General features: G+C 35.0%; 1 protein-coding gene and 1 pseudogene across 1 annotated transcript; both read left to right on the top strand.

Annotated features, from left to right (window-relative positions):
• Positions 1-189,465: 189,465 nt before the first annotated feature.
• Positions 189,466-514,725, top strand: HCN1 (hyperpolarization activated cyclic nucleotide gated potassium channel 1). Its single transcript, XM_032471845.1, has 8 exons — positions 189,466-190,007; positions 232,538-232,961; positions 377,615-377,776; positions 423,231-423,449; positions 456,410-456,556; positions 476,842-477,082; positions 507,819-507,983; positions 511,206-514,725. The coding sequence occupies exons 1-8, from the start codon at positions 189,598-189,600 to the stop codon at positions 512,063-512,065; spliced, it is 2,628 nt and encodes an 875-aa protein (XP_032327736.1). The 5' UTR covers positions 189,466-189,597; the 3' UTR covers positions 512,066-514,725.
• A 51,796-nt stretch (positions 514,726-566,521) lies between these two features.
• Positions 566,522-567,403, top strand: LOC102515944 (annotated as a pseudogene).
• The last annotated feature ends 9,313 nt before the right edge of the window (positions 567,404-576,716 follow it).

Raw genomic sequence — 576,716 nt, 5'->3', positions numbered from 1 at the left:
GTCCCTGACTTTGTGGAGTTCATATTCCTATGGTGGAGTCAGATGATAAACAAGTAAACATAAATATAAACAAACACATAATAAAAGATTACTCTGACAGCTGTATATAAATAGCTTCTGGGAAAAGTATGAAAAGAATTTGGGAGATGAGTTAGATCACAGAGATGTGATGATGGCCCAGGAACAATGGAAGCACAGAGACGTTTTAATTTAAGAATATAATAATTTAAAAGAAGCCCCTGATAGGTAATTACAAATGGATTAGGTGTGGGGTGTAAGGAATACAGAAGTCAATGTGTGATGTACAAGGAATACAGAAGAAAAAAATATGACTTTTGGTTTTTTTGTCTGAGGAAATGGAAGGAAAGAGTTGTTATTTTTGAGATGGAGAATACTAGAACAGGGAAGAAGATTGAAGTTGAGGGAGGAATCAAATATCTTGCTTTGATTCTGGCAAATTTTAGACACTGATGACACTTTTAAGCATTGATAATAAGTAAGGAGTTGGGAGAACTATATATGTTTTCAAGGGATTTCAGAGAAAATCTTGGAGCAGGAAGTACATTTTCTTTCTTCAAAACCCACCTCAAATGTCATCTCCATAGTGAAGTCTTTTAGTTAGAATTGATCTGTGGTTTTATAAATCCTTTTATGTAACTCAATTAAAATATTTAAAGTATGGTAATTATCTTTGTATGTCATCTCTCCAAATGGACTCTGTGCTTCCTGAAGCCAAGGATTTGGCTTTTTATTTATTCCAGAAATATTATTGAGTTTCTATTCTGCTCAGATATTATTCTAGGCACTAAGAAGATAGCTGGGCATATGTTTATATTGTCTTTGCTATTTTTATATTTCAGGGGGAAATACATCTTTGTATCCATATTCTTCATACAAGATTTGGCACATAATTAAAGTATTCACTGAATGAATAAATGCCTCTTTGCCCCCTGTAGTACAATGATTTTTTTGCTGGGTATTTCTATCCTTAAACGTGTCAAAATAGGTTCTAGAATTTTAAGGGCATACATTTTAAGCCTGAGTTAGACCTGAACTTGAGTTACTCAAGAATTTAAATAAGTTGAGTTGTTGAGGCCCAATATGTAAAGATAAACCATTATTACCCAGGATTAGGATTCAAAGAAAACAGTCATTAATAACTATCATTAGGATTTCAATGTTTTCTAAAAAAAAGATTCTATCCCATGTCAAAGTTGAATTTTAAACTTTTAAATTTAGAATAGTTTCACTATAACTGAATCACTATGCTGTACACCAAAACCTAGCTCAACGATGTAAATCAACTACACTTCAATTTAAGAGAAGAATAGCTTTAGATTTACAGAAAAGTTGCAAAGTTAGCACAGAGTTGCTGTATACCCCATGCCCAATATCTCTTATTATTAGTATCTTCCATTCGTATGGTATATTTGTCATATAATTAATGAACCAATATTGACATATTATCATTAACTAAAGACCGTATGTAAAACTGCTATAAACATTTGCTGTGGTATTCTTGTGTATGTACATATGTAAATCATTTGGGTAAATGCCTAAGAGTGAAATTGCTGGGTCCTATGGTAAGACCATTTTTAGTTTTGTAAGAAACTGTCAAACTATCATCCAAAGTGGTTGTACCATTTGCATTCCCAGAAGCAATAAATGTTCCTATTGTTCCATTTGCTTGCTAGCCCTTGGCAATGTCAGGTTTTGGATTTTAGCCATTTTGTTAGATGTGACTGGTATCTCATTGTGTTTTAATTTGAATTTCCTTAATGAGAAATGTTGTTGCAAATCTTTTCATATGCTTATTTGCCATCTGTATATTTTCTTTGGTATTTTTAATCATGTTTGTTTTCTTATTGTTGAGTTTTAGTTCTTTGTATATTTTTGGATAACAGTATTTTTTGCAAATATTGTCTCCTAGTCCATAGTTTGTTTTGTCATTTCATTCTCTTAACAATGACTTTTGCAAAACAGAAATTTTAAATTTAAATTAAGTCCAGCTTATCTGTTTTTTATTTCATGGATCATGGTTTTGGTATTATTTATAAAAACTCATCCCAAACTCAAATTTATGTAGATTTTCTCCTATGTTTTCTTCTAAAAGTTTTATTATTTTGCACTTTACATTAGGTCTATTATCCATTCTGAGTCTGTGTGTATGTGTGTGCCTGTGTGTGTGTGTAAGGTATAAAGTCTCTGTCTAGGTTATTTACTTTGCATGTGGACATCCAATTGTTTGAGCATCATTTATTTAAAGGATTATACTTCATCCATTGAATTGTCTTTGCACTTTTGTCAAAAATCATTTGAATATATTTGTGGGGTTGATTTCTAGACTTTTTATTTTGTTTAGTTGATCTATGTTCTTTCTCTTCCTCCTTCTCTTCCTCCTACCTTTCTCTTCCTCTTCCCCTTCCCCTTCCTCCCCTCCTCCTCCCCTTTTGCCATTAGCATTTTGTCTTGGACACTGTGGTTTAAAATAGGTCTTTTTTTAAATTGAAATATAGTCAGTTACAACATGTCAATTTCTGGTGTACAGCATAATGTCCCTTTCATGCATATATATACATATATTTATTTTCATATTTTTCATTAAAAGTTATTACAAAATATTAAATATAGTCCCCTGGGCTGTACAAAAGAAATTTGTTTTTTAAATCTATTTTTACATATAGTGGTTAACTTTTGGTATTTTGAGTGTTTCTGGAAATTTGTCCATTTTATGTAAGTTATCAAGTTTTAGGGCAGAGTTATTTGTAGAATTCTTTTACTCTTTTTTTTTTTTTTTTACATTGACTTTATTTTTTTTAAGTGGTTTTGTGTTCACAGCGAAATTGAGCAGAAAATAATATTCCTGTATACCCTTTATCCTACACAGGCACAGGCTCCCCTACTATCCACATCTCACAACAGAGTGGTACATTTATTGAAATCAGTGATCCTACATTGACACATTGTTATCACACTAAGTCCATAGTTCACATTGAGGTTCACTCTTTATGTTCATTTTATGGGTTTTGACAGATGTATGATAACATGTATCCACCACTATTGTAGAATCACATGGAATAGTTTCATTGCCCTAAAAATCCTGTGTTCTGCCTATTCTTCTCCTCTCCCCACCTAAGCCTTGGCAATCACTGATCTTTTTTTACTGTCTCTCCTGTTTTGCATCTTCCACAATGTCATATATTTGGAATAATGTAGTGTGTTGTCTTTTTATATTGGTTTCTTTCACTTACACTTATGAATTTAAGTTTCTTTCATTTCTTTTCATGGTTTAATAGCTCATTCCTTTTTAGCACTGAATAATACTTCATTATTTTGAGGTACTGTAGTTTATCCATTCTCTCCCTGAAAGACATCTTGGATGATTTATAATTTTGGAATTATAAAAAAAAGTTAACATAAACATCTGGGTGCAGGTTTTCCTGTGGGCATACATTTTCATACTGCGCATAAAGAGCTCACATAAAAAGCATAGGAGCTTCTGAATTGCGATGATTTAAACAATAGTATTCAAATGACCTCCCTTACGTAGTATGGATTAGGAAAATTGAGCACTGTGTACCTTCTGTATTTGTCTAAGTATTTTATTTTGATTGTGTCACTAGGAGTAGTTTTGTGGACATTTGCCAATGCCAAGACCCTGAAAACAATGCAGTTAGATGTATGTCAGAGAGTGGATATTACATCATCATCATCATGAAATCATTATGATAGATAGCATGATTAAGGGCTTAATATGGTCAGAGATTCTTCTTCTTCCTTCCTTCTTTCCTTCCTTCCTTCCTTCCTTCCTTCCTTCCTTCCTTCCTTCCTTCCTTCCTTCCTTCCTTCCTTCCTTCTCATTAATTCTTTCCAATACTACTATGGAGTACACATTATAATTGTCTCTATTTTATTTAAAAGGAAGCCAGATCTTAGAGAAGTTCAGTGACTTGTTCACAGCATACAATTTTTTATATGAACTAGTGAGCAGATTAAATTCAGAATATGTGCTTTTAACCATTATGCTATAGTACATTTTCCAAAATAATAATATAACTAAGAACCGTAGATTTGTTTCTCAGTCTGGTCATTTGCTTAATTCTAGCTGATGGAATCATTATTATTAAATATTGGCCAAGTCATTTGAAAAATGTTTAGAGTAGTTCACATTTGCTGAATGATGATATTTTTGGATTCTTCTTCACCATTTGCTATTAAAACATACAGGGATCATGTCTATAAGTCAAGACTATATATTTTATATTAAACACTTAACATCAGAGAATTGTTATATGAAAGAAGCCATGTATTTATCACAATCACAACTGGTAAAGACGAAAAATGACCCATTTTAATTCAAATAAGATTATGTAAATTCTATAGTGATTTGACAACTTTCTTCTCTGTTCATGTATTAATTTCATGAATACTTACGCCTACTTTATATATTACTTCAGACTGAGAAATGAGAAAATCAGATCACAAATCACAAGGATGAATCTCAGTTGGAATAATTCAAGGAAATTCAAAAGTTTTTTAACCTATGTTTTTTTCTCCTTGACCTCATAAAAACTGTGTCTGTGAAACATGTGTATCGCTAAATTCAAGTGACTAAATGACCCTTGCCTGAACAAAAACTATATGACTGTATTGTACCTTTGTATGTATCCAGGATTAACAGGTTTTTGACACATTTGAAATTTTAAAAAGTTAGATTTCATTAATTTTGTTTCTTCAAACTTCTTACAGATAATGTGAACTGCCTTTTAAGAAAAATTAAGTGGGTTGGCAAATTTTTGAAATTATTCGCATGTCCTTAGAAGAAGTGGGTGCAGTAGTGGTTTTTTCTGGGAAATAAAATGTAGGTGGAATTTTTCACTTTCTGTGAGTCTCTATTATGAAAGAATAGTTTTGGATATTAGCATTTGAATATATACCTAAAATGCTGTACAGTGCTATTCCCTCTTTGGAACGTGTTCTGACTCATTTTGCCAGATTACTGATTTCAGACTCCAAACTGAAATCAGATGTTATAATGCACATGAAAGCATTTAGAAAAGTATGATATTATACAGATTAAAAAATCAATATACATTACTGTTGGTCTAACTTTTGACTATTTAGTTTATAAATATATAGTTTCAAATATATAATTTGTTGCACTTAGGAAAAGTCCCAGGAGTGTTAGATTTTTAAAGAAGTTACATTTTTATTTCTTTGGCATATGATCTAAAATAGCTGGTGTTCTCAGCACAATTCAGCATCTTTAACTAGAGCTTTAGAAGATTGCAATATTGAATGGTGCCATATAATACTTATGTGATAAAGTGATTCAAATAAGGAACTTCCACTGAATGTACCTGAAATTATAGTTGTTTCTTTAGTTTCTTCAGTTCTCTTTAAGAGGATCATGCTATTTCAGTATTTGCAGTTGTATCTTTTGTGATACAGATGAAGAAAGAACCCAAAGCTCCAATAAAAATGCAAAATATGATGACAAAAATGCAAATATCTTTTTCTTGAACCATTGTTTACCTTTAGCAAATAAAAATAATGCTTTTCTAAATCTAATAGATCCTAGTATAGACACCTGGGGGCAGCACATCTTCACTATCTACAATTCAGATTCAGAGAATTCTTTTCATTTAAAAATGTGCTATAATCACAAGAGGACTAGAACAGGAACTTCTGGCCATGACCACACATTTTACACAATAGTAGCTTTATTCTCGTCTTCTTCATTTTGGTAATGGTTTCCTGCTAAATTAAAGAAACAGTTATATTTTCCCTGCCTAGACATCTGTTCTTGCTGTTTATATTACCTACTGTGTCATCAAAGTAAGAGTTTATAGTTACATTGCATTTTACATATGAAATGTACCATTTGTAACTATTAGTGAACTGAAATCTTTACTGAAATTTTTCATGACATTAGAATAGCTTACACTCTTATTAAAACTATATGCGTGTGTTTAATAAATCATATAATACTACTGTCAGACAGTTTTCTTTGTTCTTAATATCATGTCCACACCTTCACTGAATAATTCTTATCTTGACTTATGCAGTTCAGAATGACTGAGGCCAGATTGCTAAATCCATTAGCAGAAATACATCTATAATCCTCTTAATCCCACTTGACCTGATTCAGCATCATCTCCATGAAGAAAAGAGATTTGGATTTAGCATGGACTGTTCTCAGGCTCAGAAAAGTGTACCATGATAATCACAAAAGGGAATTTTATTTATTTTTTCCAGCCTTATTGAGGTATAATTGACAAATAAAATTATAAATCATTTATATTATACAATATAATCATTTGATATATGTATTGTTAAATGATTCCTACAGTGAAGTTAATAAACAGATCCCTCACCTCACATAGCTATTTGAATTTTTTTAGATGAGATTTAATCTCTTAACACACTTCAAGTTTACAATATAGTATTATATTAACTGTAGTCACCATGCTGTACAGGAGATCCTTAGGATTCACTCATCTTATAACTGAATGTTTGTACCCTTTACTCAGCCTCTCTCCATTTCTTCTACCCCCCAGCCTCTGGCAAACACCATTCTACTTTCTACCTCAACTTTTTTAAGATTCTACATATAAGTGATAACATACAGTATTTATCTTTTTCTGTCTGGCTTATTTTCCTTAGCATAATGTTCTCCAGGTTCACCCATGTTGCAAATGACAAGATTTCTTTTCTTTCTTTGTTTCTTTTTTTAAGGATGAATAATGTTCCATTGTGTGTGTCTGTATCACATTTTTCATTCATCTGTCAACAGATACTTAGATTGTCCCATATTTTGGCTATTGCAAATAATGCTGCAACAAACATAGGGATATAGATATCTCTGCAGTGATTTCATTTCCGTTGAATATATAACCCAGAAGTGAGATTGCTGGTAGTTCTATTTTTATTTTCTTTTGATGAACCTCTGTACCAATTTCCATAATGGCTGTACCAATGTATATTCCCACCAACAAGAGTCCTCTTTTTTTCTACATCCCCTCCAACATTTATTGTCTCTGTCCTTTTGGTGTGTGGTGATGTGTGAGGTGATGTTTCATAGTGGTTTTGATTTGTGTTTCCCAGATAACTAGTGATTCTGAGCATCTTTTCATATATCTATTGGCCATTTGTATATCTTCTTTGGAAAATGTCTGTTCAGGTCCTTTCCCCATTTCTAATTAGGTTATTTGTTTCTGTTTTGCTATTGGGTTTATGAGCTTCTTATATATTTTAGATATTAACCCCTTATCAAATATATGGTTTGTAAGTAGTTTCTCCATTTTGTACATTGCCTTTTTATTTTCTTTTTTGTTTTGCTTTTTGCTGTGCAAAACCTTTTTAATTTGGTGTAATCCCACATGTTAATTTTTCTTTTGTTGCCTTTGCTTTTGGTCTCAAGTCCAAAAAATCCTTGGCAAGACCAATATCAAGGAGCTTTCCCCCTGTATTTCCTCCTAAAAGTTTTATATTTTCAGGCTTTATATTTAAGTCCATTTTGAGGTGATATTTATGTATGGTGTAATATAGGTGTCCAGTTTCTTCCTTTTGCATATGATTGTCCAGTTTTTCCAACTCCATTTATCCATTTATTAAGTTTTCCACTTATTGAAGAGACTACCATCTCCCTATTGTGTATTCTTGGCTCCTTTGTCAAAAATTGGCTGACCAAATGATTAGGTTTATTTCTGGGTCTGTATTATGTTTCATTGATCTGTGTGTCTTTTTTTATGCCTATACTATACAACTATTTTATTTTGACTACTATTTGTCATTAATATAGTTTGAAATCAGGAATTTTGATGCCTTCAGACTTGCTCTCTTGATCAATAAATGTAATAGGCTACTAAACAAAATGAAGGATACAAATCATATGGTCATCTCAATAGATGCAGAAAAAGCATTTGACAAAATTAGACATCCTTTCATTATAAAAAACTCTCAACAAATTAGGTGTAGATGGAATGTACCTCAGTATAATAAAGACCATATATGGCAGGCCCACAGTTAGGATCATATTCAATGGTAAAAAGTTAAAAGCTTTACCTGTACGGTCAGGAACAAAACAAGGGTGCCTACTTTCACCATTTCTATTCGGCATAGTACTGGGAGTCCTAGCCAGAGCAGTAAGGCAAGAAGAAGAAACAAAAGGCATCCAAATTACAAAGGAAGAAATAAAATCGTCTCTGTTTCCAGATGACATGATTTTATATATAGAAAACTCTAAAGACTCCACAAAAAACACTTAGAATTGACAAACACATTCAGTAAAGGTGTAGGATACAAGTAACATACAGAAATCCATTGTATTTCTATAGGCTAACAATGAACTATCCAAAAAAGAAATTAAAACAATCCCATTTATGATAGCATCAAATAGAATGAAATACTTAGGAGTGAATTTAACCAAGAAGGTGAAAGGTCTGTACCCTGAAAAGTATAAAACATTGAGGAAAGAAATTGAAGAGACACAAATAAATGGAAAGATATACCATATTCGTGGATTAGAAATATTTATGTTGTTTTAATGCCCATAATACCCAAAGCAATCTACAGATTCAGTGCAGTCCCCATCAAAATTCCAATGGCATTTTGAACAAAAATAGAAATATACTCCTAAAATTAGTGTGGACCCACAAAAAATCTTGAATAGTTAAAGCAATCTTGAGAGAAGGGAATTTTAAATAACTTTAAAACATATTTTATCATTGTATCTTTCAGCTTATTCAAATTTTTTTGTAAGTAAACAATGCTTCTAATAAAGTAGTATCAGCATTATTTTCCATACTACTTAACATGTTTTTCAGCCACTATTTCAGAGAATAGGCTCTAATAGACCAATGAAACAACATTGTCTCTGATATGTAGACAAGAGCTTGCACTACATTCAATATGTCTGGTTGGTTTTCATGCCTCTTGGGTTGCTGAGAACCTAATGCATGTCTTACCTTAGTGTTGAAACATGATCTCCAAATCCTTAATACTGGTTTTTGTCCATACTTGTGGAAAACATTTACAATGAATTGTTTTCATCTAGAACTTGACCCATTGGTTATTAGCAACATCATTCCAATTTTGACCATGATAGATTTCAGAGAGCAAGCGGAAGACTTTGGTCCTTTTTGCTGCTCTCAGAGAATATATCTTTCTAGCATAGAACATCCTGTAGGTGAAAATTAGGAAGAGAGAATGATAGATTTTTTTGCTTGAAAAACTGTTTTGATCAGACCATGTTTGATTAGATCATCATCAGGTCAGATTAATCAAATGACCAATGTGAGGCTAACAGCTTTTTTTCTTGTTCTAAGCACATGTGATATCATACGCTATTATTTAGAAATTCTGCCTCTTTCCCAATCCAGAAATATGAAAATGTTTATATCCTAAAACCATTCAATCTCTAATATGAGGTTTCTCTCCTGTTTCCACATATATAGAATGCACTGTCTTTAAAACTATAATGTGACCATGCTGTATAATATTCTAAATAGTGGTTTATATAGTTGGCCAAATTTTTCATCTTGGACAGTTGAAGAATCTCCACATTGACCTAAATTAGAAAAAATAGAAAAACTTTAGAACCTTCATTTCTAAAGTTTCTTTTGTATTTTTTAAACATTTGGCTCCAGTTACCAAAATAAAGAGAAGTTTTTGTTTATCTAGGCAGATAAAATGGACAGTTGTAAGGTAAGCAATGATCACCCTAACCCTCTTACAGTCACAGACATGCAGGTTTTGTGACCTGATTTGACTGAGATCTCAGTATCTGAGTTGATGCAATTCAGTGGATAAATGCTTCACTCTGCACTTTCAGACAGGCCAGAGAGAGGACCAAATTAGAACTTAGAGGGCCTCTCCCTTAGGACTTGCCTACCTACCCTCTTAGGTAACTTATTTTTTTTTTCCTGAGCTTTTAAAACACAATTGCTTGCTTTTTAAATACTTTTTTTTTTTTTTTTTTTCATTTAAAGAGGCAATGTTAAAAGGCCAGTTGGAAATTCAGGCATGGTCCCTAGGCATGTGACACCTTTTGGGGGCTGTGGTCCTTAGTGACTGAATTTTCAGCTTTGTAAGGCCAGAAACTCAATCCCATCATTAAACACAGACTTGATCTGACTCAGGGGAACTGACTCATGTTAATGAAACTCATAAGAGACTCATGATAAGCCAGAAGGCTAGTTCATTAATTCATAATTAGAAATAGATCTGCCAAGAGGAAGGAAATACAGCTGGTCAGCAATTCTCTCCCAGAATGTAAATTCACATGAAAATGCAAAAAGGCAGCTTGGTTTAAACAGAACCAGTGGGAAGAGAGCTGGATAATATTAGTGAATAGTTTGATCTGGCTACGCTAGCTTCATATTCCCTTTTCTTTATAGGCTTCTGCCTGGAAAAGGAACTGCGATTCTCCTTTCACAGGGCAGCGTCCCTTGTGAGCTGAAGAGACACTGGCCCAGGCTTTCACTTTTGATCATCTTGAAGTCAGTTAGGTTGCAATATAACTGAATGACTAATTTCTTTACTAACATGTTATGTTCACAGGCTCTTGTGTATGTAGCTTGATCTTCTTGATAGAGACTGAGAAAACCTTCATTTCAACCAGCAACAACATATTTACAAATCATCCCTAAGGGTGTTCTACATCAGTAGTCAGCCTCATTTAAAATGAATGAAGTATCACAATATATTCCCTGGAATACTTTAAGTCATGACAAAGGAATACCCTCATTAATTTGGGTGTTCTGGTTATCTTCAGACCATTTATGATATTCTTTCTATAGTATCTGTGCAGCATGCTAAGAAAAGAGGAAAAGTGATGAATGTGGACAGTTTAAATTCCCTTTCGTGAACAGTCTGAACACCCAATTCATGTGTGTTTGAAGAGCACTATTAGTGAAGTAATACTGATAAGGTGAGAATGAAAAGAAATGCCCATCTTAATTCCTACTTATAAGGAGCTGACAAATATATAATAAAGCAATTGTTTTCTGTTTTATAAAAATACACATAGCATTGGAACTAGAGAAAATATAATTTTCTCTCTTTTAGGTGACTTAGAAGGAATTCTAGGGCCAGTGTCATGAATATCCATTTTCACTCTTGGCAAGAGAAATCTAGAAGACTTTAGACAGCATGCTATATTTAAAAATGTAATATAGAGATATCAAATAGGGAGAGAGATGGTAAGGTAATTATATTAGTAGATAGCTTAATGGTAAGTTCTTACACATTCACAGGTAATTTATGGATTAGAGTAGATTGGGAGACACTAATAAATCCGAAGACTTTTAGTTCTGCCTCAAAGAAACAATTTTGTATTTAAAAAATTTTTTTTAATTCTAATTTTTGGAATCTGATATGCTTAGAGAAGATGAAATGATTGAAACAAATGTGACCTTAAATTTGGTCAGAATTCCTTTAAACGTGATAAAAGTTTGATTACATTTCTATTTAATATTTTATGGAATAATGTTTTGGGAATAATTTACTTGATTTGTTTCCTTGAAGGTCAAAATTCTAGTACTGGGCATTATTTAGCTATTTAGAGATAATAATTTTACTACAGAAAATTATGCATGAATCCAGATTTTTTTTTTAAATCATAGAGCTGAGAATTCTAGGGGACATTATTTTCATTTCACAAACTCTTCTTATATATTCAGGCTTAGAAGGTGAATCATGCATAATACTTTCTATATCTCTCTCTATATATGTCTATTCTGGGGATCCATTTATTAACTGAGAGTCATTTGGCTGTTGCAAGCAAGCCAATATTTCCAAATATGTCACCCATCTACCCTGCTCAGGTGAGGGGAAGTAGTCAAAACCAGGGAAGGATGCACAGAGATTGTACCTAAGAAAATTCACGTTTCTGCAGCCCACACACCAGGCCCTGTCAGGGCTTTGTTCCTACACTTGCTGCCACATCCCCACTCCAGGCTGTGAGACAGCAGGTGCCAACCATGACCCCTCTCCAGTGTAAGAAGTTTCAGGTGTTTGATGGAGAAATCTTTCGGATAACAGAAGTATTGTATTGGATGTGTGTTTTTAAAAAGAGTATCATAGAGTCTGTAATTATATATATATATTTTGGTCTTTTGATTCACTATAGAATCAGCAAAATGTGCATAAGGAGATTCAAGATTTGGTTCTGTTCCAGTTTCTATTATTTGTCTCCAAACTTTCCAGTCTTCAAACTCTTAAGAACACTTTTGTGTAAATTTTGTCCTTATTCAGATGAAACTTTTTATTTAAACCGATGCATAGGAAAGTACTCTTTTTTTTTTTTAAATCAATGTTGTGAACAACAAATTAACTTTCTGGTAGGAAGTTTGTATAACTCTGTCACTATACTTGTTTTATGTTATCTGAGTTTAAATTGAGTTCTAACACCTCCATACATATTTTTATCCAGGTCAAAGAAACAGTGACTTCTAAGTAGAATAGTGTCTTCCTTTAAGCTTAGTTATTGGCTGTGGAGTTCTACCCAGGTTACATGCATCATCCAACACTAATGCTAGTTAAATATTTAAAAAGCCACTCAAAGAGTGAGAGTACAAAGTTTCAGGTTGGGGCTTAGCCTGAGTAAAGATTGTTTTATAAATTCATACACAACATAGTTACTATTTTTTCCTATGTTATAATCGTAGTTTGAGAATTTTTTTTAAAGTTTATGTTTCTATTGTTTTTAGTTTTGCAGAAATAGCAAGATTTTTAATGGATTAAATAAATCTTTTAGTGCTTTTCTTCAAGTAAAAGAAAAAAATTCTTGGTAACAGAATGGATTGCATCTAGAAAACTATACCTTGTTACAATAATGATGTTGCAGTTAAGGCAGAGAGAGAGGAATGGAGGACGGGAAAAATGAGATAGAATGAAAAATGCTGAGGGATGACACTTACTGCCAGATGACTGTTGGGGGTGTGGACACACTCTGTAAAAAGTGAAATCTACTCATTCACTTACTGCAACAGTTTTCTGGAGATTTTTTATTCTAGGAAATGTATTTCAGTGCAAACCATACTCCACACTGTGTGGAATGATCACTACTGTATCTGCCTTAACTTAAGCATTGGGTACTTCATTGCTTTAAGAGAATAAAGTTTATTGAGAACTAGTATAGATATTGAGAGAATTAATATCTCAATATTAAAGAAAGCCTCAAAGAAAGGCTTTATGCTCCTAGTAGCCTTACGTGCATATATGTGACTGTCTCATTCAGATCGTTTCGTTTTGGAAATGTGGAAAAATGTTTTGAAGAAACTTTTAAGATAAAGAACTGCAGCCACAGGCTGAGCACTATTCTATGGAATCCTGCTGTTTTAAGCCTGGCTACTTTTTAAAGGGAAAATACTCATTCAATCTGTATCTACCTTTATTAAGGCCCTCATATTTTTTAATTCAGCCCAATTAACTGTGCAGCTCACCTGCCTTCATATAGATGGTCTAAACTTTAAGTTTGATTCTTTATAGACTAAAATATGTTTCTTTACTGGATAGATGCTGATTTAGTATTAAAATTTACTTTTACCAGAATCTTTTGTGCAGATTACTTATCTACGTTCCTGATGCCAAGCATACTCCCACTTTCCATTTTCTGATTATGTGCAATTTTCCAAATCTTTAGGGCTTTCAGGTTTTTTTTTTTTTTTTTTTGGAAATACAGCCATTTTTGGTTCATAGCAGAATTGAGTAGAAAGTACAGGGAATCCTGTATACTCTCAGACCCCACACAGGCACAGCCTTCCATCTATCAAATCCTGCACCTGACTGGTACATTTATTATAATTCATAAACCTAGAGTGACACATTATCATCACCTAAAGCCCAGAGTTTATAATAGGATTTACTCTCCATGTCGTCCATTCTATGGGTTTTGATAAATGTATAAATGACATTCACCATTGTATCAGTGTATATTCACTATTATAGTATCATACAGAATAATTTCATTGCCCTGAAAATTGTCTGTACTCTGCCTATTCATTTCTCCCTCTCCCCTCCCCACAACACTTAGAAATCACTAATCTTTTTTACTGTCTCCATAGTTTTATCTTGTTAGAATGTCATACAGTTGGGATCCTACAGTATTTAGCCTTCTCAGATCGGCTTCTTTTAACTTAGTGATAGCTTTTAAGTTTCCTCTATTTCTTTTCATGACTTGATAGCTCATTTCTTTTTAGTGTTGAGTAATATTCCATTGTCTGGATGTACCATAAATTACTTATCCATTCACCTACTGAAGGGCTTCTTGGTTGCTTCCAAGTTTGTGCAGTTATGATTAAAGCTGCTATAAACATCTGTGTGCAGTTTTTGTGTAGACAGAAATTTCCATCTTATTTGTGTAAATACCATGGAGTGTGATTGCTGGATCTTAGAAAGTAAAAGATCTCTGCCAATATGTCCTCCCAAGTAGCTGAATCATTTTGCATTCCCACCAGCAATGAATGGAAGTTCTTGTTCGTTCACAGCTTGCCAGCATTCGATGGTGTTAATGTTTTGGATTTTGGTCATTCTAATAGGTGTGTAGTAGTATCTCATTATTGTTTTAATTTGAAATTCCATAATGACAAGTGATTTTGAGCATCTTTCCATATGCTTATTCGCCATCTGTGTAAACTTCCGTGCTGAGTTGTCTCTTCAGGTCTTCTGTTCATTTTTTAATTGAGTTATTAACTTTCTTATTTCTGAGTTTTAAAAGTTTTTATATATTTTGGTAACAGTCCTTTATCAGACACGTCTTTCATAAATATTTTGTCCTGGTCTGTGTCTTGTCTTCTTATTCTTTTGACAGATTGACTTTTTTTTAACCTTTAAAATAGCTCCTGTGTTATTTCTATCTTCTTGCCACTTGACTGCTTGCTTGAATCAGCTATCCCCCTGCTCTGACATCGCTCACCAGGGTGAACTGGGTCTTTCAAATAGTTCCTGATGTCCAGCTTCAACTTCTTTATCTGCTTCTGTTTTCAGAGGGCCGGAGAGCTCAGTCAGGGTTCTTACCATGCTCACTTCCCAGACAGTTTCCTAGCATTTTTGTGGCACCATCTCCTGTCCTCATGCATGCAGCCTGGGAGCTGATTCATTAATGTAAAGACAAACAACTGAGCAAACAAAACAAATAAGGAAATATGTGACCTCTTTCCAGTATCTATGCAGACAATTAGACTTCCTTAACCTAATAGCTCTCAGCAATGTATGAACATGATAATATTTGCCTTCTCTGCTCATTTCAAAGTTAATATTTGATGCATATCAAAGTGTATATGGAACAGATACATAAATTATGAAGCATGAAATTAAAATAAACACGTGGGAACCCACCTTCCAATTTAAGATTAATTACATTGGCAGTAACATTGACACTACCTAAGCACTGTGCCAGCTTCCTTCAGGTAACTACAAACTTAAGTTTTGTTTTATTATTCCCTTTCTTTTAAAAAATAGTTTATCACAGATATATAGTCCTAAATGATGTATTATTTTGGTATGATTGTCCTGAGTGCTTTAAAACTCGTAATATACTTTGTAGTCTTTAGCAACCTTCTTTTTTTCCCTCAGCCTGTTTCCTAAGATTTATCAAAGTCCCAAGTGGGTGTTGAGTAAGACTCTTGAATATCCTTCCCCAAATTACTTCTCATTCCTACCCAAGTTTTTCTTCTTTCCATGTTACATCCCAGAATCATGATTTTATTTCCCCAATTATATTCTTTTTTTAAATACAAATTTATTGAGAGATCTTTGACATATAAAAATTGTATAGATTTAAGGTATTCCACTTGATGTTTCAAATATATTTATACATTGTGAAAAGATCCACAATCAAGCTAAATAACTAATCCATCACCTTTACAAAGTTACCATTGTGTATGTGTGTTGAGAAGATTTCATTTAAGATCTATCTTCTTAGCAAGTATACAATACAGTACTATTAACTGTAGCCACGACACTGTACATTTCATCTGGCATAACTCAAACTTTGTACCCTTTGACCAACATCTCGTTCCAGCTCTCCACCCCTCCTACCCCTGGCAACCATCATTCTGCTCTCTGCTTCTGTGAGTTCCACTATTTTAGATTCCGTATATATGTGACATCATGTAATATTTATCTTTCTGTGTCTGGTTTATTTTACATAGTTTAAAGTCTTCCAGGTTCATCCATGTTGTTGTAAATGGCAGCAATTCCTTTTTTAAGGCTGAATAATATTTCATTGTCCATATATGTGTGTCACATTGTCTTCATCCATTCATCCAAAAGTGGACATCTACATTGTTTCAGTATCTTTGCTGTTCTGAGTAATAAAGTAATTAAGAGAGTGTGCAGATATCCCTTCAAAAGACTGTTTTCATTTATTTGCATATATACCTATAAGTAGGATTGCTGCGTCATATGATAGTTCTATTTTTAATTTTCTGACGGGCTTCCAAACTGTGTCCTAAAATAGCTGTGCCAATTTACATTCCTACCAGTAGTGTGCAAGAGTTCCCATTCTCCACATCCTTTCAAATACTTATCTTTTATCTTTTTGATAATATCCATTGTAATCTGAAACTCCCTTGTTCTGAAGGATATTTACCTGATAAATTCCTCAAAGTATTACTCTTCCCAAGTGGGTTTTAGTTCTAATGGATTCAAAATCATGAGCTGAAGAATTATAAGCCTATGCAGGAAGTATAGGTATCAACAAACATGAAGAGAATGATTTGGGGAAGTGGCAGTCTTTCCAGCAATCTTGAAATGGCTACAAGAAAGTAGTTTTTATTTCTAGCCATATCTAAATTCAGCCTTAGTAATAAGGAACTTACTTTTAATATGTTGGCTTTTGACATGCTAATATATTTTATGCGCTGGCTAGCTGGGAACAAAACAGAAATGAAAAGAATATTTGTAACAGATTTAATGACACATAAATGATCTTGTTGCATATACACTGTAGAAATATATACTCTGAGTTAAACTCAATTAGATTTAATTCTACAGTATTTTATATGAGACTCTCTTGGTAGAACTGGGAAATGTATGTTTATATTAGATATTTTCAATTTTCAAGAGTCAGTGTATCTACTGGAAAATATAGTTTCATGCATATTAACTTGTTTGGATTAAATTACCTTTGGGATTTTAACAACAAATGTTATTTGTTTTCAATTCTTCTTGTCTTTATGATTGTTACTTTAAAATATTTCTCTTCTTTTCTCAACAACACACTAACATTCAAAATGAACATATGCCTTTGTAAGTAAACATAAATTCAGTTCTCCAAAAAAATCTGAGTTAAAGCTAAATATAATCTAGCTTTTTCACCATCAGATGTTTGACATCTGCACTGATTTTACACTAACAAACTGAATATTTCTTGAAAAATTCTCACCAAAGAAAGTGCTATATAAAAGGAGATTTAAAATTTCTAGTGTTTAAGAGAAAAAAGCAGCTTAAAATGACATTTTTCTGTTTTTGATACTCATTCTGTTCTCTTTCAGCTGTTTTTGAGGTACTTTTTTTCTCTTTCAATATTAATGCTGTCACCCACTTTGATAATTAATCAGTATTTATTTCAATTCACTTCTATAATAAGTGTTATCTTTTAGTAATCAGTATTGTCAACCCAAGAAATTAGCTAAGTAATTAGTATATAAAACAAGTAAATAGTGCACCATTTAAAAATGTTATTTTATTGAAGTATAGTTATTTAAAATATTGTATTAGTTTCTGGTGTACATCAAAGATACATACATATATATATATATATATATATATATATATACATATATATATACACACACACACACATTCTCTTTCAGATTCTTTTGCTTTATAGTTTACTACTATAGTTTACTACAAGATATTGAATATAGTTCCCTCTGCCATATTGTCTGACCTTACTGTTTATCAATTTTATATATAGTAGTTTGTATCTGCTAATCTGAAACTCCTAATTTATCCTCTCCCCTTTACCCTTTGGTAACCATAAGCTTGTTTTCTATGTCTGTGAATCTGTTTCTGTTTTGTAAATAAGCTCATTTGTATCTTTTTTTTTTTTTTTTAGATTCCACATATAAGTGAATGATACGGTATTTGTCTTTTTCTGTCTGATTTACTTTACTTAGTATGAGATAATCTCTAGGTCCATCTGTGTTACTGCAAATGGCATTATTTCATTCTTTTTTATGATTAAGTAGTGTTCCATTGTGTGTGTGGAATTTTTTCCTTTTTTTTTTTTTTTTAATCTATTCATTTGTCAGTCAACATTTAGGTTGCTTCCATATCTTGGCTATTGTAAATAGTGCTTCTATGAACATTGGGGTGCATGGATCTTTTCAAACTAGAGTTTTCTCCTGATATATACCCAGGAGTAAGATTGCTGGATCATATGATAACTCTATTTTTAGTTTTTAAAGAACCTGCATACTATTTTCCATAGTGCTGCAACAATTTACATTCCCACCAAGAGTGTAGGAAGGTGCCTTTTCTCCACACTCTCTCTAGCATTTATTTTTTTTTGATGATGATCATTCTGATAGGTGTAAGGTGATACCTCACTGTAGTTTTGACTTGCATTTATCTAATAAACAACTTTTCATGAGTGTACCATTTTTAAATTCCAAATATACTGCCTCTGTTTTCTACTGGGAATTACTTTTAGCTATGAAGCGTATTATCACATTAAAAAAAACAAGAAACAAATTCTGAAAAATTTTCAATGCCCTTTGAACAAAATATATTTCTTTCTCTGGGTTTTTTGTTTGTTTGTTTGTTTTTTGTGCACTTATCTACTCTTTCAGCTAAACTAGTGAAGTTTACCATCTTTCATGGATTAGAATTCAAGTCTTATTTCCTCCATTATTTTCCTGAATATTCTCAGTGCCTCTGAAACATTAGTGTGAATGCATTTTTAAAACCTAGGATGTGTATGTTTTTGACATTTTAATATTTCTGACATCTGAAGCATGCTCTGTAATTGACTGGAATGTTTAATTTGGTAGATTTTGTTATCCCCCAAAGCTGGACATTGTATTGTTTTATTTACTGAGAATTTACTTAACTCCCTCTTGCGTGGCCTTTTTTCACTTAGAACGTTCTTCACAGAATAATGTTTTTTTGCCTCTCCACTCTTGGAGGGGTGCCATTTTTACTTGCCAAATCAGGGTTGGCACTTCACTTAAGTTAGGCCAGTCTGATCCTAAATTTTTTTTTTCACCTGTACCTGGAGCTGAGAAGAGAGAGTGAGAGAGACTGAAACTGTTGGTAGCATTTGAGTTCTGTTTTCTTTTTTTTTATTGAAATACATTTGATGTGTAACAGTATATAAATTTAAGGTATACAGCATGTTGATTTGATGTTTATGTTTTGTTATATGATTGCCATTGTAGTGATAGTGAACACTTCTATCAACTGTTGTTTAGAGTAGAAACTTGCAATTAGTAGTAAATAAGTCCTAGAGATCTAATGCACAGTGTAGTGAACATAGGCAATATTGTAATATAATCATCAAGCCTTCTAAGAGACTAGATCTTAATTTTTCCAGCCACAAAAAAAGAATGATAACTGTGTTCTGTTTCATATTTTCCCTAAGCCTTTAATGGACTATCTCTGCAATCCCATGGTATAATAATGGCTTGACTTTTACTTTCATTACGTAAGATACCGCTGTATACTTATGATCAATCCCCTCTTTTACGTAGGAAATACATAGAGTTCTCACTAATTCAAACTAGTATTGGATGATGTGTCTTGTAATCAGTGTTGCTGTTGAGTTGAAGAAATCTTTTTTTTTTTTTTTCATTTTTTACTCTTTTGTCTGCAGCATCATTGTCTGTTCGACTGGCATTTGGTAATCACTGCTCTATCTCAGAGCAGAAATGTTTTACATTTCATTTGTTATAATTTCAGGTATGTTTATCTTGTCTCCTAGTGTTAATTGTAACTTCTTGAATTTAGGAATCATCAAAAAATGTTCAGTATCTCCAAAATTGTGTTATTTATTTTGGCATCAGAGTTTAGGGAATTTCCAGTAAAAAGTGGTATGAGTGATGAGAGTGTGGAGTGACTGTAATTAATTAAATGATTTTTGAAAGCAAAAGTGAATTTCCTGTATTGAGTTCATTAATTTCCAACCTGATTTTCAGTTCAGCCACTGTCAATCAAGAACCTAATTACAACATGGCCATAGGTCACATAACTGACAATAAAGTGAACCACCATTACTAAGTAGCTCTCTTTAGATGCTGACTCTGTATAGTAATTCCCTCAGATCTTACCTTGGAACTGAATGAAATTAACTAATATTGATATGACACTTGTTATTACTTAAAGCTGTTTTGGCTTTCAAAATCACCTACAGGTTGAATTTTTCCCTTTAGTGTTTTATATTTACCACATCAGAACCAGTATAACTGTAAAGTCTTCTATCATTTAATCTTATATTGTCTTCTGCAGTAGAAAAATTGTTTTCATTTGTCTCATTATTCCTAAGGAGAGGAAACTACATTTGAGATGGATGAAATCCTAATTCCTGGAATCCTCAATTAGCTACTTAGAGCTGCCTCAGTGTCACAGAGGAGAGATGTGAGTTAACGACAAAGCCAGGCAAATTACCAAATTATTAGCTAGAGATATGGCGTCAAACCTCTAGGTGGGAAACTGATTTCTCTTTGTTAGTTATGTCTTAATCCTACCTGAAATATGGAATCAGGGCTCCATGGTTCTTTTGTCTACACTTAGACCCTAATTTCGTACTTCTTAATAACAGAACAGCAAAATAGAAATGAAATCAACTAATAGCATACCAAGAGAAAGGAAATAATTTGTACCTAAGGTCTAGTGAAGAGCTGGTTTGATCTGTCACTCATATCTTCTGATGAGCAGAGTGGGGTAGTTCAGGGAGCAGGAAACCCTTCATCAGGCAAGAAGTTGCCTCAAAATTATTTTACCAAAGGTAAATACTTGTTTTACTATGTCACCTGCTTGGGTTGTAGGACTTCAGAAAAGGATGAATTAAAAAAACCCAGACTAAAGAAAACCAAAGACCCCTGCCACCGTCAACAATTAGAGCAGCAGCAGCAGCAGCAACAACAACAAACAAGCATTCCTTATGCATCGGCTCTAACTGGTTTTGTTTTTGTTTTTTGTTTTTTTTGAGTAAAACTTCCTTCTCAAACTTATGTGGTCCATCAGATGATTGTTTTGGCTCTGAGCTATATGCCACATTCCTACCTTCAGGAACAACATGAGTAAGTAGATGTAGTGTAGGGAATTATAAGGAACAGAAATGTTCCTTTAAAAGTTTTAGCTCTTCTGAAGATCAGTGGCCAAAACAAAGATTTCTAGGCATGAATAGATACTGGCTTTGTGCAATGGTACATGAACAATTTTGTTTTTCTTCTAATAAACTTTTTTTATGATGGCCAGCATACTGATTTTTCACCTACAGGCATTTAGTCAACACCCCTACCCGGATGGTTTTAGTCAACAGTCTGAACTTTACATTGAGTTTTAAAATACAGTTCTTTGGTCTGGCTCTTTCTTTGGAACCCAATTCAATATAAGTAAATTTAGGAATAAATTTGGCAAACATAGAAAGAGTGAAAATCAGGTACTATTTTTCTACTCAGAATTTTTTACATTAACCTACATTCTGTCCTCATTAGTGTGACATTTGATTACCTGGAAAGCTTAATATTATTTGCTTTATAAAATATCAGGTAATGCTGGTCTAAGTATCATCGATGCTTAGGGAATCCTGTTGTTTAAACAATCCTAGGATAACTTTCTGTTTATCTTTTTCCAATTTCCTCCCTCTAAGCCGGGAAAGAATTCCTTTTACATATTCCTGTAACACAATTTCCTTTTGAAAAATTCTATCGTATGTTAGAAATTAAAAAAAAAAAATCCTGGTTTATCCCTATTTGCATTCTAATTTTCTCCCTCAGTGACTACCTCAAGATTAGTTAGCCATGAGGTTCCTCACACTTCTTGGCCTTTACCGAACACAAACAGTTTATGTTGGTTTAGTTGGTATTTCACTACAGAGTTGGTCAGCTTGCCCAAATTCAGATGAGTTCATTTTCAGCATCCTCCTTGGATGATTTTCTATGTATAGAGCTAATACTGGCATGCTGTATTCTAACACCATGCTTATTTTGAAAAGCAGGCTTCATATTTCCTCTCTAAGTTTCTTTGTCACTCTGGAGTGAATACATTGTGAACTCAGTGATATTCTTACATGTAATATGTCAGTTGTCCCCGGGTACACTGAACGGTGACCTTAAATTTGTTTTGAAGCCAGAGCAAGCACTATTCTATTACTTAGTAAAGACTGCTTATTTTTCCTCTATGTCTTATATGACAATTGCACTGGGGAACAGCTATTTTTATAAAACAGACTTTTATGCAGAATTTTTATTTTGCTTAAAATTATTGATATCTTCAAACAGATATCTAATCAGAATTATTCTAGTGAGAAATGATGAGTTGAAAGTATATACTTACAGATCATTTAAATTAAATTTACTTTCATTCTTTCAGGAAAAACATAATAATAAATTTCTTCTACCAAAAATATTATTGAAAGAAGATTACCTAGTGGGTTGGTACACAAGTATTATTATTGTTTTTAAGATTCCTGATACTGTACTTTTTAATCCAGTAAAATTTTTATTCTGTTTATATAGAAGTGTTTTTGGATGACATGATCATAGCTAATGGAGTACCCAGTTATCAACATTATGATAAATAATTATTTATCTAAAGGTTTTTTTAAACCATGGTTATGATTACAAATTTTAGTTAAAACTAGCCATTCACATAGATTAGTTTTATCCTGGTAGACTTTCTGTATCATTCTTCCTCTATCTCTCTTTCTGTCTCTCTGTCTTTGTCTCTTTCTCCCTCTCCAGTTCACCTGGATCTGTGCTCTGTGTTGTAAATGCAGAATGTAAGAAAAAAAAAAAAAAACAAAAAAAAAATCATTGTGATTGAATCATCTCTGTCTGTTGACTTTGGTCATCCTAACCTTGACCAGTATTATTAGAATAGAATATAATTTCCAAAGTGGTCTGAGCTGGTTGCAAAATAGTTTGAAAATAGAAAATGAATTTATTTTATTTTTTGAGCATAGAAACATCTCATATTCCATTATACAAGCTTAGAACTTGTTGTCCTCTTCAGTGTTTACTTTTTTGTTAATGACATACATGAATCACTACCTCTTAAATATTCAGTCTTGATAAAACTATATTTATTTCATTGTAACAAATGGCAAACATAAATTAGAAAATACAAAGAAGATGTTTAAAAAAGGATAGATTTGAGAAGCAGTAAAGATCAATTAATCCTACTGAGTTCAGTAAGGAAACTGCAGTGTATACAATTCAACAGGGAAATATCTTTTCCTGACCTCTACAGTATCCTTCAGACATCACAATTGGTGTGTGAGAGAATTGTCTCAGTCACCAAGTTATCTCCTTCCCTTTCCTGCACCCTCACTCTAAAAAGTGAGTTAAGTATGGAATTCTTAGTGTAATTTTTCACACTGTATCATATATTAAGCATTAACATTTGCAACTACTGGAAAAGATAATTTTATAACCAAGGAACAAGGATGACAGCCATCTCAATATTTTCCAGAATTTTTAGCCAATGTTAATAACAAAAGAATATAGGATATGAAGGAATTCTAAAAAGTCAATATATTTGTACTTTGCATATGAACTGATGATTTACTTAGAGAATGTAGAGCACTAATTAAACAAACTCTCAGAACCGATAAGAATGCACAAAAATTGACTGGATATAAGACATATCAAAAATCTAGTAATATCTTGGAATATAAGAACTAAACTGCTTGAAAATATGAACCACAATATCCTATTTACAGTAGCAACCTAATCAGATATCAAATGTATCTATAATTGGAAACTTCAATACTCTTCAATAATTCATAGAACAACTAGGTAGAAAATCAGTAAGAATACTGAAGAACTCACACCATTATCACCCAGAAGGATATTATCAACATTTATGGAATAATCCTCACAACCACAGCAGAATATAACTTTTTTTAAACAATTGCCAACAGAATATATAACAAGATAAACCATAGCCTGGGCTATAAAACAAACCTCAGCCAATGTAGAATTGAAATTGTACAGAGTATAGTCACTGACCACAGTGGAATCAAACTAGAAATCAGTAACGGGTAACAGGAACTCCTTGAAACACTGCAAAACTAAACAGTAGACTTCCAAATAATCCATGGGTCAAAGAAGTCTCAAGGAAAACAAACTGGAACTGAATAAAAATCAAAATACAATATCATAAAATGTGAGAAGCAACTAAAGCAGTGTTGAAAGGGAAACTTACAGAACTAGATGCTTACATTTGAAAGAGAAAATCTGAAGTCAATAGTCTAAGTTTCTATATCAAGAAATTAGCAGAAGAAAGAGAATAATAAACATAGAGCAGGAATCAATGAAAACAAAAAAAATTAGAGAAAACAGGTAAAACAAAAAGTTAGTTATTTGAAAAGATCAATACAAGTGACTAACCTGTAGTAAGACTGACAAAAATAAAAATAAAAAACAGAAGGCACAAATTACTAATACCTGGAATGAAACAGGGGATATGTCTATAGATTTTGGAGACATTAAAAGGATAAAAAGGAACATTATGAACAACTCTACACATGTACATTTAACAACTTAGATGCAATAGACCAATTCCTTGAAAAGCACAAACTACCACAGCTCCTTCAATTTGAGATAGATAATTTGAATAGTCCTATAACTACTGAAGGCTTTGAATTTGTAATTTAAAACCTCTCAAAAAGCGTCATAGGAGAATTGTACCAAATATTTAAAATAAGATTAACACCAATTCTATACAATCTTTTCCAGAAAAAATTAGAGAGAATACTTTCTAATTCATTCTACAATGCCAGCATTACCCTGATACCAAACTAGATATAGTACCCCTGAAGAGAAAATTAGGTATCAATATCCCCATGAATGTAGATATAAAACTTCTTAACACAACTAGAAATCAGCAACGTATAAGAAGAATTAAACACCATGACCAAGTGAGGATCACTTTAGAGATGCAAATATGATTCAATATTTTAAATCAGTGTAATTCATCATATTAATAGTCTAAAGAAGTGGTATCACATGATCATATCAATTGAAGCACAAAAAGGATTTGACAGAATTCAACACCCACTGGTGATAAAAAGTCTTAGATAAGTATAAACACAGAGCTTACTCACCTTGATTTAAATACATCTACAAAAATTATTAAATGTAACATTACACTTAATTGTGAAAGACTGAGTGCTTTCCTCTAAAATTGGAAACAAGGCAAGGATGTGTGCTCTCTTCACTGCTGTTTAACCTATGTCGACTGAAATAAATGTGCAGCCTAAAAGTTAAAAGTTGTTTTATTTGGCGGGAGGACTCGAGCCGGGATGGCAGCCTCTCATATGGCTCTGAGGCTCCGAAGAGGTAGGGGAGGAGCTAGGATATATAGGAGCTTTACAACAAAGACCAGGTAGTTGGAACAATAAAAGATTACTTGTTATCTAAAGAGAATCAGGCATCTCAAGTTAAAGAATTTAGTGCTTTTCTATGTATGGGAGGAAGCAAACATTAGGGCTCACTGAATTCATTCCTTTGACTAGCACCTAGCTATCTAGGGCCAGTATCCTGTCCTTTCTTATTCTGAGTCCGCTCAGAGTGCACCATTGTGAGTGGCTGCAGGGGCTGGGCTGCAGGCCTGTCCCCACTGGGGGGTGGCGGCAGCCACTGATGACTTGGTGTCAGCATTCTTTGTTTACTGCTATGTTTGCAGTATTTTCACTCACATTGCAGTATTTTTGTTCACAACATCATAGTCAAGACTGTGCCATATTAGAGGAGGAACAGACCCAAAGATCTATGGAACTGAATAGAAAATCCAGAGATGAACCCTTAAATTGATTACCCACTGATTTTTGACAAAGGTGCAAAGACTATTAAATGGAAGAAGGCTAGTATTTTCAACAAATGGAGTTGGAATAATTGCATATCTATAGGCAAAAACAAAACAAAAAAAAAAAAACTTTGATCTAAACCACAGCTTTTACCAAAGAATAGATCCTAGATTTAAGTGCAAAAAGTAATATTATAAAACTTTTAGAAAATAACATATGAGAAAATCTTTGGACCTAAGGTATGTTGAAGAATTTTTAAGTATGGCACCAAAAGGATATTTACTTTAAAGAAAAAAATCAAATTTATCCAAAAAATCAGAAAGTTGTGCTCTCTGAGAGATCTAAGAGGATGAAAATACAAACTACACATTGGGAAAAACATTTGCGTACCACACATCTGACAAAGGACTCATATCTCTAACATATAAATAACTCTCAAAACTCAACTATAAAAAGACAAAAATATGCTTTGAAAATGGGCAAAAAGATTCATTTCATTGAAAAGAATATATGGATGGCAAATAAGAATATTAAAAGATGTTTGGACAAATTATGACCACTATGAAGTATCACTACACACCTATCAGAAAAATTAAAAAAAAATAGTGACAACACCAATTACTAGTGAGTAAGTGGAAGAAATGGATCACTCATATATTGCTTGTGTGGATGTATAATGTTGCAGCCACTTTGGGTAATAGTTTGGCAGTTTCTTAGAAAACTATACTTGTACTTACCATACAACTCAGCAATTGCACTGTTTGGCATTTGCCCCAGAAAAAAACCAGAAAACAAAAACTATGCCCACACAAAGGCATGAACACAGTTATTCAAATGGCTTTATTTGCAATAACAAAAAACTGGAAATAATCAAAAAGTATGCACCATGGATGCTACTCAGCAGTAAAAAGCAATAAATTACTGAAACATAAAACTTGGATGAATCTCTGAAATACTATGTTGCGTGAAAAAGCCAATCTCAAAAGGCCACATCTTGTTTAATTTCATTTATATATATTTTTTGAAATGACAAGATTATATATTATATGGAAAAAAGATTAGCTGTTGCCAGTGGGTAGAGACAGTGGAATGAGATGGATGTGATTATAAAGGGGTAGTACAAGAGAGTACTTTGTGGTGATGGCATAGCTTTATACCTTAATAATGGTTGTGGTTACATGAATCTGTAAACGTGACAAAAAGATTTATAATTATATACATGTTTCCAATGTCAAAATCCTGGGTTTGATATTGTGCTATAATTATGTAAGATGTAACCATTGGGGAAAACTGGATGAAAGGTACAAAAGACTTCTCTGCACTACCTTTTCAACTTCCCATGAATTTTTTCAAAATAAAAAATGTTTAAAATATATAATGGATTCAATATCCCACTTACAGTAGTAACTGTACTAAGTAGGGTTCTTCAGAGAAATAAAACCAACAGATTATCTATATCTATATCAGTCTGTTGCTCTAAATGTTAATCTCATCCAAAACCCCTTCATAGAAATACCCAGAGTAATGTTTGAGGAATAAATATCTGAGCACCCTGTGGCCCAGTCAAGCTGACACATAAAATTAACCTTCACAGCAACCTAGCCAAATATTGAGGAATTAAAAGAATAAGGTGTAACCATAAGGTAATGCGTTTGATTTAATCCCCAATTTTGCATGTCTTCTTTTGATATGATATTTTAGGCCAAGAATATTGTGAATCATTTTTTTAAATTCTGCTTTTGGAATTATCATTCACTGGTAGTAAATATTTTTGGCTATTCTGAGCGTAGCAGAGCTTAATCCACTGAGAATGGATGTTACTTTTTGAAATAATAAAATTCATTCCAAGTAAATTTTGGTGAATACAGTAGTTTAAGTAAGCTACATCATGTCATTTGTTTTAAAAAGCAAGTATGTGTTTAAATTAGTCTAACTTGTTTCTTTGTATAGCAAATAAAATCCTCATAAAACAAGATCCCCCAAAATTAAGGAATATTTTGCGTAATAGCAAAATCAACAGAATAAGTATGTTTTCCACATACCAATATTAAAGAGCAGGAATCTTTAAGTTTTTTAAATCCTTAGGTATTTGTTAAAAATCAGACTCATTTTATGTTACAGCCATATATTATATTTCATATGCTGTAAAGTCTTAAAAATTATCTTCAATACTGTCAAGTCCAACTCGTCGTTAAATTGAGAACACTGAGGCTTAGAGAAGTTAAAATGATTTGTCCAAGGTCATGTAGCTAGTTAGTGGCAGAAGGAAAACTAGAATCCGGGTGGCTGGAAATTTTTTCAATAATAAACTGGGAAATATCACGTTAAGAACTACAATGTCACTTTCTTTTTCAGTGTACTGTTAAAGAATGTTTTCACTTTATCTTTTAAATAGAAGTAAGATTGCAGATTTTTTGTAGTACAATTTTGGAAGAGTGAATAGAAAAGAGGAGCTGTTTTTTAACCATGCTGTTCTTATTAAAGGAAAACAATTTTTATCTTAGCTCCTTTCATTTAAGGATTTTAAAATTAGGTATTATTTTATTATGTTTCTCCTCTTTTCAAAAGGAAAGCTAGAATACAAAATTGAATGATGTCCTCTAGTATTGTGGAAGTGGATTTTTACTTCAAATTGAAGTAATTAATTTTTTCTGTAACTTTTCATTGCTAATCTTTCCTTTTCTTTACTTTTATTATTATTACTTTTAAGGTTGGGATAGATAAATTCATACACTAATGTTGAATTGTAGAAAGAAATTTAAATAGAAATTTTAGATAATTATTTGTATAACCCAAATCAATGTGCACTACTCTGTTAGAAGCAACTAATCAAGACCAACAAACATTTCTATTTGGTTTTACCCTGAATTGAGGAGAAAATAACACCTCTTTTCCATTTCACTTAGGAATCTATTGTTTCCAATTAGAAACTTCATTGAACACACTGAAGTTTATATAAATGTAACTTTAAAAATCTTTATCTTTTTCCAACACTAAGGAAAGGGAACGCTCTCTTACTAAGGAGAATTCTGAATCTGTTCAATTCCCAGGCTGTTTGGGGGCAGAAGTAGCATTATAGATGAGAGATAAACAGAGAAGCACCTAAAATGCTGGACTGATTTGCTTTGGAAAAGACATCGAACTGTAAGTGGACGAGAAGAGGGTAGATTTGTAGCCCATTTGCATTCTTTTCATATAATCTTGGATCCTTTTTATTATTTTTGTGCTCCCATCTCCCACCGTGTCTTCACACCAGACCCTGGGGCTCTATGGAGGATTACCCTCAGACTGATTTTGGTTATGCACTTGGAGGACAGAAGTGCCTGGGAATTAACACCCCCTCCCCACCTTAGCCTTTAACCAACAACAGTGCAGCCTATAAATACTCCAACTTTCTTGCCCTAGACTGACACTGCACACAGAGCTCTCTGTGGGATTGAACCAAATTGCCTCTCCATGAAACTGTAACTGAGATTGCTCCCTTCCTTGGACTCCTTCCCTTCCCAGAATGATTTCCACACTCCCATGTTGAGAATCTTTTCTAATAAGTTATTTTCATGTGAATCTTTAACTCAGAATCTCTTTCTGAGGACTCTGACCTAGTGGGAAGTGACAGATCACAAAGACAAATTTTGCAATAGGCTGAGCTAGGGAATGGAGGAATTTGGAATGAAGAGAAACTAGAGAAGGTGAAGGTGCTTCTGGGAGTGAAAGAGCTCTATTTGTAGAGGAAAAGATTTGACGAATTTTATTGTATCTTATGAATGGAATCCTACTGTCTTAGATTGAGTTTCCTGGAGACAGACTCTGAGATGGACTCTTGCGTGTAGAGTTATTGGGGAGTGCTCTTGGGTAGTACACCTGTGTTGTTTTTGCTTTTCCTGAACTGATATTTCTTTTGAGTGCAGTACTATAATGAAGGGAGCTGCTGTGTAATCTAGCTTTTTGTGGTTTAATAAAAAATCCTGTCTTTGTATATATCAAAGATAAACAAAAGTGAGTTTCAAATAAATATTTTTTCCCAATCAACAGAAGCTGAAAAAATGCAACAAAAACAGATATTGCAAGAATATTTTTATGCACATGTACATATTAACAACAATGTTGGACTATATATAATTATTGCCTATAAATCTTGAGTAATAGAAAATAATAGATTAATTCTGAAGAAGAGATGTATCTTAGTCGAGCTATAAACTTAAGAAAATGTATACAACTTATTCAGGCTTGTTCTGGTAGTTGAGTCCTATAAGAATGTGCATTTAGCAAACTGCAGAGAAAACTGTTACAATGCAGTATAATGCTACCCTCAGCAGCAGTTGATTGTTTTAAGTTAAACACTGGTCTTAAACTGAGTCAAACACAATGGCCTGTCTTTTAGCCACATTTAATTGGTCCATGATTAAGCATCTGGTCCAAATTTGACTAGTGTGACTTTTCTGCAAAGTATTTGGACTTGGGATTTGTAGTGTAAGATGTCTCAATGTGTGGCTGATGTAAAAACAAAACACCTTTGAGCTGTGTGACTTTGTTTTCTACCCTGAGGAAGATGGAAAATAATCTAATCTGAAGGAGTGAACAGTGTGAAACACACATGAAGAAGGAAGCAGAACCTTTCCTCAGAAGAAAATAGAACCTCTCTGGGACTCGGTTCCCTGGTTCCATTTATTCCCAAGGCCAAGATGTAAACCTGCGTTTGAGACGGCCTAAGTGTTGGGCTCATCCTTAGAGGCGGGAAGTGACTTTATTTAAAGTCTTTGTACATTTGGGAAAGATATATATCTGAAATGACCTCAATGAGTGCTAGATTTAAATCAATATAAGATAGGTTTTAAAAAGGCAGTGAAGAAATTGAACATAGATTTAATAATTATCCAGGGGGGAGGATCTTATAACTGCAGAGTCAAATGCCATTTTTATGAATTTTTCAAAAAGACTACATAAAAGGCAATGCACTTATTATCTACTTGTAAAATCCAAAAGAAGATAAGCGTGAATTAGTATGAATTAAAGGATCTGTGAGTTTTCTGTATACAAAATAAATATTCAAAAGCAACTGTTTTGTGATAAACAGTTAAAAAATGAAATTTAATGAAAATCAGATATTATTTTAAATGTATGACTAGATGAACACAATAAAATAAAATTTTCTGAACATTGAAAACACTGAAATAAACATACCATATAAATGTATTGAAAGTATCAATATCAAAAATATGAAAATTTCTTCTATACAGCTCTAAGATTCAGTGAAAATAGTTTGTTTTATTTTTGGCAAGACAGTGATGTGGAAAGAGCAGAAGAAAGAACTGCATACAATTATTTAATTAAATTGAAAGTGGGCAAGTATTTTGAAATTTGAAGTTAAATATTTATATGTAAATATATTAAAATAGATGTTTACCAATTTCATCTATACTCTAAATATTTACACATTAAAATTGAACAAAAATTAATTTTGGGGAAATAGGAAATCACTTTGTATTTATAACTGCTTTATATTTGGTCATATGCTGGTGAAGTAAGTTTTTTTTTAAGAGCAGTGTAGTTCCAATTTACTTTTTCTGGCTAGGTATTTTAGGGGTTAAAATTCTCTGATTAAATACCTTAGCTAGAATGTGGGTTGTGTTTCCCTCCTCCTGACTTGATTTTCTCTGTCCTTCCCAGACCTCTGTGTTTTCTCTCTGCCAAGACCTCCTCCCACCTGTCAGATCCACTACATATGATGATTAGCTAGTCCCTGGCTTTTCTGTAGTGGGTGAGGTCTCTCCTATGAGGGTGTCACAAACCTTCTCCTTTTACCAACTCCTTTGGCATATCATCCATTTTTAGCTTCTTTACTAATGTTTAACCACTCCTTTTCCTTTCTCTCCTTAAAGATCTTTTTCCTGATATTTTATTTTTACCTTTGGGTTGCATAATGAATCTTATTCCCTGCCCTTTGGTTCTAAAACTGGGTATCAAAATCTAACATGAGTTATACCAGGCTGAGGGACTTGGCTTCCCTCCCTGCTTTCTGTGTCTACCTTATTGGAGGAAGAGGTTTTCTCATAAGCAAATCTGAAATTTATAAACAATCAAACAAAAGACTCATTCAATCCTTCATCACCTAGTTTCTCTCAAAATTTTACAAATTGTAGCTACTTAAATTTGCTTAAGTAACATGTTTGTATGTTTTGTTGGTTTATTTTATTATTTTTTACACTTTCTCTAATTCATTCCCAATATTAATTCCAATGCTATCCTCCCATTATTTTGTAAACTTCTTAAGACAAGGGATGATTTCTTTTCTTAATTTTGTTTATTTACTGAAATTGAAAATGGAGTATGAAGAGTATTTCAAGTTAAATAAAAGTTAACTGTTTTGAGAAAGTAAATATCGCTAGTTTCAAATTATTAATTTCAGTGGAGAAGAAATTTTATCTCAATGGAGAAGCAATAAGTCTCAAACAATGCAGAGTACCTACATATACATTTTTCTTTGAGTTCTTAACACTAGAAATTCATGACATATTTAATAGTAATAATAATAATAGCAATAGTAGATGTAATTAGTTATTCTAGGTATTTAAATACATCATGCTTTTCTTACAATGATTTTATGAGGAAAGATTTATTCATATAAGAGAAAGCTGAAGCACAGACGAGCTGAATAAGTTGACCAAAGTCATCTAACTATTAAGTGGTTAAATAGTGAATTGAATCTTGGCATATTTGATGTCAAAACCTATCTCTTAAGTAAATTAAAAAATCTGTGCAGATTTGCTCCAGCATGATTTGAGAAATTGTTCACCTTCTCTGTTCTATTTCTCTGCTTAGAAATCTTTCTTAAGGTTTCTGTATAGGTCAGCACTACATTTTACACTGAGTAAATACCAGCCCAAACCGTTCTCCCTAAACATGAAGGTTCAAGTTTAGTTTTCAGCGTATAATAGATGCTCATTAAATGATAACTTATTTTTATTAATCCCAGGGGAATAGCAATTGTTCACTTTAAATGTTCCTAATTAGGGTGTAGATGTTGTGGTATAGGTGATTAATATGATTACATGTAGTGAATGTCTAAGTTAGAAAATATTGTGATCAATTATGTTAGCATAAATTTTATTTCCAAATTTCTGCATACTAGGAAATAAATTTTGCAATTTTTGTTTTTAAATGTACTGTCATAAGCTTTTTTGGAAACTATACAAGTCCTCTCTCATATCTAGATTTTCTGTTAATTTGTAGTTTTTTGATATGGTTTCTATAAAGATAATTTTGCTTTATTTTTCTTGATTTATTTCTCAAAAATACTGCTTTTATTTTTTTATCTTAATCTTGTTTTATTGGTCAGTCTTCTATTTTCTTATGTTGTTTGTATTTTTTTTCTATTTTTCTTGACTTCACCATATTTTTTAAAGAAAACATTTAAACATTAATGAAAACACTGATAAATTTTATTACACTAAATCTAGAATTATATTCATCAAAAGGCATCATGAAATGGATGTTTTCATCATGGATGAAAACAAGCAGAAACCTGGGAGAAGATATTTGCAACACATAAAATTGACAAGAATTATTAACAGTTTGCCAGTTTTAAATTTCAACGAGTGAGATGATTGTTGCTATATATCTGATAACTACTTGGTAACAAACTAAAATGTGTTGTAGTAATTGTAGAAGATGTATTTTTAAGTTAAACAAGAGACACATGCATTGAAACATAGAATGAAAGTGGTAACCAATGATACAGATTTCACTGAAGATACAGATTTAAATCTAACAAATAAAGATGGATGAAGTTGTCTTGGAATATTTAACCATGAAATATGGGCAGTAGGGTTGCTCACTGCTATCGGTTTGGTCATTATTTATTATGGAGTAGCATTAATGTCAAAAACCTTGGTTATAATTTAATCTTTCCATTTTAAGTCACCTTGCAGAATATTTGGTCCTATTGAAAATGTTCATAAGACATTTGTTCCACTCCAAAATATCCTTGAAATTTGGTCCTATCCAAAATGATTATGAGCATATTTGGTCCATGCCAAATGGTTTTGGATAGGACCAAATAGCAAGGACCTTTTGACATGGACCAAATATGTCCATAGATATTTTAGACAGAACCAAATATGACCAAATTTCAAGGACATTGTGTTGTGGACCAAATGTCTAATGGACATTATTTTGTACAGGACCAAATGTTCTTGTAAATATTAAGGACCTTTTGGCATGCACCAAAAATATCTTATGGACTAAATGTCTTATGGATATTTTGAACAGCCCAAATATCTGCTAACCATGTCTTTATAAGTCACTACAGTATGGTATTTGTTTCTCTGGGGATCATCATCTCAGTAACTCAATGTACTCTTTTCATATGTAGTTAATTTTTATTTTTAAATTTTATGATCTGGAGCTACATATTGAAAGAAAGAGCACAACATTTTTCTGAGAAGAAGCTCACACTGACCAAAGATGGGTCTCTTTTTCAGAGATTCCAATTATCTGTATGTTGGATATTCTTTGTCTATTTGATATTTCATTGTTTTCCTTGAGTTATTTCTTTTGTTTTTAATCTTTTGTTTTTTAAGGCATAATGTGTTATTTTTAGAGTTGTATTCCTTCAAGTTTAGTCTTCATTATGAAATAATTATTTTTCTTTTATTTCTTTTGCTTTTCTGAGTTCTGTGATGTTATTTTTTAGTGTTTCTATTTCTATTTTTTATTTTTTCATGTCTTGAATTATATGATTAGTGTATTTTAGTTTGCTTTAAAATAGGATATTATTGTTTAATCTCTTCTATAAGATGTCTAGCTGACATTTTAGAGATATTATTCTGCTCCTTTTTCTATTTTTTCTTTGTTTTGGGTTTGACCTCAATCGTTCCCTCTTGTTCCCGTTTAATGGGAAATTAGTTTTCCTTAAATTTTTGAAGATGTGTTTCAAAGTAGCTTTTATAAGTTCACAACTCCTGCTTCTGTGATTTTCCTGTTGTGTTAAAATTAGAATGTTTACTCTGAGCTCTTCTGCCTCTGTCAGCCTGCCTCCACTTTTATCTGGTTTTTCTTTTTCCTTCATTTCTATTGCACCCTATCTACTCAATTTTGATTCTACTCAGAGTTGTTACCCCTTGGTGTGAGGCTGTATGCAAGAAGGAAATCTTGCCAGGTCAGTTTAGCAGGTTTATAGGGGATGGACTGCACTTACCACCATATTCCTGCTGTAGACCGCTAGAACTCACCTGCTGTTGGGATGGGCAAAATCTCTTCCAATGTCAGCTGCTATTCTCCCATTTTCTGGCCTTTCTAGTGAATACCTGTTGACTGTTTTGGGATTTGGAGAGATTCAGGGACTATGACACGATTACCATTATCTCCCCAGAATCTCCTTGACTTACATTTAAACTACAATTCAATGACTATTTATTTGTATTTTTCCTACTTTGTAGACTTCAAGAGATTTATCATATATTTATTGACTTTTTTTCAATGCCCCTGTACTTAAATTTTGTCTTTTGGAGCTACTATCATCTCTCAAGCATGTCCTAGTGAGACACTACCATTCTACCTGTCCTCTAAGCCCTGACTGAATTTTAATATGGATGTAGTTTTATTCCATTTGAGACTTTAGTTATATAACATTTGATATTTTTATAGCATTTATGTAGTAGCTGGACCTCTTAACTCAGAAAAGCGTGATTCAGTATCTTTCAATAACTGCATGAAATTTCTATTTTTAAAACTATATTTAATTTCTACAATTTTGATATCAGACAACTGACCTTAATTCAAGACTTCCCCTTTTACCCAAGTTTGTTTATTAGTCCTTAAGAGATAGTCTTAAGGCATTAGATGTTATCTGGACCTTGGAGACATCATCAATCAATAATGTAATCCATTGAAGTATCTTCATTCCCATATGGTCTTGTCTCAATAGGGTATGCAAGATCAGTGCTCTCTCTCTTTCAGTTTCCTTCTTGACAATCCTAGAAACTTCACAGTGAATCAAGCTTATGATTTCACTGACAATTGTTTGGCCACTTATTTCTCATTGGTGAAACGTAGCTGAAAGACTGGGAAGGTGGTGCTTTTTTTCTTTTCTCTTTGGCTGGAGATGTCCCACCATTCCAAACAAATATGGATTTGATTAATAGGGAATAAGGGAATATTTACTAGCAATTTATAGTTCTGTTATCTCATTTATTATATGAGAAAACTGTATCATAGAAAATTTAAGTAACTTCTCAGACATTCCCAACTCCCAGAAAGAGTAAAGCTGGAAATTATTTCTAATGTCCAAACAGTTGGTTCTCATTTCGATACCAGTATAAATAGGCAGAATTTAATTTTGATGACTTTTTCTCCTTCCTCTTTACAGTTTTCTTACCTGTCTAGAACCCAATTGCTTTAAGGCTACCTTTCCTGTTCAAGTTAGAAATAATTTTATTAAAAAATTATATTTTTAGTACTTAAAGTTTTAAAATGATTTCATATATTCTAGTTTGTCTCTTATGTAGATCTGTGCATTAGGAGGGTAAAAGAGGTGCTATTCCCATCATTTAGGTTAAGAAATCGGGATTACATTTATAAGTGATTTGTCCAGCATTATGCAACTAGGTACTGGTGGATACAGGACTCAAATTCATACCTTCTGATTCCTATTCTTATTACTAGTATGATATGCTACATGGTCTTGAGACAGTCTTTTCTCTTATGGCAGTTGTACTCAAATTTTATAGTGAAGAGCTCTTTATATTGTCAGAAATTACGCATGCTCTGTTTGATAGTAGTTGTATTTTTGATTGTTAATATTTGAAATTGAATAATTAAAAACTACCATATATTCTACAATATAAATATTTAAAGATATTTTCCAGGTCAAATCCCTATTCACTGAATAAAAATTAATAAATAATGTTTAATAATTTTATAGTTTTTGTGTGACAGAGACTACTCTTTATCTTTATTATTTATTAACTCTGCAAAAATTCATTTCAGAGGATCAAATGTCTAAAATTGCATCCCAGGTAATGTGGGAGTTGGAATTCAAATTTATCTGATTGCAAAGCCTTTTAGCCTCATGTGCTCAAGTGTGTGTGTATATACCGTACTTATTGGGTATACATAAAGTATATATAAAGTGTTTAGTTCATAAATTTTGCAGCTCCCTACTCTATATTGACAGCATCTCTAGTAGGTCAAAAATTGAGTCTAAAGAGTTAGTGGCTTAAGCCTTAGTATTACCATTTTATTTTCAGGATGTGATGCTTAACTCAAAATAATGGAAGATTTACATGCCTTCCCTGAAATGATGCTTACAATAAAAGTGTGCACTTTATGTATCAAAATGAATATTTTTAGCTTAGGCAGATCTTTTTCAACAAGCTTCTAAGGTCCTTAATAAAAGACAACTGATTTCATTTTTACTAGTTTTGCCTTTAAAAAGAATGTTTCAAAGGATCTATTGGAAACCTAAGGGCCCAACCAAACAACTCCAAAGAAGAACCTGGGTCTATAACGGCAAACCAAGGGACTGAGATGAATAGACCATGACTTGCATTATTAAGTTAGAGTAATGTACTTTCCAAGATCTGTTGTGTTTAATCTCAAGATTAACACATGTGGTGTGAGTTAGATAATGTGCTTCAGTTCCAAAGACACATAGGAAAATCAATGTCATTACTTTAAAGTTACACCTCATTTCCCCAAGCAGCTACTCAGTAGTTGCAGTTGTTAATTACGTTACATTTAGAGGAAAATGTGTCTTTGTGAAATGTATTTTCATTCCCTCAAATGTTTTTCTGTTTTCTGAATTTATTGGGGAGACTACTTACAGTAGCTATCCTTTGTGAACTCATGTGTAAATAATTAATTCAAAAAAGCCCTATCAATATACCTGTATAAGTTCAGAACCTGAGAATGGAATGAGATTAGGTGAACAATAGCATTGTTATTCAAGGGAGTAGAGCTCATATCAGTTAGCATGGACATTATTATTATAAAATTTGAACCTCTGGACACTTAAATTTGAGCACAGTTTAACCATGAGGCATGCAAGCTGAAAAGATTATCAAGTGAACAGATGATTATAAGTAGACACACAGAGAAATTAACTTGTTAAATTATACATGGATACATGTCTGCTTAGTCACCAGTATCATATCAATACCAATTCACTTCTTGATTGAAAATGTTACCTAGTGTGTAAGGCCAAGACAATGAAACCATTAATGGACCAATCGATGCTAATGATATTGTAGACCTGAATTTTGTGTTTATAAACTATATCAAGCTCTAAATAATCAGAAAGTTGAACTAAATGCAACTTTAGCAGAAGACTGTAAGGAAGTGAAGCTAATAAAACTTTTTTTAAAACCTGAGCTAACTTGTCCAGAAAGATCTCAGGAATATCTTCTCATGGAACATATGTGTTAATAGGGAAAGAAGATGAAATACTGTAGGCCTACATATATTGCTTGTGTGTTTAAAATAATTGTCACTCTAGTCTTTAGTTTCACAGGACCTGCGATGTGTAGTACTTTCAAAATATTTTATTTTCCTGGCTACAGAAGTCATGTACTCAGGCATTACTTTGAAAAGCACCTATATCTAATGCAAAACAGTCTATTAAAAATGTGTATGAGTAGCCAAAATCATGTTAAATGAATAGCATGTTTCAAGCAGACTTCTTTGGAATGGGTAGTCAACCTGCAGAGCATGAACTAGCAGAAGATTGTTTATAGCTTGAGGGTAAACATTGTGGCACTGTCCTTAAGATGGTCAATGCTTAGGTATACTTGCCTCACCTTCTAACCACTGTCCATACTTCCTTCTCAAACCACATCAGAAAAAAGTTTGCTTTATTGGAAATTATTCTTATAGGAAATGACCTGACAGTTGTCTAATTTTCTAGAGACTGTTTTCTCCTTCCATATTGAACTGTCATCATAAAAAATTACCCTCTTTTGTTAGTTCTATCTCTTTCTAGCTCACTTATTAAATAAAATCCTGTAATAATTTGCTGCTCCAGGATTTTCTTTTGGAAATTAACAATCCTATAAGATAACTGTAGAAGAAAAAAATCTTATTCCTTTAATATAACATGTATATTTTCACTGTTTAATTCTAAAGGAAATTATTGTTATAGTCAGAAATATTGCATAATAATGATATTGGTAACACTGTTTACAGAATTGAAGAAGTTCAGGAAAATTTTCAGTGTTTGAAGACAATATACTTACGTAAAAAAATAATGATCTTAGAGTAACAAATATTGATGATCCAAGAATTTGACCATTTTCATATTTCAGTGGTCCTCAACTAGGGGTGATTTTGTCCTCCTTCCCTGGGGGATTTTTGGGGACATCTGGAGAAATTTTGGTTGTGAGATTTGAGGGAGTGCTGCTGGCATTTAGAGGCAGAGGGCAGGAATGCAGTTAAACATCTTATAATGTACAGGACAGGCTCTTACCTGACCTAAAGAACTATCAAGCTCAAAGTGTCAATAGTGTAAAAGCTGAGAAACCCTGCCATCTGATTTGTTTTTGGTATTGCAACAATGTGGTCTGTAAGTTACAATATTTAAAATGTTGTATTTCTGAGGTTCTGGAAAGAGATCCCTTCTCTAAAAATGACTGTTAGCTTCAGAGAAAATAATCCACAAATTAACTTTTGATAATAGTTTTCTTGTTCATATGTGGTTAGTAATTATATGAAGGAAAGAAAGAAAAACCAGAATGTTATGTATAAATGTAAACACAAGGATTGACAAAAACTAGTTTCTCATTTAATATACAAGGTAATAGAGATACATAGAGTTTACTTGACCTACTAGGACTCACATATTTGGTGGCAGAGCTGGGCATCATAGTCTGTTACCCTACAGACTAAACTGAGATTAACGATTTTATCCATAATTTATATTATAAATTAATTTAACAGTATGTTCTATTGAAATAAATATGATACCAAATAATTAGTTAAGAAAGGGAAGTAGAATTGGTTTAAAACTGCTTAAATTATTTCTAACGTGTATAGATGTTGATTTATATTAAAAGATGCATTTTGAATAAGACTTCAGTTCAAAAAAAAAAAAAACCCAGTAAATATTTGTTCCCTAAAAAGGATCTGTACCTGAAATGTTAAATATGGTAAGAGTTGAAATGCTGTTTCTATTTTAGAAAAAGCAATTATGGAAACTCATAGACATTCTCACTCTTTTGATACCAGCATATAATTATTTTGAGTTTGATTATCTTTGGTGTGAAATGAAAAAGTCCTTGCTCTCCTGATGTTCTGATTTTTCTCATTTTATTAGTTATTAGCACCTGTCCTGGAGAGAGAGAAAGAGCAAGGAAAAGAGATGAAATTTTAGGCAGTCAATGTTTTTACTTGTTAATAATAAGAGAAAAGGAGAGAAAGGTAGAAATAAGATTTTATTATCCTCCATGTATCTGAGTGTGATTCACTGCAAAAGACAGAGAAAACAGGGAAGAATTCTTCACAAATCCTTTACTAAGGATAATATTCAATTGTTAAATATATTGGCCCATTATCTCTTTAGCTCATTGGTCATAAATAAAAACATACATTTACTGTGTTTTACAAATTAAAATTGACTTCTGCTTTTCATCATTTATTGTCACAATATCCCTGAAAGTTGATCAAACAGGTGTTAATACCTCTTTTTGTACATATGAAGAAACTGAAGTTCAAAGAGGTTATTTTTTTCAAGTTTACATGCCTAGAAAATCATCAAACTGAGAATGAGACTAGATCTTATGACTCCTCAACTAAGCTGGGACTCTTTTTAATGTTCCGATTAATCCATTTATTTAAAACAGGGTTTTAGGTGAGAAAGGACTTAATTTATTTCTGGGTTTTATGGAGCAAATTTTTGTAAAGAATTATTCTTGTAACTACAATAAAGGTATTCATATGTGCCTAACTTCATGAATCCTTAGAGATCAAAAGGATATTTTTTGAAAGTTCAGAACTTTTTGTTTTGGCTTGTTGGTATGTGTTTAATGTTTTATTTTTCAAGTAGTCTGTGGTGAAGATTGCATATGGGACCCTCCATGGATAATTCAGCCACTTGCATTCAAACATTTCTCCAAATTGTGAGTTCTTGGAGAACAGAGTGTCTAAACAATATTGTATTTGCTGAAGCATTTAGCAAAATGTGTGGCATACAATAGACTTGCAGTATATGTAAGAAGCAAATAAATTAAAGAATAAATGAGTATATTGCTTTGGAATCTTGACAAAGTAAAAATAGTTATATACTGTGGGTAGCATATAGGAGGACTGAAGTTCTGAGTGAGGAGGAATCATTGTCTTGAGCTATCTTTAGGACTTGTTTGATTATTGTCCTGGGAATGAATATAAATGTGAATATATTGCAAGTGAATGTAAGCTGTGTTTTAAAATGAGAGTCTGATACTCCTCTTTACATCAGTGCTCAAAGTCAAAATGCAGTTGAGATCTAGATAAGCAGGTCAATAAAACGTTGAAAAAATGTAATCAATCTGATTTGGAGCAATCACTTTTTCTTGTGCTGCATTTCTCCATAAAAATCTAGGTAAATTCAGAGAAGCAAAATGGGCTCCCCAAACTCACTTTTTATTAAAAGCTGGACTCAATTCATGAAAATACATGAATGAATTCATGGCATATATTCATGGCAACTAAGAATATTAGTATAAGTCACCTTGAGGCTAAGAGGAACTTGAGTTGTTTCTCAAACTTTAAGGATAGCAGCTGGAGGTTGAGTAACCTCAGATAATGACCCTCGGATGAAGGGTTTTTTGGTTAGTGTTTCAGGGAACAGAGCTGGACAGCAGAGGAAGATTAGTCTTGGTCTTGAGGGCAAACCCAAACTAAAATCCAGTCTTAGCAAAATAAGAGAGATAACAGGGACAACAGCTCATTTTCTCCAAGTGAGCGTTCTTCATCAGGAGAAAATGGGCTTGTTTTTCATAAGAATGTTTGAAAAGCAAACCTTTTTTCTCTACAATAATTTTTTGCAAAGAATAGTAATTCTAAAAAAGGTCAACGTTCTAATTAGTGCAAATAATAAGTCTTACTCACTAAACCATTAAAATGCAATAACCAACAAATAAGCTGAAAGTTTTGGTTTTTGTTATTATTATCATACACGTGTTCTGATTTTTGACTAAATAGCTATGCTAGCTCTTCTCTAAGTCACAAAGGCACTTTCTTCCCCTTCTTTCTACTTGGAGTACAAATCTGTCTTTTAGGTCTGTGAATTCTGTCAGGGTCTTATTCATCTTTGTATTTCTCACCCTGCTTCACAAAGCCTCAACAGAAGAGATATCCAATATATATATATTGAGTAAAGGAGTGACTGAAAAGATCAGAGTGCACAAGACAGGCCTAGGCCTAGGGAAATGGTTAAAGAGTGTTCAAGATCATGTTTGAATATGATTTATAATGAACTCTGCCACCATGAATATTCATGTATATTTCTGGTTCACATGTGAATGAGTGTATTTAGGATACATAATTAGGAATGCAATTTGTGAACTGTGGGGCATCTACATCTCCAGATTTACAGAATAATTCTGAATTGTTTCCTGAAGCAGGTATACCAGTTTACAGTTCTATGAATGTTGGATAAAACTTCCCAGTACTCCACATCCTTGTCACCATTAGATCTTCAACGACTTGTCTTTTGCAAATGATATTTCTGGACTCACTATTCTATTATTTTCTCTTCTGCAATCCTTAGCCATCTCTCTTAGTTGCTGTAGCTTTACAGTAAGTCTTGATATATGGTACGGCAATTTCACCTGCCTGGTTTTTTTTCCAAGGCATCTTGATTATACTTGCCTTTTTTCTCTTTTACAAACAATTAAGAATCAGCTTATAAAGTTCCCCAAATATTCATTTTGGATTTCTTTTTTGGTAATTATTTTGAATCTAAAATTCAACTAAGGGAGAATTGATATCTTTTAATACTTTAACTTTCCATCTATTGACATGATGTATCTGTTCATACAAGGTAATATTTTCTCTGATTTCTTTCCCCCAAACTAGATTTTAAGAAGCCGTGTATCAAAGTCTGCATACAGGCAAAGACCATTCTTTTACTGCTTCACTTCCCCAAATTCTTTTTATGCTTTTGCTATGAATGATGGACCCAGCTGTCATTATCACAAACATGATGATCAACTAATATTTGAATGGATATCAATGCCATATTATCCATGGAACAGAAAATAGTTTGTCCTTGAAAAGAAGTTATTAATCACAGCAGTAATGGAGAGGAGGTAGTCAGGTAGGAAAAGAAAGAACAGATCTAAGGCCTCAGAAGGAATCACGGTTTTCTGCTTGTCCTCAGATGGCCCAGAGAAATAAGATCTAGAGAGCAAAGTATCTGAAGTAATGACAAATCTAGTTTAAGACAGAGCAACTTAGTTGTGAAAAGGTGGAAACTTGCTCTTTTGGAACTGAGTAGAATTATTTATTGTTACTTTGAATGTGAAAAATGAGAATTTGGAGACAGCAGAGTTATACAGGTGATTAGACTATATCAACTTTAAGACCCTTGTACACATTCTTAGATCCTTGGCTACCTGTCAGGGTATGCTTGTCTAGCAAGTACAGATATTAGCTTCCAGATGAACAGGTGGATATTATGTTGGTGACTATCAATGTGATTTCTTCTTACTTTTCACTTTCACAGCACTGGTTGTGTCTTACCAACTTTATACATTTTATTTAACTTTGAAATTTTATATTCACTTAAGAACACAAAAAAGTAAAATGTACCTGCTAAATTATTGCAGTGATTTCTTTTCAGTTTTTAAAGATTCAGAAGCTGAAACCTTTCTATTTATCTCTTTATCAAATCTCAGACAAGGATTATTGAACATTCTGCTCCCAATGAGTACCATTCAGGTCGTTCAAAAAGACCATTTCTACATTACCTGTCCTGGACCCTGAATATCATGATTTCCTTCTCAAGACTTTTATTTTTATGTGCATAAAATGTGACTGCAAAAAAAAAAAAAAAAAAGGCAAAAACCCCCAACAACAATATGACGTCTTATATTGATCATGTGGCTAACCTGTGTTTTACTGATGACATCAGTGTGATATTTTACTACCTAGTTCTCTCTTTGTTTCATCACCTAAAGTTTGACTTGATGGTTTTGTTTAAGGTCAGTCACATCATGCCAAAATTTCTATTATTAAAGTTCTAGAAAGCATAAATAGTCCATTATCTTTGATTTGAAATAGGAGTGTCACGGCAGAGAAAATAGTCTATTTTGGCTTCAGGAACATAATACAAAAAAAAGCACTAAAATATTGTTTCAAAGATAGGTGACATATCTATGATATATGTGTTTTCTCCAGTGTGTTTTCCAGTGGCATTAATGAATAGCAATGCCTATTACCTAGCAATGCTTAGTAACAATAGTAACAATGCTGGAAGTAGCATAAGTTTGCTTTCGCCCATATTATTTCCCCTTGGTGAAACTCAGCCAAGAAAGATATTCTTCTTTGTAACTAGTGACAAAAAGGGTAAAATGTTAAGCAAGAAAAAGAAAAGCCACCCAGTATGCACTAATAGCTGTCTTCTTTCCCTAAACATGCAGTTATAAATAAACGTTTGTGATCATACAGCATATGCTATTTGGTTTGCCTTCTGAGCATCGTTTTTAAAAGAATTAACCAATTCAGCAAAAATTCATCAGAGATATACCTTTAAAATAAGATAGTGATAGTTGTTTTGAGCAAATTGAGGAAGAATTGATTTCTTGATCTTTGTTTTATATATTGACAAATAGATGATCCAACATAGTTTGAGCAGAAGGGGACTCGACCTAATATTTGTTAAATATTGAATATATGTCAGGAATTATGCTAGGTAGTATTAAAACAGAGAAAGAAATATAATATTGTGTTAACGTGACAAAAATATGATCACTCTTACAGACAATTTGGAGAAGAAGCCCGAGGGACTGTAGAGTCTGAGAGGGAGGAAGCGTAATGAGAGGGGCATTGAAAGAGAGGCAGACAAGTGACTGTGGGGAGAAGAAAGTCTAGGGGAAAGAGTACAGATATGCACAAGGCAAGGATAAAGGTTCATCATGTTGTCTCCGAGAGACACAGAAACATCAGTTAAGCTGGAGCATGGAGTCATGTAGGAGAGCAATTGGAGATAGAGTAGAAAGATGTTTAGGGACAGGATCCAGGAAAAAAATCCTGTTATTCAGGCTCTGAAATTTGAGTGTAAGTCAGTCCTCCAAAAGAGAAGAATGATTGTGTGTTTACCTGTTTTTTCTATTGAAAGTTTCTGGTCTACGCGAAGGAAAACTCATCAGTAACATTTGCTACTGGCCCTCTGGTGTTCCTTTCCAGCTTACTGGCTCTTTGGAAATCCCCCCAGGAATACTTTTTAGCCCTGGAGCACCTTGCTAAGCTTATTCCCAGCTTTTGGGAAACTTCTTTGATTGACCAGATTGACCTATCTAGCTAACATTCTTTCTAAAGAATATATTCCTTAATTTTTATCCTTTCTGCCTGGTTAGAATACTCACAGATTATGCATCTGGAGACCATCGATACACCTTCTGTGAAAAAAACATTTGCTAGAGAAAAGAGGAGTGAAGAGAAAGTTCTAGGATATTATCTAGATACAAAGCTTTTTCTATACTTAGAATTATTTTCTTATCTTTGTATTTCTTTAACAGTAGTTTTGCAAATTAAATACATTTACTTGTCTTAGTTCATTGTTAGATCATATCATACACACTTTGCTTCTGTTTCTTTAGGGTAATTCCGATTTTATTAGCTTGCTATTACCTCCTGAGGATTTAAATTAGTAGGGATTTGATGCAAGTGCATTGAAGTCATTAATTGAAATGTTTCTCATCTTATCTCTTATTCAATGATTATGACCTATCCTGGAGTATCCCCTCTGTCAGCTATGACAAATATTATTTATAAATGCAAAAGCTTAATAAGAAGGCCTTACAGGAAATTACTAGTACGCCAAATTATAATTTTTCAGGGGATTTTATTAATTGCAGCTTTTTCAGTCACAGATTCTCATTCACATAAATATAGACATGAACATGGCCATGAAGGTACATTCTAGTTGTTATTTTGGACCATAGCAACTCTCCTGAGTTATAGCCAAATGAGTATGTTGCAAGAAATAAGTGAGCAAAAAGATATGGAAGGAGAAAGGCAGGAAGAGAAGAGAGGAGGGATGAATAGAATGTTAACCAGGGAAAACAACAGCAAGGAGCAGAAGAGACGGGGTGGAGGAGAGTAATAAAGGCAGTGAAGGTGTGTGGATGTGGGTGGAGAGGATGGGCATGGCAAGTCTGGGTATAAGTAAATCATAGATTCCAAAATAATTGCTTTCTTTTGCATCGTGCTCTCCTTGTGGGACATGCCGATATTCATGCTTTGTTTCTTCCTGCATTTTTCTAAATTTTGTTGCTAGAGTCACTTACCGTCCACCTATGTAGCATGAACCTAATTTGTATTCTAAGACTCTTATTCTGGCTTTATGAAAACACCTCAGTTGATTACTTTTTAAAAATAATGGCTGGGAATTTGAGTATCAGTCTGCTGTTTGGTTTTTAACAGAACAGTGTAAAGACATCTTACACATGATTGGCATATTTGATACTTATGGTTTAAAGATAATCTGCAGTCAAATCTCGCTTCCAAATTAAAAAAAAACTTACAGGCTATAAAAACTAAATTATTGTTTTATGATGTACGTTTTAATAGATTTTTGTAGTTTGATATGAAAGACTATAGAATCATAGGGCAGCCACTAGAATCATGGATTCATATAAGTGACCTAATTTATTGATAGATACTCCAGTGTATTGTTTAACAACTCAAATTCTGGAATCAAATTACTTGTGTACAAATCTGACATTTAATACTTTCTAGCCATGAGCTCTTCATGAATAATTTAACCTCTCTGATTTTCACTTTTCTCATGTGTTGAAAGGAATAATAATAGTGCCTACTCAAAGAGTTGAGATATTGGATACATGAGACTTAAGGTGAATTGAAGCTTGTTTTATCTTGGCAAATTTATGTATGTGGTTCTTTCTGCCTGTCCAATGTTCCCTCCAGCTCTTTTCATGGCTCTATCCCTTATTTCATTCAGGTCCCTTATCACTGATGACTCATTTTGAAAAAGTATCCATCCCCTTCCCTTGTACTCTCTTCTTTTTCCTATTTATTTTCCTTCTGTACCTGAATTATAATAACTTATATTTGTCTGCCTCTTCCATTTCAGAGAAATTTGTCTAACTTGTTTATCACTATGTCTTTGGCACATAGAAGGTGTTCCAATATTATTAAATGACTAAATAAATTGATGTAATTTATATAAAACAGTCAGCAAGGGAAACTACCATTAATTTTAACCATTAAAGTTAAGTGCTAACTGATATATATGAATTCTTGCATTCTGTTTGTGTTAAAAAATATATATCAGGTAAATTTCAGTTTGACCTTGAGATTATAAAGTTACATGGTATTTTTTCATAAATGCTGGTCAGTATCATTCTTAAATTATATTTTAGATGTTTAATCAGCTTATCGGTATTTGAGGACATTAAGAAACAGACTGACTGACTTGTCTGAGGTTTTTGTAATTCTAGAATGTATTTTTTGTTAAAAATAAACAACTAAAAACTTGTCTTTTCACCTATGAAAATTTATATTCACCTATATACATGGAAATGATACAGAAATAGATTTCCAATTTTTGAAGACTGTGGTTAAAAATATGAATCAGAAAGAATGACTAGTTTTTCTTTTCTGTAAGTTGTTAAAATTCATTTTTGTGTTTAAAATTAAGAAGGCTAAAGATCTTGCTGCCTATCGTAAATTAAAATTAACTTCATTGAGTTTTTAAAATTTAATGGAGTAATGCACTATAGTGGGATGAGTTGTTCATCCTAAGTGAATTTTCTAGATGACTAGAGCTCGTGCTTACTCTGTTAAGCATCCATACATGCACACACACAAACTCACACATACGAAATTGATTTCTTCACTTTCTTAAACAGAATATACTTAGCAGAATTGAATTCAGTAAGCACTAGTCTGAGTTAAACAAAGACACCACTGCATGTGTTGACAGACTGGCAAAAATCCCAAAAGCAAGCAATGGAAGTAACTAACACAATATTGTAAGTCAACTATACTTCAATAAAAGCAGAATGCAAATGGAAGTAGTGAGAGAGAACCGAGCATATTGTTAGAAGTTCTTTACCTTTTTTGGATATAGATCCCTTCTCCACTCTTAAAAGTTATTAAGGAAGCCAAAGTACTTTTATCTATTTAGGTTATATCAATTAATATTTAGTGTACTAGAAATTGAAATTGAGACATTAAAATTTTATTTATTAATTCATTTAAACATAATAAATGTATAGCACATCAACATAAATCCATTTTTTATGAAAATAACTGTATTTTCCAAAACAAACAAAAAATAGTGAGAAGAGTTATACTGATTTTACTTTCATACAATCAAAAAAATTATCTCGCTTAAGAAGGCAGCAGATTCTCATATCTACTTCTACATTCAATCTGTTACACTCGGTTGTTTTGGCTGACATGATAATGAATATTCAGACACACACAGGAAAGTAGTTGGAAAAGGGTATGACAGCATTTCCAGAACATTTGAGATATTTTATTTGTATACTATTACCAACTCAATAAGTAGTAGTTTCTTACAGGATAGTTGAGATGTGGACTCTGAAGTCTTATCAGTGAACTTTTCTTACTTTAAAATGATTTGATCTATGTCATATTTTAAAAGACTCTCTTACCCATACTAGATTTTGTAATATCATGCATTGGTCATTTGGAAAGTGTTAGTTTACTGAGTTGTGCAGATCTTCCAAACGTTAATGTATTTTATTAAGCAATATCAAAAAATCAGATGTATTAATATCACCACTAATCTCCCTAGAAATTGAGAAGCTGCCAAATTCATGGTGGCAGTTGAAAGTTTCCCCAAATTCTAAATTTTACTCCAAAGGTCAAGTTTTACTATCGGAAAAAAATGTGTCAGTTGTTTTCTTTGCGAGGCTCAGCTTTGTTCATTTTGGGGAAGAAATACTATCAAGTATCCAAATGTAAATAACTGTAGTTTCTCTGTCATTATTTCTTTCAAAAAATGGTATTCGATGAAAAAAGAGGCTAGTTTAACTCAAAATTTAAACAATTGTGTATGTACAATTACTTGAGATATTCATCATACTTCATAACGGAATAAACGTGGTTTATGCATGCTTCCTGTTTTGTCACATAGAATAATAAAAAGACATTAAAAACTCATGTACTCAAAGGTTGATCTTTATCTATTTATTTATTTTTATTAACTGACAGTTAACATAAAATTATATTAGTTTCAGGTTTACAATATAGTGATTCCATATTTTTATCCATTATGACACAATCACCACAGTAAGACCAGTTACCATCTGTCACCATACAAAGTTATTACAATATTATTGACTATATCCCCTATGTTGTACGTTACATCCCTATGATTTATATGTTATATAAGTGGAAGTTTGTACCTCTTAATCCTCTTCACCTATTTTGTCCATCCTCCCACTCCCCTTCCTTCTGGCAACCACCAGTTTGTTCCCTGTATCTATGTCTGTTTCTGTTTTGTTTTGTTTGTTTGTTGTGTTTTTTAGGTTACACATATAAGTGAAGCCAAATAGTGTTTGCTTTTCTCTGTCTGGCCTATTTCACTTAGCATAATACACTCTGGGTCCATCTATGTTGCTATAAGTGGCAAGATTTATTCTTCTTTATGTTTATGGCTGGGTAATATTCCATTGTGGTTGTATACATCACACCTTCTTTATTTATTCATCTATTGGTGAGCACTCAGGGTGCTTCCATATCTTGGCTATTGTAAATATGCTGCTATGAACATTGAGGTGCATGCATCTTTTTTAATTAGAATTCTCTCTGGGTATATGCCCAGGAGTAGGATTGCTGGATCATATGGTAACTCTGTTTTTAATCTTGTAAGTAATCTCCATACTGTTTTCCATAGTGGCTGCACCAAATTATATTCCCACCAACAGTGCAGGAGGGTTCCTTTTCTCTACATACCCTCCAGGATTTATTGTTTGTAGACTTTTTAATGATGGCCATTTTGACCGGTGTGAGGTGAAACTTCATTGTAGTTTGGAATTGGATTTCTTTGATAATTAGCAATATTAAGCAGATTTTCATGTGCCTACTGGTCATCTGTATGTCTTCTTTGGAGAAATGTCTATTTAGAACTTCTGCCCATTTTTTGATTGGGTTGTTTGTTTCTTTGTTATTGAGTTGTATGAGCTGTTTGTATATTCTGGAAATTAAGCCCTTGTTGGTTACATCATTTGCAAGTATTTTCTCCTAGTCTGTAGGTTGTCTTTTTGTTTTGTTTATAGTTTCCTTTGTTGTACAAAAGCTTATAAGTTTGGTTAGGTCCCATTTGTTTATTTTTGCTTTTATTTCTATTACCTTGGGAGACTGCCCTAAGAAAGCATTGCTACAATTTATGTCAGAGAATGTTTTGCCTATATTCTCTTCTAGGAGATTTATGGTGTCCTGTCTTTCTTTAGGCCATTTTGAGGTGCCTATATAATTTTCCTATATCAGATTCCCTCTCCCATTATTCTATATGGTAATTTATTGAATCAATTTGCTGTCTTAGTAATCAGTTACTCCTGCATTGGGGTCATATCTTGTCCTCAACAGGGGTCATATCTTGTCCTCAACAATCCTGGTGCTTAACATAGTATGATATAGAGAAAAGTAAATATAGATTCCAGAGGACCTGAGGTTGAACTTTGGCTTACATACTTTACTGGTTTTGGGGCTCAAGAAAAGTGTTTAGCTTTTATCACCCTTTATTTCCAAATAATTGGACTTTACAATTATCTCTCTTTTAAAAAAGTTATAAAGAAAATTTATCCACCTAAACTGATAACTATTCAATGAACATAGAATTTGGATTTTTCTTCCTCTTTTCCAGTGGAAAGGTTCATCATTATTATGGCTATTTTTGTTGAATAACCCCTAACATCTGATTCAAACATTAATTTGTATATGCATACCTTATAAAATAAGCAATGTAAAATACTTTGCTTTTGTTTAAAAATGCAAACTGTTTTGCAAAGAATTTATTGTTTACTTAATGCATAATAAAAATTACTATGCGTTAAATGAACCACTCTATAATCAGAGAGTAGTATCACATATTACCTAAATTAGTGATATTTTGAGGAGGATGCCTGTTTCAAATGAAAACTTGGCTTCACCTACTGTTCTAATCTATGTGCTGAGTACAGCATCAATCACCATCTGTTTTTTCCCCATCATTCATTTAATTTGTCTCAACATTGTACGTAATTTTTTGTGGGTGGAGACTGGGTGGGGTAGTCATATATTCCGCCCAAGTTTCCTCTTTTAAAAATAGCCAAATGTTAGTAACTGATTTTTGTTTCATCTTTAATATTTAATTTCAATATTTTTTGTATAAAGGTAAAAAGGAAAATGAAGAATAAAGAGATTAATTTCACTGTTCTAAAATAATGCAGAATACTAAACAAAGTCTAAAATTTACTCACTTTATAATTAATATGTAAGATTGATTTTCTTTTAAATAACTTTTTTTATGATTAAAATCAATACAAATTCATTATTGAAAAACTGAAAAAAGAGAGTACAAGGCAAAAATAAGCATGACTCCGAAGTGAAAATAAACTGACCCTCAAATAAAAAAAAGACCCCAAAGTAAAAATGAGGCTGATTTCTACAGGTAACACTTATTTAAAACTTCAATTAACACATATATACAGTTATACATGTATTAAATGAAGGTTTAAATCTAGGTTAGTCTTTCCTCACTTTTTAATTTCTTTGGGTTTTGTCCCACTACCAGTTTTGTTATTTTTTATGTTTGGTTTATTCATGTTGTCTTTCTTTGATCGTATCTACTCTACTATAAACATTACCTTGTTTATGTAGAAAATAAACATAAAAAGTCAACAGTTGTAATCATTTTACTAGTTGACCAAGAAGATTTGAAATGAGTATTTGACTAGAAAATTACCTACTTGTGAAGAACTGGAGAGGATTTTTATCTTACCAAATTTAGGTATATTTGTATTTATAAAATAACAGCCTTTTGAAATGGAAGTTTATGCTTTGATTATGAGGGTGAACTTTGAGTTTGTACATACATCCAAAGTTAGAGTAAGCCCTCCGCATTTCATTGATGGCCCAAATATAAGACAGTGTAAATACAATGTGCCCTGTGCTCATCAATTAGAGTTATGTGAAGGATATGTCACCCTTAGGCCCCATATGAAGGAGGAGGCTTTTATTGTTAAGTACGAATTTTTTTTCTAAAGTGCATTTAGCTAAAGCACACCTCAAGAACAGTATTATTTCTGGAGACATTATATACTTACTTGGTGATTTCCTTCAAATTCCTCTCTGCAAGAGTACATCATCCCTTCATTTTTTGTAATTGTTAGTCATCCACGAGGCTTCTCACAGTTGCTCAGGCAATAACACTGGCCTGATGACTGTCATTTGTGTATAGTGCTGTCAAAACATCTCATTGATTTTTCAAAATAACAAACTTTCACATTCATACTTCAGTGTGTTGAGTTGAAAAGGCTTTTCATAAGGACATGGTAAGGCTGAAAGTTAGCTAAGTAATTTAATGATGAAATTGAAAGTATGGGGTCATATTATTGTAATTTATTTTTACCACTTTACACTTGCTATAACTATTAATTTCTGAATTAGTTAAGAAATAAACAGGAAACAAGTGAACAGAATTTAGAATTGACTAGATAAAGATATAAAGGTTTGTTGTGTTTCACTTCCATCTTTTCACTGCCCGCCTCCTTAGACTTCTTCTTTCTAATAAACTATATATCTCACTTTTTGATGGAGATTGCTTCAGCTAGTTTTTATTCTAGGAAGGAAAACTAGTTAAAAAAAATCTAAAATGCTAAGATATTAACTTGTAATAGCTGACAATATTTATATTATTTGCCTCTTTTACCCTTAGCAGTATTTTATATTCTCAGGCTATTAACCCATGTAATTCTAAAAAGTTTTGTGGTGATTGTTAATGAACTAAGAGCAAAGTGCTTTCCTCAATGCAGTGAAAAATCAAGTTTAAAATGGAAAGGAACATATGACAGATAAGCACAGTCAAAATTCTCATGGAAAGGGAAAGCTCATTTACAGTCTAGAGATAGAGAAGGAAGAAAGAGATTCATATTTTGAAAATCTCATAATAAAACACCATTGTTTGCTTTCTTTGATTGCATAGTATAACATAGATACCTCCAAGGCATTTGGTCATCTGAAGCCATCCTCTATGTTAACAAATAAGTTATATGGCTTTATCCTGTCTCATGTCCTACAAAATGTAATCCCATTGAGAGAGAGAAGCGGGAAGAGAGAGAGGGACAGAGACACAGACACACACAGAGAGAAAAACTAATCCAAATACCATGTTACACAGAAGTTTCCTTGGAAATTTTGAAGATAGTTTTCCAAATGACATTAATATAATAAATAGATAAAATACTATCTGGATAATTATCTTAATTTATATATTTTAAGGAAAATAAGTACATGGTGGTGAAGGTAGAGGACAGTGTAAAATAGACTAAAAATACTTCGATAGTCCTACATTCATGCACCTAAGCTGGACTAGTATAAATTTGCAGCACTAACGACAAAGACTATTCTCTACATCTGTAAGGGAAAATGGATTTATTTTAGCATTGTAATTTCAACTTCACTCTGCTTGAATATCATCAATATTTATTTAAAAATCCAGAAGAAAAAAATAGAATATTACAAATATTTTCTGAGTGTTTTTTTTTTCCTTTGGACAGCTACAGCTTTTGAGAATGGATAGAATGAGGAAAAATGATATGTGCTGAAAACTTCTATTATCCAAGCCTCATTTAAATAAAATTTCTTAGTAACTAAGTGTAGTTATCAAAATTGAAAATCAAAGATATAAACTTATAAATTAAGCAAACTTTTAAAAGTAATATTAGCTCCATATGGAGTTACAGGAAAAAGTAGACTTATCCTGATATATTTTTCAAGTTTTGAAGTGATCATTGAAAAAACTATGTCATTTTTTTCTTCTTGACCTCATATATGATTCACTTTTAGAAGGTTAGAAATTTCTGACCAAGTTTTTTCTCAATGAGAAGGGTAGAAAAAATTTCACACAAAGACACATAAAGATTTAAGAAAATGTAATATTTGACTTTAAATTCTGACTAATAATGATAATTTTTAAGAAATTAAGGAATTTATATTGAGAGATCTGCCCTCAAAGCAGAACTTAAAAGAAATTGCCTAGAAGGAGTAAGTGTGGATTTCATATGACCTCTGAGAGATAGCCTTAGTAATCTTGACTTTATGTTTTTCTTTAAGATTCACGCCACATAATCATAGGTTTGAGTAACACTTGCTATAGGATTTGTCTCCATGTTCTCATGCAATTTCCTTATCTAGAATTTTCTTTCCTTCTCTTAGATTCCAAGCAAATAACAACATACTCTAAGTCACCACAAGAATTTTCTTTTCTTTTTTTTCTAATAATTAGTAACATTATTATTTTATTTAATTTATTTTTTTCAAGGTATTATATATTATTTAATTATTTGTTTTTACATTTTTTATTGAGTTATAGTCATTTTACAATGTTCTGTCAAATTCCAGTGTAGAGCACAATTTTTCAGTTATACATGAACATACATATATTCATTGTCACATTGTTTTTTAAATTGTGAGCTACCACAAGGTCTTGTATATATTTCCCTGTGCTATACAGTATAATCTTGTTTATCTATTCTACATTTTGAAATCCCAGTCTGTCCCTTCCCACCCCCTGCCCCCTTGGCAACCACAAGTTTGTATTCTGTCTATGAGTCTGTTTCTGTTATTTATTTATTTATTTATTTATTTATTTAATTTTTTTTTTTTTTTAGATTCCACATATGAGCAATCTCATATGGTATTCTTCTTTCTCTTTCTGGCTTACTTCACTTAGAATGACATTCTCCAGGAACATCCATGTTGCTGCATATGGCATTATGTTGTCGGGTTTTATGGCTGAATAGTATTCCATTGTATAAATATACCACATCTTCTTTATCCAGTCATCTGTTGGTGGACATTTAGGCTGTTTCCATGTCTTGGCTATTGTAAATAACCACAAGAATTCTCTGATCCTTAAAATCTGTGGTACATTCCAGCCTGCTGTTTCTGTGGCTGCCAGTTTTCTCTTCTGACTCACTTGTCTATCCATCTAATGAAGGCTCTGCTTCAGGCCTATTTTGGATACTGGCTTTGCTCAGGTAGGAGATCAATTATCTAATCTGCCTCCCAAATGACCACCATTTTTCATTCAATTTATGTTTTCTGACCTCTAATGATTACAGCTCTTATAGTAGCTTTAAAGAAGACTTATTCTTTCATTCAGATTTATCTATCTCTCTAAAAAGGAACTTAGAAGGTCAGAGGACACCAAAAGGATAACACGAAATAAATATCCTTATTTCATTTTGAGGAAAAGTTGGGAGATGATGTGTATGTGTGTGTGTGCACACGTGCGCATGTGTGCACATGCCTGTGTGCATAAGTTTACATACATACTTCAATGAGACTTCTACAGGTTAAATATTATTTCATTCAGAGTTAACATGAAAAAAAAAATAGGTCACAGAGAAGTAAAGTAACTTGTTTAAACTCACAAAACCAGTGTCTTACAAAAGAAGATTCAAACCCATAACTCTTTCATCCAAAAGCCCATGTTTTTTCCATGCCACCATGCTGTGTCTTGAACCAGTTATTTTTATCAACCTAACTGGCCAACCAATTTAAACAGTTGAACTTTATATCCCTATTCACATCGTTCCCATTCACTCCATTATTCTTGCCATTAATTCTTGAAAGAAGAATTGAGATCCGAAAATTAGCATCTGTTTTGTAAGTGGAATGGAAATATTCATGGCCAGTTTTCTTAACCGTGGGGGGAAAAAAGGCCCTTTTTATGTAACGCTCATGGCCTGATGAGTAATCACAGTACACCTGTCAACATTATGCAAACACTTTTTTGAAGGTTATGATTTTTTTTCAAAAGACTGTCATAAAAAGAATCAGTCTTTTTAAACTTCATGTGGTGATGCCTCATTGCCATGACTCAGCAGGTGTTCTTATGACTCCCTGGGCAGAAGACAGTTTTGAAATGATTCCATCAGATCTTCAAATTCAGTAATCTTCTAAAGAAATTATTTTAAAGGGTTTTATTTATGTTATTAAATAGATTTGAGAGGTCAGCTTTGGCCTAAAATAAAATCATACAGTAGATGATATTTGCCTTTGTTTTGCCAATTTTATTATATTTTTCCATGACCTTTTTCCAGTTATCCTGTGTTTTCATACCTTTTCTGAGTTTCTCCAATAATAAGAAAGTGAGGGATGGATTAATTTGCATTAAGATGTGAATAACTAGCAAGGTGACATCCTCAAAAATTTATTTTTTGAACACAACTAACGAATTATCTCTGGTAAAAATATCAGTCTTGGAGACTTTTATAACTGACAGGATGCCTTCCTAGCTCCCTCACAGTAACCCTGTGTAAATGATTATTTTTCCTATGTGCAGTAGTGGAAATGTAGTAGAAAGATTTACCTGATGACACAGAGCCCTTTTTCTCTCACTCACAATCACTGCTGCTCTAAAGACTAGAAGTCAATGTTTTCATATTCATCTTGGATCAAATTAAACACCATTATATCTTGTCAAAACTGATATAATCGTTTATTACAGAGTTGCTGTTTATGCAGTTTTACAGAAATGATGGCTGATTGTTTTGTATCTTTTCACAGGGTATAGGGTTATATAAATTGTTGAAGGACTCTAAATTACTCTAATTGCCTTACTAAAGTTTTCCTGGTTTATATTCTCCATTCCTATGTGATGTGAGAACCGCATGTAAATCAATGAAGTTAGAACACTCTCTCACACCATACACAAAAGTAAACTCAAATGGTTTAAAGACTTAAACATAAGACAGGATACCATAGATCTCCTAGAAAAGAACATAGGCAAAACATTCTCTGACATAAATTGTAGCAATGTTTTCTTAGGTCAGTTTCCCAAAGCAATAGAAATAAAAACGGAAATAAACAAATGGGGACTACTTAAACTTATAAGCTTTGGTACAGTAAAGGAGACCATAAACAAAATGAAAAGACAACCTATGACTGGGATAAAATATTTGCAAATGATGCGACTGACAAGAGCTTAAGTTCCAGAATATATAAACAGCTCATACAACTTAATTAACAAAAAAACAGACAAACCAATCAAAAAATGGACAGAAGACTTAAACAGAGATTTCTCCGAAGAAGACATAGAGATGGCCAATGGGCACATGAAAAGATGCTCTTTATATTACTTACATATATTATTTTTTCCCAATATTTCAGATTTTCAGATCTTCCAGAAAGGTTATCGCAATTAATACTGCTATTCCTATAATGCATATTATTGTCTTTCTCATTATATCTTATATTTTAAAAATTTGTACCAATTTGATAGGTAAAATTATTATTAAATTATATTGCTTTAGTTATTATGAAAGTTGAACTTTTTACTCAAAGAGTTATTGTCTGATTAAGTTTAGTAACTATATTTGTTTTCTTTATTTTTATATTTTAAACTTGTGTTTTTCTTGAATTTGCAAGGTAACATTAAGGCTATATACTTAAGTGTACGTATTTATGCTTGTTGTTGCAAATATTTTCTAGTCTGATTTTTGTCTTTTAATATTGTTTATGGTTTATTTTTGTATACTTGATTTATAAGAGAGGTATGGATTTTATTAATTTTTCTTTTGTGATTTCTTCATTAACAAGAGCAATTTTAAATAAATGACTTTATAAGCAAGTCCTTACCAAGATTTCATGTTTATATACTTGGGATATGCTCCAAATCTCTGACATTAGGAGAGAGGTAAAAGAGACTCGAAATGGAAAAAAGTTTCTTTCTAAGATTGAAAAAACAAACACAGTGCAGATCACATTAGTATAAAAAGTTTAGTCACAACCAAGGGTATTATGTATAATATTTTCTGTCTCATAATGTTTGGGAAGACACTACTTTCTTCAATCAACAGGCAATGTCAATTGTAGTAAAAATAGCCACAGACACCAAGGAAAGCATGGTCCTGATTTCCTGTTAGTCCCTGACTGAATAGTTTTCTTCATGTCCTCAGACTTCTTTTCTGAGAACTTAGTCATCATTGCTTTAACTCCAAGTATTTTATCTTTTAAAAAGCTAAAGTCCTACAATTACTGACTTTCATACTATCTTTTCATTTTATCCATGAGTCATTTCTGAAACCTTTTTAGAGCCCACTAATCATAAAAAACCTTTCATTTCCTTTAACACTGTAGGCAGATCATTTCTAAGACTCTTATTACTTAACCACTGTGATCTTCCTTGATAAACTCTACTTAAATTTAATCATTCCACTTATTGAAACTTTTTTTAAAGCAATAAATATTGTCCAATTTGGCTGTTTTCATAGAAATACCTCAAAAATCTAAAAATAGCACTTATTGCCAACTTGTATAAATATCAAATAATTCTAAGTTTTATACTCTATTTGATCTTTACTCTTTCTGTCCCTTCTACTCTTGAGTCTCTTTCTTTTTCTAAATATCATGCCTGGGTCCCAATGATTAGGCTTAAGGAAGATGCATAGGTCAGGGATATTATAATAAATTTTAAAAATAGTGGCAATGATAATGTTAAGGTGGTTCAAGGCCAGCATTAAAATCAGAAAAAAATTCTATTTCCCTTAGTAAACATATGTGAAGTGAATTAATTCCTAGAAACCTCAAATTACTAAAACTGACTCAAAAAATAGAAAATTGGAATAGACCTATAACAAGTAAAGCAATTGATATGGATATTAAAATTGTCACATAAAGAACAATACAGGCCAGATGCTTTTATTGATGAATACTATCAAATATTTAAAAATAAATAAAAGCAATACTTTGGAAACTCAGAAATTAGAGGAGAGTGAGTATATAACTGCTTATCTATGAGACCAGTGTTACCCTGGTACCAAAGTTAGACAATCTAAATACATCTCAAGGAAAGAAGATACAAACCAATATCCTTTATTAACATAGATGAAAAAAATCTTCAAAAAATATGATTAAACTGAATCCAGCAACATATAAAAATAATTATTTAACATGATCAAAAAGGATTATTCTAGAAATTCAAGGTTGGTTTAACATCCAAAAATAAATTAATGGACTACACTATATCAATGAAATAAAAGAAAATATATGATTATCTTAATAGGTACAAAAAATTGACAAAAAACAATGTTTATTCTTGATAAAAATTCTCAGCAAAATGAACTGTAAATAGAATGAAAATTACTTAGTCTGATAAAAGCATCTATAGAAGTCTACAGCTAACATAAATAATGGTATAAGGCAATATCTTTCCCTAAGATCAGGAATAAGTAATGATGTTCATTATTATACAAATTTCTAGTCAATGCAGTCAGGAAAAAAAAGGAAATGTAAGGAATCTAGATTATAAAGGAAGAAATAAAATTGTCCTATGTACAGAATACTTGATCCTATAGATTGAAAAATCCTAAAGTCACAATAAAATTACAACATAACTAACAAACAATTTCAGCAAGGTTACAAAATAAAATATTGATATAAAAATAAATTGTTTATGTAAGTATATATATTCAATGAACAATCCAGAAATGAAATTAAGGAAATAATTCCATTCAAAATGATTCAGAGTGAAAAAATAGATAGGAATAAATTTAACAAAAGAAGTGCAAAACTTTGTGTACTGCAAACTATAAAATACTGGTGAGAGAAATTAAAGAAAGTCTAAATAGATGGATAGAAATTCCAGGTTTATTGATTGGAAGACTGATATATTAACATGGTAATTCTCCTCAAATTGACCTATAAATTCAGCATTATGAAAATTAAAATCCCAAAAGCCCTTTATTTTTTAGAAAAATGACAAGCTACCCTAAAATTATATGGAAATGCAAATGACCCAGAATAGTCAAAGCAGTTTTGAAAAAGAACAAGAGTTGGGAGTCTAAACTTCCCTATTTCAAAACTGATTATAAAGCTGCAGTAATTTAACTGCATGGTGCTATTGTATGGATAGACATAGATCAGTGGAACTAATTGAGAGTTCAGAAATAAACTCTTATATTTGTGGTCAATTGATTTTCAAAAAAAATAGAGTCAAGACAGTTCAATAGGAGAAAGAATAGTCTTTTCAACAAATGATGTTAGGATAAGAGAATACTGGCACACAAAAAGATGAATTTAGACTCTTACCTCACACCAAGCACAAAATTTAACTCAAAGTAAGCTATAATCCTCTCAGAAGCCAAATTATGAATCTTTGAGAATAAAGTATAGGAGAGAATCTTCATTACCTTAGGTTAGACAGTTTTTAGATATGACACCAAAAACACAATCCGTAAAATTTCAAAATGATAAATTAGGCTTCACATTAATTTTTAAAATTATATTTTGAAAGGAGGGAATGTGGGTTGACTGAACTTTTTGGAATGATGGAAATATCCTACAGCTGTATGGTGCTGATGATCATATAACTTTAAATTTACTAAAAATCACTGAGTTGTACACTTACAATGTGTGAATTTTATGATATGTAAATTATATCTCAATAAAATGTAAAAATATGTCTACTGCATATCTATGTTGATGTATCTTTTGTGCATGTGACTATAACTTGAATTAGATCTTTTAATTTTTTTTTTGTACTCTCATTAAGATTCTCAAATGCAGAGACCCTTTCCTTTGATTGAGCTCTAATTTCCTTTATACATTATCTACACACAATAAGCACCTAATAAATATCGCAACTGGTGACTCACTCTCCACAGGAATTATGAAGCCTTGGTTTATTCTGTTTATTGGTTATTCTCTTTGGTATTCTATACTGAAATTCTTAATGAGCTATTTTATGTATAATAAAACATTTAATTCTCATATTAACAGTATAGGGGACTATTTTTGCCATTTAAAACATGAAAATATGTGATACATAGATCAACCAAGGTAGCACAAGTAGGGAGTGGTCAAATTAAGACTTGGAACCAGACAGTCTTTGCATTTAACCATCTTTAGTCTCCTGCTTCCCATCTGAAAACAGTTACTTCTGAAGTACATTCATTTTATAAATAATTTTTTTAAATAAAGAAATATCTTAGGAAAGAACCTTGGTGTAGAAGTGAACTTTTTAACTTCATACTATGGGAATTTGTATGGTTATCAATGTTTTGAGAAATTATGTATAAAGGTGGTAAAAAAAAGAAATTTGCAAGTAGAAAAGAAGCATATGATACTGTAGATAATAAAAGTGAGGTCCTCATTTTAGGGATGGCTTTAATAGGAGAGAAGACAGTTTTTACTAAAATAACTCCTTTTTTACAAAATAAAACAGAAACATGAACCCCTTTAGTTCTCTAATCCTGAGTGTTAATTCCTAAACTCTAAACCTATGATTTAGCAAATTGAAATAGATCTCTTTTGCGTAAACCAAGTTTTGCCCTTGTTAATTGTAATCCTTAAGGTTTATACATAAATTTATAATTTAATTGAAGGATTTAAAGAACTTTCTTGAGACCATATTTTGATTAAGTAACAGTTCATCAAATTCCAAGGAAATACAATAGTTATACAGCCTGGTACCTGGGAATCAAAAAAGCAGGAAGCGGAAGAGGAACATGAAAGTGAAATCTTGGAGACAAACTTCACCTTCCTCAAATTTTACTTTAACAAGGCGTGTATCATATTATATTTAAGATCTGAGTATTAGTGAATTTGTTAATTAATTTATTTATTAGCTCAGTCAGTAAGTGTCTGTTAAATACCAACAATGGGCTTGATACTGTTCCATCCCCGGATTAAAATACTGTCCAAGATTTCATGGAGCCATAGTCCACTAGGGGAGGCAGTTAATACTTAAATAATCATGTAAGTTAACAAATTTACTGAGGCTCTGCTGGATTAGTATGGAATTCTAAGATAATATTTTACAAGGGGATTTGATCTAGTCTAGAGACAGTGAGTTGAAAGAACTTTGAACCGAAAGCCACACAATGTAGATATTAACTAGATTCAGTGGAGTTGCATGGGTAAGAGGGCAGGAATGATAGATAGCCACAGAAATTACCAGGACTTTTCTTTATGGCGTATTTAAATTCTAGAATATTTAAGAATGAGCATAGCCCATTTAAATTTTTCCCTTTTAGAATAATAGTCTTTTGTTAAACTATCCAGATGTAAGATGAAGAGAAATTACAATAATATCTTCTGAGTCTCTCAACATTGTGAGATAAACTTTGTTTATCCACTTTTGTTTGGGACAATGTCTGGCAAAAGAAAAGTACTCAAGAAATATTTATTTATTGAATCAATCAACCAATTAGTCAGTCAAAAATATCTCAGAAAAACACTTTGAGTTTTCTATGTGACCATTTCTCCATTAATTATTATGTACTACATAAACAAATACCAAAACGCTTACTTATCTTTTTCAGCTCCTTGCTGCAATTATCTTCTGAAAACATAACGTTTCAACTCCCCCACAAAATGTGTGAAAGCTTTGAAAGCAGGTGGACATTGACAATATATTCCCTTGTTTCTTGATGATTTGATTCAATGTGCAAATGATGTAGTTAATCACGCCAAACTAATTCCTAATGCCTGCCTTTTCTCTGATTTGCATATTGTCCTTTAAACAAGGCCTGGGAATGCACAGTAAAAGTCTGATTGGTATACTTATATTGCTTTATATATTCAAATTTTTACTATCTGATTATACTTGCTGCTACTAGGATTTTTAAATAGAAAATGTGTTCTATTGTAAATATTTTTGAATATATTAGAGTCATAATATCTTGCTAAATATCAGAAAGTCACATCTATGGTCAGTTAATACTATGGATTATGTATTTCTCATAACTCTAAATCTTTGTTTTGTGTAAGTTCATCTGTTTTTTGAATTCTTGAATACCAATGCTTCTTTATCTTATTTAATTACCTTCTTAAGTTATCTCTGAATAGACACCCAATGATATGCTTTTACCATGCAAATGAAAATTTAGTTAAGAATATTTTCAATTCAGTTACCCAAGATGGGCAAATTCTCTTAGTCATCCATAGTCAAAGAAAGAAATGGCAATAATTGAATATAGATAAATAGAAGAGTTGAAAGTGGCAATTATAAATTTGTTTATAATTAATTTTAAAATAAAGATAAGTCATTCTAATAAGAGTTCTCTTTTCTGGTTACTAAAATTTCCAAAGGAGATACATTAAAATATTAGCATATATATATTTATGATATACATATTTATATGTATGAATATGTCATTTATTAATTGGCTGATTATTTTTCACATGGATTGATAAACATCTATTAGGCTATGCATTTCCACAAATTCAGTACCATAGTTATAGGGTCATTAACATTTGATTGTTATTAATAATTCTAAAATATTTATAAAATAAAAATGCTTATACCATGTGTAATGTTTAATAATAGCAGCAGATGCTGTGGTGAACTGACTAGATCTCCCCTTCAGAACTGAGCACTCAAACCCCTGCTGCTGGGAGATCTGACTGCTGATGTGTCTGAGCTGAATCCCTTGTTTGGAATTGCACTCAGTCAAAGAGGGCTGCCTTGCTAAAGTCATATCGCCTTCACAGAGGGCAGCCAGTAACCAAGGATTGCTAGATGCTGGTTGTAGAAGCCCACCCTCCTTGGTTCAAGGTGAGATACCATGAGATACCATTCCAATTTCAGTGCTCCCTATGAGGTCAACTGAGGCCTCTATTGTGACTGTTAGAGGTCAGTTCCTCCCTCTAGCCAATCCTGATTTCTTTATTTCCTCACAAATGTTGATTCCCAAGGGTGCTCCCCAATTTCTGTCCTGCATGCAAATTTCTGCCTCAGAATGTTTCCTGGGAAATCTGATCTTAGACTATTGGTGCCAGGTGTGGTCTAGGGAATCTGATTATAAAAGAGATTTTGAAGTTAGACCACTAGCCAGCTGCTGACTTTGAGAGCCCCGTCACTAATGACAGGTGGAAAAGTGATACCTCTGGCATGCTGTCAAGATGCAGTAATGACATTCACTGGGATGGAATATCAGAGGATGCGAATGCAGCTGTTGGCACAATATCTCAAGTTTTTGAGATATTCAGAATATGCAGAATTTATAAGGACAAGGAAATTGAATGGCTCTTGCTGAGTGCCAGTTATACACTGGAAGAAGACAATGAAAATCTGAGGCAAAGTATGAATGTGGAAAGGCTTCCTCAATAGCATTTAAAGCAACTGTGATTTCCTACAGCTGGAGGGCAAAAATCCTCAAAATCATGCCTAGGACTTAATTCTAAGGGTAGATTACCCACAGAGAATGTTGACTGTTTAGCCCTGGAAAGCCTACCACATCAAGGACAGGTCCCTGATTGGCAAATGCACAACTTAAGAGGGAATTCCTCCTTAATATGTGTGTTTTAGCTCCTTCTTGACCTCACCTTACACTTGGCCCTGACTCTGAAAAGGAGAATCCAGCTGGCTTGTGCTGATGCTTCTGGGTGGTAGCACAGTGAAACTAGTTTTAAAGTGTTGAAAATAATGCAAAATAAATTCACCTGCTGTTACAGTAAGGAACTGCTTCTGCCAAATTGAAGAATTATAGACCAAAAAAAAAAAAAAAAAAAAAGTAGACAGCCACAATAACATATAGGAAGTGCAAGTCATTTCTTCTTCCTCCAGCCTTGCAGTCTCTGTCTAGTGACACATACTGGCAGATCCTATAGAGAATCAGCAGGTGAAGCAGAAATGTAGTTTGCAGAGTCCCAGCACCGACATACTTTGAATCTACGAAGTTGAATACAGAAGGGTAAAGCTGACAGATAATCATGTAGTAACTGTTCTGGTGGATTGACAGGAAGTAAAGCCTAATTGCAGTGGGTAACAGAGACAATTGAAATAGAAGATTTTGAGGCAGTGAGTATATAAATATCTTCAGGTTTCTATCACGTGATGCACAAAAACAGGTCGTTAGCTAGGAAGGAATGAGAAATTTAAAAACTTATTTTTATTTTTGTAAATAGAAGAATGTCTATGTGTTGATAGGAATGATTGAATAAGAGGGGAAAAAAAGGAATCTTCCAATGTGGACAAAGGGAAAATCACTAGAGTAATGTTCTTGAGTTGGTGAGATGGGACAGTGGAGGGTTTGGCCTTGGATAGAGGCACAGAGAGTTTGTACATATTAGTAATGATGGCAGAACTCATCAGAATGGATGAACTTAGTTTTATAGGTGTGGTAGATGGAATATGTGAATGTTGTTCTCACTACTTACTCTTGGTGATGTAGCAAGCAAGGTGACCAACTGAGAGGGAAGAGAGGTGGGAGAGGAGGTTGAGGTGTTTTTAAACATTTGTTCGAAAGAGTGGTAGAAGAAAATGACCAAAGAAAGGATCACTTCAGTTTAGTGGTCATGAATTTAAAGTGAAGTGTGTCAGCATGTGTTTTCTCCAACTATATTCAACTGTGAAGAGAGAGGTATGAAATAGGTTGACATTTGTATAATGATAAGATTGGGGTTTGATGGGACAGAGAGACAAGGGGATGGTTTTAATAATATATTGTTGAATGAAAGAAAACTAAAGTGCAAGTAAGAATAAGAAATTTGAGAGACACAATGATGTCTCTCAAAAGATGTTAGGGTGAAAGGATAGTATCAAATGAGCAACAAATAGAGAAAGAGAGTGTGCTGAATTCTTACTGATTAATTTTGATCTTCCTTCGAATCTATTTTGGAAGATAAAAGTTAATCCATAAGCAAGCAAGCAAGCACACATTATGTACACAATTCACTAGTGTCAAAGTGGTTTTTGAAGTGAAGGTAGACTTTATCTTTACCAGTAACTTTTTGTAGTATTAGGTGGAAAGCAAAGTGGTTCGATATAAAACACTGAATATTATGAGATTCAAAACAATATGACACTAAGGATTTGTCACAGGTCTATTACATTGTATTTTGTATAATAGGAACTGTAGAAAAACTGAGGCCCCGACTAGCTTCTCTGAGAGAATTTAACTGGAAAAGTAGGAAATATGACGCCTCTGTTACTTAAGAACTAAAACCACCATACATTCTTTCACCTATGCTGTACAATTCTGGCAAGGAGCATGCTTTTCTCTTTCTGTACTAAACAACACAAGGACTGGGAAAAAAATCAATTGAGCTACTTGCTCCAAGAAATATTTGCTTCTGGAAGATAAGAACAACTAACTTTGGATGGCAGAATTCTAAAATGATCCACAATGATCTATGTCATTGCATAGTCCTCTCCTTTTACTGTGGTGGTATTTATAAATTGCTTCTAAGCAATAGAATACGGCAAAGCGATGGCATATTACTCTTGTAGTTGTGTTATGTTATATGGCAAAAAGTGAAGTATTTTATAAATGTAATGAAAGTCCTGAATTAGTTGACTTTGAGATAATTAAAAAAGAGGTTTTCCTGGGTAGACTTGGCCTTACCAGGTGAGCTCTTTAAAAGAGGCACTGGGACCTTCCTGAGGTCAGAGAGACTCTCCTGCTGTCTTTGAAAAAGTAAGCTACCATTTCCAGAGATGGCCTGTAAGAAGGCCTCATGGCAAGGGACTGTGAAGACCTCTAGGAGCTGAGAGCAGTCCCAGCCAACAGGCGACAGGAAAGCAGGAAACTTAGTCCTGCAACCACAAGGAAGTGAATTCTGCCAAGAACCTTGTATTCTTGGAAGAGGATGACCAGCACGAAAAAGGAATTCAGTCTGGCTGACTTCTAGATTGCAGACTTAGGAGACCTTGGGCAGAAAACCCAACTAAGCTGTTCTTTGAACCAAGGAAATTGTGAAATTAAAAAATGTTGTTTTAAGCCACCAAGATTGTGGTGATTTATTATGCAACAATAGAAAACGAATACACTAAATATCAGCATACTTATCAAATATCAGACTTTTCTCATTACTACTTGCATTGCTGCTCATAACTCCAAAGCTATAGTATCATAAGCTCTGCCCAAAACAACCAGTAACCTACCTTGCAAGACCTGCCTTGAAAACACTTAGCCTAGACCCTAAATCTCCATAAGTAGCTTGTTGAGGGTAGAGAGTACAGCTCAGTGGTAGAATGCGTGCTTGGTGTGCATAAGGTCCTGGGTTCAATCCCCAGTGCCTCTGTTAAGGGAGAAAAAAATAACACTGTCAAGCTGGTGTTCTTTCTCATGCAGTAGGTTTCATAAAGTGAGTTTTTCTTGAGCATCAGGATTTCTGGTGGTCTTCTGGAGAGTCAACATTAATTCAGTCTCTGTTACTGTAAATAATGTCAATTAACAAAATAATTAGATGATCTAAATAAAAGAAAGAAAAGGAATTTAAATGTGTATTAAAGTAATAAATATGTATATACACAAATATAAAGTGAATTAAACATATGTCTTGCTTTTTTTTAGAATGTCTCAAGTACTGACTCACTGTAGGTAGATAATAAAGAGCTGCAGTCTGAAAATGTGTTATGAGTAACCCCCTCATGTTCACTTCCATGGGGCTAATTTATTGAATAAGGATTCATTTTCCACAGGCATCAAAATAGAAAGTGTTCCAAGCTGCCTATGTATTCCCAATTGGTTTTGGGGACAGAATGAAATTCCCACTTGTCTCAAAAGAACTCAGTGTCTCAATGTACAGAAATAAAGTATTTACCTTGTCCTCTTTCCAAGGATGCAGGTCTAAAATTAGAAAAACAGTCAGATAAGTAAAACATATCTGAATTAAAATTGTTGCGGTTGTTATTTCATGAATTCCTTCAGAGACAAAAATGGAAAGCATTATTTTTAAGGTTTAGATACACAACCAATGAAAAATTGATTTTATACATTTACAAACAACTCAGCATTATATCAGTATAGTCCTATCCAAACAGGTAGATGTGGATGAAGATGAACCCAGATCACTTCAGTCTTAATTCACTTCACTAGTCCACAGTAGGTGGCATCTACTTACTAAGTGATACTTCACAGCATGTGTCTATTTCCTTTCTAATAGACAGTAGACTTTTTTTTTTAAACTAATACACAGATTCAGAGGGTATACTTCTATTTACAGAAACTAGGTTAATTAAATAAATACATCAGTGTGTCATTTTCAGAAACAACGAATATTTCTTGATTGCCTACTCTTTGGATCAGGCTATATTAAGTACGATGGTATACATCAAGGATCAGCAAACTATGGCAGGTGCAGCCCATAACTTACTTTTCTATATAGTCCATGAGCTAAGAATGTTTTAACATTTTTAAATGGTTGAATAATAATAACAACAATGACATTTGATGCATGAAAATTATATGAAATTCATCTTTAAGTGTTCACAAATAAATTCACTGGGATCACATCAACATTAATTTATTGACATATTGTCTATGGCTACCTTCATGCTACAGTGGCAGAGCTGAGTAACTGGAACAGAGACCATACGTAGTGGTCTGCTCATCAGTGTTCACTGCTGCTCAGTTCACTACAAAATCACAGGGACATATTTATAACTCAGTGATGTTTTAAGCTCAATATTTTTTAGGTGTTATATATGTATGTGTGTATTACCAGTGCACATCTGTTATGTCAAAGCAAGGAAAGAGACTTGAATGTTATTCTTTTGAGACAGAGTCGGTTGTGTGTTATTTTGTTATCAAATTTTGTGGCAAAGCATCGTGTTTATTAAGCAGTGACACTATATCTGCGTTAAAAGAAAATTATTAGACTAAGAACCTATCATAATATTCCAAGTTCATACGAAAGCAATGATCAAAAAATTAGAAAATTAAAAATGAGTTATCAGGACAGAATTTTTTCCAAGAAATAAAAGAGAAATGAAAATGACATTACAACCAAAGTTTCCAAGCATCTCCTTTGCTAATCAACCCAGGAAAGTCATACCAATAGTGAGTTAATTAAATCGTATTTGATTGCAGGAGCTAAAGGAATTTATTCATAGGAAAAAAACTTGTTTAAGTCTATTACCCTTTAAGCAAGAATAGCTGTAGGAATTGTTGAGAACATTGAGAAGAACATCAAAAGGAAAACAAGGCAGATTATTTTGAGTAATTGTACTTGGTTCATGATGAGTTCCCCAATGTTACCAACACTGTCAGTTTTTGTTTTTTTTTTTAAGAATGCATGCTGAGATTCAAGGGACTGAAGCATTAGCCTCTATGAATAGTCTGTGAGAGTATTTTCAAAGTTTAGAAAACTCTAATTCATTACTTACTTAAGTAGAATCCACTAAGATTTTTGACACCATGAGTGTTAAAAATATATGTGAAGCAGAAAAGGACATAGTTGAACAAACTTACAAAGCTTGTGAAAGTTATAACAAGTGTAAAACCTATGATTTATCTATTGTATTATTAATAGGTATTATGGAAAAGATTTCAGTGTGTCACGTGCTGTTGAACCAGTAGTGCCAGTGATGAATTTCATTTGCTTTTGTGGACTTGAATATCCTGACTTGCTTTACCGAGGAGCAGCTTGATGGCTTAGCAGTGCTTTGTTGTTGTTGTTGTTGTTGTTGTTGTTGTTGTTGTTGTTGTTGTTGTTGTTTGTTTTGGGGGCTTTTGTGTGTGTGTATGCGGGATGCTGAGGGACGAGATGGAAGTTTCCTGAGGGAGAAGAACCATCCTCAAATACGACTATCAAACACTAAATGGCTTTGGAAGCTAGTTTTTGCTTCAGACTTGATAATATTTCTTAATGAATTCAACAAAAATTACAAGACAAAACAGTGCTTATTTGTGGAATTCACACTACAGTAAATTCATTTTGACAACTAATATTTTTGAATTCCAAGTACTGTCATGCTGCTTTATACACTTCCTGTGCTGTCAAAAGTTAAAACTAGAAGATCTCCATTCCCACACAAATCATAGTGAATGTGTTTGCTCAAACCACAGTTCCATTAACATTTTTTAAACTTCAACACAAGTGCAAAAGAAATTTATGTATTTCAACATCTGTTTAACTTTTCAACTGAGGAGCATCCAGTTAGAGGGACTAATCTACAATGCAATGACACGCTAAAAGGCAGATATCAAGAGAAGAGCCTAACAGAATTCTATAAATGCCCTCCAAGTAATGAATATACGTAATTCAAATCACATGCTTGTGGATTGATATGAGTATCATCAGTATTTAGCAATACCTACCTATGTGAAAAGATATTCTTAAAGATGAAATGTATAAAATATTATTACAAATCAGCATTAATAGATAAATATTTGTTATCAATTTTGATGATAGGAAACATTAATTTTAAACCCCAAGTAAAAAAAATCTTATCCTCCCTCACAAATAATGATATTATTCTCATTAATAGATCTGTGTTACAAAACATTTTTACTCAATTATTGCTATCATATTTAAATTTCATCCAACATTTTGGAAAATTTTTCTGTTCTATGACTACCTATGTAATATCCTAGATTTTGACTCTTGGTCCACAAAACCTTAAATTTTTACTGTTTGGCTCTTTAAAGAACTTGTCTGACCTCTGATAGTTGAAAAACCACAGAACTTAAACATGAAAGAATAAGGAACAATTTAAGTTTTTTAATGTGTCAAATGAGAGACATTGATAATAAAGAATGTTGGGACAAATGGAGTAAGACCTCTCAGGGAAAATGGGATTCAAGCTGTGCTTTAGGGGTTGGCTAGGAAGGAGGTAGGAGGAGAAAGCATGAAAGAAGTTGCTTTATGCAGGGAACATGACATACACAAAAGACAAAAAGGCAGAGATCTAAACGTTATATTTAAGAAACAATGAGTTGGTCTGTTTGGGTAAGAAACTTCACTTAGGAGGGTGTAAGATTGAAGGGAGGATAGGTAAGTTTGTCAAGGCTCCTGAATGCTAAGTGTTATGGACTGAATGTCCACTCCATCCCTAACCCAAATTCATATTTGGACACTCTACCCTCCCAATGTGATTGTATGAGGAGGTGGGCTCTTTGAGGATTAGCTGAGATTATGGAGGTGGCTCCCTCATGAGTGGGGATAGTGAGTGCCCTACAGGAATCATGAGAGAGTGCTTCTCTCTACTCTCTGCCATGTCAAGATGCAAGGAAAAGTGGGCAGCCTGCAACCCAGAAGAGGGCCCTTACCAGAACTCAACAAGGGTGCACCCTGATCTTGGACTTCCAGCCTGCAGAACTGTGAGAAATAACATTTCTGTTGTTTATAAACCACCCAGTCTATGCTGTTTTTATTATCACAGCCCAAAGGTGACTAAAACAGCAGGGTAAAGAACACAGACTTATTTTGTGGCACTTCGGAGATTTGTGATACTGAAGGAACTACTCTTACATGCAAATTTCTGTTTATCCTTCACAACTATAAATATCATCTTCTCCTTGATGTTTTCCTTAACTCCTTCAAACAGAATAGCGAATAGAAAAAAGATTCATTAACAACAACAGAAACAAGAGTTGGATGGCTGCATGACAGAAAGAACACAATTAAAGAATATTTGACATTAGCTCATTCTGGTGTTGTATGGTTCAAGGCAGCTGTGGCTTTGTGAGCTCTAGAATGTAGTATCTTAAGTCAAGAAAATTACACACTGTGGTTTCAGAAAAAGAAGTGAAACATTTGACGTAAAAAGAAATTTAGTTTGGTGTCAGATAGATGCCATACATGCTGCACCAGGGATATCACTGACCAAAATAGTATAATTTATTTTTAACCCGATTACTTTTTATTGATTTCTGAATACAATTAAGGCTTAATCCAAGTCCAAGCTTTTGTCCTCATATTGTGGTAGAAAACAATTTTGAAAAAGAAAAGAGGAGGGTTGGAAGGAGAAGGATTAATAACCTATTTGCTTTCTAATGCCTGACTTGTAATATTATCTCAGGGTGGGCTGGAGATTCCCTGCTGAGTAGCTAGCCCCAACCCCAACTGTCTTTATCTTAGAGAGAAGGTTTGTCAAAAGCAATTTGTAAATTGCAACAGCTGTGTCCTAATCTGTGAACAAATAGATATAATATATCCCATCTAATTATTAATTAAAATGACTGGATTCATCACAACCTTAACCTGGAATAAAAGATATCTAGTTTATATAGAACTTTACTAACTAACTGAATCTTAAATTTTGCCTGCATTCATTTGTTTAAAAGCACTGTAAAAACATTACCTCTCGTTATTGAACATAACATTTGCTTTTAAATAAACCTATTTTATTATATCTTGAATTTATAATGCAAATGAGTATGTAAAAGTTGGATCTGGGGTTAAAAGCATTTTGCTACCTCTCTCAATGAAAAAATGTTTTTAATAGAGAAAGGAAATGAGAAAATATTATTCCATTAATGTTATATGTCTTTATAATATTTGACTGTCTGTGGCTCAGGGTTCTACTGCTAGGCTTGTTCAGATCCATGAGAGCTGACACAGTGTAATATGAGAAGTTCTTACATCTTATCTTGTGTAGGACTATTTTATTCATGCAAAGTTATCTAGTGTACAGTTTAAATGTAAATGATTTATTATATTACTATTTCCCTTTTCCTATGAGGGTATTGAGTAGAAGGCTAAGTTTACCAGTGATTTTTTTGCTAAGGCTGAGGAAAGATGATCTGTATCCTGGAGGCATGGTTACTATGAAAATTAAGAAAGCCCATCCAGGTTTGTGAGTTGAGTCAGTAGAAACTAGTAAGGTATAATGAATATAAAACAATAGAATTCAGACTGTCTTTGAGAAAAGAATTATGGAGGCAGAAAATTGGGGACCAGATAGCCAAGTTTTAAGAGAGGCTTGTTGATCTTGGGCAAGTAAATTCTTGAAACTCCAGATGTTCCTGAGACTACCCTCTACACTTATTCTCTAGTCATACATGATTCTTGGATCAGGGAGAGGAAGCACATATCTGAATAAAGTTTCAGTATCTGAGATAAATGAAGTAAATAAAAATGAAGTAGATAGGTTATTTGGTGAAAGGAAAAAAGGAACAGAAACAGCCTATAATGTATGTAGGTAAGCTTTGTGTATTACTTCAGGAGATTCATAAACATTTACCCATAAACACATATACACACACAAATTTTCTGTGATCAGATAATACTCTCCAAATTTATTTGATCATATAAACTTTTTTCCAGTGAATATTTTGTGTGTGGATGACATTTTATGAAACAAACCTTGAAATTTAGGCACCAGATTTCACTTTGTGATGACAAAAAAATCCTTGAGATAACAATTCTGTCTTTGTATCTCTGTATGCCCAATGCCTGGCGGTGGTCAGTAATGTTTGTTGGCCCTCATTGCTTGACTCAGTAAACTAGCTAAGCCTGTACTAGTTTACCTTTATAAGTGAGAAAGCTGAAGGAGAAAAAAGTTGTGAGTTATGTGCCCAAGGATAAGGGAATTAAATGTGGATCTATTTGACTCCAACCAGGGAGACACCATCTATGCAGATTATAATGTGCCTCACACCTCAGGCACAGCTCCAAGAAACGTCATGCCAGTGATAGGCCCCCTGACTCATGTCATGTGTCCTTGCAAAAGCTGTGTACTTTCCATTCTTGTTGGGCAAGAGTGCCCGCACCTCTTTGTCCTCTTCTAACTGCCCGTCTCTAGCATAAGTCCAGGGGTCTAAGAGAATTTCTGTGGATGTTGGTCCTGGTTTGGGCAACCATGAAGGATTTGGTCCTGGATAATGGAACTTTGAAAAGGTGCAGTCATTTCTAGGACACTGTAGGATTTCTGTTCAATTTGCATTGTCTCTAAGGAGCATAGGAATATGGCTTAGTTGTTACCTTTTTGTCTTTCCCAGAGTGGTGCTTCTCAAACTTTAATATGTATGGGAATTACTTAAGGATCTTGTAAAAATAAAGATTCTGATTTGTTAGGTCTAGAGTGAGGTTGAGATTCTGTATTTCTAATAACCAACAAGATGCTGATAATGCTGCTGGTCTGTACACCAACTTGGAGTAGTAAGGCCCTAGACTATCTTGAAAATCACTGTCAGACCCTTCCCCCATTTGAAATTTAGAATCTTTTTGATACTCTAATCATTTATGATCTCTAATCATTTGTGATAAGTGAGACCAAAATTACCTTCCTCAGTTGAAGAGTACAGTAGTGGGCAAGTCTTGCTTTCCTGAGTTGTCACTGAACTCAGTTGTTCTAGAGTTGGCAGGTGGCAGAGGCTTTTTATAAAACTTCTACCTGGTTGTCATTGTGACTTCGGAGTCTGGTTTTCAAATAATATAGAATGCTTTGGTAAAAGATCGGAGGAATCTTTGCGGGAGGGTATAGCTCAGTGGTAGAGCGTGTGCCTAGCAAGCATGAGGTATTGGGTTCAATCCCCAGTCCCTCCATCAACAATAAATAAATAAATAAATAAATATTGGAGGAATCTTTGATATGAGTAAAAAAATTGAGAAATTTATGAGATTAGTCACATTTCAAACTAAAAAAAAAAAGATTTATTCAGTTCAGTAGTGTTAGATCACCTATTATTTTGGAGATGAAGAATTCAATGATAACTAAGATAGCCCTGTTCTTGTGGAGGCTACTATCTGATAGAGATAAAAAATTAAAATATAATTATTAGGAAGTTCAGTAACTATAAAACAATATTGCTATATACAGTATAGTATGGGTACAGAAAAAGAACTATATAATTCCACATGGAGCAATTAGGAAGGGCCTCAAAGGGACAAAATGGACAAAGAGGTGGAGGCAAATCTAGGCAACTCAAAGAAGGTAGTCAACAACACTAGGAATGAAAGTGCAAGTGGATTTGAAGGATCGTTCCTCCTGTTACGTGCACAAATTTCCAGCTTGGAATTGTGATAGTGGGAAGATGGGTAAAGATGAGTTTGGGAAGAAATACAGGACCTTATGTGAAAGGGCTTTACATATTATGCTAAGAGATGTTAACTTTAACCAGTTGGCAATTGGCAAGATAGAGTTATTAGTAGTTATTAAGTGTGGAGGACATAATCAGGTATTTGTGATAGAAAGTCACCTTGGTGGAAGAGACAGGGGAGAGACTGGTAACTGGTGTACAGGACTGGGGAGAGACTGGACTCAGAGAAACGAGTTTAAAAAAAAAACTACTGTAATGATAATAATGGGGCCTGAACTAAGGTAAATAACATCTGTAAGATGAAGAGGACAGAACAGATCCCAATTCAGAGAATAAGGAAAAGGTCAGAGCTGAGGAGAGTGCTAAAAGGAGACGTTTTAGCCACTTGGTAGAAGTGATCTTACCCTTTAGAGCTGGCAAGTGACTATAAAGATCATTTGGTTAATATGATAGGTTTCGCTGTATTACAGCACATTTTAAAAACATGCACTTGCTTTTTAAATTTATATTGCATTTTTTTTTTTTTTTTTTGTGAATAAGAGCACAAATGCAGATTCACTTGTCCTTTTAGCCCTACCCACATGGACCTTTTAGCCAGTTGTATCCAGGGAAACTGATTGGGTCATAGTGACATGAAGTTGAACTGTCCAAGACACAGAGGGAAAAAGTGTACTCCATCCCAGGAACTTGCTTAGGTCAGCTTGCCCTATAATCGATAGCCTATGTGAATTCCTGGCTGTCGTTTTTCTCTGCTTGTGATATTTCTTGACCACTCAAGAGACAGACCTCTTCTTCACACCGACTCTTCTAGCCTTGTATGCTACAGTTTTCTTCTGTCTGTTTCTCAGGCTATGAAGCCATCCATACTGATCAATACCGTGGAAGTTCCTCTTTGTGTTCCTTCTCTAAGAAAGAAGGCAGACACAGATGGATTCACAGACTGAGGTTTATATCAACTACATTTTATGACATGTCCTTCTGGAGTCATTAAACTAGAAGTGCTGAATTACATGTTATCTAATAGAGACCTTCAAAACTTTATAAGGTGCATTATTATTCTATTGTATCACTTGGTTGGTTTAATAAATGCTTCATTTTTATTGGAAAATGCTTTTTGGAAACTCATTTTGCTGTTTTACCTGTAAATGTACAAACTATCCAATCCAACAAACATTTGTTGAAATCTTTTCATATGTACTTCACTGAGATAGGTTCTATGAGGATCCAAAAACAAAAAAGAGGCACAAGTTTTGATGATCTTATAATATGGTTGACTAAATACATATATAGAGAAATAGACGGACTTATACAAATATTGGCATGATACATGACTGTCACATGAATGTAAACAGATCAAATGAGAGCCAATTAACGGCATTTGAAGACTTTGAAGAAGATTCCAGAATAGATTAGTGGGAAAGAGGCTTTGTAGAAAGTCAGGAGTCTTCAGTTTGCTGTTTTATTTTGTAATATTTTTGAAATATTTTCTTCATCAACTCCTGAACACTTTAAAATATATTTTAAATAACTTCTCACAAGCACATTTCTTGCTTACTCTCTCCATCCACTCAGTTTCTCGTTCTCTCTCCACTTCTTTTAGGTGCATTTTTGAATGAATTCCTCTGAGGAAGGTCTGATTTTATAGAATTCATGCCCTTCGTCCCTCAGAAAGCTTCCAACTGACTTACATGGCCCTCCTCAGACCGAGTCTGACTCAATTCACTTTCACAAACCATTAGACTGCAAGCTCCTTGAGGTAGGAATTGTCTGTATTTATCATTGAAGTCCTGGCTTTTGAGGAAGCTGTGCTATGGATTTACTACATTACAACACAAATTGCATTTGTTCTTTAAAATACGGAGTACATATTTGTTTTATTTAATATTGGTTGGATAATTTCCTTTTAAAAATATCAATCCCTGTCAATTTAGCTCTATTGCCCTTACAAGTAACTAGAAGACCTATCTGACTTTGAGAACGGATTTTATACAGTGCCTGGCATAGAGTCCCAAGAAAAGCATTCATAGATGCGTTGTTAATGATGCTCATAATGACAAAATTTTTTTTTCTAGAATACGTGTTATGGAATTTTATAAATGAGGAAACAGGTAAATAATTTAAAAATTACTGAGTGTACACAGTGAAAAGCAGTAAAAAATAACTTGCTTTTTGGTCTTATAATCAGAACATTAATACATATTTTTTACTTCACTTCTAATTAAACAGCTAAGCATTTTCTAATTAAATTGCTAAGCATTTTCTAGCCCAAATATTATCTTTATTTGTCTCCATAAACTTATCTTCTCCTGTGGAGCAACACTTAGCATAACATTCCTTTATTTCTAAATAGGAAATTTGGCTTTTCTGCTTTAATCTATGTATGTTCCTTGACAAAAATAGTATTCTAAGTAGATTTTTATCAAGTTTCACAAGGTCTAGAAATTTTATTTGTCTTCCATTTGCCCTGTTAACTGATACTTAAAAGAATCTTTCTACTTCACAGTCATGAATTCCTTGGATTTCTCACTCTCATTTTACCAGTGCCAAAACTTCTAGAATAACTAAACTAATCTTTATGTAAATAGAAACATGCCCCACAGTGCTCCGCAGCTGCTATCAAGATGAAAATACCAATCTTCACCTCACTGTGCTTACACCCAGCTAAGCAGCATCTGTAGCCAAACCTCTTTTGCCTCCAAACAAAGAATTGTAATGAGGTAGTCCATCTTCACAGAGAAGAGATTTGTTTATTTTTTACATTTCCAGAGATGTGTAAAGTATTAGCAGGATCTGATATTAAGGAGTTATTTTATGCCATCCTCATGAAACCCTGCCAAATCTGAGCACGTTTCCTGTTGTACAGTATGATCACAGTTGGCCACTGCTGGTGTCTTTGACTGTAAGGTATTATTGGATATATCCCTAATCCAGTTCCAGGGAGATACCTTGGGATGCTATTTAGCCAGAATTAATTCTGGTTCTTTTACTGGAGAGAAGCTAAAGCTTGGGGCCATCACCATGGGAACTAGAACTCTTCTCCCGGTTGAGTTTTGCAATATTGCAGTTTTGTAATAGCCATCCAAAGTATGAAATTCCAGTGTGATTTAAAAATACAGCCGGTATAAATTTTCAGAGAAAAAATACATATTATTGGAGTTGGGAATATAAATGAAAGGAAAATCCAGTGTAGCCAGTTATGTAAAATTTCAAAGTCTAGGATGAGTGTACTATCTTCAGTATAATTTCTTTTTAAATTTAAAACTATATACATGACTTCACTTGAAATACCTGAATGTCAACTCAGATAAATTATTTCACAGTTAAAAAGATTAGTATAAAAATGAATATGACTCAGAGTTGGGAGTGGGAAGTGTGAGAGCAATAGTTTGAAGGCAAGAAGTGAGTCTTTAAAGTGTCTTACATAATATTCAAAATAAAAATACAGGATGATACAAGCATTATCTTTGCAGACATTGATGATGTATGTGTATAATTTGTGTCATTTTAGAATTAACATTTATATAAAATTTTCTGAGTAAAATGCCTTGCTGGACTAAGCACATTCGAGCAGAAAATCTTTTTTTTTTTTTTTTTTAAAGCATGGATATTCTGTATCAGTGGTATATAAGCTTTTTCTCATGGCAGAGAATCTAAAAAGTTGAGCTAGGAGTCAAATGGTCCAAAATGAACGATTAAACCTAACAATTACACTGTTGAACCTTAATAATGAATTTTTCCTAATTATTTTTTAAATTGTTTGTGCATATCAGCTTGTGAAATGAAGAAATGATGAAGAATCATCACAAAAAAAAAAACCAGACTGTTTTATTCACAAAAATATTTTAAAAATGATTTGTTTTGAAAAACATATTTGTGAAAATAAGGTAGTATTTTTGGTTTTATTTGTTTATAATTTTCAAAAACTGTCATTTTTTCCTCTGATTATGATAGGTAGAATTCCAAGATGGCCCCCCAAATTCCTCATTCCTTGTATACAGATCACATTTGATCTCCAGGACTAGAAATATGATAGATTTTGCTCCTGTGATTAGGTTATGTTTTAAGGCACAGTGACCCTCAAGACATGGCAATCATCTGGATATTCCTGACTGCATCATATGAGCCATATTAAGTAGAGAGTTTTTCTATGGGTGATCTCAGAAAAAGAAGTCAGAGAGATTCAAAGCATGAGAGGGGATTGAAGCACGGGCTGTTCTCCATTACTGGGTTGGACAAGGCCACTGGCAAGGACCTGAAAACAGCCTCAAGGAGCTGGGACCTGTCCTTGTCCACAGCTAGCAAAACAACAGGGATCTAACTTCCACAGCCACAAGGGAATTAATTCTGCCAACAACCTCAATGAGCTTGGAAGCAGATCTCTTGTCAGAGTTTCAAAATAAGAATGCAGCCTGGTTGACACTGTTTTCAGCCTGTGAGACCTTGAGCTGAGAACTCAACCACACTGTGCCTGAACTCCTGACCTGTAAAACTGTGAGGTAATAAACAGATGTTGTTTAAGGCCACTAAGCTTGTCATAATCACAATAGAAAGCAAATACACTGACTTTTCCCAACATGATTGCTTTGTGCTTAGTCATAGACTTAGAAGCTCAAAGCTAGACAAAGCAAAACAAGGATAATAGGGGACATGTATTACTCTTTCATATCATATTTTATAGATTTGAAGAGAGAATCAAGTATGTATTTTCTGTGTAAAGTGCTTCAGGCTACTCTGCTTTAATAACCTGGAAATTCCATTTTATTAGTCAGGAAACAAAACCAATAGGATCTCTCTCTCTGTCTCTGTCTCTCTCTCCACGTAGAGACAGAGATTGGTATACTGCAAGGGATTGGCTCACATGATATTATAGAGGCTGAGAAGTTCTGAGATCTGCAGTCAGCAAGCTGGAGACCCAGGAGAGCCAGTGGTTTAGGTCCAGTCTGAATCCACAAGGCTCAAGACTCAAGACATAGGAAAACCAATGTTTCAGTTAAAGTCTGATGACAGGAAAAAACAAACAAACAAACGGATGTCCCAGCTAGAAGGCAGTCAGGTAGGAGTTACTCACAGGAAGATTATCATTTTTGTTTTATTCAGTCTTTCAACTGATTGGATGGGGCGCACTCACATTAGGGAGGGCAATCTACTTTATTCAGTCTACTGATTCAAATGTTAATCTCATGCAGAAACACCCTCACAGACACATCCAGAATAATGCTTGACCAAATGTCTGGGCATTCTGTGAACCAGTAAAGTTGACATGTAAAATTAACAATCATGTCTATCATGAATTACAGCTTTATAATTAGTGTTTACATGTACTTCAACACATAACTTTCATATTGATGTTTGGGAAGAAGGGAATCATAGAAAAAAAAACTGAGGGTAGAAAGTGGTAGGGTGAGAAGATAGGGAGAGGAAGAGGGAGAACAATAGGGAGATAGAGGGGAGGGAGGGAAGGAAGAAGAGAGGGAGAGAGAGAGAGAGAATACAGAAACATCAGAAGCCAAAAACGTTTACTTAATAATGTAAAATGGATGATTTACAAAGCTGGCAATGAAGCAGTGGCCCTGAACATACTGTTCAACCTCCTTCATGCAGCATTTCTTCCTTTAAAATGCTGTCATAAAACTACGGTAGGCACTCTGGATCCATGAGTCATTCACTGGTTTAACTATGTTAGGATCCGTGGTTGGTTGAATCTGCAGATGCAGAACCCCTGATATGGAGGGCCAACTATGGGACTTGAACATCAGCAAGTTTTAGTGTCAAAGGCAGGTCCTGAATCCAGTCCCCCTGCAGATACTGAGGGAGACTATTTAATTTCTCATCCTCTTTGTCAAACTTAAATGAGCACTGATTCTATAACCATAAGCCCAAGGAAAGCTAGGCTTTGATTGCCTATTAAGTACCACTACTTTTTATTCATTTTATATCAACTTAGTGATGTGTTACTTATTATATATATTTAACTTATTAGCCTTTATGCTTTCTTGTTGGTTTTAATGATAGTATTTAGTATCTACAGAAATTTTGTGGCCATGATACTTTTAACATGTCAATAACATTAATTTTCATCCAGAAGAATGTGAAATGTTTGGGAAAATCACAAATTGTCATATTTCAGTGCAAGGAATTTGATCATTCTTTAAAAACATTAACAAATCAGAATATTTGTAACTTGTTTATAAAATGTCATTTTTTATGCTCAATTTCCTTTACTTTTACCGATCTATTTCCATATGCATATTTCCCATTTGACAAAATTACCAAAGTATTTAGAATTTATATTCATTGAGATGCACTAATAGCCAAAGAAATTGTTAAAAGCTAAAAGCTGAATTTTATTATGGTATAGTTAGTTACTGTCTTAGATATGACTATAATTAATTCAATAAGCATTTCTCTATTCATTTATTCACTCAACAAATATGCACTCAATTAATATGCCAGACCTTTGTTGAGTTCTAACTATAAAATGGGATAGATATAACTTCTATATCTCCAAAGCGCTAAGAATATAAGGATGAATAAGACATTAACCTTTCTGTGATTATTTGGGTTCTCCAAATGAAATTAAATGAGCAATACATTTATAGTGCAGAAGGATTAAGGAGCAAGAGATAGAGAAAATGGGAAGAGTCTTCAGACCATGATGCAGGTTTGACACATTTGAAGTAGAGGAAGAAGGAAAGAGGACTGGAAAGGAAGATTCTGAGACTCTAAGAAAGAGCCTTAGAGAATTCTAAAGTGTCTAAGAAAGTTTGGCCATCCTTGGTTGATGAGCTGTTCTCAAGTCATGACTACCTGTTAAAAGAGTTCAGCATTATGCAGAAAAAGGCCCCCATTAAGTATTTCCTCTGGGCTCAGTCATTGACTATACGCAGCCCATAGGAAGCATGGCTTTAGTACAAATGTGATGGTGGATTCAAAAAGGCAACGTCTGGGCTGTTGGTCAGCCATGCTCCTTGGTGCAGACGTGGTAAATTTTCATGGCCACCAGAGTCTACTCCACAGCACAGATCTACTGCTCCCTGTATATCTTGAGAGCACCTTCTCCATGGTTCCTGTGGCTTCTTTCCTGAGGGCAGATTTGGAAAGGAGAGGTTAGTGGGATGAACTGTACCCCTTACCATTTTAATTGATCTTGAGGCTGAAACTGATGCTTTCCTCCTTTACTATCCATTTTATATTACTCACACCCTTACTTATCACACAGCTGGCTTAGTTGGTGTGATGACCTAGAATCTACCCGAGATAGTTGAGCCCTTGCTAATTATACCCTTTTCAGTCTGGGTGGCTGTGTGTGTCCATTCATGGTTAAGATGGGGAAAGTTATAAAACCAGGAGGTACTCAAGCGATCACTTTGATTCTACCGATCACTTTGGTGTATTCCTTCTTAACTACGCTGTGTAAAAGAAATCCTTTTCTTCCTGCTGGTCAGAGTCAATTACCCCTCCCACAATGATGAATTCTTTTGACTGACACTCTCTGGGCACAAGAAATCCAAAAATGCCTTGCTGGCAGCCATTACCTATAGATCAGTGGAATCATTGCTATGCAGTCTGGAAAGAGTATGCTTCCTTTGAAGACTAGGACTTCTAAACCTGCAGCCTAAATCTTCAGCAATAGAGTTGCAGGGATAAGAAACTCAAATTCTCTGGTGGGTTATTGAATGAGATGGCAAGTGGGGCCACCTTTGCTTTTACCTCTGATTTTGGACCTATGTGTACTTTGTATAGGAGACAGAGTGCCATATGGAAGTTTTATGCATCCTAATGAATGGCACTCTGTTGTTTCCAAATGTTACCTCTGAAGTGGCACTTAGTTTTGCTGCGCGTTTAAGGTTATTCCAAAGCTCAGTGAGACCAGCCAGCTTTGGGATGGTATAGTTTGTGATATGGCCATTAGATCTTATGGTCACGTGCCCACTTTAACACCTCCTGGTCAGATACTATTTTGTGTGGATTCCATGCCTGTGAACCAAGCATTTAGTTAGTCTCCAGATCATGGTGCTGACTGAGGCTTTGTGGACAGACCAGCTAACACCTGGAATAGATGTTTATTGTAGTGAAAAAATATCTCTGATCTTTGTAAGGAAAGGGGCTTGGTGTAGTTGACTTGCCATCCAGTTGCAAATTGGTATCCTTGAGGAAGAGTACCATATCAGGGGCTCAGCACTGATCTCTGTTGCTATTAGATTGAGCATTCAAAGTCCAGCAGTTGCTAGATAGGCTTTGGCAAGTAGAAGGTCATGCTCTCGGGTTAATAGATAACTTTCATCTCTGTCTCTGTGGACAGGTAGTTCACATGCTCGTTATCCTTATTTAAGGATGGCATAGATTAAAATTCTCAACTGTTAGAGTTGTTTTATCCACTTAGTTTTTTAGTGTTTCTTTCATTGTGGATGATGTCTTATAGGAATTAATGTGCAATATAAAAATCTTCACACATTGTAACCACTTTCATATGTTCACTGTTGAAATTTCTCTCCTTTGTGTTCTCCTCACACCTTATTTATGTAACAGTATTACACTTGTTGCAATTATTTGTTTATATGACATTTATGCGTTGCTACCGTTTCTTAATTCTTATAGTCTTACTTTCATATTTTTATGTTTTAATTTAGCTATAATAAGTTCTCTGTTTTTCCCAAACAAGTTGACTGGTACTTTCTTTTGCCTTTCTTTAGGAATGGTAGTTGGGCTGGTTATCTTCAAAATCATCTGTCTTCAATGCCATAAATGCTACGATGTTGTCTTCCAAAATTTGGCATAGTAAGTAATAAGACTGATATTAATCTGATTATCTTTATTCAGGTAAAATATTTGTTCAGAAATTGACATGATTTTTTCTTTATCATTAGTTTGCAAACTTCACCAAAAATATATCTGGGTATATATATCTTTATTCAATGTTTGTCACTGAAATCACATCTTTGTTATTCTTTCTTCATTATCCTCAATCACCTTTTCTGAAAATCTTGTCAAAAGTTTTTATATCTCTTCAATTTTTCCTTTTTTATGGTTTTCTCTCAAGTTTTCCTTTTCTTACTGCTAATAAGATGCTGTTATATGCCAAGTAGAAAGAATATAAACCAAAAGGCTGATAATAACACATCATTCAAGGATATGGGGAAAAAGTAGAAAATTTATATACTTCTGGCAGAAATGTGGAATGTTAAAGCTACTTTAGAAAATAGTTTGGCAGTTTCTTAAAAAGTTAAACATCTATTTAATTCAAAATCTAGTATTTACACTCCTATCTATTCAAGGAACTAAAATATAAATGTTTGCAAAGAATTGTTTGTGAATGTTCATGCTATCATTACTACATAACAGTGCTAAATTGAAAAAAATCCAAAATCCATCAACTAGTAAATGGATAAACAAAATGAGGGATATCTATATAATAGAATACTACTCAGTGGTAAGAAGTAACAAACTATTGACATATACAGCAACATGAATGAACCTCAAAGACATTATATTAAATGAAAGAAGACAGACATGAAAGTCTACGTATTGAATTACTCCATTTATATGAAATGTCTAGAAAAGGCAAATATAGAGAGACAGAAAGCAGATCAGTGACTGCTTAGGGCTAGGGGTGGGAACTGGGATTAATTACAAAGTGTCATGAGGGAAATTTGGGGGTTGATAGAAATGTTTTAAAAATTGAATTGTAATAATGGTTACACATCTGTGTAAATTTACTAAAAATCATTGAACTATTCATTTTAAATGAGTGATGGCTCTACTATGTAAAGTATACCTTAATAGAGCAACTATGATTTTTTTGTTTCTTTCTCTTATTGCTCTTGACAAATGCTGAGTTCATATCCTAAACCAATACTGATTTTTAGCTGAACTTATTCTAATATCTATTAACCATATGTGTTATTTTCTAAAATCTACTTTTGTTCTTTTTATATGGCAGACTACTTATTTTGAAAATTAATAGATTTTAAATTTTCAGAGAAGTTTTAGATTTATAGGAAAATCCTCTGGAAAGTACAGAGTTCCCATATAATACCTCCCCCACACAGGTTGTCCTATTATTTCCATCTGTATTGGTGGGATACATTTGTTATAATTGATGCACCAATATTGCTACATTATTATTCACTAAAGTCCACAGTTTACATTAGGTTCACTGTCTTGGTCATTCTGTAGGTTTGACAAATGCATAATTACATGTGTCTACCACTGTGGTATCATACAGAATAGTTTCACTGCCCTAAAATCTCCTGTGCTCCAGCTATATGCCCCTCCTACTCTTTGCTCCCCACTACTGACCCTGAGCCCCTGATATTTTAACTTTCTCCATAGTTTTGCTCTTTCCAGACTATCATATATTTGGAATCATATGTTACATAGATGTTTTTAGGTTGGCTTCTTTCACTTAGAAATATGCATTTGAAGTCTCTCTATGTCTTTTTGTAATGAAATATCTTATTTCTCTTTTAAATTCATGAATAATACTTCCTTTTATGGGAGTTCCATAGTTTTTTCCAATCCATTCACCTATTAAAGGACATCTTGTTTGCTTACAAGGTTTAGTGGTTATGAAGAAAGTTGTATAAACATTTGTGTGAGGATTTTTTTGGACATGAGTTTTAAATTCATTTGGGTAAATTAAAAATTTCTGTTCTGTGGAAATGCAAATCAAAACTACAATGAGGTACCACCTCACACCAGTCAGAATGATCATCATTAAAAAGTCCACAAATGATAAATACTGGAGAGGGTGTGGAGAAAAGGGAACTCTCCTACACTGTTGGTGAGAATGTAGTTTGGTGCAGCCATTATGGAAAACAGTATGGAGATTCCTTAAAAAACTGAAAATAGACTTACCAAATGATCCAGCAATCCCACTCCTAGGTATATATCCAGAGGGAACTCTAATTTAAAAATATACATGCACCCCAATATTCATAGCAGCACTGTTTACAATAGCCAAGACATGGAAACAACCTAAATATCCATTGATAAATGACTGGATAAAGAAATTGTGGTATCTATCTATCTATCTATCTATCTATCTATCTATCTATCTGTCTCACGAACAGAATACTACTTAGCCATAAAAAAGAATAAAATAGTGCCATTTGCTGCAACATGGGTGGACCTGGAGAACATCATTCTAAGTGAAGTAAGCCAGAAAGAGAAAGAAAAATACCATCTGATATCACTTATATGTGGAATCTAAAAAAAAAAGACACAAATGAACTTATTTACAAAACAGAAACAGACTCGCAGACTTATGGTTACCAAGGGGGAAAGCAGGTAGGAAGGGATAAATTGGGAGTTCAAGATTTGCAGATACTAATTACTATATAAAAAATAAACAACAATTTTATACTGTATAACACAGGGAACTATATTCAATATCTTATAGTAACCTATAATGAAAAAGAATATGTATGACTGAAAAATGCTGTATATCAGAAATAGACACAACATTGTAAACTTACTATACTTCAATTAAAAAAAAAAGACATATGCAAGACAAAACACAAAAAACTTCTCCTCTGTGAGAATGAGAAACCACAGACAAGGAGAAAATATTTATAAAGCACTTACCTGATGAAAAATTGGTACACAAAGTATACAGAGAACTCTTAAAACTCAACAATAAAAAAATCAAACAAACAAGTTAAAAAATGAGCAAAGATCTAAACAAACTCACCAAAGAATATATACAAAAAGCAAATAAGCATATGTAAAGATGCTTGAAATGTATCATTAGAAAATTAAAGCAGCAGTGAGAAACCAGTATACAACTATTAAACTCTAAAATCCAAAACACCGACAGTACCAAATGTTGGAGAGGATGTAAAGCAACAAGAACTCTCATTTATTGTTGGTAGAAATGCAAAATGGTATGGTTACTTAGGAAAACAGTTTGGCAGTTCTTACAAAACTAAGCATACTCTTTACCATATGATTAAGCAATTGTGTTCCTTGTTATTCAGCCTACTCATTTTAATTAGTGAAATAGTATGATTTAATGAATATCACATCCTTTTGAATCTCATTGGCAGTATAACTAGATTTTTTTTAACTCTGTACTTTAAAAAATAGTTTAATTTTGTTTGCATGTAATTAATTTAACGTTTGCTTTAATACATATTAATAACTAGAGTGAGTTCCCTGTGCTAATTTTTACTGGAATATAATCAATATGTAACGTTATATTAGCTTCAGGTGTACAACATACTGATTCAGTTTTTGCATATATAGCAAAATGTTCACCACAATAAGTATAGTTAACATCCATCACCATACATAGTTAACAATTTTTTTCTTCTTATGATGAGAATTTTTAAGATCTACTCTCTTAATAACTTTCAAATATGCAGTACATTATTATTAACTATAGCAACAATGCTGTATGTTACATTCCCATGACATTTATTTTATAACTGAAAATTTGTACCTGTTGATCCCCTTCACCCACTTCAGATTAGGAGCTGCCAGAGGCAGGAGGTAGGGGGTGCCCTATGCATTATTTTGGGTTATAGTTTTTTAATCTTCTGAGAGTCCCCCTTGAAATGTAAAACTGTGGAAATTCTTGAGCAAATTTCACCCTGTGCATACCAAGTGGGCACTGACTGACTGTGAGCCTTCTTTCCTGGTCAGCAGACATTTAACAGATTAACATGTTTGGTTGTTTGGAAGTATTCAGCTGGAGGATTGTCAGGTTCTTTTATCAGCACTCCCACTCACCCCCAGCCCATATCATGCTCAAACCCACTCATCTCCCAACGTCTGCTGGTGGGATTTCAGTTGTGGCAGTGTGTCATGAGAGCCTTTAGTGCCAGTGAGAATTATGGAAGCTGTTATCGTGGTGGCAAAGGGAGTTAGCTGCGCTATACTGTGCCGAATGTGTTTTTCTCTTTATTTCTTGAGGCTGCCCACATTTGAGTAGGACATTATTCCCTTTCTGTCCTAGCTTTTTCATGGCCCTACCACTCATGTTAAGAAGAATGTCTCGTTATATTTAGCATGTACTGTGGAAAGTCATTCTGGACACTATTGTGATTTCACGAGTCCTTCTGTTATCCTCACTGATCACCCACGGCTCTAGTACCTCAACGACATTTCTGAGCTTGACAGTTGAACTTTCCTATTTCTATTTATTTCTCATTGAGACCCTCTCTGCTTATGAAGTCACATGCTATACACCCAGCAATGACTGTTTTATTCCATCAGTTTGATCTCTCGTGTATCTCTCAGAAATTCCTCAGTGCTTTGGTGCATCAGTAACGCCCTTCACATCTTCCATGAGTATATGGATTATTTTCTTATGTTTTTCATTTCTTTGGATATATCAATGAGATTTTTTTGTAAGGCAAGAGAAATAAATGAGTAGGCTAATTTTATCTTCTTGGAAAAGAGTCCCAGATTTAGAATACTTTTTGCAGTTTTCTCAAATATATTCTGTCAATCCTATTGAAGTTATTTTTAATACAAATTTATTAATACATTAAGTCAACATTCTTGTGATATTTAAATTTTTTTATTTAGAAACATTGTACAATTCTTTGTGCATTTACATTATCTATTACATTTCTAAACAATGTTTTGAGGTCCAAAAATAACAGTTTTGGAAGCTCTTTCTTCCCCTTATCTGGGGTTAGTCTTATTTTGTATACACACACACACACACACATATATATAAACACACATATATTTTATATATATACACACATACATTTATTTTATATATGTGTGTTTGTGTGTGTGCATACATAAATATACATATAGCAGTGGCAAGTCACGAACACAGATGGTTGTTTCTTAAAATCTGTGCTAATATTGGAAAACCTAAGTGACAAAGGGAGACTTAGTGTTATTTTTAGCTCTTAGATCCAGTGGATTTTGACATAATTGGAACGTACAGAGACTCTTAATCTTTGACAGGGTTTAATCAGTTAAATCCTCATCTTCTTCTGCATTGCAGGGTGCTTCTCCAAGGGCAGAACACAACTAAATTTCCACGGGAAGAGTAGACAAATTTGGCCAGGGAATACAAATGAAATATCTATGACCTAATCACAGAATTTTAATTCTGGTAAATTAAAATTTCAAATAGTCTAAAATTAATAGAGTACGATTTATACTTTGGTATAGATGATTTGATGCAGTGATTATGATTTTAATTTTTTTGTATTTTGAATGCTAAATGGATTCATACATTGGTTGTTTGCCTTTATTTTTTGTAGCAACAAGGTGTAATTATTTTTAATTGTATTTTGAATTATATGTATATTGTCAAAGACTATTTTTAGAGCAGTTTTATGCTTACAATAAAACTGAGAGGAGATTATAGAGGTTTCCACATATCTCCTTCTCCCACACATGCATAGCTTTCCCCACTACCAACATCCATCAGAATGTTACATTTCTTTAAACCAAGAATGAACTACAATGGTACATCATAACCATCCAAAGTTCATAGTTTACATTAAGGTTCACTCTTGGTGGTGTACATTCGGTGGATTTAGACAAACATACAATGACATAGATCCAACATTTTAGTACATACAAAGTATTTTTACTGCTTTAAAATTCCTCTGTGCTCTGCCTGTTCATCTCCTATGACTCCCATTCCTGGTAACCACTGACCTTTTTTATTGTCTCTCTAGTTTCAAGAATGTCAAACAGTTGGGATACTGCAGTATTCAGCCTTCTCAGGTAGGCTTCTTTCACTTAGTAATATGCATTTAAGTTTCTTCCATGTCTTTTCATGGCTTAATAGCTGATTTCTTTTCAGCACTGAATAATATTCCATTGTCTGGATGTACTACAGTTTATCTATCCATTCACCTACTGAAGGATATCTTGATTGCTTCTAAGTTTTGGCAATTATGAATAAAGCTGCTATACACATCTGTGTGCAGGCTTTTGTGTAGACATACGTTCTCGACTCCTTTGAATAAATACCAAGGAGCACATCTGCTGGTTCATATAGTAAGAGTATGTTTAATTCTGTAAGAAACTGTCAAACTGCTTCCAACGTGGATATACCATTTTGAATTCCCACCAACGAAGTATGAGAATTTCTGTTGCTCCACATCTTCACCAGTATTTGGTGTTGTCAGTGTTGTAGATCTTGGCTATTCTAACAGGTGTGTAGTGATATCTAATTTTTGTTTTAATTTGCATTTCCCTGGTGATGATTTGTAGCATCTTTTTGTATTGAGTTATTTTTGATAATACAATTTCAAGTGTTATTTAAATAGACTTTTTATGGTTTTTCAGCTCTTTAAATAATTTGAATATTATATTTATAATGTTCATGGAATTAAATCCCATGTAGACTATACTACTGTATAAGTAGAAATTAAATTCATTTTTAACATGTAAATAGGTCACCAGTTGAACTAGAACAAAAACAGTCAATTTACAGCTCATTGGCCTCCCACATGTGACTATTTTCTTTGCATAAGGCTGAGTTCCCATCATAGGGAAAAGTAACACAGATGTTGGTTGATTATCTTTTGAGGTCGTTTTGAACTTAAGATAGGTTATTTCCACCATGATTTCCACATGTTTTGAGGAGCAGGTGAAGGGAGAAGTGCAGTGAACAGAACAGAGGGTGAATTTCTTACATTGTCAGTACCCTCTGCTTATTAGTGATGCTATTTCTACTATTTCTAAATGACTTCAGATTAGAAGAAGCATAATCGGGTTTAGCCATCTGGGTTTGTGCTGAGAGATTGTTCATTCCAGGAAACCTGAACACCATGGTATCTGGGACTGGACAGAGGAGCAGAATCAGTCCTCATGACCTTAACAGAGGGACATTAGCTGAAGATTTAAGTGGGGAATTTCCTTTCTCAGTGGCTGCCTGGAAGAAGGATAGACCTAATCTAGACGTTTCTTTTGACTTTAATTTGTAATTTTAATGTGAAAATAATCTTTAAAAGTTGTACTGTGCATGCATACATTATATAGATCTATCATTTGTTTATCTGTCTAAAATAAGAGCACATTTTGATGATACAATTTTCTCATTTTTTAATTTTAAGATTTTTGTTTTTTTTAAAGGTGGATACTTTTCTACATTTTAATATCAACCATATTTTATATATGACTCTCCTCTACTTTTTAAAATTTCTAAATCTTAACCACATTTTATCCTTTATCTTTTAATCTTTTCCACAAATCTTACTTAATTACTCTTTTGATAATGACTCAATATTTTTGTGATACTAAATTTCATCTTTTACTTTTTGCTTTATGTTTGCAACCTTTTAAAAAGTTTAGTTTTCATTATTTTTTGTTGGTTGCAAGTTCTCTTCTTATTTTCAAATGCTAGTAGTGTTCTCCTTTAAACATTTTCATTTGACCTCAACTTACAATTTTATTATGAAATTTTTACTGTTTTCCTTCTATTAAGTGTAGTCAACTCATTTGAACAACTTTAAATTGTAAAATAGTTATTTTGTTCTTCTTGGTATTCGCTTTCAAGACTTAAGGAATGAAACCAGAAGCAGATTTCCTGTCTCTGCAGCCTGTATGGTTTCTTCTAGACCATATTACTTTCTCTAATAATGTGATCTGACCTACTTAGTTGTCATAGAGAGGCCAAAGCATCCCTTCAGTGAGGACATGCAGCTAATCTTGCATTATCTAGGCTATTTAAGGAAAACAGAGCTACACATAATCTAGTCAGGGTGAAGCATGCTCACAAAGCCGTCTCCCAATTCTGTCTAAAATTCTTTGTTACCACACATTGTAGAGACATTTTGCTGAGCCCCAGTATATGAAAATGGCAGGGAGGGAAACTTGTACTCTCTGAGAGACAAGTACATGATGTTCGTATAGCTAACTGTACCATTATGAGCTAGGCATGCTTTGTAATCTGGCTTAAAAAGAAATATGTCCTTCCTCATAAGCAGGGGGAAAAAAGTAACACAATTAGATACCATTTCAGACCCATTATATTGAAAACAAAATACAGTTTTTCAGTATTCCAAATGTTACTAGAGATATGGAAAAATAAGGATCCTTGCAAACTGCTTGTGACATTATATTTGGTGTAACAGGACTGAAGAATAAAATTTCAGTTTGTGCTAAAATTTACACATGTCCTACACCTCATTATTTTTGCTGCTAGATCTATATACCCTTATAGAAGTGCTTCTCAACTTTTTTGGTGTCAGACACCTTTAAACTGTAAAAAATTATTTGAAGACCTCAGAAAATTTTGCTTTTGTGGAATATGTAAATATATATATTTTCTATAGAGAAATTAAACTTCAGAAAAAATTAAATATTATTCATTGATTTATTATAAAACAACGTAATACATTCATCACATGTTAAAATAACATACTTTAATGAAAAGTATTTTCCAAAAAAAGAAAAATTAGTGGAAAGAGTAGTATTGTTTACATCTCTTTATCTGGCTTAATAGAACACAGATTCTCATATTATGTCTATATTCATGATGATTTGGTATGTTGTTTTGGTTGAACTATGTGAAGAAAATACATGTTTCAAAAAGAAATGAACCTTTGAATAGCCTTTTCATATAATTATGGATATTCTTCTTTATGCTACACCAGAACTCAATAAATATTGCTTTTTAAATGTTTATTTGCAATGTAGATTCTGCAGCCATGTCAATAAGCATTTTGAACTCTTTTATGTACTAAGATCCATTGATCTATCTTATATTTTGAATAGGTCTTATAACTGTGCATAATTTTGTTACATAACCCTGGACATTAAGAAAATGTTGGTTCAGGAGTTCACTTATGAGACTGTATACTTATGAAAATGAAAAAGTCAAGTAATTTTTAGTAGTAGTAGTATAAAAATGTTTTTGACCTCATCTATGCTCTTAGGAAAATCTTGGGTACCCCTAGGGCCTTCATACTAAACTTTGAGAATTGATGACTTAGAGTAATCTTGCAGCACAAGAGACATGAAATATGAGGCTAATTTACATTTTAAATATATTGGGGGAAAATAAGGAACATCTGAATGTTCACAAGGAGAAAAGCAAATTTATGGTAGAATCATGTAGTTAATTGAATGAACTACAGATAAATGCATCCTCATGAAGAAATTTTAAAAATCTAATGTTTAGTAGAAAAATTAAGTTCAATATGATATAATGCATGAAAAATTTAAGACCACGTAAGAAAATGTTGCATATCATGTATGGATACATAAGCACATGGTAAAATATAGAAACCTGTGCAAAAATAGCTGCTTGAGGATGAAGATGCTTTTGTTTTTTTTTTAAGGCATTGGTGACTGAAAATTGTTGTTTTAAATGTTCAAATTGTTGTGCTAATATGCCCATTTTCTAAATTTTCTAATTTTTACACTATCTCAATTGGAATGTGCTTATCTCTTCCATTATTTTTTAATTTCCAGATGTGCATTCCTACCTCATTTGTGGTTGCAGACTGTAATTGTTTTAAGTTGATATCACAAGAGAATAAATTATCTTTATTGCTTTTTGAAAAGTGCATTAAGAATAAATCATGACGTGGCTTTTGACAAATGAAGTAACTTACAGAGAAAAACAGTCAATTATTTTGAATTACAATTTCAAACATCTTGATTCTTAATTTTCAAGGATTCAATTAGTTGGATGCATATAAATAAAGTGATCCAATTTCATTAATTTGTAGCTTTGTAGTACATTAAAATATTATTGTCAATGAGTTCCTATATATTTTTCTTTTAATTCTTGTGCACCTACAAAAAAACTCAGAATTTTCAGAGAGCCCCTGAGTGTGAAAAGACTATCTTAAATTTAAAATGTTCTATAATTACCTTATATTGGATAAACCATGCTTAGTAAAGAACATTTGAATGAAATCATTCAAAATAAAATTATGACCGATTGGAGGGTTTTTTAAACAGCCAATGGATCTTAGGATGTGTATAGTTTATATTACCTGAAGAGATTTAATCCTACTGTCGGATAATTCTGTGTGACTAAATTATCCTAAAAATAAAGGTAATCAAAAACTTTAGTCATAGCAAGAAGTTATAGTCTTCATAAGCAAACATTTTTCAAGTGCACATAAAATGTAAATATTCTTTAAGAAAGAGTTTTAATAAATGTGAAGCTAAGATTATCTCTTTAGGAGGCATACAATTTTAGAAGCAAATAAGATAAATATTCAGTAAATGTTACTTAAAATTCATCATATGTTCTGTTTCATTTTTTCATTGTGTCATTTTTAACACTTTGAATGTGAGAAACCCATAAAAATATTTATCTTAAAGTTTGTTTAATTTTTTCCTATCCTGGTCTCTTATATCAATCCACAGTGTCATTGAGAGGATACTTTCAGGTCCAACTAATTTTGGAAGACTTGCTAACTTTTTGTTAATTCTATATGAAGCTAACACTAAGTTTGAATTGATGTTACGTGATCCAACACCATAAGATCAGAAAGTAAGAATTCAGAAACTTATTTTTGAATGTAGATGAATCCCCTTCAAAAAAAAAAAAAAACCTGAAAGTATCCTTAAAAATATGCACTTTTTTGTGGATATTAATCCATGCTTCTAAAGGTAAAAATGGTTGAAGTCAATCACTTTCTCCCTCAGGATAATAATTATGCTGAATAGTAAAATTAATAAAAAATGTATTACTTCTGACTTTTACTCTATGTCTTTTACTTATCAGTGTCTAATTTGAATTCCCCCGGAGCATACACTAACTCGGAGACTTGTGTTTATTTAGGAGATGATCCTTGGAAGCACAAGTGAAACATTAGCAAAATGAGACAAGGAAAGGGCATGAATAAGCAGTTTACTTACTTTAACAGTTTTTCTTTTTCTTTTTTTTAAATAAAACTGTTGGAGAACTGGGTAGAATTTACCTCAGGATTGTCTCTCCAGGATACAGGATAAGTTAGGGTATTTATCGCCCATTGGAATCCATCTTTGATTGGGACTTCTCTCTGGAATATAAAACTTTTTCAATACATCTAGGCTGTTGTGTATGCAAAATAAGGAGGCTCTCTAGAGAAAGTCTTTAAGTGGAAAAGCAGAGAGTTATTGTCAATAAGGTGAGAATTTGTCAGTGTACCTAGTCACCGCTGGTAAATCTTAATGGTAGAAAGGCAGTTTTCTTTTTGTTCCCTGTGCCACATCCTGTAAATATATGTGTCACGTATACAAATTAATACAGAAAACAATATAGCCTATCTTAGGTATAAAACTGCTGTCTCCTAAGTTCCTACACCTTTATTTTTCTCTTCTATACTACTAGGTTTTTCTGTCATTCTTCCAACCTTGTATTCACATCTGTGTCTGATTCAGCTCTTCCTTGCTGCTGTGTGATCTATTTGGGCCCCTTTCCCTGGCTTACCCTCACTTCCTTCTCACTCCTTCAGCTCAGCACAGAACTTTGCTCTTCTTTGATTTAGTTGTTGGCCACTGAGTTTTTGTTAATTTATGTCCTGTCCTCTGCTCTCATCTCCACAGAGAGTAGGATAAGGTGATTCCCATTTCTCATTATGTCTGTAATATGGAGAAAACATGTCCAACAAAATTAAGACAAAACAGTATTACCTCATTTAGAGTAAACATTCTCATTTCATCTTCATGAGTAAACTTATCTAGTATCAATGACTAAATAATTCTTTTCTAAAACAGATAATCAAAACCTACATCTAACCTGGTTGTCATCTCAATGAATACAGCAAAGCAATGAATTTGCATTTTACTCAATGCCAGCAAAAACATATTTGCATTAATATATCTTTAAATCTGACTAATAGTATTTATGAGAAGCTTACACATTTTCCCCCAAGTCTTGAGTAAGCTCATAATGCAATTTTATTCCAACCATTTTTAATAAAATAGAATATTGAAGACATTCTAAGATATAAACACTGAGTGGTTAATGACATTCGCTTAGCATTTCCTGAAGTAAATTATGTTGAGATTGGATTCAGTGATTCAGGAAGTCTTATTAGAGCTATTTTGGATGCTCCCAAATTGACACACATCATTTTATTTGCACCAGAATATTAAATATTAAATTTACAATTTTCTTATGAAATCTTAACTATTCTATGAGTAAATGCATAATAGAAAATACAGAGGAAATGCTTTTCTAAATGACACTAAAACTCACTTTGAATTATTTTGTGAGGGTTAAGTTATTATGAATTATAAAACCTGTTTCAATTGGAATGAAAAAAAATTAAATGAAAAAATAATTTTTATACAGTAATTTTCCACAGGAACAATAAAATATATTTTTTAATATAATAAGAGCAAAACTCTTAAATTGAAAGGGAAAACAGGTTTAGGGTTTTAATTCACCAGTGCAAATATATCAATCAATTACTCCTGTTTCTTCTCTTTTCCAGTATAGATAGTTTCTAAAGACGGAACTGATAAGGTTAGGAGAGATATTTTGGAGACACCAAAAGTACCAAAGAGAGAAATCTTTATTAGCAGAGCAAAAAAAACCAAAAAACAAACAAACAAAAAAACCGTGGCTTAGACTTCTTTAATTTGAGGTCAATTTTCGTGCATTTTGGAAATGTGAGTAAAATCAAATTTATACTGTTTCCTCATTAATAAAGCTTTAAGGATGAAATCAAGAGTCTGGGCTTCCTAAGGGTCCTCATAGGACACTAAGGAATAGTTTTGCTTTGAGAAAATTTCTGATTATATAAAAGAAGATTGATTCAAGTACATTGTAATGTGATTGGGAGTCAGGCAGAGAATTCTGGGGAAATGACTACCTATTTTCCAGTACCAATTCCTTCACCCCTGACAGAAATGATAGTGAATTCCATAATTGATTTTATCATGCTAAATTATCTTTGATATCAAACCTGATAAAGACAATACAAAACGTTTAAAAACTATATACCAGTTCTCTGATGGATACAGATACAGCATTTAAATAAAATGTTACCAAATAAAATTGACAAACATCATTCACTGGAAAGGCACAGGGACCCAGTGGGCTGATACCAGACTTGGAGGAAGGGATTCTGCCTATTGGAGGGTGAGGCTTTTGGGTTTTGTAGTCCAGGGAGCACTAGCTCCTCCCATCATATGATCAGGAGGCACGACTGAGGTCTACACTCGTTGTTGCAGCTGTATGAGGTGGTAGAACCTTAGCCTACCTATTCTGCTCCTGCAGGTTCATGGTTGAGGGAGCACTTGAACTCACTGCATTAAGCATTTGGCTGTAGCCCATTTCCTGGGAGTTTTTCCAGGAAGCCACCTGCCTCTCATGAAGTCCAGTCTTCAAGTGATTAGACTTGGAAAAGTTAATCCTGAGCTCAGAACCCCAGTGAAGAAAGTGTTTCAGTTGTGTCAAATGCAGCACATTAAGTTAAAAGAAAAGTGAGGATTGAGAATTAATTATTCGACTTATCAATATCCATTCATTTGGCTCCCTGAGATGAGCTATTTCAGTGGAGCAATGAGTTCAAAGCTGGATTAAAGCAAGTTTGGGAGGATGTTGGGGTAAAAGGAGAGGAGAAAATATTTATAGGAATTTTATTTTCAAAGTGGAAAAGAGAAATGCATGATAACACATGTGAAATCTAGAGGTCTTTTTTTCCCTTCTTCATTTTCTTTTTTTCCCCTCCATTCCTCCCTCCTTTCCTCTCTCCCTTCCTTCATTCCTTTCTTTTTTTCAAGATAGAAGGTATGTCAGCACATTTACTTGTGATGGGAAGGATATATGAAAAAGTGAGGAACTGATGATTCAGGAGACAGTGTGGACAATTACTGGAATAATTGTCTTTGAATGGTAAAAGGAGGTAGAACCCAGTGCAGCAGGGAGGAGTTCGTTTTAGACAGGAACACTGACAGCTTTTCATTAATAACTTGGGTAAAGGCAGAACAATGTGCATAAAGACAGATAGCCTGATAGTTATGGTCATAGCATCCTGTGGAGGTTCTCTCCTATTGCTTCTGTGTGCCCAGTAAAATAAGGAGCAATGTCATTAGCTGAGAGTGAACAGAAAGAAGAGTAATTGGAATGCGGAATCTTTGAAAAGATAGTAATCAAATAAAATTAAGTATTTACTTGTAGAGAGTCATTTTCAGTTCCTATTTTGTTCTCATTCAGTGATTTTAGAAATATGTATGTGTGTGTGTATGTGTGGGTATATATATATATATTTTTTTTCTTGTTTGAAATGATTCCCTCAGGTTAAAAATTGGACCTTCATTTAAGATTCAGTAAACAATGTGGTTAATATTATTTTGGATCAATGGTTAGCTTTGGTTATAATTTCTGATAGTGGTTACTCTTGACTTAAATATATGTGTTAAGTCCTTCATTTACTATTATATAGGGCCAAACAAACAGAGTTGGCATATTTGGGGTGCAGAATACCTCAATGGGTTAAAGAAGAGAGAACAATTCATATAATTGAGGATGGTATGGAAAGATCTCTTAGAAGAAATGGTACATAAGGTTTGATCAATCATTATAAGCGGCAGTGATAAAACATACCATGTGTGAGAGAAATAGAAGGTCCAAAATGGAATCTTGAGCAATGTTTATAAATAGAAAATTGAAAGAGGAAAAGAAGGAAGAAAGGATGACTAGGAAGAGAAGAAATCAAGGTGAAAGGAGAACTAGGCATTTCAGATCCTCCAGTTATTGAACCATTGCTCTGCTGCCAGGTTCTCTACTCTGGGAACACAGGGGCGAGGCCACACCTCTAAAGCATTCACAGTCCAATGGGGAGACTTAACTGGATGTCTCTCCCATAGTTGGACATTATTAGGTTGAAAAAAATCCTGAACACTTTTAAAAGAAGGGAGTAAAGAGCCAGAGAATAAGGAAACAATTATAATATGTTGAAAAGTGAGTTATTTAATCCAGATATTTATTAGTACATAGACAAGTAAAACCTGGCTATTTTGTTGAATTCTTTTTGTTTATAATTCACTTTACTATATACAAGCAGAAAAAACCTTTAATTGACTACTTTGGGCATCTCTCCTCTGTTTCTGCTTGCTCCATGTTCTCAGGACACAGCAGTTCCTTAAGTTTTTGATGCTGTGAAAGTTCTATGCAGACTGCTGGACTGATTGTACTAGCTTAGGTAACCTTTGAAATTTTGCCATTCAGTGGAGCATGAGGCCATGAAAAATGGCAAGCTGGGAACTATTGGTGAGTTACATACGTCAGAACTACTTATGACTACATTTTCTTCTATAATAAAGGACTTTCTTGCTATACAAACTTGTTGCCACATATAACTTGATTCTTTAGAATTTTATTTTATTGAGTTATAGTCAGTTTACAATGTTGTGTCAATTTCTAGTGCAGAGTACAATTTTTTAGTTATACATGAACATACATATATTCATTGTCACATTCTCACATATATAACTTGATTTAAGACAAAACTCCATTAGCTGAATATCTGCATTTAGTTGACAGAATAATTCAAGTTAAAAACTTATTGCAGAATGAGCTTTCCTCCATAAAACACTCCAGATTATTTTCTTCCTCTGAATAGTAATTAATGAAATGTAGAGAAAGCTTAAATACATCATCAAAAGAATATCACATGCATTTAATATGCATTAGCAAAGATTTTATGGGTAAGAATTTTTCTCCCCTTTCCATGTGAGGTCCTTAACATTTTTAGCTTCTCTAATTTTCATTGGGCAACCCTTGTAGTGGCAAAAGTTACATGCTGGTTGGAGCAGACCTCATTGTTGCTTTTAAGAGTGTTTGTTCTTAGGCACTGAAGACAGGGCTGTAGGCATCTGACCTATGGCATGATTGGGCTCTCAGTGTAGGACTCACACTCAAATCCCTCCTGGTCCAATGCCTGACCTGTGACTTAAAATATATATTGTTTCTTACTAATGTAATCTGTATGTCTCCTTTATTATCTTGGGGTTATTAATTAATATCACATCTATCTTAGTAATTAAGCTAGCAACCCTGAACTTCCCAACCCATCTCTTGAAATATCTTCCTTCTTTTATCAGCATCAGTCTAGTAAACTAGTGCTGTCACTGTCTTCTAAAATGTGTGATTTGGTGACAGAGTCATGAGGTAAAATTGAGATGCAACTTCATTTTAGGATGCAGGAGAAAAGGGAAGACCCTTTCTCCTATTGTTATGCTCTTCTGTGGCCTCACATGCCATCCTGATACTACATACCTCAACTCCTTGGTTCTGAGCTCTTTCCTGAAACAGTTCCTTCCATTTACACACACAGGCAACACTTAGATGGGTTAGAGTGGCTGAAACAGGAAGAGTTTTTATTGTACGTAAACCAGCCTTCTCTAGTGACATATTTGATCTTGGTATGGAGTCTGAATCACTTGTTTGGAATCCCCTCACCTATGAAGAATTTACCTTCTGCAGCTGCTTTTCTGCCATGGCCTTAGATCAGATCACTTCAATTTATTGGAAATATTTCATATTTCATTTGAAGATGTGATAGTCTGACATGTCATTTTATTTGTTTCCTCCCAGGACATTTCTTGGTTTCCTATGTAAATATTTTTATATCTCTTAGCAGTTTTTAATAGCTTCTTTGATAAAAATACAAGTATAATAAAACAAATCAAAAACAGAAACAACAAAAGAAAAAAAGAAAATATTGAAACTCTATCCCAGCTGGCATGCAGTGCTGTGGAAACACAATATTTGGAATTGCAACTTCATTGGGGAGTATAGTAAGACTTTGTGTGGTTTTTTAAACATTAAGTCAATAAGCAAAAATGTCCAGTTCACAGAACAATTTAATTTTTAACAATACAATTGTGATAGCAGAATAAATCATATTCCTAAAAGAAAGAAAAATAGTGAAACACGTTACAAGTTTCAGGAACCTACTCTCATGATCTGCCTTTTGTGGACTTAGTATAACATAGGAAAGAAAAAAATGTAAGACTTAAAAAAGTTACTTTGTCTGGGTCTTCAAAATTGTAGAATAGATAAACAAGATTATACTGTATAGCACAGGGAAATATATACAAGATCTTATGGTACCTCACAGAGAAAAAAATGTGACAATGAATATATATATGTTCATGTATAACTGAAAAATTGTGCTCTGCACTGGAATTTGACACAACATTGTAAAACGATTATAAATCAATAAAAAATGTTTAAAAAAAGTTACTTTGTTAATATCAATGCATACTTAAATTATTGCAACAAGGTGATAGGTACTTCCAGTCTAACTTTGACCAATGTTTATGTAAATCCCAAACCACTTCTTCCATGGGAACGTTTTACTTTTTTCTCTCCTCAGACCAGAATATCATAAAGGGTAAGAGCAGAAACTGTGGGCCCAGACAGCTGGATTTAAATCCCACCTCCACTACTTATTTATTAAGAGGCCTCGGGCAAGTTAAACTCAGTTTGCCAATCTATAAAATAGGAATAATAAATTTATCTATTTCAGGAACATAAAATAAGATACTTCAGCAGTACAAATCATAACTGAGTGGACTTGTTTAATAAAGACATGCTCTGTAATTGTGGTTTTTCACAGATTTTACTGCTAAACTACATAGGAAAATATAAACCACTTCTGACTCTACGTCCTCCTTACTCCTGTCCAATGCAAGTCCCTGCCCTCCTCATCAGAATCAATACAGTAAGTCAGGTAAAAATGGCACTTCTTCAGAGTAATGCAATCTGCAAATATATTTAATTACTCATAAGTCATGATTCATATCAAAGCTTAATGTGACACTTGCTAGCAGAGAAACTTAATCAATTTATCATTTGAAATGTGTTTATCTTTTGAAATGAAGGGCTGAGTTCATCTTATAAAATACTGAGAAAATTAGATTAAGTAATGGGTTTAAGAGCATATGAAGTCAACAGTTGGAACAGGATTGAGGACTCCTGATTCATGGCCCCTTCACTCAACTTTCAAATAATGTTTTGCCTTATGTCGTTAACTTTAACTTCATAAAGATTCTTTGTGGTTTTGTTTTCTGTATAGATATGTAGCCCCAAGTTTGATTATCTAATTAATCTGTAGATGAAACTATAAAGATAATTATATTAATTTAAAGAGGAAGAACCACTTTAATTTCACCAGGTGCTAGAAAGCTTTCACAAGGATTGGAACACCTGGCATTTGGCATCTATTAGGTCAGGATACTCTTCCACATATCCCTTCCTGTCAAAGAGTTTGTATTTTTACTAAATATGTACTTGGCCTTGGATGAATGCAGTTAACTGATCCTAAAATATAGTAATCCAGGTTCTTCAAGAGGTATTTGATGAACATAAAATAAGCATATTTGGAAGTTACCTCATTTTTAGAACTAATGAAATTAATATTGATATTGTTATGGTAACCCCTCTTGGTCAATTGTGCACAGTGTTCTGGGCACTGTATGTCTTAGGTTGGGTTCCTGGGAAGTAGCCTTGAGATGAGGATCCTTCTGCCAGTGATTTATTGAGAAAGGGCTCCTAGATGAATTCATTAAGGGAATAATGGGGTAAGCAGGGGGGAAAAGTGGAAGGAAGACAATGTGGATGCGATTTAGGCAAGCTCTATGGAGGCTAGGATCAGCCTGATCCTACAGGAGCAGCTTGGAGAGAAGGTCTATGCTTCAGGTGTATCCTGATTTTCTATTTTCTGTGAGGGAGCTGGCACCAGTCAGTTGTTGATTAAAGATCTTTGTGAGACGAATGTAAACTCCCAGGCTTTCCACACTTTTACTCTGCAAGGAAGCCCCAGCAGCCCGTGGGCAGTTCTCCACTGTCGGGGGAGGGGTGCATAAAGAGGATTATCTCTGTTCTTTGTGTGAGCTGAACATTAACATACAAAGTTTAGTTGAAGAAACTGAAGAAATTTGGCAAACTGTTAAAAATGACACAATAATAAAAGTTAGAGGTTGAATTTGAATAATTTTTAATTCTTCACAATGATAATCTGTCTCAGATTCACAATGAATTTATTCAAGACACTAAAATAAATGTGATTTTGAAATGCCTCACTTTTATAGAGTAGGTGAGAAAGTGATAATATATGATTTAATACATACTATTCTTGACAAAGCGTTTTCAGAGATGCTATATCCAATTTTTAATACTTCTGAATAAAATAACATCAGATTACTATAGTTAATTGTGTGGAAATTGCCATGAGAAGAATTTCAGAAGAACTTTCTGAAGTTTCAGGATTGGTTTAAGTTAGCAATCACTTTTTTATATGATGTGAAATAATTTACTGAAATATAGTGGGGCCTGGACCTACTACTAGACATTAACTATCTGAGGTTAAAGGGCAAGTGTCCCATTTAAAATAAAAATCTCCTGGGTGGGGTGCTCTTGCTTTAGAGTTTACAATGAATTTTCATGAGCAGTATCTTACTTATTTCCCATACTGTTCCTTGGCTGTAGTCATTTTTTTTTTATTATTATTATTGTTACCTTATACATGAGAAAGTTTAGGATCAAAAAGATTAAGAAAAATTTTCATGTCACCTAGCTAATTAGATTCATGATCCGAGCCCAGTATTTTGACCCAAGAGCACCATAGGACACTTCTGCATTGTGGGCCAATACTGAGAAATGCACTGTATATCTACTATGTTCAGTATGCCACCTTCACATGCCTAGTATCAGAAATTAACAAATCATCCACATTAAACTGGATGTGTGTGTGTGTAGGGGGCGGATTATGGGCCCAGTTAAGGATCTGATGAAAGCCAATGATTCTCTCTCACAAGAAAAATTCCTATATACATCCATTTTCATATATAATTTGAGTTGATTTTTTAACATCTGAATCCCCAGACTGATAACCTTGTTTTAGAAAAGTCTTCAAGTTTTAGTATCTAAGAGTAGGATGAATGTAAGACAAGGGCTTGAGGAGACTTAACCACATGGTCTACATGTGAGAAACCTGGAGTTCAGGACAGAGGGAAGGAGGTGTAGAAAGTGGTAGTAAGTTACAAAGTTTCATTATCATGTTCATCTGTGTTCCCAGATGTCTCTGAATATTCTGTCATTCAATTTTGAGGATGAACTGGTCATGATCTACCTACTCCAGGTTAATATCTTGATTTCCCCAATAGGTAGAGTCTCTGTATTCTGATTACAGTCTCTGTAAACACTCCCCTTTACCTCCCCTACTCATCACTAGGACCATAGGTATCAGTTAATGTTCCAGTAAAAAAACAACAGCATGCTCACATGAAAATAACTTCAAGAATTATTTTATTAAAAAACTATTTACAAAGATTTGTGTAGGCTACAGAAGATGTACAGAGAATAATGCAGTAAGTACCCTAAGGCTGATAACAGTGGGGCTATTACTGACATATCTTAGTAGAGGGTGGAGTTGTTACTAGATAGTGGAAGCAAAGAGTTGTGTAAAAATAATTGTCCCACTTCTTTTCCAATTTGGATTACTTTTATTGCTGCGGCTAGGGCTCCCAAAACTATGTTGAACAGAAGTGGCAAGAAAGGGGATCCTTATCCTGTTCCTGATCTTAGAGGAAATGCTTTCAGTTTTTCACCATTATGATGTTAGCTGTGGGTTTGTCATATATGGCCTTTATTATACTGAGGTATTAATCCCTCTATGCAAAGAAGATTGTCCTAAAAATAGCTATGACTTTGGTCCAGGGACACTCTCAGCCTGAGATAATCACTCACAGGATCTAGGGGAATAAATACTTCCCTCTCCTAGACCCCTCTGATTGTTCATGGGCTCCCCATTGTCCAGCCAAACCCAGTATCAAGTGTTAGGGAATCCCCTGCTATGATTCAGTCAGGTCATTCTCCCAACAGAAAGCAACTTAAGCAAACAGAAAATATCCAGCAAAGAAAGCAAGAAAGCATGTACATACACACAGAGAGAAACACACACACCACTCCTCTTACCTCAGTCAAGTCCTGGGTATCATCTAATTGAGGCAGAATTCAAATTGCTCCTCTTTATGAAGTGTTTTCTAATGCTCTGACCCATACCAGATCTAAAGCGGGTCTTATTCTTTGAAAAGGCATGCTACTTTGAGCTAAATCACTACTCTGGCACTTTATCTGTTTTGCACCTTACTTAAGGAATTGTTTGTCTTCAGTTTTATCTTTTTTTTTTTATTAGTTTAGGAGTGTCTTAAATGGAGAGGCTGTATCTGATACAGTTTTGACTCTTTCCCAGCACCTCAATAAATGTTTGAGTGATTAGACTGAAGGCTCTGAGAATTTAGTTTTGCCTATCTTAAAGTGGGGTATAATTACCAGTAATTTTCTCTTAAAGCATACATCTCATCTTTTTTTTTGCTTTAAGCTTAACAGACTAAAAAGCATTTTATCTAGGTTGCTTGGATACTAATCTTTTCTTCTATGCTGTATGAAAAGACTCTGTAATGCCTTTCAAGCAATTTATTCAACCTTTTAATTTTCTCAAGTATGGAAGACATAGCCAGATGCATTCTAATTTTGATTTGCTTACTCTACCCAAATAAGATTAACATAATGCTTTCTCATATATTAATTTATTTTTCATTCATGTAATACATACTTTGAGATGAGATAAACATATAGAATTATGATCAAAGATGGAAGCCATTAATTGATTATATAGGGAACAGCACATTAAGTGAGATCAGAAAGGGAACGTTAACTTCTTGAAGGAGGCATGCAGAAAGGTTTTCTTCATGATTGTGCTGAGGAGTGTGCTGACAGAAGCATTTTGAGGTGGCTTTGACTTAATGCAAGCATCAGGAGGAGTGAACAAGGTGATCTACATCTTTCTGCCTTTGCTGATACCAACTTTTTACTCTTATTATATGCTTATTTACTTTCTGCACCCCAGATCCATAGATTATTAGATTTAGAAGGGATCTGATCAGTGGTAAAAGTGATACCCAGGGAACAGAATTGGCTCAAGAATAAACAGCCAATTCTATTCTAGTTTTGTTTAGAGACCTGATCTTTTGCCTCCCAGACCAGAGTTCATGTTGCCCACAATCTTTTTTTCTGGAAATATCTAGTTAACCTCAGAAAGCTGATGAGAAGGGTGCTAAAAGCATTTGAAGCTAGAGAGGAATAGAAGGAGTAAATATTTCAGAGCTGACATGAATAAATCTACAGTCCTGCCTGGTTTCTTAATACAAAGTATGATCTGTGCAGATTCCAAAAGCAGTGATTCTGATAGAGCTATAAATCACAATAAAAGATTCATTTTTCTACCCTGGAAGTGTGTTTGAAACTTCTTGTAGGTTGAGAATCCGAAATCTAGAGACTATAAATGAAGAGTAAGACTTAGAGTTGAGTGGACAAGCCAAATATTTTTAAGAAGAAATGAAAAAGAACATATAGAAGAGGTGAGACAGAGAAGCATAAAATATGTGACTTGGCATTGCTCTTAGATGGGAAATGAAGTTCCGTATATGACAGGTCTTTGCCAAGTGCTGAAACATTGTCTTACTTCCTGAAGTGACTATAGATAAAAAGTAATGAAATTATTTCATTCACTTTATTCCATAAAGTCCATACTGTAACTAATTGGAATGATAGGTTAATGTTTATAAAAGTGGGAAAGGAAGCTATATATAATATAGGGATCTATACTTTTTAAAAATTTTCCTTCATTTATAACGGAAAGCAGAGCTCTCTTTTTCATTAAATCGTTGGAATAGCTTTTACTGAAAATTGAAATGGCATTTAACAACATCCTAATGATCTATAATACAGATTTGTAATGTGAGGTATAATAGTTGATTCAGGAAGCTCTTGTCTTCCTTATAAAATTTTTGACAGTCCATACATTATTCAGATTTCTTAGTTTTTACCTAATGTCCTTTTTTCTGTTCGAGGATCCACACCAGGATATCACACTACATTTAATCATCATATCACCTTGGGATCCTGTTCTTGCTTTTATTGTTGCTTAGCATAAAATCCTTCTCTGTTGCTTAAATTATTCTCAAATGTTCTTAACTGGAGTAAGGAAGATAAACATAGATAAAAAGTGTGAAGATCAGGGTGAGAAGAATGAAACTACTTATATTTTATATTTGTATTACATCTGCCTCACTAATTCTGTGCCTTGGCTTTCGCTTCCTGGTATTTTTAATATGAATTGAATTTACAGATTGATTTCAGTTTAGGGATGCATTACCATCTTGAAACATAAGAAATCACATGTTAGGAGGCTGTACATGTGAGCCAGGAAGTCCCAAATGAGAGCCTCTCTATCTGTGTCATGAAAATGCAACTTAACAACATTCATGCCTTTCACTGAATCTGCCAATTACATTTTAGCCTGTGGGCTCATTTAAAAGCATCACAGGAAAACAGACAGCTCTTGCCAACATAGCTAACAAGACGGAATTAATAGCACTTTAAAAAAACATAATTGTAACTCAATGTTCAAAGCAAGGATATGTTAAGGGAACCATAGAATTAAGTGAGGGGAATACTTTAATAGAATTCATTACTTTAGGCACATCTAGAACCAATCTAGTATTGCTTGGAATATGTACAGCTATATTATATGTGTATAATACATACACATAATATATCCATGTATATTTAATGTATACTGTATATGAATGGTTTTCCAAGGCTCTGGTGAAGAAGTGAACACAAAGATGAATTAGACATGATCTCCATCTTTAAGGATCTTACAGTGTACTAGGAGCACCATACATGTGTTCACAAATAGGACAAGCAACATTGTGAAAGGAAGTTCTGAGTGTGAACTGAGTATGAAAATGGGCATTCCCAATGCTCTGAATTAGGTACTCTGATGAGAAGTCTAGTCCTAAATTCTACCCCAGCCCAGCATTGAGATGAGAAGAATGAGGCAGGGTGGAAGAACCAAAAGGCAGCCTGCAAGTAAGGGGTATTTTAAAGTCACAATATATTGCCTGTAAGGAATGAATCTTGCTTCTTTCATAGGTATCAGACCAATAGGTATCTACTAAACATTCTTGATGCCTACAGAGCCTGTTAGCTTCACAATGCAAATGGTAAAACAAACAAACAAACAAACAAAAACCAGTGCTTATGTAGGAGAGCAAAGATATGTTTCTTGGTCTCTTGTTTAGACATATTCCTCATTTTTAGTTGTGGTTGACCTTGTAATAGAACCAATTAGCGAATGAGTGGCCCAGTTAGGAACAGCTCCCATTCCTTTCTGTCAAATGTCTGCTTAAATTTCCCTATTAGACCCTACTAGAGTTGACAACAAAAAGACTCTGAAAAGTAAGTCATACTGTTAGTCTCTTTGCAGTGATAGTGAAGTACAGGATTTTAGTATCTTTGAACTCTGAGTTAATGTATATGTACATCTCCTGAAAACAAATTTTGGTGAACTCCAAACAGCATTAGACTATGTAAAAAATGCCATATGCCACAGCCTAGGGGAACAGTGGAGCCAGGAAGTGTGTAGAATTACATCAGAGAAGCCTTCTCTCACTGGAGAAAGCACTGATGCTCACCCCATTTGTTTACTTTCTTTACAGCTCATTGAATCTCTGCAGGAAGATGAAGTGAAGTAGGGGTGAAAGCTGAAGCATGTTTGCATACAATCTGGATTGATTTTCTTTATGTAAACATGGCTAACATTGTTGCAGCTTTATTTAAAATAGTTTCTTTTGTAAATGTAAAATAATAGGATTGAAGGCACCGTTTCACCATTGGTTTTTATTTTCATGTAGGAAGGAAAAGAAAACAACCAGAGGATATCTGTTTATTCTTAAGTTCTCACAAAACATAAATTCCACAGAATAAATGCAGGACAATCAAAGTGCTCAGATATAAATATGAGGCCCATGTAGCTCATTCAGAAAAAACTTCAGCTTAGTATGAAACTGAATGTCAGGATAAGGTTTACCATTAGGAACATTCACTAAAGGAACCTTCCTTCACTTTAGGAACCTTACAGTAAATTCTTCCTACAGTTCATTTCATCTTCCTACAAAACACTTTAATACTGTTTTATGAAGCTTGCGTGGCCCTTTAAGAGTACAGAATGGTGTTAATAACCACGACTACTAGTAAGAGAGATAAAATGTCACTGATACAAGGCAGGGGAAGAAGAGTAAGGAAGCAGGTGAGGAATGAATGAACAGGGGAGAAAACGATACTTAACAGTTAACAGATCCATGATTCAGGTACCAGTCTATAGCACCAATGGCCCATGAAACAAATACTACTCATTTTGGTGGTTAAAACTAAACCCTCACAAGTAATAAGTACACATTAAAACTTCATAGAAAGGATTAATATACTCCTCCCTGGCAAATATTTGTAACAAATCCTTCTGATTTAAGAGTAGTGCTCTAGTGTGAGCTCATGCAAACAATAACAACAGGTAACATTGGAAAATGACATGAACAGACATCTATAATGTTTTTACTTTTTAATGTAATTTTTCATTCTATTGACAAATATTTAATTGAATAAATAGAGATTTTCTGGGTATGTTGCTCAGCACTGTGAGTGTGGAGGTGACCATGATGGGTTTCTTATTCTTTTTTTTTTTTAAGTCTTTTTCTATTTCTTTTTTTATTGAAGTATAGTCTGTTTATAATGTTTGTTAATTTCTGGTATATAGCATACTGATTCCACTACATATATGGTATTCTCCTTCACATTCTCCCCCATTATGGGCTATTACAAGGCATTAAATATAGTTCCCTGTGTTATACAGTAGGACTTTGTTATTTATCCATTTAATATATAGTAATTATGATCTTTAAATCACAAGCTCCCTGTCTATCACTCCACTCCCCTTTCCCCCCTGGAACCACAATTTTGTTTTCTATGTCTTTGAGTCTGTTTCTGTTTTGTAAATAAGTCTGTTTGTCTTATTTTTTAAAATTCCATATATAAGTGATATCTTATGACATTTTTCTTTCTCTTTCTGGCTTACTTCATTTAGTATGATTATCTCTGGGTCCATCTATGTTGCTGCAAATGGCATCATTTTATTCTTTTTTATGACTGAGTTTTATATATATATATATACACACATACACACACACAAAAACACACACATACATACGTACCGCATCTTCTTTATCCAATCATCTGTCAATGAACATTTAGGTTGCTTCCATGTCTTGACTATTGTAAATAGTGCTGCTGTGAACATTGGGGTGCATATGTCTTATTCAATTAGAATTTCCTCCAGATGTATGCCCAGGACTGGTATAGCTGGATCATATGATAAGTCTATTTTTATTTTTAAAGGAATCTCCATACTGTTTTCTATAATGGCTGCACCAAACTACATAAAGTCAGGTTTCTTATTCTTAAAGAACATCCAGTCACTTTGTTAAAGATAGAAATACAAACATGCAGCTTAAAATATAAAGATATTAACAAACCATTGAGAAAAGCCAGGGATGGGTCTTAGTGGAGAGAAGTCATTAAAAGATTTTTCAAGTAATGAAATGGTCAGTAATAGGAAAGTGGGTGGATGAGAAGCATATTCCAGGGCAGAGGAGCAACCTAGTGAAACACACTGGTTTCAGTGAATGTGGAAGTAGTTAGCTGTATTTAATTTTTGCCTCCCTTTCACTCTCCCTTTCTGTCTCTGGATAGCTATAGATAAGAAGAGAGATCTAGCCATGAAAAGAAGACATATTATACATCTAAATATTCATTTCCATTTATAACAAAACCAAATGCTATAGATATTAGAAGGGTTGAATTTTAGAAAAGTGATATTTAAGACCGTTCAGAAATCAGTGTAGAAGCCATTTGGGTCATAATTGTGCTATAAATTTCAAAACAGTAAAACTACTGCAGCCTGACAGTGCGTAATAAAATTGCTCACATTTAGTGATATTTTCCAAAACAAAATTTGGATCCTGGAGATTTTTTTGAAAAAAATTATACAATTAAGGAATTATTTAATATAACTCATGTTTTTTAATTGTTGTTAAAGAGGCAGTGTAACCAATTTTAGAGCTTTGGAGTATGCATGGATATTCCTTCCTAAGAAGTGGTCTCCTGATTCAAAAAGGGGTATATGGAGAATATCTACAAAATTTCACAAATAATAATATACCTATATATGCATAGGTTACATATTAATAATTTAAACATCATCTTTCTCTGGATACTTTGCTGGCTCACATGACTTAATGGCTTCTTGAAGCTGTGGATAATTACTTCATCCTCCTCCTTAGCTTTCAAATATAATTATCTTAAATAGCACTTATTTCTGGTTGTTGTATACTGTGTTGGAGGATAATGGAAATGCAAGTAGGCTGAAATTTCTGTATGAGATTTCAGGAGACAAAAGGAACTTTTAAAATGTGATTTTGTTATTTTTTGAGGTCAGAACTATTGTTTCCCCCACCCAGAGGTACACCTCTTCAGTTTCGTTGTGAAAGCAATAAAAAATACTCTTCAATTCCATTTTTCTTACACTTCTCTTCTACTCCTTCAACTTTTGCAAAAAAGAAAACCAATTATTTTATGTCAATTTTGAATTATATGCTGCAATTCTTATGATGTATATCTCCTCCCATATTATGGGAGTGTTGTTTTTTTTTTAACGATCTTGTGCAATAGGCACTGATGTTAAACAATATTCTGATACCTTAAATAATTATTTATTGGTTACCCAATAAAGAAATCTCCCACCACCCTTTTCCTTAGTGATAAAAGAAATTAACATATATCATTATTTTCATGTTTTGTACATCTTGCTGATAAATGTGAAGAACTCATTTCCTAATTATATTAGCGTCTCCTTTCTAATTTGAATCTGTTCTCTAAAGATGGACACAATTCTGGGTTTTTGAACCTCAACATGTTCAATTTTATATAGATTTCTTGATGAAAATGTCATGTGTTCCTAGTATAGAAAATTAATCAGGTCTGCATGGGCTTAGAGCCCAAAATAGGAGTCCCTATCCCCTCCTTCCCATTCTGACTTTAACTATTCATTGGAAAACACCTCCCACCTGCCTAGCTGTTTCTTTAAATTTATGCCTCTAAATTTCTAAATATCATACCTACAATGATATCTTGCTATTATTTTTCAGTTTTAGGTAGTATCTATTGACTTCCCAGTATGAAAGATGGGGATATAGTTCTTCTATACTACCATCTCAAAAAAAATTTCTTTATTTCTTTCATTTTTCCAATGAGTTTTATATCATAGTTTTCATTAGGTCACAATTCTAAGCTTACCTTACTAAGGGTATGTAAATATTATTCACAACCAAACCAGTAGTGTATGATTATTTTGTTCTCTTTCCTAACTCCTTTGGTATTCCAGGAGTTAATAATTGCCTCATCTTTTATTTGCTCAATTCTCAATTCACTGTGTCATTAATCACCAAACCCTGAAATAATGTATATCACCTCTTAATATATGCTGACACATTTGGAAATTAATAAAATACATCCTTTTTTTTCTTAAAGTTATTCCTCCTGAAGCCGTCTGTCCTCTTGATTTGGTCTAGTATAGATGATCATTGGGTTTGCTGCACAAATGTCATCCTTGAATTTCCTTCGTCTCTCTCATGGGTCAGAGCCCATGTATCCTGGAGCCAGTGCCTTCTACTTCATTCGGTGTCTTCCGTATTTTGATGGAATGATTGTGATTTTTGACAAAGGCTTCAGGGGAAATAATTTTTTGAGAACTTGCATGTCTAATAGAATACTCATTCGATGCTTATCAGTACATGGCAGTATGGTTATTTAATAACACTAGTTTGGGAATTCTTTTCCTTCAGAATTGTGAAGTCATTGTTTCATTCACTTCTTTTTTTACTGAAATATACTTATTTACAATATTTTGTTAGTTTCAGGTATACAGCAGAGTGATTCAGTTATACATATATATTTTTTTCAGCTTGGTTTCCAATATAGGTTATTACAAGATATTGAATATAATTCCCTGTGCTATACAGTAAATCCTTGTTGCTTATCTATTTTATGTACAGTAGTTTGTGTCTGTTAATCCCATACTGACTTCCAATTTCTAATGTTGCAGCTAGAGAAATCCAATGCCACTCTGCTTCTTTATTATTTCTATGGGAATTGATTCTTTTTTCCTTCTGGAAGATTTCATGACCACTTAATTATCTCTAAAATTCTAAAATTTCACTACCTTATAATGAAAAGTAGATTTTTATACTACTAAAAATTATTTTAAAACTGTTTTATATTTACAGAAAAAAAATTGAAGGTAGTATGGAGAGTCCCCATATACCTCATATCTAGTTCCTTTATTATTAATATTTTACATTAGCTTGGTCCATTTGTTTTCACTAATAAATCAATATTGTTACCATCACTATTAACTAAATTTCATGCTTTTTAAATATTTCTGTAGTTTTTAACCTAATGACATTTTCTGTTCCAGAATCCCATCCAGGTTATTGTATTACCTTTAGTAGTCGTATCTCCTTAGGCTCCCCTTGGCTGTCAAAAGTTTTGCAGTCTGGTCTCTCAGGTGCAGGTCTTAAAATCTGGGGTGCACAATGTGGGATCCAGTCCCTTTCCTCCTCAGGAAGAAGCTCGGGATTTTGAGTTCCTTCTCTATTATGGGTGGTCACACCAGGAGTAGGGGTTATGCTAGATTGTGTCTCAGTCTTTCCTCTTTCCTACCCAGTGCAAGGCGGGGTTTTTTTGTTTTGTTTTGTTTTGTTTTCTCATTTGCCTAGTGTGTATGAGTTGTTCAGCTAGTTTGGGGTTTTTTCAGGGGAAATTGCTCCGTGTGTAGCATAAATGCAGTGTGTCTATGGGGGGAAGTGAGTTCAGTATCTTCCTACATCAGCAGCTGTATGAACCTAGAATCTGAATTTGAATTTTTTTACAGGAAATTCTTTATAGGAGAATACATTTAGAGTTAGGCCCTCCATGGCCTTAAATTTTTTCATTAATTATATAGATTAAAATCGTTTATTCTGAAAACATTCTACATTTTCCTTAAATTATTTAACTTGGAGTTCCACAAATCTATTTTTGCTACTTTTTTTTTGTCATTTTATACAATGCTAGAAACATGGCAATAGCTTTTTCGTTTCTCTTCTCTTTTTCAGTTTTAGTAGGAAAGTAGGGAAAGGTATTTGATCATCTAGTGCAGATAATCTAATCTGCCTCTCCTTTAAAGCTGCTCTGTGGCAGCTACCTCTAGTATGTTTGACAGTGGCATTAATGGCTCTGCCTCCAAGACTGAAATTTCCTTTAGCTTCTTCACTTCCAACAGCCCATTCCTCCTTCTCTCTCCAGTCTCCTTTGTGTCTTCTCTAATCTCATCTCCTCCCATTTTGGTAACCTTATTCTTCTGCTTTAAATCCAGCATTGCTAAGCAACTTTGAATGAAAAAGCATGGTGTCTTCCACTCCTGTGTCACAGAGCTGCTCCCAAATTCTCAAGTCACCTATGAGCAATAGCCTGAAAGTCATTCAAGAGACATGCAGAACGCAACTGATATAGTAAGGTCACTGTATAGGTTCAATTTTCCATAGTCCACAGTTTGTAAAATACACCTATGATTCTTATAAATATTCCATTTAGCTAAATCATATTTACTTCTCTCTAGATATAATAAAATAGAAATAGCTTTATTTTTAAAGGCAACAAAAATTTAACAATAAAGGCAGTTTCCATGAGCAGAGTTTGAGTCTTTATCAAGATTTTAAGTTGCAAGTGTTAAGTAAATAAACATGCAACCCAAATAATCCCTTTTATTATTTTAAATTTAGCCTTTAAGCTGCCAGTCAATACATGTCTTCTAAGTCTTTTTGCTTTCAAGTCCTCCTAGTAAGATAGCAATATTACTTTTCTTTGTGGATATTAAAATTTTCAGAAATAGCTTCCCTGAGCCAGCAGTTCTGAGGTGGTTTATTGTAACATGCAAGCAAAGACAGAGCCTGGCACAAGGGAAACTAAGTAAGAATTAGGACGCCTACATTTATTATTTCAGTTTACCATCATTTTCTAAGATGAATTAGGGCACAGAATTTTATTTCCTCACAATTCCAGTTTTCTATCTGTAAAATGGGAAAGCTATTAGTGTTTACCAGATGACGTTTCTCATAAATCAGGTTTATGAACAGAGAATGAAAAGTATAGCATAAATTCAATATATTTAAACAGATTATTCTAATGTCAGCCTACTCCCAAAATATGCTATGCTCTTATGGAAACTTATTTCTGCCTTGCAGTATCTTTGTTGGGTGAGAAGTCAGATAATTGCACAATTTGTTGGGCACTGTCCAAATGAATTTTATTCTGTAGTCTGTTAGGGTAGTTAAAATATTTTATTAAAAGGGATTCATGTCTTTGGGGAACTATAGCCACTACTTATGAATCTCCTTTATCAAAGGCGACAATATTACAAAGACAACAAACAAACAGAAAGGGAAATAAACAAACAAAACTAGATTACTTGAGAAAGATGCCTTATCTCAGATCAGTTCCTTATCCAGAAACCTGAAATTGTTTCACAGTTGACAGTCTCATATATGGCACCAACCTGAATCCCAGCTTGCAAATGTGTTGACGATAATGTAGCAGAACATTATTATTAAAATATTTAATAAATAATTCTACCCTGCAACAGGAACATTACAGTGAAAGGAAGCCCCAAATATACCACAGCCTCCCAGGGTCCCTGTGCAAGGAAACTTCCCTACTCTTAACCCCCAATGAGCCTCTCTATAGCAGAGTTCTCTGTGCACCTCTTCTCTGGATGTGCTGTAGTATACCCATGGGAATTTTCCAGCAGTTGAACAACTATCCAGGGTCCTCTTTTCTGTTGATGTGAATACTTTGACAACTACCTTACTGCTCAGTATGGACTGTCCTCTGCTGGTCCTCTTGAGGCCTTCTTCTCATGTAACAAATATACTGTTGTGGTGCCAAATGGCATTACTGGAGGAGGCTATGTATGTGTGGGGACAGGATGTAGGGGTTACGTATAGGATATATCTCTGTACTTCCTGTTCAGTTTTGCTGTGAACCTACAAGTGCTCTAAGAATAGTTTATTAACTTAAAAAGGTATAACTCTGGAAGCAGTAGTTAATAATATAATTTTTAACATTTGACTTATTTCATGATTTTATGTGTCTGCAGAATACCCACACAAAAAGTCTGGGAAAAACATACACAGACATATTACACCATCATCCCTCGGTATCTGTGGGGAATTGGTTCTAGGATTTCCTGTAGATACTAAAATCTGTAGATGCTCAAGTGCCTTATGTAAATGATATAGTACCGTTGGCCCTTCATATCCCTGGACACAGAAACTGCAGCTATGGAGGGCCAACTGTACACCTTTTTACTATATATATATATGAATAAACTGTGTCCACCCAAAATTCATATGATGAAACCCTAACCCCCAATGTGACTGTACCCTACAGATAGGTATTTTAAGGAGGTAATTAAGCTTAAATGATGTTATAAAGCAGAACCCTAATCCAATAAGATGATTTTCCTTATAAGAGGAAGGAACACCAGAAGAGTGCATGTACAGAGAAAAGGCCACATTAGGATTTGGCAAGAAGGCATATGACTGCCAGCTAGGAAGAGAGGTTTCATCAGAAACTAATCCTGCCAGGCACCTTGATTTTAAAATTCCAGGCTCCAGAATTGTGAGAAAATAAATGTGTGTTCTTTAAGCCACCCAGTCATGGTATTCTATTATGACAGCCCTAAATTAATGTTGTATATATATTTATCTATTTATCTATCTTCAGCAAAAAGCAGTTTGTTAAAGCAATATAAAGAGATTATACAAAAGAAAGCCAAAGTGTGAGAAAAAATCGGAGTCCAAAACCCTGGACAACAATAATAATTAAAGGGACATGATTAAAACCGACAAAGGAGTTGGAAAACATAAAGCCTCTAAAGAAAGTCATGAAGAAAAGAATTGTAAGTAGGAAGTATGCAAGAGCATCAAATATTGCAGCCAGTCCTATTAGCACAGCAATGAGAAGTAAGTAAAAGGATTTGCAAGACTAGTAGAGGGAGAACATATATAATGAGTTTCAGAGAGGGGATTGAGGATGTGGAGAGTGTAAACACAAATTACTACTTGGAAAAGTTTAGCAGTGAAGAGAGGGAGGTCAATCAACCTCTTGAAGGTAAGATCACATCAAAGAAAGGGACTATTTAGGTCAATGGGTTGAGACTTTTTGTGGGCTAGGGTAAAGGAAAGAAAGGGGAGAGAAAGTCCAAACATGAGAAATAGAAGGTGAACAATTATCAGAGTGTGATCAAGGAATGACAAATCCAGGAAGCGAAGGAGTTAAACTTGGGAAGCAGAGAAAGCATCTTGGAGAAAGGCATAGTGGAGGAAGTGGGCCGTTGCTTAAATTAACTCTAAAAGTAGGAGAAAGGAAGGTTAAGAGTATAGTACATAATATTACTGGACGAATGGTCTGAAATACCAGCGAATGAAAAGTTCAGTCACTAGATTTTTGTAATTGTACCTTTGCAGCATACGTTTTCTCCGTTCTCGGTCTAAATTGGTGGCTTATTCTCCCTCAGGTGCAATAATGTAATGTGCTCACTTTATTATACAAGGCAGACTGACTTGTGCGGTGATACTTTTATCCTCAAGACCTCAAGCTTTCCCTCTTGTCATGGTTCCACTCTCTCTAATTTCACTAGCCCCCATCCCATTAATACGAACAAGTTGTGCAATCCTCAAAATAGTTGCCTGGCGACCTGGTAAGTGGTTGAATGTACTAAGATACCATATAATTGCATGTATCTTATTTATTAAAAGCTTATGTATTCCATATGTATCAATATATTTTATATAATAAAGCTATAACATTCTTTATTTGCAAAAAGCTGCATTAAATGGCAGCTAAACTACATCTTCTGCCTAGTTCATTCTCTAGTGTAGTATCGATTATATGGATAATTCTTTCAAATAGCATATTAACTTTTTACAAGAATCTCCTATTGTTACCAATGTAGAGATTTTTTAAGGTACTGTATAGAATGGATACTTTGAAAAACTTCTACATTATAAACAGTAGAAATTTCTTATAAAAAGTTATTTACTGTATTATGCAGAAAGCATATTGAAAAAGTACTTGAGTTCAAATTGATCAATTTTCCATTTGTTTTAGAAGAACCTTTACTTGAACTATTCTTCTAAGTTATATATCCATGAAAATAATTATTTTCATTAAATAATTTAGAATTTAAAAACTAGGAAGAGTATATAAAATTTACTTCTCGAAGATCAGGGTATTCCAGACTCCACCTTTTTAAATGGATAAAGAACTGTAATTAGCACATAAATTCAGAGTTATTTAAATATATTAATGTGCCATTGATGTATAGTTTATGAAAATATAATTTGGCCTTTAGGTAAAATATCTATTTAAATTTGGCATTGCAACACATAACTGGCAGGTTTTTCTTTGAAGGTAAATAATGCATAATAAATAAATTAGCACATGCATTTTTTAATAGTGGTGTGCTCCACGGTGCTTCAAACCAATTAAACAGATAATAGATAAATGAGTGTGGATTATCTCATGTAAAGTTTCAGGATTACATGTCATCTATGAGGCAAAATCTTTCAGTCTAAAACAATCTCTATTTTTTTTTCTTTTTATCAAAAGCCTCATATTTGAGTTAAACGGAGGAAACTTTCCTTTTCCTTGTGTTGTTAGTTTTAACTGTGTGAGACAGGCAGCAAGTAGTAGCAACAATTATTAGCAACTATCTAAATTTTCATGGGAAGGTGAGCTTGCAGCTTATTTTTTTTTTTAAAAAAAGGACACAACTACAGTGAGTACATATGCATGTGAGTGTGTGGGTATGAAGGGAAGAGAAGTGGAAAAATTAGTGCATTTTCTGGGTAGGGATAACATATACAAAAATGATTTGCTCATTTATTTAGTTAGTTTTAAATCATTCCTGTTGAAAAAGAAATTGTAACTGAGAATGAGATGTGCATGAATAAATTACATTGGGGATTTTAATTATCCATAATGTAGAACACTGAGAAAGGTAATTGAGTTATGGGTGTAGTCAAAATGGTGTTGGGACCTGTGTACAGTTGATAGAAGGCTTTGAAAGCCAGAAAGAGACACCTGAATTGGGGTGACAGGCTTCCATAAGGTGCGGGGAAGGATGGAAATGATAAAAATACAATGAGAAGAAAATGACTCAATTTAACTTTTTAAATTGATTCAACCAAATGTGAAAATATTAATTCTTACAGAAGAATGGTGGCCTTGGAAATAGAAATTAATTATAATCAATTATAGATAAATCCACGTGTGTCAGTTTGGGTTGACTCAAGAAAACAGAGACTATGCTAGGTATTTTGACAGAGAATATTTAATATTAATGGTTTGGTTAAACAGGCATAAAGAGAATGAAAAAAATGAGATGACACAGGGATAATAACTTCAGGAAACAGCTACCACTCCTAGAGCTAGGAAAATAGAGGTTGGGAAGAAGCAGGATCTTTAAGTTTATAGGAAGGACCTCACGGAGCTAGCACATGGCATGATCTCTATGGGTATCTCTGAGAAGGGCTGCTAGACTGTTCTGGGGGTGGCGGGATGCCAAAGGAGCTGGAGGATGGAGCCAACTGACACTGCCAAGGTAAAAGCAGCTGTGGTGATGCTGACAAGGATGGCATGCAGACTGGGAGAAGATTCTCTCTATCCTCTTGCCTTCCAGTCTAATGCCCCCTATTGACCAATTTATCTAATGTCTCCTATAGGCTGAATTTAAAAGGAAACCAGCTGGCAAAGGAGAAATATAGTTTACTGAATCCCAGGACAGCATCACAAAGCAAAATGTAAGAGTGGATAAGGAGCTAGGAGACAGTAGCTTAACAATCACATTATATAACAATAAAATTAATTGAGAAATAACTTAGAATGGCAGCACAAGAGCTATAAATTAGATATGGTAGAATGAATTTATAGTCATTAAGGTTTGTACACTGAAATAAGTTATTGGAAAGACTGGCTTAGTAAGAAGGATATTGATACATAATCTTTCTCTGAGGATCTTTAAAAGCAGAAAATAATTTGAATCTGTTGGGTGGTTAACAATTCTCCTGTTTAAAGATAGGGAAACATTATTTTCCAAATCTGTGATTCTAATATCCTTAACACAAACTTAATAATATAAAAGGAAGTCCTCTTTATTGGCAGAATAATCTTCTGATTTATTAGATATATACATTCCTGTTATAAGCAAGGGAATATGATAGATGCAAATATGTATCATATATTAACCTTAACTTCAAAATGTGAAGTCTGTTGGGTGAAACCATCCATGTCACTAAGTAAATAAAATATGGGATATTATAATTTGTATGTGCCAGGTAGATTCTTTATTTTTTAGGTGATAGAAGACCTGAGAAAATTGCTTATGAACAAAGTAAATGAATAAATAATTCAATTCACTGAAGAGTGCAAGCTCTACTGGTTTCAGGATTTCAAACCTGTCAGTAGACAGAATAGTGTTTCATCCCTCAGCTCTGGTTTCTGCACTGTTAGTTTCATTCTCAGAGATTCTGGAATGGTCAGAAGGCAACCAGAAACTATGGTTCTATATTGGTATCTTAATAGATTCAGCAAAACTCGTACTGAGACTCATTGTTTTCCATTGCGTGATGTGGCCAGCCATGAACCAATCACTGTAGAAAGAAATTACACTTTAATTGGCCAAGCCTATTTCACTCATTTCTGGAGTCAGAAATAAAATGAGATCCACTTGAGGTAAATGGGGTGAAGAGAGGAAACTGATTTCATGGAAAAAAATAGAGTTTTACTGGTAGGGAAAATGCTAAAGGATACGTGTCAGCAAGAGAACAGATATCTGGTACGTGATGTAATTGTCACAGGGAAAGACACAATCTGCAGGCATTCAAAGGTAGAAGAAAGTAGTTCCAAGGAAAGTCCTCAAGAAGATAATCTTTTGAGTCTAGCCAAGAGAAACTCTGAAACATAGTTACTTCCTTGCCCTTTTCACCTTCTAGAGGCTACCTGCATTCCTTAGCTTGTGTCCCCTTCTATCTTCAAAAATGACAGTAAACATCTTCAAATCTCTTTCTGACTCTCACACCCACTCCCTCATCTTCCTCGTTCATCTATAAGGACCCTTGATTACATTGGGCCCAACAGGATAATTCAGGATGTTTCCCATCTCAAGATCCTTAACTTAATTACATCTGTAAGGTCCCTTTTGTCAGGTGAGGTAACATATTCATAGGTTCTGGGGATTAGGATGTAGACATCATTGGGGGGATATATTATTCTGCCAACAACAGTATATAATATGATAAACACTCAGAGAAAAAAGCACATTGGCCCAACATTTCAATATCTTGCTAAATACTGTGTCATCTTTCTGGGTGTTTAGAACAATATCAAAATTGGTTTGGGATAACCTAAAGCAATTACTGAATTGAGTTATCAGATACTTCTCTTTTAAATTACTAAAAGTATTACAAACCATGTACTTGATTTTTTTTTAACAGACTTTAGGAAATAGTGGTAAACTGGAAAAAATGGCCACCACATATTGAAGATTCTCACAAATAAACGCAGTTTCTATTTTTCCACCTGTTGCATCTAGGCTTGGATATGTGACTTGTATTGACCAGTGGTCATTAACAAACATGACACAAGTTGAGGTTTGAAAAGAGCATGCACATTGAGACTTCCTCTCTCTTGCTTCTTTCTTTCATCATTGTCTGAACAAGCCTAGAGGACGAGAGATCACGTGGAGAGAGGCATCAGCCACCCACATGTAGTAGCCATCCTTGTCATGCCAACTAGGGGCTCAGACACGTGAATGATGTCCTCATAGACTATCCAGCTCCAGGAAACTGGTCCAGGCCATAAGAACAATCCAGTCAAGCCACAGAAATGTGAAACATAAATGTTTATTGTTTTAAGCCACTAAGTTTTGGGTGATTTGCTATACTGCAAAAAATAACTGATACAGAGATTACTATTGTAATTGATATTGGAAGGCTGCTGCCTGTCATAGAAAGCAAGCATGTGATCACATTTTTTTTATGAAATGACATGAATTGACAAATAATGTTTATCTTCATTGTGATATAAAATAATACTTTGATTTAGTACTAAGCCACTTTTGAAAGGTCGTGTTAGGCACACAATTTTAGGAATTAGAAACCCCAATCCCACTGAACACTTTAGCTGTCTGGTTTATTCCAGCATTTTCAATCAAGGATAAGTGTTTGTGAGTGCTTAGTATGACTATCTGTCCAATTTCCCTACTGCATTTCACCGCAGCTTCCTTGAAGAGTACAGCTACTCATGTCAAGTAAGAGAGCACTGCTTCAGACATTCTGAACATTTGATAGATTCACAATCTAAAATCATGGTTTTATTTTTCTCCTTTTTTAAAAAGGGGGATGCCGTCTTGCTCCCCCAGAAACTCAAAAGATGAGTCTTTCCTCCCAAAAAAGAACATGGTAGCTATTCTTAGGTGTTTCTCTAAGGACAACAGGACAAAATATTCAGTATGAACCAGATTGGGGCTACTTCTTATTGATGTTTACTGTTAGAAGGGAGAATAATTTCTGAGATATTTAACCAGTATATATTTTATTTACTGTAAGTCTTATTTGCAGCTCCTTATCCATTTAATCAAAGACATTCCCAATTTAGGACAGAGTCATCTTACAACTGGTTTGCTTGGGAAGTGGCTTCTTGTACAGAAAAAATAACTATGGAACAAAGTTCTGAACACTTTATATACTTTTATTTCTTATTTTAATCCTACTTTATATATCTCAAGTCTAAATTTTAAGAGAGGTATGTACTACCTCCACATTCCTAAAACAATAGCATAAAAAAGTAAATATTTCAAGCTAGCTGATCCATACATATATAAGTGAAAAATGTGGATATTTTACCAAGAATCAGAATCTCAGAATCTTACATGTATGGCATCCAGTTTAATTCTGAAGATAGTATTTTGGATTCTCATTGAGAAAGCATGCTGAGAAAATATTAATAACACAATAGAGAATAATGAATTATTTTCCATGTTATTGAAACACATTTAATTCTAAGTATAATAGAGTTCATGTTTTTTTAAATGAAATGAAAGAATAGTCTACCAAACTTGGAATAAACGACAGCTCCATGTGAGCTCCCATTTTATGTTTTTAATGTATAAAGTGGAAAGAAAGCAATGTAACAAGAATTTCATAAATAAAAACTTCTGAAATGTAAAATTCAATAATTTTTTTCCATTTAAATAATCACATTGGAAATCAATCTCTTTCAGACTTATAAATAAATTAAATGTCCTTTCCAGAGTGGTTCTCTGTGAATTAGGGTTTTTTTGTTGCCCTTATGGGAATAATCTCAGTGCTGTCAATTTCCAGCTTGGGGAAAGTAATTGTTGAGCACTCTTCCCAGGGCAATGGATACTATTATATTTGTAATAACTATTTTTATGAGCATTTTCAATTTTTCCCTTTTTTCATTCAAATATTTTGCCTCTAGCTCTTCCTGCTTCTCTCTGTACATGCTTATTTTATATAAAACTTTCATAAATGTGGTTGACCATGGTCATAACTTTGTAATAATAGCATTGTTCTAACTTATTTTTGTGAGATTTTTATTCAAAGTACTAAAAATTACTCATATATCATATTCATTCATCATATGTCATTTCAGTGAGTTTAGACAAATACCGGCTTTTTTTTTTCCCACAGATAATGTATTTGAATCCTTTAATATTTAGAACCAAAGGAATATCCCTAGGAGTGAGGATGCCTAAATGTATTATATAATGTGTGTTTGTGTTTAATAATAACGCTGAATGCATACATACGTATTTACATTTATATGCCTATGTACAAACATTTACTTGAAATAATATTTTAAATGGCTTTAACAGATGAAGGCATAGCATGACACATATGTGGCAGAAGTCAGAAACAAAGAATACACTATAAAGGTGTGCAGACATGACAAGTAATTTTATCCACGTTGTTACATCAGCCCCTTAACTTACATATTTTCTTCCAATCTCTAACTTTGAAGTTTATTCTCTATATTTCTTCTAGAATAACCTCTCTTATTTGCAGATATGATGATTTTACTTCCGTACTCAAACCACTTCAATGAGATTTTACTTTTCTACTCACTTCTAGAATGTTAAAAGTTACCAGGGAGACACTTTATGCCTCCAACAGAATGGTTCCTGCCAAACTCCCCAGTCTTATCCCCCATCATTCCACACAAACTCTACACTCTGGATGTATCAAACTAATTATTACCCCAATTCACTCTGTTTCAGGAATCTATGTATCTTTTTAATATATTGTCTCCTCACTATTAAATTATTTACTTTCTGATTAGTTTGTGACTATTTCAAAATTCATATTAAGCAATTTTTTTCTTTGGGAAACCACTTGCAGTCTACCCTTGCAGGGCTAATCAATACTTATTTTTTGCCACTAGTGTGCTAATTATTCATTTAATAAAATGCAATGTGGAATATTAATAAGCATACTTTCAATTAAATTATTTGCCTCTCCTAATAGATCATGGGTACCATGGCAGTAGAGATTTTATTCATCTTTGTATTTAAAGAAACTAACAGTCATTGAAAAATAAAAGCCCTCACTAAATATTTATTAAATAAAAATATATATAATAACAAAATTATGTATATGTTATATATATGTAATATGCAAATATGTTCCTAAAATGTTAAACTGGAGAAATTTATTACAAAACTATGATTTTATATTCTTGAAAAAAATTGTATTTTCATGAGTTATTTTAATGATATCAGTTAAAATTATATTTTAAACTTTTCTTATCAAGTTAATTAATTTTTAGTTAAATCTCAGTAACATTTGAATCTTGATCAACATGAATCCCACTCATCATTCTTATTATAATGCTCACTACTTGGCACTGCCCCCCCACAAAGACCTCCTGAATTTTAACATTTAAAAAATGATCCACAAATAAGGATTAAGATAAAATAAAATAAACAAAGACAATCCTGCTTTATTTTTGGAAAATAATTTTTTCTTTGGCCAGTGTAGAAATAAAGTTCTTTCTCATCCATGTTTTTTCTCCAAATATATATATTTTTAAATTCTAAACACACAGAAAAGAAGCTTTCCCTTGTTTTCCTTTTCCTTCAAGAAACATCAAATGCTTTTTCCTTTAGTTTTAAGTCATATTACATCAGCAACTACAATATGTATCTCTTGTACCTTAATTTGATACACAAAAAGGGAGAACTTTTTATTGTGTTGTATTTTATTTTAGAATAAAGAGAGCATGTTTTCATTACACCTCAGTAGAATATTTGACTCAAGGGAATATTTGAAAACAGCTATAGAGAATCTTTCTAAAATTTAAAAAACAACAAAATTTTAACCACAGAGATTTGTATGCAATTAATTGTCTTTCACTTGTAAGTACTTTGTTCGTGAAAGAAAGGCACCAGTGACAGTGGCTGTCCTTTACTCTTGCATCTCACCCAGAGTGATAGACGTGTTCCATTACAGTGCTGATTTTAAGTTACTAGGTATGTAAAGGCCTAATGAAATTTTGTTTCCTTCACATGCTGTTTTCAGTACCACCACCACCACCCCTGCCCCACCAATTTATTTGCAGTTGTTCGCCTATCCCAATGTAAGAAATTCAAGACAACGTTAATTTTGAGTATACTATTTATACAGAGATTACTCAAATTTGACATGGCCCAGACCAATTAGGATGATTATGTTCAGTATCCTCCAAAAGAGTCTCTTTTCCCATCTATGAATTACACCATCGTTCAGACAATCACTTGAACCTTCTATATTTGCAACTTCTTTGTGCTTCACCTCATATCAAATAAACCTCATAACTATTCTGATTTAAGTCCCCATTTCTTACTCCATTTCTACTGTCTTAAGGCAGATCAGATACAGATATCCAGATTGGATAGGATAAAAAACTTCAGGAGACCCTGAAGAATGAGATAATATCTCCTCTGGGATAAAGACTAGACTTGCTTAAAAGAGGTGGATTACCTGACTTCAGTACTCCCCTTCTGTAACTCAACCCACTGCACATGTGGTCATTCTTCTAGGTCCTCCAGAGCTTTCCCATGGGAGCTGGGGGCCACGGAGAAGTGATGCAAATGTGCTGATGCTGCTTGCTGTGGTATTATTAATAAAGTCCTTTGTATCTGTTCAAGGGGTCCTGTGTCTTCTACCAAAATGTGTGAAACAGTTACAAGCTGATTTATCATGTGGTAAATAGGATAAAATTCATCTTAGATCTGATACCAGTTTTTTTTAATGTTAAACATACACTTACACAGCAATCCCATTCCTAGGTATTTATCCACATATGTCCACATAAAGATCATATACCAAACCTTTTGAGCAGAATTTGTGCATAATTACCCCAAACTAGAAACAAGTTAAATGCTCATTAACTTTGACTGGATAAAGAAACTGTGGTATATCCATAGAATACTATTCAGCAATTAAAAGGCACAAACTAATAACACATACAACATGATCAATCTCAAAATCATTATGTTAAGCGAAGGAAGCTATATACAAAGGCTCCATATTTTATGATTCCATTTATATAAGATTCTAAAAAAGGTAAAATTATAGAGGCAGAAATCGTATCAGTGATTGCAAGGGACAGGGGAGGGTAACATGTCAGAACTGACTGCAAAGGGATATAGGGGAACATTTGGGGGAGACAATCTATTCTATAAATTGATTGGATGGTGATTACACAACTGCATATATTTGTCAAAGCTAGTAGAATTTTATACTTAAAAGGGATGAACTTTATTTTATTTATATTTCTAGAAAAAATGTTAGTTGGAAGTTCAGTCAAGTGTTTGTTTTGTTTTTATTTAAATCAATATGCTTATCAGAAATAGTTGACAGGTATAGAAAAATGAGAAATGTAAAGGTCCCTACCATTATGAGAGTCAGTGTTTGGTGGGGAAAGCATATATTTCCAGAAGTAATGATATCTTGTTCAGGTACTAGCTCTTCTACTAATCAAGGGCCATATCTGAGATTCCTAGGACCTGAGGTTACTTCAGAACTAAAATAAGAAGGTGGACTATGGAGGATTTCTGAGGTGTTGCCATATTTAATCATTCCTGCTAGAGCCTTAAGAACCACCCATACAAACTTCCTCTGCTCAGTAGTTATTGCCTAGAAAATCTGATAATACTCACTTCAGATGCAGCAAACTACTAACATATGGTAGAGTTTATAGGACCAATTGGGAGACTTAGGTGATTGTTTTAAATAAATGTATTAAGTAGCCTGGACACCATAATTTTTTTTAAAGTAATTAATGATCAAAACCTGAGATAGTTTCAGACAATTCCTTGGACTTTACCGGTGGATGTCCTGATATTTTTCCTTCTTGATCGTAATTGCAGAGTTTAGCTCCATGCCTGGATAAAGTCTGTTCACTTTCTCAACAGGGAAGCTGAACTCATCTCTCAGCTGTAGTAGGGAGACAAAGCCAGTGAATGGCACATCTCTATTTTCCTGTGTAAAAGGAGACTTCATCAGGTTTGCAATTGCCAACTGACTCATCTTGGCAGAAGATGTGTAGGGGCTCAAAACATATTTGCAACTGAAATTAAAATCAGCTGCTTATTCTAAAGAGCAAAGAGAGTTTTAGCCTTAGGCTTCTTTGGTGGTTGAGATGATGTTTGCTGATGAAGGGAGGCTACCTGTTGTCTTCTCATTCAGAGCTTCCACCCAGTTCAATTCCATGCTGTATAATTTCAGCATGTCCTAAGTGTTAATAGTTTTAAAAAAGCATTAAAATCTGTCATGATAGTTTAAATTTCATTTATCGTAACTTCCACCAGAAATCCTCCCTTTTACCAAGTAGTATATCTTAGAAGAGCATGGATTTCAAACTTTGTTTCTATTAACATCACTAGGAGGGCTTATTTAAACAAAATACTTGAATCTCATCCTAGGAGAGTCTGAGTAAGTATTTCTGAGAGGGGATCTGAGAATCCTTTTTAAGCAAGCACATGGGTGACAATGATGCCAACTGCCATTTAACTATATTGAAAGTCTACTTCTCAGTTTATATTATAGCAAGATCTCTAATATTAAGAGGGGTTTTGCATCTCCTTTGACCCCAGCATCCAATCATCTGGCAAGTTCAATGGATGCCAGCTCTTCAGTGATACTCATTCCCATTGCTCTTTCCATTTCTTCTGTCACAATGGCAGAACAAACATTCTGAGCACCTTGCCATGACCATTACAACAGCATCCTGAATCCTCTTGACTTTAGTCATGTCCTTTCAAAATATTTCGTATGTGATCTACCTCCTATAACTTGTTTCCTGACACTTCTCATTCAAAGATATTTTAAGTCCTTCTAATTTTGACTTACTAAAGTTCAAGGCTGTCTATCAAGTCCATTTCTCACCCAAACTTACCCTGAATATTCAGTGTTATGCTATAAGCTTCTCTTTGCCTGAAAATGTCATCACGTGCAATCTCTTCCTGACAAAGTCCTATTCGATCCTCTAATCTGTAATTTAAATATCTATCTCCTCCATGCAGCCAATTCCAATTCCCTTAAGCTTAAATAAATATTTCCACAGCACTTATGCATATGCCTATCATGTATATTGTATATAATAGATGCTCAATAAATATTTAATAAATGAAAAAAGTTGCATGATTAATTGCTATGAATCACTTTTTCCTCACACCAAATTAATCATTCAGCCATTTTGATTTTTTTAAATGTAATACTAAAGTAAAGCACACATATGGAAAAGTGTAATAAACATAAGTATGTGACAAGATGATTTTTTACAAAGTAACCACACTCATGTGATCAAAACTCAGATGGGGAAACAGCACATAACCAGTAGCCCAGAAACAACCTCATGGCACCTTCCCATTCCTATTTCCCGCAAAAAGTAGCTAGTCACTTGGCTTCTAGTACCATAGATTAAATTGCCTGTTTGTGAAACGAACATAAATAGAATCCTACAGTATGTACTATTTTGTGCCTGACTTCTTTTTCTGAGTACTGTGTTTGTGACATTTCCCTACATTGCTGCATTTTAGCAATAGTGTTCATTCTAATTGCTATATAGTAATTCATTGTATAAAAGTACTACAATTTATCTACTCTATTGGTATGGGCATTTGAATTATTTCATTTTTATATTTCTACTGATAATGCTACTATAAACATTTTATACTTGTCTTTTGATAATTGTATGAGAGTATTTCTGTTGAGTATATACCTAGGAGTGGAATTTCTGGGTCAAAAACTATGGATCTTTTCTCTTAATATTTCACCAATACATAGTCTTCACTCTTACTTCCACTGAATTCATTAATTCAGGCTCAGATAATTTCTAATTGGGACTAGTAAAGTGGTTTCAGAACTGGTCTTCCTGCCTTTTTCTATCACTACCATCAATTTTCCAGAATTTTGATGGAGAAATCTGTATAAAATACAATTATCATCATGTGTTCAATTGCCTAAAAAAATTTTTTTCTACAGATTCCCTGCTACTTACAGGGAAGAAAATGAAGTTTTACATCTGGCATTTGGTTTACTTCATGATCTTACCAGTACCAATCTTTTAGTGTTATAACCTCCAATTCTCAGTATTGAAGTTTGTATCTCATTTCAGTGCTTTAAAATTTCATTGTAGCAACTCCCCTTATTTATTTAGTCAACAAGAAACTTGAGTGTAGAGATCTTTTTGTTTGTTTTAGGGATGTTCGTCTTGGCCTAGAAGGTCACTCCCATCGTGTTCTGGCCTCATGTAGGCATTAGTCGACCATTGGCTCATAAAAGACTTTGGCATTCTTTTGGTTATTTAACAAATATTGTTGGAGACCCTGTGTCTTCAGTTTGAATCACGGAAGGTTCAGATGCTGTGTTCATCCTTTATAGATGGAACAGTGTTGACTGAGGGCTTTAGATAGGCTGTGTCCCACGTGGGGTTTAGTGGTACAAGTAATGGAGCTACATAAGGTTTCATGGAAAAGCCTGTCATTTAAGAGGGCAATTATTTGGGTAGAGTCAATCCAAGCTTCCTTTGAATTTCCAAAACTCGTTCTCTATCTGAAGAGCATTTTTCTCAGGAAGCAGGGAGTGGAAGGCAAAGTCATGATTATTCATGATGGATTGTTTGATGGTAAACCAGAATGTTGGCAGCAATCAAATTGGGAAAGTTGATGTGAGCCAAGACTTGGAATTCATCTATACAGTGGAGAAATAACAATTTTTGTAGATTATGTGGACTACTCCAGTGAGGGCTATTAAGCTAGAGAAGAATAAGATATGTTCTGTCAGACAACTAATCAAGTTTAGAGTGCTGGAAAAAGAGAAAGGGGGAGGGACCAAGTTAAAAATAAGCGAACAAAGAGCTATGAAGCCCATCTAAAAAAAAAACAGTTGTACAGTAGGAATTCAGGCTGTAATCAGTTTGAATAAGTAAATAGAATTTCATACAGAGCTAGTGGCTGTTTGAACAAGAAAATTCTCAGGATATTCTTCTGCCAGGGAATATCTAAGCTTCTCAAAAAAAAAAAAAAGAAAAAAGAGAGAGAGAGAAAGGTTCTGAATCTGCCAATGAAGCCAGCATTAAGAGCTGACTACTTGATAGGTTATGTGATAGATGTCAGAAACACTGAGGCACATCTATAGGATAACTGCTGGTGTTCAAAGGCACTCTTATTTCCTAGAATTCAATACAAATTTCACCCTTTATAGTGTTGGTCTCAGGTTTTTTGTTTGTTTGTTTGCTTATTTTGTTTGTGTGTGGGGTTGGAGAGTAACTTTAATATTGCATTAATGTAGAAACTATTATTGGATTATTAAGCTGCTAGAATATAGTAAGATCCAGATAGGTCATTGATGGATAAATATTTATCCAATTCTGATAAAAGAACTATGTTAAGTACTTATTAAAATCACAACTTCTGGGCTTCTTCTCAGACTTAATTGGCTTGGAAATTTCCAGAGGGAGGGGTGGTAGCCATCCAGAAACTACGTTATAAAACAAGCAGCCCCCATGATTCTTCTCTTTAAGAAAATTTGAGAAACTGTTTATACAGGGGTCAAAATATGATAGCAATAGGTCAGAGCAGGCAACTAGTTTAAGAGTTAGTAGAGGGCAGATTTGAAAGTTTCAACTAAACCCTTAGGAGGGATAGAGAAATTGCTATCCTATGAGTCAGGACAGATGACTGGTAAACAGATAGTTCAAATCAGAAGAGTAAATTTAGAGTCAAACAAAAATAGGATGACATGGAGAAATCTGTTCCAATGTAACAGAGAGGGTTTTAGGCAGATGTAAAATTCTTTTCTAAACGAGTTACTCAACTTGGGAATTTGGCCTGAAGACTTCTCTTAATAATCTTGGGCATATTTTCAATTTGGAACTCAGTTTGATAAAGTATTCTCACTCTTTTGTGATGTTTGCCCCATGGGGCTGGAGAACCCTAATTCCCTCAAGAGATCATGGTACTCTTTCTTGGGAGGCCATGTCTGCAGTCTGGGCTGGGACTTGAGAATCTCTGTATTCCCAAGGGGGACTGCTTTGTTGTGGGCTTAGTCTTTTGCTTCATACTCTGGTTAATGGTGTGTGTGTGTGTGTGTGTGTGTGTGTGTGTGTATATATTTCTAGTCACCCTCTTCCTTGTCCATAGTTACAAATCTTGTCTGGGTTATGGACTCTGATAATAATTTTATGCATTAATGTTTATTCATAGAAGCTAATATCTTTATAATGCTGAAAAAGAAGCCTTTTTTTTCTAAGAATTCATTGTATAATATATAAAGGCAGATAAAAGTCTTGAAGAAGGGAGAACATATATATATATATTTTTTTTTTTCTTCCAATGAATCATCAGGGGAATTTCCAGTATATTTCTACTTTCTTTACTCCCTTTAAGTCCCTCAACTTGTCCGATTTATCTTTTCTTTTCCTTCTTTTTTTTTCTGGCAAAATCCACTTTATAGTATTCTCTATTATAAAAAAAATGTATTTGGGCCTTGGGAAATGACTTAATCAGTTAATGATTAATAAAATCTTAATGCTATATTAAAGCTAAAAGCATTTATTACAATGTATTTAAATTACTCTGTATCGAGGGATATAAGTCAGTTTAATTCAATACGTATTTCTGGTCCCACTATCTCAACCCCCTCCCCAAACTTTATTATATCAACTGCATTTTGTCATAGTAGTTTCTAAAATGTTCACCTTTGAATAGCTATTTTCAGGAGTACAAAATAAGACTTACTGGCTTCAACCTCTATTTTGCAATTAATAGAGTAGTTCCTATCAGTAACCACTGGGAGGTAGCACATGTATTGTGTTTCCATTATTTTCCTGTGTAAAGTTATAAACTGGGTTCATATTACCTGAAGTTAATGATAGCATTTTTTATTATTTGTCCTAAGTTGGTGTTAAAATAGATAATTAAGAACTATGGTTAAGTTGGTGAACAGCAAAAACTGAACAGTAAAAAGCAAAAGTGCCATCCATGCTGTATTTGGAGGTCAGTGTTTTCCATTGTGGAAAATATGTACAATGCTGAACGCTTGACTATTTTGCCATCTCTATCGCTTTCTGAAAAACTAAGTAACAGGATGTCTTATTTATGTTCAACCTGGGAGTAATTTAGACATAAAAATAATTATAGTTATGTGCCCGAGTTAGAAAACAGCATCTGCTATAGGAAGCTGATTTACAGGCCTGAACATATAATGTCTCAGTGGAAACATATCTCTGCTCTGAATAGATTTACTTTTATTCATTAAATTGTTACTGATACTAAAGTATATTATTGGAAATTTGGACAGAATAGATCTAGTGGAAACTCATCACAGTTAAATCAATTTCCTGTTCATACCATGCTATTTCAAACTTTATCAGTGTGAAATTAATCTCAAAGCATTTTTTTTTTCCTGTGGAGGCTAATATCTTTTAAAAGTATCAAATAGTTTGAATTTTTGCCAATTTTAGATATGTCAAATAAAAAAGTTTTTGCTCGAAGAATTTTGGGTTAGGTTTTGACTAATGTTGAATTCTGATTCACCTCCTTCTCAGTAGTTAGCTATAATTCAGTAGTAATGTTTATAATAGAGAAATATTTTGTAGTTAAATAATAATTGATAAATTATATCAGAAAAATTACAAATTTATCAGGTATAAGTAGTTTATTATTTGCCTCATATAGTCTTTAATTGAAATAAAATCTTAAAATAGATCCTTATTAATTTAATTACTGAAAATTTTTATACTCCTACCAGGACAAACCACCTTCAAGAAAAAAAAAGAAAAGAAAACTTCATGTGATTGCTTGATTAGCAGAAAGAGAAAATATCTTACACCAGCCATGGTTAGGAAATAAGAAAATATTGGAGTGCCTAAAGTGACATCTAAAGACTATCTTTCCTTGATATTGGTTTGACCTTTTAGAAAATCTAAAGGGTAACACTTATTAATTATAAGTTTACAAAATTAAATATAATAGCTACTTTATTTCTATTGTGAATATTTATTTTGCACTTGTTATTTTCCAAATATATAAACCCCATGGCTATTATAATGAATCAGTGTTTCAGGAAAAAAAAAAACAAAACTCTGGGATACTAGTTTTTGCTATATAATTTATAGTGGTTTTGGAGCCTCCTAAACAGAATAACAAAGAATGTTATCATTTTGCGTTTTAATCTGATAATTTCTCCTCTCATTACACAAATCTGCCTATATAATTACCAGAGCATGTCCTTTTAGCTCTCCAGGTCAACCCTGGACATGAATTCAAATAATTGAAGCCCAAATATATTATAACCAGAAAAAGATTAGAAGCTCTCTTAACCAACCATCACATTCATCTTGTCTCTCTTTCCCCTTGAAAACAAAACTGACTGATGTTTCTGACACACTGAACAAGGTGTTTGCCCGCCAGTAAACCTGCAGCCTTCTACCCTTCATTGTTTGCTCATGTGCTTATCTAGTGTGTCAGTCAGAGTTGTTAGTTTTCTATAATAGAGCATCCTTGAGGTAGGTTAAGCAAAAAAACTGCTTACCTGAAATACGAAATAACCAACAGAAATTCCAGAAAGGCCAGAATCATGGCCTTAGGAGCATGATTGCCCCAACATTTGAGGAGCTGGAGAATAAGGAGTAGAACTCTGGCCATGACCTCCATTCTCTTCACGCACTTGATTCCTTCTCACCCAGGAGGGACTTCATGAACATTTGTGTGGACAGACCAGTCTGCAGGAAGCCTCTTGTGGCCTAGAGATACACAGGTATGCTACAGTTAGCCTTCAGGAGGACTGACCCAGCAGGAAACATGAAAAATGCCAACAAAAAGGCCCTTTGGCCAGGAAATGCCGGGGTCTTGAGTTGCCACAATATATTATAGAAGCATGTTCTTTAGCTGGTTACTTCCTTTCTGTGCTACGGATTACTTGTTTCATGAGGAGGGGAATGACTGAAACAGTGCACCAGTTCCTAGAGTCTAGAAGGGGAATTGCTTGGAGGCAATGCAGTCTGGCACAGTGGAGCTCTTGACAGTCAGTGTTTGCAACTGGCAGCCTCATATCAGAATCTCTGTTACTGCTGTTGGAAATCTTCACCACCAATCCCATCAGAAAATCAATGCTTGTAGCCACTGTTTCTCCACAGAAAGAGAATATAAGTAATTTTACCTCCTTTCTAAGGTGCCCACATCTTAACTATAAGGGAACTTGACCAAGAAAAATTCTAGCTTCTGTTTCAGGGAAGCCTAACTCAGAATGTGGAAAATTCTCCAAATCCAGGAAGAATGTTTAATATTTCTGCATGACCCCAAAGACATATTCAATGTTCACTAGGGTTAGGGACTAGGTTTTTTGTTTGTTTGTTTTGTTTTTTTGCCAAAAGCAATTTTTGTTGGTTGTACTTATGCAATTATATAATTTAAAGAAAGATTATATAAAAAAGTAAATAAATAAAAACTATTTCTTTGAAAGCTTTGTTGAATAGTTTGGAAAAACTTGGTGAAGATGAGTTGCTTTAAAAACACTATTAAGTTAGGTGTGGGTGGAAAAATCATTAAACTCTAAAAAAGCGTCTGCAGTTAGATTGCTTTTTGGTGGTTTTAGGCTAGGTCTTCATTTCACTTTAAAGAGAGCAAAACTTGAAATCAATTGTAGATAGTCCATTATAGGTTCATATAGTGAAGAAAGGCAATAGATTACTTCAGCTAGCAGGTCCCTGTTTAAACAAAAGATGTTGACCCTACATCAAAATGTTATTAGCACAACATTTATTAACTGGTTTGAAAATTGGAAATTTTAATCCAAAAAAACAGTACTGAACCTTAGAGGAGGGGTATCCATTTATCAACCTGCTACTCAAAATCTTAAAGAAGCACTGAAGTTACTTACTGATTGAAAAATAACTCCACAATACAGCAGATTTTGTTTTATGATTCTTAAATTGTCTTTTTAAAAATGAACAACTGATGAACTTTGATCCCATTGGATAAGATAGTTTCTCCAATATATCCAGATAATTATAGTTACAGCTGTAACTTGAATAGCTGTGATAGGTTACTTTATCTTTGACCTAGATTAATTTCCTGTGGATTCAGTTATACCATATTTAAGAGAATGGACAAAACATCAGCCTCAATTTATTTTTGCTAAATTTGCACAGATTAAGGTAAAGTGAAGAATGGAAATTATTACATGTAATTAATAAATTTATTAGATTCTACTTTAAAGAAGAGGGATTGGCAACTTTTATGAGTCTGCATTGATTTAAGTTACTATTCCTATATAAAAGGCAATGTTTATAAAGGATTGTGGAAAAAAACTATTGTACAAATTGTAAAAAACAACTAGGTAATTCATTTTTTTTTTCATGCTCTATACTATCAGGATCTGTGTTATGCAATTTGTTTGCTTTTATATATACATATACTATCTCGTTTAGCTGTTATTCAAAATTAATAAAGATTTTGGATGTATTCTGCTTTAAAAATAACACTTTCCTGGTTTGGTTATCTTATGTTGTTTCCCTTGATACAAGTATCTCTGGTCTTAATTGTTATTTCCAGTTCCTAATACTTATCTAGACTCAGTCTTCTGGCAGTTGCTTCGTACCAGATCTTTTCCAAATCTTGCACTCTGTTCATGTCCTTAATTTGGGTTAACCATCTTAAGAATGGTTGATGCTCTTAAGGTCACCAGGATTCTTATACAGCATTCCTACTTTTCCCTGATGACCAGTTTCTGGGGCCTACCTGAGTGCAGTTCCTATTCTCTGCCATCCCTACTCTTCTATATCTTGCCTGGTTATAACTTTTTTCAGTTCTAGCTCTTTGCCTCCCATTCATCACTTGCTGAACCCAAATACCTAGAATTTTCAGGGGACTGAACTATTTCAAAATATAACTATTAATCCTCTTTGGTCCCTGGTATCATTTATCTTTACTTTGTGCTGCTCTGCTGTATTTATTTTTCCAATTTGTTTTTGTTTATCAGCCCATATTTCTGAAACAAATTGATTCTATCTTGTCATTTCTAAGCAGAGCTCCATCCATTATACCTTAACATTTTATCAGTCAGGATTACATCCAGCTGCATAGAACAGAAAAACCATCTAACAGTTGCATAAATAATTAGTCATCCTCATTTATTTTTCCTCCACTACAAAAATGTGGTGTTAAGATCAGCTGAATACTATCAACAAGGATCCGGATTCCTATCTTCCGACATAACTTAGCCTGTTACTTTTGTCTTTTTAATGGCGTGATGGTCTCTTTTGTTTTTGCCAATTTTCAGCTTCTTCATCCTTTCATAAAATGCGTGCTTTTGAAATTTAAAAAATTTTATTGAGGTATAATTTACACGCAATAAACTGCACCTATTTAAAGTAAACAAATGGATGATTTTGAGCTTTGTATATACACGTGGAATTTTCACAACAATCGAGATAGCATACCCATTTCCCTCAAAGATCCCTATGTCCCTTTGTGTTCTATTGTATAGTGAAGATAACACAAATCATTTAAAGGTTTTAATACCAAGTCCAACACTCATTAGCAGAATGAACTTGGATAACTAGTATAATCACTTCTGATTTTCTAATCTGTAAAATAGAGATAATAAAACCTATTTATAGGGTTGTTGTACATTTATTATTAATAAATGTAGAATATCTTATGTGTGGTAAGCATGATTAAATGGGGCTAAATGTAAGAATACATAATGATAGAAATAGTGTGAGAAAAATCCCGATTACTTCCTTTACTTATTTCTATAAAACAAACTAAACATTGGGCCCTTTATTTCCTTCTATTTCAGAGAAGATACATATTTATATAAATTGCTTTTGTATCTCCTTATCCCACCCATTCCCCCAAGCATTAGTGCCTCCGTTGCCATTTTTTAATAATGAGAATAAAATTTAAAAATATGATACAGTGAATGGATCCAAGCTCCACTGACTTACTGTGGTTGAGTTTTAATAAAATAACCTCTTTTCCCTTGGCTTTAGGGCCAGAAAGCTTAGGCAAAAGTGAATTTATGGAACCAACAAATTTAGTATGTATTTTCAAGCTTAAAAAAATCCTGGTCAATAATTTGTGGACTTACAAAATGGATTTAACTTAGATATGAAGGCATTTTCAGTCAGTGAAGCTGTCATTGTGCCATTGCTCTGGTGGCAAGTTTATTTCAAAATTTAAATCTAGGATGCTAAGTGTCATTGGAGGTTTTTCTTGTAATAAAACATTTATGGGAAAAACAAAACTGTGGTGACCTTCAACATAAATAAAATAAGTGGGCTGTCAAGAAAAATGGCATTTTATGATTCCTGACACATTGTTGGAATCAGAGCATTTAGTGTTAGTCCCCAGTCAATTAATTAAAACTTCTTATTCCCTGATTATGAGAAAGTATGAATGATATGGTGACTGGGAGATAGAGAAAAAGTTTGCAGTGCCTCTAGTTTAATACTTCAGTTATTATTACAACTCATCTTGATGCAGGAAAAACAGATGTGGGGCGTGAGGAGGGCTGTGTCCCAGGCTTCATTTGAGCCCCTGGGATGTGCCCTGCCAAGTGGGGTCCTTGACTAAGGGCAGGAAAGAATTCAAGAGCGAGCCACAGTTGAGTAAAGGTAGATTTATTTAGAGAGATACACTGAAAGGCAAGAGAAAGGCCACGAAGTGTGGGGGTTTGGTGCTCAGAATAGAGTAAAATTAGGTACACACTCCATAGACAGAGTGCTGACCGTCTTTGAACAGAGAGAGAGAGAGAGAGAGAGAGAGACAGGCTGTGAGGGGCAGTGTTGCCCATTGTAATATGCAAATAAGTGGAAGGACCTTCTAACTAACCTGGGGAAGGGGCTGGGATTCCCAGGAAGTTGGCCATTTCCCACTCTTTGACCTTTTGTGGCTAGCCTGGGGACTGTCGTGTCACCTGCAAGCAAGTTATTCACCATGCTAATATATTACAGTAGGCATATAACGAAGCTCAAGTTCTACTAGAAGTTAAATCTCCCATCATCTTGAGCCTCAAGCCTCCTGGGGTTGAATCTTTCACCATTTTGATGTTAATTGCTGTAGCACTCCTTGAATGGCTGTGCCCTGCCCCCTTCCTGTCTCAATCTCAGTGGGACCAGACATTTCAGTTATACCTTATGCTGTGTCTATTTTACAGAGTCAAAATGTTCTGTATTAGGATTTCTATATCTTATTCTCTAAATGTTATTCTCCTCGTAAATGTGCCTGACACAGTTAAAAGCTAGTGACTAATGTGTCAAAAAATTTAGGGTATGCAGTATGGGAAAGGTAAGGGTTGAAGAGTAAGACTCAATTCAAAACTCAGCTCCAAGATGGATCTCCTTACCCAGGCATCAGGGTTAGCGTCTGGGTCAGAATCAGGATCAAGTAATTAACCTTCTATGTTTCAGTTTCCTTCTTTGTAAAATGTGAATAATAACATTTTTCCAACAGAGAAGTGGTGAGTAATAATCAAGTACCTGACACAGGTCATCCTCCAAAAATTGAAGCTTTTATACATGGTATGACTTTGTACTATATTGCGGTATCACTTAGCAAGGGTGGGTTTAAATAGTGTGAAATAACATCTTTTCTCTTCCAATTTACATATCTGGCTGATAGGAAATTGTACTTGATATTATTGACAGCCACTCTGTCACAATTTAAGAGATTTCTGTTATGGGAACAGTGGGTAGAGAGAATGTCCAGCCAATTCAAGGTTGTAAAGGAATTTCTTCCCAATAAATTGAGGGGTTTGCATAGTGGAGCAGAAAACATGAGTCAGATAAGGATGCACAGAGCACTGAGAAGATAAGTTCAAGAGAGAAAATAGGAGTATATGCTCTAAGTCATGTTTTATTGCTCATCCACCCTGCCATACTGCAAATATCATTTCATTAGAAGGACACAGAATAAATCAGTGTGTATGTGATGTGTGTGTATGAGTGTGTAGATGGATGTATTTGTACGAGTGTGTATGTGTGTCTATATTCACACATTTTGAAAAGGAAAAAGAGATATCCATTTGTTTTTTTAATCCCTTAGCTATTTTTTACCGTCTCTCACTTCTTTTTCTCTTTCATCTGTCCTAACACCTGGTACAGAAAAAATGTGTCCATTTATGTAGTGACGGACATAAAGATTCAGCCTGAGTTTAAAATAACAACCACCACCACAACAACATCTTGGGAACATTTTAAATTCAAGAGTTATTAGTTCTGATTGGAACTATTCTGACCATTTGCTGCCTAAATGAAGCTCTAATGTGTTATCCTCAACTTAAATTTCCAGGGAATGTGCAAAATATTGCTTTGGAACTCCAGGAAGAAAACATCTTGGACATAATAGCTTATATGCATTTAGAGGCAGGAAATTACTAATTCAGCTATAAAATTGTTTCATGTGAGTAAGATGCAATTTTTAAACTTGCTCTTTCTTTCAAAAGTAGAAAACATGGATATACATATTACAGAGCTATAAATCATATTTAATTTAAACATAACTGACTTTATTAATCCCGTCCTTTTCTTAAAGCTTTTTTGTAATGTAAAGAAATGCAAACATCAGAGCATGAAACTCAGATACAGTTCAGTGCTTTCACATATTTAGCCAAAATTCTTGTTGCCAGTATATACAACTGGTGTTCCAGGTTCTTGTCCCATCCCAGAAAGAATTCAGAGACAAGAAGTAGTGGTTAAAAAAAGTAAAGTGAGGATTTATTAAAGGATGGGTAGTACACTCTCAAGGGGAGAGTGGGCAGGCTCAGGTGAGCGGCTGCCCTGAGTTTCTTTGGCACATTAGTTACATAGGGTGTAAAAATGAATGGGGGGAATATTCACTGGGGAGGGAAGAGCTTGGGGTCGTATTCCCTGATTATAATCCCAACTCCACCTTCCCAAAGGGAGGAGGGGTTTTTGTCCTTATTTAGTCTGGATCGGAAGTGTCATGGCGTCGGTGCATGATGGTTACTTCTGATCTGCAAGGCTAATTTTAATGAAATGAGGGCATAATGAGCAAAAGGTTCCATTCGGATACTGGAAATTCCTGCCTTTTCTCACCTTTCTTTGCTGGTCTCCAGGCCAAAAGGTGTGGTGGCCCCTCATCAGCCCAAAGGTTCCTGCTTTTCTTTCTCTGCCCAGGGACCCCTGGTGCTTACATAATATATGTTTTCCTGCATTTGGCTTGTGCCCCTCCTTTCTGCCCAATTCCTGACATTTGGTCTGTGTCCCCCTTTCTCTGCTCATATCTAGCTGTCTGCCTGCTCTAACATTCTGATTTAGCAATTGCACCAAGTAGAAGAGCTTGAGGCCATAACATTCATAAACATTCTATGAATATTTTGATAGCTTTTATGTCAGGAACAAATTTGAGAACTTTTTTCCTCCCTTTGAATCCAGGCAATTCAAATGCTATATTTGCCAGTGAATATAATTTTAGAAATCATTAGAATTAATGAAGTCGTATTTTCAAACAAAAGAAATAGTCACTGCAATGGAACTATTTTTGGATATATGGAAATACATTATATTATTATCATATGTTCTGAAATTCTCAACCTTTTAGTTTTGGGGCCAGAGATTGTGAACAATTTTACTAGGTATCCGGGGTTCATGGCTTCCCCATCGCAAGGCCAACTTCCTCCTCTTTTTTTCTGAATTGACTAAAGCACCAAGAAAAACTCTAGCTCTTTTTTTGAAATGCTGTCTATATGTTTACTAAGTTCATATAACTTTTTGAGATCAATACCTTCAGTAAAACTTTAGAAAGCTGAGTTGCATATGGGACATGCTGTTATCTTTATATTGTGAAGGAAAAGCCCAGCTGGGCTAATAAGCTAAGTCACAAATCTAAATGTAACAAGTGTCGGATTACTGATCTGAGTTCTGCTGGGCTAACTCGTAAATCTAAAGTTTAGTGCAGTTTATTGGGCTAACGAGCTAAGTCACAAATCTAAGTGTGATAAGTGTCGGTTTACTGATATAAGTTCTGCCGGGCTAACTTGTAAATCTGAAGTTTAGTGTCAGTTTACTGGGCTAACAAGCTAACTCGTAAATCCAAGCTCAACAAGTGTCAGTAACGTGATCTGTTCCAAATTGATAAGCTCCAGTGTACTGATTTCTTGCTTTTTGTTGTTTAAACCTTATTGGCTAATAGCCCCATACTTGTAATTAACCCTATAAAACCTCATGTGCACGTCTTGGAGGTGCTCAGAGCTTCGGAGCAGAAGCCCCTCTGAGCCCGCCGGCGTAATAAATCTGAGTACTCCAACCCTCCGAGTGGTACTTGTTTCTTGGCTGGCCTGTCATTTCCGTAACAATATGAAATGAGCTCACATCTGCTTTTGTATTTCTGATTTTAATAAGCAAAACTAGGTTGAATAATCAATAAAAGTAAAAAAAAAAAACTAAGTTTTTTTTGTATTTTTCCCACTTCTATGGTTAATTCCTAATACTAAACCCAGACGTCAGTAGTCTGAGTTACTCATCATTAAGGATTCAGAATGTCCGGTGGCTAACAGCCTCATCTTTAAACCCAGAACTCCTTTAGTGATGGAAAATAGGATAAAGTTTAGAACTTATAATAGACCTTACTGTTTTATTCTTTTAATCTCTCTCTTAAAGACTCATTAGAGGTGAAAAGTGAAGGCAACCACCTTCTTATCAAAACTACAAACTATTGTAACCAATATTTTCATATCAAAGGGAGACAAGCAGTTAACACACCCCCCACCCCTAGGACAGAAGGAAATTTGCTTAGACAGAAGTGTGGGTTCTGGCCGGCAGAAGTTCCACCGCGACGGAATGAATTACTCGAGACTCTGTGGAAAAAGTCAAGAGAGCGAGAGGGAGTCGGGAGCCAACTCCAGGAGCCTCTCAAATGCTCCCACATTTATTGTGTACAATCAAAGGAAAAATCACTAACAATTGTTTGATGGAATGCAGGAATTTAGGGAAAGACAGGGTGGGATTGAGATTGTAGAAATCACAGTGAGTGCAAAGGCTTTGTTTATCTTTAGGGAAGTCATGGGAAGAGGGGAACAAGATACATTCTTATAGATATGCTAAAGCAGACCACCAGACCAGCCAGGTCCTTGCTTTGGGGATAGAAGACTATCTAACAGCAGGCACGCCCAGCGTTTATAGCCGAGGGCCTGGGTCAGTTGCTTTGCAACGAGCAGAGTGCTATCTAAAACCTCAACTATGCAAGCAAGGCATTGTCTCTGCTTTTTACATCAAGGAGACAAGAGTGCAGGTGCGCAGGCGCCTGCTTGCAAGGCAGTTACTAAGCACGTTTGTTCTTTAAGGAGACAAGCGGCTGGGGTCTGTTACAATTGGTTAACCCAATCATGGGCTCCCACACAGGGGAATATTGTACAGGCCAAGAGATGTTACGATCTTTTTCATTTCTTAGGGTCATTTACTTCAGTGTCTTAGGGGAGGTCAGGCTAGACTGTCCTGTTGAAAAACACTCATTTGTTTCTTTTATTCTGTTATTCTGTTGTGAGTGAAAATATTGCAACCATATTGTAAACAAAGAATGCTGACACCAAGTCATCAGTGGCTACCGCCACCCCCCAGTGAGGACAGGCCTTCAGCCCAGCCTCTGCAGCCACTCACAATGGTGCACACTGAGCGGACTCAGAATAAGAAAGGACAGGATGCTGGCCCTAGATAGCCAGGTGCTTGTCAAAGGAATGAATTTGGTGAGCCCAAATGTTTGCTTCCTCCCATACATAGAAAAGCACTAAATTCTTGAACTTGAGATGCCTGGTTTTCTTTAGATAACAAGCACTCTTTCATTGTTCCAACTACCTGGTCTTTGTTGTAAAACCCCTATATATCCTAGCTCCTCCCCTACCTCTTGGGAGCAGTCCCTCAGAGCCATCTGAGAGGCTGTCATCCCGGCTCGAGGCCTCCCACCAAATAAAACATAACTCTTAACTTTTTAGGCTGCACGTTTATTTCAGTTGACACTGTTATAAATGTAACCTTTTTAAAGTTGTGATTTATGCTGTTTATCAGTATTATTCTAGGCCACTGTGGCTGAGGGAAGTTTAATGGTGTTACCTGCCATGGTTTTATGCAGTTAAAGATCTGGTTTTTGTTTAATTTCTAAGCAGAAAGAGATTCTTTCTACCATCATCATCCCAGCAATCAGAGAACACAGAAGTCTCAGGTTCAAATTTCAGAACTATAGCCCTATGTAAACATTTGTGGTTAATAAGAAAAAACTACAAACTGCATAAAGTGACGTTACATAATTATTTTCTTGTTTGTTAGTAGCCTCTTCCATGAGATTGTAAGCCCTTTGAAGCCCTCTGGATCACTTCTGTTATCTGCTGTACTTAGAGCAAGGTCACGCTTAGTATAGAGAGGTTTAATAAATGTTTGTTGGATGAACTAATCAATAATAAGAGTCCTGTAGCAAGAAGTGAGTATTCTGGCAAGATAACTCTGGTGGGAGAAGAATGATACAGGGCACTTAAAAAGAGACAAACAGAACATCAAGCCAAGGACAGAAGCAGTTCTCTAAGCCATGGATACATATGGAGGATCGAAATGTGATATCAGAGCACACACCATATATTTCACTTCATATTTTATTGCATAGAAATACACACACACACACACACACACATACATAGGTTATATATAGCCCACTCCAAGAAAATTCTTCTATGAGAAAAAATCAATTAAAACATAGGTATTATTGACTCACAGATAGAGAGGTGGGGTATTAATTAAAGGAAATTTTAAAAAATTCTTTTCTAAATTGGATTCAATTCAGATGGAGATAGTTTGCACTTAAGAATAGGACTAATTTAAAAAAAAAAAAAAGAATAGGACTGATTTATAACAAGCTTTTTGTGAAGACTTCTGGAGACATTAGGATCCCAGCATAAGACTGACCTTGAATAAAAAGGCTAGGGAACTTCCTTACTGGAAAAGAGAGAAAAGGGTAAAAAGGATGTAGATGCCAAGAAGTGGAAAAACTGGACACTGGACGAAAATTGAAAATTTTGCAGAAATTGGATAAAGGAAAATGAGGTAATTAATGGGAAAAGTGGATGGCATAAAGATAAATATTGAGATTGCTTTTCAACATCAACCGTCCAATTAAACGTGTGAAATCATGATTTTATACTGGAACCAATATGCTCTTTTTTCTGTACCTTCCCCACAGTCTTTGCTTCAGTGGATTATGTATGGAGAAAATGAACATGCCTGAATCAGGGTTTACCTTTGGAATTGTATATTACTCATAAAATCTTCCTCAAAATGGCTTTCCCCTGAGATATTTTAATTCCAGTAGGTGCCTAAATCAAATGGTCTTTATGGAAATTTCTTTGAAGAGAGCTAACGTGAGGTCATTCAAAACTAACTGGCATTTATTCCATTGATAAGAAAGCCATGATAATTTTGTGTGTCAACAATTACTTTCAGGCCATGGTGCAGCACTATTTCTACATGTGGAAATGTTAGCTTTTAATGGAGAAATGGCCACTGTTTAATAAGGTACTGTTAGAATTCTTAATGCAAGTATAGCAAACAAAGTGAATTTCACTTGATTACAAAGTTAACAATTGCTACGTTAGGTAAAGAATGACCGGTGTAGTTTTGTTCTTTGAATTTAGGATGTTACAAGCAATATATGTCCCCTTAAATGTGGAAAGGAGACAGCCCTCTAATTACTTCTGCCTGGTTTCACTGAAGTCATTCTATCCACATCCATTTCTCTTTGAAGACCAGTGGACAGTTGCTGAGGTTTCTTTATATATCTCCTGCTAGGAAAGAGAGAGAATAAGAAAGATTAAATAATCTGAGTACAGCTTGAGTTGGACATTGAGGTGTTTTGTAACCACACATTTGAATGTGGGTTTCTTTGCTCTTTTGATAATTCAAAAGAACAAATAATGAAATGATGCTGCCATACTTTGATACAGATTTAAGGGCATAAGACCATTAACTTTTGCCTTCAACCTGCCACAATATTCATAATTCTCTCTTTACTTTCTATGCACGCTGGCTGCTGGCAGGGTATGGTATCTCTTCTCAGACGGATTCTAAACCACAGTCTACACTGAAGTGCTCTTATAAAAATTATGGCAACTCTGGGTCATGTGACCTTAGGCTGATACAGTAATTAACTCTTTTTGCCCAAATGACTGAACTGCATGCTCTAAGACTGAATATAAACAGAATCAACAAAAGGATTGCCATCTACTTTGATAATTAATTCACCACTGGAAAATAAATCATCTTCCTGTGCATAATTTTTAAAGATTATAAAATAATCTCTAGCTTGTCTTGGGAGATACAAAATTCTGTAGTGGAAGAGTTTGATTCTGCATAGTTCCTGGCTCTACAGTCCTCTTCCTCATTTTGCACTCAGCAGAAAAATTAGCATCTCAGCTCTGGAACTGAGTTGGCAAATTAGCCCTGCCTTGGGATATCTGCTACGGTCTGGGTAAGTTCTTGTTCCTTTCTGTGCATAAAGTTGCGCATAACCATGTAGTTTTGTACTAGTGTTTATTTCAAAAGCATTTATTGAATATCTTCTATGCATGGTGTGATATCAGAATGGAATATAATTTTCAAAAATGTGAAGAGGCTGAGTTCTTCAACTCAATGTAAGGCAGCCTATGAATGAATACCAAAATTTTAGAGACAATAGGTACTAGAGAATGGAGAGAAACTCTGAGTGGCTCCAGTGTAGGATATATTTCTTCTTAGTCTTCAAGACCTGGATAACTAGGATACAGCATTAACTTATTTATCCAAATTTTCAAGATTTAGGTTCAAATAATTAAATAGGTGCTTTAAAGACACCCTATAACCTCAAGTCTGTTTGCTTTACAGGATTTTATTTGCTTTCCACATAGATTATGCAGAATTCAATGAATGTGCCTGTGATCTGAACAATGCTGAATGATTTATTTGGCTTCAACTGATAAAAAGAGGTGTTGGCTTGTTTGGTTGGTGTGTTTTATACAGGGTCATAGTGAGCTATTGGAGTTGTCATTTAGAAAAGTGTCTGTGTGAGGCTACAAACTATGGTTCTTTTGGTACTTTGCATCATCCTGGCTGCTTAGACACTGAGGAGACTAAAAACATATCAGATTTGGGAGAATCTGCATTTATCCAGAGAGGCACCTGTATGCTGAGGAAAGTAATCTCCAAATTCTGGTGCCCTGTGGATCAAATCAGGCAGACATTCTGTCACTAGAGTCAGGTGTAACTTTAAAAAAGTGAATAACTTTTTAGGAAAAAATACACTGAGGAAATCAGTTCTCAAAACGGAAGGGAAAAAAGGAGGAGGAAAAAATATATTTATGATACATACCTAGGTATTATATCTATACATCTACATATACATATATAAAACAGTTTTTAAAGCTATTTCCTGAGTGCATGAGAAAATCAGATATCATTATTGTACCAAATATATCCCCTAGCATCCATGAGTATACCTTGAACTGAATAAAAGTCAATCTTTTTCTAGTTGTATTGGCACTCAGAAGTTATGGAATGGGTGTCCATAATTAATCCTTTAATTAATTTGTCAAAACAAACCTTTTTACAGTTGAATTGTGTAGCAACTTCCTGGCAAACTGAGGGAAAAGAGTAGAAGCAGATCTAACAGTCATTTCAGGTGGAAAAAAAAGCTTTCTGACAGAACGTAGAATTTCTATTACATAAAATCAATGAAGACATGATGTTTTAAAAGTTTGTTTGTTTTAAAACAAGATATAAAGCAACGTATAAAATGCTAAGGCTCTTTTCTAGCTAAAATTATGCTGTAGATTCATAGTTTCTAGACATAGTTTACAGAGCACTATTTCAGAGTATGTAAATAGATACAGAAAAAGTTGTAATTTGTGAAGGGAATTTATATCTCAGTCTAGAAACTTCCGTTCATAGCACCTTGTAAATGATACTGAAAATTCTGTAGAAAAGAAAAGAATAATATTTTCTAATTGTTAGCCATAAAACACTTTTTTCCTCAGCACATTTGTAGAGGAATACCAAAACACTATAGACTTATCATAAATTTGAAGAAAAATTTTGTACACCTGGGGTCTGGGAATGCAAAGATACATAAGTCACAGTGACTATTTTTGAGGAGGGGACAGGCAGATTCATCATAATGAACCACAACAATTATAAATACACATTTGATGATGATGATGATGATTATGATAATAATAATAATAATAAATTCATGTCTCCAAAGTAGTAAAGAGATGGGACTGATCACCTTGCCAAAGAGTTATGGCCTCACAGAGAAAGTGAAAGTAAGATTTGGGAGAAAAATGAGTTTGAAACTGTTGGGAAAAGCATTTCAGTCAGAGGAAACAGAGCTATAAATCCCTGAAATTTTTTAAGCAAGGAAGATGCAAATCAAATTTAATTTTTAGATAAATATATCTGACAGAAAATTAAGGCTGAAAAGGAGAGAATGGTGACACAGTTCAGAGGATGTAGTCATTCTGTGACTAAGGAAATTACTAGCGCCCTCCCTCCTCACTTGACTGGTGCAGTCCTCCCACCTTTGGGGCTGAGAGGGATTTGATGTACAAAATAACACTAAATTTGTCACTTAAGCTTGTAACTAAAGCTCCTTTTACTTCCAATTCATCTAGATTGTGAGTTAACTTGGGCTTTTATGAGTGGGTATAGAAAGATGACACCTGCGTCTATGGCATCTAAGATTCATAACACTGAGGAACAAATGTTTTCATAGGCCAGAGACTGCCTGTATCATCGTATGTTTTTAGGAGCTAGGACCTGACTTATTCTGTCTCTAAGCAGCAGGATATGTGAAAACTGCTGAAAAATAAGTAAGCCCTCATGCACTCTGGGAACTGGCAAAGACAGAATGGTGCCATCAAGCTCCATTCCAAATTGAAGGGCAGCTGAGAGACAACAAAGTCGAAACTTCCAGGTGATAGTGAAGCATGGATTTCCCACTCACATCACAGCTGGCTTCTCCAGTTGTCTCATCAATATCACCTCCAAAGCATTCTTTCCCTGAGATAATTTGGCAGAATCTCCAACCCTGGAATATTGGAATGCAGTCATTCTATCAGCATAGAAGTTAGCTCCCAGTAAGCCCATGTGGCTATTGGATATAGGACTGACTGCAGGAGGGTGATTCTGAGCAGCTTGGAGAGTAAAACCTCTTTATGGGCATAATAATTTGTTACTCAGGATTTTGGAAGCAGTTTATGCTATTTTTCCGGCAGTAAAAAGCTCCTCAAGCCCTCTGATTTTGTTAGCTTATTTTATTTTGTTTTGCTTTTCTTTTCATTTCATTGAAATAAAACTATTTAAAGCAAAGGAACACCCATCAGCAAAAGAATCTGGCAGACCATAAAGCAGTGTGTACCAAAAGGCTGAATTTGAGAATAGAAGTGTTCTAGTCACAAATCAGAGCACTCTGCCATCTTGTCTCAACAGCAGGCCTATTGGGCAGAATTCATGGTATTTAATTTAGGATAATCTGTGGGAACAGCTAGTCAGTTCCATTAACTTCTACAAAGCTATCCTTATGATTATATAACAAGTGGCTGTCATGATATGGAGTTTATTTGCCCCCAATTTAAAAAGAGAGAGCTGCTTCTAAAAAATTTTAATAGGATACTTAGAAAGTATAATAATAGGCTTAGGAGGTTTCAGTTGTGAGCCCAGACACAGTAGAATAAAGGTGGGTTAGTTGTGGCACTAGGGATGAGGGTAAGGGCTGATCCTCATCCTGTGACCTAGGATGAAGTTGACCATTGAAACTGTCTACCCATATTTACAGAACAACTGTTGAAAGACAGACATGTTGGGGTGGGGGAAGATTCCCAGTTACCCATGTCAGTCGACCATGTCTTTTGTTCATAAATATAAACTGACAACCAAGGATCACTAGACACATGAAGAAAATCAACAGCATAAGAGAGAAATGCCTAGATGAACAAACAGAACTAATAATAAAAAGAAAAAAAGTCACTTTGAGAATGAGAGTAAACAATAAAACTGTAATTTCTATACTCAGATTGGCTTGAATAAAGAGTACATCTATTAAACAAGAATAGGTTGCTTTAAAACAGAATTATGAGAGCACAAGAAAAAGTTGTTTCCAAAAAGACAGTAATTTCACCACTCCCCCCTACCTCAAATTAATAGCAGTACTAAAAGACGTAGGGGAGGAAATTTAAAATGCAGAGCAAAGCAACATAAAGACAGAAATCAGGGGGAAATGTGTAAGATGTGTAGACAATCAAGCCTGGAAGCCCAGCATTTATCTAACAATAGATTTAAAGGCAAGAGAGAGCAAAGAAATGGTGAGGAGAAAAACAGTAACAAAAGCGTTTTAGTGAAATAGAAGAGAAGGATGTGTAAGAATGTTTTAACAGCATATTTCCTTTTCCGAAATAAACAAACCAAAAAAAAAAAAAAAAAAAAACGAAAAATAAAAAAGCAAGTTACAGAATATTTATAATGTGCATTGCCATTATAAAAAATTCTTTAATATGCAATATTACAATATTGCAATGTTATAGCAAATAACACTTTTGTAAAACCTTAGTATATGTTCTTTACTGATGTATGGAGATTGAGAAAAATCATAGAAATTTGCAAGAAAAAATGATAAACATAAAAACATAGTGGTGGTTAATGCTGGGGAGGGAGGGAGGACAATGGTTTAGAGGAGTTATATATACTGGGGTCTCAAATGTATCAGTAATGATTAACTCTGTAAACCAAATATAAGCAAATATGCCATCATTTTATGATTGATACAGCTGAGTGGTGGGTTCAGGGATATTATATTTTTTCTATATTTTAATGATTTGATAGAATTCATAATTTTTTAGATAAAGTGGAATTCTAACTATGCAACCATTGCCATGAACTTCCTGAGAAAATGCCTTTCAAGAACATACCTTTATATGTACTGTTTCTTCCTCCTTGTCTATCACCTACTGCTGTGATAAATTTAAAACTAGGGAGATCATCTTGGGGAAGAAATTGAAAACAAAGTGAAATTGAAGGGATAGCTGCTGTCACATTTATGAGAAGTAGCAAACACTGAAAAGCCTTATGAGAAGCCTAGCAAATTTACTGGGTTCATATGAGATTTTACCTATTTCCTTAGGGTGGGAAGACTTTTGAGGGCAAAATCAATCTGTCTGTGTGTTGATGAAGCTTATTGACTCAAGAGTAAACTGTTTAATGAATTGGGAATAAAGAGACTATGATGATTTGCTCTAAAGAATTATATCATTTCTACCTGATTCACCCAGAATCTTAAGGGTATTCAGAATTGTATTTAGTTTGTGCATGTAATAATGAGAAATTTCAATCATTTTGCCTCTTGAGGTCATTGTGAAATGCTGTATTTTTTTCATGTACATTTGGGGCACTTTTTAAATTAAATATTCATTACTGGTCCTTATTCATTTTCAAATCAGTAGCAGAAAATAAAGGCAGAAGAGATGGCAATACAAGTAAATGGTTTGAACTGAGCAGGTAAATATGCTTTCTCCCCATTCGCAGGAAGCTGTATGTAGAGCATGCTGCATAAATCTTGATACATCTATATGCTAAGAGAAGTACTCTGATAAAGATTCTGCAAATATAAAGAGGTAGCTAGATGACAGACAGGTAGATTATAGATAGGCAGACATTCACGTATGTCTACAGATAGGGACGTGAGATGGATACAGATGTAAACATAAACTATATAAAGATTCACGGAGACAGAGTTAGCTAGGGAAAATGCACTTGATCAATGCCCTCTACATCAAGGAAGGTATAGAGTTAGAGTATAATTCAGGTGGAATGCGATGTCATGATTAGCTAGTTAGAAATATAGAACATGGAAGGTGGAGCTGAATATTTCTGTAGTTTTCAAGTGACTTTTCAGTTCACACAGAGCTCCCTTGGATGAGCTTCTGAATCCTTTCTCTTCTGTCTTCATTCCTCTTCTTAAACAATCTCATCTGCTCAGTCTTTTTCATACCCTTGTCCTACTCATCTCTGTCCTAGAGATGGCCTCAGAATCTCGAAAATCATGCACAGAATTTGTGCTTCCAGGAAGAGTCATAGTAGGCCCTTGCAATTTCCATGGCAGTGACTATTAACTTCCACATAATTTAGAATTAAGCCTCTACAACTTTGGTGGAGTGTCCGAAGTGGAGCACATACTCTCCAGGGCTGCACCACATGATCTGTCCGAGTTCAGGATACAATTTTAACAATTCTATTTATATTCAGTTTTTATAAATCCTTTGTAATATATATTTTTATAATGCTCTATATTGTAATAATATACACACATGTAGTAGTACATAAAATATAAGTATAAATGGATAAATGTACATATACTGCAGGTTTAGTTTGTTTAACTGAGAGAAGTGGAAACTTAGAAGCCTATAAAAGACAACTCTGGAGAATAAAAAACTATCTCTGATATTGTTTAACTTAATGTTTTAATTTTGCTGCATTTTATAGAATAACAGTAGCATCAGGAAAATGCTGTTTTTTTATACTATCTTGACAAATTTGCTTTTCCAACTAAGAATAAAGAGAAAGAAAGAAGGGGCAACCCTCCCCCACTACCTCATCCTGCCCTAGAAAGGAAATATTAGAGAGAGAAAACAAATTTAAAGATAGCAAAGAGCTGTGATTTTCAAAGAACAGCTGTTCTCACAGGCAAAGTAAAGTGTCCAGAAAGAACATTGGGTGATCAGATTGCCTTTAATGTGCTGGGTTCTGATTGGTCTCCCTGCTTCCCTCCTGCCTCCTCCAGACTCTGCCACATATCAGCCACCAGGATCCTTTGTCTTCATAAATCAGAGCATGTCATTCTCCTGGTCTCAGTCTTCCCTTTCTGCCCATCTCACTCAGTATAAAAGCTAAAATCCTTACCATGTGCACAGAGTCTTGCATTATCATCTGTCCCTGGTTACCCCTCTGATCCCATTTCTTCCTCACTTTAACCTTTGCTCGGTATCTCAATCCAACAAACGCCTTCCCTCCTGCCTCAGGGATTTGCATTTCCTATTCTCTGTGTTCAGTAGTCTTCTGCATACTTGTGTGGTTCCCTTCCTCTCCTTTATTCATACCTCCTTTTAAATGGCCCCACTATTCCGAATGACCATTGTAACTGAACTAAGATCCCCGTGTCACTTTGTATTCTCTTATTTTTCACTTACTACTTGGCACACTATACAGGTATTGGATTAAAATAATGAACAGGGGAAATTCATTCAGTCCTTTGACTTCAAATTTCTTATCTAAAAATATGAAAGAGTTAAACAGAATTAATTTCTAGGACCTTGTAAAGACCCATGGGAGTTTGTAACGAATGTACATTTGTCAGACTTAGCTTGATTTAGTGGCATCGTTCACTTACTCAACGATCACGTTTAGAGGAAGCTTTTTGGTGGATTTGTACTTTTCCTCCAACTAATGTTTAGTTTTAGATGAATGAAACTTTTGAAGCAGGTTTCCTTTCAGATAAAGAGGAGGGGAGTAAATGAGATGATGTGGAAAGCCAAAGGCCCTTTCCCAATATTTTTAAGTATATAAAAGTTATAAATAGAACTATTCTCCTATCCCAAACTAGTTTCTTTCAGTTCCTCCACCCTCATCCAAAACAGTTCCTGGGGTATACACCTTGGGATCTGGAATCTGAAGGGGCAGCAGTTTTCCCCAGCCAGCCCTGCTGTCTAGAAGCCCAAGTGGTGGTAGGGACCCGACGTGACAAGGCATGGTGGAGGTAGGGCTTTGGTGGCCACAGAGCCTGCCTGAAACTCTGACGGAGGCTGACCAAGCCAAACTCCCCAAAGAGCCGGAAAGAGGAGCTACTCCAACTTATCACTTTTCTGAATCAAAATTTCTGGGCAGTTCTGAGAACTATGGCACACCCCTACCTGTTCTAGCCTGAGTGGCCCAGTTTGCTTGGGTGTTCATCTCCTGAAGTTTTCATCATAGTCCAAATTGTTACCCAACTTCCCAAAACGTTTCTTATGTTTATTTGTGTGTCCATACTTGTAATATGTAGGATCCTCTCAGGATTGAGGTTCAGAGCAAAGGTCCTTGTTGCCCAGGTCTGAGGGCAGGACTGGTAAACCATATCATGCTGATTATTTGGAGAATTGCCCGGTTCTCAGGGGTTCACTGACTCACTCTGGCTTTTGGACATAACACTTAACATCTCAATAATGTTATTTCTTTCCTGGTCGTTTTAAAAAATAAAAACAGTTTCTACAACTATTATGAGGGTATAAATATTATATATGTTAGTTTTAATGCTTAGAAATCACTTCAAGGAAATCTGAAGTAATTCAGAAAGTTGATGTCATAAGAAACCTGCCCCCAAGATGTTTTACAGAAACTCCTAACATTTGAGTCTAAAATTTTTATTAAATAATGTGTAATTTGCATCCTACTATATGAAAAAACACCTTTCTTGAGTGAATCTAAGTTTAATTCTAAGTTGATGTAACTAGTTGCTTGGTAAAATACATTAAACCTTAAAATAGTAGTTATCAAATGAATTCTCATTTAGTATAATTGGACTTTCTTTAAGATCACAGACTGGACCATTGTGTGTGCGGGTGGAGCTGAGTAAGACAGCCACCTTAAGACATAATAATAGTTGTAATAATGAGAATAGTAATATTTCAAAAGCTCTAAACATTTCTTATAAGTTACAATGTTAGATATATTAAGTTTTCATTTAAAGATGGCATATTAACACATATGCTAACCTTAGCTTTTTTGAAAGGTTGATTCTAAACAATAAAAATGTCAACATACTTACTGAGTTCCTATTTAGGTTAAGGCATAGTGCTGAGTGTTAAGGGGATATACAAAGACAGGGAAAACAGTTCTTGATCCTAAGAAAAATATACTGTGACAAATATATAAATTAGTATTGCATAACCCTAAGTCCAATTAATGTGTTTATAAAATCTCAAAAAGCTTTTTTGTATGTACTGTCATCCTGAAAAATACATAACCATTCCATATTATTAATCATTTTACAGATAAGGTTATGACTTGATTGCTGGTACAACTTAGCAAAAGAGAGGCCTGACGTTGGAGCCTTAAGTCTTGGATTCCAAACTGAGTGCTTTTCAATCATGTGATGCTTTCTCTTTCAGATGAGACACAGTGAATCTTACAGGGCAAAATATTTTGGTTCTGGCGAAACCTCTGTTCAGCTGATGACAGTGGATGTTAGAGAAATCAAATTTATTTTAAGTCTAAGCAATGTATTATTAAATAATATTGTCATCAATTATGAACCTTATAAATGAGACAGATTATCTGATCTGCTTTCTAAATGGGAGCTGACTAGTCTTAAGGAATTTCTCAGGCATGAGTTGAGGGTGGGTGAGGGTTCATTTGTTCTGTAGGGCTATGTTTTGTGAAACAATTACTACAGGGTCTGCAGTTTGTAAGTGCTCAATATATAATAGCTATTATTATTTTTTAGCTCCTTTTGAGTTCACAAGAGAGTCAAGTAAAGCTTCGGCTCAAACAGAAATACCAGACAGTAGACACCAAGCTCCCTGCCCAGCAAGGCAAGGGACAGATATCTCACAAAGTGACTCTTGCCCAGGGCCAGGGACGTTTGCCAGGGAGCTTGCTGGTGAGAGACTTGTTGCAGTAATTGTCCTTAGAGGTTCTAATTCATCATGAATTCTTAACTGCCAGAAGGGAGAAAGACAAAAGAAAGGAGGAAGAACACTTAACATACTGTGCTAATGATTGCCTGATTCTGTCTGGTGTTGCCTTCCACCTGGTAAGGGAGGGAAGTTTCAAAGCTGGCACCAAGTTCACACAACCTGTGCCCGGAACTGCAGGGATCACCCATCTTTATCCAGTAAAGAAACAAATCAACCTCAGGGAATCTCAGTTCTGTTATTTTACAAATAATTTTTTTTGTGGCTGTAATTGTATTTTCTCTTTTTCTGTTGATTTCTGCAAGGCACGCTCTGCTTTGCTCACAGTCAGTAAACTTCCTCATGTTTGATTTTGTCAGTGTCCACCCTAGACCGTGACCTTCCAATGTAGAGGCCAGTGTATTCTTTTCATTTCAGTCATCCTCCAGCCCTATGATGATGCCATGCACATAGCACTTAACCAATGAATGATTATAATAATATTAAGTTACATACACAAGGAGTCCAACTGATAATCTCATGAAACTATTTAGACATTTAAAAAAATAATTGAGTGAGCATGGTTCTGTTACATAATCCAACTATAAATACTGTAACAAACACTGGAAGCAATCCACTGAAAATTGAAAAGAAGCCCTGGCATTGTAAGCATAGTTTTCAATTTGTAGATTCTACAAAGATCCGAAGATTATAAGAATAGATAGAACAATTAAGCTTTGTCCTGATAAATCGGCCTCAAAACTTAGAATCAGACGTTTTCTAGTGGCTGGAGTACTCTCTGTAGGATGTAATTTTGCTTGTTTTGAAACGACTAAATTCTTCACGTGACATGTGGGAGTTGATTTTTGGACCATTATGTTCTAGCTGGTAAAAGAACATAATACATTAAACCGCATGTGAAGTTTTCTATAAATAGTTCCTTATGTCATATTTGTAGGACAGAGGCCTGCAAATGGAAGTTTGATTTCATAATTACGTGTGTATATGGTTTATACTGGATCTGTGCAACATAAAAGTTTATCTTCAGTTCATGCTGGACTGTCAGTCAGTATTTTCCTCTCGCAGAGAACAATTTAGTCTGTTGCATGTTAACCAGTTGGCTACGTCTTCTTAACTGCTAATTGGTGTTAAATAAAACACTGATTTCAGTTAAACAAATGACTTATTTGAGGCATGTTGAAACAGTTCAACTTGTTTTTACATTAGAAAGCATTTATTTCAACCTTATTTTCAGAATTTTTTTTTCACTCTAAATCACTGTTCAAGATTATTAGAATACCGCACAGATTATAAAGGTAGAACATCAGGTAAATGATACTTCTTCCCCACTCCTTTTTCATTTTTATGCTCTCTCTCTTTACTACCTTTGACTTTTAGAACACAACAGTGTTTGGTACATAGAAAATATTTACTAAATTTTCATCGATTGAATTAATCAACAAATGGATCCTAACAAAGAACATCTATCTGCCGACAGGTTTTTCTTTGGAAGATGAAATGTAATGATATTTAAGTTGGTAATTTGATGTCACTCTGTCCTTTATTTTTGAGGATGCTTTATTCTGTCCTCTTGAAAGAGAATGGAACCACACCAAGGCTTCCTGTCCAGATGCAAATTAGGTAGGGTACTGGTATTCATCCAGGTTCTGATCCAGTGCAGCAGAGTCTTACGTGAGCTATGCTCAGATTGTTGGATCAAGGCATCCTGGAAAAGGATCAAAACTTTTGGGAGAATAGCTCGGTGTAGTAGTGTATGCCAGGAAACATATACAAGTGGTTCTAATTTTCCAATATTCATTTTCAGTGTTCCCATGATTACAAGGTAAATTGAGAAGCAAAATAATTACAAGGCAACATAATTCATTAGTGAACCGACCACTTATAAAATTAGTCTGAATTCAAATTTCCCTTCTCCATTGTGTTTATATGGTCAGTGTTTTGTGAAGCATTGGCTGCTTGCAACAGTATATAATGCAGTGTGGAGCAAACTGATGACAAAGTAAAATTGGCAACATCAAGATTTTATGAAACCAATAATATGATGCTGGACAACTGCTGAAATCCAATGCCAAACTATTACCCAGTAAAGATATAATGGATTTAGAATAGACACATGAGTGAAAAAAACCCACTAATTCTAAGAGTAAACAAACAAAATGAATGAAGTGTGTATGTGTATGTCTGTGTGTGTGTGTGTGTTTGGATGAGGTAAATTTTGGGACAAAGTTGTATGAGAGAACAGTAGGTGTCTCAAAAGAGAACATTTTGACTATCAAGGAATTAAAATACCAGACAAAATGCTGATGAATCTTTTTGTGCACAAAAATATGATTTTCAAGGGGTAATTTAGCCTTGAAAGTCAAATGTGATGTAAAGGCTGTAAATTTGTGGTACCATAAAACTTCATCAGAAAAATTACTACCCAGTAAATGAAGACAAATACGTATTTGATTCATTCATTATTCAAATATTAGGCTCATTTTGGTAATTACTCATTTTGTTAAATACAAAATAGTTTGAAAATTTTAGCTTCATTTTAAAATAGAAAATCCAAATTAAACCATTAAAAAAATTGAGTGCCCAATTTGAGTGGTCATTTTCCAGTATTGTTTATCCTTAAATAGCAAAAGATCTTATCTTTCTAAGCAGGATGCTGACAGTATCCAAAGATATGGACAACAATATGGATATTCTCCTACAGTTATCAATTTCATAAATTTCACATTGATTGAATACTTTTATCTAACCTACCATAAGTATTACAGTTTTGTTGATTGACACAAAATGTTCATTGTAGAATTGTTTTTCCTCCTGTATAAAATCCAGTCAAGAATCAGCTTTTGCGTTTAGTTTTGGTGGGTTGGCCTTCTTAATCTGAAACATTTTCATACTCTTTCTTTTTCATATCAGCATTTTTGAAAAACTCTCTCTCTCTTTCTCTCATTTTTAGCCTTGCTCCTCATTTTGGGATTTGGGTGATATATCTCATAATTAGATTCTGATTATGAGTTCTTGACTAGAGAGATACCAAAGTGATACTGTATCTTGCTCTGGGATTCACATTTGGAGGCATGTGATGATGATGATCTGTCCGTTAGTGATGACAGTTTTGATCAATAGGTCAAGGAGTTGTCTGGTTTCTCTACTCTATGGTTACTGCACTTTCTTTACAACTAGTAAGTACTCTGAAGGGTAGTTCTTACTAGTTCATACTAGTAAACCATTATTTTGATATTTTCCTGGAAACAAAAGGTCTTCCTCCCTACTTCCTGCTTTTTTATCTGTTTATCTTTTTTAAATTTATAATTTATTATTCTTCATTATTTTGATGCTCAGAGTGACCCAGATTTTGCCGGTGAGAGACCATTCAAGCTGGTTCCCATATCCTTGTGACAGGCTTACATAATTTTTTGATCGCTTCCTTACTTTCTGATACAGCAAGATGTTCTAGACCCATCTTCCAACCCAAATGCTTCAGCCCTGCAGTCATTTTTGCAAGGAACCCAGGATTATTTTAAGTGGGGAATAATAATAAAGAGATAATCTCTGGTCATTGTATGCTAATTTTTATTGTGATGTCTTTACTTCTAGGCTCCTTCAGTAGCCAGAACTAGGAAAATACACACACACACACACACACAAACTTACATATATATACATTCTCATGTGTACATATACTGACATGCATACATATCCACGCACACATACATACTGTAAAAATCGGGAGTTTGCACAGGAACATACAATTCCAATCAATTCACAGAGGTTTTTTTCCTTTGTCTTCTCCATTTCGTGTGTGGTGGATCTTTTCTTCTACAGTGAGAGCTCTGGCTCCCAACCGCATTAAAACATTTGCTCAATCCTATAATAGATCTAAAATCGTTTCAGAATCACTTCATCCATAATTATTAATCATGTAACTCTGACCATACTAGCTTTTTTTTTTTTTCTAATTCTGATCCAGCAGAAGTATGCTTTATTACTTTTATTTGAAAATGAACTGCTTTTTCATCTTTTGGAGAGGATATATACTGGCACCCATCTGTTATTGCTGGTTTTAGATTAATTTTGTATTGACAGGGAAAATACCTCCTTCCTCATGTATCAGAATTTATATCAAACATTTTTTAAGTAACTCTGAGGTATCTGTAGAAAGGAGTGTTAGACATAATTAAATTATAATACAGATTAGAGACCACAGCAGGACTTACCCAAGTAGCCTTCCTCTGTTTATTACCATATTCTCAAACCACTACTTCACTGAATGTTCCTTCATCACTTGCACTATCTTTTCAAAGTTACCTGTGAAGAACTAGAGAAAACCACAGTATTAAGAGTAAAGACCATCCAATCAGACAAGTCTAGTTTTGAGGCCCTAACTTACCACTTACTAGATGAGTGACTTTTCTAAGCAACCATATATACAAACCTAGTTGAAAGACTTGTTCTGTGGATTAAATGAATAATTAATGTAACAGTGCTTAGCATAAGGTCTGGCAGAAATGAAGAGTTTAATGATCACCAGTATTATTCTTATCTAAAAGGGTATAATATCTGCATATATAGTTTAATCCACCAAAAATCTCAGCACCTTACTATAAATTGTGACTCTGTAGTTTCCCATTTTAACTGTATTTCAGAGTGGAAATTTACCAAGTATATTGATTGCTGTATTTTTTAATTCACACAGCCTTTCATTAAGAGATGTGACATGGTCAGTTTTTAATTTCTTTTGTCTATTAGTTTATCATAAAATAACTCTATCGTTTGCAATTGCTCAAAACTATAAGATTGCCTAATTCTTAACTAGCATATAGATTCATTGTTCTTCAAATACATTCCAATAAAGAGATGATCTTAAAAATAAAAAGGTTGTAAAGTCTAAAAAAAGAAAAGCTTTTGAAAGGTAGAGGTGAGAGGAAGTCAGTCCATAAAATGCTGACCTTTCATCAAGTACTGATTTTTCTGCTTTCCTGTGGGAGCATTAAAGAGGGAGTGATCTCATAGATTTCAAATAATGTCATGACCTGTAGCTTCCGCCCCATATTTCTGCCAATTATGGAGACTTCCCTATCATCCTCAGGATGTGCTTACCTGTTTTCTTATGCTAGGTTGACAGCTTGTTCTGTTCCCTTGGCCTTGACCTTGGCTTTGACATCCACAGGAGGTAGGCAGGCTGTCAATACAGAATAGACTGACATCAGAATAGTGCAGAGACCTTCTGGCAGCTAGAATCTGGGACAACTTTGGCAGCTTCTGCAGATTTGTATTTTCCATGTGATTATTCAGCTGGCTCCCCCCATCCTAAAATGTTAGAAGGCATCCCAATGCAAGAGGGCTAATACATGTAATTAGAGAGGCGTGGTTTTTGCTTTTCCCATCCCATCTGCAACAGCTTGAGTACCACGGCATTACTCATTTGGAGTCATAAGTCCTGACCTGCTGGATACCCAAAGGGCTCAAAGGCTAGGGGTGGACAGCTTGGAAGGGAGCCAACATTGCTTCTGACCTTGGGTGGTCAAATCAGCCCAAACAATATTTATATTCTGCATCTCCCATTTAGAAAAAAAAAAAAGGATTTTAAAAGACTCCACTTTTATGTGTTTCCATGTGACCCACTATTTTTAGCTATGTTTACTTTTTTTTTTTTTACATTTTTAAATTTAGGGAGCAGTATAAGTGTAACAATATAGCATAGCAAATTAACAGTTCCCAAAAAAGACTCAAAAAGTCAAAAATATGAAAATGTATATTGGAAAAATACTCTTTAGTTATTTCCATGCTAATAATAGAATACATTAATGTTCATTGTTAATAATTATGAGTAAGACAAGTTAAAAAAGTTCAGAAGAAATGAATTTGCAACCTTTTTGTTTCCGGAAAATTGCTCCCCCCTAATTGGCTTTATAATTTGGGCAAGTTGGTATTCTGAACAAATCAGGTGGTACCTAAAAACAGGTGTAGATAAGATCATTGTCTTCGAAATTCTATTTAACAAAAACAAGAAAATTGACTGAGTTACAAAAACCAAATGATGAATAAAGCTTCCCGACAATGCCTCTATTCATGTTCTTGATACTGAGGGAAACTTCCCAGAATATTTTCCCAGTGGTGACATCACACCTGAATGCTCTCCTGACCCTCTGTCCTCCACAATCATAACCACAGTGGTGTCTGGAAATGGAGAAAAGTTGTATGGAGGGAGAGAAGAAAGAGGGAGGAAGAGAAAGAAGGAAGGAAGGAAAAAAGGAAGGAGAGGCAAGAGGGAAGGAGGGAGAGATAGACAGAGAGAAAGAGGGAGACAGAGAGAAAAAGACAAGAAAACTGATGAAGAAGACAGAATAAAGGCATAAAAATGGAATAGAGGAAAGAGTACAATGAAGTAGTTTTATTTTGTACTCACCAAGAATTTTTTTCTAAAGAAATGTAAAGCAATGTCATGAATAACTAGCAACAAAATTACCTGTACTCTGCCCTCTTAACTCCTCTCTCCCCTACAACTTCTGCTCTTAGGATTTCTTGTCTCAGTAATAACAACCTCATTCTTCCAATTGTACTGTTGGGAGGGAGACCTTGGGGTCATCCCTGCCTCCTGTCTTTCTCTCACATCCCACATCTGCAAATCCTGTTGGCTCTATACTCAGAACAAATAACTAGTAGCTTATGATTTCTCTTTGCCTCCACTGATGTCACTTTGCTAAAAAGTACTATCATTTTTTGCCTGGATTTTTGCTTTAGCTTTTAACTGGTTTCATGTTTCCATCCCTGCCAACCATCAGTCAAAATCTCAATGAAGCAGCAGGAGACATGCTTTTAAAAACATCGTGTCACTCTTTTGCTTAAAAAAAAAATAAATTTCCCATGTCAGAGTGAAAATCAAAGACTATACTACAGTTTGTGAGGTGCTGTCTGTTCAACTGCTGTACCTCCAGCCCCTGCAACCACATCACAACTAATTACCTTTCTGAACTCAACTGCTACCATGCTTCCCTTTCCTCTTGCTCACTCTGTTAGCAGTTCCTCCAACATACCAAGTATGTTCTTGCATCAGAAACTTTGCACATAATACGGCCTATGTGCACTCTGAAACTCATCCTCAAGTTTGTTCAGTTAACTTTGTATCACTGAAGTCTCTCCCGATCATCCATTCATCAATATCTAAGATACATGTTTTACTTATTTATTTGTTTGTTATCTGTCTTCCTCCACTAGAAAAATATGAGAGTAGAACATTGCCAGTTTTATTCCTCAATTCCCAGGACCTAGAATTGGTTGGATTTAAGACAGGTAGCATATAGCAAGTAGTTATTCACTGAATAAACTGATGAATGATAAGGCTGAAGAAGTTAGATTAGAATAGGAAAAACTGGACGTAGGGAAAACTGGAAAGGAAGATTAGTTCAGTTTGCTCTCCCTCAGTCTGTTTTCCACTTTCTTACTCCTCTCCTGGGAGGCTGGTAGCTGGGTGATGAAAAGAACATGGAGTTTAGAATCAGAAAGACTTGGGAGTGATCCTTAGAGACATCGGACAGGTTGTTCCTCATTCTGAGACTTTGTTGTTCAAACATTAAATGGTGCTAAGAATATAAATTGTCTAGTGCAGTTTTTGGCAGAGATCCTCTCCATTTCCTTTAGATACTGGGGACCACTTCTGCACATGCCTGCCCAGGTTCTGTGTGCTTCCTTAGGGCTACTAAAGCTGCTGCGTGTGTGTTGTTAGAGGCAGAAGTACCTAGGAGTTTATATCCACCCACCCTCACCTCAAGGTCCTTAGATGTTGACTGACTTGTGTGGGGATATAGAAGTTCCGTTTCCTTGCCTCTGGTTTGGATAAACTCTGAGATCCCCTCCAGAATAAGACTGAAGCTTCCCTTCATTCAGAATTTTACCTGAATTTGCAAATGTCCCTTGGTTCTTTCCCTTCCCTATCTTGCTTCCAGCACTTCCTTATGTTTTTCCTGGAAGTGCTTCCTCAATAAGTGACTTACACACAAATCTTGATCTCAGGGCTGCTTTGGGGGAACCAAATCTAAGAATTTTCCAATAATAAATGTTGGGAGGAATCATTGATAAGTTAGAACCCAGTGGTTACTTCATGCTTGTTTTCAATCTAAAGAAAGCGTTCCTAATCCTAAAGCATTAAGTAATTAAGATTCTCAACAATTTTGTATAAGAAAAGAGTGTCACACCCATCAAGGGGACTTGAATTTTCAACACTGGAATCACTTTTCCTCATTCTCCGTCATGTTGATAAGATCGAGGCAGATAGGTTTGTATTGTGTGTTTATTTGCTAGTTCTGTTTGCTGTAACACTGTGATTTTAAGAGTCAGTCTTCTAATACTCAGTTGATTACTTTATTTCTTAGTGTTGCTCTTTTTCCCCTTTCCAAGAAGGCCATCTTCACCTGTCCCCAGCCCACTCACTCCTCAATCTCCAGGCCATTCCCTCCTCTATAAAACGCAGATAATACAGCTGACACACTCCTTTCTCTAGTTCTTTCTGTACTAATATTCCTTGTAATAGAATTTAGCATACTTTCCAACACGGTTTCTTTCTCTTACTTTTTCAAGTTTTGTTTCTCTCCTATGTCTCACTAGATGACAGCTAAAATGTGAAAAGAGACTTTTTTGTTTCTGTTTTTTTAAATTTCAATTTTAATTTTGAGATAATTACAGATTTACATATATGAAATGATACAGAGATCTCATATCCCCTTTACCATTTCCCTTCACGGTAATATCTCGTAAAACTCTATTTCAATATCACAGTCTGGATATTGGCATTGACAGAGCCGACAATAGAACATTTCCATTACCACAAAGATCTGTCATGTTGTCCTTTCATAACCATCCCCATTTCCCTCCCACCCCTACTTCCTTCTTAACCCCTGGTAATCAGTAATCTATTCTTCATTTCTGTAATTTAGTAATTTCAATTATAATACATAAGTGGAAGTGCACAGTATTTAACCTTTTGGGTTTAGCTTTTTTTACTCAGTATAATTCTGTGGAAATTCATTCAGTTTTATTTCTTTCTTTTTGATTGGTATTCACTTTGCCTTTTTGGCTTCTTTTTTCTTTTTCCTCTTTTTTTTTTTTTTTTTTTTTTTTTTTTTTGCCTTTGCACTGGCTGGAACTTCCAGCAGTATTGTTGAATAAGAGAGAGAAGAGCAAACATGCTTGACTTCCCAATCTGACAGGGAAACATTATTCAGTCTTTTATCATTAAGTACAATGTTAGCTATATTTTGTTAATATTTCCTTTTCATAAATTGAGGAAACTTTTCTCTATTTCTATTTTTCTGAGAGATTTTATTATGAGTGGGTACTGAATTTTGTCAAATGCTTATTTTGAATTGCTATGATCATATGGTTTTTCTTTTTATCCTGTTAATATAAGAAATTACAGTGATAGATTTTTGAAATAATCAACAATCATTCATGGAATAAACCCCACCTGGTCATGCTGTATAATTCCTTCTGTAAATTGAATAATTAAATTTGCTGAGAACTTTTGTTTCCATATTCATGAGACATGTTGATCTGTAGTTTTATTTTTTGTACTGTCTTTGTCTGACTTTGGTATCAGGGTAATATTAACTTTATAAATGAATTGAAAAGTATTTCCTTCTCCCTCTGTTTTCTGGAAGAAATTGTATGGAATTGATGTTAATTCTTTGAATATTCAGGAGAATTCTCCAGTGTAACCATCTGGGCCTGGAGATCTTTCTTTTGGGAATGTTTATAATCATAAATTTAATTTCTTTAATTGTTACAGAGCTATTAAAATGATGAATTTAATATTTGACAAGTTGTGGTAGTCTGTGTTTTGAGGAAGTATCCCATTTCATCTGTGTTGTCAAATTTATGTGTGTAGAGTTATGTCTAGCAACCTTTGATTACTCTTTTGATGCTGCCGGGTCTGTAGTGATATTGCCTGCTTCATTCCCAGTATTGGAAAGTTATGTCTTCTCTCTTTAATTTTGGTAATGTTGCTGGAGATGTGTCAATCTTATTATTTTCTCAAAGAACCAGATTTTTATAGCATTGATTTTTTTCAATTGTTTTTCTGTTTTCAATTTCACTGGTTTCTGCTCATATCTTTATTATTTCCTTCCTTTTTCTTGCTTACAGTTTAGCTTGCTCTTTTTTTTTTTTTAGGTTCTTGAGATGGGAGTGTAGATGACTGATTTGAGACTTTTTAGCTTTTCTAAGTATATTTCCCTCTCAAGACTGCTTTAGCTATTCCCCACAAATTTTTATGTGCTGTATTTTAATCTTTATTCAATGCAATATTTTTTTTTGAGTTTTCCTCTTTAAACCATGGAATTTTTTTAAAGGTATGTTGTTTAGTTTCCAAGTGTTTTGCAAATTCTGTTATATTTTTGTTATTGGTTTCTAGTTTAATTTCATTGTAATTAGTAGAGATATTGTGTGGTTTTAATTTTTTAAGGTCACTGACGTTTGTCTTATGGCCAAAGATAGGGTCTAAATTGGTATTTGTTTTGTGGGCACTTGAAAAGAATGTGAATTCTATTGTTTAGTCAACTGTTCTATCAATGCAGTTATATCCTCTTGCTTGATGGCCATTGAGTTCCTCTATACCCTTGATGATTTTCTCTGTAGTTATTCTTTCCTTTTTTAAGAGGGGAGTTGGAATCTCCATATAGAATTGTGAAGTTGTCTATTTCCCCAGTTCTGTTAATTTTTGCTTTATGTATTTTGCTTGATGCATATATATTTAGGATTGCTATGTCTCTTTTGTGAAACTACCCTTTTATCATCATATAAAATCACTCGTTGTCTCTGATAATTTGCTTTGCTTTGATGTCAAATTTGGCCTTTGTTGTTGTACATGGGTAGTTTTTCTTTGGTGTTTTCCTGGAATAAAGTGATTATTGTCTGAAAAATTTCTGCTTTCCTGCACGTTCTTTGGCTAGAGAGAGAATATGCTTTTGTTAAAGTTTTTTGTTGTTTATTTGTATGTACCTGTTTGTGTTTTTGGATTGCAGTCTCTGAAATGCTCAGTCTGAGATATACGAAGTAAAGAGAAAACTTAGGGAAGTACCATAACCCTTTCTTTGGGTTCAAACATTTCTAGCTATTCTGCCTTCTTCTATCTTTCAGAATCTCCTCATGTTTGTTACTTGTATAATATCACGGGTTTTGGTTTTTTTTTTTCAGTAATATTTAGGAAGGAATAGGAAAAGTATGTTTATCTTCCTGGGATCAGAAGTCAGAAGAGATTTTGTTGTTGTTGGGTATTTTGTATCATACACAATTTGAAGTATATGTGAATAATTCAATAACTGCTAATTTCATTATTGGTAAGTTGAAATAAATACATAAAACAAATTAGAAATACAGTAAACTGTCATCTAATATATAGTGATGAGATAAATGCTTTGGGATATAGTTTGGTAAATCATGGGCTTAAACCAAAAATAGTCACAGCCATGATATTATAAACTAGACAGCAGATGATACTCTAAGGTGCCCCTTATGTCAGTGTTTTAAAATAGTAGAGATAATCATTTTTAAAGTTTATAAATATTTGGGTTTTCCACTACTAAATCCATACCTTCTGCCAAACCACAGAATTCTTCTCCATGCCCTGAGGAAAATTTATTAAGTGGCAGTTCTTATTAAGGTAACTGTATTCTAGCTTCAGAAAAGCTATTTAGGGGCAAGAAAGACCTTTGCCAAGGTGTCCAGTAAAAATTTGTTCCTGTAATTTTATGTGGGACAAGCATTTGGTGCCTAGGTCACATTAAGACTTATTTTAAACTCTCAGAATGACTGGGAAGGAATTTTGACTTTTCGGTGTACACTTAGATGAGATGAGCATTGCTAGGAGAAACTTTTAATGATACTTTATATTTATGGATATAATATTTGGAAACTTCTATAATGTAGTTTTAAAATGAGTTCTGTTCTTACACTTGTCATTCTAAGTAAGTGAGCTGCCTCATGTATTGTTCTGGTTTCCATAAAACTGCTTAATAAGTTAAGTGCTTATAATTTGTGGGACCATGTAAAAGAGAAAGAGAACAGTAAAAAAATTAACAGAAGGAGAACATAGCTTCCTAATTATGTTCAAAAAGTGATATTGTGAGATTCAGTCTAAAATAGAAAAATCTGTGTTTTTTGTTTAAAAGCTTCTCCTTCTGTTAATCTGTGATCTATGAGGGATAAAACATACCACAATGGGAAAGGAAGGGGATCAGGTTTTGAAACAAGTAGGCTCTTTAACCTAGTGCTTAACCAAAATGTGTTAATTTGTGTTACATGATTTGTGTCATAACGTCCCATGTGTTGCACTGAGTTGTTACCAGAGACTGAGAATATTCCAGTTTACATTTAATAAGTCAAGTGTAAGCAGATATCATATGGCATAAATCCAAATTTCAGTGTATTATTGGTGCCATCATCATCTGGTTGATAATTTTTTAATAGTGATGTAGTATACTGCCTTAGCTCATTAAGAGTGGGGCAGTTTGATTTTTTATAAATGTAGAGAAGCTGCAAAGAGATATTGATATATTGTGTAATATCTTTTCAGTAGTTTCTCACACTTATTGATTGTAGCCTCTCAAAAAGCTCTCAAATAAGGGAGTTTCTGCATATTTACTTCTAAATTAGAGAGGATGCCTTGAGATACATAGTTAAAAGTGACCCCAAAACTGGGCTATCAATAAAAAAATCTAGGATGTAGCCCTAGATATCATTAATCCAGATTTCTCTTACTCCTGGAAAAAAATCACTTAAACTTATTATAACCCAATCACCTCATCCACAAAATACAAAAGCTGCCCTAGATCAGTGATACTCAAATCAGGGTCTTGGAGTTCTAAATTTCGCAGCGGCATGTCAGGGCTGCCTCAGGACATTGGGGTTTTGGGCTTCCTTAACCAAAGTAGCGTTAATTCTATTTGGTTATAGATCAAGATCCTCTATAAAATTTAATTAAAAATAGGTTCTACTTTAAAAACCAAAGTTATAAAACCATGTACAAGATTCTTTCTGATTCCTCCCTGCTATGTGTTTACCTGATTTACCAAAGATTGTAGAGGGAGATACTGATAGGTCAAAAAAATAAATTCTTTATACCAGAACAAAGAGTCTAGATTTTTAATTTTTTATTTAGAATTGTAAAAGTAAGTTTTTTATGTTTAGTTTTGGTTTTGTTTTTTCAGTAACAGGAAAACAATAGTGCTTCATTTTAACAATGAGCAGAATTAGGGCCAGACAATATTTATGGCTTGACCTTACGTTATTTTGAATCAAAGTTCAAGATATATATAAATCTTGGATTCAGGGTGATTTTAATCAAGGAGTAAAGAAAATTTTATTAAAGGTTACCAAGAGCTTAGCAGTGTATATCTTTAGGAAGAATAGCATGCCTCTGAGAATAGTTTCTTCCTAAAAGGGACCAGGGCTTTTTGGAGAAGTGGCTGACTCCATTGGAATGAGGCAGGAAGTATATGGGTTAACCTGGAACGTCCTGTCACACCAGAAAGCACACAGACAGACTGTCAGACTGTTGAAGGCGTGACAAGAGGACTTGAGAGCCATTCTGAAGATGTGCTTACTGGTCAGTAATGGAACAACGTGAACAACAACAAATAACTACAGTGGATTGAGACACTGCAAATATATGTAAGTCTATGAACTCATAATCATTGCCTACTTCCCCATCCCACTTCCCCTGCCAAAACAAACAAAACCCTTGTTGCTCACTTCTAGAGGATTCTAGTGAACTAATTTATTATTTTGATGACTGGTAAATAAAATGAAAATTCAGTCATAATTCAAAAAGTATTAAAGGACAATTGAGGAAATTTGAATGCTGGCTGGGTGTTTTGAGATACTCAGAAGTTAGTGTTGTGGATATATTACACAATATTCTTTACTTTTGAATATATGTGAAATTCAGTGTAATGTAATTTAAGAGGCAGTATTAAAATTGAAAGTAAGACTCTGTTCTTAACTAAAATTCTAATGCTGAGATATTGTCACTCCTAGAGTCAGTACAATGTCTCCACATATAGGTGATTCTTAGAAGGTCCATCAGACCATCCCCAAACTGTGAATTAAGCTGGTAGTATAAAACATAATAGATGCAAAGATATCTTCAGTCTGGCAGTGGACTCTTCCTTTCCACATTGCCTCTTTTATTCTGGATGCCAAAGATTCTTCCTGCCTATTTGCTAAAGTAAGTAAGGCTTACGATTTTCTGGGAAGAACTGGGGGTGGTGAGATGGATGACAGTGCGATGAAGGTAGTTACACAGGCCAATTCAGCCACGTGGTCTCAAGAGCAGGAAGTCCTCCTGTTCTGGGCAAAGGCTGATGTACATGAAGCTGTCCATGGCCCCACAGTGAGGAGCTAATGGGGCCCCTCAGCGTGGACGTGCTCTGACTTTTCCTCAGGTGCTAAGGATGGTCTCAGCACTGGCTCTTTTCCGTTTTTGTACTGTCTCCTAAAACACTTGGCAGCCCCCAGAAACTGGCCCTGATTCTCTACACTGAGTCATCACATGTCAGAACCCTCTTCTCTAACTCTGGTTCTCCAGAATTAGGCGGGCTTGGGGCAGAGTGGTAGTTCTGAGACACAGCACTTTAACTCAGCTTCATGAAAAACGAGTTGGAGGTATAGATGCCAAAGCTGTGTTTAGTCTGGTTAAGAAAGGAGAGAGGGTATTTCACATCGGGGGAGTAGCAAGAAAAAATCATGTAGGATGCTCTGGGCCAGTAACTAAGAGCAGCTTTGTGTTATTTGAACATAAAGTATGAGTCAGGAACAAGGGGATAGGTCACACGCGTATGGTTTTTGACCAAAAAAGATCTGGAGTAAGAGTGACATGGCTAGATTTGTTGTTCGGGTAGTTTTCTCTGATCGTGTGAAAAATGAACTCCAAGAAGCAAGACTAAAGCCCTGGCAGAGCTGTTATGGGCCTGAACGGGAAGAGGGCTAAGGAGAGAGGAGAGGAGGGGAGAGTTTTGAAGAAGAAATTTGATGGGCAGGAGTCCAGAAAGAGTCGAGGAATTGTGCAGGCTCTCATCAATGCCTTTCCCTGACCCCCTCATCATTGCTGGCAAGAATGAATAAGAGGATTTAGATTTTTTCCTGGCAGGAAGCTCTCCCCCCCGCACCCACCCTCCTTTCACTGCCAACGTCACCACCATTATCTCTGTTGACACCATCAGTAAAAATCTCATTAGGCCCTTTATCCGCATTTGCATCAGTCATCACAAGAAGCCCAGGGACTCCCAGGTCATTCTTCATCCCTAGATTCTAATCCCCATCTGGCTCCTTGAGCGGTGAGCCACTGCTCTTCCTTCTGGCTCTCCCTCTGCTCTTTTCCCAAGATTAATTTTTCCTCCAAGCATTTCTGACATATTGTATATTTTACTTACTTATTTGATTGTCTCACATCCTCACGCACCTCTAACTCTCCACCAGTGTGCACCAATGCAGAATGTAAGCTTTACAATGACATCAATTTTTGTCTATTTATTCATGGTTATTTCTCCAGTATTTAGGACAGGATTGGGCACAATACACATTTGTTGAATGAGTAAGTTTCAAAGTAAAAACAGTGCTTGTCTAACAATTGTACTTTGAGGGCAAGGAAGAGAGAGCAGTTGAGACTGACTTCAGTTTTTTGGCTTAGATGACCTGATAGTATAATTTTAAACATTTGATAAAATCAGAAGTAGTTTTCTTCCATATACTATACTAATTTTGGCTTCTTTATTTTAGGCAGAGAGCATTCCCCTGGCAATTTGTAAACACTTCATGTTTTATGTGTTGCAAACAGTGAATTTTTTTTGGAAAACATCACAGAAATTTAAGCATGCCTATTTTCAGCATGATAGTCTACAGAAAGAGTTTTCTAATCCCATCTCCCAAGAATGTGAAAAAAATATTATTTGTATGTTATGTATCAGGGCAAAGCTATGAAGATAAATTTGTCCAAATACTCTCCTGGAACATTGGCATCAGTGAACAAGAATAAAATAAATAAAAAGAGATTTGGAATTGGGAAGAGAAAGTTGGAAAGATTTTCTTTTCGACATTTCTGAAGAAAGCCAGCCTCAGCAAAGGACAGTAACAGACATGGAAGCACGAGGACATTAACAAGCGGTACCAAGTGCTGCACCAGCCAAGGATAAAACATCCATATTCTGAGGCGTGTTTCAATTATCTTATCATCCCATAAGAAATTACTTCATACCTGAATTAAAAAAAAAAATCCTTCTAACTCCCTTCATTTCCATTTACACACTAAATCTGCTGATATACAAATGACCCAAACATACATGTACACAGATTTCTATGAAAGATTTTATAATTTGGCTCCTGATTTATATTGGCTACTGCAGAGTCATGATATATAATTCTATGTAAATGGCTAGGAGGATAGATGTAGAAATATAGTGCCAATTAGGAAAGGAAGTTAAATGGAAAAGTGAAAATGGAGCTCTTGCTTATTGTCACAGACAATATTTATATACCTTAAACATATTCTCATGTAATCATTACTACCATCCTGGAAAATATTTAGTATTTTCCCAATTTTACAAAAGAGGATAAAGAATAAAGTCACTCAACTGTAAGCTGAGGGAATGAAAATCTAATCCATATGTGACTTCCAGTGGACAGCTCTTTGCATCTATTTCATAAAATATTTCAAAAGAAAAAAAAATTTCTGTATATGAGGTTCTAGAAGTCTCACTGTACAAAATGAAGAACATGGCCATTGCGTTTAGACTGCCAGCCCTTCCATGTTTTGTTGGCATTTATAAAATTCAACTAAATTTGGCTTAGAAGCAATACACATACTACAAGGAAACAGTTGTCTTGTGAGTGTTTTGGGAAGGAGGAGAGAAAGCAAGAATGCATTGTGGGAGTGCAGACAAAGAGCAGTGTTCTTAATGTGCAGCGGTGACTAAGAAAGATTTCAAGCTTCAGAAAGAGTGGGAGAAACAAAGCCGAGTACAAGATTAACCTCGATTATAATAAAATGTAAAAACTAGGAGTTTCCACTCCATCTATCATGGACAAATTTTTTTTAACATATCCAAATATTTAAAAAAATTATTTCATATTAGTATATGTGCTTCTTATTCAGTGGCAGCAACACATTTATCCGCAGCCTAAAATTAAACACGGAAAATAATTTTTTAAATGCAAAAAGCACTTTTCTACTGAAGAAAAATAGTGGATAAGTCATGTAGGTATGCCATTTTAGAGAATGGAATGATGCCTTTGAAATGTACATGAAAGAGATTGCTAATCCCATTCTTCTGTTACACTGTAAATTTAAAAGTCTGACCTACTTGGTATTTATTTTTGGCATGGCATCCATAACCTTATTTTATTTCTAAGTTCTAAACTGTTGGCTAGACAAATGAACTTTTGGAACATAAGCATTCCTAATTATAAATCTGACTGTGTTTACGAGTTTATGTTGAAGTCTGCAAAGGCCTCTATATACCTGGGAACCAGTTAGTGATTGCACTGCTCCAAACCAACTCCTTCCTTGAAGTAGAAAGGGTTTTAATTCTGTGTCTTCTACTTCGTGGGATTTAGGATAATTAAATAGACTCTGAACTTTGTTTCTATAATAGGATGATTGAGAAGATTAAATGAGGTAGCATATAAAAGCACAGTGGTTGGGCTATGTATGCATTCCATAAGGATAATTGTTTTTGCCTTTTGCTTAATTAGGGGGCAAGAGATGAGTACAGAGGAAAAGAACAGAAAGAGAAAGGGAAAGTAGAAAAATGAAAAGAAAAAGATTGTAATGTTATAATACTTTATGTGAAGAAATCTTTCAATTTCAACAAAAACAACTGTAGAATTAAAATCTTTGAGTGACCTCACAGGTCATGGGACTAAAAACTATGTACTAGAAAAAAACGTGTCAGTTAAGTGTCATTATCTTTCAGAGACGACTAATTCTACAACATTTAAATGTTGATCAAGTTCCACAGGTGGAAATAATCCTATATCTTTATTATTTTCTGGGAAAAAGAAAAAGCTTTATAATTAGAGTATTACTGTAAATGAATCAATGAACACTGCTGATATTTAATAAAAAGACGCCAAAGTAAGAAACAGGATAAACAGTTGCTTTTAACTATATTTTGTTATCAGAGTTTATATCAATACTATCTTATATATTCTTTAAGATGGCTTAGGTTTGCAAAATTCCAATTATTTAGAAATCTATATATAACAAAGAAATATGTGCCATGACATGGATCAAAATACAAATAAATTTCATTTTCCTTTGTATTGATCATTTATTAAAAGGATTAAAATATATATTAAGCACCTGGCTTAAATACATTTGGTAAACTGATATCAAGTTTCTTTTACTATAATAGTTTTTAAATTACAGATTTTTCTATTAGTCAAAAAATCCTAAACATGATTACATATCTATTGTAAGGCCTTCTGGGTATAGGAGAAAATTTTCCGACAGAGACAATTTGGCAGAGAATATTCTACAGTAGAAAAATAGGAAATGTAAGAAATAATTTAATATTGCTGAATTTTGTTCCTTTGGGAAGTGGCTTTAAAGGCTGCTAGCAGATTCAACTGTAGTCTCTTCTGATGGCCTGTAATTTATTAAACATGTTCCCCAGTCAACAAAAAAATTAGAAACAGTGGTTTCCTTTAATAAGGCAGGCAGGTTGGTATGTATAATGTGCATAATATGTTCAAAAAATTATTTTTTACATTTTGCACAGGATTTCCATTTACTGGAATATATTTGGCTGGAAGGAAAAAACTCAACTGTTGCTATTTCTCATCTCTTTCCAGGATTTTTTGTCTCTGGAATCCCTAGTTATCTGAAGTCTAAACTTTATTAAATACAAACGGAATGGATAGAATAATTTAGAATTTAGAGATATCTATCATTGAAGAAATGACAGAAATGAGATACCATGGTGAAGGCTGGCTTTTGCAATGGAAGGCAGCTCTAGAGAAAGTTACATAAATAAATATAGATTATGATTTGAAATGACCTAGTTCTTTTGGGATTGTTACGAGAAGCTCAAAGCATCTAAAACTTTTTTTTGTTTGTTTTTGTTTTTAATGAATGAGAGGTGAGAAATGGAAACAATTTATTTCCTTTAATGTAGGAGTGATGTACTGTGGTAAAATTGGGAGTATTTACCACAAAGTAGCTTGATTTCAAAAGCAGAAATTAACTCAATATTATAAGAATGTTCAAATGAGCTTTGTGAAAAATCCTCTTTCCTTTTCATATATACCTCATCATTTGTCCTATGAATTAATGACAAGCTTATGGAGATGATGTGAGGACAAGAGTGTAGGGAAAAGGAGATCCTTTCACTCTGCATTCAGTCTACCACTAGAAAAGAAAGGGCAAGTACGCGTTATATTGTTTGATTCCTATGACCAGGTTGTAGTCTTCCTAGTATGCTGTTTAAAAAGAAGAAAAAGTTTGAGGACTCATCGGGGTCTAGTGAAGCACAATGTCATGATCCACCAGTAATAGCCAAAGACACGGGCGAGAGGAGTGACTGTTTTTCTGCTAAGTATTTGCGACTCCTGACCTCACACATTACTGGTACTTAATGTTGAAAATTTCATGGGGCAATCAGTATTTGTTATTAATAGCTTTCTATTCATACAAACACAGGGTTTGGGAAATTTCAGTTTTGAGAGTTTCTTGTTATATTGCTAACCACTAGTTCTCATTGCTGTCTAAAGACTGTGATTTTGGTGATGCAATAGAATGGTGAAATGAAAAAACCAAGAATGTCTTGACAGAGAAAAAAGATCTACTAGTCCTCTGGAACTTCTCTCCTTTTACTCTCATACACTCCACCCTCTACATCTTCTTTGATCTCTTCCTTTCTGAACGGAATTATTTTAAAAATGTTCGCTGAAGCAGCTAAATTTGAACTGATGTATGCAGTATATCAGTTCCAAGTTTATCAGCAAATACTCAGCAGGAAGCTACCCCTCAAAAGTGCGCTTGGGGTTACTGGCAGCCACGATGCTTTGAAAGGCTGCCTTCCTTTTTCCTTGGTTAAATGATGCCACTTGAAAAGACAAATACCACTATAATTCCTGTTGCGCTGGGACACCAGCCTTCATCCAGCACACTATGATTTCATGAAAGCATAAATCAGCCTCACAAGATAAATCTCTGAGTCAGCTGTTCCTACTTTTGTATTGAATCTAATTAGAAGCGTGAAACAAATGCTTGTCACACATTCTGTCTTATTGAAAAATAAATAAATAAATAGATACCAAGGCAAAGACTTGGATGAGTTGGCAGTTGGAATAACAATAGATAATTTTATCCAGAGGGGCCTCAGTCAGCTCTCTGACATCCAGAAAATCAGTTTAGCTAAAAGCAGATAAAACATGTTAAACGTGTTCGTTGCTAAAGGATTCAAATTAGTTCCTTAGAAAGATTTTAGGATGGATGGCTGTCAAGTAAATAGCATACGCATCTAATGTTCCAGGTATACTAAGATAATGTATCTCTGATTAGTGTTTTTCTTAGTTCATGATACAAGTGAGTGCTGAAAACGCTTCTGTGTAATGAAGATTATGTCAGGACACAGGCATATATACGGTCACAAAGTACAACAGGTGCTTTGGAGGTACAAGGACTTCTTTAAATCGGACCGAGGGAAGAAAATATTCACGAGGCTGACAGTTGCATGCTGTGTGCCGGGACTACAGTGGTTTCCTCTGGCAGGGAGAGCACCACTGAAACAGCAGCTGGGACTGGCATCACCACACCCGGTTAAGCTTACAGTGACCGCTGCTGTTCGCTAAGATCCATTCTTCTTTCTGCACTGGACAAGCTAGAGAGGGAAAATGGAATATTCTGTGACTCGACAGCCCTGCACCTTTCAAGTCTTAGTAGTGGTACAGATTCCTATTACCCAACAAAGAATACAACACTTCTTGATTTAAAGTTTTTATTAGAAGGGATTCTAGGGCCTAGACCTGGTCCTTCCTCCCAGAATAGCTTATTCTATAGGTCAGGAGTCTACTGGATGCTCCTACCTGTTGCCAGGAGGTCTGGTGCTAGCCAACCATATTATCAAAACACATATTGGAAACTTTTACCAGAGAAAAGGGACACCAAAGAATTAAAAATGAAAAGCACTTAATTTTCTGAATACTTATTAACTGACAAGTTTATTTTATTATATTGCTGGATTTATAGTTCTTTTCAGAAACTTTCTTTTTTCAAAAATACAATTATTTGTAAAAACTTAAAACAGCATATCTGTATCATAGTATAAGATACTTCTATTGATTATATGAATTTTAAAAATAAATTAAGTAGAACATAATTATTTTTGGAAGATTTTACTAGTTTGATTTGTAAATAATTCTGCCCAAATATTCTTGAAGGTACTATATTTTCAATCATGCTAGGATATCATGCTATAGCATCATAGAAACTTGACATTTCATTTCATTTGTGTTCAACATCACATTCATTGAAAAAATGCTGCCTGTTATTGCTCTGGCTTCACCAGGGCAGCCTGGTGGTTTTGTGTGTCCTGCAGGTCCCAGCAAGGTCTGTGGTGCACTGACCAGTACACCAGGTGGCTGGTAGTAGCAGCGTCATTGTCTGTTTTTTCTACTCTCACTGGAGATTTGAAAGTGTTTGGCATTCCTGGCCTTTCATGTTGTAGCAAACTTATTTTATCAGTGAATGCCTTCATGCTGTCCTTGCAAGGGGGCTGTTAGATGCATCATGCTGAAACGTGCTGGGGTAAAGGATGCTTAATAATGAGCGCATCTTCAGTAGCAGACGTAATTCATTGGTCTAGAATTAATGTATTCCCTCCACATATCTTCTTTAATACCTCCCATATCCCAGGAATGCTAGAGATCAGAGTGCTGAACTAAAAACTAAAAACTAAAGTGGACTAAGTCTCTGTCTTCATGGAGTTTATATTCTAGTGGGGAAAGGCCAAAAATAGCTATTTTAACAGCAGAAAAGAACATTTCAAATAAATGCTGTGAAAACAGTAAAACAGAAACTCCTCATGCTGTTTATATTGTTTCATAGCAACACAGTTACCTGGTAATCCAGAGGCTCGCTCTCAGTGGGCAGCTGGTTCTAAGTGGCCACAGGTGAGCGCTTAATTAGCTGTTTGGACATTTCACTTGGTACTGAGTTTCTAGATTCCATTACAAGGATATGAATGGAGTTTTGTTGTTTTTAGTTCCATCTTGGCAACTTGAACAATTTCAAGTACCTCATACCTCTTTGATGGTCTATGTCTTAGTCTGTTCAGTCTGCTATAATAAAATACCTGGACCCACAGGTTCTCCATTTGTGCATTCAACCAACCACATATAATTTGGTTTGCAGATGGTTGAGTCAGAGGATGTGGAACCCTGCATATGGAGGGCCATTTTATATAAGGGACTTGAGCATCCATAGATTTTTGTGTCCATGTTGGAAGGGGATGTCCTGGAACCAATTACCCATGGACCTCAAGAGATGACTGTATCACAGACTTGGTAGTTTATAAACAATAGATATTTCTTTCTCACTGTTGGAGAAAGCTCACTGGGAGTCCAAGATCAGGGTTCAAGCACAGTGGGGCTCTAGTGGAAGCCCTCTTCCAGATTGTAGACTGCTGGCTTCTTGCTGTGTCCTCTCATGGTAGAAGGTTTAGGGAGCTATGTGAGATGGTAGAGACTCAGGAGCATCCTCTGCCCTCTTTTAAAAGGCACAAATCACATTTATGAGGCCTAGATACCTCCTAAAGGCCACTTCATTACCTTGGGATTAGGATTTCAACATATGAATTTGGGGGGACACAAACATTCAAACCATAGTAGTTTACATTTGCACCCCACTCTGTCACCACCCACCTCTGACACTACCCAATGTCTGTATCAAGATAGTTGGGTACAATCACAGAAACTAAATTCAGCAAAAAGAATATCCATAAGATTGATGAGAAAGCTGAAGAAATCACCTTGAAGAGGACAGAAACCAAGTATATCCATGGTATTTTGAGTCAAGAAGAGCTTAAAACCCTCATTCATGTGCCATTGCTGGAATATGTGAGCAAAATCATATGTATTTTTTCCCCCATCCTTATGGTGCTCTACTTAGGATTCAAAATCGCAGGAGAGGAAGAGCTCAGTTCCTGTGTTCTTCCCTTGGCTGTATTGGAACAGTAGGAAGAGATTTGTTTCTTAAAAGCCTCTGCCTTATTTCACATTTCTCAGGGGTGGACAGAGAAGCTTAATGTGGTGTGCTACCAAGACAGATAGCTCACAATCAGAGAGGTCATTCTCAAAATGAAATTGGAAGGCTGTTAGGTATGAGAAATGGAAGCTAAGAAGTAAAAAAATCACCAAAGTCAACTCCACCATTTAGCGACTGTCTCCTATCAGTACAAAGAAACCAGAACTGACTTGATTTTACTTATTTGGTTTGAAATCCATTCACATGCATTTGAAGGAGAGTTATTACTCTCTTCCTAATTAAGTAAAATAATTGAAGGGCAGAATTGCTATGCTATTCTGTCGTCCCAGATTTTTCTTACAAACCTATAGTTCTACACATTTGATAGAAGATACATATGTTTCAATGATAACTATAGTAATGAATTTTTGCAGACCTTCATATAGAGAATCACTTTCTTGATAGGCCTGATTTTGAGAGGAGGAAAAGCCACTCCTCAGGTAGCACAAACTTCCACGTTATTTAGTAGCTAGTGAGTAAATCTGAGGTTATCTTCAGAAATACTCAGATGTTCATTGCTCTTATCCACCTCTCTCTCGATCACAAATGTCTGAGAGTCCCCAAGGGTGTTGCCTTCGTGCGCACGATTAGTTCACCCTCAGTAAATCCGGGGAGCGTGGGGCATGGAAGACCTTGCGGCGAGCTGCCTGTGTGTGGCAGACAGGGCGTCACTGATTGGACCTTGTGGTCTCTACTTCCTCTCAGAGGGCATATCTCTCTTGCTGGTGCCGTGCGTGTGGCTAGCGTACATATGAGTATATGTGAGTCAGTGTATATTAGAGAGGGCCATCCTCTCGCCACTAGCATTATGCTTTGATATAAGCATCCCAGCAATCCATTTCCCTTATGTTGGGTGCATGCTAGTGAAGCAGTTCTTTTAGTCTCTCTCTGCCTGGGATACGCTGACGTCTACTAGGGCAGGTAGGGGTGAAGCTGATCTACAGGCACTAACACTGCCTGAGAATCACTACGTCCTTTTTTATCTTGGGGCCGTTTTAGTGCTTACAGTTTATGATGCCTGCTTCTGTCCTTAGTATGAGTTTCCTTAAGGAGCTTTTCAGTCTTCACCCATGTGGGCTTCTGATGGCTCATCGACCCGTTTTCCAGGCACTGCTTTCCAACACTCCCAATTTGTGTTAGTACATCCAAAGTCAACTCACCCCATAGAGATAAAAAGTGTTTTTCATTAATTGGTGATCCATAGTACCAATTATTTCAACTGACCTCTAGGGCCAGTACTTGAGTCTCCTAAATCCACTTCAGGCTCCAGTACTTCACGATTCTGTGAGTTTCTTACTCGTTGGACCACCCTTAGGATGATTACTGTGCCTTATTTCCAAGCCTCACTATTCCTGAGAAGTTTAGTCAAGCAATGGCTCAGGATGAGTTACCTGATTTGTACCATTTAACTATCTCCAAGGCTGCTGGTGAATAAGGACCTTTCATTCATTTATTACATATTTAAAGACCCCAATAAAATCTACTGTTAATTCCATCTACTTCTAATACATGCCATAATAAACTGCCACTTCTATTTCTACAGAAAAGTTAAACATTTTTAAGCTATTACTCATAAATAGCACTTTCCTTACCCAAATTAAATTTAATGTTTATGTAATGATAACTAACATCTCTTCTCCTTTTTTCTAGAAAAATCATATTGTTAAATCTAAGATTTGGAGTCAATCTCCTTTGCATTGCCATCTGAATCATATTCAATTATAAAATTGACTCAATAATTTTATTGCTATTATATGATTTGGCATGAATTGACCCTAGTTCTATAATATGGTGTTTCCAAAGAAAATATAGATGAAGATAGAGAAATAGTCTGTGATTTTTTTTTTCTACCTGGTAAGAGGATCTCCTTAAGCCTTTAGTCAGTTGTATTAAAAATAAAAATTTCAATAATTTTGTAATTACTAATACAAGACTAGTTATCTTTTGTTGGAAATTTCTTACCTTGAAGGAAGAAAACGAGTCTATTATATCATTTTTTCAAAACAATTTATTGAATAAGACTAGGTACCAGTCATTGTTCTAAATGCTGGAGACACAGCAGTGAATAAAGCCTATGGGCTTACATCCTAGTTGGGGAGACAGACAATCAATAAATAAAGAAGTAAAATATTGAGCATGTTACTTGATGTTAAGAGCAGAAGAGAAACATAATGCACATAAGAGATCGAGAGAAATAGGAAGGGGTGCCTTTCATGCAAAGTGATCAGGAAAGGTTTACTAAGAAGATCACCTCCAGAAAACAGCTGTTTGACATGTGAGAAAAACACTGCAGGTAGATGGAACAGCATCTGCCAGTCCTGAGGTAGAAGTGAGCCTGGAGGTTTGAAGAAGAGTCAGGAGGTCTGTGTGGCTGGAGCAGAGTTTGGGGGGGAGGGGTGGTAGGCAATGGGATCAGAGCGGTAACAGGGTTTAGGAGGCCATTGTCACGATTGTAGCTTTTACTGGGAGAGTCGTTCCCTGAGAGGATTGGGATTAGACGGATGACCAGGCCTGACTTCTGTTGTAAATGACTCACCCTGGCTGTAGAGTCTGAGTCTAAATTATAAGGAGGCAAAGTAGAGCGGAGAGATCAGATTCAGAATGTCGAGAAAATGGGAAGTGTTGACAGATTGGGTATAAGATGGAAGTGAAACGAGACATCAATGACAAAACCGTGTGTTTTTTTTTTTTTTAATCTGAACAGGAGAATGTATATTAGGTTTATAGTTGATGTTTCACAAAGATTGTTACCAAAAAGCAGATGTAGGTTAAGAAACTTTTCTAAAGATAAGTGTTGCTGAATAATTCTTAGAGAACACATTGAATTATACATAGAAAGTTGGCTAATACTTGTCACATATACACATAATGCAAACTAAACAATTTTGATTAATGTAGATAGACAAAAAGATAGGTCGATGGATCTGTGGGTCCTTTGGTGTGGGAAACAGATGCCAACTCTGACAAAGGAATGTATTAGACATATATTAGCAAGTTTTATCAGTCAAGATCCTGGCAAGAAAAAGGTGGCATACTCAGCAGATTTCACTGAAGATATTTTAGTGAAAGATATGGCATGCAGAAATATGGGCAGAGTTAAGGAGACCCACAAGGATGGTGAAGCAGCCGCGTGGGAACTAGGAACAGCAGGAAGGCATCACTGCTCCTAAAGTGGCAATTATTACTGAAGTGGGCAGAAGCTATAGCCATTGAGAAGATTGTAGGAGCTGTGTCCACAGAATAAATCAGCCTGAGACAGAACCATGGTAAGGGAGGGGGTGGCACAAAGGGAATAAAATCCCAATTCTTTTTCCCCTCCTGCCTTTCTATTTTCTACTGGTCCTTCCTATTGGCTTTGAGAGGTCAGAGTTTTTGGAGCCCTGGTGAGGGGCAGTCCATGGGTATCAGCCTCTGTGGCAAAGAGAGAAAAGAAGAGGACAGAGATTAAATCTGGAGGGACAAATAAAGAATATACAGTGCAGAGTTACACATAATTTAAGGAAGATCTGAACACTGAGACAGAAATGAGGGCAGCTCTATGAAATTCCTGTAGGAGGAGAATCTAGGGATTGAATTTCTACATTGTTACTGTGGAAAACTCAGCTGCAACTGCCCACTTTCTCTCAGTCTGTGCTGAAGAGCTCAGGTTCTGGGAGAATAACTTCCATGGCCTGGCTTTGAGTCAAGCACCCTCACTTGTGATGGGAAGAAGGGGTAGCAGGGTCCAGTGACTGGAGCCCGATCCTAACCATGTTGAATGGAAAGGGGACTAACTCAAAGGAAGGGATTATAAACAAACAAACAAACAATCAACAGAAAACTCTTTCCTGCATGTTAAAATATTTATATCCAATATTTTTAATAATAATAATAAAGAAAAAAGTTTCTGTAAATGGGCACCAATATTCCAGAATACAGGGATGTTTAATTCATTTCTCAATTCCAATGAGGTTAAAGCTTTGTCCTTTTGTGGGATTGTTTATCCTCTTTTTTCCAGATAAAATTTTATCCTTAATTGTAGGCCATTTATTTTAAAATTAAAACATTCCATTTATAAACATCTTAAGATGAGGTACGTGAATGGGTTAGTGTAAAGTAATTGCCACTGTTGGAGTGTGAAGGGCTGGGGGCAAAACAAACAGATAAACAAAACCCCAAAATGTAGGGTTTTGTCCATTGCTAGAGTCAACAAGAATCACAAAATTTAACCTTCTTTAACCCAACTTATGCATTCTAATTGATTCAGAGGCGAAAACAATAATAGTCTCATTTATAATAGTATGCAACTTCGCTTCCAGACTTTCTCTGAAGTTTCTTGCTAAAAATGTGGAGAAAATCAGCTCTGAGACCCAAAGTTGTTCAATGGCCTCTTTGTTGGTGACAATCCCCACCTCCTCTCTCTCAGACAATGAGTCATGAGGTTTGGCCTTGGAAGTGAAAGGTTAAAAGAGAACAAGACTTTAAGAAGGAAAGAAAAATTCATCAGTTCAGTATTGGCAAATTATTAACTCCATTTTGTCTTGTTCATTTATTTGCTTCTTTATTCATTCATCTGGTGATGAGACATTTAATAATTTTCAATGCCAAGAAACGTGAGCATGAAAAAAAATCTTATCTATCTATCTGTCTGTCTATCTATCTATCTATCTATCTATCTATCTACCTACCTACCTACCTACCTATCATTAAAATAGGAAGTGTATCATTTCAGTTAGGGGCACAGGAAGCGTTAGACTCAGATGGAACATGGTTAAGAGGTAGCTCTGCCACATAAAAGCTATGTCAAATTGTTATGTTAATGAACTCTCCATCCTACCATGTAAAATGGAAACAATATCTGCCTGATGAATTAAAATGAGATATCTGTAAGGAACCTTGCACAGGGCCCAGCACAGAGTAAGCTGTATTAACACCGGAAGTTATATAACTAAGATCGCTCACACTCTAAGGTAAAAGTTGGAAATCAATAATTATCACGCACTCTGATCGTCACTATAGAAGTAAAATGCATAGTGATAGACAAAATGAATTAATAGTCAAAAACTTATCCAAACAAACAAAACAAAATTTCCAGTACTTTGTTAAATAAAAGTGGTGAAAGCAAGCATCCTTATCTTGCTCTTAATCTTGGAAAAAAAGCTTTCAATCTTTCACCATTTAAATGATGTTTGCTATGGGTTTTTCATATATGGCTTTTATTATGTTGAGGTGGTTTCTTTCTATCCTAGTTTACTCAAGGTTTTTATCATGAAAGAGTGTTGGATTTTGTCAAATGCCTTTTCTTCATCAACTAAAATGACCTCGTGGGATTTTTTCCTTCATTTTGTTACTGTGGTATATTACATTGAGTGATTTTCATATGTTGAAATAGTTCAGGAATAAATCCCACTTGGTCAGTGTATAATTCCTTTTAAAATGCTACTGAGTTTGGTTTACTATTATTTTGTTGAGGATTTTTGCATAAATGTTCATAAGGGATATTGATCTATAGTTTTCTTATAGTTTATGCTTTGTCTGCTTAGGTATCAGGGTAGGGCTAGACTCATGGAATGAGTTTTAAAATGTTCTGTCCTCTTCCTTTTTTTGGAAAAGTTTAAGAAGTATTGGTATTGGTTGTTCTTTAAATGTTGGGGGGAATTCACCAGTGAAGGCATGAGGTCTAGGGCTTATCTTTCCTGGGAAATTTAAAATTACTGATTCAATTTTCTTACTAGTTATAGGTCTATTTCGATTTTTTGTTTCTTCATGACTTAAGTTTTGGTAGGTTTTGGGTTTCTAAGAATGTATCCTTTTTATTTAAGTTATCCAATTTGTTGGCATACAATTGTTCATACTACTCTCTTATAATCCTTATTATGTCTGTAGAATCAGTAGTAATGTCTCCATCTTAGTTTCTGATTTTAGTCATTTAAACCTTTCACTTTTTCCTTTCTCCATATAGCTAAAGGTTTGTCAGTTTCGTTGATCTTGCCAAAGAACTAACGTTTGATTTAATTAATATTCTCTAATGTTACCTGTTCTCTATTTCCTATATCTCTGCTCTAATCATTGTTATTCTTTCCTTCTGATAACTTTGAGTTTAATTTGTTTTTCTTTTTCTAGTTCCTTATTTTGTAAAGTTAGGTATAAATTTCCCCCTTAGCATTGCTTTCGCTGTGTCCCGTAAGTTTCGGTACTCTGTGTTTTTGTTTTCATTCATCTTAAGTATTTTCTAACTTCTTTTGTGACCTCTTGTTTGATCTATTGTTTAAGAGTGTGTTGCTTAATTTCCACAAGTTTGTGAATTTTCCAGTTTTATTTCTTTTATTGATTTCTAACTTCTTCCCGTGGTGGTCAGAGAAGATAGTATGTATGATATCCAACTTTTAAAATTTGCTGAGGTTTAATTTGTGGCCTAGCATATGGTTTATCCTGGAATATGTCCCCTGTGCACTTGAGAAGAATGTGTATGCTGTTGTTGTAGAGAATTGTTCTGTATGTGTATGTTAGATCAAGTCGGTTTATTGTGTTAAATCCTTTGTTTTCTTACTTCCAGTTGTTCAATCCATTATTGAGAGTAAAGTATTGAAGTCCCCAGCATTTATTGTAGGTCTGCTTCTCTCTTCAATTCTGTCAGTTTTTGCCTCATATATATTGATGGTCTGTCACTAGGTGTATAAATGTTTATAATTGTCATGTCTCCTTACTGTATTGTACTTTCTATTAATATATTATGTCCTTCCTTGTCTCACAACTTTTTTATTGAAGTGTAGTCAGTTTACAATGTTATGTTAATTTCTGGTGTGCAGCATAGTTTCATTTTATATATATATATACATATATATATATATATATATATAAAAGTATGGTTATCAGTGGGGAGCGGGGAAAGGGAGGTGGAGGGATATATGGGGAATTTGAGATTTGCAGATACTAATTAAAATATATAAAATAGGTAAACAACAAGATTCTACTTTATAGCACAGGGAAAGTATATTCTTATAACTTTCTGATTTAAAATCTATCCTGTGTGATATTAGTATAGCTAACCTTACTCTCTTTTGGTTACTATTACACGGAATATTGTTCTCCATCCTTTCACCTTCAGTGAATTTTCCAAGTTTACTTTGTATCAACTTTCTAAATTCTATTATTCTGAATCCTATTATTAATTGTGATGGTTATAGAGTTGATACTTCTGGGTTTTCAGGGAGGTGATGTTATCAACTGAAAATACTACATATTGCAGACATGCTGGGTCTGAATGTCTTGTTCTGACTTTAATAGCTCTAGTGTTTCACATTAAGCATGACATTGGCAGGTGCTTTCCAAATAGATAATCAAGTTTCCCAGTGCATAAGACACAGAGGGGCCGTGAAGTTGCTTGTGGTCAACTATTCTTTTCACTGTTCCTTACCATTGCCTTCTTCAACACAGACGGATCTAGCTTTATTTCCTTACATGTGAAATGCATATTTACCATATTCTTCTATCCTAGTAAGGGGACTAAAATGTTTTTTATACCTTAAACCTTTAAGTTTCACTGAGAATTTTCCAATAATTTTCCAAACTTCAAGTTGCCCATCTATCTTTTTTGTCTCATTTCACACGTGCTTGCCTCTGCTGTATGAAGGTTTTTAGTTTCATATTAATCTGCTGCTGCTGCTGCCTGCAATTTGATCTTAAGCAGAGTATTAAAGGAAACAAGGAGCATTTAAAAAGATGCGTGATCTCTGTATGAACTGAACAACACTCATTATAACTACTGACATGACAGTTCTCATGAAATGAATTCATAATTGATATTCTCTGATGAGACCTCAAAGATCACATTCTTTTGAAGTTCAAGGCACTTCAAGACATCATGGACATCTAATGACGTAGAGTCAAACATGATAGTAGTCCTATTTAATTCTAAGATGACTGAAAAAAACCCCACTCTTATATAGCCCTGTGGATTTCAGCCTGAGATAGTTTCTCAATGAACAGACATGGAAACATGCCAAGGAGAGGTTATCCTTAACATTCAGGCCTGCCCTGGGTATGATACACAAGTGCCTAGAGTGGGTAGAGATGGGATAGGATGATGGAGGGGGGGAAATGACCATAGGAAAGTAGATAGAGAAGAATAGAGCCCAAATGGCTCCTATCTTATCTCCTCAATTTCATTCTCAGCAAATAATTGGTCCCTAATTTCTTCCATGATCAAAAACTAATAATTCATTCAATGAATTCAGAAACAGAGCAATTAAACAATGAAAGAAATTTGTGCTAGCCACGGAAGTTGTTTCATGATCGAGTCACATCCTGAAACACATTTGCTAATTCTGTCTGTCTCTTATTACTTCACTCTTTCATAGCTTTCACACTGTCCTAATCTACAAGTTCTCACTTTTTTTCTAAGAAAGCTTTTTATGTAAGTCCACATCCCAAATGACTTTAAATCAACAGCTAGAAGTAAAGTAAAGAAACTTGACTTTTTCTATTGCTGGCAAATTTAAGTTAATAAATGGATAGAATATACACATTCTCTAAATTTTAAAAAATAATATATTTTTTAAGAATTTGAATGAATGAAAATGGCCTAAAAGCTGTATCTAGAACAACCAGTGAACAATTTGTGATCCTATTTAGACATTTCTTTGTTCTATTTCAAAAAGTTGTTTTTCAGTAATTCTGTCATATTAGTTTAACACAGACATTGAAACTGAGAAAAATTCTGACAAAAATAACTGCCTGGTCATGATTAAGATTAAACTGAAACAGAACAAATGGAAGGATTGGCTAGAAGAAAAGAGAAAGTGACTGAAACTCAGCATAACATTTTAGATGGTATATTTTTAAATTATTATAAAATTTAAAATTTATGTTAAAATATACATTGTCACACTCATGCCTGAAAATAGAGGGATTGGAGAAGCAGGCAGAATGGGAGAAAAGTAGGGAACATCTTTAGTCTAATAAAGAGAAGCTGCCTGAGTGATCGGGCCTTTCTTAGGAAGAATTGTGCTTTAGGCAGTGTTGGTTTTTATCCATCCTTTTGGCCTCCTTCTTCGCTTGGCACCTGGTATCCTCATCTGACCTCTCGGATTTCCAAAGTCCCTACTTTGATAGATCAGAGCACGTACTGTTCGTATTTCCTCTACTTCTTACCATTGAAATCTGGCCACCTATACTTATTTCTTAAGGTTCTGGCTTTTGATTAGTTGAAAACAGATGGTGTCTGAGTCAGGGTGGAGCTCCCTGAACACGGAGATTTAGCTTAGACTATGGTAAGTGGAATGGGAAGGGGAGCCTTACAGAATTAGAACCCAGCTGGGCCTACGGGCTTCTTATTTCTGCTTCTCTCGACTTTTTTCTCTGTTCTCTGCTTCCTTTCTCAGCCTCCATTAACCTTTCATGAGAGCATCCAGTTGTCTTCCTCAGGCATTATCCTTGCCTTTCCTATTGTTAACTGGCTTCATCGCTGTTCAGTTTTTTAGGAAAGCACCTTAATGGGCCCCACTCATTTTTTTTGTGCTAGGCTGTTGGTCACCAGCTTGTCACAGATTCCTTCCCTGAGGTACCCACTCCTCTCCCCCTAAAATGTGTCTGTAGCAACAGGAACCCATGAGATCAGAGACTCTTGGCAGGGCAGGAATTCCTTTAAAGAGGCTGTGGGCAGGAAGGTAATGCTTGTATCTGGAACAGATGTCTGGGGACATTTGGAAGTCCTGAAGCTCTTCAGATTTCAGGGCTGCCCTGCTGAGTGACTGGTGAGTTTGGCAGCAAGTCTTGTTTCCTTTAGCTAATCCAGTGCGTTTGGAAGACACCAAGGGAATAAGAAGACTCTCAGAATGCTTTCTTCAGCATCAGCAGCAAGCTGTAAGTTTCATTTGAGAATACTTTCCCCCATCTGAAATGGTGATTACATTCTGCTGAGATTCCAAGACATCTTGGCATCCTGGTGAGGCGTAGGTGAAGACTGACCAACACGCACGCCCCTTAGTGTGTTTTACTGATTACATAACATAAAAAGATAGGTCAGTTCTGGTGAGGTTTCCTTAACACACTTTTCTCTGAGTATTGGCTGCTGGAAGACCTGCTCGCATGTGTATTGATGTGAGTGGCCTTGGGAAAGAAGACATCCCATCCTCTGCTTAAGAAGCTCCGAGACAATAAACAAGGACAAGTGTAAGGAGGTCAGCTGTTTGTCCCTAGGTGCAAGGCTTCATCTGAAAAACCCCAAGCAGCTGATTACCCTGGGATACACAGAACGTAGCCTCTTTCTCTGCTTCTCTCCTTCAAGTGCACGTGTATCCTCCCCCACCCCCACAGGTTCGCGTCTACTCATGAAATTTATCATCCAGTCAAACTTTACTTTCTTATGTACATCTAGCTTTACGGTGAATTTTCTGCACGCAGAGCCAGCCTCTCCCCCTTTTTATATCTGTAACATCATTCAAACAGGCGTTCAGACAACGTGACAAGGTATCAATGAGTTCAGGGATGTTTGTTTCTCTTGGACGAACATACAGCCGGTAGTTCAGTCTTTCTGTCTTTCTGCCTCTCTCTCCTTTTTCGTGCAAACATATACCGAGTCTCTCACAAAATGTACAAATAAATGTGTCCGAGGGCTCCCCAGTTCAATGTCACGCTGGGCAGAAGTGGAGCTAGAGTGGAGGGAGAGCGTGCCGTGTGCGGGCGGGGAGAGTCCCTTTCCGGCCAGCAGAGGGCAGCCGAGGGGAGGCGCTGGCGCGCGAGGGCTGAGCGGAGCCGGAGCCTCGCTCGGGCAGCCTCAGCCTCAGCACCAGCCGCGCCGGAGCCCGGAGCGCAGCCACTGAGGGCAGCGGCGGCGGCGGGAGCGAGGCGCGCAGCGAGCAGCGGCGCGGGCGGGAAGCAGGAGCCGCCGCCGCCGCCGCCGCCGCCGCGACGGGCAGCCAGGCTCGGCGGCCGCCAGCTCGGGCCCCTGCCCCCTCCGCTTCGTGTCCCCGGCGCCGGGCGGCCGGCGAGTCTGGAGCCCGCGCCGTTGCCGGCCGCGTCCTCCGGGCATGGAAGGAGGCGGCAAGCTGAACTCGTCCAACAGCCGGGACGATGGTAACAGCGTCTTCCCCTCCAAGGCGCCCGCGACGGGCGGGGGGCCGGCCGCGGCCGAGAAGCGCCTGGGCACCCCGCCGGGGAGCGGCGGGGCCGGAGCGAAGGAGCACGGCAACTCCGTGTGCTTCAAGGTGGACGGCGGCGGCGGCGGCGGCGGCGGCGAGGACCCGGCCGGGGGCTTCGAGGACGCCGAGGGGCCCCGGCGGCAGTACGGCTTCATGCAGCGGCAGTTCACCTCCATGCTGCAGCCCGGGGTCAACAAATTCTCCCTCCGCATGTTTGGGAGCCAGAAGGCGGTAGAGAAGGAGCAGGAAAGGGTTAAAACTGCAGGCTTCTGGATTATCCACCCTTACAGTGATTTCAGGTGAGGACTCCCTGTCGCCGCCCCACCCTCCCTTCCGGGCGCGCCCTCAAACGCGCTTCCCCGCTCCGGGGAGGGGGCGCCCCGGGGCTCGCGGGGAGGGGGTGCGGGGCGGGCGGCGGGTGGCGCTGCCGGAGGCTTCTACTCCGGCGGCGGTCTCGACTCTTCTCCAACTAGTTTCCACCCAGGATGGGCTGGCTAATTAGTTCCTGTTGCCCGGGAACCCCAGGGAGGTTCTCTTCCTTTGCCTTGGGAACTTTGGGGCCAGATCGGGAAAGAAGGCCATGTGACCACCGAATGGAAAGATGCTAAGTTGTGCGGGGAAACTTTTACTTCGGTGATGAGAGTGTTACGGAAGTGGCCAGAAAGTCGTCTTGGGGTGCCACCCTTCCTCGCACTGCTCCCCCAAGAAGTGGGTCCCTTCCAAAGGGGAAAAAGAGCGCTCCTGGGGTGAGGAGAGGATGGGACGACCGGAGACAGTGACTCACAGGTCCTAGCCGTTCCAGCCTCTGTCGTCCCTGGGGAGTGTTAATCTGTTTTTCATCTGTTTATAGGCACTGGGTATCCTCAGTGCATTTCTTCAGAATAGTGGCTGGCAGGCTGAGGAAGGGTAATTTGCGCTTGGATAGTCCCAGACTTGAGATTTAAGTGGAGCTGGCGCTGCCAGGTGGGGCAGGAGCGTGACAGGAAGCCTCAAGTTCCTGAAACGGAGACAGGGGGCGTTTCCAGAGCCCCCTTCCTGAAACAGAGGGACACCGTTTCTTGACCTTGGCTGTAGTCTATTTCAGAAATCTCTTTTCAGTTTTCCAGCTCAGAAACAAGGGCAGGAGAGCTGTCAGGGAAACTCTGCTTCGGCGAATTAAAATTAAGACGTTTCCTGATCTTATTTGTCGCGCAAATATTCATTCGGTTATAAATAAGCATTTCAGAGATTATCAAGTGAAGGTCGTGAAGTAGATCCTCTTATTAGCGTTCGAACACCCTGCACTCACGTTATATTAGCGCCTGAATAAGGTTGGGCTTTTAATTAAACACACACACACAGGCATACACACACACACCCACACACACCCACACACACACCCACACCTACCTCTCAGAGTGGATTTATCCGTTTATTTAGCTTAACTGGTTCGAAAAAGAAAAAGAATCAACAAAAAGAGTATTGTGCAAACTAAGCAGTTTTAATAGGCGGCTATTAAACAGTAAACATACATAGCAATAAAAAAGCATTGTTTTGAATTATGTTTAGAAACTAAGGAAAATTGCCTTAAACTCCACACCTTAATGGGAGCTGTCCACAGTACTGAATGACATTAGCTGTAGAAAAACCCACACCCCTTCCACAGGAAACCTTGGAGCAACTGTCATCACCTTCTCTGAGATATATATACACACGCATATAAGTACTTCCATTATTTATGCATCGAGTGAATGGGTTTTAGGAAGTGTGTAATTTTAAGGCTATTATTTGCAAAAACACATGGCAAAGTCCAATGGAGGACTTAGAAAAACTAACAACATTTATAGTCCATGGAAAATAAAGAGTTTGACTGAAAGAACGTTCATATTAAAAGTATCTACTAAATAATCAAACATATTTCCTCCATTAGAAAGATACTTACAGAAGTAAACTTATGAATGACCTTGTTCTAATATTGTCATGTTCTTTAGAATTTTAAAGGTTGAAGCCAAATGTTGAATACTATCACTACCTCAATCTTCAATGGAAGTATATTGCAATCCATATTACAGTTTTTTTCATGAAAAAAAAACTTTACATGGAAACAGACTTCAGTTTTAATAACAAAAGTAAGCATGGTATTTCCAGAAATATATGTGGTTCAATATTTACATGCAAATAAAATACTAAACTTTGTTTATTTAATTTCACACTCAAATGGTTACTTACATATGATACTTTTGTTTCTTGAACAATGTGAAAAAAGACTATGCTTTTTCAAAATGGTGACATAGATCAAATAATTAATCTTTTGTCACTTACTAGATAAAAACATAGGGCCACCTTTCAGGAATTGGAATAGTGTGCCAAAATCTTTTGAATGAATGAAATTCATGAAATGAAAGTTTCTCCACATTTTTCCCAAGTAATTCATATGAGACAAAATGTCTCTTTTAAAATGAAAAATTACTACTAAACGAGAAGAAATTGAAATCAATTGATAGTTCAATTTTATCATGCATTTCAAAGAAAAGAGAGATGATTAAAAAGTGAGCTAAAACTCTAAACAAACTCCAGTATGGAGTAGTAGTTTGGAATATTTGATATTCCCTTGCATAATTGGAAAAAGAAGATGACAGATATAAATTAAACAACTGCTATGATTTAGATTTTTAACTGGAAAGAATTTGAAAAAAATAAATTTTGAAATGCACAATTACTGTTTACACCAGTTTTCTAAAACAGTAAACTAAAGAAATAATATAAATACTTGCTTGCATATGTTGATATTTAAATCTTATTATATCATTAATGTTTTTGTATGATCTCAATACCAATATAAGATTTCCCAAAATCTATGACATGTCAGGATAATGTAATGCAAAAAAGCAAAAATAAGAAAGACAACAATTCTGGCAGTCTATTTTTCCCTGAAGGAAAAGCAGTATGAGAGTAATCACCCAGATAATAGAAATGTTATGGTCATGATCTGTTTACCTCGGACCCTTTCCTGATGAAGACACTTTAAGGGAAGTGCTTACAATGCCAAACTTATGTTCAGTAACGATTTAGTGACTTGGAAAGTGACACTTAAGAATATATTTCCATGGAGGATGGGGAATATACCAGAAATTAAAGATACCCAGGTTTTTTGTTATTGTTGTTGTTACTTTTTTTTTTCCCTTCACTACCCTAAGCCTTTGCATGACCAGGGAAGTTTGGTCGGTCAGCTCTTTGGTCAGCCCCACACTGCTGAGTGTAGCCGGCCCTGCCGCTCCAGGGCACGTCAGGACTGTAACACTGCGGCTAATGATCTAGTGTCCCTTCTCAGGGTGATTGATTTCTGAGGCAGGCTGTTCTGGCCCTGAGACTCCCAGAGAGCTAGCTCGGTGCCTCTCTCGCCGGCCTGGGCCCAGGAGTGCTGTTGCTGTGGCTGGCAGGTAGTTTTCTCCTACATCCGGTGTAAGTAGGGCAGAGGCGCTGTATTTCCCTTCCTCCTCAGGGGAGGATGATGTTAGAAACCTTCAGGGACCGAAGAGGAGTCAAATACTATCAGTGCTGTTGGAAATAACTGGGTGGATGCTGCAGAATTGAGTAAAAATATCATATGCTTTTGTTTATACCATGGTATATAGTCACCCAAACTAGGGAAAATATAGTTACTTAAAAAGTAAACTTACACTGATTTTTCTGTGGGGAGGACATGGTCTTGGGCTTACTGAGTTCCCTGTGAACAACATACCCACATAAATATTTAATTGAAGGTTAAATATGATTTTGAGGTTACTAACAGTGATTATATGTTTATTAGTTAAAACTGTACTTTTCATTCATTTAACAATTAAAAAAAAATGACCCTGGCCAAACACTGTGCTTTCATAGCCAGTCCTTCACTATGATATAATCACGCAAATGAACTGAGAGACTACTTGGAACACTTCTGTGGATGGTTATTATCATGTGAGTAATTTATCTTAGAAAAATTTATTAACAAACTATTTGCCGTTTCAGGGATTCTGACGTTATTTTGTTGGATCATGCTTACATAAGTGCTTTTTTAAAAATAATGTTCCAATTCCATATATATTGCCAGCCAACATCTTGCCTCTGGTAAGGGAGAAGATTTTATATCTTGACTCATTATTTCTTCCACTGCTTTTCATCAATTAGTGTGAGTAACTGTGAAAAGCTTATTGTGTCGTAAGGATACAAGGACCCTAGAGACCGAAGTCACGTCCCGAAGATGCTGCTGGTCCTGGCCTGCTGCCTCTGCCTCATGTTGCAGCCACGACTGTGCTGATGTCAGAGGTCACTGATGTGTTCATTAGTGAGGGGAGGCTTCCTTCATATTACAGTCAGTCAGAGAGAGACCGCTTGTTTCTAGGAGCTTCTCATGAGAAAACAATTCAGCCTTCTGGGGTTTAAGGACTAATTAGCCTACTGTTGTGTTATCTTTGTGCTGAATGCACTCTGTATTCTCCCAGCAATGCTCCTTTTCTTTGCTTTCCGTATCAAAGAGAGCCAAAATTAACCATAAGAATTTATTTTTTTCTCTGTTAGGCGAAACTTTTTATATCTTTTAAATTCAATTAAGTTCTTATTGGTTTAGCAATTGTTAGGCCCAGTTAAAGTGGAATAATTGGAAAGATTTGGAAGTACGAATTTATTCAATTATTTTTTCTTAGTATATGTGTAAGTTATAAAACTTCAAATTTTATTAAATATTTCATTAGTTAATTGCACTTAATAAATATAGTGATTATACTATCAAAATATTATAGGATGTTTTCCATTTTTTTTCCTGAGCAACCTTACCTTTAAACCTACTTTTGGGGACTTGGTGTAAATTAAGAGTCTTTGGGCAAAAACACTTTTACCAATTCATATTTAATTATGTGGACTTGTATTTACAAATTTGTATGTTGAATAATAGTGAAAGAATTTTAAATACATAGGAACCATGTATTATTTATCTTTGTTATTGTAGGCTCATTTAACGGAAGTTAATTAAACTATATCTGCTTGATACAAAACCACAAACCAAAATAGCACCAAAATATCACCAGAAAACAATTTCAGTAGTGTCAGTTATTCTGCGTTATTGCGCTCAGTGAACCTGTGTCCCAAAGTGAGTATGAAGCAAGCAAAATATATCTGTGCCTTTGGTACGAGCACTTTGCCATTCTGAGTATTATTCTTCAGATAATTGACTTAACTACTTGGAGACAAAAATTGGGCTTAGGATGAGGACTTTGAAATAGAGTTTTTTGAAAGTATAGTACAAGTTATGGCAGACTGTTAGCACTGCATGAGGAGTGCTGAACATGTTCGGGGTCTGTGATAAATTTTCATTTTGTCATTTTGGGTACAGAAGTAGCAAACTATGAATTAAGCTGACACCATATATTTTAGGAGCAGAGGTAGTGGTAATGAAGAAAAAAATCTGCATGCACTAGTTAAAAAGACTGTTTTCACTTACTCTAAGTACTTCCCTCCTAAAAATAATTTTCTTTGTGAAGGCATCTTGATGGACAACTTAACATTTTTTTTCCAGAAAAAAATAATCAAGGAAAATGGTGATGCTCCCTGGTTCATCCTGGAATTTTCTGTTTTTGCAAAATAAACCTTCCTGGCTCTATTCTGTGTATGTTTGTGTGTCTGTGTGAGAGAGAGACAGAGAGAGAGAGAGAAACTATTCAAGGGACATCTGTATACAAGGGACATATGATAATTGCTCATTTATCTGACACATTTCACCGAAGTTTGAGTGATAAAAATTCATTTCATGACCCTTTTCAATTTTATTTGTTAATTTTCTCATAATATTCTTCAACCGTTTCACCTAAGAAATAACTACTCAGTTAAAGCAAAGTAGTATAATTATGCATGCTTTAGATTTACAATTTGACCATCTTATTTACATAGACCTGGTTTTTATTTTCAAGATGTTAATTATAACTCTAAAGAAGTAAGGCCAAGTACACACACATAGAGTTAGCAACTGTTTACAAATTTTGAACGTTCAGGATTGCTTCCGGTATTTCAGTATTATAAACAGTGCTGCTGCAAACGTTACTCTTCATTATATTCTGAGCAGAGAGTAGGGAATAGAAATACTGGCTATGAACATTTTGGAGATTCTGTACATATTGATTTTACCAATTAATACTGCCACCAGCTGAGACACTTCTTAAAATTATAAGTGATGTTGATTCACTAAGGTTGATGTTCCTGTTCAGATATACACAGGGAGTTTTAGAATAGAAAGTCAAAACTGTCCTTCATTCTTTTCATCACAGAGGACATAGAGCAGCAAGTCTGATCTTACATTATGTTATCTAATGTCTAGTAATGTTATCACACTGATTAAAACCCTTTAAGGGCTTCCCACAACTCTTAGAATACATTTGATAGACCCTACGTGAGCTCCAAGAGCTTGCATAGCTTCAGCCTGTCTGTGCACCATTATCACACACCACTCACTCCCTCAGTTTTCAGCTACCTGGGTGAATTTTCGGCTCCTAGGATCTGCTAAGTTCTCTCCTAGCACAGAGATTTTGATGTGACATTTAATTCCACTGTTTGCAACTCTCTTTTCACTTTTCATCATTCTGCATCATATCTTATTTCTCCTGGTCAGTTGGATTTCAGTTTAATCATGGTGATCACCTTCACCACCTCCACCTCCATTTTATTTTCTGTCTGGGCCTCCTGTTTCATCAAAATTTATAATTATATTTTATGTATGTCCCTCCACTAGAATTTAGGCTCCATGACTTCATTAATAGTATTCAGTTTTATATTCCTAATGCCTTAAAAAATGCACATAATAGATTTTTTTCCTAGTAAGCTTTCTCAGAGGCTTTATTTTTAACAGGTTTTTTTGAGGTATTATTCACCTACTATACAATTCACTCATTCGAAGGGTATGATTGAATATTTTCTAGTACATTCACAGAGTTGTGCAACCATTACCACAATCAATTTTAGAAAATTTTATCGAGAAGGAACCTCAGACCCATTAGCACTCGTTTCTATCTTCTCCTTCCTCCTCCCTCCACGGCTCTGTCCAACCACTAATCTATTTTTTGCCTCTCTAAATCTTTTTTTTATTCTAGACATTTCATATCAATGGAATCATACAATATGTGTTCTTTTGTTACTGGCCTCTTTCATTTACCATTAATGTTTTCAAGTTTCCTCTGTACGGTAGCATGTTTCAGTACTCTATTTCTGTTTTGCTGAATGCCATTCCATTGTATGGATATACCAAATTTTATTTATCCATCCTTCAACTGATGGATGTCTGGATTGTGTCTAGCTTTTGCCCTTAATGAATGCTGCTGGAATGAACATTGCTATACCATTTTTTGTGTGTGTGCAGAGATGTATTTTCATTTCTCTTAGAAGTGAAATTGCTGGGTCAACATAACAGACTTTTAAAAAGTATTACGGAATGAACAGACAACGAATTAGTGTCCAACCAGAGTATACCACATTTATTCTTAGCATTAGTAAACTCAGATGAAGAAAGCTTTCTTTGCCTTCAGCAATGCCTGGCATCTCCTCCCTGCTGCCACCTGCAAGTACATGCCCCAACTGTTACATTTTCCTGCCCAGTATACAAATGACTAAATGAAACTTCAGGGAGATGAAGCAGCATGAACCTGGTGACATAGATAGACAGTAAGAACTGGGCCAGGAGTTCAGCTCTTTGAATCACTCCAGTCTTTCACCTAAAAAGAAACAAGGCTGACAGTATAAATCATTCTCCAAACCTGCAGGGAAACATTGTTACACCTAATTGTTTGTTTTTGCTCCCTTGTGAAGCCATCCCAAAGTAATATGAAAAAACACAAAGATGCACAGATGACTAGAAGAAAGAGGAGAAAGAAAACAAGGGATCTCAGAGCATTTTGGAAAATAGAAAGCTAATGGAGAAGTTATTCTTCTTGCACAGTTCTTCATCGTTGAGCCATAGTAGGGTTCAGGACATGAAAGGACCAGTTAAGAAATAGTTTCCAGGAAAACCAGGCTGAAACCAGGAGGCTTAAATAAGGGTCTCCTTAGTGAAAACAGAACTCTTAATCCTAACATTAGAACACTCATATCTGGTCGGTTCTTCCCCGGCAGCAAACTGGGGAAGAATATTTCCAGTGGGAGACATTTCAAGGTCTTCCAGTAAAAATTCTTTTTATTTGTTACCTAATGACCTTGCTAAAAGCCTCACCTATGTACATAGGGACCGTATGTATATTTTGGTATTACATTGTATGATATAATCTGAAAGCAAAAGATTACAAGACTTTTGAGAAAAGTCTTCATCAGAAAAGAGAAAAACTAACCAAACAGCAAAAGAAAGTCGAGAGAGCAGAGAAGCATTTGGGATAATGGGAAATTCAACATTATTTAAAGATACGCTAAAAATGATATCTTTTGGAAAATATTTTATCTGCACAATAAAGACAATATGCTATGAAAGTTTACCCAGGATGTAGTAAGTTGATACAGAAAGTATAGGGAACCCTTAGAATTAGAGCAAAAAGAAGAAAAAGAGAATAGAAAACATAAGCAAAATAAAGGATAATTTATAAGGTCAAAGTCTATAAAAAGAATTCCAGGATAAGAATATAGTATGAAAAATGGGTATACAGAATTAACAGAGAAATTTGAAACAAACTTTTCCAGATAGCAGGGAGTGAACTGTCTTTTCTGAGAAACTCAGCAGAGTGTTCAGCACCATAAAAGGAAAAACCCCACCAGAGGTTATCACACAGAAGCTTCAGAACACTACTGAATCAGGAAAAAAAAAAAAAAAAAAACAAAACCTTTTCAAAGAGAAAGTTACATACCAAGAAGTGGGAAATACTGTAAGCTAAATGATAGTGTGACAAAGTCTACAAAGTTCTGAGAGAAAGCGACTTCTGAAAGAACTGTATAACCTGCCATAATATGAAGATTAAATAAAGGCATGCAGAGTTCAAGAACTCTGATACTAACCACCCACATATCCTGTCTTACAAAGCTACTGGATGATGTGCTCCAGCAAAACAAGGAATTACACTAAATAACGTGAAGCAGAAGATGAGATATGGGATCCAACACAGAAGAACTTTGAAAGAGTACTCTTGAGTAGCTAGTCTTGAAGGAAATCAGTCTAGACAGAGGGCTCTAGAGAAAGGCCTTCAACATCAGCATTTGAAAAGTACTTTAATAGGTGTTGCACAGATCATCTGGAACCAGATATCTACAACTTTCATATAAATATCCATTACATTGACTACACGAATAAACAAAAGACCTTTATCAACTGCAGAATGATTTGCAGGTGTATAAAAAAAGAAAAAGAAAAAACAATTGGCTCAGCAGGGAATAACACCTGGTCCTAATAATGTAAACAAGGTTGACTGATTGAAGCAAAGATTATTGTCCAGTTATTCTGGGAGGACAGGGGAAAGGTAGAGGAAGGTTGGGTATTCTCAAAAGCTAAATCCTCATCTGCCATAATTGGAACTTAGTAGGGTTTAAAGTTGATGTATCAATTTCCTTTTGAAATATGAGTTAAACGTCAAAAGAAACAATTAGGGTGTTTGAATTAAGGAAGTGGGTGTGTAGAGTGAAAGGAATGGAGCAAAGCTTACGTGTTCTTTCAATCCTTCAATACTATTTTACTTTTTTAAAACAGACTATGTTTTGAGGTGACTTACAGTTTTGTTAGGAACACAGACTCTGGAGCAAGGCTGTTTGGGTTAAAATCCCAGTATCTGGGCCTCAGTTTCCTCAATTATAAAATAGAGAAAATAATTTAGATATAAATCTTACTGGGTTGTGGGGAAGATACATATTTTATATCTGTATTATGAGTATATAGTGTCTAGATATGTAGTGCTTAGAAATTATGGTCTGCTTCTTAATGCTATGTAAGTGTTAGCTGTTATTATGAAAGTAAAATTGAAACAGAAGTAAGAGTGTGAACTATTTGAGAAAGAAGAATATCCTTTAAGTACACACGTGACAATCTTCAGAATTCCTTAAGCAGCTGTGTCTGTGAAGGCTGGGCCCTGTAAGTGATGTGCTGTTCTGGTTTCTTTATATCCTCAGGGAAGTCTCGGCAGCAGAAGCCCTGCTGTGCCTCAGCAGATTTTGTGGGTGCTCTAGGAAATAAGTTCACTCTTGAGGCAATAAGCACTGGGAAACTTCTAATACATCTTCTATCGGCAAGATTTTCCAGATACAACAGTATTATCTTCTAAGTTGGTATAGAATGCCACTGTGTTGACCATTTAGAAATAGCTTTTAGGAAAATTCTAATGGCATTGAGTTGCATATACTCTTGCCCATTAATCTTTATTTTCTTCAGAAAATGGCAAAAACCATTTGGGATCTCATTTCAAATCAGATAATGTTATATTTGAGCCAAATAAGATGATTCATAACTTGCCAGATTCTTTCATTTTCCTTTTTGTGGTCAGTTTTTTTTTTCCACCCATTGGAGCATAATTGACTTACAATGTTATATTAGTTTCAGGTGTACCGCATAGGGAGTCGATATTTTTATACATTACGAAATGATCACTGTGATCAGTCTAGTTAGCATCTATCACTATACAAAGTTGTTATGATATTAATGATTATATTCCCTATGCTGTATGCTACATTCCCTGTGACATTTTAATTTTATACCTGGAAGTTTGTACCTCTCCATCCCCAACATCTATTATTTACTGTAAAATTTAATAGTCTATTAAAAATGGTTGTTTAGAAATACAGTTTAAGAACAGATCTTTTTTTATGTCATTTTAGAGCAGATGTCATATATTGCCCTTGGAATGTGTTAGCCTTGTTATTTTTTAAAAAGAAAATATACCTTACTAAAAATCATACAATCCTGGTTATTTGAGAGATATGAGCAGAGGCTGAGAAAATGAATATTGAAGATTTTATGAGTAATAGTTCTAAGGAGAATGAGTATTCTTTATTTTTTCTGTAGAAGAGTCATTCATTGTTGAAATACTTATTCTTAAAAAGGTTCTTTGTTCTGAGCAATAACTTTGGTGTTGGTGTTGAATAATCATGTAAGTGAATTAGGATGAAGATTAGAAATAGACTTAAAGATTTAAATAAAGATTTAAAATAATATAATTGTCTGGGATTCAGATGTACTTTTAAAAATACATAAAATAGCAGAAATATGTGCTAAAATCACTTAGTTATGGTTGTATGTGTATTGAGTAATATAGATAACCCCAGAATTCTACTTGTTGTGATTACTGATTCTACTAATCATTCGTGACTGTCCATTTCTGTCAGTGACGCTTAGGCTTCTAGGCCTAGAGAACACCCTAAGAATCAAATGAAAGCTGTCGATTTTCTGCCTGGGAAAGTGCTTCTATTCACAAAATTTCTGTCTGTGATTTCAAGAGGTTTGTGGTTCCCTTGAAGCACATTTATTTTTGGACTCCACCTTAAGACTTCTTGAACTATCCAATATTTTTACACAGGAATATGACACTAAAAACAATGTATGGAAGACCCAGAGAGAAAGCGTTTTGCTTCGGTCTTTAAGAATTAGAGCTGTAGCTAGAAAGATTTGCTTGGGAGGGAGAGAATTCCATTAATCGAGTTAGTTCAATTTTGAAACTATGGTTGTGGATATATAATAAAAATGCCACAGACAACAAAAACCAAGAATATAAACTATATATAATGAGTTATACAATAAAGAGTATTAATCAATTAAAATAATTGAGTAAAGTCCATTGTTATCAGATTGCAACAAAATTGAATCCAAATAGATTTAAATTTATAAAAGGTAAAAATAACTTGAATCAGAGTTCCTAGAAGAATATTAGTGAATTATTTAATAATATTGCTATGGGGGAGAGCTTTCCATCAGGTGACCCTAAAGACTATGTAAATTGTTGCCACCTTTCTAAAGGTCAGTTTGACCCAATATAAAAAGTTTTTGAAAATGTATAGGCTAGTACATTATTTTACAGGAAAAATATGATGCATTTGTAAATACATGGACATAGGGATGATTCCTGTAATATTCTTCATAGTAACAGAAAATCATAAACAAATAAAATGTGAGTAAAATTTCCACCCTATCCTAAACCCCAGTTAACAGGTATGCCCTGTATCTCTGCCCTGACTTTTCTTCATAGAATTTCTCACCATTTCTTATATTAAATATTTTGTTTACCTCATTTGATTACCTCTCCTCATCTATAATTTAAGCCTCACTTAGGGTGAGAATTTTTTTTTATTGTTTTAACCATTTTACCTCCAGACTAGATGCGTGCATGACGCAAAGTATGCACATAATAAATATGAATGAGTGAAGAAACTTAAGAACATGAGGCTTAGTCTTGGGTTTTGTACACAATTTCCCCTGCATTTTCTACAAAAAACCTGAATATTTTAATTTACTGTGGATAGCTTAATCTGATATACAGAAACATGTTTTTAGAAATAAGATTTTATGCTATTTAAAATAATATACAGGCGTACTTGTATTAATTCTATTTACAATAATGCTTGCTTTTATGTAGTTTCTAAAACATCTAAAACATCTCTTGGGATGGCTTGTTTCACAACCTATAAAAACTAATTTTATTGGCTTTGGAATCACTGGAATCAATGCTATCTTCATCAAAATAGAGTTGAAAATATATTTCTTTGGGCAATGACATTAAGAAAGAATAACAGTTTACTTTCTTGAATTCTTGTATGTATTATCCTTTTTTTTTTTTTTTTTTTTTGCCAGATTGCACTGCTTGGTATAATAGTGAACATTTTGTTTTAAGCCCTATTGTATAGGAATGGAAAATTAACACTGTTTCTATAGGTATAATTAATAAAAATATTGAGTCAGTGTTTTGAAAGAGGATTAATTTTGAGTTTTAACTCTGTGGTAAGCAGGTTCTTTTATTGTGTTCACTATAAAGATCAAAAATTTTAACCAACATTTTTCTGAGTAAGCACTACTAAATTGGTTCTTACGTAGTTAATGGAAAGGATATCATAGCCCTCAATACAAGAAAATTGAGGTTGGCATAATTTTCAAAAGGAAAGGGAACTTGAGTCTAAGAAGAAAGCAGTAGTTTGGTTTTTGGACATAAGAGCAGAGCAAATGGGTAGTAAAACCAAAAATACCCTGGACAACTGCTACAGCAAGACTATCCCCTTGAACCTGAAGGGTAAGTCCCACTTAGGAATCGACCTGTGACAACCGCAAGACCTGTGTTTTGTGAACCTCCACGTAGGTCAAAGGAAAGAAGTAATGGGAAGCAAGGTCATCTGATAGACCTGAGACAGGCGGGCCTCCCATGTAACCAACTGGTATTTGTTGGAAGAGGAGCCAAAACTGACATGGGATTTGCACAATCCAGTAGCAGGAGGTCTGCAGTCAATCTGGGGGCAGGAAATATATGTTAGGGGCCTGGAACAACTTAACATACCAGACAGTAGGGAAACTGTCAAAGACTACCAAGGTAGTATAAAAAAATATATAGGGGTCAGCTTGAAGGAGCCAAGATGGGATTCAGGAAGCATAAGAATTTCAATGAATTCAAACTTACCAAGTGTTTAAACTTAAGTTCATAATAATATAAAAAATGATTATCCAGTGAAACTCATAGGGACCCAACTCATTACCTTGAAACCTGGGAAAACAAAAGGAAAGAATCAGGCATTTACCCTGCCTTTCCTATTTTATCTGAACCAATGTTTAAACTTTGTAGTGGAGGAAAAGAGTATCCTTATAAAATTATTAAAAGTAATACATGAAAAGATAATAATATAATTAGAAAATCATGATTTTGCTATCCTCATTCAATGAATGATCTAGATATTGGTCAGCAGTAGGCACTCAAATACAGAGGGTGGAAGAACATGCTGAACTTGGACTTTGAGTGTGTAATCAGCAAAATCAAGTGTTGGAGAACTGACTGGCCTGCCACCCAGGGTCTTCCACAGATAAACAGTAAGAAAAAAATGGGATGGAGGGGAATTTGTCAATTAAGAGATGTTCTGAAAATGGAGGTTTTGGACAGAACAAACTATACAATCTAGGGATGCACAATTGTGATGAAATTATAGTGAAATTTAAGGAAGCAACTACTATGAAAGTCAACAGAGCTGTTATTTTGGAGGGGGGATGGGGGCTGTGATGGGGACTGTGTACATGAATGAGCTTCTTAGGTGGGTGGCAAAGTTCTAGTTCTCATCCTGGGTGGTGATTTCAAGGTTTTCTGGCTTATAATAAATCACTGTTATCTCTAGTTTTCTGTATCTGTTTTATTTTACAATAAAAAGCAAAGAAAAAAAGGGGATAGGTCTTAATTTCCAAAAAGAAAGATCAAGCTATAATGAAAAGAAATACAATATTACTATTTATCTCTGTGTTTTACTCACAGATCTGATTTGTATTTGCAACAAAACTCTAATAATGCTAAGGCAAAGCAATGAGATGCCACTTTATGGTGGGGAAATGACTTGTATAATCTCAGAAAAATCAGAACCTTAATTCTTTTAACTTGATTTGAGGAGATGTTCAACCTCTTTGAAGCTAATCTGTAAAATTTGAGAAAATCATGTCTATCCCCTTAAGAGATAATAAGATAGTGAAAAGTCTCACACGTATCCAATAAGTAATGAATATTAAATTCCCTTTTCACTTTTTTTGTTATCCTGTTGATGGTATGTAAGTACAAATAAGTAAGTAATAGTGGTTTTTCTAAAACACATGAGATACTCATAAACTCACTCATTCAGTACACATTGAGTGCTGAGTATGTTTTCAGGGACTATTAGATGCTTTAGATACAAAAAAGAATAAAACCAAGTCACAGCCTTTTAGAGGTTTTTTTGTCTAGTAAAGGAGATAGGCACAAAAGAATGTAACTCTAATGGAAGGAAAGAATACTGATAAGAAACTTGTATAAAATTGTACCACTAGAGAAAATGATGCATTAATTCTATAATATTTAATCATCAGCTAAATTTTAGAATTTTAAACTATTTCTCAGATTTTTTTTCACAAACCATTACAAATAATCAATACTTTTGTAAGTAATTTTTTTTTTTCCTAAAAAAGCAGTACCTCTGCTGGGGTAAAATTCTCTTGGATTTTTAACATTTAAATCTTTATAGTCCTTGTTACACTATTGTGATTACCAGAAAGCATGAAGTATTTTCAGGCTTGTTTTAAAAGGCAAGATGAGAATTACCTCAAAATTATGTATTTAAAAGAAAGAACAATCCACTGGAAAATGGCAAAGGGATTTATTTACTGATTGAAATGTGGACTGCCTCTGTATCTCTTTCCGATGTAGAATAAATCTAATGTATATTCCTTCTGTGTTAACAAATCATGTTGGAAAGAGAGAGAAAAGCTCTTAACCTACTTTCCTATCTTCAGTTTTTAACTTTATCATGCTTGTTAATTGCCTGGGTGTCCTTTAACCATCTATTTCCATGATTCTTTCCCAGAGGCTTGGTTTAATTTTAAAAGTGCAGTGTACTCAGCCCTAATTATGTGAGAGCTCACTGTAGGCAAACAGCAAGAGATAGTAATGACCAAAATGTCTTCTTAAATCAGTGCCAGGATACCACAAGCACAATGCTGTAAACATTTAATGACTAGGAAATACAACTATATAAGGTAATACTTAGATGCAAGTGATGTTTGAAAATAGGATTCCTTCCTTAGAAACATGACTTTACTAGGTGTGATTTTTAAAATACATAATTTTTGTAATTTTACACATTTTATTTCTCTTATCAAGTGTTTAAACAAGCTGAATACTCGCAGTCTCAACTTCTTTTCATAATCAGTAACTAGACATGAGGTGGTTCTACTTTATCTGAACTGGAATATAAGTTCACAGAATATGCAGTCTGTGTGCCTAGAAATACTGTCCCTTGTTTTCTTTGAAAAGCATGCTACTATTTTGACTTAAATGTCCAAAGTAAATCAAGAAATTAAGTATTATCTGTCACTGTTATTTTTACGTTAATTTAGTGGGAGAAACAATTACTGTTGAAATGTTTTAACTGGCCATATATGGTAAAATCAAGAGTCAGTGGTTTATTCTACAAAGGATGGTCAAAATGCAGGATTACCTGCTAAGTTCAAACTGTCACACTCTTCTAAGTGCGTTTATTTATATTGTCTCACTGAGTCCTTGGAGCAACTCTGCAACAGGTACTATATGCATCAAACTAGAGCTTAGGAAACCAGATTATGGAGAGGTTAAGGAGTCAGACAGCTTCTCAGTGGGAGAAGCTGGGATTTGAACCCAGGTTCTGTGTGAGAGCCCACACAGAATTTGCCCAGAGGAATTCAGTCATATCCTGATCGGGTGTTTTTCTGACTTTATGAAAAATGTACTGTTGGAATTTATTTATTATTTTCCAGGCTATAAGAATCTTATTTAGCTGATCATATTGAGTAGGAAATGCTGCCCCATTAGCCAAATATTGGCTGCAGTGTTTTGAGAGCTTCATTTCTGGTTCATTATGTTGGATTGGAGTCTATGAGTCAAAACCTAATTATTTCAAATGTTCATTTGTTTTTCTATAAAGCTAAATATTTGACAGTAAAGAGTTAAGGGTAAATCCTGAAAATTGGAATGTTCTTATTCGAGCAGGCAAATAAAACAGAAATGAAACTATAATGACTTCTTTTGACTCTGCTTAAGTTTAGTACTCCAGAATGTATAAGAACCAGTGAAAACAATTCTAATCCTAAAAATACTTTTGATTTCCTTTCATTATGTTTTCCTGCATTCTTGTAACTGACAGTGCTTACATACCAAAACAAGCAGACTATACAAATGAAAATAGCAATGAAGAGCTATACTACTCAAAACGAAGGCATTGGGAGGTATTTGGAAATAGAAAGAAGCTGTAAAACTTTAGCTACAGATATTATTGAAGAGAGATAGTTATCACACAAAAAGGTCAGTGTTTGCCATTAGATTGCAATCTGCCACCGTATAAATGTTATATATTGGATAGCTTATAAATTGTAGTTCTTTAAAATAATGGATTACAATTGCTTGGGAAAATTTAAGAGGGTTTTCGTTAGACTTAGAATGTACTGAAAAAAGGCAACTAAGAAAGGCAAGAAACTGTGTAAGGTTTTATGTGGCAGATGCCTAAGAAATTCCCCCAAACTATTGTCCTACTGTGCTTCTGAGATCATTCCCTCTGGTTTCTTAAGGTACAATAACAGGATGATACATCTAATGGAATCACTGCTTCCAAAGATAATTATTTCATAACTCACCATTGCTTACTGGGACTGTGGAGCAGCAGAAATAACCTGAGAACCTAAATTCCAAACAGAATTAGGAAGAATAAACACAAAGATATTGGAGAAAGGAAATACCCTTCTGAAACTTACCAGTTTAAAAAACAAAATTAATTTTAAATCCTTAGAAAAATAAGTTGGCTAACATTATCACCAATCTTCAAGATCAGAATTTCCTGGATAATAATGTGTAATTAAAAAATGTATTTCATCATTTCTCCTCTCTAACTTAAGTAAATTTAAATTCTTTGTCTGTAAGAAACATGCTTAAAGCACTTCACACAACACAAAACAAAACAAACCCTTGGCTCTTGGTGGTTTTTGCTGCTTTCATAGTTTACAAACTTTTGTAAAGATAAATTTATATTCACTTTCTCTCCCTTGTTTATCATTACTCCTAAACCCTACATTACCTGGCTTTCCATTTGAGTAATATCCTGGAAAAAACCAACCAACGAATCAAATAACACATCTTGTAAATATCATTTAACTTGCTTGTTTCTAAATTTAGTAAACAGTTTCCAGACCTTATTTAACTTGACCCTTATTGGTACTTGACACTCCTTGACTTCTCTGTCCCTCTTCTCCTTTGGTTATCTTCCTGCATCTCTGCCCACTGCTTCTGAAAGTCCCTGTCAAGCTCTAACTCTTTGACCATTAGCTTATATGTTGATTCTCAAGGTCTAGCTTCAAGGCCTCTTCTCTCCTCTGTACGCATGCTCCTTGGGAAACGTCATCCATTGCCATGTGCTGAACTACCACTGCCTATATGCTAATGATTCTCTGATGTGTTCCAGCCCACAGTATATTCCTTAGTATCAGACCACATATCCAATGGCCTTTTTAATTTATTGTGTTACCTTTGACCTGATGTCCAAAACTGTTCCTCATCTTATCTTTCCTTAAGGATGGAGTGATTAACATTCCTACTTAACCCTAAATCTCAGTATTATCCTAGTTTCCTTCTTGTTCTTCCCTGGCACTCAGGCTTTGGTGCACAGGTGTGTACATGGGCATGTATACACCACACACACACACACACGCACCAGACTTACTGTGCCTTACTCATTCTACCTCTTAAATAGCTCCTGAATCTGTCTCCTCTCTACCACCACTGCCATGGATCGGGTCCTCTTCTCTCTTATTTTTCTGTTATGACTGGTCATTGGTTTTTAGTGTGGCTCCACTTCTGTCCTCCAAACCAACACTATGTTGTGCCCACCACATTTTGGTTGTTTGTGAACATACACACAATGGTCTATCATGTGTCTGTATTTTTTTCACATTTTCCCAACTATTTAATATGTGTTTAAGGACAAAACCAAAATTAAAAGCTAAATAGAGAACTTTATCTAGTTATCTATTCTTTGGAGTTAGGCAGAGAAATAGTGCTGGGTTACAGAATTAAACTAGAGATAATAAACCAGAGCCAGATAATTTGTAATGAAATTCAAGAGGCAGGGCTCTGGAGAAATTTCTCTGAAACTCCACAGCTCTGCAATTCAATTTAATACAGATTTACTAATCACCTACTGTGTACCAGCCACGAAGCCTGACCCAGGATAGAGCACCGACGAAGGCAGACATGACTCTTGTTTTTTTCTGAGCTTACAGTCTTGTGTGAAAGACGTGCATTAAGTGAGTAATGAGAGATGATCACTGTAAAAAGGAAAACTACGGGGTCATATATAGAAGGATGGGGCTAGGGGTTTACTCTAACTCAGGGGGTTAGGAAAAGCCTCCATGAAAATATGACAGTCGAACTTAGAATTTGAAGACAAAAAGGAACTAGTGAGGTAAACCGGTAGTTTCAGATGTGAATGAGACTAGAACTAAAAACCTGATAAATAACTCTTGTAAAGAAGCAACTGCTGATAACATTTGTTGTTTTCTATCAGTATTAATTGGGTAGATAAGATAGGCTGATGATAGATAGATAGGTAGGTAATAGTTGTGTCTCTTAAGGAAAACACTGCATATTTATTTTTTATAATGTGTCATTATAGCCTTTGCCCGGTTACCCTCTGGCATTGATTGTATTTGAAAATACTCCCATTCAAGGCTCAGGTTTCCCACAAATCTTTCAACACATAAATGACCATTCTTTTAGTCTGTATTCTTTTAAAATTTATTTATAATTCATATTCCATTATCCTGAGGCTGCATACATTTTCTGATTATTTTAGCCATTCTATTTTTTTTTTTTCAAATTCCTTCCGTAGCATTTATGTCTTCTACCTCCTTTTGGCTCTGATCCCCCTCCTCTACCATTTATATGAGTAACCTGAATGTCTTGTTCCAAGACAGGCTCCAAACATGTCTTACTCCAAACATGGTAAAATTCTTCTGACTTCCTTAAAGAGAAACAGGAATTAAAAAATATTTTAATAGTGCAATTATGGTTTTCCTTTATTTTACTTAATATACCTTCAAAGATATCTGAATAATAAATAGAACTATATAGGTTTATATAGACTTGCCTGTGCGTGCACATGTGTGTGTATGTATTTTTCTAGAGCAAGTTACATCAGTCTTACTCTATATAATGATAAGATGCATATTTAAAATATGATGGTTTTTCTGAAGTCTTCATAGGCAGTCTGACTGATACTCATGATGACAAAGCAGATTATACTGGAAAAGCTAGGTGATAAAATGTATGTGAAGATTTAAATAAAGTAGTACCTCAAACAAATCTAGGAATGAAGCTTGTGTGTATCAAGTCCAGCCGTGTCAGTATACTCACATATTCATATTCATGCACATACATACTTTATAAATTGTGTGACGCGGGGAAGTCCACGCACAGCTGCAGTGGAGAGCTCCCCATTTGTCTTGATCTATTTAATGACCAACAGGGCTGAGTCTGGGCAAAGTTGTGAAGCACGAATAATCTGTGGTCTGCTCATCAGCCTTTTCTACAGCATTTTCCCTTTTTACTCTTGAGCCTGTTTCCCGTTAAAACAGAAAAGTATCTGACATCAACCATTATTAATGATATCCAAAGTGTATACCAACTGAGGCGACTTTATCCTATTTTTGTACTTATATTTTTATATCTAATGCTGGAAGAGACATTGTTCACAGTGGAAAGAAGTGAGCAAATTACTTGGATGCAGGCAGGTGATGGGAGCTGCGCAGAGATGACCCTTAAATCATATTAGGCTTACTTGGTTCTTCCTGAAGCTAAAGCTGATTTAATGCTTTGGGATGATCCAGGGAAAGGTCAGAAAATACAGTCGACTATAACATATGGGGCTGAGGCTGAAGAACATAAATTTGTAATACCATCCTTGGCATGGTGGTATGATTTTTCTTGAACAGTTCTGCATCTCTGTGTATGCAGAGAGAATTCACATCATAGCCTAGATCCACATTTGGGTTTGGCTGGTGGATGCATTTGAATGAAGGATCACTGGTGACCCAGTGGGCTAGAGAATGAATGCTCTCAGTGCGAGGTCCAGGGTGTGTGGGAGAGGAACAGCCAAAAAACGTTTGAATGAATGAGTAAAAGACATAATGTAACTAGCAAATAGAAAGAAAGAGAGGACTTGGCTGGCCTAAGATATCTTAAGGGGCAGACATTGATTTCATGCCATATCTGAATTAGGAGCAAAGCTAATATCAGACTAGGTGTTTGAGGAGTGTTGCAAATTATCTGGAAGTATGTGGCAATAGGTCTCTCCCAAGATATATCTTATAAAATTCAGAGTAGTAGTGAGGATACTGGTTCCAGAAGGGTTAGTGAATCAAATTTTCCAGGAAATTATATTGCCACTTATTTATATGTTCCAAGTAATAATAATTGGTTAGGAATTTGGAAGTTATGTGCTACCCACACACAACAGGCAGTAGGTGCTTTTATATCTGGACATTTCTTACTGAAAACGCATTCCATTCATTCTGTACTTTATTTTAAATCCCCAAATATTTTTAATTGTACTCTAAAATATATTAATGAAACATTGAATTTTCATGATATTGAAGAATCTTGTCAATTTAAACATAATTTTCTGATTTATGTGTAATGCCTAAATACACCTATGATAATTTTAAATTAATTCTAAGAGATGGAAGAAGACACAAAAGTTAAGTTGTATCAAATAAAAATGCATTACTGTTAGTCCTGGTATATGTCACATAATAAATATTCTCTGTTTCATCCTTACAAAACTTTGTTAGGGTTCGTAACATAAGTTTAACATAAAATTATGAGCAAATATGCTAAATTATGTAGATAGAAGATAATCAGTGAAGAAATATATTCTTTGTAGAATGTACATTTTCCTCTTTTTATTCATTATTTTATTGAGCAGTCTTAATAATTGCATCCTCAGAGAGTTCTGTGGCACTTAAAAATATAGACCTCTAAGTTTTCCTTATAAAATTGTTTTAAATGACTAGATTCTCACGGGAGGCATTTAAACATTTTTGCGTATTCATCCCAAAGAGCTAATTTACATAATTCATAACAAGTAGCTTAATTTCAGGCAGATTTGTGTATATGTATAGACTAAAAGTCAATGAAAATTAACATTTTAATATTAAAATTTAAAGCATAACTATTTTATGGAAAGCTTAGTATAATACCTAAAATGCTTTCATTTATTATTCAAATGTCCTAGTCTGTTATTTCATCAAAGAGAAAAGCATTATTTTGCCCTAAACATTAAAAGAAAAATTACTGAAAATAATTTTTGAAAATAAATAATGGGAAGTAACTTGGGGAAATATGTATGTTCAGACTTGAAATTGTGAGTAATGGAATAAAAGCTAGGACCAGAATGATTCTGCTGTGCCTTTCTTGTGGTAAAAAGCATAAGGTCAAATTTGTGACGGTTGCTTAGGAGTCTATTTTAGAATGTCTTATCAGCTGATTGTAGCTATAGAAAACTTTATTTGAAGACAAACATGTTTCTGTATCACCTCTAACCTCCCACTTGTGATGCTGATATAAGCAAAGAATTGTGCTGCTTGAAAAAGCCACTAATGACTAGGGATGGTTGGTGGAATTTAAAAAGATAACCTAAAGAGCTCCCGGTGTCCAAAGATGGAACAAATTGAGCAACTAAATAAGTAAAGTAGTATTGAATTATAACCCAAAGTTTAAAATAAATATCCATGAGTCCATTTTGATGTAAATAAATGACTGAATCAATCGATAAATGGAGAAGAGACAAATCTCCCGTGTCAAAGAGTTCCAAATAATTTATACAGCTACTCATCCCTAAAGGAAGTGCGCTGTAACTCCCCGTTCTTTCCTTGTGTGCTGTTAGTAGTGACTTCTTTCAAAATAAGAGTGGAAACAGGAGTAACTTTACAGTTGAGAAACCTGACCAACACTACTAGCTAGATGATCAAGATTAACAGAGATAAATTATGTTGCTGGTTATATACTCTTGAACATGATGTGGTTTCTGTCTCTGGTCTCCCTTCCCCAAACCCATAATTCCAGTCTAATCATGAGAAAACCATCAGACAAATCTTGATATTGAGGGATATTTTATAAAATATCTGACCTGAACTCTCCCCAAATATCAAGGTCATCAAAATCAAGAATAGACTGAGAAACTCCCACAACCAAGAGGAGCTGAGACATGACAGGTAAGCTGTAATGTGATATCCTGGATGGAATCCTGGGACAGGAGAAGGACATTAGGTAAAAAATAGGGACATCTGAATAAAGTAGGAGTTTGGATAATAATTTACCAACATTGGTTCATTCCTTAGACTAATGTAAGATGTGAAAATAAGGGTATGAGGTTAAAGAGAATTCTGTACTGTCTTTGTAATTTTCTGTAAATTTAAAATTGTTCTGAAACAAAGCTTATTAAAAAAAAAAGACAATCAAGGCAGCTTTTTAACACCAGAGATTCAGAGAACACAGGAAAAGCTACAAGCCTCTCTAATTTAAAAAATGCTGCTCTTTTGCATAACATTTTTCTTTATTTTTTTCATGACACCATTTATATTTCCAAACTGTTTAATATGACAATCTTCTGTTCCAAAAATTAGACCAGAAGCAGATACTTTTAGGCAAAATAAATCTCCTTACTCTAGTCAGATATTTTGACCTGTGTCCCTAACCAGTTTTTAATTACTTTATGGAATTCAGTTCTTTTGTTTCACACTGAATTGGTAATATATTTACTTGTTATGTCTGCAAAGGAATGCTAGTGATCTGCCTGTGAATACTAGTAATACACTTAGTTTAGAGAGGTGTCCTCTGAAAACACACTATGACCAGTTGAGCTTACTGAAGCCGAGGGAAGGTTTTACCATCATTTCCAGCTTTTGAAATCCACTATCTTGATGTTAATAATAACATTAAAAAAGCCAAAATTCTGTAGATGTGTATAAAATAACACCTAGCATTTTCTGTACAAATACACTAATAATTCAAGTAGCCATTGTCTGTGCACAGTAGATAATGTGGCGTGATAGGATGCTCACATGTAGTTTGAAGCTTGAGGCACAAGCCTAGTGACCCACAGTTCTTCGGTGTTTTATGACTGGTCAAGTGCATTCCAATAGTCAAACCAATTTATACAGCTAGACGTAATATTGGATTACATATATTCCACAAGGATCTTTCTCTTACTCTTTCTTTCCCCTCCTCCCATTTCCCGATGACACTTTTGAAATTCAGGAGAAAAAACATTTTAAAATACAGTCTTTAACTAAAGTATTTTGACTCTCAGCATAAACATCTTTCTTATATGGATTACAAATTTTAAACCAGCTAAGAAAAGATGTTTTATCTCCTAAGTCAGATTTAAGGACTTTGCAAGAAGAAAATCCTTGAGTGTAACAATAGCAGGTTCTCTGCTACCTCTGACTTACTTATTGGTAACTCAGAACTGAAACCATGCCAGTCTCAAGGACACAGTCTTAATACTGAACTAATGTGTATAGTGGAACATTTCATTCAAAGTTTTACTATTGAAGGTGAATATATTGAATTGAATAATTATGTGACAATTGCAATTGAGTCCATCTCCATAACTTTTTTCTGTGTGGTAGTTAGCAAAGAATATTACACTAATCAGAATTTACTCAACTTCTAAGCAATGAGTTATAATTATATATCACCATGTTTGAGGTGCTGAAATAGATTCAAAGAGTTAGTCATAAATCTTGCTCTCAAGGGCCTTATCGTTTAATGGAGAAGGGAAGATTGAAGGCTGTAGAACTTATATAAGACATTTTAATAATATTTTATCATACATATTATTTGATAATCTATTGCATACTGGAAATGGTTTTCTGGTAGTAAACAAGGGTTAAAAGAACAGATTAATTACTTAAAACTTGGAAGTTCCAGAGAGTTAATGGAGGGAGGTGGCATTTAAGCTGGACCTTGACAAGAGGTGGGATTTCGGTGGTGGAAACAGAGAGGAGAGAACAGGAGTTTTAAGCACATGGTACGACGTGAGTGATAACAACAGAACAGTAGGAAAGAGTAGTGGGAGATAGCAAGGAAGGTATATGGAAAATGCATTTTTCTCAAAAATGGCTGAGGAATGGGTTTGGGTTTTCTGATTGAGAATGCATTTAATTAATGTTTTAAGCACATATGTTGCCATTTTCCAAGGAATTGAAGGACTTAGTGTTACATTAAGAACAATTCGTATGATGGCAAATGTAACTTAGGGTAATTAAGTTTCTTTATCATCCATATGTATCAGTTACTCTTGTAAAGTGAGATTAAGGAGTATTTATTTGATCTATTTTGTCACGTACAGTTTACTTGGCATTTTTCCAATAAAAGCTAATTTTTGGGGGGAGGAGGAGATCTCCTTCTTGATAAGTGCATTGTAATTAACTATGTTGTGGGATTTTGTGATTATATATGTTGCTTATATCCTTTGAAAAATAGGCATTAAAAGGAGGATTTACTCATTTTCTGAAAAAAATGAGACTTTTTTCCCAGGTGATAAATCCTGGGGTAAAAGAGCTTATGCTGAGTATAGATCAAACATTAGAGAAATTTTCAGATTAGACTGTAGTAAAAATGGAGGCTTCCTTGGATTTCAGTAGTGTGGGGACCTGACAGTTTAACAAAGTAGCCCTGTTCAAATACACGGTCCGGATTTATATCATATTCTAATGGAAGCTGATTCCCTGTTAGCATTCTTCACCTGCATCTCTCCAGGAACATGCACTGCTAAGTTTGTAAGGTCTTTGGGAGCAGTATTTTAAAGAAGCCAAAGAAGCCCAGGGCCTGCACTGGGAACTGAAGTTCTCTCCTCGTTTCCATGGTTTGACTCAAAAATAAGTAGAATGTGTTAGATTTAGAATGTTTCAATTAACTTGTTTTTTCAGGAAGAAACAAGTTTTGATAAAGCATAATTTGAAGATTCAGGGAATTTTGTTTTTTGGCTCTGTGTTCCTAAATTTGCCTTTCCTCCTTTTCTTTCAGTCTGTGTGGACTTAACATACCGCATCTATGATTCAGAGCAAATTTCTTCCCCTTTGGTCTATATCTCATGGCTCCGCTCATCCACAGCTATATTTCCTTTGTGTTTACTCTTCATATTCATTTTCTATTAGTTTCTATACAATCAGCTTTCAAATGTGATCAGATTTCTCCTAGTCTTGAAAAACAGTAAACAAATATACACCTCCCCTCACTCCAGTCACAGAGGGAGATTTCTTTAAATAAATAAAAGAATAGGCAATTGGTAATTTGTTCTTCATAATACCTTACTACCATCGCTTTTGTAATGGTATCCTATCTTTGCATGATTAATCCAAAACGTTATCTCCATCTTTATGTTTCTCAAATCTTGAGCATCATTCCTTGTGCCTGTTTCCTAGTTTTATCTGTGCTTCTCCAACCTAGAACTTTCTGCTCTCTGTACTTAACCTGCATTCCTTTATTCCCCCTACACTCACTACTCATCAGCTCTACTCACATGAGTCCTAAACCAGCACTTCTGCTCCTGACAGTCCTCTTAGACTATTTTTTTTTCCAACTGAAACAGACTATTTTTACAGAGTGTTCTTCCAGCCTCCTCAAAATGAACATGTCCACATGTAAGTGAAATCTGACCAAAAACTAGATCTTCCCAGTTACTCACTTCAATACTTGGCATCACCTTTAAAACCTTTATTCCATGTCCTCCAGTTGAAATCTTCGTATCAGCTTCCCTTTCCTTCCTTCCATTTCTGCACTAGGTAACGTCAGAAGAGGAACATTTTTCCTCTTTCTCTTTTGTTCCCACTGTCTCAAATCAAGTCATTCACTCATCATCCTCATCACCTCCTACTACCATAACGTACTTCTTACCGAAATTGCTTTTCATTTCAATTTATCATTTACATTGTTTTCACTGCAGTTTTCCAAAAGAAAAAAGTCATAATTCATTATGCCACTGTTATTGGAGAATTACCATACCTTCCTGTTGTATTCTATATTGACTCCAAATTCTTTTGGCTACTTTTAAATTCCTTTCTGGTGGAACTCCATTGTACCTATTCTCTCTATTTCTGACTTCTTTTCAGAATTTCTGGAATTTCCAGAACTTCTCTTTTGCTCTGCAAGGACTGATTTCGGCCCAGCCTTTCAAATATTTCCACACTTCTTTACATACTGGCATATTTGATTCCCCTGGCCCCTTTCCTTTTGTCTGTCCAAATCCCACCTGTCAGATCTAGCTTTATCAGCCCATTCTCTCTCCGTTTCTGGCAGGTGTGTCCATTTTTTGTTTGTCTTCAACTGAATTCTCAAGAATTCATCGCAAAGCTTGGTAGTAATTATTGGCTGGGTCTAGGAAGATTAGCCAGCTGTTAAGATCAATTATCCAGTTATTCACACTCATTTCATAACTCATTTTACTTCTTTGCATGTGATTGTTTAACTTGCATCACTGCTTATAACTCTCTTTTTGGGTGAAGAACTAAAGTGTGCACAGGAAGATGAATGTAGTCTTTATACACATTTAACGTGGAAACATTAAACCTTTGGAAAAATTTAGATGATCCATATGCACAGTTTACAAGATTTGGCTGATACAGTAGCTATTGAAGTGCCTATAGTAGCACGTATGAGAGATTATAATTTCAGGCCAAAGATCCTCGTGCACAATTTGTAATAATTCAATTAATTTTTAAAGTCAGGCTTCTACAGTTTGAGCTCAAGTTTTTCAGTAAAGACTGTAGTTCTTCTTAACTCTCATGTGTGGGCAGAGAACAATAGCATTATCAATAACCAAAACTATCTTCATTTACCTTGATGCAATCTACATCCTAACTGAATGATGATTTTCCAAGGCTTGCCGGGTAATTCATTAATTACATCAATACAGCAAATGTATTTGGAGCACCTGCTATCTCCCAGGAATCCATCAGATGCTGGAGCTGTAGTCTCTGTATTTACTCACTCTGGGCCTTTCCTGATTCTTTTTTTCCCCATCCAAACAGCTCTCTTTAGCCCCGACATCATCTTCACTTATCAAAATCCCTGTATCAGCTAAATGTCACTTCTTTGCAGCTTCTTCCAGTCCCCTGAACTAACTAGTTTCCCTTCCTCCTCAGCTTCCAAAGTGCTTTGTTTATGGTTGTATTAATTGTCATCCACACTGATCATGCTGTACCTTGTATTTTAGTCATTTTTATATATCCTACTTATGCTTTTCATGGTGTCTTGCAAAGTATAAAAGATCAAAAATTTTATTGAATTGAAATAAAATTTTGTTGGACTGAAGTCAGAATATGCCACTACTAATACTATATTTAGGTCAATTATTCAAACATACCATTTCACACTGATCAGTATAATTGCATGATGACTTCTCCCTTGGTTTTAGGTTATTGAAATCTAGCCTGATGACAGACTTAAGCAAATATGTGTTTATTCATAAAAGTGAATTGTATAAGTTATTCAATTTTCATTTTAGAAAAACTTTACTATCAGAATGGTACAAATGGTGCAAATAAATGACACAGCAATATATTAATTGTTAAGACCTGTAAAGAGATATAAGAGCTAAATTTATATAATTCTCTTGGATTAGTCACTCCACCATTCTTGGAAAGATATTTCTTTGTTCTCTCCATGCCAAGCCACTGTCTCCTTCTCACAGAGATTCCATCTCAGCCTCATTTCCTGGTTCATATTCTTGTTTCATGAGAGTGGACTTGGCTTATGACCGTCACTTTAGCTCTTTCCTCCTTCCTGTCTTTAATTTCTTCCTTTAAGGACTTATGCTCTCCCATGGTTTCAATTTTCAAATCTACACAAAAGACTCTTAAAGTTGTTTCCCCAGCCTTGGCATCCCTTCTGAGTGCTAGAATATTACAGTCCAGCTGTCGTCTGTCATGTGAACATGACCCATATTCAGTACATTACTCCAAAACTGGACTTGTAATCTTCCCCACACCCACTCCCAAGACTTGCATATTATCATTTTCTGGTTTCTCTAGCATAAGACACGGGAGTTTATCTGACCCCTTAAACTTCCTTCTCCCCAAATCCAGGCAGTCCTACATCTTACTTTTCCCTCACAAGGATTCTTTACCCTGTCTTTTCTCTGCCTTCCCAAAGTTAGTTGTCATATTAAATTTCTTAAAACATTACTTCAGTTCTCTCAGTTTCTTGCTCTGATATACAGATAACTCTTACAAAATAAAGCTCTTAGATTTGAGAAGCTTGTTGGGGCCCATCTAGGTTCGCTTTCTACAGGGAAGATGATAGAGACCCACAGTGAGGGGATTTCCTCAAGATTATAAGGTCTAGATAATGTTAAATATGAGAATTTCAGCATTTCTGCACTAATCTAGTCTTCTTTCTGCTATGTCATACTGCTTATTCTTAAGTAGGTTTTTTTTCCTAACACCAATAAATTGATTTCAGTCAATGATAATCAAAAATACAGCTGACAACAAGATAATAACAGACCACTGTTTTTGGCTTAAAGTCATAACTATTATTTTTCTATAAAATTGTTTTAAAGGAAAGAGCAATTAAGTTGGAAAATATTAAAGCAAAAAGCCAACATAATGCTTATTAAATAAGACTCCTGTTACTCAGTAGAATGCTTGTCTGCTAATATCCATAAAGGTTGGAATTTAATAAATGGATGTCATCTAAGTCCAAATTATGGATCTACTATCTAGGATGCATTTTCAGTAGAGCATATTTGGAGTGGAGCCGGAAGGAAACACATAATTTTGCATTTGTGACTATATTTTGATAATTAATACTAATTATTTTTCATTAAGTCATGCATACATATAAGGAAAATTGTGCTATGGCAGTGGCATAAACAATATTGCTTTTTGTGCAAAAGTACAAATAAATACAGGTTAAAATAAATAATGATGCATGATGTTAGACTTGGAAGAATAATCCTGGGTTGGTTACCAGAAGACCTGGCTCTCAGTCTCAGATGCCACTAACTAGTTAAGTGACATTGTCTAAGTCTCATACCATTTTGTTTCAGATTTCTCATCTGTAAATATAGAACTAATAAAACATTCTTTGTCTCACTAAACTGTTGAATAAATACAATGAAAATGATTATTGTGAAAATACTTTGTGAATACTAAATTGATTTATAGCGATTGGGAAATAGCTGTTGTCTGACAAACTCCTACAATGTCATCGTAGTTTGACAGCCAATTTGAAAGGTAACAAAGTAGTGCTGTGGAGTTGGTTCACCTTCCTAGTATTAGTTACTAGAATTTCATCAAGTTATAATTCAGAATATCCTAGAATGTTTGGGTGGATAACTCACAAAATGTTTCGTGTTGATGCTGGGCATGATATTTTTTCAATGCGTTGTTTTACAATTTAATGTGGCGTAAACTTGTTAAGGGCATCAGTCTCTCAGTCTCTACTAATGTGTTTTCCAGTATGCTTGACACTGCACTAGTACTTAAGATGCCTCAACTCATTGTTATTTTTCTTGGAATTTTTTAGAACACTCAGTAGTTTTCAGTGTGAAGGGGTCTGTCATTCTAAAATAATATCTTACATTCATTTCAAATCTGACATACAACTTCCACTAGAAGGAGGAGTAGTATAAGACAAACAGGTATTAAAAAATTTTTTTCCCTTGTATGTTTGTTTTGCAGCAAGTGATGTGAGAATGACGGTTTCTGCTCGCCAGGACCAGCATGGGTCTCTGGACAGGTTGTAGGCCAAACAAGCCTTGAGTTCTGATCTCAAAACAAACCATTAGGTAACCTCAGGGGCCTACGATGTTTGAAAGATATTCCTCTGAATATTCTTACCATGCCCCGCTGTGGCTCATTTCTTGGAAGCTGTTGGGGTCTGTAAGACTAGGCAATGTGAGTCCCATGGCTCCTCCTTTACCCTCTTCTATACTGGTTAAATTAAGACCTTGTTTACTTTCAAGAATGTGTAGAATCTGTTCACATTTCTTCAGAGTTTCAGTCTAGCCAAGTTTTATGTTTTCAGTTTTTTGAGTCTTTCCTCACAAGTAAGGCTTTCCATTTCTTTAATCATCTTTCCCCCCTTATACTTTTTTGGCCATCTTCTAGCTTGTTCACATTTTTATGATATTAAAATGTTCAAAACAGAATAAAATATTCAAGAGACAGATACTTGTAGACTGAAATTCCAATATGGTTCCTTTACTTCTTAAAGCCTTGAGTATTCATGCATTCATTTATTCAGTAGATGTTTAGGTAGTTCACTGTAGCGCAGGCGCTGTGTTAGACAACGGGGATGTGATGCAAAACAGAAACAGATATGGTTTCTGACCATGGTACGTCCACTATATTTGGAGAAAAATAGACCTTAGAAAAATTGTCCACACACCTATAAAAATACAAAGCATTTTTTGTATGTGAAGGAAAAAAGCCAAAGTACTTTGGGACTGTATGACTGGGACACCTGGCCAAGCCTGGAGGTAATTTCTTCATTCAGTCTGTGAATGCTTCTCTAGGGCTTACCATGTTCATTGTCCTGTTACAGGTTTTCTTTAAATGCAATAGAAGAATGATAAAAAATAGTCATTGCCCTCCATAGAAATACCAAGGGATGGCTTGTGAGAGCTTATGCCCACTCAGATAAGTTTTGCAATCTTGCATGAAGGGTGGGTATGTATCTTTAGGATATATTGTTATTTTTTATTGAGCCGTAATTAAAACTGTTAAGCGAAAACAGTGTGTTGGCTAAGGAAATAGTTTTACTTCAAATCCTCTTAAATCCCTTTCCCAAGCAAAAATTTGCCCCTCCCAGTCCTATCCCAAAATTAATTTTGGGGATGCTCCTGCTTGATCTTAGATTAGGCTTAATACATTCTAAGGTTCACGAGCCACACGGGTTGAGAGGAAAAAGAGGAGAGACTGTGCCTTAGAGACCTTAGGGTTGGGCTGGAGGAGTTTCTGGTCCACTCGAGGATGAAAAGATAAGGAAAAGAAGAAAAGTGTGAAGTGTATTCCAGGCACTTGCAGGGAGCAGTTGTGCAGAAGAAATTAAGAAAAGGAGGCACAGAGGATAAGTGATTAGATTAGCCTGTGTAAAGCTCCATGATCACGTTGAGGATTAGTGAAAGAAAAGGTCAGAGATAGGGTAGAAAATGTAAATTAAGACATTTACACCAGTTCTAAACTGCCAACAGTTTTGGCATGACTTAATTCTCATAAACATATTCTATAGGTTGATATTTCCTTTTAATCTTCTATGTTGTTCTGTAGCACCATCTGGGTTTTGAAATAATGACTTTTGACTTAGTAATCTTAAAGCACACAAAGTAATTATTTCAAGAATTGCTATCTTTGACACACATATAAGATCAGTTCTTGAGTCTTTACGTTTTTCCCCAATTATCTCTTTGGTACCAAGAAAAGTCTGAAAATTTTATTTATTCACAAGTTTCCTGCTTTTTGTTATTTGCTTTTTTAGCTGTTGAAGAAAGTAAACACACAACCTGTCACTTACCTGAAGGTAGAAGCCATGTCTTTCCTTCAAAATGAACAAATCACAAAAACCTCTTGCAGAATGTAGTAAATTTAAAATTAGTTGAACATTTTCCTTCAAGTCACTGGGGTACATAAAAAAGCACATGTGACTTCAGCCTATTAAGGGGATTCAGTTATCTACTGAGCAACATCCTACTGTGGGTATCTTTTCCGCTGAAGCAGAAAGAGGGTTGATAAATGCCACTGAACAAAGGCAGAAGGGATGTAAGAAGAAAGAGCAAGCATTTCTAGTTACAGCTTCATATATATTATATATATATGAATTGTTTGTGGGGACTGAAGTAAATTGGAGTCCCTATTCATTCGATTCATTTGTAGGAGACTGAAAACGTCTCATCACGCTGGTAGTTCTGCTTTAAATATGCCCTAGTGTTTGTGTGAGTTGCCTAGACGATTAAAGAAACTTGGTGCTCGATTCTTAAGTATTCCACAGCAAATGCTACTCTGCCCACACACTCCTGATACTTGTTCCAGACCTGGGAACATATGCTCCCAGTAGAAGCATTTTCTTCCTTGACACATCACCCCTTCTGCTCCTCAGATAATATGGAGCTGGAAGTGGGTGAAAACCTCAGTGCAATTCAAGTATGAAATTACATCTTTAAGTATTACTGTTTTAGGGGAAAAAAACATCAACTAAATGGAAGTGATATTCCTATTTATCCATGTAGAACCCAAAATTTGTGGAAATTAATCTTTAACTTCAGAAGTCTACTGTTAAAATAAATACATAGATATTATTATAAGAAGTATTTTGAAGAGAAAATATGGTACTATAGCATTTACAACTATAAGCAGAACTTAACATTTTTTAATTGGGCTTTTATTTGATCACATTCTTGGCTGTCCTTGATCATGATCCTTCATTTTAACTAGGAAAACAAAATATTAAAATTTATGAAGAGAAAACACTCAATGTAGCTTTGGAGCTAAAGCATTAACTAGAAAAGTAAATATATTACCAGACCTTTTAACTTTTCATGGCATTTAATCCCTTTATCTCTCTACCTTGAATCTATTTCTCTTAGTATTCTTAGTGACAACGCTAGTGGGTGTCTAGTGGCAACCTAGAAACTCCCACAGTTTTGGTGATCGTTAAGTGTTTGTGGTGTCGTTACATATACCAAAACAAGTTTTTGCCATTGTGTAGGGAAAGTGTCAATGCACTGACTCTACGAAATCCTTCCCAAGTCTCCTGTCCTTCCCCCAAGGAAGACTTGATCACTCTCTCTTTTCTGTGCCTTAGGATTGCTCTTTTTATAAATCTATTTTAGATGTTATTGAACTGTTTATCTTTCCTAGACCTTATTTTCTTGAAGACTGGGGCTGTGTCTGATACTCTTTGTTTGTGTAGTGACTAGCCCAGGAAGCAGCACATACTTGTTCATAAATTAATGCTTGTGCTGTGAATGAAATGCAGCCTCAAGAACTCTTCAGCAAGTGCTATCTTTGAATTTCTTTAATAATAGTACTCTCTTTAAACAGATGACCAGTTGGTTCTCTCTTATGGTAATCCGGAGTGCCTCTAGTATACTTTTTGTGAACACGTCTCAAATTCTCTCCTGGTCTTATTTGATAAGTACAAGTCTTCATTTTCCTGTTAAGTTGGAAGTTCTTGAGGACACAATTTATAATTTATGTTTGCATTTCTCAGAATGCTTAGAACAATACCTACTGTGTGGAAGATAGCCAATGCATATTTGTTGGAATTATTATAGTGTAACTATTTGGGGAAAATATTTGGTACTAAATTTGACTCTTGCTTTCCAAGTGCTTTTTGCCTGTGGAGCATCTGAACTGACTTTGGTTTGTACGCTTGTGAGATATCTTTGCAGGCCAAGGCAGAAAGAATTTGAAACAGGCAATCCTATAGTACTTTATTTAGAAGATGTGTGCTACTCTATGGGTGTAGGGACAGATGAACTATCATGTTGATTCTCTGGGAATGTAGGAGACTCACAACGGTTTCTACATGGAAAGGCAAAGAAACCAAAGAGCAGCCATTGAGTCATATCTGCAGCACCATAGTCAGGACCTAGACTTTCCCTTGTGAAAATAGTTTTGTTCTCATTTCAGATGAATGACTGATAAGACAGGCGAACGTGTGTCTATATTTTGTTTTATTTATTTATTTTTAATGCTACTTTTAAAATTCTTGAATCATTTATACAGGCATTGAATATGGTGGAAGGAGTGAATTGGTCATGGGTTCAAAGTAATTTTTCTCACTTCCTGCCTACACGAATTTAAGAAAGGTCTTTTGCTGGATGGGTTTCAGTTTCCTCTTGTTAAATTTAGGTTACGCTGCCTACCTCTCTGGTTGTTTTGAGTATCAGATGAAACGATGTTTACCAAGTGCCTGTTATCTAATGAATATTGCTTACACTTTATTGCCTTGATGCTGCCTTCCTTTTCAAAATTCAGTGAGGAAATTACTATATATAGACATGAAGACCATGGGCGCATTCCAAAACTTCCATAAAATGTAGACATTTTGCAGACTTCCAGACACAGTAATGTGTTTGGTCTCTGATTCTGAACTTTCCATCACACCCTCAAACTGTGGCATCAGCAGCTTAGAATGAACAAAAAGGATAAAGGTTTGTTGAGATCTGTAGAGTAACAGGAAATCCAAGGGAAGTGACCTACATTATCTGCAACAAGAAAGATAGAATGGATGATCTGAAAATAAGCAATACAGTGGGAAAATTATGGTAGTAATGAGGGAAGAATTATTCTCAAATTGAAACTTCCAAACTTGAATACACCTTAGCTATGTATTTAGACAGGGAAGAATTCAGTCACCTTCCTTCTTTTAAAAATTTCGGAGTGGTTGGATGAAAGTATATCAACAAATCTAAAGCCCTCAGCAACTGACAGTTATTTAACTGAGCTTCAAAATGAAGTATCTTCATTGTCTATATCATGCGACTATCTGTCATTGTGATCACCTAATGTCCTTTAGTCTGTCCCTGGAAACAGTTAAAAAATGGACTCAACTTATTGAATTTCACACTTTGGTGCATAGAGTACATTTTGGTTGACATGACCACTGACAATATTTTTGCTTTTCTTTAAGGAATAAAGAGCTAAAAGCCAAAGGAGAGTATAAAATTAAAAAAAAAAATCACTCAATGCAAAAAAAAATACTAAGAAGCTAAGGAGTAGTTTTAGATTGGACTTTTTTAAGAACTCTAAATTTAAACACTGAGAGCTATTTTACACATTTTCTACACGCCTTCTATAAATTTAGGATTTTTATTTTTATGGGAAATCTATATGGCATCATAAAGAGAATTCTGCAGCATAGACCTACTTAATTCTCAGAGAGTTCTGCTCCGTTCTGTAACTTCTGATTAAAGCTAGAGACTTACAGAAATATAATTCATGTGGGACATTTGGGGATAAGCAGACATTCTGATTCAATGGAATGAATGTTGTGGCCTTCATTTGAAGTAAATTTGAATGACATAATGAAAGTACCCTTGAATGACGTTTTCCTTCCTGTTGTCTCAAGCAAGAAAATCAGCATAGTTTAAAAATATGCAATATCACTCAAGGAGAAGTGAAAAAGGCTTGTACCTATTTAATTTCCAAACTATTCAAAAGAACAAATAATCATACATATTTTAATTAAAATCTTATATTATAATAAACCTTCATTAACATAAATGTGATTAATTTGGAATTTGATCATTGGGAAATCAGAAGCCCATTTGCTAGGCAATTTACTTGTAAAGAAAATTGGCTAGGAATAGCACAAAAGCAACATTTTCAGACATTGTTTATTAAGTGGTCTTTATCAAATTATTACTGACAGCACGCATTATGGTGAGGTAGTCACTGTTCACTAGTCGGTGCCCTCAAATGCTGGAAATCACAGAGTAAAACTGAGATAGTAATTTAGGGCAGGGAGGAGATAAACTCCCAACTAGTCTGGGGATGGGATGAAAGAGGGTGCTGTGAAGGAACTGGCATTTAAGTTGACCATTGAAATAATATTGGAAAATATAGAAGACGAGTTTGGGTTCTAGGAAAAGGAAATCCCAGACATTTGTTGAGCAATGGCAAAGACAAGGAGTCTGAAAAACAGCATCTTTTTAAATTTAACTAAGGATCATGTATGTATAAAAAGATAAGCTTCAAGTTATGGAATTGGGATACACTCTAGAGGATTTTGAATGATTACATTTCATTCTGCAAGCAATAGGCAAATCTGGTGGATATAAATAGGAAGTAATTTACCGGGGCAGGTTGAAACAGGAAAATTTGTAAGCATAGTAATGACGTAATAAGAACTTCATAGAGGATGATGGCAATGGAACAAAATGAAAAGCTGAATATGAAAACTATTGTATTAGGAGGAATGTAAGGCTAGGCAGAGGATCAAAGGCCAGAGCTGGGCTGACAGAGGAGTCAGGGATGATTTTTAAATTGTATGCCTACTGGCCGGCTAACAGAAAAAAGAAAAAAAAAGAAGCAGCAATGCTATAATAAACAGAAATAAAAATACCAGGAGAATTATTTTGGGGCCATAAGGTTAACTGATTTCGATTCCAACCTGTTGAGATGGCTGTTCCAGTGGGGCCCTCAGAGGCCACTAACTATGCAGGTTGTAGTTGGAAATGCATAACTCCGTCTCAGAGGTTAAGGCCAGTGATCGAGTTGGGAACCGTTTATGTAACCTATCAGTTAAGCCTGTGGGGATGATGAGACCAAATGATAGCACAAATAGAGGGGTGAAACGTGGCAGGAGTAGTCATGTAGAATGCCCACTCTCACGGTGGAAGAAGAGAACTCAGGTACAAGTTGAGGAAAATTAATTTCTGCTAATATATAAATATGAGTGAGGAACTACGAAAATGCAGAATCATAGGAACCAAAGATCTGGGAGAGTTTCAAGTAGGAGGAGTGAACAGTCAAAATAGTAAAATGCCACAAACAAGAGTATATGGACTAATATAAGGCCATAATATTGGCATTTAGAAGATTAACCCACAAAGAAAAAAGTACAGTTTCAGAGGAAGGGAGAAGCAGGAAAAAAAAAAAAGTTTACTTTTGCCTGGACTGGTGCAGATCTTAATACCTTCACAGGGATTAAATTTCTATCCCATTAGCTCATTTTAATAAATAAGATTAGCAAAGACATAATGTACCTCCTCCCCATCTCAAGTTCTCATTGGGTAAATGGCAGTTTACTGGAAAGCATCTAAATGTTTTCAAATACAGTTTAACTTAATTTTATCTGTAAGTTAGGCTAAACTTTCCTACGGTTGGGATCTTAGTAAGATTTCACCGTATTCAGAAAGCTTGCATATTTTCACTTCAAAATACCAATATTTGAATTGTCTGTGTTTTCTGATATCTTTACTTCCAACCCCCCAATAGGCAATGAATTTGTCTCTGTGAGACATCTAGGCATTAGATCAAGTGACCTGACCTAGAAAATTTCTTTGCAAAGCTTAGGAAAGGTATATGTCCTACAAAACATCAACCCCAGGGTGCGTGTTCTGTATGTAAGTAATGAGGTTTATAAGGTGACGAAGGATGTCCGAGAACCCATCAGCTAAAAGATAAGGTATTGGCTGCTGAGACCTGATGGGATGAATTGCCACAGATAGCACTAGGAAGAGGACATAGCATTTAAAAGAAGATACTCCATGTTATTTTTCAAGAGATATGTGCTCAATAATGAGGCTGTTAATTGGACTTATTAAAAATTGAATTAGTTTTAAATAAAATTTGAAAGATAATTGCAAGGACTGTGTGTTTTATAAAAAGTAAATCCAGATGGGCATTTGTTTATTTGTTTAAGATTGATAAATAAGTTGATTCACAGATGTATGCCCAATTAATGTTTGATATCTAAAAACATAATTTTTAGGAGTGAGCCTTAAGTGTCATGGGACAGGTTTGTCACATCAGTTGACGTCAGCCATAGGTAAAATAGTGCCATGTATAAATGTGGTACCATTTCAAAGGTTTAACCAGAAGTCCTTCCCCCCATTCCATTTAATGACAACTATTTATTTACTCAGAGAGATGAGGGAAGAGAACTTTCACTCAATATTTAGAGACAAAAATTTAAAGATAAGCACCTCTAGCAGTTGTTTGAATCTTTTTAAGGCTTTAGGTTAGAAATATCTGACATCAGATTATTTCAGCCATAAGGTGGGAGGGGATCCTGAAGGATGGTGGGAAATTCTTGTTGGGGAAGTGGGATGGTCTTTATTCACCAGAAGCCTTGGAGAGATCCAAAGAAGCACGGCTGAATTCTGAATTCTTTATAGTTTAGTATCATGGACTAATCTTTGCAATGCCACTTTTTTCTCATCTAAAAACTTATAAGGGGAACATGGATTCTTAACATAAAAATAATCTATCTATGAAAATTCATTATTTGTTAGTAATGAAAGTGATCATAGTTATTAATGATATAGTAATTATAGTTAAAATGCCATTTTATTTTGTCTGTTTTACCTACTTTCAGTATATGGTAAAAATGATTCCCTAGGTTATTATTCTGCTGTAATTATCAAAGACTTGCTTTCCCAGTGAGTGCCCTCTCTACTTTGCTGGTTTTACAGAGAAAGGAACCTTCTAAACCATACAGCTAGTGAAACTAGGATTTGAACCATAGTCTGCCTTAGAGTCCAACCAAGATCTTTTACAAATATTGTCTCTCTAGAGCAGGATGAATAAGGGGGTGGGGGGTGGGGGTTAACATACAAAACCAGCTGCCAAATCCAAAACTGTTTTGTTTGTAGGTTATCTACCCTAAGAGCATATTTTAAATCACTTCCTATTTATTTTAATGTAACCCATGTTACAAAAACCCTCAGTGATTAAAAATCCAGAGTTAAAAAGAAGAAAAATTAGGAAACTATTTACTGCATTAATGGCCTTTGGCTTATTAGAAAGGATTTCTTTAAATATCCCCACTATGTTTTTCCACTTAAAATTCAATTAATGTATCTTCTTAGCATTGGCTGTCCCGGATACTGTCTACATTACTGCAGAAGTTAAACAGAAAAACGAGAGAGTTTTGAATTTCAAAGAACTTAAATCCAGTAATGTTGGAGAAAACAAAGACAAATAATTGGTAACAAAAGCAAAAGTAAAATAAGAAGCATACAGAAAATATACGTTACTCTGGGTGTGGTTTAAAAAAAATACTAAGAAATTCATTGCCAGAATGGGACTTGGAGGATAGGTAGAATGCTAATAGGAAAAAGAACAGGTGGAATGGAAGTAACCGTATCTCCTGTACCTGCTCCTTGGTGTGCATGATGGCAAGGTAGGAGCAAGTACTTGCTTGAGTGATCAGTATTTGCCATAAAGTGTTAAAGAAGAGACCAGGAAGGGAGGAGGAGACTGCATCAGGGAGTGCCTGGAGAACCAAGCTAACTTGTTTTTACTTACTTGAGGGTCCATGATGGTTTCTGACTTGGCAAATTACGTGTCAGATAGGTTGCTCTGGGACTGTTGGGTAGAATTGATCAGATCCCATAGACAGGGGGCTCTTGAGGTATTCCAAACAAGACCTAGCTCTGCCCCAACTAGAGGGGTAATGGTGGGAATGAAAAGAGAGGGTGGGTAGGAAAGACAATTCCGTAATAAAATGTACAAGACATAGAAATTGGGACTTAAGGAAAAGGGAGGGCCTGAGTATCCAAGAGAAATGTTTAGAGCAAAGGGTTAAGAAGAAAAACTCTTGGACAGGGAGGCATAAGAGTCTCATGAGGTCAGTTTTCAGGAACATATTCAATGCTGTTTTTTTAAAGCAACTTCTAGTGTGGGTGATAACTGTGTTTTCCTTGACTAGCTAAGGAATGAATCCGTGTTAACAAAAGAAAGTGTTACACTATGCAGAGTCTATAGCATGGTCTGTGCTTGTGTCTGTAAAACAGAGTCAATGATTCTTTGGAAGAAAATTATAAGGTTTAATGGAGCTTCATATCGATACTGAGATATCTAATGGCTTCAATCCATACTAAGCAACACTAATAAAAAGCTATGGTGTTATTGCTATCATAAAGAGTGGATGGCACTTTATTCTTCTCATTTATATTGACTAAGAGGGATAGAATATGATTTTTCCTTAAAAAATAGCTTCTATCTTAACAACAGAAATACCAGGATGTATGTAAAAGTGAGTATTTTCCAGTGTGCTCCTGGCTGTTCCTTACAAAATTGGATTTCTTTTGGTAAGTAAGGAGAGGTGAATGAATACTAAGAATGCCACCAGCCTTGTGTGCCACAGCTTGTTCTATGCTAGTATCTGTGATTTGCATATAGTGGTTTTTTTAAATCTTTAAAACTCTACGCATTTGGTTCTATAATAATCTTTATTTTACAGCTGAGAAAATTTAGGATTAGGGAATTTAAGTGACTTGTCTCCAAATTAAACAGCTGGTGAAAATTTCTGGTTGAAGTCAGCTGCAGTGGGAATGGTAAAGGGCAAATGGATGAATATAACTTACATCTACGCGATAGAACCAAACAGCCTTGGTGATTGATTGAATAATGAGATTGAGTAGCTTTCGGGCCAGGAGTTCTCTAGGATGGCTCCAAGTTTTCTGGCTTGCAAGTCAGATACAGAGTTGTTCCTTTTCTGACATAGGGAACATCTGAGAGATGTTAGTGGGAGGGGAGATGGGAGATTGAGGTTGGGCATGCTGTTTGACCTAAGTGTGAGACATGCAAGGGGACAGATTTAGAAGACTGCTGATTATAAGGATTAGGAGGCTTAGAAGACAGGAATGGACTGGAGATAACGCTTTGGAGTCACCTGCTATGAATTAATCATTAAAGACATGAATGAGTGTATAGTATTGCCCAAAGAGCATGTGTAGAACAGAAGATAAAAGGGCTATGTGTGACTCCCAGGGGAACAGCTGCCTTCCAAGGGAAAGCAGAGAGAGAAGCCCACAGAATAGACTGATAAGAGTGTCTGGAAAAGTGAAAATCCTCAGGGCACACACGATTTCATTTTGGAGATCAGTGACATCACTTCTTTGTGAAAAAGCTATTGCAATATTGCATCTCCTCTCCATCTCTCCCCTGTCTTTAGTGTATTAAGTGGCACATTTTGTATTTCCATTAGGAGAGGAGAAAAAAGAAGAGAAAAGATTTCATTGATATTGCCAGTACATGGTGTATGACTGATATGGGCATTTGTATGCTTGTCCATAACTCTGTAGCTAGGTTTCAACAAAAAGACGGGTGAAACCTTCAAAATGACAAACGCTTATCTTTTGCATAATCCTGGGGCGGGGGTAGAAACAATGGGAGAGTAGGACTATTAGAGTTCTTTTGTTGTGTTACTACTTTTATCCCAGGAGTCATTCATAATTAGGAATGATAGTAGCTTTGAAAGGTTTATGCAAATGTATACCTTACCAAAATGTAGCCCAAATGGTCTAAGCAGGAGCATTAATGTAAAATAAAAACTTCTTGGTTAACAGAAATTTCTGTTATGAAAGTTAGTGCCATCTATGTAATACAATTGCCAAAAGAAGACACCTTCCAGCAGGCTGAAGCAGCTCATGTTTCCAGAGACTTATTTCATGACTACAGAGTTGTATAAGTTGATGTGTTTCTTCATTTTTATAAGCCTATACTGTAACAAGTATTGTCTATTACCTAGTCTAACTATGGTGTCAGTAGACTTTGAAAGAAACCAAATGAAAATAACATTATAATAATCTCTGATGAATTTAGTTATGCTATGTTAACCTGGAATAAAATTCCTGGTTTTCTCACAATTTTAAGATAAGGTTAGACAAGAATGTTTGAAAAGATAGTTAGTGATTATAACTGTGTTGAAAATTAAATCAGAAAGTTTAAAGAAAAAAACCTGTTTGGAATAATAGTGGCAATATATTTAAAGTAGTTGCTCATTGAAGCAGTGATAAAATGAAAATTTTAGGTACATTCTAGTTTCAAACCAATCTGTTCAAATATTTTCAGCTTCAGAACAAAGTGAGTTTTTGTGTTTTAAATTAAGAAGAATTAAGTATAAATATCTGAAGTACCATGAAGCTATGGCAATTCAAGAATTCATGATTAACCTAATCTTTACTCCTAGAGATAAATTTGCAGTACCAATGTTTTTCATGTGCCTTATTTATTACTGGTCATTTTAATCTGTGATTGATAATTTTATATATAAAGTACTTCAAAGCACCTCCAAAGAGTCTTCTCAAAAATGCTTTTTTAAGATAGATATTCTGGGTCTTCTGCCTTATTTTCATCCATAGTTAACTATTGTGGGGGTTGTTTTTGCTTCTTTAACAGATAGATGGGGGTATGGGAGTTCTTGAATTTATTTCTATAATACTTTACATCAAATAATTTTTAGAATTCTATAATCACAATGCTTTGCTTTAGGAATTTTACTTATAATTTTATGACCACTGAAGGAATTACCTTATTTACAACAACCAACACTTTGTTCTTTTACTCATTTATTTAACCATAAGTCAGTAATAATTTTTATGGTGGCAGAGGGAGGAGAATGGGCTGGTGACTATCTACATCTTAAAATCTGATTTTTTTTTAAATTTCTTGTAGGTTTTATTGGGATTTAATAATGCTTATAATGATGGTTGGAAATCTGGTCATCATACCAGTTGGAATCACATTCTTTACAGAACAGACAACAACACCATGGATTATTTTCAATGTGGCTTCAGATACAGTTTTCCTTTTGGACTTGATCATGAATTTCAGGACTGGGACTGTCAACGAAGACAGTTCTGAAATCATCCTGGACCCTAAAGTGATCAAGATGAATTACTTAAAAAGCTGGTTTGTGGTTGACTTCATCTCATCAATCCCAGTGGATTATATCTTTCTCATTGTGGAAAAAGGAATGGATTCAGAAGTTTACAAGACAGCCAGGGCGCTCCGCATTGTGAGGTTTACAAAAATTCTCAGTCTCTTGCGTTTATTACGACTTTCAAGGTTAATTAGATACATACATCAGTGGGAAGAGGTAAGACATGTCTTTTACTTTTTTGAAGTATACCATGAGATTTTAAACTGTAACTTTTAAAATGAACAGCTGTGCTATTTATAATGAGTTTTATGAAATTCAAGAAGAAAAATTTCATTTATTTTTCTTTTTGGTACATAAGTGATATATTTTTATCTTCAAAAGATACGGTAAAATACTGGATTTGAATGAACTGGAAAAATTAGTGATTGTAAAACACTTTTTTTATGCCAATTCAGTCTTTTTAAAAACAAATCTACTTTAATCAACGAATTTTTATCCTAACCAATGCAGCCCCTCTTCACCATGGGAGGCTGTTTTTATCTAATATCTAATATTAGGTTGTTTTATCTAATACATCAAGAATTATCCTTGATGAAGATGTGTAGGGTCTGATTGCTAACCTAGTTTGTATCATTAGTTCTGTGAAGTAATGTAGGATATATTTCCTCTAATGTTGAAATATCAGAGAATTTGTGTTTGAAGAAAACAGATTTTTCTTAGTATTTTCAAGTTGCATATTTAAAGACTGACTTTAGCATGATAATTTTGCTCATTGTTATTCTTTGCCTATAATTATTTATTATAATTTCTCTCTATTAGTTCATTTCATAGTCCTGAAAAGCAGCATGCCCAGGAGGGAAATTACTACATAGAAAACACAAATAGTGCAGTGAATACATACATACAGTAAATCTGGCCAGTATTTTGCTGACTAGGGCATCTGTTGCTGTTAGGCAGTTGATGGGACCTAAAGAGGCTCAGACGACTGGAGTTTCCAAAGATCTGAGTTAAAGGTACCATTACCAAGCAAAGGAGTTTATGTCCCTAATTCCAGAGTTTGCATATTAACTTTTTTGTTTTCTTTTCCTCCTATCCCTCAAAAATTAATTATAACCTAAATTTTATTGTCTGTACAAAAATGGGAGTCAGGAAGGCCTCCAGAGTGCCTATACCTGAGCTAGAGAAAACAATATACTGGCTGGGGATTCATTATCACTTCACTAGCTACATAAATGCTTTTAGCATTTTTGGGCTGAATTATGTTTTGGAATTTAGGTTTGAGCAAGTCATAAAATGGAACTTCTGTGAACATTAGCTCTGCTTTCTGTGAGGCTGAAGCAGTGTTTGTGTGTGCTTGTCAATGACATTTTGGCTCATAGAATTTCAGGAAATGACATACAGTAATAAGACACAGCATAAGACACTGCTAAAAAGGCATAAAAATGGATCATCTTAAAATATGAATACGGATTATATTTAAAATCAAATGAAGCACATTTGAGAAATTGGATTCATCTTGTAATGTGTCTCTGTATAGCACATTCCACCTAAAATGTAATAACTGGTTAGTTCTCAAACATTATGCATATGTTACTATCAAAACAAGATGGTTATTGAGAATAATAGCTAATATTTATTGAGGGCTTGTTATCTGTCAAATAATGTATTTGACTCTTTACATGGATTTGTTAATTGCCTTTTCCTAATAACTCTGGTAACTTGCCCAGATTCACAGGGTTCATAGGAAGGGGATACTGGGATTTGAACCTTGGCAACCTGACTCTAAAGCCAAAGCTCTTAACCACAAAACTGTACAGCTTCTCACTGTAACATATGCTCTTTCAATGATAAATAACCTTAATATTATACCAGTTTATTTATATATGTGTATATATATATATATATATATATATATACACACACACACACACACACACATATATATAAAATCAAAAATTGTAGAAAACTTTTCTTAACTAAACTTTATGGTCCAAGCAATGTAAGATTTGAATATTTACCTCTTAAAACATGATCACAAAAAGTATCTTAATGAGTAACTTATGAGAAGAAAAATCACTGATATAAATACCCAGTCAATTAAGAATACAGTGGACAATGCTACTATTTTAATGTCTTGTAGTTTTAACCTAGTTACCCTAGAGAATGGCAGAAGGATGAACAGATGGTGTTCTATCAGATAAAATGCGAGGCTAGGCGGTCATACATGAGGACACTCCGTAACGCTGATGTCCCGCGGTTCCTGGCAGCGGTCACAGGCACCCAGCTCTGTGTAACTTGATGGTGCTTTAAAGATGCCATGATACAATTCAGGAACAGCGGCTCACTGCCATCAGTACTGTAAATGCAATTTGATATGCACTTACAGACATTTGGTAATCAAACACATTCAGGCTAGAGTTGTGAGTTGGCAAGATCTTTCTTATAAATAAATGACCTTGATAATAAATGAACCATAAGCTCATTTAATGAAGAATGTTTTCTTGATTATTTGATACCCCCATATAATATCACATATATCATGCATATTTAATGCCTGTTACTAATACTGCTAAATAGAGGAAAAACAGTAGTAATTTATGCAGAATTTAATATGGATTTATTATTTCATCACCTCCATGATTGAAACCAAAATCACAAAGAAACTTAATGGCTCCAAACTGGTAAATCTCTACCTTAGTTTTATAAATGCCACCAGGATGTGTTTATAAGTAGAAATACAACAAATAATCAGAAGTTGCTCTGTGAGCATTTGGAATAAGAGTGCAGAGGAAGATGTAGGTTCACCCACACGCCTCTGAGTTCTGAGTGTTTTAGTACCAAGCTGGCTAATGCTAAATCCAGCAGATTTAGGGAAGTAATGTGTGAAGTCTGGAAGCTGCCACTGTTCTGAATGAATCATTCCCAAGGAAAGTGCCTGCCTTCTATAGGAAGCTGCTTTCATCTTCAGTGATACACTTTTTTTTTTCCCCTGGTCTGAGTAAGTTCAACTGAAAAACCACAGGAAGTGCCAAAGCCAGATAAATTAGAGAAATATTGTGAATGAAATAAAGAAACTTTAAAGTTTAGCTCTTACGTTACCATCCTTGTTAAAGTTGAGTAGTCGCTAGTATGGAAGGAAAGAGCTGATTTGGCCGACTGACTTATAAACGGCATTGTGTGACGAAGTGAGGGGGCAAGTTGTTTTCACAAGGGAATGATAGGATCAATGGCTTTAGGATGCAAAATTAAGCTTCTCTCACAGTAGTGAAACTTTAGATATATTGCCAGGTGAGGTGGAAATCTGGGGCAATTATTTAGATAAATCAGGCCAGCAAAATCTTTTCTCTGTAATTTCCAGAAAACTCAGGTGAATCTCTCCCACTCTTGTATTTTGACTTAAAAAAATAATTCCTTTATTTAGCATTGTTGTTGTTAGTTATTGCTATATTTCAAGTGAAGTCAGTGACCCAGGGCACAGTGCTATTTTGTGACATATCGCAGGGAGAACCTGTTCTCTGTGATCCTCCTGAAAGAGACATATGGTGAGGAAATCCTCAGAAATTAAATGGAATATTATTAACAGTTTTTGACAATCACAAGCCAAGAGGGTAGATTAAGAGCTTAGTAAGTAGATTATTCGGTTAGCAAAGGTGAAGAGTTCTAGGAACATAGAATGCTACAGCTGCTGATCCCAGTTATTTTACCAAAGGCGGATGATCCTTGAAATTATTAGATATTGAGGGAACAGTAATTGAACAGGGAACTATTACTCTGTAATGGTTATTCTATTTGTAGGATTCAATGTCACAGAAAGTAGAGATTCTTCATGGCAGTGTAAAAAAAGTGTGGTAAACTCATGATACTCGTATAATAACCATCGCTTTGGAACACATATCTGTAATATTTTATTTTTCATTCCTCATGAACTATCCCCTCAACCTTCCTTGGGTAGAGTTTAGACCTGTCACAATTAACTACACCTGTCTTGAGGCAAGAAAAGCATCCTGTAGTTCTGATCTTCGTATGTGTCTGTAGCAATTTCAGATGAATAATGTGCCCGGAACATTGCAGTGCTCCTCTAGCAATCAATATTAGATTTTTACATTGGCTTAGGGGCAGATTTATGTACAAATTATGTCTGTACATTAATAAACATTAATAAGAAAATTTATTCTATGGGTAGCTAATACAGACTGCAGTTTCTGTCTTTGATTGATTTTAGCACTCTAATTGGTTTGGATTAGAATTAACTATTGCTATAAATTGTTTACATATAATCATACAATACATATTATAACTACTTCCATTTTTTAGAAAACATATAGAATTCTAAGACTTGCTGTAAGGTAACACCAGTGTTTCCCTAAACCTGCCCTCTACTAGACCTTCGGGAGGCTCCCTATTGCCCATCACATCAAATCTGTGTTTCTCTGCTGTGCCTTCAAGGCTCTCCAGCAAACCATTCCCCCGTCTCGCCATTGTCACTTCATATTTGCACCCAACAGCTCTTTTCTGTGTTTTAGTTTCATAATGCTTCTTGCAGAGTATGATTTTTTTCTGCTTCTATAATTTTGCATGTGCCATGCCTCAGATTTGGAAAGCCTTCTTTTTTTCCCTAGCATTCAGTTAAAATTCAGCTAAAATTTTCTCCAGAAAATATCCTACATTGGTGAACTGCACTATAAGGGGCAGTAGTTACACTTTGACCAATTCTGCTGGCTCTGTCTGCATTTGTTCATGCTCACAGCTTGGTGAATACTCGTATATACATTTCCTTTTCTTTTCCTGGGCATAAATGTCCATAGGGAAGAGTCAGTATCAACTTTTGCCCTTGAATCTCCTTGTACACTAGGACAGAGTTCTAAATACAATAGGTTATCTGAACATACCTGTCTGCTGAGTGCATGGCAATCCTCCACATTCTAAATCCATTATATAATTACAAAGAAAGAGTCTTTCTTCAATCCCAAGCATTTACTGAGTAGCTTCTCTTTGCAGATGCTACATATGAGAATACAAAGCAGATCCCAACTTTGTAGGAAAAACAGACATATGAGCAAATAATCCCAGATGGTGTGGTAAATGGTGGCATAAAAGAGGAAGTGTACAATGCAGCTTTTTTTGCACATGAAGAAAGCTTCAGAAATTCTTGAACTGAGTTTTGAAGCTGGAGTCTGGATGACCAAACTGGACAAAGTGGGGCAGTGGAGTGCATTCATAAAGACATGAAGCACACGCAGCCTAGCACCTCCAGAACCTCACACGCAGCGGCGGTGAGCTTGGAGGGGTAGACCAGAGTTCCTGTTAATGGTGGACTTTCTCAGTAAGGTGACACTGAGGCATTTTAGGCAGGGGATTTGCATTTTAGAATGCTGCAGAGTCAAGAGGATTGGAGACAACTGAGGCTAGAGCTAATAATACCAGTTAGGAGAGGAATTTGTCACTCATTTGAATTTTTTATGTATAGCTAGCATCAAGCAGGATTCTTTTTAGATATCTAAAGGGAGGTTTATCTTTACCAAGTGAGTATTCTTGCCCTTGAAATACTTGTATCAAATAATAAAATATGATATGCCGTTACATGAAGTCTTTTTGTAGTGTTTTACAATTTAAATATTATATTTGATATAATTGATAATTGTTAATATAATATATTGTATTAACAATATGTTGATATAATATTATATCATTGATACAATTATATTTGAGATTTACATTTCACACCACCAGAAACATGGTGTAAAATGGATCCTATGCTAGAGATTAGTATATATGGGTGTTTATTCAAGTTGTGCCTTTCAATTTCTATTTAATCTAGGGAGAAGCACTTAAGGTGACTTATTTATGTCTACATAAATAATAGAACAGTTTCGAGGTTCAAATGAAGTGAGATACATGGAAATTTTTTGAAATATTTAAATTGATATATGCTTATAATATTTATAATTGTAGGAGTCATAATGTTGTGTTTCTCAGATTGGCACACTGACTAACAATAGCATTACTGCATGTGTATGTGTAAGTTGCCCAATATTTTCTGCAGGCAAATATTGGTTCTGCTAAAGACCACTAGGTGTCCTCTATTGGTTGTGTTACTTCAGGGTTCTGTATTCTGAAATACCGAAACTGTCTTCTTGGAAATTATTCATTTATACTCCCTTAGAATCACCTAATTGCTTGGCTATCTATGTCTAGATGAAACAGACAATGAAGGTATTCATATATGTAAAGATTTTTTTCTCTTTATCTATGCTCAGGCTAAAGAAAGAGTTTGTTAAGTTCATTCTCTAAAAACATAACTTTCATTCTGAGAGAATTGTTTCCAATATCATATTGTGTATTTCTTAAGATGATATTCTAACAGAAACCCTGAAGTGCTAAGGTACCGAGTGATGATGAGTTTTATTTGGATAGGAAGTATTATTAACACAATTAATAAGAGATTAACAAACTATGTGTGGGTGTATGTATGTGTGGGTGTATGTATGTGTGCGTCAGTGGCAAGACAGATAATTCTATAAATGCTTTTTGGCTAATGTACTGCTGCAGATCTATGTGATCCTGATGCTTTTAACATAGAAATATCAGTTTAATGCTAAAACATATGATGAAATTTGAAACGTTCAGGTCCTATTTAATGTTAAAACATTAGAATTTCTAAATGCCCCAGTCATTGCCTAGTCTGTTCCTGTTTTGCATGTGTTTATATGCTTCCAAGACTACAGGTTGATAACAACCAGACTTGCATCCAAAGGTTCCAAGTTATGTACCCCTGTGCCTCAAAATCTACATGACAGTGTGACATCTCTATAAAGATACCACTTGAGCTCTTCAAGCTTAGTAGGTTCATTTCCCCTTCGTATCTCCTCCTTCTCTCTTCTTTCCTGTTGCTCAAATCAGAAATCTGAGAGATTTCCTGGACTTCTTCTCTTTCTACATAGCTAATAATGACCACGTTCTCCTGCTTCTCCTTTGTAGAATGTGCTTTGCATTCTAGTACTTCTTCAATCTTCTCTGTCACCATCCTAGTCCAAGGATTTGGACATCAATCATTTCTCATTTGCATTTTTATAGTAGACTCATGACTAGGCTTAAAAATTCCCCTTTGCTTGTCTTCCTAGGGCCTCAAAAGTGATATTTTTGAAGAGCAAATATTACCATATCATTTACCTGCTGAAAATATGTCTGTGACTTTTCATTATCATTAGGACAAATTCCAAAATTCAAGGTCCTTTGAAATCTGAGTTTTTCCCAGGTCAGCCTGGGAAACTGCTTGCTCATTATTTTTTAACTATTCTGAACCTCTTTATGTTTGTCATATATGCTGTTCTAAGGCCTTTACATATGTTATTCATTTTTTCAAGAACTTTATTCGTTTAGCCAACCCCAGTTTATCAATCACATTTTTTTCCTTTGACTTTAACTTAAGTTACCTCGAGGTGGAATTAACTAATCTCTCAGGTGATGTTCGTTCCATCTGTAATATACTGGCATAGCCCCTAATGCTTTTGCTTTGTAAAATGCGTAACTTTTGTAATTTATCTTAAACAATGCCTGCCTTCCCAGCCACATATTAAACTCCAGGAGGGCAGAAACCATAGATTTTCTGTGTCTTCAGCTGCTAGCATAGTGTCTGGGAAAATAATGGGGCACAAGAATACTTGTTAAATGAGTTAAATTATGCCTTCAAGGGAATTCCAATTTAGCAAACATGTGAACAAACAAACATGTAAGAAAAAACAGTAGAGTGTCTTGAATCCAATATTAGAAGCATTTATAGTAGGGACCAAAAAAACAAAAGAGAGAGAAATAAACTAGGTGAGTGCGGTAGAGGGTCAAGAGAGGTTCTAAATGAGGCATCCTAAACACGGCCGCTTTGAAAACCAAGCTTGAAAGTGTATGTCCTTCCAAATGGATAGGCCTGGGAAATAGTTCAAGGGAATTTAGAAATCATGGTTGAAATCAATCTAGTTCCTCCTTTGTAGGTGGAGATGATAATAATTTTCTGTCCAGTCTCATAGAATGGTTTTGAGACTCCAATGAGAAACTATTGTTGAACATACTTTAAAACTATAAAGTTTATAGAAATGTACATTTTTGTTATCACAAAAGTCTCTACTTGTTTAAAATATGTAAAATCTCAACAGAGAGTAAAACTCTTGGTCCTTCAGTGTGCTTACTCCCATTCTAAATATTGGAAGCAGTAGAAATGCTATTAAGCATTATTCCTGTTCAAAATATACCAAGTAGAGATTTGCAGCAGTAAATAAATCAGGGTAGTTTAGGACAAAGTACATTTAGCTTTACATTTCTCCAGAGCTTCTGGATAGATGTCTCAGTTTTCCCTTTCATTGCACATGGCCACTGCTGCTTTAAACTCATCTATGTGCTCTTAGAGAGAAAACTGGGAAATTGGGAATGCCATTGGTTCCTGAGTATTGGACACAAAATTTGTGATGTAATTCTGCTTTAAACTTGAATTCTAGTTCAAATACCAGAGTGTTTCATAATAAACACTTTGTTATGCGTTACTTTAGTTAACTGGGTAGTTGTCTCAACTGAACACGTTTCTTTGTTTGGTCCTGTATACTGTGGGGCACCTGTCTACAAATGGGTGATGTGCAGAGTCATGTCATAAACTGGAAAATAATACACCCAAGGATACTTTTTGTTACAATGAAGTTAAATTAAACTTATCTCTGAAGGAAATGTTGAATATTCTCATCTAATCATAAAGGGAAAATATGTGCTTTTTTATTATCAGGTTTTAATAAATCAGGCTTTCAGTTTAGTCAGATACAATGTCAAAAGTGTTTTTATTAACTTGAAATATTTTAGAAAATAATTATGCTTGCATTATGTCAAAAGTAGTAGTTGATTCACATTTTATTGAGCAAAGCACAGTCATTTAAATATATCAGAAATTGTCACAGAAAGTCAGTTTTAAAAGACATTATAACTGTGTTATGAAAGCTCAAGAATAATTAGAACCCTTGAATTGCACTGGGTAATGGCTGAGAAAGACCTACTTCAACTTCTCTTTCTGTCTTGCTGATGTGTGCACTTTAGATTTTGTATTAGAGAAGTCATGTCTTAGTGTGAAAGGGAAATACATTTGGTTGGTTATGTAATTCTGGTGGCTATTTTGAGTGGAATCTGCCATTTACACCATTTTTTTTAAAAGATAGTCAAAAATCTTTTTCTTATTACATTTTAAAGTGAAAGTAGACATGAGCAAGTATTCTGGAAACTAGTCCCAGGATTTCATATAATTTAAAGCAGTTGTGAAGTAAGAGAGTAGTAGCTACTTTGACAGAATCTTATTGTCAGGAGTGGTGGAATCAGAAAGGGTTTTTCATTAAGGTTGGTCATCAGTGGGAATATTTGCAATAAAAAGCTGATTATTTCAATGTGCTGCTTTTTTATTGTTACTCATGTGGAGCTATGAGTCGAGTGAACATATAAAATGAAGGAAATTCAGCTGAATTGAAATGAAAGTCAGGAGTTCCTTGCACAAGTCATTTCTAGATGCTTTTCTCTCATTTTAAAATGTGAATAATGGTTTCTTGGCTTGTATGGTTGTTTAATAATCAAAAAGAAAATCCATACAAAAGTGCTTGTAAACTTTAAAATTGAATGTCTAAAGAGCATATTATGTAAGATGTAGCTAGCCAAATTATTTCACTATTTTCTTAACAAAAATCTCTGAAAAAAATGAAATTCCTATCTTTTTCAATATTCGACATGATAGTAGAGAGTAACGGTAGAATTTAGATTGTGGTAGTTTTTGCTTTGACATTTAGAATCCAAGAGTTATAACTCCCCAATAGCATATAACAGAAATGTTTGGGGAATCAGCCAGCTTTGTGGAAGTTAGTGTTTTAGTATGGGAAGCAGTTCTCTATTGTATGGAAATATTAACTTCCATGATACTGCGGAGAAGGATAGATGTCCAGAGCAATTTCTTCCAGCTGACTGGCATTGAATCACAAGCATTCAAGTTCACAGGTTTTAATAATACTGTACAATTAAAACTGCTTCTCCATTTTATTTAATCTGAAATTCAGAGAAATGCAGATAATCCTTAAGCTGGTAGAAGATTACCTCCCCTTTTCCCTGGCACATGTTTGTTGTAGAAGCAAAATAATTTTGTGATGACAAAATAATTACAAAAAATGCTAATAAATTTGTTAGGAAAGATTTATTGAAGAACTTCTCAATTTATGATATTTTAAGCTCACATGATTATTTATTTTAGAATAATATTAGAACATGTATGAATTCCCAGAGTAGTATATGTATTTGCTATTCTGAACACACAAAGCCAAATTATGAGTCATGGACTCCAGAAGTTCTAAAGGACTAGTTTTCTGTTTTCAAATATTCCTTGGTAATTATGACACTAATTTCACCATTGGGGAATGATTCCCTTATGTTTCTTCAAGAATGTCTTATAGAACTTTGAATATACTTTAAACATTTTAGTTAACATTTTAGCAGGCTATTGGTTGGAAGGTAGTGAGAGTAATTCTCAAGTAGTTGAGAGTAACTCTTATACAAAAAGTATAAGTATATAAATATGGGTGTCACAACGTACATTTGTGTGAGAGGATTCCACCACGATGTGAGAAGTGTATTTGAACTGCAGAGGAGACAAGAAAATGCCAGCAGGTGATTAAAAAAAAAAGAAATTCACAATTTTGCTGAAATCTCTCCCTATTGCCAAATTACCAATATTTGCCTAATGTCAAAGACAAATGTTTTAATATTTCTAAGTGTTATTGCTGGGAATGTTACCAACTAAGTCATCCATCCCCCTTTTCATTTAGTTGAATTGTTATTTCAGATGTTCCAAAAATCTCCCATGTCTTGAAATTAGAAGATGACTCTTTGGTTTCAGATGGAAAAAATTCTAGTTAGTACATGTTCTGGAAAAATGCTACTATTTTTGAAAGAATTCAGTTTAGTAACACATTTCTTAAATGCACGATTCTGTACATCCAGAAAAAGCATCATATGTGTAATCACATACTAATCCTCATTTGCAAACTTCATATCTTTATATTGTTATCAATGTAGTATTTAATATATATTAGTTGGCCACCCACCAGATACCGAGCACTGTACTGCATATAGAAATACAAAGATGTATACTTAACAACTACTGCTAAGAGGGATTTTGTGATCTAATGAAGGAGTTAGAAAAGGAAATCAACAATCGTATGAGAAACGTGTGAATTCCTACCTATTGGAAATTGTTGAGTGGAAGATTTGAAGAATGATTCTAAGTAGACATCTCAGTGTAGGCAGAAAGAGCTCCACAGTCAATTCCCTAAGTCTGCTAAAGGAGCGGGAGTGAGGAGTGGTGGTGGCTAGGCCAGATAGATATTCTTTAATTAATCACTTGAAACAGAAAGAGTTCTAAAATACCACACTTTACTAAAATGTGAAATTTGCTGAGTTTTACAAACAGAAAATTTTTTATTTAAAATAGTATCAGTACTCTGTTGAGACTGCAAAATGTCTTCCTCATCCTGGACTATGAACATTTTCATTTTGTTCAAATCGTACAAATTTATGAAAGGTTTCTAAATGTTGAAAGTTTTTTAGAAAGCAGAAAGAACATTATATTTAACTTTTGTGCGCAGTATTACCAACTCTGTGATTAGCGAGAGAATTTAGCAAAAGAGAACCTAGTCTCTTGCTTGCTCACTCTCTTGATCTCTTTTCTATAGCATGGGTGCCCTTGCATGAAACCCCTAACCAGAAAATTTGTCTTCACAATTACTAGAAGAACAATCCCTAACATACTGAGAGACTGAGCTTGCATTCAGGGGCCTGGGTGCCCAACAGCAAATCATTTATTCTGTAGTTATGGAAACACATCTCATTCAAAATGCTTGAATTTCCTCTACATTTTACCCGTATGTATATTACTTGTTTGCCCTGTGGCCTCCCAGCCCCTTCCTGCATTGAGTCACTTGTAACCCAGGCAACTGGTGCAGGCATTGCTGCAGCTTCCTTTCCTGATGAACCCGTAAGTTGATCCGCCTGCAAAAGGAATGCATTCTTTCCACCAAATCTATTCTCAAAAACAACTATTTATTGATGTTTTCATTGTTGTTGTTGTTGAGAGAAGCAGCAGGCAGTGAAGTCACTCAGAATCTCAGTTTGGATAACTGTCCTTTGAAGAAGAGAGGAGTCAGATGACTGTAGCTCTAACAATAGCCCTCAGGAAGTCGACTCCTTTCCCTGCTTCCTGAGAAAGCAAGGTCCTGCCAATACTACGAGTTCTTTTTATCATCTTTACTTTTATGGAAGCAGAATTTTTTCCCTTTCCTCCTCTTCTGTCATATTTCCCACAAGATTTGCTAACAAAGAGTGTAAGCAAAATATCTATTAGCCATATTTTTATAACTGGGAAAAAAAGAAATAATATTCTTTTATTAGAAGACACATACACACACTGTGGAGCCTTAGCCTAGGGCCAGTACCTCCTACTTCAGGACTCAGGGTGTATATTTTATATCATATCTTCAACTGAAGGGTGGAGTATTGAGGGTGAGTAAACCAAAGTGATCCACCCCTTGGTTGGAGAGCCACTGATTTTGTCTATTCATTAATTGTTATGTCATTTCATTTCTGCCTTCCAAAACAGAAAAAAGCGGTCCTGCTCCTTGTCACCTCATACTTGGATGTAGACTAACTGAGCAGCTTCCATCTGGACCATGGCCAGTCATTTTCACAAGGAGATAGGAAGGCCTGTAGGGTTTTGATGGGCAATGAAATGATCTGACTCAAAGTGATACATTACTTTTTTTATAACTCTTTGGCCAGAATTTGTCACATGACTTCACCCAGCCAACAAGAAGTCAAGAAGAGCAGTCCCGCCGTGTACTGGCAGGCAAAGTGCTGGAGCTGTTTGCTTAATAGCACTACTTCAGGAGTTGGAATAGCTGAGACAGGGAGAAAGGGCGTGCCTTGAATGGATCCCTGAATTTCCCTGTGGCTCACTTGCATAATAAACTTGAGTCTATTCAAAATAAAATCACGTGATCTGCTTGATCATCCTATTGTCTTCCTCTCATGAGTATTTTTGGTCTTAGACAAAGAACCTTCTAGCTAGTGAATAATATCATGATGGAGAAAATGTGTTATACTTTTCTATGATACAGTCATTGCATCAGCTATTCATTAAATGATTAATCCTTTTGTGTTTTATTAAATACATTTATAATGGACTCATACTATATGCTATGCATGTAGATTATACCAGTACACAAAAGTTGTTTTCCTTCTTAAATAGCTGATGGTCCATGGTCCAAAATCTTAACAAATAGGTCTTGCTTCTTCTCTGCTTCACTGTGTTGGGTGTGAATATGACTGAAAGCAGCATCAAAATGGTTTGGAAATGAGGCAGATAAGATCTGAGGTAGGGCCTCTGATATAATTTAAACAAGAGATGAAGTGTTGGGATGCTGATAGTGGGATGCTTCTGTTTTTCCTGTGCTCACAAAGTGCTTAGAAAGTTGATGGACGTTACATTAAGCATCAGAGGAAACTCCCTCAGAGAAGCTTCTTGAGTATACTTATTATAAAGCAATCCTTATTTTACTTAGTTTTTGAAGTGAACTCAACCTTAATAGGAATTTGAATCAGTCTTTTAATGGCAGTACCGATTTCCAAGCTTCAAAACATCAGATTTAGTGAGTTTAGCAATTTATTAAATGTAGATGAACATTTGCATAATTTAATCTATTATCCTCCACACTAGAAAAGAATTACAATGCTTAATTTTTAGACCTTTGCCCAATCAAATAGAGAACAATAAATGTTATGAATATATGATATAATCAGAATAATTCTTTTAAAAGGAAAATTTATTATACTTGTAATCTTGAGAACTCTTGAAATGCAAGTGTTAAACAATCAGATCTTAAGTGTGGCTCATAATATATCCATTTTCCTTAGAATGTATTACTTTTGTTTGGACTTCATTTTTCAAATAATTCAGACTTGAAAAGTACTTAAAATCTAATATAATTACTAGACTGTTTGCAAATATTACTACTATTATCATATCTTTAATCAATTTTGAATTCTATGTCTCGTTTGTTATGGCCCAGAATAGGTCTATCTTAGTGGGTGTTCTATATGTCCTTTTTTTAAAAAAAAAGTATTTTCTGCTGTCATTGGTGTAAGTGTTCTACAGTTGTCAATTAGGGCAATTAAGAGTGCTACTCAAATAGTTTATATCCTTACTGATTTTATGTTCTGGCAACTCTTGAGAGAGGGACATTTAAATATGCAACTATAATTTGGGGACTTATCCATTCCTCTTTGAAGTTCTAACAGTTTTTACTGCATGTACTTTGAAGCTGTCTTATTAGGTTCATACATAGTTAGGATTGTTATGTTCTCTTGATGAATTGCTATTCTCTTTAGCACCATAAAATGACTCTTTTTATCTCTGATATATACTTTGATATTAATATAGCCACTCCATCTTTAATTAATATTTATATGGTATGTCTTTTTCCATGTTTTATTTTTAATCTGTTTTTATTTTAAAGTGGATCTTTTGTAGATAGTGTATAGTTGAATCTTGCTTTTGTTTCTTTATCACATCTGACAATCTCTATCATTTAATTTAAACCATTTACATGCAATGTAAATGCTGTAGTTGAGTTTATCATCTTGTTATTTATTATTTATCTCCTATGTATTCTTCCCTATTTTCTTCCTCACTTTATATTAATTAAATTTTTTATAACTGTTTATCTCGACTGTTGAATTAGTAACTATGCTTCAATTTTTTCCAGTGCTTGCTCTAAGATTTACAATATGCATCTTTAGCTTATCACAGTCTACATTCAGATAATATTATATCATTTCACACAGAGTATAAGAAATTTACAATATGTCCCCATTGTCCCCTTGCTGGCCTTTATGCTGTTGTTAACAGACAATTTATGTCTGTTTGTTTTAAATGCCATAATATATTGTAATAATTTTTCTCCAGACAATTGCCTTTAAAGTATTTTTTTAAGTGAGTTAAAAAATGTCTTTTATACTTTCTGTTACCATTGCTTTGCATTCTTTTGTGTAGGTCCAAATTTCTATATGGTATCATTTTCCTTCTCTATGAAGAACTTCCCTTAACGTTTTTTGTAGTGCTGGTCCGCTGTTGATGACCTCTCTTGGCTTTTGTATGCCTGACAGTTGGTATTTGTCTTGATTTTTGAAAAGTATTTTTGCTGCATAAAGGTTTCTAATAAGACTTTTTTTCTTTTAGTACTATAAAGATACCACTTGATTTTTTTTTTCTGCATGCATTATTTCTGACGAGAAGTCTGATGATACTCTTTTCTTCGTTCCACTCTATGCAATATGACATTTTTCCTCTGGCTGCTTATAAGATTTCTCTTTAATATCACTTTTCAACAATCTGGTTTTTAAGTGCCTTAGTATGGTTTTCTTCATGTTTCTTCTACTTGGTATTTGTTGAATGCCTTTGATCTGTGGGTTTATGGTTCTCATCAAATTTGTAAAAATGCTGGCCATTATTTCTTCATGTATTTTCTATTTCACCTGCTCTTTTTGATAATTCTTTCCCTGGCCTTAGTAGTGACTTCACATGCATGTACTGTACCCAAAGACCCATTGAAGGGGTCCCTCTGCCGATCTTGGTACTCTCACTCAGTGCAGCTCCCTCCCTCAGCTCTGGTAATTTTGACTCGCAAGTTCCAGCCGCCATGACCTTCCTATCTTTCCATGTTGCCTCTCAACTCTGCAAGCCCACTAACTCTCTTTGTGGATTTCTTTTTCCTGCACTGTCCCTTGGAAACTCACTCTAGACAGGGAGCTGGTGCAAGATTACTGATCACCTTATTTGCATCCCTTCTTCCAGGGATTTTCCTTCTGCATCACCTGTGATCCAGTATCTGAAAAGTTTTCCAGTTGGTCAGTTTGTCAAGTTTGTCAGGTCTTCTAGTTGGTTAAAGCAGGAAGGGAAACCTGGTCCCTGTTATTCCATTATGGCCAGAAGCAGGATGACACGCCTTGTTTAAAGATAAAAAAATCGTATTTTATAGAGAGATTTTTTGATTTCAGAGATGGGTGATATAATTTGAAACAAAGATAAGGTCGTCATGATTTTTGTAATTTATATGGTATAATAACATAACTAGCGTGTTATAAATGCAGCAGAATTGTAATATATGGCATAATTTGCTTTATGCAATTATGTCTATGTAGAAGGTTTAGACAAACAGAATAAATATGTACAGCATAGAAAGCTTTTTTGGTGGAAGAAGTAAAGGTCATTTAACTGACCATGATCATGCTTAACTAGCCGTGATTAGGCTTAAATTAACAGCTGTAGTTTGTTAGGTCCTGGCTTTTACAACTGGGATTCCCAGTGCTTTGAGTTAGCTTTACCCAGCCAATTCACTCCATGTGGGCAGTTTATATTGCCAAACATAAATAACATGCCCCTTTTGCGGACAAATGATTCCAAAAATAATTCTTGGCCACAATGCAAAGTGTCACCTGGGTTCTTTATGTCATCTTGGACAGTGTAGAAAAGGCACGTGAAAAGTCAAAAATATTCTCCCAAGAATACAAAACACGGAATTAGCCTCAGGACTCTTTTATTCATTCATATGTCAAACAATTTTATTATGATAGAATAACAACGCATTTTAGTTACCGCTCACTTAGTACTTTTAGAGGGGAGGTAATATTGAGGTAGTGTGACCAATCCTGGCTAAAAATTTTTTCATTCCCTTTTTCCAGTTTCAAAACAAATTTTGTTATTGTTTTTATTTCTGCTACTAATAACCATTTTCAAAAGAGACATGGTTCTATCTAATTCTTAACCCCATTCTCCTGATACTCAGGGTCATTGGTTCTAATCTCAATTAAATGGATCTGCCAATACAGGAATACTTTAGGATCCAATATATTTAGTGAGGATATTTTATATTTATACAGTAAAAGAGTAATAATCAAGAATTTGTTTTTATGGATCTAGGTAGAAATGTCCATACACTTTTTGTGCCCCTTTGCAGAAAAAAAAAGATGAACCCTTCTGAAGAGTTAAAAAGTATGAGATTTTATCCCTGCAATTACAATGGCTTTATCCACTAACAATTGGCTCAGTTACTCGAATAGCAAATCTTTTTAGGCACTGAATTTTTCCCAACAAAGTCTTATGAAAATTTTCAAATATACAAAATGTTGAAATAATTTCACAGTGAACACATATATATTCACTACCTAGGTTCTTTAATTAACATTGTAGTACATTTTCTATGTGACGTATTTATTCTTCTACTCACATGTCAGATTTTTTCTTTGATGCATTTTAAAGGAAGCTGCAGACTGCAGTCTTTTTTCTCCCAATATTTCAATATGTATCAGGTACTCTATTTTTAAGCTCTCGGTTTCGTACATATATTATGACATATAAAATGCTTTCTTTGGTATAATACAGTTTTATAGCAGACCAAGAATAAAAAGTGATCAGGTAACATAAATAATATTATGAGCATTAAGTAACCTTGAAAAGTTTAAAACAAATTTCAATAAAATGGTTTCATCATGATTATGTTTATCCAATTAATATCATATTTTCCTTTTAATGCCTCTCTAGCTTCTTTAACTGTGAGTCATTTTATGATCAAATTAGTGAGACTATCCTTGGGTTGGAAAACATTCCTAACTTTCTTCTTTTGGTCTTGGTTCCTTCACCTCTTTAAAAAAAAAAAGTCGAATTGAATAGCTTTTCCAGGCTTGGAATTCCCTGATCCTCATTCTCCTCCTTCCAAATCATTGGGTACACTCTGTCATGATTTTTGAAAACAAATGATTTGGAGCTTCTTCAAACTACTGTTCTTTATGACTGTATTCCAGATGTATTCAATTGGCGGTGGGGGGCGGGGCAAGAAATTGATTTTCTACTAATAAACATTTTATTGCTTGCTTATTAATATGTAATACATTTCTATTCACTAACTTTCTTTTACAAAACTTCAAAAAAAACTTTTACTGCTTTTCTGTAGCTTGTGTTTTATCTGTAGTTTTCCTTTTATGATTTTTTTTTTCAAAGTAAGTGATTTCTTGAGAGCCATATGAAAGGGATTACAATTTAGAAAATAAAATGATAGTACTAATAAATGTTCTTGGTAAGTGGTGCCATGGCCTGTGTTATTCAAGTGTGACCTTTAATGGTCTGCGAGCACATGTGTATTATGTAAAATAGTCAGTTATGTTACGAAGACATTAACTTGTTCAGTTTTTTTTGTTGTTTGTTTTTGAAGCTCAACTGCAGGCAGTCTCTACCCACAGGGCCAACTTTTATTTCACCAAGTGAAGTAAAAAATCAAGTTTGAAAACGCAAGTTGACTGGCATTTTATTGTGACTTTATGCTATCAGTGTTCTAGTGTTTCTTATTGACTGTGACTGAAGTGTTCAAGAAGTTGCTCCTTTGCCTGTTCTCTATTCTGCTATGGCAACCCGTGTGTTATTCTTTTTTCCTCTATACTTTCTGGGTTCCAAAAGTAAAATGTGATATACTTAAATAAAGGTACCTAAAATTTCACAAATAAACTGAGAATATTATGTATACTTTGGCCATGAATGGTTTATGAAACCAGGGAGTGATAATACTTCTGAGAAATACTATATTTGGGATTATGTTATGACATTACTCTGGTACACAAACACTTGGGTAATGGTAATCAAGAAACGATAATACCTTCTCTGCCACTCAAACAAAGTAAATGTATGTTTTCTTTTTTCCTGTCTTGTCTATTTTACCTAAAGTTGCATGTTGTATTCATAGATAAAAATACACCTGAGAGATTATCTATCTTGACTGTGCACCCTAAATTGGTGATTCTCAGATTTTATTGCATAGACAGGGAATTTACTTTTTCCTCAGAGTATATGTATGGTGCAACGTAGACATACTAGTTTTTATTTTGACAGTGAGGGAATTAAAACTCGGCCATCTACCATTATTATAATTTCATATTACACTAGAAATACAGGAGACCATGACGAACAGTTGATGAAAAACTCTTGCTTCCCTAAGTCAGTGAAAAAAACTCACCACGGCTGCTCCTGGTCCACAGAGGAGCATTTGGAGTGATAGCTCAGACTACAGCGAAACATCAAAGGGATGAGCAAGAACTTTACACATCCTTTTCACATGATGTGAACTGATCATATGCCATCATATCTCAATTATTCTGGGAAAGAAATGACACCTGTGTAACTTAGTAGAAGGCGACATTCCTGCTATTCAGATATGAAGGCTTCTAGTGACTTGGAATGATAAATGGCTGATTTTGCAGGTTCTACATTTCAATGTCAGTTACCAAAAAGAAACCTGTCATCTAGAGAGGAAGAACAAGATGAAATCAGATTTACCAGAATTATAGAATTGTATTCCTTCCTTCCTGTAGGTGTGTTGTCTTATTCAGCATCAATTCTTAAGCATTTGACTTTGAGAATTATATTTGAAATACAAGTGTAAGCAAATGATAGACCCTGTTTGTCATGTATATGCACATAGATATATGTACACAGCAGTGTGTGTGTGTGTGTGTGTGTGTGTGTGTGTGTGTGTATGTATGATTTCCTTCCTCTGAGATTGTTTGAGCTTTCTTTCTTTTCTAGATTGGATCTTGTAACTCCTCTAAATCCTCTGATTAAAGCCTTCCAATGACTTACAATAAAGTCTGAATATGACTTAGCACAACCACCCATGACCCTGCATGATCTGACCTGGGCTTACCTCTCCAAAATCAGCTTGTATCACTCTCTCCTCTTGCACACCATTCACTGACTTCCTTAGGTTTCTTCTTGAAGCTTGGTCCTTCATTAGGAATTTTTGCACTGGTTATATTCTTGACCTCCCCAAACTTAGCTTAGACATTATCTTCTCAGCGGGTGATTTCCTGGACACATTTAGCTGAAGTTGCTATTCCTCTACATTCACCTTCACGTTATCATGGGTCTTTGCTTCCTGGCATTTCGAATGGTTTTGTTTATGTGTTTACTGATTTGTTGCTCTGTGTGTCCCACTAGGATGTTAGTTGATAGTATAAACTTTATCTTTCTCTATTAAAATTGAACTCCCACTGCTTAAATTGTACCTGGAACACGATAAACACAGTAGTGATTGTTGAAGGATGTTTCTGAGAGCAGTCACTGCTGATTGTGATACTGCAGTGATTTCCACATCAGTATTCAGAACTGCTGGTCTAGATAGTCATGTAATTATTTTCAACAAAGAAGCACTATTAGATGTTTATTTGCTATTGACATGAATAGTCTTTCACAATTATCATATAATTGATTAAGTGACAATGTGGTGTGGTTGATGTACACGATTGGGATGAAATTTTGTTTCTGCTTCTTATGAGCTCTGTAACCTTGCTAAGTCTCCACTCCTCAATCTACAGAGTAGGAATAATAGATAACTCATAAGAATGCTGTGAATATTGAATGAGCAAGGGTATTTGTCAAGAGCCCGGGACTGAACACAGTGCTTGCCATGTGGAGGAATTTTATGAATCATTAACATAAAACTTTTGTCTGTATCATTCCAAATTTTCTTCTTTTTGCTATAAATATGCCTTCTATGTAAATGAAACCAAAGAGATAATAATACACATGAATCAAAATAGTGGCCTAATTATGTATTAAAGTATTTTTCTGGTCTTTGTAATAAAGTAATACATTCCACAAAGACCCTGAGGTTAAGAATTAGATCAGTGCAATTTTGCATTTTAATTTTTCTTGCATTGTATTGATATATTTTATAAACATATTGTTGATATACATTTTTGCACACCCACTTAGGGTCTCCCAAATCTGTAAATTTGGCTTCTTCTTTTCCTTTCTAATGGAAAGCATTTTGAATTCTCTGATTTTAGAGGTACAATTTTAATTTAGAGCTGTGTGTATTTTTACTATTTCATATCTAATCAAGAACAGGTGCATCACCAATTAAATACATACTGCCTCACACTGTATGCAGGGGCTAAGTTTGCAGAGGGTGGTGGTGTGAGGTGTTAGGAAGATATGGGCAATACGGCAAGCCTAGGGGAACTGGGGCGGCCCACCTTGTCTTTGCACTTGCTGTAGGAGAAGGCGAATCCTCACTAACTGCACGTGCAGATCAATGCTTGTCTGATACTAACACGTAACCCAGTACCTCGAATACCTACACACTGTTAGATCAAACATTTCCATGAGAAAAACCAAGGATAATATTTTGACCAGGAACCTGACAGCAGAGGAGGGAGAGCATGTTCTTCCTCATCATCTCAGAGCATCACAGGTTCCTGGCAAGAAGGAGCTCCTTCCTCCAGAACTGACTCATAGCTTCATCACCAAACCATTCACCTGCCTGAAACGTCATTCACACTAATGCCAGTATGCCCTGCATCCCCGTCTGCCTTTGTAAATGCAGGAAGCCTCAGATTTCCACATTTTCCCCATTCTCCTATGGTTCTGTACATCCACTACCCTGATTTCCTCCCAAGACCCTTTCCAGCCCCTACGCCCTCACACCGTCCATTGGGTCCTGTGGATCTAGAGGTTTTATCAACAAAGTCCCTCTGACCTTTAGTTCATCTTTAAATATTCTGTTCACTTTTTTTTTTCTCAGATAGAAACTCAGGTCTCCTCTGAGGATGCTATTTCCCCTGTAACCCGACCAAATGGTGACGTTTCTCTTTCCATCTGTTCATCCTTGGGCCCTGTGAGTGGGAGAGGTGTGTTGATCCTTGTTATCAATTACAGTCCATTTCCCTCCCTCTAGCCCATTGCTTACTTGACTCCTTCTACCCTACATCTCCATTTCTAATCCATTGGCTCTATTTGAAAACAGATCTGGAATTTGACCATTTCTGAAACATTTCGACTTTTACCATTCTGTTTCAAGCTACCATCATCTCCCACCTGGTTTATTGTACCACTTCATGAGGGTTTTTATTTTTTTCCTACACTTGCAACCTTTGGGCTTATTTTTCATAAAGCTGTCAGAACATTCCTTTGAAAACCTGTCAAATCTTGTCACTTCATGGCTCCAAACCTACAGTGGTTTCCAATTCCACAAAGAGGCCCATAAAGTCCTACATTATCTGACACCCCAGCAATTCCTGTAATCTCATCTTCTATTGCACAGTCCCTTTTTACTTCCTTCTAGCCACACTGCCTCTCTGCTGTATCTAGAACTCTGCCAAGAATGCCCTTCATGGCTTTTGCACCAGCTTTTTTCGCGTACTGGGATACTTTTTCACCAGATAAGTATCCCATCTTTTGAGTCTTTCCAATCTCTACTCGAGTTATGAGTACAAGGTCAAGTTATGAGCGGGATCTTCCTTGACTACCCTATATAAAGCATGTGTTCTCCTCTGTTCTTTATCCATTCTCTGTTTTATTTTTCTTCATAGCACTTATCACAACTTCATATATTATATGTTTGTTTATCCCACTCCCCCTAGAATGAAAGCTCTGGGAGAAATGAGACTTTGTTTTACTTATTATTTTGTCATCTTCACATAGAACAAGTTTTAGGATTTTATAGATTTATATTCATCACTTGTTGAATGAATATTTAAGTTACCTCATTACTCTTCTGAATTAGGGAAGATGGATTCTTCACTTCAATCACTAGATACTTCTCCTACCTACAAAGAAAAACTGTCATTACCAAGTTCCAGTGAAGTAACAGGATAAGAAGAAAATGAATGTGGGATAATAATATTATAATGGTTATCATTAAGGTTTCTTGTAAAGTTCATATTTAAGTCAAGAAAAGGGCATTATAGAATATATTTTTTAAAGCTTGGAATTTTAGAGATGCAGATGATCTTAGAGGAAATTAAGACATAAAGAGGCAAAGTGAATGTGTCCAAAATAATGGAACTAGTCAGTTGGCAGGCAGAGCTGCATCTCTGCCTCATTATTCTCCATTGGAGATTCATTCACGCAGCAGTGAATATCCACTGAGTATCTACTCAGGGTGTGCTGTGGTTAAGGAAACAGACACAGATCTCCTCTGATGGATCCTACAGTAGCAAAGGACATAAATGTTAAAAAAAATATTGAAGTTCAACACATACATTGTTGGGCTATGTACTCTGATGGAGGCAGCATCTAAAAAGTGATATATTTATGAGAGGGTACTGACCCAATCTGAAGGATAAAGTGAGTCTTCCCTGGTTAGGTGTAATAATGAAATGAATGGACTTTGAGGAGAAGTTAGCAAGAGGAAGAGGAGGGGACTGTTCTTCTAGCAAAAAGATCAGACACTTGTTCCTGGAAGGAGCAGGAAGAAACAGTGCTGTCACCTGATTGTAGAAAGACGCAGGTAACCTTTGATAATGCTAGACTCCCAATTCGGTATTATTATTGTTATATTGACTACTTATTGAAGAATAGTAGATATTGAGAACTGTATAACCTTATACACAATTTAAGTATGAGCAAAATATTCTTTTGCCTGCACTTTCAATTTCAAGGAAGAGTTTGCCATTAGCTGAAAAGTTTCAACCTCTGTGCTTGTTTGTGTTGATGGACTTATTTTCACTTCCTTGTTCTTCCTTTCAAAGAGCCTTCTCCTGACAATCTAGCTCTTTGTAGCTCATCTTTTCTCATCCAGCTAGTTTCCTATTTTTATTGCTGACTCATCCAATCAGGCTTAATTGTCTCTCTCTCCAGCTGGCTCTGTCCTTTTGGAGAAAAAATTCTGCTCCAGGTGCATTTTTTAAAATTAGGAAAATATGAGTGCCTAAATATGGACACAGCTAGAGTTTAATGTTGCGTTCTGAAGTTACAGAAGATGATTAGCATCTTTCATCTTTCATCATAGTGACCAGTAGATTTTGAATTGTCCTATCACCAGCTAACACATAGCCCTCACTGATAAATTTTTTTTTGAAATTCCTTTTGCATGATTTTTATTTGTTGCTTGATTAGTTGTTTTCTTTTTAGAAATTTTAGATTAATTCAGAACTGACTCATACAAAAATTTTTTCCCCCAAAGGAAACATGGTTTGAAACAAAAATGCAACTAAACTTAGAAATCAGAAGTTTTAGAATTAATGATAAATCACTTGAATATCCCCTCTATTATCCATGAAAAACAAGATGTTCAAGTAGATTCATTGTTTACAATGATGTTAAACCTGCTTAAGACAAAGGCTTGTAAATCCTATCACATGGAAGTCTTTGGATGAATGTTAAGAAAAATATGAAGTTAACACATATGTAATGTTTCTAAAATACTTTGTTTCATGTACTTGAATATAAGAAAACGACTAATTTTAATATACTCTTTTGGTCTTCCCCAATTGGTCCTAATTAGTGAATTACATTAAATGGTAAATTAAATATACATTTTTTCTACTCAGCTTATTCAAATATTAATGTTTAATATATTAGGTTAACCTGCTCACAAAATTCCACTTATATTATCCCAGAAAATATATTTTGACTCATGTAGATCAAATCAAAGATTCAGATTATTTGATATATTATGTTTTATGGGGACCCAGTCTCTATATTTATGTGATATTCAGAATGTTGCCAGAAAACGTCATTTATCAGATATTCAATTTCCCCTTTAATGTATTCATATTGATCTAGCTGTACAAATAATTCTTGCTCAGTTATTGTACACTAAATTTGATTTATGGTGCTAAAGTTGATGGGGAAATAGAGGGAAAACTTACTTTAGCATTTGTAGATGTTGTGCTAGCACTTCACATGCATTACATCAAATAATCCACACAGTGACTGCAAAGGTAGACATTATTTATCTCTTTCACAGGTGAGGAAGCTCAGGTTCAGAGAAGCCAAGAAATCTGAACATTATAGGGAATCCATGAAAATATTCTTTAAAGAAAAAATGTTTGATGATATACATGTTGTGAGCTTCATAAGTGTATTAATGCCACATTGGAGTCTCCATTTTTTATTCTTTATAGCAATTCAGAACACCTTTCCCTGATAGTAAGAGTACTTACAGAGAAAGAGAATTTAATGCAGTGAGATACCGTGAGGTGAAATAAGGCAAACATGAGGAATCGGGGACTTCTATTTTCAGCGTTGTCACTATCTCATTAAATGAGCTCAGAAAAGCATTTAACCTTTCGAAGCCTGACTTTACACTTCTGGGAAAAAAAAAAGAGTGGAACAATTGTGAGATTTATCTAACAGGGGTTTTCTGAAGATGAAAGTGTGAGTTTCAAGTTCCTGGAATAAAGGTTGCTAGAAACAAGAGCTCTTTGAATAAATCATTATGATGAGCTCAGATGACCCTTAAAGTTTGGAGAATTTTTTCCTAGCCACAAAGGAAACAAGCACATTTTGTACCCCTCCCAGCGTTTCTTCTAAATCCAGAATCATTGTTTGGATTGAGAAGAAAATTGCTGAAAAGAGACTGATTTCTAGTCTACTTCTGTTTTTAACCTACTGTGTGATCTTGGTTAAGTCATTTAAATTTTCAGGCCTCAGTTTTCCCATTTGAGTAATCAGGAATTGACTGCCTGTTTCAACTTTAAATAACAGCAGTGTGTTTGTGTGTTTCAGTCTCCCAGATTGTCTATCCTTGGCATATAATAGAAGCTCAGTAAATACTAGGTGGAATGAATGAATAAATGGGTCATTACACTGCTTCCATTTGCTTCATTACCTCAGGTGCTGTAGGTGTATCAGATAGAGAATCTACAAGGATACCTGTGAGAGAGCAGTACTATGAGGGGAATGTTTGAATGAATGTTTGTGCTCTTACTATGCTCACACAGGAGGATTGGGCTCCTGGAAATTTGCTGAAATTTACTCCGTCATCTAAATCACCTCTTGTATGTATTTGTGTTTCTGTCCCTAAACCTCTTTTGACTGCAAAACTGTGATTTACATAGTAGAGAACTGATCTTGGTACAGTGATCATGCAGGTATGTTTTGGTTCATTTCATTACATAATTTAGCCCCTTAGTACTCTCCATATTTGTTTTCTGATACCAGTGAGGGCTTTTTTTTAAACTTTTAATTTGAAATAATTTTAGATTTATAGGAAATTGTAAAGATAGTAGATAGAGTTCCTATATACCTTTCACCCAGATTCCCCTAATGTTAAAATTTTACACAATTAATGGTACATTCATTAAAAATAAGAAATTATATTTGGCTGCATTGTATGTTGGTACAACATTGTTAACAAACTATAGACTCTATTTTGATGGCACCAGTTTTTCCACTTATGCCCTTTTCGTGTTCTAGGATTCCAGGATACCACATCCCATTTAGTCATCATCTTTCCAAAGACATATATAATGTTTGTCAATCTTTCCTTGTTTTTATGACCTTGACACTTTGAGGACTACTGGTAGCTATTTTGTAGATTTTATTTTTCCTGAAATTTTCTCACGATGAGACTTGAATTATGGCTTTTTTTAAAAAGAAGAATATTACTGATTGCTTGTAACATGCCAAGAAATCTGCTAAGTGCATTACCTGCTTCATCTTTTTCATCTTTCTTTGATTACTATATCATAATTTCCCATCTGTTTCTGCCTTCTCTGGTAGAGTGAGCCCCTGGGGAATGCACCAGGCCTTCCTTTTGTTGATCACCGATAATGAGCACAGTTTCTGGTGGATGGTAGGTCTGTAATATCCTTTGTAGTGAATGAATGAGTAGACTCTGGAGCAGGCTGGTGTGGAGGGAGAATAATTATAGCCTTCTCAGAAAGTCCTTTTTTGAATTCAATTTCTATTCCTAGAAATTCATCATGTGGATGAGAACTAGTACAACAACCAAGACTGGTTATCCCATACTGAATATTTAAAATAAATTTCTCCTAAGTTTATTACATGCATTTTATAAATTAACCTTCACAAAATACCATAAAATAGGTTTTCTTCCTAATTTTACAAATGAAGAAATTAAAGCTGTGGCAGAATTTTTTGGAGCTGCTTCTACAGCTCACGATATCATTTTGTTCATTCCACCTGAAGGGTGGGAAATGAAGTGTCAGGACTGAGTTCTCACCAGCGGAATGCAAGTGAATATAACGTGCCTCATTTTTGTGCTTGGCCCATAAAACCTTCCCATGCTCTCTTTTCCTCTTCCATTCTCCTTTCCTTTCTCTGGCTCGAGCCATGGTCACTGCTTGTTGAAGACAGTGGAACCTCAAAATGGAAGGAGCCCGAGTCCCAGAATTTCTATGTGGAGCAGACACACTTAGTAATGAGGAACACACCCTTTGGACTTCAGTGAGAACGATTAACTTCTATTTTGTTATAAACCTAAGGATTTTAATTTAGTGGTTACAACCGCTAGCATCACCCTAATGCAGAGGTGAATAGTGGTTACTTAACTTGTTAGAAGCCACACATTTCTGTAAAATATGTGCAAGCAATCAAAGATCAGGTTTGATCTGACTGTATAGTTTATGTTCTCTTAACTTATATGGTATTCTGCTCTCTCATGTTTAACTGCCATTAAAAGTTTAGTCATTACAAATGGTAGCAGCTTTCCCACAGTGGTGTCTTTGTCTCAGGCATCTTCAAGATTAGGATGATTGCTGATTAGATGTGGGACATAGTACTTGGTGATTAGAATCAGTGACATTTCTAGGCTTTTGACTGTGTATTGGAAGTACAGTTGATGTATATTCATGGTGACATGTTATCTTGGTTAAAAGCTGAAGGAAAAATGGAGCTAGATAATATATTTCAATCAACCATGTTTCTTTTTAATTTACTGAGAGAGCCAAAGAATGTCATTTCTTTAACTTATCTCTCTTCTTTTTCTGGATTTTCAGGATAATGTAAAGATTATGGTTTTATTAATGTAAAAAACTTGAATTTTCTGGCATAGTTCCAACACTATTGAACATATCACTTAGAAAATTTTCTTTAAACATCTGAGAGAGTTTTATTTGTAAAATGAAATAATGAAATCTTACTAATAGGATTAATATGAGAAATAAATGAAGTCAACTAAGCGTAGAACCTAGCACATAGGAGCTAACTCAGTAAATGTTGTTAGTGTTTATTATAATTATTACTCTTGTTGTTTTAATTTTTTACACTAACTTGGGCATTGTGTCAAAAATTAGAGTAATATGAATTGCTCTCTAACTCTGGCTATTGGTTATTGGTTGTCTGATGTGGTTTCTTGGTTTTGCATTATATATAATAATGTACTAAAAGTTTCTGTACACAAGCATAATCCTACAGATTAAGAGTGTTCCATGTGTTACATCACATGTCATACCCATAGGTCAGGGCATTGCTGTGTGAGGATTTTTCTGAGCAGAGTTATTTCCATGACTTATTTTTTCTGGTACTTGTAATATTTATATGTGAAATATCAATCTTTCCAGTACTTAGCTGTATAAGTCTTCGGAGAGAAAGTTCCATCTTTAAAAAAATTATCATTCTAGACCCAATACATCTTTTAGTCACCATTTGTATACTTCACAGGTACATAAAATTACTTGGAATAATACTTTAAACATGTCTTTAAAAACTTTTAGTTTAGTTTGTCTGTTTCCCCAAATCATTTTGGAAAAATAACTTCAGTGTCTTAAATAAAATAACTATTGTATTTCAACCCATGTTACAAGTCAGCAACATAGGAGAGTCATTTATAATCAGAATTGTGGAAGAAAGGAATGAGATCAGTACATCATATTCATCCTCAATCATTTATGTTATCAGAAGAGAGCCAGGACTTGGATAATAAGAACATAATAGATGACCCCCAGCCACTTACATTTGGCTTTAAAATGAGTTGAGAATCTTAAGAAACAGATTTACTTTTTAAATATTATCCTTAGACAAATATTAATATAGTTTTATTCCTGAAGTATATAACAAGTTATACCAAGGGGCTTTGGCTGAGAATTGTGTCACAGGCTAGAAAGAGACAATGAGAATGCTTTCTATTGACTCTTCTCTATTCTAGAGTCTTGCCATTAAATGCTGCATTTTGTACCAATAGTAGCATGTCTATGTCTATGAAGTTGCAGTGTGTTTGCAAAAAAAAACCTTTCTTTAGTTAAGGCACAAAACATATCCCAGTATTGTTTCCGGCTTTGGTTTATATTTGGAAGAAGATACCAAATATCTAGAGTAAGTCATGTGACCATGAACATAAAAAGTGCTTAAATTCCACTTGTCTTTATTTTTCCAAAAGATCACAACCTACCATATTAAGACACCTAGAATTTTCAAAAAGTGCTTAAATTGCAAGGATTTTTGTTAACCAATTAATGTAAATGTGCTTCTCTTTTTAAGTGCATGTGTTTATGTTTATATTACATTTATATTGTCTTGCTTAGGATGAAGGCAGCAAAAATGTGATTATAAGAAGTGATGCCTTTAAGCTCAGAAACATAAATTAACATATAGGGAGATTAGCTTTGGAAAATTATAATCAAATTAACTAAGTCGACTTGAGGTTTTAGTTTTTTTCTCTGTGGTTTTGAAGCATATTCTACTCCCCACCTGTGAATGTACAGTTTCCAACTAGAATAGCCAATGATGAATTTCCAAATTTGGATCGGCTACTAAACTCATTTACACATTTCTGATGGAAAGATTATACTTGGTAATTAAGTTCCAACAACAATCAACAAAACTTCACTTAATTTAAAATGCATAAGACAAATATGAAAATGCCACAGAAAATAAATAGTATACTTTTAAAAAATGTACTTAAGAAATATGTATTTACAAAATTCCATATATGTTATTCAGAGCACAGGAATAATGTCCATGTGTCAAGCTACTGTTAGATATCTGTAGATATGTTATTTAAGAAGATGAGAAGACCAAGGTGTGAAGTCTGACTAACAATTCCTGGCCATGTGAAATTATAGAAGTTACTTAAAATCACCAGAGTTCCCTCACCCATAACCATCATAATATCTTTATAAGGAATAAGGTGAGATAATGTATATGAAAATTATTTGAAAACTGTACAGACAAGCAGAAGCTAAGAGTTCAGTACCACCAAACCAGTTTTACCAGAAATGTTAAAGGGACTTCTCTAAGCAGAAAAGAGAAGGCCACAATTGGAAATATGAAAATTACAAAAGGAAACATCTCATTTGTAAAGCCAAAGTTACTGTAAATGTAGTAAATCAACAATGTGTAAAGCTAATAGGAAGGTTAAAAGACAAAAGTTACAGCCTAACACCTCAGAAATACAGAGGATCAGAAAAGATTGCTATGAACAATTATACACCAGTAAAATGGACAATGTAGAAGAAGTGGACGAATTCCCAGAAATTTACAATCTCTGAAGACCAAACCAGGAAGAAATAGAAAATATGAACAGACCAGTTTCCAGTAATGAAATTGAATCAGTAATAAAGCAACTCCCAACAAATTAAAATTGTAAAACTGGGATGTTAATTGTAGTTATATATGATGCACATGAAGGTTTGTGTTTATCTACATTAAAAGAACATTATCTCATCCTGTTTATTTCTTTTATCTCCCGTTTATATTGAGATATAATTGACATACAGCTCTGTATAAGTTTGTTATACCACATAATGACGTGCCATACCAGTACTGTGAAATGATTGCCACAACAAATTTAGTTAACATTCATCTCCTCATATAGTTAATTCCCCCTAATTTTTTTTCCTTGTGTTGAGAACTTTTAGGAGTTACTCCCTTAGCAACTTTCAAATATACCATACTGCAGTGTTAATTAGAGTAATCTTATTCATTATATCCTCATATTTATTTATCTTATAACTGGAAGTTTGTACGTTTTGATCACCTTCATCCAGTTTCCCCACCTTCTATCCCTTGTCCCACTACAGGTAACCATTGATCTGATCTCTTTCTGTGTTTTTTTAATTCCATCTATATGAGATCATATATTGTTTGTCTTTCTCTGCCTAAGCATTATATGAGCATAATGCTCTCAAAAATTTACTCATTTTATCACGAATGGTAGGATTTCCTTCTTTTTTAATGGCTAAATAGTATACACCAACACACACACACACTTAGGTTGTTTCCTTGTCTTGGCTATTGTAAATAATGCTGCAATGAACGTTGGGGTGCAGATATCACTTTGACACAGTAAATTTGTTTCTTTTTGATATATACTCAGAAATGGAATTACTGGATGCTATGGCATTTCTTTTTTTAATTTTTTGAGGAACTTCCATACTGTTTTCCATAGCAGCCATACCATTTTGCTTTTAGTACACAAATCCCACATGTTGTAAATCATTCTAGGTTAAAGATTCTTTTGCATCTAAAGGGTTAACTTACATTAAAAAAATAATTTTGATTTTATTTTAGAATAGCATTGATAATTACTGCTTCCAACAAAGATCATGAATATTTTCTGTGGAAGTTATTATGAATAAAAGGACCAAAAGAGACAATGTAAACACCTTGGTACTAATTAAATTTTGCACATTCTCTGCAAAGATAATTATTAAGGATGGGATGAGATAATTTGGAATATGTAATATGAAAGTGAAATAACACAGAAAATTGAAAATCCAAAAACATATGGGAACAACTGAAATTCTAGCACAAGAATGATTATATGTATGAAATTTTACTGCTTTGGGTTTCTTGTCTATTTTTGTCTCATTTAGTATTAATAGGGCCTCTGTTTAAGGAAGCAGCCGAAGAGGAAAAATCAGATTAGAAAGAGAATTAGTTAGGGACTGATTAGATAATCAGTCCCTATATAATTGAGAAATGATTAGATTTGAAAGACAATTTATCAATAGCAAGAAACCCTTAGGTAACCTTAAACCTCTGACCATTGTCAATCGAGAGAAGCAATCTGGTTCAGGTTTCCTCTTTTTCTTCTTTATCCACTCTGGCAGCTCTTGTGGATGAACATCATGGCACACCCCCAGCATGAAAAATACGAGAGAACCCTAGTTTGTTTTAAGACATATGTGTTACAAATAGATCCCTATTTTTTTCAGGAATGTTTTTCACTGATTTTATTAAAATGATAGATTTATATTTTCCTAGGAAACTGGGGGATGGATGGATGATCAGATTGTTATATGTAACATGAATAAATAAATGAGGGAAATGCCTCATCTTATAGGGTGAAATTAAAATAAAGAGTTTCTTTTGATCTTCAAAGTAAGATACAGAGAGAGGGACATTTGGAAATGGTGTTTGGGTTAATAGAGGAGTCCTAATTATCAGTGAGAAACAGAAGCCCATTGCTACTGTCTTAGCTATAAGGAAAAAACTGGATCTGGGGTGCCATTAGTATGTTTTCCTTTACCTGCTCCAGTTGACAAGAATAAAACTGAGTCTAAACAGCTAAATTTTAAAAATGCATTAATCATTTTATGCTATTTTTATCACAATAATCATTTATTCCTACACTTGAATTTGGTTGGCTCATAAGATTGTAGATTATCTACAATACCCTGGATCATATCTGAGAATATTTCTATAAGAGTGCAAAACATACTAATTTGCTGGTGACTACTGAATATAGTAAAAGTGGTTGTTTTTAATTTTACTGAAGAATTTTAAATTGAAATTAAATTACACCAAATAGTGGATTTCTCTATCCAATATTATTTGTCTTTTTAAATAATTAACTACTTGAAAATAGCCATTGGGTATATTGCCAATTGAAAATAGCCTTAAATAAAAATATACATCCATCAACATTTTATTTCTCTTTTGTTTTTCTGGAACATGCCGAGGGCATAAAGCTAAGTACCCTTTTGTCTTCTAAGGTCATTTTCATTTAGCCTTTTGAAAACAGAATGGAACAAAGGTGATAATGATCAAGAGAAATGATTATTATATTTGTCAGTGACTTTGGGTTTGAAACATGCACTCTGCATTCAGGGTTCATCAATTGGAAGATTGAGTTCATTCACATGAACCAAAAGAAATATAAGAACAAGCGAAATAACATGATCTGATACAAATCAATAGACTATAAATTACACACACTTAGGTCTCTGGGAACAAATATTTATTTGGATTACATCATAATATTTGGGATTATATAAAATGTAGTTATTTTTCAAAATGAGAATAAATCATTTAAATTTTAATAAATATGTGTTGATTCTAAGTATGACTGTTTTGTCCTTTATGCACTGGAAATGGAAATTATTATAATACACACAGCCTGCCTTCAAGAAGCTTACATAGCCTACTGAGTCAGGAAATTAGAATAATATCTTTTACAGGTTAAAGGTATATTACTGGTACAGATAACAGTTGTCATTAAAGATTGGAAGTCACTGAAAATCAAACATGATTTCCTGGAGGAGTTAGGGCTTGATGTAGTACTTGAAAATAAAAACATTATTTAAGTAAGAAGGAGGAGACTGAGAAAAATTAGTCAGGACACCAGAAATAATATAGTGACATTTAATTATCAAAAGACTAGTCAGTGTACTTGTGAAGTGACGGTGTTTGTTACTTGCATGTCAGAGGTTTTTAATCTGGAAACAGACTTCAGGTATAAACTCTGAAAAATTTGTTTGCAATCATTTCTGTGTACGGGCAACAGAAATATTTATAGGAAATATTTCAGGTCCATAATTTTTGCCAGCTTCATAAAGGTGTCTAACTCCCTTTAAAGGTTGAAAACCTCTGCTCTGTGTTCAGAGCTTTCTTCCATAGATAAGGACTTTTTCATACTCATTAATCTGCTTAAACTTGACTATGTTATTGCATATTTTATGCTAAAATAGTAAAGTTTTGACAAAGATGGTCTCCTTAGTCCACCAAATAACAAATTGAATTGTTAAAAGGAAGAACCTTATTTGAATATCACCGGTATGGCATGAAATACTGAAATAATGCAATGTATGAATTCTAAGATTATTTATGGTTCTTGTTTTTTATTAAAATAAGTAAGTTTGAGAAGACAAACTAATCAAAATTTGTTATCAGGAATTTAATGGGTAGTACTTAAATTTCAGTGGCAAAACTAAGGAACATAGTTCAAAATGCTCATTGTATTTTTTGATCATCTTTCACAAGTTATATTTTATTATCATTTAACAAATCCAAAATGAAACCAGTTTTTTGAAAAGAAATACTTCTCTTTTAAGTTGTGCTAGATAAAAATAGCCTTAAATAATGTTCCAATTATACTTAATTTTACAGTAATTGTTTTATGGACACATACCTTTTATCTGTACAGAAGTAATTTAGTTATTATAAAACAAAGTAGGTGTGCAATTTAAAGAATATTTTAAGATCCCTATTCATCTAGTATTCTCTTTATTCTCCATTAAGTTGTTAAACTAATTATGGTATACAAAAGTATAAGTTAATATCTTAATTAGTGAAAATTATATCCTTAAATCTAATAACATGAAAGCCTTAAGAAAAATATTTTATCATAAGAAGTTTGGAGTTAGAACATATATTGGTTAATACATATATATATGTGTGTGTATCACTGTATCTTCTTAAAATAGAGTTGAATAAAATTGAAATTGGTGTCCTTACAATATTAAATCTTTTCAGCCATGTACATGATATGTTTTCTGTTAATTTAGGTCTTGCATATATATTGTTGGATAAATCCCTACATGCATTCTTGTACATATTTCATTAGATAGATCCCGAAACATTTAATATTTTAGTTGTTATTTTAAATAGTACCTTCTTTTTAACTTTTATTTCTTATTGTTACTAGTATGGAGAAATGTAGTTGACTTTCGTAGATCAGTTTTAAAATTAATGTAGCAACATTCCTAAACACTTTTATTAATTCTAACAATGTGTTTCTATATTCTTGTAGTTTCCAGCCTAGATAGCCATATCTGTGGCTAATAAGAGTTTTGCTTTTTTCTGATAGCATTATTATAACTATTGCTTTTAACATCTGCTGCATGGGCTAGGACCCAACATCCAGTGTTGATTAGGAAAGGAGACAACAGGTAGTCTTACTTCTTATTTTTGAGAGAATCCTTTTAGATTTCTACCAAAAAAAAAAAAAAAAAAGATCTTTGCTGCTTTTGTTGATACTCTTTATTAAGGTTAACAAAGTGTTCTTCCCATTGTTAGTTTGGTAAGCGTTTTCACCAAGTATCAGTTGTTGGATTTTATTCAATGCCCTTTCTTCTGCATTTATTGGGATGACTATATATATATATCTTATATACCATTCCCTCTATATGATAGAATGTAATTATATAAAATACAGTATTATTTATTTATAGTATATATATTTATATTTTATGTATAATGTGTGTGTATATATATATATACACACATGTATATAATTGTGTATAGTTCTTTTTTAATCTGCAGTGTGTTGAATTAATTACATAGGGGAATGTCTAGTGTTGAGCCAAACTTCTGTCTTGCATTCCTGGAAGAAATTCAGTTTGCTCTTGATATCTCATGTTTTTTTTAAACCTTATTTTGTTTTGCTATTATTTTGCTTAGTATATTTGCCACTATTTGATATTCAAGGCTTCTTTTTTCAAAATGACTTTTTCTGGCTTTGTAATCAAGATTACAGAAACCACTTAAAATAGGCTATCCATTTTGTTCTATCCTCTTTAAAAAATTGATTTAATTAGATATGTCTCTTCCTTGAATGTTTAATATAAATCCTCTTTAGCCTTCTGACTATGAGATTTTTTTCTTGGAAATAATTTTTAGTAATGATTCAGTTTTCAAGTTGTTATTCAAATTTTCTGTTTCTACTTTGAATCACTTTTGGTCATTTGCATTGTTTTCTAAAATATGACTTTACGTAAGTTTTTAAACATGAGAGCATGTAGGTACTCATAAGTTATTTTATATAATCATTTTAATATGTTCTTCATCATATTATTTTTTCTTCCTGCTTTCTTTGGTTTTATTCTTCTGTTTATTTTCTGACATCTTAGCTTAGGTGCTTAGTTCATTAATTTTGTATATTCTTTTCCCTATTATATGCATTAAAGCATGCACACGTGCAAACACACACAAACTTCTAAGTACCACTTTAGTACACCTGAGAAGTTTCATATGTAGAATTTTCATTATTGCTCAGTTTTACATGTTATCTGGAGATATATATTATCTTCACTTTTTAGATTATTCATAGATTCATACTAACAACGTGTTATTTCTCTTTTCGCAAATGTTTTATTTCAATTTTTTAAGAAAATTTACTGCCTCTTTCGAGTTGAGTTCTTTTTTCCCCTCATATCTTCCCCTTCCACCACTATATAGCTAATCACTTAATCATTTTATCCTGTTTTATTCTAAACCCAGGCCTAGACAGATGGTCTCATCTTGTGGGATGGGTTTTATTCTGATTTATCTACTGGGAATGTGGCTTTTGTCCTGTGTTTTGAGATATTAGGGGATCCCTGATTCAACTTTGACCTGCTGAGGACCTCTGCACTTCCTCTCACCCCACTCACCTTTTCACTAAGTATGTACAGTCCCTTCAGACATACTCTACACTAGCAGAGTTTGGCTTCTTTCCTCAAGATGAATTCCAGAGCCTAAGTTTACATCGTGGAATCATATTTTCTTACTGTTCCTATCTTATAGTTACTTTTCTATATCAGAATATAGTTACTTTTTTACATCAGAATAAAATTTATAATATATAAGTTAGATTATATTCTTATACAGTAAGATAGCATGCTCTTTTCATTTTCAGTTGTTCTTGATAAGCCTTAAATATAAAAAAGTTGTGGTGTTAATGTTCTCTTTTTATTTTGATGAAAATATAACAGAAAGTATAGTAAAGCAAAACCAAGATTTGTATAGTTGCTGGGGCAGGCTAACTCCTTTTATTTCTTTGCTCAATCCAACTGCACAATAGTGTTGTTTGATAAATTGTAATTAAAGTAAATTACTGTTTAGATGCAGACTTTGGGTAATTTGCTGAATATAAAGCTATATCCCTCTTTGCCCATATTTGTGAATTAGGTATGGAATTCATTGCTATTTTGATATGTGTCTTTGGTTTCATTGTTATTGCGTTTACAATTGTTCTGTAAATGTCTCATCTGAGAAGATTAGCCGCTTACATTTACTTTCCAGTTCTTAATGTTAAAGCATTCATTTGCTTAAGTGTATCATTTTTAAAAATTTTGATATATTTAGCTTCTGTGAACACATGACATGCAATTTATGTCCCTTTATTATTAATACATTTTGAAGGGCCATTTATCAGACCACGGAACAGTAGCTAACAGATGTTCTGTCACCTATGTGTCTGGCTCCCTAATTTATTACAAGGCCACTGTTTATTGATAGGACCTCTTTAGTGTGTCAAAAGCACAGATTTTTTTAAGAATGTTCCTAACTTGAAAGTTGAATAATGACATTACTAGCAGAATGGTTAAGAATGTGTAACTGCCAACCAGACTGCATGTGTTGGAATCTTGGCTCAGCTACCAGCAGGCTGTACCACCTCAGGTACAGGCAACTTGCTTATATCCTCTGGGTAGTGGCATCTACAAAATGGGAGCAAGTGTAAGACCTTCCTCTTCTGTTGTAATGAAAAAGAAGGAAAGAAGGAAGGAAGGAAGGGAGAAAAGGAGGGAGAAAGTTGATTAAACCACTTACAAAAGTATTGGCTGTTGGATTGTATATAACATCCTACATATTTTTCCTTTGCTTCTGTGTATAAATCATATATTATATATATGATTTGGAATAAAAGCAAAAAAACCCATGTATTATATAAAACTAGTAAGGGCTTTTTCAAAGTGGTTGTACCTTTTATGTACCTATCAGCAATGTATGACAGTTTTGGTTAAATCACATCCTTACCAACATTTTGCATTTTCAGTGTTTTAAAATTTTAACCATTCTAGTAGGTGTATAGAGGTTATTGCTAACTATTTTAATCATCACTTCACATTCTAGCCATTATTTTTCGTTCGTTTGTTTTGTTTCTTAAAGAAATTAAATGAGGAGATCAGAAAAAGTTCCCAGTGTTCTGGATTTGGCTGATTGCTTCTTCATGGTGTGATTTAACTTGTTTGCATGTCCTCTTCATTTCTTATAAACGTTTCTGGGGCTTTTTTTGTGTGTATGTATATCTGTGTTTTTAACTGATATAATCTTACTTCTGCATGAAAGGCTTATTGGTACGTTTCTTACAAGGAAGAGCTATTGGTGATAAATTATTTCAGCTTTTGCATGTGTGAAAACCCTTTATTTTTTCTTTGCCTTTACAAGATATTTTAGTAGAATAAAGGACTCTAGGTTGACTGTTTTTCTTTCAGTTAAAAAAAATCACTCCACTTGAGTTTTGAATTCATTTCAATGCGGTTGTGAATGATTGTTTCAGGGTTCATGGCTTATGAAGTTTTAAATGGCTAAGTGATTCCCATTGAAAATTAAATTTTTGTAATTGCATTAACTTGAAAAAAGGCAAAACATGCCTCAATTGTTTATATAGTTGCTTTACTTTACCTCAATGTGTTGACTCATATATATTCAGAAACAAAAATGAAGTGAATATTTAGTTAACTAAATTATCTTAGATACCAAAAAAGACCACACACAAAGCAATAAAAACCTAATATAATTGTAACTAACATATTTATGTCATGAAAGAAACTGGAATGCTTTTATATACATATATTTTTTTAAATTGAGTTTACAATGTTGTATCAATTTCTGGTGTACAGCATAATGCTTCAGTCATACATGAACATGCATATATTCATTTTCATATTCTTTTTCACAATAAGTTACTATAAGATATTGAATATAGGTCCCTGTGCTATATAGTATGAACTTGTTGTTTATCTACTTTATAGATATTAGTTAGTATCTGCAAATCTAGAACTCCCAGTTTATCCCTTCCCATCCTCTTCTCCAGTAACCATAAGTTTATTTTCTATATCTGTGAGTCTGTTTCTGTTTTGTAAATAAGTTTGTTTGCCTTTTTTTTTTAGATTCCATATGTAAGTGATATCATATGGTATTTTTCTTTCTTGTTCTGGCTTACTTCACTTCGAATGACAATCTCCAGGTCCATCCATGTTGCTGCAAATGGCAGTATCTTATTAATTTTTATGGCTGAATAGTATTCCATGGTATAAATATTCCACAACTTCTTTACCCAGTCATCTGTCATTAATTCAAAGAGTTACATGCACCCTGATGCTCATAGCATCACTATGAATAGCAACAGCATCACTATTTACTATAGCCAAGACATGGAAACAACCTAAATGGAATGCTTTTTAGAAAAGTACCTGACATTCAGTTACCTCCTCTTTTTATAATGGCAAGTTTTATCTCTATGTATCTAGAATTAAAAGTTGCCTCTGACACAAATGTTTGTTAGACTATTAGAGTTGGCATTGCTTGGTTTTCAACTATGGGATAGTTTTCAAACTTGTTGTAATAGAAAAACTACTATAAGGAAACTAGCTAATAGGAGGGAAATAGCTCCAAAATACTTGCTTGAATCATCCGAAAAATAAATCTTTTACCAAAACTGAGAAACAAAGAGCACACTAAGCTTAAAACCCTGAGTGGACAGGGAGCCTGTTTTTATATCATCAATGTGTAAAAAGTGACAGGGGCCTGGAACATAATAGTCTTATAATAAAGATGAGATAGTAGAGGAAAATAATTACAGGTGAGTGTGGTGTCTGGGGTGGAGGCACAAAATTTGCTTTCTCATCTTATTGCAGTTGGTGGTTGAACACATACTATTGATACGAAGTATTAGCACAAAAAGAACTGAAATCAAAGAATCATCCACTGTAACGCTGAAACTTCAGTCAAGGTAGGGTTATTACATACAAAAAGCCTACCTGTGCTAAAAGACAGGCTTTCCACCTTAAGAAAAATTAGTATGTAAGAGTATTTTTAAAACTGCATATAGTTGAGATTCTATTTCACTGGACTCATTGCTGTCCCCAGACTAAGTAAGACTCTATCTTATTGGCTGAGAGAGAGAGAGAGAGAGAGAAATGATATTGCTCACTATGACTATGCTGTATCTGAAATCTTTTACTGGAATTATCCAGAAATGATGACATTAAATTTTTATTTTTATATTGTCAGAATAGCAATTTAATGATCCATTTCTTCTTTGAATGTGTAGCAACAGTCCAAAAGTGATTTTGGAAAATGAAGAAAAAACTACTCAGTAGCAAACATAAAATTTTATTGCAGCAATCAAAAGGAAAACCAGAAACCATTTCTTTTCTTTAAAAAGGCTTAGAGTTGTAGCTTCAAGCAGTAACTAGTTTGTCATACAAGTAGTCATATTTTAAAACCCATATTGGCAGTGTTTCAGTAGCCGGCTAGGTTTCCTTTTGCCTCCTGCTATCCCTTTGGGCATGGCCGTCCATAATTGATTACTACTTTAATGTTATGCCTGGGAGTAGAGATTTTGTCGGCAAGGCTTTCCTCTATAAATTGCATACAAGAAGCCATATATCTGTTTTTCTCTCATAACAGATCCAATTATTTAATGCTGTAGTTAGAATCCCTTTTAAACATTCTATATAGAGAGCATAAAATAGTTATTATATTAAAAAGCTACCTGGAAGATGTGTTGTCACCTACTTTCATCCAATATTCATCTGTAAGAAGCTAGATTACATCACGTTTTAAATGCCTTTCCAGGCCAAATTGTCTTGTTCATATTTATCATTGGACAGCATTTTACTTTTTTTTTTTTAACCTGCTTTATTCAGAAAAGTGCTGGAAACAAATTGGCAATTATTCTAGCGATTAGAATATCTATGATCCATATCAATCTTAATGTGTATGCTTGAAAAGATGTCTGAAAACAGAAAGAGAATGGTTGGAAAATTTATTTTTGGCAATACTGAAACAGGAAGTGGATTGAGAGTACATTAGGTGCTGTGACAATAGAGATTTGAGTTGTCATCTATGATATTGTAGGGCCTGGGTCTCTGTCTTCCTAAACTACTAAATGGATAAGAAGTAGGGAACAGTCTCCACTTACAATGACTTATGAAAAATAATTAGTTGAAATCCATCCAACTAGATTTTTAAAATTCCACATTTTCTAACTACTTTGACTATTTCTCCCATTGAATTGGACAGATGTTTGATTGAATTAATTTGTTTGTGTTGATATTATGTGGGCACAGATTGCCTCTAAGCAATAGAGAAAGAAAAGAGCTTAAACACACATCTCCTTTCACTGATGGTTAATAATAATGGAAATGAAATCTGATCACAAAAATTCAAGCTTTTTTCATGCTACTGTGCCAAAGCTGTGTGCACGTATATTTGCCAGAAATTTAATGAACACTGAGAGAGTGCTTCTCAGACATTTGAATCTGAAGAGAGGATTACAAAGTTATAAATACATGTTCTATCTTAATCACAGTAGAAATAAAGAGAAACTCTGGCACTGTTTCCCCCGTCAGCAATCACAAGAGTATTCAATAAGAAGCAGCCAAATTTTAAAAATATTTTAGGTAAATGGAGAGTGAGGAAGACACATGTATTAGTTCACTTGGGCTGCCCTACAAAATACCACGGACTGGGAGGCTTAAACAACAGAACTTTTATTTTGTTCACGGTTCTGGAGTCTAGAAGTCCAAGGTCAAGGCATCAGCAGGTTTGGTCTCTTCTGAGGCTTCTCTCCCTGGCGTGCAGATGGCCACCTTGCTGCTAAGTTTCCTCACCTGTTCCTCCCTCCGCGTGTGCTTCCCTGACGTCGCTGTGTGCTTCCCTGATGTTGCTGTGTGTACAAATTTCCTCTTCTTCTAGAAGGACACCAGTCCTATGAGATTACAGCCCACCCTGATGGCCTATTTTTAATTTAATTTAATCTTTTGAAAGACTTTATCTCCAAATACAATTACATTCTGAGATACTGGGGTTTAGGACTTTGACATGTGAATTTGGGGAGGACAGAATTCAACTTGTAATGGGACGCCTCTCATTCTTTCTCACTTTCTACATGGAAAATGCAGATGCATTAACAGAATATATATGTAAAATGTTTTTTTTCCCAATTTTAAACAAAAATATTAGGAGTAGTTTTAGAATCCCTAGATATTATGACTGATCAAATAACTGGAACTCTACAGGCAGTTTTAAAGGATTGTGAGCTCCCTAACAGATATCATGAAATCCATGTGCAGAAGATCATCTGCTTTACTCATAGAAACGTATTTTAGGCTCTCACTCAGATCTGATTTATTTTTAATTTATACATATTTGTAACAGAAACGATAATCTGGTTTCCTGGAATTGTAACATTAGAAAAGGATTAGGATTAGAAGGAAAGTTGATTTTAGTTGTCATCTCTCAGCTGCTGATTTTATAAGTGAGAAACCCGGGCCCAAAGGTCGGTGGCAGAATCCACACTAAAACCTGCCATACTGGCTGCATATCCAGAGCTCTCAGAGTTGCTGCTTGCGACTTGAGATCGGATTCCAGCATCTGAGGTTCTGGAAGCTATTCCTTATTGGAAAACGCTGCTGAGATTACCTACCTATAGTGGAGCAAAAAACTTCACTAGTTTTTGTTGTTTGTTTCCAAACCATAGGAGAAAAATTTACTCAATAAATCAGATGCCACCGAGATACATGACAAAGGCCAGACATGCTCACCCACTCACTACCCAAGGTGGTCTAATCAATGTGGGTCCTTCCCTATGCTCTAATTTTTAGAAGCCTTATTCATTTTTAGCACTTTCTGATACTTGGCCAGAGATGAGAAAGACATAAATAGGAAAAAAATCTCTTTTGTCCAACTCTGTACCCATCTCCCATAGCCTTTATGATTTCAGTCTTATTTACTAATAACAGGACAGAAGTGAAGTACTTCAACTTCGCTTTTTAGACTTTTCCTGTCTTACTTCCCAGGGTTCTCTTTTCACAGACAAAAATTTGGGCTATTTAAAGCCTGCTTAAACACCGCTTTTCCAGGAAGTGTTTCCTAACTTCTCTAACCCACAGAGCTCTCTTTTCTGGAATCCAAAGTAATACCCACTGGCTGGAACCTTCATTGGCATTTATCTTGGGAGGTGTGTGACTTTTTTTTAAATGTCTTGCAAGCCTCTTGGCAGCGGAAGATCTGTTCAATATCCCTCCGGACTTGCTGGTTCCCAGGTCGGGAACTGCCAACAAAGTGCATTCTGTCCCCTCCAACTGTTTCCGGTCTGATAGCTTCAAAGTGAGTTGCTGTTAAGACCTCTCCTTCCATGTGAGCTGGCCTGTAGGTTTCTGCTGGGGTCTCCTGATGGGTGGTATCATTTTTTAGTACAATTTTACATGGAAAAGAATGTTTTCAGGGGCTCTAAAGTTCTTATAGATACTAAAATATTTCATTACAAATGAGAATTCCAATGATCCTACATTAGTTATTAAATACCAGAAAAGTACTATGATTTGAAGAACGTGAGTAATTTAACACATTTGGATCTAGAGTATATAGATTTCTGGGAAAAGAGGGAGGAGAGAGTAGGAAAAATATTTTTGATTCAGTTAATCAAAAATTTTGCTTTGAACTCACCTGTTTCTTATTGCTGTTCTGCTGATGTTACTGAGAGAAAGACCACACACACACACACACACACACACACACACACACACACACACACACACACCCAGAGGAGTAGGGGGAGAGAGAGAAAAGGAGAGAGAAGGAGTGCACAGTGGGAAATTCTGCTTATAACTGTGACTGTTTTTATAGAGCAAATCAAAGTAGTGACTTAATCTGTTCTTGTTATAAAATGACATGGCCACACATCTAAACAAATTACGGTAACTACCCTTGCTAGTTTGAAGATGCCTCTTGGCTTTATCCTCCTAAGCCAGGAGGTGGTGAGTTGTGAGCAGGCCTGGACAAATAGTAATGATCTAATTATCATTTCTTATAGGCGCATTATCTCTGTGTGCCCTAAACGAGAGAGAAAAGAAAGTTCCATGTCTTTTCCATGTCCCATGTTTCATTGTCTCATGTTTGTTTTAGTGAAATCGCACAGAAAATTAAAAGGTTTTAAAAAAATAGAAAATAATACTGTGCAACCTGCCCACAGAGACTACTTAGCCAGTGACACAGCCAGTTACCCTCATGGCAACCATCACCAGAGTCCAAAACATCACAGAAAATTTTTTTCCCAACAGTGATAAAAAGCAGCTCACTGACTATGATTTTTAAGAACTATCAGATACTAATACCAAAGGAACGTTAAACTGTTCTAAACCCCAAACATAATGTCTTTTGTTGACTTTTTTCTTTTTTAATGTAAATTCTGCAGTTTTTATCTGAAGTCCCTTCGAAGGAACTTTCTCTTTTAAGATAAACAAGCAAATCATTAACAGCCAAGCAGATAAAAGTACTATTTGCTTTGAAGGAAATTTTAAGCACCTTTTTGTTTTCTAGCTCTTTTTTGTCTCCTTTTAGATAATCTTCTAATTTTATTTTGGATGATGCAAAAGTTCCAGAGCTACTCTAATTTAGTTTATCCAGTCAGCAACTTTCTCTTCAGAATATAATTCTAATGCAAATTATGGATTCTTCTCCCTGAAAAAAAATGTGCATAACAGAGCATAGAACTGTGCACATAATTTTATGACTCATGGGAGACTTCTACCCCCTCCGGGGGTCCTTGTTTAAAGACTATCATGAAATGGCCATTTGACAGGGAGAAAACACAGCTTCACCAGCTGGTCCATGTTCTCATCCCCTGTTCTGAAAAAGCAGCAGCTAGAGTTTTGCTGTTTGCCATTCATGTATTTCATGTCACTCTCCACGTGTACTGCTGACCCATGTATGATTATGTACATAAACTATTTATTCCTCAGTACTCCAATTTGTCAGCTTAATTTTTCTTCAATGGAGAGTCAAGCTGAATGAGTTATTTATAGATTGCAGTGTTTGTGTTGCCTCTGTGTACAGTTCCTATGATATGGCAATTTAGAATAGCTAATGATTTTGACCACCTGCGATGAGCAAGGCTCTATTCATGCACTGCCTTACTTAATCTTCAGTAACCTGAATGAGGCAAATGCCATTATATCCACAAGACACTGAGGAACAGAATGCCTTTTGGTTGTTTGGTTATTGTTTGTTTCATATAGAATCAAATAAAAACTGTAAAACCATATATCTTATCAAGTATAGAGCCAAAATAAGATGCTGGACTCAAGAATTTCAAAGTCTATGCTAATTTCTCTAAGTTGTACTTTAAACATATCTCAACTCAGAAGCAGAGTGAAGTAACCAGGTTTGGGAACATAGTTCCTTGAGGGTTGACTTTCTCCTTGTGCATCACTGGTCCTGGCAGCTTGGATGTTAGAAGGCTTCTGGCTTTTAGCTTTTACAAGTTTGCATGTACATGCACTTCAATGCCTGTTCATCTCTATTACTTTCAAACACAAAATCTCCTTTTCCCCCCTATTGCCTGGCTTATCATTTGCATTTCTCTCACTAGGTAAATTCATTCCACACTCACCACGTCCCCTATAGAGACTCCCACATATATATCTCACCCCCAGCTCTGCCCTGAACTCCAGTTCCAGATTACTCTTAGTTTTAAGTTAGACATTCCACAGACCAGAATTTCCAGATAACTTCCCTCCCCATTTCTAATTCCATTCTCTATACACACACTAATGTAACTTCTGTCTTTTCAACATTATCCAACTGAGAGAAGGTAGCAGGGGGAGGTTATTTGGGGGTGAGAGAGATGATAAATTTGGTTAATGTAAGGAGACATCTCTAACATGCAGCTGGAGTGAAGAGCTCAGTGTTGTATTAGACAGAGCTGTAGTTTGGAGAAATAGAGAATCTATGTGTGGAACATGTGTCTATATTTTATTTCTTCCTTCTTTTTCTTTTTCTTTTCTCTTCTTTCTCTTTTCTTTTCTTCCTTCCTTTCTTCCTTTCTTCCTTCCTTCCTTCCTTCCTTCCTTCCTTCCTTCCTTTCTTTCTTTCTTTCTTTCTTTCTTTCTTTCTTTCTTTCTTTCTTTCTTTCTTTCTTTCCTTCCTTCCTTCCTTCCTTCCTTCCTTCCTTCCTTCCTTCTTTCTTTTTTTCTTTCTCTCTTTCTTTCTCTGGAAGACTCCCTCCCAATGTTGCTAATGATGAGGTTTAATTGCTTAAAAGTCAAGTAATGCTACTGCAAGAATTTGCCTTGGCAATTATTTACCTAATGATTTAACTTTTCATTTGAGGAAAGTAGGACCCAGAAAAGTTAGGCAACAATGGTCCACATTTCAAGCTGGGACTATTTTCCAGGGCTCCTCATGTTCAGTAAACGAGTCAGGAATGCCTCGGTGTGCTGGCTCCATTAGAATGTCTCTTCTCTGTGACTGATTCAGTAAAACTGATACCTCTTCTTTCATCTCAAAGAGAGGATGCCAGAGGCAGCAATTTATCTGAATTTAAAATAACAGAATCATTATATCATGATACTTTGGCCACCTGAAAGCAAAGAAGATGCACCATCATCAAACAGCAGAGGAAACATCTTTTTCCTCTGAGTCTTAGGACTCTGAGACACTTGGGAGAGAGGCATGATAGCACTTTGATTTCACTAAGGGAAACCATTTAGTAAGTTGACACTGAATACTTTTAGAGTTCCCTAAGAAGTCTGCAAGTGTTAATATACCTCCCAAAATGTTGGCCCAGCCCCAGGGCAGAACAAAGATACTCTCAATTTAGAGAATATTAGGGAACAATAATAACAAATACCAATATCCTCTCGTACCCTTTTAGAGAGCCCAGAACACATTTGTTTTGCTTCTCTGAATCTTTGTGTTGGCAGTAGCAAGGTTGAATGACGTTTCTTGCCTGTCTGTTAAACATGTGGGTATTCCCATTGGAACTCTGCCTGGGTGTCATAGAGATTTACCAGTTTTACTGTCTTGCTAAATATGGCTCACTGTCGGGGGTAAGTAAGGTTGCCGTGAGAAAACTGAACTTGTAGTTGCTAATATGAACATAGCACATTGTGTCCCATGTGTCATATATGTGAGTGTGTATGACTGTGTATCTCTATGTCCTTGTCAATCTGGCTGTCTCTACTGATGTCTCTGTGCTTGTGTCTTTCGGTGTGTGTGTGTCTGTGTGTGTTTAACGGCTAATAAAGTCATCATTCTAAAAATAAGAAAAATACTAATAGAATACTAATTAGAAATTAGAATACTAATAAAGGAAAAATATTTCTTTGATGATCCAAAGGATTTGAGGGGGAAATCTGTTTTTCAAATTAGTATTCTCTTCTGAAAATTAAACAATGTGATTTTATTAAACAGTAGTTTAAAAATAAAAGCATTAGGGTATTTTAAAACACATTTTATTTTCTTAAAATTTCCAAAATGGAAATAGTTTGATCCATGACTTTTTTTTTTAAAGAAGTAACCTGGATTTTCTGACAATGCCTTAGTGAAAGTATCTAGAGAAAGAAAAAAACAGCTTCTCCTTGTTAAACAAGTCTCAATTCTCAGTGGTCCTGCTCTGGCACTTACGTTGAAGTGGACACTACTTAGGGGGTTTGTAAGGTCTTATTCTATGACATTGTTTATGCAAATACAGATCCCTCTAAAGCATTAAAATAATTAATTTCTTGCATTTGCATAGTTATACTAAAACTATTTAACTACATTTCTTTAAACACATTTATATGTACTGAGTGACATACAAGGAAATAAAAAAAAAACTAAAAAAATAGTCCATTTCAGGCAGAGAAAACTTCCTAAGCAAAATCAAACTTTTTGATCTAGAAAATATGATATAATAGAATAAAATTTATTAAAGCCATTGAAATGTGTAAAAAGAATACATGGATAATTGAAAACCAACAGCTACTTGAAATCCTCTATTTTTTATTTTTTCTCTAAGATATTTTTGGCTCCTATGAAAAATGAAAGATTAGGGTAATATTCAAAGTCACTCAAATAGTGACTTCAACTGATGTTCCATGATCAGTTTTACTGGTGAAATATCTTCAATTATTTACATCTCTAATTAAGGATTCCTTCCTTCTCCTTTTATTTTCTTTATAAATCCTAAATACTTTAAGATCTTAAATATTTAAAAATATTTGGGTCCTTGTTTCCAGTGTACTATTTTACTTAATATGACGGGGAATTTGACTAATATATTTCATGGGGATGAACTTTTAAACAAAATAATGTGAAAAAAAGATTAGAAATTGACTACCAATAAACAGTTCTGTTAGTCACGATCTACCTGGAACTATAGAAATTTTAGAACTTGAAAAGTTACATATGTATAATAAATTTTCTTCATTTAAACACGAAAATTGAAGAAGGAAAATATTTATAAATGGAATAATTACTGTACCTATCCAACTGGTGTTTTCTCTCTGATGATTGATATTATTTTCTAAGTAGACTAGGCAGTGTTCACAGTCAAGGACAAAGTCACTGCAGGGTGTCAAAGATGTGGCCAGTGTACCCATGAGCCTGCAAATTTTTAGATCATGGGGCTCCCTTAGACAACTTGTCCAGTGTCAATTGATTACTTAAAGGAGCTTAACTATTAAGGGATTCCTTTTCCTAATTAACTGTTGACACTTGCAACCATTGGATACATAAGAATTATTAAATAGAATGCCAGAATCTGTTGAAATATTACTACTGCCCATAAGAAATACATGTTCCCATTCACCTGGAGGTAATAAACCCTCCAGAGCTTATAACCTCCTGTTCTACCATCTCTTCCTTGCTAACCTAAATAAAGAGGTAAACTGAAGCAAGCTCAAATTAGCAGAAATTGAGTTTATTTGGAAATTGCAAGTCAGGAAGTGAATGCTGTGCAAGCTACAGGCAAATCCGTTGAAGGTTTATTTATGGGTATGGAGGGCAAAGAGGAGGAAGTCCAGCCAGAGTCCAAGCAGTAAATTCACTGGCTTGAGGATGGGGAGAGATTCTTGGAGGATGTTCATTGGTCAGGAGGTGGATAAATCTCTGTCTTCTGTACATCAGACATTTATGGGAAATTAATCTCTCAGTTCTTAAGTTTCGTTCTTCTGAGGGCACGGGCATGAGATTCTCCATTTCATATCCTCCGGCTCCATTTTAGGTTGAAATCCTTTCACATCCTCATTCGCTTGGGGATCACTGCTTATCATTTTGTCCACAACCGACCAGCATGCAGATGTTCCAGTGTCTGTACCTCTTCCCTGACAGTGACCTCAGCACTGTGTCATCTCTCCACACGCATGGCCATTTTATCACCCCACAGCCTTACACCAGCACTAGTCCCTACCAACGTCTCCTGCCACACTTGTTTTCATTAACCTTAGTCTTTTTTCTGTTCAAGACATCAGACTTGTTATCCTCTTTATCCAGCCAGTTTTCCACCACCATAACATATTTGTTTCTTCCTTACTACTCCAGACCCTACAACTGGTATTTTAATTACAGCCTCCTCATCTCCTTAGTCCCAGTGCCCTCTCTTTTTCACATACTCAGCTCAAGCAGTTTCTTGGGCTGAAAACAGCTCCTGAAGCTGATTCTTACGTTTCTCACAGGTAGTGCTCACACTGGAAGGAGAGAAGTCTGTCTTTCTAAGATGAGCCTTCCTATTTGTTCTCTTTTATCTTTTCTAGAACTTTATTCAGCTCTCTGATTCATAGAAACTCTCCCTCTGAGCTGCTGCTACCCTTACCTCCACACAAGGGTGATTTTTTTCTACTTTAAACAAAGCAAACAAAACGACATCAACAATCCCTTCTCTATGCACACAAACTGTCCTTCCAGCTGTTGCCATATCTCACTGTTACAACCAACGTGTTTTCATCAACATCAGATAAGTGAGATAAATCATGGCAGAACTCAGGAAGCTCAGCAAATGGTAAACGCTCAGGGTAATGTCACCCGTGGTTTACACCATTTTATTTGTTACTATTAGCAATAATGGAGAAAAGACGGGTTTTTGGATACAGAGAGGTATAAAGGCTTAACCTAACTTCCCAGCCAGCCAGTGAGGTCTTCCTGGAGGGAGTGACCCCTGACTTGAATCTGTAAGGGTAAGTCAAAAGATAAAAAGGCTTGGAAAGAGAATCCTGAGCCTTTTCTTATTATCTTAATGACTGATGGGGGTAGGGGAAAGGGTACTGGTACTTAGAGGACTCAGCTGAGTTTCTAGCCATCCTGCAACTTGTCAGGTAATGCTGCACAACTAAAGATTATTCTGCAGTTAACATGCACTGCAGTTTTCAATAAAGGAATTTCTCTACAGATCAAGAAAAAATGACATAAAATTTTGGTTTGGAACTTTAATCAAGTAGTGTTCTATATCACACAAAACCACTCCCCTACTCAGTATCTGAGATGCAACAGATCTGACTCAGTCTGCAGGTACATTCGTGGTGATTCTACCTGTAGGGCAAACATGTAACTACTTCATCCTGTCTTCTGGTGCAGCCTTGTCTGCACTTAATTATTTCATGATTCTTATTTTCTTGTCATTTATCCTATGTATTACCTATAGAGGATTATATATTTTAAAAATGTATATATATGGGTAGGCTATATACTGGATTCCTTTATTAATTCCTTTAATTAATAAAATGGTGCTAATATTTCCTAGAAATAGAGGCATTGATTTTATAGGTTTGAAAGTCACTGCAGCATATTGAAGATATGATGGGAAGACTGTAGCCAACCTTGGCTATTGATGGCCAGTGGAACTGAAATGTCTTTCTGTTGTTGTTGTTGTATTCTGGAATTTATTTTTAAAACAAAATATTCCAAAAGGTTTACTAAGATATTCTGTTACAAACAGCGAACCATATAAGCTTCGGTGATCAGAAATGCTTATTGATTTATTTTCTGATAACTGTGCTAGGCCGGTGTATTAGGTTTTTTGGGTTTTTTTTTGTTTTTTGGTTTTTTTTTTTTGCTTCTGTAACAGATTACCACAAATTTAGTGGTTTGCAGGAACGACAGATATTACAGTTCTGTAGGTGGGAAGTCTGGCGTGGTCTCGCTGAGCTGCGTTTCTTTCTGGGGACTCGAGGGGAGAATTCGTTTCTTTTTCTTCCCTGGTTGCTAGAAGCTGATTGTTCCTTGTCTTGTGGCTCCTTCGTACCTCCAAAGCCAGCAGTGGAGTGTTGAGCCCTTCTCAGTTTGACTCACTCTGACCTAACTCCTCAGTCACATCTCTTTCTAATTCTCCTTTCTCTTTCTTCAACTTTTAAGGACCCTTGTGATTACATTGGGTCTATCTGGATAGTCCAGGATAAAGTGCCTATTTTAAGGTCCATTGATTAACAACCATAATTCCATCTACAAGCTTAATTTTCCTTTACCATATAACCTAATATATTCACAGGTCCAGGGATTTGGACATGGAAATCTTTGCAGGGCCATTTTTCAGCCTTCTGCAACTTCCACTGTTGTATGGACTGAAGCCTTAAAGCTGTATGCAGGATCCTGGCTTTAAATGGAATACCTCAGTCTGTATCTTTCAAGTAATATTCCAGAGGACTGGGGTCATCAAGGGAATTTACACTTCTAACTGCTAGCACATTTCCAGTTTAGCTATCCAAGGGAGTTAACCTGTCAACCTGCAGAGGTGCATTAACTCATGTAAATTAATCCGTTAGCACAATGAGCAGTCAATCCCACTTACTCTACTCCATGGCTACCCTGTTTAAAAAACAAAAAGAAAAAGAAGAAGTGTCTTTCCCTCCTCTTTTTTCTATACATATAAACTCAAAGTTCCCTTTTCTTTATCATTCAAGTTGATGTGTCATACCTCTCCTCCCTCCAAAATATGAAAATATTTTGTTGTTTTTTCTGTGTCTAATATCTAAGCCTTGGATTACAATGTGAACAATTAAAAACTCAATTGGAAATCAGCACTTATTTAACGTCCTCCCTTTTTTGTGTTTGTGCTCTTTTTGTTTTAAATTATTTCTATCTACAGCTAAATTCTCCCCTTGATAATTTCTCTCTATGCTCTTTTTGTTGCAGGATCTTTGAGGGACCCTAACAGGCGTATGTGGGAGACAGAAACATGACCAAACGAAGGAAGGCAAGGGGCTCACTTCTTTGAGACAGGACATGGGAGACTGGCTAAGTTAGTGCTAGTCGGGTCCAACTTATGAGGTAGCTTACAACCTAGAACTTGAGGATGACTGTAGTGAAAATATGACTTTGTACCTTATAGCTCGACATAGAGGAAAAAATACTGACTCAGATCAGCTACGAGGAGTTTATTTGACCATCAATAACCTTGTATTTCTGTTTTTCATTTGTCAGCTCTGAGGACTAGACTGATTTTTTTGGATATCTTCAAGTTTTAAAATTAGTGACTTCATGTCTTATTTCTACTCTAATAGTTCTGTGTATATGGAATTATTAGCTTCACTTTTATAAACATACATATAATACACAAATAATAAAGTTTGGTTTAAATACATCCTTTTTGATATGATAGGTTACTTTAGGAAGTTTGAAGTCATGAAATAACAGTGATGACATCTGCAAAAAATTCGTTGCACATACTGACTAGTCCCATCCAGGTGAGTGAACACCAGTAGAGTATAGTGGACATGTAGCTCAGATGTCACTTTTAATTTACTATTTTACTTTTGTTTTGTATATCTTTCCTCCTGTCTCAGAATAATGAAAATATCTACTTTTCTTTGCTCTTTTTTTCTAGAACAAAACTGCCTTGTTTGAATCCCAACCTGTTGTTTCAGCTGTGTGGCTTTAGCCAAGTTAGTTAGTTTTTCAGTGCCTCCATGTTCCCATCTGTAAAATGGGAATATTAATAGTATCTACCTTGTAGAACTTTGAGAAAATTTAAGTGACTTAGTACATGTACAGCAGTAACAACACTGCCTGTTTAGAAAAGTAAATCCTCAGTACTGATGAGCTGTTAGGATTCAGAAGTCATGCAGTCTTCAAAATTGGCTTAGAGACAGTGTGACACTGTAGGATATTTGCTTCACCACCTCCTACTCTTGTCTAACGCTTCTTAGAAACACTGGAATAAAGTTGTGAACACACTGGAGTGATGTTGACTAGGTGCATTTTCCTTTTTTTTTTTTTTCTCTCTGTGGCAACAAGGAAGGAACACTATATGCTATGTGTGAGGTCAAAAGGCTTCAGTTATTTTACTGTGAAGCCTGAATCTGAAGTCAGTTTACATTCACTGTCAGAAAGAGACCACCTAATCAGTGCCTGGGAGGCACTGGAGCCTGGTGTTGACATCCCTGACATACTCATGTGAGCCGTGCAGGACTGGCTTCTACTTTACTGATTTGGGCTCCATTAGGGCCTGTTCATCCCATCTGGCTTGTCAGGACCCAGTGGTGGGCCATCCACAAGGACGAACAGGGGAAAGCAGCAGCTATGAAAACAACCAAGTCTTTCCGTACCACACTTGTGAGAGGACAGTCCTTCCTTGCAGGGGTTTAAGTTGGCTTAGCTCCACTGTAACCAGTCAGGGGATATCACGTTTGTGAGTCTCCCCACGTCAGTGAGTTACAAGCATGTGTTCAGGTCCCATGAGTTAGAGATGGGACACAAAAGAGCAGCTCCACTACTCCAACCAGGCTGATCCTTGGTTAATGAGATCTGACGATTACTAATGTTTAATATCAATCCACAGAACAATATTATTTCCTTAATTTTAAAGTTCTTTTCTTCAAGTTCAGTTCAAAAGAGATACATTGCTTCATATTTCTCAAGACATTTAAGGAAACTAGATGTCAGACATAAGGACAAAAATATTTTATAGATAAGGTTTGTGATGTCAGAAAGATTATTATAAAAAGGTTTGTGATGTCAGAAAGATTATTATAAAAGCTCATTTTAGAATTTGCATATTAGTTGTCAATGTAAATTTTAATATAACTAGAACGTTGTGTTAATTACATTTTAAATGACTTTTTCCTCCATGTGAAACTCATTACTTAAGGACTGGAGACAGAATCTTTTGTGAAATTGCAAATTATTTATTATATAAATAATCATTGTAACGTATCTATGCTAGGCCTATAATTTTATACTTCATACATTCTTATGTGAATACATTTAACAGTATAAGACGTTTTGCAGATTGAATACATGATAATTTGTGAAATTATTTTTATGTACACTTACCCAGATGCAATATGACATAGCACAGCTAATTCCCCATCTTGACATTTTAAAATTATATCTAACCACCAAGGCCCAGCACAGATGTTCCCTTCCCTATTAAGGTTTCTGGATCATCCCAGCCAGAAGAATTTTATCTTCCTCTGACCTCTAGCAATTCTTGAATATAACACTCGTGTTGCTCTAATTTCCATGTGTCTTTTTTTTTTTTTCATATATTAGGTTGTAAAGACATTGAAAGGAAGAACCATTTGATTCATTTTATTTACCTCTCACAATGCTCTAATTGTGCCAGGAAGTTAATACTATTTGTCAATTAAGTGTCTTTGTAATGAGAGTAACTGTCAGTGAACAGTTTATTGATACTCCAAACCAGCCAAAATCAAGGTGTAGATTCAGGGAGAGACTACTGCAGATGTCGGTCATTCCTTTGGCACAAAGACAAGTAAAAACACAACTTGTAGCACTAAGAACATTTTAAATCTGAAAGTAAATGCCTTGGTATATTTACTTGGCAGTGGGAGAGGTAAAAGATTAAGTTTGGGATGATTCAGGAATCTGGAAGATGGACTAAACTGGGAAGCTTGGAAGAATTTATGTAAATCTTTTTCAGCTGTAATAGCTATGTATTCTCATGGCCTCATAAATAGAAAAAAATAATTTTTATCATTTAATGGCATTTTCAAATGGAATATTACATTTAATGATCAGTTGTAAGCTGTTCCACTGAGCATGTGCTATTGAGCATCTACTTAAAGTAAACTTACAAATTTTAATATTATAAGAGAAGATATTAAATAATTATTTTGTTCAGAAACCTCATTTAATGTTTTTCAAAAACACAAATCCTAAAGATATTTCTTGTAATGTAAATACATTTTATTTTTCAGAAACTTCACTTACTTCTTAAAAGACGACTCAGAGTGTAATTTCCCAAGGCTAAATGTTAGCAGTCAGAAGTAATAGATACCTTACGTCAATCATCTTAACATTTTTCAATCCATATATATTTTTTTTTCTGAAAGAGACTGTAGTGAGTGGAATGGCACTCAGGGAGCAATTTGTGAGTCTATTTCTGGAAGACTCTCTCCGTTAGTAGCACACAAAACCATATTTTTTCCCCTCTTCTATTTTAGTTCTCTGACAAAATGAGCAAATTTATAAAATAAACAAAAAAATAAAGGGAGTTCACAGATAACTGTATTTGTACTGGGACAATATTTGCAAAGGGATTTTGGTGGTAGAAAATGCATCTTTTCTGATGAGATAACACTTAAGTCAGCTTGGGAGGTGACTTGGGGGAAGGCTTTCTTAATGATGTCTAGATTTTTTAACTGAAATGCATGGGTGGTTGCTCACCTTTCTCAGCTGTAAGAGGAGAAAAAGGAGAAATTGATTCAGGAGAAGATGAATTTAATTTTAAATGTGTTTTAGCTCAGATTCTGTTGGGAAATTTGAATACAAACCCTTGTACACAGAGACTGTTATGTACATGGAAATGTCTTTAAATTAATAAGCTCCTTTCATCAAACTCTCAGGCATGAATTTCTATGCACCAAAAATATTTTGCACAACACATTCCATCAATTGCTAATGCAGGTGTTTGCCCAAATGTCATTTTTTTTAATAAGGCCTTTCCTGACTACTTTTATTTAAAAAAAAAAAAAAAAAGCAGCTCTTTGCCTTATCTCCACAGTCCCTATTCTACTTTTCTGGATTTTTTTCTTCCATATCATTAATCACCATTTGACATTTTGTATATTGCACTTACTTTTTTATCTCCTCCTCCCACCCACATCACTACAAAGTCCCTCCATGAGGGCTGTGACTGGAATTCAGTGCTGTATCCCCAGCAGCTAAATTTGTGCCTGACACATAACAGATGCTTATAATTGTGTTGAATGAATCAATAAATTCTGAGTCAGTTATTAGTCCTTGAAATTCCGTATCAATAGTCTTTTATATGTGGTAAGACTATTTCACCATTAAAAGTGAATAAACATGTTTCTCCAATTAAACAAAGTAATATATCACCCTCAATCTTGACCATGTGATTATACCAGATATAAATACATATAACTACAACTGTGTATTCAATACATAGTTGTACAAAGCAGCAGTTGTACATCCACCCGTACAGAGATGACAAAACCGTGCTTATCTGTGGGAAACATTGCAGATATTTTCAAATTAATGGATCCTTAGTATTTTAGCCCCAAATAGACTGCAAGATATCCAAGTTCATTCATTTTAAAATATTTTGCACACACCTAACAGAATGAAGTTTTAAGGCCAAGGAATGGACTAAATATGCAGATATCATTGGGAAAATATTAAAGAATATTAAAGTGAGAAGTCCTTCCAAGTCTTTTACAATTTCTGTAATTCTTTGATAAAGTATTTCATTCCTCTTGGTTAAGGTCTGATTTAAAGTCCCCTGAAAGAATGGAAGTGCCCTGTGAAGGGTGTGCATTTATTACTTATCCTTCAACATTAATTAGTTATCAGAAGAATTTCAACAGTGAGGATTATCTGAGGGAACGATGACAGTGCACATGGAGTGTATGAGCTGTATGGAGTGGAGGGAGTGGAAGTTACGTCACTGCTTAGGAATCAATAGGTTCCTCTGTTCTGATTGAATCAAACACAGCAGTGCCTAACAAGCAAGGACATGCATGCTTTCAAATGCATTTGTAAATAAAATGCAAATAGTCGTAAACTTTAAACTTAACTTTAAACTGACTTTAAACTTAAGGTATTTGTTATGCTTCATACTAGATATCCTGAGATAGAGCAGATATGGAATTGATTAACTGAGTGACTCAAAATTTTCATCCAGCATCCAAGTTCTTTTACATCATCTTTCAGCTCCACCATCCTTAGTATGTCTGCTTTCGTTTTTGGGTCCCCTTTGCCCTAGATCACAAAATGGGGCAGAAATTCCAGGTAATATAATGTTCAGAAAAAGAAAAATATAGCATCTTTATTTATCCTTTACTGAGTCAGGAGATATTTTCAAAAAGGACACATGAAACCTCCCCCACATGCCCAATTTTACACCAGTCCCTGGAATGGGGCATGGGATTACCAGACTCATTTACTAATCTGGAGCCATATAAATTACATGAGGACCAGTGGACACACCAGTAAAATGAGCTTCTCCATGCCCTTAGGAAAGACTGAGGAATTGGCCATCATTGGACAACAGTTGTGCCTGCTCTAGGAAGCAAGAGGTGCTAGAAATCAGGACTACTTAATTAAATCCATGTCAATATGGAAGAAATTGAAAGGTGAAATACACAAATAACCCTCTGCACTATTTTACTCAACAATACAAACAAAGCAAATGTTTAGGTCATCAAGTGAGCAAGGTTGCCCATAATCCTCATCAAGGCTAATACCAGAAGTATAAAATGTGAGTGAGCATGACAGAAAAAAGAGTATACTTGCCACAAGGACAGACTGTCACACAAGAATTTGAAATACCCTTCGTGTTTTTTTACACATTGAATTTCTTTGTACATTTGTTTAGAAACATTAAATAACTGTAGCATAAGGGTAATAAAACTCAAAGAATTAGTCTCTGATTTGACTTTGGATGTCAATGTTTTAGTCCTTTAAAAGTTAGAACAATAATAATGTCAGGTGTTTGGGGTTTTGTTTTGTTTTATTTTGCTTATAGCTAGGCCAGTTCAACTATCCAGTTTACAATTTAGGGTGAGTTGGATATAGGCATAAAAGTTAGTTAAGTGTTTCAAGTAATGCTTTAGACATCTGGTATGGAAAATATTTGGTCTGCTGATTTCCATATCTTTTGTGTAAACCATGAGAGCAACAATAGATTGCCTTATCTCTATTTTAATTATTGCTTCACTAAAATTTCTCCCTCAGCAGGTGAGCTAGTATGCTGGTGAAAAGACTATTGCTGAAAATCTTTTAGTAATAAATTAGTCTTCCTGCTAAACACGGAGATGATGAGATGAAAAATGAATGTATCAGTGATTCCATGCTCCAGATGACATGGGATCTAGGAAGATGTAAAAGGAAAGAAACACAAGCAGAGGCAACAGAATAATATAAGTCAGCTTTAAAAGATGCAGTAAAAATTATCTGGGGGATGGGGGAATAGAGAAAGTGAGGGGAGGGTGGGAGGGAGGGAAAGAAAGTATCAGATTGAATTAAATATTCAATATTTACTCAATATTAATGTGGATAAAAGATGGTTTTGGTCTCATAATTAAAAACAAAATAACTTTGGTAATTAAAAATAGTGATAGAACCTCCTTAATTTGCACTGACATTTTATAGCACAATTTTAGGAAATCCATTTGGCAAGCACCTGCAAGTTTTTTACTTCAGTCAGTGGGCTTGCCACTAGTCAAATCTCTCTGGAAGGTTTGGTAGTTAAGCTTAGTTTTACCATCAAGATACATAAGTCAGTTATACTCTGTATGTTAAAATATACTGGCAGTAGGTATGCTGTATTCTTGGCCCCAAAGCAAATCATTAATAATAAAAGATGCACATAAAACACTTAAAAATTATAGTTTAATTAAAATTATACTTGCTAATCTTAAGCTTCCATTAACAATAGTAAGGCATTAGATATAAAGTTATATCAATTTAAAAACTGAATATTTGAGTTTTATGAGAATAGGCAAAGACTGTGAAAATCAGATAAATCTTATATTACTGAAGAACTCTATAATGAGTAGTTTTTATTTCTTTTGTACAATGTTAACAACACACAAAAATATGAGATTAAATCAAATAAACAAATGTAATGTTAAACATGGTGAAAAGTTATGGACTAAAGTTTCAAAGTGTGAATTTACGTAAGTCTTGAGGTTTCACATGTCAAGCAGAGTTTCAGCCGTGTGTAACAGTGTTATCAACATCTCTGACTTTCCAAAATGAATTTTCAAAACATAAATCTATCTTTCCATATGGGCAAGGGCTCCAAAATTACATAATTTAAAGCTACTTTTTAAAAAACAAACTTACTGTTTTGAGTAAAAAAGTATTTGGTTGGTTACAGTGCTTCTAAGATTTTCAAGCATACTTTAAAATTCAATGAGCACTTGAAATTTTTTTCATGTTTTACTTACCAATTTAATGAATATGACTTGTTTTAAAATGAATAATAATAACAATAAAAATAATTAGTAACATTTAATAATGCTTATTCTGTGCACTTCTAAAAATCTTCTAAACAACACATATTAAATAATTTGATTCTCATAATAACTGAACATTGGGGGCTATTTATGTGCCTAATAAATGAAGAAACTGAGACGTGAGGGGGAATTTCTAGGACCAGTACTATTTTGGATCAATTTACTGATTTTTCCAACTTTTGTTCTTTGTAATTCCAAAAAATTAATGTGATCAGGAAATTAACCCAAGGCCTTGTATCTTTCCTAAACTGTACAAGGAAGAGTGGATTGTGTTTTGGATACAATCCTGTTATTAACGTAAAAAGTTAAGTGAAGATCAAATATTTTTAAAAAGAAAACTTTGTTCAAAATGTACTTAAAAATATCTGATATAAAATTAGCTTAAAATGGAGAAAAGCTTCTAAAAATGATTTTTCCAATGTGCAATTACAAATGACAATGATTACTAAAATAGTAGAGATAGCAAAAACAAAAGTAAAAACAAAACCCTTGGCTACACATGAGTGCAATGAAAAGAAAGTCCTATCGTGTATTATGTCTGGACTGGTTTTAAGCCTTGATTAACAGTGTAATTTTGGGCAAGTCTCTTAGTGACGATCTTAAGTACCGTAATCATTTTTTGGTGACTTTACAAATGAAAGTAAGCTAGAGATGGTACATAGAACACTTTTTGCAACTCAGTCATTTTGAGAAGCTGTATTCTTTTGTGCCATCATGCTTTTTGCACTTTTTTTTTTTGGCCTAAAATAAATGCCTTCTCCCTCACTCTCTGTATCTAGATAACCCCTGCTAATGCTTAAGACTTACTTCTGCATGCTTAGTTCTGAGGATGCTTAGTTCTGAGGACAGCTCAGAGCTGCCTGGCTCTCTGCTCTCCCAGCTCCTTCCTCTGCGCATGTTCATCACAGCACTTCCACCAGCACTGCAAGACTTTGTTCTGTTACTGATCTTCACTCCTCTGTAAGAGGAAGGAGCATTCTTTGACTTTGCATTTGAAGCGCCAAGAACAATTTCTGACACATAGGAGGTACTGAATAATTTTTGAAGAAGGAAGGGAGGTACCCAGAGAGCAAGACCAAAAGAGAGGAAGAAAATATTTTGTAAGGCAGGCAGCTGAGTACATCTCAACTCAATGTCTTCATTCCATTTTGATGCAATTATCTCATCCTGATTGTCTTCATTCTTTTGTACACTACACATAATTTTAAAAGCAATTAAGTGACATTTCCTATGACAATAGTATTAAATCCTAAAACATTTCATGAGCTTCAAGTGGACAAATCCACAGTTCTTTGCTCTTCTTGGCCTGCATCAGAGAGAAAATAACATTGAGGGGAACAGAGTGACACTGTTACTGTTGGTGTGTAGGGCTCACCCCAACATTGATGTGTCCTTATCCAAAGGCTTTCTGCTTTTATAAAAAGAAAAGAAACCACCTGAGAGTTCTTGCTCAGGCATTTTCCCTCTTAGGGAGAAACCCACCCCACAGTACAGAAGACCTAATCTTACAGAAAGTCATTGTGATGGGAAAATTCCACTCAGACATGGAACCTGTAGACAAGAGAGTCTTATTTTAGTCTGCCTCAATATTCTGCTTTTTTGTACTTAGCTTTCTTTCTTCTTTTCTTTTTTCTTTGGGAAAAATTATCAATTTATACCACGTGATTGCTGATTAGAATTGTGTCATTATACCCTTTTTTAATTCTGAATTTTGATTTATAAATCTGTAGTTATCTTTTGAGGCAAGGCTATTTAAAAATACTTAATGTAAAATTTTAATATTGTGGTTTAAAATAAATGGAAATATAACTATGACTTCTTTGTATAATTTAATTAGAAAAATTCTCTGTATACTGAAATATCGAAGTATCTAGTAGCAAGTTTCTAAGTATTGCGTAATGAAAAGTGAGCATTTGAATGTTAATTTTTAGTTTATAAATGTGGGAGAATAATGGCAATTATTTAAAATAATTACCTTCCCCAAATTAATTTATTAGACCTATTTCATTCTTGAAAAATAGATAAGTAGGTATAGAGCTCAAAAAAGATCATACTTGTGTAGGATCAAGGTGGTATTATAGAGACTGGTATTAGTAGAATCTCAGACTAGGAAGGAGGCAGAAAGATGTGTAATTCCACTGTTAGGAGGACAGACTCAACGCTGGCTTTTATTGGAGAGAGAATAATATTGGCGTGTTATAAGAGCTATTCAGTTTAACAGAACCACGATGAAATAGCAACATTCAGGTTCTGCTGCTTATCCACAACTCATTACTACACCATATCAAGCTATGCCAAGAATGTAATTGAATTTTATTTTTGTTGCCAGAATGAGAATGTTCTTCAAAGTAATTTTGTCTCAAAGCTTCAAATCATGTTTAATTAAGATAATCTTTGAGTGATTTTATCAAATAGAGTGCTTATTATTTCTATAACTCTTAAACAATCTGATAAGTTGATTCCTATGCATGCAAGATATTACCCCTCAAGGAAACTGTCTTCTGCATTACAACAGTGTTTAGTGGTGGTAGAACAGGCAAGTTATACACACAAATATATTCAGTAGAGAAAATCATTTGTCTTATATGGGTTAGTTTTATGAGGCCACCCAAAGCTACAGAGAGAATATGTGCTGGAAAAGATGTCAGCTTAATGATGACACTTCCTCCATTTGTTGCTCCCATTGGTTTCTGTGGATAGAAAAATCTATAATGAATTTGATACCATTCCCCAGATAGAACATTAGGGAATGTAGCAGAGGATTCCAGGGATCAAAGGAGAAAATATTCACTCTGTGTATAATAACTCAGAGTTTATTTGTCAGCTCCATTGGATTGATCCTTAAATCTGACAGTTCAATTTTCACTTACCTTTTCATTGTTTTTTCTCTGATATCTTCTTCCTATGATGAATTTCAGTTCCATTTAATTTGACTACAATACACATAAGATTCTTCTGACAAGATAATTACTCTGGGCTATTTTATAAGGTATTTTTAGTTTACAGGGCAGAGAAAGAAAGGAAACTTTTAACAAATACAAATGTGTAGCTCCAGTGTGCCTTACAAATCCCTTTATGTTTTTCTCCTGCTGTCTTTTCTTTCCTTCCCCTCTGATACAGATTCATACCAGATGTAACTCAAGCTGCCACCTGTTCCTTGTTTATCTGAGATGATTCCTTTTTATCATCTCGTGTTCCTTACTACTGATAATTACGGAAAGCTTATTTTAAAATCAGATTGTGAAATATGATCCCTTATAAAGAATGAAAATAATGCTTGGCATATTTGCTCTTATAAAATGGGACTTGCTTAAAGGACTATATAGTCAGAACATAATTAATTGCTATTTTAAGACTCTGTCATTAAAACATTCAAGGAAACATATTGACTTTTTTTTTTTAATGCAGACATGACACTTTCAGTAGACTAGGCGTTTGGAGTTGGAGTAAGAGTTTCCTGTGGGTGCATCCGCACTTAATTTCCTGTTCAAGTTACTTATACTAAGTGGGAGATGCGTTAGTGAGGTACCAGAATGGGATTAATCATTTAAAATGTCATTGTGGAGCAGAATGAAGTTATATTAGTTGAGTGTTTAAGTTTTGATTAATTAACAAATTACCTTTCCTCAGATAAGAATTTTACTATGTCCATGATTGAGTCTGAGGATACAGATGGTCAGTGGGGAGGCCAGAACTTTTACCCAGGTGTCTTATGTGTTAGTATATTCACAACTGAAAAAATTGCTCTAACCCACAGACACCTAATATCAAATAAAAATTAAACTAACCTAGACAGAAATTGGAATAAAACTCATAGGAAATAAGAAAAGGACCTATATAAATTAACTTAAAGGACTTAGGTTTTAAAGGCAGAAGGACCTGGGTTAAAATCTCTCTTTCTGCCACATTGGAGCTATATATTCTCTGTTCTTTTGCTTCCTTTTCTGAGTTTCAGTTTTTCATGTGTAAAATAGAAATCAAAATACTTACCTTGCAGGATTGTTGGCACAATTACAGATAATGTTTATAAGAAACCTTGTAAAAAGTGTCTGGCATATGATGAGTGTTCATAAACAGTTGTCCTAAATTTTCAAAAAGTGAATGATTTCAACTTTTTCAAAATTTTGTTTATGAATTGATGTGAAATGTTATTGGAATTTTTGCAGGAATAATTTATTGTCTTAATTTTCTGATTTGAGAATCCTTAAATTGGCTCCTCTAAATGTAGGAATTCTTATGTTTGTAAATCTTATGTTACTTTCAGTATGTATTTGACTGATAAATGTAGTGATAGAGGGATTTACTACATAAATTCACTGTATAAACAGAAATATAAATCTAGGTATGTACAGTATTATTTACCCTAGGTTTATTAAGAGCTTGTTTAAGAAAAAGCCATCAAAATACTTAATTTTTTTCATATGAATTTTATCCTGTGAGCTAAACTGTTACAGGACAGTATTCTTTTACTCAATATAATGCGATAATGCAATTTACTCTCCCTTTCTTCAGGTTCTAGTTTTACATAATCTATCACCTACCTTATTTATTTTGTTTAATGAAATTAAGGTTGCCTTTTATTATTTGTCCACCCAGAAAACAAAATGTCACTAGTGCTGATAGGAAATCATTAAATCCTTTATTAAGCTATTTTTACTCTGAGGTGATCTGTAGGAAGGAAATGTGGCACTTCTTTTGGCCTTTCTGTTGCTTTCATTTTGGCAATTCTCACTTTCTTACCTTCCAAATCACAGGTTTCATCTCAAAGCATTTACCTTTGTGGCTATTTTTCACTCAGATATTTACTCATAGCTTCTTATTGTGATGTGTGTGTGTGTGTGTGTGTGTGTGTGTGTGTGTGTTTGTGAAATTCACCTAAATTTTAAGTCAAGAGACTTTCCCAGGACCTTTTTCTCTAATATCATTCTGCTGGTGGGTATTCAGAGAAAGCAGCTTGGGACGCACACTCTCATTGATTTGGAGGCCATGACAAGTATCCAAACAGAGAGAAGATAAGAAAACCTCAAAATGTATGTGATTGGGTGTACTCTGATACAATTGTGATTCTAAACACCTGGAGTTAGTGTACAAGTTCATGGGTTTAAGAGCATGAAACCCAACAAGACTGCTGTCACTTCAGATGCTAACCACAAATTTGGAGGCCCCCAGTTCACCAGTATTTCTGACCAGAAGTCCAGGGAGTTTCCATGACCCCCTTCAGATTTGATAATCCATTAGAATGACTCATAGAACTCATGAAAGCACTTTACTTATGATTACAGTTTTATTAGAAAGGACACAAATCAGGACCAGCTAAATGAAGAAAGACATAAGAGAAAGTATGGGAGAGTCTCAGACACAGGGCTTTCCTGTTGCTCCCCATGGAATCAGGAAGCAACACCCTCCAGGTAGATGTTCACCAACCAGGAAGTTTTGGTGTCCAAAATTTTTATTGAGGTTTCATTGGGTAGGCATGAACTGATTGAAACACTGAATCATTGCCCACATGACTGAACTTAATTTCCAGTCCCCCTCCCCTCCCTGGAAGTCAGACTGGCTTAAAGCCCCATCTCTCTAATCACCTGGTTTGTCTTTCTGATGACCTGTTCCCATTCTGAGTAATTGTCTTAGTAAAAACTCAGGTGTGATCCCAGGTGTTCATAAATAACAAAGACACTCCTATTACTTGGGTTCCCTCTCAGGAACCTGGGACAGAGGCCACTCAAATTCTTTACTGTACAATAGTGAAGAATCCAATATTAATTATAAAAGTATATATTTCATCTTGCTAACACACATTTTCTCTTTTTACTACCCATTAGAAGTCTGATTTACAAAATATGTTAGCCTTTGAAGAATGACATTAGAAACCAACCTAAGTGTCATAATGGGACTGAACATTTTGCTAATATCAGTCTACTAAATTTTGTGTCCATTTTGTTTAAAATCTATTGAGAATTTAATCAAATTATTTGACAAATGATATGCCAAAAATCTCATTTGGAAACTTTCAATTAATAGAAATTATTAAAAATAAAGCTGGCAAAGAGGAACACCTCAAGATTTCCTATAAAATCAAGGATAAGTAAACAAATTAAATGATGATAGCTCAAAAGCTTTGGAATATCTTGCAAAATGTGAATAACTTTGGATGGAGTTCCTATGTTTACTTACAGTATTATTTTTTTTTTTTTGTACCAGAGTGGAATAAAAGTAGGAAGGTTTGAAATTTTGCAGACTATAAATTTGGTGAATTACTCAAAAGAATCATTAATAGACAATTGACTTAACGTGTTTTGACTTTTGAAAATATTTGTTGAAGAAAGTCACTCTGAGTAGAGGCAGAGAAATAGGACTTGCAAAAATATTTGGCCTGAAAGGGTTACACATTTTGCTATGAAAATCTCAGAAAATCCTAAAGTTACCAGAATTTGATATGAGCTTAGCAGATGTCTTAACACCTGTAAAGAGATTAATTTAAAAACTTGCAGTCTGTTGAGAAAAGTTAATAAAAGTACAGGCACTTTTTCATAAAAAGAACCATTGAAGGAAAACAGAATAAGAAGAAAAAGGCAAATTAAGAACAAAAACAAAAAAATCCCAAAATCCCGAAAGTGAACATTGGGAGACATTTGGGAGATTTGTTATTTCTAGCTTAATGGTGGTTAAAAAAACAAAGCTCTAAATTTCCAAGGATATTGGAGATTGTGCTAAGTCTATAGTAAGAGGAGTGATAGACCAGTGGCAGAGGAGATGAAACTGATGGAAAGAAACTGGAAAATGAAGTTTTAACGAAAATGCAAGTCAGAAATGGATAGAAAGTTTGAGAGATAAGTTCTGCTTTAGACATATGGTTTTTAAGGTATAGATAAGATCGCCAAAAGATGAACTTTCGCTGCCAGTTGGCAATCCAAAGGAGAGATTGAGGTGGGGTATAAATATTTGTTGTCATCACAGAATTGTATGAGAATCAGTAGGAATGGATGAGAGAAGGAACATACAGGGAGAAACCATAGTGGAAAGAATGAGTTTCGTGGAGAGTCTACACTAGAGAGTTTGAGAAGGAACTTCTAAAACATGTAAAAGAAAATTGAAGCAAGTGTATTCCTGAGGGTGAAGAGACCAAGACATCCATTTCTGTATCTTCAGTGCTTGTCACATTATTAAATAGGAATCGAATAAATAAAAGAATGAAACTGGGGGTAAGGAATGAGTACTATGGAGATACAATGTCACTCAAGGGATTTGGGACTAGAGAAAATAAAGTCTCTGTAGAAGTTTACATATAATCATGGTGAGATAGGACTAATTAATGGGAGAATAAGAAAAGGATATTGAGCTGTGGACAGAGAACAATGGCCTTGTCAAGCTCATTTTAGTGTGAGAAAAGATGCGACATTATCTGAGGTTCTCACTTTCTATGCTGACATCCAGAATTTCCTGGAAATGTGCTAATAAGAGGTGAAGGATAAATTTGACTTAGGGTTTCAGTAGACGTGCAGGAGATTGATTCTTTGGATTTTTATAGCAGTCAGCCTGTTTATTAGTAATTATAAAAGCACACTATTGCTTATAACATTGAACTGCTGTATGTAGGAGAAGAAGAGGAAGAATTCAAAAGTCCAAGTCGAATAAGTAAATATTAATTACATGGTTATAGAAATGGTTCTGACATTCCCATTATCTCTTTAAGAAAAAAATGAGGATTTCAGAATTTCTTAAGTGACATAGGTGAACATTTTGCAAGGTTTTAAAGGAAAGTGATTGTGAACATGTTTATTCCAATCAGAGTGTTTTTGATGTGGGTGTTTTGCCTTATGGACATTTTGAAGCAGACTCATCAAAACAATTATAAAAATGTAAAAAATAAGTTACTGTTAAAAAGAAATCTCTTATTTAATATTTCATGCCTGAGCTCCATCCCCATTTCCAAGCCTCCATTAAACACAGAGAAAGGCTAAGTGTTATGTAGGGAATGAGATGCTCACGTATATATTATTAAGAAATAATACAGAAGAAGGGTAAACATTTTGTCAGACCGGAGAATCACATTTTAAGATCAAACTGGCCTTAACAAAATACACATTGATTATTCATGGGCAATTTAATAGCTCCTTTCCCAATATTACTGGTCTGTTTAGTTTCATGCTGATTGCCTCAAGAATTGTTCTGACTCCCCATGGGGTGAATTGGACTATACAGTGTCCAGATAAATAGTGTTGAGCTAAATAGCTTCTGTTTATTGTGTTAACGAGGTTTTAAGATCTGCTAGACAATCTCTATAGGAAAGAAGCAGTTTGGTAACCCTGGGCTGAGACCCTTCCTCTCAGTCAAGCCTGAATTTCATTAAGTTCACAGACTATTAGCAAGAGTATTACGTCTGCTTAATAAGAACCTTATATATTAAATTTTATCAAATTCATGAAAAACAGAACAGTAGAATTGGAAGGGAACTTAGGGGTCTTCTAGTTCAACCTTCCTCCTAACCTGAGAACCTTTTATAACAACTCTGACCTCTAATTACTCATTTTGTCCACTCATTGCCTGGGAGTCACAATTTCATGAGGATGCCTATTCTGTATTTTAGTGGGCCTGTCTGTTAGTGATAATAAACAACGACTTCTTGTTTAGTTCTTCACCACTGCGAACTTCTTTTTGCCACATCTGGACTCTGCTGGGTACAGTTGCTATGAACTATCAGTCAGATGGAGTAGGAAAAGTTGAAATTAGGGGTAGCCCAGGGGTCTAGGGCAAAGACGGAGGCCAGGCCAGGCATCCTATAACTAACTTGGATGTTGGAGTTCCAGTAAGAATTTGAGGTAAATGAGAAAAAGCTGAGATATCAAATACAGTGGGCAAATAGGAATGACAGAATATTTTATTCTTGCTATTCTTAAAGTTAGGGTAGTTGCAGCGTACTTTGAGGTATATCTTTGATTGTAATTAATTTTATCATTCTTATCTGATCTTCTTTTAAGATCATATCCTAATATATGTGCCTCCATCTGCTATGAAGAAGATCTGCATTTGCAGTGTTTTCTGTTTTTCATGTACAGTATGGCATGCAGAATGCATTTATCCTTGTATTGAACCCAAATCACCTCTCTTTAACATCTGTTCATAGGTACTAATTCTGAAGATAGACCTACAGAAATTTATAATTAGTATTTAAAGAAAATATTATTCATGACACTTGTTAAAACATTAAGGCAGACTTTGTTTAAGAAGACTGTCACCTTAGGTATAAAGACTACTGAAATGAGATGTTGCAGTAGGGAAGACAGATGGGGCGTAGTTCCTAATATAGCAGGGAACACTGGAGATACACAGCCAGAGAGTAGGTTGAGGGGTCAGTGGGTGAAAAATTACCAAGAGGAACCATCAGGGCTAGGAGGTATTCTGACCAAACAGGCCTAACAGGATTCTTGCTGAAGACCAGCCAGGGTAATCAGACATCATCTGGGGGATGGTGGAAAATGATGACTTTGATCAGATACTAAAGGTGATCAGGGTGAAGAATTCTGGCTAAAAAGATTTAGTAGGACTTTTGCTAAAATTGACCAATGAAAAAATGAATGTGAAAGCCCAAAAGTCAGGGCCTACCTCCTTGAGAAAAGAGTTCAGAGTAGCCCCACTAGAATTTGTTCAAAGTTATTTGTCATTAGTTATTACGACCTTCCTGAGATTTTTACTTCTATAAGATAAATGATATTTTTGAGTGGATAAGGAAAATACAGCATGTTTCTAGACTTTGCAAATCTTTCTTACTGTTTTTGTAAGCTCTTTCGTTTAATTCCTCCTTTAAAGCAAAGACCTGATAAATTAAGACTGTTTTAGACATGACATTTCCAATACAAATTTAAATGCAGTGATATTTTTGTCTTAGAAATCTACTCTGTTTATTCAAGGAACATATTTCAAGGCTTTTACTTGATTGTACTTATGGGTAGAAATACTTAAGAAATATAAAATAATATTATGGAGTTGGTAGTTTTTTTGGTTGCAGAGTTGCAAGATGTAACTACATTGCAAAGGAACACTTCAGCTGCCAGTGGAAATTAAATGCTGTGTTAATTTGTTGACTACTGTATTATTTGAGTTCCTTACTGCTTTTTTTTTTTTAAAAGCTAAATTGTGTGAACAACAACTGCATTACAAACCCACAGTTTAAGGATGGGGAGTACTGCTCAGACATTAAAGAGGGAATGTGCTGCTGAGGAAGTTAATGGAGAAGTCAGATTTAATGAAGCCCTTGCAGTTCTTTGGAGAAATGTGATAGATTTCACTAAAGATGTTATTTATAGAACAATCTTTCCCTTAGCTGAAGCTAAGATGCAGAATTTCAGGATGAATCTGCTTCTGTTAACCACTGTCTTGTTCATGGATTTTTCTTGAAGAATGTAAGATGATCTTGAATTATAATTAAAATTTGGGCAAAAATGTCAGAGAGCAAATCAGTGGTCACTGTGTATGTATTTTAACTTTATTTTGGAATTTGAACATATTCTAATATAAAACTAATACCTTTAATCTGTGATCTATTCTTAATCTGTTATCCTTTTGACTACTTACACATAATAAAATTATTTTTCAAAAATAGCCAGTTTTTGTACCTTATACATAGTTGAGAAATAGTCATTAGTTAAGAAATATTCTCCACTAAGCTCCAAACTATTGTTTATTATTATACATTCCTTTTTTCCCCAGTCACTTCTCTGTTTTATCATAAAGGTTTATTATTACACATTTTTGATGGAGTTGCTCAGAATCATCCTCCAGTTATTAAGTTGTACAGGGCCAAAAAGAAAAGATAATTGCCAGAAATAAGTATCATTGCTGAGACAAATATAATGTGAAAATGAATGTCTTTTAGCAATGACATTTTACATCCCGATGTTGACTATAATCCGAATCAACGATGCCTTTTGTGAGGCAGTGGTTTGCCTTCTTTTTGAAAATAAAGATCACTTTTACCTATCTCCAACTTTCTACCACTTTCTAATTCTTCATGATTGTTCAAAGGTATCATCTCCGTGGAAACATTTGAGAGTTCTATTAGTATCCTGGGATATTATTCATTTTTATCTAGACTTGAACTTATATCCATATTCCTTCATGGAATAAACAAAAAAAGTGTTATCAGATTTTACTAAAATCTGGTGTTATTTCGTTGTGTATTTGATCTGAAATAAGATGTGTGGCAGATAAGAGCATGATATATTTTTTTACTCTTTGATTATGGATAAGTTGTTCATTATCGTTTACTGACCAGTTCTTTATTGCAATACCCAACTGAAAAATTGGGCAGAAAATTCTGACAGTCAGACATGCATATCACAGAATATAAAGTGACTTTCCCAAATTTAGGCCAGTGAAGTAGGTAGATAGATATAAAGGACTATTACAGAATGTTAGTAAGTATCAGAGTTTTGCTTAAGAATAGAGATAATGAGTTACCATTCTGTGAATTATTAAGATCTGTATGCTTAAGACGATGTAATTTAGTTTTCTGTGCATGGCTTTCAAAAATAGTATGATTCCTTTTCTCTTTTTCTAACAAATGCAAAATCCATAGAAATGAAAATTAGCTGCAGCTGTGATTTTATGAATGGTTTCCTAGAAACTACATTGAAGGAAACTTCAACCCACAAATGAGTTTTATATTGCTCTTCTCAGCACGTGCAGATGGGAGGTTTGTGAGCTCACAGTTGCTACCAAAATATATTAAATATATTTTTTGTAGATGATGGTCACATTTTTTGAAGTTTCATGTAATGTTTAAATAATCTTGCAATTCCTTATGGGATGAACAATTATGTTTTAACAATGAAAGCTTTAGCAGTTGCCCATTAAAATGAAAAACTCATCTAATATAATATTTACCTACTTAAAAAAAAATCCAAGTTTCATTGGTTTGTAATCTATTTACACAAACTGGTGACTCCCTTATTGTCTCTTAATGCAGGATGATGATCATAACTTATTTGTGTTGTTAAATTCAGATTTATAAAAGTGTATTTATATAAAGTGTATTATTTGAATTCTTACTATATGCAAGACATTGGTACTTAGTAGTCTTGGTGAAAAAAATCAAAATAATCCAGACAGCATGTCTTTTTTAAGTTTATAAACTTAGGAAGAAAAGAAATATGTATCAATAGATTGATGATAGACTATAGGCAATTCTAAAATCATTTATTAATATATAATTTTCTAATGCTGGAAAGAAGAGATGATAGTAGATGCAAATGATATTGTACTTCATGAACATATCATATTCAAATAACTATTTTTTTCTTTGACAAAATTTCTATTCTGGTCAAGCAAAGAAATACAGAAGATGTACTATGTCTGAAATACAATTAGGCATTTTACAGAGTTTCTTTTGTCGAGGTAGTGAGAATATGGGTAGATGATTGGTAATATATTTACTAGTAAATATTGGATTGACATAACAGCAAAGTTTCTGATAGAAAGGATCAATATCAACCTGAAAGACAGCTTCTTTTTTTTTTTTTAATTTATTGAGAGGCAGTTTCTAATGGGCAACCCTTTTATCTGCCCTATTATCTATCACAACATTTTATGTATTTTACATATTTCTTTGATGAAGACGTTGAATGCTTATTTTCCAAAATTGTGGATGAAACAGATTTTTGGCGTATCAAAAAATGGCTTGTATGTTCCACACTTGGTTTCAAAACACACTCAAAATGTTTTAAAATACAGATAAACAATGTGGATATATTCATGTACATGAATATGAAGCACTATGGAGAAGATTTAGCTACATGAATGTTCACCATGATATGAGTACAGAGACTGCTCATTTGATCTCACAAAGCTGCTTTAATGAATAGATACTGTCTCTGCTAGTGTATCCTGTCTATTCAATAACTTATATTTCTCCCTTAATATCAATAGCTAATTCATACTCAGCATAGTAGAAGCCGGAAATTCACCATCCCAATTGTCCGTTTTTCTACTTTGACTGTTCCAGCAGCTCCTTCTTCCTCAGTTGCTCATTCAGGAAGCTTAGGAGTTGGCCTCAACCTCTTCATTCCTTTCATACAATTAGTCAGTGTGTCTGACGTATTCTGTCAATATACAGTAACTCCAATATAGTTGGAGTTATTTAGAGCTGGGTTGGAAGTGAGCAAAAATAGTAATTTTCTTTCATTCATTCATTTGTTCACTCATTCATTCCTTCATCTAATAAGTGAAAAAAATGATTATTGAATGCAAGCTATGTTTTCAATGGTGTATATCCAAGTAACGAGATAAAAAGTTGTAACAGAATTGGAATACAATGTAGAAATTTTAAGTGCTGAAAGGTGTATAAGTTAAATGATAATAATAGTTGAAAAGAAATGATTACTAAAGCAAGTGATTAGTTTATCATTAATTACCTTTAAAGAAAGGTAACATAATTCCATAGGATTTTCCCCAGTGTCTTCTTCTGAGTTTAATATTTTTTAAAGCTTCCCTTTTAATAGAGTCACTGTAGAAAGTAAACTTTTGACTCTGGGATACATCAGTTTTGAATGTCATTTTGATTTTGAAACATTTCTTATTAATTTACTAAAGTCACTGCAAGCAACAATCATTCTGAGTTTACATGTAAACTCAAAATGTTCTTCCTTATAGGAATAAGAAGAATCTAAAATTGGAAGAGTGGTATTACTTTTTAGAGAGGGAGAGGAAGATGCCAGTTGGCATCTTTTGGGACTATCTTCTATTCAAAATGTAATATTTGGATTTTGTTAAAACAATTAGTACCACAAAACCAGTTTAATTGGAGTTATTTTACTTTGACACAGGTTGACATAAAAATAATAATTATAATGCAGAGGTAAGAATGTATTTTTCCATTGGACATATTCATAGTCAATCAAACACACTCTAAACACAGCCCAGCTCTCTTCTGTATGGAACAAGTCTCCAGTTGCCTGAACATACACTGTGCTTTAAATGGCCAGAACATTTTAAGTGATGCTGTTCAGTATCTCAGTGTAATAGCTTCTCCCAACTTCATCAAGATCTGATTTCAGCTAAGCTCTGTTGGAAACACAGACCTAACAAAAACAGCAGAAATCCTGTCACTGGAAAATACACAGGACAACTCAGACCTCTCAGGTGACTCCCCCCTGCCTGTTGCTTGTCATAGTTCTTAGCAAAGTTTATTAGAGGGCACTTAGTTGCTCTTCTACCCCTGTCACCACTGCAGTAGTCATCAAAATAACACCACGGAAAGAAAGTGCAGCAACATCCCCAAAGAACTGCTAATCTGAAAAAAAAAAAGGCTTTTTTTAAAAAAACTTCTTTTTCTTTGGCTAAAAAAGCACTAAAGCTATGTCAACAGATATTGTAAAAAGAAAAGATATGCAGTAGAAAAAAATTCTGACATACAACAGAGTCAGATACCAGGATACAATAGGATACATCTACCCTAGTCCAAAATACAAAGAAAAAGCATCAATCAACTTATTGGGAAATTATTTAGCAAAATGACATTAAGGCAATGAATAATGTAGAACAAAACTGCCTGTATTTCATTGTATAATAGTTGGTTATTTTAACTTTGCCTGTGTGTGGTTTTAATCTTTATATGAACAGTTGAGAAGGAGAAAAAAACTTTTAGCCTCCAGGTGAATCCTTAGGGAGGAAGTGATGAAACTATCCTATAATCAAACACACTAATTTTTTTCTTTTTACCAATTAAGACTGTGTATGTTCCTGCTAAAGTAAGGGGAAAATGTGTATTAAACAATGAAACTTTGATTACAACTTCTAATGCTTCTGCATATTTATGTCCAGGATAATTAAATAGTAATACTCAGGGAAATAATAATTTTTTTCTGATTTACCTGGCTCTTCACTAGAAAAATCTTCATTTTAAGTCTCTTTGACATTCCATTTTAAATGTGTTATCTATAGTGTGTAAAAAGTTCACATTGTACCATGTATATACTCTTTAAAAAATACTGATAAACACCTACGTGTCCACAAAAACTTAAGAAAGAAACATGTCATTGCCTTTGAAGACCCTCTGCAAATGCATCACGCCTCATTTTTTTGGTAGTAGCCTTTATCTTGAATTGAGTGTTAGTTATGCTCTTGCTTTTCTTTGTAGGTTTTCTTTTTTTTTTTTTTTCTCTCTCTCTCTCTTTCTTCCACACATACATCCTATATTCAACTTTGTTTCAATAAATACATTGATATTTAATGAATAAGAAGTAATTCTTTTTTGGTGGTTCAAACTCATGCAGCCAGTCAGTGCTGTTGGTCTGTCTATCAGTTAAGGTTTTATGGAATTGACAAAGTAGAATGTGGGAAAGAATTTTGACTGAATGGGACTTGAACTTAATAACATGCTGATTTGGAGATAGCTAGGTTAAAGCAGAAGTGGGGCTGGGTGTTCTAGGGGAGTGCAAAGAGATGGCCTGACACTAGTCAGCATGTGGGAAATCACATTTAGGACAGTTGGAGAGCAAAGTTGTAGAGGATGCCCAGGAAGGAGTCGATAGTTCTGGAGATCTGGTGATAGATAAGCTTTGATAATCAAGAAATTACTGCATTTTGTACAGAATTAGGATAGCACTTAGGGGAGCTTTATCAACACCCTATGACATTGCCACCATTACTTTATATAGATTCATTTGTACAACAAGCATTTTGTAGCAATATGTATGGGGCACAGCCCGCAGATTTTATTCAGTTTGTAATAGAGCAATATTTTGGGCCTTATCCTCTTAGATGAACATTTTCCTGCATGGAGCTAGTGGAATGATTGTGGTGAGCACTAACTAAAGCATATTAACAAAGACTTGTGTATTTCAGAACAAATCAGTCATATGCATAATTCCTTTTGGGTTCTAATTTTGTTCTATATTGAAAGGAAACCAATAGTTGGAATACATTTTGTCACTTCATGTTATAGACATATATTTCTTTTCTTTTTTGAATTTTAAGATCACACAAGGTTAGAAGTGCTTAGTAGAATTAAAAGATAAATGTACAGTGAAATACTTTCATCAAGCAGAACACATTAGGTATGATTGTCAGATTACTACATTTAGTATATGTGCAGTTTCAATGGCTCAATAAGAAAAAAATAAAAACAGCAATAGCAAAATGTATAAAGTAATGGAAATGTGTGATTTATATATTATGAGGCCTATAGAAATAAACACATGGTAAATTGGGAAAACATATAGTAATAAAAATCCAACAACATAGTGAGTTAGCATACTTACTATTTCAGCAAACATTATGAAGATCAAAGATGAGAATTTTGTGGGAAAAAGTCATTATCATACTTTTTTTGTTATATATATTAGCAAGAACTCTCTGAAAAGCCATTAAACAACTCTACCTAGAGTCTTAAAAATTTATACTGTTTGACTTCAATATTTGGATTCTATCTGAATGGACAAGCAAAAAATACAGGACAAGCTCTATTTGTAATGTTATTCATTGCAGCATTCTTTACAATTATTTAGAATTGGAAATAATCCAAATACCATAAAATAGGAGAATGATTAAGGAAACTAGGGTCTATCTTGATAATGAAATATTTTAGAACTTTCAAACATACATGTGTACACAATTAATAATATTGGGATTTTTTTTACACTGTTAAAGCAAATGAAGAAATTATATATTGAGTTTACTTGAAATTATGCAAAAAGTATGTATATAAATGTATTGATGTGTGTGTGTGTGTGTGAAAAATGATTTATCTTCAAATAATGGAATTGTGAAAATATTTTCTTAATTCCACCTTTGTGTACTTTCCATATTTTCTATTATGCTTGGGTTCATTTTATAGTTTGGAAATAAAAAGGCTTGTGGATAGAAAACATGCAAATAAGAAAGGGGAAAAGGAAACAACCAGGATTTATAAGCATCTACTATGTGTCAGAGGCTATGTGATTTAATCTTTAAATCTAAGATGGAGATATTATCTCCACTTGATAGACGAAGATACTGATGTTTAGAGGGATTTAGGATAATTTGAGATTTGACAGACTGGCCCTTCATTACAAATAGGAAGAACTGGACCTGATTTTTAAACCCAATCTGTTGATTTAATACGCCTTCTCTTTCCATATTTGCTTCTACATTAAGTCAGAGGATGGGGAAAGAATATTGTCATATAGAGGAGGGAAAGAAAGGCCACTAGCACAAAATGAACATGTTACTTAGGAATCCTATCTTGTGGTATCTGGAACTTGAAACTAGCAATCAAATCTAACCACTCCAGGTCTAGTCCTTTCTTAAAATTGTTCCTTGGGGGAATTTAATAACCTTGATTTTCTTTGGTTCTCTATTCACAACATGAAGATTTTTAACTTGGGTGTGTCTGTTTTCTCTACTTACTATAGAGTTTTAATTACTTACATTTACTTCATAATTTTCAAGTGTCACCTGACTTCTTAATATCATGTGAGCACTTTTAACCTTATTGCTCTTTCAAAAATATTCATTGAATAATGCATATGTAGTAGATAAATTCAGACTGAGACTTCTTATTGGACGTTTAGAAAGAAGCATGGGATATAACTTTACAGTTAATCAGATACCAGATCCTAGTCCTGCCACTTGCCAACTATATAGATTTGAGCAAATGATTTAGATTTATAAAACTTCTCTCCCTAAAAAGCAAAATTATGGTCAGTTATCGCACAGGATTGCAGGATAACTTGTAATGTATATGTAGATATTTTCTACTTAGCAGTTATTCAATACATAGTTATTATTATTAATGGAGTCAATATTTTTTATTTTTAAATAAATAAAATATAATATTACATTGAGAAATTAGTAGATTCTTGTTTCCAAGGTGAAGAAACTCACTCTTGCTTTGCCACTGAAAGTGTGAATTCAACACTTCTAAATGCCGATAAGGTAGAAATTGGAATGAGAAGATTACTCCCATTTAGTTCATTTTGCATAGAACAAACTCCACCAAGGATTAACAACACTTCAAACTGTTAAATCAGCCTGGTGGCACTTTACAGTATTTTTGCACCCCTTCCCTGGCAACCGCTAACTTATCCGTGTAGATGTGATTTTTACTAATATTGCATAGGAGAAGTAAAGTCTAAACTGTAGTGGGACCATTGATTATTCAGTGGTAGTAATTCTTCTTTTACATCACAGCTAAAGGAGGGTCACTTGACTATTTCAAAGATCTATTAACCTTAGAGTCTATTACAAAGCTAGTGCTATTCTTTAAGCTGACATTTTCAGTTTCCTAGCTGACTCTAGGTACATTCTTTATGTGGTTATAGTCAAATGGCCATTAGCACAAAGGGCAAGTGGGGAAAAGATAAGAAACAAGGAGAAACCAAACATTCAAGTAGCAAGGGAAGAAGGTAAGAAGATAACAGAGGGACTATAGAATCTAATGGTACCTAAATTCAGTAAAATCAATGAAACAAACAGCAGTGAAATGCCAATGTTTTGCAAGAGACTCAAGATCTAACATATTTGGCAGATGTATTCAGACAAGTGTACTGTTTAAAACCACTCAGGTAATATCTCTGAGTCAGTATTTTCCACATAAAGACTTAGCAATTTAAAATACTCAATGATAAAGCCTTCATCATTTGATAAAACTTCAGCAGATAGCAAGCATAAAATCTGGACAAATTTTCTTTTAAATCATTTGAAAACACTAGAGATTAGTAAGAGACTAGATCTAATCTTAAAAAAGCAGGGACTGTACCTGATGAGATTTTTACATTTGATGTTTTTTATGCCTCAGGACTTTCTCCAACCCTAGTACAGATTTGAGAACAAAAAGCTCCAACTTTAATAGCCTGGACTGTCAGGGGACAGATTTGGGAACTGAAAGAGAAGCTATAAATTTAAGAGGAAATCCTCAAAGGGAGGAATTCCTTCATAAGGAGGGAAACACTCAAATCTTAGTACAAAATACACCTAAAATTTTGTCCAACTTATAAATTACATATGCTGTTTGAGAAAAAACAGCAGTTAGTAGCTGGAAGAATTGATTGGGGATTTTAGCTGCTGCCCACCTCAGGGAAGATTTAAGTTTAAGTTCAGATAAGTTGACAACTTCTTAGGAAAAAAATTGATTTTCAAAGAAATGTAACAAAATCCAATTCCTCTTCAACTTCTAATTTTAAATATTCAGTATCTAAACAAAAATCAGAAACAAGAAAATGTGAAACAAGAAAACAAGTAGTTAGTAGAAATGACAGTAGCGTAATTAAGTTGTTTCAATTAGCAGATAAGAATTTTAGAGCAGCTATTACATTTTCAAGAACTTAAAGAAAAATAGCACAGAATAAATGGACACCAGAAGGAATTTCAGCAGAGAAATAGAAACCATAAAAAGATTGACTTGGAAGCTCTAAAGCTTAAAATATATTAACTGCAATGAAAAGAATTACTGAGTAGGTTTAAAATAAGATTGAAGGTGGCAGAAAACAAATAGTTAACTTGAAGATGTAATTTGTCCAACCTGAAGAATAGAGAAAAAAAAAGATCGAAGAAAAATTAACAGAGCCTCACAGACAATTCAAGTGACCTAACATAATGTAATTGGAATTCCAGAATAAAGTAAGAGAGGAATTGTGGCAGGAAAAAAAAAATGAAGAAGTAATGGCTGAAAGCTTCCCCAAAGACATCAATCTACAGATCCGTGAAGTTCAGTGAACACCTAGAATGATAAATACAAAGAAAGAATACCACATCTTAGGCACATCATAGTCAAACTGCTGACATCTAAAATTAAAGAGAAAGTTTTGAAATCATATAGAGGATATGGCAAATAACTAAAAAACAAAAATAACTGTCAATCAGAATTATGTATACAGAGATACTCTCCATCAGAAATGAAGATGAATAAAAAATTTTTGAGAGACAAGACCTGATTGATTGCATAATTAAAAGACCTGTACTATAAGAAATTGAAAAGGAAGTTCTTAAGTCTGAAGGGAAATGGCAACAGATGGAAACCCAGATCTACAAGAAGGGATAAGACTACCGGAAAAGTTTAAAAATAATAAATGTATATAATGTATGCAATCAATGTGTGCATATATATATATATATATATATATTATTGCAGGCTGTATTTTTCAAATTTAACAAAAGACAATGATGGAAAGTACTTATTTAAAAATAATTATTTAATGCAAAACAATGAGATTTTTTGAATTATACATCGCATTTCTGAATGATGAGTTTTGCTTCTCTGTTACCTTTCTCTTCTGAGAGGAGATCATTAAGGAATACATTAAGACATTTTTCATTCATTGTATATAGATCAGGGCCAAATAGAGTTCTCATATTTATGCTATAAGATAGACTGCTGTTTTGTATTTCAATATAGGAGAGTCTAAATGTCATTCATCTGTTTGTTTTATGAAAAGATCATTATCTTTATTCATGTTGTTGTATTATTTGCCTTCCTTTACACTAAGGGCATAATGCTGTTTTCAATTTTATGGTGCATGGTTTAGTTTCAGAGCAGGTAAATTGTTGCACTGAGCAGAATGCTGATATTTTATTTTGAAAAGATAGGATTGCTAGGTCTTAGTGTTTCAATAGTTTTCAAGTCAAGCATATAATTAATGTATGTGTATGTTAAAATATGTATTTAAGCTTAAAATGGTTTTTCACATTTTGAATTTTACACTTTGCAAGAAATGTTTAATTTAGACCAATACCTTTTCTTCTCTCTGCTCTGAAAAGAAACCATATGTTTCTAACCAATTAAAATAGACTATTTAGTAAATGAATTCAAAGCATAAGATTAGCTCTTTTATTTCCAAAATCATTCTTCCTAACTAATTTTGCTGAACCAGTTGATGCTTGTTGAGGCTAATTCTTACTTTTCTGTTTCTTTCTTTCTTTCTTTCTTTCTTTTTTTTTTTTTTTTTTTGCTTAGAATTGCTCAATGGGCTATGTTAATAAGCTAGATCCACATCTCTACCCACATCTCCATCTTCCTTCATGCACTCTTATCGATTTCTTACATATTGTGTAAGTTAATGTCTTTCTCCCTATCTGGAGCATCTCAGGATTCCCCTAAACTTTCATGCAGAAGTGGTCTTACAGCAATCCCCTGGAAAGCACACCAATTCCCATCCACAACTATTGACTTATTACTTTCCCTGTTTAAATAAGCATCTCAGAACATACCATGTGGACATTGGTTAGTAATCCTTAGGTGACTGAGAGCAGAAATCTGTGCTCAGTATTACTAAATTTTCTTATAAATTTCTCACTTTTAGCTAATGCATCTTAAAAGGATGCCAGCATTTTGCCCCTCCTTTTTTTTCTCTTCTCCCCTCCACTGGCTGCTTAGCAGAGAGCTTTAAGCCCGCTGAACTGTGCCCTGCCACACTCCACTAATAACCTGTTGTCAGCACTCTTTATCTTCTGAGGGATCATGTAGTTTGCACAGCACACAAAGGCCCTTCCAGGAGGGGAGAGTAAGGGCTGAATTCCAGCTCAGGCTCTGTTCCCCAACCTTTATTCACTTGGCAAGCTACCCAAAGGGAAGGCTTTTCCCCCCAGCTGTATTTATTGTCCCAGAGTGGGAGCCTTTCTCTAATTCTTGCCACGCTCCTATATATGGTTATCTGTGCGCATATCAGAGAGTACATGTGAAGTTTTGGCATAATGAAAGTACTTCCTTTCAATATTGGAATATATTAATGAGGATATGAATTAACTAGTTATCACCCACCTTGACAAGACAAATCAGTACATGTGAGACTGTCTCTCCAGAATCCTTGCAAAGAAAGGAAGAACTGGGCTTTATCACATCACTCTACTTAGGGAAACTTGAAATGGCATTTTAATAAGGCAGTTCCCTGGAATAAGACTAAATTTGGGGGATGTAGAAAGGAACTGACATGGAGTCCTAGATTTTAGTGGGAGGATTTTGCTTTTATTTATGTGTTTTTTGTTTATTGCATGTGCTTTTGAGTTACTGTGAACAAGTAAAGATTTGTATTTTTCTAATTAGTTCTCATTTAGCAAATGTACAATGTGTGCTAAAAAGAAAGACTATGTAAATAAATGCATCATATATGCCAATAGCACTGATTCTCCAAAGCTTATTCTGAACCTGACACAATTTAGAATTGTGTCCTCAGTGCAGGAGCTCTTCCCTTAGAGCTCAAAATCTTAGCTGTCAAACTTCCCCTAAACTCATTAGGACTCATTTGTCTCTGTCAGTGACGTGTTCTCAAGAGCCAGTTCATGCCAGGCTGCTTTGTCTTACAGCCACTTTGAATAAGGCCAGTTTTCAAGAAAAAAAGAGAACCTATACTTTGGGAATTATATAAATTTTTCTTTACAAAGTTGCATTTGCAAGAAAAAGTGCAGGTTAAGCACTGTCTAAATAAATTAAATGGTGCATAATAAAAATATCCTTTCTATAGAGAACTCAACTCAGAATACTGTATCCTGGTCCAAATGAACCTAGTAGAGAGGTTCTGACCACCTTTTCTGCAGGACAACAAATACTGGAGGATAATCTCTTAATACTCAGCCGAGAAGTGCCTTAGTATCATATGTTGTGATAAAAATAAAACATTTCTAACACTCTGGTTATTTGTTTTAATTCAAGGGTAGGTTTTTATCTCATTTCAGGAGTAGATGATGGATGGAATTAATACCTAAAGCCATGATTTATAAATGTAATTTCTCTTAATCTAGTTTTATTTTTTAACACAATTGAATGTGAATTATTTCTAGGTTATACCTAAGTGGCTATAATTTATAGTACCAAATTTTAATAACAGAGTCTTAAAAGCTGGAAAGGACATGCTTATATAAAAATGGGATAAACTAATGAAAAATAGCCAAGCAGAAGGCTGCTACAATTGTCATTATTGTCTTCAAAGATTTCTATTGGCTCAACAGAAAATCAAATAAACTATTGAGGTTACAAATACCTATACTATAAAGCTTGACCACAAGTTTTTTAGCCTGTAAAGTTTTGTTAAGGTCTGTGGTCTCTGATTTTGAAGGCCCACAGTCTAGTGAAGAAGTTGCTATTTAACAAATGGTTAAAATGAGACAAGCTGCTAAAAGCATATGAACCAAGTGTTACGGAAACATAGAGGAGGGAAATTGACTTTGACCTGGGAAAGCATCTTGTCAAATTGGAATATTATTTGAAAAAGGTCTTTCTCATTTCAAACTCCTTCATCACCATTGCTCAGTCTCCACAATGCCTCTGTATGAAGTGGAGCCAGCAGAGTGCCAGGAGCAGGTTTACAGTTTACAAGAAGACCTATTTCAGTGGAGAGGCTATTTCAAAGCCCAGAACAAGAGAAGTTAGACTTGAAGTGGTAGAAGGAAGGGGAATAAAGAGAGGCAGAATAAATTAGAGAAACATTTAAGAGGCAGAATTAATGATGCCAATTAGATGAGAAGAATCAACATGAAGAAAAATTTACCAGGGCTTACGCAGTTTCACTGTTCCCATGGATTATTTTTACACAGCAACTGAATTTGGCAGAAGTTATGACACAGTTTTAAGCATGATGATTATTGCTATTTTTTCATGTGGTGCTATGATTTTGTGTGTGTGTGTGAGCATTCCTTTAATTTTATATTGGCAAACTACACCCAATATTTCTTGGCATTCATATCCAAAATGTGGTATATTTTTTTAAAAACTTGTCCAACAGCACCATCACTAGTCTCTATTACCCCCCTTTCTTCTCTCTCCTGTGGATCCAGGCTGACCGTTTTCACCTGTTATCAGATTTGTGACCTTGGAAAAAATGTGGAAACCTCCCTGTGCCATCAGTTATGTTACTTGTCAAATGGATATGATAATAATAGAGCCTATCTCATAGAATCAATGCAAGATTTAAACTAGTTAATACATATGAACTTCTTAGTTTATTTTTTGGAAAACAGAATTTAATTAAAGTTAAACTTTATTATTTTGATAGATCCTTTGGGAACAAGCATGAGGAATACTTCAGATCAAAGTTATCTTGAAAGCTGAGAGCCTAAGATGTTTATTGGCTGTAACCTTTTGTCACCCCAAACATACTTATTCATAGAATCCACATGAGGGTTCCATAATTGTAAAATATTATAAAATGCATAAAGCATAGTCCTTATTAATTACGTCATGCCAGTAGTTTTTGTCACTCCAAAAAGTACCATTTTTTAATTAAATTAATATTCTGTCACAAATTGAAAGGTAATTGGGTAAAATTAGAGATGTCAATCCTTTTAGATATTGACTCATTTCTTCTTTACACAGAAATTTTTATTCTTTCAAGTGCAGATAAAATTCTTATTTTTCACATTTAAGTCATTCAGAAAGTCTCCAAAGCACTTAGAGCATTAACGTATAGAATGTAATTCCCCCAAAGCCTACAAAATGCCATATTCTGAAAAGCAGCTGTACATTATAAACTTACTGAAAATTAATAAGGTTTTTGCTTTTGTTTTTGTTTTTTAAGTAGCACAACGTGAGTTGAAGCAGGCCTGTGTTGATTTTTTTAGTATATTTGGTGCTGTATGATTTACAAAGTATTTTCAATCATAAAATAATCCAGTGACTTAGGAGTGGGACCTGATTTTTTCTTGATATTTGGAATAGGGAGCCAAGAGGCAAAAGCTTTTCCTGAGGTGGCGTATTCAGTAAACACTGGAGTCAATACTCACACGTCCAGGTCAGCATTGTTTTGTCTGTAGTATCCCTCTCTTAATTTACCTCTATTATTGTGTTTGCATGTGTAACAGATGTATCAGTACAGACTGTAAGTATGCACAGAGACAAGAAAATCCAGAAATTTGCTTTATTGCATTCTACATATCTTTTTTTAAGAATCTAGAGTATCTACACAATTCTTAAAAATAGTCACATCTATAATTTTTACCTTTATTTGGGAAGATTTGGCAAATGTGTAGAAAATATTAAAGATTAACTCAGTTTTTAAAATGGAAATATTTATTATTAGTTAGTTGCAATTAATAAAGTTGAAAAATTGCAAACCAGATCTTCATAATAAAACATAAAAAGTGATTTGGCAACTGTGGAGAATACTAGATTTTCTTAAGAGCTTATTTTATGAGAAAATGTTTATCTTCAGCTGTTTTTAAATTCAAGTGAGTACTTTTGATTTTGCTTATTTTAATTTGGTGTTCTGCCCAAGACACCATTTGGATCTGATCAAAATGACTGGATTTCAATGCACTCCTCATTTCTGGATTTTTCCACAGTTATCATTAATTACTTGTTCCTGCCCCTCAAGCTACACAGTATTTCCTTCATTACTTTGACACATTTTAGGTGACTAGGAGGCTAGTTCTCAAATAAAATACATAGGGCAACCTCACTATTAGAATAAGCCTCCACAGGTACCTTTATACTTGCCTCTACCTCTCAGTTGTCTAATGAAATAATAAAAAATGGCTTTATCTGAGCTCTGGGTTGCCCTCATTATCCATTATCTACCTAATTAGGGACTAATTAGCCCATAAATATTGAAAAAGCAAAGTAAACTATAATGCTTATGTTTTTATTGGAGTGAGAGAGAGCGTGTTCTGGTTACTTTAGAGTAATGTCTAGTTAAAGAAAGAAATGTTTAGGAGAGAGATTCTTGAATTCATGAAACTAAAGAAAAAATATAATATCAATGCATCATGATGGACTTCTTTTTCTCCTTTAGGCTTAGTGAAAAAAGATCTTGGGAACTTTAAGAAGCATTGAGAAGAACTTTAAGGAACATTCAGCACTAATGAATGATAGGAGAATGGATGGCCTACAAATGATCTGTTTTTATTTTAAAGCTTAAAAGTATATGTCTATCTTAACTGTGTTTGAATTCATTTAAGAGTAAGATATTTCTTGGCCCATTTATCTCTATTAAACTTTTAGATTCTATAAAGCTAATGCACCTTCACTAAATTTTACTTGTCTTTACTTTCCTAATCATGTCTGTGATCTTTAAGTACCATGCCAATGAAATTTGCTTTGAGAACCCATGCTTTCAATTTTAATGACATGCTCTAAACTTATCACTGAGACTCAAAATTACAAGCAAAGACATTTTGGAAGAGTTATCTTGTCGTATTTCGTAGATTTTGCCCTAAGGCAGAATTTGAAAAGAGACCATTGTTTTCTTTGGTGTCTTTCCAGTTCCTCTTTCTGGAGACATTTGCTTATTTTTAACATTTATTAAGCAGCATGAGCTTTTGGAAGGTTCCTTAACCTCCCTAAGATCTGGATCCCACATTGATAAAATTGGTATAATGATATCTGCTTTTTCCTCCTCTTAAACTTGTTCAAACAACAAAAAATCAAAAAGAAAATTTCTATGATGGAAGAGGGGTATTAATAAAAGTATGACCCAGTAACGAAAGCCAACTGACTTACAGTACTGGTATATACAGGCTAAAAGTCAGTGCTGGTCTAGAATACTTGTGATAACTCTAATACTATACTTATGAAATGTAAGCTATTAGTGATATTGTTCACAGGAATCCCATAGATGACTCTCAGAACAGAAGACCTTAATTTGTAAGTACAAATCAATAATGTTGGGACTGAAGGAAGGCAGTCAGGAATTTGAAGGAAAAGTGTTCTTCCAGAATGTATCATATCAGATTGCATAGGTAGTTAATCGTTCTGTTTATTATGTTTGAGAACACACTAGAATATAGGCGAAGATTTCTTTGCTTAGCATTCATTTATTTACAAGATTAAAACACCAGGAAACCCACCTATATAGTGGTAAAGAAATAATGAAATTAAAGGTAACTTAATTGATTTTATTTTTAATTTAAAATTTATTCTTTTTCTAGGACTATAGAGTGTCCTTGGGTTAAAATATAGTCAGCTCTCACTTTGGATCAGATAGAGTTTGGCTTATAGCTCATCTCCGCCATTATAGGCCATGTCACTTTCAGCAATTTAAACTACTAAGTATTTATTACATGTACAGTACGTGCCATGTAATGGAATTATAGAAGTTAGTATAACATGGCATCTACCCACAATCTTCTCATATTCTATTCATAGAGATAAGCAAGAAAGGATATTATGAAATTGTAAAGGAAGTTTCTGTTCCAAAAGGAAGAGCACCTATCTCAGTCCGTGTGTGTGTGTGTGTGTGTGTGTGTGTGTGTGTGTGTGTGTGTGTGTGTATTGTGAGCAGGATACAAAAACACTCTGGTGGAGAGCTGAAACCCAAGTTGTACCTTAGTCATTTTACTTAGCTTTCCTTCTATTTTCTGCAATTTAGAGGAAATAGCACTGAGGGTACTTTTGGAGGTCAAGAGGGTTAAACATGATAATATACTAGAAATGAATGTGACTGAGCATGACAGGTTGACTTGGAAAGGCTAGAACCGAAACCAAGGCCCACAGTAAGATAAGGAATGGGGAAGAGAGGCTTATACAGAGTGGCAATCGAGGAGATTTTGGCACAAAATCCTCAGCTCTGGGCCCCAGGAAGGAGGAAGTTTAGATGAATCATGTTATCTGAAAGATAGGGGCAATCCGAAAACCAAATGAAGGGTATCTCTAGGAGAGAGATTTTTTTCCCAAGACCAAAGTATCAAAACAAATGGTTATCTACAGAAGAGATGATTGGCAAAGCCAGAGTCCCAAGGCCTGGATACAGGAATAAGAGTCTAGCCTTTGAAAGAAGGAATGCTGGGACTGGAACAGGCAGGAGAAAGGTGGAGTCAAGGACCTAGAAGGCAGCAGACAGATTATCTAGGATGACAAGTTTGACATAGTGCATGGAGGCTGAAGGCCAGCTGCAGAAACTGGAACCTATGACCAGTGACAGGTGAACAATGGCCACTTACTGCTATATCCATGAGAATTTAGCCAAAGCTCCTTTATCTTCCCATTTAAGGTAAGCACTAATTTAGAAATTGAGTTTGGGATGAGTCTGAATTCTCCAGTGAGCCCAACAGTGGGAGAAATGGTTGGGAATTAGAATCTGATATTTTATGATAAATTCCTTGACTCACTGAAAGTCAGCTAACAAGAGGACTAAGACTAAATATTATAGAGAACATCTAGGCACAGAGGAGAGCCGCAGTGGACTTTAAAACCTAGCTTGTGCAGGTGACTAGTTCCATGGCCTTGGGCAAATCATTTACCCTCTGAATTTCACCTTCTTTATGTGCATTTGAACTTGGTTTGGGGGACTTAATGGTGTTTTAAACACATTTAATTTACTTTTTATTTATTTGTTAATATTAATCCTGGCCATTTAAAGATAGAATTTAAAGAAGCAATTGAGTTTGCAGGGGACTTAATATATTGACTACTATGTGAAATAGTACTTTCTTTTTTACTTTCAGCTGTCATCAGTACAATTGAGGCAGATGTTCAACTGTCTCTAACTTAAAAGCAACGTAAAGTGTTGCACTTTTTTTTTGTATATTCAGGGCAGATGAGGCCAATTTTCTTCTACAGGTTTAATTGACTGAAAAACTCATACTTTATGCATTTTCTTTTTAAGTTAGGGAAAAGGGAACTTTAATCAAGGTTGGTATAATAAGTACCTGTATTTTTAAATTTTCTTTTTAGTTTGCTACTAGAAAGAAACTCACATTTTAAGGATTTCTCCTAAATCAAAGAACCTTCTTGGTAAAACTGTTGGCAATATAAGCAAAATTAATTATCCCTTCAGGTTACATTTCTTTCTAAATCATGGCAGTAAACAAATACTACTCATTAGTGCTTGTACTTTGAGATGCTACTGAGGGTCACACTATGGCTCATTGTGCACAGGTTTGAAAATTAATGCATGATTTAGTTCAAATGAGTAAATCTAACATTAATTTTTAAGACAGTGGGGATTTTGACCAAAGATTTTAGAGATAATTTCTATAAGCTGTTAAAATTGTCACAGATTTTTAATTATTTATACAGTAAGGTTAAATATGTGGCTGAAAGTGAAGCTGAAGGTCATAAAAGCAAAACTATTTCTGGACAGATGATTTTTGTAATATTTTATGAGAATCAAATTAGAAAGACTGTTAAGAAAGTAAATTTCTACATTTTAAAATAATGGAATAAGGTGAAGATTTTCACCTGTATGACGGTTAGGTCAGATAGGAAAATACAGTTGAATGAAATGTCAAAGTCATTTAGTTTATAGACTTTTAAAATTTAGGAGTAATTTAAGCTGAGTTAAATCAATCTCATCCATGAACAACTAGACTCTAGAATGTTCTTGAAATCATCTGAGTTTTATTTATGTTGAAAAATCTCTAATACTTTGCAGTATTATTCTGCCAAAGGTAATAATTTCCTTCTTTAATAATATAGTTGATTCCAGATTATTGAAAACTGCTGGGTTATATCTTTGCTGACAATGAGTAAGTAAAATTATAAAAATCATTTAATATCTAGACCATATCAGTGAGATTCCTTGCTGTTAAGGACTGGATTGGGTCTCTCTCAAAATGTGTTGAAGTTCTAATCCCCACCACCTCAGAATGTGACCTTATTTGGAAATTGGGTCCTTCCATAGGTAATCAAGTTAAAGTGAAGGTTAGCCCTAATCTAGTGACTGATATCCCTATATAAAAGGGATAATTTGGACACAGAGACAGACCTGCACAAAGGTAAGATGGTGTGGGTGTGAAGGCACAGCGAGAATGCTGAGGCTGACAGAACCGAGAAGAGAGGTCTGGAGCAGTATCTCCCTTACAGTTCTCGGGAGGAACCAGCCCTGGGGACACCTTGAATTCAGACTCCTAGCTTCTAGATCTGTGAGACAATACAATACCATTGCTCTAGACCACCAGTTTATGGTTTGTTACTCCAGCCCTCAGAAACTGACACACTGCCTGCTGACTTCCTGTTACGTTAGGCCAGTGGGAGGCACCAGTGTGTGGGTGGAGACAATGAGTCGGGCCAGTTCAGCACATTTGTTCTCCAGCCTCCCTCTTGACCAAGACTCTTGGGTGGGCTGCACTCTCCTAGGGTGCTCTCTCCACACAATTATTCCCTCTGGATTCCTGAAGCCACCCTCCTTGCCCCTTCCAGTCCAGGTGTTCAGGCATTATCTCTGTTCACCTCAATCTTTCCCACATCATTTAAAATAATCCTTTTATTAAACTCTTATGAAAAGATCTACTTTGGGTGTGACGTCTTTTTCTCAGAAGGACGTTGACTGATACACTACCTCTCTTAAAGAAAATCGCTTACCCTTTACTTCCTACTGTGACTATCCATGGTACATATGATAGCATTTACCACTTTGTTGTATTCTAATGATTTGCTTGAGTAAATATTTCCATCTATAAGAGAAATTCCTTGAAGCTATTTATTCTTCATTTTAAAGCCAGCATCTCATACAAGTTCTAGCATAAGTCCTCGAAATACACTTACTGAATGGATGCATAGCTGACTATTTTTAAAATGTTTGCATATCCTGTCATCCACAAAAAAGAGACTTCAGGTTAGCTAACAAAAATAAACATCATGTAATATTAAAGTTAATAGGTGAAGAAATGAAAACTACAGGATAATAAGGTCAAAGAAAGAAACATGAATGTAGAAATAAGACTAGTACATAAAATGTCATAATATGCTGTGTACTTGTATGAGGTAGTTAACAAATATGGTTCCGTGTTTTCTAACGGACAGTGTGGAGGCAAAAGAAGGTCAGTTACTTAAATCACAGTGTCATAAGTCAAATACAAACTAATCACTTATGCAATACACACATTTTACAAGTACTGAGATCAGATGCAAATATTAATCTGAATTTTCATGAACAGGCGAGCATATGATGCAGTGAACAATGGCTACAGATAACTAAAAAGTGAGTTTCCTAAGGATATTCTTGTACCATACTTTCTTGTGACCAATGGTGTAATGCCCAAATGCTCAGTAAAGATGATTCCAGTAAAGCAGGCTAAGCAAAGCAATACTGATGAGGTGCCCTGCCAGAATGGATTAATCTAAGTAGGCATTCAGAAGATCTAGAATACACGAACTGCCTATAGTTTTGATGATGTTACGATTCATGCCCATAATATCTGTATCATAAATGTTATACATAAATATTATTATTTATGTATGTATTTTGTAGCAATGAACTCAAGGCTTACAAGAACTAAGAATGTAGATAACCATTGTTAACTGTTACAGATGAACACGTGTTTTTACAGAAAGCCAGGCGATGAGGTAGAAACTGCTTACAAGTATTTTCAGTCACCTTGTTAAGTTAATATTGTATTTAACAAACAAAATAAGGGCTGATAATGATTAAAAAATAGAAATACTTTTTAAAATAAATGAATACAAGCAAGTTTGTAAAAGCCAGAAAATATAATTTCCCCTTTGTCCTTCATAGATTTTTTCCAAAACAGGTTTCAGTGAGTAATGAGATTTTAAGCTCTGTATCAGCCATTTGAAATGAAAAATACTATTGAATAATGTTTTAAAATGTATGTGATAAAAGCTGATACTCCAGACGTATTTCTTTTTGTTGTCCCAGGGGAAAAACATACCAGGGGAAGTCCACATAATGCTCACTGCTTGTCTCAATGAAGAAACTACACATTGCTTTCTATCAAAAGATTAGAAACCCAACGCTTACAAATCTCTGCATGTGAAAAGTAGAAATTAGCAGGCCTCTAGTGAGGAAAGTGTGTGTGTCTCAGCTGGGCATCTTGGACTTCTCACAGTGCCAGGGGTCAGTGGTCTTATCATCTTGCCGAGTTAGGAGGAGAAAACTCAGATTCTGACTTTTCAGTGTCGTTCAGTCTCAGGAACTTTGACTCTTGTTTCTCTGTGTGGGAGCGTGAAATTCCTTGTAGTAAAATTGGTTATACTGCCTGTAATTAATGTGGCTATAATATATGGTAGCATAATTTGATTTTGATGGCTTTCTTCTTTTTCTGCTACTCAGCCACCAGGATGGTCTTGGTACCCTCTGTGAAAATTATATTTATATGTAAATAATTTTTTTAAACATCAGGACTTGTGTCCATATTTAGGCCACTCATCATCTTGTATGAAGGTATTTTCTTGATGTTTTTCTTAGTTTAAGAAACTCAGATATTTCTGGGAGCTTATAAAGAGTTCATCTATTTCTTTAGTGTACTTTTTGCTTCTCATATGCAAAGATTCCCTTCCTTTTTCTCTTTTTCCACAACTTCCTGGCTCAGAGTACTTTACCCTACAATGTTTTTGTCGCTTCTTGGTGAATAATAACCCCCAGATTGAATTTTCCTTCTTTTCTCATCTCTCCTCACATTCAATTCTGTCTTCGTCTCCTGAAGGAAATGTCCACAGAATTGTCCCTTCCTGCATTTCTCTCACACCAGCGGAGCCACTGCACTTACATTCTTGGACCTTCTCCTCAAGCAGTGCATATCTTAGGTTAACTCCACTTTCAATATGACCTCCTTCAAGTCCTGTGTATCTTGCTCAGACCTCTGGTCATCTCTGTAGCACCGGAAACTTTTTCCACTGGCCAGTGTAGTTATGCTGGTTCTGTGACTGGGTTGCCACACTACCATGCCACCACTCAGGAGTGGAGACATGGACTTGAGCTTGAAGAGAAAGCTCTCAAGTGTTCCGTAGGTGAGGATCCATGGGATGTCAGCAAACAGAATTGAGATTTTGTCCACAACAATTTAGGGTCTGCTTTAATGCAATGAGAAATAAATGATTAAGATGCCAAATCTTCAGCATCATCAATTATGTTCTAAATAATTTTAGCCTGAAAAAATTAGACATCTTACCAAATGTACTAGTTATACAAAGAAAATATTAATTCAGTGCCCAGAAAGTCTCTAATTTAAACAGATGTACTCTCCTGGTAAGTCCTCTAAGATAAACTTGTCTCTTTTTCTCTTGTGGCAATTGAATAAATTAAGTTGTTGTATGAGCCTTTTAGCTACCAATTAAATGCTGAGTGTCACCAACCAAAACTAATTAGTTGGATTTAAGATGAGTTTATCTGAAGTTCTCATTTCTGACAATACTTAGAAGGATGTATCAGTAGGGCTTACATTAAACTACATATAGCAAATACTCCAGATTACAATAGCTAAAGATTGCTTTTGTTTTTTGTTTTCCACACTGAGACAAGTACAGAGATAGGCAGTAAAGAGCTGGCATGGTAACAACAGAATTACACTAGAGATACATTAATTTCCTCTTAGTTTTCTGAGCCACCATCTCCAGCTGTGGTTCTTGTCCTCATGCTTACAAGATGGTTGGAACTCAAACTATTATGCCTCTCTCTCTCTTTCTTTTTTTTCCCAAAAGAAGGAACACTAAAGAGCCAGTGGTAATAGGATACAGACCACCTGAGTCAGTCCCCTGGCAACTTCATTGCTAACACTTTGACTTACATCACATAGACACTTTCATTTATTAGAATTAATTAGAGTGAAATATAGCTTTTTAACCGGGCAGTGTTTGACTGCAACAAAAATCACGGTTCTGTTTTTAAAGAAGGGGCCAATTAGGAATGCAATATCTGCCACAGATAATCAAATAACTTTTGAGGCTATATGATAATCTATGTGTAGGAAAAATCTCTCTTTGTTTTCCACAATACAGATATACCTGAATAAGCATGTATGTCTGTGTGTGTCTGTGAGGGGTCAGGTGGAGATTAGAAAAAATGCATGCAGTCAACTCATCCAAAAGTAGCATTGACTTATCAATATAGAATTAAAAAGAAGAGGGTAATCAGAATGTATCTTCATTTCACCCCAATGGAAATTATATCTAATTAGAGGCTATTTCTGCTTATTCTGTCATGGTTGATTCCTCATACAGGTTCTCATTAACCATCAATATCCAGGAGCCTGTACTGAGGTCACACAACTTATGCCTATGGCTTATTCTTGTTTGTGAAATCAGAGGCCTCAGAATGTTAATAGAAACTCCAAGAAGTCTTACACTTTTTTTTCCTAACATAGGTTTAGTTTTCCACAAGGCTTGAGGTTCCTTAGAAGAAATTAAAAATGTGAGAACTATGTCTAAAGCCTATGCACTTCTGTTCTCTAGTGTTATCCTGACAAACTTTACAAGAAGGAATCTGTTTATCTTAGATGAGATAATTAATGAATTAATGAATCTGTAATATGGGACATGATTTGGAGAATAACATAATTTTAAACACATAATGGACTTTGGCTTTAATAAGATAGAATCATAGTGTGATAAGATGAAAAAATCATGGGGGGGGTTCAGTAATTCTCTAAACAGTAAACATTCCCCTGAGGCATTATTAGCTTGAGTTTATTAATAAGATTACTCTATGATGGAGTATTCCATGGACCTATTTGCATATCATCTTGGAATTGACGAAGTGTAGAGCAATTTATAAAACCAGAAAGTAAAGTTACAAAAAATCTCTAGTAAGATAAACTGACTTGCCAAATTTAGTCTATGACTTACTCCAGTTGAAGAAATTTTACTTATGAATTCTGGCCATCTTATCTTTGCATCTCAAGAAATACTGAAAGGACTAGAAAAGAAAGAAACAAAACAAAGTAATATCATTTCTTAGTTTTTATCCCTTTAAAAAAGTAAGTTTTGTAACATATGTGTTACTTTCCATGGAGCATTCTTCTGGGGACATGGATGGTGTACTCTAATCAAACGCCATGTGTTTTTTCCAGACTACAAATACTCTCATAATTTAAGGAGAGAAAAATTACTCAGTGCTGAAATGGCTAGGAAAGGCTGGATTAAGGAGAAACGATGTAAACTGTGCTTCAGAGAATGGGTCAGATTTAGAGAAGTCAACTACAAAAAGGAGACCCCTTACAGAAGGACACGCATGGGAGTAATCTGTGTATTTGTGAAGTAAACAGTTTCATTGGCTGAGGTGTATTTGATGGATATTAATGTAAAATAAATAGGTATGAGATATTAAGAAAATGACTGCTTGGAGTTTTATCACCTTAGAAAAAAGAATAAAAAGTTGACTTGCATTTGTATAGCATGAACAGTGACTTTCTGTATTCATAATGTTTATTTTTAATTTTTCTTGAAAGAAAAGAACAATATTTGCTAGTAAATTTAATAAAGATGACAGATTCATTTTTTGTTTTATCATGTGGAATATATTTTGACATTCCTTTTTTAAAGTTACATTTCAAAGTTTATGTATTTACTCTTTGAAACCAGTAGCAGATATTCTTAGAATGGGAAAGGGTGTGCTATTTCATAATGTAGTTGTTTATGCATTGAATATGTAGTAGCTGGCTGGACTGATGAACTCTTTATCTGTATCCACTCCATGTGGGACTTGAGTAGAATTGTAGCCTCACTCACTATGGTATCATTGAGTGAATACTGTTATCTATTTATACATTAGCCAGTCCTAGACGTTGTAATAACTTATATACTTGGCTTTCCTTGTATGTGATAACAATTATGAAGACAAGAGTGATGTCATTTTAATCAAGCAAGTGAGTAGTATAGAGTAGAAGCTGAACACATTTTTCTTAAATTGAATTGAATGGTACTCATTGCTGCATGATTTTGTTGACATTTCTATAAGACATCAACAGATCCTTGGTGTGTCTTTGTTGAATGAATAAATTGACCGACTATAGCAGTTTCAACAATGACTCTACTGATAGCTTTGGGCAAATATGCTTAGTTTTTGAAGTTCCTTGTCTGACACCACACAACTAAGCGGGCTGCATTACTGATAATTAGAATTTCTTTGGGCAATTAATTAGGTTCTCTTTAAGGAGAAAAATCCAAAAACTAATACAACATGATGGACTTCACAGGATTAGCAGCAGTTGTCATGTGTTTTGACATCAACTGTGATTTTCCTTCTGCCCTCCATATGTTAAAATGAAAACTGTGCACATATGGTCTATATACCACAATAAGCTTTTGTGAGCCTACATCTATGTGTAGTTCTTATCTCTAAACTATCATTGGATAAATAGAAAATAAATAACAAATTTTATTATCAATGAAGTTTAATATGAAGAACATTTAAAAATACTCAAATTTAAGCAGAATTTTCAGGATAGCTGAATAGAAGTTTCAAGAAGACAAATTCCAGTTCAATAAAAAGTAAAGAAAAATCTTAACAATTAATTGCCTTATGAATCAATGAATTATTTTTGAAATATTCAAATAGATGCTGATTTTTTTTTTTTTTGGCCAGAAATTTCTTACATGAATAGAGTGAATAGATTTCAAATCAATTCTGTAAACATTCACCAGATGTGCACTTCATTCAAGGTTTTATTGAAAATGTTCCTCCTAGTTGGATATTGAAACACAGGAAGAAGTTCAGTAGCTAGGGTGAGATGCAGCGAAGCTCATTTCAAGTGGTCAGATTAAGAAGGAAATAATTTGACGAAGAGTGATTAAATATTGAGGGAGAAATATCTTTGAAAAATAAGTTTGGATTAACTTATAACAGGTCTTGAACTCAACAAGAAATTTGGACTTAATTCTTACTTGAAGCACACAATCCTTGTGGGTTTTGAATTACACTATCAAGTTAGTGTTTTAGTGAGGTCATTCTGGCTATAACAAGAGTGTTGGATTGAAGCAGAAATATTGGAAGTGACGAGAATGGTTTGGAGGCTATTTTCATGATTCAGACAAGGGATGGTAAGAGGTAGTAAGGAAACAGAAGGAAAGAGGACAAGGTAGTTGAGGCAGAATTTTAAAACTTAGCATACTGATTCTTAAAGCTGAATAATAGCGTAAGATTTTTAAGCAGCAGTTTATAGGCTATAGATAGATATAGATATATAAGTAGTTTTTTTAAAAACTTAAATGGTGAGGAGAAGACATTTTGAGAAATTTCATTCGGTGTTCTAATGTTTCGTCTCTTGGGCTTAGGCTACCCCAGCTGTTGACCATTCTGTGAAATACAGCTCCTCACTTGTCCTTTTCTGGGAGCAATTAGCAGGTGAAAACTTACTAGCAAAGAAAAACTCAGGAGGTTGATCAATATGCTGGATGCTTTCTTCTTATCTTTTGCTATCCTTTTAGCCCCAGAGAATTTGTGTCCTCTTAAAATATTTATATTGTGGAGTTTCTAATTTTTACTTATTTACCTTAATGTGGTCCTAATTCTGTGGAAGTCTATTTATAACTGCTTGTTCTAACCTGAGTGGTTTTATATATTTGAAAGAAGTATCTTTAATGCAGGTGGGGATTATTTTGATTCTGCAGTTTAATCATGTAGGAAATGTAGTTTTTACCTATTTCTTTCTTATCTATCCACTCCACTCCTTCCTTCCTTTTAAAAATCTGATATACCCTCCCATGAGACTTCATTCCAGGCTTCTCCTGAATTATTTACTTTATAGTTTTACTTCTTGTTTTATCATAAATAATATCATTTTCTAAAGCAGAAGTAGACAATGTATTTGGTTCTTTACTCCTTTACAAAATTTAATCTCTTTCTTGATGTGTTCAATGTTTTACTGGTGATGTCAAAATCTAAGATATTTTTTGAATACTATCACTCTGCTTTATGTTTTCTTAATTCTCTGTGGATATTTCTCAAATGTAATCCAGATTATATTATATTACAATGTTATGATTTGTGTCTTTATATTTTATCCAAAGAGTAAGTTTTTTTGATAAATAGGGATATACTGTATTCATCTTTTAAGTTAGTATGTAGCATGAATTGGAACACACTAAGTAAGTATTAATAAATAAAAAATATTTTTATTCTATTAAATACTTTTTTGCTCAATCTAAAAATCTCACATTTACCTTTTATATCTATCAAGTATATTTGTTGTCTACATTTTGGTAAATCAAGCTAGCTTACGGCAACATGGTGCAATTTATAGTTTTTCAGTATTTTTTCTAGTTCATGTTGTCTTCTGAATTCCTTTGTAAAATTTAGAGTATGTTTTATAGAATCCTTTATATGAATGTGACAGTGGCTATTGTGGAATTCAGTGCTAGAGCATTTGTCCTCTAGACTAATATTTTTTAAAGAGAGGCTACTCAATAAAAAATATAAAAATACCCATGGGGCATGGCTTTTTAAAAATTGTTGCCTTATAGAAAAAAATTAGACTATATAACTACATTTTACGTAAATTATTGGCACAGTAGATATCAATAAAATGATCTGATTGTATTATACTCGTATGTTAACACCTAGTTGGGTCTGGAAACAACCATATGGAGCAAGTTTTCTAATATTTTAGCCTGAAATTAGATCTTGAACTACAAACTAGGAAAAGACCAAAAAGATGGGTTACATCTGACATGAGTGCTGTTCAACAGTTTTCTAGAGCTTTAGATCACATTAACCACATCATATTCTAGAAGACATAGTCATTGAATCTTCAAAAGACATTAAGGAGTTCTGAGCAAATAGCAGTTTGTAAAAAAAATTGACTTTGAACAGTGGAATATATGAAACAAAATACATATGATTGAAATACCTTTGATCTGTAGCCAATAAGAAACATAAAATAGGGTTTTATAAATAGAGATAGGGAATTCACCTAGGAGAGCTAGCTAGTTGCTCACATACAGAATATGAATGTTATGTGTGAGAATGAAGATCTCATCCTTAACTTTATAGGCTATGATTTAAATTGGCTTCTTTTTGCATAACTTATTAAATTCAGTTTCAAAATGTTTAAAATAAACTTAATTTTATGATAGTTTTATATTTACAGAAAAGTTGCAGAGATAGGAGTGTTTCCATATACCCCACACTCAGTCTCCCTATTTATTAATATCTTACATTGTATGATACATCTGTCAAGCAATGAACTAATACTGATACATTACTGTTAACTAAGTCTATACTTTTATTCAGATTTGCTTAGGTTTTAAAAATTTAATGTTCTTTTTTCTGTTCCAGAATTCCATGCAAAATCCACATTATATTATATTATATATGTTACATGTATTATATGATTATATAATATATAACATTATATTAAGTCCTCATGTCTCCTTAGGCTCTTCTGGACTGTGTCATTTCTTAGACTTTCCTTATTTTAAATGACAGTTTTGACAGTTTTGAAGGCAATATTATATAAAGTGTCTTTCAATTAGTGTTTGGTATTTTTCTTATGGTTAGGTTAAGAGTTACAAGTTTGAGGTAAGAAGACCACAGAGGTAAGGTTCTCTTCTCTAATGGCACATTTATATCGAAGGTAAATACTGTGAATATGAATTGTCACTCATGATGTTAACTTTGATCACATGGCTGAGGTAGTGTTTTTCAGGTTTCTCCACTATAAACTTTTTTTTCCCCCTTACTATACTGTACTCTTTTAAAGGAAGTCACTACGTGCAGCCTACACTTAAGAGATGAGAGTTTATGCTCCATATTCTTTAGGATAGTGTATCCACATATATTATTTGAAATTCTTCTGTAAAGGACATTTGTCTCTTCTCTGTCATTTATTTATTGATTCAATCATTTATATTGTTAAAGACTATGGATATTGATTTTATCTTTATAATTCAGTACTATGTTATTTATTTTGTTGCTTAAATTTTTCTGGTTTTGGCCGTTGGGAGCTCAAGAAAAATGGCATTAGAAACCATCTAAGCACTAGGTGTGGTCATTGCCACTGTGGTGTTATTAACTTTATTAACTAATTATTAATTAATAAAGTAAACTCCAAAAATTTTCGACAAACTAAGTAACAACTTAAAATGTATCTCCCACTGTGCTAAAATCCAAGCTCCGTGAAACTGGGTGGCAGAGTATTTTCTATGTTGTTCCCCTTAATAGAACCCCTAAATATTAACTGGATCTGGACACCAACAATAAATCCTACAGTTCTAAGCCCCCTTGAAGTTAGGTATGGCCAAGCGACAGTTATTAGAGATGGGATGAACCTGGTATCTTTAAGCCTCCTTCTTGTCCTTAAATGGAGGAGGCGTACCCTTCTTCTGCCACTTCTTTTTGCCTGGCTGGCATGTGGAGTTGATGGTGGGACACTGAGCAGCCATGGAAAGTATGACAACATGGTAGAAAGAATTAGGGCCCTGTTCTTCATGTGGTCAGCATACACAGCCTGGGCTGTCAACTCTTAAAAGGGAGAGACATAAAATTTTCTCTTATAATCCTTTGTTATTTGGGGTTTTCTGTCACACTCAAATGTAATTCTAATTATACTTGGTGTATCAGGTTTTTTTGTGATATGAATCTAGAATACATCTTGACCTGTTGCCCAGTAGCTTCCCACTTCTGATGATTATGTGTTCCAGCCAATTATGTCTAATTAAACAAAGATTTGTTAAACACCTCCTGTGAGCCAGGCTGTGTAGTAGGGGCTAAGAAGAAATTTCAAAATGAACAAGTTAATGATTTGCTGCCCTATTGAGGCTATATTATAATCATATAATAGGAAGTTTCCTGAACACACAATTCAGTTCTGTATATCCTTTGTATATAAGCTTCTACTTGAGATGCCCTTCATTTTGTGAGATTGCATGAAAATCTAATTGTCAAGGCTCTTCAGGGAAATCTTCCCTGACATCTCCAAGGAGTGTTAGTGACTCCTTCATCTACACTCTTGGAGCACCTACTCAATCTCACTATCAAGTCATATCATTTATCTAGTAGATCAAAAGCTCCTGAAAACTGGTTGTGTATTTTCATTCAAGCATTATTATCATCTACTAAAATTCTGGCAGATGCAAGATGTTGGTATAATTCGACTTTATTAATTTATAATGAGTGACATTCTATATGAAAAGAAGGTAATATTAGTATCTATTGTACTATACAGGGAACTCCCTTTCCCTTATCTTGGTGATGGGGAAGATCAATTAATGATCAGAAGTTTGCATGATGATTTAAGAATCAAAACGTAGCTTTCCTGTATGACCTGGAGGGTATTTGAACCAGGGCTTGTTGAAGTCTGAAGAACAGTTACTGTCCACAACAGGATATATTGCTAGGATCATCTTTTTTTAGATTCCAAAGTATATCTCATTACAGGGAAAAAAATGAACAAACTTGAAAATCCTTCAAAACAGCAGCATAGATAATATCTATCAATAGCTTTAACACAGCTAATTTTCACATGCAAATGAGAATAGATCACTCTATTTTCGTTGAACAGAAATAGAAATAATTGGCTTGGATTTGGGGGTCATATTAGAGGAAGAAGTCCTATCTTTAAACACTGGAAGCAAACTTGGCCCACTGAGATGCTCCTAAGAGAAGCATATAAAAATTGAGAAGAAAGACCCTGGACATCTGTGAGTGTAGTTCATGTTCACACAGTAGCGTACAGGCCTGGAGTGTGGCCATGACTGGAGTCTCCTGAACTGTTCCAATGATTGCCGCTTTCTCGCTCTCTTTATTTCTTCCTTTCTTCCCAGCTTCCCTCCTCTCCTTCCTTCCTCCATCCTTCCTTCTTCCTTCCTTCCTTTCTCTCTTTCTTTCTTTCCCACTCTCTCTTTCTCTTTCTTTGTCCTTTATCTATGTCTTTCCCAGCCTGTGAGCATGTATAGTTGAATTTATAATTTTAATATGCATGTGATTGACTCTATCATGTAGCATTATGTAACCAAATAGCCAAAATGTGTCTCAGACCCCTGAACAACCAAATCAAATCACTTGGGTTATTTTCACCTCTGGGACATTACATTTTTTGTGTGGTAATCTCACTGTTCTTGTTTGGTTGGAGGTGACCTCATAGTTACAAATGTAAAATGTCAGTTTAGCAGAAAATGATACAGTGCTGAGGACATGTTAAATACAAGCATTGATGGTAATATGTAAGATTCAAAGAAGAAGCATGTTGTGTGTTGATAATGGTTTAAGACCGTGAAGGTAAGGAAAATGTCTTTTTTATCCGAGTGCCTTGGGTGTAGCAAATGAGATGATGACATAGACCATTCGTTTAGTAGCCATAGCTCTTTTGACTTTGACTCCCAAAAGGTTCAAATTTGGAAGCAAATACCTTACCCTTGTGAACAGGCTCTGCTAATTCCTCAAACTAGTACTGTAATACAGCACAGCTGTATTCTCTGAATGTCTCAAATTTACCTGTAGTCCATTAAGAACCATCATTTCTTTTATCGGTACAGTTAGAATACTGGTTAATACTAAATCACAGATATTTTATATAGGGAGGTTTGACTTTTAGTGAGAATGCTTGAAAATGTCAGTCTTTGCACTGAGGCTACCCTGTGTTGTTGAGCTTTAAGTGCCATGATCCTTAGTACAACATGCTGCTTATCTCTTTTCCTAATTTTTTTCCAGAAAGACAACATACACATCTTGATTATAGCAACAGAGGTAATACTAGCAATTTGAGGAAAAGTTGGTCATGTATCTTCTATTATTTAAATTACAAAAAGGTGAAAATTATGAACTTGGAGAATAATTTGGGTTGTAAGACAGGTGGCAGAATCTGACTCCCTGTGGCTTTCAAAAGTAGGACACAGAGGCCTTTGTCTGGGATTTTTCTGTAGTCTTACTTGGAAGTGAGAGAAAGACAAGATGACCTTTTAAGACATACCTCCAACTCAGTAATTGTCATGTGAACCTTAAGTGTTAGTAAGATTCCTACTTGTCAAAACCTTTCACAGTAGGCTTTTTTTAAGCTAAGAATTTACTGATTTCTTTTGTCCTTTTAGTTTTCAGTGCTTGGTTTATATGTCTCCTTTCTGCACACAATGCTTATAGATATCCCTAATTACCCTCAGAATGTATAAAATTAAAATAAGTTTTTGGTGAAATTCTGGTAAGATAGAATTTTCTGGAAACATGAGGGTATAGCTTGTTCTTTTAAAATCAGGAATTCAATATTGGTAATAATGATTTTTTTTGACATGGAATTATAATATAGTAGCTAGAAAGTGCTTACCTTGTATTCATTCAAATTTCGATGTAGCAATTTGAAAAGTCAGTGCATGATTTTCCAGTTAAAAAGGAATTTTCAAATATTGATCTAGCACTTCTGCCTGCAGCTTGTCTTTCCACCCTTCCATTAGTAAAAGCCTAAAAACCCTCCTTCATCACTTTCACCCCTTCATCATGTAGTCCGTGGGTCACCTTCCAACCATGTGAAGGTGTTCCTTAGCTCTCAAATTGCAGGGTTAAAATGTTTCTCACTAATACATGTTTAATTCCCTCTGGAAAAGGTGTTTCTCTATTGTGAACATCTGTTGTGAAGCTGTTTTTTCTGTCACATTTTTAGTGGGACCTTGGAACCATTTCAACATCTCACCAAGGAGCATGGAGATGAAGTGTGCTTTCTTTCTTATCCCATACTGTCGAAGCCCTCTTAGCTGCTGCTATGGCAACAGACTGGCAATAGTTGTAGAGGAAACCATGCTCAGACTACGGCCAGATGGAGGGAGTGGGTGCCAGTGGCAGCATCGCAGGGAAGCTGTGTGTAGCAGTGATGAGTTGAACTTGGCTGTGTTCCTCTCCAATAGAGAGGCAAGATGGAAAGGGAAGGGAGAGTGCTGAAACCACGGAGCATCACATAAGCCGAGCAATTGTTCACTTGAGTGTGGTCCATTTTGATGTGAAATGTAGATTTTCTACTTAATTTTATTTTTATTGATGTAAAACATGCTAATATCTATGCTCCATTTTTAACCTCTGTCTTTGTCTGTCTCTGTCTCTCTTTCCCTTGCTGTTTTGTTTGTGGGAGAAGCCTACTCTTTTGCCTTTAGTTCCTCAAGGTCTGGAGTTAGCTAATTTCAAAATGTTCTTCTCTCTTTAGTTCCTTTAAATTGGTAACAAGATTCAGGTTTGATTTTTTTTTTTTTTTTTGCAAGACTGAATCACAGGTGGTGGTGTGTACTTACTTCAGAAGGAACATAATGTCTCTCTTTGTGAAGTTAGCAGCCACTGCCTAAATCCATTACTTCATTAAAGTTTGCAAAATAATGATTTTCTAATTCATGTACTCCTTTTTCATTTATTTTCTGGATACCTAGCATTTTATCAAATATTCTTAACCTACAATAAGTTCCATGGAGGAAAGAAGACATAAATGCTTGTTTCTTTCTATTAATTTACTTGCTTTTCATTTTAACAATTGTGATGTATTCTATTATGTGTATACACCAACATTTGCATTTTTGCCAGTTTTTATAGATATAAACAATGCTGCAGTATAAATGCTTATACATGTTTTGACAATTTCTACTTTAATATTTCCAAATTTTTCTCACATGCAGGACATAAAAATTTCTCATGACCCAACATTCTCTCTGTTTATTTTTTATTTATTAAATGTTCATTATTATTATTCTTGCTAGTTTCATGAGCTTAAAATGATTTATCATTATTATTGGCTTGTATTTGCTGAGTGCTTCTATTCTCAGGCCTTATTTTAATTTTGCTGGCATAATCTTATTTAATTTACATAGCAATTTTATTAGGTAGATAATGTAATTATTCTGAATTTTCAAGTGGGAAAATGAAGGCATAAATGTTAAGTAATTTGTACACAGCTAGTGAGGAATAGAGTCAACGTTATTTGACTCAAGATTGTCTTAAGCATTAAACATTGGTGGATGCATTCCTTGATGACTAGTGAAACTGAATGTCACTTCATGTATTTATTAGCCATTCTGATTTCTTCTTTAGTATTTTGCCTTTTCATATCCTTTACCTTTTTCCCTTCTTAGATTATCTTCATTTATACACGAATGTCAATCCAACATCAACCTGTTTATCCATTTACCAGAAATCTTAATTTTGTCATTCTTATGAATATAAATATTGAATACAAGTGTAGCTGTAGTAAAATCCTTTCTATTTACATTTGGATTTTAATTTGTGAGGTCATATCCTTAATGGTGCTATTCAAATACACCTCGACTGTGGCTGTTAAACACTAAATGATTTTTTGACTGCTGTGTAGTAGTCCTGAGGGTGACATTATCTTTAATCAAATACAAACACATATTGTTGTTTTAAACCTCTATTGGGTCTAAGCTAACTACATGTTCACCACTGTGTCAAACAATGTGAGAAAAAGCAGGAGGCTAATAAAGCATTATTTCTATCCTAAAGTTTACAGTCTGTTTGACAGGACAATTCCAACACAAATGAAATTAGGGAATGACTTAAAGGAGCATATAATCACAGTCTAGGTAATGTGAGGCACAGTGAAACTCTATGCTAAAAAATATGAAATTTTGCATTTTAGAAGAGTTTTAAAATATTTTAATGTCTTCTTAGGAAAACAAACATAATAGGAATCTAGCATTAAATTAGCTCTTAGCTATTTAAAATAAAGACTATTTCAAATTTAATTTTGAATATCCGTTCTGTCCTGGAGAGATAATGATAAATAAGATATGATCTTCTCTCAAAGACTGCACTATTTGGTAAAACAAAGTAAATGAAAATGAACTGATTTTAATAAGCCATGGGTAACTTCAGTTCATGCTAATTACCCTTGCACTATAAAAATACTGTAAGCTTATATATTAGGATGTTAACAGTGAGTAGATTTTTGAAGATGGAAATATGTGTGTGGTTTTACTTTCTTTTATTATATTTATATTTTCAAAATGCTTTTTATGATCTTGCATTGTTTTAAACTAAAGAAAAGTGTTCATGTACAAAGTACTGATTAAATGAAGGTTAGGACATCCACATAATAAAACACCGTGAAAATGTTAAAACTCGATTGAGAAAATTTTCAGTGTGTTAATAAAGAAAACCTTTCAAGAAACAGTAATAGAGAAAAACAAGGTAATTTAAGCATGTGTAGTATTCTTATTTATGTTTATTTAAGAAGGTTGTTTGTATGCATGTTTTTTTTGTATGTGTGTAATATTTGCATTAAAAAATTCTGGATACGTAAGAAACCATTGACAGTGGTTCTGGGAAGTGGCTTTGGAGTTACCTTTGAAAAGATAAAAACTTTTGAACTGTTTACACTTTTTAAATCATGTGCTATCAGCTATTTTGTCATAAAAGTATAATATTACTGAATCAACAGGAATCTAAGACATTTAAAGTACATGTTTTATGAAAACTATGTTATTAACATAGAGACAAAGATATGTGTGGGGCTAATATACTTCAAATTTGTAAGCAGTTATTACTGTTGATGTCTTAATGGGAATATACAATTCCATGTGTCCTTGTGTAAGATAAATTGATCTCTTGGTCCCTGCAACTTGCCACCTTTCAATTTAATCCCTGGGTGTTTCATTACTTGACATGCATGTAATTACTAAAAATCTCAAAGCAGTATCTACAAGTTTTGTTTGCTGGTTAGTAATGTTTTTAGGAAAATAAATGCATAATTATTTTTCTTCTAGAATAAGAATCAACAGTTGTGTTCAAACTATTTTATTAAGCATAATACATTGCATTACTAAAAAGATAAAGCATATTGTTACATTCTTTTATAATAATATAAATTCCAAAAATTATTTAAGAACCCTTAGATGACACTAGCTGCTTCAATGTTTAGGGAAAAAAAATCTCTAAATCATATTAGAAAACTAACGCAATAACATTTTTCCTATTTCAACTGTAATAGAAGTATCCTTTCATAAGTCCATTTTTCCCTCAAATATGTTCCAAGACATTCTTGATATTATTTTTATTGACGTTATTTGTAGAATATTTTTATTGGGGAGATATGAAGAATTAAAATAATAAGCTATTCTTGGAAATAATTGTAAGGACCTTAATCTTTTATTTTCTCCTATGTATTCATTTTTCTTTACATACCTCTATCCATTTTATTATTTAGCTTCCACAATGAGATTATTTTGAAGGAAGTTATGTTTTTTTACATGCTATCCATTTCAAATAAAATAATCAATTAGTAGGGTATTTGTAAATGACAAAATTAGTGTCAAAAATACTATTAAAAGTATTGTTCATATTAATAATTCTAGGCAATAAAAAACTGATTATCACTAAAAAACTAAACATGAGTGTGTAGTGTGTAAAATAAAAAAAAGCTTTTCCTTAGATAAAGCTTCAAATTGTGCTCTACACTGGAATTTGACACAATATTGTAAAATGACTATAACTCAATTAAAAAAAAAAGCTTTGCCAAAATGTAGCTCTAGTACCTTAACCATTGTAAAGACTGGCTTCTAACTTGTTTTGGGAAGTCATTTGAAGGTTTCAGCAGATGAGGGGTGTGATATGACAGGTTTTAGTGATTTGGCTGCTGTGTTGATGATGGTGTAAACGTGGACAGATGTCTTGGTTATTCTAGGGATACAGGTGAGAGATGAGGATGGTCAGACCAGCATGTTTAAGGAATAGGTGGTGGAAGAGGCTGGGCTCTGAGAATATTTTAAAGTTCGAGCCTTCAGGTGACTTGCATATGGAGTAGGAGAGTATGAGTGGAACCAAAACCAACTTCAAAATTTTTGTTTATATGAGTCTAAATCTAGATAAGGAGTTAGTTCTTATTTCTAGATTTGTGCATGTGCTAGTCAATGCAGTGGGTGCAGGAAGAAAATAGGGCCATTTAAAATATTGGGAAATAATAGAACTACTTCTTGGAAGATTGTGGCCAGCCTTCACAATGGTAGAATTCAGAGGCCAGAACTCAGATTTACTCAATACAGAAAGGTGGCCCAATAACCAAAAAGGCAAATCACTGTTTGTTCCATGTAGAGAGCCCAGTAAGAGAGGGCAACAATTTCTAAAAAAAAAAAAAACAAACAAAAAACTCTGGGAGAGATTCATATTTTAGGAAATTATGACAAAAAAGAAGTCAGGGGATGATTAATTATCAACACTTCATATCTACACATGACATGCACACACGTACCCAAAGACCAAGGCGACTTGGCTGACTTCACACTGCTAAAGAAAATTAGTTACAAGTATAATAGGACAGAATCAGGATTATTTAGCATCTTTATATGTAAAATTAGATAATGGCAAGTGTAATACAGTAGAATCAGGATTATTTAGCATCTTTCTCTCTAAAAGTAGATATTGCTCTTGGGGAGATTGTAATCAACCATCATTTTGCTTCTGCTGCCTTCAGTCATTATTTTGAACTGCCACCTATCTAAGTTTGAGCTTGCATATCAAACTTTGTATAACGTTTCTAGTCATCAATCCATCATAGTTTACTCTTTGGTAGCATTTGATTTGATTTTACAAAAAGTATTAGGATAGAAGGTGAAGTTAAGTAGAAACAAATTAATCAGTATAGGGGTGGCACATTTATTGATGTGAATTTTCTGATATTCTAGAAAAAGTGCCATTAGGAATTTTTATAATTTGAGGAGAAAATTATGCCACCTCTTACTGAGAAAGAATTATTAAACAAACATCTGAGTTAGCTTGCAGAACATAATTTTCTTAAGTGAAGTGATTTACATCTACTACATCTACCACTAATTTGAATTAAAGGTAATATGCCCAAGCTATTAATTATAGGATTTATTTATGATTATGCATACCTTTTAACCTGTATCACCATGGTGACCAATATAGTCATTAAATTATGTGCCAATATTAGATAAATTATTGCACAAATGCAAATCAACTAAACAAGAATTGCAAGTTACTGAAGCGACACTGTGAAATGATAAGTTGATTATTTACCTGTTAGTTCTACCAGATCTAATATTTATTCTAATCCCGAAGTCCTCCACCTGTATGTCTACATACTACATACTACACACTGTTTTAGGTGCTGTGATAATTGTTTGTGTCTATGATAAGAATTCTTCATAAATATTTTATCTTTATTAAACCACATTTCTTTAATTTCAACTTGATTTGCACAATCTTGAAAAGTTTTCTATGTAAATTAATCCATAATTTTTTACCTGAACCATTGAATTTCGGGATCTGTCCATCCTTTAGTTCCTTCTCACTCCCTCAAAGGGTTGTTCTAAGAATAAAATTCAAAGGGAGAGGATTTTGCAAAGTACTTATAACTTAGAAAGAAATATATTAAAATGTAATATGATACTATCATCTTAAATATAGAGATTAATTGCTGACAACCCCAGAATGTCAATTTTAGCAAAGGACTCTGGCATGCTCAGATAGAGAGGGTTTTACTTTAAAATACGTATTCTTCTTTCATTAAAAAAGGTCTAAGGATCTTGGTTGCACTTGTTCGTCAAACCTACTGAAGAGGTTTTTGTTTCGTTTTGTTTTGTTTTAATTTGCAAGGGTAAAGTAGCCCCTTGTCCAGTGCTTATTCTCCCTGTGATGCAGGGGCCCTTCTAAGAATGTGCTGTCGTTAAATATGGGTTGAACGCTCTATGCGGTGGCTGGCTGTGATGGGGGAGCAGCTGGCCGGACACTCATTATGACACAAGGACAGGTGTGAGAGTGACCTATTGCTTGTGTAGTGTGATACCCAGGGCCCAGAAATTCAGTGAGTGTCCAAAATTCTCAGGAGAAAAAGTGAGAGCAATTGAAATGTTTTTCTTGGTTTGTTATAATTGTTTTTATATATTTACATGTTGTGACAAAATGTCCCAAGTGTCAGCATGGCCAGCTATTACATTATATGTAGGTAGTGCTTATGAATCATCTGATAGGCCCATGTCAGATCTTGAATTCATGAAAAATAATGAATTTGACCCTAGCTTTCACAACTTCCTTACCTTCTTATAGAGGCAGTATATCATTTCTGTAAGAAATATGATTTTATTCCCTAAAGTATTTGCATACATTATTTTTCTCATTTGTTCCTCAGAATACTGTTTTGATTTTTCCAGCTAAAATGAGACACCCAGAGAGAGGGTCAGAACTATGTTATTCAGGTTAAGATAATCCATGGAATAGATTCCACATGTCTTATAACAAAAGGCAGCCATGCTGGCAGAACAAGTGAACAAATGCTTGAGCACACAGGAAGTCAGAAACATTCAGAGGGGTTAGGAACTCACCAGGTGACTCAGAGAATGACTGGAGAAGCTGTGAACAAGTAGCAAAGATTTGGACAGTGTGAAGACCTGCCCAAGGAGGTTAAAGGCCCCTGAGAAAAATCTCAAATTCATTTTTTGAGTGTTTCAAAGGACTGCATAAAATTAAAATATGCTCCCCAAAGTATTATGTATTATTTAGAGCCTGGATAACACTTTGTGCAAACCTTGTGACAGATTAAGAGATACATTTGAGGCTGATTTAGAGTTCCGGGGCAGTGCATGCTAATTTTTAATTTGCAAGCACAGACTCTGCATCTTATTTATTTATTTATCATCTTGCTGGAAGATGGCTCAGGGAAAAGCAAGTGCAGAAACCAAATCTCAGTAAGTTCAAGGGGGAATGGGTTTTTACAGAAAAAAAATCATATGGCAAGGATACCAGTGGGTGGGTAAGGTGGATAATAAGAGGAAGGGTTTTCTGTTTAAGATGGAAGATCCTCGAACAAGTTCACATGCGGAACAGAGGGCTGTTTGAGATGGAGAAGTTGTAGACAAGGGATGATTGGTGGAAAAAGGTCAAGTGTAATTAGGAAAGAATGGGAGCAATTCTAGAGCAAAGGTATATATTAGATGAAAGTCCTCTTTCGCTGAGAAAAGAGTGAGAATAGTGAGAAGGTTGGCCAAACAATTCCAGAATGATGGTTATGTCAGCAGCAGCAGTGGCCACGGTGGTGGAGGGGAGACTGGGAGGAGGGATCATGGGTCAGGGCAGACTGGGAATTGTAGCATCACTGCATTGGCATCATATTTCTGGAAAGAAAGAAGCAAAATCTTTTGGTTAGAATGCTGAGAAGGAAGATGGCATAAGGAGGCATGAAGAGAATGCAAAAGTTTGAAATAACTGTTTAGAAAAATAGTATTTTTAGATATATTAAGGAAAGAACCCATGGCCCATACATTTGTCAGGGATCACTGTGGAGCCAATCAGTTCAGGAAAGCATGACTTTGTAGTTAAATCTATCAGCAAGGCCAGTCCCAGCATGATCTGACTCCTGGCTACCCTAGCAAATGATCTCTTTGGCACTGCACTGTTGGGCTTCTGTGCCCTCGTCGCATTGAATTTCCTTGCAGTTTTCCAAATGAGCAGTTCTGTCTACTGCTGCCGTATGTTGCACATGTTGCCATTTTGCTCCTTCTGTTTCAAATTTTGTTTTCACCCTGTTTTATCTGGTTAGTTCTTACCTTTCAAGATACCGCCCCAGCAACATCCTCTCCAGGAAGCACTGTCAGTAGGGTTGCCAGGTAAGATCCCCAGTTAAATTTGAATATTTGGGATATATTTATAGTAAAAATATTTTTCATTGTTTATCTGAAACTCAAATACAATTGGATGATCTGTATTTGTATTTGCTAAACTTGACAACCCTAGTTGTCAGTCCTAGATAGACTAGGTTAGTTGTTTTTTATGCCCCATATTAGCACCCACTGCGGTAGTCTATGTTACACTGCCTACTTCTGTCTCTTGACTGGCTGTCTCTCATATTTTATTCTCAGGCTTCTTGAGACTAGGGACCACATCTTGGTGGACTCATCACATAGACAATGCCTGACACATCATAGGCTGACTTATCACAGGCTTTTAGTGCCTTCATTGGAGAAATTTAAGCTGGCTGCCTTAGGGCTGTGGACCTGACTAAAAAGTAGCCAGGGTCCAGTTTGACCATACCTTTAGTCATTGATTTTGGGGACTGAGACTGCCTTACTCTTTGTGGGTAAATCTGAGTGTGGGAGGTACATGGCACCTCTGAAGAATCATCAACCCTCTATAGCCCTGTGGTCCCTCTGGAGTTGTCAAGCACTTACAATCAGAAGAACACTTCTTTTTCCTGAAATTGATCCAAATACGATTTTATTTTCTTGTTAAATTTCTTTTGGAATTCCCCACTATGGCTTCCAGATCAATCTAAATGCTATTCCGTGAGTTTCATGGCTCTTCATCTCAACCTTTCTTTTCACCCACCATGCATATGTTTTTCCTACATGCCCTGGCTTCCCATCAGACAAAACTATTACTTCTTCCTCAAAATGCAATGAAACATCACATCTCAGCAACTTCATGCCATACATCAGCTTTCCTCTTGGCTTCAGAAATCCGACCCCAAACTGCAACTCAAATAAAAAGTCTTACATTCTGTGTTGCCTATGCACAATGTCCTTCTTCTGAACTCAGGGTTAACTATTCTCTGGGAATTTCTTGAGACATCACCTGTGTTAGAATGAAGTAGGTACACACCAACCTTTCCTAGTACATCATGAAATATCTGGGGACAAAGATGTGATCTGGCCTGTTCATGTGGCAGACATTCAGTAACTGTTTTACCCAGTGAATTGTACAATCAAGGATTTAGGGCTAGAACTTACAATGCAAACTTTGTTGCCTTTGGAGATGACCTTTGAAGGGAAAATTTTGGTTCCTTAATTTCTTGACAGAATTGTGGTCACAACAGCTAGTATAAAATCATAGACTAAACAAAAATACTAATCATAGGAATGGATGGAAGAATAGCAGTTGCTATGATATTATTTATCATATAGTTACATGGTTCTTTGGACCTTCCCCAATATTCTCTGACCTACCACATCCTTTTTAAGCTCAATGGAACAGCAACCTTTAGCTTCTGAATCACTTCTATTTTTTTTCAATATAAAGATTGTTGCAGCAGATTTCAAAGATCGAGTTTTATGAACTCTGGTAGCCCCCAAGGGCATTTTAATATATTTTATGATAATATGGAAATGCCATACATTTTTTAAAGCAATATTATTCAGAGTTTAGTGAACGTACAACTGACTTGTGCTATTATTTTTGTTTTATGATTAATGTAATTGGTCTCTGCTCTTTGATCAATATGAATTTCTGTAACATGGAAAAAGGAAATATTTTTGTCCAGTACTCCTCAATCAAGGTAGTATTGTTAGTCTTCTAACAAGTATTTATTAAATTACTATCAACTGCATTTTAGTGTTTAAATGCTTAGGATCCATTGTTAGTGAAAAATAACAAAACATATTGCCTTTCTTATGAAATTTCTGTTTCAACAGAGAGGCATAGAGGATTAAGAGTAGTGGGAGCAGGGGTGCTGGGAAGCTTTGGGAGAAGGCAGTTTGTAGTAGTAAACCAGATGGTCAGGGAAGGCCTCAGTGAAATGTAAAATTTGAGCCAAGACTTGAATAAGGAATAATGGCAGATGTTGGTGGCAAATTCTGTATACATTCATCCAAATTTAGACCATCCTGATATAATATATGTTGCATACTCTCCAGTCAAGATTACTATATTCACAGTGTAGTCCGGCTTCTCATAAATATGAAAATCAGTTGTGTTGTATGGTTTAAAAATAGCAAAAGTCAAATCAGTATTTCCAGTTCAAGACCTGCATTTCTCCTCTATCACCCAGCTAGTGGGATCTGACTGTGACTTTATTTAATCCAGGCTTCTAAGATTAATTCACTCACATAGTGTGCATGTCAATCTTGCGTTTTCTAAGAACTTGACCTGAGTATGTTAATCTGATTTTATTTACCTATCTAGGCACATTTGAAAGAAGTAATTTCACTAAGTTTTCATTGCATTTTCTTCAAACCTTGATACATGTAATACACTTTCACAATGACAATATTATTGGATTATTTTGAAACTATTAAAAATGTTTAAGTACTAGAACTTGGAAAAAAGAACTCACGTTATTTTGCCAATTTTCTCAGGAGGGATTTTAAAAATTGGAAAATTGAAAAAAAAAAATAGCCCATGTGTATGCACATATGTCTTTAAGAAGTCATTTATGACAATAGATTTTCATGTTCGTGATACTCGCATTAGGGCAAAGCTCTGATAGAATAAGCCTTTTAGTTTTGAAATGGCCTAGATATATCAAAAATAGTGATGGGTCCACCATACATTGCTCTAACCAAAAGAAAATGTAGAGCTGATTCTGCACCATTTCCATCATCTTACCGACCTTTTAAATGTACAATGGTGTTCTCAAAAATGTATTTGATATTGAACAAGAAATATTTTTAAGAAAGCCTGAGTGTGTCACCAGATACAACTTCTGTTCTTCCTGTATGAACTCACCAAGTACAGAGCATGGCAAAAAATACATGGTCATCATTTTCAATTTATTAATATCTACTGATAATTATTTACTAGATTTTCAACTTGAGCGTATTAATCAGAAACACTTTTAGTTCCCCAAATCATTATTAAATACACTGTGGTAATATTTTAATGTAGTGACACTACTGTTTCAACTTATTTTGGCATTAGGTAGAGGAATGTTCAAAGTTTTGATATATTATTTTCAATTAGGCAGTTTGAGAAAGTAAGAAACAACTACTGCTAGAGGGGATGCAAAATGCCTAATGAGTTACAGGTAATACTAATGGAAATGTAGAAGAGCTATTCATTAAAAGTAGACAATAGAGATTGAATTTTGGACAACTAGTATAATTGTGAATATCTGCTCTACCAGCTAAAATAGATGGTTTGTTTGGTTACTATTATTTATCTTAATATTTGAAGATATATATGAATAATTTCTCCATTTTAAAAACTCATAAAGATTTTTATTTTATATGTATACATATAATTTTATATATGTATATTCCTATCCTATATTATTTCTTATAATGATATTCCTTTTTAACTCCTAAAATATTTCAGTAAAATTGCACATGAAAGATTTTGATGAGAAATTATTCTCCTGCAGGGAGGTAAGTCTACTCTCTGTAGTTAGGCTAAGCTATGTAAGCACAGTAAGATAATTACTTTTTCATGGTTTATTTGTTAGTACTTCATTTTATTTTTTAACAGTTTTTTTGGTTATTCATTCTATTGAATGGCTTAAAAACTTACCCTGAAATATGTCATAAATGATAGAGAATGAATGATTCCCACTTAAAGGATAGAGATATAGCTATAGCAGCAGTAATTGATGGTGTATAATTCTGGATACATCCCTGAGTGATGTATCTTTTTTTTAACATCACATGTAATAGTTATCTTTTATATGAGTCTCAGTGGAAAAATAGTTCTTTATCCCTGGGGTGTTGGTTAGAAAACAAGGTTTTGGCAATAGAATAGATTTGAAATATGGCTCCAATTCTTCTAGCTTGGTAAAATTTGGTAAGTTATCTAATTTTAATGACCTGTTGTTTGCTCATCTGTGAAATGGAGATAATAAGATAGTACAAATCTTGAGACTTTTTTGAGGATTAAAAGTGTAAGCACTTATAATATTAATCAATATGTAATAGCTCTGCTTCCTCCTGTTGCAAAATCCATGAAGAAGGATAATTTCCAAATCTGTTTTGAACACGTGGAGTTATCACTGCTGACTCTATCTGCCTATGTTTCTTCTATTACTTCTGTTACTTGGAAATACTTGATCTTGTCCTTTGGGATACTCCCTAGTATGCAAAGCTAAGAACCATAACACTATCATCTTTTCCCCATTTTCTTCTTTTCTAACACTGAAATTTTTTTCTACATATGTGAATAAATTTCCTTTCAACTCTTCTTCAGAGAAAAAGAGGTAATAGCTTTTATAAAAAAAATTACAAATTAATCCTTAGTCTAAAGCACTATTGAATGACTGGCTTCGTTAAACCATAAGCATTTCCCTACTGCAAAAGTTGTTGGGAACTTATAAAATGGAAATTCTTTGTAATGATTCAAATAAGGTGAAAACAGTTTTATTGCTTAATAAGCAATAAGACTAAAAATTCACTTTGTTATTGATGTCTGTACTTTCATCATTTTTGTTGTAGTAATCCCTCCCAAAATTTTTACTGTACATCCGAAAGGAAAAGGAGACAAATCAGGAAACTGGAGGAGAGAAGGGGAGAGGAAAAGAACATGGTTTTCATTCAGGGTTTAACAGTAGTGATAGTCATTTGCCTAAGTAGAAAGAACCGGAAATAAAGTGTGCTTAAGAGATATTCACATGGCAGAAAAACATCACTTATTTGAAGTAAACAGATTCTTTTAGAGCCTGTATTGAAGTACAAACCAATCAACTGCTTTCGGATATTTTCTTAGAAAACTTTTTTTTTTCCATTGACAAATGTAGTAAGTGATAACATAAGGATGCTAAGCAGAAAACTAGCATATCTGAGTGAAATCTATCAGGAAGTGAGGGCATATGTGTGGGTAATGAGTTTACCCGAACTGGGTTTTGGCCACAACTCCAAAGGCCAGGCTTCCAGTTGCCAAACTGCCACCTGTGCCCTACATACCACAGGTGTTCAGGCCTTCAGAGCAGCTCCTCTTCCTAATGATTTCTGGGCCAGTAGCTCCCACACACCCAGCATGATCTCGTCACTGAATCGATACTCACTTCTGCACCAAACATTGACTTTCACCTTGACTTTGAACATTTTCTAATCTCTTTTTTTAAAGTTCTAACATAGTAAAAGTGTAAGCTTTGTATCAGTTAGGAATAGGTTCAGCTCTTCTTATTAGAGACCCAAAATAGCACGAGAGGCCAGGGGAGACATGGCAGCTCCGTGCCCCAGCTCAGGGACCTAGACCAGTTCTCTCTCATTCCTCCAACCTAGCCTGAGGTATCCATTATTAAGTCTGCATTACAATCACAATAAGACTGCTGGTGCTGGAGCCCTCACCTTCTTGTCCTTCTTGTGAAGGGAAGAAGGGGAAGGTCAAGATGTGAGCTTCCTCTGAGTCACTTCCCTTCCTTTCTGAAAGAGCTTTCCTGGAAGCCCCGATGAAGTACTTCTGTTTATATTATTTTGCCTACTTCTATCTATGAGGGAGCCTGAAAAATGTACTTTATAACTAAAAACATTTCTGACACTATCAAAATGAAGTTACTTTGAGGAAGAAAGGGTGAAGGGCTCTTGGATAGGCAACCAAGAGTTTCTACCATACCTTTTTCTTTTTCTTCTTTTTAAATTGAAATGTAGTTGATTTACAATATTGTATTTTTTCCTGGTGTACAGCAAAGCAATTCAGTTATATATATATGTATTTTTCAGACTATTTTCCATTATAGATTATTTTAAGATATTAAATATAGTTCCCTGTGCTATACAGTATATTTTTGTTGCTTATCTATTGTATGTATAGTAGTTTGTCTCTGCTAATCCAAACTCCTAATTTATCCCCCCTCCCTCATTTCCCCTTTGGTAACCATAAATTTGTTTTATGTGTCTGTGAGTAAATTTCTATTTTGCATATAGGTTCAATTGTTTATGTTTAAACTAGATCAAGTATCTAAAAATGCTTCCAGAAATAAATAGAGCTAGTAGCTTCTATATAGCTGTGCCTTATCTTAGGGACAATATACGTATACCAATGACATTCAAAGTTCAGTTTGCATGAGAACATAATAGGGGTTTGTATAAAATACAGCTTCCAGAGGTTCTGGCCCACAGGGCTAGTGAGGCTCAGAAATCTCTTTGAGGTCCCCAAACCATCTTAGAGTTATTGACAGCCCCTGGCTATGTTGCTGTGGACAGTCTTCTTTTTGAATTTTTTCAACCGTATTAAGTCCAGAATTTCTATTGGAGCTTAAGGGTAGGGATCTTTTTAAGGGGGAGAGGGGATGTACAGAGTGTTGGCAGCTGCAGAGGCAAAGCCTTTTACATAAAATTGAGACAGGCCTCTATATGAGAGAAGTGGGCAGACACGGTTTGTGGGTGGGGAGCATGACGCCCCTTTCCCTGCCGTTTGGGGCTGTCGCTATTTGTGAACCTACTTACCTTCTAATTCCAGACTTTGCAACACATGGAAGATCAGCAAATCACCTGAAATGCTTCAAACTCAGCCTTTGTCCTTTTTTTCATCTTTGCCAGGTTCTTGATGCTAGTGGAGTCAGAATTTAATTTATCAGATGAATGTTAGCAAAGCAAGCCAATCGGCCAATTGAAAGGAGAATGAAAACAATAAGCCTAACCAAGATCACTTATTGGGTGCCTATCAAATGCTTATCTTCAGTCCTTTGTTTTTTTGTTGTTTGTTTGTTTGTCTGAGGATTTCAGTTAATCCTCAGTTACAGTCCTTCAAAGTAGATATTTTATCCATTAATAAATGAGGAAACAGAGACCCTGAGAGTAAACTAAAAATTCAAAATTACAGTTGGTAACAGAAAAAGACAGATTCATACCTGGATGAATGAATGAACTTCAAAGCCATGTTCCTTTGACTCTGCCTTACTGATTCTTCAATGGGAGAAGGAGGGAGACCAAAACCCCGAAGTCTGATAATCCTCCTCTCCCTACCTTAACGATACTGTGTCCACCTCCTAATTGACTGGCATAAAGGAAAAGAAGGGGATTGCAAAAGAAAAATGGAATCAGTGCATACCTGCGGCAGAAAGTAAGCCAGGAAAGCTTGTCACAGGTATACTTCCCAGGTGAGTTCTTATGTCACTCTTTATTCCAGATCCTTCCTCAACATCCCGGATCATTTCCTTTTAACCCCAGTTGCTAAGTCACAGTTCAGGTTCCTTCTCATCCATCCGTCCTCCCGGTACCAGCCCAACCGCAATCTTCAGTCAGTGTCTGAAATCAGTCCTCACTCCTCTCCAAACTCAGTAAGCGCTTTCGGGTTTGATCCTAGCTACTTTCATCATTCTGCATCCAGTGCCTTCCTACTTTCCATCTGACTGAAATATGAGAAAACGCAAGTAAGTCCTCTGCACCTAACCAAACTAATATCTAGCTTTAAACTTTATTAGAAGAATCATTGAAATCCATATTGCTTAAATCCCTCATTTTTCTGTCAGGAGAGGAAGGTGATGTACATATCCTTGTTGTGTTCATGACTGAAGTCAGCAGCCACTGATGCTAATTTCTCTTCTGCCACTACCTCGCCTACATTGTTTTTCTGTTGGTCTCCTAATGGGATGGGTCAATACTAGGTTATGTTTTGCTGCTCTGTTGACATAATTTCTCTTATCTTCATCTTTTTTTTTTCAACCTGAGCTGGTCATGTAGCTCTTCCTGAACTGTCAGACCCTAGTAAGGCAGCACAGTATGGTTATTCAGCTCTTTTCTCTGCCGTTAACAAACTGAATAAACTTGCAGACAATGTTTAAACTCTTCCTTCTCATCCTCCACTCTTTTCTTCTTCTTCCTCTTCCTCTTATTCTTAATATTACTATTATTGTAATTTTGCTTGGATTTGTAAAAATGGAATATATCTTAGCTGTTTTACACAGGAATAATATTTTATTTTATTTTATATTATTTTATTTTATTCATTTATTTATTTTTGCCAGGATGAATCCATTTTAATTATTAGGGAATTAACTTTGGAAATATCCCCTCTCCCTTCTCCATGCTCCTGCCCCGGGGCATGTCCGTTCTAATTTGGGCAGGAGCCCCTTCTCCTAGAATAACTTATTATTTCTAAGTAAATAAAACGAAGTAAAATATCTTTCAGTTGTACCCTTGTATCCTCTGTAGACACATGCCCTTGAAAAAAAATAGTTTGGTTTATTAAATCACAAAGAGTATCTGGAAAATATGAAGTGAATGTGAAATTGTTGAATATTTGCTGTAAAGTAGCCTAACAAGATCATTTTAGAAAAATAATAATCGTAAGCCACTAATAATAAAAATAGTAATAATAAGCCACTAATATTTTAATTATATTAAATACTGTCTGCCAGGATTATTTTCAGCATATTGAAAATATATATTCAAATAATAAGAAGAACCACCACTAGTCACTGAATGCGTATTGCTGCAAAAGTAGTTATTTCATTTATTAATCAACATAATTTAAGTTGAGGATTTTGTCCTCATTTTATAGGTCAAGAGACTGAAAGTTTAGGGAGATTAAGTCATTTACTGCCTGTCATTCAGGAAGTGGCAAAGTCATGAGTCAAACCATGATTTCAGACTCTAAAAATCTATACAAAATATGAAATTCACATTACCTTTGAAATATACTGTCTCAGAACATACACTAAAACTCTAAATACATTCAAAATAATTCAGGTAAATTCATGACTGCTGGATTTCAGTGGGCCAGTAAAGGAACAGTTGACAGCAATGTAATATAGCAGGGGAAAACATGCTTTTTCACAGTAGACTCACTTTTTTGCTCTCTTTCTCTATCACAAAGAGAAAGTCACTAGCATAAGCCATTAATCTAACTCCTGTTCTGAATAAACACTTGGTTTACATTTGACAACATAAATTTCTGTAAGCTCCATCAAACACGGAGCTTTGGGGATTTTTAGATCAACTTTAATATTTTCATGGATGATGGACTGTTTCCTCTTTCCTGACAGGTGTTACTATTGCTAGCACAAAGTTTGTTTGGCAGTATCGCTGAGCACATAGTCTTTACTAGGTAGAGGGCTCCTCCGTATGGCTCGGACAGCATTCTCTCCTGGGGAAACCAGCTCTGAAAATAAAAACTGGGGAAAATACTGATCAAGCCAGTATGGGAAAATGGTGGTGAAATCAGTCAAATACATGACCATTTTCCCATGATAATTTATTTTGCTTTTAAGAAGGAGGATTTTAGAATGCCTTAAGGTTTATTCACAATGGCTGTACCAATCGTTCTCCTTTGTATTTTAGAAGATATTCTAGCATTATCTGGAAGATCAGAGTTAAATCATCTTTTTTTTTTTTTTCTGTTCTGCAAGCAGGATATGTACAGGCTAAAGATAACTTGCTATGCTGTTGCAGCTGACTTTGACACTTTGTCACACATTTCAGCCCACCTCAACTCATTTTTTTTTTAATATATGAAATGATTCCAAATTTAAGTGACCACAGAACTAAAACTATACTGCCATATTACCCGAGGGAGGAAAAATGTCTCTTTTGTTAGACTCTCATTTTGATAATCTGACCCTCATTGCAACTTCCTGAGCAATATGATAAACCAATGGGTTTTAGTTTATAAATCCACTCTATTGCATTGACGCTACTTCAATTCTAAACTTTTCTCTAAAAGGAAAGAGTTAGAAAATTTTTAAAAACTTTAATGATTCTCTAATTATAAAATATAAGATAATTAAAAGGATTTCATATTCTACAAATGTAGAAAAATGTGATAAAATACATGTTACTGTCAATCTAATTATGATTATCATACTCATTTTATGTACTTTCTAGTCCTTTTTTTCTAGATATTAATTTACTTTTTTAAAAAGTGTCGGTCTTCAGCGGTATGTCTTGGGTTACCTTTCCTCAGCTTCTAAACTTCGTGTCTCTGAGGCTGAGACCTCACTGAAGGATGACTTTGTCTAATTATTTGTCCAGAAATTTATTTTTTCCCTTAAATTATGGAAATCATGAGTTATGGGCTACCAGTTATCATGACCATAAAAACCTGCAGTGGCTTCCAAATTCTTACCTCTTGCCAGATCCCTTTACTGAATGTCATATTCAGATTTTCCAAATGCCATGGATATTTCCAAGGGGGTAAACTCTGGGCAATTTAATGTCAGATTGCACAAAACTGAAGTTCTATTATTTTTTCCTCTGAAAACTGCTTTATTTTTTCTATATTGGATGTTGGATATTTCCACTCACCCAAATACCTCCACTAGAAACATGGGAGCCACTTCGTCTCTTTCCTCTTTTGTCTTCTGCATCCATCCAGTTCACCATCAAGAACTGTCAGTTCTTTAAATTGCTTTTAATCCCTCTGCCACTGATTCAGACTACATTATCTCAAGCTTAGTCATACAACAACAGTTTAAAATCAATGCCATTTTAGCTATATTTTCTCCTTTGTAAACCATTCTCCAGTGTAGTTAAAGGAGTGGTATTTTAAAACAATTGTATCTAGTCATTTCATTCCCCTTTTTAAAAGTCAATATTCTTATTTTCCTATGTAAGGCTTCTGGAGCCATTCATACTTGAAGGTTTCAATATCATCTTTCATCACAGCCCATCCTTTCCTTCCTGATATCCTCTCCTCTTCATTACTCTACATTTCGATACTTTATACTGAATTGTTTTAAAAATTTCTTTCTTTATTGAAGTATATAGTCAGTTACAATGTGTCAATTTCTGGTGTACAGCATGATGTCCCACTCATGAATATACATATATATATTCATTTTCATATTCTTTTTCATTAAAGGTTATTACAAGATAGCAAACAATCTTATGGTTACTGTAGGAAAGTAGGTGGGAAGGGATAACTTTGGAAGTTAGAGATTTGCAAATGATAACCACTGTATATAAAAATTAAAAAAAAAACAAACAAATTCAATATCTTTAAAAATTTCTAACATACCAGGATCTCACTTCTAGGTTCTCTACCAGCTCATCTCTCTGTTTAGCTTATTTTATGATTCAGTGATAAAATATTTTTCCCTCAGGTCTTCCTTGGTGTCCAATCCCACCACCACTTGGATTAGCTAACTTTTTGACATCAGTTAGGTTCTTGTTTTCCTCCACAAAATCGACACACATACACACTCCGCAAGCGTTACTTCTTTGACTTTATTTTCTGGGAAAATTCTTCTTCTCCTTCCATTATAAAACCACATTGGTCGCCTAGCAATTTTTTTTTTAACATGCCAGATATGCAGCCGCGTCAGGGCTTTTACAGTCATTGGCTGACCTCTCTCGCTGCTGTGATTCTTTTCTTCCAGAACGGACTGACTCTGCCACCTCATTTGAGCCATTCAAGCCCTTGATAATCCCAGTTTTTTCTGCAGGTGCCCAACCCTTGCCCGCCTCTAGCCAAGTCACTTGCATTTACTGATCTCTCTAACATCACTCTTCTCTTCCAGTTTTGTTTGCCTAAGACTTATAATGGTCTTTCTAACATACTACATAATTTAAGTATTTTTTTGTTTATTCTGTATCATACCCTTTTCTCCTCCATTAGAATGTAAGCTTCCTGAGAATGGATATCTTTGTCCATTTTGTTCACTGATGTATCCTGAGAGCCATAGGTAAATATCTGAACACAGCTCTGAGCATTTTCACAGAGCTAACTCTCGTGTATTAAGTGATTATTTCAAAGTACCTGGAATATTTTGAAACTGATGCATTGTTGTCAATCTTTATATCAATTTATAGCCCAAGCAATAGTGAATGAATCCACTTTTCCATGTCTTTAATAGGAAAAAATATTCCAAACTAACATATATTACTAGTGGGGAATATCTTATTTCAGAATGTTAAATAATTTTTCATTACTCATAGATTGAACATTACTTGTATTTTTTATCAGTGAAATTAATTTTTTCTTTCGTGAAACACTTTCATAATATTTGCATAATTTTCTGTTTGGATGTTGGCATTTTCCTTGTATCTTTGTGATACATTTTTGCATGTTAATTACATTATCTTTAACTTAAAAATGTTTGATTAAAACTTATTGCCATTTTTCTAATAATTTATCTTCTGCCTTTTTTTGTTTATGGCCTATGCTAGCTTCATAAACACTCATTACCAAGTTTACCAACAAAGTAAAGAGGTTTTTTTTTTTTCTCTTGGCCTTTTCTTTCTATTGTTCTTTTGTACAAGACTTGCTTTTGACTTTGAAGGTTTTATCTTTGCCTGTTATTTCTCAAAGCACTTTTGGGGTACTTCCTTATGTCATATTTCTTCTGCAGACTAACTTAAATCACCATTCTGAATGATTAGATTGTTTTCCTCAAGATTCACTTTACAAACAACGTCCCTGCGCCCGTAACCTTGAGCAATATAGGTATGATATCATAGTCTATTACCACCTTTCCCCTTTGGCCAAATTCCAGATCTTCTCAATAAAGTAATGAAACAGAGGTTTTCTGTTTCTGCAGAGAATGGTTTAATTGGTTTTGAGAAATGATGATATAATGCAAAGTGTTGTGGTTGACACGGTGCTGATTTATACCATGTGATAAGATTTTGAAATTAGGTTGGATGTCATGTCCTGATATGTTTATGAGGGCTCAATTAGGTATGTCTTAAGATGGCATAAATATATCCTGGGAATAGTGTGGAGTGAAATCAACTAGATATATGATCTTGCAAATTTGTTTATTCTTATATTTTAAAATTAGCAAATATTTACTCCTCTGTATGCAAAACTAAAAATACACGTAAAGTACTAGAAATATAATGAGAAACAAACCATAGTCCTTCTGTACATGAGCATACGGTGTTATGAAGAGGACAGAGAAATAAAGTCAATTACGCATCAGCAAAATAAATGCTAAAATAAAGCAGGAGGGTGCTGTGGAGACACATAAGGAAGGATTTCCAATACAATCCCCAGGAGTACAGGGAAGGTCATTTAGAGGGGGTAAAGCTATGCTGAGATCGAGTTTGCAAAGGAGTTAAGTGAAATTGTAGAGAAGATGAAAAAAAGGGGCAAGAAATCCACAGTCAAACATGGCCACTTCAAAGCTTTTTGTTTAAATGATAAAATGATGAGATATTTTAAAGAAGTTTTAAAGTGGTGGTGTCAATATGACTCGTGTACCCTATTTGTTGTTGGTTTTTTTTGAGCTCATTCTAGATGCATAGATAAGTCATTTGCAAATTACATTTCAGTTTGTAGATATTACAGCTTAGCCCCCTTTTCACTTTTCATTATTAATAAAGAAGTCTATTAGAAAGAATAAAATTCTATGTTATTAGATATAGGAAAAAACTACTTTGTTTTTCCAGTTTGTAATTGTTTTATATAAGTATAAAGTTGTTTTCTATTGAATAAAAAATGTTTTGCTGAAAAATATAATCAAGATTTGTGCACATTCCAATTTATAGCTCTTGTCTTCTGTCCTTAGGGAAATATATATGCATATATGAACATTTATATATGTGTATAGATATAAAATCTCCAAAATGTAATAAAAGGGATGTATCACAAACCATTTTTATCATTATATCCTAGTTTCAGTAAAGATGATGGATTTAAGGACAAGTTTATATAGTAAATTTAAATAGCTATAATTAAGACAATACTGTTAATAAATATCAGGAAATTATTTTTAAATGCAAAATTGCATTGTCCTTATCTAAAGGAATGTTAATTCCACTTAGAACTAAATAGAATCATACTTTGCAGTAAATTCTGGTGTGCATATTTTATAATATTACAATTATGTCACAGTGGAAACATGTTTGTTTCATAATCTTTCATAGTGACAAGTGGATCATGAGTTTTCTATTCAAAATACATTATCCACTTAAATTGCAAAGAAGATAAGCCTTTTTCTATTAGCTTCAATGAACAATTTTTAAAAATATTTTCATAAATTATGATAAACAACTTGACAATCATTAGAGTTTGTGCATTTTAGTTTTGATACTTCAAAGAGTGAATAAATTCTAAAACTAAATTTTAGTTCAAAAAATGTATATAAGCCAAAATAAATATGCCTTTCCCTTGTATACTTTATAGGCTGATTGGGTAAGGCATATACATATCATTGTAAGGGCACTGTGAGATATTTAACTGGCAGATTTTAGATTAATTTAAGCTGGTTTCAACAAAATATAACCCCCAAAATTTCTCTTTTATTCAAGATGATCAGGATGTCAAAGGTAAAAATATGTATTACAAATGTAAGAAAAAATACACTCACATTTGCACACACACCTCTCAAAATATTTTGAAAGTAAAAGCCAGTTGCAAGGTCAAAGAAATTCATCACAGTGAATGATAAAAGCATTCAAGGCAGTAGAAGTACTAGTCCTTAATTTCTATAATTGTGATGGTCAAGGGATTTATTCTCTTTGGCTACCCTGAATTGTCAAAATAATCTTAAGGAAAAAAGAACAAAGCTGGAGGTATCATGCTTTATGACTTAAGATATACTGCAAAGCTACAGTAATCAAATAGCATGGTACTGGCACAAAAAGCGTCACATAGATCAATGGGACAGAATAGAGAGCCCAGAAGTAAACCCATGCATTTATAGACAATTAATCTACAACAAATGAAACATGAATATACAATGGAGAAAAGACAGTCTCTTTAATATGCAGTGCTGGGAAACCTGGACAGCTCCATATAAAAGAATGAGATTAAAACATTCTCTAACACCATATACAAAAATAAACTCAAAATGGATTAAAGACTTACATTTAAAACCTGAAAACATAAATCTTCTAGAAGGAAACATAGGCAGAATACTCTTTGACATAAGTCATAGCACTAATTTTTTGGATTCGTCTCCTAAGGCAAAAGAAATAAAAACAAGAATAAAACAAATGGGACCTAATTAAACTTAAAAGTTTTTGCACAGTGAAGGAAACTATCAACAAAAAACAAAATGACAACCTACTGACTGAGAGAAAATATTTGCAAATTATGTGACCAATAAAGAGTAATGTCCAAAATATACAAACAGCTCATACAAGTCAATATCAAAGAACCAAACAACCCCATTAAAAATGGAAGGATGACCTAAATAGACATTTTTCCAAGGAAGACATACGGATAGCCAACAGGCATATGAAAAGATACTCAACATCATTAATCTCAGAGAAAACTACAATGAGATATCATCTCACACCTGTTAGAATGGCAATTGTCAAAAAGACCGCAGATGACAAATGTTGGCAAGTTTGTGGAGAAAAGAAAACCCTTGCACCATTGATAGGAATGTAAATTGGTGCAGCCACTATAGAAACTAGTATGGATGTTCCTCAAAAAAATAAAAACAGAAAAACAGAACAACCATATGATCCAACAGTTCCACTCCTGGGTTTAGGAGGAAATGAAGACACTCATTTGAAAAGATACATGTACCCCAATGTTCATAGCATTATTTACAATAGCCAAAATATGGAAGCAACCTAAGTGTCCATTATCAAGGGAGTGGATAAAGTTGTGGTATATATACACAATGGAATATTACTCAGCCATAAAATGAATGAAATTCTGCCATTTGCAACAAAGTGAATGGACCTAGAGAGTGTTATGCTTAGTGAAATAAGTCAGGCAGAAAAAGTCAAATACTCATATTATCATGTATATATGGAATCTAAAAAAAAAAGCAAGTAAATGAAAAAGTCAAATACTCATATTATCATGTATATATGGAATCTAAAAAAAAAAAAGCAAGTGAATGTGTATAACAATACAGGAACAGACTTACAGATATAGAGAGCAAGCATACTCCAATAAAAATTTTTTAAAAATTGAATAGGGAAGATGTGCTTTATAGGAAGAGCTTTTGCACGGACAAGATGAAAGGAGTTAGCTAGGGAAAATGAATTTTCAGTAAAGGACGACAACAATAATGATAAAAATCGATTAATGAGGCTAGAAGAAGTAGTATGATAGTGTGGATGTCTTGAAAACTGAAGGAGTAGAAAGTTTCAGAAAGTCAAAAATTTTTAATGTGAAAAGTAATAGGGACGTTAAAAGTAAATATAGACTGCAAAATGTAAATTTGTTATATGACAGAGGATACTGATGTGGACTTTGGCAAGAAGAGACACTGGCCACAAAAAGTAGAGTATGGGCTAAGACAGTGAGTGGAAAATAAGGAAATGTAGACAGTAGGAGCAGCACTTATCATAGGTTTATCAGAGGAGAAGAAAGAGAATGGTTTGTCAATGGGAATTTGAGTGAAGAAGTTCTTTATAATTTTATTTTTGTTGTTACTTTTATTTATTGATTGATTTTTACAGGATGATTGAGACATAAATAGGTTTATAACATGAGATGCAAAAATTATTCAAATTAAAGAAAAAAAGTAGTAGGGGATAGCATATGTGATTATATTGTCCTTTGTTTTTTCCCCCAAATGGTATCTAGTTTGGGTAGTATAAAAATTGAAGTCTCGTCACACACCAACTGACTTTGGAAGAGACAAGTCAAAGGTGTGAGGGAGATGGTGAGGAAGACAATTTAAGGCCGAAAACTTCAGATGGTGCCATCAAGAAGAGTTCACTGGTGAAAAAGCCAATCCAAAGATAGGGGAACCATCTAGAAAGCAGTAACTTCCACCCAAAGAGGAATTAATATAGATCTAGAATATGAATGGAGCAGAAGGAATGGGAGAAGAGAGTAAATCCAAATGAAAAATAATTGGTGACATATGAAGAATACGAACTTCTAAGCATCTCCAGGCTTTCCAGTCATACCGAAGCAGTGAACCTCCCTGAGGGTAAGAAGCTGGTCACTGGTCCCACTGCACCTGGAAGTGTCTGGGTCTCATGGTCCCCTTAGATGCTAGGTTTTCATCTCTCTGAGCTACTGGTGTTGAGTCTGCTTTCAAATTTGTCTACCACTCATCTGTTGAATCTCCAATTTCTCCATTAGTCCAGCAATGACAGTTTTACTCTGTGTTAACTTCTGATCTTGCAAGTCTTGTAGACTTCCCTAGTCCAGATTCTGAATCTGGATCTGCTCTCCATTCTCTGACATGCCCTAGGAGACAAGTCTATTTGACCACAAAATTCAAATATTTTTTGTATATACTTAAAAATACACATATTCCACACTAATACATACCATTCACTTAATGCTAGGTTTACTACATACCACTCAGCAGTGGGTTCACTGTGAATTCTCACTGAAAATATGATAGTTGAGTCTTTTAAAAGGTGTGACTGTTTTTTCCATATATTTAACTAACTTATTTATTTGAACTTGTTAAATGAATATGACTCTGCAAGTTAACAGTAAAACCAGTACCACCACATCCTAGTCAGCTCGGGTTGCTGTAACAAAATGCTGTAGCCTGAGTGGCTTAAACAAGGCATATATTTCTCACACTTCTGGGGGCTGGGACGTCCAAGATGAAAATGCTGGCAGATCTGATGTCTGGTGAGGGCCCTTTTCCTTGTTTCCAGATGGCATTGTCCTTACTGTACCTTCATATGGCAGAGAGAGAGAGAGAGCGCGCGAGCAAGCTCTGGTCTCTTGATACAAGAGCTCTCATCTGGTCATAAGGACTCTACCCTCATGGCCTAATTACCTCCTAAAGGCTTCATCTCCAAATACTATCTATCACATTGGGGATTAGTGCTTCAAAATGAATTTTGGGAGCACACAGTCCATTCCATAACATTTCCTTCGAAAGTGTGGTTATCGATAAATTTGTTTGATGAGTAGTAGAAGTTCTAAAATCCTTAGAACTTTGTGGTATTGAGTGCATCTCTAGGAATCTTGAGAATGCTACAGGGGAAAAATATTTTCCTGTATCTACTCTCAGCTGCTGCTTTAAAAAAATGTTTTGTAGATATTTTCACTTAAGATTTAATTCTAAATGCTTTACGATTTCTCTCATTCTCTTCTTGCAACCCAGAAATTGGGCCCTTGAATATACGTATTTCCTTCAGGAAATGGTGATTCTTTTTGAAGAGCATTAGGAAAAGGGGTTAGAGATGCAACTACGGAGGTAGACATATTAGAACTTTTCTCTCTTGATAGTCTTAAAAAATGCATGTTTTTCTTTCTAAATAAACTACTGAGCATAATACAAAAATATTCTCGTCTATAAACTCTCATACTACATAAATACATGAGAGGAATGGAATAATGTGGAGTCCAGAATCGATGCTGAATTTAGCAGAAAACATGACAGTGACTTGTGAGTCTGAATGCTGGGTGAAAGCCCAGATGATAATGATAGTGACCTTTTGGACTCCTCCGTTTAGAACTTGTCAGAAATACTGGATTCTATTGAGTTTAACTCATGCCAACTCAATAGGAATATATTCAAATCTACAGTTTTTCAGAGTCAATTTTGGCTCAGTCTGGGTGTCTGTTAGAGGGTTAGCCCATTAGCTCAAGTTGATAAAGGTTCTGGAACTCCTTAAACACAGTGGGATTTATGTTGTTGCATCCATAAAAGGAGAACAATATTTTTGGTTAATTCAAAACAGTTTCAAAACTCAAAATAGTCTTCTCCACCATAAAAAGAATATTGCCAATCCTGAAATATTTTGAAAATTCTGCAAGCGTAACAGGCATTCAGAAAATAGAAACCAAGCTTTTCTGTTTAATAACAATGTTATGATTATAGAACATATGAAAATGACCATAAAAGTCATTAAAACTATTTTCATATACTTGTGTATAATCGAAATTTAATCACTAGTTCATTTTACATACTCATTATGTAAGCCACAATTACATTATTGTTACTCAAACAACAAAGAAACATAGATTTCAATTAGTGACTACTGGAATTAATAGGGAAATAACTATCTGAAATCATTCAGATTTTTAAAACCATGCAATTATATATTTTTAAATTTTTTAAGGGAGAGGTAATTAAGTTTGTTTGTTTGTTTATTAATGGAGGTACTGGGGATTGAACCCAGGACCTCATGCATGCTAAGCACACGCTCTACCACTGAGCTATACCCTCTCCCCCATGCAATTATTTTTAGAGTAACACCTGTATTGCAATCTTTCTGTGGTATTTATTTATATAAACATGAAACTGAATTAAGATTAACAGGTAGTAAATTTCACTCATCATTCTCCAATCATTTAACACGTTTATTATAATTAACAGTATGCCAAAGAATTTGAGATACTAAGACAGATACTATGTTCCCCATCAAGTTTATATTTTAATGGAGATAGGAAGAGAGAATCATAAGGTAATTAAATATGATGAACAGAAGTAAATGATATGAATGCTAAGAGAAGGGGATGTAGATGAGGCATGGGAAGTAAGCAGTGGCCAGATCATAAGGGCTATATATTGCTAAACTTAAGATCTTGCTCTTTAACTAAATTTATTGGCACATCTTTGAAGATTTCCAACGGGAAAAGTGACATCCTCATATTTGTATTTTGTAAAGAAAACTCTAGTTGCAGGGTACAGGAGGGCAAATCTAGAGAGATGGAAATAATTTAGGAAGTTTTTAAATAACCCAGGTGAAAGATGAAGATTGTCTGAATTAGGGAATTTGCAATTTAAGAACTTTTACTGAGGGAGATTTATAGAATGTAGGTACTAATTGAATATGGAGGGTGAGGGAACAGAGTAACACTGGCATTACCCTGATGAAAGGCTACTTTGAAGCTTGATGTATTTTAGTCCCTGCAGAGAATTCAAGTGAGATATGGAAGGTGGGAGATATAGTTTTGGGCATCTGCAGAATGACTGGGTTGTGGGTTTTTAAATTAAGAGGGTTGTCCTCAGTAGAAGTCAGGGTATTAGAGTTCTTTGACTTTAAGTGATAGTTGAAGTTACGGAAGTGGAAGGGTCTTTCAGGAGAGTGTGTACAGTGGAAGCTGGGTAATTTCAATCCTAGAGAGAGCAGAGAGTGTATAGCTTAAGGAGACTGAATATAATTGACCAGCAAAATGGGTGTAAACAGAAACAATAAGGAACATTGCCTATCAGAAAATGAGAAAACAGAGTGTCAAGAAGGAATAGCTGAAACCTGGTAAATATGCAGGGATCAAGCAAACGTGATTTGCAGATTGCTCATTGGATAGCAACAGAGATATATGCCAATTTTGTCATAAATGTTTTCATTTGACAGATAAGAGACACCGGGTTCCAAAATGTTTAAAAGTTGAATATAAAGGGAAAAAGTGAAGACTGTGTTAACAAGTTTTCAGTATATGCAAGAAGAGAAGTAGATGTTATTAAAGTGAATGGAGTGAAATATAGGAGCAATGTACAATTTTTCAAATACATATAGGAGAGATTTAAGCATGCTTAAATGCTGATGAGGGAAAATATAGGGAAGAGTATGAGAAGGAAGAGAAGGGATAATTAATGAAGCAAGGGATGAATGAAGAAGGGATAATTAATGAGCATATTGTAAGATAAAGAAAAGGAAAAAAATAGAAAAAGAGACACATCATGCTCTAGAATAAGGAGAAAGGACATAAACATGTTTGTAAATGACAGTATTTTTTTTCAGTAAAATTGGAAGTTAAATATTTTCTTAGGATGAGGTGAACAGGCAAGGTATGGTAGACTTCGGGAGGCATGGGAAGGTTTGAGAATCAGGTATGTGCTATCCAGGAATGTGCCAATCTCACTAAGCAGTGTTGATGTTACCTAGTTGATGCTAACACCATGAGCTAGTGGGGATCTCTCCAGCAATATCTAGAAGCTCATATATAGGAGTAAGAATGTGGATAGTTAGTTCATCTTAAAACAGGATATTAACATTAGAATACAGCAGATAAGATAATTAACAATTTTCATAAGATATTGGTTGAAATAATAGATTTTTGTGTCAGACTGGATAAGGAAGGAAGCAATGATGAGCAGAGAGTAGATAGTGGAAGAAACTAGAACTTTTCAAAGGCTACTCATCTCAAACAATTAAAAACAAAGTTCAGTGAGAGTAAGACAATGAAGAATGAAAACTAGATAGAAAGATGCCTTCAGAGAAGTAAATTTTGGTAACTACAAGCTTGAATAATGACAAGGTACAGTGATGACAAGGTTTATATGGATATTGATCATGTAACTGGGGTGTGACCAAGGATGACAGATATTCTGGAATTAATAATTACCGAAATTACAAACAAAATCTGTATGCAAATTTATTTCATTACAGGTACATGATAAGGGTTCTCTTCGAATCAGAATATCCATCCTGTTGTCTACAAAAAAAGAATTTGCTAAAATATATAATAATCCTAAAGTTCTCATTTAGTAAAATGTGCCAGTTATTTTTAAACTGGGGACTACCTCATTCCTTCCCTCCCTCCCTCCCTCGTTCCTTTTTTTTCCTTTCTTGTTCACTTCCTTCTATTTTGTAAACATGCATTTAAGTGTTTGCTTTGTGAATACAGTCCTTGACCTCTAGGGGCTCACAGTCTAGTGAGGACACAAACATATAAACACATAATTACAGTTGAGTATTAAACACTTTTAAGAGTTATGGACTAGGTCCTATGGGAGGAAGCTCTTAATTCTTTCCGTGGAGAGTTCAAACAAGTCTTTCCTGAGGAAGTGATGTTTGAGCCAAGTTTTGAAGTATGAATAAAGTCAGAAAAGCTACAGAATGAAAGAAATTATACCAGGAGAGAATATTATGTAAATAGATGCAATCATGTTGAGTAAAGGTACTATGACAGTTTTGATCGGCCTCAAGTATGGAATACCTACAGAGGAGGGGCAAGAGACAATGATGAAATGGTAGCAGAGGACAGATCACAACAGGCTGTTAATACCAGGCCAAGGAGTTTGGACTTCATGAAGATTCTCTAGGTCTCCAACAGAAGTTCAAGCAGGGGACTTCCATGATAAGTTTGAATCATAAAATGATGATTCTGGATGCCAAGTAGACTATATTTTCAAAGGTGAGACTGGAGGCTGGAGATATGAGGTAACTGATGTTGAAAAACAATGAAAAACACAAATTAGTATAGGAATTAAATCAATTACAACAAAGCCCAACATAATTTTTTGAATGGGAGAGAGACTTGACAAAGTAATTCTAAATTTATTTTTAAATATAAGTGTGTGAAATACAAGCTATTTAGGAGAATTATGGGGTAGGGTTACTTAAAGATTGAAAAATATGCTACAAAGATAAACTAATTTAATCAATGACCCACTGGTACTTGAACTGATTAACAGCTCATTGGAACAAACCAGTCAGTCCAGAAAGAATATGCAGTTGTGAATTTGAGTTTCCTAAGTCCTTTTATATTCAGGGTTAACAGAAAGGATGCATTATAAAGTAAAAATTTCTGTTTCTAGAAAATAGATAAGACATAGAGGTGGGCCTTCTGTCCCTCCTAAGGCTCCAGCACAGTTAAAGAATCAAAGTGGAAAAAAAAAATGTGTCTATAAAACAGAAAGGAACGAGAGCAGAGGACTGTTATCTAGAGGAGAAAGTTCTCAAAATATTTAAATGATTAAAAACCAAAGGGAGTAGAATGAAGGATGGCACAAGGAGAGAAAATCCTGGAATATGTTACACAAGGGCCTGCAAAAGAAGTGAGAGCCAGTCTGTACTATGAAGCCACTGAGACATTTGGAGTTAGAGCTGGAAGGCATAATGCAGAATGTAATTGAGCAGTAGGGCTTACACAGGAAGGACACTTAGTTTAAGGTCAGTGTGACAATTGTAAGAGTTTTTACCCATAACCCATTTCTCATATCCAGTACACACACACACACACACACACACAGAATTGAGCAGTTTTCACTTACCCCTGTGTAAAATACCTCATCTTCTCACTAAAGAAATTAAACACATATTTGGAGATACAAATTCACTAGATGCTAGAAGGAATGGGGTCAAATCTTCGAATAAAGTGAAGAAAGTGATTTTCAATCTAGAATTCTATACGCAGATAAGCTATTGTTAAAGAGGTAAAAGAGAAAGATAGTCTCACCCACGTCCCTGCTGCCCTAATCACACGCCCACCCCAAATAAAGGTATAAACTAAGTGTGACTACTACAAGATGTGTTCAAGAAAACAGCAGTTACGATAGCTCTGCTGCGGGTCTAGAGAAAAATGAGTCCTGCTTAGAACATGTGGGTGGTCTCTGGAGAAAAAACTGTTTGTGTGAGTGTGTGAGTGTATGGTGGAGGCAATACCATGAGCACTGAAGAATCCTGAGCCTAACTTTGTATTCTGCATAGAACCAATATTTGATAGGAGGTTTTTGGTGATAAGAAAAATCAAATTTATACAAAAATGACTTACTGCTTTTAAGGGTCCTTCTGCATATATCAGTTTATGTAATTCTTATAATAATTCTGATACATAACTATTTTCAACACTTCAGGTTGTCTGTCAAATATCTTGATGCACTATTACCTGAATTGATGAAGCATTATAATGCATACTTAGTTCTGGAAGGTGTCCAACTAGTGAATCTGAAATCGTGCCATTTTTCCATTAGATCAAATCTTACTCAAATGTTTCTTGGGTTGCTAGCAACTTTGCCAACTCTTGTTTATTTTTTAAGTTTATTTTCTTTTTTGGGAGGTTGCAATAATAATATATTTTTCTCACTTACTAGGTTTCATCAGATGGCATAAGGTGTGGTTAATTCACTAAGATTTGAAGTCCTATTTTACTGACTTCATACCCAAAATCATGTTCTTAATGGTTTCTTTCCAAGGGATTTGCCAAGACAGTGAACCAGCACCATTCCTTCCAGAGCATCACTGACACAAATCCACTCAACTAAATTAGTGTTTCAAACTTGACTGGCTCATCTGGCCCAAGTAGCTAGATAACATGCCAATGCATGATGTAACTCTGATGGCCACTACTAAAAGATAATGAAGAAACATTATTTTCATCTTAGCAGTTTTTTCAGAAGTCAGCTTTCTTTTCTCTTGGAAGTCTCCCCTGTTGACTTCTGGCAAATGGTGGAATGTGCTGGCTGCACATGACCTTTCTAGACTAAAAATGATGAATAGAGGCTGGGGATGTTTTGAAAAGACATTGTGCAATTTATCTAGATGTAATGGCCTCTAACACATTCTATTTTACCACCTGTTAATATTACCTTTAGTTTTATTATATTCTTTTTTTATTTTTATCAATAAAGGCTTAGAGAAATCACTTATTAAAATAGTGTTTTACTTGTAATTTCTTTTCCATTTGGTATGTGTATGTGTGATAATTGGCTTCCTTGTGTTTCACTTTTTAAAAAATTGTACTATTTTATTTCTAAAGTAAAAGTATTATTGAATTTTATATGTAAAACATACTTCAGAGTTTATTTGCCCTGTTTCCTTTCTTCTAGTTGAAAAGCTAAGACAAATTTTTAGAAACTGATTAATGTAGAACTCTAGAATTCTCGTTTGTGGTTAGGCATTTCCCCAATAGACAAGTTTTTAAGGTCCTTACATGGTGAAAACTTTTGGTTAGTAAATGTCTTTTGATTTCACGTTTTGTTACTTCACAAAATAATTCCTCAAAGATTTGGATATATATATATATATAATTACTAAGCAATTTAATGTTCCATGCCAGTATATATGACAAATTTTAAATATTTTTATCACACTACAAACACTACAATTTTCAATATTTTAAGCCAAAAAAAAATTGGTTGAGATGCCAAACACTTGTGAATTTAACAAATTTCATGACTGTGAGACCAAAAATGTTGGAGTGGATTTTTTCCCATAGAACATACAGAAAATGTAAGATATAACAGTACATAATATTTTTGGGGGGTATACTTAAAATATATTAGCAAAAGACCACTAAAATACATTGTGCATTTTATGTTTGGGAGACAGTCTAATAGATTTTGCTTACCTGAGGATTAGTACAAAATTATTTCTGGATGATATATGAATAGAATGGAAAATTATGTCATATTCTTACTTGGTAATTTTAATGCAATTCAATAGACATTTATTGATTATATAATATCTATAAGATACTGTCTATGGGAAAACAATCTACAGAATGTATAATGAGTTTAAACATCCTCTGCTTTATTTGCTTTTATAGTTCAGTTTCCAGAGATTGTACACTGAAGTGGTCCTCTCTGTTTTAAGTGTGTTTATTATTTACATGAATTAAAAGAGAAAACAAATTTCTGACATGAAGTCTCCAAAGTAAAATATCTGTTCTTACCAAGACTAGGTACATTTCTCTATTCCTTTGTATGGTGTATTTTTGGCCTTCAAAAAGCATAAATCCATGTGATTGATTTTGTATGGTGAGGAAATGGACTACATAGTAATAAAAACTAGAATAGTTTTGCTATCTGAATCTCAAGATGCAGAGATAACTAAATTTGTACTTATTGGAGCATGTAACGTATTACAAATTTGATGAGACAGCAGTTACACAAAAGAAAGGGAGCAAGCAAAAGATTGACATGAAACTGGTAAGATAAAGATGAGACTATAAATAGCATTATGTTATTTCTGAAATGAAATATTCCCCAGTCCTCTCCAAAAAACAGTGTTAGGAAACTATCATTTGAAATTAGTTCACAAGAGCTACTCAGAATTGACAAAATATCACTAACTGGTTTGATTTTTCACCTTCTTGCTCTACACATACGTACAAACATACATTAGCCACTTAACAACTGTTTTCTTGATTATAATTTTTTTTACTGTAAATGAGACAATAAAAAGAGAATATTAAAACTTTTTTATTAAAAATTAATTTAAAATTTTGAATTTTCTAGACAAGATTTGCAAAAAAATCCAGAAGAAAATCAATCATATTTCATTAAATTAACATCTTAGTGCTAACTTCATGAAAGTAACTGCTGACTTAGTGAAATTAAGTGTGTAGTAAGCATCAGATCGCCTTCATATGACCATCCTTAAGGTAAGGTTCAGAGATCCATCATACAATGTGTGTTTGTTTTTATTTTCTTCATTGAAATATTTCACAAGTTGTACAATTTGTATATATTCTCTACATTTACAGCCATTTGAAATTTGTAATAGAATAGACAATGATCTTAAATTGTTTCATTTTAATTAATTTTATTTTTCTGTAGTACTAATCTGTTTAACTCTCTTCTTAATAGGGCCATTTTCAATATTCATTTGTAATTTGATTTTCCCAAGTGTAAGCTACTTCTTAAAGTAAATTAAGCACACGGGGGTTGTGTTGGCTCTTTTGTTTTTCTAGAGCACTGTCCAATAATTAGATGTGCTATTATTCTACATAGTCCTCATATAAATTTAAAAGATGTACTTCTCTTTCCTAAGGAATTTTTAAAATGTGATGTTTTGGGTATATTCAGTTAACAAAATGTAACCTACCATAAGCATTTTTGTTGCTGACCTATTCTCATTTGTTAGATGATTTTGACTTTAAATTCCAAGGAAAATGAGTGATCTTAGTAGAAATGTTTCATCTCAGTTAGGTACTCATTAACACTGACCCATTTATGTAAATGCATTGCTAGAAGAGTAACTTCTGTGGGAGAAAAACATTTGCTGAGCAAAACTCTATACCACCAGACATTGTGCTTCCCAGTTTTCAAGGTTTGTACTTTTATAGCTTACACTATAATTTACACTATAACTGTTTCTATTATTGTTTCCTACCCCAAATATTGAAAGAATCCATATTATTTTACCATTTTTTCTTATGTTTTCTTAGTAGCTAATGATTTTTGCTTTTTCTCAGGCTAGCAAAACTAACAAAGAGCAATTTTTGCATGAAGAGATTTTTTTTCTAAATGTTCATGTATAAGGAATTAAAATCTTATGTAAAATATATATGATTAGAAATGGCTGATATATTTTACAGTATCAAACTAATGAAACAAATTTATACTATCTAGGTGATAGTTAAGAAAAGATAATTAAGAAACATGACAATTTTTATAACTAAAATATTTAAAATTTATTTCTTTTCATTTTATATATGTGTGTTTGTTAAAGATATATGTGGATATGATCAAAATAACACATGTATAGTTAGCTATATACTTTATTTTTTGGCAGTCATGATTGATAACTAGTATATTCTATTCCATAACTGTACTTCTGTAAGTATGTGTAGTTGTTATGGCTATATAGTACTGTTACTGAATCCAAGCTCATACTGTTCACTGCACAACAGTCCAATCAACTGAGCAATGAGGTGTTTGGGCAAGGAGTAGTGACTTTATTCAGAAAGCCAGCAGGCTAAAGAAAAGGGTGGACTAGTGTCCCAAAGAACCATCTTGCCTGGGTTTGGATGCTAGTTTCTTTTATATAACAAAGAGGGGAAGGTGAGAAGGTAAAATAAAACAGTGATAAATTGTTCCAAATATTTCCTGGATCCAGCCAGACTCTGGAGGGAATGTGTTAATTTCTTCTTTCCACAGGTGGGCCTGGTCAGGATGTTTCCTGTGAGCTTAAACGTAGGCATTTTAGCTTAACCCTCATTGCATAGGAGGCAGAGTTCCTGGGAATGGGCCATTATATATAGTTTAAGCTATACACATCCCTTTAATGGTTAACTTGTAGCAAAAGCAATAGAATACAAGCGTTAAAGTAGAAGAAACAGATCCAATATGGAGTCAGATTTGTTCTTCCCTCCTATAGTCCTGTTCAGTATTTGCAGAGTCATGTAATGATACAGCCTTCTCTATAGTTCCAATGATACGCTATCTGTGCCACTTCAAAAAGAATTCTCAGATGGATGCTTTTTTTTTTTTTTTAAGTTTCAAGCCCACATTTGGGGAAATGAAGTCGACTTTAAATTTCTTCACATTCCCCTAATACATGGGGAAGAGGGAGAGGGGAAAGAAACACAGAGTAGCTATGACACATATGTTCCTCAGGAAGTCAGATTTTGCACCAGGTGGTAATTTGCACATGTAACTGTGAAAAGAAAACCACTTTACCTACTGGGGCAGGCCAGCTCTCTCTGTCTCAGATTTCCAGTGAGGAGAGTTTGTTTTTTTGAGAAGCTAAACTGAGAGGACTGTGTAAAAAAATGAGAATGTACCTAGGAAGTAAAGATTATTTTTTAGTTTAAAACATTTTTGATAAAATGTGAAATTTTATTGTGTCTAAATATGTGTAGAAGTTAACAATTTTAAGGAAAAACACAATCTAGTAATTATAGTAATTTGATATTGTCACCACAACCAAGAGGATAAGCATTCGGCTTGTATTATATATGCCTTTTTAAAAATTTTTATCTTTATATTATTTTATTTTTGCTCTACTTTGCAAAAGTATCCGTCCCCAAATGACAGCAGAGAGAGTTGATTTTCATCATAGACTGGGGACTTCTAAACTAATTATTTAGGTTCCTGGAGGAGAAAAAGTCAGATTAATATCAAAACACACATCATTTGATACCAGGAAAAAGCCAGTAAGAAAAACTGAGGATATTTGTTTGTTGGAAAGTACAAGGGGTCAGAGGTGAGGGAACTCAAACATAAGAATTTGTTTCCTTTGAAAAAGGTAACATTTTAAGCTAAAACTCAGCAGGATAATCATGGTCTTTGGGGAATGTGAGAAGAGAGGAAAAAATATAGGATAGATGGTAAGAGGGGAAAACTGTAGATGCTAAGAATAGGGAAATGAATAGACCATAGCTGAGGGCTTCAAATAAGGTAGCTATCCTTTAAAAAAAATTCAGTGAACATCATCTACAGTTTCCTGTCCAGTAATTTTGATTATCTCAGGTATAGAAAATGGCTGTTTTGATTACTCAAAAGTTGACATTTTGCAGAAAAAGGCAATCGAAAAATATAGAGTCCTTAATAAATAGAGATGTGTGGTGGGTGGAGACTGAGAGGTTGTAAGATGCCAGAAATGAGGGCAAGTAATGGGTGGAATAGCCAAATAGAATGAACATAGACAAGGAGGAATTTTTTTATACAGCTGGATAAATAATTGAAAGTGGCAAAGAGGACGGAGGGAAACGAGGGCATTGCCATCAAAACCTAAGGCTTATGAGGTATGAAAGAACTGAAATGACTATTTGAGAAAGCTACCAGAGAAGAGGAGACTTTGGGAAGAGGGGTAGGCGTAGTCATAAGTCTCAGGAAAAGCAGAGAAGGAGAGGAAGAATTTTATGAGGCTGAAGGTATACAAAAATTAATTGACAGTTAATTGGAAGCGTTTTGGAAGTGACAATAGAAAGAAGAACCCAAGAAAAAGCATTCAACAGCATGAGGATTGATAATAGGTGTGGTGAGCTGGGGAATAGATAACTGCATTTTGACTGGGGACACAGGCTATTAAAGATGAGAGGACCTGAAGGTTATGGGCTGGCCATTCCAAGTGTGATCCTAGGTAAAGTAGGAGACTGATCAGTCCAATGACTGCAGTCGTCATCAGTGTTCAAAGAGGTCTCTGTGAAGAGGGCTCTTCTCTCACATACCACATAAAGCCCTCTACACTTTACCTAAAGCATGGTAGGATAGTCTAGATCATTTTCAAGGTAAGAATTACAGAAGGCACAAAAGGGCTCTTAAAATATTGATTTTAGTATTGATTAAGACTACTGCATATTGAATTCTGGATACGTTAGCTGTGAAATAGACCCAAGAATCCGACTTTATTTTACACCTTAAAGATAACAATGTTCTGTGTCAAGAGAGCCGTTTCTGGCCCATTTGACTTCCTTAATGTTACTTTGATAAGAATTCTGAAAGCATATTTGAAGCCTTCAATCAATAGAAGATCATAGAAGCAATCTAAATATAAATGATTCCCATCTGTGAAATCCAAGATTAAGGATAGATCAATATATTCTTTGAAAAATCTTGAATTAATCTTGACACTTTTTTTGGTTAGGTAAAACATAGTAGATCAGATAGTTAAAGGCAGATTAAGGTCCACTGATTTCACAGGTGAGTGTTTAGATTGAGAGACACCTAAATCCAATTTATCAAGAAAAAATGTGGAAGCATTTTGAAATCACTCTGCTAATTTATGGATATCTGCCACACAGCACAGTTTGGGATTTGACTGTTTAAGAACAGGATGGGTTATACATTGCTCTTGGGAAAAATATTACAAAAATATAATTGTGGTGAACAATTCTGCAAATATTAGAGCAGGATTTGGGATTCTGCATCAAGTTATCTTAGAGTATTCTTCAAATTATCTTACTCAGAGAATTCTTCCAGCTAGTCTATCTGGAGTTATAAGACTCCAACAGGGCAGAATTCTAGAACTATAATATTTTTTTAAAGAATTCAGTGACTATTTGTGATCAGCTCTTTCCTCTCACTGAAGTCATATGAACAACACAATGTTCTGAGCTGGACAAATGTAAAGCACAGTACCTTTCCACTGACATATTTCCAGTTGTTGGTGAAAATAAAATTGAAGAGCTACTTTAAAAAGTTATTTTTATTATTTTTTTCTATCGACTCTCATAAGTACCACTCAAAACATATTGCTGGTGGGTCAGAACAGTCTGTTTTTCTGCTACCCACACCCTGAGCACTCAGATCAGGTTGCAAATCAGATTACTTGGAAGGTAGAAAATAATGAAGTTATTTTTTTAATTCCCTGTTTTAAAACACAAAAGCAAAAACTTTACACTCTTAAGATCAAAAGCTGCTTGTGCTGTTATTGTTAACCTCCTGCAACATTCTCATCCATTCATTTAACAACAACTTACTGAGTGTCACCTACAGTGCTATTTTTGTGTAAAGTCAGATTTGCGTGCAGTAACATTAAGATAATTGATTTAAATGGTAATTTATCACTCTAAGATATCTACCTCATAGATGGAAAAAAACTGAAAATATTAATGAATTAACCAATGGTGTTGGCCACTTGGTCAGGATGTTGAATAAAGTCACACTGAGCTTATCCTACAAACTGCCCTGAGACTACAAGAAGTTGTGGCTATGCTTAAATTAGACCAGACATTTCCTTCTATGGTTACATGACTATCTCCAGATGTATGTGCTCCATAAGGAGGTAGTCTTCTCATTCCAAATCTTCCATGAGCAAGGTTTTAACAGGAACATTGATATCTCCCATATGACCTAGCTGTCCCACTTCTGGTATTTATCAAAATTAACACAAAAACACTAATTTGAAAAGATATATGCACTCCTATGTTCATCACAGTATTATTTACAATAGCCAAGACATGGAAACAACCTAAGTACCCATCAATAGATGAATGGATAAAGAAGATGATGTGCTATGCGAATACAATGGACTATTGTTCAGCCATAAAAAGATGACATCTTACCATCTGTGACAACATGGATGGACCTTGAGGTTATTATGTTAAGTGAAATGAGTCAGACAGAACAAGACAAATACCATGTGATTTCACTCCCATGTGGAATATAAAAATAAGCAACCAAAATATCTGAAATAAATGAACAAACCAAACAGAAAAATAAATAAACACATAGATTCAGAGAACAGAGTGAGTGGTTACCAGAGAGAAAAGGCAGGTGTGTGCAAAATGGGTAAAGGGGATCAACTGTATGGTGACGGATAGAAACTTCAGATTTTGGTGGTGAGCATGCTGTACCTTACGCAGAAGTAGAAAAATAATGTTGTACATATAAAGCTTATATAATGTTATAAATCAATGTTACCTCAATAGAAATAAATTTTTTATAAAAAATTAATTAATTAATTAATTAATTAATTAATTAATTAATCAATCAATCTTGGCAACTGGTCACATGTGAAGATTATGCCTGCCAAAGTATATGAATTATAAGAGCTCAACAGACAATCACATTGGGCCCAGGCACTACGCACACTCATGTGTATGTCAAAAGTAATATTACATATATTATGTTGTTCTTTTGTCAGGTAGATAGATCAGAATGGAGGTACCTAGATTTGACTGTCTGTAATTAGCCTCTGATATTAACCAGTGTCAAAATAGCCAATCTGCTGTGCTTCTTCCAGTGTTAGAGTTTGGGATAGTTCCAAAAAATGAGGTCACTTTTGAACACATAATGTTAAAGGCCAGAAAGGGAGACTCTTTATAAAATTAATTATGTGAGCTATTACTGAGCGCTTTCTATATAGTAGAGTTAGTATGTAAATCTAGCACTATGATACAGTATGCCAACATTGTGAAGGTGGGAATAGAAATGGGGTAGAGGTTAGGCTTAAATCTAGGGATTATCCTGTACAATAGGCGTTCAGGAATTATATGGCAGCAAAGCAAAAAAATGTGTTTCTTATAACCCCATTAACTCCCTTTATGAAAAGAGCGGTTATTTTTCTCTGGAAAACAGTTTAGAAATAACATGGTTTTCTTAAAGGAATTGGTAAATAACTGTTAGAATATGTTATTTTATTTCAGTAAATAATCCCTTAAGATCACATGAAAGGTATCTAACTTCTCAAAAAGAAAGTAGTAAATCCGTAAGTCAGCTGTGTTGAGAATGGGCCGTAGTTCTCTATAACATCCCAAACTTCACTCTACAAAGCCTGATCATTGGGTGATGGTTGCTGCCCATATATTTATAATTTATAGACTGGGAGACTGTTTCGGATATTATTTACTTCAAATAATAAGGTTGAAAAGAGATTAGTTTCTTGTTTGATCCAGAAGCTTATATTCTGCAATTTTACCCAATTTCTCATCTATGTAACACTTAACACAAAGATATATATTGAACATTTGGTCAGGAAGTGCTTAGATATACACATAAAATTTTATTATAAACAAAAAATTTAAATCTGTGGTTTTCTTTTCCTGCTTTACTAGTGGAAACGTTTTTAAAATTATATTTTACTGTATTACTTTTAATGAAAAGTTATTGATGAAAATGTTGGTACAATTTTTATTTATAAATTTAGTGACCAAGAAATATCACAGGGAATAATAGCAAAAGGACTTTCCTGTGGGTTTGCCAAATAAAAAACCTAGCTAAAAAATATTTTGAAGGAAATACAATTCTTAATGCTTTAAAATAAATTGTTACATGTTTAGCTGTCTAATATCAAAATACGTGATCTGTTGACTTTAAAATGTAGGACCCCGCTCTTAAAAAAATTCAGAACAGTGTATGTATATATTCCCGCAAAGACAGATTTTTTTGCTCACTATAATTACTATGTCAAAAAGAAAGATTGTTTAAAGAAAGAATTAATGGCGAATAGAAATATATCAAAGTGAAAAAAACATTTAATTAAAGACAGATTTGGTGATTTTATAAAAGCAAAACCCCAGCTGTGCTGTCATGTTAACCTCTATATACTTCAGTACACATTTCTTAAGGACTACAGAAGTTTTCTTACTAAGATATAGTTTCTAAATCAAAATTTGTGGGTTTCTTCCTATTTCTCAGATAATTTCTCAATGCATGGTGTCCTCATTACTTCAAAAGTAGACCATTCTTTTGGTCAATTATACAAAATGTGATTCTTAGTATCTCAAAATGCTGTATCTTTGTATATTCATGCATATTTGTTACTTTTATTTATTAACTCAGTAGTCCTTCAACAATTAAAAATTTTATTCTAGAATATAGGTCTGCTCCTAAGTGGGTTTTGTTATTCTAGATGAGGTGAAATATAAACAGAAACTGTATTAGCAGTTAGATTAGCAGGAGAATGATAAATGATAAATGATGAATTAGCAGGAGATGCTAGAGAAAAGATTCAGATTCTGAATGAGAAGTTATAGATATAAGTTCCACTTCTAAAATTCTGATGGAGGATGTTCATTTGTCATAATGTTTGTGCTTTGTAAATAATCTCACCTATCATAATGGATTTTGTGAAAATACAAATAAGAAAGTTTCACAGGAAAGGGAAACCTGTACCAGACAGATAATACAATGGAGATAACAATTTTAACTTTTAAAAACGTGTTGCACAATTGTTTTTTTTACCATTCAGAGAACTTTTATCTCAAAAGCCACTATCCATGTTCCGTATATTCAATAAAAGAAGTACCGCTACTCATATAGCAGAAAGTTAACTGCAGTTGATTCACAATCTAACTTTATGTTTTGCAATTTAATTACTTTTGCTAACAGTTTTCGGTCCTTGGTTTATTTGTTTTCTGGTTCTTTTTTTTTTTTTTTTTGGCTCTTCAACAAATCTATTAGCATGGGATGAGAAGAGAGAAGAGCGTGCCTATCATTTCTCAAATTTGTTAACTTATTTTAAAGTACCTTTGCTAAAATGCTTGGAAGGACAGTAAATGAAAACTACTGGCAAAACCAATTGTTCTTTAAAATATGACCCACAGATTTAATGTATTTATGTTACCTCTGTTCCTTATGGAGAACCCACAGTTGGTTGTAATAGTCAGAGTGCCAGCCAGACTTCAATGTGAGGATAAAGGCATGTAATCTCTGTTTCTATTTGTCAAAGTTCTTCCTGTATTTTTATTAAATCAATACTTGCACTACGTAATGTCAATGCCTACTGACACTAGTAGTATTCCTGACTTTTAAAAAATGGATTATAAGAATTGGTTTTGTATTTTGGTCCACAGATTTTCCACATGACATATGACCTGGCCAGCGCTGTGGTGAGAATATTCAACCTCATCGGCATGATGCTGCTGCTGTGTCACTGGGACGGCTGTCTCCAGTTCCTGGTACCACTGCTGCAGGACTTCCCACCGGATTGCTGGGTGTCTCTTAACAACATGGTTGTAAGTAACTCATACTATTTCACATTGCGTTTTCTATGTTTTGCCCAAAAAGTTTCAAATGTTTATGTTATAATGATCTAATTATCCTCCGTAAATGGTTAGAGAAAACTTCGCTTCAATGGATATAAAATTAGCTGTTATTTTTCTCTTTCTATAACTAAATTTTATTTACATGAAATATGCCTGGGGATGTATATGTTACAGCATCTATTTTTAGATATCTTACTCTGTGTATTTTGAGATATATTTTATTTCAAAGATACACATACAAACACACACATATAATCATATACAACATTCTTTTAAAATTACCTACTGCTCAGAATGACTTCTTTCTTTCAACGTGATCTTAGCATTTACTATGTTCAAGACATGAAATTCTAGATGTTGTTAAACATGCAGACACATATACATCAGTGTAAATGCAAATGAGATGCATTTGACATGCAATATTTCAGGTAGTACTTCCTTCTAGTGAAAATACCATGGAAAAGGCAGCCTTTAAACTTTGCCCTGAAAGATATGTAAATATAAAAATGTCTATGAAATAAAAATTTGATTTTCACAGTTAAATGTACTTACATTCACATTTAATTTTAAGAGTGTATGTTTTGATCTACATAGTGCAACACTTACAAAGGAACTGAAACAATAGTGAATATTTTAATATATATTCACAAATATTTGTTCTCTTTTTATATATGTTTCATATTTTCTTCTTGTATTACATTTTAATTATTACATTTAATAAGATGTTACTTAAGTTAGCTATATATTAGAATAGCCTTCTCTTCTCTTTGACATTTGATAGAAAGTACATTTTGTGAGACTTTCACAAATTTTAACTTTGGCATAAATTGAATACCCTCTTCTTTCCCAAACTGTTTTTTTATTAATTTCATAGCTTATTATTATAGCAATGACATGGGCATCTTAGAAATATACATTTTTTTCTCCCAATAACTGTAGCTCAGGTTTTGTACTTGAAGGCCAGAGGGTTTATTGCACGTGTAAAGAAGAGTGTCTTTTTCTCCCTTTTCTCTCTTTTTGCCTATGTATTTTCCTCCCTCCTTCTCCCCTCCCTTTCTTCCTTCCTTCTTTATTGCTTTCTCTCCTTTCTTCGAGACCTGATATTCACCTGGATCTCTCCTTCATTTCATTCATACCTGCTTAAATGTCACTGCCTCACAGAAGCCTTCCCTGACCATCCTAATACATCGCCCAATTTGTTTATATTTCATCTTAAAAGAATTTAGCAACACACGTACATGCACGTGGGCATGCGTGCACACGTAATCTGTTGTTTATATTTTTGTGTGTCTCCCACACCGGAATGTAAGTTCCACTAGGTCAAAGAATTTGTCTTTTTCTATCCTTTATCTCCAGTGCCTAGAAGAGTTCCAGACACAGTAATTTGCTGTAATCTAGTCACTTATCAAAAGTTTGGGAAATGTTCTATATGGGACTTTCTGTATCTAAAATCAAGCCAGGGAGTTTCTTTTCTAATCTCTTTTCTAGCTCTTTTCTGTTCGAACTCACTTTTCTAATCTGTGTAGTTCCCTTGATTATAGATTTACCACTTTTCATATCATTGAAGATGCAATACATAAAGACAATACTAAGATATTTGGGGGTGAGGAAAAAATAGCTCTATAATCTGGCTACTGACTGAATGAATAGTATAAAAAATACTAACATTGCTGCCAAAAGATGGTTCATCATTGGCACCGACTAATATTTAAGTTTGCAAGTAATTATTATTTTAAATTTTCCCTAGGTATCTTTCAAAAAATAGCAGTTGTCATTATTGGAAGAGTAAAGGGACTGTTTTTAGGTATCCATAAATTGCATGTAATTGCATAAATTGCTTTTTTAATTGCAAATATTATAAGGTTGGGAAATATAATACTTAATACATACAGTGGGAAATGCATTTAATGAAGAAAAATTTTAACGTCTTGCTCATTTTTCTTTAAATGCCTCTGCATGTGCTCTTTTGTGTCTGTGTTTCGTGTTTGAGCTAACATAGCCAAACATTTTTTATATACTAATGTTGAACAAAATACCCTTTCCTGAATTTACAGTTCAGTTTTGGCTTTTTTTTTTTTCTTTTTGGCTGCAGTTTTACTTACGAAATGGGCTCCTATTTTCTTTCATATTTATTGAATATTATTTCCATGTTTAATGTAGAGGATAGGAAAGAGTTAACTATAAAGACCAGAAATTCTTCTGTATTGTGGATATTAGTGATAGGAAGGAGATAACGACCATAAAAAAGACCATTTTTAATCAATAGAGAATCTGATGGTGTCATCTGACCTTGCAGATCCTATTTTCTATCCTAAAGCTATTGAGTTCTCGAAAACCTTCCATCCTTCACAATAAAACAGAGAAAAATGTATTTACATACAAAGAGAGTTGTAAAGAAGAAGTTAAAATCCAATATAAGCAAGAAGCACCCTGTATTTACATATCATGCTTAAGCCCGGAGCTTCAAGAAATGCTATCTTGTTTGGTTCTCACCTCAGAAGAATGAGAAGCTTTATTCTCTTCTGTTTTGCAGTTCAGAAAACTGAAACTTTTAGAGGTTAAACTATTTGTTCATTGTCACACATGCAGATTGTAGAATCAAGATTAAAATGCGTATCTATCTGACTCCTTAATTTCTGTTCTAAACCATGTTAGAATACTTTATGTTGCATAGATTATTAATAAAACAGTTAAGAAAAGTAGGTACAAAAAAGGAAACCTGTAGTCACAGCATGCCAGTTGTAGTATAAAGTCACTTGAAAATCAGGATTTGACCTCTGACACTAAAAACTGGCAAGACTAATATGAGAAGCAGATGTAGAAAAATAAATGAAACTAGGAAGCAAAAACGGAGAAGCCAGATCAGGGTGGACGCGGAACATAATACGCGTCATTTTGGGGTATGGGTTGACAATTACTCTTTAACATTTGACATTGGTACTAAATGACTTAAGATAAAGATTAGGTAGAGTGTTCAGACAATTCCTTGTGCATTCCTGCCTTTCCAGTATCATGTACTCTTAAATATTATTTTGAATACTCCTTAACCATATTTGCATTTATATCTATACTTTATCTCCATATATATTTTAAATCTTTCTTAAACACATTTGCATATGTATCTATATCCTTCTCTCTGTATACTTAAATCCTCCTTAACGATGTGTGCATTTGTATTTATATCCTTATCTATATTTACCCATCAATGCCCTATGATGAGAAATGCCGTAACTATACTATCTCACTAACTGGTAATTTGTCTGATATATTTATTCTTATGTTAATTGCTTCCAATCTGCATTTTATTCCATAGAAATAGGTTAAATTCCTCTTAGCTAATTCCTTCCCAGTCCTTATAAATTCTACCAAAATAATTCTTTAAATGCTGTTTTTTAAAAAGTCAATTGCTAACATGGTGGGCTACTTGAATTGGTGAGGTAAGAGATAACTGACTTGCAAAATGCAACCTGAACAGGGATTGATCTTGTGTCATATTTGTAGTATTTACTTTTGTTTCATTCAGTAAATATTTGAATTATTGAATTCTATTTGAATGAAAATCTTGGATTTGCCAGATAATTAATGTTTAATAAGATTAATTCCAAAAATCTTCTCATTCGTATGATATTTTTTTTACTTCCCCCTAGGATATTTTTTGACTATGTTTTAGGTTTAGCACACACACTGAAACTGCAACAGTCCATCATTAAATGGATTAGAGGCAATGGGTTTTTGGTTTAAATTATAAAATTATTATAAAATATTCAGTTTGGGAATCTAAGAAAATTCTAAAATATGATGCAGCTGACCTTGCATATGAATTTTGACGTAACTTAGAGAATGACTGTACAGAATAAAGAAAGAGTTGCAGATAAATAGTACATTCCTAGAGCAATGTTTCTCCAGTTGAGGTCTGCAGGTTCACCCTCAGGGAACCCACAGGTTTTTCTCCCAGAAATCTTATAAATGTAAGAGTACATGTTGGCAATAGTTTGAATGTTTCAAGGTAAGCATATTATGAATTTAGTTATCATCTGCCCTAAATATAGAGTCTGGATTTAATTTTGTAGTTGAATTGTGTTGTGCCATGAGGTGTTACATAAAATAATTCTGGCCTGTAAGCTTAATAAGTAAGTGATCCATTTATACCAAATGAAGGCTAAACGACATCCTGTTAAATGTTGTACAAGGGGAGGGTATAGCTCAGTGGTAGCATGCATGCTTAGCATGCTTCAGGTCCTGGGTTCAATCCCCAGTTCCTCCATTATAAATACATAAATATATAAATAAGCCTAATTATCTCCCCCCCAAAATTAATTAAAGAAAAAAATAGCTTTAATGTTCTGAAATGAAGTGATATGAAAATTAATGAAACAATTTAAAAAATAAAATTTAAAAATAATTTTCACCATAGGCAAAATGGAGAAATAGATTTGAAAACTAAGTCACTCATTACATAGTATACAATTTATGTGTTAAATTACATACTCTAGAAAAACTAGTATTGTGATAATCAGTGCTATATTCACCTTGTATGTAAATATTTGGTTTCAGCAAAAATACATCATCCATCACAATCAATTTACATTAAGATGTATTTATTAACTTATTATTTTGTTAACATTTGATTTGTAAATTTATGTCTGTTTTAACTTTACAAGGACTATAAGGATAAGAGACATACCTAGTTTTATTCTTGTATTTATTTGAGTTATATCTAGTTTTATTCTTATATTTATTTGAGTTATATCATCATCAAAATGATTTAAGCCAACTCAAAGATCATTCCTTACAATGATTTATTTTTTTGTTATTTGAAGGAGTCTATGCATTATTTCATCTTGAGAAATGCCATTCTAGAGGGCAGACAATATGTCTTAGAAGTATCTGTGTACCCCACGGGTCCTATGCCAATCTTGCACATATTGCTAAATAAATACTAATTGTTTATAACTGAATGGGTAATTAACAATGGTATTTGCAAATTAAATGTAAAGAAGTTATTCTGTTGTGCATTTTCAGTGTTGTTCCTTGGATACTTTTTGTTACAATAATTTGTACATCAAATTATTTCTTCAAAGATTAGTAATCACTTGAGCAATTTCTGGGCAATATAGCATCCTCAAAACTCATGAATCCAAATCAGTGAGCTTCTAATGCTTTTTATTTCTGTATAAATAACAATATTTTTCAGAAAAAAATTTGGGATATATGAACAATACTAAGACTATTGGAGGAAAAAAAGAAATATAAAATATCCAGAAGGGTCTAATTAATAAAAACTATGTGGAGAAAATAAGAGATTTGGTTGGAAAATCTAAATGATTGTCATTTTATTTTCATTTGAGACAGCGTATCAAGGACACTTACTAATAACCAAGAGGCCCCACACTATGCACATTTTCCAGCTTTCTTCCAGTTGGATGGGGCCCTATGATAGTGATATCGGTGGGCTCTGAGTTGACAGTATCATATTTCACTTGTAAGCCTAAGCATTGAAAAGCTGGTATGCAACCTCCCAGTTAGTTCTCTTTTCCTCTCCAGAGGCATGTATTTTAATACGTAACCCATAACATGTAATAGTTTTTCCTGGCTCACCGAGGCTGCAGACTAGGGAGAGAAAAAAACTAGCAGAATTGAATTTACAGGGATTCATTCCAGAATTCCCTCTACCACTGCTACCTCTGTGATTTTAGGCAAATCACCAAACTTTCCTGTACGTCAGCTATGAAATGAGGGTATGCTGTTTACTCTTTCCCTTAGGTAGCCTTACTGAATACTTGCTTTGTGCCAGGCATTGTCATCAGCACTGAACACACAGTAGAGAATGACGTGAAGCCCCTGTCCTCGTAGTACTTACACTCTAATGTGCTTTCATTCATAGCACTGCTTCCTAGTACTGAAAACTGTGCAAAGATTAATTAGATTTTCTAATCTATATGAATAGAAAATTATGTTCGAAAGTCATTAATATAAATTGAGGCCTCTGAACTGTGTGCCTTGCTCAAAGAGCAAGTTAGTGAAATACTGTCCTCTTTCTGCTTGCCAAGCCATGTTCACTTGAACTTCCTACAATATTTCCCCCCTAATTTAGCCATCCAGAGAGTGCTACTTTCTTCTAATGACAGTGTGCTAGTGGCAGCCTTGTATGGACTGAGATAAAATCCATAGAGGATATAAACTAAAGCATGGGGAGACACAAAATAGGGAGATATGTATTTCCACTGCTGTCAACTGGTTTTGGATCAAGAACCTTCAACAAAGAGGAGGGATTGAGACACTTTGGTCACTTCTAGCTCAAAAACTGTAATAATCAAAATAAGTGCATGCTGTGGGGCTAGAGTAAAAAGGGCTGTTTACTGATTCTCAGCGAATGATTTGGAAAAAAAGGAATACATGTTATTCATATGCTAAGTCCCCATATACAAATAGAACATTGAAACCTTGAGTGATTATATTACTTCCTGTTGATATTTTAGCAAATGCATGAAGATAAAATAGATTCACTTTTTGTTTTACAAAAACCCATAAATTAATTAGATAATTATTGACTGAAATATTACAACTAAGATAATATAAATAAGAAATGAAGCTAAAAAAACTGAATTAAAATGTATATTTCTCCTCTCTTGAAGTCTAGCAATGTACTTTATTTTTTAAGTGATTTTTTTTTTAATTGACATGTAGTTGGTTTACAATGTGTTAATTTCTGGTTTATAGCATAGTGTTTCAGTTATACATATATATATATATATATTCCTTTCATATTCTTTTTCACTGTAGGTTATTATAAAATAGCAATGTATTTTAGATTTGAATTCTATAAATTAGAAATTGTATTATATATTATTGATTTTTTTCTAAGTAGAATGTGTTGCCTTAAGTCTTAACAAAAGGTAACTAAATTTGCTGACAAGTCACTACTGTAGCTCTGTTTTTTTAAAAAAGTGCATTCATAGCTCCTATGAGTTATAATAACAAAGTAGGTCAGCAGACTGCTGAGTGCTGTGATTCTCCTTCGCCATCCTGTTTCTGTCTATTAGGAAAGCTAGCCTGGTGACTGTTCTCTATTGGATAGAAACACAACCTCATCACAAAGGTGAAACAATTCACATGCTGACTTCTTCCTTCTCAGATGTGTATTCTTTTTTATGGGAACGAACATACGGAAATGAATTCTAATCTGCTATTGTGTTTTCAAATGAAATGTGCATTTCAGAAAAACTTTAACCTGAATTATAGTTCCATAATAGAGAATGACAAAGGATATTATTTAAATTATATATTATCTGCAGCTGTATTAAGTAGCTTCGGCAATAATAGGACCAATTCATGAAGTTCCTCCAATTTTTTTCTCACATAGACTAGCTCTTAAATTTTGAGTAATCAAAGGCTAGAAGAAGCACCATTCATGAAATAACTTTATCTAACAAGTGGTATCTACTAAAATTGGAAAAGAAATAAAGTATCATATAGTTCAATATTTTCTCCAAGAAGACTAATTTACTAGACTTTGTTCTCCATTTCCATATATATATATTTTTTTTTCATATGAATACTGTGGAGACTTTCACAGAGGTAATGTAAAGATATATGTACCACAGTATCTCACTTATTCTGAACCAAAAGAAAGCATATTCATTCCCATTTTGCAGATAAGTAGTCTGACCCAGAGAATTCTTACTAGGTTTACATAAAGCCAGAAGCAGATAGTATGGGAACTGGTGATGAAATCCATTTTTTTCCCTTGAATTAATTCTGAACCTACCATAGCATTTTATTTCATGGGCCCCAAAGAGCTTCATCCATTATTAATTGTCAATTAATGTTCACAGAAAACGACTATAAATTGATTGCACCAGTGGAAGAACTTGGAATATATGTGGAAATATTTGAAAAACTCATTGTATTTTGTATGTGTATCTTGGTTTTTAAAGTTTCTCCTTTTCCTACTGTCATAAATATAAAAATAATTTGGCAAAGGAAAGAAGTTTTAACTTTGCATTTATTCTGAATTTCTCATTTACTTGGGTTTCACATGACATGAAGAAAGCTATGGGATAAGTGAGGGATATAAAAAAACAATAGAGGAAATGTTTTCTGAATGTTAGCATGAACATTTTCATAGTCCCATTATATACTCTATTATTTTTGAGAAATATTTTGTTGTTTTTAAAGATGCAATATATTCTAGAAATGAGTAATCCCTATGAAAAATTTAATTTGACTTGTGAATCTTTAGTTTATTTCAGTTATTACATATATATATGTATATATAAAGAGCATAGACAATTTATCATAAGATATGAAGAATATGTACTGAAATCATTGACCAGGCTTCCCTGTGCTTTGAGAATATAGTGATGGGTACAATGTGACCACATTTAAATACTGTTCTAGTATTAACCAGCTAGGTGCCTCGGAAACACGGCTCCACTTAAGCAAGAGTTACTTAACACTTGGCTCTGCTGTACAATCTGCTGTCTCATACTGCATGCATAGAGTTGTGAGCACAGCCATCTGTGGATGGTAACCATTTATTCTAATTGTATAAGTTTGATAATGATGAAAAATCACATAGGAAAATATGAGAATTTGCCACCACATCTTTTTAATTTATACAAGTATGTATAACAGTGAACCATCCTATGTTCTCTATACTGCAATAGCATTTTCTAGAGCATATCATGAAGTCAAAAATTTTTCTCTGAATCTATTCTAAAGATAGAGATAAATATTAATTACAATATCTACTTATAATGTCCACCAAAGCAATTGATGTATATGCACAGAGCATCTTGTACTAGCCTTTGCCATTGTGATCGATGTGGTAATCTGAGATCCTGATTCTTTTAAGTTTGGAAAGGCCTTCCAGTAAAAAAAAAAATTCTTTAATTTCAGTTGTATTAAAATGAAAACATAATTAATTTGACTATTTCAATTTGCCATAAACTATGTTTTTGTCCTTTAGATGATCTTTTAAATGTGCTTGTTCTGATGTCAGCTATTGTTTCATGTTTTTAAAAAGATATTTAGTTAAATAGAATTATAAAATGGGAAAAATACCATTTCAGGTGGAACCCATTACTAACTCCCCACTACTCCCAAGCTAAAACTAAAGCATTAGTGCTCCATTAAATGATTACATTTTGTTTAGCACTTATGTAATTTTGCTTTCACTGGATCAACAATTCTTAAGGGAAAAGAAAAAAAAAGAAATTTAGCATAGGTATATAATGAGTAAATCAAATTTAAGTTGGTATTATTCTATAACAATTATGGAAATCATTCCCCTGAGGGTAGTTTCCTTTGCACTCATTGATGTTGTAGTTTGTCTATAATTTTTTCTAATTATTTTACCGGGAGATTATAACTTAAAAAAATAGCTCTTTAGAAATGTATGAAAAAGATTCTATGTATTAATTTTTATACAATGAAATATATAAACATGAAAACCTTATAAATGATAGATCTTGATGCAGTATATATATGAAAACTTATGAGAATGACATGTTCTGTTGTGTTCTAATGTATTTTATCATTTAATTTGTATCATAATGCATTGTGTGAACAAATTATAGTGGTTTAGTGCTCTATAGGAATTAAGTGACCACAAAATTTGAAAGAGAAATAAAGAGGATAAGCTAACTATTTTACATAAAATAAATAAAAGAATAGAACCAGGAGATAGGAACCAAATAGCTGATGCAGTAAAAGTAGATTGCCTTTTCTCCTTTCAGCTGTGTTTCCACCATTGAGGCCATCTGCCATTTTCACTAGATGTCTCTGAAGCCGGCTCTGTTTCTCCCAAAAGAAAGAAAACTTATACTCTTTATCATAACCAGCTATTGTTTAAGATAGCTTGTTTCATTTGCTGAGTTATATTCTTATTAAGATCTTCTATTTCTCATCTAGTAAGTAAATGATGTGTTTATGAGTATATTTCTACCAACTAACCTATTACAAGAGTTCTAACTTCTACCAGATATCTAATATTTAGTATATACAGTCAGGTATTATTATTGTTTGGTTCTTTATGCATCTATCAGTTTTGCGACATCCATTCACAGCCATGCTCAGCAAATCATCTATATTCAGTGATGAATAAAGAGCCAATTAATTGCAATGTCATAGTTTACATTGCCCCTTTACCTTTTAAAGATCTTTTTGATACTGAGTCCAAACTTGTTCTGCTTGCAGCAACATAGGACCATAAATTGGGAGACAAGGTGTTGGGGACATAAGGTCTTATAATAAGAATCAGAAAAAAAAGGAAAAGGACAAGTACAAGAATCAGACACGGCTCAGTCAAAGATGTGAAAAATACATAAAATTTTTGTGGCTGTAATTTCAATATATGTCAATAATTAAGATACTGCCCATGTTAAATAAATTAAAGATCATAACTGACAGTATTTTTAGAAAAAATTTTATTGAAGTATAGTTGATTTAGAATGTTTCAGGTGTACAGCAGAGTGATTCAGTTATACACACAGACACACACAATATATATTGCTTTTCAGATTCTCTTCAACTATAGATTATTACAAGATATTGGATATAGTTCCTTGTGCTATACAGTAGGTCCTTATTGTTTATCTATTTCATATATAGTAGTTTATATTTGCTAATCCCATATTCCAAATTTATCCTTCTCCCCACTTCCCCCTTTAGTAAGCATTAGTTGGTTTTCTATGTCTGTGAGTCAATTTCTGTTTTGTACATAAGTTCCTTATTTTTTTAGAGTCCACATATAAGTGATATCATATGCTATTTATTTTTGTCTGACTTACTTCACTTAGTGTGATAGTCTCTAGGTCCATCCATGTTGCTGTAAATGACATTATTTCCTTCTTTTTTATGGCTGAGTAATATTCCAATATATATATATACCACATCTCCTTTATCCATTTATCTGTTGATAGTCATTTAGGTTGCTTTCATGACTCAACTATTGAAAATAGTCCTACTATGAACATTGAGGTGCATGTATCTTTTCAAATTAGTTTCCTCCAGATATATGCCCAAGAGTGGGATTGCTGGATCCTATGGTAATTTTATTTTTTAGTTTTTTTAAGGAGCCTCCATACTGTTCTCCATAGTGACTGCACCAACTTACATTCCCACCAACAGTGTAGGAGGGTACCGACAATATTTTTACAAGAAAAAATATTTAATGTAATTTTGGGCATCCAATTCTAAGATCTTATAATTCTATAGATAATTATTTTCTGACCAGAAGAAACCTAATTATCTCTTTGAAATGTGAATGCTCACTGGTTATCTATTTTTATTCCTGAAATTATGCTTTTAAAACTAATTTAGATTCATTTATAAAATCATTTGTATGTAAGATAAATTAAGGACATTGTGACACATCAGTAATTAACTTTGCCTTTCAATAACTACTTTTCTCAAATAACTCACTTGATCACTTCACAGAGTATTTAAGTATTAAGAAAGCATTAAAGCACACTTACATATTGTAAAAACCTAGGAAGAGTGTAGCAAAGAGAATGAAATTATGCAAATTGAACAAGAGATCTCATTGTTTTTACACTTATTCTTCTCAATTATGTAAACAGGAAACAAAGGCTCTTTCCTTTGCAGTGTTTTTCTTTGTAGTACATCTCTTACTGTGTAGCCGAATTTAGTTCATAAATTTGTATCACTCATTTTGACAGAGCACTCTGATGAATTCCTTAATTGAGAAACTTAGAAGTAATGTGGCTCTGCTTCCATAAACCACTAACATCTTGTCTTATTTGTTCTATTTTTCTTTATTACTTGTAATAAGAAAAATCTTTTAAATTATGACAAAAATATTCTCCTGGATTAAATTAGTCATTTGCCAGTTTCCACTTGGAGCACAATCAGAGCAAAAGATTACTTATTGTTTAATTTACAGCAAGACAGTCAGAAGCTGCATATTTCACATTTGACTTCACCAAAAATAAAGCCATCCCTAATATAATCGTGATGCATCTGCTCATTTAATTGCTGATTATTTCCATTGCAGCCAAGTTATGGTAAATTGAACTCACAGTTTCTTAAAAATGCTTATCTCTTCATTTAGAGATAAAAGAGTTAATTGATCATAAGTTAACTCATCTTCTCTCTATGAATCTCTCATTTGTGAAATTATATTTCTTTAGAGGATCCAGAGCAAACTTGAGAAAAGGGATACAAAATAAGCAACCAATCAACCAGACACACATAACCCATTTCATTAATATTAATAAAACACAACTAATCAAAGCCTTTAAATAGCTCAGTTTTTCACTTATTTCCCAGGAATTTGATGCGAGTTCAATGGCAAGAGAAGTGAGGAAGGTATTTGAAATTTATCCTAAGAAATAATCTTGACTATGGAATTAATGTTGAGTGTCAGCTCAATCTAGTGTCCTATGCTATACTTCTTTGTAATATAGTATTGACAAATATACAATGTGATCCAAAAAATATTGACTATAAAATAGTAATTTAATGTATTTCATAATATTCCATACAACATGACAGGAATGAGAAATTTTTCATCAACTTTTGAAACCAAAAATTTGCTATTATTATAAGAGTCAAAAAGTCAACAAAAATAACCTGAAATCTTTGTTCTCTAAAAATACCATTTAATGTATAAATTAGACTGCACATGGAAAATTCTTTAATAATCACATGACAACTTGAGGCTATCAGATTAATCTAGTGTTTGAAAAATAAATAAAAAAGAAAATGCAATCAATTCCATCAAAAGGTATTACCCAAACATGGTCTGGTCTAACCAAACTGACTTCGAATTTAAATACCTACATGAGCCAATCCAGTAATAAAGATGTATGAATTAGACCAAGTATAAGAAAAAAAACAAGCCTTGCCTCTAGTGAACTAGGCAAAGCTTATCCTATCTAAGGGACACAGCTGCTCCTCAGTTTCAGCTGATAATTATCACGTGGAAGTTTATATATACCCAGTGTTGCCCAGAACTAGCAAGGAAAGCTGGCATTTTTATGGGAAATCATAATTTTTAGATATAGCAACTACTATACACACAGACACACACACACGACATACCTCATTTTATTTTTCTTCAACTGGTTACATTTTGCAGATTTCAATTGTGTTTTTTACAAATTGAAGGTTGTGGCAACCCTGCATCGAGCAGCTCCATTTTTCCAACAGCATTTGCTCACTTTGTCTCTGTGTCATATTTTGGTAATTCTTGCAATATTTCAAACATTATTATTATTATTGTATTTTTATGGCAATAACGATCAGTGATTTTTGATGTTACTATTGCAAAAAGATTACAACTCACTGAAGGCTCAGATGATGGTTAGCATTTTTTAGCTATAAAGTATTTTTAATCAAGGTATGTACCTTTTATAGACATAATGCTATTGCACACTTAATAGACTATAATATATTGTAAACATAATTTTTTTTATGCACTGAGAAACCAAAACATCCCAGTGATATGTTTTAATGCAATACTGGATTTATTTCAGTGGTTGCAAACCAAACTTGTAATATCTCTGAGGTGTGTCTAAAAGTACAATTTTATATATATATATATATATATATATATATATATATATATATACACACACACACACACACACACACACACAAGTGTATATACATATTGTAAAAGTATGTCATTTAATTATATACGCTTATATATCATTTTACATAATTATTATTTTTTAAAAATAATGTGTCCCCAAGAAGAAAACACCAGTAAGCATGATTTAGATCTAGGAGGCCATCAGCTTCCAACTTTCTAGATTAGTCATTTAGTTCATAGGGTTGAAACCAGTAATATATGCTTTGTCCCTACATGTACTGGTCCCTTCTTTCAGACCAGGTCCTAACAGAATTCCTCCTTGCTCCTCCATTTACAAAAGGGAAAATAAATCAATCAATGTAAAAGGTACCTGGGGAAAATGGGAGAAAGGGAATTTTTCCACATCAGCTTTATGTTAGTGATACAATCAAGAACATATCCAGCATCTTAAAATTTATCACTAGAGATATTTTTCAGTTTTAAGTATGTAGTGTCCGGGCTGGGTTGAAAAAGATTTGGAATAGCATTGTGTATGCAATTAGATATGAAAGCCCTTCCCACTGCACCACAGGACCAGTTTGCATCCACTTATTTGTATGAGATTAGGATGCATTAGTAGCATTTAGCTATCATTTATCTAGCTAGCTGCTTATCTACCTACCTACCTATTTATTTATTGAGTGATGATTTTTATATCTGCTGATCAAATGGGAAAATATATTGACAATAAAACACATTCTTGCCTTCAGTTTTTCTATTTGGGAAAATAGAAAATAAACAAAATAAAGAGCTATAAAAGATAATCCCAGGCAGCACAAATCCTATTAAGAAATCTAAAGCAAGCGGACAGAATACAGTGACCTGGGTCAAGCAGATCTATTTAAAGGCGAGTAGTCCAGGAGGAAGGGACAGCTGACTTGTGTGGCCGGAGTGGCGTGAGAGAGGAGTACAAAAATGATGTTGGAAAGATACCCAGGGCTAACCAGATCAAAAAGGGTCTTGCAAACTATGGGAAGATTTGAGGTTTTATTCTCTGTAAAGTGGAGAACTAATTGAGACCCAGCAGCCTATGCTGTGAGAACCCCTTCCAGGGCAGAACGCAGAGGACGGAGTCCTATTTTCCTAGTTTACAGAAAAAGCTATGGCACCAGGCACTTAGCTGCAGGAGGGTGAGCACATGTCTAAGTCAGTTGACAACAAGCTAGCGGTCGGGGCAGAGCAGCAGAGTCCAGAGCAGTGCAGAGGTTGGCCGTGCGTGATGAAGGCTCCGGGCAGCGGGGCAGAGCCACACACAGCAGTGAGTCTGACCTCAACTAGTGAGGTCTGGAGACGGAGCAGCAGCTACTTTCCCCCTGGGTAGAGCAAGGAAGCACAGTGGCCTATGTAAGTAGGTCAGACTGATTTGAAACGTGTGACATCTTCCTTAGCATTTCAGGTGGAAGAGGGGCCTCAGTTTCTTTGGTCATGAAGGTGGGAGTGGCTAAGATCTTATATAGATAAAACTTTTTAAATGATCTTATCTTATCCTAAGGAGAGAGAATTTGGGTAGCTTTGATCTTATGTTAATCAACAAATATTTATTGATTGTCTGCTCGGTGCCAGGCACTGTTGTAGATATTATTATCCTGCCCTGGGAGGTCTCCATTCTAATTGAACTTGTTACTGTACAAGGAATAATTGAGAGTAAGTTTGCTTTCCTCAAGTATCATGTTCAGTGATGAGAAACCGAGACAGATGTTTGATTTCTGGCAGTCTCAGATCTTCAGTGATGCTTGAGCTCTTTGATTTATGTTTCTATCTTCATTATTTGAAAAATTCTCAACACATATTCCAAGTTGAAGCTGATGCTTTGTCAGTATGTCTAATGATATTGTGTGTTTATGTTTTATTTTTCTTTTTGCCTTCCCTTCAATCTCCTTTAATATCACTACTTCTGGGAAGTCTGTCTATGTTAAAGTAGTCTGTGTACTTGCATTTATATCAAATGAAATCATTAGGAATCCATTTTAAAATGTTTAGGCTCCATTTGTAAAAATAATATCCTGTTGGTTAACGGATCATCTTCTTTTAACCCTGGAGAGGATCTTCCATGTCTCTATGAGCCATTTGGTCATTCTTGCTCTACTTATCTAGTCATGCAGGGTTTATGGAATAACTTCTGGAAGTCAAGCGGAACTCTGTTTAAATAAAAGAGCAATTTGAACTTGATTCATTTCCCTCTAAAAAAGACAGAAGATGACATATTAATTTACAATGTTTCTCATTTTATCATTGTACTGCATTTTTTTTTCTTTTCCTGGAAGAAAACACTTACTAGAAAACATTAGATTATTTTGTGTATTTAAAGGCTAAGATACCATTTGGTGCTCCACGTTTCCCCAGTAATGACATATTTTCCTTATCCGAAATTTGATTTTGTCAGGGTTGCAGGATAGCCACTCTGAAACATATAAGGAATTAGAGAGAGAGAGATTTTTTCTGAGTCGTAAACTTCAGTTTAAGAGAGAAAAGTTACATTCAGGCTCCTATTTATTTTCCTCTCCTCACTCCATCACCCAACAATTTTCTGAAAGAGAGAAAACTACACTTCAACTCAGAAGGAAACTATTTCTTAGTCATTTTCCAGTGAAATTTTAATTGACTCCTGGTAGTTGAAAACATAAAATAATCAATTTATTAAATGGAAATAGGGCTTTATTAAAAATACAATCATGAAGTGAGAATGCAGACAGAGCATTCATTGAAATAGATCTTCCAGTTCTTCAGAAGAGTTACAAATTTTCTTTTGACAAAAGAAAGCTATTCATGGAGCCTAAGGAGTATTCAGAAGATTACAAAATTCTTTCAGTGCAATTGCTGTCATATTAGGTATCTGATAGCTGTGCATGACTATTTTCACAGAGGTTGCTCTGAAGAGAGACATAATTTAAATGCACATTCTTTCTGTAGTTAACATATTAGATTACTGTAGACCAATATAAAGAGAGTATTCCTCTTCCTGGTTGGCCCTTAATGTTTGTTCTTAACTATATGTTAGGGATCCTGATGTGCACATCATCTCATTTAATCATTGCCACCTCTAAAGCATGCATTGATAATCTCAATTTTATAATGAAGAAACTAGAGCTCGGAGTCCTTAATATCTCTACTGTAAATGGTAGAGCTGAGACTGAACTCAGGTTTGTCTAATTTCAACCCTCGGAAGCTCTTCAATGCCTTAGCCATTCTGTCTTCACATTTAGGACTTTATTTATTACTTCATGTCTTAGCTTGGGCTGCCAGAAAAAATACCACACACCGGGTGGCTTAAACAACAGATACTAATTTCTCCCCTTTCTGGAGACTAGGAAGTCCAAGATCAAGGTGTCAGTTATTTTTGCTCCTGGTGAAAGCTCTCTCCTAGGTTTGCAGGTGGCCATTTTCTCACTGTGTCTTCTGGGGTGGAGAGAGAGGAAACTCTCTGGTCCCCTCCCATAAGGTCTCATGACTAATCCCATCATAAGGACCTCACCTTCATGACCTCATCTAAGTTAATTGCCTCCCAAAGGCTCCTTCTCCAAATACCATCACATTGGGAGTGAGGGCTCCAACGTGAATTGGGCAAGATGTGTGAGGGGAGACACAGTTCAGCACATAGCATCTAGCTTGTTTTAATTCCTTCTTCCAGTATAACCCCAGCCTGGCACATCTGTCAGGTGAGCAAAACTGGATGTGTCAGCATATTAACTCTTCCCCTGGTGTGGTAGCCAGTTCTGGCGATCCACCTCCTAATGATCACACTTCCCAGGTGCCAGGGTTGGTCTGTGTTACCAAAAAATACGTGGTAAAAATACATCTACTCCCTCTCTCTCATCACTGAACATTAAAAATAAGACCTTCCTGGGATTGGGGTGGAAGAGCAGCTGCTATGTGTGAGCTGCCCTGGGGAAAGGCACCCAAGCCTCCTGCCAGCAGGCATATGAGAGGCTGCAAGTGGGTCCTCCAGTGCTCCTTCAGTGACGCGTCCCTGGCTTCTTTTGGGGCTAACTCTCATGAGAGGTCCTGAGCCAGAGGTACGCAGCTAAGCCACTCCCTGACTCCTGAGTCTCAGAAACTGAGATAATGAATGTTTGTTGCTTCAAGCTGCTAAATTTTAGAGCAATTTGCTACCCAACAATCGATAATGGATGCACTTGGCATTCTATCTTTTATTTTTTGTCAGCATACCCAAAGCAGCTTTCAAGCCATTTCTCTTCTCCACTCAGAGCATCCTTCAAATCTTCCATTCTTTACGAAAATTTTTACTCACTTTGATACTCTCAGATTTTAAACTTATGTCCTGGGTTAAATGCATAATGTGACAAATTTGCCATGCACACACCATGAATGTGAATGGAGGTCAGTAGGAAATATTCTTGGAAACAACAAAATGCCTTTACTCACGCACTATAAATTTAGAATTTGTGTTTATTTGGCAGGAACCAGAATAAAGTTTATCTTTGTGCTACCTTTGTAAAACATATTACTAAGCAAATTAAAAAGCATTTGTTTATAAAAATAAATTTAAGTATATTAAGTAAAAACATTTCATAATTTATGTTTTATAATCATGAGATAGGTAGTTTACATGTATTCATGTCAATGATTGCAACACAATTGAACTGATTCTCCTGTGTGGCTTGAGCATATCCCATTAATTTACATCTAAAATTTTAATATGCATTAAATTATTACCCTAATGTATATACCTAAGCATATCTTTGCTAGTGTAATTCCTAATTGATACTTAAGCTGGCAACAAAACTGCATTTCTTTCTAAAATACTCTGATTCTGACTTGCCACCAGTTTGGATTGACCACACTCATCTGGGTCTATAGCAGGGATATTTGATGTTTTAACATTAAGGAGGCAACGTTATACAGAGCAGAGTGCTAAATAGGGAAGTAGGAGAAATGTGTTTAATCTGTTTTCCCTTTCTGCACTGTTTAACCTTGTGAATAGAACTTATTTTCTGTACCCTCTCTTTACTTATGTAAAATGAAGAAGTTGGACTATTAGTAGTTAGCCTTAGAATTCTTAGTATTCAAGGAGAAACTAAGGACCAATATGTCAAATAAATATATATAAAAAATAAAGTCTCGTTGATCGGACTGAAGTAGGTTAGGGGCCCAGGAGTCCGGGCCTCTGTCTCACCAGGTCTTTCAAAGGCCCTGTCAGTGTTGGTGGGAACACGATGTGACAGCCCAGTGGATTAGAAGCTCTCTAGAGCTACTGTGTTTATAATGTTCCGAAACTGTATTTTCAGTAGCAACCAGTTAACAAATGTGTTACTTGACATGGCAAATAGTATTTGAATAAAGTGCTTTTCTTTTGGAGCTCTTACCAATCCATAACCACTTCTTTTTACTAGCTCATGAATAAATTATCACCATTACATTTGTATTATGTCATAATTAGTGATGTCTGTACATAGGCCTATATCAAAATTCAGTGGTACGCCTATATCAAAATTCAGTGGGTTTAACCAAACTACCATATGAAATAAATAAATGTAGCAAGTAACACAGGTGTGGTAAAATGCAGAGCCTCTTCTTTGTCTTAAGCATCAGATGCTTGAGCTAAGAACATCCGGAGCACTTCATCGAGTTTGTTGGGTTTAGGTAACAAAATTGGTTATTGGCTATGTGTACTGGGCTTCAAGCTGATTGGACAACCCTGAAACTGAGTAACCTACTGCCAGCGTGAAGTAAAAACTGTGGGAATGATCAGATCTGTGCCATAAGGAGGCTTCTCCGCTGACATTCGCAGAAGCGAATACAGATAATAATACTGTATTTTCCTTTTCAAAGTCAAAAGACCCAATGATGCTCACTCCACTGGGTTGTTGTAAGATTTATAAAGACTGTCTATAAAATGCTTACTACACATGGCATATAGTCAGTGCTCAAAAATATTAGCCATCAGCAATATAATACTCTAGTTCCAAAATTTGACAAAACTCTCTCTTTAAAATTCATCCATACTCTTCATCATTGTTTAGTCTTTGGCTTAAATACCTTCTCAGCTTACAACTTTGGATACTAATGATTCTGTATCTCATTTAATTTATTCTCAGAAAAATGTCAACCTTATCCCTCCTGGTTATGTCTACTTTAATGTCTATTTTCTGGTTTTTGGAATTCTTCAGCTCCATTTCCTTCTGACTCCTACTGACTAAGCTTCGTCCAATGTGCAGAGAATAATAATCTTTTCATTCAAAAGTCCAGGGGTGTTTATTCCAGTACTAAGTCTTTTGGGTTGGAATGGTTCTGGGGCAAATGTTTTTGGAGGAAGACCCCAAGTGTCTCTCCAGGGATGTTATCAATAGTAAGGAATCCATCATCTAGTACACCTTTATAAAAATGAAAACTTTCCCACTTTCTCCATAAATCCTACCTTGTGCCAAGAGGCTCAAATGTGAAGTCTATAAATCCTTCATAACCAACTTAAAATTCATTTCTTTTTATTCTCTCCAGAGAAGTGAAAAACACTCTCTGAGCTGAAACCCGGCACCTTCTACTAAATCACCTCTACTGAATACACCTTGTAGGGAGTGAGCAATTCACCTTCATATTTCTCTAACTCTGGGATGCCACTCCAATTTGATTGACTAGTGTACTGTGCATGAATTAATCCTACCCTTCAGATCACATTGGGTAGGTTTGAGGGTAAACCAACAGCTTTTGCAATTTGTCCATGTGTGATATTTTATTAATTTGAATTAGTCATTCAACAGACATTAACTGAACACCTACTATAAAACAGGCGTGTTCTAAGTCTTGAGGACACAGTGAAGAGGTCTTGCAGACACAGTGAAGAAAGGAAAGATATGTTTTGTGGCTTAGATTCGCTTTAAGAAAGGAAACCAACTAATTTGAAAAAGGTTTGTTTTCTGAGCATTTTAACCTTCAGAAATGCGCAAAAAAATGTACACGTTTCACCAGTCTAGCCACAAAAGAGGAGACAGGAAGAAAAAGAAACACAAGCAGCTATGTATGCCTTAGTACCTGGAAACAAACTAAACATCGATTAAAATATGATTTCCTCACAGATCAACAAATTGTTATGGATAACTGATGTCACTAGGGATGTCATTGTTATCTATGCTTTTTGTAATTAAAAATTCCCTAATTATAAAACAGACTTTGATGAATATTGTAGTTCTGTTCTTCGACACTCATTTGATTGTCTAGAGATTTACAAGAAACATAATATATTTGAGGATGTTTTTGTGTGTTTGTTCTTATTTAAGCCTAGAGGTGAATATATATATTTTGGACTTATCGCTGTTTCATTTCTTATTTATATTCCTGCTTACAGTCCATTCTCTTGCTCTTCTTCCTGAAACATCCAGCTTTGACGTCATAACTGTCACTAACCACCACTCTTACTACAGTCTTCTCCACTGCCGCTCCTTCCCATGCAAACTGTTTTCTAAGTTCCTTGAAGGCCATTAGAGTACTTAAGAGTGCTTAAGAGCACCCCCTGCCCCGCCAGCAGCACCAAGCTGAAGTTCTGATAGACGACCAGTACCAACTTGTCAGCTTTGTGAATGTGGCATCCTAGAAGTGGATTATCTCCACCCAAGTGAAAGATCCCATATGAAGCTGCACAGATCAGGGATGAGCCATTCTTGCTGATCAATGCCCAAAGTTTGATGCCTGAGCAAAATAAACAATGGTTGTATTTTAAGCCAGTAAGTTTTAGAATGATTTATTATGGAATAATACATAACTACTATCAGTAGTTCTAGGAACAAAATCTTGGTAACGTAATTGCCGTCATTTCTTATACACTCTGTGGTAATTGGAATGCCCGTTATCCTCTTTAAGACTCAATTTCATCACCTGGGGAAAAAATGATAATTATAATCCCTACTTCATAAGGTTATTTTGAGAGTTAAATGAGGTGATACATTTAAAGTTCTTACAGAATAGTCACTTAGTTTACAAATATTTTTCATTAGTTTTTGGTGATTATTAATTCTTTTGTATAATAAGTATTTTAATAAGTATTTTCTTCAGGGTATAAAATCTTTTTTCAATATTTTCTCTCAATCCTCTATTCTTTTCCCCTTTTCAGATTATATATAAAATATCACATTGTATTATATATCCATATTGCATCTATATATTTTAAGCCTTTTTTGTTCTTTCATACTGTTTTATTCCAAATTCAGCTTTTTCTCTCTCATTTTAATGGACTATTTTACTTATTCCTGCCTTTCTATCTTTTCCTTATATTATCCCAGGCCAAACTTGATTTTCAAAAGCTGTGGAGTGGTAATAATGTATGAATTTAATAGTACATGAAATATATTAAATCATTATTAATCATGAAAAATGTTTAACATTAAAATGTGCAATTACCTTTATCACTAGTAAGTCAAAATTAATAATTAAATATGTATACAAATTAGCTGGTAACCACTTAAATGTGAAGTTTACTAACATAATTCTTTTTTACAAATTCCTAAAGCATTAATGGTAAGTTGGAGTAACAAGTATTTTTTTAAAATGAATGTTTCTTCGTTGCTTCAGTTAGCACTGAAATGATCAAAAAGCAGACATCCTGATAGAGAGGAAAGAAAAACAAACATCTAAATGACCCTTGACATGGATAATCAAAATTTTAAATAGGACAAAATTCAAAGCAGAAACGAATTTAGCAGAAAATTTGAAACTGACTAAAATCATGTCGAAAATCAAATTGTACAGTGTTAATTTATATATAGTGAGAATATGTAGAATAGATTTTTAAAGTATCTGCTAGTTATATTTCTGGTATGCGCCAGGGGCTTTGCATTCATTATCTCATTTAATCCTTGTAGTGATTCTGCAAGTTGTATCTGCATTTTTATAACAGACGGTTACAGGCTCAGAGAAATTCAGTGGCCTCCCCAGCATAAAACAGCTGTGAAAAGCCAAGTAAAAATTTTACTTAAGGAACATCTCACTTTAAAGTATACCTCCCCTTTCCACCATACTACAGATTTTACTGGCTAAAGACATAATGTTCTCCTTCAGATAATGCCCTGAAATTTTGAAAATGGAAAGCAATCAAGAATGACCTCCATACAATCTCGGTAAAGTAGGATTTGTTCCCAGAGTTAAGGGTTAGTTAAGCAAGGACATGAAATACTCCCTTGTACTTGGAATGACTAAGAAACAATGTCATTACATATTGTACCATAAATCCAATCAGGTAGTTTCATCAATGCTAAGTAATTAAAGTTTTTATGGGTTAATACTTAAATTGAAAGTATTTTTCTACTGTATATATCAAACTTCCAGGTGACCTATATTCTTTATAAATATTTTACGCTTTGTTTTAATTGTAAATATTTATTAATAACTCATAGCTAATAAGTACAAGTAAAAATTAAAGTAATTTAGTGGAACTATACATTTGATATACAGATCCATATATTAGAAATATCACAGTTTCCCAGCACTATCACTTGAATCGATGCAATGTTAAGACAAATTTTCTTCACAAATGATGCCATCAAAAGCTACAACTTGCTCAAATCTAATAAAAATAACCATAATTTGCAGGCTAATTTGCCAGAGAAACTAGGGCTATCTAAAAGGAAATGCTGAATAGATTTTGGAGAACACATAAATATTCAGATATTTTAGAAAGAGGAAAAAGAATTTCTCCTGGCAGAGAAATTAGAAGGCTTAATATTAATCATAAACACAAAATTGTGGAGGGTGCAGGCTTTTTGTTTTGTTTTGTTTTTAGTGTTTTTAATAAACTGAAAGCTAGGTTTTAGACCATTGGTCACAAAAAGATTAAAAAGATAAATCAGTGAACTACATTCTGGAGACAAGTATTAGGTTTTTTGTTGTTATTGTTACTTGACATTTAAAGGTTCGAAATTGCAATGTATTTAACTCTTGGTATCTTGGAAACAGGCAGCTATAAAAAGCACCTTAGGAAGTAAACATTTTAAGAACTATAGAGCTGATGAGGGTGACCTGGCTGTGTAGGAGTCAATTTATAGAAAATACTGGTATGCTAAAGCAATTTAACTTTGTCTCATTTGGAGCACAGCAAGAATATGCCTTTCATACTACAGCATAATTCCTATGATAAATTATAATATGAGTTATAGGCATATAATATGAATTTAGGCATATAATATGAAGCACAGCAAGACAACTAGAATGTGCCTTTCATAGTATAGGCATACACACTACCAAGTTTTTGTTGTTTTATGAATTTTGATTACATTTTCCTTTTATCTGCTCTGTAGTTTAACATTTTCCTTTTCCTTCAGTTAATGGGTGATTGGAGAAGAAATATGGTTTTTTTTTTTCCCTCTGTAGTTAAATTCAAAAAACACATGAAACTTTTAGTGTTCAAATGGTGAGCAGATACAAGCGCCTTCGAACTCTCTTCAGGGAACAGATCCTGTCAAAATTTGTGCTCCCATGGAGAATGAGGAGCTTTATATGACTTATTCTCATCTGCATCATAACCCACTTGTTTGTTGTTCCAAATAAATGATTCCTTAAAGGAGATGGAACAAAAAGGCATTCAGAATACATGTAAATATTACAATGTAGAGTCACACCCAATATATCCGTCACACTTTATCTCAATGAGTTTTACCTATTCAAACAATTCACTAGAATTAACTGCAGGGAGAGGTGAAGCCATTCTCTAGATGAGGAGAAAGAATGGAAGAATCTTGATTGCCCAGGCTCAGGAAGATAATATCTACTATCTTTTAATCTCATTCCTACAGAATTAAAGCATCACTATTCATCCCTCATTTTTGCTTCCAGGTCATCAAGTTCTAAATCTTAATTATCTTGTGCTTTGTGTATGTTCCTTCTTCTGCCATTCCCAAGCATCTGTCTGTTTCACATCATCATTACCACACGTTTAAATATAGATAAAATCTTTTAGTTAATCTATCAGCCTCCCTGCTCTCTCATGATCCCATATCACATCCTCCTGTCAGTAGAATCTCTTAAATTCATGAATCAATCAATAAAAATCAATCACATTACTTTTCTAGTTCAGAATCACAGTGATTCTAATTCATTTCAAACTCTACAGCATGGAATTAGTTCAAAGCTCTTCCCCAGATGCCTCAGACATGTCATCTCTCACTAGTCCATTCTTAGCCCTTTATGTGCTTAGTTGTTCCTTTTCTTTCAATTATTTGGAATTCGATAATTCGATTATTCTCTTCTCTAGATGCTTTCTCCTCCTTTCCATCACCACCATCTTCATACAAATGCCCTCTGCCATCTTCTCAGTTAAAATTACAAAATCACCCCGTAGTACGTAAAAGCATTATTTGACATCTTGATATGATTACTAATATGTTTTCAGAAATTAACCTATAGTAATTTCATGCATTCCTGTCATTTATCTCTAAGGATTTAAAGCATGTTTTTTGAGTTTATCGAATGACTCAATAATTGGATTTCTTAGGATTAAATGAAATGCCACACAGATGGTGTTAAATATTATTATGTGAATATAAATTACATAAGTGCTTTATTGTGTGACACGCAAGATAAGAAGTTACAAGCTGTTAATTATGAGCATAAACCACTGCATTTGAATTGATGACAATGATCTCATACTATTGCCTTCAACAGGGGAAAAGTTTAAATTTGGCAAGGAAATCACAAACCACTGTGCATCCGTTAATTACTCACTGTGTGCGAGGAATTATATGCCAGTAATTGTAATAAAATATCGATGCCATCATCCCTGATTTCATTATGTTTACATACTGAACACCCAAACTAAGGACTGTTATTGAGAATTATAACAAATGACTCCTTGATTAAAAACATCTTTTATCATTAGTGATGATACAGATGATTTCCTGTGAGTAACAGATAGTCATGTGTATATCTGTATATATTATATTATGTATGAAATACGCACAGTAGTTTAAAAATGAACATGTTTCCATGATAGACAGTAGCAATAGAAATCACTTCATTCTTCTATTATTTATTTGTTTCAATATATTTATTAATGACCTAAAATACTGAGGCTACACTTCTGTGTTTTAAATAATTTTTCTACATTGTCAGCAAGAAATGAAGTGAAAATATGCATACTGGGAATACGTTAAGGTTTATTAAAGAAAAACAAATCCTCAAATGAAGCTTAGGAAATAATTTAATATTTAAATTTGAATAGTAGCATTCCATGCCATCTTACTAGAGAAAGTAATGTTTTTCCCCAGAATTTTGGATCATTTTGGCAAATTTGGTTATGAAGAGCTTCTTTTTTTTTTTTTTCATCTAACTTTTTATTCTTAACTTTAGGTGGCCTTACTCAGAAGATAAATATTAATTTCTTAATTTCTATAGAAATCTTTAGCACTTGGTGTCTTAGTGTATTTTTAAAAGTAAAACAATTAATATGTACTGTTAATTCATAATCACAACTTTAATGTTTTTATTCTTTTAAAGTAAATCAGTAATTTTTATAAGGTGAACTTGGCAAGATCAGGGAAAGTGAGTATGTGATCGACATAGTTGTTGCTCTCCAAGAAGTTTAGCGAGGAAGATGAGAAAAAGAAAAATACACAGTTTAAAGATGATCCCAAGAGAGTAGTTGAAGGTGTTTTGAAGTCTGGCCATTCAGAAACTCTATGCAGCCTTTATCCTGTGCCAGATCCTGGGATAAGCCCCGGCGCGCGATGATAAACCAGTGAGACAGGAGCAGAATGTACCATGTACGTATGTTAGCAAGTGAACATTCTGCAGATGAAAATTGTTCTAGTGGTTCTAAGGCAACATTGCCTAGGAAGAGGAAAAAGCTGAGCCGGATTTTGAAGGATGAATAGAAAGAGAGGAAAACAATAGTTTGCTGTTAAAAGCCACACTGCTATGAGCATTCTTCTTTACACACTTACCTGTGCAGGAATTCCTCTTGGGTATCTAACTGTAAGTGGAATTGAGAAGTTACAGGATAAGTAAGCAACATGGATTAAACAAGTTGGTTGCTGCTTTTGGAATTAGAAATTAGAACCCTGGGTGGTTTTAGCATGGTCCTGGTAAGTTTTGAGAGAAAGGGTCAAATACAAGATAAGGAAAGAGAGAGCAGGGCTTCCTGGGGCACCTGAGTAGAGTCCCGAGCTGAGAGTTCCCACGAGAACCTGGTGGGTGGATGTGGCATGTGTGTAACTTGATTATGTTCTGCTATGAGTTAGAGAGACATAGAAGGCTTTGTGTTACAGAAACATAAGAGACCACATTACTAAGTGACTGCTGCCAGCTAATAAATTGAAAGGTAGGCCATGCAAGGCTGGGTTGCCACTTCCATGATGTTTTCAGCAACCAGCCTCCATCTGCCACAGGATGTGACTGCTGCTGTCCCTCTCCTGAACCATCAAGGCTGAGCACCAGCCATCAGGTTCAGGCGAGAAGGAGAGAAAGGGCAAAGAGCAGAAAAGGACACCTCCAGCTGAGACAGCCTCTTAGATTTCCACAAACCTTGTCCAGTAACTTTGACGGTCACCTCATTGGCCAGTAGTTAATCACTCAGCAGCCCATTCTTCCAACAAATACAGTGTCCTGCATTAAGCTGGGCATATTGTCACACTAAAAATGTAAGAGAAGGTAAATGACTTTATTAAATTCATAGAATCATTAGTGACTGATCTCTTAAGCCAGCACTTCTTGACTCTCAGGTAAATTTATTTCTGTTTCCCCATGTGTTTCTCCCCTTTCTACCCCAAACACTGCACAGGCAGGGTCCCCACAGAGAACAGATGACATTCTCAAGTTACAAAGTCGAGGGAAAGCTTAAAAAGGAGACTGTTTGCCACATTGTGAGTGGGATGCTGGAGGCCACAAGAGATAGCAGGGTGCCCTTGACGGTAATCACAGAACTGTTGCCAAGACTAAAACCCAGAAAAGAGAATCTGTAGATGGGGCTATTTTGGCAAGAGTAGTTACCTTTAACAGAAAACAGTCCCCACACTCTTCAACATGGAAGCCCAAAATACTGACCACATTCTCCTTCTCTCTGATCATACGTCAGGTTTTCCCATTGACGTAATCCAAATGAAGTCAGAAGCAAGGGAGCAAGTTACTTTAACAGTCTCCTGAGCAAAGGGCAGGGTAGAGAGGGTTGAAGGACAGGCATGGAAATGCAGACAGACTTCAGCACGGTAGCTTATTCTGAGTTCTCCAATAGAAATACTTGCTTACCTCCTCAAATATCAGGGGACTTCTGGATCTTGCTTTTTCCAGCATCCTGGTTATCAGCACTTCTTTGGGCTTCTGGTTGACAAGTTACTGTTTGCTGCTGCTTCTCTCATTCCCCGCGATGTGAGGGTATCAGCGTCTCCCATAGGATGCTGATTTCTTGTATCTGAAGTACCTCTCATTACTTGCAGTACTGGATAAACAACCACTTGGTAAACTGCTCCAGTGTTTCCATAAGACTGTCCCATCCTAGTAACTATGCTATAGTTCTTTCAGGATATGAAATACAGCTCACAGTCCTTTGTTTGTTTGACAAAGGAAGCTTGTCTAGTGTCAATAGTGAACCATACTCTGAGCTCCCCCAACAAGGCATGATAGTTTTAAGCAAACCCGGACTGCCACAATATGATTCTCCTCCTAAATTCCTTAAAGTGTCCAAGGAGATACCTGGCAAAAGCATGAAAAGCATAAGTTTTGCATCACTGTGGTTTCCTGACACAAAGGGATGCGTGTGCAAAAGGAGCCCAAGGGTATCACCCTTTATCTCCTAGTAGTCTGTGATGAAGAGAAGTCACTCTGGTGTAAATGTGCAGTTTATGCTCTGGTATTACTTCTGGGTCAAGTTGTGCCAACGGTATATAGAATTAGACATAAATCTCCAAATTAAAATAAAATACTTTTACAGAGAGGTACTAGAACTGTCTACAGGCAAGCTGGCTGGATTTACACCTTCTGCTCAAAGGCGTTAACTCCCAGATGGCTGATGTCCTTAAGTACTGTGTTTGCTTCCATTTCCACGACTGTGTTTGCTTTCTCTTCCCACATCTGTGTTCATCTTAGGGCCCAGCTGTTGACAGTTACATTGATTTATCAGCATCAGAGTCTAACTGGAAGCTTACTATTATTTTCCTCATGGGCTTGCCAGCCTGCACCCATGACCTTTTTCCTACCATAATGTCATTTAGAAAAGATCAGATTGCTTGGTTTTAAAAGCTACATGCAAAACAATATTAAATAAATTAGAAATCCGTTAGTGCTATCAGCATTATTTTTGAGCTCAGATGAGCTCTGATGGGTAATTGCCCTCATTTTATGTTTTCTCACCATTCTTTGCTTGCATTTCAACATTATAATCACTTTTTCTTCTAAATAGGACAGGACAGGATTAAAAGATAAATAGAAAAAAGCAATTTTATCTATTCATAAAGTCAGTTCACAATTATTGTTGTTTTTTTCCCTTAAGACGCAATTCACATGAGAGGTCACTTTGGAATTTGGAGGTGCCCACTTCTCCATGTTCAAACTGGTGTGCAGATAATGCTCTCCACCACTCTAATAGGGACACCCCATGTCTGCCTCCAGCCTTGTCAGCCTTCCTTTGTAAAAATGTAGACCTCAGTATGTTTAGAATTTCTCCTTTTTTTCTAGCTTCATATTTGTCCAGTGGTCTGAATGAGATTTTGAAATCTGCCTGACAGTACTTGTTCCTCGTGCTTTTTAGTTTCTTATCCAGGAGGTGTTTGGAGGATTGAAATTTTCCACCATGAAGTCATACACCTTTAGCTCGACCTTGATTTTTTTTTTTTCCTCTTCACTAATGAGACCCTGGGTAGCTCTTATTTAAGGAAACTGCTTTTGTATGGTTGGCCAAATTAAATTGATCATAGCTGACTATGGGTAACCTATTGTTTTATTTATTTACATTTCTCAGTACATTCAAAAGGCCTTGAGGAAAATTCTTAGTTTTGTTTTTTGTTTTTGGTGTCACGATCAAGAAGATTTTACTTTATTCTTTCCTGTCACCTGCTGGAGGCAATGGCCTTGTATTTATTTTAGCAGTGAACTGAATATAACATGATCGCTTTCTCTGCAAAAGCTGTGGCATGGCAGAACAGCAGCTTAAAGGTCAAATATTACAAGACCTAGTAAACACAACTATATATTCTGCCCCTAAGTCTGACCTTGACCTAACAGTGCCAAAAACTGATTAAAAAAAAAATAGCTCCCCTGATAATTGCTGTATTTTTTCCAGAGAACAATATATTTCAGAAACATTCAGTAACATAGTAGCAGAAAAGTAAATTATTAGTGGTGATTACTAAACAAATTATTAGTAGCCGCTTAATACCTCAAGCCATCCATCAAAAATTGTCAATCCACTAATATTTGATGGGTGCGCACTATGTACTTGACGCTGCACTGATAGAAAACTGCATCTGAAGTTTGAGTCCTGCATGATGTCAAACTAGTTCAGGGTTAGTTATTGAGAAAACACCTTCAAACTGCAGTGTATTTAAATGTGTTCTCTGTTATTTGGTCCATACATGAGTAATGATTCCAGGAAGCCCAGCATATTCTACAATTAGGCAATTCAGAATGTTGGCATTGCCTTTATCTTTTTTTAATTTGTTAGGGGTAGCGGGGAATAGTAACGAAAAGGCTAAAATTCAGTGCCCACTATTCACCAAAGACTCGTGGCTTATGGAAACCTCTGCCATTTTCATTCTCCACCCTAAAGAGAAAATTGGAGCATATTGAGAACAATCATATCTGGTTAATCATGCTTTGGAAGGTAAAAATAGTATCTCTCGTGTTTAGTTTTTAATATGCATGGGAATCATCAGAAGCTAAATGACAACACTAGGTAAATAATAAGTAACACTGCACATTTATAGATGTGCCAACCACGCTTATCTCACAAGACCTGTAAGAACTCTGTTCACTAGGCAGGTCACATGTCCACATTTGAGTAATGGACCACACTTTTTATCTCCTGTGTGAATGTTAGATTTGTCATCCTCCTCTGAAGGAACCCAAAGCAACTTCTGTGGGCTTTTTGATCAGTTTATATGTACTGGGTATGTGTTCCATCTTCATCTCCTGAAGAAAATATGAAAAGGATGATATTTGCATTGCTAGAGTAGTGCTTCAAGTTTTACTCTTGGCACTTTGAGTCCAGAAAAGCATAAGTATAGCTCTGTGAGAGGATATTTACCTTCTTCTTGGAAGAAAAAAAGGAGGAATAGAGAAATAGTTGAAAGCATGTCTGAAAATGAGCCAGGGATGCCAGTTCCCTGATAAGGCACCCATGAAGAAACAAATACCTAATAAATTTGAAATATTTTATTTATTTTAATTTGTATTTTAGTATTAAAATATGTGCTGAGCTGTTTATGCCATCTGCTATACAGATATCAATTGGGAGAAGAGTTGCTCAAAATGCTAAGGGCATCTGTTTGATTTCATTAAATTTAAAGTTCACGTTTCAATCACAGTGGAAATACCCTGAATCTTAAAGAGAGAATCTTAATGAGTGAGGTTTCTTTTGTGGTTCAGGTGAAGGCATCTGGCCTTTCGACTTCCAACACAATTCAAGATATCTATGATAAATTTATAGACCAGAATAATACTCCAATACCATTTTAGGTCCGTTAAGTATTTCTCCTAGATTCTGTTAATATCAATCCCAGTTGGGTGTTTGTGATATAAAGATGGTTAGGATGTGGTCCCTGCTCTCAGGGAGCTTTGGTTATACTGGTGAAGCAAACAGAAACAGATGGTAGCATGTTATCACATGAGAAAGGAAAGCATAGTGCTGGGCTCCCAGGGCAAGAAGCTGGACTCTGCTGAGGGCTGACTTGGAGGGATCACAGCAGATCTTTGAGAATGTTACAAAATAATCTGCATCTTGAGAGACTAGCAGAAGTGGCCAGGCAAGGGGAAGGAAGCCAGAGCGCATACCGAGCCAGCTAAAATTACCTATTTAAAGGCATGGAGGAGAGTGAATTGGCTTGTTGGGACCTGCAAGCAGTTCACAGTGGCAGGAGCTGTCTGGGTCTTGGTGTCAGAGGTAGGAAAGTTATAGAGTGTGGCTGGAGAGCAGGGGCCACGTCCTAACCAGCTTGTTGGGATCCCCTTTGTAGATCTGACTTACTCTTGAGGCTATGAGGAAACGTTACGCCTGTGGGTAGCTAGACTGGACTTGAGGCTTCCTACTCTGAAGAATGGCCTGGAAGGCAGTTAAAGTAGAGGTAGTCAGTGGTAATTTGAATCATAATCTGTAGTAATCCAGGCAAGAAAAATTCAAGAATAGTGAGGCATTTTTCATTGGGATGAAGAAAAGGAGCTCTAGCTCTCACTTCTGTAGCACACATGCTGAACTTGGAAGGATCGGAGACTAGCGTGGCCTCTGCACGAGGTTGACACACAAATTCCTGAAGCATTCTGTAGTTTTTGTAATGATGCGGGATGATGGATGTTAACTAAACGTATTTCGGGTACCACTTCACAATATATACACGTCAAATCATTATGTTGTATGTCTTAAACTAATGCAACATTCAAGTATCTCAGTACAACTGGGAAAAAAAGGGGAAGGAGATCTATCTTTCTATATAAGAGAAAAGTAAAATAAACAGTAAAAAGATAATATACAGCTTTAGAAATACAGGAGCAGAACTGAAGTCTAAGGGTGGTGACAGAACAGAAGAGTCGATGAATATCAACCACCACTGACCAGAGGATGGCATCTAGTACCTTACGAGGATGATGTAACCTAATTATGACGTAGAGTTTATCACAGAAGTGTAATTTGATTTTTAAAAATCTTGAAAGGGCAACAACTGGCCTCAGAGTTATTAACGCTCACAATCATGGAAGAAGTACACAACAGACAAGCATAGTTATTAAGGACGCCAAGTCACTTTCCATATTATAAACAATTGATAATAGAAAAACCAAAGGCAGGGCTTAATATGGCCTCAAACCAAGTGACATCATAAGATGTCCTGGAGGGAAATACTGGGCAGGGAATGACAGCCTGGATGCCATACAGAGGGGGGACAAAAAAAGATTCTTTTTAATTGTTGTTTATATGTGTTTGGTTGGTTGTCCTCTGATAAATAGGTATTTTCAAGCCTGAGAATTTGAGTAGTAGTGGAAAGAGACACTACTTAGCTGCTCTTCTTCCTGGGTGCTTTGGGTCCACCCCATGGAGAGAAGGGAAGTACAACATGGAGTTGTCAGTGATGTTGAACTGAGATGCGGGATTCAGGAACAGTGGGTTTCAGTGGTGGTAGGCTCAGTTTAGAAGAGTTCTGTTTGGACACATGGGATCTGGGACATCTGTTTAAAGCCAGGTAGGGGACATCCACATCAGTAGTTAGGGCTAGAGGTCAGGAAAGTGGTCTGTCTTATTTGGATGAATCATTTTCAACTCCATTCACCTAATTGAGAGTAAACCAGATGTGTGATCTTCCAGAGAATGTCACTGATTTTACTTTCTTACCCAAAACAGAGAGACTCAAGGTAACTTCCAGAAGAAGATATGGGACACATTGTTGAATAGGCCATTCATTGTCTTGATTCTCTGATTGGAGAATTTGGTACTCTCCTTTCAAACCTCCTCTACAATGTGATGAAAGTTGTTTCCACTGAGGTTTACTGCTGCCTCAGTCTCCACTGTCCAGAGAACCTAGCGTCCCCTACCAAGGACAGCACGCAGACTGAATGCTACACTACACCATTTCTAGGCAAGCCTGGGGTACACATACACATACACCCCCACCTGAATACACACAGACGATTTTGTTAACCTATGTCACTAGTGCCTAAAGAAAGGTGAGGATGAAAGACTATTGAATCACTGGAGCAGATTAATCACTTTAAAACTAGCTTGGGAAAATCTTGTGTGAGTCATGGAAGTGATGCACAAGAGAAATCATTAAGCGTTGAATGTTTACTTCTTTTTTTCTGAACAATCCCTACTGACTGAGAAATGCATGCTGTTAATTGCTAAGGCATTTTCTAGCTTTGTCAGTAAGCCACAGTGTTGTATCTTTCCACGTCAGAAGATGTTAAGGAAGACATATATATGACCTGTCCAGCTGTGTTCTGTAAAGTCAGTCTGCCAGTTTGGGGCAAATTTGTCATTTTGCCTGAATAAGATGTTCTGGATCAGCGTTCTACAGGAATTGCACCAAGCAGTGTTTCTCAGGAAACATGGGTTATCATGCCCCACACCCAAAGTGGTCAGAGTTGTGGGTGATGTTGGCATTGGGTAGCGTTAGAATTGGAAACAGGTAAGAATTCTACCAAAGGATTTAGCAACATTTCACTCCCGATAGCATTTGCCTTCTTATTAGGATTTTTTTTTAAACATGCGGACATAGAGTAAAGACTGCTTCTTTCCTAAAACTAAGATAACCTCAGTTTTCTCCATGCTGTAAGAAGATAGCTAGAATATGCTCATTAGCATAATTTCAGAGGAACCCACTGATGTCCAGTGGGGACCTGCTTCACGTTCGTATTTTCTTTGGCTGGTACTGGCGTGGTTGGCTGTGTGTGGGACAGTCGGCCATGTGTTTTTGTTCTGATTTTAGAGAATTGAATGGAGCTCATCAGAAATGGGAATTTTGTCTGCATCACCATTTTCCTAGTCTTATTGTAAGCTAATAGTACCAAAAACTCCCTCCCTCTTTCTTAGACACATAGACACATGCACACACTCACACTAAATTGTGATGTGAATGGAGAATTGATTTATCACAGATAGCTGAGACTCTAGGTTTTAACCTTTCTAGTCCTTGTAAAAAAATGGTTATTTGTTTTAATTGTATTGATCAAGAAATGTGTTTTGCATTTCTTCAGTATTAGTTGGTATTTGAATTTTATATGAAGTTGTATGTGAGATCAAGGAGTCCACACTTTATGAAACGTACATTTGTGTGTAAGGCTTATGTGGATTTGGAAGTCAAAGCAGAATATTCTCTCAGATCCGTAACTGCCGCAGAAGTCTTACACGCTAAGAAAACACTGAATACATATCATAGGATAAGAGCTTTAAGTTGAGGGTTTGGCTTCTAAAAAATAACTCCAAGTGCTCAATACTTTCTGCATTTTGCACAGCCTTACATGGCAGAGGATTTCCTAGGCTTATCTTGTTAGACTGCATAATCAATACACCAAATGCTAGCTTGCTTTTACTGGAAGGCTTTATTTGTTTGTCTGCAATTTAAGGTCATGCCTTTAGAATTAAATAACATGTACTGTTGCTGATTTGTATCATTATTACTTTGTGTAAATAATGAGGGTGAATTTTAAAGGTATTTCTCTAAAGTAGCAGAACAATTTTAACTGGCATCACTTGTCTTTTAAACTTGTGATTGAAATAACTTGAGCATAGGGGAATGGTTTTCTGTATAATTTAATTAGCCACTGATCTAATACAATCTATTCCCTGAAAGAGATAGCTTGAGGGCAATGCTGGGCGATACAGATCATAGAGGATGTCCTCATCATTTTACCCAGATGTATTGTAGTAATAATCTGACTTGTACTACCACTTTCAGGATGGAGATGGTTTCACCAGATCAGGGTTGATTTTTGTCCTCTTAAATACCCGTATGTGAGCAGAGTACTGGATAGCGATGATTCAATTACAGCTTAAAATGCACTGTATCTGCAATGAACCAATGGAAAGATACTGCTTCCTGCCATGAGACCATGGGCAAGTCAGTGAAACTCTGAGATCCATCCTCATCAGTCAAATGAAGTTAATGAAGGCCGTTCTAGCTGCCATAAGACTGTGGTGATAATCACCAAGACGAATTAAGTTCCTATTGTAAGAGATCTATGTAAACTGAACCTGGTGTTTTTGGTGGTGGTGGTGGTGGTGATGCTATGGGTTATTGTGATTATGCAAATTCAGTGGAAATGATACTTGTACGCATGTGGAGACAAGAGGGCTTCTTTTTGATTTTCAATTCTTAGACAAACAGAGTGAGATCTCAGATATATTGTTCCTTGCATATTAGATTAAAATACAGTTGGGTAGTCTGAATATTTTCATTTATGTATTGATGTGTTTATTTACTTATATATGCATGTAATTTCATCTTATCATCATGGAGAGTCTGACCCTCAGTTTGATTGTAAGGGGATAGACTAAATTTTTACCTAGATCTTATACAATTGTAACTTTCTATGACTCTGTGGATAAGAGTCAGTCTACTATAGGAAAACATATTTAATGGGTCAAAGCTTTTATTTTCTATCACTGTCCCTTTTTACCTCTGGTCATGGGATCCCTGGCTCAATAGCAAATCCAGATAGAAAAAGAAAAAGCAGAGAAGTTCATAAACATACCATCCAAAATTATGTGGATATGTTGAATGTTAAGAGCCAACTCTACCATTGCTAAGGTGGGATTTCAGAATCTGTAATAAATGAGAGTCTACCTTTTGGGTTAATGGAAGATCTCTTTTTAACCTCAACATAAATAACCAATTACTGAGTTAGCTTCTTGTCAGCTTCTTTTCTCCGTGGTTTAAAATTTTCTGTGCTATGCTTATCTCTGAACCTTAGATTTTAATAAAATTCTTCATGACTTACATGTTTGTAAAGAGATTAGAATTGTAGCTAGCAGTAGAAAGTGCTGTAAGCATGTTTGTTAAATTAAAACACGCACACATACACACACTGTAAATAAATTTAGACCCTCATTTGCAGAACTATGTTACATGGAAGACACTTAAACATCTTATTATGTATCCACCCTTTTATAAACAGCCGCTTTATGTGTCAGCCTCTTATATAAAGCCTCTCATTTAATCTGCATAAAAAGTACAAATTCTTTCTATATTCCACCATCTGTCATACAAACTGACATATATGCAAATTATCCAGGAAGAAAATCTAATTCCTTAATTTAGATGGTCCCATAAACATTTACATAAATAAAAATTGCACACTTAATACATTTTATGATCTAATTAACAATAACCACCCAAGGGCTTCACTTAGGCTGAAAAGGTGTTCGTAACATACTGCTTCTCTTATGTCTCAGGTGGCTACTTTTCTTACTAGGAGCAGAAGTTTGAGCCTAGCAAAAAGACTACAGTTCTTTGTTTCACTTTAATTTCACTTTAATTGTAATAGTTTTTCACATTAGCAATATGCTAAAACCAATAATTAATAGAGTTAACTTGAGAAGGTCATCAAAAGAGATACTCTACTAATTTGAAGATAATCGGTGCAGAGCTGCTTTGCTAAAACGCATACAGTTACTTTAAAGTGCCTATTAACTAACAGCACCTAGAAAATATGGCATCCTTGCTTATTTCGCTTCAGCCAGGTGTTGAATGACAGCGCACAGCATCCGCTAGTGTTTCACATTGAACTTGCTTCTCTATGTCACCTGCACCTTCCAGCTCTCTGGAGGATTATACCTCAGGCAAGAATTTCCTTCCAGAAGTTTCTCTCCTATTAGAGACCAGGGTAGTTTGCTCCATCTCGAGCTTTGGGGATGGGGGAAAGGAGGAGAGCCCTTTGAGAGTTTTTAGCCAATAGGAAGATATAAAAGTGAAATACCACCATGTTACCCAACCACCTTTATTGACCTCAGACACTCCGGGGGAATTTTCCCTCAGAGGTTTTCTCTGTTGAAAATCTGAGATAATTTTTTCCTCTAAATTCCCTTAAGATATAGTAGAGGTTTCCTTTCGTTGGTTGCAATGAAAATACATACATTCTTTAAAGAATTTCTGTACTACGGTTATGTTCTTAGAATGTTTGAAAATCTTGTATTATAATTATCATGAATTTTACTCATATAAATGGTTATGAAATATACAGCTAAGATCTTTAGAGTGGAAAAGATTATACTGTGGTTCAGACAGACCTGTGATTGCCTTCCAACTTTGCCACATACAGGTGTGTGACTTTGAGCAAGTTTCTTAATTTGTCCAAGCTTTGCATTCCCTACCTGTAATATAACAATATGAGGTTTCAGAAATGTTATAAAGAGCAATGAGATGATGTAATAGTACCTTGCAAGGAGTTAAGTGCTTAGTGTATGCTAATCTCTTCCATTGTTCCTTTATATTTATGCATGTATGTAAAATGTATTTACTAATATTTATATATGGAAAAATAAAATACAATTGCTTATATTAACTTACACAAACAAGCTAACAGGTACCACATGAAAATATTTTTCTTGAAATGCTAATTATAATTGAAAAATCACACTTAAAATCTTAATATCTGATTTAGTACCTTTCTATAAGTATTAATGAACTCTTAGTACAAAAATTTGGGCTAATGGACACTCCAAATTTAAGAATTATTAATTTATTTATGTTTTTATTTTAAAATAATGCACCAACATTGAAAGAAATGTGAGAAAAATATCCATAATCTCAAGCATCATTAAATTTTAATTTATAAATCTACTAAGTGCAAATTTTGTATTTTATCATCATTATTGAAGTACTAAGGAGAACATTTAGAACTCAAAGGATTCACTGGCCAGGGAACAGGTCTAGAACAAACTCTTAAAATGACACAGACCTCATTCTTTTCATAGCAGTAGCAGTTTAGTTATGCAGTAACTTTTTACTGCTAAAAACTGTTTGAACCCTCTATAATGCAAAAGGGTTGATGTCAGAGGTGAAAATATTTGTAAGTAGCTCATAACACTACAAATAAGGAAAAGAAATTTCTCCAGTTGAAAAATATATATAATTGTATATCTGATTTTTTAACAGTGTCATTGCTAGAAATATAGCTTTTAAGTTATTTGGAGAGATTGCTATCAAGAATGCAAATATATATCCCAAGAATTCAAAAGCTTTTATCATGTGAATGGAAAGGAAATAATCACTACTTCCTAATACATTGAAAAATACAGTGCTAATGTTACATAACAGGGTAGACAGGTCATGGAATCAATGAAAGCATGATGTTGGAAGGCTCTCCTCCTGCGCACTTTGGAGTTAAAATTTGCTTTGCACAGCACTATACTGTAGGGGAAATGCTTGCATCCTATATATATATTCTTTTAATCGCATGTATTTTTTTAAGAAATACTATTTCTTTTGGCTATCTCCATTTTTACCTTACACTCAGCATTGCTGGCAGTTTTTACCCCCGGTCTCCTTAGAAATGGCATGAACGTGTTTCTACCAAATAATTCAATTTAGGATGGCCTCATTGAGTTGATCGCTACTTGTCTTCCTGCTGACATTATCACTTACTATGATCTGTAACAAAATGTCACTATGTTTCATTCAACTAAGATAAGGATCTCTTCAAGGATGTTGTTTTTAATGTCTCTGTAGTAAGTATATGAATCCAATAATTCTAGGGGACACAATTCAAAGAACAAAAAAACTCAAATTACTACTTAACAACAGTGATAATTCTATTTTAATCCCCAATCAATATAAAGCTCACTCCCAAAGTCTGTTCATGGCTTACATTCTTCAGCCCTGTGAAACTGATGGATAACAATTGTTTACCACCCTGATTCTGTTCTCTTCTATACAGATAAAGAAAAATCATGGCATATTCAAGCGAGGACAATATCTTTGGAATTGGCAACCTATTTTGCTGACACTTCTTATGTCTTCAGGCAGATTATGTTGCACTGTATTCCTTGTCTTGAGGACTCCTTAATGCAGTTTTCAATCTGATTGGCATTGCTGTAATTGATATAAGTAATAAGTTTATTCAGTGACTGAAGAAGTAAGTTGAACACACTGATAGAAATTTGGTGACCTAGCTTTGCAGCGCTCATTCTCTGCCTGGCTTTCTGGCTCTACTACTTTGTTATTTCTCTGATTCTTTAATAATTTAGCAATTGATGTGTGAATTTTTTTTTAAATTTTTTATTGATTTATAATCATTTTACAATGTTGTGTCAAATTCCAGTGTTCAGCACAATTGATGTGTGAATTTTTGAGTCTTTAAATTCTATATATCATATTTTGCTAAGATTTTACCTACTTAACATACTCATACTCATTTTTACTTTCAAGAGATAAAGAAGAGTTAATTCAGATACTCAATAATGGAATATTTTGGCTTCCTAACTTTATAAAATTTCAGTTCATGTGAAAGGTGATGAACTGAGGAACTTTTGTTGCCATGGTGAGTTACTAAGTGACTTAGCTTGAATTCGAATGTCCTATGTCAGGAGAGCTAAGACAGTCTAGAATAAATACTTCTTTTCTCTCTCTCTCTCTCTCTGTTTTTTTTTTTTGTGCCATAGCCCTTCACCCTGACCCACATTCCATAGCAGTACAAAAAAGATATGAAAACAAATGCCTAGAAAGGATTTTAAGTTAAATCTAGAGAAAGCTCAAAATATAATTTTTCTATATGAAAGTTCCCCAATGGAATGATCAAGTTATCATATATATTTTTTCTCTTAACTTGGCTCAATACATTTTCTGCAAAAAAAAAAAATCAGTTTCAATGATGACTCAATGAAGTGATGAATTAAATGAGTGATCAATTTGAATAATAAAAAATTAATCTATAAGGAGCAGTTTATCGGTATATCATTACCTAAAATGAAAACGGGATATTCCCTAATTAAATCAGAGCTCACCAGTAATTTGGTTGTTTACTTTCAATAGGACTCAAATTATATGTAACTTGGTAATATTTGGATTGTATGGTAAAGCACTCTGAGCATACAGTCTCTTATTCATGGGGTTATTGATGTAGACGAACAAATGATAGAGTCATTTTTAAAAGAGAACAGCCTCATAAGAAAAAAAATAGGACATATTGGGAATAGAAACATTCCTGGATTTTTCACAAAACCCTCTAAGATCCTAGCTTTTCTTTCTTCACGCCTGGGCTTTACTTTATTTTAATTAACTGTGTTAAATAATGGTTGAAATGTGAAATTTGAGCTAATCGTTGGTCTTTCACTCCAATATCTTGCCCAAAATTATAAAATTATGTTTATAAAGTAGAGATCAGTGTCATGTAGTGGTTAATAATACATTCCCTAAAGCCTAATGGTCTGGGTTCAGAAAGCTGACTCTTCCACAGAACACATTTGTCACCTCGGGCGAGTCACAATGCTCTCCGCCTCAACGTCCTCACTCATCAGGTGATGATAAGAACTGTATGATGACAAGACCAAATTGGTTTAATGTAATACTTGGTGCTTTGAACAGTTTAGAGCCATGCATGTTATTTGCTTCTATCATATGTTTTTCAAGGGTAACACTGTATGTGTGTTTTATCACAGTCAATTTAGTTTTCCTGCCTGCATCTTTTGTGACTGGAGTGTGATGGTGGGTGGGGATGGTGGGGAGAGGAGGAGGGGATAAAAGACAGTGCAAGTGATGGTATAAAATATTGTTCCTCTACTTGGGAATCTTTCAATAGCAGCCTCCTAATCACATGGTTTTCACCTAAATACTCACATACCGCTTTGGGGGCTGGGTTGGCACTTGTACATGCAGTGTGTGTAGAGGAAATTCACTGTCTGAAGAGAATGATGCTGGTCTCAGAGAACAGTAGAGAAAATCCCCCACCTGATCACTCTCCTCCATAAAGACAGGCCTATATGTTAGCATGATTTTTCTAAATGTTTCCTAACCCCCTGAGGTATTCTTTCTTTTACCATTTCATAAGAACCTGATATGCTAAATTGTATACATCTTGTCTCCTCAAAATTATCTGTTGTTGTTGTTTTGTCCTTTGTAGTTTTATACTATTTCAGTTCTCATTTCACCTCCCTTAAACTTGTAGTAGCTTTTAAACTGACTTCTCTACCCATTGTTAAGTCCATCCTTCATATGAGGATTTCTCAAGCTTACCACTGCTGGCTTTGAGGCCAAATAATTCTTTGCCTTGGGAGAACTTACTGTGAACTGTAGGACATTTGGTGGCTTCACTAGCCTCTACCCATTAGACGCTAATAGTTCTTCCCCCTGTTGTAAGAACCAAAATGTTCTCTCTATGTTGTCACGTGTCCCTTGAGCAGCAAAATCATCCTCAGTTGAGAACCGCTGCTCAACAATGCTTCCTGATCAATCTTCCTAGTTCAGAGTGTATCATTCCCTGTTGAAAAACTTCAGCAGCTTTTCATATTATCCTGAAAAAGATGTTATGACCTTTTCAACTCTGGCCATCACTATGTTTCCTAGTGCATTCCTTATTCTATTACATATTGTCCTTATGATTTAGGCTTGCTGATCTATGAGAAAATCTTCCAATAGGAGGTAGGTAGGTAGGTAGATAGATAGATACATAGATAAATAGATAGATAAATAGATGACAGGTAGTTAGATAGGTAGGTAGATGAGGAATTTTCCAAGTTTAATGAATGTTCTCAACCAGAATTTTCTCCCAAGTACCCTGTCTCACATCCAGCCTCATCTATCCAGAATTTTTCCTGCTTAAGACACGTTCTTGCTCAAATTCCTTCACATAGTAACTCAGTTTAAATCCCTGCTGGAATTGAGAGGGTCTTTGCTATATAAAGTTTATTTTGTAGTATGGTTTGTAATGAATCCAATTTTATGTTTCTGAGTTGAATTTCAAGAATTTAAATATCCATTTAAAATAAAATGTATATTCAAGATTTTTATAGAACATTGCCTTGTTAATTCAATGCCCCATTTCTTGTTCATGGAATGTCTAGAATTTTTGGAACTTAAGTGTGTTCCTGAGACTAATTATATATATTCATGTAAGAACTCTGTTCATGAAAACTTGTGCATGGAGTTATTATACTATTTGCATTGTGTAATATAATATACAAATAATTTGCTTTCCTTAAAGTTAAATTTCATTTTATACTTTTCTCTCCATAAGAGAGAGAGAGAGACTAGTGAGTAGTTTAATATGAAAGCATGACCTTATTTTATAAAAAATAAAACGAATTTCACTTTAAGAATCTTAACTCCTTCAACTAGATGGAATTAGTTATTCCTTACTAGTCAGCAGCCACGTGCAGTTCCAAAGTTTGTGAAGTTGAGTTTTTAAATCTTATCATGCTCTGCTTTAATCTATGAATTTGATTTTGGAAAACCCTATTAAAACAGTGAACAAAAATATCCATATATATTCAGTGTATTTTTATGATAATTTAAGAATTCATTTGAGAGTCACAAGGATGGCTTCATGGGTACGTGGCATGTGACCAGCAGTTGCAAAGGGACCTGCTTTGGGAAGGACCCTGTACTTGGATTAATGCTCTCTGCAGCCATCTTGAAATTCATAATCATTTTATCTTTGAATTTATGTTTTGTAAGTGAAGTCCACTGGGACAGTGAAGCATGAACATGAGCATCGGAGCTGCAAGTAGCAGCTGTGCACACACAGGTTCAGGCCTGCGCGCACAGCAGGCAGTACAGAAGCCAAGCAATTGTCCTGGCAGCAAGGCGCACACAGGCACACCTCAGCAGTCTGGGATGCCATGTATCCCCGCTGTGCCCAAGCCAGAATTGGGCCCAGATGAGCAGTGGCAAGGGCAGTAGCAGAAGCAGCGGTAGCAACAGTGGCAACAGTGGGACTTAGGAGTGGCTCCCTGTGCCGGCAAGGATAGGACCCATGGTGAGAGCCACCTGCCTATCAGTCCCAGGAGTCCATCCCTGTAGTATCTACACAAATATCAAATCTCCCGCCTAAGTTCTAAGACAGAACCTGCAGAGCTCGGGCAATAAACTTTATCAACAAAGTTGTTACAAAATAAAGGCATTCGTGTGCCCACTGCAATAAAGCTTATTGCAGAGTTATTAGAATTCTTGAATTTAAAATGTCCAGATTTGAAAACTCTAGCAGTGTTGCAAAGTGAATATATCCACCAGCCTAGAAATACAGATTAAATTTAAAGATCATCACATAGGATGGAAAATAACACTATTTTCATACGGAGTTTTAAATGAGCCAAGGAAGACAATTTTTAAATTAAATTTTCCTTGTAATTGAAAATACAGGAATAGAATACATCAACAGGCATTATGGATTATATACAAACCATGAAGCTACTTTTGGTTTCTTGCACGACCTTGGCAAGTTACAGTAATGTCAGAAGAAATATTAAAATATCATTGCATACATTTACATTTAACATTGAACTTCATATAAAAGCAGTATAAAGTTTCTTTATTGTGATAGAATTGTTCTGTATCTTGATGGTGGTGATGAATACAGGAATCTACAGATGTAATAAAATTGCTAAACACTAAATACACACACAAATAAGTACACATACATTAGTGAAATATGAATGAGATCAGTGAATTGTACCTATGTCAATTTCCCATTGTAACATTGTACTACAACATTGGGGGGAAACTGAGTGAAGAGTACATGAGATATATATTATTTCTTATCATTTCTGTGTTCATCTACAATTATTTTAAAATAAAAACTGTAATTAAAAAATCATATTCGGGCATACATGAAATATTTATATGACGAGTTAAATCTCTATGGAAAAATTATTTCATGAGAATCGTCATCTCCAGATATACTAAAATTTATATATTAAAACAATTTATCAGAGATATATCCTAATGTTGTCACAGCCTATAAAATACTCTTAATAGTTCCAGTAACAGTTGCATCAACAGGAAGATTTTCCTTAAAATTAAAAAGTATCATAAATTATTTGTGATCTTGCATTAGAAAAAGCAACCGTTGTCACTTTCAGTTTTATCATTGAGATGAAATTGTTAATTGTATAAATTTTGATGACCTAAGGAATGAATCTGCAGAAAATTAAGCCAGAAGAATTCTATGGTCAATACAGATATCACAATAGTACAGTAATATTATTGTCATATAATATATAATTATGACACCAAAATATCTTTTTTTTGAAATTCACAAATTTATGTTATTACTCAACTATCACTATTATTATAAGTTTTATAAGTAATAAAATATTTTAAAAGAAAAACCTTATATATATATAATCATCAACAATACTTTTTTCCCTATGTTTTGAACTAAAAGGCCTCAAATTTTTGTTTTGCCCTGGGTCTCATAAATTATGTAAATCTTGGACTAGGAAGTTTGATACAAATTGATTAAAAAACTCCTTAAATGTTATCACAGTATATAATATATATTGAACAGCTTATTTTTGTAGAATTGAGCTTAGAATAAAGTTTTGAAATGACATCAGAATTGCATCTAATAACTAATGTCAGAAATCAGCCTTTTTTTCAGAGGGTCTGCCAAGATATTATTTTGCTTATTTTATTTTATTACGGTATAGAAAGCCAACAAAATTCATCCATCATCAACCCTGACATTTGAATTCCAATATACATTGCTCAGAGAAGACTTCAAAGAAGTCTTTTCATTTATCAGACCCGTATTTCCAAATTGTGTTTGTTTATTTTTCATTTAAGACATACAGGATTAAGAAGTACACAAATGTACCATTTAGATTTTTTAAATTTAAACATCATAGTTTTGATAAAAAATTCCTATAGTTAGGCTTAGCTGTTTCACACCCATCTGCAGCATTTCTCAGCTTGCAAATATATTACTAGAGAAGGGCCAGATTTCCTGGAAACACTAAAATGAGCCCATCAGCATTCACTCTTGGCATTTTTATATGATACTCATGCCATTGTCCCAAAAGGAATTTTTAGTTTTAAAAACAGCACACCTAAAACTGAGTAGGATTGCATATTGTAACAGTAGACGCTTTCTATTTCATCTTGCAGTACAGGCTTTGAAAACATCAGTCATTTGATTGTTGGCTGGGGAGAAGTACCTGTGTAAATGCTCCAGGACAAGAATGTTACAGTGCTTCTGTGTACAGGTGATACTCACTTTTTCTTGCACCATCCCAATGCTCCTTTTTCTCTTCTGTTGCAGAATGATTCGTGGGGAAAGCAGTATTCGTACGCACTCTTCAAAGCGATGAGTCACATGCTGTGCATCGGGTATGGAGCCCAGGCCCCGGTGAGCATGTCTGATCTCTGGATCACCATGCTGAGCATGATAGTGGGGGCCACCTGCTACGCCATGTTCGTTGGCCATGCCACCGCTCTAATTCAGTCTCTGGATTCCTCAAGGCGGCAATATCAAGAGAAGGTAATTGTTTTCTGTCTAATGTGTTCAACACAGCTAGTTTGCTAATTTAATTAATAGTGTTCAGATAAGTAAACTGTGCCCTCTATCAAAACTATAATAAGCTAAAGTGTTTATAGGGGGAAAACACAATCTGTTCCCTAATTTGAAGTTTCATCAAGATGTAGCTTTTATTTTCAATGTCTCTCTTAAATAAGAATTTTAAAAAATCTGAATTTGCATTCACAGAAAAATGTTACATGTTTCAGAATATATGATGTTATATAAACGTATTATCATGGTTTATGTTCTATCATTTTTCAACAGTAGAAAGAATATAAAGGCTTCTCCAGTAGGTGTGAGAAAAATATGTTAGCTGATTAAATATGGACAGACAGTCTCTGCACGTCTCTCTGTGCCTCTATATGTGGTGCCATCGTAATTTATATTACAGTCCATATGCGTAGTGGAACATATGTTGCCATTATATCTAGATAAGTCACCACACCCTCCAGTCTTTAACAGCTACTATTATGCATTCTTACACACAATGTGTTAATTAACATGATTGCTGCTCTAAACTTTTCTCAGAAAAAAGACAAAGAGTAAATTTGTGCAATAATTTATTTATTAGATTTTTTTTTGATGCTGAATTACTGTAGTTGGGACTAGACCTTGGATAATAAGACAGTACTTAAATTATTGACCAAACATCAGTAACTTTCTGACAGATAAATAAGAATATTTTATAACTGAAGGAAGAATTTATAATGTGGGAGCTCTGTTGAGCATGGCAGAATATATAATATGCACCTTGCAAAAGAGCAGATCTGAAAGTAATGGTTAAAATAGTTCTAGAATATTTCCCCTGGTGAGTGATAACAGCTTAGACTCATAATTACTTGCAAAACAGCCAAAGATCCTTTCATTTGTGACTTTATTTACTGAAGTTTTCAATACTTTAATCACACAATAGGAAAAGGGAACCCAGATACTTTATTTCTCATGAATGTAATTACACTGCCACCAACTATTACAGTGAGTCAGCTGATATTTTATTTCTGAAGTAATGAAAAGATGAACCACCAAAATTGCTTTGAGGTTCATTTTAAAATAAAGCCTCCCATTAAACAGGAAAGAACAAAGGACATAATAAGGAAGAAGAAACTTCATACAGTCATTATTTTGACTAAAAATTGTATACTCAATAGAATTTGGGCAAATTTATGGGGATTTAAGATAAGATTACAACATGGTACATGCTTCTGTTACACAGTTTCTTTGTCCCTTTCAGTAGATACTGCTTTTCATAAAAATGCTCTTTTCCCTTTTCCTTATGCTTGCATCGTTGCTGTATATTTTCTTAAAAGCAATCTTTAATTTCCAGGGTTGCATTTATTATATTGCAGATTAAGTCAGTTCACCATTTTTATGTTTTTAGACCTGCCCTATAAACCACATTTAACTTGGGAACCCAATCTATTGAACTATGTAGTCATAAAATATTTATATGCAAAGATATTATGATGTTTACCATAAGTCAAGTCATCAACTTCTTGATCTTACAAGTGTTTAATAGAGGACAAGGATACTAGGGTAACTTTTTGTTACTTTCTGACATTTGGAGCAATTTAATAAGGAACTGCTTATTAAAAGTGTGTAATTTTTTTTGTCTTCAAATCCAGATCTATCAAGAAGTTACGTTCTAGAATACTGTTCTCATTTTCTAGTCAGCATAATTCAGGTCCTAAAAATATTGTTACTTTAAAAAATTTTTACTTTTATGAACAATGTATGTCTTCTTTTCAATCTTATATTGTATAGTGTATGATTGATTTGCAGCTGCTTTTGTGATTCAGCCACTTTGGATTTTTCTTTTTTTTAGATAAAATGCTCCTAGTATAAAATTCACCAGTTAATGGTGAATTTTAAAGTGTACATCTCAATGGCATTTAGTCCATTCACAATGTTAAGCTACCAACACTATCTAGCTCTAAGACATTTGCATCCTTTAAGTGTTTGACAGTCATTCCCCATTTTCCCCTCCCCCAACCCCAAGGCAACTAATAGTCTGCTTCCTTTCTATTGATTTCCATATTCTGTATGTTTCCTATGAATGCAGTCATATAATATGTGACCTTTTTGAGGCTCATCCAGTTTGTATCATGTTTTAGAGCTTCATTCCTTTTTGTGGCTGACTAATATTCCATCATATGGATATAACATATTTTATTTAGCCATTTATCACTTGATAGACTTAGTTGTTTCCACCTTTGGCTATTGTGAATAGTGCTGCTATTAACATTTGTGTACAAGTATTTGTTTGAGTACCTGTTTTCATTTCTTTTAGGTTTATACCGAGGAGTGAAATTGCTGGGTAATAGAATAATTCTAGGTTAAACTTTGAGCAACTGATGAATTATTTTTCAGTTAATATTTGTCTTTAGGTGTATTGGAACCATCTGCCATGGATGTCTGCAAAATTAATATTGATATCATTTTCACCTTTATGTACCCAGTAATATATTTTTGATGTAAGAGAAAAAGCTGTACCCAATAGCTTTTATAGCAGCCATTCAGAATGTGCTAGTGTTCAAGCACCTAATCTAGCTCCAGAATTCACTCCTAGACATGAGACTCTACCGTCTCCCCATCACTTATCATACTCTTCGACTCAGGTGAACATATTGATCATGTCTAGTCTGCTGCAGGTCACCTAGCTCACTATTTTAGTTTGGAATCTTAAGAGTCATTTAATTCTTCCTTCTAAGGGAACATCTCTTCAACCTGGATCCCCCCAGGTTTAAGTAGTTCTGTCATCCCAAGCGGTAGAATAAGGTCCTCTGATTATGAGAGCTTTATCTGCACAATTGTCATTATTATTATTTTCTCTCTTAGCCAAAAAAAATGTGTCATGATCATTACATTGTCACAGTGCAGATTAAACTTTGACTTGAAATACATTGTATGCTGCTGATTTCATGAGCTATCATGTTTTGTATTCTCTTACATTTCAGACAGCTGCATTTTCCCCTTCTTTTAAATATGGACTTTGGTGTAAGATGGGTGGTATTTAAAATGAGCCTTTCCCAGTGCTCTGCTATGGATTGCCAGCAAGCTGCAGAGTTTCTGCTACTAGTTACTGAACAAGCTCAACTTCAGAAATATCCAAACACCATTGTTTGGTTTTGGTTTTGTTGTTTTTTTCTCTAGTTGGTGTTTTAACTTAATTTAGTGAGGTTCATCTTTTCTGGGCAAATTAAATCTCTCCCCACCCCCTACCTAGGACTTTTGGGGGCTGGAAGAACCAGGAGTGAGGAAAGTAGGTGTGCTCTGTAGGCTCTCCTCTCTCTTCTATGGTGAGCCTACCAGGAGCTGTTCTTTGTCTTCTCATCAAAGTAGAATAGCCCTGGGGAGGAAAGGGGAGGGAAGAGGCAGTTTGAATGTGCCTGCTAGAGCTTTTAAACGAGTGTCCCTGGGTGGGTTTGGCAGATGATTAAAGCTGGCACTTTATTTGAGAGATTCTTTTGGGCATTTTCATTGAGCCCCACTGAGTCCATCTCCTGTATTTCCTGAGATGAGACCCTGAGAATCAGACAGTCATCTCCAGCCTCTTTCTGCTGAGGGCTTCTTGCTCTGCCAAGAGGCATTCTTGCACAGGACCTAAGATGTTATGCTGGCCCTCCCGTAAGGCTCGATCCGGTCCACAGAGAAGCACTCGTGCATCTTTCCCTTAGCCCATCTCTCTGCACTCTGCTGCCTCCTCCACTAAAGCAATGAGGAGCCTGTGTCTGGACTCCTTGGATTCCTTGGCAGAAGTCAGACTCCCATGTCCACAGGCTATTTACATGTTTTCAGATGTGATTCAGGCCTCAGACTCATGTCTCCCAACTATGAGAACTTGTTTCAAAGATCCCCAAATGGTTTTCTTGGAGTTCCCCTGACAGGTTAAGTGTTAGAAAGTGGCCGTCCTATACCTCTGACCCAAAGTGGGTTAGGAAAGGGACTCACAGAAGAGCAGTCATTTTCTTCAATCTTTTCACTATTGTTTTCAGAAAAACTCTCACTCTCTCCTCTGACTTCTGTAGAGCTTCGATGAGACTGAGACTCCAGGAGTCTTGATCCTTGGATCCCAGTTTTACTATAGTAAACCCGTGTAGGAGAGAGCCTCTTCCACAAGCAGTATTCTGATATCTCAGATTAGGAGCTCCGTGAACATGAGGAAGGAAGAGTGAGTCCCAATCTAGCAACACAGACCTTTCTTTATCTCAACTCTTCTCTAACCATCTTCCACAGATAATGTAAATAAATCACAAATATATACATATGTATATATATACATACATACATATATAAGGTTTACTACTGAATTACATATATGATTGTTCCCTGGTCATATCAGTTTGGAAATGTTTGAAGTAATGAATTGAAGTGGAGCTTTTTGCTGTAAATGTGTGTACCCTAGACATTTAAAATTTTGTCTCTGCCCTCCATAGCAAGCCTCCATGTATTTTAAGTAATTGATGTACACTTTGGGACATATCTATCTAGACAAACTCCCCACAGTGACTATTCTTTTTTTTTTAAACTGACCTTGGGTAGTTACTACCTTCTCTAGACATATCTGCACATATCTAGCACATTTAGTCTTTATGAAATGAAACTGCTCTGAATCACTGTGTGTCTTTATACTATTGTGTCTAAGTTCTTACATTTGGACACCCCTGGGAAGCCTACTATTATTTGTAGACTTGTCACTCTCTTTCCTGTCAAATAATTATAGTAAAAGCAGCTCTTAGATGTGCAGTTTTCCCTCTGTAATAAGAAATAATTTTAACACAATACACATTATGAATTTAGAGCAAGAAATTTTTAACTCATCTTGGTATACTTGATGTACGTGAATGATTTTTACTGTGAAATTTGAACATGAAAAAAATGTAATTATATGAAGAAATTATCAAATTGAAATAACTTTGTACACTGAATAGCTTCTGTATTCAGGAAGTGGAGCGTATATAAATCCAAGGCAGATCCAGGAATTATTTGTTTATATAGACTGTGCTTTCTAATGGTAGGGCACGAGACAGTGAGCCAGTGCTGCTTAGAGATTCAAATATTGATAATGTTGCACAAAACTGTAAAAATTACTGATTCTCAGCTTAATAATGATAAGAAATTAAAATTCTAAATTTATCCAAATGGGAAAAATGATAAAATTTATCCATATCAGAAAGAGTTTATAGGATACCCATTAAAACCCCTTTGGAATAAGAAGGTGAAGTTTTATGTAAGTAGTCTCTGAACCATACAAGTGAGTTTTTTTTATGTAATCTTGCATGAAGCCATATATAATTATACAATTTTATGTAATCAAATCAAAAATTTACATCCTAAACCTTGTCAGTTCAGGCAAATCTTTTTTTTCTTTGTTTTACTTAATAGCCCATAGATACTTATTCTTTCTTTGTAAATGAAAGACTACAATCAGGACTGTCACATTGGTTTCTTATTCCATAGAAATATTTGTTAATCAGTCTAAGTCTAATTTTCCAAATTTGTATAAACTAATGGTAAGACCATTGACAGAAGACTGGACACCAAGACCTGCTCTCATTTTCAAGCTACTCAATCCCATTTGCAAGAAAGCAAATTTCATGTCATTTAAAATAAAGTGATTATGGCATATGTGTATATATATATATATGTATATATGTGTGTGTGTGTGTGTGTGTGTGTGTGTGTATATATATATATATTATATTCATATATATTTTCTTCTCTTGGTAAATGCCCTTCAAGGAGGATTTGGATGGAAGAGGAATGGTGCCAAATCAACTTTTCAGCTCTTTTGGATCTTACAGCCAAATCTCTCTTCCAGCCAGATAATTATTGTTCTCTCAACAAAAATGATTCTGACCTACCTGCCACACCTTTCATCCTCTCCCTTTACATACTTATCCCTTTCACTGTTTACACAGGTTCTGCCCTTCCCTTTGGAAGGCTGTGACATCTTCCCTGATAATTCCAACCTATAATAATATATTTATTGTGTATATTCTGTCTATTCAAGGGGAGGATAACACCATGATGGGAAGACCTGTATCTCTGCTCTTGTGTATTTCATCCCCACACACAGAAACCTCAGTACTGTGATGCTGAAGATAAAACAGGGCTCAGAGGGGACAGTGAGGATTAAGAATACTTACAGGTGTCCAGCTTTTATTTCAGCACATGAATGGGAATAAGAGTTCATATTTTGAACTTTTCTGAATGCTGTCACTTGAGTATACATGAGAGCATCTTTTTAAAAATATTTATCCTGTTTATTCACATGGATGCAAACGTACTGTCTCCGGTGTTACAGCAAGTGCTTATTTATGTAGGTAGGTAGGTAGGTAGGTAGGTAGGTAGGTATGCATTTAGCTCAAACACAGATCACTTTTTGAAAACTAAATTTTCAATATGCTTCCCCTTCTGGCATTCTGAGATTGATTTCCTGTAAGTAAAAGGTATATTATCAAAATGTCTTTCATCAAGGTTGAAGCCATTTCTTGGTTGCTGGATTGATCAGTAGTCTGTTCTGCTTTAGGACAAGATGGAATTCTTTGTTTCAGGAAGAAGGATGGGACAATTTGTCACTGATATCATGTAATTCTGAGTCCTCAATTGAAAAAAAAAAAAAAGAGAAATTCTAAGACCAGAGTAACGGCAGATCAAAAGAGAAAAACTTGGAGCAATGGCAACTGGCCATGATGGTTTATAAATAATACTATTGTTCAGTTAAAAAGAAAAAAAGTTGCATCCTATGCTGTAACCCATCTTCATTATATCAAGAAATTAGTCAATTGAGCTACTAATTTGTTTTACTAGTTTTGTAGGCTAGAATCGTATTGGTCTTCAGAAGAACAAAGGGGTTTTGGGATTATAATGATCTTGAACTTTGAAAATCATATCGACCCCAGTACTTAAATGAAAAATAACCTGAAACCCTCATTTTCACTGGGAGCGTTTTTAGGGGAAAGAGGTAGCTCTAAAATCCATGTGCCTTCAGCAAAATGTTTCACTTGGTTTTCTTCCATATTCGTAAGTGACTTCTTCCTTCCTTTACAAATGAGAATGCCGTGAGCACAACTCCCACATGGTTCCTTAATTAGCCAGAAAGATTTCCAGTTCAGCTATACTATATTCTTGTGCTTCCAAGGAGCTCAATTTAAGGTACTCTGATATGTTAGAGTGGTAGTACTGCCAAGTGTTCCCAGGCAGGACATCCTTGGACTGGGAATATCCGCAAGATTTTTCTCATAGGAAAACAGCAGTGCCATAGCCCTTGGATTAGCTTCATGTGGCCACTTGAGCTGCTAACAAGTCAGACTCCTGGCAGAATAATAACATTACATGCTCAGCAGGAAAAGATTTTTTACATTAACTAAGTACTGTTATTAAGATAGATACAAGTAAAAGGAGGGAGTTTGAGGCTATTAATTTAACCAAGGAGAAAAGTAGAATTTTGCCAATTGTGAATCTCTTATGCTACTGATTTTAATCTTTGTATTTTAATATATCCCAATGGGAGATAGGGTATCCCCTTCACTCAGTGATACTTTCTGTACCAATATTAGATTTTCTATGCTGAGATTTCCTGCATCTTTACTGTAGATGTTCATGGTTTCAAGTCTGTACAGATTGCTAGAGATTTGTCCTCACCAATCCTTCATTTAGTTCTTTGCAGTTTATATTTAATATTGACAGAACATCTGACAGCTTCTTGTAATGGTACTAAAGTAGAGCTGCATTTTCTACTGTTTTCTTTTATTGATTGATGTATGGATTTAATTTTTTAGAAATGTCTAGATTTTCATTTGAATGAACTCCCTAAAGTTCTCTTTCAAGTGCTTTGCTACATTGTACATGTGTCCCTTATATGTCATACGACCAAATACACAGTTGAGCACTAACACAAGGCAGATCTTTTCACCAGGGATCCACTAACCTGACAAGAACCCACAATGGACAAGAATCACTGAGTGTACTTGCATTTGTTTAGTTATATCTCTGGGATCCATTGGAAATGGGCCTTGAAGAACACAGAGGAAATCAGCAGGCAGAGATAGTCACCATGGGAGAAATGTCCCAGAAAAGAGCTCTAATTTTGAGAAGATTCCTGGCAGACAGTAATAAAATGTGCAAAGGCCCAGAGGTGGCTATGTGTGGGGAATACTGAACTGTCTATTTTGAATGAAGCAAAAACTACCTTGCTGGGCAAAGTATGAAATAAGATTGGGTCATGATCCACTGAAGAATAGTTTTCAATGCTGAAGTGATGAGACTGTCCAGTAGGAAAAGGCTGTCCCTTGCAAAATTTTAGCTATGGGAGGTAGTCATTGAAGCTGTCTTGTAGGAAAATAAATCACAGCAGTGCATGAAATATGGTGTACTCCGAACCTAGGTTGTATGGTTCCGAGAGCAAATAGATCACTTCATCAATGCTTACTAGTAGAATCATTAGAACAAACATAGTAAACAGGGCAAGAATGTCAGCCTTTTAGGTCTATAGGGATACTCTAATCAATAAAACTGCCAGAAACAACAGTTTTTTATAAAGAAGTAGGATCCAAATAGTCTTGGGAGTTGAGATGTCATGTGAGTTGAATCTCAAGTGTTCCACTTTGTATCCAGTTGATGCATGTTTATTGAAGGCTTACTATGAGTCAGGCCTGGTACTAGATGCTACACGTACAAAGGCAGCTGATTGATATGGGACCTTCCCTCATCAAGCTTCTTGTACTACACTGGGGCAAGTGACGGGCACCACACTCAGCAACAAGGCTCATAGAAAGCAATACATTATTATAAAACATTTTAGTGCTGAGAAAGGAAATGTAAAGCTCATGCTAAGAGATTTTAAGGCTTTGACTTGATTCATAGGGGATATGCTGTGGGTGAGGGAGAAGAAAAAATGATATTTAGGAAATGACCTGAAGAATGAGTAGAAGTAAGATAGTGAACAGCATGGGACTGAGTGTGAAAAAGGTGGCCATTATTCAGGAACAGACAGGAAGAAAGTGTGACAAGAGCAGAGAGAGAAATGAAATGGCCCAGGGTGAGGCTGGAGAGACTGATGTGGGTCACGGTGAAGGCACCTCTTAGGCCATCTTGTATTTTAGACTAAGTGCTATGAAAGTCTAGTAAGAATTTGAAGCAGAAAAGTGATACAATTAAAATTTTTAAAAAGTGTTTGGTCAACAATATGTATAATAGATTAAAGGAAAGCAAAAACGGCCTAGTGTTCTTTGGCATTAGGTAAATGGGCCAGTGCTAACTTGCACAGACCCAGGTAGGGTTTCAATTTTAGCAGGTGGAAATATTAAACAGGCCACTCCAGACTGATTAAATACTACTCAGGGCAAATGCTGTGCTGCTGTAAGAAGGTGATCCAATGATTCAGTGACCTAAAGAACTATATAATTTGTGAAATGAGAGGCCAGGTCAGAGGGGTGGCACTGCTCCAGATGGTCATTTTCAGAACAGTCTTCCAAATTGTTCCTCCACTATCCCTTGGGATGGTATTCCCCAGCATTTAATAGGCATCATGACTGCCTGGAGAGCCTGTTGAAACAGATTTGTGGCCCCAATTCCAGAGTTTCTGATTAACTAGGCCCAAGGTGAGGCCTGAGAATTTGCATTTCCAACTATTTCTCAGATGCCACTGCTGGTCCAGAGACTGGCCTTCAAGAACCACTGCTCTAAGGTATCAATCTTGGCTGCAGGTTTGAAGCTATGCCATGGACATGTCTGTCTTCTAGCTCCTGACAAGAAGAAGGAGAAAGACACACATCACTTCTACTTGCATTCCATTGATGAGAAATTATACATGTTGTTATTTAAGGAAGCTGAGAAATGTAGTCTAATTGGGCAACTCTGTGGCCAGCTAGCAACTCTGTATCATACAAGAGGCAGAGAACAGATTTAGGTGTGAAACTGGTAGCCTCTGCCACAGATACTAGAGCAAAAATAAAGAATCAGGAAAATGCTTGAAATTTTCTAGGAAGCATACACTTTGGGTGGGTCATGGAGCACTTGAAAAACAACAGTAGATACATTGCCTAAAGCCATTTGTATTGGACTGGTAAGTAATGGAGAGCCATTGAGATTTTGAATATATCCTGACTCTATAAGAAGGTAGATGCTAGAGAATGAGGAGATATATGGAACAAGAGATGATGGAAGTGTAAAATGGAGGGAAGAACTTATGTCTTCCATTAAGCCATCTGTTAGTAAACTTGGAATGTGTTATCTAGAATGCTTCTTATGCACTGTCTTATCTACCGGGTTAATGAAATATCTTAAAATAAACCATTAGTGGAATGTATACTCTCTATTAACAAACATATTACTGTTATAAAAAAGTCTATTTTATAAAAAACTTAGGTATCAATAATTTTATTTCCTCTTGCTTTTCAATTGTGATCTGATTAGTCATAATGAATCACTAACATGGATCTTCTCTGTCATTATCAATGAAAAACAATTTGTATAAAGCAAAATTACACCAGATGTATCATAAATAGCATTCACTATTCACTGTCTGAAGTCAGAAATTTTTCCTCTCTGAAAAATGTACGAAATGAAATAACTCATGAATTTTGAATTGAGTGTATTGATAGTTTGAACTTGGAATACAAATTTAGAACTCTTGATATACAAATGAAGCAAGCACAAACCACTTTAATGCAAAATATTTTCAATTTTTTTCTGACTATACCCATTTTACTTAAATAATACAATATTTAATAATAACAATATGTAATATTATGTTTATTATTACTATGTTATTGTTGACAAAAACAAAATACAATAATACAATATTTTACTTAAAGTGTATCTTATTTTATCAACTGAATGTATAATGATAAGGATAATGACCATTATCAGGTGATAATATAAGATATAATTCAGATGATAATATAAGAGATTATTATAGTCCACATTCACTGCTTAAGCTTTGCCAAGTGAAATTATCTTAGAATGTATGTTCATTTTCAATGATTTCTTACTATCCTCCTACTTCACCAAGTTATTATTAAAATTAATGAAGTAAAAATTTGAAAGTTATTTAAGCAGTTGGTGAAAGGCACTATTGAAACACCTAGCATTAGCATATTTAATGAAAAATGACTTTCAACTTTAGTATTGTAGTTTTATTAAGTGACAGGCTCCAAGATGTCTATTAAATGATGAAAATAGATTATTTCAGTTTTTTCCTCAATGGGAACATAAAATACTGAATTTCATTTTAAGGTTATGATTTCTTCTTTCATTTCCCAGTGGTGGGCTGATCATTAAAGCACCAAATTATTTTTTAGTTATTAACATAAACATCTCACTTACCTGGAGCTCAAATTGCTAGTAATCATGACTTCCTAAGTTAAGCTCCACCCCAGAATTTAGTGGAAAAGCAACATATTAGAAGTAGACGCAGAGCTGCTAAAGGTAGGTGCATGGAGATGAATGGGGGGAAAAGGATCTATAAGTGAGAGCAAGAAGAGGAAAATGATAAAAACCAGATTTAGCAATGAAGAAGCCAGCCCCATGACACAATGCAATGTAGGTCCCAACCTTGCCTGTCTGTGAAGGTAGCTTTCAACTGGTTCAGTCAGGCTCTGGTTGGAGGACTCCCATCCCACATCTGAGCCCCACCAAATGTTGATCAATTTATAAAATGTGTTTGTATTACAAAGAGAATTCCTTCTGTTTTGTTGGCATCTGGCAGGCAAATTGTAAAGCTCATCTAGTCCTACAGAATTTGGGGTCACAGATGCTGTTAGAGGGGAGGAGGTTCCAAATCACACAATGGCAATGCCCAGAAAATAATGCACAATTCATGCTTCCCCCAAAAGCAGTGAACATCTCAAACAGACACATGGGGCACAAGTGAAAGATGGTAATTACGGAATTTTGTTTTCCAGTTTGCCCAACCTTACTTTTTGTTTTTAATTGCATCTGCCATTTAATTTCTCCACGTTTTTCAACCAAAATGTTTAGTACTTAAAAACAATCCAGAAATCCTAAAAGTGAAAAAACCAACCAAACAAAAAAACCCCAAAACACTAAAAGGCACTTTTTAAAAGGCGATAAACATTACTTAAAATGTCAGGAAAATTTACGATTAATTCAAAGAATGTTGTAAAATGATTATAAATCAATAAAAAATGTTTAAAAAAAAGAAATAAGAAAAAAAATCAAAGAATGACTATTCTGAAGTGTATTTAAATGTTTTTAAAGGGTGAAAGTGTGAAAGCCTTAATTGTTCGGAAGTTTTCTTTATTGAAATACTGTTCCCTGATTGAATGACTCATTCTTCCCATCTTGGCAGTAATAGTATAGCGTTCTATCTAGTCATACAAGCTCCAGGAAGTTGTATGTTGGAGAAATTACAAAATTTAAGACGTTAAATTTACAAATCAATTCTCTCTTCTTTCTATAAATGATTCTGATGACTAGATTCCAAACTTTAAAACATTCATAAATTATGCAATCACAGTGATCATTCCTTCTATTAGCAATATAAAAAATCTAGCATAAAGAACGCTGTATCATTGTATCTTACAAGCATATTATAAAATAGCATCCCCTTTTCATCTCAAATTTAGATATTAATGACTGGAAGCCAAATCTATACAATTCGTAAGAGTCATAACAAAGAAAATAGCCAGTATTCTGAGAATGAGTGTGCATGAGGCCTATCAGGGTTAGAACATATCTATAAGAACTATAAAAACATTAATAAATAGAAATCTTAATTCAATAGAGTTGGGAGAACAGACGGGAGATCTCTTACACCCTGCAGCAAGAGCAGAGCCCAACAGGAAGAAAAATGACTCCCCTTCTGTGTTGGCAAGGTCTCAACCCGTGAAAAGCCGTGGACTCTGTTTAGTATAGCTTTTCTAACTTCCTTTTCTTCTCTTTAAGAGTTCTTCCCTTGCTGTGCAGGGACTTGCACATGGCTCACCATGGTTCCAGACCCCAAACTGCAATTCTCTCCTGATCCCTAATCAACCCATCTTTGCTAGAGAAGTATCTGGCAGTCAATCTGTTTCTGGTTAACAGGACATATCTGCATTTTTAAGTGGCTAAATTATCATCCAGATCACTAATACTATCTAGACAACAGTAACATAAACATTTTCTTAGCTTAAAAGCTGTTAAGTTATTTATTTATTTTTTATTAATGTTTCTAGTCCTGGGCAGAAGGAAGATTTTTCTATTTAGGTATCTTTATGATGATATAATTCTCAAATAATTCACACTTTAGAGATAAGAAGGCTGAGATCCAGAGAGATTAAATTATATTTCACATTCACACATCTAACTAGCAAAGTGGTAAAGGAACAAAGCAGCATTCTTACTTTTCAACACACTATGCTTTAGAGGAATTCAGAGGTAACTTAATAATATTTTCAGGAGTACTTTGCTGATCAGCCTTTGCACTTACCTTCCAGACTCCAAAAACAGACCATAACAACCAAAGAAGATCACATTGTGAGCTACAATTACTATTATAAGATTGTAGCATTTATATAAAAAGCTTTTTTTTGGTTGTATTTTTGAAGGTAGTGTTGCTTATGTCAAACATTTGATAAGCAGACTAATTACATTCTTCCTTGGTTGAGCCCTTCTGCTTGGTGAGCTAGTTGTAAGTGGGCATTTTACCCAATATAGATAACTTTTACCTAAAACATTATTTTGCAAGTACAGTTTAGATGCTTTCAGCTTTATAAATAGTGAATTTACTAGAAAATCAATTTGCATGATTTTTATTGACAATAAGATAGTATTCCACAGATTTCATATAGCTTTAAAGTTTTTCTTTGGCCAAATTTTATGTAACATATACATTCAGATGCCAATGAGGGTTATTAGTATCTTATTACATTTGTCAATAAAATGTACACAAGCTTTTATCTGAAAGCAAATATATTTGGCACTGCAAGCAGCTTTACAAAATCCTAAGTACAGTGTAGAGTTAAAAAGGGCAACAGTGCATAATGTGGCTGTTAAGCACTTATCATTAGAATCTCCCAACAAACTTGTAGAGGTGTTACTTTTCATTCCTAATGACTGGAGAAACAGTGGTATAAATGGATTATAAAACTTACCTCAGGACCACAGAACATTTCACTGCATTAGAATATAAAGAAATAAGTTAATTCTGTGGGTTTTGCAAGCAACTTTATATGTTTCTCAGATGTATAAACTTTTTTTTTCTGGATAAGTATGCAGAAATATGACTTTGGTTAGTATTTTATTATTTTATATTTTAATACTAAAATGTTGCTAAAAGTATTAAGTATGTTTGACATTAGCTGGAAATAACCCATTATTTTAAATGAGTGAAAGTTAATAGGTTTTTTTTTCTCATGGAATTTGAAACCTAGTTGTAGATTTTGAAATTATGTACTCATGTTTTAAAGTGATAATGGTTTGTTTTTTCAGAAAAATTAGTTCAAAAAGTTACAATAATTTAAAAGAAGACATTGTGGCATTAAACAGACAAAAGGTATCATGACATAGTAATCAGGAACAAATTACCAGAATATTTGAGTGATAATGTTGGCCCTGATGTTTCCACAATGATAGAAGGGGCACCCTGAGATCTACTATTTCTGTAGAAACTTATCTGAAATTCACAGACTAGATTTCTGTGAGTTTTGAAAATGTCTTAGAGTTTTTCAGAAGAAAAAATTTAATTATCTTCAAAGGTATCAGGTTTTATGGGGAGTTTACCTTATGAATAGGCTATGTTAGTTTTTGCATCTGCCTGATCCCATACTTACTATTAAGATTCTTAAATAAATTAATTTTAAGAGATTGTATAAGAAATCTAGCTTTGTTCCCTGGAAAAGAGCTTTGCAGTATCATAACAACTCTCTTCTAAAGGAAAACACTGTGTGATTCAGTGTAGCTGAAGATAGCTGCTAATAATTACTGTGCTCACAGCACACTTATCTTGACTGTGCCACTTTCTCTAAAATGGAAATAACATTTAATATTTTCAAGTTTTACAAAGAGTAAGGAAATTAACCTTAATTTGAACAAGCAACAGGATATCTTAATCTTTTAGTCCCAGAATATTTCCTGTGTAGAAAGTAATGAAAAGATTTTCTTACGATCATCTGACGCAAAATATAGTATTAATGTATCTGTAGTTTGAAAAAGGAGGTACAGGGCTTGCAAAGGCACACAATGTACAAGGAATTCATAAATGTCTTAACAAATGGTAGAGCCATGAAATATTATGCTCTTTAGTTTTTCCTTTCTTGTGTGAGGTAAAAGGTGCATGACATAAAATTTACCGTTTTAACCATATATCCCTGTAAACGTATTATAAACATATTTAATAATCTAGAGCATTAAAGTCCTCGTAACATCACCCCCAGTGTAACTTAAGTTCTTCCAGAATGTCTTCTTAGCATGCCCTGGATATTTATACTATATACGGAATATAGTGAATTCACACACCTCAGCTTGTTCGAGTTCTTGCTTTTTCACTTAATAAATACATCTTATGTATATTTCCATATTTGTTATTTAAAATTTTTATTTAATTGTCATAAGAACACTTAACATGAGATCTAACTCTTTACAAATGTTTAAGTATACAAAATGTTATTGACTGTAAATACAACGTCGTATAGCAGCTCTCTAGAGCTGATTCATCTTGCTTAACTGAAACTGTGTGCTATTGATTAGTAACTCCCCTTCTTCTCCTCCCTCCAACCCCTGGAAGCCACCTTTCTCTTCTCTGACAACATGAATTCAATTATTTTAGATGCCTTATAAAACTGGAATCAGGCAGTATTTGTCCTTCTGTGACTGGCTTATTTAACTTAGCATAATGTCCTAAAAGTTCATCCATGCTCTAGCATATTGCAGAATTTCCTTTTTTAAGGCTGAATAGTATTCCAATGTATGCATATATACTACATTTTTTTTTACTCCATCTATTGATTGATGAACACTCAAGTTGTTTCTACATCTTGACTATGGTAAATAACACTGCAATAACATAGAAGTGCTAATATCTCTTCAAGATCTTGATTTCAGTTCTTTTGGATAAATACCCAGTAGTGGGATTGCTGGATTGTAGGATAGTTCTATTTGGAAAATTTTGAAGAACTTCCATACTGTTTTCCATAAGGGCTGCACCATTTTGAATTAACACTAAAAGGATACATGAGTTCCAGTTTATACATGTTCTCAACAATATTGTTGTCTTTTTTTTTTTTTTTTTTTTCAATAATAGCCATCCTGACAAGTTTGGGATGATATCTCCACTGAGGTTTTGATTGTCATTTTCCTGATGATTAATGACTTTGGGCATTTTCTTATATACCTCTTGGTCATTTATATTTTTTCTTTGGAGAATTGTCTATTCAAGCCCTCAGCCCATTTATAATTGGGTTATAGGTTTATTTGGGGGGATATTATTGTTGTTGTTTTTTTACTATTGAATAGTTGGAATCTGTTGTAAATCCACCTCACTCTTTTTTTTATTAATATATGCAGCCATCACCACTATGCATTTCCAGAGCTTTGTAATCATCCTAAACATTAACTCTATTCCCATTAAACAACAACTCCTATGCTTCCTATTTGTTCTTACTACAAACTTTTAGATACGGCTATACTTCTGCCTGCTGTCAAGTAGTAGCTGAATAAATTAGCAGATACCCAGTCAAAAGGAAACCTAAGATTGTATTCCATAGTGCCTTGAGGTTCTACACAAGCCCCTTGATATCCCTTCTAGGGAAATATTTGTTAGTCTAAGCTTTCTTCATAAATCTTACATAGATTTATGGTAATCATGATTTTTTAATTGATATTCTTTCCTTGAGAAGGCAAAAAAAAATAGAGGGACTTTTTATAAGATACTCATGGCAACTGAGAAATACCTTGCTGCTTTGGATTAATTATGAAGATAAAATATTGTTTATTTTTGTTATAGTATAATTGTAGACTTTATCCAGGCCATTCCCTTTCATTTCTAAACCAAAATCCAAGGCTGTTTTGATTAATTCATCTTTCGCTATTGTCTCATAGCTTGTTTGAAATTATGAATGAGAAACAAAATCTCACTTTTATTTATTTTGGACAATTATTTGTTAGCAATTTATTATTGCTTCTTATGTTAAAAAATGAATTCAGTTGAGATATGGGAGCCATAGTTAGGAAACATTTCTAAATTTAACTTAATTTTTAATGTTCAAAATTATACATTAATATTAGATTTTCAAGATTAACCAGAATTAGCTCCTATTTTATCTCAGCCATTTTATGCCATCACAATATATATATTTTTTTTTACTGTATTGAAATTTCCTTTGAGACCAGAAAGAGTGATTTTAAATTCTGTTTAAGTCCTGGACCACCAAGTAAATATGTCATTGGTGCATAGTTAGCACTGAGCACATTTCTTAAATAAAATGAATAAAATTAAACAGATGTCTAAATAATTTGCCTTTGGCCACTGAGATTATGAATATAAAGTCTTTCTTCTGTCTCAACTTTAGTCAAGATTGATTTACTCCTTTTCAAATGAGACCCACTTAAAACTGAAGCCAAAATGTTATTGCCTATTATTATTCTTATCCTTGAAATCTTTTCCTCTTATTTCATAGGGACAAATTGTTATTTGTAACTTACAATTTAACAAAAAAAAATATGAAGGAAAGAGATACACATTTTACCAGTATAATAATGATTTTATTCTTGAAAAAAATAACTTTACAGTATTAACCTAGAATCTATTAGTTAGTAACTTCTAAATTGGCTCAATATATTTAACTTATATTTGGAAAAAATCCAAGTAATAAAACAAGAATATTTCTTTTATGTGGTTTCAAACACAAGAAAATGAAGGTCATTATAATGTTTCACTTTCAGAAAAAAAGTTACTTCTCTGATACACAGTTCAGAGACTATATTCAGTGAATATTTTCCTATGTTGCCGATTAAGAGGAACATATTATAGAAAAGTGCAAGTGATTAAAAAAAACAAATACTCGTGACCTAACCTTGTAACATTAATCAATGAATGAATGGATGGATGGATGGATGGATGGATGGATGGAGACCAGTAACTTACAGAGCCCCACATGGAGAACGAGTTCTGATGTCTGGTCCAGCCTCATCTTCAAGCTCAGGAGGAAACACAAGCTGTGGCACCAAAAGGGAACACTTTCTGCTTCTAGGAACATTTTCTAAATGTCACTTTACGTGGTGCTGTTAAGGAAATTAGTTTTCTAGTGTATTAATTCTTATAGTTAACACGATTGTCTTAGTCTGAGCTGTTATAACAAAAGACTATAATGGGATGGCGTAGAAGCAGCAGAAATTTATTTCTCACTGTTCTGGAAGCTGGGACATTCAAAATCAAGGCATAGGCAGATTCAGTGTTTTGTATTGTCTGTTTCTGGTTCATAGATGGTGCCTTCTCAGCTGTAATCTCATGTGGCAAAAGGGGCAGTGGAGCTTCCTTGGGCCACTAGTATAGGGGCATTAATTCTGTTCATTCATAAGGACTCCATCCTCATACCTAATCACCTCCCAAAGCACCACCTTCTGATATTATCACCTTGGGGCTTAGGTTTAAACATGAATTTCGAGGGGACACAAGTATTCACACCACAGCAAGAGCTTTAAAATTTAGACCCAAGAATCACCCTTTTTCATAGTACCAAGGAATAATAAACCTTACTGACTAGTGTGGTGACCTTGGAGATAATGAAAAGGCACTACATTAAGAATTCAGAGACCTGGTTTTATTCCTGATATTTACTAACTAGATGTGAAATTTGTATAAATGAATTTGCCATTCTGGGCTTCTTTTCTTAATCTGTGAAATGAGAGACTTGAAAACAATGATCTCTGTGGTGCCCTCCAGCTCTGAATGTCTCTTTTTCTGCTAAATATGGTAATTTCCCTTGGATGATCCAAAAACCACTGTAAGTTCCTGTTGGGTCACCCTTATAAACATAATTCATTAATGTGTAGTACTGGTTGGGGATACAGGGTGAGGAAATCTTAAAATTATATGACTTTTTATTCTACATACAGATTTTCAGGGTATATGCTAACAATTATTTACAATATTAGATACTATATTTTAATATAGCCTTCTTGGGAGATTTTCTTCCACTAGTTTTGGGTTTGTAGCTACAATCTAATTTGTTACAGCATTACACATTTATAGTAGCACCCAATCACACAGCTACCTGACTTCCAACTTCTACCTGACTTCAAATGGGTCACTCCCAAAGCCAAAAATAATTAACATAAAACACCCCTGAGTCTTAGGGAAATAGGTATGGACATGTAGGTATAAGAAGTGTTTGCATTTCTTGTCTCCTCAAGTACTTAACATCTCTTTAGCTGGTTTTACAAAAAGCCATTGTTTTTCTAAGCAGTTGGACTGTAAGGCCATAAAGTTCAGGTTGCAGGTGATTATATGCAAAACAGACCCCTAACTATTTGGAGAATTACAGTTAAAAGATAGATCAGATCACAGAGAAAGGAGCTAGAAAAACACCAACAGCTATAGGCAAGGACGGCTTAGTGGAAAGCCAACAGAACTAAGTAATGTGGGAGCCTCTGAGATGAGAAATGAAGCAGAAGCCCTGGGAAAAAGCCAGGCAGTAACCACTGTACCATGTATAGTATAGGAAGTATTATTCATAATGATTACTGTGAATCATCAAGAGTGGTTTAAATTATGTTCAGTATGCTCTGTTTACTCTGGCCACGAAGTAGAGGGTTGGAGAAAGATTTAGAACAAGAGAGTTTTAATGTTGTTTGTGCAGAGATCTCCAAACTCGAGATTTCTGGGGAGACAAAGAAATATGTCTTCATTATCTTTGCATTTATAGTTTTAATGTTTATAATAATACTTTAATTTTGTGCCCTTTTATATTTGAACTTCCTTGGCCATATTTCAGTGTCTTTGTGCCGGTGCAGGGAATTGCTACTAATTAGGTTGGACACAAGGCATTATCTTCAGTCCATGGAAATACATTTCTTCCTTAAATTTTACAAGACCAAGTTCAGAAGCCATTTTTAAAATGAACACATTTGTTTTTAAAATACTAACCAATAAATAGTATTTTAACTAACCATGAACTGAAGAATGGAAATTAGGTTCAAGACAATTGAGAAAGTGTAAAACTATCTTGAAATTTTAAGAGTCTTTGAATGATCTCTTATATCTCTTAATTTATGTTACTGGTTTCGACCATTTTCCTTGAGCTATAGTTGTTCATTTTTGCCTGAGCACTTTCCTTGACATAGAACTGACTTCACAAGGCACACATTTATTTTGAAATGTTTTAATTTTTTGAATATCAAGCTGTCTATTAATTTAGCATCTTTATCTCTCTATCTCCTAGCCAGACCAGAGCACAGTAAGTCAAACCTTCTCTTTCAAATACTTTCTTTTCCAGAATAGCATGCTTGCTTTTCTCAATGAGTCCTCATATACATATTTTTTTTCTCATTTTATAAACTTCTGGTTGTTTTCTTCTTATTTTAGACCAGTAGTTCTTAACCTGGGCTGAACATTTGAATCACCTGGAAACCTTTTAAAAATAATGATGTCAGGAAGTTACACCATATTTTCACTGCCTTTGTTAACATCTTGGAACACATAATCCACAGAAAATATGGGTACACGTTCTGTGTGTGAAGAACATGAGTCAGAGTTTCAATTCCTCAGTGCAATTATTGTATGGCCTTCGGAGTGTTAATTCCCTCCTGTGAGTCTCAGTCTTTTCACAAGGATATAAACATAACCATGTCTGCTCTGCCTACCTCATGTGGTAACTGGGAAGAGTAAATGTTCTTTGTAAACTGTAAATTACCAAAGAAACGTTATCACTATTACTGTCATCACCCACTAAATTCTAAAAATGTAGATTGCCTTCTAATAATTCTTCTTGTCCACATGTCTGCTTATTCAGTATATTCCCTGACTCCTTTTCTTTTCTAGCCTTGATTTAGTCTTCCCCTTTTCATTAGTTTTTTTAAATAAAAATAAGACAACCATGGAACTAAACAAATACATGCATTTGTGGAATGTCGGTAAAAAGAATGAAAAGGAGGATCTAAGTTATTAAATGGCCTGTTTGACTTAGTCGTCACTCTACTGTCTTTTTATTTCTTTTATAATTATATACACTTGGAACAGTATTTATCGTTAGCATTTTTATGTGTTTTGTGTTTAGCTAAGAGTGCCATTGTGCAATTGAAAGAAAATGTTTCTAGTGTTTGCTCTGTCACAGTTTTCTGTGGCCTAACAGAGTTGTAGAGAAAGTACTTGGAAAAGAATAATGAGGTATATAAATGTAATGAATAGTAAACATTAGTCTACTTTAGGAAAAAAATTATGATGATAAAAGCTCTCAAATACCAGGCAAAATCTATATAGGTTTTAATATTTAAACATTTAACTTGTATTTTCATTTATTTATAACCTCCAGTAACCTCTTCTTTCCTTAAAAACTTGATGCTAAAGTACAGAAGAGATACAGGAAAAATGGATGTAGGGTGTGAGGGGGGCCGTGCCCCAGACTTCGGTTGAGACCCTGAGACATGCCCTGCCAAGTGTGGGTCCTTGGCTTCCTGCAGGGAAGAATTCAAGAGGGAGCCACAGTTGAGTGAAGGTAGATTCATTTAGAGATACATCAAAAAGCAAGAGAAGGGCCATGAGGGTGGGGTTGGGTGCTCAGATTAGAGTAAAAGTAGGTACACACTCCATAGACAGAGTGTGGGCCATCTCCAAAGAGGGAGAGAGAGGGGGACACCACTAGGCTCCGTGTTGCTGGGTTTTATGGGCTCAGTGGCTTCATATGCTAATAAGTGGAAGAATCAGTCTAACTAGCCTGGGGAAGAGGCTGGGATTCCCAGGAAGTTGGCCATTTCCCACACTTTGACCTTTTGTGGCTAGCCTTGGAACTGTCATGGCGCCTGTGGGCATGCTATTCACCATGCTAATGTATTACAATGGGCGTATAATGAAGCTCAAGATCTACTGGAAGTCAAATCTCCCACCATCTTGAGCCTTAAGGCCTACAGGGGTTGAATCTTTCACCATTCTGCTGTTAATTGGTGTATTATTCCTTGAATGGCTGTGCCCTGCCCCCTTCCTATCTCAAAACAACTTATATTTCAACAGTTTTTCCTAGTCTAAACTATAATATGATGTTGGAGATGTGCTCTGTGTTTTCTGAAGTGCTGAAAATATCTGTGTTAGTATCGGTGAAAATTAAAATGCTGAAATATACTGTTTAAGTTGGGAAAACTGGGAGTCTGAATGAGTCATGTCTTATAGTTAACACTTTATTTTATAGTAGTTTGCTGATCCCAAGTTTATTTTCACTTTCAGGGGTTTTATTCCATTCTGCTTTTTTACAATTTGATATTAGGGAAATATATTTGTTATTAAACAAATGTGTGAATAGTTCTGTTTTTCACACTGTAGTATTTTGATATACTCCATTAGCAGTGAAATAGAGCCACATGAATAGACTGCTACATTTTTAAAAGAAACATGGATGTCATACCATTTTTATTTTTCTCCAATAAAAATTAGCTGAGTCTTTTTTAATTCCATCCAGTGAAAGTAAAATTTTAGTCAAACACTGAATCCTCTCGCGTAGTGTATTGTGTTGCTGTTGTTGTTGTTACTAACTTGGAAACTTGATTTAGCAAAATACAGAGCTAAAATTAACCATTCTTGGAGGTGCTCCTGCATCAGCCTTAGCTCAGCTTGAGCAATGATTCAGTTTTGTTAAGCTCATGATCCAAAATGATCAATTAAGCCAATGATTTCCACATTTGTTTACCGAGTACAATTAAAGTGCAGAGAAATGTAAACACGTACACCAGAAGGTTTTGGACTATAGACTAAAGCCACTGGTCTCAATATGAAAGTTTATTTAAAAGTTTAAATTTTACAGTATATTCTACAATTTATCTCATTTTAAGGATTTAAATGTCTCACCACTGAGGAAGACTGATGAGTCAGGAATATATGATATATTATTCCTTGTCTTCTCTGAAACTCTGGTACTTTCTTGTGCTCTCTCCTGTATTTCCAGGTTTAAGGTACCAATCGGATTGGAGTTCAGTGAGGAAGGGGAATGGTATTAGGAGAAGCAGGAGGAGTCTGGGTCACCTACGGACTCGTAGATCACTGAAAGGTTTCAGCTTTCACTCTAAGATGAGAATCCTTGGAGGATTTTCAACAGACATGACATGGTCAGACTTACGTTTTAGAAGGACAATACTAGTATAGGTTTGAGAATAAATTTTAGTCAAAAGTTAAAGCAGAGACCAATTCAAGACTATTGAAGTCATCCACATAAGAGATGGTGGTGAGTTGGACCAAGTTTATAGGAGTAAGGATGAATAAGTGAATATATTAAAAAAGCAGATCCAGGAATATTACTCAGCAATTAAAAAAGAATATGTACTGGTATGTGCAACAACATGAATGTACTGCAGAATATCATGCTAAGTGAAAAAATGACAAGATGTGAAAGATTGCATATTGTATTATTTCACTTATGTAAAGTTATGGAAAAGGCAAAACAAGTAACGGAAAATAGATCAGTAGTTTCCTTGGACCAGGGGTGGAAGTGTAGGGTAACCACAACGGAGAATGAGGGAATTTGGGGGAGTGATAGAAGTGTTCTAAAATTTGGATATGGCAGTGATTGCTTGTAGAAATGTACGCTTAAAGTGTTAATTTTATTATATGTAAATTTTACTTCAGTAAACTGTAAAGCAAAAAAAAAAAAGGCATCAAATAAGATTTACCTATGAAAGTGGTGTATTAGAGAAAGAGATATGGTAAAACCAACTGCAATGTTTTTGGTCTCAGCTACTGGTAGGAAGTTATCATTATCTGAAGGGAGAGATGAGGTGTGATCTGGTAAAATGAGGTTTAGGGGAAGAATTTCAGTTTTGGATGTGTTAAATGGGATGTCCTTATTACACATCCAAGTGGAGATGCCAATTAGGCAACTGGACATATAAATCTGAATGAAAGAAGTCTAGTCTGCAGACATACATTGAGGACTTCACCTTTTATATGTATATAATTATATAATGTAACTTCTCCATCAGATTAACAGAGATATTTAAATTGTTCCATGGTGAAACTGACAACTGATCAATACTTGGGTCTGAAATATGGATATATCTATAAAGCCAGGAAACTAGGAAAAGACAGCATTCTTTATCAATGAATGTTGATACAGAGAGGGGCTCTAGAATAACTTACAAATTCCTCTATCAGTTGTCATTTCTATTTAAAATGTCTGTAACCCACTAGGCTGCCCAGCTAAATTATAGGAAAATGCCTGGCAAAACACCTGGTTAAAAAGATGCTCATTAGCAATGACTACTGATTGAATGTACCTCCTTAAGGCCGTTCAGTATTGGGCTGAAAAAAAAAAAGGGTTAAACTAGCGTCATCATCTTGAAGCTTCAGATGATTTTGAGAAATTACAATTTAAGGCCATAAATACCAAATGAAGCAGAATCTAGTCCTATCAGAATAAGTTAACAAAAAATCTTATTGATGATTAGTAACAATGAAACCTCCTGGCCCCTTTATGGTTGAGTAGAACAGAATTGGAAACTGCTTCACTTTCCGTCTCTGCTCAAATGTCTTTGACGATGGCTATCCAGTGACCTACTGGTCCATTTCTTTGATCTGCTTCACTTTTGCTTGGCTAATGCCAAGCCTGATAACACATGTTTTGACTCATCTTCATATTGTATCTGGTACCACTGGCATTGTGTTAGGTCCAATATTTTGTAAGCAGCTGCTTTCATCCTCTGCTAAGATGTTTCTCTGGCAAGCATGTTTTACATTGTTCTGCTAAACTGTTCTAACTTTAATAAGGCATTTTTTGAATTTATGCTAATTAGGTTGGAAGTCTTTGTCATCTCTCTCTACTTCAGAAAACGTAATTTGGAACTTATGATGTTGGTTTGCTTCTGGAAAGCCAAATTTTATATTAACCAAAGAGTATTAGTTTTATAGGGTTAGAGTTGCTAAAGTTTGGATCCTTATCTTTTATAAATTCTATGATTGGTTTTCTGAAAGTATTTCCTTTCCCTTGGCATTATTACACATGATGTTTATGGTGCTGGTTTGCTATCAAACTCAAAAGCACTGTCAATAAATGTTAATAAGCCATTGCCAGTTCAAACTACTATTATTCAATTTGAATTACTTATGTAAGCTTATATTCAGAAATTTATATTTCTCTGTGTTGATATATATATATGCAAAATACAAACATATACCTGTATATTTGTGTATGTGTGTCTGTATGTTTTCTTTTAATCTCAATCACAAATACTCACCTTTGATTAAAGGCTGAGCTTTGCTTAAACAAGACCTCCATTCTTTTTCTCATTCTGCAGTGCTATACTTAGCACTTTTTCTAATAACATCTCTTTACTCTCTAGTAGATATTTACCAAAGGTTATTGTAGTAATTATATAATGTAACTTCTCCACTGGATTAGCAGAGATATTTAAATTGTTCCATGATGAAACTGACAACTAATTAATACTTGGGTCTGAAACATGGATTTTGATTGGTTGTATTTAATATATGTATGTGCTGCTTCATTGCTTCCTAATATCACATCATGTCAGACTCAATGAGTAATAACAGATAATGGATAATAATATCCATTTCAACTGTGTTTTATATTGTGTACTTAAAGAATATTATTCTTTTAATTTGTACAGAAGGAATGATATCTTTGTTAGAATTGTTCACTTTTGAAAAACAAATTAATCCAAAAGAGTGTAAATGTTAAGCATTGTAAGAGTTCCTTTCTTCATCAAATGTGTTGCTTCTCCATGGTAATTTGTTGATGAGTCATTAATTCATTGTCTTCTTTTAGTTATTCTCCAGATGACATTTACTCTTAGTAATTGTTATGTATCTTCAGATATTCAGTTGCTTTAAATTTGGAAAGCTATGGACAGTGAAATAGAAACAGTTGTCTTAAAAACAACCTAGAGAGACTTTCAAAAGTAAATCAAGCTATTACTAATGCTAAGAAATATTTTGACCAGAAATAATGAAGAATATCAGTGATATTTAAATAATGTCCTTACCTTCAAACTATTAATCTTTTTAATGCACTTATATAGGGCTTATGTAAATAATTTATTACCCATCAGTAAAAGTTTAAAAGATTGGATGAGGGTGGTGGAAAGAGGATATTGGAAAAACATTATTAACAGAGATGTTTAGCTCTTCATTGCAGAGTAAAATTATCTTCCCAATGGAAGCGCAGCATAACTAAATTTGCATCTTTTCATTGAAGAACCCGCCTATACACACACACGACATACTGCTAACAATCAGTGTACCTAATATTTTTTAAATTTATACAGTTTTTAATCATTTTACCCCAGATTATTAGTCTAAAAGCTGCAATCATGTAAGTTTCAACCTTGAGGTGAAATATTACCTCTAGATTTATAACCAATAGGTTTTATGCTTTAGTAAATATTTTGTACTTCACCATTTAATTTTTAACCTAATTATCTTCCCTCACAAAAGTAAATAAATAAATAAATACTAATTTTTAAAAATTAAATGATGAATTATTTAAATTAAAAGTTAAAGTAGTATGTTATAGATCTTTGAGCTACTTCAAATAAACCATATTATCCTCAGGAAGAAACAAAAGACTGGGCATTTTGTCACAATGAATAGGTGTCTGATTTTTCTCTGCAATGTATCGTTAAAATTTTTTAAAAAGTAGTAAAAGTAATTTGAATGTTTAACATATATTTGGCCTTACCAAAGAAAAATGGAATTTTTGCTAGTACTTAAAAAAAGGACTTCAAATCAAAACTAAGCAATATAGTTTACAAATATGAATATTCTAGAATATATATAACTAATCAATTCAGCAAATATTGAACACTTACTGTATATGAGTCACTGTTTAAGAGAATAGAGATACAATGGTAAGGAGATACCTTGAGATCCTTATGGCCTAGTAGACAATACCCCTGCCTTCAATGACGTTACGATCTAGCAGAGAATTCAGACAATTTAATAAGCAGTTATGATAGTGGCGAAGAGCCAGGGTATGGGCTTGGTGTTAGGGGAGCACAAATGGCCCATCTAGTCCAATCTGGATCCTTACTACTGTGATGTTCTGCTAGCCAGCATGAGCATCACCTAAGGCATTGTTAGAAATGCCAAATATCAGTTCCAGCCCTGACATACTGAATGTGAATTTCTAGTTCACAAGATCCCCATGTCATTTGAATATATTAAAGTTTGTGCCAGATATTAGGGAAAAATATTCAGAGAAGCAAACAAAAAGAAAAACAGAGGATACTCACAAAACAGCTTTTGTGTTGCCTCCAGAGCTTGTTAAACCACGAGAGTTTTTTGCAGCCTTCATTTCCTGACATTAGTACAGGTTTGATACAGAGATAGATGTTATTATGGTGACACCCTTCTTAAAAACTATATGTTTATTGTGATTTTCAAAGTAACATGACTGTAATTCTTATTTCTAAAAACATACTTTTCACTTTCTTGTTTTTGGAATAGTTTTTTTTTTAATTAAAGAATAAAACACCTTTGTGTTGACAGTAAATAGAAGGCAATGAATAACAATAAAAAATGAATTACACATTTAGTATAAACCACTGCATATTTAGGCGTGCAATTAAAGCATTGTTGTATTATAGGTAATTATTAGAAAATTGTTAAATAGCAATTAGTTTAAAAATCTAGTTGAATTAAAATATGCTTCATGCTTAGTATAAATACAACATATAAAATGATGCCTAAAATGACATTTTTCTTACAGAATGAAAAAGTAATGTAAGTTTTGTATATTCAAATGATTTTAAATGCAATGAAAAAATAATAATTAATAAAAACAGAATATTTGAAATTTCCTTTCAGAGACCAATAATCAATCAGTTACTTTTTTCTTTGTTTTTATATTTAAGCCAGTCATCATTGGATTTATGACTAAGCTATCTTATTTTTTACAAATATATTTTTAGTTTTGCCATTTGTATACATTGTAACTGAAGCCATGGTTTCTATTTTGATCCTACATTTAAAAATAAACAAATATCTTATACACACACACACAGTAGAATACTACTCAGCCATAAAAAAAAGAATAAAAGAATGCCATTTGCAGCAACATAGATGGACCTGGAGATCGTCATACTAAGTGAAGTAATCCAGGAAAAAAAAGAAATATCACATGATATAACACTTTTATGTGAAATCTAAAAAAAAAAAAATAATAAGAAAAGAAAGAACACTAATGAACTTATTTACAAAACAGAGACAGACTCACAGACATAGAAAACAAGCTTATGGTTACTAGTGGGGAAAGGCAGGTGTTGGGGAGATAAATTGGAAGTTCAGGATTTGCAGATACTAATTACTATATATAAAATAGATAAACAACAAGGTCCTACTATATAGCACAGGAAACTATATAAGGTACCTTGTAATAGCCTATAATGAAAAAGAATATGAAAAGGAATATATATATAACTGAATCACTATGCTGTACACCAGAAATTAACACAACATTGTAAATCAACTGTACTTCAATTAAAAAAATTGGTTTTGGTGTGTGCTGGAGATGCATAATGCAAAGTATATGTAATAATGAGTAAAACCGTTAAATATCTATCTAATTTTGCCTATATTTAGTATAATAATATGTATACTTTTCTTTTTTGCCTATTCATAAAAAATTAAATGAATATTATAAATTATGTAAGTAAAATAGAATATTTTGGAAATGTACTGGTAAAATAGTTATTATCAAATATATTCTAAAGAGGACAGGGTAATTTATTTTGGATGGCATATGTTTTTGAAACTCATTACATATATATTTTTTCCACAAATATTTATTGATAATTATCCATAATAAGTTTATTATTTGAAGTACTGCTATTTGTCAGCATTTTATTAAACTGAAGCTAAATTTATTTTCTAATGAGATTCCATATAAATATCTTGAGGAACTTGGTATTTGTATATGCCAATATTAATTAAGAAAGGTATATTCTTAGCCATGGCATAAAACTGGTAGAGTTTTTGTTAAACAGGATATTATGCTATGTTGTATTATTTTTTAATGTTAAGGTAGGAATTTAGATTCCCTGTCTTAGGTTACCTGGGAGCATTTACTATCATCTCCAAAGACTGTGCTGCACTGCAGGAAGGAAGCTGAGTTTTGGTGGCAAAAGTCTTACCATTAATAATTGTTTCTGGAATCATTGAGAGTTTCCCTATGTAAAAACTTTATGCAAGAAAAAAAAAACTTTAAAAAGTGATGAAATGACAGTTAAGTGACATGCACACAGTCCACAGGCTGAGTCTGCTGTGGGTATGGGTTACATTATAAAAGATGCCCTGAGCTGTCATAAAGCCCACTGTTGTACAGTAATTCAGTGCTTCCCAAGATGCCTAGTGATACAGACAAACTAAGCAATTAGATCTTTGGCTTGCCATACAGATGGGGCCACTTAAATAAAATTTATCTCTTGTGATAACTCTTTTTCTGGGAAAAAAATCCCCAATTTACATCATTCTAGGTGGTTAAGGGAGGAGCAGTAGTTTCTCTTGAGCCCACAGGGCCTGCCCTGCCTTTAACGCAACATGATCCACGTGCCAAAGTGACACATCTTGGGGAGGCCTGTTCTGAAGCCCTACAATATCATGTGCATGCATTATTTATATATACATTATGTTAATTGCATAGAACATTTAAAACACCAAAGTACATTAGAATTTTAAATGGTAAATTGTTTCATAGTCTTCTAAATCTGATGAGATGAACTTTTGATTTTATATATTCAAGAAAGAATTGTATTTGCACCTTTGCTTTTCAAAAATCTATTCATCAGTGATATTCAAAGTATCAAGTCATCTTTTGCATGTAGTATTTACTAAAATTAACAGAAACTGCCATTTTATGATTTTTTACTCTGCCAGCTTATGCATAACTTCTAACATCTGGTTTATTTCATTATCCACCTACCACAAGGTGTCTTCTTCAAAAATGTATTTGATATCTTTATTTCTTCACATCACACAAAGGTGATATTTTTATTCATTCTTGCAAGTCTTGTTATGTATGAGGGAAACAAATAAAAAGAAATGGCTCCTGTTTTCAGTAAGTGTTGTGTTATAACAGAGATTACTACGTAATTCGCAAATTCACTGACCATGGTCCGATACCTCTGTTCTTAGAATGTACTCCTTTTCAGTGCCACCACCGTTTTCAAACTTTATCCTTCTTTGGATTCTGATAACCAGGTTTTTCTGGTTTTGCTCTCACATCTTGCTGGCTAATGTGAGTTCCCTTCACTTTCTCAACCTCTATGACTCAACCACTTTTAAAATATAGATTCCACTTTTTCTTTTTATCTCTCCATTTGACACAACCTTAGTGATCCCTTAGCCAGTGACTATGTGTATATTTTCTCTTCTGACCTAAATACAGGCATTAGGATGCACCATGAGCTTCTTAAACTTAGCTTGTCAGAAACTGAATTTCTTTTCTTTCCTACTCACTCAAATGTACTTCCGTATGTCCTGAGATAACACAGTACTTGGCATATAGAAATGGTTCTATATTTTAGCGTCTGGAGGACCTGTTAAAACAGACTGCCAGAGTTTCTAATTTGGAGTTTCTGATTCAGTAGGTCTGGGGTGGAGACTACCTACGAATGTGCATTTCTAGCAAGTTCCCAGGTGACACTGATGGTTTGGTAATCATACCTTGAGACCCATTGGCACACAGCAATCCACTAAAGCTTGTCAAATCAATAATTACTATGAGTAAATGGATGTTTAAAAAATGTAAGATAGGCTCAACAATCAAATGAACTCAGTAAATGACAAGAAATTTTCACAGAACTTTTGTCTGAAGAAGCAAGGAAGATCTTTGGTGCAACACTCTCATACTATAGATTGGTAAAGTAAAGTTGAAAGGGATTTACTGATTTCTGTGAGGAAAAGTAACTAGACTGGTTTTCTTTGCAGTCCAGCTGCAAATCAACTTTATTCTACACAGCAATCTTGTAGAAAAGGCCACTGAAGTATCTTCTCTATAGATCAGCTGCAGGAAGGCTTGAGCAGGCTGAATCCCAGGGCTTCAGGGGTGGGCATCCAAGGTTAGAAGAATTACAGATTCTGACCCTCTCAGGAAAAATTAACCCAGTCCTTCTCAAGTACATACTAGAAGCCACTTACACACAATGACAGTGACAGCATTGGTGTCTAAATTTAGAATGCCTAAGTCGTAATCAAGTGGCTTCAGAGAGATATGTGTATGTATATATATACATACATATATATATGTATGTCTGCAGGCTTTAAATACTTTAGGGAACAGTCTGGTGACCAAATAAAGGAATCTGATGACAAAGTTGTATTTCCTTTGAGAATACAAATCTCTAAAAGGGAATGTCCAAAAATATGAATGTTATGTGTAAGGAAAGTATGCACAAAAAAATTGAAGAAATACAATACAGTGGATGCTGTTTCTCATTAGCTGTATATTATCAATTGCCAATTACAATTACAATAATTGTGGGCAAGAAAGGAGTCTGGTCACCTAGATTTTCTAGTCTGAGCTCTGTTATCAGGAAAAGATTTGAGAAAAAAATTTCACAGATAATACATTAATTGTGTTGTGTTTAAGAAAAGAATTTTATTCCATTATCTTCATCCAGTTTTATTACCTACTTTTTTATTTGTACTCAATTTTATCATCTGTGCGATGAAACTCATTTTGGGGGCTGTAACTAAATTTTTCAAAATGTGATCCCATGACTCCTTCATTTGAAACATCAAGGGACTGTTTCTCAGACTTAAATGTATACGAGTCATCTGGGGAATCTTTCTAAAATGCAGTTACTGATTTCATAGGTCTGAGGTAAAGCCTGTTAATTCTGTTCTAGTAAGCTCCCAAGTAATGTCCATGCTTCTGTGTTTCGGTTCGATTTGCAGGGATTTTTTTAAGTGTGTATGTGTATGTACAAGAGTACATGTATACATTTACAAAGGCAGATACCTCAACGGGATCAGTATCTGGAGTTAAGCCTGCAAACTTGCATTCGCAAAAGACAACCTCATCCCAAATTTTATCAGCCATCAAATTTAAGAACTGCTTGTTTAAATGAACTTTAATGTCTAAGTCAAGTTTCAGCTATAAAATTATGTGGATCTAGTTTCATCTGGTATTTTTCTAAGTCCTAAATGGAAGCCTGACATTTTCTCTTAATTTATAGAACTTCAGTGTTGCTTGAGTATCTATGACTTGCAAACGGTTGCCAAGCTTTCTGCCTCCAGATTCAAGTTTTAGTTGGGTCTGATCTTTTGATGTAAGATCTAAGGTAGAGGCTTTTGTGCTACTATCCATAGTTTTGAGATTCTTTCTCCAAATAAAGAGCAAAACATCAACTTCATACCTTTAGAACATAGCTACAAAAAGAAAAAAAATCCAAAGACAATGCCATCACATTTTTTTCCTTGCCCCATCGCTGGCTTTTCTGGGTCTATACCTATAAATTCACTCTGTACTCCTTTCATCCTTCTTTTCCATAACGTCACAGTTCCTTTCAGAAGGTGTTTACCAAAACAAGTTCTTTCTACAGTTTGTGATACAGAGTAGTTGCATTACTACTGTGAGGAAAAATAAGTTACATTATAAGTAACTTAAAAATAAGTACATTAGTTCCTTCTCCTTAAAGGATTTCTTCTTTTTGCGACTGTTATTCAAATGTTATTGAATATAGCACGACCAAGTAGCATCATGATTCCTCATGAAGCCTAACAGTGTTTCCTAATTTCCTAATTTCCTTTTTTCCTTTCCTTACAGTATAAGCAAGTGGAGCAATACATGTCATTCCATAAGTTACCAGCTGATATGCGTCAGAAGATACATGATTACTATGAACACAGATACCAAGGCAAAATCTTTGATGAGGAAAATATTCTCAGTGAACTCAATGATCCTCTGAGAGAGGTAAGATTTATGACCCTCAGTCTCCACTGTGCATGATCACGGTTTATTTTCTCTTTCCCTGGGAAATCGTCATGTTTATGTTTTGGCACTACTCGAAAGAAAAATTAAAACTTAACATTAAAACATCTTTTTTGCCCTTATTCTCTCTTATGTTCTCCCATTTACAGGCATTTATGTTAACAAGACTGGACAATTGGGTCCTCTTGTGATTCTCAGGATACTGTTTTATTTTCTGTGTCCCTAGTTACAAGATTCCTTCTTGTGCCCTCATTGTCCATATCTTCCCAGTCTCCCACTCTATCACCTCATGCTCACATAACTGTATCTTTAACTTCTTTTTGATTTTTACTTCCGTCCTCTGTTTGTTCTCCCCGTTTACACACTGACCTGACCTGTTGTGAGTAGTTCGTTTCCTGTTACCTCATTAAAACACTTTGCAACATCAATAACCACCTCTTTGCCTTACGTCTCCTTTCCATCCCTCGCTGGACGTCTTCCCTCCGCCCGGTGGAATGTTCAGGCCACCCCTAGGTTAAAAGAACAGTCTCTTGATTGTTCGTGTTTCTTACACTGTTTTGCTCTCTCTCCTTTCTTTTACTGCCAGCCTTCTCAAAAGATTGCTCTATAATTATTGCGTTGTAGTTCAGTCTCCACGTTACTAAAATTGTTTCCTTGGAAATTATCAATGACCATTAATAATGTCATCAAATCCTTTGTCTTTGTGCCATTGGTGGTACTTCTAAACTCTTAATAAAATACATATCCTGAATCACTATTGGGGACTTCTTTAAAACTGGACCATCCCTGAGCCATTGTCTTTACTTATTTATTTATTGTTTTGCATGTCTGTATTATTCTTTTTTATTTAGTTCATCTTATCTTCAGTTCTGTAAATTTGAGCTCCAACTTCTTGCCATCAGCTCTGTTTTCTTAAAAGCTACATGATCTCCCCTTACCCTGTGTATATAATAAACTGTGTACTGAAGTCATTATCTTCTATCACTAAACCATTCGTCTTTTGAAGTCTCTCTCTGTAAATGTTTTAGCTATTCTCTCAAGTCATTTGGAATGTAAAGTTTTAGCCTTTTTAAAAAATCGTTCTCTGTTCTGCACATCTACCCAATCACCAAATACTGTCAATTCACTGTGACAATACATCTCCCTCCTATCCCCTGTTTCTTTTCCCAAGACATAACTCTAAACTTATTCCTGACACATGGACTATTGGCACTGTCCCCTTAGTCTGCCTTCCAGCCTTTGGTCTGTTTTCTCTAACTACCATTTAAAGCAATGATGCCAGATTAATCTTCTTTTATGTGTATGAGCTAGTCATGTCTCTGCTCAGAAAATTTCAGTCTTTACATTACAAATTAAATCAAATATAGCCTCCTGAGGCTCATACTCTGTCCCTTCCAGGCCCTGATCCTGACTAAATCTCCAGCTTTACCTTCCCCTGCTGTCCTACATGTTCCAAAGTGGCCTACAGCCAAACTGTACAACTATTTTGCGAAAATCAATTCTAATTTCTCCACTTGCATCATATGTTTTCCAGATATGTTTTCATCTACTGGCAAATCTAGTTCAAATAGTATTTCTTTATTTATACCTTCTTTGATTTTCCAGGTCAGATCTGGTCCCTCCTTACTCTGACCTCCCAGTGCACTGAGTCTGTTGCTCTCCTGTGCTACTTATCCATTCTGTCCGTTATCACCATTTCTTCACATTTGTTTTCTCCACTTTTGCCTTAAAAGTTCTTTAAGAGCAAAAGTCATTTAGTCTATAAATTTGTCTTGAAATTCCTAGTACATGTTGCATATATCAAATTCTCAATAAATATTTTCATTCCAACCAACATCTTTACCATTTACAACCATTCCTAAGTGTCTGCATCCATTCAGCAGTAAATATCTGCTATTGATTAGCTTGTTTTCTCTACAGAGTCCTCAATCAAATATGAATGTACAAATCTTTTTTGCCTTGAGAAGTATAATGCAAACTTTTGCATATGAAAAGAATAATATGTCATTAATAAAATCTATCAGTATGCTCTGCTTTATCTCATTGTTGAATCACAGATTTTGCTTTCAATCCAAATCCCTTTCACTAAGAGGCAGAAGCTCAAGATACCTGAACCAGGTTGTGTTCTCAGTGGCCAGGTGGGGTTCAAAGGCTGGTGAGGACAGGCAAAGGTAATGGAAAAGACAGGATCAGGGATTAAGGTCACGTCAATAGACACGAGGATACAATAAAACTAAGAGTTTATTTCAAAGAAGCAGGGAGAAGGAAGGATTCCAGCTTAAAATGTCATTGAGGGAATACAGAAAGCTGACAGAGGAAGTGAGCAGAAAAATAGACCCTAAGTAGCTGCCTGCTTACATGGGAAGCATTCCTCTCGATGCTAAAAATGCTCAAAGTAGTGTAAAATCAGAATAAGAAGAAAATTTTCTTAATAATGTGTGTGCTATTTACTACTTTATCTTGCCACACTTTAATTTACTCTGATTTTCAGTGGAAAAAATTTCCGCTTTGTATTTTTGCCCCCTTAAAGACATACGTTCAGTTTTCTCAGTTCCTACAACTACTCTATCATTGAGTTAGAAAAAAAATTTTTCCTTATATTTTCAAATGCTATATAGTTCAGTGTCTCAGCATCTTTTACCTCAACTTCTCAAGTGCACTCACCATTTTTTATCCCTACCTTTGATCTCAATTAGCTCAAATGCATGCCATCTCATGGCTACCGTATTGATTGATGTAAAACACAAATTTAATGTTACTTTCTTCTTAGAACCTAACCATAACCTCCTATCCCCTGCAAGAAAAAGTCCAAACTGCTTAACATAGCACAGGAGATGCTGCATGGCCTGCCTGCATCCTCATTTCTCTACATTCATGCTTCATTGACAGGGAATTGTTGATAATTTCCTGGGGGGAAATGTTGTTGATTGCCTCTTTGCCTTTCTTCATGCTCCCCTCTGTCTTCACTCCCCTCTACTCAGCTTACCTTCAACTTACCATCAGACACTCTTACCGGACATGACCTTCTTCAAAAAGTTTCCCTCCTATTCTCTCCCTATCACTGTATTTATCACTTGTCAGATTATTGTTTGTCTCTTTCAAGCCTATGAGCTTCTTGAGGATAAAGACTGTGTCATAATATCTCTGGATCTCTAGTGATTAGTATGTGGTAGGAACTCATTAAATATTTACTGAGTGAATGGTCTTCAACAGAATCATGAATGAAAAGCAGGGTAAGAATCATGGATACTTAATAAAATTAGAGATCCTAGAAGTAGAAGCATGAAATGCTCAAACACTTAACACCTTAAAAAGGTGAAAGAAACAATGTTCTCCATGAGTTCATCTGCTCGTCAGCTTTTGCTCTTCTAGCATCAGAATCACACGAAAGCCTAAATTTAATGTGACGTCGAGTTAAGACTTTATTAGAAGGAAAGCAGAAAGAGTAGAATAGGACAGTAAGGAGACACATTGGCAGAGGGCTAACAGAAGTCATCATTTAAATAAAACCTGGATCTAGAAAGACCAGACATGCCCGATGCAGAATGTTGAATAAGAACAATGGAAATATGTCCTGTTCGCTATTAAATTGGAATATTACGTACCTGCCCTGTTCAGGTGAGAGTGGTAGATCACAAGAAATATTTTATAAGTAGTAAAATACATTACTTAAAAATAGTAAAATATATCATTCCACCTTTCCAAAGCTGTATTCCAACTTAGAAAATAAGGCATTAACTTATGCAAAGGTGTATTTTGGTCCCTGTTTTGCCTCTAGTGTCTAGAAAAGTGCCCAGCGCATAAAAGACATTGAATGATTGATAAAATGAATGTCAAATGAATGAAACTAGGATATTTAAAAAGAGAAAGCTAGATTTCTTGATATGTATTTTGTAATAAAAGGTTAAAATATGTGCTTTGTATACACATACACCATGTATAATTGTTAATCGTATATTCAATTTTAAGTCAGCAACCATCTGATATTTTAACAAGACTTTTAGCTTAAAATGCTTCATTGTCCAGAAGGCTCATTTTTATGAAAGTATTTTGCATAATTTGAGATGCTAATGTATACTTAAGAGCAGTGATTTCTGCTAACCCAAGTCTGGGTACTCAGGAATGTATAAAAGTGAAGGACAGGTCAAACTTCAAATTCTCAGAAACTTATACAAAAAAACCTATGGCTTAAAAATAAAGAAAGTAAAATGCAATATTTATGAATGTAAAAATTATTGTACACTCATAATCAATTAAGTCTATATTATGTTATATTCATTTTATTCTCCAGTCTTTCTTTCCAGTGTGTTGGAATGTTTTTATATCTGAAGGATCTCTAAGATGTAAAATGGCAGAAAATTTCATTTGTGTGACCTTTGAAGACTCTTACAAAAAACTCATATCATGCATATGCAAATTAATTCAGCTAGTGGATATTTTGAAAGCACTACTTTATTGAGAGCGTTCTTCTACTTCCATTTCTGTGCAGAAATTAGGTGATTTATCTTTTTCATACACTGGAAACAAAGTGCTGAAATGCCTTCAACAAACACCTGGCCCATTCTTACTGTTCAGGTCTCCTGGATGTTACCTCCTCATCTAAATTAATTCCCTCACAGTCATTCTCCATCACATCAGCCTTTTTGTTGTATACACATCACTCTTTTGTCTTGTCGTCTCTTTTTACTTAACTGTCCACTCTTCTATAGGAACTCAGGATCCAAGAAAGCAAGGACTTTGTCTTTCTTGATTTTTCACCATTGCTTCAGCCCCTAGATAGTTCATATTAAATAATTACTTACTGGATAAATGAGAAAAGGCAAATTAATAAGGATCTCACACTTGGCAAACCATCTCAAAGAATCATTGATTCTTAGAGCTTGGAGAGAGCGTTTTATAGACAAGTCAGAGGTGGTGGCACTAATAAGAAAAGTGATGCCCAGAACTACGAGGTTCTGTGGCCAGGCAGCTTCCTCAGTACCACTTTAGATGATGCTATGGAGTATCTTGTCTCTAGTATATAACAAAAGGATGTTGGCCTTTTCAGATTCCTCTGTGATTTTGTTTTGATATCTGCATCATAAGCCAGAAGTTTCTGTCTTGAATGTGGTTGTTTTTGTTTCCTTTTTAACTTTCTCGAGATTTACACACATTAATGGTTTATTGCAGAGTCCACCTGGTAGTGGGGGAATATTCCAACAGAGTACCATTATCAAAGGTATAGAAGTGTTTTGTACAGTGTCTGTAATCTAATAAATCCATGGAATAGATAGAAATAAGTACTTCTTTTCTTAGATTGCTATGCCAGTTTTGCCTAGAATATTGTCAGTGGCTAACAAAATAAAAGTTGCTGGATTCCTTGTCCAAACCTCAGTAGTGAGCCACCTCCAGGTGTAGAAGATTCAGAGGGGCAGATAAATCAGTGTATTCTTCATCCTCAGTCTAGACCATGTGACCTGAATACTGACTCTACTGCATTGTCAGCAGTCTGGGAAGAGATTGTAAAGTCATCATAAAAAATTATCTTTGTTTCGCTGTGAACTAAAATACATGGGCCAGGAAGTAAAGGAACAACTACAGTTTTCTAAGAAAAATACTTAAGATGGTACTCAGAAGCTTGGAATTTTATGTTAGAGCCACTGTTTTGTGATGCATTCATCATCCATCGTCTGCAATCTTCACTCTCCAGTTGCTCTGTGGCTGTGTCTAGTTAAAATTCTGAGACTGCAAAGCTGGACTTCAGTGATCTCTAGGAACTTCCTCTCCTCCCAGTTGGTACCTGTCCCAGCTTTCTCTGAAGAGCTCTCCTCTTTCCTCTCCCTCCATCCATGTATGATACGCTCCTTTTCTCCCTGGCTGCTCAGAACTATTCAGTTTCAGTGTTTTGAATAGTTTAAATCCGCTTTATGGTAGTCTCAGTGCCACTAATAGTTCTGGGTATACCTTCAGTTATATATCAAGTCCTGGGTGAAAACCTACTATGGTGGTTAAGGGCAAAGCCCTGGTTCCACCAGCCTCTTTTAAATCCAGCTCCACGACTTACTGTGCACAACTTTGGGCTACTTTGTAACTTGTATGCTTTTCTACTTTCCACATTTTTAAATATGAATGAGGACGGTAACTACCTCACAGCATTGTTATAAGATTGAATGAGCAAAAAATATAAAAAGTTGGAAAAGTGCCTGGCACACAGTAAGTAGCCAGTGCAATTTAAGTCTTGGTACTGCTATGACTCAATGCAGAATAGAATATGTCCCAGCCCTCATGGCTCTTACAGCTAAGTGAGAGTCGGAAATTTAAATCAGCAATTACAACTGTGTATAAGTGCTGTGAGAGGGTCATTCAGAGGGTGTTAGGCCGTACACCGGAGGGACACCGAGTCCAGCCTTCTCATATGTCTCATTTCTTTCTGAATTTATTCATGCAATCTGCTAATAGGCTCTTCCTCCATTTTAACAGCCAGCCTTCTGGAGACAGTGTCTTAGCCTCCAAACTTGGCATTGAAATGTTAGGATCAGAGACTGATGACGCTTTAGTAAAAGCAGGCAGTATCTTTAAAACTAAAAACTAATTAGAAAAATTCAGTGAACCATCCCCTTGTGCTTATGAGAGCCTGTTGGAATGTGTACAAAGTAAGGTCTATTTTTAACATGATCGGATTTATACTGATTTGATTAGAGCAAAGTGGCAAACTTAACAGTCGAGAAAGAGGTTAGTGCCCTTCTAAGTCTGTCTCCAAAGTTCAGAACTGATCTATTTTTAAACAATGGAGTGTGAAGAGCCGTGGGCTGAAAATAGGTACAGATCATGTGTTCCAGGAGAATATAGGACGTCAGTATATTTCATTTTCACAGAACATGAATTGGGCTGAGGTCCTTCTGACCTTTAATTTGTCGAATAGACTGTTAGGGAAGAAACCATAATTTGCATGAGTATTTATTTAGTGTGATTCAGAATCATTTTTTCAAAGTATATACTTGATTTTTTTTAAATGCCTTCTGAAAATGTGTTTAGTTAAGATTAATTAAAATAGACTGGAATCACAGTATTGTAAAGCTATTGTGTGATCTTCTAAATTATCAGATACTTTTGTAAGAGACACAGTAACCAAAGGCTAGAAAATTTATGTAAGTGGCCTGGTCTTGGTCACATTACCAAGCAAAGAAGTTGGGTTATCTTCTCTCTTTTGGCCTGGAGCTTTTTGCCTTCATCTCTAGTTTCTAGAAAACAAACAGACAAAAACAGTTAATGATTTCTTAATGTGTGCAAGGTATTGACCCTGGCGTGATGGGAAGGTAAATTGTAAAACGTGGTTTTCAGTCTCACAGTGCTTACTATATGCTTGTAGAGACAAGACAAAAATACTTTTAAGAAAAACTATAAAGGAAAAGTTAAAATACGTTACTAAAAATACAAGGAATGTAGGAAGTCACATATGGTTAATTGCCAGAGAAAAGCAGACTACATTGAAATTCAAAATGGATTAAAGATTGAAACTGTATGGACCTGTGATCATAAAACTCTTAGAAGAAAACATACGAAAAAAACTTCTTGACATGGGTCTTGCTGTAATGATTTTTTTTTTTTTGGATCTGATACTTAAAGCACAAGCAATAAAATCAAAAGTAAAAGGTGATACTACATCAAACTAAAAAGCTTGTGCACAACAAAAGAAACCATCAACACAAGAAAAGACAACCTATGGAATGGGAGAAAAATCTTTGCAACCCACACATCTGATAAAGGGTTAATATTCCAAGTATATAAGGAACTCATACAACTCAATAGCAAGGAAACAAATAGTCTGATTAAAAAGTGGGCAAAGGACCAAAGAAGATGTTCAGATGTCCAGCAGGTGTATATGGAAAGGTGCTCAGCATCAGTAATATTAGAGAAACGGAAATCAAAACCGCAATGAGATAGCACTCCACACCTGTTAGAATGGCTGTTATCAAAAGACAAGATTTCATGAGTGTCGGGGACGATGTGAATAAAAGGGAATCGGGCACCTGGCAGTGTCATCAGTGGCATGGGGAGGATGGTTTGTGTCACTGAGCAGGAGCCAGGTTACTGGGCCTTTTCCCTGATTTCTCCTAATGGCGCTTTGCTACTTCCCCCCACCCCCCTTCAGTATTTCCCTGGGTGTCAGTGCTTATTTCTAGGACTTCAAAAATTGGTCCTATGCTAATATTGTGTAATTCCACTTATGAGGCCCCTAGAATAGGCAAATTCATAGCAACAGAACATAGAATAGAAGTTATCAGGGATTGAGAGGAGGGAGAAAGGGGGAGTTAAGAGTTTAAAGGTTACAGAACTTATGTTGAGACTGATGCAAACGTTTTAGGTATGGATAGTAGTGATGGTTACACAACATTGTGACTAGACTTGTGAGTCGTATACTTGAGAACGGTTAAAACTATGAATATCGTTGTATATGTTTTATACAAATCTAAAAAATGAATCTTATAAATTGGCACTCAGTTCTGTATCTAGTCCTGCTCTCCAGAGCCATTTCCATCTGCCCGTGACTCTTGTCACCTGAATGCCTGTGATGCTTCACACTCGATACAAAAATAAAGAAAATCCTTTTTTCACATAAGTAAAAAAATTTTTTTGAATTTATGTCACTCGAGACAGGAGCTCGGCAGTTTTAAGTGTGTGAGTTGTGTCCCACACCTCCTCAGAGGGATCCCAGCTGTATCTGGATCATAAATATTACTCCCACCACTAAGCTAAGTTGCTCCCATCAGCTCCCATTACCATCATGTCTTGGCAGATACCCAGAAGGGGGCAGCTTCATCCTACCTGCCACAGCCTAAGTCGCTGTATTAGTTTGCCAGGCTGCGGTCACGAAATACCACCGTGGCTTAAACAACAGAAATTTATTTTCTCACATTCCTGGAGGTTGGAAGTCCAAGATCAAGGTGTCGGCCAGTTTAGATTCTTCTGAGGCCTCTCTCGCTGGCTAGCAGAAGACCACTTTTCTCTTTGTGTATCCAGTTTCCTCTTCGTATAAGGATAGCGGTCAGACTGGATTAGGGCCCATTCTAACAGCTTCATTTTAACTTCATCCCCTCTTTAAAGGTCCTGTCTCCAAATATAGGCACATTCTCAGGTACTAGGAGTTAGGGCTTCAAAATATGAATTTAGAGGTGTTACACGTGCCTGCCAACACATGCAATGCTCCATACAAATCTAGTTAAAGTGGCAAGTAAATGAATGTGTAATGCATCTTAGAATTCCTGCCTGGTTTTAGGGTGTGGCCTGATTTCCTCATGTCCTTTGTAACATGTGCACATACTATTATGTAGGGATTATTTCCATTGCTGACCTGTTGATGAAGAAAAGGAATTTATGTGGATTATATTGTAAAATGTCAAATAAAGGTTTTTGTCAAGTTCTCCAAATCACCTCTCAGAGTTAAATGTTCTAATTCAACATACTATCTGCTGGTCCTGTTTTAGCAAAATTTTTTAGTTTAGCTGTCTGATGTATTTGCTGTATTTGACAGTCCAGATTAATCTGTTTCTCCCGTCAAGTAGGCTTACCTCCTATTCTGCAGATGACTCTGACACCTTGCTTACCGCTTGCCGGCCACTGGAGCTGTGCTCTGCTGGTGTTTACACAAATCCTAACTGAGCTTCAGCCTGGGGTTCCGGAACCGGGCAGAGATATGAAACCTCTGATGAACACTGTTGTTGTCAATACACAGTTTTTTGATTTAGGGTTTTTTTGGTCTGCTTCTACATCATTTTCTTTCCTATATAAGCAAATTTAAGTGAATGCTGAGAGAACTTTATGTCATCTGCTGAATTCCTGCATGGTACCCTAACTGAGTAATATGTTCCTCTGTTCTAGGAAGGCAAAACAGTAGGACTATGCTAAGACCAAATTAATTTCAAACTTCGTGTGCATTCATATTGTGAAGTTTAAATGTGATTTATTATCTCACAACCAAATTAGATGCTTATGAGAACTGTAACTACAGAAAACGTTAAAATGGTTGAATCTGTGTCTCTCAATATTCAGCTTGTTCTGAGCTATCCTTTGCAAACAGGCAGATTTCATTCAAGCCACTTAATCATACTTTGCCATTTGTATATGCTAAGATTTTAGACTGATTGCTTTTTAACTCATAATTTGAAGATACTGTGCATCTAGCAATTGATGGTATAGCTGAGTTTCAAAACAAGAAATCGTGAAAAATGCTAAAGTTTGCCAGTATTTAAGAGGCCACTGCAGACAATTTTTCTCTCTATCTCTATTGGATTTTTCTTAATAAACTATGATTAACACAAGGTGGAATATTGTGTGGCCATTAAAAAGAATGTCAATGAGGACTATATCTCAAAATGGTAAATATTTTATATTATTAAAAGTAGGGAAAATAGAAACAAATATTAAATGTGTATTATGATTACAATTATATTAAAGTGAATAAGAGATTATATTAAGAGAATATATAAATATATTAATTACTTTCATTACGGTTAAAAAATATAGAGATTTTTTTCTTTTACATATTTTAAGGGATATGTGTATACTCATTTTGTTTTTAAAGATGTTTTTTAAAAATACAATTTGTTTGCTAGTAAGAAAAATTGATTACTCTTCTTTAATGAGATGGAAAACTACAGTAAACTAAGATCAAATCTCCCTCTATTAATTCATCAATCCTTATTTTCTTATCTCTAACTCCATTAACTTCCCCACAATAAATATTAAAGGTAAGTATTTCTTATCTTTGAATTTTATTATATTATTTTTATATTCAAATTATTTAGGAGTTATAGAGTTAAACACTCTCTTGAAAAATAAGACACATTATCTCAACTAGAGAAACAGTATATCATAAATCCTCCCTAATAGGGACACAGAAATCTGGGGAAATGCTTTGAGTTTACAAAATTGAAACAGGTACCTAACGTGTTAGTCAATATTTGGATAAATGTTTATAACATTTTCAAACATTGATATTTGTATGGGTTGAGTTACTTACATATGCAGTCAACCATCTTGCAATTTAGAAGACAAACTAGCAGATCAGTATAAGCCAGCTGGAAATGCTGAGAGAAATTTTTTAAATTTCCCCCATGTGTTTCCTTTAAAAAAATGGAATATGTAATTTACAATTCACCTTCTAAATTTACTATACCATTAGGACAGCTTTATTATAAGAATCCTATATTTTATTCATTGACTTTAGCCAAAAGGAAATTTCACTAAGACTGTCTTGTCATTTTTATCTTCTGAATCCCTGCACCCATTATGATTTTGATATTTAATAACCGGTTCCCCACTTAACTTTTTTTTTTAATATGACCTAATATCTTCTTAACAAACTACCTTGAAGTCGTTCTTTGACATTTTATAGAATATATGGTCTTTATCATTCATTTGATTTTAACAGGTATTCTTTTATAATACAACTGTTAGTTATAATGGTTAATAATAGGTAACATTTAGTGAACTTTGTTAAGTGCTTTACTTGGTTATTTAATTTAATCATCACAATTATCTATGATAGAGTTGCTAGTGTTATCCCAGTTTTACAGGTGAAAAGGTTAAGATTTGAAGAGTATGAGTCACTTACTACAGTCACCAAGCCAGTCGGTTTTGGAATTAGGGATTGTACCCATATACAGACATACACACACACACACACACACACACACACACAGGGGAGATTCTGCCATGTTTATTTTATTCTTTGCAGTTATCTTATACTAAATATGTACCTATATTATGTATCTTGCTTCTTGAACTATAAACTTTCAGATACTGCTTTATTTTAGGAACCATGGTTTCCACATCTGACTGCTTATGACTCGGAGTGTGTTATTAAAAGCACAGCTTTTGAGTCATATCCCCTGAAGATTTAGATTCAGATTCTCTGAATCTGGACTGGAGCCTAGTAAACTGTATTTTAGAAAAAAATGCCATAAATATATCCAGAGAGGAGACTGCTGTCTTTGGTAGGTCACTGAAGCTTTTTTTTTTTTTTTTCTTATCAGTGCTGTCTACTTGAGAGCCATGATAAGGGTAAGGTCCCACAGACTCATCTTGAATATGTTCTGTTATTTCCCCAGAACAGTCCTACAGCATACCAACAAACCCAGACTTTACCCCACTCTGGGCATTTTCTATGCACCCTGCCCTGTGTTGGACCCTTCAGCAGTCGTTTCATAAGAGCCCTCTCCTAGGACACTAAGGACTGCTTAGACGCTGATATGGTTGCTATTTTATTTATTGCCCACAGACTTCATGTAGTGGTCTTGAAGGTATGATTGCAGATGGCTTCCTTAGTAGAGCTTTTCAGTGAGGTCTCTTAAGAAACTTTGGTTAGCAATTTTCAGATATTGATTTACTCTTCATGGAAGTCTTGGGATCTAAATTTATTCTTTCCAAGAGTCAAAGTAAACCACATTTTACTCTTCTATGGAAGTTTCTTATTCTGTTTCACCTCTCTCTTCAAAGTTTAAATAAATGTCAAAAAATTATTCTTTATGTTTTTCTTGCTGGGTTCTTCAGTAAATAACATATTTAACATGAAGGTTTTAAAAAAAATCTAGAGCTGAATTCTGTTTGCCAGTCCTCTTACGTATTAAATCATGTTTGTTCTATGGCAGTGTTCTCTGTCCAGTAGAAATGTAGTGTGAATCACATATTTATTTTAAATTTTCTAGTAGTCACATTTAAAAATAAAAAGAAATATGTGAAATTAAGTATAATAAATTTGTTAACTAAGTGTATTCAACATATAATTTCAACATGTAATCAATATAAAAACATCATTAATGAGATGGTTTACATTATTTTTTGTATTAAGTCTTCAGAATCTGGTATATTTTTAATAATTACAGAACATCTCAATTGGGATGCTAATTTTTTTTTATAAAAATCCTTGGTCTGTTTATAGATTTCATGAAATTTACAGTTGAAAATGCATATTCACCTATCAAAGCTTTTCCAAACAATTTAACATTTTCCAATAGCTGAATTATCAGCTCTTAACTTTAAGCTTAAATGGTGACAGTTAAATCTATTAAAAATTTATTTTCTCAGTCACTCTTGCCTTTTGTCTAGTGGTCAGTAACTCCATGTCACTAGTGGCTACCATGTCAGACGTTGTCACACTAGGAACAAACTGTTTAAATGCTGTTAAATATTGGGCTCACTTCCCACGTGCTATGTGATTTTTGTGAAATGACAATCTCTTTTAAACTCATTTGGCTCATCTATACTGCTGGGTTAATAATATAACTATTTCATGGGGTGGTTGTTATCATTAAATGAGAAAAGACAAAATATTCAGTAAGTATTAGCGATCGTCATCATCACAGTCATTATACTACATTTAGACCAATGGCACTTACCCTCTAGCTGACAATGGCCCTTTTGGAAATCTTGTGAGCACTGCCATCTGTCTCACATAAGACACAGGGACAGTGTACACCTGTTTGTGTGTAACTTCCAACAGGTTCGGGGCAGCTACCTGAAGCCTAATACCCTTGTCAAGTATCTTCAGGCCCCAGCTTTACAATGCTTGATTTGTATTAACTGCTGTACGTATCCAGCCACCAGTTCCCCATCACAGCCTTCATCATTTGTGTCTATGTCATGGGGTTCTTTGAGGAAATGAGTTCATGTTGACTTGGAGGCTTATTTATCAGTATACTCCAAGTCATTTAGTTATCCTTTAAAATCTCATTTGTTTTCTTCCAATTTACCTTTTACACTAATTTCTGATGAAAAGAAAGTGCTTCTTATTTACCAGACATGTAAACGAATGTTGACAATTGAAGATAAAATTAGATTAGTACATAAAAGAACCATTATATTTCTTAGTTTTCAAAATAATTTTGGGGTAATTATTGTTAAAGCAGCTGTATTTTCATAGGAATTGGTTCATATATAATAAACACAAGCAAGATCCTTTTTATGTATTTTTAACTAGAATCTTGTGTTTTTTGAAGAATTCCACAACAGTAAATATCTTGCTGTGTAATAATCTGCCCTGAAAATATATATATTGCATAAAATGTGGCATTCAAATTAGTTAAAAATGTAAATAATTTCAGAAGTACATCAAAGTAAAAAAGCAATAGATATTTGCCTGAAATAGATAAAGTTTTAGATTTAAAATGTTATAAAATACTAAAAGTGACTGTTTTCAACCCAAAGCTTAGGCGGAATTGCAGAATATAAGGGTGAGGTTAATTCTAACTGCTAATAAGCTTTTGTGATTTTGATCCAGGTAATAGGGAGGCCCCTTGGTGGAGTTGAACGAGCAATGGTTTGGAAGTCAAACATAATGGTTAGTTTCTTTAGACGTATTCTAGCTCTGAGGCTTGGGCGATGTATTTCCCCCCTCTAAGCTCCACTGTCTTCATTCGCTTGTATATTTGGGAAAATAGAACCAAATTCAAGTTTATTCTTTGCTTGTTCTCCTCCAGGAATAAATGAGATATACTATGTGAAGTACCTGCTTATTATGTGCACTTAATAAATCTTATTCCCTTTCTCTTTCTTTCCACATGCCACGTTTAACTTGTCAAATTCAATTACAATGTTCCTTTGGGGGCTATTCAGGGAGAACTGGAGATATCACTGAAGAAACAAATGGCCAGAAACATTTCTTTAAAAGGAAGAAGTAAAGGGCACACATCAACAATGACCCCTATAACACAAGAGATACCCACTCCCACAAACAACCACAGCAAATACTGGTCTCCTTCTCGTTTCTTTTACACTCCCTTTCTTTGCAGTTCAAAGATCTCAGATTTTACTGATTTACAGTGCCAGTCAGATAGCCTAATTGTATGAGGTAGCATGTTTTAAAACCTGGCAACCTGGAGCATGGATGCCAATGTAAAGACCATCAGATTCAGATCTTTAAAATTAATTGCTGTGGGGGAAATAAAAACAGCCATGTTTGCCGCCTTACATGTCAAGCTCTCAAAATGTGTAAAGTTGGAAAGAACAAATTAATAGTTAACATCAAAATCTCCAGGGTTTATGGTGATCCTAGGTATTTGTAAAGGTAAGATAGCATCTTAGAATCCATCAACACCCTAAGTTAGGGAGATGGGCTGCCCGAAAAACCATAGTTCCTCCCCCTGCGAGTGAGTGGGCCTTGGCGTATTACTCGATATCCTCTATAAGGTGGAATAGTAATGATACCTAAGGCATAGGATTTTGTGACGATAAAATAAATACTTGTAAATCACTTAGAGCAATACGTAGAACCAGCAAGAATTTAATAAATATTGTCTCCTATTTTTACTGTGTTCTTTCTTAAAATTACCGGCCTTACAGAAATCCCTAACACATCCGATTACTCTGTTTTGATTCTAACTACCTCTGAATTGGAAAAAAAAAAAATAGGACTTCAGCAGCACTGTTTTATAGGATATTCTAGGTGACAGAGTGTCATTCGATATAGATTTGACTGTATGTATTTCCTTGTTTCTCAAGTTAATACATAGAAGCCTGCACATCTGGATGCCATCCGAATGTCTGTCTGATGTAAGTTCTTAGAAGGAAGCTCTTGTGTGCTCTGCAAAGTCTAAAAATACAGGGTGTGTTGGATGTAGGGGTTTAGCAATGGAACAGCAGCTCTGTTTTGTTAAGATTACTCTATGATTCATTATTGTAATGATGGTAATTATATTTATAGCTACCATGCTTAAAACTTTTTAGAACTATACTGTGTAGAATAAAATCATGGAGAATGGAGAGCTGAATGTTTCACAAAATGGAACTTTCCATAGTGATACTTGAGGTATTGATAAAGAATTGTAGTGCTAGGAGGAGCCTTAAAACATTGCTGTGCGTTGTAATAACAAACAAGATATTGCTTAAAAGTTCCCAGGGTCTCAATGTATGCACGATTCCAAAGCACAGATTCATGGTTAAAACGAATCCTTCTTGAAGCAATCTAAATATATCAAATCCCATTTTTTCTTATTGTCGTAAAGTTAAACAAACTAGGAATCAAATTACCAACAAAACAATAACAATGAAAGATACCACTGAGAGCCAGTGAAAAGGCAAGTCACACATGGCGAGAAGATACTTGCAATGCATATCTCAGCAAAGAGCTCCTGTCAAGACTATAGAAAGAACTCCTACAATAGAAAAAATAGGGAAAACTATTGACTGGACTTTTCACCAACCAGGATCTTCATCTGACCAATAAGCCTATGAATATGTACATAACAATGTTAATCATTGGGGAATGTAAAATAAAACCACAATGAAAAAGAATTTTAAATAAGATATCTCTACATACCTATTAATGGCTAAAATTAAAAAGAATGATAACATCAAATTTTGCCACCAGTGTAAGACAACTAGAACTTTATATATTGCTGGTATATGAGAAAATAATGCTATCATTTTAGAAAACTTTTGACAATGTCTACCAAAGTTAAATATACACTTATCCTATTACCCAGCAATTCCAACATAAGGCAATATTCAAGAGAAATCAGTGTATAAGGCACTTCAAGAATGGTTATGAAAGGTTTATTTTATTAGCCTAAAACTAGAAACAACCCAAATGTCATGAAGAGTAGAATGAAGAAATAAATTGGGACATAGTCATAAAATGAAATACAGCCAGAAACATAAAAAGAAAGAACTGCCACCACACAGCAACATGGATGAATCATGCTGACGTAATGAGCGAAAGAAACAAGACACCAAAAACTCTGTGTTGCACGATGCCATTTATAGGAATTTCAAGGACAAGTAAGACTGCTTGTAGTGATGGCGATCAGCACAGCCAAAGCCTCTGGGGTTGGCTGGAAAGGAAAAAATTGAAGCCTCCTGAGAAATGTTCCGTATGTGGACCTGGGTGGTTACATAGGTTCACGTGTTTGAAAATCTCATATAAGATTTGTGAACACTTACGATTTGTGTGCTTTACTATATCTATGTAACAGGTTAAAAAAAAAAAAAAAAACAACTCTACACTGCGACCGAAAAATGAACATGAGTAATTCTGTTGCACTTCAGCAAAATAATGGGAAGGACTGCTGAAAAAGAAAGACTTTCATATGTTAAATAAACTGACATTATGTCAAAGTTAAGATCAAATGCAGGGCTCTTCATTGTTCTTGTTTGATTTTTGCATCATGCTGTTTTTAATAGAAAAAAGTTGATTTACTTGGAATTTGAATAGAGTTGTCTGTTTTCTCTCACTTTTTATAATTTACTCAGTCATTTATTTATGTGAGTACAGCCTCATAGTTATTTTATATTTTGGCGTTAATTAAGCCAGTGTTACACTATTTATTTTGTTACCCAAATCGTTACACCCTTGTTTGGTAGCTCTTTCAAGTTGGCCTCTTTGAAATATATTCTTTTCATTTTTTTGTTGATGTTTTTGCTTGTTACTTTGTTTGTTTTCTAGCATGACCATACTTTCTGGTAGGATAAGATGCTCTAGGAAAGAAATAATTGTATTTTTTTTAAGTTATGAAGTAAGCTTAGTAGTTTGGAGACATTATTATTAAGGTCAGGACCACATATCTGATTCCCTTAGAGAGCGAGCATTCCTCAATTTAATGCACATAGACAATATTCCTAACTCAGGTCAAACATATTGCTGAAAAGAAAACCTCATTATAACAACTGCCATAAAGAATCTGGATGGAGATTAGAGATATTCATAGCTTTACTGTGTGTTTTATGTAATACAATGTGCTATAAGGACCTGTGATTGATAGACGAGCTTTAAAAGTCTTGTTTTACTAATAGAGAGATATTAATAACATAACTAAATATGTTCCCTCTGCAAAACTGTGCTATAAAAATGTGATTGATGAGGAAGAGCTTTTAAAAGTTTCGCTTAACTTTTAGACTCACTTGATTGTTTCTATTAAACTACACACCCTCAAAGCAAACAAATTTCACTGGAAGACGAAGGGTTTTTAAATGCAAATGAGTTTCTGTCTCAAGACATCTTATTTCTGTCAAATATTTTTTAGAATTTACAGTTTAAATCAGAAAGTATTCACATAGAGATAAAAGTTCTACAGAGACAGAGAAAAATGAATGGATTCCTTCAAGCAGTAACAATAATGTGAAATCATCTTCGCAGTGATATAATCAAGGCAGTTCCAATGGTGCACCTGAATATGTGATGTATCATAGAAAAAGAGTTGTTTATATTAAAAAAGACACATTTAATTGTTTATAAAATAGACTTTCAAGTATTTTCTAAAATAAAAGGTGAGAAAACAATGAAGAGAAAAAATTTGTATAGTTGAAACAAAAAACATAGATGAAAAGATTCTCTTTGCTTTATTATTTTTGTTTGACAACGTTTATTTTCTCTGCAACCTGACTTATTTTCAGTTTCCTACACGGTATCCTTCTACGTCATTTTACATGTGAAATTATTAACTCTCTAAGAACCAGTTTGGTCATTTTAATGGACATATCTCTGTCTTCTTTTAACTCACATAGTTACCTTGAGTACCTCGAATGGTTCACCTTTTATCTTCCTGTGGTGTTTGTATAGAAGTATATCGAATAGTAAAAAAACATATTTTATAGACATAAGACTTGTTTCCCAAGCTATTTGCTTGAGAAAGCGTTGTAAGAGTTTTCAGTAGTCACTTCCCAACAAGAATAAAAATTAGGCTTTGTGAGCACTTTTTTTCCACTGCCAAACTCCATCTTCCCTCTTCCCCCTATTCTTCCTTTTCTCTGCCTTCTGTTCATTCAGACCTGCAGGCATGTTTATTGAGCACTTACTATGTGCTGAACTTATTGTAGCCCCAGTCTACTCCTACCACGGCTCTTCAGCACCAGTTAAAACTAACCACAGATCATATAAGGTACAGCCACGCGTGGAGTCAGCTGTGTACTGTGGGGCCTGGATGGTGCTGCACCAAGTACCACATGTAATATCCTTCTCTTGTCTTTACTTTCTAGTTATTACTGCTGATTTTTAAATATTTTGCCATCCTCCATGAAACCCGCTATTAGAGGTATTTCTCTGCTCTGCTGAAATCACAACATATTGTTGAAGATGAAACACCTTTTCCATGGTGGACGCAAAATTTTGTGCCCTCTGCATCAGCTGAAATTTTGTTAACTATCTTGGGATAATATTGGGTGATTTTATGAAGTAAAAACAAACAAAGTTTGTTTCCCCAGTCTTAGAAACTGGAATTTTGTATTCCCAAAGCAAGAATTCAGACCTCAAACCTCTTTCAATACTTCCGAATCTTTTTGCCCTTTTCCCACCCCTTAGCAGAAGTGACTTCATTTTCTTTGTCTCTTAAACAAGTTACAAACTCAGGTTCAACCTTGTTCTTTGGGGGCTCACTGGAGAAGATATTTCTGAGAAATGGCATTGTGGTAAAATTTAGATTCCTGTTGTTTATTCTGTTCCGTATCTAACTTGCAGGATTGAAAATGACTGGTCCCACACCCCTATTTTGGTTCATAATGACAACCCTATGTCTAATCTGGACTAGAATCCACAGAATGAAGTCAAGCATATAAATCTCTTAATTTAGAGTTGTCCTGCTCCCAGAAATAAGATGAACAATTCAGGAAAAGGAAAATACGGCTTCTGTCCAGTCCAGGACTTCCCATGAAAGCCCAGGAGGCTTTTTAAGGAGGGATTTTCTGATCTAGCCCAGATACAGACTGAATGTATAATTACAGATTATGTCTAGTCTCCTTTGTGCAATGTGTAATGTGACACTACGTCTCCTTGCTTTAATGGGAAGCAACATTAAGAAGAAAACGTCAAAATGCTGCTGGCATTTTGCTGGCAGCTGGGCTCTTGTTTCAGAACTCCAGTCAGTAGGTGCAAGTTAGATTTTTCAGTTGTGACCATCGAAGCAGTAATGTCATGGCCAATAGGAAATGTTACGGCTTCCTTTCTTCATAAAAGCAGATCAAAGGGAGGCTAAAACTCTTCCACAATTTTGTTCTAATTCTGTATAAAGAATAATAAAGAAATGGAAAGTTATAAAAGGTAAACTGGTATATATTTAATTCACATTTATTGAATGTTTAATATGTGCCTATACTGCTCTCCGTGATGGGAATATGTCAACAAAAATAAAGCATAATCCCTGGTTTCGAAAAGATATGAAGATTATTAGAGCTTATGTATTTTTAATTCTTAATTTAAATTGCAATGTATACTATATATAGAATTTTAATTTTAACATATGATTTTCTTCCTGAAATGATTAATATCTCTTTTAATATTTGTTTATTCTTGCCATCTTTAGGAGATAGTCAACTTCAACTGTCGGAAACTAGTGGCTACAATGCCTCTTTTTGCTAATGCGGATCCTAATTTTGTGACTGCCATGCTGAGCAAGTTGAGATTTGAGGTGTTTCAACCTGGAGATTATATCATACGAGAAGGAGCGGTGGGTAAAAAAATGTATTTCATTCAACATGGTGTTGCTGGTGTCATCACAAAATCCAGTAAAGAAATGAAGCTGACAGATGGCTCTTACTTTGGAGGTGAGTGAAAAAGAAACTTCAGCTGAGCTGAAGTCTAATTTACCTGCGATAAGTATCTTTATCAGAAATTTGGAGATGTCAGGATGTTGTTTGTTGGTTTTGAATATGGGCTTTTATTTGAATTCTGATAAAAAGTCTATACGGTATGTTTTCACATTTCAGGGTCGCCCGTTCAGGGCACATGCACTTACTACCCTATTAGTTAGAGTAGTCCTTCACCTTCTTGAACTGAAACCAAATAACAGTGGCTTAAGCAGATGGACAGTATGTTTTCCTCTCAACAAATGTCCCAGGAGGGTCAGATGGCTCCCCTCAGGACAGTTTTCATGCACCCAGATTTCATTTATTTTGTTGGTCTGACATCCTCTAGAGTGTTTCCTCATTTTCACAAAAGGCATTGGTTCCCTTCCACAAATTGGGCCACAGGAGAGGGAGGAGGGGACAGAGGAAGTGAAGAGTGAGCAGTTTCTCTTTAGATGTGTGCCCAGAATGGCCAACATCACTGCCCTATCACATCTGATTGGCCAGAATTTAGTCACAAGAGTACCTCTAGGTATAATGAAGGCTGGGAAATGTAGCTTCTGGTTGAGTGGTGTATTAGTTGGAGATCTCTAGAGAAACAGAACCAGCGGGATACATATACACAGAAGGAGATTTATCATGAGAAACTGACTCATGTGACTATGGAGGCTGACAAGTGTTATGATCTGCCCTCTGAAACTGAAGAACAGGAATGCTGGTAGTTTAATTTGTCTGGTTCCAAAAGCCTGAGAACCAATGGTGTAAATCATGTCTGAGAGCAGAAAGTAAGATGAGATGTTAGCTCAAGCAGTGAGACAGGAGAAAAGGAATGAATGCCTTCTGCCGCCTTCTTTTTTTTTTCCTGTTTAGGCCCCCAGTGGGTTGAAGATGCACACCCTAGAAAGGAAAGTTCACTTGACTGAGTCCACTGGTTCAAATGCTAATCTCACCCAGGAACACCCTCATGGACATACCCCCAAATGATGCTTAATTTGAGCACCTCATAGCCAGTCAAGTTGACACATAAAATTAACCGTCACAAGTGGCAATTTGCTTTGTTAAAAATTCTGACAAGGAAAAAGAGAAACTGAAAGCTGATGGAAATAAATAAAAGCTGATAGTAAGCAATACAAGTATAATCCAGCTTTGGGGGGAAGTGGTTTGGGGAAAAATGTTTATGGGTTTGTGTTTTGTTTTGTTTTGAGATTTTTCTTGTTTTCTAGTACTACATGATGCTCTAAGCTCATCTTACACGTTTCCTTACTCAGTCCTAGAATCAGCCATTTTTCCAAGGATCCCTGATTCCTTTGATTGAAGATTGGTTTTAGAAACCATCATCTGGACACTAGGTGACTCATTTCTATTACCATTACTTCCAGGTCCTCTCAGCTGACAAGGCAAAGTGAAACATATGTACATACTACGTTGTATGTATACACATGTCTGTAAATATTTCTATGTGTAGCCATAGTGTATCCATATTAAGCTAAATATGAATACATACTGATATTTCCAACTCTAATCCATTACCACAGAAATTATTCTAGCCTCTTTCCCTTGTTTATCTGTAGTACACCCCTCAACAGGAAGAAATTTGGTTCCCACAATCCATCATCCATTTACTTACTTAATTATTCAGTTCTAGTATAGATTGACAGTGGTTTTAAAATTGTTAACCAGTACATCCATGGGAAATAACTTTATCAACTAGAGTACAGTCTTACGTACAGTTCCTTTTGCCTCTTCATTCATTTGCAAAGATGCTTAGGTCAGCATCTTATTCCTCCCCCTCCTTCACTGAGGTGGTTTCATACAACTGTAATAGACTTACATTCTTTTGTTACATTCTGAATTCCATCCAGAGAACTCATGACTACCTAAATTATTTCTTTTTTAATTTCCATACCATCAGATTTACACTTACATTTTTGTGCTGTAAAGTTTTACAGTTTTTGACAAATGTTTACTGTCTTGAATTCACCATTACAGTATCATCCAGAATTGTGTTTGACAGCAATACAATAATTGTATTGATAGCAAGTGATGTATAAGAAAGATAATGGGATTAAATGAGGTTTGTTTTTAAAGAGGAATGAGATGGTCTTCAATTACTAAACATAGTTATAAAAATCAAAATGCAATTTTATATAAAATACATATTCTTCTCCATTCTTCTAAATTTCTTTTAAAACATACGTGATCAGTTCTAAATTTAACCTTATAAAATTACCAGTGAAGTTACCTCCCATTTTAACCATTGAACAAATATTTCTTCTGTAGTTTATTCTTGAGTCAAATATCTACTTATTCAACCCAACTCATTTCAGTAAGAAATTCTACAAAATAATACTTTGTTTGGATTCACTGCTTTTAGTGTCACTCATAATTTCACTATGCTGACCTCAACAGGCTATTAGTGGACCTGTCCTTTGATGAGAATTTTATGGAAGAAAATAGGTCAGCATACTTTCAATTCTTTTACACGTGCAGTGGATATTTGTTCAATTTAAAAACCAAAGAATCCAAACAAAGGCTATTAGAACCCGATAATAATAATAAGTTGTACTTATTTAGCATGTTAGGGTTTACCTCTTTATGTATACCTCTTTAAGTGTCTAATATGAAAATTTTGAAGTTGATAGAGTAAACTTTTGTAGCATACTAATTTTACATTTCCATAAGCTGAGCATGGCAAGTTCATAGTACTCTTAAGCAGAAGAGCCAGGGATCAACTGAGGAATGCTCTTTCCATTCTTCTAAAGTGTCTGGATTAAGTAAATGTATTCAGTGCACAGAATACACTCCAACTAAATGGCAAGCAAAATAGTGAGATAAGGAGACATTCGAAGAAAGCTCGCATTCAGAGTTCTGTGTTTTGTGCATAACTTCCTAACTTGATTTATTTCTGCAATAATACTGGGCTCTCTCTCTCTCTCTGTATATATACACACACACACACACACACACACACACACACATGTGTCTAGAGAGGTCTCCCCCCCCTTTTTTATGTGCAGGTGGGAGAGAGAGTGTGTTATATTAACTCATGCATCATTGTATTCAGTGTTCTCACCAACAGAGTTCCAAGTAATGTTCTAGGAGACAGAATAAAAGAAAATGAACATTATCTAAGTGCCTGCTGTGTATTAGGCAGGTTTATAGGTACTAGTTATACAGCATTGAGCAAAATAGACAAAATTATCCACAGTCATGGAGCTTTTTTACGTTATATTTTAAAGAAGAAATTTAATAAAGAAATCTGGAAATTACTGAAATATTAGGCCACAGTATCAGATGGTGATAAATGCTTCAAGGAAAACTGAAGCAGAGAAGAAGGATAAGAAACACCTCCTTGCCCTTCCTTGCCAGGTGGAGATTAGCATTCGGGCATGCGAGATTACCTAAGAGTCCCAGGCTTCCTACTGAGAGTGATGGACAGTGGGACTAAGAAAACTAACGAGATTGGTCCTCATGGCTGAGCCCAGGTAAATGGTGAGGCAGTGAGTTTTGGGTACTAAAGAAGTAAGGGTCTTCCTTGCAGAAAAAGAAGTTCCTAATCTCCTTGATTCCTTCTATGAGGAAAATTTTTATAATTCTCTTTTTACGTATGAGAGAGATGAGCCTCAGAGAAGTTTAACAATCTGGCAAATTCCATGTACCTGAAAAGAACAAAGCCAGGTTTCAAACTCAGCTATGAATCTGACCCCAAAGCCTGTGTTTTCTCCACTGGTCTTCACTGCTTCCTAAGAGAGGGTATGATGATCCTCTAGGATGTCAGCTTTAAGCATTAGTACACCTTAGCTTCCTTTCAGAGCCATCCATGGCCCTTTTATACATGCATTTGTTAAACCATTTTGTAATCAATATGTTCTACCTGACTCTCCTTTTAATCATGCCATTAACATATTATCCACTAAGTTAAACTGCTATTCATATACTTCATTAAAATTTCAGTCTATCTTTGTATTCAGTAGTTCATGATTTTAAAGACAAGCTTTTATTTTTTTCTAATATAATGTTTCATTGTTACTATTTCTATCCATTGATCTCTTAGAGGTTGTCTTTCCACACCAAAGTGTTCTAATTGATTCAGTCTCTTGACTTTGCTTCTTTCCAAATGTTTGTCCCATAAATTCTTCTTATAGTATAATGATGTGAAATAAACTTAGCAGAAAGAAAATACTTCCCACAGTTGTTGTCATTATAAATCATTTGGTATTAAACGCTGCTTAATCATGTCTAACATTTTGACAACCTCAAGGAGACTGCCAGATACTTTATATAGTTAAAGTGCCTATTTAAGAGTTTTATGCCCAAAAATGCATCTGGTCAGATTACAATCATCTGGTATTTTTAAATTTTAAACCAAGCCACAGGTTTGAAAAACCACAGACAATTCCATCATGGTGACTATTCATTATTTGTAAGAGGAATGGAGCATCTGCCAATCTGTAGCTTACAGTTTACTCTACCTCTAGTCCATTGTACATTTCTAAAATTATTTTAGTGAAAAGTATGAAGTTCTATGGCAAGCCAAAACAAATCTGGCAGGTTATGACTCACCTTAGAATATAAAATTGTTTTGAATATTTTTAAATGTTCTTTCTCCTTCTTTTGAAAACATAAATTGTGAAAATTTGATTACCAATACTCTAGTACTCACATTTTACTTGTGTTATTCAACTTTTGTAACAATAAACTCTGTATATGCCATTAAGGGAATTTCTGGTAATAAAGAACAGATGGAAGATTTTTTCCCTCATTTTGCATAGCTCAGAGGGTAGAAAGAAGTAGGGCTTTCTATCAAGCTAACTGGAGCAAATACAGGGTAAATACATCACCCAATAAGGATAGTCTAAGTGAAAGCTATCTCCTGGATTGATGTTTTCTTTAAGGGTTCTCCTTGGAGGAGATCTGCATTGGTGATTTGAGAGTAACCAGTGGGCCTTTTATTTTGAAGCCCAACCTTTCCATTCATGCCTGTGTCCCAGCACTCCCAGAAGGGGAGGCTCCAGCCCCCTGCTCTCTGTGCTCTCATCCACTCTAGCTATTCCTCATTCAGGAAAGTTTATCTGATTGTGTCCCTTGCCTTTTCTACAAAGAAGAATAATACCCAAATTCTTTAAGAACATCTCCAAAACCCTCTACAGTCTGGCCAAACCTATTTTCCTAATCTCAGTGCATATCTTTCCCTTCTGACACCCTTACCCCAACCCCCTAAAACTACTAGTTCTTATATAAGCAAGCAAATGTTGCCTTTGCAAAGAATGATCCCTTTGGTTTAAAAAAACTAAAACTAAAATGAAAACAACCCCCTTCACTCTTTAGGCTGACACATTGCTTCTCATGTTTTTATGACACCACTCAAGTATTATTTTTTAATCTCCCCCAGGCAGGCAATTTTTTTCTTTCTGTTTTCATAGTACTTTAACCTTAACCTAATATTGAACTGTTTTCATTATTATTTTATACATCAATCTTCCATATTAGATTATGAATTTTCTAAGTTTAGATACTGTGATTTTTTTTCCAGTTTAAACCTGCAACACCAAGGAACAATGCTTGAACTGTCACACAAAGTCAGTGAGAACTTGTACAGTGAGTGAATGGATGAATGGATGGTGGATGGATATATGTTCCCTTGTCTCTATTCTTTATCTCTATCTCTTCTTCTGCTTTTTCTCCAGCCTCAAAAAAGAAAAGCAGTCAAGCATCCCATTCACTTTTGTATTATACTGGATTCAATTCATTCTCTTTATCTCAAGATTGGAAATCAATACAAATAATAATGATAAATTATAAGCTAAACTAAATGAAACACAAGACATTACCTGTTTCTGAGAAGTTCAGTGTTAATATTTAAATTACTTTCTATGTAATTTTAAATAGATCTCACTCTATTAAGGATAATATAGTTCTAGAATTTAACAGTGTAATCTGGAGCAAGGCTATCCAGTAGAACTTTCCGTGGTGATGGAAATAGTATCTACTTAATACTGTTCAAAAACTAGCCAGGAGCAATATGCAGCTATTGAGCATTTGATGCTAGTGTGACTGGGGAATTAAATTATTAATTTCATTCTATTGTAATTAATTTAGATTAAATATAAATAACCACATGTGGCTAGTACCTACCATATTGGATAAAACAGATCTAGATTGCTGTAAAAAGGGGCTGAAAGGAATTTACAAGGTTATTTTATCTAGCATAGTATAAAGGAGTGTTATCTTTCCCTATTTTTTTATTCTTAGATATTTTCCAATCTTTCAAAAAATCTTTATTTCATGCTAATCCTCAAATATCCCTAAGAGTTAATTTATCTCATAAATGTAGCAAATGATATCAATTTCCTTCCTTTCTTCCTTTCTTCAATCCTTCAATCCTTTTTTCCTTCACATATAGATATTGAAAATCTTCAGTGTTCCAGGCAGAATTCCAGGTATTAGTCATAGAGTAGCAAATAAGATAAAATCTTAGAACTCATGGATATTATGTACTTGGGGAGATATCCAACATGCAAAAAATTAATGAATACATGAAATAATTTCAAGTAATAGATACCATGAAACAAATAATAAAACAAGTTAATGAAAGAAGAGTTGAGTAGAGAAGAGACCTTAATAAAAAGAGGTAACTAGCCATTTAATTTCTTCAGGAAAGGCATGGAGAATAGCAACAGCAAAGTTCCTGAAGTGGAAACAGAGGTGGTAGATTCCAGGAACAAAAAATATCACCTGACAGAGCAAAGGGAGAGATGGAAAGGGTTATAGAAGCCGAGCTCTATTTTGTATCCAGAAAAAGAACTAGCGACATACATAGAACATGATGTACTTATAAGTCATCTTAGTGATAGGCCGGGCACCCTAACTTAGTTACGTGGGAAGGTGGTAACCAGAGGGGGGAATAAGAACTGGTGCTAATGAACTGGATGGACTTGTGGGATAGAAAAAGAATTACTTGAGTTAGAGCAGTAGAATCAATTGAGTTGGAAATCCAAGAAGTGGTGATCTGAATGGCAGCTTTGAAGTTGGCTAAGCTACTGATAACTAGGTCTAGGATATGACAGTTGAAATAATGGCTAAATAGAAATTTAGAAATGAAATATTGTTAAGAGTGAGTTAACCAAAGAACACTAACAATGTGTTAAATGAAGCATCTCCAAGCATTCTGATGGATACAATGATGATATGTTTTAAACGTTACAAAAAGAAGAATCTATATTTCAGGGAAGGCCTACTTAAACTAAGTTAAGGTTATACTTTTAAGACTTTTTCCCTTCATGTGTTATTTACACTATTTTCCTTATTTTCTCTCCATCTCTAATTATTTTCTGATTTATTTGCAACATTTATATAAAAAGTACACAGAAACTATGGGACTAAAAGATTCCTACTATGCTGATCATTTTATGTTTTTATTTGCATCTTCATCTTTAGCACATTCCCTGATAGATCTTTTTAATGGAATAAATATTTGTGGCATTGAATCTAAATTTGAAATCATCTTTAATTAAATAATATTTTACATCATGAAGTCAGTTATCAAGCTTTTAATAAATGATCTCTATTTATATTTCTTTTCAATTTTTCAAACATTTAATTGTAGTATCTGCCCTTCTTTGTTTTTCCTCTGGTTTCTTAACAAAAATCATAAATGTGAACCACATCATTAGACTCAGTATTTTGGTAATACTTCATTTGATGCTGAATAGAGCAGCAAGATTCCTTCTGAGCTTTTTTTTTCTGAGTTTTTTGTTTTTATTTTGTTGATGTTGGCTTTTTTTGGGGGGGGGGTGTTATTGGTTGTTTTGTTCTGTTTTTGTTTTTGGGTTTTTTTTGTTTTTTTTGCTCTCCAGCCTCACATTTGGCTTTGAGAGCCGCAGTACCACATCGCTGACTAAGGTCTTCTTGCCCCACTTCAGCAGATCTGTTCATCCCCGTCACAGGCGGGTATGATGAGTGAGCTAACATTAGTAAAGTACTCCCAGTTCTTTGGATTAAAGTTGTGCAAGCTATTATTCTGTTGTGACACCTTCTTTAAGGATCATTATTGTACTTCATTGTATTTGTGGAGTCTGGGAAAGAAAGTGGGGGAAAAGTCTTTGAGTAGGCACACTTCAACACAGTGTAAAAGGACAGCAAGTTATGGAAAGAGCTTGGGTTCAAATTTTATTTTTAATATTATCTTTTTTTCCTCCCACTTTTTCTATTCTATACTATCAGCCCAGAGTGGGGTGAGTTGAAGGAAGACCATCTTTCTGTGGGAATAATAAGTGGTACCTTCTGAGGCATTAGGTATACATTTGGAAGCAATTAAAAGTTCTATGACATTCTCAAAGCCGTATTTTTATCCTATAAAAGAGTTAGGAGGTATGCAAATGAAGCATTCCAGGCTCTTTATCATAATGTAGAATTTCAGTTTAAAACATTGTTAAGATCTTATTTGATAAATGCTCCCAACACAGTATTTATGATCTTGGACAGCCACTCTTTAAACAAGTTCATTTGGAGGCAGTGGTGTCCTGTGGTTAGTTTATGCATGTAATTGCTGGTAGACAGATGGCTAGGTTCTCACTGTGTCCTCATTTCAACTCTATCTCTAGCTTGCTCCTTTTCCATGTGGCCTTCCACGTGTGCCAATATCAGAGGCTTTTAATTCTGTGTCCAAGTTTTACTTACTCTTAAATTTAGACCCTCCCCTCAAGTCTGAAGTTCCACATTGCTAAAACTGTACCACTGTACAGTGGCAACCCCTGCTGACCTGTGCACCATATGCAGTTTATAAGGTTATGTCTCAGTAGCTCAAGCATATTTCATTGCTTGATTGTTCCTGCTCTCATAATATTGCAAATTAAATTATCAAATTCTATCTTTAGGAACAAAACTATAAGAGGATCAGGAAGCCACATGATGTGGCAGAGCGCTCAGCATCCACAGCGCCAGGGACCAGTGCCATCTCTGTCAACAAGACCCAATCCAACTGCATGTCCTCTGGCAACTTGTTTAATGTTTTAAGGCTTGGGATCATCATCTGTAAAATGAGTTATTAAAATGGACACTGTGTGCAGCCTTCCAGGTCTGTGATTCTGTTGGAATGGCACTCGTGGGAGCATCTCCTTTTTGCCAGCTTGCTTGTTTTTAATAGCTTTTTGAGTATCCAAAGTGTCTTCTAGCTTATTCTAGAGTCCACAGAAGTATTATCACTGAGGATATTTTCCAGTACAAGACCTTAGCATTAAAAAAATGGAGGCAGGTGATACTGGTGAAGATTCATGTTCTAGTGCGTGAAAATTAACTACAACCCTTTTTCATGGGTAGCGAAAAAGTAGAAAGTGTCAGGGGCTGGTTGTGAAGCCCTTTGAAATGTGACAGAAGGATACTGTTTAAGGGTGTGGGTGTTCAGAGTCAGATCTTGAGATGCTGTTGGGTTTTGAGAAAGTCTCTGATCTTCTCCAAGCCCCTGTTTCCAAATCTGTAGCATCAGGATGATAATAGTAATTTCTACCTCATTAGGCTTGTTTAGATTAGTGGATGATTTAACACGTACAGAATGCTTAGAACAACAGTTGGGACATAATCTGTGCCATGATATTAGTTGGTAACAAAAGCAACTGGACTGATGTCATATAGAGCAGCAGATACCCATGCAAGATGTTACTGAGGTATTTTTGAATCAGTGCTCATGTCGAGTGAATCAGCACTGGAGAACTGAAAGATCTATTTGTATATTCTTTGGAGTCAGTGTTAGTCTTAATGCAATACCAGTGAAATTCACTCTAAATCGGTTTGTGGCTATGGTTGGACACAGGAATGTGGAAGTGAAATAAATAATCTTGAAAGCTTTTACAAGTTAAAAGTAACCTTGACTCTGAACATTCTAATTCCCTCATTGTACACGCATGCGTGTATATGCATATTCACACACACACACCCAAGAACTGACACTTAGGATTTCATAAAATCCAGATTCTCCAGATAATTTGTGTTCAATGTGTCAGGCATTGTGCTAAGTAATTTGAAATATATAACTCCACATTAGATTAAGGTAACTACAAAAATATATAGTCTTTATTACTTTCAATGTCAATTTCCCAAATGCATTAGGAGGGAAATGGAAGAACAGACATATTTTTTTAAAGCTAAATTATTCAGAAACATTTCCGTAAAATTTGGAATTAGGTAGGCTCTAATCCATTATCTCATTCCCTTGGGCAAATGAGGAGCCTGAGAGATGCCTAGGCCACAGAGATCGGCAGTGACAGTGATAGACTGTCACTTTAGGCCACTGCTCTTCATACAGCAGAAGGTACACTACCTGCAGGTGGTTAGCAATGTTATTACTTCATAGCATTTCAGAAAACAAGGATTGTTCCTCTTAGATTGAATTATGAAACACATTACACACACAATTCCCTTCTCCTAGCCTGTTGCTGAATAATCTGTACTTGCTAATTCTAAGCATGCTCCACTTATGCGTGATTGTTTTGACCTATCTATTACCCATGGAGACACTTCTCCATGGCTGCATTTACTTAGAACAGAAGAGTGAAATTACCGGTCAGAATAGTTCAGCAAAAGGATAATGAAATGGGAAAAGTTTAGTCACTTTAAATTGCATTTCATCACCTATTGTGCAGGGTATAGTAAGTTTATTGAAATGTTTGAATATCCTTAGAAATTTAAAGTGCCAGGCGTATTTACAAAGTTTCTCTGTACCTCATACTATATGTCACAAGAGAAATACATTAACAACAAGTTGATGTTTTAATGACATGCAGTGAGTGGTTCCCTTTGCTGGGATATGCATGTGTGCTCCAAAGAAAGAAGGTTCCAAAGATGTGTCCAAATATTTTTGATGCCAGCAAGTCAATTAATAGCCACTCACACTAACACCATCACACTGGACATGAATGAGAACCTTAATTACAGTCCAATACAGATTAGACTCCTTAAAGAAAGAGCATTTGAAATCTTAATTTAATTCATTGCACAATGCAACAGTTCACTTATTAATTTAGTTCATACTTATTTATCCTCTTGTAAGGACTTAAAATGAGCACCACAAAAAGTTCTTATTTTCTTGGAGTTTATAAGATATTTGTAATTGTAAAACAACCACAAATATTTCCTGCCTCAACAAGAGACTGGAAATATTGGTACTGAAACATTTTTGTATGTGTAATATGCATGTTTGCGCATGTATTGTTACGAGTTGGAGAAGGGAGAGGATACAGTATCAATGTTTGGACTCATCATTTCTAACAGGTTATCATTTTAAATAATATAAGTGGATTAGGGTATCATTATTATCATTATAAATTTGCCAGTGAAAGAGGAACCAAAATAGTACTTCCATATCTTGTGTTCTACATGTCTTCTCCTTTTTGTATCTGACTAGAAAGGAAGTGATCTAGATAAGAGTTGATTCCCAGTTTGTGAGACTCTTGGACCTGGTCTAGCTTGTTTTTTGGCTTCAGTGCCTTTAGAATCAGGGCATTCTGGCTACAACTACATAGTTCCGAGTAAAGAAGGGATTTGAACTAAGCTGTTTGGTCATTCTAGAGTTCAGTTTTCTGATTTCCTTTATTTTGGGTTAAATTAAACACACAGGTGTCTGTCCACATCCTTGCAGTATGTGGACACAGCTCTACCAAGATGTTGTATTGTAGATGGAGATTAATTTTCTTACTGGACGTGACTGTGATCACGTGTGATCACAGATCAGCTGCGGAAGAACAACAGAATGTTACAATAAAGAATAACATATTACAGGATTTCAAAATGCTTGTGCTCCAGGCAGATAATCTTACATGGAAAATTTCAGGCAAGCTAAATTAGGGAAAATGATAATACTAGAGCAAATACATTCTGAAAGTATCATTTTGCATCTTGAGCTTTTATTGCCACATATATTCTTGTTGGAGAGATCAAGAAAGGAAATTTAAAAACTGAATCATAACCTCTTCCCCTTAAATATGAACTTTATCCAGTAGAAGTTTGCTGTTGTCCCAAACCTTGGTTGATAAAAAGCCCTTAACTATGTAGTTGATTAAAAATTTAAGTTCGCCTCCTGTGATTTTCTCCTAAACCATACAGGGAGTTTATCAGAGACGATTGGGAATAGTTGGTGTCTGATATCTCATGTATGAGAGAATTACTGAATGCGGTTGAACAAATACTAGGTCATTTCTGGTTTACCGAGCTCTTCTGAATGACTTATTGGTCAGGATTACCATGTTTTTGTGTGAATGTAGTCTTACACCTTGCAGTTTTGCTGGAGAGTATGTACTGTTTTGGGGGGGGGGAATCAACATCCCTGCCATCATTAATTTGAACATCTTCAAAGCCGAGCCCTTTTGTCACTAAAACTGTGAAAAGAAGAGAAACAGGCAATAATTGGTCTTGGCTATATTTTCAGACTGCCCTCTTGAGATTTTTCTTGGGGACCACTGAAACGAAGAAAAAGCCAAAATATTGATACCTTTAATAACCAAAAACTGAAAAAATTCAGTAAAAATGTTTCAGCGTAATACTCTGCCTAATGGAATTTAGTGTTTTTAAAGTGTCTAAGTCTGTAGGACTTTGGGAATACCAAAGAATAAACCTAATTCCCAGTGGTTTCTGAGTAAGAAGTCTATAATGATACACGAAGGGTGAAAATGAGAGAAAAAAATGGCCCCCGGGGGATATGAAATTTCATTTCCAGCCCAGAGGATAACATTTTAGAAAGATTATCTTGGATTTAATGTTTGGTTCTCTGCATTTGCTGTGTTCATTGGCCCACTTGTGCCGGAACTAAATGCCTGAGGGCCTGAGAGGAGCCAGGGAGAGGGAAGAGGTGGGTCCCACAGGAGAGAAGTGATTATTTGGTGAAAGAGATGACCTTCAGGCGGAAGCGTTTGCCTCTGCCAGTGACTCTGAAGGAGAAGATTTGCCTTCTCTCAAAAGACCCCCATTAGTAACTCTAATGGCATCATCATCATTGCAGGGATTTGGACAAGAATTTGCTACAACATCTTTGGGGAGACAAGATGAGGTGAACACGTCAATGAGAACCTTGGGTCTAGATCAAAGCTTCAGAAACTCTACATGTTTTGAACTGAGGAAAAGAAAATCTTTGAAGAAAAATCTAATCATTAAAACAAATTAAAAATGATTAATATAGGTATTAAATAAATCCTGAATCACCCCCAATCCTGTGATTATGATGTTCTGGACATGCACTAGCACTGTATCACTTTACCTTGTGTTATTTTTCTACAGCAGCCGTCATTATTCGAGTCATCTTACTCATTTAAGGTTTTCCATGTCCTTCACTAGCATGTTAGTTCCATGAGAATAAGGAACTTGTCTTATACCTGCAACACCTAGAGTGGGATCTGGCAGGCAGTAGACTGTAATACAAATTTCTTGGATGGATGAATGAAGTAATTTCCGAGCTGAGCTGTAAAAACTGTTCAGTAGTGTGCTGAGCCAAGAAAAAGTTGGGATGGAGATAGCTAATTCAAGGAAAGGATGGCCTGTTTTAGAGAAGGAAATTATGTGGAACCACTTCTGTTCTTTCACCTCAGGAAACCCATTCCTGATGGTCTGAAATCAATCCAGCTCATTCCAGAGGGAAGTATGACCCTAAATGTAGGCTTAGAAATTGATTTTAAAGAAGCATTTTCCCTTCTGCTATGGAATAGAAATTTCTGCTCATAATGTAATATACTTAAAGTTGACCCCCCCCCTTTTTTTTTCAACTTTAAATGGACCCATCACTCTTATGGGGCATAGGAAGGAGGGAGGAACACTTGGAAGAGATATAGGAGTCTCTGGTCCATATCTCCAAACTAATGACTGTGACATCAGAGTTAACAGTTTGATTTGAAAGTCTCTTCTCTTCTGCGAAGAAAAACTGCCATATGGCCGACATTGTGGTCTTTCCACTTACACAACAATTTAATATGCCGGGTTCATGATGAAATACCAGCTCCCGGCTGGGAAGTTAAAGCAGCATTCAGCTCCGCTCAGCAAGAAGGTTTCAGTGTGATATATTCTGTAAACTGGAGTCTGCATTAGCCAAGGGAAGGGACTGGCATCGTTAGGAAACACAGTTGGACTTGTTAAAACAAGCGTTTCAGTGCACAGATGGTAAGTCTCTTTGGAGCTATGCTTTGGATCACTTTGCCCCTACTTAGCTATCTACTAAATATATTTTTGTTTCATTTCCTTTTCATTTTTATCTTTACAACAATTTATATGAATGCAGTCTTCTACCTCTAAGATATTTCAAAAATGTTTGTTGGGAAAGAAAGGGCTTCCAGTGTATTAAAATATTCTCTTTTCTTTATAAGTGCCATTTTAATCGGCCCCTCAGAATATCTGTCAAGGTGGCATAGTGGAACAGGAATGACCTCATACAGACAGAAAATCAAGTGTTGGCCCTATTACCAATGAGTTATTTAGCCTTAAGTAGGTTAATTCAGTTCTCTTAGCTGAGCACAGCAGTCTGTAAAATCAGGATGATAATGCTCACTTTGTAGGGCAATTGCAAGGAATAAATGATTATGTATTATATATGTGTCTGTGAGTGTCTGTATAAAATGCCACAGCTCTATCAGCATATGCACAGGTGTCTCCATATCCATTCAGTTAAAGATTTGTCCCAAGGTGGTGTGCTTGCAGTGACTGACCCTCTCTCTTTAAATGGCTTTCCAAGCTCCCAAGGTCTGGGAGATTTCTGAAACATTTCATTTTCCAGTGAAATTCTTTAGCTAGATTTCATGGTTCAAGGTGATAGCTAGTAATGTTTGCACATATGGCACAAGCCAGCCATTCCTCTTCTTCACTTCTCTACTTTGAACTAATTCTTCAAAATATTTACTCCTCCAACAAGCCTGCTCTGAACCTCTAGACTGATCCATGGATTCCTCCTCTCTTTTTATAATATTCTTAGCTTATTCCCATCTTTTTATTGAATATATTACAATTAAATCATCTGTGCTTGCCTACTGCACTAGACTTTTTTTAAATTTTGTAACTCTGTTCCCTCCCCCTGGGTTTTATAGGTCTTCAATAAAGTGTGTCGGAATAACCATCCACACACAGATACATGTGTACATATACACAAGCATATTTTGTTTCTCATTCATCATTTGCTTCCCCATTATATATCAATATCTTCCTAACTGATTTATAGGCATAAAATTATTTGCCACCTATTATTACTACTAGTCATTTAAGTTAAATATTGATTGTGTTATAAATGATATAACTGATAATGTTATCAGCAGTTTATGCTTTGACTAATACTCATTTGTTCCACAAGCTTTCTGGAGACTCTGTATGCCAGTCACTGTGTCTTCAGTATGTCTTTAAGAAAGTAAACATGTAACAGGAAGTCAAACAACTATGCAGACCAGCACAATTCAATGCATCACAATTCAATAAAATCACAACTTAAGATGGAGGAATCTGCCCAAAAAGCATCCTCTCTGGAGGAGGTGACACCTAAATTGAGTCCCACAGTCTGAGTAGGAGGTAGCAGATTAAGGGGATGTTTGTGGAATGAGCATTCCGGATGGAAGGAGCAGCAAGTGTAAAAGCAGCGGGTGGAGAGAAGATGGCGGTTTGAGGAAATGAGCATAGAGTATCCATAACGTTTGGGATGTAAGGTGGGAGGCAGGCAGCAGCAGCAGGTGAGTGACTGTAGATCTATGTGTTTGCAAGAAATTAGGATTTCATCCTACAGGTAATGAGCAAGAATTGGAGGCTTTTAAAATGAGGAATGGAATGATCAAATTTACTTGTTCAGGAATAAGTATTCCATAGAGAGAGGCATTGCACAAGTACACAGACAGTTAAGAAGGTCTTAAAATAACCTAGAAGAGAAGTTATGAGGATTTAAATTAATTCTCAGGATAGGATTAGAAAAGATACTAAGGAAAAAGAATCAGTGGAATTTACAGTCCTGCTTCTTATGGAGAGTAAGAGAAAGAGAGGCGCCCCAAACGATAGCATGTTTTTGGTTTGGATAACTGGGTAAACATGAGGCCATTTACCTTGGTAGTGAATATATTTAAAGCAAGTTGGCAAGGTTAGCAGTGGGAGGAAATAAGCCGTAAGTTGGGTGTTGGGCTTGCTAGACTACACATTCTAAGAATGCATCATTTTGACAGTATTATCACCAACAATTGCCACATTTGCAGTTATTTAATACCTGTGTTTATCCAATATCTGTTGGCTGAATTGATGAGTGAGTGCCTGTGAACCAAGCAGCTTGTAAACGTCCGGGAAGATCAATAGTCTGTTTGCAGTACCAGGGGCCTGCAGTCATGTAATGAAGACAGAGATGACTCTGGTTCACAGTAAATTAGCAAAACTAATTCCCTTCTGAAAGCTGCCACTGACCTGAGAGCAGAAAAGATGATCACTAGCCTCATAAACATGGGGAATTCTCACAAAATTGTAAGAGCGTGTCTCCCCTCCTATTGTAATCTGTTGTAACATATTGAGTCCTCTCCCCACTTAGTCTGCTACTCTCCAGCCCTTCTGAACCAGAGCCCAGACAGACTCAAGCGCTATGGTCTTAAGTCATATATCACAAGCAATGAATTAACTTAGCATTTAACATGTCTAGGATGGTACTACTCACATACCGTCCTTGTGAGAATTCATTAAATAGTGACTGAAATGATTATCTGTTGTATGGTTTAGATTAGGAGCCCTAGCTGAGAACGTACCCCCCCCCCCAATATTAGACCAGCCTACCTCCCATTAAACAGTATGCTGAGTTATCAACAGGGAAAGCAAAAGAAGTGATGCTCCTGTCATTAGAGGTACAATTCAGTTTCCTTTCTACCTCTCACAAGTTTCTGGATCCATGCTTCTAACCCTATGTTTTTTCTGTAACTATTCTATACATTACTAGATGTTTCTGTTCTCGAAAGGGCCAGGTCTATACCTGAGCTTTACAACACCCGGAATTTTTATGTAAAATTCTTAAGTTACATAAATCTTGCGTAGGAGAGAGGGAACAGAGTTTCCTATCCAGTTATGCTCTCTAATACTCTAATTGTCAATTAGGCTATAAAAACAAACACTCTTGATAGAATGCCTCCAGCTGTCTCTGCTGAGGAAAAGACAATTTATCCCTGCAATGGAAAGATACACACCATCATTAAACCTTTACGTAGGAGAACAAAGGAAGCTGAGACGTACCAGACCTTAGGGAAAGTTATTCAGCACGAAGGGCTTTGGTAATGAGAACAAGAATAAAGACAAACCTCTAACTCTAAGAACAAGGAGAATGAAGATAAACCTCTGACCCTAAAGCCGATTTACCCAGCACTGTATACTTTATATTTTGAAACTTTAATGTTAGACTAACTCAGTAGTCTGGGGGCTCAGGAGAAACACATGAGCTCAGGATAAAAATAACAATTAATAGTTATTCGTGTCATTCCCATGTGTCATAATGGAAAGCCACTTTTTATAGCTGTCTCCCAGGGGACGAGCTCTGCAAGATTTTTCACTGGTCTGTGATGAAATAAGTAATATGAGAACAATGGATCGACTTATTCTTAGAGATGAGTTTATTTAACTGTCTTGCCCTTTGTCCTGTGTTTATTTTTTATTTTGGAATTACTCTTGCTATTTCTATGTTAAAATATCTTTTTCTTTTATGCACTGATGATGATGGTGGATAATTGTTTTCCTAATTTTTTTCTTATCTTTTTATTTGTGTCCAAACCAAGGGAAAAATAGAATTATTTCTTGCTCCTAATTAAACAATTTTTAATATTATTGGTTCATCATACCTAAGTATATTATAACTACTTCATTCATTAAATTATTCATTCTTTCTTCAGCAAATATGTTTTGAACAACTGCAAAGTGTCAGTTGCTGTTGTCGGTAATGGCAATACAGTAGAGAGGAAGAGAAACAATAGCCTGCCTTCCTGCAGCCTTCGTTCTCATTGAGACAGACAGACAATAAAATGGAAATAAATCAGTAAGATGATTCCAGATAGTTAAAAATGCATTGAAAACAAACAAACAAAAACCAGTTTCTGGATGAGGGTTTTCCATGGCCAGGTATTGCACCAGCACCACACCTTTTTTAACCGGACTAATATGGATTATTACCCACCCACCTACTCCATGGAGTCAGTCATTGCATGTACGCGTGTTGCTGGGGCTGTTGCTCATGACACTACGTGACAGTGCCACGTGACACATACTGGACATATTTTATTCATTTTTCTCTACACTGCCCCCCAAAAAACGTTTTGCTTTTGTATCAGAGAAAATGCTGTAAGATTTAACTAGGCATCCCAGCACTAAAGAAACACCGTCATATGTGGCTCTAAGCATTTCCCTAACCATACGATATCGCTAATCAAAGAAAAGGCCTTCCCTCTAGGCTTTGTTGGCATACCTTCAAATACTTTTTGGTTTCCACACACTGTCAGAAAGCCCCAACTTAATCAAACTTTTTCTGTCAGAAACAATTTGCACATTGGTTACTATTTACTAACACTAATATACATTTTATTTTCCTTTCTCTCATTTTTTTCTGTATCTCTATGTCATGGACTCTTTAGCTGAATCTTTTTTTATTCTGTTTAATTAAACTAGGAAACCAACTGGAGTTACCTGAGACTGTAATGGGACAGGAAAATAGATGGAGATTTCAAAAAGCATTTTTAATATGTTTAAATAGCTTTCTCTCATTAACAAAGTGATTAGCTTTCAGTTTACAGTGCTCCAAGATAATCCAAAAAAGACTGCATAATTAAGGCAAATGTCTCAAAGAGTTTAATCATAAATGCTTCGATATCTAAAACATAATTTTAAGCTTCTGTTGTTAAGTTGATATAAAAGTACAGAGACACAAAGCAATAGCATGTTTGCCTCCTTGGAATTTTAGAGCAGGGTTCATGAAGTTGTGAGACCAAAAGTATGCCCTCATCAACGCTACTGTCAGTCCATCAGTAAAGGTGCTTCTAGTGTGAGGGTTTTGCTACTGGCATCTGGTAGACAGAGACCAGAGATGCAGGGGGACATTTTACAACACACAGGTCAGCTCCAGATGCCAAAAAAATCATCCAGCCCCAGATGCCAACAGGGACAGAGAAACTCTGGTCTAGAGAGTCTCATTCAGTTTGATATTATTGGAACACAAGTCCAATACTTCATACATTAAGTCCAATAATAAGAATTATCTTTCTTGCATTTGTTTTGTTTTTCTCCTGAGGTCCTTTCAGCAATTCGTTCATTCTCATGTGACCTCTGAATTTTCAGCTGTCATCCATCCTTCCGTTTAGGGATTTCTGCTAATAATGATGATGATGATAATGATGATGCAAAAAATAGTAAATAAAGATATACCTCTGTAAGTCAATTTTCCAGGTCTATGGTGTTTTAGTTACATTTTACTGGTGTTCAACAAACAAAATCCCTTTTTGTTTTCAATTGCTATTCCTTAAAAATAGGTTACTATCCCTTTCTGAAGCAAATGAGTATACTTTTCTTGTGCTGGGACAGTATTATAATGGATTGCATAGCTTTCATCTTACAAAACTTATTTTTAATTATTTTAAGTGTTATAGGTTCTCGGGGACATTTCTGTTTAGGCTCCTCTGGGAAGGAGAGAGAGTTGTGACATGATGTGGAAATCACCTCTCCAGAAAATGTCTTCCTGTTTAGAAATTTGAACACTGACTGAATGTTTGATAATATTAAGTTATTCTTGTTAATTTTTACGTCCAATAATTATGGTGATTTTATTGTAGAATTATTTATATATTAGTAATGCATACAGAAATTTTACAGTAGAATTAATATATTCGCAATTTCCTTCAAAATAATAAAGGAGAGGGGAAATATGTGAGGTGGCAGTGAAACAAGTTTAGCTGTGAGTCAGTAATTGTTTAAGCTGGGTGATGAATACATAGGATTTATTTTACAGTTATTATTTACACTATTATACAAGTTTATTAGACTATGATTTATACTATCATACTAGTATTTAATAGTATAGTATTATACTGTTCTTTTTTTGTATATTTAAAATATTCCATAATAAGAACCTTAACAATCAAAATAATAAGAAAAAATTAGCCCTTTTTGTGACATTTAACTTTTTAGATGTGTTCCCCCTGCCCCACCCTTCTCCACAAACCTGAGAGGAAAATACTGGTTGACTGAGTACCTGGTTGAGTGAAGCTTCTATTGGATATGATTTGAAAAGAATGGAATCACCTCTCAGTTAAGCTTAGAAAGCTTTCCTCCACGATGAGAGCCAGGCCATCTCTGGTGGGAGGGTTTCCTGTTGTCTATTTATCAAACTGGCCAAGTAGGAATTTCTTAAAATGTGGTTTGGATAAACTGTTGGGCATTTGACCCAATTCTTCAGTTCGCTCTGCTAGAAATCATAAGCCAAAACCTAGTTCATACATCTTTAGCCCAATGATTACTACTCTTTCCAGATTTTTTAATATGACTAAGTTAAAATATAATAAAAGTCATCTGTGTAGAAGGGAAAAAAAAAAGTCTGTTTAACCTAGGGGTTGACAAACTTTCTGTAAAGAGCCAAACAGTAAATATTTTAGGCTTTGTGGGCCACATGTGGTCTCTGTCACATATTCATCTTTTTATTTATTTATTGTTTTACAGACTTTTAAAAATGTGAAAACTGTTCTTAACTCAGTACAAAAAGTAGCAAAAAATATGATGGTTGAATTTGCCTATAGGACTTTTGATATAAATAACCTCTCATTTCAAACCTAGCCTATCTTCCAATTTAACTCATTCTGAATAATATAAGGAAAATAAGTCACTGAAATATATTTTACTTATTATCCCTTTAATGCATTTTTCTTCTATCAACTAATACATGCTACTAACTAAACCAGCTAGTTACTGATGTGGATTTTTTTTTTCATCAATATACTTGACCTTACACACAAACTTTGATGCAGAACTTCAGCGTCATTTCTATGATTGCAATTATTACCTTAACTTCACTCACTTGTCAAATAGAGTGATGCTTCTTGGAGTGAGAAAAGATCAGCAGATAGTTCCTTTTGTTAGGATTAATTTGTGAATGTGCCTGTTCTTTTGGTGGGGAGATGTTAGTAAGAGTGCTTTCTTGCCTAATACATTTTTGCTGTTCTCTTGCACAACGAGAGATTTCCAGCGGACCTCTCTACTGATACTTTGGATTACTCAGAAGTAGAAAATGCAACCTCCATGGGTAGGATGTTAATTTGCAACTCACTTCAAGGCCTCTCTATGACTACTCATGTCATGGACTTAAAGAACGCACTGTAGTCTCTCAAGAGAGGGAGAGACAAGAGAAGGCAGAGGCTTCTAACAAGATGGATGACAGTAAATATTTAGAGGAGGTGGGAGACGGAGACGTGTGTGAGTCAGGCACTTTGGAGCTGAAGGGCACAGAGAAGTGCAGGTTAGCTGAGATGACAGAGTCTATTGTGAGCGAGCACATGAAAAAAGGAAGCACAGCAAACCAGGTCAAGACCGTCAGAGGCCTCCCGACTTTGTGGCAGTTGAGAGTGCTGCTTGGGAAGCCCCAGGGACGCCAGTGGACTTTTAAGAGCCACATTAAGGCTACACCTTTCCCATAACTTAAGACTGTTTTGGCTGTTCATTCCTTACTTTCTGAATCCCCATGAGAAGTTATCATTTGGCCTGTTAATCACAATCCAATGTAAAGCATCCCCAACAGGAAGAGTTTTCCAGCCAGGCCATCCCATGAGCTGCTGACCAGTTACAGACAACCATCTTTGGGACAGGCATCAATACTGGAACCAGTTATCACAAATATGCAGAGTCATGTGATAAAAGCTTACCAGCTTGTACACACACAAGGCAATTTTATAGAAAGGAGCTACTGGCTTAATGTCAGGAAGATTCTTGTGAAATGAGGTTTTTCTCTGGATGCCAAAGTTTTGCTTGATTTTTCTCTGGTTCCAAAGTTTTAGTTGATTTTTTTCAAAAACAGCCTTTCATCTTATCTTCACTCACTGGACAGATACCGTTTAGTGGTTTTCCTTTACATCTGGGTTCAAAATTGCGGATGCTTCATCATCTTTCAAGTTCTTTTGAAGCTTCCTTTCATGGGGATTCTTAGAAGAGATCATTTCTGGGCACATTAGCTTTATTTCAGGCAAATTTCCATCACCTCATACCCAAAATTATTATCAAAACTTCTTTATAGATCTTTTTATAACTGCAAAGAATCTCCCTTTTAGTTTATTTTATAAGCCAACTATAAATTAATATTCTTGTGTCATAAAACAAAAGGTTTGAAAGAGAATACATTTGCTTTTAAGAGAAAGAGAGAGATGGAGCACTTTTCCTGTATATGGCAAGACTCTGGAGAGCTAGAACTCCCTACTCTATTTCATATAATCTCCTTTCCTAAGACAGTACTTTATGCACAGATTCCTTCCTTAAGAACCTCGCAGTACCACTGCGGATCAAGACCCAGCTTCTTGCCACTGGAGGACTACTCTCTGTGCCTAATCAAATTCCTGTAATCCTGTGAGGCTGCTGGTTTTACATTTCCATGAAAACCTCCTTACAGACTCTTCTCTGAACCTGTGCGCATGATTATTTCACTCTAATGTCCTTCGTCCCCCCTCCCCTTCCTTTCTCCCTGTCCTCTCCATCCTCATGGCCTGAACAGTTTAATTTCTGCACCTTGTTCAGAGCCTAAGGCCTTTCATGCCACCTGAGGTGTGCAGAACTATACGATGACAAATGATGTAGTATCTGTATTTTTAGAGTTTTATAAACTTTAAAGTCACTAGCAGAAAATGTAGCTTGGAAATCATTCTCAAGCTTTTGTTACATATTGTGCTTGAATTTCTAGTTAACTATAAGCTCTTTGAGGCAGGATCAGTGTCTTTCATTTCTTTTATATTTCCCATAGTTTCCTGCAACGTGCCGGTACAAGGAAATCATTCGTTGATTTGAATTCATGCTATCCCTTAATTTCCATTTCTTTTCACCACCTTTTCCCAACTTATTTTAAACAAGGAACCCTGTTTTTGCTTTAGTGCTCACAGCTATAAGAATTCATTTCCCAAAAAAACTTGCATGATTGGTGTGACCTAAGAACTTGGTAGAAATGCAGTCTCAGGGCCCACTTCAGATTTATCAAATCTTAATCTGCTTTTCAGCAAGACATTAATATGTATAAAGTGATTATTATGCAAATTGAAATGTGGGGAACACTGCACTTAAGAATCTAGTCTGAATCAGTTGACCGTTGATTTTTTTACATTAAATAAATCAAGAAAACGTGTATTTAAATCTTATTTTATCATTGGTACGTACATGTGTGTTGTGTGTGAAAAAGAGAAGCTAGAGAAGAGAAGTTCTCTTTAACTAGGGGAAATATTGGAGACAGACAACTTTTTTGCTGCAGTAGACTCATTTCATAAATATCTAGTGAATATATTCTCTATTTAGACTACTTTTTCTGCTGTACTTTTTTTTTTTTCATTTTTGTGTTAAACCACATAGGAAAACAGAGCTGTCAAGATACCACTTCAGAAAACACATGAGCTGAAGTCATTTGATGAATCTTTTAAAAGCTGGCTGCTTTTTAAAGGCATTTATAATTCAAGGTGTTTGATTAACTTTTAAAGAGTTGAGTGCTGGTAGGTTTAAAATCAGAAGGAAAGATTTGGAGTGGTCTGGTGGATTTTGAAAGATGGATAGAAACAGGAAAACTGTGGTCTTACTTTTCTTAGCTTTGATATTTTTATGTGATTTTTGTTCCAATCACGTAACAGATCACCTTTTATCTTCTGGATATCACGCGGGCTAACACAGAGCTAGCAGTGATTGTTTCTCATCTATCCAATAGATAGTCTGAAAATCACTGAGATGGGCCATAAAGTACTTTAACTTGCCAATGACAAGAAATATATATATATACATAATAGAGTTCAGTTTATAAACAGTATTGTGTAAAAGTGATTGTATACAGATATTAGCCATTAGAAGGAGTCCCAATGGAATTTAAAGACTCCTCAGATATCCTAAGGTAGAGGAAGGGGTGAGAATTTAAGGAGTGAAAAATATAAACCTTAATGGAAACCTCCACATATCCAACAGGATGAAACAATCGTGTCATAAACGTGTTTATAATCAGTAGGAACCAGATAAAAGATAAGAGCGATGTAACATCTAGTGAATAGGACCAACACTCCTCAAGGAGATCTGGCTCTTTGGGATGCTGTGTTCAAATGTGAGCACCCTGTTTTATGAAGGATGTTTCCAATCTGGTGTAAGTCACTCTGCTTCTCATTAATTGATTGACTCATTCATTCCTTATTTCATGAACCAAGTGACAATGTGTGACATAGTACATTTCTATGGTAAGGACTAGACATCGCAAATGTGACTGTTGAACTTTTCATTAAATACCTTATAGTTTAGTGTAGAGAAATAGCATATAAACAAATAAGTTCAATAATGTGCTGTAGGGGCTAAGATGCAAGATGATCAGAGTGGACACACAAAGATGAATTCTACCTGGGGTAATTGAGAAAAAGTGTCCATCGGTGTGAAGCCTCGTACGTGAGACAAGTCTAAAGTATTGGGATGATTAGTTCATGAACAAGTTGTTTATGAGAGGGTAGGGGGGGTGAGAGATGATAGTTATATTTCACAAATTTGGAGAGTTACTTGATACATGAAGTATTACTTTTTCTTTGGTTCTAGCAAGTCAAGCCAAAAATCAAAGGAAGAAAATACAGAGAGAAGAGAAGGAACATAAAGAAAAAAGGAAAGGAACTCATGTTGTAACAGTGCCCATACTGTACGAGGCTTACACTGGGCACGTTAGAGGCACTGTAGTAGTTAAACCTTGGCACGTTAGAGGCACTGTATTAGTTAAACCTTGTAACAGTTTTGCCAATGTGTAACTTGTCTGAGGCGTTGCTACCAGAGTCAGTACTCAGAGCCCCAGGTGATCATCCTGATCCTGTGTTTTAAGAGAAATAAATTGACCAGACATATGGCGAGAGCTAAGATTTGTTTGACAATGCAATATCGTTAAATGACTAATCATAAATAATAGCATAAACAGCAATAGAGGACACCAGTAATTGTGCATGTATGAGTGTGTCCCCAGAAATTGAAATAATCAATTATATCTTTAGAAAAAAGCAAAATTGGGCAATTCTGTTTATTAGAGTATTTATCGTGATATAAAATCTATTTATATATAATAGGCTATAATATAATATCTGTACTTGAAAATATGTTATATCTAATCTCTTTTTCAGAAAGTTATACAAAATGTGAAATTTTTCAAAATACATCAAATACTACAAAATTTACATCTATTTTGTTTTATCCTTCTCTGTTTCTTTAGATCCTTATTCAAATCCATTTGACACTTCTACCAGCCACATTTGGTACGCAGACTGATTTAAGTCGGATGTTACCATATCTTATGCCACAGAGGTGACATTTTACGACTTCACTAGTACAAATATAGAAACATTACAACTACAAATAGAAAATGAAAAAGTGATATGTCCTCTTGCACATTATTATGAGACACTGGATTAGAAACCTAAGTGGTTTCTAGGAAATTAGTATTTCGATGCACAACAGAGGGTTACTTTTATTTCATGATTATCAGATACAAAAGAAGAAAGTAGTTTTTGCTTAGGTTGCTATGAGCAGCTGAATACAAATTTTCCCATAAATTCTAGAAACTCAGGTTACCTTTCATTACCTTACTAATTTCTGCAATACTTTCATGATTAACTCTTGTGTTACCGCAATGTCAAAATCTGTTTTAGAGGTCAGAGAAATATTCTGAATTGCAAAATTCTTGAGGCCATTTGCCTTGCCTTATAAAACAACCATTTTTATAGGTGGCAGTAATGTCAGGTGGGCTGAAATGTTCATAGTCAGGTTAGCTAATGTCAGCAAAAATAGCGTTGGGTGGTTGAAATAGCTTATCCCCTAAAGACTATCAAAAGCGTATACATACACAGTGTGGGAGGACACGTTTAATCTCCCGGGACACACTTCTTATACTGTTGAAATTGGAAGTAGAGATTTCTAATATTCCTGTGATGGGATTCATTACTCTCAGTTTTCCTCTTGAGTAACTGAAATAACTTACCCAGGAAAGAAAATAACTTATCTTGTAAAGAAAAACAGGAGAATCATGCAGAATTAAAATTAGTACGCCAAGTTCCCATTACTTGTGCACTTAATTATAGTCTAGAAATTTACTTCCAGAAGAAGGGACGTATTTCCAAATAAACTTCCACTAAGATTTTTAAAGCAGCAATTGCACCACTAGGAAATTCCTAGTTGAGTTCTCAGAGAGTAAACAGACAAGAAAAAAATAAAAAAGCAGAAAGACTGAAACAACAAACAGGGTCTAGAAAATAAGCCAAAAGACTGCTTTAAAAAGGTTCCATCTGTAAGCTACACTCAGCTGGTTCTTTGGGAGTTCAATTTTACTTCATTTTATATTTTATTCTCCTTGTGAAGTCAATCTGAGCACCCAAAAGCAAATTAATTTTTAACCTGGTGAGTAAGGACATACCTACTTTGAAGAAAACATAACCAAATCCTCTGTATACTTTCTTCATTATATACATTGCGCAAAAACCTCGAAGATACACCGTGCTGCTTAGGAAAAGTACATAAAGCATTTGGCAAGTTCTGTTACAAAGGGACGATGCCCAGCAGGGGAACCAAGACATCTGTGTCATCAGAAACTGAAGGCTAGAACTTCCTGTCAACCTCGAGTTTGTCCGCTATCACTGTAGTCATAAGCATTTTAAAACAATTTTCTCTGGGCTCAGGACTCAAGGTAGCAGGCACTTCGAGGGATAAAATAATGTTACTGTGTGGCTATTGTCTTTAAAATGTCTTAAACTCACCAGGGAGATTAGATCAATGTTTAGGAAACAATTAGAAAACACAGTATAAGAAAATTAAAATAGTGATAAACTAATATATACACAATTTCTAAGGAACCTAAGGGAAAGTATTAGATACAGATGTACAGATGACTAAATTTTTTTTTCTCTCTGTCCTTTACCCAAGCACACACACACATATATACATACACACACACACACACACACACACAGTAAATATACAAAAACTCAGTCTGTAACACCTAACACAGGACTCCCTTCACTCAATACGTGAATCCCCAAAATAACTTAATATCAAGAGAAAATTAATTTTGAGAGAAACATCTGTTCCATTCATATTGAATCTAGGAAATTTGGTTCATGAAATCTAAGACTCTTTTATGATCAAGTTTACTTTTTCTCATTGCTAAGTGTGTGATATTGTTTATTTCTGTTCGTGGTGGTAATAAAGAATATGGAGGCATTAAAAGGAGAAGGGACTAATTAAATTGTTTTTCACACTGACTAGTGGCTATTTCTGTTCTTATGGATATGCCTTCATTTGTTCTGTTCCTTACTAAGAAATTGCTGAGGGGATGCTGAGAGATAATGGCTGAAGAGCTTTGTGTGGGGAGTGAGCACAGCTCATTCGGTAACATCTAAAAGGACTTTGCTAGTGTAAATCTATATTTAGCTCTTAGTTTTTCCATGGGTGATTGAAACTCATCTTGTAGAACATGTTGCTTTTTTGTTCACTGATTCAATTCAGCAAACATTAAGTGCCTACTGGATGCCACAGAGGCACCAACGATATAAAAATCAATGGAACTTTAGATATCAACTAAGACTGAATGAAGTCTGAAGTATTGTGGATTAAATGTTAATTTATTGTTAATCTCCTTTCCCACCCACTGCTCCAAGCAACCACTAACCTGTTATCTGTTACTAGAGATTTGCCTTTTCTAGAGTATTTGTATCAGTGGAATCATGTACTATGTGGACTCTCATGTCTTGCTGCTTCTACTATGTTTGTGAAACATACTGAGGTTTTTCCATGTTGTAGTATACACTCATCGTTCAAAACCAGAACTCTTAACAACTATCAGAAGATAGAGAATATTACATCCAGAACAGAAGAGGAGGATATAACGAGAAAGCAACAAACATAGGAAAATGGAAAGCATTTGTAAATTAAATAAGTGCCAAAATAGAAATACATTGAAAACAATGAAAACTAAAGTTGAGGAAATTTCCAACACTAGTAATCACTATTAATAGCTTTGTTTATATTCCTTCAGATCTTGTTTTTTTTTCTATTCTGTGTTTTCCTATTCTGTGTATTTCCTATTTCCTTAGATATTACTTTTTAAATAACATTTTAAAAGTGAAAGTTATATACAGCCACAAATAAAATTAATTTATATAAAAGAAAGTTGAACAAAGACAAAATGTACACAGTATATCTTCATAAAGGAATATTTTCCAACCAGAGCAGTGCATATCGGTAGATTTTATTGTCGTCTTACTCATACTATATGTGGTCATTTTTATCATGCTGTAGTTATAATCTTGTATCCTGCTTTTCTCACTGACGCTTTCATGACCATTCTCCTATTAACACATAGACTTTAAAAGCTTTACTTTTTACAACTGCCACATAATTCATCATGAATCTTAACCTGTTATTTAAGGCATTCTCATATTTTCAGATGTATAAATAAATGCATAATGTATATCACCATGTAAACAACATTGTTCTGATCACAAACTGTTTCCTTAGGCTAGATTGTCATGTGAAATTCCTGAGTTAAAGAGTATGGATACTTCTTCAGATCTTTGTTACATATTATTGGGGTTTTTCTGACAGACTTATAACCTTTCTATATGACAATCTGTACAGATTTGAAAGCAGCACTTAGCAATAATACATTTCTCATCTTTTTTTGTCATAATATTGTAATTCTAAATTATATAATATGGCATTAGTACTTTAGCAACACAGGAATTTAATTTTGGGATAGTGTGGAAAATACTTTATTACATTTTTATTTTATATTATTATTTTATTACATTTTTTAGATTACAGTAGCTGAAAAGTGCCATGGTATGATGATATACTTTATCCTCCAACATTGACCAGTAGAGATTCACCTTCCTACCAGTGTGCGTGCACGCACACACATAAACACACAAATATGAACAGTGCACAATATTTTTTCATTTTTAATGGCATTTACTGTTTTCTTTCTAATTTTATAAGCAATGTTTGTTCATTGCAGACAACTAGATATTCATAAAAACATAAAGTGAAAAATAACAATCATCCATAATCCTCATCCCCCAGAAATAACCTTCATTAGCATTTTGATGCATTTGCTCGTAATGTGATCATCCTCCTATTTAGGGTTGCCTCCCCAGGGCTGTGGGTCCTGACTGTATCGCATGTGTGCCCCTCCTACCTGACTCACTGTGCTTCCTTCTTTGTATCTTTAGTTGTAGAAGATCTTTTCTACTACTCTTCAGGTTGTTTTCATCAACAGTTGCTCTGTAAATAGTTGTAATTTTGGTGTGCCTGAGGGAAGAGGGGAGCTCAGTGCGTCCTACTCTGCCATCTTGGCCCCGCCACAATATTATTTATTAAATTTGAAATATGTTTACCAGCATGAACAATAACATAATGGTGGCTTAGGTGGCAGTTCCTAAAATCCTCTCAATTGCCAGATTGGTCCAGATGCACTTCTTTAGTACTCCCAGAATGCCTGCATTCTCTTTTTCTCACCAGATTGCATTTAAATGAAAATGAAAAGGAACTAATTTTTCTTTTTACCACCAGCAGGTACGTCATACAAAAGTAGATAGTATGTTTGATTCGTGTTTCCAGCTCTAACATCAAGTACCTAGTGCCTCCCACATAATTTACCCATGAAGTTTATCAACATGGATGGAATTTCTTTAAATAAGTTCATTGGAGTGTGAATTTGGGTCGCTTTCAATAATTATTTTGCTATATTTCCTTCTGCTAGGAGACTGTGCATTTTGGAAACACTTCTGCCATTCCTTTTTTCAAATACGTTATCTTGAAGCAACATTTTTCAATTAAACAAGCAAAGTCTACAGGATTTTAATAAATTTTGGAAAATGAAATAGAAAATCATCACTTTTTTAATTTAGTGAGCTAATAAGAAAATCCAAATTTGCAACTGTCTGCTTACCTTTTAGTGGGAATCAAAATTTTAATGAAGGATTTTCCTTAAAATTTACTTACATAAAAAGCCACTCTGAGAATTAGGAAAATAATGTTTTATACTGATCTTATTGGAGTATATGAACTACCTAACGCATGCATACATCTGAACCTGTGATCTAGTTTTGCTTGATCATAGGACTTTCTAAGCCAGTGATTTTGAGCTCCCTTTGGTTTCTGTCTTCCAGAATTCATAAACTTCTGTCTGACCATAGTCTCCTCTTGTTTTCAGCTCCATTTTGGATTTATTATTATTTTTCCTGCATTTTTTTGGTTGTTATTTCAGAGGGATTGGAATGGGAGCCGAAAGAAAATAAAGTTCTTTCAGCCTTACCTTTGTACCAAAAGCCTCAATTATTTAAATTTTTTTTTCAGATTAACTGTTAGCAATTGGGTACTTTTAATTATCAGAAAGGATTTCCTGATAAAGTAGAAAATGTTGCTAATCATTGATTTCTCACATCATGAAACTTTTTTTTTCTTTTTTTTTTTTAGGCTTTAACGGCCTTTTGCAGAAAATTACCAAACAAATCGTTCTTTCTCGTCTTTTTAGAGATTTGCCTGCTGACCAAGGGACGCCGCACTGCCAGTGTCCGAGCCGACACATATTGTCGTCTGTATTCTCTTTCCGTGGACAATTTCAATGAGGTCCTGGAGGAATATCCAATGATGAGAAGAGCATTTGAGACGGTTGCCATTGACCGACTAGATCGGATAGGTACTCTGCTTAGTTTTCTTCTCTGTGCAAAATTTAGTTTTAATCAAGTGGACTGACATATATATATACATAATTTCAATTGTAAGTCCGAAATGCTAGTTTATAGATTGCTTCTTAATTCGCATAGAAATAGCAATTAGCTCTAGCCATATTTCTAGAAAGATCTGAGGCTCTATCTAACTTTCTCTTCTAACTATTCTAGGTTTGTTTATTCATTTCTGTTTTTACTAGCTACACAGTCTGATTTCCCCAGTGATACCAAAACAATTTGAATCTTAAGGTAAAAGCAATGAAAAAAATTCTAGATTGCATTAAAATAGAACTAAAAATACAATAGTATGAGTCTACATTACAAACCCAATTTTATAACAAGATTTTTAAGGATCAACTTTATATTTTATTCTTATATTAAGAATTGAGAACTTGTGCATTTTAATTGTCTCAGGAGAAACTTCTTGAAATGTTTGTAATACAGACTCAAGCAGAAAAAGCCTTAATAGAAGTACCCACATAGATGCTTTACTTTGCACAGATCAACTTATTTTAAAGTCTTCTCTGCTCTCAGATAAAAATATGTAAGTTAGACCTTATTAGTTACACTAGTTTAAAGATTTGGATAATTGCCATAGTGAAGTTAGATCAGATGGGCTTGCTGCTAACTTCCCAAGATATGCTGGAACATTCTGATGTCGTTAGGTGGTATGCATTCATTTTCCACACCCAGATCCTCCTGCCTCACCCTACCCTCCTGTGCCCCCTTTCCCTGCTTAACTCTACTCACCTTCCTATCTCAAGTTAGACATCACTTCCCTGTAGAAACCTCCATGACCACCCACTCCCTTACTAGGCTGAGTACCCTGGATATGTTCTCCCTTATCGCTGGGAAATTTCTCCATCACAGCACTGCTTTTATTCTTTAAGCTGCTCTAGCGATGCTAAGCTTTGTGAATGTAGAGATCATGTCTAATTCGCTGTTAATTCACAGTACCTAGTACACAATGAATATTGGTGAAGAGAGTTAGGGAGGGATGAAGGAATCAATGAACTCAAAGGAGATGGGGTTGGGAATCACTGGAAAGTAAACAAAGAGGTACTTCAACTGCTTCGTTCTTATAAAAGGTAAGGACTTCTGATTGATGTATTGTCGTGCCAGCTTTTCTCCTGCACTTTACTTCTTTCTTTTCCCCTATATTGGTAGGACAACAGACTGCATAAGGATCTGAAAGTAGATTAGGAGAAGTAAAGGTAGTAATTTGGACATTACCATTAGACATCACATACGTATTAGAAAGTATACTGATAGTTTAGAGATGTAACAGGATGGTGTGTCCAGGAGACAGTGCCCAAAAAAGAAGTGAGTACATCTGAGAGCATCATTACTTAATTTGAAAATAATTTCCTTCTTTGTGGTATGTTGAGTATTTATGGTAGAACCAGAGACTAATTTCTGAGTGTATGAGTTTTTTTCTAAGCCAGCTAGACATATTTAGCAAAAGCACCAAAATCAGGTTATTTCAATAGAGAATTTCCGTTAATCTGATAGAGCAGCACACTCATCTAACTTATTGCAATTGATTTTTTGTTAGAAAGTTTGCGTGAAGTGGTTTGCAATCAATAATACAGGCAATAAAATTGCTGGTGAGCACCAAGCATTTGCATTCTTAATTCTTACAGGATTCTAACAGTGCTTTAAAAGTTATAGTATTTTTACACACGGGCCCAGATACTTAAATGATGAAATGCTGACTATTCACATGATCACAAATATTATCCTTCTCAGTTTTGTGGCCATTGCTTATAAATGTATACACTATAGTTAAAGGAATATGCTAGGTAAGCATTTATATTTTCTACTAATGTAGAAGTCTTTGTTCTTTGGGAAATTAAGACAATTCTGTAAAGAGAGGCAGGTAACTATTCATTTCGGTAGCCATTTAAAATGATTACCTTTCCCAGCATCCAAGTAAATTATAACACATACTGCATTAAAAAATATACCTTGTTACTTTAGACGTGATACTTTATTTAGTGATAATGGCAAATTAATTTACTTTTCAGTCACTATATTTACCTGGGTATGACTTTATTGATGATGTCATTAAAAAGTCACCGATTTCCCTTTCATCAACCTGCAGTTGATTCTAATTGCCACTTTGCTAGAGAATGTCTTCTTACTGCAAACCACTCCACAGACAAGAGCGGGAAGGAGAGGCCCTGCTTCCTGAGGTCCTCGATGAGCGAGAGCTTGCCATACACGATGCCCCTTGGTCCTCACAGCAACTTTTCAGAAGAGGAAAGATTGTGAAACGCTTCTCAGTCTGGTTGCCCATGAGAACCCCCTGGGGAAATTTGCTTTTAAAGTACTGAAATCTGGGCCCACGTCTGGTTAGGCCAATTTAATTGGCAGGGTGCAGTTGAAAATCAGTCCTTGGAAAGCTCCAGAGATGAGAAGATGCAAGTAGAGTGGACAGTCATGGTGGGGGGCACTGGTCAGAAGCAAAGGCCTTTGCTTCTCAAACTTGCATGTGAGAGTCACCTGGGGATCTATTAAAACACAGCATCTGCTCAGCAGGGGTGGGGGTGGGGGCGGGAGCCTTCATTTCCAGCAAACACGAACGGGATACACGTGGCTGGCTCACAGTCTGTAGTAAGTCTGCCATCAGAGTTACTGGTTTCCTTTCCCAGCCCGGTCACTTGGTAACCATGTTTTCTTGGGCATTATTCTTAACTGCGCCCCAGTCTACTTTTGGGTGAAATAGGATTATGAGCTCCCCTACCTCAAAGAGTTGAAGATTAAATAAAATAAATCTACCTGATGTCTTGTGTAGAGCACCTGTCACAGAACAAGTGTTCCATTGCCCTCTCTTGAAAAAGAAGCTTTAAACTGAAATCTTGATTCCAGGCTCATCCTGATCCAAAGGCCCTTTTTTCCCTCCCAAGGTAGCCCTCAGGGCACATATCTCCATTTCTTCTGTAAGGTGGCTTTTGCCATGTTACACACTTTTCAACCTGACTTGTGTAGAAGGTAAGATTTCCCAGAAAGATACAGGAAGTGTGAAAGGCAGGAGCCACGTTTCTGTTTGGTTTCCGAAGGTGAGTACGTGGCGTTTAAGCCCCTTCCATGAGACACTGCCACCCTTCTGTCTGCAAGGTCACTCTCACTTGGAGTTGCCATCAGTCTTTTGTAGGCTTTCTAAGGGCCTATCTTTCTTTCGCTGACAGGAAAGAAAAATTCAATTCTTCTGCAAAAGTTCCAGAAGGATCTGAACACTGGTGTTTTCAACAACCAGGAGAACGAGATCCTGAAGCAGATTGTGAAACACGACCGGGAGATGGTGCAGGCGATCGCTCCCCTCAGTTATCCCCAGATGACGGCCCTGAATTCCACATCTTCGACGGCCACTCCGACGTCCCGCGTGAGGACACAGTCTCCGCCGGTGTACACCGCCCCCAGCCTGTCGCACAGCAACCTGCACTCCCCCAGCCCCAGCACGCAGACCCCGCAGCAGTCGGCCATCCTCTCGCCCTGCTCCTACACCACTGCGGTCTGCAGCCCTCCCGTCCAGAGCCCGCTGGCCTCTCGAACTTTCCACTACGCCTCCCCCACGGCTTCCCAGCTGTCACTCATTCAGCAGCAGCCCGTCCAGCAGTCCCAGCCGCCGCCGCCCCAGCCGCCGCCCCACCAGCCACAGACATCCGGCAGCTCGACGCCGAAAAACGAAGTGCACAAGAGCACGCAGGCGCTTCACAACCCCAGCCTGACCCGCGAAGTCAGGCCCCTCTCGGCCTCGCAGCCCTCGCTGCCCCATGAGGTTTCCACCATGATTTCCAGACCGCATCCCACTGTGGGCGAGTCCCTGGCCTCCATCCCTCAGCCCGTGACTGCGGTGCAGGCAGCCGGCCGGGGCACTGTCCCCCAGAGAGTCACCCTGTTCCGACAGATGTCGTCGGGAGCCATCCCCCCCAACCGAGGAGTCCCCCCGGCACCCCCTCCACCAGCAGCGGCTCATCAGAGAGAGTCATCCTCAGTCTTAAGTACAGACCCAGAGGCAGAAAAGCCACGATTTGCTTCAAATTTATGATCCCTGCTGATTGTCAAAGCAGAAAGAAATACTCTAATAAACTGAGAATATGCTCAGACCTTATTTTATTCTATCTCCTGATAGATCCCTATAGCCTACTATGAAGAGATATTTTAGACAGCTCTGGCCTACATGCAAAATGTAAAATATATATATATATACACATATACTATTAAATCTATACCTAGAAGTCTCAAGAGAAGTTCAACAGACTTGTTTAGCATTCAGTGTTATATGTCTTCCTTTCTTTAAATCATTAAAGGATTTAAAATGTTGTTGTAAGATTATTTTTAACCTACTTTTACTTAATTCCTTTGATATATGTATTTCTCTATTTTATGAAGAGTTCTTGAATTCAATGGAAACAAACCTCTGGTTTTAAAAAGGCAACTCAAGTGAGCTACTGAATAGCACCAATCAAAACTTATCTCATTAGCTGTCTCTGCATCTAAATTGTTAGTTATTAATTATGGAGGATTCAAGAGCAAATCCCATTTTATAGCTCTAAATTGTTTTTTGGTGCTTTCAATTTTGAATTAGGTTAAAGATCACACCTTATGCTTGGCCGTGGTAGGGGACTAGCATTGCCACCGCTATGACTTTCTCTAACCTCAAACACGTCCACGATCTTTTAGAGAGCCGAGGGGATATTTCTCTTCACGTGTTATCGGACTTTTACCAAGACTCAATCAATGTTAGTTGTAAATAACTTTTCCAACCCAGATAAAAATATCTATTCTGTGCTGTATGAAGGTAAAAGTCATCGTTGAAGAATTTAGTTTTATTGCTTCACTTCGAAACTTAGATTTTAAATTTTACAAAACCTAATTGTGACACTTATTCAACTGTAATGCAATGGCTTGAAACCTACAATATTATTTTAACCTGCAATGTTTTATGCAAAACTGTATGCTCGATTCTACAAATTGCTTGTATTACACCGAACATCATTCCTTTTCTTCCTTCTTGCCATAATCAAGCATCCGAAAATAGGCCCTGCATGCTTTTTGGGAAAAAAAAAAAAAGGTTCAAAGCAGTCATGTAGGGAAAGGCTTACAGTATTTCTCGTTCTTAGAAAAGTATAACCATTCATTAATTGCCTATCTTAAAATTCCTATAAGGCTGACTTGGATCTCTGACTTAAGTCTAGAAGTGAGGTTTTCACTTTCGTTTAATGTTATTATTATTATTATCATTATTATTAGTATTATTATTTCAAAAATGATTTGTAAACCATAGCTTGATTTGGAGTCACCAGTGTGTTCTATGTCTTCACTGTAGTTGGTAGTTTACAGTGGTGTTAATTTAAAAAAATAAATACACTATAGCATCATGTCTGCTTGGGAATACACACTTTGCTCTATGTGTATTGTAACTAAATGGCTAGTAACTCTGAAGGCATGTGGTGACTAACATAGCCCTTAGATAGGAGGTTTGGTGTTTTAAAAGTGCTGCAAAAAGTACAGACATGGTGCCAGCAAGCAGGGGTCAAACCGAATGTCTGTGAGCATTGTTTGTTTGTCTGTTTCCTTAGCTCTTTCCACGATCTCTGAGCATCTGCTTCTTCTCAAAGAAGTCCCTTAGAGATCAGTTGTGCCTAATGCATCCCACGAATATGGTGGATGACTGGAACACAGGTGGAAGGTTCCTAATAACCGACTTCTGTACACAACCCAATTTAAGACAATGACCTAAAGGAAGGTCTTCCTTATCTCTGACACTGGCGATCCATTTAAGAAGAACTTGACAAAGATCATGCATGAAATGGGGAAGGGGCTCCAGACAGACTTGAGGACAGAAAACAAAAACAAAAGCAAAAACTCTAAATTGGATCCTTGCTGCCTGTTATGCCTTTTATGGAGCTGATACCTATAATACCAAAATGAGTTGTTATGTTTAATTTCTAACAGAGCCCAGCTTGTGTGAAAGGAATCAATGTGATGTTATCATGAACATGCTGGTGCTTCAGGAATGGTGTAAGAAAGGGATTGTTCAGTCTACCTAGAATCTATGGGAAAGCTGCAAGACCATTTACATATCAGTACAAAACTCCTTTATTTTATTAAAATACTGAGAATGAACTTCAATTTATGAGCATCATATACTGGCCCTTTAAATTATTAAAGGTTTACATTTGATAGGACTAATGGGTTTGGTAGTGAAATATTTTTATATATATATATAAATTTTTGGTTTTTTATTTTGAGCACTATTGAGAAACATAAGCAAAATTGAACTGCATGGTCTTTCAGTGCAACCATAAAATTTTTATTCACTTTGTAACAGAATGGACAAAAAAAAAAAAACCCTAAGGTTTATATGTTAAAAATAAAGTGGTACAGGGTAAATTATATACATATATATGTATGAATATATATACTTAGGTTAAGAAAAATTGACTCACATTCCTGTAATATAAAAGTCCACTGCTAGTTGAAAAGTGGCCTCTTTTCTCTGTACATAGTTAAGCCCATAAGTATGGAGTTTTAAACTGTACAGAAAGAAATGTATTATTGAAAAGACTGGTCTTCCTCCTGCTGGGAAAATAGTAGAAAAGCTAATTCTAACAAAAACTGTATGATCAGGGATGAGTTAGAATATTTCTTTTGTCTTTGCTCAAAGCCATACATATATAAATATATATAAAGATTATTAATAAATTCAACAGAAAATAAACTAAAACCATGAATATTTTATTTTATCAATATAGTCTAATCAAATGTTTTGTTTTATTAATGAGTACAGATTTGCCTCTGTCTTTCTGCCTTTACATGGTAAGATTTCCAAGAGGGCTTATACTCGATAATCACTGTAAAATTAGTTACAGGTTTTCTATACGTGTAGAAAGCAAAGAACTTAAATAAGACATGGATTTTCCAGCTATTCCTGTGTTTTACATCTTCTACAGTGTACAAGTTGAGTTTTCTTTAATTCTTCACACTATTCTTCCTTAGTGTATGATTGTTGTCCATTTTCAAAACACAAACGTTTCTGTACTATTATTGGAAACGAGGATGACAAATAATTGCCCTATAATTTACATATACGAACCTATTTTATGATAGACTTGAGTCTTGCCAAGGCTTTGGAAAGTGATAGAACCTCCCTATGCAAATGGGTGGATTTTGAATCAGACCTAAAATCCTGAGACAGAGTTTATTACAGTGAGTGAAGGATTCTCGAAAACTCTACAGATAAGTGGCAGGAATGCCAACAGATTATATTCATCAAATACATGGCCTGTCTCCAAGTCTCGGGGACCACCCATGCCTAAAGTGAATAATTCCCTGATGCATACTGCTCCACTTTCCAAGGGTGGTTATTTTTCCATTTACAAACCTAAATGAGCATAATATTTGCAGGAAACTACAAAGTACAGAGTCAGGTTACTAGAATAATCCTAATAGTTAGGGGTGATTTAAACAGAACGACGTGTTTTGAATTTTAGATATATTATTTCAAATCCTGAATTAATTACCCTTCAAAGTATAAGCAATCTCTACCGTCTTTCAGGTTTATTTTTAAAGACACCATGGCTTCTTTTTCCACTTGTGTTTGTGTTTGTCCCTTTTATTATTCCACTTTGCTTCTGTGGATCTCGCTTTCATCATTTATAACATTAAGCTGTTTCTCTCCTTTCTACCTCTATGCTTCTAGAATATGTGTCATAAAACCCAGGTGTGGTTAATCCTGTTCATTTGCACTACACCTAGCAAAGCTTCATCACACGCTCTATTTGAAAAATGACTTACACTGTACAATATGAAAGAAATGTAGTCATTATAGAATAATTGGATACTGGGCATCAATAGCTACTTGAGTCCTGAAAGGAATAGTCAGAAATTTTAAAGCGTGACTAGCTTCATGCATGGAATTAGAGCTCGGCTCTATAATTTCATTCACTCAGCCCTTTTTCTAGGGGAAAAAAAAAAAAAAGGATAGAACAATCAGGGTTAAGTATACCTGCTACTGGCACTCGGGAGCAGTGATTTTCTTAAATAGTTTTGATGCTTTCCTTTTTTAAGAAAATGACATCTATATTTTATAAATTGGCCAACAATGAAGTCAATCATGAAGAGAATCTCTGCTTTTAAAAGACTACAAAGAAAGTAGAAAGTACCTTGTCTAAATTCTTCAAGGATTTAGAAGCAAATTGGCCATATTCCTCCTCCTCCCATTTTGAAGTTTTTGACCAAAGGCCACATTCCTTCCTTCTCTGGGAGCAATCGACATTTCCATTAAATTTTGTCATTTTGTTCTTCCTCATTTCCTTCATAGCTTTAGGGTATGAAAAGCATGAGTTTCTCTACACAGGAAAAATGTTATGGCGTATTCACAAATCTGCTGCCAGAGAAAGATAATTTTATTATATTTGTTTAGGAGAAAATGTTAGTGATTTTGTGACACTTGATTACTTTTCAGTTTTGATTACTCCCTCAATTGTACTGGAAAGGTGCAGGTATGAACTGCTCAAAGTATGACGTTCTGCTATCTAACGTAATGAAGTGTTTCATTTGAGGAATATTAAATAGTGCTTAGTAGATAAAGTACTTGCCTACACTGTATAGCATGTATTCTCCATATGACTCCATGTCAAAGATCAAATGTATATTAACTATATTGGCTTGTAAACCAACAGATGGAAAGATTCGAGTGATTGTCCTCTTCACAGTAATTACCTTAAAAAATCCCAAAGACAGTAGCATGAGTCAAAATAGGTTTGGCCACCCAGTTCAGAACACTCTAAAGACCAGTAGCAAGTTGATATGCGTGTCCTCAACTGTGATTTATCTCTACTTGGTAGCAGTAAGTTCCATTTTGGGAGTCAATCAAAGCTCATCTGAAGCCTTATTTTCTTAATACAGTAAATGATTAGTTTGGCATTACTACGATCAAAACAAATTGTGATCAGTTTTACGTGTGGCTCATAAACTGTCTCCGAAGGCCTTCTATATTGTTCCAAGACCCTTTAGATATGTATAGCTTTCCAAATTCAAACTCTCAAGATTCTAAACATCTGTGATGTTTATCTATAAAGTTCTAATAATTATAGCTTTATACCTAACCTAAGCATTTGGGTTTTTTTACTCTAATAGAAGAACAATGATCCAATCCATTGATTTGGGCCTTTTTTGTGTGTGTGTAGTTCTTTTTAAAGGGATGATTACATATGACATCCTGTATTTCTGTGAATACATGGTATTGAACTTAAATTTCTCCACATTTGAAACTCTCAGATAATAGCTTTTTAAATTGGTAACTGTAATGAAAGTTTAGTCTTTTTGAAGCTAGTTTATTATTAGCCTTTACAAGAGCCACATAAGCAGAGTTCTTCTACGTGATTTTAATTTCTCCAAGGTATGAGTGTTGGCAAGTTTTGAGACTTTATCTAGCTTGTTAAAACAATTTTTCATATAAATTGATCAAACATAATTTATAATTCAAACTTAACAAGAGAGTTCGGTCTAAACCCGTTTAAAGATTCCATCTAAGTAGAACTATTTCATAAGAAAATAATTAAAAGATTGGTTTAACAATCACTTTTTAAGAAAATTATCTGGTTAAAGATTATTAACCTTTTTATAAATCTGAGTATTAGTTGAGTGAGGAAATATTCCCAGCAAATATCTTAATTTCTTGAAAATCTGTCAGAAAATTGCTCAAGAATTTTATTATGAATATTAACTTCTTTCCAAAAGGACCGTAAAATATGTTTCAGAAAAAGTTCTGGCCCTAAGTAGGTTTGAGAAATAACTTTCTTTTTGGTTGTAACATGTATGACAGTAAAAGGTAAATTTTTCTGCACACATTTTTAGGTGACTTCAATAGTCACAGCTATCTAAGGAATTAGTTTATATCTGCGAAATGTTAAGTGTCTGTACCAACCCATCTAAAACAATTCTTGCCAATAGTCTCAGCAGAACATAGTTCTCAAAACACATGTTTCTTTGATGGCAAAAAATAGCAAAGTTTCTTGCAAAACAAAAAAAAAAGTTGTGTTTTTCTTTCCCTAAAGCTGCTGTATCTCCCCAAATTATGAAATATTTAACGACTCAAAGCCTCGTGTTATACAAGGAGATGATGGCTTTGGAAATTTTGCAAGCTGACTTTATTCCTTTAGTTTAGATCTGAAAGCAAAAAAAAAAAAAAAAGGGGGGGGGGAATTGACCACCACTCAAAAACAAAAACACATCTCGTCTTGATTCTCAAACTGTCCTAATCTCATCTGCTATACCTCAACACAGTTCAGGACTTCTGCCTCCGCACCTTACCAGGCATTGTTTTAGGATCCACAGGGGCTACAGGCATTTGGATTCACAAGGAAACACACTTTGCCAATTATATATATATTGGAAAAGCAGTTCAAGTACAGTGCCTGAAAATACCAAATGACACCAGAGATCAAATATATATCTGAAAAGAGCTTTAAGTATTCATTTTGATAGTGAAGAGTGTCACCGTGTTAGTTCCAAAAAACAAAAAGGAATATGACATTGAAGAGGATGCAGATTTACTTCAGAACGTGTGGCGTAGAAGTTGGTTATCATGAAGGGGCTGACTGCTGTCATCACTTATTACCACATTCTCCCTCCCTACTTTCCTGCTGGTGTATTTTCACAGATTCCTCAGGCTTTTTAAAGATGTTTTCTATGGACCTTTTGGAACAATGTGCTTAATAATCTGTTATAACAAGTCTTCTCAAATAATCATGTGTTCCTGTTTATAATGAAGCTAAAAATGTATGCCATAAGCAAAGATATGCATTTCAAAGAAAGTCACACTTTTTTTTTAAATAAATAACAAATAAAGGAATGGGGCAGAACCAGTTAGCTTATAATACTGAAAGTAAAGGGAGAAGACATAGGTTATAGGAGCTCAGTTTCAACAGATTAGAAATATAGGCTACATTAGGAAGGAGGAAAGTTGTGATATTTTTATGCCTGTTTCAGAACTTCTCTTCTTATCTATGAGATATTAACGACGGCATTGATATAAATCCTGAGCACTTCGCCTCAAAAAAAATGTGACTGCTTTGGAGAGGGGAGAGTGTAGACTGAACTAAGAGTGTGAAAAGGCTTGAAAATGTGACCTCTTCAGAAATAAGAAACCACCAAAATGCAGCTTTTCAAATGAAAGAGATGCAATCATACGAGTGGACAAAGAATGGCTCCGTGGGAGGGGAAATTTCTATGTGCAAAGGGCAGGACACACGGAGGGCTTCTGCTCCCATACAGCACACTCAACAGAGAAAAGCCATCAGAGGACCACAGAACTCTAACATAAGAAATCCACTAATACTACGTACGCTCACACAAAACTGTCTGAGAGCTATATCATCTCGTGTACTTAACAATAGCAGAATTCTGTATGTAAAGACTTCCAATCTAATGGGTACCAATCCCTAGAGTGCGTGGGTTTGTATAGGGAAATTGAGACTTTTAAAAAAAGAACTCTGATGTAACTAAGTAGTAGTATTTATACATTAATTTTTAAATTCCTTTATTACAAATATCTTTCTATTAGTTCTGATTCCCATTACACTTAAGAAATGACATGTATTCATTTAAAAAAATTTTATTTTCTCAATGATTGTCATTTCAGAAGAGTAATGGCACTACTGTAAAATATTAGTTATAAACAGGGGACTCAGATAGGGATAAGAACCTAAATACTGATATGTGCAGGAATTTGTGCTGTATTCTCTGGATTCATCTTACTGCTAAACAGCTATTCGGATTTCTATATAATATTACATTTTATAATAGAAAGTAAATATTAGGAATTAGGAAGAATAAAAGTGAGTAAGAATAGGCAGCAGCAAGGGAAAAATTATCAAATTAATTTGAAAATAGGAAATTAGGCTCTACATGTCCTGCAGGTTTCCTATCATCCAGTTTATAACGTTTGAAATGCAGAATATAGTTATTAAAATAACTTAAAAATAGAAGGCATGGGCTTTATTTTTCAATAATTAATTAATTAAGCAATTAATCAACCTCTCAGTTTTGCAGACTGCCCAGTAGTAGCTGATTCTTTGAACAACCAGAGGAGTCACCTGGATGGTAACACCTAACGAAGGTCTATGAGTCCTTTTATCCATAATATTCCCCCAGTGTTGCTTGGAATTCCTGATATTTAATCAATCCATTTGGTTTCATTTGTGTCCATTTCTTGTGTACATGTTACCTTAGAGATTCAAACACAATAAACCGTTAGTTCTACCTATAATTTAGATGGTCTATTAATACATCAAAATCATTCCCTGAGCACATATGGTATGGCGAGAACTGTTGGAGACAACGTGGATATGGCTGTGAACAAGAAAGACACAAATGTGTGCCTTTATGAAGCTTATATCCTTCTGGGAAGGAATACATTATAAAAAAATAAGAAATACACAATAATTGAGGTGGTGAAAAAAGCTTTGGAGGAAAACTGCAGAAAAGAGAGAAGGGAATGTCAAGAATTGGGATTGGGGAGGATTTGCTATTTTAAGCAACATGATCAAGGAGATCATCACTGAGATGATCATTAAACTGACCAAAAAAGGTCTATCAGTCATTATAACCAGTCGTCCTTCTGTGCCTTGCTGCTTAAAGGATGTTCCTGAATCCGTATCACGTGGGTGTTTGTTTGGAGCACATACGGAATCCCAAGCCTCCCCTGTATCTAGTGGCAAGAGTCTGCATTTTAACAAGATCCCTAGGCGATCCATATGTGGGTTAATATTTGAAAAGCTCAGGGCTAATACAATTTTAGGAGAGGTAAATAAATTATAAGGGCATTTTAGGAAACTTCCAGGTATAAGGACATTTCTGGAGATACCAAGTCAATGTTAGATACCATTGCAACTGATCTCCGCTCGACAGGAAGAGTATTAAGACATTACATAAATATGAATGTCAAAGAGAACAAGGCTGGACAGCTGTGAATGCCAGTAAATCAGAGTTGATTCAGACAACTACAGTGGGGGAGAGAGACTCGGTGTAAACTGAGCTCACTCAATTCCACTGGGGGTAAAAAAAGGTGGGAGCCTTTTTAAATGCTGCAGTGTGCCAAAGAATAGTAGTAAGGATGTTAAGGCGGGTTGGTCAATGTGGTTTACTGATTGACACTTATCTGATAGAGAAACAACTTTTCATATCTTTAGGAGAGAAGTTAGCTTTGCAAATTGGAGCCAGGTGCCCACCAAGTTAAATTCTCAGCCTCCCATGGGAACTGGGAGCCCAGAGAACTGTGTCTCTAGATGTTTATATTTCAACAAGATGACTCCCAGGTCCTCGAGATGTTTCTGGGTGGTAGACACTTTACATCTCAAAGGGGAGAGAAAGGATTTATAATTGCAAGTTTTTTTCTTTAAGTAGCTCCTCTAAGAAAAGGGCAGACCAGGGCCCATAGTCATATTTTGGCTGTGGAACAAATGGTAAATTCTTTTCGCATTGCTGAATTTTCTCAGGCCAGGATTTTGAGGGGGGCTGGAGTCATTCTAGGGAGATAGTCTTGGACCTATAGAAGCCATGTTACAGTTTGCTCACGTCTCACAGTGTGAAGGCTCATGGGGCTGTTGGACAGAGTGCCAAGAATTTTTACATTTTATGCAGACACTGAAACTGATGGCAAACTACCTAATTAATAATTTTACTCTGGACCTACTTTTGGTCACACTGCCTTTCCTAGCTTGCCTCCTGGCACTTCCTAGTTAGAAATAAATAGGGAGAAATTCATCCCTGTGAGGTGTTATCATTTCCTTATTTGGGATGAATTTTGGTGCCATAGGCAGCCATGTTGCTTAATCTCACATCAGTCCAACATGTTTATTGCTTCTTGTAATATTTTTAATGCTAACATTAATACATTGACACTGTAAAAGTAAATAAATTTGGTCAATGTTTTATAAATGGGCTTCTATTCTGCAGTGCTTCGAAAACCCAGCTACAATGCCTGGTTATCTGAGTTAGCATGGAGCCATGGTAGAGTTACATAATCTTGTTATATTTGAGTTTCTGTAACTGGAAAGTGAAGAATTGAAATAGTTTCTGCTTCCTAGGGTAATTAGAAGTATTAAATGAGATAAACTTTGCAAAAAAGTTGATCCCAACTCTTGGCTCACATCCAACATTCTAGCTGCAAGGAGCAGAATTTTGTAAGTCATGCTGCGCTGCCTAGAATATGAATGAGGTGAGTCGGATGTCTCACTCCCAGCTTTCGCAGGGGAAGGAGCTATACGTGAAATCTTGACTCTTCAGGGAAATTCAGGCTTCTTCTCTCCATGACAACATTCCTCAGGACCCAAGACCTCCAGGTGTTGGGCAGCTGATGTTTTCAGATGCCTTCTGTAAACAGCCGACAACCACATATCCAGTTTTCTTGAAGTCAGTCCATCCTACTACTGACAAGGCTTTTTTCTCATGTCTGTCCCGTAAAAGATAAAATAGCAGGAGGGTGATGTCCCTCCACTAGTGCACTGGTCCCAGCAAGATTCTCTGTGAGATATGAGACAGATGGGGGGCATGAGCCTGCTCTTAGCATAAATCTTGTGACAGAGTGTTGCGGAAAAACCGGCTTCTGTACCCTGATGGGCAAATTGAGACTCGGAAGCAGAGTTTTGGGAGAATTAGAAAAGAACAGCTTTATTGCTTTGCCAGGCAAAAGAGGAGTCACAGCAGGTTAGTTTCTCAGTGACTGTGAATCCATCTTGGGGTTGGTGTATTGAGGTTTTATAGAAAAACTGGATGGAATAGAAAGGCACCAGCAATCAGGGTGTTTTCCAGGGCATTGCATTTTTCTTAATCTTGAGGAATTCACCTCGCGTCACAGAGAAACTCCAGAAGATCTGTTCATTCTTCTGAAGCTATCAGCCCGTGACTACCTTTCGGGAATACGGCTTCTGGGTTAAAGGATAAGCTCTTCTAGGTTTAGGATGTATAGGGAGTAGAGAGTATAAAAAGCAGTTGGGCAAGTGAAGCACAGATGGGGGTTTGCCAGAGAAAAGAGAAAAACAAGTTGCAAGGATTTTAAGTCGGGGGGACTCAGCAAACAGATACAGCATGCTAATTTCCTGCTCTTTCAGCAGTAGAACTCGTCCTACTGCCTGGTGGGCGTGGTGCACGAGAGGACACACTCCAGATAGGATACCACGTACGACAAGGGGATGGTGAACATTGTTATAATCACACCTCTTTAAAATAAAAATCGGTAAAATGATGCAGAAGTCACCGTGTTGTTGGTAAAGTTGATGATGATTAAAACCAAACACGTGAGTATACACACACACACACACACACACACGAGTTTGGTTACACATATAAAGCCTTGTCTTTTATTGACTTATTTAGGAAAAAAACAAGTTTCTGAAAGACAGCACACTCCAAGTACTCCCCTCTTTGAAGTACAGATCCAGTTAAAGGGTCAAGTGTCTATTTCTATCTGATGTTCCAAGAAAGATGACAACGTGGAGCTCAAGCTCTGTAGGTGTCTGAGTGTTATCTGACTCCTCTGGCATGAAGCAAGCATCGTGCCCCTAGGAATTTGACCTTCTCCCCTGCCCTTGCCTTTAAATTCAGGCTCTTGGCTGGACAGCAAGCTCTTAGGGAGGAGAGACAAGACCATTTTTTATAAACGATACTTTAAAATCTCCTACTGCAATTACAAAACCATAACATCTTTTGGGCGGGTAGGCTCTGCAGGAAATCCTCTGGACTGAGTTCTTAATGCTTTGTTCCCAGCAGGAGCTGAGACCTAAACTTCTCACTATTATTTCTATTATATAGATTATAAATGCCTCACATTTTATATAATATAAATTATAAACTTACTATCATTTATATTGTAAAGTATGTAAGATATTTTTATATATGTATATATTTATAGAAGAAAACACCCACCTCATGTCAGAGAGCTTTGGTGTTTCTGGTGTGAACACTGTTGTTAGAGATTGGTAGACAGGTGATGAAAGTGTACAATAATCAAAGAATTATGAAGTTTGAAATTTGAAGCTTCCAAGAGTTTCAAATCAGCTGCAACTATTGAATCAAATATTCAGCCCATGAGTAGAAGCCTAGAGCTATTCATTTCATGCTCTCTTTATTGCTAAAATAGACTAAGTTTTAGCAGATTAGCAGGGGGAAATGGATGTCTATTGGGGCAGAATAAGAAATTTACTTTTATTTGTAAAGATTAAATGTAGTGACTTTATTGTACTAGTGATATAACTAAGAAAGAGACAAACTATTTTTAAGGAAGATAGTTTACTACACACACAAACTGTAGTGTTTTGTGACTTTTTTGTGTGTCTTTTTGTCTTAAACTAAAGTGCTTGTACAGGCTCGTAGTTTAGCATAACCTAAAATTAATAGACATGAATTTTTGACATTCGGCAAGACACAAAAAGCTTAAATGTTTCCTGTGCTCTTAACATACCTGATTTTCCTAGACTCTGGTCAATTTTTAACACTTGAGTCTTTTTTTTTTTTTTTTTTTTAGCAAACTTCTTACTTCAATGACAAGTTCCTCCCCGTCACGCATAAGCAAAATCTACAATTTTTATTTTAATACACATATGATCAAAGTGAATTCAGCTTTGAATCATCGAATTACCCTTTTCTATATTATTTCATCCTTTTGCAATATTTCAGTACTTTTACCAGAAATAAAATAGATCTAATATCACTAAAAACTTAAAGTGACTTAATTAGATTTTAATTCTTCTAAGTGTATTTGACTGGAGGGAAGAGATTTTATAGAAAAGAAGGTACTAAACTGAGTAGAACCTTCATTATAACCCTAAAAACTTTCAACCTTAACAGATAGGCAAACCTCATTGATGTCATTTGAGTAGAAAACCAAAACCTTTCAGAAAGAATATCATTCTACAGTGGACCCTCTGGGTCAATGGTTTCTAGGTCTGTGGATTCAACCAAATTTGGATAGAAATATTAAAAGAAAAATTCCAAAGAGTTTCAAAAGACAAAACTTGAATTTGCCACATGCTGGCAACTATTTATATAACATTTACATTGTATTAAGTATTTATTATAAGTGATCTAGAAATGATTTAAGTATACAGGAGGAACTGTATAGGTTATATGCAAATACTACACCCTTTTCTATAAGAGGCTTGAGCACCTTCAGAGTTTGGTGTCTGTTGGGGATCCTGGAATGAATCTCCCACAGACACCAAGGGATGACTGTAAAGGATGAATTAGGTGACAGAGGCTTGAATCTTATGGAAAAGTTTGCAGATGTGCGCTGAACTCCTGTCATGAAGTTCAATTTGCAGTTTGAACTTCAATGAGATTGGTTATTCATACAAATGATACCATTATTTGCACAAATCACAAATTTTGAAAACTGAAGCATAGTGCCAGTTACATAGTAGATACTCAATGAATGATTGATTGAATGAATGAATGGAGTATAACCATCCTAAATACCCTATTAGAAGAAGTTAAAAAATAAGTACTTGTTGTCTGTATTAGAAGTTGTTGCTTCTTTCTCTTGAAGAATCACTGGAGGAACATTGCCATTTAAGATATTATCTATAAAACCAACATTCTTTGAGATAGAGTGAATTATCCTTTATTTTTCAGCCTTTTTGGCAACACAAGTTAGCTTCCAATAAATTGTGTCTTGAGTCTGAAATAACTGGTAAATCTGAAGTCAAGGGTATCAAAAATAGCTATGTATAAAACAATAGCTCTCTGTGACCTGATTATCCCAATAACGGTAACTGTTGCATGGTCTCACAGGAAAAATATAGCTTCTAAGCTTTTGTACCAAAGAAAATAGTCATTAGGCAGATATCATATATGCTCTTACATGTCCCCAATTTAGAAAAGTTGACTATAAAGTCATATTTTTCATCTTAAATAAAGTAAACCTGCCTGTGGCTCCCATTTGACCAAGATGGCCTCAACGTTTATCTAAGCCTGACTAAACTTTAATTAGCCTTCTTCCTAAGTGACCTCCTTTTCTAAGAACATTTGCTTTAGAAAACTTGCTGTGAAAATTTGTAAATTCTTTGTCTCCCTTTTTGAGATGTAAATCTTTTGCAAACCTGGAATGTCTTTCTCCAGGAACTAGAGGTCATCTCTTTTGAAATGTAATCATCTAGAAAATTAGAGCTGCTGTCTCTCAGTCTCTAAGGGAGGGCAGGAACCTAATTTTAATAAGCCAGTTAACAAACACAGATGGCCTAATCACATTGACCAACCTCCCTGCAATGTCTTCCAGTACTTTTCCATTAGCTCACTTCAGCATTTAAAAATCCTCCTTCCTTTCCTTTCAGCATAGTTGAGTTCAGTCTCTCTCCCCTATTGCAATAGTCTCAGATAAAATATTCCTTGCTCAGTTAACTAGGCGGATGAAATTTTTCTTTTATACTTTGTAGTTGCAATCCAGTCCTGTTCCTTTCTCTTCCAGTTCATTTCAGACTTGTTTCCTTGGCCTTTTCATCATTCTTCTTGACTCAATTTCGAAAATTCTGTCTCTACCATCATTTTACAGAAGTCTCATTTTTGCCTCACTTGATTTTTTTCACAGTTTTCATTTTCATCACCTCTCTTTAAATCCAATATTCTTTCTTGAAGTTTCTTCCTAGACTTCCATGATTCAATTTTCCAATACATTACTTATAGGATACATTTTATTGTCATTGTCTTTTACCCTGTTCAGTTTTAAAGTGTTCAAGTTTGAATTATTTTATCCTTCTAAACCACAACCTATATTTTTCAGTGGCACCAAATTTTTACCAACACCCAAACCAGAAACTATGATCCACAGTTAGGTTTTTTTCCCTTTCCTGTTTTTATGCCTAAACACAATTTGTCACATTTCCCTTTTTATTTTTTTCTTCCAAATTGTCTTATGTTCAATCATCCAACTAACTCCATTTTCACAATTGCTATCCCAGTCAAGGCTCTCAGTCTCTAACTTGGTTTTTCCAACTTTGGTTTCTGCAAAACTTTTCCTCCTGCCTTTTTACCTTCCACATAGACTTCCTAACATACCACTTATTTCACTTTGTTACCCAAGTTGGGGGGGATCTCCAAATTAATCAAGTTAATCTCTCCAAGTTAAAAATGCTCATTTCTCCCTGTTTACTGATTCTACCCACCAATTGCCATTCCAATTGCAAACTGGAATTCTCTACATTATCTCCTCAACATAGCTAAACACAGTAAAGCCATTTAAAGTCCAAGTTTTCTGCCAAGAACTCTTGCAACTTTTTTTCTGATAACACTAACTTGTTTTTCTTTGAATCTTTATTGTAATTATTGACAATATTATCTACCATTCTACATTTATCCCTAGCTGCATAGAAATAAGTATTTCTAAGTATTTCCTTAATTATTTGGTTCAGTAATCTAATAGATATTTATTGAGTAGTGACAATGCATCAATCAACCACTGTATACAGGAGCTTGGGATGTAAGTGTAAGCAAACTGAAGAACTCTGACTTCCACGAGTTTACTTTCTAATGGGGAAGTAGACTTCAATAAAATAATTATGTATATGTAAAATTGCAAAATCTTAAACTTTATGAATAAAAATTACACACTATTCTATATCTGTGATAGGGAAATTTTTGGTTTGACATCCCTTTAGTAAAGTCTTGAATATTTTACACAATTCATAGTGACTTGGCTGCCCCCAAAACTTAGAATTGCCAACTTAATGCCAAGTTAGTATTTTGCACTTGTTATTTACCTATTTTATTATTTTTGAGAAGAGGAAAGTACCTGCTCAAAAATACTGAGAAAGAAGAGAATGATACAGCCAAAGAGATAAGCAAATTTAATAACATTGTCTAAATTCTTAAAGAGACACCCATATTTTTTAACTTTACCATCTCTTTTGCAAGTTCCTGTGATGGCTGAGAATAATCTTTTAGATCTGGATATAATCTTAGGAGAAATTGTTGTAACTTTCCCATCTCTTGCTTTTCAGATTTATCTTAGAACACTAATTAGAAATTCTCGTGTTCCCTCCCCTAACAGATTAATATCAAAAATATCATATTATGTGTTTCACAATGTTGAGCACAGAGTAAATATTCAAAATATAGGGAAGCAGTGGTTGAATAGAAAATCATTAAATTAGAATTCTTTTGATTTCTTTGTGTTGTCCTGTTCCCACTTCTTTTCTCACTCTTCAAAAATTCCTAAGCTAGCTATTTCAACTACTTGCTTTATGTGAAGCAATATAGAATAGAGGTTAAGAGTTTGGACTCTGGAGCCAGAGTGTTTTGTTTAGAACAATATCCCTGCCACTTCCTACCTGGATAATTTTTAGCAAAGTTACTCAACCTCTCTGAGCCTAAATGTCCTCATCTGTGAAATGGAGATGATGATGACAATGATGCACCTTCTTCACAAGGTTCTTGTATTAAATTACTGGACCTCTGATGTGAATGCTACTGTGGGTGATCAAGTACTAACAGAAACTCTCTTCTATGGGGGAGGAAGGAGAGGTGATTGCAAAAATTCATAATTTATCTATTTCTTTTCTCCTTTCACATAATAAAAAAAAACAATGTTTTTTATAAAATACTTGATTTTCCTGACATGGCTCCCAAATCTGCTCTTTTCATATTGATCACTAATTAGCTCAAAACAATGGTAATGTTAAAGGATACAGGGAAAAAGCTGGTTAAATATTTATTGTAAATATACTGAGTCGTTTTGCCCATCTCTTCCTGAATCTAGGTGGATAAGTCTGGGTAGAAGATCTTTTCCATTTCTCAGTTATGAAATTTGAAGAGCTTGAATCAAGTTTTGATATATGTTAAAGTCACTGCTTCCATTTCAAGGCCTTTCTGAGTGAGGACAATTTTTTCTTTTAGAGGACATTAGTCCTTCTTCATTGCCCTTTTGTTAGATACAGCTAACTGGTTTTTTTTGTTGTTTACTTTTTTACTTTGAGGGAAGTGGAAACAGTACAGTGTTTATTGAATGAAGAACTAATGTCTTTTTAAAGTGTAGGTCAAATAAACACATATACCACCTACAGATACTCCCACATAAAGAAATCTTATGTTTGCCCTTTCTCTTTATTCGCTTATCCATCATTATTTTTTAGCTATAGAAGACATGAATACTCAGTGTAACAAAAGCAAGATCCCTTTCCTTCAAGCAAATATATTCCAAGGAAATAAAGAACATTTTTCTTGTTTTTGTTCCTCTGAGGGAGTTCAGACTGTATATATGTATGTAAATTTATTTGACTATGTAGTGATTTCTTTTTCTTGAGTGTATGTGGGAGGAATAGAATGTTCAGTAAGAACAATTTTGAAATATTTTACCCTGGTATCACTGTGTGAAATGACTTAGCAATTCAAGTCAATCAGTTTTTCATCTACTGCTGCTATTAAGGTACATTTGTATTTTAGAATTGATTTCCTGCTTAGCAGAATATTGTTTTTGAATGTCTGAAGGCAGGTTTAACTCACATTTATCTAAAAGCCTCCTACACTGCCATTGCAACAATCAAATCTTAATTCTATGGAAGTTTTATATATATATATAGTAATTATTTGTGTTCTGGCCATTAAAAATAATTTTTAAAGTATACCAATAAATACATCAATCAGCTAGCACTATGCTAGGCAAAGAGAGGATACTTACAAAGGAATGGAAAATAAAGACTTCTGGTAATGTTAGTAACAGTTCAGAAGGCAAAATCAAGTACATCTACGTGAAAAAAATAAATCTGCAAATTAACATACTAAAAATACATAAGTTTCTTATTGTAAAAAATGTTGACTTTAGAAATATTTCTGAGGAATTAACTTATGTACTGACTTTCTAAAATAAGAATATGTTATGATTTTTGAAAAGATATTTAATTTAAACATTTATATGGCTATTTTGAATTTTATTATTATAATTCTAGCTCACTTTATCAGCAACCCCATACTGAGTGCCAGCCAGGTATGGTATAACATACAAGATTCCCGCCCTCAAAGAGCTAACAGTACAGATGGAAATAAACCACTGTAACCCTACATGGTAATTAACAAATGATTAACTTTATCAGAAACTGTTCTAGAAATGTGGTTTTCAGCCTTAGCTGTGCATTAAAATCACCAGGGGAGCTGATGCTGGAATCCATCTCCCAGAGATCTGGGTTTAGCTGGTCTGAGGTATCACTGGGCATTGAGATTTTTGAAATTTTTCTACAAGATTATAATATATAGCCCAAACTGAGAACCATTGCTACAGGTCCTGAGAAGAAAAAGCTACCTTCACCTGGAGTAATCATGGAAAGTTTCCCACATGTTTGTGGGTTTTCCATAGACAACCAGTTAAACTGAGTTTAAAGGCTAGAGAGGTATCAGATTATGTGGAGAAGTGTCAGGAACATGAGAGACATGGGTAGTGAGGCAAAGAATAACACTAAGGCAAGAAAGTACAAGTTATATTTCTTGAACAAGCGGAAGACAGAATAGGTGATAAAACCAGGAGAACATGTGAAGTTGAAGCAATTATCCAGCTAACTGTATGTGCTGTACTGTTTCTTTTGATTTTTTACCCATACTTTATAATGCATACAAGTGACACAGTGTCAAATTTATTTTGTACCTCTGTGGTAGACTGCATAAATGGCCACATCCTTAACTTTTACCTGTATCCTGACTATTTGCAAGACCTACCATAAATCTGTGATGAAAAGCAGAGTCTCTTTTCCTCGTCCTCAATCTGACCTGGCCTTATGACTTTTTGGCCAATAAGACACAGTAAAAGGTCTTAAAGGCCAGATCCAAGCACAGGCCTCAATGACTTTGCATGCTTCTACCTTTTCTATTTCAGAGCCCTGTCCAGCCACAATATAGGAAGCCCAAAATAACCCGCTCAAATATGGAAACCACAGTAAGCAGAGACTTGACATGCCAGTTGAGGTCATTCTAGGCCAGCAAGTGTCCAGCGATGAGCAGCTGACCCCAACTCTATGAATGAGCCCAGCCAAGACCAGAAAAACCACCCAAAAAACAATACAAATGACCACCCCACAGGATTATATTCTAAATGAATGGCTCCAATTTAATTCATTAAGTTTTGGGGCATCAAAAGCTAACTGATACTGTCTCATTTCCACAGCTACTGTGACTGATCCATGCAGTAAATCAAGCTAGATCAGTGCAAGTTCTTCCTCAAAATATTTTTCAGCTGGAACTGGGAGAGAGATACTGTCTTTCTCTTGGACTGTCAAACTGGAAGTCTATGAGTACAGAACTTTCTAAACACCGGTATCCAACTGCATGGAGAAATATACCTGCAGGAAAATAAAAGAACAAAGCTTAAATATAAGGAAATGATAACAAGAGACAGAAAGAGTGACAAGGCCCTTTTTGACAGTCTGTTCATCCACGATTCTAAGTTTCCCTTAAGGCCAAGTCCACCCCTGTCTCCTTTACTGGAGTTTAGTTATAAGTTAATAAATTCCCCTGTTTGGTTTAAACTAGTTCCAGTTGGGTTTCTGTCACATGCCCTTGAAAGAGTCTTTACACAAACTGTTTAGCCAATCTGGAAGAAACAAAATAAAATGTGCTTGAGTTACTGAACAATCCAATACATCACACATAAAACAAATCATTTAATCAATAAACATTTGTTTAGGATCCACTCTAAGTAAAACACTAAGTTAGGAGATGGAAATATGATCTTATTCTTAAATGATTTGTATTCAAATAGGGACGACAGACTGGTATACCTATAATTAAGCCTTACAATCAGGAGACAAGAGGTATTGGAAAGCTTCCTAACCCAGCCTTAATAAGGTGGAATCTTAGTTTAGTCCTGAGAAGAAAGCAAGGTTCAGCTCAATGAGAATTTAAAGAAAGCACTCTAGTTAAGGGGTTGTGACTGTAGCCTTATTTCCATGAAAATATCCCGTCCTTGGATTGCTGATGCCCCACACCTAGAATATTATTTTTTAAAAAATAAGATGCTGAAGAGAGGAAGAACCAAAGCTAACATTTTTTTAGATACCTACTACGTACAGAAACTATTTTAGATACTTTATATATCATCTCTTTTAATGCATTTTGTGAAGAATTTGGATTATCTCATTAGACTTTCACAGCAACTGTGTGGAATAGGGAATATTAAATCCCATTTTATCTCATTATTTCATATGTTTTAGGACAAAAATTAGCTTTGGGATTGGTAATTGAGTTTGCATTTTTTTCCCTTGGAAGAGTATCTAAGAGACATAATTAAGTTTAATATGTAATATATACTAAAATATATATGTGTATATATACTCTAGAATGCATAATATGTATTAGAATATACTAGATATAGTCTATATTCTAAATATCATATAGATGCGAGAATACACTATATATATATATATATATATATATATATATATATATATATATATATATATATATCAGGATACATAAAGGAATTTAAAGATTTTTTTGGTATCAATTTTGTTTATTGACAGAAACTGACATTTAAAAATTTTTATTTAATTTTTGAGTTTAACTTAATTTTTAATTTTAATTCAATTTAATTTTAAGTTGATATTGAAAAAACTTCTGCAAAAGTTTATTTTATATCTAAGACTATGACTTAAGTTTCTTATCACAGTTTCATTTAATATACTCCCAGAAAGGTAGCTTGAAGACATTAATAACACTGCAATTAAATATTATTAGATGAAATTACAATGCATAAATTATCCCTTAGGGTTGAAAGTTCAACTCCTCTGGATCTCAGTGGGATTCCTGAGTTTATATTTATTATGTATTTACTTTTTTTAAATTTATAAACTTTGATTTTTTCCCCCACATTTTTCTTATGAAAATTTTCAAAAGAACATTACACCCTGTGCTTGTAGCCATTATATATATGCTTTACAGTATTTGACTAGATGGACAGACAGATTTCTGGTTATGACCACAGAGAAAAGATTAATAGTGCAGGAGAATAAGGATAGCTGAAGGAAAAAAAGTCTGTTAGGTAAAAGGAGATGGGACCATAAGTGCCAGCAGGGGAACTGATGGGTGACCTCTCCCATTGTAACAGAAGGAAAACAAAAAGAAGTGATACAGGTGCAGTTGCTGTTGTTACTGCTGATGCCATAGTTAGTGCTGTAATTGATGATGATGATGATGATGATGATGATGATGATGATGATGATGATGATGATGATGGTGATGTCCAGGGTGGCCTGGAGGTGCAGAAGCTTATAGGTGATGGTTTCTGTTTTCACAATGAACTATGAGTTGAGCCATTTATTCCCAAGTAAGGGTGAAGAGGGAAGGTAGATTTTTTTATGGAGAGAGGAGATATGAATGCTTGGAATTACAGAAAAGGGAGACTTGTAATGCAAGATTTGTTTCTACATTGGTCATGTCCCAGTGTCTTTTGACTTCTTCAATGACATACTTCATTGAAAATATTTCACACAGTTGTATAATTTTCCCGAGAAAAATCCAACCTCTGCTTGTATGTATGGAGAAGTCAGATGGTAAGATTTATCGAGATTGGGATTTTGCCAGATATGATCTATGCAGGGAGCGTGTGGACCTTGTCACTATGATCATCCTGGATTGGACTAGTGATAAACATTTGGTTGTAAACTGAACCAATTACTCTCCTGAGACTGAAGTGACTATGTAATTTCTGTTGGGTATTTGATAGGATAAATACTACATGATTCCACTTGTATGGAGTTTCTCAAATAATCAGACACATGGAGGCAGGAAATACAGTGGTGGTTGCCAGGGGCTGAAAGGAGGAAGTGTGGGGTTTTTGCTTAGAATATAAAGTTTCAACTATGCAAGATGGGTAAGTTTAGGAGATCTGCTTCACAGCGTATTATCTATAGGTAACAGAGTGCTTGAGCACTTCGAAATAGGAGGATAGATCTCACGTTAAGTGTTCTTGCCACACACTCACACACACAAAACAACAAACAACAAAAGAACAGAAGAACATTTTTGGGGATGATGGATATGTTTAATACTTTGATTGGAGCGGTGTTTTTATGGATATATGCGTATGTCCAAACTCATCTAGAGGTGTACATTAATTTGTGCCACTTCTTGTGTATCAGTTATACATTAATAGAGCTTTAAGAAGGCAACAAGAAGCTGGAAATGAATTTGTCATTTATTTAATAAAACAAATGATGTGCATAAGCAGAGAGAATAAAGACATGTGTAATATGTACAAAGTGTAAACCAAAGACCATGACTTCTTTACTTTCTGGTCCCCAAATTTATTATCTTATAAATCCTTGTTGCTACCATTTTGCTCTGTGAGACCTAGCTTCCTCCTTCCAGTAAATTCACCTTTAGATTCCCAAGCTTTGTTGATTGGGCCCCATTATTTGGAGATAATATGATCCCTGACTAAGACACTTTGACAACCATTCAATTCAGAGTAGACTGTATTCTCTTTCAGCATGTATTACTCCATCAATCCCCTCAATATTTTTATTGCCATTTTGGGCAGAGTCTAGTTCCCAAAGTATATTAGCCTTCTCTGCCAGTGATCCTCTGATTTTTGAAATTTGACCACTGGCAGTTTCAGTCGATTATAAGATTAACAGAACAACAAGGTTGGTATGGTTGCCAGTGACCCTAACAACCTCCTGGAGGTGTATGTCCGGAACAGTGGAAGTTCTGACAGCAGCATATTGCTTTCTGAAGGCTATGAGAATGGAGCAACCAGGAATGGTGTGTCTTCCATTCAATGTAAGCTTTACTAGCTCAGCAAGATTTTTCTCTCTTGTTTACCAAATTCCGCAGTGCCTAGAGAATAGGTGCCCAATAAATTTTTGTTGAACGACTGTAAACCATATTGTATTAAAAAGTCTTGTCATAACTGGAACCATCTCACTTGGAGATGTGGACAAACAGTGGAGAGGTTTCTGTCTGCAAGTACTTGAAAAGATGGCTTACTTCCACTGGCTCAAGAGGGTAGAATTATAAAACTAAATACTCAATCTTTAACTTTCTGTAATCCTCCCATACTCAGAGTATTTGGTAATGTTCTTTGTCTCATTAGGGACCTGACTCTTTATACTAAACTGTGTAACTACATCTGAACACAGGCCTCTACCATATGCCCATAAAGCATCATCTTGACATATAACTAATGAGACAAGGTTTTCCTCCAAAAACTGCTGCTCTATGACCCCCCCCCCAACCTGCCATGATAAGTAAGGCTGGGAGTTTTAACCTTAATCATTTTCACACATCCTGTATGAACCCAAGATGGATATTCAGTCAAGTTGATTACCTGGTGCACACCTGCTAACGTAATTAGGACTAGAATATGATGTTTTGCTCATTTACTAAACTAAAAATAGCTTAAACCAAGTTTAGCACCAGTGTTTGAACAGTCAGATACCTTTTGGGTACTTTGAACATCATACTCTTATTAAATCAAGCACTGCTACCTTAATTCATTTTTTCTATGCTTTAGTTCAGTGATTCTGTGGGAACTAGATATAGCCTAGAAACCTACATTTTTAACAAACACCCAGGGTGTAGCTGGTAGGTGATAGACAACACTTTGAGAGACAATGCCTTGAGGAGAAATTAAATGAAGCTGGTTTCTGGATATTTATTCTCTTGTGTTGTGCATTTTCATTTGAGTTAAAAGTTTCTAAGCTTAATTATGCTCTATGGGAAAGCTAGTAAAAAGTTCTATTGACATTTCCAGGTTAACTCTTTAATGTTGATATAGGCAGAAAGTCTTATTACTTATGATCTTCCTCCAAGCAAACACAGGAATTATTTAAAGAGGCCTCCCATTCAGCCTTCGATATAGAACCTGGAGATAAAGCTTCTATATGTCTCTCCAGTCATAACCTCAAATCATACCTGGCAGAATCTTTCCCTGTTGGACACAACCTACAACCTTATGTGTTAGATATTCTTTGCTTAGACATTCAAGAGCTAAATTGGAAGTCAGGTAGAAATATTTAATGCCACGCCTCCAACAATTTCTTCTGTTTTTATTCCTGGATCTCCAGTCTTCTCCTCTCTACTAGTGAGTGCCCTTGAGGTAATTAGCTCATTTTCTCTCCTCCCTGCTCTTAAACATGTTTTCTTGCCGATATTCTCTGTCACTCTAACTTTCCTAATTTCATGAGTTCCATTTTCTGTATTCACTGTTGAGAAGACTTTACATTTTCTTTTTTTTCCCCCTAAGTAGGAGTGATTCTCTTAGTCAAACTCAGATCACCTTAAGTTTTATAAATTTATGCTTGTAAGTGAATGTGTGTTTCATTCTGAAGAACTAAAAAGAGCTACTTCATGAGTCCACAAGGATACAAAAATAAGCATATAAAGAGATATGCTGAAGCCAGGTGCAAAGTAAAAAGATTGGGGGGAATTGCAGGAGATAAAATGAGTCAGCAAATAGGTAATACCAGAACTGAGTTAATTAAGCTCACTGAGTCAGAAGGTAGAAGACAGTACATTAACAAGGCCAGTGGAAAATACATGGAGAGCTGGGACATTAGAAGGAAACCAAAGCATGCAGTGAACTGCAAACTCAAAAGAGTGAGAAACTGCATCGTTTCAATTTAGTGACTTAGGATAATGAAGACACATAATTTTTTTTTCAGTCCTTCATGGATCAGGGAAAATGAAAAGAGAAGGAAATATTTATAAAAGGAATGTGTTTTTTGTTTTTGTTTTTATCCATAGTTGCCATTGGCATTGAAGAAAATAACTTCTTTTACCCTTCCAACCACTTACTTCAAGGTAATTACAGTGGTTTCTTGAATTAAACAAGGAGGACATTTGACTGAGGTGCTTCTAATACCGTAGCAGCCTAGTAAGCAAACTGAAACCTGAGTGTGTCATCGCCTCAAGGTTAAAAATCAAAATCTAAGGACAATCAAGCTCAGACAACTTGGCTTTTCCAAATAAGGCAAATGCTTAAGATATAGCCAATCAGATCACTTTTTTGCTTTACTTTTTATCTATAAAAGTCTTTCCACTAGCTCCTGTCCACGGACTGTTCCTAACCGCTTCAGTTTGGCTCTGCAATTCTGATTAATTTTTGCCCAAATAAACTCTTAAAAATCTTAATATGCCTCAGCTTATGTTTTAACAGGAAACCTGTTCTATTTACAAATGAGGAAACTAAGACTCAGGGAAGTTAAAGAACTCATCCAAGATCACATGGCTATTTAAATATATTTAAATATTTAAACCCAACATTCATGTTTCTTTCTTTCTGCCAAAAAAAATTAAAATAAAAATCACAAATTCAAAGAGCCTGAAAGAAGACACCACAACTTCGAAAATATACAAACTGTATAATCTAAGATTCATTCATTCATTCAAAACTACTTGAGCAGCAATAAACATTCCATGGGTGCTACAGGTTCTGAAGAAATAGCAATGGACAAGATAGACAAATGATTGACATTAAACACTCCAAGTGTCTCCAATTTGTTTGCCTGTATTTGGTCCTATTTTGCTTTGCTTTAACTCCAGTAAAGTAGCTGAAGTAAAGTACACCATGCCTGAGGAAGAGAATAGAAATGAAAATAATAAGGCTTGGAAATGTAGCCAAGGTCAAACTTTCCCTTTGCGTGGGTTGGTAGCAACAAAAGTAACATGAAAATAAGGAGACCTGGAGTATCATCAAGGAAGGGATTTTCACTTCACTGCTCCATTACACCGGGATCAAGACAGGCTTTTAAGCTATAAATACTAAACAGTGGAGTTGTTGTAGAAATTTGCACGAGCCCTTTGATTTAGACAAAAGACAAAAAAACATAAGTAATTAGAACTCTCCAAGGAAATAAAATAGAAGAAAATGGAAAGTGAGTTTATGATATTATATTTGGTTTTAGCCATTTTCCCCTCTTTTATTGCTTTATTTTGGATTAATTGGGACTTTTTCTGTCTTTTCATCTCATCTGTTGACTTACTAGCTCTTTTTGTTGCCCTACTTACGTGGTTGCTTTAAGCTTTACATGATGCATATTTATCTGATCATGTTCATCTTCAAGTTTTATTTGACTACTTCACATACAGTAGGGGAATCTTACAATCGCATACTCTCATTTCTTTTCTCCAGGCCTTTGTGCTCTTATTATTTATAAATTTAACTTCTATATATGCTATAAACTTTCTATCCATTGTTACTGTCTTTTCTTTGAACAGTTGATTATCTATGTAGGGGATAAAATTTTTTTAATTATAATTACGCATGTATTAACCATTTCTGATTCTCTTCATACCTTTATATAGCTTCCATCTTTTATCATTTTCATTCTGCCCTGTGTGAACTTTCAGACTTTTCACTCTAATCCTTACAGCTGTCTTTCCCCAGCCCAGAATAGTTTCCTCACCTGCACGTGCTGATCTGAGTACTTGAGTGTGACCCCTGCAGTTGTCTGGAGTTGTCGTTAGCTGCACATTCCTCCTCCCCAATACTCTGGGGACCTGTACGTTCTGACCACCTTGTTGTCCCCACAGCTCTGTCTCCTCAGCTGAAGAGGTCTGGTTGACTCTGCCTGGGATCCCCTTCCCGAGCCACTGCCTGGAATCTTTCTTCAGGCTGGGGCAATTATAGGTCTCACCTCCTTTGTTTCTCATTTCTCAGGGGTCTCTGACCCTTGTTGCCTGCTGCTCAATGACTTGAATGTGAGTTCTCTCATATAGTTTGCCCAAAATTTTAGTCATTTCAGGTGAGCAGATCTACTTGGTACTTGGTACTTGGTACTCCATCTTGACCTGAAGCAGAAGTCCAAAGCTGTATTATTTTATTTAACAACTCTCTTACACTACTTACTATGTGTCAATCACTTGTTATGTGTTTTGCAAATTTATCATATATAATTCTCATCACATCCATCTCTGGTAGCCACGGCTACCACCCTACCCATTTTATAGATGAGAAAACTGAGGCATGTAGGGGATAAGAAACTAGTTTAAGATCACATCAATAAATGAGGCAGCTGGTTTTAACTACTGAGGAGTACTGGCCTGTAGATAGCAGCCACTAAAATGTATTTCACAGACACTGGCCTTCCTAGTTTGACCAAGGGTCATGATCAGGAGGAGGTGGAGAGAAAAGTAATGCCTGATAAGTCTACCTTAGCACCTGAGTTTTTAGATCCCTGTTTCCATAATATACCAGGAACTTCTGACATTTCAAATTCTTTTAGAGTAAGTCACTACTGAGTCCAGGTTTTGGTCAGTCAATCAAGATGACAATGAGAAATATTTTAAACTGTTTAACCAAGACAATTAACCTAAAATCTTAGGTAATATTTCAATAATCAAAACCCACTTGACAATTATACTCTTCTCTACCAAATGTAACACTCTCTGAAGCAATTTCCACATGTATTTTCCTGATTTTTACTGGAATGATTAATGTATTGCAGTTCTTTTGGTGTTAACTCATCTTCATCTGATGTAGGCTTTACTGACCTAAACACAAACACACACACACACACACACACACACACTCACAGACACACACACATACACTCACACACACACACGCACACACAGACACACGCCACTCACTCCCCAGAGTGGGAATCTAAAAGTATTTAGTACTTAAAGCTCTGGAGACAGCGGATGGATGATGGAGTTTAGGTGTATAGGAAATGACTTGCCCTTGCAAGGTAATTACCTCAGTCAAGATTTTAAAGTAAGTAATGATTTTAGTTGATAATGTATTGAAGATTTTGGGTAGTTGGATTTGTTCTCCCTCTTACTATATATTTTCCATTCCAATTTTCAAGTACTCCTTATTTCCTAATTATTTTGTTGTTTTCCTAACAAAAACAAAAGCAAACAAAAAAGCCAGGGAAATTGTAAACTTGGTCAACATTGTAACAAAGTAAATTTAATTGTCAGACTTTGCACTTAAATTTGAGCTACCTCATTCTTCTAGTTTTAAATGGTAAGAAAATTTATTTAACACATTTACAGAAACTCATTCAATTCTTATCTGTGACTTGAGCCAAAATTAAGAAAACTATCCTGATTATTTTATTTTGTTAAGATTTATAGAGTGAGTAGAAGCCAGTCTATCCCAGAGATCTTGAATTTTTGTCGTTCTTTCTTTTAGTGTTGGTCACCTTAAAGCTCTGTGTTCAATGGCATTTCGTTCCAGAAAACCATGGGTGATAATATAATTAATTTTGCCCCTAAAGATCTTGGGTCTCCAGACCTTTTCCCTTTTTAGGATCTTCAGTCTTAATTGAACCAGATAATAAATCTTGAAACTACACTGTGGTAGGCGGAAAGGCCACCAAGATGTCCACACCCTAATTCCTGCATCCTGTGAATGCTTCCTGTCATATGGCAAGAGGGACTTTGAAGACGTAATTAAGGCTACAGACATTAAAATAAAGAAGTTAACCTAGATCATCCAGTGGGACTTAGCATACATGAGCCCTTAAAGACAAAGAACTCTCTCCCCGGAGTGAGATTCTGGAGAAGAAGTTGGAGAGAGTTGAAGCATGAGAGGTACTTGACCCATTGGTTCTGAGTGGGGACCACAAGTAAAGGAAGAAAAAGAATGCAGGCAACCTCTAGGAGTGAAGCAGGGACCTTGGTCCTACAACCTCAAGGAACTGAATTCAGTCAACAACCTGAATGAGCTTGGGACAGATTTATTCCCAGAGCCTCCAGAAAAGAATGCAACTCTGACAACATCTTGATTTCTGCCTGGTGACACTCTAAGGAGAGCCACACTATGCTATGACTTTTGACCTTCAGAACGTGACATAATAAATGGGTGTTGTTTTAAGCTGCTAAATTCCTGGCAGTTTGTTATGGCACAGACAGAAAATGAATACCATCATTTTCCTGAAAATTTGTGTCTGAAACTAGTACTTACCCCAATTCCTATATCAATCAAAATTCTTAATATAATTAACAGAAACTGATTTGGCCTGATTTAAATAGACTATTAATACAGATTTATTAAAGAGAAAGTAAGTTCATCACAATATCAAGAGAAAGGAAAAAAAAAAAAACAGATTCAGAAAAAGATAAGGAACTAAAGTTAAATCTCATTTCCTTGGGGCCAAAAACATGTCTGAGAACCAACAGCATGATGACATCATCTCTATCCCTCCCATGGAACAACATGTCTCAATCCACCAATTCTGCCGGCTCCAGACACTGGATAACACAGTCTTAACCACTGACCACATGGCTCCTAGCAATTGTCTGCAAGTACCACCACCATCATCACTAGAAATTAGTCTCCTATGTCAGTAGTTGCCCTTTATGTCATTAACTGCCTCTCCTCACAAGGATAAGTCTAAAGCCTGAAAAGCTAGTTAATTTTGTTGTTGTTGTTGTTGTTATTTTTTAATTTTTTATCTAAGTGTAGTTGATTTAAAATGTTAGTTTCAGGTGTACAGCAAAGTGATTTAGTTATACATCCATATATATTCAATTTCTTGTAATAACATATTATGGAAAAGAATCTGAAATGAAAAATATGTATGTAGGAGAGAAAACATTAATTGCCTTTTACTTCAACATCTGAAAATGGGTGCATTTGAATGGCTATACCTAGCTTCTGTGCATGTAGGTGAGCTGTCCTTGCAGCTGGAAAAGTGAAGTGTGCTGTTTTGAGGCATAAATAGATGTGCACTTCACCAACCACCACTCAGTTGGGAGTTCTCCAAAAGCAGGGAGGAAGAGTTTTCAAAGGAGGGGCAGGCAAATGTTCCCAATTATTTAGCTCACTTGCCTAAAACTTCTAGAATTCCTGTCTTGGGTTCCTTCAGACCCCTGATACAAGTTTCAGAATCTATCCTCAATTTCTTGAATTCTCTGAGGCCGCAGGGATCACAGATAACATGCTGGGAATGTATAGTCAAAATCTGAATGTTGCCTTTTCCCCAGGAAACAGTGATATTATTAGAACAGAGAGTATACAAGCATCGTAGTGGAACAAATATAAAATGTTCCCTTCGAATCTCAAGTGAGGTGACCTTGGCTGCGTCTCTACTCAGCCTTTTTACATCTGTTTCATCAAGTGTAGAAATGGTAATGAGCTTACCTCAAATGGGTATTGATTAGTTAATGTGATATAAAGATATTTAGAGAAACCTCTGGAGAGCTAAATGTGGATATAAGACAAACTGTGAGGGGTAGTGGACAGGGAGAATGGATTAAATGTGAGCGTGAACTTGGGTCTTACATCCCAGGTGCTGCCTTCTGAAGCACTGTATGTGTGGTGGACTGAATGTTCTTGTCTCCCCAAGTGCACACTTGAAATCCCCACTCCCAGTGTGATGGTATTAGGAAGTGGGGTCTTTCGGGGTAATTATGAGTGTGACTAATGCCCTCCTAAAAGAGACCCCAGAGAACTCTCTCGCTCCTTCCACCACGTGTGGTTACAGTAAGAAGTCAGCAGTCCGCAACCCAGAAGAAGGCCCTCCTCAGACCATCACCGTTCTGCCCCCCTGATCTCAGACTTCCAGGCTCCAGAGCTGTGAGGAATCAATTTCTGTTGGCTGTAAGCGGCCCAGTCTAAAGTACTTTGTTATAACTGCCCGCAATGACTAAAGCTGTATGTTAACAAGTCTTGAGAATGCAGCAAAACAAGGTAAAAGTCTGTTGCCATGACATCACTTAAGCCCTCTTGTTGAAGAGTTTTCTAAAATATATATAAAATATATATTTTCTTCCCCCCCCTGCTGACTAACGGTGCTCTGGATGAATTGTCCTTTATCCTCTACCATTTTCCAGTCTCCTCAGTTCTTGATTTTCTTGGAAGAGGCGCTATACTATGTGGCTCCCATAATACTTTTCTTAAATGGCTTGTATAAGAAGCTGACTCCTTAACTTAATGGAGACAGTGAAGTAACTTAGAGCGTTCTTAACCTGTTTAAATACAATCTATTCAGATGTCAAACTACCCCACAAAATTAAATAGGATAACATAAAAAAGATGGAATGATAAACGAATAGAAAAAAGGATAGGTAGAAATATATATATATAAAAGACTAAATATTGAAAACTATTCACTAAAGAATCTAGGTGGTAAGTATATCACAGTTCACTGCACAATGCTTTTCACTTGATGAGATAAATACTTTTTTATTTTAAAATTAAATATTAGATAAAACACAAAGAATGTTGGAGCTAGAAAAAGCTTTGGAGTTTATAAAGCACAAATTCATCATCACATGGCAGATTATTGTACTTAATAAATAATTTTTGTGTGAATGAATGGAATGAATATGACAAATAAAATCATGAGTCAGGATGGATAAGGCGACTGCTAAATTGTATAGCTAATCATTGGCAGAATCACAGCTTAATTCAGATTTTCTGAGTCCTAGACAGGTGATCATTTTATTTATTAGTCTATGTTTACAGCTGGATAACTAGCCCTAGGCTCAATTAATATGAAGCAAGTCCAGCTTGAGACACACACATGTGTAAATTCTTAGGATATGGTATGGTGTCTGGCATAAATAAAAAGTTTCCTTTCTTATCAAGAAATGGTGTTTATGGTCGTTTAATGGGTTTTGAAATTTAATCTCAAGCTAGTAATCATTTCTAACATACCCTCACTCTAACTCTAAGCTTTACCATTTATGCATCAGGATTTCCCTTTGCTGCATATACGTGTATGTTTGTAGGTGTATGTGTTGGGTCGAGGGAGAGGTGGTGATTGACAGTTAGGAAGGAGGGCACAGTGGTACCTCCTTCCCTACACAACTCAAGAGGCTACACTTAGCTCTCCTTTTCTTCTCTTTCCTACATCAACAAATGACATTTTGAGACTTTAAAAGTTTGGGGCTGGATGTGTTTCTGAATTCAGAATATTTTAGATTTTAAAAAGATGTATTGTTTTTATGTGCACTAAATACGTTGTGTCTCCAAAGTGGCATGGGTTGTGCCCCATAATCAAATATATTAAAATACCCAAATTGAAATATACCAACATTTACAACAAATGGGACAAAGAAAGACTATTAATAGCCTCACATTAATTCCTCTCAGGTCAAGGTTTTCTCTTGAATAAGGAACCAAAAAATATTTCAAAGCTTTTTGAATTTCCTAATTGCAGATGAGAGGTGTGGGTCTAAATTGCACTCTCAGTATCGTAAAGCTTGGATTCTTGGGAAAATGAGGAGTGCTTCCCTAACATGCTGCATTCTCTTCGGTTCTCACGCGTTCTCCATTTGCAGTGAGGAAAAAAGTGAGACACTGACATAGATTACAGAAGGATTTAGATTAATAGAATATAATTTGTTCCTTTGTTTGTTTGTTTATTTCTAACTTGCTGCTCCTAGACTAGCAACTCTGTGGTTTTAAGCAGTATGCTTGGCCCAAATGCTAAAATTTGGTGTTAAAAAATGGCATGAATGATTTACCAAAGAAATTCCCCTTCTTCAACGAGCTGACCACTCTACATCATTTTAGGATCAGCTCAGATGTCATCTCCCCTAGAAATGCTTCCATCACTTCTCAGATGAAATTAAATATCCATCCTATGTGTTCCCCTAACATTCCGTGTCAGCTTTCAACATACCACTCTTTCCTGCTATGTTTATCTACATCTATCTATTTCCTTATCTTTCTTCTATGCTTTGAGGACAAACACTGAAACTTTTATGTATATTTGTTCTCAGCATTTGGTAGGTTCTGTATTAATTGAGTGATTCAGGTTTTAATTGAATGAGTGAGCATATAGCTGTTCATTAAATAGGCACATTGACTGATGTAACAGCACTTTTTGCTGGATCCAGTGCAGAAGCTTGAAATTGTTGGATGAAATTAACTTTAGTCTATGTTAGTCTCTTCCAGGTAACAGGGAAAGAGGAGCAGAATACCTTTATTTATTGGATAAGTATATTCCTGGAAGTAAAGATATCACGGAACTGACCTCCCTTCCAGATTTTTCCCAAGGATAGAAATCATGTATCAGAATACAATGTGTCTCTGCAGGTCTTTGCTCCAATGCTCTGCTTCCATAGGCACTCAATCACTCTTGTCTCTGTCTGCTGCTTATACTGCTGTCGCCACCTCTAAATAACTTAACTCACTTTCTCTTGCCTTTCTATTTCTATTCATTTATGTCTTCCAAAGCTTCATGATTTGAGGGGTATCTCTTTTGTAGAGAAATTTTCTGCCTTGGTCTCCCAGTTTTAAGTCACAAAAAAAAAATAAGATAAATTTTTTATCTTGTCCATAGATACCAATTAGTGCTGAGAATTTCCACTTAACAAAGTTATTATAAGAAGTCATGGGCAAGGGGGGAGGAGAGTATAGCTCAGTGGTAGAGTGCGTGCACGAGGTCCTGGGTTAAATCCCTTGTACCTCCATTAATAAATAAATAAATAAATAAAATCTAATTACCTCCTTCCCCCTACCACCACCCCAACAACAACAAAACTTTTTTTTTTTAATTTAAAAGAAAGAAGTCATGGGCACTATGTTTGGAGAAGAAAGCTAGTGATGGCCTGGGTAGTAGAGAGAAGGTAAAAAGCAAACATAAAAAGCTAACTCTGGTGGCTTTGAACACATCCTCTAAGCGCAATTGCCTCTTTAGAGCATAAATTCACATGAGGTGCCTTATTCTTTGCACCGCCATTGCACTAGTACATTCCATTACTGTCTCCACTGGTTGATGCCCAACTACTGATTAATATCTCTCATCAGCTTGGCAACCCATTAGCACACATCCATCAGTTCAGAGTTCAAAATATAGTCAATAATTCTTTGGATAACTCTCTTTAAAAGCACCATATACCCATTTCAAGACCTCTGATCAAGGTAAAACAACACCAAAAACCTCAATAATAATTTTAGTCATCATAATTAAATTCCAGATGATTATTAAAATGATAAAAAGCTCTAGAAATTGAGTAAGAAAAACTGAGTCATTCTCTGCCTCCATTATGGTTAAGCGCATCAAATACCACAGTAAAAGCAGCATAGGAATAGAAACAAGGTAATCTTTGTTTTTGAAACAAACACAGACAAACTAGCAAACAGAAACAGGACCATCCTGTCTAGAACTAGCTCCTAAATTTATGAGGCTTGAGCCTTTTTTCTGACAGGTGTTAGTGCCCTTATGAAAAGAAATCTGTTCCTGTTCTGCAATATGATTTCTGAAGATATATGAAAGTCCTGTAGATGTATAATCACGTGAAGAGACTGATGTGTTTGCTTTTTTTTTTTCAATTACAAACAGACTAACTGCACCCTGGTAACCATATGATTTTATTCCTTTTAATACTTTCTGTGTATTTTTTTTTGGAGGGGTAGGAGGGAGGATGGTAATTAATTCTTTTAAAAGCTAGACTTTATTTTTTAATTTTAATTTTTCATTTTTTTGTCTGGGCTTAAGTATAGAGACAGAGTGCCAAGAGCTGGGGAGCCAGGGCAGGGTTTATAATATTTATGAAACATCTGAGGAATTGGTGGGAGTGAGATCAGCATATGGGAGTAGAAGTGAACCATCTATGTAGCAATAGCACAGAGCACATCATGGAAAGTGACATGCTCAAAATTAGTCAAGTGTCTAGCTTACCACAAGTTTCATGTTGTAATAGAAAGGCAATAATGTAGGAAAAATAATATAATCACTTCAAATATCATGTCACCACTGGCTTTTTACCAAGTAGAGGATTAATATGCACTCTTGCTAATATTCAGCTGCACAGAGATGTCTTTTGTGATGAATATTTTCCATGTTGGAAATCCATGTTGAAATTTTCCTTGTTGAAAATTCTGTTAAGGAAGAGTCTGAGACATCCAAGGAGCGTCATTATACAATACACTGTCTCTGCATCTTTTTTCCTTTGCTATCCTTCTCAATAAAGTAAAAAAGGCCTTGTTTATTTTTTCCCAGAAATCATGCAAAATGCAATGGAAGCATGATTATTAAAGATGATTTTCTTTCACAGTCTTTCAGTGTGCCTTGTTTCCACAACATCACTTTTGTCCTAGCGCTCACTATGAGATGAATATCCTGAGTTTAAAGTGAAAATATACAGCAAATACATTTCTCTGTGCCACATATAGTGATTAAATGTAAAAGATAAGTTATCACAGCCACACTAGATAATATATTTATTTCAGTAATCATGTTCAGAAATTATCTATCCACCTCCTACCTCTCCCGAGGAATGGATTTCCCCATCGTTTATTCCCTATAGAGTTAAATGAAACTTGGTTGTGTTTCCTGATGTGGCTAAGTATTCATCTGTGGCCCTGATTACCACCATTATTATGTGCTATTAACCAATGTGAAAATTATCAAGTTACATAATGATAGCAGTCACTTAGCACCAATTGCCTCCACATCCTTACTTTAAAGTGTTTTCTGCAAATGAAGAGTTTAAAATTAAAATTTGTCTTTTAAGCAATGTAGGTATAGTTTTTTGGGTGTGTTTCAAATATTACTTATATATTATTATTATGTATTAATGTATTACATATAATAATATTATTTTAAAATTATTTATATTATTTCTCCAAAGTCTCCATCAAGTGTGAATAATAATCATTGATTTACTATGGGATTAAATACAATTGCCTAGGATGATAATGGCTCTGGAAACCAGACTTGGCTAGCCTTGGGGGCAATTAAAAGAGAGATCTTTTCAGAATTTCAATTTCAGGCTTTCTCACTGAGTAAATTATAAAGATGCACCCCGGGGAACTTTAAGGAAGTAATGAGGCTTTCGTTTCCATATGTTAGATTAGTTTTTTCCTGGTGTACTTATTATCAGAAAAGGCTATGAGCTAATTTTTTTGTTTATTCAAAGCAAAGAAGAAGACCCCGGACAACATTTTCCAATAAAAAGCACAAGGAGAAAGTCAGCACTGATGGGAATTTGCCGCCAGAGTATTTTTCACGCTTGCCATGATTCTATAGGACCAGCTGAGGGCATTTGTGCAAACAGGCGTGTGCAGAAGAGAATCCACCTTCAAAGTGTTATGACATTGTCTATCCATGCTGTCTGTATCACTCTTACCAGTGTCAAGGCTATTTGATATTATCAAAGATTTGGAAAACACACTTTGAGTCATAGTGTCTCCAAATCGCTCATTTAAATGGAAGTTCACTGGCTCTCTCCAGCTGCTTGTATTTATAAATCGCTATTTTAGAACAGGATTCTAAAATAAGAAGATCTTGTTTTGAAATACTTTGTAACTGGCCTGCACATACTATAGGTCCAGATGGTACAGCTAATCCCCAGGAGGGGCATTTCATAGATTTGAGCAGTCTCAATGACTGAGGCTACATCACACAACTATTTCATCTGTCTTCTTGTCAGTATGTGATACTAATCACATGCTCTTGGCACCTTCTGGGATCCCATTTGCTCTAATACTGGTGATGTTTTGGATACTAACCCACACTCTCAGTTTAGTTTCAGGCACAAGCCCTGCTTTATATGGAGGGGGATTTTTGTTCCTGAGAGAGGTAAGTTTTGCTGACAGACCATCCAAATACAACAAAGAGTCCCTGCCATTTCATATAAGAGTAAACTCTGATTAATAAGTCTCTTGGTGGCACCAGGTCACAAAGCTAATATCAGCTTCTCTGAATATCTCTGCAAAGTCCTCAAACTAGTAACAGTTGATCCAATACTTTGGAGGCTTTTTGAAACAGGCTTCTGAGCACACTGTGTGTGCTCAGTGGAAAATTATTTTAACCAGCACATTATCTAAGAGTCAGAGTATTATTTAGAAAATGATGAAACTAAATGTGTATAGAGCTATTTCAGTTAAATGCTTAGGATGGGCATGATAACCAAATTTGGTTCACCAACATAGAGAATACATTTTTTATTTGAGAAGGGGAATAAATATAGAACTCTCAGATAAAGATGTTCTCCATTTTTATCCCCAAGCTTATTTTGGTTTTGATCAACTTCAGAATAAATGCATTTAAAAGAAACAAGTAAACCTTACACTCCTGAATTCATACAGTACTCAAGAAAAACTCATCGTTTGACTTTATAAGTGGATTAAATTGGCAGTAAAACAAATCTTTGACTTCAGAAAACTTCAGACAATATATAGATTCTATTACTTAAATCATGAAAATCATAAACCTGCCAAAACAGTGCATCACTTGATTTGATAAACCAAATAGACTTCACCTTAAGGGATATTTATGAAATACACTTGATTTCCCCTTTAGAAAAATTTGACAGCACATCCTCTTAATATTGAGAAAATGCTTTATCTTTGATAGTAGCTAAATTCAGAAAATAATTTAAGAGAAATATTTTAGCACTCTCCTTGGTATCTTTTTCTAATTGTAAGTATTTTGATCCACTGTAATAAGTCACTGTCAAGTGAAGCAATGCCTCACTTGATCTAAAGATGCCAGTAACAAAAGCTATAAAAAGATGCAGTGGAATAAATTGTAGCTGATTACTGAGAAAGCATGTATACAGAAAACCAAGAAGTAATAAAATTGATTAATGAATGTAATACATAAAGTGGAAAAGAAAAAAAAGTCTCTTGGTCAGTATTCTTTATTAAAATGCCAGTATAATCCTAACTTCAAGACTTTCATACAATTACATCCCAAAGAGGTTGAATGGTAATAGAATGGCCCTTTTACTTAAGGCATTATTCGCATTACTCATCATTAACAAAGAAAAGAATAAAATTTGATTCTAGGTACTAAACACTTCACATCTGTTAACTCATTTAATTCTCTCAATACTATTATAAGATAGCACCTCCTAGAGGATTAGAAACCAAAGATTATGTTGGAAGCCAGTGAGACTAGAAAAACGAATTCAGGTCATGTTCACCTAAACTTTCTAAACTAAAAGATAGTTGTCTACAAAAAAGCAGAAGATACGTCCTCTAACCTTCAGACAATATTCACCAAGTGAAAAAAGACTATAAACAAGTACCATAACACAAGTTAGTAAATGAGATAAAACTTTATATAAAATGACCACAATATATCCATCATATCATGGAGGTGTCTACAAAGTTCTATGGCATCAGAGAAAAATGAAACCAAAATCTACAGAAGGCATCAGAAAAGTCTTGCTGACATGATTAACATATGTAGTTAAGCCCCAAGTATCAGAGGAGATGACAGATTTGTCAAGCAGATAACAAAGGAATTTGGAGGAGATAATATTAAAATTTATTATGTGCCATATAGTGGACTTTAACTTTTCTCATAGCCATTGATTATTAAAATATATTAAAGAGGGTACTAACATAGTAATTTTGCTGTTTTAGAATAGGAACCTGGAAATGATATCAAGCTTGCATTTGAAAGGCTTAAAATGAAGACAGAACTATTGGAAAATTCTACATAAAAAAAGAATGAGAGCCTCTTCTGTGGCAGTGAAGATGAAAGGATGGCTAGAAAGATATTTAGGAAAATCAAATCAATTGGATTTGGCTAAAGGATGACAGGAAAAAAAACCTACATTTATTTTAATGTGTTTTAAAGTGGGTAAAAATATTTCACTCAAATAGACTGAAGACCAGAGTTTTAGTGTGTTTTCTGCTACAGATGTTTCTAAGAGCTTTGATTTATACAATCCATGAAGGCATTCTAAAAGAAGTAAGAACCAAAGCATAGTTTTTTTTTTTTTAATACCAATTCTAAGACAGCTTGATTGGTAATGAGGAAGGAACAGCAGTTAGGGAGTATGGAAATCAAGTCCTTACTGTTACCTACGTGTGTGAAAATGTAAATTACCTTCTCTGGACCTCAGTTTAAAGTGATTGTATATGAGAAGATTAAGAACAGTAACATTCAATTATCTTTCAGTTCATCACAGAGTTCTTGGGTACGCTTCTAAAAATAGCACTTTCCAGCTGTAAAGGCATCTGAAGGAAGGCAATTATTCTTACCTGGACCATTATTTAAATAATAAATATCTCCTGAGTTTGTTTAAAATGGTGAAATATATAAATAAAAAATTGACTCCCTTGAGTGATTTATAATCTCCAAAAGACAAAATAGATCAATAGTTTATTTGTTTCAAAGGGTTGTCATGATCAAATGAGATAACACATATAAAAGTACTTTGAAAATAAGAAGAAAATATAAATGTCATACAATATTTTTCTAGATAAAATCATTTTGTGAGAGATATCTATGGTACCAAAGACTAGAGTAACATTCAATATTTATTCAACAATTTTTATTAAGTATCTGCTAGGTGCCAGGCATTATTTTAGGTACTGACTTAACAGTTTCAAAAAAAAATGCCTGATTTTTATTTCCAGGTGTTTTAATTATACTTGGGATAGACAGATAGTAGTCAAGTAGATAGACTCAAAATATCAGCTGGTGATAAGTTCTGTAGTTAAAATATAATAGTGTTTGGGATAGTGGCTGAGAAACAACTTTATAAATGTGGCCAACCTTTGAGGTTGGAGCGAAAACTTGAGTGACAAGGAGAATGTCATATAATGAAGACCAAGAAGTAAGCAGGAGCTGGACCGCATAAAGCCCAGCAAGTTAGGAGCTGAATCTTCATTTTAAGGCAGTTTTTGGTAGGAGAGCAAATGTTTTAATTTCCACTTTAAGTGATTTTACTACTGTTTCTTTATGGAAAATATAAAAGAATAATATTGGAAGTATTATAAGTAATTAATTTATAAATATAAAATGATTGTGATTGGGTCTAGATTAGTAGAAGTTAGAATAGAGGGAAGGGAATGTATTTAGAATGGATTTTAGAGGAATTCAAAATTTAGAGTTGACAGGACTGGCTGACAGTTTAGATCTTGGGGTAGGGCAGGGAAAGAGAAAGAAAAATTATCTGGTATGTAGCTTCTTAACAAATAAATAATAAATAAACTTTTGAATGAATGAATGAATGAATGAATGACTGGGTTCTAGAGCTGAGTGTTGGAAGCTATCAAAGATTTTGCCCGATTGGAAGAGAAAAGGGGATTTAAAAGTAGCACACATTAAGGTTGGCAGTATCTTCTTGATATCTGTCTTTTTAATAGTCTAATTCTCTAGCTAGCTGAAGATTCACCCTGGAGTTGGATTATTGTATCTTCTCAAAGAGCAGGAGAGCATTCTCTCTCAAACTCAACTGGATGGGTAATGGGCGAGCCAAAAACACTGGCTCCATTTTCACTATAACCTTCAGGTCTCTTTGGCTATCAGCCTTCATGTTAGCCAAGCACTTGTAGAGACTAACTCTAAGTTTTTACTTCTAAAATACACTAATATAGGTACTAATATATATTAGAATATATTAAGATCTGTATTGTAAAATATCTCAAACCAGCATGGGAAGATGAGAGATTAGGGTTCCAAATCAATGCCTTTGCTAAGTAGAACCAAAGAGATTGCAGTTTCCTAATGAAATTCAGAAGTTTCAGTGAAATTCATATAAACAATAGACTCTTTAATTAAAGATAACATCATATGAAGGCACTGAAGTACTCTTCTAAAATGTTACCAAGTCCAAACTCATTCTGCTTGCTGCACGACAGACCAATAAATTGGGAAACCAGGTGTTGGAACAAGGAATAACAACTTTATTTGGAAAGCCAGGAGACTGAGAAGATGGCAGACTAATGTCCTAGAGAACCATCTTCCCTAAGTCAGAGCTGAGGTTCCTTTTATACTAAAAAGGGTGTGTGTGTGGTTGTTTGTTGCAAACTTCTTGGTGTTGGAACCCTTTGTTACTGCAGCTGTCCATGTAAGTCAGGTTGTAGTTTTCCTTCAATAAGACAAATGTTATCCTCTGTTCTCCAACTTTTTATCTCTATATGAATGAAAAAGTGTTATACCTTTAAAGATCAGAGCCTTGAGAATGGGCTGTCCTGTATACTTCAGGCTATAAACAACACTCTTTTACAAAATGTGCAGAACCAACATGAAACAGAGCACAGGGTTAGAGCTAAAGGAACAGCTCTAATATGGAATCAGATTTTTTCTTTCCTATTACAGAAGGAATTGGCTGATTGTGTTTACAGAAGGATTTACAAACGCCTCTCTTTTAGATGTGAAGCTGAAGGATTTTAGGAATTGAGGTCCCAAAATAAAAACTTTACAATCTAACAATCTAACTCATATATCTCGCTCTTATAATGATGGGCTTATGAAAATAATTGTTGACTCCTTCTGGACATTTATCATGTGTGAAGCACTATTCCAAGCCCTTTAAAGTTATTAACTTATCTAACTGTCATAACAATAAAGAAGGTTCTATTTTCTCTACTACACTGATGAAGAAACCAAAGCATGGAAAGGTTTAGTCTTGACCAAAGATACCAGCTTCTAAGTGGCAAAAAAAGGAGGTCTGAACCCGAAGAGTCTGCCTCCAGTTCATATTCTTGACCATGACAATTTTCTGGCAAAGAGTAAAACAAATGACTATATTTCATAGTTGAAAGCAAAGTACGGAACAATACCCTCAGTCAAAGGCAGAATGTGCCTAATATTTTCACCAATAATAATGTTTGTTGTACCCAAATGAACTCTTGAAATAATGCTGTTCTAGTGAGCTGAAAACCTCTTTTTCAACAAATCCACTGCATTTCTGGCAAAATATGTTGTTATGGACTGAATGTCTGGCACCTTTCCAGACAAGCTTAAAGATATTTCACTTTCTCTGTCTGACTTTTCAATTTGGTGGATTTTTTACCTTTTGCTTTTGTTTTGTATTGCTTTTGTTTGCCTGCTTTGATATTATCTTAGGAAAATGGTAGATTTGTATTTCTCTGTAGTTCAGGACATTTATTAAACATCACAGCTAATAACATTTTTTTACATTTACTCCCATTACCTTGTCCCTGTCATTGAATGCTGATACCCATGGGGCTATTTTTGTATGCAAAGAAATAGCCAATTAACTGTGTAACAAAATTAGCCGTGTCAAACTATTTGTATGCATTTTTAAGAGATATTTGATATCTCACATGTATCTTAACAATTGATGAATACCTAATCAGTTTATAAAAGAAACTGATCTGACATTGACAAAACTAAGGTTGATACATCATGAGTCACACCTATCCATGTTGGAAGCTCTCAAGGTCAAAGTATTGGTGCCAAATATAGGAATGTCCTTTTTGTGCATTCCATTCACTTAAATCAGTCAGGAATTGATGTTAATATTCTCTCTCCTCTATCCCTGAGAAAAGATGAGAAGCATCCATGTATAAAAGCTACATCATATAAAGTCCATTGCACTTAGCCTGCCAATTTTCCTTTCCTGAATTAGATTAGAGGCCATATAGGTTGAAGGAGTTATGATTGTCTAGGTTTTGCTTGTCTTTAGGGGCTCAGAAGTAGAAATGGATGCCTGACTGGCTCACTGCTGACCATTTACCAGGCACTTACCTTACTTTCTGAGTAATGGTCTACTGACACTGCTTCTCATCATGCAGCCTTCTAGCCTAAGACATCAGATTCAAGGAAATTGAAGACAGTTTGCTAATTGACATTAGAAGACAGCTGTTGTAGACCATGCTCACAGTCATGCAATGACTCCACTTGATTAACTTAAGTCAAAAGACTTTTAATATAATTTCATTATTTTAGACAGAATCTAGAATTGTCCTTTCTCTTGACCACATTGTTTCAAATATGGCTCAGGTTGCCACAATTAACTAAAAGCATTTTCCCCTCCAGTTTTAACTTGAAAATAAAGTGATAATCTTTTTTTTGCTTCAAATTTTCGACTCAAGATTTCATGTTAAAAGTCAAGCAAATATTGAATTTTTTTTAAAAACGTGGCTGTGCAGATGGAAGTAATTTTCCTGATTATTTTGCAGCATACCAACTTCAGATGCACAAACAACTCTTGTGTCAGCAGACTCAAGATACACATTCTGAGGATACTTCTGTAGGGTGCATCGTGACTATGTAGCCACGTGTGAATTTCATTTCCCTGTTATGACTTCTGCAATTCTTGTTCCTACAAGGCTGTATTTTATGAGAATAAAAATGGCCTATATTTGGTTAAAAAAAAAATCAGTTGATGCTGATTACAAATGCTGAACAGCAGATCAAAGTGTCATTACCAAATAATACTACCATTACTTTCTTTTAGCCTCAAAATGTTTCACATTTTAATCCCCCTTTTTCCTCCTAGTGTAGGACTCTTATTCTGTGTTCTGAATAAGCTGAGTCCTACTTATAAGAAAAATAAATCCTAATTCAAAACTGAATTAAAATGTCAATTTACACAGAAAAAAAGGATAAACTCCAGGATAGTTTTGATTATCTTAATTACATTTCTAATAGGTCTCTACAGGCTTAGAAGTTAGAGATTCTTTTTGAAAACTTCAAACCTTCACCACTGCCAGGAAGGCTATATTTGAGAGACTGTAACTGTGCTTCTTAAATACTTAATTGTGACAGTTTCTTAAATGTTATTGTAATAATAAGATAAAACACAGAAAAGAAGGTTTTTATTGTTATTCTTGTCTTAGTTAAATACAATGAAAGCCCAGCTTCAGTCATATAATTTTCCTGATCAGAAGCAGTCAGTCACTCTCCAGTTACCTGCCGAGTGACATGTTAATCTTTCCAGCTGTATTTAAGGCTTTCATAATATATTTGATCTATATTACCTGACTTATCTCTCTGCTACATTTTCTATGCCTTAGTCAATCTTATTCTTAAAAATATTCAGGAATAAGATTAAAGAACTGCCTTTGATAACCTGCATCTATATTAAGCATTCTTATCTTACTCTAATTTCTTTCTACTATCTAACCAGATAGCTAAAATGTTCTAAGTAAATATTTCTGCTTTCAATCAAGACAAGGTAAGCTGTCTTGAAGAAAATAGACTACATCAATAGCATTATTATGCTAAATTTGCAAATAAAGTAATACATTATTACTATTTCATAGAAAATACCCCCCACCCATGCACAATGTGGACACCTTTAGGATGGACTCCATTTTGAAAATATTTCTATTTCTAAAGTAACATGCTCTTCTTCCTCTTCACCCCAGCCCCCAACCAGCATTACACTTGTCGAAGTATACTTATATTAATTCTTGCGACATACGGAGCCCACCCTACATGGGATGTTAAGCTGACTGAGGAATTTTTAGTGGTAAAAATTTTGGAATAATAGGTTAAATATTTTGTGAATAATATTCTTAAACTATATGCAGTAACAACAACTAAAAAAAAAATCAAGATGGGGTCTTTCCTGTGTAGAAATATATGTCTTTTTCTAACAACCTTAAGTCCTGTTAAGTTATATTCTATAATCTTGCCTTGGAATATATGTCCTCACCTCATGATTATTGTTTGCCACATGACTCACTGACCATAACAACCTGTGATCTTTCTCAGTTAACAAGGGATTATTTTACATTACAACCTTAACATTAGCATCATAAATTCCTTTCAAAATAGAATGATCTTGTTTACAACTGACTTGAACCTATATTTCAAGTGGTCTTTAGAGGTGATGTAATAACCTATTTATGTGTAAGAGTTTGGAATACTGGGGCTCTACACCTAACATTCCTAAACATATAAAGGTAGGAATGATGCTTCAGTGAACTTCCTTCTCCTTGGGATCCCCCTTTTCATAGTAGGAAAAGATTGCTTGTGTGCAGTTACCCAGTAGGTACCAGCAATACCGACCTTATGCCTCTAAAAATAACATGATACATGTCCATTCTCTCCTGTGAAATCTTCCTTGAATACCATCACCATCACAACAGGCACAAATAGTCTTTCCCCTCTCAAATTCCCAACAATCTTGTTGATAGCATAGCGTTACTGATTACTTTAAATGCTTACCATACATTACGCTAAGAATGTCTAGAGATCAGATGCTGTCTTATTCTTTTCTAATTCCCTCAAACTAGCCTCACAAATGGTAGGTACTCAATAATGACATGCTACTGAGTAAGTGTAACTTTTTTATGTTCTCTGATTTTCTTATTCTTTGAAAAACGTATCACTTTGACTCAGTGTTTTGATAATTAATCAAGTGTTGCCTTTAGTTGTTGCTTAATCATTTAATGTAGATAGTTCCATAAGGTCAAGAAATTGGCCATATCTTCTGTACCCCACTTAACTTTTAATCACTGAAAAAATTAATACACAACTGTTGAATAGGTAATGCATCAATTTCTAATTAATTAATTAATTAATTAAGCCATTTACTGACTACCCACTATGCAAGGACTGAGAATACTATGCTGAACAAATCTAAGACACTTTTGGTCCTCAGGTAAGGATTATTTCTTTAAAAAATTTTATTTTTATTTTTAAATATTTGAAGTATAGTTAATTTACAATGTGTTAGTTTCAGGTGTGCAGCAAAGTGAGTCAGTTTCTCTCTCTATAGGATATATATTCAGTTTTTTTTCCTCTCTCTCTCTCTCTCTCTCTATATATATATATATATTTCCAATTCTTTTCCATTATAGATTTTTGCAAGATATTAAATATAGTTGCCTGTGCTATACAGTAGGTCCTTGTTGTATATCTACATTAGATACAGTAGTGTGTATATGTTAATTCCAAACTACTAATTTATCACTTCTCCCCATCTCTCCCCTTTGGTAGCCATGTTTGTTTCCTATGTCTATGAGTCTATCTTTGGTTTGTAAATAAGTTCATTTGTGTCATTTTTTTTAAGATTCTACATATAAGTGATATCATATAATATTTGTCTTTCTCTGTCTGACTTACTTCACTTAATATGATAATCTCTAGGTCCATCCGCATTGCTGCAAATGGCATTCTTCCATTCTTTTTTATGGCTGAGTAATATTCCATTGGGATCTATATATCTATATATCTATATATCTATATATCTATATATCTATATATATATATATATATATATATATATATGTCAAACCTCTTTATTTATTCATCTGTTGCTGAATATTTAGGTTGCTTCCATGTTTTGGCTATTGTAAATAGTGCTGCTATGGACATTGGAGTGCATGTAACTTTTTGAATTAGAGTTTTCTCCAGATATATGCCCAAGAATGGGATTGCAGGATCACATGGTTACTCTATTTTTTAGTTTTTTTAAGGAACCTCATACTGTTCTCCATAGTGGCTGCACCAATTTACATTCCCACCAACAGTGTAGGAGGGTTCTTTTTTTCCCACATCCTCTCCAGCACTTATTTGTAGACATTTTAATGATGCCCATTCTGACTGGTGTGAGATGATTACCTCATGATAATTTTGATTTGCATTTCTCTAATAATGAGCAATACTGAACATCTTTTCATGTGCTTGTTGGCCATCAGGATTATTTCCTAAAAGATAACTTCAAACATTATTTCAAAACCACTGAATCAGAAATTTCAGGGAAAGAACTGAGAAATCTATGTTTTGAAGCCTTATAGGTGATACTAAAAATCAGTTAAGTTCTGAGATGTTTGAACAGGAGTTTGCCAAGAGGAAAAACAGCGTGAGATTGAAGACACAGTGTGCCTGCCATTCTTCATTGCCTGAATAGTGAATCTGGACACAAAAAGAATCCTTCACTAGGACTCCCTCAATCAGAAGAAATGCAAAAAACCAGAACCATATTTACAAATAACAAATCAATGACTTATGATGACACATTGCATATATATATATATAGAGAGAGAGAGAGAGAGAGAGAGAGAGATTTTAGTCTGTAGAGTGGTTTCCTGAGACAGAAATAAAACTGAGGAACTCAATACTGAATAAGCTCTGAAGAAAATAAAAACATTCATGCCAATACAAGTGCAAATTGAGTTAGAGTATTTATGGGAGAAATATAAGATAAATGATAGAATGACAGAAATGTCTTAATTGGAACAGTGGAATAGCAGGTGGAGGTATAAAACTGCAGTTTTAGGTGTGGTTCAACATTTCATGGGCTCATAGAAAAGTCAGATGAATTTTAGAGTATCATTCCTGAGTTGACAGAGAATTTGCCTTTTGAAATATTAGGAACAGCATTTGGCTAATCTCTCACTGCAACCCTGTGAACCCACTGAACTACTAGAAGAGTAAAGCTAGGAGAAACCTGCTCAAACTGGGAAAAATAGTTTAGATAGGCACCATCAATCTTTTATCAGATATAATATATTATTTCACATTTATGCAGAAAGCTAGGGGCAAAAAAAGTCCCTGGGAAGATCAAACCGGTGTGAAATTATGCACACAGAACCGATGAAAGCCTGCACTGAAATACAGGCAATTCTTACATCATAAAAGACAGATGGGAATTTTTTAATGGTTACATTCTCTCATTTTCCAAATGAAAATATTCATCATCTGTGGACCTGATTTCCTGATATTTTTAGGATAAAGAGAAGAGTCTCTAATATTACACTAATTATTTTGGGGATAGTGACTAAAAATAGTGTTTTTAAGGATATTTATGCCTGGGTGTTCACTAGAGGGCTGTTGAGTGTTCATAAGGTATTCTGAGCAGTTAATTTAATTGATCTGCAAATGGATGGCGTTAAGACAGTCTGGTCAGAGTCCTAACAGTTTGATAAGACTTGAATTTTCCCCTTTGGGTTGCCAATGATACAATTATAATGTTGATACTGTAAACCCAGTAATGTGCTTTTGCTTTCAGGGGGCTAAGGGAATATTTGAAGTCAGAGATTCTTCATTTCACTGCTTTCCACTCTAAAAATTAGAGCAACCTTGAAACGGATGGGTATAATATACAAATAAAACCATAAGAGACATTCCATGACATGAAGAGACTCTAGGCTAACTTGATTTCCTTCCCACAACCATGCACTTTTCCCCTTCCTATCCTTTAGCTGTTTTAATGCTATAGAGCCTAAAAAGAAACCCACAGCATTTCTGTTTCCTTCTGATTGTTCATTGTGACTTCCTGCTATTACTTCATAAAGGTCAAGTAGTACTTGTAGACTTAAGATGGAAAAATAGAAATCATATCTTCACTCTGCCAAGCCCGGTGGATTTTCAGTATTGTTCAATCAATCAACTGAACACATGCATTTGTTAATTACCTACACTACATCAGTACTATTGACAACATAATCTCCTCTCAATGCCTTGGAGCAATGGAGTGTTTAGCCAATAATTAATTAACTACTCAGGATAGTAAAGGTTTAAGTGTTGAACTGTCTTTTGCTGAATCTTAATTCACATCAGGATTTTTAGGTAAGTGGAGAAGAAGAAAAGTGAAAGGAATTGGGGGTCGGTAGAATGACAAGAACCTGCAAGAATAGATACAAATAGAAATCATGCTTCATGTTAATTACTGCGTTTCCTCCATTTTACGCTGAACTCATCCATAGATAAGCCTTTCAGATAAGCTCCAGTTCCAAGTGTTTTAATAGTGGGGCAGACAGCAGGTGGAGAGAGAGAAATGAAAAGAGATGTACAAGGATGGAAAAGGCACTTTGCTCTTCCCCTCTTATTTCCTCTTCTATCATCTCAACACTCAGTTCTTCAAGGGAAATAACTAGACCCAGAAATAAGGAGTTCCTGGGAAGATTCCAGGAGAATTAGTTGCCTAGTCTGAATTCTCTCATTTTGAAGAAAGCAGACACAATCTCTATACTAATTTTTTGGCACCTAAACAGGTGGGGGTTATGTTTAGGAAAACTGGAAGAAAAAAAAAAAAACCCAAAGGTCTAAGTTTGCTTGTTTATTTCCAGGAATAAATGTGTTATATGTTTGCAGGCTAGTTTGTATGACTTTGCATATGTATTTCCCGTACAGTACACGTCATTTTCAGGAAGTTCCTACTCTGTATCAAATCAGACTGAATAATTAATTAAACTATGTACAACTGCTGCCTAGTTTACTGCTTTTTAAAATGGAGTTTATACCAGTAGAATTGTGGACCAGGTAGCTTTACACTCTCAATGGTCCAACTATAAGACAGGAAGGATTTGAAAATAACCAGGAAGCCAGGTAAATTAAGGTCAATGCTTGCAACTTTTAAATAAATGTTTTATCTTTTCCTGAGTTCCTAAAAGAGCATTTATTATTTTGGTGGAGGCTGATGGAGTGAGGTGGAGGAGAGAAAGGAGAATCAAGCTTGTGACAGGATTTCTAAACTTGGTTCAACATCCATTATCTCAAAGGTGACTGTGTCATAATGACAGATCAGGAAGGAGGAGTACTGATGATGAGCTGGAGTGGGGGTGGGGTTTAAACACAGTCACAGAATGCTCATTAGTTACATTAATCTTGACCTAATGGAAGTCTTGGCTGAGGAAGGTGGCATTTACATGAATGAGACTAATGTTCTAAGCGCAGGATGCTGGCAGAACAGAAAGTAAGTTACCAGAAGGTCACGGGCCATAATCTCAATATTTAGTTTATGGATTCTGAGAGATGAGTGATGAAAAATAACTATTGCTTAAAAAATATTTGGTAATGAAAATTGGTTTCAAACACCATAACACACACACACGCACGCACTATAGCTCTATGATAAAAGTTTAATTTGGGATAAGTGCTAAATTCACTTGCTTAATCTCCTTCGAGATGTCATTATTTATGTTTAGTCAAACATACTCTTCTTGTTACCTATGAATAATAGTTTTAAAATATGAGAACTGTGGAAAGAAGCCCAAGTTGCAAAATTAAAAGTAAAAGTGTATGTGCTGACAGTCTCCTATCAGATAACTATATTTGGACCACAAAGCATTTTAAAATAACTAATGGTTGAACTGCAAGAATGTCAGAGTTTATAATTTATCATTTCCTTTGTTTCATTTAGTTATAAATTAGTAAATTAGAGCAGTTGTGGGACAAGACTCTTTTCACCTCTGCTTGTCTTTTTTTTTTTTTGGTTTTTTTCCGAATTGGAATTTTGAGGAGTATCTGTATTAGCACAATCTCTTGCCTTTGTGTCCAGCAGCAGGGAATAAGCCAATTACTATCTCGTTAAGAGATATTCCTTGAATGAATTTTGGTAATTAAAATTATACTGAAATGGTCCTATATACCAGACTGTCAATGTCAGATTTGGGGCAATCTAAAACTTGAACTGTATCACTCTCAGAAGTCAATCTGTTTCTTGAACTCTTGTAAGGTTTATTTCGGGTAACAGTTAATGGTATATTGATTGGTAGACTGAGGTGGGGGACAGAAGGACAGAGGATAGGATAAGGAATATTAATTTTTTTTTTGTAATCGACTAGAACTTAGGCCTCCTAGGTTGTTCATGTGATAATGCAAAGGTCCTCTATCTTTTATTAGAAAGACTTAGGCACTAAACCAAAACAGACTTTTCTAAAGGCATATACTCATATTTCAAACCCTATATTTAAAGGCAAGGAAAGCTAAATCTAAGGAAAGATAAACCCGAGGAAAAGCATGCCAACACATAGGATTTCTTCTCCTTTGCAAAGTTTTTCTATAGCTTTAAGTTTTCCTAAGCAACTAGTTTCTCAGGTTGTAGGCAGCGTTAAGTTCATTTTCACCACATCACCGTGGGATAAGTGATAGTGAATATGCCAAGGAAGGAATTATAAAATAGATTGTTCCCTAAGCATTTGGGCTTAATCAGCATCTTCAACACTAAACTACTGATTAAAATTAGCAAAATCTTCTAGGCACTTGGAATGTAACATTGAACAAAACAGAGAAAAATGCCTCTTTCTTAAAGCTCACAGTCTATTGGAGAAAGGCAAAAAAAAATTTTTAATGTAAGTATCTATTAATAAACAAATAGCACTGCCTGTGTCAAGTGCTGTTCAAAATGTTTTATAAATATTAATGCATTTGATCCTTGCTACAACCCTGAAGCTGGAGTGTGAAGCGGCGTGTTACTTGAAGGTAGATTATTCTAAGTTAAAGGTGTCTACACAAATCCTGAAGCAACCACTGTGAGATTGGTAACACTCTGATACAAAAACTTGACAGAAACATTGAAATAACAAACTACTGGCAAATATCCTTTATGAACGTAGATGAAAGTTTCTTATCAAATTTTAGCAAAAGCAATCCAATATAAAATTGAATATTTTATAAATATGTATATACCAATGATAATAAATCATGCGCAAGTGAGGTTTATCCCAGGAATGCAAGGTTGGTTCCCTACCCTACTACTCTCTCGCTCTCCAACTTTAGTACTATTTGCTAATTTATATTCATTCTACAAGTATTGCCTCATTGTAGGATTTTTTTTTTTTTAATTTCAAAGGCTGATTAGTTTCCTTTTCCCCATTCTTTCCCTGTCTTCTATACTTTGCTACTCATTATGGCAATTGCTATGTTCTTGTATAGTTGCTTCTGTCATTAGATTACACATTGTTGGAAGCTGAGGCTGGGTCATATATATCTCTGAATTTTTGAAACCTGTCATTCTTCTGTTGCTCAGTACTTATCTGTTGGATTGAACAGACCTAGAGGGAACCCAAACAGGCCTTAACTCCAAAATTTTCCCTATTTTCCTATTGTTGAAATTTCTTCCTTAAAACTTATGTCTTTGGGAAAATGCTCTGTCCTTTATTAGTAAGTAAATACTTTTGACTACTTAACACATTTCAGACTTTGTCAGATATTTACACCCTAATGTTAATTGCTTTATCAAGTCTTTCTACTGCTATTGTTTGCTGCCAGCAGGTTTTTAATAAGGGAATATGTATGAGTGTGCATGTATGTGCTGTGTGTATAGAAAAGAGAAAGGAAAAAGAGCCTAAATTTAGTTAATGCCTGGAGGGGAAGATAATTAATAGAATTTAGCACAAGAAAGGTTTGCCTAGAACCAGAGGGGACAAAAAAAGTGAAAACTTGTAGCAGAATAATAATTTGGTCCCTTGCCTGGGGTGACTGAAAAATTTGGAGTCATTAAATATTTTTTAAATATTTGTTCAAACATTCACTAGGAGAATGACAAGATAATGGAATACTATTCAGCCCTAAAAAGGAGGAGATCCTGCCATTTGAGACAATGTGATTATTGATGCTCACTAGACACTCTATCTTCATCTGTGTTTCACATGAAAACAATACAGAACAAAGCACCAAATCCCAAGAGACATGATACAATTAATATTTAATGCACCTTAATTTTGGAAATAAATATGTTAATTTAGGATGACTGCTCTAGACCATCTCCCAATACATGTACAACTTCAGTTTGCCAGAGATTCTGCTGCGTTTTCTAATGAATATTATTGTAACACATACAATAAGATGTTAAAGTGAAACATTTTTCTCAGTTTTAGCTAAGGTGTGAGAAATCCAAAAACAACAACAAAATAGATGGCATATAGTCTCACATTTCAAACAGAGGTGGTAGACATCTCATGCAGTATCTATAAAAGACAAGGTAGAGAATTTTTTATGAGGCCATAAACCAAGAACTCACCTCTAAAAGAGTTAGTGCTGAAAAGTCTGAGAGAAGCTATCTGTTTGGGAAAAAAAGTTGTGTTGAGACCCTATGGAATTTTACTGTTCCATACGGGAAGGAGCGAAAAGACCAAGTAAGAGAGACCTTAATACTATGTGCCCTGAACTCTTAACCTGTAACTTGAAAAGTCTAAACTGAAAAATGGACTTGCTAGAGGCTCTGAATGAGAACAGGCAGCTGCATTTGAGGGTTCTAGAATCCAAGATTTTCTCAGTACCCAGGATGCATTAGTATTTCTCCAAGGACCAACTTTGGGTCTCACAGAAGAATATGGAGGCACTTCAAACCTTGCCTCATAGTAACATCAGTATACATCGTGGAGTACTGAGCTCCAGGGACTGAAAAATGACATGTACTTAGCTAGATGAAAATGCATGGCCCACTTCTTGGGAAGCACAGTCAAATGGTCTGTGAAGGCTTCTAGTGAAGCAATAAAAGCATCTGTTCTCTCTTGCATCGCTAAACCCAGGAAGCACCAATGTGAATTACACTGGGTACCAATTTAAAAAGATATTACTTTTGTCCCTTACATCATTTCTCTCTCCTGCTTCATCCCTGCAAGAGCCAAAGGCAGTTTCTTAAGTGGAGAATAAAAGAAGAAGAAATAAGAAAGTTAATCGTTCCCTATTTCCTAAACCTAAGGCAGATCTTTTAATTCCTACATACTTCAGTGTGTATTTCCTAAAAACCAGGACATTCTTTTGCACGATATTACAATGGATTGAAGTAGGAAATTACCTGATACAATATTGTTATCTAATCTATAAACCTTAGTGGAAATTCTACTAATTTTCTCACTAGTCAATTTTACAGCAAAAGAATGTATACATATATATATAAGCATATGTATATTTTTCCTGATCCAATATTCAATCCAAAATCACAAATTACATTTATAGGTCATTTATATTTAGATGTCTTTAACCTGGAAAAGCCTTTGATGATATTACCTGATCTTCACATGATCGATGAATTCAGGCCAGACTGTATGTAGACTTCTCTTATTGCATCTGTTTGTTTGTTTGGAGCTTTTCTTATGATTAGATTCAGGATCTGCATTTTTGGCAAGAGCATCCCAAAAGTGATAGTGTGTCCTTTTCAATGCATAATGTCAGGCAGCACCTGACACCGATTGTCTCATTACTGGGTAACCATGATCCCTTGGTTAGGTGGTGTCTACCAGATCTGTGTACTGTAATATTTGTTCTAACTGTTTTTAATTAATAAATATCTTGTGGGGAGATTCTATATGAGTTGGTAAATGTCCTGTTTTTCATCATAATTTCACTCACTATCGTTCACTCACACAATTCCTACCTAAACAAATATTATGGTAATGCCTGGGAAGTGGGTAGTTTTGTAATTCTAGCATTTCTTCCATGTTTATTGAAATTCTCCTGTAAGTAAACATTTCCTCTCTCTCCACTTACTTGTTTTATTCATTTATATTGACATGGACCCCTGGATCTTAATTTACTCTCCGAGTAGGAGAGAGTCCATCCCCTACACTAACTATCAAACAACAGTATTGTGCTTCACTTTGGGCCAATTTAAATTACATTTCTACATTGAATCAAACACTGTAAACAGATGATTTGCACACTTGTCATCTTAGGCCTATTTGAAATATCTATCAGTAGAGTTTGTGATGGGCTCAACCTCACCCAAACCACGAGCTGCTATACAGTGGGGGTAAAAATGAACTGATGCTGCAGAAACGTCCACAATATACAGAACACCCGGTAACCACTTGAGATGTACCAGTATATCTGTTTGAAAGTAGGGGTAGGGGAGGTACTCAGCTTGGTACAGCTGCATAGATCATTTCCATATTTCCACTTTAGAATTCCATGAGGAGTTCCTCTTTCCTTATCTTGAGATGCTCAGACTCCCAATATCTATAGGGCTTTTATCCTTGGGCCAAATTAAAAACAATGTTTTAGGTTCTCTCCCTATCCCATATATCTCTGTTCTTACTGATCATCGGATAGCAAGGGGTGGATGAGGGGAGGAAAAATTTAAAGACATTCTCATGTGTCTCCTTTTCCCTTGTACACTCTATTTCAAAACCAAAAGAAAACTTGAGCTTTTCCACGCTACCCAGAGAGGGGTCCATATGGCTCTGTTCCGGATTCCCATCGTAACTTAAAGGGAAACTTTCACAATGTCCAGAGCCCTTGATGTCTTGCAAATGAAGGAGGAGAGTGTCCTCAAATTCCTTGTGGCAGGAGCCCCCCTAGGGTGGCAGCAACCTTAACCTCCAAATGGAGCAGTGCATCTACAAAAGGAGAAGTGATGGCATCTACATCATAAATCTGAAGAGACCCTGGGAGAAGCTTCTGCCGGCAGCTCGTGCCATTGTTGCCATTGAAAACCCAGCTGATGTCAGTGTCGTATTCTCCCTGAATACTGGCCAGCGAGCTGTGCTGAAGTTTGCTGCTGCCACTGGAGCCACGTCTATTGCTGGCCGTTTCATGCCTGGAACCTTCACTAACCAGATCCAGGCAGCTTTCCGGGAAAGCTTTCTGGTGGTTACTGATCCCAGGGCTGATCACCAGCCTCTCACCAAGGCATCTTACATTAACCTGCCTACCATTGCCCTGTGTAACACAGACTCCCCTTTATGCCATGTGGACATTGCCGTCCCATGCAGCAACAAGGGAGCTCACTCAGTGGGTCTGGTGTGGTGGATGCTCGCCCCGGGAGGTTCTGCGCATGCGCGGCACCATCTCCCGGGAACACCCGTGGGAGGTCATGCCTGATCTCTACTTCTACAGAGATCCTGAAGAGACTGAGAAGGAAGAGCAGACTGCAGCTGAAAAGGCTGTGACCATGGAGGAATTTCAGGGTGAATGGATGGCTCCTGCTCCTGAGTTCACTGCTACTCAGCCTGAGGTGGTAGACTGGTCCAAAGGTGTTCAGGTGCCCTCTGTGCCTATTCAGTGGTTCCCTACTGAAGACTGGAGTGCTCAGCCCATTACCAAGGACTGCAGCTCCCACTGCTCAGGCCACCGAATGGGTTGCAACAACCTCCGAGTGGTTGTAAGCTGTTATTTCCACAAACTCTTAAAATGGAAATAGATTGACAGAAAATAAACAGTTTCTAAAAAAAAAAGAAAGAAAAAAGAAAACTTGAGATAAGGTTATTTGTTACAAAGAAATATTGATAAGAAAGTTAACGTATTTTAAGAAATTTAACATGTTTGAATTTAGAACTGAGTATGATCCTTTATTTCCATTATGGCAAGAAAAGAAAAATGGAAAAGGTATCAAGGTTTAATAATAAAACATTTCCAAGATTACTTGTACTGTAACTCAGTAGTTTCAACTTTTTTTGGTATACATGTATTTTTATTGAAGTATAGTCAGTTTACAATGTTGTGTCAATTTCTGCTGTACAGCACAATGCTTCAGTCATACGTTGAACATACATATATTTGTTTTCATATTCTTTTTCTCCGTAAGTTACTACAAGATACTTAATATAGTTCCCTGTGCTATACAGTATGAACTTCTTGTTTATCTATGCTATATATATTAGTTAATATCTTTTCTATTTTCTGTTTATGACTTACAAGACTTTGCAGTGTGGGAAAATGTTCACAGAAATGAAAGCATTTAATTGACACTTTTTGTTTTTGATTTCTTCTTGCTAAATGTGTGTTCTTGTGCCTTAAAAAAAAAAAAAAAAAAAACTAGGAAAATTTCTAAATGTGATGCATACCTGCCAAGAGAAGAAAAGTCTCATTCTTAGGAAAATAGACAATTGCATTAGGATAGCTTGATAAAAATAAAAATTAATTATTTGTAAGTCTTAAGGGAAATCATTAGACTAAACAGGAATGCTAACAGAACATACTGTTTAAGGGGAAAGGAGGCTCTTTTCCCATCACACTGACTAATTAATGCAGAAACTAAACATAAATATAATAATCATGGTGTATTTGTTTCCACTGCATTGTTTGAATGAATGTCTCCAAGGAATAGACAATCAGGTGGAATCAGAATTAAGAACATCTTTCCTGAATTTCAAAGTCCCAAATTAGCATTAACTGTTATTCAGAATACCGATCTTCAAAACTATCTTATTGAAATCATCTTTGTTTTTGGAATACATTCCTTATTATTTGTTCAGTGTTTTGAATGTAGCTCCTCAAAGAGAAAAAATTTGCTAATTAAATTCTTTAAAAGGATGTAGAAGAACAGAGACTGTAATTCCATCCCGAGTTAATGAGTAGATCCCTGGGGCTCAGTCCACTGCACAATGACATGAAGAAGGAGACAATGGACCTTAATTCCTGACAGGCTACAAGCATTCTTGTGATAAATAAGATGAGTAGCCCCAAGGCATGTTAAGACCCATATGGAATTCACCATCATAATGGGGAAAATAGAGCCTCCAGAGGGAAGGACCCAGAAGCCTGTAAAAGAAGGGCAGAGATGGGGCAGCAGTGAGTTATCCTGACACCTCCATCTTGTTGCCTTCCATAGAGATTGTCCCAATGATAAGCAGGGTTGATAATGTTCAGGCAGCAGTGTAAATTTCTGGCTAGATGGGTAATATGGGCAATGTCTATACACTGCCTTTGGAAGTGAGAAGCCTACCATCCTGTGGGGATATGAAATAATAAGTTAATTTGGTGACACCCTCTAGGATCTTCCTTCTCTCTCTCTCCCAATCGCCACCTGGCAGAGTCAAGACTTTGCATAGAACATGACTACCTGCAATTCTACAGGGTAATGATGACCCAGAGAATCATTATTTTATTCCTTGGAAATTTTTTGTGACTTCGATATACTCAAGATTGATGGCCTAAGGAATATGTATGTATTAAACACAAATATACTTTTACACTTTTCCCTTTACTTTCATACAGGGAAGAATTTATCAATATCTAAAATCTGAAACTGTCATCATCATTATATTACTTATGTATCATCAAATTTTCAGGTATTAATATGAAGAATGAACTTTAAAAAATTAAAATTTGCCTGGTGAATGAACAGAAGTATGTATTGCCTGAATTTTTAAGAAATTTAAAATGTTAAAAAATTTTAAAAGACTATCAAAGAACTCACCAGAGCTCTTACTGGTGAGGTGTGTAACCTGGGTTGCTTCTTACCATGTAGTCGATTGGCTTATGTCCTGGATTCCCTGACTTGACCCATCCTCCAGGATCGTTTCCTACCAGGACTGCTGTGGGTTGGAGGAGAAGTTGGAGGCACAGGTTACAGGTAGAGATTTGGGGGTGAAAGATTCTGAAGACCTCTGAAAGCAGGTGAAGGAATGGAGGGATAACCTGAGCATTCCTTTCTTGCACCAGCTGGAAGCATTTTTCCTCCTGTCAGCAACAAGCTAATTGTCCTGTTCAGTCTTCAGGTATGCCAAACCGAGCTCTGTTGGGTTGTTGCTCCAGTCAGATGGCAGAAGACCCTTTATTCCCTCAATCTGTAGATTTCCAATCTGCTCACTTGTTTACCTTCCTCTATGAATAGTTTTCCAGTGTGGACTCTCTCCAGATCTTTTTTACTCTCCCTTATGTCTCACATCAGCTGGTACAGATTTAAATGTTACAATGTAACAAGGAGCTCTGACTGAATCTAGGGTTAGCAAGATGGGGTGTCCTTTGTCTTATGCAAAATACATTTAATTCCTAAATCAAAGTGGACAGATATTACAACAAGGCCTCCTTTTCAGGGTAGCCTAACATGTTTGTATTTTTGTAGAAAAGTCATGGAGCTGTGGATGGGCGCTAAACCAGTTCTAAGAGGAGGTTACTGGAGAAGCAAGATGAGAAGGAAAGCAACCATATAGGTATCTTATCTGGCAGTGATGCAAAACCAGAAATTAGGGGGAAGAATCACTGACAACGGCAGATGACAGAGGTTAAAAGCCTACATTTGGGGCTCAGACCACCTAGATTTAGAACCTAATTTACTATCTTAACGCTTTGATTTTCTCATAAGAAGTGGGGCCAGTATTCTTCACTACCTATTTTTAAAGTTGTTATGTCAATTGCAAGGGCAATCATTAGTAGGTGCTAATTATGTTATCAAAAATTTTCTGATTAATAAACCATCATCAGTCAGAGGAAACTTGAGAAAAAAGAGAATTCTCTTCAAATGTTTAAGTGGCCTAGCTGTCAATCAGAGAAGAATTACCTATAGATCTGTGGGTTTGAACCTGAACCAGCAGAAGGAATTTAACTGGAAACAGATTTAAATCACTTCATGGAAGAATTTTATTATTTTTAATATAAACTTTTAAAATAAGAAAATTAATAGGTATTTATAGCAGAAATTTTGAAAAATTGAGAGAATTTCAAAGGAAAAAAGAACAGCACAGAATCCTAGGGATGGAAAAACTCTTTCCCCTGGAGATAGTTGAATAAAAGTTATTTATTAGAATTTCTTTCACTGTTAGAGATTCTTCAAGTTAACTTTTTTTGATGCTCAGTTTTCTTATTGAATTTGAGAACAAATGAGGAGATATAGTCAAGCCATTGCTTAGCTAAACAAAAATGACAGGAACATCTGAGAATGTCTGCAATAAAGTGTGACCATCTTCATCAGCCTGGCTTGTTATGATGGGTTCTGCTTTGTTGGGATGAGAATTATTTTGTTCCTGTATGTCATGAAATATGCAAGTGTTGCCCCTCAAACTCACTAAAGGAATTAAAACTATAATTTGGTATTTTCTGAAGATCAATCAATAGCCCTGTATAAAATATATATCCTGTATAAAATACTTTATACTTTAGAACAGAACATTGATATTCTGTTAACAGCCTGTTTTTGTCCTAGTTTAAAATAAAGATTACGATTATGTAAATTGAGTCACCTCCTAGCTAATCATTAACCGAAAGTATGTCACTTAAAGCTCCTATTGCTTTAATTCACTGCATCCCCCGAACCCAGCCCTGCTAATGTGTTAGTTGGGTAAGATTTCTGCCAGTAACTGGCCAGAACTTTTACCCAGGCAAATTAACAAGTCATTTCAATGATGCTGGACTACAGTTTTAGTTGCCTTTTCTATGCTTAAGAGATTTGCTTTTTCTTTGTGACAATACTGAGAATCGTTCAGGAAGAGGTTACCTGTTTCTTGTCATTTTACACCCATTATCTTGTTCCATTGCTATCTTGACATGTTTGCTTCTCACAGCTTTGACTCAGGAGACTGAGATAATAAATGAGTTTAGGCTGTGCTTGGAAAAGACTAGAAATTCTTGAGAATGACTGCCCTCTGAGAAGCCTGAGCAGCTTCACTCTGCCCCCATTCGGCTCAGCAGGCTGGCCAGGGCTGGCTTCTCTGACTAGCATCAGTAGTTCTTCCCTGAGCAGAATTTACATTCCCCTCTTGGATGGAAGAGGAGACCCTTGTGCAAAAGATTGCTATGTAACAGTTGGACCCATTGCTCATATGAATTCCCTGAGAACTCAGACAGGAGTGTGGCGAACCTTGCTTCTTCCTCCTGAGGAATAATTCCTGGAGATTAGATGAGGATCTCATTCCATTCAGCACTCTAGTCTATGTCACTTTAGCTTTGTCACCTTCTCTAGTCAGCCACAATCCTCTATCCCCTCATCCTGATTTCTTCTTAGCATTTCCATCATCCGATCTATTGTGCTGTATTTTGTTATTCAGTTATGTTTGTCTTCATCCTCCATCAAAATAAGAACAAGGACTCTGCTTTTACCTATTACTGCAACCCCTATGCCTAAAACAGTATCTGGAACTCTGTTGATACTCAATAATATTTGTTGAATAAATGATAAATGACCTTGCTGGAGAGACGGATTACAGAAACAGATGAAAACTATGATAGTTTGCTTTATCATGCACATGTGTTTTCTTGCCTCCTGCATAAGCCCTCATGTTGGCATACAAACATAGAAATCAAGAGTGGTTTGTATGATCATCTCCTATGAAAAAGGATCCGTACTCAATAAATAGTTATTGACTGAGTAAAGGCATTAATGAAAGCATGAATTTGACAATGAGTGCAGAATTGTTTTTCTAATTAGAGCTCTGAAAGAAAAATCTAGGAAGGAAAATAGAAAGAAATGGGACAGCCTTATTATACTTTCTTGCAAAACTGTGGGGATGTTATGAGAAAGGCGGTGATCTTTTCCTTCTAATTGTTAATAATGAGATTGTGAGAAAAATCCTAGATCCCCAAATAAAATATAAACCAATGTGTCCCATTGGATGATAAATAAGTTGAAATTTTCATAGAAGAGTTAGGAAAACGTTTCAATTTGCTCCTCATTTCACTGAAGATACAATTTTAACTTTTTGGTCAGAGGTGATGACAATTTTTCTCATCAAAAAAGCACAGCTAAATGGAACAGCAAGGCCTGCCAGAGTGTCTTCCATCTCAAGGTCCAATTTAAAAATAACTTTCTGTCTTCCCTAAAGATATGGTAATAGTGTGAAGAGAGCCTTGAGCGGTCTCCAGCAGATAGGTATTTTCAGTCCTTTAATAAACATTGACTGGACCTACCTTTTAAAGACACAGCTGGCTCCCAGGGCACTTTCAGACCTACTGTGCATAAGCTGGACCACGAGGAGGTCCTGAGACAATGGATCACCTTCCAAGAGCCAAGGAGCCAGCAGCACCACATTACCTCCCAGCTCCTGGGAGGATCTTCTTGGTTTAGTCCTACACATAAATGCACAGATGCTCTCAATGGCCTGGCAGGGTGCCCAGTGCAGGAAAATGTGTGATGCTTCTTCTTGCAGAGTACCATTAAAAGTCATGGACCATGACCAGACTGAGTTGTGAGATGCTCCTTAGCTTTCTGGCTTATTTCTTGTGTCTTCAGTGTCCATCCAAGTTTTCTCTATAGCCGTTTCTCAGTTCCTAAATTTTAGGCAGTACAGTTTGAGGAAGAATTTCCCCTCACATCTATTAAGTAATAAAATATTAAAAAGTACATTTCAGAATGCTAATTAAAAAAAAAACTTGTATCTAGTGCTATGTGTGCAAAGTACTATCTTTATGGGGACTTCTTTAAAGAAAAGAACTTCCAGCTTCTGACAGCTTTCTCTGACAATCCCTAATGATAATTTTTCTTCCTTTATAAGAAATGAAAATTTCAACTTCTCAAAAATGTTAGACATTTAACATACATTAGGTCACTCAGTCTTCGCAACCATTACTATGATGGATGATCATGTTTTTAGAGAGGAAAGAGCAGAAACACAGAGAAATCAAGCCACACACCTAGTAAACAGTGGACTTGAGATTCAAAATCATGTAAAAGTCACCAGTTGCTCCTCAGTAGAGTGCGTGAGGCAAGCCCTCGAATATTTGTTGAGGGAACAGTTATCTGTTGAGTGTAGAGCTGTTGGGAGGCTTAATGTAGCAAACATAAATCCTCCAAAGTAATTCGGAAACACTCACAGTTCATTTTAGTAGTATATTCATTGTTAAGTCTCTCCCAGTATCCTCTCGGAAGACTCACTGTTTTCACCATCCTTTTGTCTCACGACTCTGCCCCAGACCAGTTTGGCTGGTCCCATTGTATCTATCAATGAAAAGGTCCTGCTAGAAGTGGTTTGAGGTGTGCTTTGGTGCACCTTTGTGTGTTTCCTACACCCACCTCCTTGCAGCTTCATTTGTAATGCTTAGTTAAATCCTATTCATATGTGTGCCCTCTTCTGGTGCCCTGGAGAAGTACATAATTTTTTCCCTGACATTCTCTGCTCTTGGGCTATGTCATTTCACATGCAATCTGTACCTTTTTTCCTGACAAATCTATCTTGCCCAAGTTCTCAGCCTAATCTTTGAAGACACAGAGCCGGAAAGCCCTGTTGCATGGGAAAGGTCAGTTGGTCATGAACTAAAAGAGACAGACAGTTCATGGTTTGCAGCCTCAGAATCAAGTAAGAATGCTTAACTCTCAAGGAAAGCTGACAGAAGCTTCTAAAATGCATCACACTCCCCTACAATGAGAGTTGGCTACACAGGGTTGAAAGCTAAGAGACACCACTCTAGCAGTGCCACCCTGTCATATTTTGAAAAGTTGCTGCAAATTACAAATATCAGCTTTTTAAAATATATAATAACCAACACAGAGTTCTTAGAAGGAGGTCATGAGTAGCTTATTCCGTGGTATTTCAGAGAAGTGCTTGAAGTAACCAGGGTCATTTCAATTCCCAGTACCTCATCATGGTAGGCAAAAGAGGCAGCGCCATCATATAAAGACCCCATCCTTCATATGGGAACCACAACACTGCCAGCATCGAGTATTTCTTCAGTATTTACTGTGTACAGGCTTAGCACTAGGAACTTTACATATATTATGATATTTAGTAGCTGAGACAGGTACTGACATTATCATCTTCATTTTGCATATGAGGAACTTGAGACATAGGAAAATTAAGTAACTCACCCAATGCACAACTAAGTAAATGGAGTTAAGATTTGACCCTGGCAATATAACTGTTGCATAGCCTTTGCTTGCTTAACAGAAGCCAGGATACAATACTTGAAACTCTGGCAAGGATCTCCAGGAATGTGGCAAACACAATGCTAAGATGGCGCTTAGAGAGATGAAGAGAGACTGGGCTAATGCGGAGCAAAGCAGAATGCCTGAGTTGCCCTGGAAGATGGCAGTGAGGGAATACCAAGACTGAGGAAAGTGGGTGGGGAGGAATGACACATTATGTGAATTAAGAAACCCCCCCAGAGGGTTGTGTACCACGGAAAGGCTCAGAGGAGACGACAAGATGTTTCCCAAACCTATCAGAAATGATCTGGTATAAGAGGGGTATCGGCAGCACTGAGAAGTTCAGAGGTGGCTCTACAGGTCGGGGCTGATGGTAGTGGAAGCAGTTCTAGGCTTGAGCTCATTAATATTCATGGAGATGATGAGGCTTCAAATTAATAGAGGTTAAATGTTGGTGCATAATTGCCTAACAATTTCTTTAATGACAACAAGGTTGAAGGGACATCCAGTGGGCTTTGCCTGACCCACATAGAGTTGTGGAGATGGCTAATAGAACATGGTGTCCCTACAAAAAAAAGTAGACTAGCAAGTATTTTTTTAAGGTTAATGTGAACAATTAAAAGGATGTAAGAATGAAAGAAAAGGAGACTGAAGATGGTAAGAAGTCACAATCTCTTGCTTAGACCCCAGAACTAAGTTCATTTTCAAATCCAGAACCCACTGACAGAAGAGGTGACTGGTTCACTAAGAGAAAACAGCATGAAATACCACGGCAAGTGTGTTCTGCGATGATTTCCCCAATTCTTCCCCAAAGGAACCTATGCCTATTTACTTAGGTGACTTTTCCTGGAGGAAGAATATCCAGGTATTCCAAAGACTATTAGACCTGGTGTCTGAGCTGATACCAGAGAACCAAAGCATCATCACAGTCACCCTATTAGAGTAGGGACTTATAAGAGCAGAGTGATAAATGGATTTCCTGCACATAGTGCCCATGGTCAAGTGTTCTCTCTTAATCAGGGCCCAGTTATGCACCAAGAGCTGTTTCTCAAAAGGTTTATACTCTAGCAATGACATCAGATTCATGCAATGGCTGCAACAAGGACTTCTACTTAGTTAAGCCTACACTAATCTACATTCTATCATCACTCTCCTGGATTCATCTAGATTCTAGAGGTGGAAGGGCAAATTAAACCTAGATATGTATGATGCTTAATTTTGTATATCAACTTGACTGGGCCATCGAGTACCCAGACATTTAGTTAAACATTATTTGAGGTGTGTCTGTGAAGATGTTTCTGGGTAAGAGTAACATTCGAGTCAGTAGACTGAGTAAAGAAGATCGACCTACTTGATGTGAGTGGGGCCTCGTCTAATCAATGGAAGGCCTGACTGACTGAGTTGACACATTCATCTTTTCCTGCCTTTGTACTCAAATGGAAACACTGGTTCTTCTAGGATCTTGAGCCTGCTGGTTTTCAGACTGGAACTTAAGAAAGCTGTCCTGGTTCTTGAACTTTTGACTCAAGCTAGAACTATATCAGTGACTCTCCTGAGTCTCCAGCTCGCTGACTGCAGATCTTGGGACTTCTCAGCCTCCATATCATGTAAAGTGATTCCTTACAATAAACCCCTTTCTCTATCTGCCTGCCTGCCTGCCTGCCTGTCTATCTATCTATCTATCTATCTATCTATCTATCTATCTATCTATCTATCTACCTACCTATCTACCTACCTACCTATTTATCCTTTCAAACTCTTTTTCTAAAATTCATCAGTGAGTTTGCACCAAGGCTGCATTTCCCACTGACTACTGCTTCTCCAGGACTGGCAGGAAGAGATAATAATGCAGGCCTATTCCTGGGAGAAGTAAGGCTCTTTTGACTGCAACCTTGGCTCAAGGA

This window comes from Camelus ferus, chromosome 3 (assembly GCF_009834535.1).
Source record: "Camelus ferus isolate YT-003-E chromosome 3, BCGSAC_Cfer_1.0, whole genome shotgun sequence".
Lineage (NCBI taxonomy): Eukaryota > Metazoa > Chordata > Mammalia > Artiodactyla > Camelidae > Camelus > Camelus ferus.
This window is presented reverse-complemented; position numbering and strand designations above follow the sequence as displayed.

Excerpts from the sequence above, each read along its gene's own strand:
- HCN1 (XM_032471845.1), top strand. The coding sequence starts at position 189,598 with ATGGAAGGAGGCGGCAAGCTGAACTCGTCCAACAGCCGGGACGATGGT. Across the intron at positions 377,777-423,230 it reads TGTCTCTTAACAACATGGTT|AATGATTCGTGGGGAAAGCA; the intron begins GTAAGTAACTCA and ends CTTCTGTTGCAG. Across the intron at positions 456,557-476,841 it reads TCAATGATCCTCTGAGAGAG|GAGATAGTCAACTTCAACTG; the intron begins GTAAGATTTATG and ends TGCCATCTTTAG.